The sequence below is a fragment of the Muscardinus avellanarius genome, assembly GCF_963383645.1.
Source record: "Muscardinus avellanarius genome assembly, chromosome: 5".
NCBI lineage: Eukaryota > Metazoa > Chordata > Mammalia > Rodentia > Gliridae > Muscardinus > Muscardinus avellanarius.
The window spans coordinates 103,225,481-103,802,196 of record NC_137790.1 but is presented as its reverse complement, the minus strand read 5'-3'; the positions used below and the strand labels follow the sequence as shown (position 1 = coordinate 103,802,196).

The window sequence follows — 576,716 nt, the reverse complement described above, 5'->3', positions numbered from 1 at the left end:
ATTAGAGCCTGCTGAGGGGTTAGGCTGGTTCCGGGGCCACTGGCCGGCATCGGAGCCTTCCATGAGGCAAAGCTGCTATTGAGGCCTCTGAGGCCGGGATCGGAGCCTGCCGAGGGGTTAGGCCGGTGCCAGGGCCAGCGAGGCCGGAATCGGAGCCTGCCATGAGGCAAGGCCGGTGCTGGGGCCTCCAAGGCCAGGATCGGAGCCTGCCGAGGGATTAGGCCGGTGCCGGGACCAACGAAGCTGGGATTGGAGCCTACCGTGAGGCAAGGCCGGTGCTGGAGCCTCCGAGGCCAGGATCAGAGTCTGCCGAGGGGTCAGGCCAGTGCCAGGGCCAGCGTGGCCGGGATTGGAGCCTGCCGTGTGGCAAGGACGGTGCTGGGGCCTCCGAGGCCGGGATCGGAGCCTGCCGAGGGGTTAGGCTGGTGCTGGTGCCAACGGCCGGCATTGGAGCCTTCCGTGAGGCAAGCCATTATTGCGGCCTCCGAGGCCGGGATCGGAGCCAGCTGAGGGGTTAAGCCAGTGTCGGGGCCAGCGAGGCCAGAACTGGGGCCTCCCATGAGGCAAGGCCGCTGCTTGAGCCAGCGAGGTCTGATCAGTCCACCGGATAGCCAGGCCACAACTGGGGCCATCAAGAGTAGGATCGGTATTTGCAACGCGGCATGCACAAACAAATACTGCAGAAAATTAAAACCAGATGCTTTCCCTAATCAGCAATAACTAGGAGGAAACGGGCAACAGGAAGTGGTTGAGCTATAGAAAGGGCCTTACAGTGAAGCAACTAAGGTGACCAATCAGAGGGTATGGAATAGGGGAGGATGGAGCCTCTTTAAAAAGCAGGAGGTACATAAACATATGTATCAAAGTTAATCACCAAACAAGCATGGGATGGAGGGAGGGGGAGGGAATGGGATGGGGGCTGGATGAGGGCTAATTGGATGATGTGTGCTTGTATATCCTCTCAAGTCTTATATTCCAATGTGATGTATGATTACAATGCACCAATAAAAATAAATTAAAAAAATAAAAATTCCTGTCATTTAAGACCTGGTTTACGCCTGTTTGCTTTGACTGAATGTTTCATTATTATATAAAAGAGACACAAATGCCCATCAGAAAATAAGCCGGGAGCCCGCCGTGGTAGCACATGCTTATAATCCCAGTACTTGGGAGGCTGAGACGGGAGGATCTCACAGGTTCGAAGCCAGCCTCAGCTACTTAGTGAGGCTCTCAGCAACTTAGCAAGACCCTGTTTCCGAATAAAATATAAAATAGGTCTGAGAGTGTAGTCCAGAGGTAGAAAGCCTGTGGGTTCCATCCCCAGTACCACGAAAGAAAGAAAGAAAGAAAGAAAGAAAGAAAGAAAGAAAGAAAGAAAGAAAGAGGAAGGAGCGAAGGAAGGAAGAAAATAATCCTGTTTTAATCACATAGCTGTATTTTTTGTGGGTGTGGGTATGGTACTGTCATGGGCAGCATAATTTTTGTGGGTTTTTGGCTTTCATGGTGAAAAGAATTTCAACATGAGCCAGGCAGAGACAAACACAGAGGTTTACTTAGGGGAAATGTGGACCATCTCAAAAGTAGGAGAGCAGCTGTGGGGAGAGCAGCCAAGAGTGGCCAAGAACTGCCCAGAGCCCCTCAGAATCTATCCTTTTTTAAGTAGGGTCTACTAGAGAAGAGGTGGCCGGGGGCACATGGGATGGGATGCTACTTCTTTGAAGCTTAGGTTGACAAAAGATGGGAACTCCTTTCAGATAAGAATCCCAGTGTGCAGAAACACGAAGCCAGGGCACAGAGCTCCTTAGTAAAAGGTCTCTTTCTGGGATCTCCTCCTCAGGCAAATGGGACTTTGACAAAGTGGGGAGTTTTCTCAGGTTCAATATCCTCAGGAATTTCCGATATGAAGCCAGCCCATTTTGGTTTAAAGGTATGGATGGGCCTGGCTTTTTAAAAAAAATCAAGAGCCAGGCGTGGTGGCACACACGCTTGTAATCCCCGGGCTTGGGAGGCTGAGACAGGAGGATCGCGCAGGTTCAAAGCCAGCTTCAGCTACTTAGTAAGGCTCTCAGCAACTTCTTAGTGAGGCCCTGTATCCAAATAAAATATAAAATAGGTCTGGAAGTATAGCCTGGAGGTAGAAAGCCTTTGGGTTCCACCCCCAGTACCACCAAAAAAAAAAAATAAATAAATAAAAATAAAATAAAATAAAAATAAAGAATAAAAATAGGACTGGGGGTGGAGCTTGAAAGTAGAATGCCCCTGGGTTCCATCCCTAGTATTGCAAAAAAAAAAAAAAAAAGAAAAAAGAAAAAAAGAAAAAAAAAAGAAGGAAGAAAAGAATGAAAGAAAGAAAGAAAAAGTCTCTCTCACTAAGTTGCAGAGGGCCTCGCTAAGTTGCTAGCCTAATGGGCTGGCCTCAAACCTGCGAACTTCTGTCTCAGCCTCCCATGTACTGGAATTACAAGCATGTACCACCATGCCCCAGTCACCATAAACTTATAAAGGATCTAGAGCTATTTGATTTTTATCAATGCTGTTAACCTACATAAATCTAGAATTATAGTTATCTTACTGAGCAGTAGATTCTGAATTTCACTTCAATAGTTAAGTTAATGTATATGCAACAGTAATGTTAATTATTACTGACTTCTCTTTTTTTATGTACTGGGGATTGAACCCAGGGGCATTCTACCTATGAGCTACACCCTCAGGCCTATTTTTTATTCTTTACTTTGAAACAGGGTCTCACTAAATTGGAGATGACCTCACTAAGGAGCTGAGGCTGGATGCAAACCTTTGATCCTACTGTCTCAGCCTCCCAAGTACTGGGATTAACAGTGTCCACCACCATGCCCAGTTTACCGACTTCTTTGTAAATTAAATATGTTTTATAAGTATTTTCTTTCTGCTTCCGGGAAGGTCTCTGGCGACCGAGAAAAGCGGGGCTTAAGAGCCCCGCTAACAACAAATATCCATTACCACAAAATCAGCGCCTTTCAAAGCCAGAAAACAACATCACCAGAGAAACAAAAAAAAATCACCAGGCTCCAGAGAGAAAGCGGACTGAGAAGAGAGCTACAGAGGAGATCCTCACGCCCGAGGACGCGGCAGCGGCAGCAGCACCATACTGCCAGAGGCACCGGCGAATTCACTGGACGGCCACAGCAAGCCGAGGGGAGCCGCTGCGGAACAGCCAGGCGGGATTTCTCGGTGCAGAGGACATCTAAAACTCCCAGTGTCTGAGCTCAGCACACGCTGCAGGGATTCAGAGTGGAAATCAAAACCAAGAAAAAAAAAAACGCCAGCCCAACAGCCGAGGGCGTAGCAGTGGCGCCATATTGCCACCGGCGGCAGCAGCACCGAATTCACTACAGCTACATCTGCGTACTCAAGAACAGTGAGTCAAATTGCGGGCCACAGAGGAGAAATCCCAGTACTGTACTCACTGGGACTTGACCCAGTGGGAGAGGGGCGGTGGCAGTGATATCACACCATAGGAGGACGTGCAACCTGGCACCCCACACAGTCTAAAGCAGCCTCTATCGACTCTCTGGGTCGGAGACTCTGTGATACAACCCAGTAAAGGAGTAGTGGGGTCTGAGATACTACTGACTCGAGATCCAGAACACCTTAAGTGAAGTCATAGTGACCCAAGGGAAGAACCCAGAGAAGACACAAACTTCCGAAATCATGGGAAAGAGGAATAATACTGGAGCAATGAATGCTCACAACCCCACAACATCAGAACCCGATAAAACAGAAAATCAGAGATTTCTAGAAGATCAAATCAGGAAAATAACTGTAGAAATAATAGAGGTGCTTCGAAAAGAACTCAGAGAGAGCCAAAAAGAGATAAAGGATGCAATTAATGAAGTAAAGGCCTCAATTCAAAGCACAAACAACCAATTAGAACACATGGAGAACAGAATCTCGCTCTTAGAAGATGATCATTCCAAAAATGAACACATAGTTTCTAATCTAGGAAAAAATATCCGACAGCAGGAATCTGATATTGAAGAAATATGGGCCCATTTTAAGAGAGCTAACCTAAGAATAATTGGAATAGAGGAGGGAAAAGAAAGTGAAACCAAAGGGATCAACAATCTCTTCAAGGAAGTAATAGCAGAAAATTTTCCAGACATAGAGCAAGAGGTCGATACACAGGTCCAGGAAACTTATAGAACTCCCTTTAGACAGGATCGGAGAAGAGGATCCCCACGCCACATAATTGTCAAAATGACCAATGTGGAAGCCAAGCAGAGAATCTTAAAGGCAACAAAAACAAAGGGCCAAGTGACATTCAGAGGCAAACCAATTAGAATCACTCCAGACTTCCCAAACCAAGTTATGAGAGCCAGAAGGGCTTGGAGTAACATATTCCCAATTTTGAAAGAAAACAACTTCCAGCCAAAAATTTCCTACCCAGCAAAACTTTCTATCAAATTAGATGGAGAAATAAGAAGCTTCCATGACAAACAGAAACTGAAGGAATTTATGTCTTCAAAACCAGCACTAGAGAAAATACTCAAAGAGATTAACTACAAAGAAGAAATAGGTAACACACACCAGAACCAGAGAAACAAGAGCTTCCATCCAACAGACAACTAAGATTGGTTATCTGTGGAGATTCATTATTTATGTTAGTCTTTTACCTATCTCTAAAGGGTATTGTTTGCCTTTATTGTTGTTAATTTTTAGGATTTATAGTTGGAATATTAATATACCTTCAGATATAGCATTTGAAAATATTTTATCCCATTCTATTAGTAACTGTTAACTCTGTTTACATTGTCTTTGGATATACAATATGTTTTTTATTTTTTAGGGAGTTTGTATACTCTTCTGTTGCCTGTGCCATTGAAATCATAACCAAGAAATCACTGCCAATTTCAATGTTGTGAGGTTTTATGACCCAGATTTTCTCCTAAAAGTTTATAGTCTTAAGATTTATATTTAGGTCTTTTATCTATTTTGAGTTAATATTTGTATATGGGATTAGGTAAGGGTCCAATTTTATTCTTTTCCATGTACTTATTATGTTTCAACAATATTTAGTTAAAAGATTATTATTTCTACCACCAAATGTTCGTGGAAACCTTGTCAAAAATAACTTGACAATATAGGGAAGAATTTAGGTCTAGGCTTTTATTTAACTCCAATGGTTTATATATCTGCCTTTAGAATAGTACTACACTGTTTCAATTATTGTAGCTTTATATGGTTTGAAATCAGAAAATATATATCTTCTAGTTTTGTTCTTTTTCAAGATCATTGTGGGTACCTAGAATCCATATTCCATATTAGGATAGATTTTTTTTCTGAAAAATAAATATATAAATATATGATAGTTTCACCTAAAAATAGAAAAAATAGATTCTCTGGTAAGAAAGAAAGCAAAAAGAAATATTGAAATGTTATCTTTAAGTCATCAAAAGCTTGGTATCAGACAAATGAAACTGTTATGTGAGATTATCATTTTTAATTTTGGATAAATTGCTATAATACTAGATGTCAACTACTAAGCCAAGCATAGGAGGGGGGGATAGGGAGAGAACGGGGTGGGGATCAGGGGGGGGCTGACTGGGCAATGTGTGCATGTATGTCTACAAAAGTTTGTATCCCACTATGATGTATGAATACAGTGCACCAATTAAAAATAAATATGAAAAAAAAAGTATTTTCTTTCTTTCTTTTTTTGGCACTGGAGTTCCTGGAAACCCTTCTACTTCCGGGCTACACTCCCAGACCTATTTTTATACTTTTTTATTTGGAAACAGGGTCTCTTAAGCCAGCATGGCTGGCTTCGAACCTGAGTGATCCTCCTGTCTCCGCCTCCCAAGCGCAGGGATTACAAGCAGGCTTATAAGTATTTTCTAAACTATAAATTTAGGAAAATAGTTTACCAATCTGGTGTCTTCTAATAAAAAATTAATAGTGATAAAATTGTTTTTTTAATTTGTGTATTCCTAAATTGTATTATGATCATCTTTAAGTAAAGGTATTAGAAGTGCTCAAATATTTGGCATCCCACACCATGCCACTCTGATTAAAACTGTTTGTTATTAAGCCGGGCGTGGTGGCGCACGCTTGTAATCCCCACGCTTGGGAGGCTGAGACAGGAGGATCGCACAGGTTCAAAGCCAGCCTCAGCTACTTAGTGAGGCTCTCGGCAACTTAGTGAGACCCTATTTCCAAATAAAAAATAAAATAGGTCTGGAAGTATAGCCCTGAGGTAGAAGCCTCGGGTTCCACCCCCCAGTACCCCCCCAACACACACTAAAAAACAATAAAAATTAATTAATTAATTAAATAAGTGTTATTAATAGCTGGGTGTGGCACACATTTGTAATCCCAGTACTTAGAAGGCTGAAAGAGGAAGATCATAGGTTCTTGGACAGCCTCAGCTGCTTAGTAAGGCCTTCTTTAACTTAGTGAGACCCTGTTTCAAAATAAAGAATAAAAAATAGGAGGAGCCAGGCATGGTGGTGCGCACTTGTAATCCCACATTTGGGAGGCTTAGACAGGAGGAGTGTGGATTGAGGACAGCCTCAGCTACTTAGTGAGGCTGTTTGCAACTCAGTGAGACCCCATTTCAAAATAAAAAATAAATAATAGGGCTGGAGGTATAGCTCAGAAGTAGAATGCCCCTGGGTTCCATCCATAGTACTTCAAAAAAAAAAAAAAATAGGGCTGAGGGTGTAGCCTGGATGTGTAATGCTCCTAGGTTCAACCCCTAGTACTGTAAAAAAAAATTGTTATTAATACATATATATGTGTATGTATATGTGTGTGTCCAAATGAGGATTTGCTTATATCATCAAATATTGTCAAAACTATTATAAAAACTGTCTTTGTTTGTTTCTAATATCTTTTTCTTTTATTTGTATAAATTTTTAATTATTTGTCCATTAACATTATAGATATACAGCTTCTAGCAGCAGCCTATATAGTGTCTTAATAGCCATCACTTAAAAAATAAATAGGGAGCCGGGCGTGGTGGTGTACACTTGTAATCCTCGCTCTTGGGAGGCTGAGACAGGAGGATCGGACAAGTTCGAAGCCAGCCTCAGCTACTTAGTGAGGCTCTCAGCAACTTAGTGAGACCCTGTTTCCAAATAAAATATAAAATAGGTCTGGGAGTATAGCCTGGAGGTAGTAAGCCCCTGGGTTTCACCCCCAGTACCACCAAAAATAATAAATAAATAAATAAATAAATAAATAAATAAATAAATAAATAAAATAGGCTATAATATTGACCCCTGTTCATTACAAAGGACTAGTAAGCCAGGCATGGTTTCACATGCTTGTAATCCCAGCGCTTGGGAGGCTGAGTCAGGAGGATTGCACAGGTTTGAAGCCAGCCTCAGCTACTTAGTGAAGCTCTCAGCAACTCAGTGAGACCCTGTTTTCAAATAAAATATTAAAAAATAGGTCTGGGAGTATAGTCCAGAGGTAGAAAAACCCCTGGGTTCCATTCCCAGTAACACACACACACACACACACACACACACACACACACGCACACAAAATAAATAAAAAGGACTAGTAAAACTTACCTTCTGGGTGTTCAACAACTGAGACTTTTAGATCAGGAAATAGAAGGGCTAAGAAAAAAAACCCTAATATTTAGTGGAACCCAGGGAATAAATGCTGGGACTTCAAAGGGCTCTGACAATTCTGAAAAGTTACCCAAGGGAGTTTGAGAGGCCTCAGAGACCAAGAGCCACAATGCGTATTGTGTAAAAGGAGGGTCCCTGGAGAGGGGAACGTCCCCAGTGCATCAAGGAAACCCAAAGAGTCAGCAAGACCACGACACATCCTGAAAGACAGCACACCTGGCAGAGGGAAAGAAAGTCTCACAAGTCCCTTAGGGTAACCCTGGGGATCCCTGACTGACTTCAGTAGGGGTGAAACTCAGGGACAGTCTACCTCCAAGCTACATCCCAGCCCTGTTTTTTTTTTTTTTTTCCTTAATTTTTGAAAGAGGGTTTCACTAAGTTGTGAAATACCTCAGTAAGTAGCTGAGGCTGGCCATGAACCTGCAATCCTCCTGTCTCAGTACAGTAAAATAATTTTATAAAAGTTTTTTTACTCCATATAGGGCTACCTACTTGGTTTTAAACACTCCACTGAAAGTTTAACCAAAAACAATTAAAAAGAGCAATACCCATGAAGTCATTTTTTTGTGTGTGTGGTACTAAGGATGGAACCAAGGAGCCTTCTATCTCTGGGCTACACTCCTAGACCTATTTTATATTTTATTTAGAATCAGGGTCTCACTAAGTTGCTGAGAGCCTCACTAGGCAGCTGAAGGTGGCTTTGAACCTGTGATCCTCATGTCTCAGCCTCCCAAGTACTGGGATTACAAGTGTGTACCACCATACCCAGCAATACTCATAAAGTCATTTTAAAGACCACCCACATAATTTAACCAGATATGGACTACCCTGCACATAGGGTCAGACAACAGACCAGCCTTGACCTCAGAAGTCACCCAAGACATGGCAGTTACTCCAGATATCACCTGCAAGCTGCAGGCCACATATAGGCCAGAGTTCAGCAAACTTGAGAAAATAAATACAACTATCAGAACTGGGTTAGGGTAACCCAGTCTACAAGTCAGGCTCCTGCACGGTGGAAGACTGAGGAGTCCACGTCTCATGCCACAAAACTGGATTCTATGTCATAAGTACCTTAGGACTGACTTTATTGGTGGGATTTATTTTTTTATTTTTTATTTTTTTGCGGGTCTGTGGATGGAACCCAGGGGTGTTCTACCCCCTGCCCTATTTTTTATTCTTTTTTTGAACACACACACACACACACACACACACACACACACACACACATATATATTTGTATACACACACACACACACACATATATATATATATATATATATATATATATATATATATATATTGTAAACAGGGTCTCACTAAGCTGCTGAGGGCCTCACTAAATACCTGAGACTGACTTCGAACCTGCGCAATCCTCCTGTCTCAGCCTCCCAAGAGCTGAAATTACAAGTGTGTGCCACCACACCCAGCTCTTAATTTATACATTTGTCTGTCCAATTTGACTTTGCATTGCTAGAATAAAAAAAGCAATGGGTGGCCAGGCTTGGTGTCGCACACTTGTAATCCTAGCATTTGGGAGGCTGAAAAAGGAGGAGCGTGATTCTCGGACAGCCTCGGCTACTTAGTGAGGCCCTTTGCAATTCAGTGAGACCCTGTTTCAGAATAAAGAATAAAAAATAGGGCTGGGGATATAGCTCAGAGGTAGAATGCCCCTGGGTTCTATCCCCAGTACCGCAAAAAATAAATAAATAAATAAATAAATAAATAAATAAATAAATAAATAAAGCAGTGGCAATTCCCGTTCTGTGGGAGGGCTAATAGAGTTGTTACTGCTGGTTCCTACAATCTTCTCCATTAACGTAAATAAACATCAATAAACCTATTGTCAGATTTGATTTGATGCATGCCGGATTATATTTTGTGAAAGCCTGAAAATCCAATGGCAGCTCCCCAAGGCTGACAAATACATCTGCCCCAAATAATCAAGTTCAGGTTATAATGAGACCAGGCCCTATTTTTATTGGAACAATGTCTGGTGGTATTGTGGCTCCAATTTACTCAACACTGACAGGTTCTTGGGGAGACACCTGTGCACTGGTTCCGCTAGTTTCCCCATTCACTATCACTTATCAAAGTGAAGGGGGGCAAAAAATCACAGTCCGGCATGAGGTCATACCTGGACTGGGAGCCTGCTTTGGTCCCACGTGTACATAGATGCTGTAGGAGAACCCGCAGGAGTTCCAGACTAGTTCAAGGTAAGAAAACAAACATGCAGCCTTTGAAAACCTTTTCTGGTGGGTTACAATCAGTAAAATGTAAATTTGATAAATTACAACATTATTATCAACAAAGATTTGTCTATTACCCTCAGGATGCAATTAAAGGAACTGATGACCAATTAGGCCCCACCGGCCAGAAGACCTGGGAAAACAGGACGGCTTTAGTTGTGCTACTGGCAGGAAAAGGAAGAGTGTGAGAAAAAGCAAGAGTGTGTAATGCTGGGGGTCAGTACTGCACTTTTATACCAAATGACACTGCCCTTGATGGAACCACCACCTAAACATGGAAGGGATTGGCCACTCTGACTAATAAATTGACAGAGAACTCTGGTGCTGACAAGCCTTTTAGCAATATGCTCCAAAAATGGCTTGAGGACTGGAAAACTTTATTAGCTTCAGTCTTAATACCCTTAATAGGGGTAACAGGAGTTTTCATCTTGACTGGGTTTTGCCTCGTACTGTGTGTAAGGGGATTAATCCAAAGGGTAATTTTAAAAAGCGAAGAGGGATCTGCTCCCATATGCTACCCTTATGGCTCTGATTGAAAGTATTCTCAAAAATTAAGACCTTCTCATGAAATATGTCGAGAATTCTCAAAAGGGGGACAGGAGCCTGGCAGGGCCTTAAAATTACTCTTGGTTAGAAACATAAAATTAAGCTGGATATGGCAGTGCCTACTTGTAATCCCAGTACTTGGGAGGCTGAGACAGGAGGATCGCAGGTTTGAAGTCAGTCTCAGCAAGTAGTTAGATAATCATCAACCTAGATCCCTGTTTCCAAATCATAATATAGGGCTGCAGAGTGTGTTGGTTTCACTCCACAGCACCACACACGAAATAAAAGAAAAGAAAAGAAAGGAAAAGAAAAGAAAAGAAAAGAAAAGGGAAACTCCTTCACAGTTCACTCCCACCCCCTCAGCTGTTAGTAAGCAGACAGCTTGGAAGATAAAAGACAGAACAGGCCCCTCAGATATAAACAAAATAGCTTCCTCCCTAGGAAAATCAGGAGGTACAACCCAGCATGCCCTTCCCCAAAATAAACAAGATAGAGTCTCCCTAAGCCATCTGCAAGATAGGGCACAGGAGGAGAGGGAGAGAGATAATATATGGGTTAATGACCATTCTGCTTTTGTAATTTGCTTATGCTAAGTGTAATAAATCTCACACTTACCCCTTTCTTCCTTCTGTAATTAAGTGACAAAATGCATTAAAAAAAAAAAACTTGTAATTTTAGTGCTTGGGGCTCAGATCCAAAGCTTTTGCTTTTTGGCCCTTCACCAGTGGATAAACTTTTTTTTTCCTTTTCTTTTCTTTTCTTTTCTTTTTTTGTGGTACTGGGGATTGAACTCAGAGGCATTCTACCTTCAAGCTACACCCCCAGCCCAATTTTTTATTTCTTATTTGGAAACAGGGTCTCACTAGATTGATGAGTCTCATTATTTGCTGAGGCTGTCCTCGAACCTGCAATCCTCCTGTTTCAGCCTCCCAAGTACTGGGATTACAAGCATATGTCACCATGCCCAACTAAACTACTTGGGTTTTTCTTTTCTTTTTTCTTTTTTCTTTTCTTTTCCTTTCTTTTCTTTTCTTTTCTTTTTTTTTTTAACCTGGGGCATTCTACCTCCAAGCTACACCCCCAACCCTATTTTTTAGCCTTTATTTTGAAACAGGGTCTCACTAAATTGCAAAGGGCCTCACTAAGTAGCTGAGGCTGTCCATGAACTGAGATCCTCCTGTCTCAGCCTCCCAAATGCTGGGATTAAAAGCGTGCATCACCATGCCTGGCTAAATGACCTGTTTTCTAACTCCAGTCATGGTATTCCTTTGTCTATGGGGACCAGGCCTCTTGCAACACTACCTCTGAGCTACACCTACAACCTTATTTTATTTTGAAACAGGGTGTCACTAAGAAGCTGAGGCCAGCTGTCAACCTGTGACTTTCCTATCTCAGCCTCCCAAGTACTGGGATTCCAGGTGTGCACCACCACGCTCGACTGACCCTTTTCAAATTCATTTTCTTCCTTTCCTCCTCCTTCTTCTCTCTCTCCTTTCTTCCTTTCTTTCTTTCTTTCTTTCTGCACTGAGGATTAAGCCCAGAGGAATTCTACCACTGAGCTAGAACTTCACCCATATATATAATTTCTATATGTGTATGCAGTTGGTATTGGGGATGGAACCCAGGGGCATTCTTTCTCTGAGCTACACCCCTAGCCCTATTTTACTTTTATATTTGAAACAGAATCTCACTAGGTTGATGAGAGTGTCACTATTTGCTGTGGCTGTCCTCAAATGTCTTGTCTCAGCCTCCCGAATACTGGGATTACAGGCATGTGCCACCATGCCAAAAATTTATACATATATATATATATATATATATATATATATATATGTGTGTGTGTGTGTGTGTGTGTGTGTGTGTGTGTGTGTGTGTGTATGGTCTTGCAAGGTTTCTGAGAATCTCCCTACAAATACTGGTATTATAGGTGTGCACCACCATGCCTGGCTTTTTTTCTTTCTAACAGGCTTTCACTAGTTGCAGAGGCTGGCCTCAAACCTGAGATCTTCCTATCTCAGCCTCCCAAGTACTGAGATTATAGGTGTGTGTCATCTCAACTGGCCAGTGTCAAGAGCATTCTACCTCCAAGCCACATTTCATTTTTTATTTATTTATTTAATTTATTAGTTTATTTTGTGGGACTGGGGATTGAACCCAGGGGCATTCTACCTCTGAGCTACATTTCTTGTCCTATTATTTATTTACTTATCTATCTATCTATCTATCTATTTATTTATTTACTTATTGCAGTACTGGGGATGGAACTCCAGGGCAGTCTACTTCTGAACTATACTCCCAGCCCTATTTTTTATTCTTTATTTTAAAACAGGGTTTCACTGAGTTGTAAGGACCTCACTAACTAGCTGAGGCTATCTGTGAACTGTGTTTCTCCTGTTTCAGCCTCCCAAATGCTGGAATAAGCATGCACTACCACTCCCAGCTCCTTTTTTATTTTTGAAACAGGGTCTCATTAAGTTGCTGAAGCTGGCTTTGAACCTTGTGATCCTTCTGTCTCAGCCTCCCAAGTACTGGGATTACAGGCATATGTTACCATGCCCAGCTATTTTTGTTGTTGTTGTTGTTGGTGGTGGTGGTGGTGGTGGTGGTTTGGTTTAGTTTGTTTTTTTGGTGGTGGTCCTTGGGATTGAACCCAGTAGGTTCAAATATGGGGATTACAGGCATGCACCGCCTTGACTGGCCAACTCCTGACATTTTGACTTTGCTTGGAAAGCACAAAGAAAGGACTTTGTTTTCTGATCAGGGCTTCTTCTCACGGGGGATGGGATTGCCTCAGAGCAGTCTTCGGATGAGGCAGTCGAGCTCCCTCGTGAATTCTGATCTCTTCACCCGTCTCCACCGCGGATGCCTGGCCTGTCAGTGTCCTCGATCCCCTTCCAGCCGTCCATCCCTCTTCAAGAAGTGTGGAAGAGGAGCAGTTCTGGCTGCGCGTCCCTTCACTCCTCGCTGTCTTGGTGTCTGCTGTGTTTGTTAGCACGTTTTAATTAATTTATGGCACAGACAACAGGCACTGGACTGAGATCACCAATTTGTTGCTTACAGGCTGCTAATTATTTAGCTGAGAGCCGCTGGCTTCCAGTTACTGTGCTCTTCTGCGGCCAAAGTGAGGCCCCCTCTGAGGAGCGCTGGGTGCTGTCTCTCACCAATAACCCAGTGGGCCAGTCACACCAGGCATTGCACATGCTGCTGACTGCTTGACCACGTAGAAGGGGACATTTCTTACCATGATCTCCGCCTTCCAGGAGACTGTGTTCTAATAGACAAAGGCTTCTTATGAATAGACAATCTGACCACATAGGTACTTTTGCCTCTTTGGGGCAACAGAGATAAAAGGAGTCTTAGAAATCTCCGGCCAACCTCTGTGTTTTCCTAACGCTAGCCAAATAATGAGCAGTTTGAATTTTCTCAAGGTCATTCAGCCCTTTCAATTGTACCAGGCTGCTCCCTGCTCCTCATCTTTAGGGAACTTACAGACAACAAGTGGTCCGGTCTACCCGCACAGGTCAGGAGCCCGCGCACAAAGTTGGGAAGAACAAAAAGCTGCCTACAGCAATGCTCTGGGCAGATTCTTATATCAATGCACAGAAACAAAACTGTCTTAGTTCTTTCTTTCAGTCTTTTTTCTTTCTTTCTTTCTTTCTTCCTTCCTTCCTTCCTTCCTTCCTTCCTTCCTTTCTTTCTTTTTTGTAGTAATAGAAATAGAACACAGGGGCATTCCACCTCTGAGTTATACTCCTAGCCCTATTTTACTTTGAAATAAGGTCTTACTAAGTTGCTGAGGTCCTCGATACATTGTTGAGGCTGGCCTCAAGCCTGTAATGACCCTCTTGTCTTAGTCTCCCAAATACTGGATTACAGGCATGCACCTGGCAGGGTTTTGTTTTAGTTTTTGTTGTTGTTGTTATTGTTTTTGTTTGTTTGTTTGTTGTTGTTTTGTTTTGTTTGTTTGTTTTGTTTTGTTTGCATTCTACTTGCAAGATATACCTACTGCCCTATTTTTATTTATTTTTATTTATTTTTATTTATTTTGGTGGTACTGGGTATAGAACCCAGGGGCTTTTCTACCTCTGAGTTATACTCCCAGACCTATTTTATACTTTATTTGGAAACAGGGTCTCACTAAGAGCTGAGAGCCTCACTAATTAGCCTCCCAAGCGCTGGGATTACAAGCGTGTGCCACCACACCTGGCTTTTATTTTTTTATTTTGAAACAGGGTCTCCTTAATTTGCTGAGGCTGGTCTCAAACTTGGAATCCTCCTGTCTCACCCTTCCAAATACCAAGATTACAGGAATGCACCACCTTACCTGGCTTGTTCTTATTTTTCACAAAAGAGAAATAAAAGCTGGGTACATTGGTACATACTTGTAAATCAAGTACTTGGATTTCATGTTCACAGGAGGATTCAAGGTTTGAGGCTACCTTTAGCAACTTGGCAAGACCTTGTTTCATAAAAACTAAAAAGGGCTGGGGATGTAGTTCAGAGGTACAGTACCCCTGAGTGTAATCCCCAGTATCATAAACAAACAAGAAAAGTCCAAGCATCATCTGAGAACTTTTAGCACTTCGCCTGGCTGGTTCTGATTCTTTGCCCTTTTACTCTCTTACCTCCCTCTGTCCTGCCTGCAGACATCTTTTGTGGAGTGTAGTTGTGGGGCCCTCGGCTCCCATCACACCTTGTCCCTGGATCAACCCTATCCAGGCCCCGGCTCCCAAGCTCTGAGTAACGCAAGACGCTGCTTTTGGTGCAAGGAATGTTTTCCTCTGGGCTCTGACTCCTCACTGGTTGTCCTTTCCTCTCCATCTTTTCCCCACCCCTCTTTCCAATTTCTCTCCTCCCGTTTACTTAGTTTCTTTCTCCCTCCTTTGGTGGACAATCATGGTTCTCTCTGCAGCTCCTCTATCTCCATGATAACACAAGCTGTTTAGGAGTGGCCTTTCCCAAAGACAGACCATCTCCGCAGTGGCCTGTGGGGCTCTGGTGCAGCCCAGCCTGCCAGGAAGAGCATTTCCTTGAGAAAAGAGCCTAGAAGAGCTAACGGACAGAGCCGCTCCAGTGTGCCGGGGACACGTGTTGTTTTGCTTCACAAAAACATGAGGAAATCCTGATAAATTCCAGATGATTTCAAAACACTTGAGGGTCAGATATACAAAAGTCAGGATACAATCTGAATTGGGTAAATACAAGTCTATGCACAAATTTCTATTTAGTTCCAAACATCTTGCAGATCGGAAGGCTTTAAACTTGGCAACTCTCAGGTTAGGGAGGATAAAAAGTCAACTTTGCTCTCTGTAAGCCCTGAGCCATCGGGAGAAGACAGGGACTTCACTTGAAGCTGAAGCTGGAGGGCTAGCAAAAGGCAGGGGACGCGGGATCACAGACGACCATTGGAGACAAACGCAGCTGCGTAACGGGACAGTGGGCAAGGCGCCCGATCTCCCCCCTGTCTGCAGGTGTGGCGCACCCCATGCAGCCACCCGGAGCCCGTTTCCTCGCTCCTGCTCTGGAACACAGGCTCTGCTGCAGGGTCTACACACAAAACAGCTCTCATCCCTGGCACTGTGACCTTAGGGTTACTGAGCCAGCACGGCCATAGGTCTGAGTAAAATGTGGGCTTTTCATTATTTGCAGGTGATACTTTCGTGTGTGTGCTAGAGATCAAACCCATGGTCTCCCACATGCAAAGCAAGAGCTCTGCTGCCAAGCTACAGCTCTGATCCCCTTTCTCAAAAAAAAAAATGTGTGTGTGTGTGTGTGTGTGTGTGTGTGTGTGTGTGTGTATGTGTTACTAGAGATTAAATACAGGGGCATTCTACCTTTGAGCTACCTCCTATTTTATTTTATTTTTTATTTCAAAACAAGGTCTCATTAAGTTGCCGAGGGCCTCTAAATTGCTGAGATTGGCCTTGAACCTGAAATCCTTCTGTCTCAGCCTCCCAAGTATTGGAATTCCCGATGTGTGCACCATGTTCAGCCCTCTCCCCCCCCCCTCTCTTTCTCTCTCGTACCAGGCATTTAACCCAGGGACATTCTACCTCTGAGGTGCACCTCTAGTCCTTTTATTTTTTATTTTGAAACAGGGTCTCACTAAGTTGCTGAGGCTGGCCTCAAAGCTGTGATTCTTCAGTCATAGCCTCCCAAGTGCTGGGAATAAAGCGCCACAGTGCCCGATTGGGGTGTTTTGTTTTTAGTGGCTGAACCGGATTGAAGAGTTTGGTGGCACCTCCACCATTTTTTTTCCTGAGCCAAGACCTTGGGGCCCCCCTGGGTTGGGGAGAAGGGAAGATCTGCAAAGACCTTGTCTCCCCCACCTCCAAGCAGGATGTACAGACCGGCCTTCCAGTAGGTTGGTGCCACCCGGGAGTGCCCGGACAGGGCCCTCCAGCGCAGGCTACGGTTTCACTGGGTACCCAGACACGTGGCTGATCCCGAGGACACTCTGGACAGGAGTGGAGACAAACGCACTCTTTCCCAGAACCCGCTCCCACTGAAAGCGTCCTTGCCTCACTGAAATCAGTGTGAATTGAGTTTTCTTGTGGGAAACACAGAGAAACTCCTGCTTCCATCTCTGTCCCTTCCCTTTGCTATATTTCAGTCACTAATAAACCCGGGTTTACGGGTTGCGTGCAGTGTCAGGATTTGCCTTCGAGTGTCACGAGCACTTTAAAGCCCCCTTAAAATTGAAACAAAAAAATATTATTTTGTTTGCAATCCTTGTACTGTTTAACATGAGTATTTCAACAGTCTTTATTTTTCAAACATGGAAATAGGATCGCGTGATCTGACCCACAGTATATTGACATACCATGTAGCTCTAACCTTGAGATAAGAACTAAAGAAAAAAGTCAAAACAGCTCAAACAAAATGCTAACACAAGTCTGCCTCAGCTCCAGGCTCTTTCCCCAGCATCAAAGGAAGAAACTGGCCAGGCACAGTGGTGCCGGCCTGCAATGCCAGTACCTACAAGGATGAGACCAGAGGATCACGGGTTCGAAGCCAGTCTCTGCAATTTAGCAAGACCCTTTATTTTCATTTTCCAAATAAAAAATAAGCCAGGTGTGGTGGCACATGTTTGTAATCCTAGAGCTGGGAGATTCAGACAGGAGGATCACAGGTTCAAGGCCAGCTTTAGAATCTCAGGATTTATCAACTGTGGGCAGTGTAGCTGATGAGTAGAATGCCCCTGGGTTCAATCTGCACTACTAAATAAATAAATAAATAAGGCTGAAAGTGTAGATTGGAGGTAGAACACCAGTACAAGTTCAACCTCCAGTACAGAAAAGGAAAAAAAAAAAAAGAAAAAAAGAAAAAGGCCGGGCATGGTGGCACACGATTGTAATCCCAGCATTTGGGAGGTGGAGGCTGGAGGCTGCAGTTTCGTGGACAGCCTTGGCTACTTAGCGAGGCCCTTAGCAACTCAGTGAGACCTGGTTTCAAAAACTAAAAAATAGGGCTGGGGGTGTAGCTCAGAGGTAGAATGCTCCTGGGTTCCATGCCCAGTATCACAAAAATAAATAAATAAATAATAAATAAATAAAATTAAAAGGACAAATTGGCATTATTCTGGCAACAATGGGCACACACAAACTTACACTTGTGTAGCCCCATGGAGCCCCCAACTACCTAGCTGGAGAGTCTGATATAGTCATTGATTAATTCCTTTTTTTTTTTTCAGTGCTAGGGATTGAACCCAGAGACTACCTCCAAGCTACATTCTCAGCCCTATTCTTTTCCTTCTTTCCTTCTCTCTTTCTTTCTTTCTTTCTTTCTTTCTTACTTTCCTCTTTCTTTCTTTCTTTCTTTCTTTTTTCTTTCTTTCTTTTTTCTTTCTTTCGTGGTACTGAGGGTGGAACCCAAGGGCTTCTACCTCCGGATTTTTGGCTATACTCCCAGACCTATTTTATACTTTATTTGGAAACAGGGTCTCACTAAGTTGCTGAGAGCCTCACTAAGTAGCTGAGGCTGGCTTCGAACCTGTGCGATCCTTCTGTCTCAGCCTCCCAAGCGCCGGGATTCCAAGCATGCGCCACCACGCCTGGCTTATTCTTTATTTTTGAAATAGGGTCTCACTAAGTAGCTCATGCTGGCCACAGACAAGCATGTACCACCACATTAATTAACGCTAGATCATTAATTAATTCAATTAATATTTATTACCAGCCAGGTGTGGTGGTGCACACTTATAATCCCCGCACTTGGGAGGCGGAGACAGGAGGATTGCGCAGGTTCGAAGCCAGACTAGCTGGCTTAAGAGACCCTGTTTCCAAATAAAAATATTTTAAAAATAGGTCTGGGAGTGTAGCCTGGAGGTAGAAGGGTTTCCAGGAACCCCAGTACCACCAAAAAAATAAATAAAAATAAATATATATATATCTATTACCACAAACCAAACATAGTGGTACACATTTGTAATCCCAGTGTTTGGAAGGACAAGACTAGTCAAACCTAATGTTTATAAGGTGAGGAATAGAAGAAACAGTATCTGTGCATGGTGGCACACACCTGTAATCCATTACATGGGGGGCAGAGACAGGAGGATCACAGGTTCCAGGATAGTGTGTGTGTGTGTGTGTGTGTGTGTGTGTGTGTGTGTGTGTGTGTGTTATTGGGATTGAACACAGAAACATTCATTCTACATCTGAGCTACAATTTCAGCCCTATTTTATTTATTTTGAAGCAGGATCTCAATAAGTTACTAAGGCTGGCTACTACAAACCTGCGAGGCTCCTATTTCAGCCTCCTCAGTACTAAGATTACATATTTGTGTCACCATGCCTGCCATGCTCTGCAAGTTTAAATATGTGTGTTTTATTTTATTTTTTAATGACTATATCTTTGCTTCATGTCTAAAGGACTCTAAAGACAGACCAAACAAGCCAGTTGTGGTGGCACAGGCTTGTAATCCCGGTACTTGGGAGGCTGAGACAGGAGGATGCAGGTCCACAGCCAGCCTCAGCTACTGAGTGAGTTCCTCTACAACTTAGTGAGATCCAGTTTCAAAATAAAGAATAAAAAATAGGACTGGAGGTATAACTCAGAGGTAGAATGCCCCTGGGTTCAATTCCCCGTACTGCAAACAGAAAACAAACAAGTTCTGAGGTCAGTACTAAGCATTTATTAGCTCATTAATCTCCTCAACCAACCACCTGGTGAGATCAACACTAATTTTATCCCCCTTTTTCTGTGTGCGGTACTAGAAATTGAACCCAGGGCATTCTACCTCCAAGTTAGACCCACAACTTTATTTTATTTTTGAAACAGAGTCTAGCTAGGTAGATGAGAATCTCACCACTTTCAGAGGCTGTCCTCAAACCTGCAATCCTCCTGTCTCAGCCTCCCAAGTACTAGGACGACAGGTGTGCACTGCCACTCCCAAATCTTGACCCCATTTTTCATCAGAAGAAATAGGTACAAAGCCAGGCATGGTGGTGCGCGCCTGTCGTAACAGTCATTAGGAAGGCTGAGACAGGACGATCACAGCTTCAAGGATGGCTTCAAAGGATGGCTTCAGGAATTACTGAGACCCTAAGCAACTTAGCAAGACCCTGTTTCAAAATTAAAATAAAAAACAGGCTGGGAGTGTAGCTCGGAGGTAGGATGCCCTGGACTCAATCCCTAGCATCAAACAGTAACTTGCTCTTCTCCTTGGACCCGAACCTGGTCGAGAGCAGAACCAGAATCCATCGGAACTCTGGCTGACTCACAATCCACTTTCTAAAACATTACATTTACATACATAAAATTATTTCTTTATTTTATTTAAGAAAATATGTAATATTACTGAACAGAAAAAGTATTCAGAAGCTGGGCATGGTGGCACATGCTTGTAATCCTCCCCGCTTGGGAGGCTGAGACAGGAGGATCATGCCGGTTCGAAGCCAGCTTCAGCTACTTAGTGAGGCTCTCAGCAACTTAGTGAGACCCTGTTTCCAAATAAAATATAAAAATAGGGCTGGGAGTATAGCCCGGAGGTAGAAAGCCTCTGGGTTCCACCCGCAGTACCACACACACACACACACACACACACACACACACACACATCAACTACACACCATTTCTTAAATTCATAAAAAATTAAGAGATAAACTTTTGCAATTGCTTAACTTACATAAGCCTTAACTTACATAAACACAAATTAGAATCTCAAATTAGAATGATGATTCAAGAATGAACAGAGGCCTGGAGTAGTGGCACATACTTGTAATCCCAGCATTCGGGAGGCTGAGACAGGAGGATCATGGTTCAAGGCCAGTCTCAGGTACTTAGTGAGGCCCTTTGCAGGTCAGTGAGACCCTGTTTCAAAATAAAGAATAAAAAATAGGGCTTAGGGTACAGTTCACAGTTCAGAGGTAGAATGCCCCTGGGTTTCATTCCCAGTACTGAAAAAAAAAAAAAAAAGAAAAGAAAAGAAAAAAAAAGAAGGAACAGAGATCAGTGTTTATTTTTTCTCAAAGTTTATTTTACATCCACATCCATTCATCTATCTTTGCACTTTACCTGAAAATTGAATTAATAATAAAAATAAAACAGCTAAGGGAAGCCAGGTTAGTGAAGATGATGCAGAACTCCATAATGAAATTTAAGTCTATTTAGGATGACTTCATATAAAAATTCTTACTAAAAATTAAAAAATGGCTGGGCATGGTGGCGCACGCTTGTAATCCCCGCACTTAGGAGGTGGAGACAGGAGGATCGCGCAGGTTCAAAGCCAGCTTCACTGGCTTACGAGACCCTGTTTCCAAATAAAAATGTAAAATAGGTCTGGGAGTGTAGCCCAAGGGTAGAAGGGTTTCCAGTAACTCCAGTACCACCAAAAAAAATAAATAAATAAAAAATGATTGTAATGGAATTAAACTTTGAGCCTTTATTTTGCTATAAATTAAATGTAACAAAAATTGATTCAATCTGTGTATGGTGGTGCACACTTTCAACCCCGGTACTCGGAAGGCTGAGACAGGAGGATCTCAGATTTGTGGTCAGCCTCAGCTACTTACTGAGACCTTGTTTCAAAATAAGAAATAATAATAAAAAAAAAGGCTGAGGGTGTGGCTTGGAGGTAGAATGTCCCTGGTTTTCATCTCCAGTCCAAGAAAAAAAAATACTGTGAATAATTTCTGTCAAGGAGTATGTTATTACATTTTACCTTTGGTGAAACAAATAGAATCTCTTTTCTAAGTAGATCAACAGTCTGTGTCATGGCTACTGTCTCTGAGAAACTTCTATTTTCGAGGCCAGCCATACCCCCGTGTTTTGGTAACAAAACATCTTTGAGGCCAAGGACCCATGCTCAGAGGACAGCGAGGCCAGAGCTCACTGCTCAGTCAGGGCATCGGCGCTTCCTCCACAGGTCTGTTTTCATGCCTGTCTTTTCTCCCAAGCTTTGGTTCTTAGGATGTAACGCTCAGATTACTAGTCCCATCTGGGATGGAGCTTTGGTGGGACCATATTTTATTAAACACGTTGAGAGAGTAAAGGAGGGATGGGGAAACCTGATAGCAAGGCATTTAAAACTTTTTTCAAGGATACAAAGTATTCAAAATTTTGCAGAAAATCAGAATTCACCTTAGAACATGGATTTCTTCTCTCTCTCTCTCTCTCTCTCTCTCTCTCTCTGTGTGTGTGTGTGTGTGTGTGTGTGTGTGTGTGTGTGTGTGTGTGTGTCTTCTGGTACTGGGGATTGAACTCAGAGGCATTCTACCTCTGAGCTATACTCTCAGATCTTTTTTTTTTTTAATTCTATTTTGTGTTTTAAAACAGGGAGGGTCCCATTAGATGGCTGGTGATAAGTCGGGTCCTTCCCTTCCCCCACAGGACCCTGCAGCCAGAACAAGGAGTCAGAACCCCAGAAGCCAGAGCAGAGATGCTGCGAGCCTCCAGGTGCCCGGAGACTCCAAACATGGCGAGACAGACTCCAGGCATCCTGAGACTGCAGATGTCGGGAGAGAATCCGCATTCCCACACTGCTAGACCCGCCCCAACCACCCCCCCCCACCCACCTTAAACATCGTACTTCTGCTCCGCTGCGTGGCTCTGCTGACTGACAGGGATTACTAGCCGACTCTGCTGACTGCGTGGCTCTTAGGTCCCTTCCCCCACGGCTGGCAGACCCTCCCAAAGGCACCGGTTTATTAGACTAATTGAAGCCGCTTTTAATAACCTTGTTGATGTTTCCCTCCTTCGCGACTCCCCAGCTGGGAGTCTTGCTAAGTTGCTGAGGCTGGCCTGAAATCTGAGATTTTCCTGTTACAGCCTCCCAAGTACTAGGATTACAGGGGTGCACCACCATGCCAGTTCTATAGTTCATATTTTGAAACAGGGTCTCATTAAGTTGTGGAAGTCCTAAGTTGCTGAGACTGGCTGTGAACCTGTGATCCTCCTATCTCAGCCCCCCAAATCTTGGGATTATAGGCATGCACCACCAAACCCAGCACTGGTTGCATTTTAAGTATGGAATATCCTCCTCCTCCTCCTCCTCCTCCTCCTCCTCCTCCTCCTCCTCCTCCTCCTCCTCTTCTTCTTCTTCTTCTTCTTCTTCTTCTTCTTCTTCTTCTTCTCTCTCTCTCTCTCTCTCTCTCTCTCTCTCTCTCTCCTTCCCTCTCTCCCTCCCTCCCTCCCCCCCCTTTTTTTTTGTTGGCAGTACTGGGGATTGAATCCAGAGTTGTTCTACCTCCAAGATACACCCCCAGACCTTTTTTGTTTTATTTTTGTTTTGAAACAGGTTCTTTCTATGTTGCTGAGACTGGGCTTGAATCTGTGATTCTCCTGTCTCAGTCTTCAAAGCACAGGGATTACAGGTGTGTGCCACCATGCCCGTCTAGGGATTACCCCACCCCATTTTTTGAGGTACTGGGGATGAAACCCAGGGGCATTCGACCTTCGAGCTACACCCCAGCCATATTTTTTATTCTTTATTTTGAAACAGGGTCTCACTGAGTTAAAAAGGGCCTCACTAAGTAGCTGAGGCTGTCCGGGAACCGCGATCCTCCTGTCTCAGCCTCGCAAATGCTAGGATTATAATCGTGAGCCACCACGCTCCGGCTTCCCCCAACCCATTTTGTTTACTGCTCTATCTCTAGAACCTGAAAGAGAGAGTATCATGCAACAATGTTCAATAAGCTCTGCATGATGAAGATTGCTGAGTGAGTGGATGAGCCCCATGCCTTCCACTCTGTGGCACAAAATGTTTGATACAGCTGAACTCTGATTAGAGTGCAAGGACCGGAGGACGAGCTGGTATTTATACTAACACAGGGAAAAAATCCTCAGGAGAAAAAAAAAGCAGTAACAATGCTCACTCTTTCAACACATCTATATTTGGAGCATGGTCAGTTTTTCCTAGTGCATCTCCTATTGAACCAGTCATCCATCCCGGGCCAATTTTCCACAACCTTCCTGGCCGGTAATTTCTTTCTTTTTCTTTCTTTCTTTCTTTCTTTCTTTCTTTCTTTCTTTCTTCCTTCCTTCCTTCCTTCCTTCCTTCCTTTTCTTTTCTTTTTTTTTTTTTTTTGGTACTGGAGATGGAACCCAGGGGCATTCTACCTCCGAGCTACACACCCAACCCTATTTTTTATTCTGTATTTTGAAACAGGGTCCTACTGAGTTGCAAAGGGCCTCACTAAGTAGTAGCTGAGGCTGTCTTTGAACCGCCATCCTCCTGTCTCAGGCTCCCAAATGGTGGGGTTACAAGCGTGCGTCACCACGCCTGGCTTGACCATTTCTTAACTTGCTTAAAAGATAATTTGTGCCGGGTGTGGTGGCGCACACTTGTAATCCCTGTGCTTGGGAGGTGGAGACAGGAGGATCCTGCAGGTTCGAAGCCAGCTTCATTGGCCTAAGAGACCCTGTTTCCAAAATAAAAATACAAAATAGGTCTGGGAGTATAGCCCAGAGAAGGGTTTCCAGGAACCCCCATACCACCAAAAAAACCACAAGATAATATGTACATTTCAATCACATTGATATTTCCTTTTGCAAATGACAATATATGTATAATACATGTCTACATATATATCTACCTCTATATATTTTTGTTTGTTTGTTAGTTCGTATTTTGAGGTACTGGAGGTTGAATCCAGAGACATCCTACCTTTGAGCTCCATCCCCAGGTCTACTTTTTTTAATTTTATTTTGAAACCGGGTCTTGCTAAATTGCCGAGGGCTTTGCTAATTTGCTACAGCTGGCTTAAAACCTGCACTCTTTCTTTCTCAGCCTCCCAAGTACTGGGATTACAGGTTTCTGCCACCACGCCCAGCTCCCATAATTTTTCTGAGACTGCAAGCGACAGATCTTGTGTATAATATACTACCCTGAATTTGTTTGATGCCTTTCATTCAAGGCTTTCTAAGTACTGGACAAATGTCGATCTTTGGACTCTCCTAACTCCATGCTGACAGCTACATGACACGCAGTTGTCCTAGAATTTCTTATTTTCTTCTTCCTTCCTTCCTCCCTCCCTTTCTATTTTCCTTTCTTTTGTTCCTAGGGATTGAATCCAGGAACACTCTACCTCCAAACTAAATTCCAGCCATCTTTTTTTTTTTTTTTTCGGTATTGGGGATGGAACCCAGGGGCATTCAACCTCCAAGCTATACCCCAACCCTATTTTTTATTATTTATTTTGAAACAGGGTCTCACTAAGTTGTGGAGGGCCTCACTAAGTAGCTGAGGTTGTCCATGCACCACGATCCTCCAGTCTCAGCCTCCCAAATAGTGGTGTAGCAAGCATGCTCCACCATGCCTGGCCATTTCTTTTTATTATTATTTTGAAACAGAGTTTTGATAAGCTGCAGAGGCTGGCCCCCAATCCGTGACGCTCCTGTCTTAGCCCCCTGAGCCCTGGCATTATTGACATGTGCCACCACACCTGTGCCTGATTGCTTTGACATACATCTTGTCTTGTTATCCGTCCATCTCTTTATCCTTCCATCAACTCTTTTTTCTTTTTCTTTTTTTTTTTTTTTTTTGGTGAGTCTGGAGATGGAACCCAGGGGCATTTGACCTCCGAGCTACACCCCCTGCCCTATTTTTTATTCTTTATTTTGAAACCAGATCTCACTGAGTTGCAGAGGGCCTCATTAAGTAGCTGAGGCTGTCCGCGAACCGCGATCCTCCAGTCTCAGCCTCCCGAATGCAGGGATTACAAGCGTGCAGCACCACGCCCAGCTTTTTTTTTGCGGGGGGGGGGAGCAGTACTGGGGATTGAACTAAGGGGTGTGTTACCTCTGAGCTATATCCCCAGCCCTTTTTATTTTTTATTTTAAAGCAGGGTCTCAGGAGCCAGTCGTGGTGGCCCACACTTATAATCTCAATACTTGAGAGACTGAGACAGGAAGATCATAGTTTCAAAGCCAGCCTAGGCAACTTATCAAGGCTCTTACCCAACTAGTGAGACCCTGTTTCTAAATAAGAAATCAAATCAGGATGGGGTGTAGCTTGGAAGTTTCAATCCCCAGTACCAAAAATAAATAAATAAAACCCAGGAAAAAAAATAGGGTCTCACTAAATTACTGTACACTGGTCTTGAACCTATGATTCCTGCCTCAGCCTCTACGCCACCATGCCTGGCTGGCTTTCCTAGAATTTCTGAGCTAAGTTATTTAAAGGCATCAGCTGCTAGTATGTCTGAGTGAGGAGATCAGAGCACAGAAGGACTGATGCCTATCAGTCCAGGAAAACGTGGCTTACTAGTGAAGCTTTGATGGAGAGACTGAGTTCCCCTGAGTATGACCCACTGGGCTCTGGCCTGCAGAGTCCACTGTCTTGGACAGTAAAAAAGCAACAAAACTGTGCTCAGAATGCCACTGGGAAACAGGAATCTGGAAGGAAAAAGAGAGGTCCACTTAGCCATGTGGGCCCCATCCTCAACTGTTAGAGAAAGAGCCTGATTACAGGATCAGTACAGGTTCGCTCAAGTCTCTTACACGTTCAACAATCACGTGTCCTCCAACTGACCGGTAGTGGCAAAGAACAGCAGAGCTGGGGCCAGGGGTGCAGGTCGCTGGCAGAGGGCTGGCTCAGCATGCACACGGCCCCGGGTCAATCCTGAGCATCACAAGACCAAACAAACCAACCAATCCCAGAGCTGGACAGTAGATAGAGAAATAAAACAGATTTTATTCAGTAAAAAATAAGAAAAAGAGACCTTAGTACAGAACTGCGGTTGATTCCAAATATAACACGGGAAGTGGGAATTTATAGCCTAGGAATTGGGCAGGGTCAGTGGGTAAAAAATGAGAGAAAACACCAGAGACAAAGGGGCTTCTGGCTATACTGACCTATCAGGGCCCTGCTGAGGACGGCCATGGTGATCACACACCTCTGGGGAGAGGTGGGGCACCAAATAGATCTCAAGGGTGAACAGATATGACAAATATTGAGGGTAGGGGGTTCTTGTCAAACTGAGTTAGGCAGGGTTCTTGCTAAATAAGAGTTTACAGCAAAGCACACAAGCCTGCAGTCCTCCTGTCTCCGCCTCCCAAGTACTGGTATTAGAGTGTACACCACCACACACAGCTCAGAAACCCTCTTTCTCTCTTTCTTTCTTTTTTTTTTTTTTTTTTTTTTTTTTTGTGGGTCTGGGGATGAAACCCAGGGGCGTTCTCCCTCCAAGCTACATCCCCTGCCCTATTTTTATTCTTTATTTTGAAACCGGGCCTCACTGAGTTGCAAAGGGCCTCACTGATGTTAGGTCCCTCCCCCACATGATCTCACAGCGGAAACCTAGAAGCCAGAAGCAGAGATATCGCGAGACTCCAGACATCGCAATGCTACAGATGTCTCGAGAATCGGCATGCCTATAGAACAGCGGTGACTCAGCCGGCCGATCAGGACTCTGTGCAACTCTCCAGACGCGTGGCCCGTCGGTCCCTTCCCCCACGGCCGGCTGACTCTCCGGAGGGGCCGGGTCCGAATCAGCGGCCTCTGGTAACCCTGTTGGTGTTTTTGCCTCCCTCCTAAACCCTCTATTTTCAACCTAACACTCACTAGTAGCTGAGGCTGGCCACGAACAGCGATCCTCGGGTCTCAGCCTCCTGAATGCTGGGACTACAAGCATGCGCCACCATGCCCAGCAGAAACCCTGTTTCAAGAAAGAAAGAAAAGAAAGAAAGAGAAAGAAAGAAAGAAAGAAAGAAAGAAAGAAAGAAAGAAAGAAAGAAAGAAAGAAAGAAAGAAAGAAAGAAAGAAGGAAAGAAAGAGAAAGAAAGAAAGAAAGAAAGAAAGAAAGAAAGAAAGAAAGAAAAAGAAAGAGAGAGAGAGAAAGACAGGCTGGGGGTGTAGATCAGAAGTTGAATGCTCCTGGGTTCAATCTCCAGTACCCAAATCAAACAAAAAATAAATTAATCAGCCGGGCGTGGTGGCACATGCTTGTAATCCCAGCATTCGGGAGGCTGAGACCCGAGGATTGCAGTTCACGGACAGCCTCAGCTACTTAGTGAGGCCCTCCACAATTTAGTGAAACCCTGTTTCAAAATAAAGAATAAAAAATAGGGCAGGGGGGATAGCTTGGAGGTCAAATGCCGCTGGTTTCCATCTCCAGACCTGCAAAAAAAAAAATTAATCATCTTGTCACCAAAACCAAATATTTTTTTCTCCATTTCCCCTTTCATTGTCTTGGAAATTCAATTCCTTCCTTCCTTTCTCTCTCTCTCTCTCTCTCTCTCTCTCTCTCTCTCTCTCTCTCTCTCTCTCTCTGTCTCTCTCCCTCCTCCTCCTCCTCTCCTCCTCCTCCTCCTCCTCCTTTTCCTTCTCCTCCTCCTCTTCTCCTCCTCCTTCTTTTTCTTCTTTCCTGTTACTGGGAGTTGAACCCAGTGGCATTCTACCTCCAAGCTATACCCTCCAGTCCTTTATATTTTTGATTTTGATACAGCAGCTCTCTAAATTACTGAGGTCTCACTAAGTGCTGAGGCTGGCCTGAAACCTGCGACCCTCCTGTCTCAGCCTCCGGCAAGTGCCACCACACCCAAGCTGGCTCGTTTTTCTGAACCTTTTTGGAAGTCAGTTTACCTCCTTCTTTAAAAGCTTCATTGTCTCCAAGCAAAATCCTGACGAGATAGCCTGACATCTGAGGCCCGTCCCAGCCTGAGCTCATATGGCTTCCAAGCTTAATGTTGTACTACTCTCCAAAAACTGTCCTTGACGTGGGTCTGGGCTCTTCGCCTTCTTAGCAAAACCTTGTTTCAAAATAAAAAGGAAGCCGTGCATGGTGGCCCACGCTTGTAGTCCCAGCACTTGGGAGGCTGAGACAGGAGGATCTCGCAGGTTCAAAGCCAGCCTCAGCTACTGAGTGAGGCACTCAGCAACTTAGTGAGACCCTGTTTCCAAACAAAGTATAAAATAGGTCTGGGAGTATAGCCTGAAGGTAGAAAAGACCCTGGGTTCCACCCCCAGTACCACAATAAATAAATAAATAAATAAATAGGAATATGGGTATAGCTCTGACCAATCCCTAGTTACAAAGGGGGGGGGAGAAAAAGAAAGAGCTGGCATGATAGCTCAAGCCTTTAATCCTACTCCTTAGAAGGCTGAGACAGGAGGATCACAACTTTGGGGACAGCCTCAGCTACTTAGACCCTTGGCAACTTAGTAAGACTTAGTTTCAAAATAGTAACTTTTTGTGTGTGTGTGGTACTGAGGGTAGAACCAGGGGCTTTTCTACCTCCAGCTATACTCCCAGACCTATTTTATACTTTATTTGGAAACAGGGTCTCACTAAGTAGCTGAGGCTGGCTTCGAACCTGTGCGATCTTCCTGTCTCAGCCTCCCAAGTGCAGGGATTACAAGCGTGCGCCACCATGTCCAACCAGTTTCAAAATAAAAAGTAAAAAGGGCTAGGGTGTAGTTTGAAAGTAGAATGCCCCTGGGTTCAATCCCCAGTCAAAGAAAGGAAAGAAAAGGAAGGAAGGAAGGAAGGAAGGAAGGAAGGAAGGAAGGAAGGAAGGAAGGAAGGAAGGGAGGGAGGGAGGAAATAGGAAGGAAGGAAGGAAGGAGGGAAAGAAAGAAAAAGAAAGAAAGAAAGAAAGGGAATACTCCGTGACAGGGTCATTATGGAGATTAATGAAGTTAACCTATGTAGTATTCAACATGGTGTCTGGTGTATATTAAGCGCTCAATACATGTTTATAATTATTTTCATTATTTTATCTGCAAAATGCCTATGATATCCCTTGCTTGAAGTAAAACAGCACTAGATATTTGGGGTGTTTTGTTTTTTTTGCGGGTCTGGGGATGGAACCCAGGGGCATTCGACCTCCAAGCTACCCTGTTTCCAAATAGAATATAAAATAGGTCTAGGAGTGTAGCCTGGAGGTAGAAAGACCCTGGTTTCCATCCCAGTACCACACACACAAAAAATTTTTAAGTAAGACTGGGGGTGTAGCTCAAGGGTATAATGTTCCTGGGTTTAATCCCCAGTACCACAAAAATATGAAATGAAAAGAAAGTTTGTTACCCCCAATATGATGTATGAATATAATGCACCAATAAAAAAAAATTATTTTTTTTTTGGTGGTACTGGGGGTGGAACCCAGAGGTTTTCTACCTCCAGGCTATACTCCCAGACCTTTTTTATATTCTATTTGGAAACAGGGTCTCACTAAGTTGCTGAGAGCCTCACTGAGTAGCTGAGGCTGGCTTCGAACCTGCGCGATCCTCCTGTCTCAGCCTCCCAAGCGCGGAGATTACAAGCGTGCGCCACCACGCCTGGTTAATAAAAAGTTTTTTTAAAAAAAGAACGTTTGTTCCAGGCATTGGCGCACACACCTATAATCCCAGTAACTTGGGAGGTTGATACAGGAGGATCTCAAGTTTCAGGCCAATCTCAGTACTTTAGTGAGGCCATCAACAGTGTGTTGAGACAATATTTATTTCAGAACAGAAAATAAAATAGGGCCAGGAGTGTAGCTCAGAAGCAGGACTCCCCTGGATTTAATCCCCATACCTCCCCCACCCCCCACCACACACACAAAAGAAAATTTGCACAAAGAAATGAAAGAGACAAAAGGGAGACACTGACTCTGGGGTGCCCTGTACTCATCTTTTATGCATGCTGGGAAGATGGGTGTGCTCAGATCCAGGAGCCCTCAGCGCTTCACAGAAGGGCTGCTTTCACGAGTCACTGACCCGCATTTCTACTCTGCCTACTCCACGAAAGATCTTTTTCAAAGTTTTCTGTAAACAAAGCAAAAATCAAACTGGAAGTTACAATAGGAATAGCAGGCAACTAAAATTCTGTAGCAATGTTCAACTTCTGAAATAAAAGAAACATCTCAGGCCAAAGTAATGAAGGACGCCCAGGACTCTACCCTCTGATAAGCAGATGTTGTTATACTCAAAGTCCGGGACCCCTGGGGGAAAGAGACCACCACCATACACAATCATGCAAAGGGAGGAAGTGGGGGTATTGGGGAACTAGCTCGAGCTAGGGTCCAAGTCCCTCCAATGCAATGGAGTCTTTGTGTGTGTGTGTGTGTGGTACTAGGGGTGAAAACCAGGGGCTTTCTACCTCCAGACTATATTCCCAGACCTATTTTCTATTTTATTTGGAAACAGGGTCTCACTAAGTTGCTGAGGGCCTCACTAAGTAGCTGAGGCTGGCTTCAAACCTGTGCAATCCTCCTGTCTCAGCCTCCCAAACTCTGGGATTACAAGCGTGCACCACCACACCCGGCTCGCAATGGAGATTTGACAAGGACCCCGAGTCTTTGTTCCAAGGCAGTTTTATACATTTCAGTCACTCGGGCTGTAATTTACAATGGAGTTGTCTTTAGACCAAAAGGAATTTTTACTGCTGTTATCATAAGCAACAGTCAGGATACTTGGTGCCTCCCATTTGGTTCATGCCTGCTGGGGTTGGTTGGGAGTTTTTCATCCTGACCCAGGTGCCAAAACTGGCACTTAACAGTTAGTTGTATTCCTGGGATACTGAAACTTAGGCCTAGCGTGTTTGCTGTACGAATGAAGCCTGTCATGGCCCCACTTTGGTCCTACAATGTCTTCGGGAGCTAGAACAGCGGAGGGGCTGCTGCCTGCCTCCCCGGCTTTCATCTGCCTGGCGGTGCCCTCTCTGATGACAGAGGAGTGTGTGTCCACGTGGGCCAGGCCTCTGACAGCCTCCAGCAGCCCAGGCCTACCCACAGCACCAGCTACAGTGCTCTGGTTCATTCTCCCGACTTGTGGTCCTCTTCACACCCCTTCAACCTCCATCGGGTCCCTAGGAAATTTCCCTCTTGCAGAATCGAGCCAGGAACATCTGCCCACAGATGATTCTGTTTTTATCCACGAGTTGTATGCTATGGCCGTGCCAAGGCTGGAATTTCAGGCTTGGTTATGTGAGAACTTTCATGTGTGTGAATGTGTGCGGGTGTGTTCCCTCTCCCACATTCTTTGAATCCAACATTCAAAACGAAACATGCCAGAAAAATGAAGTCTCAGAACAACAAAAATGCCAAAGCTGGATCTACAAAAGCACGTACCATGAAAGCATATTGGTCAAGCACTGATTCTCCCTCTCCAGCTTGTCGATTCTATACGTAGGATTATGCCTGTTTCTCTGTTGGCAACCAGAGCTCTACTATCTTTAGATCCGTCCCCATTCAGTACCTTATTTTAGGCACAGTTCTTCCTGGTTTTGTCTCCCACCTCCCAGACATTCCTTGGTCAAGCCAAATTACTTATATGGGTTGAGAATAAGCAATTTCTAGACTTGATGACAAGAGTCTTCTTCATCAGACTTGGTGCTGAATTAAAGATGAGCTCCCAGCCCGGCGTGGTGGCACATGCCTGTAATCCCAGCATTCGGGAGGCTGAGACTGGAGGATCGTGGTTCGCGGACAGCCTCAGCTACTTAGTGAGGCCCTCCGCAACTCAGTGAGACCTGGTTTCAAAATAAAGAATAAAAAATTGGGCTGGGGGTGTAGCTCGGAGGTCAAATGCCCCTGGGTTCCATCCCCAGACCTGCAAAAAAAAAAAAAAAAAAAAAAATGAGCTCAGAGACTTCTTTTATCTTTGTTCATATCTATTGCTTTCTGTCTCTGGGCCACACACACACACCCAGCCTATTTTATAAGTTATTTAGAAATAGGGTCTCACTAAGTTGCTGAGAGCCTCACTAAGTAGCGGAGGCTGGCTTTGAACCTGTGCGATCCTCCTGTCTCGGCCTCCCACGCACTGGGATTACAGGAATGCACCACCACGCCTGGCTTTAGTAACCATTTTCATTCAGCACTTTGGTGTGTGTGTGTGTGTATGTGTGTGTGTGTGTGTGTGTGTGTGTGTGTGTATCCCAGGGGCACTTTATCTCCGAGCTACACCCCCAGCCCTAGTTTTTAGTCTTTTTATTTATTTATTTATTTATTTTGGCAGGTCTGGGGGTAGAACCCAGGGGCATTTGACCTCCGAGCTACACCCCTTGCCCAATTTTTTATTCTTTATTTTGAAACCGGGTCTCAGTGATTTGCGGAGGCCCTTACTAAGTAGCTGAGGCTGTCCGCGAACCGCGATCCTCTGGTCTCAGCCTCCCAAATGCTGGGATTACGAGCGTGCACCAACACGCCCAGCGTCTTTTTATTTTTTGAAACATAGTTCTCACTAAGTTGTGAAGGGCCTCCCTAAGTAGCTGAAGCTGTCCGCGAACTGCAATCCTCCAGTCTCTGCCTCTCGAATGCTGGGATTGCAATTGTGCACCAACACGTCCAGTCTGGGCCTTTTGACTATAATGAAAGCCACTCTTTTGAAAAGTTAGATGCCAGTGGCTTGGAGAACAATGGATACTGCACCATGCACCCGTCCTAGTGAATCTTTATTGCTGGAGAAACAGTGAGTATAAATTGGTCTCCCACCAACAGGCCACTGAGGATTTCAGAAGAAAGCAGATGACAAAAGATAGTGGCGCTCCCGGGTGGGCAGGATTTCAAGGTTGTGTGACAAGTCTCCACTCCAGTCCCATCCATTTGCAATTTTAGCAACTTGTGAGAAAGATGAAAAATAGACAACCAAAATAGAACTTATGGCCGGGTGTGGTGGCGCACGCTTGTAATCCTAGCATTTGAGAGGCTGAGACTGGAGGACCACAGTTTGCAGACAGCCTCAGCTACTTAGTGAGGCCCTCCACAGCTCAGTGAGACCTTGTTTCAAAATAAAAAATAAAAAATAGGGCTAGGGGTGAAAAATAGGGCTAGGGGTGTAGCTCTGAGGTCCAATGCTCCTGGGTTCCATCCCCAGACCTGCCTGCAAAAAACAAACAAACAAACAACAACAACAAAAAAAAAAACTAAAAAAAGAAGAACTATGGCCAGAGGTGGGAAGCCAGCTTTTATTATGGCGCCACCTTACAGCAGAAACCATAATTGTGATGGCAAAGGCAACAGAGAATCACAAACAAAACAAAGTCCAGAGCTGGTAGGAGTCGTGTCTTTAGGACACTAGTGGCTGTTTTTCTTCATTGTCATTACGGTTTCTTCCACAGATGAAGAGAAGATCAGAGAAGATCAGAGCCATAAATCCACTTAGCCACGGGCTGTTCCTTCTGGTCCGTGATAAAGCTGTCAAACTGTGAGACACATTAAGCTCTTTCCGGAAGTGCCTTTTATCGTGGATGTTATTTTTCCAATTTTCTTTTCACAGGTCATCACAGATGGTGCACTCCGACTGTCGGCTGACAGAGTAGACACAGAGATCCAGAACACACACACGCTAAACGGGGCAGTGGAGTGGGACCGAAGGTCAAGACACTACTACTTAGCATAGAACACAGGATACTGAAACGTTGAAAACTGAGCTAGGGATTTTGCAAAGGAGGCAAGCACCAACCAGGTTATTAACAACGGCCTTAATCAAGAACCCAGCACCTTCGGGGAGTCAGCTGGTCATGAGGGAAGGGACTGAGGAGCCACACGTCCGGAGAGTGGCGCACAGTCCTGGTTGGTCGGCTGAGTCATGTGGCGGATCAGAAGTATTGATGTTTTACAGGCATGCCGATTCTCTCAGGACATCTGTAGTCTCGCGACCTCTGGAGTCAGCCTCGCGATGCCTGGAGTCAAGGCACCTGGATTCTCACGATATCTCCGCTTCTGGCTTCTGCCTCCTGTTCCTGCTGCAGGGAAGGGAGGGACCTGACCTATCAAATACAATCCCCACCTCTGATAGAATTTGACCTGAGACCTTATTATAATGGGTTTCAGTACTAAACTATGTTTTTTTTTTAAAAGTGTGTTTGTGTGTGCACGCATGTGGTTTTGGAGATTAAACTCAGGGAAATTCTACCTCTTAGCTACACCCTCAACCCTTTCAAGTTTTGTTTTGAAACAGTGTTTCACTAGGTTATTGACAGTCTTACTACATTGATAAGGTTGTCCTTGGACCTGTGATCCTCCTGTCTCAGCCTCCTCAGGCCTGGAATTACAGGCGTGCACTGCTATGCCCAGCTATAAATTATGTTTTAAGTAAACAATAAATCCTGGTTTCTACTCCAAACATCTTCTACAATTCCCTGTGATTATTGTTGTCTTTGGGGAGGGCAGAGCCAATCAATGTTAGTGCTCTGAATTTCATTTTGAAGGAATATGTCTTCAGGCTCCTCTACCTTTAACACTTGTTTTTCCTTCCTTCCTTCCTTTTCTTATTTCTTTCTTCTTAATCTTTTTTTGCAACTATACCTTCAGCTTTGATAATGTTTTTTTTGTTTCAAATCCACAACCAGAGGTCTCTTCCCATGTCTCTGTTCTCTCTGTCTCTGTCTCTGTCTCTCTCTGTCTATATCTCTCTCCCTCTCTCTCCCTCTCTTTCTCTCTCTCCCTCTCTCTCTCTTTCTCAAAAAGATGAAAAATTTTATGTTGCATTTCAACAGTACACATCTAGGTAACCCCATGATAGAGAAAGACTATATTATCTGCTACTAGGCTTTCCTCTCGTGACTGAGGTAGTGCTTGTCAAATATTAACGTGTGTGTGAATCGACTGGTGAGCTGGTTAAAAAGCGGATCTGGACTCAGGAGATCTGGAGGAGGCCTGAGGTTGCTCTTCTCCAGGCTCCCAGGGGCTCAGTGACACTGACCACGGACCACGCCTGAGCAGCAAGGTCCTGGAGAAGGGATTCTGTGCATGCACCTTGATTTTTCCTGTCCCCTACCAGTTTTCCACACATGATAGAAGAGAAATAAATACATGTTTTCTGAATTAAACTGATTTCCTGCTTGCCCCCGTTGGCTGACAAGCTTCTTCCTGAAGCGTGGACTGAAGGAGAGAACCCGAAACCTGGAGGGAAGGTCGAGTCCCTTCCTCCCTCCTCTCCCAGCAGCTCTCTTCTCTTTGCCAGGAAGCAGCTCTTCGTCTCTTCAGTTCACCTTTGTGATGCTGAGCGTCGTGGCATGTCGGTCTCACGTTGCCATCATCTTGGCATATGTTGCTCCTACTTATTTTGGGAGAATGCGGGAGCAGTTACGCTAGTTATGCAGTTGCTTATCCTTTTCCAAATGAAAAATTTTCATCAGTGTGTGTGAAGCCAATCCACTGTGAAGAGTTTCCCCTCACCGATGCTTTAAGCCCCAACCTGGGCCTGAATTTTGCCCTGCTTTGTGTATCCCTGACAGCATTCATCAAATTTTCTGCAAGACTAATTCAGTGTAGAAACACAGATACAAGTTTCTGCAAAGGGGAATCTGGTACTTATTCAATCCTGAGTGGTAAAATGGAAGGTATCATATAAAAATACTTAACTTGAAGGCATGGTGGTGCATGCCTGTAATCCCAGTACTTGGGAGGCCGAGACAGGAGGACTGCAGGTTCAAGGCCAGCCTCCACAATGCAGGCAAGGCTCTCAGGAACTTAGTGAGACCTTGTTTCAAAATACAAAATAGGGATGGGGGCATAGCTTAGAGGTGGAATATCCCTAGGTTTTATCCCCAGTACCAAAATAAGTGATTAAAATAACAATTATTTGTGGGACCAAGACAAGGGTACACAAATATTTATCACTTTTACTCAATATAATACTGGAAGTGCTAGCCAGAGCAATTAGGCATGAAAAATGAAAAAAAAATTATCCAATCTGAAGAGAAGTAAAATTGTCTTGGTTTGAGGTGTGTGTGTGTGTGTGTGTGTGTGTGTGTGTGTGTGTGCACTAGTGAAATGACCCAAAGCCTCACAAATGCTAGCAGGTGCTCCACCACTGAGCTACATCCTCAACCCAAGTTGCATTTTTATACACTAACAAGCAACCTGGAAAAGAAATTTTAAAAATGATCCCATTTACACTATTCCAGTATTTGGGAGGCTAAAACAGGAGAATGACGTGTTTGAGGCTAGCCTCCACAATTTAGCAAGACTCTCAGCAACTCAGCAAGACCCTTTTTCAAAATAAGTAAAAAGGGCTAGGGGTGTAGCTCTTATGTAGGATGGCTCTGGGTTCAGTCCCCAGTAACTAAAACACACACACACACACACACACACACACACTGAAGTAGAAGGAAGAGCAGGAGGAGGAGGAAAATTTAACTGAGGATGTAAACCATCTGTACATTGGAAACTACAGAATACTGCTGGAAGGACCTGAAGACACAGCCCAGTGGCGCTGTCTCGCACCCACGGATCAGAAGCGTCAGTTCCTAGGCGGTCCTGCGCCGCTGCACGCCCACACTGCGCAGTAACACTCTGGGGCTGAAGAGACTTGGCGACTTGGCCCAGTCACCCAGCTAATGAGTCCAGAGCCCTCTGCTGGGGCCGGCGTCCCCAGCCCTCCTGCCACCTGCCTGCATCCTCTCCCTTTCTGCTGACTCTGGCCTCTAGGGGGATCAAAGCGGGCTCTCTGGTGGGAAAGCACGAGCAGCTTCTGTTTCTAGATTCTTAGGACTGTTGCTGATGTCGATCCTTCCTGGGATGAAGAGCTTCCTCTAGAAAGAGAGGTTTCCCAGCGCAAGCTCCTGTGGGCTTAATGATTCCGATCGGCGTCCTATTAGCATGAAGTGAGTTGGGGCGATGTGAGCCTGTGTTTTTCCAGGTCGAGCCCATCCACCCCAGCAGCAAAGCTTGGCTCTCTTGAAGCCTTTTGTGGTCAATCCTGTCCTCTTCAACTTCGACATAAGTCCGCAAAGGAAATCCTGTGCATTCTTAGGAATGGACTTGATTTTTACAAGGAGGTCTGCCAAGAGTTGAGTCCAGTACAGCACAGTTGCCTCCCAAGCACTGTACTCCTGCGGGATCTGGAAGTTTAGTGTTTGAGACTTCTCTCTTGCAGCGATAAACACACATTTATTTTTCCTTCCTTCCTCTCCTCCCTCTTCCCCTCGCCCTTCCCCTCTCTTTGTACTGGTGATTGGCTCTTGTTCTATCTCTGAGCTTCGCTCCCAGCTCTTTTATTTTTTATTTGGAAACAGTCTCACTAAGTTGTTGAGGCTGGCTTCAAACCTGCAATCCTCCTGTGTGAGCCTCCCAAGTACTGGGATTACAGGCAAGTGCCACCATAGCTTGTTCATCCCACATTTTCTAGAGCTCTGTGGTAGAAGGAATGTATGTCTGGAAGAAACACTCATTGAAATATTGGCATCATAGCCCCAAACATAGGCCAGTTCACCTAGACACGTGGCTGTTGCCGTACGCAGGGCACTCATAACACGTAGCTATGTCATGGGATGAAGGGCAGGGTGAAAGGAGGAAAAGTACACACAGAATTTGGTAAGTTTGCTTGGAAGACTCCACAGTGAGGTCTCCTGACATGCCTGGGGGACGGAAAATGAATTAAAAGCAGAGACGAGCCGGGGTCAGAGGAAAATCCTCCAACTCAAAGTTTTCCTTTGCAGATAATGCTTAAGACACAGCTGTTTGGTGTGTGACTTCTCAGCCCAACACAACCGCGATGTGTTTCCTGTAGTAAAACAGTGGCTTCAGAATCACCACAGCTCTTCTTAAACCAAATTTCTGGGTCTACCTCAGTCCTTCTGAGTCAAAGACTCTGGGTTGGAGGCACAGATTGTGAAGGTTTTGGAGAAGAAGAGTACTGCGGAATGAAGCCAGCTGGCCTTGACCACGGAACTATACCTCCAGCTCTTTTGAGGTTTTTTTGTTTTTTGTTTTTTGTTTTTTGTTTTGAGACAGAATTTCTCTAAGTTGCTAAGGCCAGTCTCAAACTTGAAACTGTTTCAGCCTCTGTCCACACCCAGAAGAATGTGCATTTTTAAGATACACCCCAAGAAATTTTGATGGGCATGGCAATTCAAGGATGAGAATTATACTCTCTCTCTCTCTCTCTCTCTCTCTCTCTCTCTCTCTCTCTCTCTCTCTCTCTCTCTGTATGGTACTGGGGATGGAACCCAAGGGTGCTCTACCTCTGACCTATACTCTCAGCCTTATTTCATTTTATTTTTGTGGTACTGGGGGTTGAACCAGGAGCATTGTACCTTTGAGCTACATCCCCATCCTTTTTTAAATTTAATTTTATCTTTTATGGTGCAGAGGGCCTCACTTAGTTGCTGAACCTGGCCTTGAAACTGTGATCCTCCTGTCTCACCTCTAAGTCCTGAAATTACAAGAGTAAATCATCACCACACCTGAGTTATTTTTTATTTTTGAAACAGAGTCTCACTAAGTTTCTGGGACTATAGTCATACACCGCCACACCTGGCTTAAGCAATATACTTTATATTTCATTTTAACTACAAAAAAATGTTCTAAACATACTACTAAAACATACCTCTTTCTTACTTTCTGTCTTTTTTTTTTTTTTTTTTTTTTTTTTTTTTGGTACTGAGGATGGATCCCAGGGGCATTCTACCTCCAAGCTACATCCTCAGTCCTATTTTTTACTCTTTATTTTGAAACAAGGTCTCACTGAGTTGAAAAGGGCCTCACTAAGTAGTAGAGGCTGTCTGCAAACCACGATACTCCAGTCTCAGCCTCCCAAATGCTGGTACAAGTGTGCGCCACCATGCCTGGCACCTCTTTCTTTTAAATGATATATTGATAATGCTTTAAAAATTACACTTATTGGGGTTGGAGTGTAGCTCAGTGGTAGAGCACCTGCCTAGCATGTACAAGGCCCTGGGCTCAATCTCTGACACAGGATGGGGGGGAGAACCTATTTCAAACACTGCATTTTTAAGTGTCACTCTGAAAATGTTCTTTTAAGAAATCATAGCACATACCGGAAAATTCAACAGTCATAAGGATTTGCTTTAAAAATTGATAGTTGAAAGGCGGGCGTGGTGGTGCACGCTTGTAATCCCCGCACTTGGGAGGCTGAGACAGGAGGATCGCACGGGTTCGAAGCCAGCCTCAGCTACTTAGTGAGGCTCTCAGCAACTTAGTGAGACCCTGTTTCCAAATAAAATAGAAAAAAAAAAAGGTCTGGGAGTATAGCCCAGAGGTAGAAAGCATCTGGGTTCCACCCCCAGTACCACCAAAAAATAAATAAATAAATAAATAAATAAAATAGGTCTGGGAGTGTAGCCCGGAGGTAGAAGGGCTTCCAGGAACCCCAGTACCACTAAAATAAAATAAAATAAAATAAAATAAAATAAAATAAAATAAAATAAGAATTAAGGTCATCTTGTTAAGATCGCAGGGTAAAAGGTGGGTGAATATTCAGTTAATTGGTACCCAACCAAAACCACAGCAAAGCATGCTTTAGAGACAAGCAGGTGTGCTGAGTGTGGTCAACTAGGAGTCCTGTGCAGCCCTCCGGCTGCCAGGGAGCCTATGGGAAGGAGGGGGATGAGACCACCCGCACGGGAGGCTCAGCGCAAGATGGAGACCCTGCCCCTCCAGGAGCTGGCGCAGGGCAGGCAGCACAGCACAGGAACAAAACACAGCCAGAACCAAAGTCGCGTGTGTTCGTAGCTCAGTAAGTATTTCAGTGATGGGAGAGGGAAGAATTGGGACAGCAGACGTCTGTGCTGCCCCCGCGCCGACTCTGACGTCCTCCACAGAATGCTGTGACTCCATTCATTTGCCTTTCATCATTTGATGTGTCTTGTGAAACAGAAAAGGAAAATAGTATCCCTCTTGTCATTTCATACAGTGGTTTTACTATTTAGAATGAATTGAGAAATGTTGGCCTCCTGTAAAAGTATTTGGCAAACTCTTTTAGAGCAATTAAAACAATGCAGGCAGGCACTGGGCGTGCACACCTGTAATCCCAGCACTCGGGAGGCTGAGACAGGAGGATCGCAGGTTGAGGCCAACCTGAACGACACAGTGAGAGCCTGGCAGCTTAATGAGGCCCTGTTTCAAAATAAAAAATAAAAAGGACTGGAGCGCAGCCAGAGGTAGAATGCCTCGGATTCAATTCCAAGTATACATATGCAAACACATACACATATACATACATGTACACACCACACACACACACACACACACACACACACACACGCATGCATGCACGCAAAATAGTTCTCAGTAGAGAACCTTTTCCTCCAAACAGAAGATAAATTAGCAAAAAGACTAGCCCCAAATCTTGCAATGGACTTCCAGTGCAACATCAGCGATACAGATGTGCTTTGAAATGAATTCACTGGTGATTCTTGTCCAGGTCCGAGGCTTTAAGTGGAGCTAGAAAAAGAGATCTTTCTGGTGCTTCTAGGAAATAAATCCCCTTGGGAATCCCATATGTATCATGGAACAGTAAGAAGACACTATATTTCTCTCTCGCAAATTCTATTATGTGGTCTCTTCATGTTGGTCAGTAAACAATCAAAATCTAGAAAAATGATTACAGGACCTTAAGTGCTTAAGAGTGTGTGTGTGTGTGTGTGTGTGTGTGTGTGTGTGTGTTACTGGGGATTGAACCCAGGGCTGTTCTACTTCTGAGCTACATCCCTAGCCCTTTTTATTTTTTATTTGGAAACAGGGTCTCCCTAAGTTGCTGAGGCTGGCTGTGAACCTGTGATCCTCCTGCCTCAGCCTCCCAGGTATTGGGCTCACCGTCATGCGCCACCGCACCCTACCACGTCCAAAAGAGCAGTGACAGAAAGCTGGCAATAGAGGAATAACTGTAGGTGCTTTTTGGGGGCAGATACTGTTTGTCACGTGCTATACTTCCTCTATTTCTCCCAGCAAGAAGTTTATTATGGCTGGGTATGGTGACACACACCTGTAATCCCAGTAGTTGGGAGGCTAAGACAGGAAGGTTGCAGGTTTGAGGCCAGCCTCAGCAACACTCTCATCAACTTATTGAGGCCTGTTTCAAAACAAACAAACAAAATAAGCTGGGTGTGGTGGCCCATGCCTGGAATCCCAGTACTTTGGAGAATGAGGCAGGAGATGGCAGGTTTGTGGCCAGCCTCAGCAGCTTAGCAACGCCCTCTTAAACTTTGTTTTAAAGTTAAAAAATAACACACACACACACACACACACACACACACACACACACACTGGGGATATAGCTTATAGTACTATTACTAGTACTACTACTAGTTAGATCCTGTTTCAAAATAAGGAATGAAAAAGTAGGGCTGGGGGAGTAGCTCAGAGGTAGAATGCCCTAGGTTCCATCGCCAGTGCCAAAATAAATAAACAAACAAACAGACAAATAAATAAATATAATAAAAACAAAAAGGATTGAGAGTGTAGCTCGGAGATAGAGTACTCCTAGATTCAGCCCCCAGTACCCTTCAAAAGCAAAGTCCATTATGGCGGTCTCCCAGACCGGGAGGCAGCCAGGTGGATGGGGAACCTGGCCCGGGCCTGCAGGGAATTTAACTTCCGTATTTTAGAATGGAAACTTTTCCTAGCTTATTTTCACTCCATTAATCGTGGGCCCACACCAAGGGCAACAGCAACTGGCCGTGAGAGGAGACGAGACTCGAGCGTTCATTGCAATGTGTTAAGTAAGACGGGTGGAGGGAGCAGTGGCAGAAGCTATTATCCTGAGAACTGCTTTTTGTCCATTTTTACTCTAAAAATTATCATGAACGTCAACATATTTTCCTCTTGACCTACAGTCAATTTCATTTTTTAATATAAAATATCCTAGTGGGCATATTTTCCCTTGCTTCCTAATCACAATCTAAAAGGTTATTGTGAGTGAAGACATTTTTTGAATACATATTAAATGTATTTGGAGAAATATGAAATATGTTTAAAACGAAGAGCAAATTTTTGTCTTATAAAATGGCAGAGTTGTGAGTAAAAACCAGAAACCTCCATTCTCTATAATCACACACACAAAAAAAATACAAAGAAAGCTGCATTGTTTATAGTGGTACTTTTTTTTTCTTCTTTCTTTCTTTTTTCCTTTCCCCTTGTAGTACTGGGGATTGAACCCAAGGGCATTCTCCCGCTGACAGGGCCTGCCAAAGTTGCTGAGGGCCTTGTTAAGCTGCTGAGGCTGCCTTTGAACCCGTGACCCGCCGTCTCAGCCTTCAGAGTGCTGGGATGACAGATGTGCGCCACGAAGAGTATCTCTTAATGATTATGCTCGCCAAGTCCCTAAACTGCATTCATCTGCTTGACATTCCACGGAGCACATCAGAATGTAGCCTGTCTTTCTCTTTCTTTCTTCTTTCTTTCTTTCTTTTTTTCTTTTTTTATTAAGGGCATTCTACCCTTGAGCTATACCCCAGCCCTATTTTCTTTCTTTCTTTCTTTCTCTCTTTCTTTCTTTCTTTCCTTTCCTTTTCTTTTCTTTCTTTTACAGTACTGGGGATGGAATTCAGGGGCATTCTACTTCTGAGCTACATCTCCAGCCCTATTTTTATTCTCTGTTTTGAAACAGGTCTCATTGAGTTGCATAGGGCCTCACTTAGTAGTAGCTGAGGCTGGCTGTGAACCTGTGATCCTACTGTCTCAGCCTCTCAAGTACTGGGATTACAAGCATGGGCCACTGAGGAGATAGAAAGGAAATAGGCAGATAGGGAAAAGGCCTTGGTAGAAAAAAGCCAATTTCCTGAGTTCCCTGAGGGGCAACAAATGCCTGAAACTCCAAAGGCTCAGAGATAAGAAGACCAGAGCTTCACAAAGCCATCCTGAGTTTCCTAATCAACAAACCCACCCAGCAAGTCTGGCATTCCTGAAAGGAGACCCTTCAAAGGACTTGCAAATGTCCTATGCAAATTCTCCTTGGAGTCACCACAACCACAAACGGACTTGCAAGCGGTCAGGCATCAGCCAGTCAGATGGCAAAATCGGATCACTTTCCCGCTCGGGACCCCCTCCCCTTTTGGGGAGCTGTTCTCTCTCTCGCAGGTCGTGTTGGCCCTGAGAGAAGGCAGAGTGCATCTGAGGGCACGTGGCTCGGGTGACTCTCGAGTAGTGACCTGAAGGCCTCTGCTGGACATCATGGCTGACCAGGCCCCTAGGGGTGACCTGTACCTCTTTTCTGGCAGATCGCGTGGACTCTGGGAGAAAGTAGTTTGCAACTGATGGGCACTTGGCTCGGGCAACACTCGGGTAGTGACCCTGAAGGCAGCTACTGGACCCCGGGGTTCCCACAGCCCCTATGGGGTGTTCGGAAGAAAGCAGCCTGCACCGGAAGGCAATTCGGCTTGGGCTACTCTCAAGTATTGTCCTGAAGGCAGCTGCTGGACCCCGAGTTCCAGACCCTTTGGGGGTGTTCAGCCACCCTTGCCCCATTCCCTGCTGCTTCCAATAAACCTTTTACTCCCCTTCCTGAGGTCTGCGGGTGTCATTCTTCGCTCTCCGTAGACAAGAACTCACTGGGGTTTTCTCGCAAGAAACCCCCCGTTTCACCACCATGCCCAACTATGTAGCCTGTATTTCTGTGCTTTAAAAAAAAAAAAATCCTGGTTTGTTGGTACACATCTGTAATTCCAGTGCTTGGGAGGCTGAGACAGACACATCCCAGGTTCAAAGCCAGCCTTGACAGTTTTAGCAAGGCTCTCAGCAACTTTGTGTGACCCTGTTTCCAAATAAAAACATAATATAGAGCCAGGTTGTAGCTTGAGTGTAGAATGCCCCTGAACACACATGCGCGCACACACACACACACACACACACACACACACACACACACCTATAAGATTATACATGATTTAGTTTTGGTTTTGTTTTTTGTTTTTTGTTTTTTTACAGTACTGAGGATTGAACCCAGGGACATTCTACCTCCGAGCTACAACCCCACCCCTATTTTTTATTCTTTATTTTTTGAAACAGGGTCTTACTGAGTTGCAAAGGGCCTCACTAAGTAGCGGAGGATGTCTGCAAACTGCAATCTTCCTGTCTCAGCCTCCCAAACGCTGGGATTAAAAGCATGTGCCATCATGCCTGTTTTTGTTGTTGTTTTCTGGAGATTGAACCTAGGAACATTCTACTTGTGAGCTACACTCCCAGCACTTTTTATTTTTTATTTGAAAACTGGGTCTCACTAGGTTGATGAGAGTCTCACTACTTGCTGAAGCTGTCCTCGAACCTGAAATCCTCTTAGCCTCACAAGGGCTGAGATTACAGATGTGTGCCATCATACCTGGCTCCCGAATGATTACAATAGTGCTAACACATGACTACAATGCCACTTAGAAGGCAGTGGTGTCGGGTTGATACTTAAGATTTTATTGATTAAAAGAGACTTCTTGTCTAGCATCGTGGTGCATACCTGAAATCCTAGTATGTGGAAGCTGAGACAGGAGGATTGCAGATTTGAGGCCAACCTCAGTAACATAGTGAGACACAGCAACCCATTCAGACCTTGTTTGAAAACAAAAAATTAAAAGGGCTGGAGGTATAGATTGCAGGTGGAATGATCCTGAGTTTAACCTCCAGGACTAACAGAAGGAGGAAGAGGAGGAGGAGGAAGAGGAGGAGGAGGAGGAGGAAGAGGAGGAGGAGGAGGAGGAGGAGGAGGAGGAAGAGGAGGAGGAGGAGGAGGAGATACCTGATGGCCGTTATAAAGTGCTTGGGGTCACTCTCCCTGGGAAAGGAGAAAGGGAAACAGAAGAAGTAATTATGGTAAAAGCCAGGGGACGAGGTGGGTGTGAGAATGACCCAGAGACACTCGCCCACAGCCTGGCTTGGGGCCGGCAGAGACTGCGAACACAGCAGGCTTCCCCCCGCACACCTCTGGCCCTCTCTAGGACCACAGGGCTGTGCTGGCCAGCCGGCCTCCACGGGCCTTTCTAGATCTGTCTTGGTCTTTGATTTATTTCATTTAAGACCACCTTTAGAAGGGGAGAATACATAAAGTAAGAGACAAAGGAGGTTTTTAAAAAGTGAAATAACTGTTGGGTGCAGGGACCCACACCTATAACCCCAGTGCTTGGGAGGCTGAGGCAGGAGGACCACAGGTTTGAGCCACAGCAACTAAGCTGGACTCAGCAACCAACCTACCTTCTTTCCTTTCTTCCTTCTTCCCTTCGTTTCTTCCTTTTTTATGAAACACAAGGACATTCTACCTCTGACTTACACCTCTAGCCCTTTAAAAAACAAACAATTTTTAAAAAACTTTTGTTTGGTATTGAAATAGGGTCTCATTTGGTTGCTGGGATTCTTGCTATATTGCTGAGGCTGTGCTCAAACCTGTGATCTCCTGGCTCAGCCTCCCAAGTACTGGTATTATAGATATGTACCAACTATGCCTGGTGGATTTTTTAAAAATAAATAATCAAATAAGGGGCGTGTGGGTTCACATGCCTGTAAAACCAGCTACTGGGGAGGCTAAGGCAGAAGAATCACAAGTTCGAAGCCAGCTTAGGCAACTTAAGTAAAAACCTGTTTCAAAAGAAAAAAACACAAGCTGGGCGTGGTGACACACACTTCTAATCTCAGTATTTGGGAGGCTGAGTCCGGAGGATCGCTGTGTGTGGACAGCCTCAGCTACTTAGTGAAGCTCTCTGCAATTTAGTGAGACCCTGTTTCAAAATAACGAATAAAAAAACCGGGTGGGGAGGGGGTAGCTCGGAGGTAGAATGCCCAAGTTCCATCCCCAGCACTGCAAAATAAGAAAAAACACCAAAGGTTGGAAGTATGGCTTAGTGGTGGATTAAATTCCCAGTACCACAAAATAGATAAATAAAAAATAAATAAGCAGGCAAATAAGAATATTAGAGAAAACATCAAGTTAATATCTGTAAACCAGGCATGAAGCTACATGCTTTTAATCCCAGTACTTGGGAGGCTGAGACAGGAGGATCGAGTCCAGCCTTGGCTACTTAGTGAGTCTTGCAACTTAGTGAGACTCTTTTTCAAAATAAGGAATGAAATAGTGCTGGGGGTGTAGCTCTAAAATAGAATGTCCCTGGCTTCAATCCCCAGAACTGCAAAAAAAAAAAAAAAAAAAAAAAAAGTGAGTACTTCTATACAAATAGCATATTATTGGTATTGCTAGACTTCACTAACAGTGAATGAAAACTAAATTATGGCCAGGCGTGGTGGCGCACACTTGTAATCCCAGCATTTGGGAGGCTGAGACAGGAGAATCACTGTTAGCAGACAGCCTCAGCTACTTAGTGAGGCCCTTTGCAACTCAGTGAGACGCTATTTCAAAAAATAAAGGAGCACGCAGCCCGCATCCAACCCGCTCAGCTCGCAGGGCCCACCAGGCCACGGCTCAGCAGCTGCGGGGAGGATGGTCCCTGCCGCAGAGCAAAGGCTTGGCAGGGCACGAAGGAGCCAGGAGTGGGGATGACCACGCGAAAAATGGTGTCACGGCCAAACCAGGTTGTATCATCACTATTGACGGCCCAAAGCTCAAGGTAAAACCGAAAACACTTTGAAAACAGGATGGTTTTCCTGTACCCTGGGAGAGAAGTTTGAAGAAACTACTGCTGAAGGCAGGAAAACTCAGACGGATTGCAACTTTGTAGACGGTGCATTGGTTCAGCCTCAAGAGTGGGATGGAGAGGCAAGCACAACCACAAGAAAACAGATGGGAAACCAGTGGCGGAGTGCATCACCGATAGCCAACCGTACTCGAGTCCGTGAAAAAGTAGAAGAGAAATCCCATCATCGCTTTGGACAAGAATTAGCTGCAAGAAGGAGCAGCTCTGCTCAAGAGCAAGTCTCCAGACCACTTTTTTTCATTACTGTGTTCAGTTATTTCTTTATCACAAATATTTTATGTACAACTATTTCAAGGTGTTGGTTTAATTAGAATCATCCCTTTGGTTAGTAAATAAATGTGTTAGTGCTAATAAAAGAAAGAAAGAAGAAAGAAAGGAAAAAAGGAAGGAAGGAAAGAAAGAAGAGAGAAAGAAAGAAACAAAAGAATAAAAAATAGGGCTGGGGTTGTAGCTTGGAGGTAAAATGCCCCTGGGTTCCATCCCTAGTACTGCAAAAATAAATAAATAAAGATGGAAAGAAAGAATAAAAAATAGGGCTGGGGGATGTAGCTCGGAGGTAAAATGCCCCTGGGTTCAATCCTGTGAGCACAAAGCAATGTGTTCAGATGAGAGAACACCTATAAGATTATACATGGTTTAGTTTTTAATTTGTTTGTTTTTACAAAGTTTGTAAAGAAATAAATTAAAAACTAAACCATGTATAATCTTATAGGGGGTGTGTGTGTGTGTGTGTGTGTGTGTGTGTGTGTGTGTGTTACTCGGGATGGAATTCCGGGGCATTCTACACTCAAGCTACACCCCCAACTCTATTTTATTTATTTATTTATTTATTTATTTATTTATTTATTTATTTTATTTGCGGGTCTGGGGGTGGAAACCAGGGGCATTTGACCTCTGAGCCACATCTCCTGCCCTATTTTTTATTCTGTATTTTGAAACCAGGTCTCACTGAGTTGCAGAGGGCCTCACTAAGTAGCTGAGGCTGTCCACAAACCGCGATCCTCTGGTCTCAGCCTCCCGAATGCTGGGATTACAAGCGTGCATCAGGACGCCTGGCTTATTTTTTTATTTGGAAACAGGGTCACATAAAGTTGCTGAGGGCCTTGCTAAAACTGTCAAGGCTGGCTTTGAACCTGCGATTTGCCTGTCTCAGCCTCCCAAGCACTGGGATTACAAATGTGTACCAACAACCCAGGATTTTTTTTTTTTTTTTTAAGCACAGAATACATAGCCAGGCAGGGTGGCACAGGCTTATAATTCCAGTACTTGGAAGCTGAGACAGGAGGATCACAGGTTCGCAACCAGCCTCGGCTACTTAGTGAGGCCCTCCACAATTTAGTGAAACCCTGTTTCAAAATAAAGAATCAAAAATAGGACTGGGGGTGTAGTTCTGAGGTAGGATGCTTCTGGGTTCAATCTCCAGTACTGAAAACAAAAACAAAAACAAAAGCACTGCAGCTACATGCTGATGTACTCCGCGGGAATGCTCGCAGATGAATGCAGTTTAGGGACTTGGTAAACTTAATCTCCAGGCATTTGGGTAACATTATTATCATGTTTACGCTTTTTGTTACTTGGATTTCAACATCAGTATACTTACTATAATTTTTCCAAAGACTATTATGGTTCTATGAATTAAGTGATACAGACGATTAAAAGTGGATGGTAATTTACAACAGTCTTAGCACAAAGCGATGTGTTCAGATGAGAGATACGCCGAACTACCCAGAGGTTCCCAAACAATTCTGCTTAAAAGGAAAAACAAGTTATTTTATTGTTAATTTTTTTGTGTGTTTGGGAAGGAGTACTGGGGATCCATCCCAGAGGCATTCTACCTCCAAGCTACACCCCCAACCCTATTTTAATTTTATTTGTCAACAGGGTCTCATTAAGCTGCATGGGCCTCACTAAATTGTGAAGGCTGGCCTGAAAGCTGAGAGCCTCCTGTCTCAGCCTTCCAAGTCCTGGGATTACAGGCATGTACCACTGTGCCAACTCTAAAAAATAGTTTTTTTGTTTTTATTTTATTTTATTTTGGGTGTATGTGTGTGCAGGACTGGGGATTGAACCCAAGGTCATTCTACTTCCGATCTAGGCTCCCAGCCCTATTTTATTTTTTATTTTGAAACAGGGTCGTACTAACTTGCTGAGGGCCTCACTAAACTGCTGAGGCTGGCCGTGACGCCGTGCACCACCATGTCCAGTTCATATGTTTAAATGGTTAGGAAAAAATTTCATGACGCTTGAAAATTATATCATACTCCAATTCCCACGTGAGTACGTAGTCCTTGGAACCCAGCCTGCTCACTTGTTTACACACTGTCTGTGACTGCTCTGGACGGCAATGTCAGGGCCGAGTCGCTGCAGCACAGATCACATGGCCCAGAGAACCTGAGGTATTTATTATCTGGCCCCTTACCAAAAAATTTGCTAATGTTTTCTGGGCACTTGATTCATCCATGAAGAAAAGCAGACAAAATATGTAGTCTACATTCAAGTAGGGATGACAGAGAATAAATAATAAACATAATTTAAAAAATAAAATAGGAAAAAGCCAGGCATGGTGGCTCACGCTTGTAATCCCAGCATTTGGGAGGCTGAGACAGGAGGATCCCGGTTCAAGGACAGCCTCAGCTATTTAGAGAGACCCTTTGCAACTCAGTGAGATTGTGTTTCAAAATAAAGAATAATAATAATAATAAAAACGGCTGAGGGTAGCCGGGTGTGCACGCTTGTAATCCCCGCGCTTGGGAGGCTGAGACAGGAGGATCACACGGGTTCGAAGCCAGCCTCAGCTACTTAGTGAGGCTCTCAGCAACTTAGTGAGACCCTGTTTCCAAATAAAATATAAAATGGGTCTGGGAGTATAGCCTGGAGGTAGAAAGCCTCTAGGTTCCACCCCCAGTACCACCAAAAAAAAAAAAAGGCTGAGGGTGTAGCTCAGAGGTAGAATGCCCATGGATTCCATCCCAGTACACACACACATACACACACACACACACACACACACACACACACACACATAGTGCTAATTAAAAACTGAGAAAGCATCCTTTACCTTCTATTAATTTTTTTAAAACCCCAAGCCACTCCAAACCAGACAAAAGGAACAGCAAATGACCAAAAGAAATACTCAAAGATTCCCTACTTCCTAGACGACGACGACACCTGCTCACTAAAGCACTGGCTCTTCTGGTCTAGGCTTATGCCAGGTATTTTTGGGTGGTACTGGGGGGTGGAACCCAGAGGCTTTCTATCTCCGGGCTATACTCCCAGACAGACATACAGACATACATACATATATATATATATATATATATATATATTTTTTTTTTTTTTTTTTTTTTTAAACAGGGTCTCACTAAGTTGCCGAGAGCCTCACTAAGTAGCTGAGGCTGGCTTCGAACCTGTGCGATCCTCCTGTCTCAGCCTCCCAAGCACGGGGACTACAAGCGTGCACCACCACACCCGGCTTATGCCAGGTATTTTAACACACATATATTGCTTCGTTACCCTGGCTCCTTCTCCCACCGCTGCCACAGATTTTGCTCTTTCTGTTGCTTCCTGTCAAATCCTTACGTGCTACTATAATACAGTTGTTTAATCTTTCCGTGGGTTCTTGTGACATAAAAAAGGCTAAATTAAAGGTCAGCAGTGTCTCCATTTTCTTTGATAAATTGTAGAAATAAGCACTTCTTTATTTTTTCCTCATGTGTGTCCCTCTTAAATTCTTAATTTAAAATCCCATGTTTATTATCCGGGCGTGGTGGCACATGCTTGTAATCCCCGCGCTTGGGAGGCTGAGACAGGAGGATCGCGCAGGTTCGAAGCCAGCCTCAGCTACTTAGTGAGGCTCTCAGCAACTTAGTGAGACCCTATTTCTTAATAAAGTATAAAATAGGTCTGGGAGTATAGCCCGGAGGTAGAAAAGCCCCTGGGTTCCACCCCCAGTACCACACACACAAAAAAAATTCCCAAGTTCACTGTCCTTTTTTTAATGATAGGAGGGTTGTGCCCCTCTTAAATTTGCCTATGTTTTGGTCATTATTTTGAAATATTTACAAAATAATTTTTATTTTTATTTTTTTATTTATTTTAGTGGTACTGGGGTTCCTGGAAGCCCTTCTACCTCCGGGCTACACTCCCAGACCTATTTTTACATTTTTTGGAAACAGGGTCTCCTAAGCCAGCGCGCGCGGCTGGCTTCGAACCTGCGCGATCCTCCTGTCTCTGCCTCCCAAGCGCAGGGATTACAAGCGTGCGCCACCACACCCGGCAATAATTTTTATTTTTAAACCCTTTCTTTCCTTCTTGTAATGGGGATTGAACCAAGGGGTGTTCTACTTCTAAGCTACACCTTCAGCCCTATTTTATATTTTATTTTTTAAATTATGAAACAAGATCTCACTAAGATGTGGAGGGCCTCACTATGTTTCTGAGGCCGGCCACAAACCTGCTATCCTCCTGTCTCAGTCTCCCAAATCCTGGGATTAAAGTGTGCACCACCAAGCCTGGCTCTTCTCTATGTTCTTATGAAATAAAAATTTAAAGAATAGTAAAGATTGACACTTTTTAATTGTTAACATTTTAAATTTATACATTGTGATATAAAAATTGAAAGTATCTTATTGCTATCACAGAAATGTTAAAATCTATTATATCAACTTGTAGTGAGTAAATGTCTTTCTATTTTTCTTGTTCTCTCAGTTTCATTAAATTGTAATTCTATATTACCTAAATCAAGGAGACATTTTTTCTGTTTTTCCTTATTGCAACTCTATTTTTCCCCTCCATTGGGGATTCAACCAGGGCCCCATGCATACTAGGCAAGTACTCTGTCATCGACATCTCCAGCTTTATAACTCTAAGTCTTCACAGCACAATCAAAACACTGAATTGTGGCCAATAATGAGAGGAGTCTCCTGCAGGAGAAGAATTACTGTCCCTCCTAGCCTCATTGTCTCTTGTCTTCTGCACTAATTAACAAACAGTTTAATAGTTAGATAGTATTTTAGATGTTGGGCATGGCAGTACAAGCTTGTAATCCCAGCACTTGGGAGGCAGAGACAGGACGATTGCAGCTTTGTGGCCAGCCTCAGCAACTTAGGCCCTCTGAAACTTAGACCATTTCAAAATTAAAATTAAAATAGGGCCAGGAAAGTAGCGCAGATATAGAATGCCCCTGGGTTCAACCCTTGGCACCAAAAAGAGAGAAGAGGGAGGGTTTGGTGCCTTATTAGGCCGATTTTGATTCCAACGTCCCAAGGTCTATATGCCCCTTAGAACGCAACCATTCCCAAGAGGCACCTTGGACTTGCAATGGAGGGGCTGGAAGCGTGGGAGGCCTTTCGTGGTGAGAGGAACTTTGTGTAACTTCTCCATGGCTTGGCCACATCTGCGGTCTTCATGGCCTGGTGCATCGTCCTCACACGGTGACCGCGGACCAGCATCACATCACTAGGGAACTGTAAGAACTGGGAAAGACTCGGATCTCAGCTACCTGTTCAAGAAGCCCTCCTGCCGGCGTCGGATGCCGTCATGGGTTGAGGCCCATTGACAAAATGTAGCAGAGAATGGCGGGCCTTGGAGCAGGAAACACCTGGATGCAGGTACTGGGCCTGTGTCCTTGCAATTCTGTTTCCCCTCCGTCAGATGGAGCTAATGGGAGTAGCTTATTCAGGCTTGCCGAGAGAACACAATAATATTCTATATTGTAAAATGAGGGTACTTAACTTGTCCTTCTCAAACAAGCAGACTCCTTATTAGCTGATACTCAAAGACATCCAATAAATGTGTTGAATAGATCCACAACATCTGACTATTGAACACTCCAAAATAGTCAGATGTTGTGGATCTATTAAAAATAGTCAGATGTTGTGGATCTATTCAACACATTTATTGGATGTCTTTGAGTATCAGCTAATAAGGAGTCTGCTTGTTTGAGAAGGACAAGTTCAGAATGAACATTTTAGACATACGACTGTTAAGTACCCTCATTTTACAAATGTAAAATCTGAGTTTGAGAGGGGCCAAGTGACTCACTCAAGGACACACAGCTGATTGTTGGTGTCCAGGGTCCTCATGCCTCCCGGCCCCTGGTGCCTCCATTAGCTAATGTTTACCTGTCACTCAAGGGTGTCACAAGATATGTGGCCAGGGCCTGGAGATGATACAAGTATAGCCTTCAAATCTGTCAGTGTGATATCTGATAGGTCGGCCCCCTCCCCCCATGTGACCACTCAGCGGGGACAGGAGGCAGACCCTGGAAGCCAGAAGTGGAGATATCACGAGAATCCAGGTGCCTGAGACTCCAAACATCGCGAGACATACTGTAGAGGTCGCGAGACTACATGTGTCGCAAGAGAATCGGCCTGCCTATAAAACATCGGTGCTTCTGATCCACCACGTGACTCCGCTGGCCAATTGGGACTACGCAGGACTCTCCAAACGTGTGGCTCCTTGGTCCCTTCCCCCACGGCCTGCTGACTCCCCAAGGTGCCGGGTCCGAATAAAGCAGCAGTTTTGAAAAACTGGCTGGTATTTTACCTCCTTCGTGACTCCCTAGCTCCATATTGAACGTTTCAATATCCAAATTGGTCTTAATATTATTTGAGTATCCCCACTTATTACTGAGCACCCCAGTCCTTCCTTCCTTATTCCCTTCCTTCTTTCCTTCCTTCCTTCCTTCCTTCCTTCCTCTTTCTTTTCTTTCTTTTTTCTTCCTTTCCTTTCTTTCTCTCTCTCTTTCCTCTTTCTTTCAACACTAAAGGTTGAACACAGAGGCATTCTATCTCCAAGCTACAACCCCAGACTTATTTTATTTTATATTTTGAAACAGGGTTTTTCTAAGTTGTTAAGGCAGTCTTTGAACCTACAATTCTCCTGTCTCAGCCTCCCAAGTGCTGAGATTACAGGCATGTGCCACCATGCCCATCATGCCCAACTTATATATAAATAAATATCCTGCTCTGTGCTGAATATTAAGGTGATCATCGGGTGTTTTATCAAGACCAGAAGGTCTGGGCTGCTATGGTACCACCTGTAGAAACAGGGAAATCCAGTAGTTGCTTCCCAGAACTGTAATAAGAATCCTTCCAGAAAATGCGCACAAGTCAGCATGGAACAAGGGCACAGGCTATAATTCCAATACTTGGAAGACTGAGATGGGAGGTTTCAGATTAGAGGCCAGCTGCAGCAACTTAGCAAGACCCTGTTTCAAAATAAAAATTTAATAAGCTGGGAACATAACTCAGAAGTAGAATGCCCCTGGGTTCAATTCCCAGTATGTTGGAAACAAACAAATTATGAGAATTTCAAATGGACACATAAGCCAGGCGTGGTGGCACACGCTTGTAATCCCCGCGCTTGGGAGGCTGAGACAGGAGGATCACACAGGTTCGAAGCCAGCCTCAGCTACTTAGTGAGACCCTGTTTCCAAATAAAGTATAAAATAGGTCTGGGAGTATGGCCCGGAGGTAGAAAGCCTCTGGGTTCCACCCCCAGTACCACCAAAAAAAAAAACAACAGACAACAACAACAACAACAACAACAACAACAACAACAACAACAAAAATGGACACATAATATTTATGGTACTAAGTTAAATAGCATAACATTTAGTTTAGGTTAACTAATATTCCATACGACCCTGTTTCACAAATCAAAAACAAAAAAGGGCTAGGGGTTTAGCTCAGAAATAGAATGTCCCTAGACTCAATCTCCAGTAACACACACACACACACACACACACACACACACACACATGCATGTACATGCGCAGACACACGTGTGCGTGCGCGCGCACGCACACACACACACACACATACACACACACACACACACACATCGAAGAGACCTTTTGCTGTGCTTGTGCCTGGGAGAGCTAAATGGCTACTTCTGTCCATCATGTGCCAAAAATGTCTGCTTTTCAGACCAAAAGGAATGAGGTACCTTTCATTTAAACAGCCGATTTCCAGTTTTGTATGGCAGCTGCTATCACTAAACTAGTGACAGGGGCCCAGGCAGGAAGAAGGGTGGGTTACTTATAACTCTTTGAATGTGGACACATCAGCTTGTGGGAAGGAAACTATTTAAAATGGGGCTTAGGGGAAGGGGGGGAAATCCCCTTTCTCCATATGAGATTCTTCCACGATGCTGTCATGGAACGGTTGGTCACTCTCATTGGATATATGCAAATTCTCCAAGACCAGTGGTTTCCTGGCAGAGAACAGCTTATAATAACAGAGCAAGAATGCAATCTGAGCCCTCGCTATCCGCAATGCCTGCAAGAGCAGTTGCTGTTGACAGGGCAATCTCAGCCGACATTCCAGGAAATAGCTTCATAATGTCGTTTGGACTGGGGCTGTAACCAACCCAAAGACATGGAGACCCCAGTGCAGTAGTATATAAGAGTTAAAATATTGGTTTGGGGATCATTATTCATGTCCACAGAATTCAGCAACAAAAACAGCCGCCAGAACAAAAACCAAGCAAGGCATCTTAATGAAGTTTCACATTGTCACTACGAATTGCACCAATACAGGAAAAGGAAGGATTTCTGCCAAGAAATTACAGACACGCTGTGAAGACTATTTCCTTTCCATTTCCTAGGGACTGGGCTCGTGCCACATCCAGGATATGACACCCAAGCAAGACTGGATTTTGATCATTAAGACACAAGCATAAGTCAACCCCATTCTGGGGCCTCAAGGGCCTTTACGGGACAGGCTGGCCTTTCCATTTCAATGTGTTTCATTTTCTCTGGTTGCAGGACAGCTGAGAAAGGTTACAAGACTCGGGTTAAAAGTCAGGAAATGGATCAGGGTCCACACAATGACATCATTTTCTTGCAATGCAATGAAGCAAGGGCATTTCCTGAAGGAAAAATGATTAGAGATGGCAGGAGGCACAGTGTGCCCCGGCACTCACAGTGCAAGGCGTCAGGCCTGCGAGTGCTCCAGCTCCAGCCGCTTCTGCCAGCTCCTCCGCCTGGAGCTTCAGGGGGCGGTGAGGGGGGGGAGAAAGAGAGAGAGAAGAGAGAGAGAGAGAGAGAGAGAGAGAGAGAGAGAGAGAGAGAGAGAGAGAGAGAGAGATAGCAGTCCTCTTCCATTTTGAGGACAATCTCAGCAATTTAGCAAGACTGAGCGATTAAGGAAGGCCCTACTCCAAAATAAAAAATAAAAAAGGCTAGGGGTATAGTATGGAGGTCGGATGCACTGGGTTCAATCCTCAATACAAAAAATAAACAAGCAAACACAGTACATATACAAAATGCCATTTTGCTATTTGCAAAATAATTTTGTAAATATTTTTTTTTTTTTTGGTACTGGAGATTGAATGCGGGGTCATTCTACCTCTGAGCCACACCCCAGCCCTTTTTAAGCTTGAAACAGGGTCTCACTAAAATGTTGAGGATGGTCTGAAACCTGCAATCCTCCTGTCTAAGCGCCCCCTAGTTCTATGCTTATAGGAATGTACTACCATGCACAGTTAGATTTATTTTTTTTTAAAGCAGTGTATAGGCAGAACCACTAGGTATGATCCTGTAGGTTGGTCAAGGGGAAAATTGGGGATTAAGATTTGACTCATTCTTTGATTGCCAAACCTGGCACAAGGCTATATCTACTTTTTTCTGACTCACACAATGTCACCTGACCAGTGTGGTCTTGTAATATGACATATGTTTACGTGAATGATGAACAATCCTCTGTTTTCTCTTTCTTTTTTCCCCCCAGTACTAGAGATGGGACTTAGGGCATTCTACCTTTGAACTACAGTCCCAGACCTATTTTTTATTCTTTAGTTTGGTTTGTTTGTTTGGTTGTTTGTTTGTTTTGGTGGTACTGGGGTTCCTGGAAGCCCTTCTACCTCCAGGCTACACTCCCAGACCTATTTTATATTTTTTTATTTGGAAACAGGGTCTCTTAAGCCAGCGAGGCTGGCTCCGAACCAGCGCGATCCTCCTGTCTCAGCCTCCCAAGCATGTGGATTACAAGCGTGCACCACCATGCCCGGCTTTTTCTTTATTTTGAAATGGGGTCTCACTAAGTCGTGGAGGGCCTCACTAAGTAGCTGAGGCTGGTTGAGAACCTGCAATCCTCCTGTCTCAGCCTCCCAAGTACCCGATTATAAGCATGTGCCATCACACCTAGCTAAATCCTCTGTTTTCAGTGTGAGGCATCTCTGTGACCATAAGGATACCATCTTTGGGGTCATCTTAGAAGGGCAAATTTGAGAATCCTCTTAATTATTATTAGTCGTGGGCCAAACAAGCTTCTCAGATGGCAACCCTAAGGACATAGAAACCTTTTTGGAATTTACAATAAGATGTTGCCAATGGTCTAGCCCAGTCTGCACAGGGCGCATGGCTTGGTGAGCAGGAGCTGGGGAGTTTCAGGCTGGTCGGGTATCCTGTGCTAACTGCTCAGAGGCAGTGATGCTGCCTGGCCTCCACACATGCCTGCTTTTTTTTTTCTTTTCTTTTCCTTTCCGCCCTTCCTTTTCTTTCCATTTCTTTTCCTTTTTCTCTTTTTTTTTCTCTTTTCTCTCTTTTCTTCTCTCTCTCTCTCTCTCTCTCTCTCTCTCTCTCTCTCTCTGTGTGTGTGTGTGTGTGTGTGTGTGTGTGTGTGTGTGTGTGTGTGTGTGTTCCTGGGGATTGAACCCCGGGCATTCTACCACTGAGCTAGCCAGGAGCCTGAGATCCTACTGTCTCTGTCTCCAAAGTACTAGGATTACAGCCATGTGCTGCTATCTCAGCCAAACAGACCCGCTTTTATGACCAGTTTAGAATCTTGAATAAAGGCAAGAATTTAAGGAGCAGGGTGTGGTGGCACGCACCTGGAATCTGATAAGTCAGTTCCCTCCCCTCCCCCATGTGATCTCGCAGCAGGGACAGGAGGCAAAACTCTGAAAGCAGAGATATCTCAAGTCCAGGTGCCTGGAGACTCCAAACATCGCGAGACTACAGATGTCAGGAGAGAATCGGGGTTCCCATGCTTAGTCCCACCTCCCCAAAATACCAAGATCATTTCTGCCTTGCCACGTGGGCGACCCAGGGGGCTGGTCTGGACTATGTGGAGGGACTCTCCAGGCAGAAGGCTCGTCAGTCCCTTCCCCCGACCCGCTGAACTCACCCCGAACTCCCGAGTCCCGAGTTCTTTCAGACTAAAGCAGATTTTTGTTACCTCGGTGGGTGCTTTGGCTCCTTCACGGTCTCCCCAAGCCCCAACACCCCCAGTTCAACCTTTCAGGATCCCAGTGCTTGTCAGGCTGAGAGGTGGATCGCAAGTTGCAGGCCAGTGCTCAGTAACTTATCGGGACCCAGTTTGAAAATAAAAAATCAAAAGGCTGGGGATGTAGTTCAGTGGTAGAGTTCCCCTGGACTCAGTCTTCAGTAACACACACACACACACACACACACACACACACACACACACACACGAGCTCCTGCTTCTCCACCTCTGGTGGGTGCTGCTTGGACCGGGCATCTGCCCCTTTACCATACTCTGTCTAGGGACTGCAGGAACGTCTCGGGAGCAATGGACTGAGAAGGCCCTGTCTTCTTTCTTCTACTTGTTCCCAGCTCAATCCTGTGGATAGGGCAGAAGAGAATAGCTCTTGAGGGTTTTTTTTTATTATTTTTTATTGGTGCATTGTATACATCATAACGGGGTAAAAAACTTGTGTAGATGTACATATACACATTGCCCACATTTCTTATCTCTATATTAAAACAAATTTAATACTAAGCCACTTCAATGGAGGAGAATGAGAAGTAGGAGGAGACCAAACAGCTATGCTATTTGTTTATGTTTATGCTAAAACATAAACTCCTAGTGTCCACGATGGACTTTACACTAGCAATGATGTTTCACAACATTGTGACATATTTAAGCTCTCTACAGCCACTGAGTGGCTGAGTGTAGGGATTTACAATCTAGGGGCTTCTGTGGACTAACATGGTAACTGGACGGACCTTGCAGTGACAAGTATGCTTGTCACTTGTCACTGAAAGAGAAGCAGGTACCTGAAAGGGGCATCATTTCCCAGGATGCTCAGAACACAAGCCCAGGCCTCGCACCTTTCTTTCCCTCAGTATCCTGTGGGTGTCCTCTTACACGCTGTAGGTTGTTATGAATGAGTCACCATTTGCAAGCTCTTTAAGAGCCTCAGTGGCTGTGAGGGTAGGGAGCCTACCAAGCCTAGAAAGAAGTATAGAACTTGAAGTTAGAGGCAAGGATGTAAAATGGCTGAAAATCACCAGGGCTTCGTTACCCAGCCGAATTTGCATGCCTGCACTATCTGATCATGCTCTATTTGAAGTATTCATTGTTTCCTATGGTCAAGCCTATACAGGGAAAGGAATTCATCCTATTCTTGCTATATTTGTTCACAAAATCTGGAGGGTTTGTGTTTTACCCATCTGAATAACCCTGCAGCTTGCCCATGCGTGCTGGAAGTGTTGTTTAACTTAAATACACAGATCAGACTTGTTTAAGGTGACCCTTCCCCTTGCTCGAGGCGGAGATCAAAGCTTCCTGCATTCCAGGGGTGACCCTTGGTGCCCGGCGCTTCTCCCTTTCCTGTCTGCAGAAGCTCCTATGAAGACCTGCTTGTTTTTCTTTCTATAAATCTTCTTATGAGCAGGACCCTCAGTCCATGTGGCATTCGTAAAGGGGGGAATTTACCTATGTGGATAACTTTGTGACTTTTGTTTTGTTTTGGTACTAGGGACTGAACCGGGGACATTCCACTTCCAAGCAACACCCTATAGCCCTTCCTATTTTTTATTTTCTTTCATGTGTGGTGATGGGGATTGAATCCAGAGGCATGATACCTCCACAGTATACCCCAGGTCTTTTTATTCTTTGTTTTGAAAGAGTATCTAAATTGCTGTATCCCTAAATTGTTGAGGATGACTTCAAACTTGCAATTCTCCTGTTTCAGGCTCCCAAATACTGGGATTCCAGGTAAGACCCACCATACCTGGCTACTTATGGCTACTTAGTGATTTTTTTTTTTTCAGTACTGGGATTGAACCCTGGGACATTCTACCTCTGAGTTACATCACAGCCCTATTTTTTTATTTTTTATTTTTTAAACAGAGTCTCACTAAGTTGCAGAGGGCCTCATTAAGTAGCTGAGGCTTGCTTTGAGCCTGTGATCCTCCTGACTCGGCCTCCCATGTAGTGGAATTACAAGCATGCGCCACCATGCCCAGCTAGTGATTTTTTTTTAAATAGTATCAACTTCAAAGAAAAAATTTAAAAAGCAAAAACCATAGCCTAAGCAGATCTTCTTGGTAGAAAGAGTTGTCAGAATTGTTAGACAAACAAACGGATTCATAGTGTATATGTTTTTTTTTCTTTTTCATTACTTATTATTCTAATTGTACAAATTGTTGGCATACAATGTGATAATTTGATACATGTATATAAAAGTAGTCTAACATTTCCATTTCCTTAAACATTTTAAAGAAATTTTAGTTAACGTAATTGTACATATTTATGAGGTATATACAATATTGCAATACATATACATATATTCATTGATCAAATTAGGATAATTAACATTTCCATTTCCTTGTCATTACTTTGAACTTGGAGTCTTATGGACCCACGGGTATGGGTATTCTGCCTTTGAACTATACTACCAGTCCTCTTTCTTTCTTCCTTCCTTCCTTCCTTTTTTTTTTTTTTAATTTTTTTTTTAATGCAGTACTTGGGATGGGACCCAGACCCAGGGGCATTGTATCTCTAAGCTACACACCCAGCTCTATTTTTTATTCTTTATTTTGAAACAAGGTCTCACCAAGTTGCAGAGGGCCTCACTAAGTAGCTGAGGCTGTCCACAAACCGTGATCCTCCTGTTTCAGCCTCCTAATTCTTTTTTATTTTCAAACAAGGTCCTGCTAAATTGCTGAGGGTTTTGCCAAATTGCTAAGGATGTCCCCAAACCTGAAATCCTTCCACCTCAGCCTCTCAAGTATTGGGATTGCAGGTATGAGGGTCTATGAGGACATTATTAAGATCATTCTTGGATATTCTGTGCCTGTGAGAGTTTCCTATAGTGGCTACATTTAATATGACTATATCTAAGGGCATTTAATTTGAGAGCTTATGGAGGAGTTGAGACTACATGCTTTGCAGCTTTTTCTCACATTTAATCAGTTGTACAACTCTCCTTAAACTAAATAGTTTAACAAGAAGAATCCAACCCTCGTTTAGCTTGTCTTATCAGCAGTCTGAAAGGAATCCAACCCCATTATTGTCATGTGTGACTTGCTGTCTTCTAGTTCCTATTCAAATTCCATATGCTATTACAGAACACTACTGAGCTATCCAGACAGAAGAGTTTGTAATATATAAGTTTTTGTTTATTAAAATGGGATTGGGGGCCTGGGAGTATAGTCCATGGTAAAGCACGTGCTTCACACACTTAAGGCCCTGGGTTCAATCCCTAACTCCACAAAGAAAGAAAAAAAGGATTTTGTTCATTTGAACTTCAAGAAATAGGAATAATGACGCTCAAACCAGAGAATCACAGAATTAAAAACCTTAAAACTAACAGAAATCCAACCTTCTAGACAGGCATGGTGGTGCAAACTTGTAATCTCAGTACTTGGGAGGCTGAGACAAGGAGGATGGCAGGTTCATGGCCAGCCTCAGCATCTTAGTGAGACCCTCAGGAAACTGGCAAGACCCTCTTTCAAAATTAAAAGGAAAAGCCGGGTGTGGTGGCACACGCTTGTAATCCCAGCATTCGGGAGGCTGAGACCAGAGGATCGCAGTTTGTGAACAGCCTCAGCTACTTAGTGAGGCCCTCTGCAACTCAGTGAGACCCAGTTTCAAAATAAAGAATAAAAAAAAATAGGGCAGGGGGTGTAGCTTGGAGGTCAAATGTCCCTGGGTTCCACATTCAGACCATCAAAAAACAAAAATTAAAAGAAAAAATAAGTTTGAGGATGTAATTTAGAGGCAGAACATCCCTGGGTTCAATCTCTAGTACCAAAAAATAAAAAATCAGATGTAAATGCCCTTCTTTGGCCCTAAGTCAGGATGTTCTAGAAGCCCTTTTGCACACTAACGCAAAAGTACGCAACATTGCACACTCTCCTTGAGCACTTGGTAAGTAGTGAGAGTGAAAGAAGCAGAAACAGCTCCAAAAATCTCAGACCACAGGTAGTTTCACACCAAGGTGTCTAATTTGCTTTGTGGAGGGGCGCTAACCTCAGGACCTCCATAAGTGAATTAGAAAAGTTTGACTTTCCAGCCTTGCTTTCTGATTAGACAATTATGTGAAAAATCAAATGGAGCCGGGTGTGGTGCTGCACACTTGTAATCCCAGCATTTGGGAGGATGAGATAGGAGGATCACGGTTCATGGCTAGCCTCGGCTACTTAGGCCTTTGCAACTCAGTGAGAACCTGTTTCAAAATAAAGAATAAAAAATAAGCCTGGGAGTGTAACTTAGAGGCAGAATGTCCCTGGCTTCCATCCCTAGCACACACACACACACACCAAAAAATATCAAATAGGGGTTTATGAAACCAAGTTCTAGACCAGGCATAGTCCTCCTATACCCCCAGATTCTGAGTTTAACAGAAGACCTCTGGGAGTCTTTCTGCATTGCTAGGATTATAGAATGCCTGGCTTTAGTGGGAGAATCTTCCAGGACTGTAAAAATTACTATGATTTTTTTTTCTTCAGTACTGGGGATTGAACCAGGGTCATTCTACCTCTGAGTTATACCCTCCGGCCCTATTTTATTCTTTATTTTGAAACAGGGTCTCACTAAGCAGAGGGCCTCACTAAGTTGCTGAGGCTGGCCATGAACCTGAGATCCTCTTGTCTCAGCTTCCTAAGTACTGAGATTACAAGCATGCATGTGATAACATGCCCAGCTTCCATGATCTTTCTTATCAAGAAGACCTGCCAAGCAAAATGTAGGGTGATCTGAGGAATAAAGAGGAATCCATAGATGATGAGAAGTTCATCTTGGAAACTCTTGGAAGGAAAATAAACCAAGTTCTATAGCTAGCCAAAATAGACAAGGACAACTTCTTTTGCCCTAAGAATAATTAAGACTATTAACATAGGAACTGGTTGGAGCTTAGTGGTAGAGGACTTGCTCAGTATTCATGAGGCCTTGGGCTCAGTACCCAACACCTCACTCACATCACAAGTTTATTCTTTTTCTTTTGCAGTGCTGAGGATTGAACCCAGGGCCTAGGCATGCCAAGCAGTTCTACCATTGAGCCACATCCCCAGCCCCACCCCAAAGACTATTAACCTAAAGTTTATTCTCTCCAGAAATTGTATGTAGAATGTTTGAATATAAGGTTTATTTCTCTATTACATCTATGTTACTGGGAAACAACCGAGCCATGCACAAATATAGGCCCTGTACTGAGTACTGAAAAATAAGTCAAATGTTATCAGCCTTGATGAGAAGCTGAGGAGAAGGGGCAAAAGTTGGCCATTGCAGAAGGAATTGGTATAAGAAATACTCATGTTTGTCATGAGCATTAGCCGACAGCAGTTGTAGAAAAGAAAGAAACTTGTGCATCTTTTCTTCATTCCTCTTCCTTGATGTTCACAGACCACTGGGCCTCTGCAAATTCACATATTCACAGAGAGGAAGTTGGAAGTAGTGATGGAGTCGCCTTGGGGGTAGACCAGTCATCTGCCGGTCAAGCTTATCTTCCAGAGCTTCGTGCTCTGTGCAGACCAGGTGGGAGCAGATCTCATTGTTCATGGTGTACATGTATCATAAACTGGCGAAGCAGAGCTGGGGGACACCTTGCCTGATTGGCCAATGCACAGAGGAGAGGCTCACGCAGGTAAATTTCTCATCTCGGCATACTGCACGGCATTCTTACACTCATTCACCAGCACTGCAGAGATACAAAACAGAGACTAAAAACACCAGTGGATATGTTTTAATAAGACTGATTTAGAACTATGAAAAACTCATCTGTTACCAATTCCACCTTAAGATAAACATATGACCAAAATATTTTTGAGTATTTTGTCTTTAGTAAGTCTAGTTTACTTATTATTTCATCAACTCCTTTCAAATTGATATAGAATATAAAATAAATGATGATACTATGTTTTCTTTTCTTTCATAAAATTATCAGCTAAAAATACACAAGGGCCAGGTGTGATGAAGCATGCCTATAATTTCAGTACCTAGGAGGTTGAGACAGGAAGATCACAGATTTTGAGACCAGCCTCACCAATTTAGTGAGACTGTTTGAAAATAAAATAAAATAAAAAGGTCTGGAGGCATATCTCTGTAATAGAATGTCCCTGTGTTCAAAACCCAGTACCTTCCCCCACAAAATATATGCAAGGTACAATGAATTGTAGAATAAAACCTCCCACTCTACAAAACAGAAATGTAGAAAATAAACACCACAAAGAACTTTGAGCAGGTTAAATATTTTCCAAGCAAAGTATTGAAAAGCAAGTCATTTTATCTTTTGAGGTCATAGTTTACTCATGTATAAACAAAAGAGCCAAAATTAATTGTCTTTTAAAAATTCTAGGACTAAAAGAAATACATGACAGTGTGTAAAGCATGCAAGCCTTCACTTGAGTGTGTGTGTGTGCATTTGTGTGTGTGCATGTGTGTTACTGGTTATTGAATTCAGGGCAGTCAACCTCCAAGCTATATCCCTAGCCCTATTTTATTCTTTATTTGGAAACAGGGTCTCACTGAGTTGCAGAGGGCTCCACAAGTTGCTGAGGTTGGCCACAAACATGCAATCCTTCTGTCTCAGCCTCCTAAGTACCAGGATTACAAGGATGCGCCACCGTGACTCGCTCCTCACATGCTTTGTTTGACAAATTTTAAGAAGAATATAAGCTCAAAATTAAATAATGACTTCAGATAGAGAGACAAACAATCTTATAGACAAAGAGAACAAGAGGTGGAGAACACAGAGCTTGGCCGTAGGTGGGAGGGAATGCCTAAAGGGAGCGGCCGGAAGGGAGCCAGAGCAGAGAGCTGGAAACCACACTGGGCTGAGGCACTGCAAAGCTCGGCTCAGTCAATCAACAGGGATTTTATTCTACTCGGTTTGCAGTATTTGTTAAGAGACTTTTAAGGGGGTGCCTGAGATAACATGGTCAAGGATTCTATTCCATGCTAAGTATAGTAGATTGCAAAAGTATCCTAGCATCAAGATCCATGTGTCTAGCAAAAGAAGTGCATTGGTAACAAGAGGGCTTGGTAAATATTTGAAGAATGGCCTGAGGCTCAGCGTAGACAGGGGGTTCCAGCTGAGGACTATGAGGACCCAGCACTTGAAGGCAGACAAGGAATGCAACCAAATGGAGTTATTCTCCTTAAGTAGACTGGGCAACCTGCACTGGACAGGGGACTACAAAACTGTTGCAAGAATTACCTTGGCTACCAAACAAGGAATACTCTTCAGATGTCCTTAAGATATAACAACACTTCGGTGCAGTAGGAAGATTTCCACATGACTCATTTCTCCCAGAGATAAAAATGTGAGGAAAGTATGTGATGCTCTGGAAGGCCGTGTTCTCTTACACAATGAAAGCTAGATGAAGCCCAGCACATTGCCCTTCTTGCCTTTCCTGCCAGGAAACTGGAATAGAATTAAGATTCATTTTTAAGACTCAACTGTCTGACCTTGTCTTTTACTTTTATATTCCTGCCTTATCTTTGGTTCTTATCTTTACAATTGTGCTCTATCTGTATCTCTCATTACAGCCCATCTCTTTTGTGCATCTATTTCAGAAATCTTTATTGAGCAGTTACTTTGTAGCAGGCACAAGGAGTCCTTTCGGGGTCATAGGTAACATGGCTCTGGACCTGAGCCTCAGTATCAGCTCTGTCTCTGCTGGGGCTTTATGTTTATTCTTCACATACAGCTCTGACATTTCCAGACAAACAGGGCTCTGGGGCAAATGGCTGCTCCTCCTAATAACTCACCCAGTCTTCATCTTAAGAATGGATTTCTCCTCTGAGAGGCTTTGATCCTACAGCTGTAGACATTCCGGCACCAGGGAGCCTTAAAGGTCAAGGAGCAAAGCCACACAGAGGTCAGCAAAATCAGGGGACATCTTAGCAACTGCCGAGGACCTGTGAGGGTGAGCTTCCAAGATGGATGGGTGATGTCACGTGTAGTATAAATAAGTGCACACTTACTAAGCTCTGACTGGGCAGCAATAGGTGTGTTCTGAAACACAGCTGTTTGGAAGAGACCCTTGGATGAAAAGCAGCCATTACAGTGTGCTTCCTTGAATATGTGAGATCTCCTTTTAGATTTCAGGCTCCCAAAGATTAACCAAAGATTGGAAGGTACAAAGGCAAAAACATGAAGTTGAGCCTCAGTTTCCTCATCTGTACAATAAAAATCCTGAACCTGCTGGTCTTGTAGCTTTTTCTGGCTTTAATAACCTGTTATTTTTCTTTATTTGTTTTTTTTGTTTTTTGTTTTTTGTTTTTTTTGCTTTGTACTGAGGATTGAACCCACGGGCATTCTACCCCTGAGCTATACCCCAGCCCTATTTTTTTTTTTTTTTTTTTTTTTTTTTGTGGTACTGGGGATGGAGCCCTTCTACCTTTGGGCTACACTCCCAGACCTATTTTATATTTTTATTTGGAAACAGGGTCTCTTAAGCCCGCAAGGCTGGCTTTGAGCCTCGGAAGCTGTGCCACCACGCCCGGCCCCAGCCCTATTTTATTATTATTATTGTTGTTGTTTTGAAACAGAATCTTGCTAACTTGCTGAAGCTGGCCTTGGATCTGCAACCGTCCTATCTCAGCCTCTCAAGTACTGGTATTGCAGGCATGTGCCACCTCCCTGGGCTTAATAGCTTGTGATTTTATGACTATCACTTTTACATCCATCCCTTTGATTCTACTGCCCCACACAGATACTCATCATTATCACTCCTTTCAAGTCCTGAAGAGCAGTAGGCAAGCTTGTACACTGTCAATAGTGAAGGAGGACATGGAGACCTGAAAGGACAGTGAGTTCTATTGAAGACTTGCTAGCCGTGGCTATTTCTTTTCAGGATAACTCACTGCCTGTGTAGCAGATCCAAATTCATAACAAGTCATGTTTATATAATTCTAATACGCACATAGGGGCTCATATTTACATATTGCTTAGCACAGTGACATGTTCACATAATAAACGTGAAAAGTATCTGAATAACTTTTGAGCCCAGGAAATTATATATATATATATATATATATATATATATATATATATATATTTTTTTTTTTTTTTTTTTTTTTTTTTACTTCACATCAGAAGTATAGAGAAGGCACAATTTCTGCACTCAAGAGTCTCTAATTTAGTGGAAGGGCTTTGTGAACGAAACGCAGGGTTCAGTGGTATTTAAAATGTGCACATGTGAAAACTTACAAGCTTATTTATAGTAAAGCATCAATATTGCATACACTCATGATATTAACTGCTCGATATACAAAAAGGCAGCAAAAGTCCCAATACTTCATAAGGATATTAATTAATTAATTAATTCTGCAATTAGTGAGTGCTTACTATGTGAAAAGTACTGTGAGAAACACATGGGAGGACAAAGGAATGATTAAGGTACACTTTCTGTCTTCAAGGATCTTAACTTGTAGTGGGACTGAGGAAATAGCAAAGAAAAGTGGAAAAGATATTTCAGCAAAAAGCTGCAGAGAGAGGACAGGGTACTTATGTCCTGGGATCAGGAAAGGCTTCTCGATGGTGTGGCTTCTGAGCAAGACCTGTAAATATGAATAGCAGCTGGGTGTGGTGGCACACACCTTTGATAAGATCGTAGGTTCAACACCAGAGACTCTCAGCAACTTAGTGACACCCTGCTTCATAATAAAAAATAATAATAATTAATAACTAGGGCCAGGGGTATAGTTCAAAGATAAAATGCCCCTGGATTCAATCCCCAGTCTCTCTGTCTGTCTGTCTGTCTGTCTGTCTGTCTCTCTCTCTCTCTCTCACACACACACACACACACACACACACACACACACACAATCAATCAATCAATCAATAAATAAATAAATAAATAAAGATGAATAGTATTTAGTGGTAAAGACAAAGGGAAGACCATCTCAGAAAGAAATCAGTAAGAACAAAAGCATGGAGGCATGAAAATTAATACTCTGGGCATAGCAAGTAAGCAGGTGTAGCTGGAGCCTGGAATCTGAAAAGGGCAGGGAGGTATGAGGCCTGGGAGTTGGACGGAGTCAGCTCAGGGCGGGCCTCCAACACCATACCGAACCTACCAATTCTATTCAGCTAATAGAAAGGGGCCAGTAGAGATTCAAGAGGACACGAAAAAAACAGTCTGTGTATGCAATATCAAACACATACGTTCTGAAAGGAACAACTGCTAAGGAGAGTCAGGACTCAGTCTCCCGCTGAGGACCTCGAGATGCAGCGGCAAGAAGTCCTGTGTGAGGGTGTACTGATAAACCACGGATAACTAACTTTTTTTTTTTTTTTTTTTTTTTTGCGGGCCTGGGGATGGAACCCAGGGGCATTTGACCTCCGAGCTACACCCCCTGCCCTATTTTTTATTTTTTATTTTGAAACCAGGTCTCACTGAGTTGCAAAGGGCCTCACTAAGTAGCTGAGGCTGTCCGTGAACCGAGATCCTCTGGTCTCGGCCTCCCGAATGCTGGGATTACGAGCGTGCGCCACCACGCCCGGCTCGCCCCATTCTTTGTCGTTCAAAGTGAGCATTTTTTATTTGATCGAGCTGGTTCTCTCGTTTTTCCTTCATAGCCCTCGGTAGGTTTTGTAACTGTATAATTATCTGTGTTTGATTAGTGTCTGTGGCCTGTATTGTTCCATAAGCTCTAGGAGAGCAGGGATCATGTTTCTGCTTTGCCCACCAATTTTACTGTAGGCTCCCCACTATAACTGAGCCAGAATAGAGACTAATATTTTGCAAATGAATGAATGAATGGTGAGAATGGACTCACTGTGTTAGGGAAGAATAATGAGAAATATTTGGAACTTTCTAAGTGGATGTAGTGGCTTCAAAATATGGGTGCAAAATTCTTTGATATTTCTCTCACCAAAAGTTGAGATCTGCTGGGTGTTGTGGCATGCACCTGTGATCCCAATACTTGGGAAGCTGAGATAGGGGGATCACAGGCTCAAGGTCAGATTCAGCCACAGAGTGAGACCCTGATTTAAAATAAAAAATAGAAGCTGGGCGTGGTGGAGCACACTTGTCATTCCAGTGCTTGGGAGGCTGAGACAGGAGGTTCTCACAGGTTCGAAGCCAGCCTCAGCTACTTAGTGAGACCCTGTTTCCAAATAAAATATAAAATAGGTCTGGGAGTGTAGCCCAGAGGTAGAAAATCCCCTGGGTTCCACCCTCAATACTACAAAAATAAAATAAAATAAAAAGGGCTAGGAGGTATAGCTTGGAGGTAGAATGCCCCTGGGTTCAATCCTCAGTACCTCCCCCCAAAAAATTGGAATCTATATTATCTGGACATGGGCAACCTTGCAACAATAAAACTCACTGAGTATGATGGTCTACAACTCACTGAGTATATGATCTACAAAACTAGATTGGAAATACTTGGTTCTTTTGAGATGTTTGCTCTGTGAGAAGCCAGCTACCAAGCAAGAGATCTCTCCAGGAGCACCAGGCTGAGGAGGCCCCTACACTAGACACGTCCTGTGCAGGCACGCTCATCCCTCCCAAAACGTGAGCAGAGTGACCGTGAACCTGTCAGCCATCTCACCCGCCGGCTCAGCGCCTTGAGTGAGCTCTGCGATTGCCCCAAGAAGCAAAAGAATTGTCCAAAGAAGATCTGCCTGATTATTTGCCGCACAGAATCTTTCAGTACAATAAAGTGATCATTGTTTTATGTCAGCAAACTAGGCATAATCTGTTATCTAGCAATAGCAGCTTGGATATCAACTAAAGACTCAACAGAATACTCCTAAATAGCCTCCTGCAACAGCTAGGGAAGGTGAGATCCAGAGAAATTAGCTGATTTATCCCTGGTTACACTGGAAGCTGTAAAGCAAGCTTTAGGAATCAGTCATCCGATCCCCAGGCCACTATAGGTTGCCTTTTCTTTTCTTCCTTTCTCCTCTCTTCTTCCCCTTCCTCCCCCTCTCCCTCCCCCTCTTCCCCCTCTTTTTCTTCATCCTTCTCGTATGTTGTGGTACTGGGGATTGAACCAAGGGGAATTCTACCTTCAAGCTATACCCCTAGCCTAATTTCAATTTTTAAACAATGTTAAAATAGGGTCTTGCTAAGTTTCTGAGGCTGGCATTGAAACTGCCGTGCCCTTGTCTCAGCCTCCAAGTCCTGGGATTACAGGCCAGTGCACCAGCCCCATTGATTTTTTTCTTTTTCTTTCTTTCTTTCTTTTTTTTTTTTTTTTTTTTTTTTGGTACTGGGGATTGAGCCCAAGGGCATTCTACCTCCGAGGTATACTCCCAGACCTATGTTTTTTCCTTTATTCATAAAGAGGGTGTCACTAAGTTGCAAAGGGCCTAAGTAGCTGAGGCTGGCTGCAAACCTGCTATCCTCCTGTTTCAGCCTCCCAAGTACTGAGATTACAAGTATGCGCCACCACACCAGGCTTTTTCTTGCCTTTTGCTAATACATGATATTGCATTAAGAAAATTTCTGCATAATTATATGCAGGATTCAAAGACCAACACTTTGTCATGCCACATTTTGATCCCCATTTGTACTTTTATTCCCGAGGATAATTAAATGAGTTAGCCAACCTCCTTGACATATAAACAAAAAGTGAACTGTAGCCTTAGATGTGTGGAACGTACAAATACTGTAGATGAGTTGGACATTTGAATGCAACTAGTTTCCAATTAGAGAAGGAAACATGTTCAAATACATAGAATTCAATAAAATTTCTTCTTAAGTTTGTGCCACTCAAATTCCTAGGATTTGAAAGCTGTCAGTTTCAGACTCATTGAAATATCTTTTGTGTTGCAAGAGAAATGCTGCCTCTATTAGTATTAACCTTTTCCTCTGCAGAACACTTACTGGTGACTTAGGGACAAGCTTCTTCCTGCTTCTTTTGAAAACTAGATTTTTTTTTTTTTTTTTTTTTTTTGCGGGTCTGGGATGGAACCCAGGGGCATTTGACCTCCGAGCTATACCCCCTGCCCTATTTTTTTATTATTTTTTTGAAACCGGGTCTCACTGAGTTGCAGAGGGCCTCACTAAGTAGCTGAGGCTGTCCGCGAACCGTGATCCTCCAGGTCTCAGCCTCCCAAATGCTGGGATTACAAGCGTGCGCCACCACGCCCGGCTACTAGATTTTTTTTTTTTTTTTTAAATTCTGCAAGTGGAGAAGCAATTCCTCATCTCTTGGCCCCAGGGAAATTCAGTAAGAGTTAATCTTTAGAAGATTATAACTCACAAGTTGATACTGCCTGATACCTCACTAAAGAGAAGAGTTGCTGCTATGTTCAGTGCCGATTGGGAAATAAATCCAAAATCATAAGGAATTCCAGTGTGAGTAGCCCATGTGGGAAAATATCCTTGTAGATTTTGGAACCCGCCAATTACATTCCAAAGATGAAAACATTTTTCTTTAAAAAGATCAAAATATTATCCTTATAAGCCTGGCATGGTGTCACATGCTTACAACTGCAGCATTCGGGAGGCTGAGACAGGAGGATTGTAGTTCGAGCACAGCCTCAGCTACTTAGTGAAGCCCTTTGCAACTCAGTGAGACCCTGTTTCAAAATAAAAGAATAAAAAATAGGGCTGAGGGTGTAGCTCAGAGGTAGAATACTCCTAGGTTCCACCCCTAGTACCACGAAAAAAATAAAAAAAGATATTATCCTTCTGTTTTGTTTTGTTTGGTACTAGGGATTGAACCCAGGGGGATTCTACCTCTGAACTATATCCCCAGCCATTTTTTACTTTTTTTATTATTTCTTTCTGTTTTTGGTGGTACTGGGGGTGGAACCCAAAGGCTTTCTACCTCCGGGCTATACTCCCAGACCTATTTTATATTTTATTTGGAAACAGGGTCTCACTAAGTTGTTGAAAGCCTCACTCAGTAGCTGAGGCTGGCTTCGAACCTGCGCGATCCTCCTGTCTCAGCCTCCCAAGCACAGGAATTACAAGCGTGCGCCACCACGCCCGGCTTACTTTTTATTTTGAAAGAGTCTTACTAAGTTGTAGAATCTCACTAAATTGCTAAGGCTGGCTTCAAACCTGCGATCTTCCTGTCTCAGCTTTCCAAGTACTGTGATTACAGACTTGCACCATCACACCTGGCTCCTGTTATGGTTTTTCAAAAAGATTTTGTTTAAGGAAATTAACCAAATTTTCTAAGGCACATGCTCTCTATTACTATATCTCAAAGACAACTGTATACACTGATTACTCAAAAGCCAATATTTATCTTACTGCAACATTTTGCTATGCATATGGTAAAACCCATTAACAACATAAGGAACAACACATGTTCCACGCCATTCTATTCTAAATTTCTTTCTTGTCATCACAGATTCACAGCTTTGAATACTCAGTTCTTTTAAATCCCATCTGTGAACCAGGCGTGGTGGTGCACACCTCTAATCCTAGTACTTGGAGGCTGAGACAGGAGGATTGCTAGTTCGCAGCCAGCCTCAGTAACTCAGGCCCTCAGCAACGTCGTGAGACCCTGTTTCAAAGCAAAATAAAACAAGTCTAGAGGTAGAATGCCCCTGGGTTCAATCCCCAGTACTAAAAACAAAGCAAAACAACAACAAAAACCTGTTAAAAGGGGTAGGATTTAGTGTGGACCTAGAATGGCCCTGGGTTCAGTCCCGGTGCCACATAATAAGTGAATAAATAAATAAATAAATAAATAAATAAATAAATAAATAAATAAATAAATAAATATCACCCGTCCCCTCCACAGCCAGCCCCACAGCATGCTTCTGGTGAACTCTGCTGAGCCATCCCCTTTCCTCGTCCTCTCCCAGAGCCTTCGTCTTGTCTTGGTTTTTGGTGCAGCTCCTGTGTGGTCAGCAGACTCTGAGCACCTGTTCTCTAGCTCCCCTCCAGCCCTCCGTGGCTTCTCGAGGGCCGCCTCATCTGGCTCCGTGGCTCCGCTAGTCACCGAGTGGACGTGAACAAGCCAGTCCCGTCTTTGTTCTTAGGACCCAGACAATAATTTCTGGGTCTCTGTTCCTCTATTCTTGGATGTCCTTCTGAAGAGATAGAAAGGAAATAGGCAGATAGGGAAGAGGCCTCCGTAGAAGGCCAAGGTTCAGAGATAAGAAGGACCAAAGCTTCACAAAGCCATCCGTTTACTAATCAACAAACCCAAGGAGCCATCACCAGAGCAAGTCTGACACTTTACTGAGAGGAGACCCTTCAAAGGACTTGCAAATACTCTATGCAAATTCTGAGAGCTGCTTCCCAGAATTCCCGGAATCCCAAGCTCACCACAACCCAAAAGAGGACACGCAGACATCTGGCAAAGCCCTAGCACAGCCACCAAGGGGGGTTTTTCTCTCTCGGGGACCCCCCTCCCCTTTTGGGGAGCTTTTCTCTCTCTCACAGGTCGTGTTAGCCTTGAGAGAAGGTGGAGTGCAATGAAGGCATTTGGCCCGGGCTGCTCTCAGGTAGTGACCTGAAGGCCTCTGCTGGACGTCAAGGCCGACCAGGGCCCCTAGACATGACCTGCTCCTCTTTTCTGGCAGATCGCTTGGACTCTGGAAGAAAGCCACCTGTAATTGAAGGCATTCAGCTTGGGCTACTCCCAAGTAATGTCCTGAAGGCAGCGGCTGGACACTAGAGACCCGACAGCCCAAGAGGTGTTCTGCCACTTTCCCTATTCCTTTCTGGCTGATCGCATAGACTCTGGAAAAAAGCAGCCTGTAATTAAAGGCATTCGGCTTGGGCTACTCCCAAGTAATGTCCTGAAGCCCCAAAGTTCCGACAGCCCCTTTGGGGTGTTCAGCCACCTTTCCCCATTCCCTGCTGCTTCCAATAAACCATTTACTCCCCTTCCTGCAGTCTGCGGGTGTCATTCTTCGCTCACCGTAGACAAGAACCGGTAAGGAAACACCGAGTTTCTTCTCAAGAAACTCCGTTTCATCTTTGATGAAACACCAGGTTTCTTCTCAGGAAACCCCCCGTTTATCTTGTGGGGGGGGGGGCTCAGAAGAAACCCCCGTTTCATTTCCATCACCTTAGACTCAGCACTTTCAGAAGCCAGTGTGCACCCCCACCCCCCCCGCCCCCGTCATTCTGTGTGCTCTATGAAATGTCACCACTGCTCTTCCAGTCATGCTGAGAGAGAAAGAGAAAAATGATCACTAGTCCTTCTCACCGGTCTCCAACTGGGCCTCCAAAATCCTAGCCTCCAGTTTACTATTCTTACTGCCCCTCCCCCATTTAGACTCCCATCTATTCTTCCCTATTCCAATAGCTTTCAACTGACTTTATTTATACCATCTCATTGGAAAAACATGTTCAATACTCACAAAATTGTTCATTCTGCCTTACGCAAAATAACTTAATTCCAAAGTTTTCCATGACTAACCTCAAACTTCTCTAGTCACATCTCCCACATGTTCATTTTAAGCCCTCTCTGGTGGAGCCACACCACTACCCTCCCCTTCTCCACACCACGCCCAGCTGTGCTTCTCCTCCTTCTATTTATTTATTTATTCTTCTATTTTTTATTTTTTGTAGTGCTAGGGATTGTACCCAGGGCCATTCCACCTTCTGGCTACACCCCAGCCTGATTCTATTTCTTATTGGAGACATTGTTTGGCTAGGTTGATGAGAATCTCACTGCCTGCTGAGGCTTCCGTCCTCCTGTCTCAGTCTCCCGAGTACCAGGTTGCTGAGATCCTCTGTATATCAAATCTGTGATCCTTCTGTCTCAGCTTTCGTGTACTTGGATTACAGGTGCGTGTCACTGCCCGCAGCCACATTTTTTGATAGTGTAACAGGGTAGGTAGGACTGTGATATATCCATCGTACTGATTTTAATAAATTTTGCCTGTCTTTGAACTTCATGCAAGTAAAATCCTGTTGTATCTAGTGTCTGGCTTCTCTCAATAAACATCACATTGACAGGATTCATCATTTTTCCCCCAACACACTTGGGATACCAGTACAAGCTGGGCTCACATTCATTCATTTTTTGCATGAACCCATAGTATTGTTTCCTCCCTCGTATACATTGTATAAATATGCCACAGTTCATTTCTTCATTTTCTCATTTATGAACAACTGGATTGTTTACAGGTTTGGGCTATTTTGAATATTGCTGCTACAATTATGTTGCTGTTGCTCTGTGTGTGTGTGTGTGTGTGTGTGTGTGTGTGTGTGTGTGTGTGTGTGTTACTAGTGTTTGAACCTAGGAGCATTCTACCTCTGAGCTACACCTCCATACCTATTTTTTATTTACTTATTTTTTGTAACGGTCTCACTAAGTTGCAGAGGGCCTCACTAAATTGACCTGTGATCTTCCTGTATCAGCCTCCCAAGTACTGGGATTACAGGTATGCACCACAATGCCTGGCTCAGAGCTATTAATTTTATTCAAGTTTAATATGTCAATCTTTTCCTTTATTAGTTGTATTTTTGTGTGTCCTACTCAGAAAATTTTTTGTGAGTCTGGGGATAGAATCTATGGGCATTCTACCTCTGAGCTATACCCTCAGCCCTATTTTTTATTCTTTATTTTGAAACAGGGTCTTACTAAGTTGTGGAGGGCCTCACTAAGAAGCTGAGACTGCGAACCACAATCCTCCTGTCTCAGCCTCCCGAATGCTGGGATTACAAGCATGCACCACCACGCCCAGCTTCAGAAATATTTTTCATTCCAAATTAACAAAGATATTTTCCTATGTTATGTTCTAGGATTTTATTGCTTTTCTTTTTACATTTAGTTTAAGTAGAATTGCTTTTATAGTGTGAGGTAGGGGTCAAAATTAATTTTTTTTTGGTACTGGGGATTAAAACCGGGGACATTCTACCTCTGAAGTATACTTTCAGCCCTTTTTATTTTGAAACAGACCTTGTAAACTTGCTGAGGCTGGCCTTGAACCTGTAATCCTCCTGTCTCAGCCACCCAAGTACACCCAGATTAATACATATATTTCTAATATATATGTACATTAAATCTCTAAATACAAGAGCAGTATTGATAAGAGGCTTGATGAAATGCTTCCAAGTGATGCTTAGGTTGGAGGTGTGCAAGCCTGCTCCACATGCAGGTGAGGGACACACTGGAAACTGAGCACATATAAACAGAAGAGTGATGGGCTTGAGAGAAACCACACTTAATACCAGGGCACTCCTCACAAGAGGCCTATAGAGCAGAAGAGCACCCCAACGTGGCTTTCCTTGGGAGCAAAGGTCGATGCTCACTGATCTACAATTTTTCAACAAATGGTGCTGGGAGAACTGGCTATCTATTTGTAGAAAGATGGAACTAAAACCTTACCTCTCACCATGCACAGGAATCAACTGGAGATGGATCAAAGACTTAGAAATTAGACCCGAGACTGTGAAGTTATTAGAGGAGGGCATAGGCTCAACACTACAACATATAGGATAGGCACAGGCAGTAACTTTCTCAACAAGACCTCCAAAGCTCAGGGAATTAAAACAGGAATTAACAAGTAGGATGGCATCAAACTAAAAAGTTTACTGAGAATAGATCCATCATATATTCTGGCTATACCATTCCTGGGTATTTGTCCAAAGGAACTGAAATCAGAGAACTACAGTAACATATGCATACCCATGTTCATAGCAGCACAATTTGTAATAGCCAAAATATGGAACCTGTTACAGATTGGGGAGAGTATGGTTTGAGGAAACTGTTCCCCAGGAACCCCTGAGAGGGTCCCGGACATACTTTCCCCCAACCCATAACAAAAGCCAAAAAACGACCCAAACACAGAAAAAACCCACGGGTTCTTGTCCTAAGCTAAGAATAAATATGCATAGCTTGGACAGTTGCTGAAGATTTAAAGAAGTTTATTAGAAAGATAGAAATACAGAAAATAGAAATACAGCCCCATGCCAAAATGGTATGAAGGGGTGACTCGAAATGAATACACCAAAGGGATTACACGTGGACCGGACTTTTTATACACATGTCCTCCATCTTGTTTATGTAATTCTGATGTAGTGAACGTTCCTGTAAGGTTCCTCCCCTTTACACTGTAAGGCACCTCCCCAAGCAAGGTGTGGCAAGGTGTCTTTCATGAAGGGCAAGGTCAAACCCTGCTCCACCCTCCCTAGATCATCATGTAGATCTGTCTTTAGATAAAGGCCTAGTTCTCCTCTCTTAAGATCTGTCTTTAGATGAGACTGGCCTAGTTCCCCTCTCCTATTGACTGGTTAATTACTTTGAGCTAGGTTAATTTACATTGGAATAGCTGCCTGTTTTAAGCAGAAATCAAGTCCCTTCTTTACCCATGTCTGCCTCCATTTTGACACAACTGTTTTGAAATATAGCAATTATTTTCTTTTGAAATATATTAATAATCAGAGCTTTCCCAAATCTTCCTAGGCCATTCCCAATACTGGTACAAGTGTGTTACTGGGGATTGAATCCAGGGTATTCTATTTCTGAGCTACACTCCTCGCCCTATTTTAGCTTTTATTTTGAAACAGGGTCTCACTAAGTTTCTGAGGGGCTCACAGAGTTGCTAAGGCTGGTTTCAAATCTGTAATCCCCCTACCTCAGTTTTCCAAGTACTGGCATTACAGGCATGTTCCACCATGCCCGCCTTTATTGTCAGCTTTTAAACTGATGCATCAGCTACTAGCTACTGTGGTGAAAATGTGGCACCACGGCTTTAAATGTACTTCTATACCCAAAAATGTTTCCCTCCATCCACCAAGGCACTTAAAACTCCTTTAAATCAGTTTTATTTTGTTAAAGGACCTTCTAGTCTCTCGACAGATTAAAAACCACAAACAGTGGCTAGGGAATGACTCTAGGATCATGTTTTCCTTTAAAATTAGAAAGGAAATCTGGATAGCATTTTTCACTAGGCAACTGGGTAACATATTATTAAATTTCAGGCAAGCCACTTAACCCCTCCGCCCAGTCCTCCTTCTGGAAATCCAGAAGATAAGCAGCCCACATCAACAGTGGTTGATTGGAAGGTACTTGACAAATATTAAGTGTTCTGTAATTGCTGCTTATTGTAACAGACTATTTTCAGAACCATCCAGAATTTTTAAAAAATTCTAATCTAAACTGAACTGTATAATCTGGACAAAATAAAACATGCAGGGAAAATAAACTTAACTAGGTGTTTGGCTACTGTGGAAAATAGTGCTTCTGGAGAAAATTTTGAAGAGAAAATTTTGATATACTGAGAGGTTTGTAAAAGCACAAATGATACTGCTCCAGTGATCTGTTTCTTTCTTTTTCTCTATCCAACTCAAAGTAGACCTCAAAAAATCTCTTTTTTAAAAATCTAAGACTTGAAATACATATTTAAACTGGGGTAGATTTTTTTCTATTAAATGTAAGATATTACTAGCTGGGCATGGTGGCACACACCTGTAATCCCAGTACTTGGGAGGCTGAGACAGGAGGGTCAAAGGTTCAAGGTCAGTCTCAGAAACCTAAAGAGAAGCTGTTGCTGGGGGTGTCGCTCTTAAGAGCTCTGTGTTTAATTGAAGAGATAAAGATAGGTGGCTCCAGCAGGCTGTCTGATGTGGGCTCCCAGTGGGAGAGCGAAGGGTGAACTGCTCTGGGCTAGCTGGTCAAGGAAGGCTTTTTTTCAGTTTTATTTGGGTACTGGGAATTGAACCCAGAGACAGTCTACCTCTGAATAACACTCTCAGCCCTATATATATTTTATTTTTTTATTTTGAAGCAATCTCACACAGTGGTTTAGGGCCTCTAAGTTGCTAAGGTAGGTCTTGAACCTGTAATCCTCCTGTCTCAGCCTCCCAAGTACTGGGATTACAGGCACGTGTCACCACTCCCGGCTCCAGAGAAGCCTTCTAAGAACAAACTAAGAAGACATACCGTAAGTACCGTGTCTTGGCAGAGTGGAGCAAGTGGGGTGGCTACACCCCCAGCTCTTTTAATTTTTATTTTGAAACTAAATTACTGAAAGCTTCGCTAAATTGCTGAGTCTGACCTCAAGCCTGTGATCCTCTAGTCTCAGCTTCCCAAGCACTGTGATTGTAGTGCGGACCATCATACCCAGCTCCTTCCTTCTCTCCTTTAACCCTGGTCTGCTTAGGAATTGAAGTACTGGTCACTCTTACCTTTCCTGGTGCTCTATGGAAAAAATCTCTAAGTTCTTGTGACTGCTTCTAAACAAGCAGGGCTTTTAGGTCTCAGAACTATAGAATTCTACTAACGAAGCTCAAAAACCATTTAGTCCAACACACACACACACACACACACACACACACACACACACACACACACACCAGCTGGGCACAGGATCCCTGCAACAACTAACAGCCTTTCTGGTCCTCTTCCAACATGGTTCTAAGGCTGGTAGAAGAAAGCGCTGCTGGGGAGCCTCACCTCCTCTGTTCAGAAATTGGAGCTCCATCTCTCACACTGCGATTGACTTTTTGCCATTCATTGTATTAAATCAGTCGTTACACATCAGTGAAGTGTCTTGGTGAAACGCTGACAGCATCCAGCTGAAGACCTGGTTGCTCGTTCAAGAGCAGCTGCAGACCAGCAGGAACCAGCTGCAGAGGCCCCCAGCCTTCTCCTAATCCATCCAGCTGAAGTGGAAGAACAAGGTTGGGGAAGGCAGCGTGTGCTCTTAAGTCAGGGCTCCCTGATGAGGTCACCTGAGAGGCAAGTTCACATTGTGAACAGTCTCTGCTGGCTGTTTTAGATTCATGTTATGTTGTGCTTACAAATAGCAACAAACTCAACTTGCTGGACATTTAGATAAGGAAACAGGGCAGGGTGTGGTGCGTGCCTGTAATCACAGGACTGAAGAGGCTGAAAAGGGGCTTGCGGGTTCAAGGCCAACCTTGGTCGCTTATTGAGACCCTCTGCAACTGAGTAAGACTCGATTTCAAAATAAGAAAGGAAAAGGGCTGGGGTATAGCTTGGAGGTAGAATGCCCCTGGTTCAATCCCAGTACAAAAAGGGTGAGGGACCATAGTTTGGCTTTTCTGGGTTTGACTATCTCAGGAGTTGTAATGTACTCTTTTTATTTCAAGTAAAACTAATCATTTAAGCTTTTCTGAACACATTGTAGTCTGTCGAACAATTCTCTTCTATCCCTCCTAAACACACACACACACACACACACACACACACACACCACATTTGGAAATAGGGCCTCACCAAGTAGCTAAGGCTGGCCTGGAACCTGGGGTCCTCCCTTCTCAGGCTCCTAATACTGGGATTTCAGGCATGTGCCACCATCATCGTGCCTGGTTATATAAGCATTTTTCATAAAATATGTTGTCTGCTCCTCCCGCAAAACATTTGAATCATCAGAGTAGGTCATTGTGGCTTAAATGATAGGTTATAACTGGCATGACTGAAGAAACATTTTTTGAACACATTTTAATGTGACTAGAAGCCTTTAAAAGTGAATGTTAGCCATTCAGATTTGTGACATTTGGAAAATAGCCTATTAAAATCTAGATTTAGGCCTGATTGTTTCAATAATCTTTGGCAAAAACCGAGGACATTTTAAATTAAAGACTCCCTTTATTAATTTACTGGAATCACCTAGCTGTTTAGAAAAATTCAACACTATATATGAAATTGCTGCATTAGATCGAGTAGTACTCTTTATTTATTTTAAAATCCTGGTCAAAAAAAAAAATTCAATTTGAAGAGTTTTTGCTGTTATGCTACTGCTGAAGAATAAAGTAGTCAACATGGTTATTTCTTTATCAATCTTTTCTTCCTGACAATTATTTGCCCAAGTATACTAATTTTTTCCTGCAAAAGATTGTGATTCCTCATATACCTAGAATCCTTCCTTCCTCCCTTCCTCCCTTCCTCCCTTCCTCCCTTCCTTCCTTCCTCCCTTCCTTCCTCCCTTCCTCCCTTCCTCCCTTCCTTCCTTCTTCCTCCCTTCCTTCCTTCCTTCCTTCCTCCCTTCCTCCCTTCCTCCCTTCCTTCCTTCCTCCCTTCCTTCCTCCCTTCCTTCCTCCCTCCCTTCCTTCCTTCCTTCCTCCCTTCCTTCCTTCCTCCCTCCCTCCCTCCCTTCCTTCCTTCCTCCCTTCCTTCCTCCCTCCCTTCCTCCCTCCCTTTCTCCCTTCCTCCCTTCCTTCCTTCCTTCCTTCCTCCCTTCCTTCCTTCCTCCCTCCCTCCCTCCCTTCCTTCCTCCCTTCCTCCCTCCCTTCCTTCCTCCCTCCCTTTCTCCCTTCCTCCCTCCCTTCCTTCCTTCCTCCCTTCCTTCCTTCCTCCCTTCCTTCCTTCCTCCCTTCCTTCCTTCCTCCCTTCCTTCCTTCCTCCCTCCCTTCCTTCCTCCCTCCCTTCCTTCCTTCCTTCCTTCCTCCCTTCCTTCCTCCCTTCCTTCCTCCCTTCCTTCCTCCCTTCCTTCCTTCCTTCCTTCCTTCCTTCCTTCTTTCCCTCCCTCCTTCCTCCCTCCTTTCTTTCTCTTCTCTCTCTCTCTCTCTCTCCCCACTCCCTCCATACTCTGGCAAATTTCCTGAAATGCCTAAAGCAAAAGGAGATTATTGATGTCTCTCAGGACTTTAATTGCAAGAACAGCTTTATCTCCTAAGCAGGCAGACACTACACAAATGTTTGGTTTACCCCGTATCGCATAGTTAACAAGGTCCTTACAGGTTCAAGGAAAAGAGATTGTAAGACTTCACCAGGAGGACTTAACATTCTGAGGGGAAAAAACCCAAACATAATTCCGAAGAGACTGGGATTTTAAAAATAACCACCACTTAGACATAATCCTATAGGAAACAGTACAGTGGGCGTTTTAGAACACATGAGGATAAGTGTAAAAAACAAGAAAAATATTTTTAAATTCTTATTTAATAAGCACAGCCATTCTTGGAAAGTGATCTAAGCATTGTAACTATTTCTTCCCTCCCTCCCTTCCTTCCTCTCTTTCTTCTTTTGTTTCCGGGAGACTTAGGGATTGAATCTAGGGTCTCATACATGCTAGTCAAATGCTCTGCACAGTGGACTTCAGCCCCAGAGCTTTTCATTTTCTTGTTACGCAGGCTGGGCTCAAACTTGCAACCCTCCCACCTTAGCCTCCTGAGTCGCTGAATTTCAGACATGTGCCGAGGTGTCCAGTGTAACTATCCTTATTTCTAACCTAACAATCCCATTTCATTACTCCAAATTACTCAAACTGCAGAAAAACCTGATTGAAAGCAGCACTTTCACCTGACTTGCATGTATATTGCTAAGTATATTTTTCAACTAAGCTTTGAAAAAGCAGCTCATCTGTGGGCTGTGCAGGTGTCTTCTGGCTCTCTCCTGGAATTGCCACCGGGGAAAGAGGGCAGCAAGCGCCTCCGAGTGCCCACCACGCGCGCCCCAAGCCTGTTCTTCCTCACTCGCCACAGACTCTACTCTGGAAATTATAAGTCTCTGGCACTTACAGCTCTCCAGGCAAATGAGAGCAAAAAAAGGAGTGATTTTGAATCTTAAAGCTGTTTACCAGCGATGGGAAAAGATCAGCTCTACCCACAATCTGTACGAGATCAGAAGGTATTAGAGCTGCCTCTTCTCCTCTTGTATTCAACTGTAGAAAACAAAAGCTGCAATACATTGGCACACTAAATTAAGGCATGAGGAAGAAATTACAGATACTTCTATGAGAAGTGGAGTCTGTAAAGACCAGTTCTTTGCCCAGGCCCCATGAGTTAAATTTCTTAAGAGCAGACATTGTGGTCATGGTCGTCTGCCATGAACTGCTTACTGAGTTCTCCCTGGATGTCCTAAAACACTTAGGCCAAGCGGGTTTAGGATGTCTTCAGAGGCCATCATTTAAGGAGAACAACTTTATCTTTGTGGGAGATGTGAGGCACAATATGTATTACAATATGTATGTTTGTTGGATTCCTTCTTTTTCCCTTGACAAGAAGCTTAACTAACAGTTCTCAAGCAGATCCTCTGGGGAACTCAGTGATGCCACGGGAAGCCTTACCGTGGCTTAAAGGCAAGCTAGCGGCTTTGCGCAGGTGACCCTGCAGGCTCTTGGGGGATGCAAGGCAAGTTGGAACGCCGTTCACCAGATGCCAGCAAAGCACAAGAGGTGCTCCTTCACGTGGGACTTGAAGGCAGATGCCAAGAAATTTCAGGTGTGGGGATTTGTCAGGATGGCAGCGAGGTGAACATTCCACATTAATGGCCAAGGTGGGAGGAGAGGTCAGAGGGCACCTAGAAAGGGATTTTCTAACCTAAAGGCAATTTTTCAGGTTAGAGAAAGTTATATTAAAGAGACTACTAGGAAGAGATCATCAGAATAATAAAAATCAAACTGATAGGAACATGGAAATTCTATAAGCCATTTATGGGCTATTTCACCTCCACTTGAATTCCTCCAGGAACCTCTCATCCTCTCAAATGGAACCCAGGGCCAGGCCATTCCATCCGTTAAAGCCTTGCAGCCCATGGAGTCGTGTGTTAGTCAGCCTTCTGTTGCTGTGACCGAAATAAGTGAGAGGAACAGCTTAGGAAAGGAAAGTTTTATTTTGGCTCACAGTTTCAGGGGTTCCGTCCATGGTCATCCTGCTCCAGGCAAACATCATGGTGACTGCCATGAGCTGCCCAACTCATGGCGGCCAGGGAGGAGGGGAGGGGAGGGGGCAGGGGCAGACATGTTCCCAAGGTATACCCTCGTGAGCTATTTTCTCCAGCCATACCCCATCTGCCTATTGTTTTCACCACTTCCCAGTAAATTAATCCAAAGTCTTACTCCATCAAGTGGCTTAGTCCTCTGATGCAGTTTGAACCCCACCGCCCAGTCTCTTCACCTCTGCCATTTTTGCATCACCTGACACATGAGCCCTGAAGGACATACAAACCCAGCCCAACCGGTGACCTCCCTGACTTTCTCTCCCATACTCTTCCAGTTCTTCATTGGCACTTTTTTTTCCCAGTGCCAGGAAATGAACCCAGGGGTATTCTACTCCTGAGCTTCACCCCTTGCCCTGTTTTTATTTATTTGTTCTTTTTTTTTTTTTTTTTGGTGCTAATGATTGAATCTCAGGGCATTCTACCTCTGAGGTACACACCCCCAACCCTGTTTTATTTGGAAACAAGGGCTCACTGGCCCTGGTTGCAAACCTGTGGTCCTCCTATCTCAGCTCCTCAGTACTGAGGTTACACATGGCACCCAGCTTCGATTAGCTCTTTATAACCAAGAATTATTACTGTGGCAGAGGAAAAATGCAGTTTGGCTGGCCTTTATTTTATTATTTTATTACTTTTTTTTGGTGGTACTGGGGTTCCTGGAAACTCTTCTACCTCTGGGCTACACTCCCAGACCTATTTCATACTTCTTTATTTGGAAACAGGGTCTCCTAAGTCAGCACAGCTGGCTTCAAACCTGCCCGATCCTCCGCCTCCCAAGCGTGGGGATTACAACCTTGCGCCACCACGCCACGCTGGCCTTTATTTCAAAACAAAGTCTCATCAAGTTGCTAAATTGCTGCATCTTTGCTAAATTGCTAAACCAGCCTGGAACCTGGGAACCTCCTGCCTCAGCCTCCCAAGTATTGAGATTAAAATGTGTGCCACCAACACCCGGTTTCCACAGTCAGTTTTCAAGACCTCATTTCAGCAGCCTCAGGGCCTCTGTCTAGCATGCTCTGTCCACCTCAGTCCTCTCTCTTCCCCACTCATAACTCTTATAACTATTTCACTTATTTATTTATTTATTTATTTATTTATTGGCGGTTCTGGGGATGGAACCCAGGGCTATTTGACCTCCAAGCTATACCCCCTACCCTATTTTTTATTCTTTATTTTGAAACCAGGTCTCACTGAGTTGCAGAGGGCCTCACTAAGTAGCTGAGGCTGGCCATGAACCACGATCCTCCGGTCTCAGCCTCCCGAATTCTGGGCTTAAAGCATGAGCCACCGCGCCCAGCTTACACTTAGTAGTTCTTGGTCTACTTCACCTGTATCATGTAAGTAGCATTACATCAAACACAGTGCCTCTCTCTTGTTCTCCCTTTTACCATCAGCATTTCTTACAATGCTTGACTTCTGGTAGGTTCTACACAAATATTTGTTTAACAAAAGAATAAAAATAAAGCCTCTGAGGTCAAAATAGGTAAAGTTATTCCTCCAAATTTCCAAACCATTAATAGCAGAACTAGGCCAAGTCCTGAGAAATCCTGTCTAACGATATCCATATATATATATATATATATATATATATATATGATATTGAATCTAGGAGCATCCTCCTCTGAGCTACACTCCCAGCCCTGTTTTATTTTTTTATTTTGAAACAGGATCTTGCTAAGTTGCTGAGGCTGGCCTTGAAACTGTGATCCTCCTGTCTCAGCCTCCCAAGTACTGGGATTGCAGGCGTGCGCCATCATGCCTGGCATGTAAAGGTATCTTCTTAAGTATCATTGGCATCTATGCAAGAGTTGGGGCTTCAGAATACATTTATGATTGAGAGATTATTTAGAAAAAGAAGCTCTGAGGATGAGACCAGTGAGGCTGACTTTCCTATGGGTATCAGGAGAATGAGCTGAGTTGTACATGTTCCTTTATCTTTTGTCCTTGACAATAGCCTGCCACCTCTCAAGCCATTTCAGTTGGCCTTCTGGTCTTTGTTGTTGTTGAGTGTGTGTGTGTGTGTGTGTGTGTGACTGGGGACTGAACCAAGGGGCACTCTACTACTGAATCCCCATTCTTTTTATTCTTTATTTTGAGACAAGTTCTCATTAAATTGTCCAGACTGGCCTTAAATTTGGAATCCCGCCTCAGCTTCCCCAGTCCCTGGAATTACAGGTGCGCACTGTCATGTCTGGCTTCTCCTGACTCTCTTATCCAGAGATACTCCTCAGATCCTGTGCTCACTGATCCTCTCTGGCGTTTCTTCTTACTTCTAGCTCAAGTTCTGCCCTGCCCGTTGGACGGTCTCTATGTACCAGGACAGTGGCTTCAGGGCGGAGTGGCGGCTCCTCGTTTCCATTGCTTACTTGGTGGGGGTAGGGGGAGAATCAAGATGGAGAAAGGGCTATGGTGTCTGAATGGCTCTCTGTTGTCTGCCTCGGTATGAAGCCAGCCATTTATTAGATGTCCTCTCAGCTCTGTGTTAGGAAGGGAGAGACAATTATTTATTTGCTTTACTTGTTAATATTTTAAAAGGAAATCTTAATCCTGATTTGGTATCTCTCCAAAGACTCTTCGGTAGCACAAAGAGTGTTACAAAATTCTAAAGACTCAAGAAGCTAATAAACATGTCACACAATACTCTATGGTCTGAGCAAGGGCAATAGCATGGAATCAGCAATGATCAGCTTTTAAAACCCCCCAAAGACTGGTCCCCACAGGCGAAGAGCGTTGGCGGCGTGTTTGGTTTGGTTTCTGTAACCTCATCTCCCCTCTGTAATCATCCTGTTGTGCTCCTAAGCCCCTTTGCAGGCAGTAATGACATGAACGCGAGCTGCCGGACCCTTTGCATGGTCTCTGATCCCTAAGACAACCTTACGAGGTACATACAGTTACCCATATTTCAAATGTGAAAATGAGCATTTAGGGAAGTTAAGTAAGCAGCTTGAAAGGAAGCAGCCTGCCAGACCCTTCGAAACTGTGCCTAAAAGCAATGCCGTGCCCTGGGGAGCCAAGGCAGGTATTAGTCCTCCCCGCGAACTTAATATTCATTGGTCCAAGTGTACAATCCAAGTAAAAACATTGTGCTTGCTATGCAGAATTTGTTTCAGAATAATTCACTTAGCTGGGCGTGGTGGCTCACGCTTGTAATCCCAGCATTTGGGAGTCTGAGACAGGGGATTGTGGTTCGAGGCCAGCCTGAGCTACTTAGTGAAGCCCTCTGCAACTCAGTGAGACCCTACTTCAAAATAAAGAATAAAAAGAGGGTTGAGGGTGTAGTTCAGAGATAGACTGCCCCTGGTGTTTCCATCCCCAGTACTGCAAAAAAAAAAAAAATTAAAATAGTTCACTTGATTCCTCCCTTCTGTTTTGAAACATTTGTCACCTCTGAGTTCAATCAATGTAGAAACTCTGGAAATGACAGTGCTTTGCATTATATCATGTTACATATAAACAAAATAAAGTGGCATGTCAATTTGAACTTGAGCCAGTGGATTCAGAGTCCAGTGTACTAAGCATTACACCAGGACTAGCAAACTAAAAATTTAAAACAGCAGTCAGGTGTGGTGGTACTCGCCTTCCCTGTACTTGGGAGGCTGTACTTGGGATTGCAGTTTCCTGGCCAGCCTCAGCAAGCACGGAGAATCTCATCGACCTAGGAAAAACCTGTTTAAAAAAAACAAGCCTGAGGATGCAGCTGGGAGGTAAAACAGCCCCAGTACCACAAATAACAAGACGATCGCCAGTACCACAAGTAATAAGACAGCACACTGGGCCTTTGGACTTATTTACCCCTGGCTCTCTATATGTCAGTGATACTCTAATTCTGTGTTCTCTCCCCAACTGTGAACTTCATGGAAACATGGGGGAAATACTTGATCTTCAGGAAAGCATCAGGCTATTGGAGAGCCCATAATTATAGAATCTATTTTTGTTCAGGAACTCAATAAATATGTGTGATTTCTGTTCACGTTTCTAAAGTCTTGTTGCTGACTTCAGAGGATCTTAAAGACAGAAAGCCCATCCCCCATCGCCCTCTCTATTTAGGAAGCCAGCCTCACAACAGCTAGCTGCAAGAGTTCCTCACATCTGGAAGAACACCACAAATCCCACGCCCTCATGGAACTCCAATATATTCACAGACAGATGTTAAATTATAGTTTTTATTTTATTTATATTGGTACTGGTGATTACACCTATGAGCATTCTACCTCTGAACTATACCCTTTTTTAAACAAATGGCTAAGGGTTCCGATAAATTACTGAGGCTGGCTTTAAATATTCTGTCTCAGACTCCCTAGTACTGAAATAACAGGCATGCAGCACCATGTGCAGCTAAAAATTATAATCATAAAGAATAAGTAAGCCAGGCGTGGTGGCCCACACTTGTAATCCCAGTACTTGGGAGGCTGAGACAGGACGGTCACAGGTTCACTGCCAGCCTCAGCTACTTAGTGAGGCCCTGTGCAACTTAGTGAGACTCTTTTTCCAAAAAATCAAGAATAAAAAAATAGGACTGTGGGTGTACCTCAGAGGTAGAACGCCCCTGGATTTAATCCCCAGGACCTCAATAAAAAGAACAACTAATAATATTTGGTAATGTTTATGGTTAAAACAATAAAAACAGAAAGCAAAATCTTTTGTGTCAGAAGAATTTTAGGAATATTAAATTTTTCCTATTTTCTTTTTCTTTTTTCTTTTTTTTTTTTTTTTTGTGGTACTGGGTTCCTGGAAGCCCTTCTACCTCTGGGCTATACTCACAGACCTATTTTTACATTTTTTTATTTGGAAACAGGGTCTCCTAAGCCAGGGCGGCTGGCTTCGAACCTGCGCGATCCTCCTGTCTCTGCCTCCCAAGCGCGGGGATTACAAGCGTGCGCCACAATGCCGGGCCTCTTTCTACTATTTCTTTTCTGTCTTGACCCTTCTCTCCATGCAAATATCAGATTAGACTTTCTTCATCTCAGGAAGAAAGCTGGGATAGCATCAAGTCGAGAAAGTGAATTTTTTCATATTTCTAAGTTTCATTTTTTTTACAAAATGGAAAGGACCCAGCCTAGAACAATATCAGTAAAGCAGAGTTGGAGAAGCAAAGAGGGCAGTGACGTGGCAGGTTCTAGAAGAAGGGGCGTGTGCTGTACTTCACAGGCTCAGCCAGGGAGCCGGCAGGACCTCCGAGAAGAAGTGGGCGCCTGGTAATTGGCTGAGACCCCAGGAGAGTTCCCCAAGCCTAGCATGATGCACACATTGAACATTATACCCCCACACCCAAAAATGGCACAAGGGAGCCCCAAATCAGATGGGGGCACATGGATGGAAACAAGGGGCATCTGTTCTATTGCTGGCATGAAGCCGTGCTCAAGGAATAATCAGGAGAGCGGGCGTGGTGGTGCGCTTTGGAAATCCCAGTGCACGGGAGGCTGAGACAGGAGGATCACAGGCTCAAGGCCAGCTTCAGCAATTTAGTGAGAGCCTCGGCGACTTTGTGAGACTCTGTCTCAAAATAAAAGGGGCTGTGGTATAGTTCAGCTAAATAAAAAAAAAGAAGAAGAAGAAACAGTCAGGATGCAGGGCATATTGGCAGGTGCCCAGGTGGCTCGATGACATTAAGGATTTCCTCAACGCAATGAGGAAAAGGGGAGAGATGCTAAGTTGACTGCAGTTGTGTTTCCAATGACTTCGAAAGAAAAATCAACAGACTAAGTCAGAAAAAAATAGAGAAAGACAGATGTCTTGCTCTTCTCCGTTTAAGGACTAAATTTCATACCTTCTAACCTAGGACTAAAATGTTACTTGTGCTCTGTGAAGTGACATTGAAAAATGAGGGAAATGTGCCTTGGAGTGTGTGTGTGTGTGTGTGTGTGTGTGTGTGTGTGTGTGTGTGTGTGTGTGTGGTACTGGGGTTTGAACTCAGAGGCATTCTACCTCTGAGCTACACCCCCAGACTGATTTCATTTCTTACTTGGGAACAGGGTCTCTGTAGGTTGCTGAGGGCCTCACTGACTTGCCGAGGCTGCGATCCTCCTGTCTCAGCCTCCCAAGCACTAGTGTCAAAAGTGAGCATCCTATAACCCAGCCGGGCGTGGTGGTACACGCTTGTAATCAATCCCCATGCTTTGGAGGCTGAGACAGGAGGATCGCACGGGTTCGAAGCCAGCCTCAGCTGCTTAGTGAGGCTCTCAGCAACTTAGTAAGACCCTGTTTCCAAATAAAATATAAAAAAGGTCTGGGAGTATAGCCCAGAGGTAGAAAAGCCCCTGGGTTCCACCCCCAGTACCACAAAAAAAAAGTCTATAACCCAGAAATCATATAGATGTAAAGAAGCAATAAAATATTCCCAAATGATATTAAAGTAATTGTTCGGTTATATTGTAAAATTTTTTTTTCTTGTTATTTCCCTTTTGGGGGGTGTGGAGGATCAAACCCAAGACGCTGTGCGTGCTAGGCCAGTGTTCTACCATTGAGCTACACCTGCGTCCCAGTGGGTTTTTGTTGTTGTTGTTGTTATTATCCAAATACATATGTATTTGAGTGGTACTAGAAATGGAGCCTAGGGATGTGTTTTTTTTTCTCTCAAAGCTACACCCCAATCCTCTTTGCCCTATATTTATATTCTTTATTTTGAAACAGGGTCTCACTAAATTATGGGGGGCCTCATGAAGTAGCTGAGGCTGGCCTTGAACCTATGATCCTCCTTTTTCAGCCTCTCAGCCATTACACCCAGCTTGTCTCCAAAGTTTTAAGAAATAAAGATGAAGTCAGGTGCAGTGGCACATGCCTATTATCCAGTACTTGGGAGGCTGGGGGAGGGCCACAGGTGCGAGGCCAGCCTCTGTGACCAGAAGGCCGCACAGCTTGGGCTTCACTCTGGGGCACTTTTAAGGAAGGCCAGTTTAGCGACCACAAGGTCAGCAACCAGCTCTCAGCCTCACACCCACTGCTCTGAGCCACCTGCCAGCCGGCGGGAACTGCCTCTGACCAGAGCGAACACACAGCTCAGACCCTGGAAGGGACAGTCTCCCCCTGGGAAGGGGCTGCTGCGGGGAGGGCCTCGGGTGTCTCTCTTTGCTCCACAGTGAGCAGAAAAGAGGCCAGAGTGTTTATCAGAGTTTACTTGGGGATTACAGAAGGTAAACACTTGTGGGGAGTGGTGGGCATCCCAATAATCTGCAAGCTGCAGTTCACTCTAAGGATCAAAGCGCTCCTGCTCAGCGCCTCCGCCCCAACGCCTACAATCCTCCTGCCTCGGCCTCCCGAGTATTGTTATTACAGGTATGTGCTTTTGTACCCTGCTAAATTTTTTAATTTTCAAGCAGAATCTTCATAAATTGCTGATAGTAGTGCTAAGCTGCCGAGGCTGGCCTCAACTGTGATCCTGAACCAAGCAGAGTGGTACACTCCTGTATTATCAGTACTCGAGAGGCTGAGGCAGGAGATCAAATGCCCAAGCACAGCGTCAGGAGTTTAGTGAGACTCTCAGCTACTTAGTGACACTCTGTTTTTTGTTTATTTGCTTGTTTGTTTTGGTTTTAGTTTTGGTTTTTGTGGTGAGGGTGGAACCCAGAGGCTTTCTACCCCCAGGCTACACTCCCAGACCTATTTTTTATACTTTATTTGGAAACAGGGTCTCACTAAGTTGCTGAGAGCCTCGCTAAGTAGCTGAGGCTGGCTTCAAACCTGAGCCATCCTCCTGTCTCAGCCTCCCAAGAGTGGGGATTACAAGCGTGCACCACTATGCCCAGTTGAGACCCTGTTTTAAAACAAAAATAAAAAGGGCTGGGAGCATAGCTCAGGTGTAGAATATGCCTGGGTTCAAATCCCAGTATCTCCCATTCTCCCCCAACACACCAAAAACAAAACTTGTGATCCTTCTGTCTCAACCTCCTAAATACTGGAATTGTAGGCAAGGGCTACTAGGCCTGGCTAAACTGCTTTCCTTAATGAAGTATCCAACCTTGGGAGCTTTATTATAGCAACAGACGATGGACTAATACAGTTACTACAGGAAAGGTGTTTGAGGCTGTTGTAGGTCACTTGATCCACTGGGCTCTTGGCTCGGCAGAGTCCCAGGCCCCTTGTACCCACCTTGAAGTAGATCCAAGTATCAGTTGCCAGTCAGTGTTGTTGCACCAGCAACCGTCCTGGGACAGCCCTGCTCCCCCAAGCCCCTGATCCTTTTCTTCTTTTCTTTCTTTGGAAGAAAGATATTCTTCTAGACCTCTGACCCTCTTGTGAGCCTGGCAGAACCTGCAAAGGCATGTCTTCTTCGGAATTTCTCCTTCTGCCGGGGGTGGTGGCGCATGCTTGTAATCCCAGCATTTGGGAGGCTGAGACAGAAGGATCTGGGTTCATGGACAGCCTCAGTTACCTAGCGAGGCCCTTTGCAACTCAGTGAGATCCTGTTTCAAAATAAAGAATGAAAAACAAGGCCGGGGGTATAGCTCAGAGAACATGCCCCAGGGCTCTCATTCCACAGCTCCACGTGGCAAAATCAAGATTTGGCCTCTTTTGGTTTGGTTTGGGGATTTTTTGGCGGTACTGGGGATAGAACGCAGGGGCATTCTACCTTCGAGCGACACTCCCAGCCCAATTTTTTATTTTTTATTTTAAAACAGGGTCTCACTGAGTTGCAAAGGGCCTCACTAGTAGCTGAGGCTGTCCTCGAACAGCGACCCTCCTGTCTCAGTCTCCCAAATGCTGGGATTACAAGCCTGTGCCACCACGCCCAGGTTGGCCACTTTTTTTTTTTAACAGCAAGGTTCCGAAGTGTAGAGGACAGACTGGTGAACAAACTATCTTACATTAGTTTTTATACCACTGAGTATTTTATAATTGCTTTGCTCAGCAAGTCTGGGAAATATGTAAGTAGTCATCAGTTTTACGGACGTGGGAATTAAAGTTCAGGAAGGTTAAATGACTTGCTTTAAACATCACAGAATCGCATCATTAGAGTCAGATGAGAAGTCTTTTCTATTAAAATTGCACTCTTTGGGGGATGAAGATCAATGATACAGTAATGAAGGAAGTGTAGTGTTGACCTAATAAGAGGGGACCCAGGAGAGGAAGGCAGGGCAGGGCGGCACTGGACAGCACAGGCAAAGGGCGGTGAAAACAAACTTCAGTCTCGCTGCCGAGCAACGCTGGAGTGTGAGTGGGGGGGACTGAGGGTAGGGCCCAGGGGCACTCTACCTCCAAGCCACACCCCCAGCCCTCTTTTATTTTTATTTTTAAGCAGGGCCTGTGTTTGGGGGAGGGGGCTGGGGGTTGAACCCGGGGGCACTCTACCTCCAAGTTACACGCCCAGTCCTTTTTTTTCTTCTTTTGAAACAGGGTCTTACGACATGGCTGTTGGTCTCAAGAGTTGCTGAGGCTGGTCTCAGACTTGTGATCCTCCTGTTTCAACCTCCCCCAGTACTGGGATTACAGACACATGCTACCATATCTGGTACAAAGCCTTTTGTCTTGACACCCTAGCGAATAATTAATTGACCATGAATATAAGGGTTTGTGAGTTTCTACAGCCACAGAAAACAAACTGCACATGAGACAGATAAATCCAAGAGAGGTGAGTCCAAAACTGATTCTGAATCTGAAGATAGGGAAGAGGAGGGCAAACCGAAGATGAAGAAAGAAAGGGCAGAAAAGCCAGGAGGCTTTGCCCGGGGTTTGGGGCCTGAGCGGTTATTGCAGCCACAGATCCCCATTCTCATGTTCCTGATGAAATGGAGAAACTCAGATGAGGACAACGTGGTGCCCGCCAAGCAAACCAACGTCAAGTGCCCACAGGGTGGCATAGCCTTCTGTGAGGAAAGGCTGGCGTGGCATCCTGCCCCTTGGAGGATGATGACAAAAAGATGACGAGAATTAACTCTCCTGAGCACCAGCCCCTGTCACCTCTGGCAGGGTTTCAAGTGGAGCAGGAAGGAGTTCTGCTTGTCTTGACACTATAAAGGTGGCTTGAGACGCTGTCCTTTGAAGAGCAGGTCTAGTTTCTGTGCCCTGCAGCAACCCAAGTGCTTTAAAGCTGTTCTGCGCTTTACTGGGAAAAGCAAAGGGCCTTTTTTTTTTTTTTTTTTGGTGGTACTGGGGTTCCTGGAAGCCCTTCTACCTCCGGGCTACACTCCCAGACCTATTTTATACTTTTTTATTTTTGGACACAGGGTCTCTTAAGCCAGCGGGGCTGGCTTCGAACCAGCGCGATCCTCCTGTCTCCGCCTCCCAAGCACGGGGATTACAAGTGTGCGCCACCACGCCCGGCCAAGCAAAGGGCCTTCTATGAAGGATAAAACTTGCAGAATTGGGTTTAGGGAAAAGCAAAAGATACTGTGGCTCTTCAAAGAGCATCTTCACAACCCACAGCCTTCTTCCCAATAGTGTTAACTCTGCACTTCACAGCGGAGCATGTGTGTAGATTTTGGCTATGACTGGTGTATTTCTTGGGAATGGGAGGGATGGGGCAGGGAAACGGATAGGATCATTTTGATTAAAATTTGAGGCATGATTGGGGAAATAGTGAAATAATGAGAACAACTGATGACTTGGTTCTGTGTCCACACTATTTTACCTTTTAACAAAAATATCATTGCCAGGCATGGTGGCACACGCTGTAATCTCAGTACTTAGGAGGCTGAAACAGGAGGATTGCAGGTTCAAGAACAGCCTCAGCAAGTAGTGAGACTCTCATCAACCTAGCAAGACATTGTTTTCAAATAAAAAATAAAACCGGGCTTGGAATATAGCTGGAAGGTAGAATGTCTCTGGATTCAATTCCTAATACCACACACAAAACATTTATTTTTGTTTTGTTGTTTGGTGGTACTGGGGGTGGAACCCGGAGGCTTTCTACCTCCGAGCTATACTCCCAGACCTATTTTATTTGGAAACAGGGTCTCACTAAGTCGCTGAGAGCCTAAGTAGCTGAGGATGGTTTCAAACCTGTGCGATCCTCCTGTCTCCGCCTCCCAAGCACAGGGATTGCAAGCGTGCGCCACCACGCCCGGCTCCACACAAAAAATTTTTTAAATGCCATCGGCACTATCAATGAGGACTGAGCCGGTTCAGAAGTTCCCAAAGCTGCCATTTTGGAGATGGAAACCGAGAGTGCACAGGAATCATTCTGTCTTAGAGGTGCTAATTGTGAAGTGCGACAAAATCCTTCTCCAATTATGAAATTATAAACATCAGCTTGTCCAGCCAAGGCACTGGCCCACGTGGTGGCCAGTGATGGGGAAGGGCCGGCTCAGGGAGACAAAGGGGCCACACTCAGGATGGGAGCTGCTGGAGCCGCAGGTTTTGACCTTTGAACTCTGAACTCTGATAGGGCAGGGTTCAATCACTGACAGTACTTTTACTGAGTCAATTCACAAGGTACGTGGCTTCAAAAGCCCTGGTCTCAGGAGAAGATTGCCTTCCATATGGGTGGTGGTTCACTTTAAAACACAAAAGAAAAAAATGTAGAAAAAGACTTACAGATTAACTGATGCCCAAAACGCTCTGAGTTGAGCCGCGAGATCCACTAGTTCTTGCCTGCACTAGACACGCACCCAGAGCTACAGTGTAAAGTCTACTTAGGCGTGTTAGATTTCTGTGAACATTTTGTTTAACTGTAAACATCATACATACTGTCAGTTTTATCTTAATAAAACTTTAGCACACTTGTAATCCCAGTATTTAGGAGGCTGAGACAGGAGGATCCAGGCTTGTGACTAACCTTAGCTACTTAGGGAGGCCCTCTGCAGCTTAGTGAGACCCTGTTTCAAAATAAAAAATAAAAAATAGGGTTGGAGGTGTGGCTCACAGGTAGACTGCCCCAGGGTTCCATCCCCAAAACCACACACAAAAAAAGAACAACAAAAAAAAAAAAACCACAGAGTTAAAGTAATATATACTCTACTCTTCTACTCTAATCCACACCCCCACCTCCAAACTGGTGTGACTATTTCCATAATTTTTCTATTGTTTATACAAACACATATAGACACACATGCACATATAAAAGGATTTATAAAAATTGAATTATAATACATATTCAAAAATAATCAACAATATGCAGGAATGTTCATAATGCAATAACACATTTTGCAAATATACAAAATTTAATATACAGCAAGATCTCAATTACATTTCAAAAATATTTCTCAAAAGGACTGAAGTGAAATATACAAAAAATGCATAAATAAATGAATATTAAATACTAATTGCCAATATTAATAACGTATACTATTAGCAACAAATAATGTTTTCTCCTAGCACTAACACAGACTTCTCATCATGATCTTCATAAGGCTGAAAGTAAAAACCATCTCCCTACATTCCAGGGGAAATGTTGGAGGACGAGGACTCATATTTATTTGAACCACCTGCTTCCAAGTTCCATTCAAAATGACCTAGACAATTTTTAAAATATGTAAAACCCTAAGTCAGTACTGGAAGCTAGGAAAGGAAACTGTGCAAATGCCAAAAACTTCAAAGAATTTCTTTTAAATCCTTTGCAGTTGGGACCAGATTAAATAAGGACATCCAGGGCCAATTTGCCAACCGCCAAAGGAGCAGCTTGACCTGGAGGCCGAGGCCTGACTGATTGCCAGGCCCTGTCAGTGATTCTTTTGGCTCTTAGAAATGGTGAGAATTTAGGGGAGCCCGGCTGGCAAGCAGTGGCCAGTATTTCAAGCAGAAACCCGTGCACGGCACTAATAGTTGTGTTACCGGATAATTTCCCAGTGATTTGGAGATTTTTGCAGCGTCTGTGGGGAGTGGACGGGACATCAAGGCCTGCATGCCGGCCCCAAAGGCAGGCTCCAAGGACAGCCTCAGACTTGGATGATGCAGGAGGCACCAGGCTAGAGACCTGGCCTGGGAGGGAGGGTCAGTGCAGCTGTATCACACTTCAGCAGCAAGCACAGAAGCCCTACAGAGGAAGCCTACCACAAAACCTGTCAGCTATCACACCCCTTTCACCAAATACAAAATAAGAATCCCTTTATAGATGAATGTAAGATAACGTGGGGGCGAGTACTAGGGATTGAAGCCAGGGGTGCTCTACTCAGAGCCACACCCTCAGCTCTATTTTATTTATTTATTTACTTATCTACTTTTTAAAAATATAGTGAAAAACCATATATTTAGAATTAGCCTGCTGGACTCTCTTTAGATGATCCCAATTTTGTTGGCAACATTCAAAGCATCATAATCAGGAGTCCAGCCGGGCGTGGTGGCGCCCGCTTGTAATCTCAGCATTTGGGAGGCTGAGACAGGAGGTAAGTAGCCTCGGCTACTTAGTGAGGCCCTCTGCAACTCAGTGAGACCCTGTTTCAAAATAAATAATAAAAATTAGGGCTGGGGGTGTCATTCAGAGGTAGAATGCCCCTGGGTTCCATCCCCAGTTCCACAAAATAAATAAATAAATAAAATAAAAAATAAAGAATAAAAAATAGGGCTGGGAATGTCATTCAGAGGTAGAATGTCCCTGGGTTCCATCCCCATACCAAAGAAAGAAAGACAGACAAACAGACAGACAGACAGACAGACAGACAGGAAGGAAGGAAGGAAGGAAGGAAGGAAGGAGTGGGTGTGGTGGCGCACGCTTGTAATCCCAGCATTTGGGAGGCTAAGACAGGAGAATTGCGGTTCTCAGACAGCCTCAGCTACTTAGTGAGAACTTCTGCAACTCAGTGAGACCCTGTTTCAAAATAAAGAATAAAAAACAGGGCAGAGGGTGTCACTCAGAAGTAGAATGCCCCTGGGTTCCATCCTCAGTACTGCAAAAAAAAAAAAAAAATAGGGCCCAGTACCACATACACAAAAATAATAATAATAATCAGGAGTCGGTGGAACACATGCCTTCTTCTCTCCATTGGGCTTGATCGGGGTGTTGACCTTGGCGACGTCCACGTCATAGACTTTCTTCCCAGCCTGTTGGATCTGGTGCTTGTTGGCCTTGACATCCACAATAAACACAGTGTGCTGTTGTCTTCTCTCTTCTTCATGCTGACTCAGTGGTCATGGGGACTTGGTGATGGCGCAGTGGTCAAGCTAGTTTCTCCTGGGGCGCTCTTCCTGGGGTATTGGGCTGCCTCTGGAGCCGCAGTGTCTTGGGCCGCCGGAAGGTTGGTGGCGTGCGTACTTCTCTTTGTGGCTGGGGACACCTCTCAACACTGCCTTCTTGGCTTTCAAAGCCTTGGCCTTGGCTTTGGCTTTGGCAGGGCCAGGATCTTCCTTCTTCGCTTTTGGTGACATCTTGATAAAAAAAAGGGGGCCTTATTTATTTGTTTGTTTCTTTTATTTTTAAACAGGGTCTCTCTAAATCGCCATGCAGTGCCTAGAACCTGCAATCCTCCTGTGCTCTCAAGTACCGGGATGACAGGTGTGTGCCACTGCACCCAGACAGCTGAAGCTATATTTGCATCATCAGATCAAAATAGCTTTCTACATACCAAAGAAAAATAAAATGAAATTGACACCTCAATGCTCTAATGAAAGCCTAACTTCAAGGTAAAAGAAAGGCTTCTCTAAGAATCCAGGAAGAAAATAATATATACCTACAAAGGAAAATAACTTTGACTCCGACTTCTTTCTTGCTCTTTTATCATCCTAAACAAGCACAATGGAGCATCATCTATGGAGTGAGAAAGGAGGAAGACAGAAAGAGCTCCTTTCCCAGTGGATCAGGACTAGGATGTGAGGTAGTATGCTAGTTTTGAAAAAGAATGATCCTCCTTGGGGGGTTGGGGGGAATCAAAGAAGGGAACAGGTCAAATGCGGTTATGTCTATTTATGGAGGCATCACGACCAATCTCATCAACATTATGGGGAGGGAGGGAAGGAAGGCGGTGAGATAGGGAGGGAAATACAGTGACGTGTGCATGTATGAATGTATCATTTGGACCTATGATGTATACTTAAAATGCACCAATAAAGGTACGAAAAGGGTGATGCTTTCTAGTTGAAGAAAGGGCCCTATGGAGGAGCAGTTAAGGTGACCAATCAGAGGGGATAGGATGGGGGAAGATGGGATCTCTTTAAAACGCATGATGTACGTAAACAAATATATCAAAGTTAATCACCAAGTCAAGCATGGGATAGAGGGAGGGGGAGGGAATGGGATGGGGATTGGATAAAGGCTAATTGGATGATGTGTGCTTGTATATCCTCACAAATTGTGTATTCCATTGCGATGTCTGACTATAACAATGCACCAATAAAAATATATAAAAAACTTATTTAACAACAACAACAACAAAAATAAAATAAAATAAAGGCAAAAAAAAAAACTAGCCTCCAAGTCATGATACAAGGAGTGGGACTTCAGGAGTGCCTGGGTTAGGAGCCTTCAGGACATATGTGGTCTTATAAAAACAGACCCAGCAAGAGCCCCTACCCCTTATGACATATGAAGATACAGGACAGCCCGTACCAGACACCAAATCAGCAGGCATCTTGGCCTTGAGCTTTACAGCCTCCATAATTGTGAGAAACAAATTTCTGTTGTTTATAAGCCACCTAGTTTATGGCATTTTTTTTTACAGCTGCCCAAATGGACTAAGATATCCAATCAACATGACCTAAAGATCCAAGGAAGAAAAGTAAATAAATAAGATTAAAAAAAAACAGGGTGTAGCTCAGAGGTAGAATGCCCCTGGATCTCATCCCCAGTACCACGAAAAGTAAGTAATATTTAAAAAAAAAATAGAGAGAAATTTTTGAGTTGGTAGGAAAAAAAAAAATACCAGGCAGGTCAGGTGTGGTGGCACAACCTATAATCCCAGTACTTGAGAGGTTGAGACAGGAAGATCTCAGGTTCAAGGCCAGCCTCAGCACTTAGCGAGACCCTCTACCACTTAGCAAGACCCTGCTTCAAAGTAAAAACTTAAATAGAGCTGGAGTCATAGCTAAGATGGGACTTTGGGCTCCACCCTCAGCATTACCAAATAAATATATTAATTAATTAATTAATTAATTAAGGCTGGGGGTGTAGCTTGGAGATAGAATGCCCCTGGATTCAATGTCCAGTACCAAGAAGTACATAAATAAATACTAAGCAGAATTAATGGTGAGATATAGGATCCAGGCACGGTGGCACACGCTTGTAATCCCAGCACTTGGGAGGCTGAAACAGGAGGATGGCGCAGGTTCAAAGCCAGCCTCGCTACTTAGTGAGGCTCTCAGCAACTTAGTGAGACCCTGTTTCCGAATAAAGTATAAAATAGGTCTGGGAGTATAGCCCGGAGGTAGAAAAGCCCTGGTTTCCACCCCTAGTATCACACACACACACACACACACACACACACACACACACACACACACACTGATGAGATGTAGACACCTAGACATATCCTGTTAAATGCTTCAAGATTTAAGACAACAACAACAAATCTCTGAGCATCCAGACAGACATCAGAGGTTTCTTTCTTAAGCAATGGCTCTCAACCTGATTATGCATGGAAATCATCGAGCAAATCTTTAAAAGGTAACAATGTTGTGACTCCATCTTCAGAGATTCTGGTTCAATCGTCACGGCAGGAAGCCTGGACACTGATTTGGATGTGGCGCTAGGATTGAAAACCACGGCCGAGGGGCTGGAACCAGAGACTCCTCAAGAAGACTCAAAGGCAGCAGTGAACAGAGAGCGGCCTCGAAGCGGGGGAGGAAGCAAATTCACCAGGCTGCTCCCTTCTCAGCTGCGCTCCGGGTCTGCTGCCCAGAGCCCCAGGAGCGATGGAGATGGTAAACAGTTAAGATGGTTCCAAAGAAGAAAATCCCAAACTAAGTTTCAAAAGAAAGGTTCATAATGTAAAATAACAATAATAATTTTGATATAAATTCCAGATTAAATCAATAAAAATTGAGAAGTAGGAAGAGACTGTAGGCACAATAAAAGCCCACAAGACCTCATTTTAAACAGATGTAATTAATGAGTACAGTTACATCTTTGACTTTGGTAAACAGAGATAAAAGTACATCAAATTATTGTAATAACAGCCGGGCGTGGTAGCGCACGCTTGTAATCCCCACGCTTGGGAGGCTGAGACAGGAGGATCGCACGGGTTCGAAGCCAGCCTCAGCTACTTAGTGAGGCTCTCGGCAACTTAGTGAGACCCTGTTTCTAAATAAAATATAAAATAGGTCTGGGAGTATAGCCTGGAGGTAGAAATCCTCAGGGTTCCACCCCCAGTAACACCAAAAAAAAAAATTATTTTAATAACAAATAGAACATCCTCGAATTATAAAAGTGATTATTTCCAACATGTTGGGACTATGAGGATTAGAGTTTGCTTCCTTATTAGTATAGCTTAACTTTTCCTGAATAGTCTATAATTAGAATGCTATTTTTATGATTAGAAAAACTAATAAATATTAACATTTAAAAATATTGTTCATAGCCAGGCATGGTGGCACATTCTTGTAACCCTAGCATTTGGGAGGCTGAGACAGGAGGATCGCAATTCACAGATAACCTCAGCTATTACTCAGTGAGGCCCTTTGCAACTTAGTGAGACCCTATTTCAAAATAAAGAATAAAAATCGGGCTGGGGGTGATGCTCAGAGGTAGAATGCCCCTGGGTTCCATCCCCAGTACCGCAAAAGAATAAAATAAAATAAAATAATGTTCATTGTATTTATCTTCTATGCATTCCCATGGTACGTAGTTACTACAAAAGCCAAGTTGATTACTATAGTAAGTTTAGCAATTACAGAATTTTTAAAATCTGACATTAATGACATTTTAAAAGACCAGACATCTATGAATACTATTTAGGTATTCCTATTAACATTTCATACAAAGTCATTTGCTGAAAGTAACATGTTTATACAAAATCTTGCCCAAAACAAGAATATCGAAATGTGTTCTGCATTAGGAAGGAATCCACATCATAAGTATATTAGAAGTTAACAAGATTTAGGAATAAAAAACATGAAACCAGAAGAACTTAGAAAAATATGCTTGCAACTATAAATTCTTAACTAAGTGTGTACAGGCCCCGCAGAGGGCTGCGCACAGAGCTCTTGGAGAGTGTGTGGGGATATGATCACTAGAGACTCGTCTCCACTGCGCCCTTGCTGCAATGTGAGCGCTCCATGATGGCAACTCTGTACTGACTTCTTTTCTGAGATGATTTACAAACGTTTCTTAAAAGGCCTCTTACAGTCCCTTTAGAGCTGCCATGCACATAGTTCTGGAAAACAAGAACCATTAATTAATTTGCCTTACAAGGCTTTTGGAGATACTAGGTCACCCGTTAACATTTTAGATTTGCTTTTTATTCAGTTAAAAAAAAAGCAACTTGATTGTGGCCTACATATATTTTTACCTCACTATTCAACTTTGATATTAAAAAAAAAAAAAACTACACAAAGTCTTATTCTTTAATTTCACTGTAGGCACTTCTTACTTCTGCCCCAGTGTAGAACTCAGGGTTTATTCGATCCATGTTTCCCTAAACTTCAGTAGCCCGGGGTGCTGATGGTATCACATTATTCTTTTAAACAGAATCTTCATGGCTCCATGGGACCTTCCCCTGCCTGCTGTATCAGAACCTGGGTTGTCTGTGCCCCCAAAAACTTCCAGCTCAGTAGGTGACCCTTCTGCCTCAGCCTCCCAATAGCTGGGCTTACAGGCATGTACACTATGCCTGGCCCTTATTTGATTATTTATTTAAAAAAAATAAATCCAGCTGGACACATGGCACATGCCTGTAATCCTAGTACTTGAGAGGCTGAGATAAGAGGATCACAAGTTTGAGGCTAGCCTCAGCAATTTAGTGAGGCCTTCTGCAACTGAGTGAGACCTTGTTTTAAAATTAAAACAAAAGCCAGGCCTGGTGGCACACACTTGTAATCCCCGCACTTGGGAGGCTGAGACAGGAGGATCTTGCAGGTTCAAAGCCAGCCTCAGCTACTTAGTTAGTGAGGCTCCCAGCAACTTAGTGAGGTCCTGTTTCCAAATAAAATATAAAATAGGTCTGGGAGTGTAGCCTGGAGGTAGAAAGCCTCTGGGTTCCATCCCCAGTACCACAAAAAACAAAAAGAGAGAGAGAGAGAGAGAGAGAGAGAGAGAGAGAGAGAGAGAGAGAGAGAGAGAGAGAGAGAGAGAGAGAGAGAGGAAATTAAAACAAAACAAAACAGGGTAGGGTGTAGCTCGGAGGTAGACTGCCCCTGGATTCAATCCCCTTCCCAACCAAGAAAAAGAAGAAGAACAACAACAAAAAACCTTCCCACTGCTCCTGGAGAGCTGTGGCATGAGCTCCTGGAGGCCTCCTAGCCGCTGTCCTCTGCTTGTGACTCAGGAGACCACGCTGCACACTGCCAAGTCTGCCCGCGGCCGCCTCCACAGTGGAGCCAACGAAGACCCGAACTTCAAGGCCTTCAGCTGCAGTGGTCCTTTGAGAAGTGAGTGAGAAAACGCACTCCTCTCTTGCCACCGTGCAGCCAGTGGCTCTGCTCCTGCCCAGCACCATGTTTTTAAATAAAGCTGCTCTTGTGTTTTATTTCGTTCTCTCTCTCTCTCTCTCTCTCTCTCTCTCTCTCTCTCTCTCTCTCTCTCTCTCTGTTGGGGGAAGGTTTACTCGGGATTGTACCAAGGGATATTCTACCTCCAACATACACACCAGCCCTTTCTATTTTATTTTTTTTATTTTAAAACAGAGTCTCTTGAAGTTGTCGAGGCTGGCCTTAAAATTGTTATCCTTCTGTCTCAGCCTCCAAAGGACTGGAATTACAAGTGTTTGCCACCCTGCCCAGTTCTCATATCTCTTTTAAATAAGGCACACCTGCATTTATGTCAAAGTGGCGAAGGCTTATTATCTGGCCCTATAATCTATAATCTATAGTTTATACATCATAAATCTATAATTTAGTAAAAGAGACAAAAAGATAATTGGCTGGGCCCAGCAGCACATACCTGTATCTTGGTGTGTCTTGGGAGACACAGACAGGAAGATCCCAGAGTCAAGACCAGCCACAGCAACTTAATGAGACCCTGTTTCGAAATGTTTTAAATGGGGGGAGGGGTCAGTGGTAGAGTGCTTTCCTAGCATGGGTGAGTTCCTGGGTTTGATCCCCAGTAACACATAAATAAGGAAATGAAAAAGTTTAAAAGGGCTGGGGTGTAGCTCAGAGGTAGAATGTCCCTGGGTTCCATTCTTAGTACCAAATAATAACAATGAGGTAAGCCGGGCGCGGTGGCGCACGCTTGTAATCACAGCATTCAGGAGGCTGAGACCGGAGGATCGCGGTTCATGGACAGCCTCAGCTACTTAGTGAGGCCCTCAGACCCTGCTTCAAAATAAAGAATAAAAAATAGGGCTGGGGATGTAGCTCGGAGGTCGAATGCCCCTGAGTTCCATCCCCAAACCTGCCAAAAAAATAAATATAATAATAATAATAATAATAATAATAATAATATAATATATTAGAGGAAATTGAGGACAAGTGAGAAGAAGCCACAAGTAATGTTGTACATAAAAAATTACTATAAGTCAGGAGTGGTGGTGCATGCCTGTAATCTCAGTACTTGAGAGGCTGAGCCTGGAGAATCACAGGTTTGAGGCCAGCCTCAGCAACTTAGTAAGACCCTGTTTCAAATACAAAAAGTAAAAGAACTGGGAATATAGCCCTAGGTTCAATTCTAAGTACCAAAAAAGGAAAAGACATCTGTACTGCACAGGGATAAGTACTGTCACAGAAACACTGACACAGAAAGTACAGATGAGAGACTCCTAACTAAATGAAGGTAAGGGACCATTAAAAGCTGATGTCGGCCCCCACCAGGCAATTAATGTTCAATTAATGTTCAATGTTCACTGAGAGCATGAAACATCTTTTGCATTAGCTCCACTTTTCTAACTTTTTTTTGCTGATTTATAATTTTTATTCCAGTAAGCAATGTGCCCCATAAAATATCATATCATTTGAATTCCAATTTTATCATTACATAAGATTCCCATATGCCAATCTCCTTTCTTTTCTCACACAATAAAATGTATTTACTCAATCAAAATTACCCATCTTGAAAATACAAGTTGCGTATTCCTTAACTCGAATACTTGGGACCAGAAGTATTTCAGATTTGCTTTTTTTATATTGAAATATTTATATTATGTATAAATGTCTCGAGGACGGGATCCAAGTCTAAGCCAAAATTTATTTGTTTGATATACATACAGCCTGAAGGGCAATTTTATACAGTATTTCACTTTTCTAATTTATAGAGAAGAAAGCAAGGTCCAGAAAGGCTGACCACCTTGCCTGGGCCTCGCGCCTGCGGCTGTGAGGCGAGGGGTTGGGTTGCTGCACTCTGACTGCGGGGGGCCCTCTGTTGCACTTCAGGGACCTGCCCTTGGTCCTAGGCAGCACCACTGAGGACTCGGCCCAGAGTTGGCGGTACTTCCTGACTCTGCCCTGGACTTGGCCGGATATTACTTACCACGAAGAAAAAGAATGAGGAAATACACTCGCAGAAAATGTACCTTCCGATGGGTGTGGTGGGCACACTTGTAATCCCAGTACTTGGGAGACTGAGACCGGAGGATTGCAGGTTCACAGCCAACCTCAGCTACTTAGTGAAGCAGGCCCTCTGCAGTTTAATGAGACCTTGTTTCAAAATAAAGAATAAAAATCAGGAATGGTGGCACATGCTTGTAATCCCAGCATTTGGGAGGCTAAGTCAGGAGGATCACTGTTTGCAGACAGCCTCAGCTACTTAGTGAGGCCCTTTGCAATTCAGTGAGACCCTATTTCAAAAATAAAGAATAAAATATAGGGCTGGGGTATCGCTCGGAGGTAGAATGCCCCTGGGTTCCATCCCCAGTTCCACGGGGTTTGTTTTTGTTTTGTTTTGTTATATTTTGTTTTTTGCAGTATTGGGGATGGACTCCAGGGGCCTTCTATACCACCGAACTACACTCCCAGACCTATTTTATGTTTTTATTTGGAAACAGGGTCTCTTAAGCCAGCTGAGGCTGGCTTTGAACCTACCTGATCCTCCTGTCTCAGCCTCCCAAGTGGGGGATTACAAGCATGCACCACCACGCCCAGTTTATTCTTTATTTTGAAACAGAGTCTCAATGACTTGCAAAGGGTCTCCCTAAGTACCTGAGGCTGTCCGAGAACCGCGATCCTCCTGTCTCAGCCTCCCGAATACTGGGGTTTCTTTTTGGTCTCAATTCTCTAAGTCTGAGGTAACTCTCACCTCCTGTACCTGAGGTTCCCAGGGGCCTTCGTCAGGGCAGAGGAGGGACTGACTCATTCCACAGGACCTGACATCAGTGGCCAGCGGCATGGCCTGGGGCCATGACACTGGCCTGTAACTGTCATATTCTTGTGTGTGTGTGTCTGTGCATGTTACTGCGGATTGAGCCCAGGGTCATTCTACCTCTGGGCTACACCTCCAACCATATTTTAGTTTCATTTCTCAAACTGGGTCTCACTCGGTTGATGAGCGTCTCACTACTTGCTGAGGTTGTCCTCTAACCTGCGGTCTGCCCGTCTCAGTCTCCCAAGTTAATGGGATCACAAGCATGGGCCACTACACCTAGCTGTAACTGTGACATTCTGAAGACATTTTAAAATACTTTTATTGGTTCATTGTAATTATGTATCATAGTGAGGTTCAAAGTCATACAAACAAACATTCACACCAGTCTTGGTCATTAAAAATGATAATAAAATTGCAGTGCTTTAGCCAGGTGTGGCTGTGTGCAGCTCCCAGTCCTGGGAGGCTGAGCAGGAGGAGCATAGACTCGAGGACAGACTCAGCAACTTGGCAAGGCCCTGTCTCAAAATAAAAAATAAAAACAGCCGAGGGTGTCGCTCAGAGGCAGAATGTCCCTGGGTTCAATCCCTAGGAGTAAATAATAATAATAATAATAATAATAATAATAATAATAATAATAAAGTCATGTTTTGAAGGAACAATTAACTTTTTATATTGGCAGAAGTTGAATATTTAAGGTAACAGATCTAACAATTATAAGAGTGTTTCTTTAAATAAATGCAATAAATGTTTCTGTTGAGGTTACTGGTAGAAGTTCTGGGTGTCATCTCAAGCAAGACTCAAGAATTCCTGGGAGGCTGAGACAGGAGTATCGCAAATTTGAATCTAGCTTGGGCAACTTAGTGAGACCTTGTCTCAAAATAAATAAATTAAAGGGGGATTGCAGCTCAATGACAGAGAGCTTGTCTAGCACACAAGGCCCTGGGCTCAATCCCTAGTACTACACAGCAAACAAAAACATCGGAGTATAAAATATTTTATATGAGCTGGGCATGGTGGTGCATGCTTGTAATCCCCACGCTTGAGAGGCGGAGACAGGAGGATCGCGCAGGTTCGAAGCCAGCCGCGCTGGCTTAAGAGACCCCGTTTCCAAATAAAAGATGTAAAAATGGGTATGGGAGTATAGCCCGGAGGTAGAAGGGCTTCCAGTTACCCCAGTACCACCAAAAAAAAAATAATATTTTATTTGTACAAGTTGTGAGGGGGCTTAAAATGTGCAGAATGATCAGCACTCTCCGACTCCAGGTTCAGCCCTATTTCTAACTGATAAAGACAACAGGTGATATTCTGAAGCCGCATGTGAAAAGCGGTTCTGTCCCACAAATGAAAGAAGCTGCCTTGACAGCCTGAAGTTCCGGGCCTGGTGACGGCGCTCTGGGGGACTCCAGGTGGGCCCATCTCAGGCTGGGAGCGCACTAGGTAGCAAATACAGTGGCCGAGGCAGTCAGGGCTTCTTGTAGCTCCATCCTTCCCTTTCTGCTTCCAGGGAAGGCTAAACTACTTTGGGTTGTGTAAAAACATTTTATACCCCCATTAAGTAAGCAGGGCATGGTGGTGCACACCTGTAATCCCAGTACTTGGAAGGCTGACACAGGAAGATTGCGGGCTCGAGGCCAGTCTTGGGATTTAGCAAGACCTTGCTTCAAAATAAAAAATATATTAAAAAAAGAGGGCTGGGGGTGTATCTCCGAGGCAGAATGCTCCTGAGTTTAGTCCCCAGTACCAAGGGGTGGGGGTGGGAATAAGGCAGATGGGCAGCAGCAATAAAGAATACATGCGTTTGAACGCCGCTTTGTCATTTGAATGTAGAAGGAAGACCTCAATTTTTAATATAAAATTAAATGAATCAATGGATGAAATACTGCAGTATCCTCCTGGGCTTAGTTAACATCTTAAGAAAATTTCAGGGTAAACAGACCCCTTACCATTAAAAAAAAAAAAAAATAGCCAAAATGGTTGACTCTTAGGCACCTAAGCAGGTAACCTGAAAAATTTGGGATGATTTCCCCGGGCCCTTCCAAATCACACCCCAAACAACTGCCGACACACTAAACTGGCCCCGCGCACACAGACACATGTGCAGTGTGTAACAGGAAGTTTGCTTTGGCTGGTCACAGAGGGGCCATTTGTCTGGGGAGGCGGGGGTCTGGAGGCCAGTGAAGGCAGGCCTGCCTTGCCAGCGTAGCAGCTTTAAGAGGGTGGAGTATTTTTCTCTGAGGCCAAGGTTGGCACAGAGAACTTCCTTACTGAAATTTTCTGCCAGACTAACTTTCTTTTTCTGCATAATTCTACCCCCCACGCCCACCCCGCATTTGTCGGTCAAGTTTGTAGCATTTCGGGGTTGTATCTGTTCCTTCCTGATGTGGTGGATGCAAAGATAGGGTGTGTGTGTGTGTGTGTGTGTGTGTGTGTGTGTGTGTGTGTGTGAAATTTGCAAGCACATTTTTTTTCCTGGACAGGAACAAAGAACCACAGAGATTTCCTAGGGAGGAAAAAACAGCTTCCAGGCACAGAGCTCCAAATGTAAGGGTCTCCTGAACACACACCTTGGAATCCTTGACCGGTAATAATTACACTGGACATATTTACCCAGAAGAAAGCCCACAGTTTTCATTCTAACAGATTTCCAATACATCTGCATCTCTGTTGCCTGGGCTCCACGCCATCGGCCATTCTCTTAAAGCCTTCGCCTCTGAACCCTTGAGTTCCAACTCCTTCTGGAGACTGAAGAGAAAGGAGTAGGTCCTTTATTCTTTACATTTCCCTTTGCCATGGTGGCACAGACTGCATAACAACAACGATGGTGATGATGATGATGATGGAAGGGGAGAAGGAGAGCACAGCAGCACACACCAGTAATCTTAGGACTTGGGAGGCTGAGACAGGAGGATTGAAGCTATCAGGCCAGCCTCCGCAATTTATCAAGCTCCTCAATAACTTAAGAGAATGTCTCTGGGTTCAGTCCCCAGTAGCAAAAAAAAAATTAAAAAAAAAAAAAAATTAATCAATAAAAGAAAAAAAAAAGGAAGACATCTAGGGAGAAAAGAAAAAGAAGATATAAAACAGATCCCCAACTTCTGAACTCAGAGAACTACTTTGAATTGTTTTTAGTTAAAGGGCTACTGAGGAGAGAATTATGTCAAGATGGTTCAACAAACTTAGAACCTGCAGCACAATTTTATATTTTTAAAAAGTAATTAAAGCATTCTAATTGGTACCATTTTCTGTTCTGGAATAGTATTTTTCAGAACTGTTTGTAAGCCCTATAATCTGAAAAGTTTCTCTCACCATGATTAGAAAGCATGACACTTAGCTCACGTGTGGAAAACTTCCATCTCCCATATTTTCTGAATGAAAGTTTTAGAGAAATCGCTACTTATATTTGATTACAAAAGCATTTCTGTTTTACATGTTGGTAAAGAGCAGACAACATCCTATCCTATTATCTCACATCATTTGTGAGCAAGCATGGGAACATTTAATGCAGGTCAAGGTCTGTGGCTCATTGTTACCCAACGGGATTGTTGACACTACCGTACATGAGAATCAGATTCTCCCTCCGTGGGTCTGGGTAGAGCGGGATTCTGCATTCTAACAAGCTCCCAGAGATGCAGCTCGACCACTCAGAGTAGGAGGATACAGAGGGCATCATGTCTTTCTTTCCCTGAGCCCCACTTAAAGGGTGAAATATGTGGATACTGTTGTCATGCAGCCTCAAGAATGCTTGGAGCCGGCGTGGTGGCGCACCCTTGTAATCCCAGCATTCGGGAGGCTGAGACAGGCGGATAGTGGTTCGCGGCCAGCCTCAGCTACTTAGTGAGGCCCTCTGCAACTCAGTGAGTCCCTGTTTCAAAATAAAGAATAAAATATAGGGCTGGGGGTGTGGCTCAAAGGTAGAATGTCCCTGAGTTTCAATCCCAGTACTCCGAAAAAAAGAAAAAAAAATGTTTTGAGTAGGGAGCTGAGCCCTCTAAACACACACTCAGCATATTTTTGCTAAAGTTTCAAGTATTTTAACCACTAAGTATTTCTTAAGTTAAGAAATAGATGAATCCATCCTAAGTTCAGAGCCTTAGGCTAGCTACTATCTAACACAATACTGAATATTATAAGCATAGTAATCTCATTAAATCTAACATGATCTGAACCCGGCATGGTGGCACACATCTGTATTCCCAATACTTAGAAGGCTGAGAGAGGAAGAGCGCAGGTTTGAGGCAGCATACAAGCATACAGTAATTTAGGTAGACTGTTTCAAAATAAAAAATAAAACGACTGAGGGTATACCTTGGAGGTAGAATGCTCCTGGGTTCAATCCACAGCGCTCTCTCTCTCTCTCTCTCTCTCTCTCTCTCTCTCTCTCTCTCTCTCTCTCTCTCTCATGCACACACACACACACACACACACACACACCACATAAAATCTAACATCCATGCCTTGATCATCTCTTTTTTGTGTGTGTGTGGTGCTGGGGTTCCTGGAAGCCCTTCTACCTCCGGGCTACACTCCCAGACCTATTTTTATTTGGAAACAGGGTCTCCTAAGTCAGCGCGGGAGGCTGGCTTTGAACCTGCACGATCCTCCTGTCTCTGCCTCCCAAGCGCGGGGATTACAAGCGTGCGCCACCATGCCTGGCGATCATCTCTTATTTAAAAACTAAAATATTCTCAGTTGCTATTCTTCCTCCCTGACCGTGTGTGTGTGTGTGTGTGTGTGTGTGTGTGTGTGTGTGTGTTACTAGGGATGGAACGCAGGGGCACTCTATTACTAACTGAGCTATCCCTCCTTTTATTTTCTTTTTGAGACAGGGTCTAAGCTACTGAGACTGACCTCAAACTTGTAATCCTCTTACCTCTGCCTCCAAAGTATTGGGATTACAGGTGTGTGCCACTGTGCTTGCTCCTTCGTGTGTACGTGTGTGCGTGCGTGAATGCGTGTGTGTGTGTGTGTGTGTGTGTGTGTGTGTGTGTGTGTTACTAGCGATTAAACACAGTGGTTTCTACTTCCAAGATACACTCTAGCTCCTTTTATTTGTTTCTTTGAAACAGGGTGTTGCTAAATTGCAGAGCCTGTCCCCCAATTTACAATCTTCCCATCTCAGCCTTCCAGGTACTGGGATTACAGGCATGTGCCCTGCGCCCCTCCCCATGGCGTTTTATCTTGTTGATTCCATTTGTCTCTATTGACAGTTGCACCTAGGGACTGAACTGTTGGCCAAGAGAGCCCTGAGTGTGCAAGAAACCAAGGTAACTTAGAGTTTCCCAGAACTTAAGAGATTGGATTCATGAAGGAGAAAGTAGAGAGTGAAAAGCTTTGTCCCTCCCTAAACATCGCTGACAGTTTACCCTTATGTCTTTCCAGTCATCTCACTCTGTACACTGTCTTTAAGAAGCTATGGAGTCATCTCACCGGAGATCAGAAAGAAAGACTGGAAGGAGGAAAGCAGAAAACACCTTATTATGCTGAAGCAGACACCAGTGGCAGGGGGAATTGTTTTTCTCTGAGAGTTCATATGTGGCCCAGAAGCTTTTGTATTTAGGCTAGAAAAGACAAAGGCTCAGTCTTATCCTGATGCAATAGAAATGATGGTCCCTGTAGATGGTAGTGACCTCCCGAAAGAGGTGTATTAGTGCTTATTTTATTTATACATACCTCACCTTTTTATTTCCAAATGACCAGATATTAGCTTCAATCAAAAGGTCTCTAAAGGGTGATTTCTGAAAGTTTTTCAGAGAATTGTCCTATGCATCTTCTAATATTTATGCTGCATCCTTCTTTCGCCTGGTATAACGGCCCCATGACACCTACTGGGGTTTTCTTAACCATTCCTTGCTCTAAGTCACAAATGAGACTAGACTGTGACTTCAGAGAAATCTCACATAAGATGTGTCACTAATAAAAATGCAACACAAACAAGAGGCATATTAACTTCCAGTAGCTGCTAAGTGTGCCGGTGTTAGAATTCAGGGACCCAAATCCTACCTCGGGGTTTTTCTCTAACTCTCAGCAATTACCATGCTGGGCAGAATGAATAAATCCTGCAGTGGAACTCCAAGCCCAATTGCCCACCACCACATGAGAAGGGGCCTTCCACCCCATCCCATGTCCTGAGCTCATTCCAGGATGAATGAATGCGGGCGTATCAGTCTGTTTTCTGTTGCTATTACAAAACACCTGAGGCTGAACACTTGAAGAAAAGGGTTAATTCACCTGGAAAGTTCAAGGTAAGGAAGTCCCATCAGTTTGGCCCCGCTGCGAGTCTTTGCAATTATTTCACAAGAAAATTCCATCATGGTAGGAACTAGGAGAGATCACTTGGCAAGATAGGAAGCCAGAGAGGGATTCCCTGGCCAGGCTTGATCTTCCATGACAACTAATTCCCATGAAAAGTAACTCCATAAGACCAGCATTAATCCCTTCTGAGATCAAGACTCCCCCACGAGAAATTATCATGCACTAAGCCCCACTTTTTAAAGGCACCACTGCATTTAACATCACCACATTGGGAGCAAAGCCTTCCAGCACCAACGCATGAACCCTCGGGGACAAATCAGACCATAACTGTGGACATGTAAATCTCAGAAGGATGTGCTCCTGATGTCCAAATTGCAGCAGCGAGCACATAACTTCTCAGGGAATGTGCATTCTGATCCCGGCTGTGGACGAGTTCCTCAGCCCTGGCAGCTCAACCATAAGAATGTTGGGGATATTTTCCAAAGTCTACTGTGTGGGCTCATTTTAATCCCTTTTTGTATTTTTACAGCATCTCCCTAATCTCCCTAGATGTGACATGGTCCAATCTTGCTTCTATAGCTCTAGTCATGGCCAAAATATGAAAATAATCATTTATGAATACAACTTTATGTTTTAATATATAGAAAAGTATACATTCAGAAATGGGCTAAAAAGCCCTTTTTATTTCAAATTATATAGGATAAAACTTTGAAAATAAACTCAAATTTGCATTCCTAAGCAGAATATGCATCTGCCCTTTCTCAAGCACCCGCACCAGGTTACTGCCCTGCTTTCAGCTCTGTTCCAAGGGCAAAATCAGCTTGATCAAAAAGGATCACAAAAATTCAGTTTCTGCCCTGTAATGTAGAAACCACAAGCTGCTTCCAAAACAAAAGTGCAGCTACTTAAAAAACTCGAGGTTCTGTCCCACTAAGCCCCTTGTATTTAGGTGAATCAATTCTGGCTCTTTTCTTTCTTTCTTTTTTGGCACTGTCTTTCAACCCGCAATCCTCCTGTCTCAGCCTCCCAAGCACTGGGATTACAGGCATGCACCTCCACACCAGGCATCCAGCTCTAATATTCTATAGAGCTTTCTTGCTCAATCCCACTAGTTCACATTCATTAGTATATGGCAATGGAGTTTGTGTTTTAGAACAGACTTTAAAGGATAAAGGAACAGACCTTTTGGATAAAGGAAAAGGGGCACTTTTCTCTCTTTCTTCCTTCCTTCTTTTCTTCCTTTCTCTCTTTCTTTTTCTTTTCTTTTCTTGGCTTGTTTGCTTTTGTTCAAGAAAGTCACAATGAGGACAGTTAACATGAACTATGAAAATCTGCAGAAATTTTCTTCAGTGTAAACATTTTAGAAGTAGAATAAAAATATTTTTCACATAAAAACCTGTGTTGGTGATAAAGAATTTGAAACTTCTTAAACTAAAAACTGAAACTTTTTGCTGATAATTTAGAATTCCTTTGAGGTAAAAATAATAAGTAAAGTTTGGAAAGGTTCAGATCCTCTTAGGTTAGATTTTTACCTGTGCTAGAGGTTAATGACACTAAAATGAGGATCGCACAGGTTTGAAGCCAGCCTCGCTGGCTTAAGAGACCCTGTTTCCAAATAGAAATATAAAAAATAGGTGTCTGGGAGTGTAGCCCGGAGGTAGAAGGGTTTCCAGGAACACCAGTACTACAAAATAATAATAATAATAATAATAATAATAATAATCATGATAGTAGTAAAAGATGTTGCGATAATGTTGTAAAGACATCTTGATTCATCTGTCTTTTTAGCTGAGTTGACTGACACCACATGAAAGTGATTTATAAATTTAGGACAATATGTTTATGAACAACATAGTTGCTTGGCAACGTGTTTTACAGAACTCTGTGAGTCGCGCTAAATGGAAAGGAGTGTTTTATTTTGCTTGTTTTGGCCAAACCAGTCACTGAGCGCTGCTTAGGCAGATGTCACGGTCTGTTGGCCAGAACTCTAGCCCGGTCCGTGAGAAAGGACACTCAACTGACCAGCCCCAGCTACTTGATACCAAGCAACTCTTCCAAGAGCCAAAGCACTGCTAAAGTAACACTTCCACACTCCAAGTCACAATTCACTAGTGGTCACGAAATCACTTCAGTGGATTACATACAACATTTTAAAACACTGATATAAAATTTTTTAAAATTACAGAACAGTAAAAGGTAGCATAGTTTTTAAATATTTCTAAATTATACACGTAGTTATATATCAACCATAGAAATATGCATGTCATTGTATACAAACTATTATAAAAACATATATATGCGTACATATACACCATTAGTTTATCAAATAGATTCCTTGCAGCAAAGCAGAGTCAAAATAATTTAAAAGCTTCTGTTCTAATGATAGCGGAGAAGACCACTGCCATCAAATCCTCTCTGCTGGGAAATATTTTAAATAAATACTAACTGCCCCCTTTGTTCAGCCCTGGAATGCCTTCTCAGTGTGTTGTTTTTTCAATAGGCCCTAAGAATCTCACAGGGAAGCCGGGCGTGGTGGCGCACGCTTGTAATCCCCGTGCTTGGGAGGCTGAGACAGGAGGATCGCGCAGGTTCGAAGGCAGCCTCAGCTACTTAGTGAGGCTCTCGGCAACTTAGTAAGATCCTGTTTCCAAATAAAATATAAAAACAGGTCTGGGAGTATAGCCCGGAGGTAGAAAGCCTCAGGGTTCCACCCCAGTACCACAAAAAAATTAAAAAAAAAAAAGAATCTCACAGGGAAACTCTGCCAAACCTCTATGTCTCCAAATCTACCCTTTAACTCTAGAACACGTCAAATGATGTTTGCATACATGTGAACCACACAACCATTTGGCCAGATCTAGATTTCAGGGATGAGGCGAAGATGAGGCTAACTCTTGGTTATATGAAATTCCTTTGGAGCTCTTGATAATATCCTCTTTTGTCTATTCAAGAAAACACAAAGTGAACAGGGGATGCAGCTCAGTGGTAGAGCGTTTGGCCCTGGGCTCCACCCCCACCCCTGCACTGAACAAAAGGAAGCGCAAAGCAACAGAAACTAGCGACAATGATCTATATAAACTTGAATTTGCTCTGATAATTTTTTAAATAGGAGGAAGAGGAGAGGGAGGTAAATCACTTGCAAATTAAAACTTTTATAACTTTTACTAATAACAAAGACTTGAGACATAACTCACAGCTGTGTAATTGATACAAGGTCATTAGAAGGACAGAGAGCAGAGAGGAGATTCAACCTCTCTGTACTCTCCAGAACTGAACAGTTCTTCACACCACTGGCCAGTATGTGTCTCTTCTGGAGCAGTCAGACAGAGGATGCTCAGAATTTAAAAATCTTCCTCAAATGCCTTCCTTGTGGGTGCCTTTCCTCAGGGGTCTCCTCTTTTCTGGATTAAGATCAGTTGTAGACATATTTCTTCATATTTTTGGTTTGTTTAGGTTCTAAACAAACTCTTTAGGTTCTAAACTGTTTAGGCTTAGAGTTCTGAATATAGAATAGATTTGTGGTTTGGAGATTTCGTTTTGGACAAAGAATAGATTTGTGGTTTGGAGGTTTGGGGTGATTAAAAATGCAAAGAGAAGCTGGGCATGGTGGCGCACGCTTGTAATCCCCGCGCTTGGGAGGCAGAGACAGGAGGATGGCGCAGGTTCGAAGCCAGCCGCGTGCGCTGGCTTAGGAGACCCTGTTTCCAAATAAAAATGTAAAAATAGGTCTGGGAGTGTAGCCCAGAGGTAGAAGGGCTTCCAGGAACCCCAGTACCACCAAAAAAAAAAAAAAAAATGCAAAGAGAAGAGTGGGATGGGCAGAAAGCTCCTGTATTTCAGAATTCCAGCTTCATCACTCTTTGGTAGAAAATGGAAATTTAAAGAATTGAAGGAACTTACCAGAAGTCACGAGGATTATTAGTGGTAAAGACCAGGGAAGCTTCCTGGCTCTGAGGCACTGCAGGGGCACTTCTCCCGGGATGGAAGAGGCTCCCGCCAGCCAGGGGAATTATTGGCAACTCTTCCAGCAGATAGCAGTTTGGCCTCTCAGAGTGGCGGGGCCTGCACTAGGGAAAGACAAACCGTTGAGACAATAAGGAAGTGCTATATTATCTATTTAGCCATCACTGAAATTGTAGACGCACAGGATACCAAGGCGGATGCGACCAACCCCTTTCATGGAATGTGTATTCAAGTGGAAAAGAAGATTGTGTACAATTACTTATTACACAATATTGGGAGTTAAGACAGTGGAATAAACCGGTGCCATAGATAGAGAGAAGTGGTGGAACTTGATGTGGTGGTGCACACTTGTAAATCCAGAATTTTGGAGTTTGAGACAGCAGGATTTCAGATTTGTGGCCAGCCTTAGCTACTTAGTGAAATTGTGTTTCAGAATAAAAGAATAAAATAGAGCTGGGCATGTAGCAGAGGAAAAATGCCTCTGGGTTCCATCCCTAGTATGAGAGGGGAGAGGGAGGGAGAGGGAGAGGGAGAGGGAGAGGGAGAGGGAGAGGGAGAGGGAGAGGGAGAGGGAAAAGGAGAGGGAGAGGGAGAGGGAGAGGGAGAGGGAGAGGGAGAGGGAGAGGGAGAGGGAGAGGGAGAGGGAGAGGGAGAGGGAGAGGGAGGATGATTCATTGCTCCTGGGGCTGTGAGCTGGTGGTGTCTAGATGTGACCAGTGTGAGTGTGTGAATGTTGGGGGCTCATCCAAGAACCTGGCTAGCAATGAAGACAACCACATAAGTCAGGTGTCCGTTGAGAGACCAGGTGGCCTGGTGAGAGTCTCAAAATGTAACATGAGACTCTTACTTCAACACAGATTATGATCCTTCCTCCCTTCCTCCCTCCTCCCTCTCCTCCTCCATCCCTCCCTTCCTTCCTTTCTTCTTTTCTGTGCTGAGAATTGAACCCAGAGGCATTCTATCCCCAAGCTCCACTCTCAGCTCTTTTTATTTTTTATTTTGAAACAGGGTCTCCCTAAGTTGCTGAACCTGTGATCCTCCTGTCTCAGACTCCCAACTACTGAGATTAAAGGTGTGCGCCATGGTACCCAGTGAGACACTTTATTTCTTTTTTTGTGTGTATGTATGTGGTGCTGGAGATGGAACCCAGGGGCTTTCTTCCTTCGGGCTACACTCAAAAGCCTATTTTATATTTTATTTGGAAACAGGGTCTCAGTTGCTGAGAGCCTCACTAAGTAGCTGAGGCTGGCTTCGAACCTGCGCAGTCCTCCTGCCTCAGCCTCCCAAGTACTGGGATTACAAGTGTGCGCCACCACGCTCTGCTGAGACACTTTATTTCTAACTGGATCCCAGATGATGTTCAGGCTGCATTTGCAGAAACCACACTGTAAGCAGCAGAAGTCCAGGAAAATGGGCAAGGATTTCACATCAGAGAGAAAGAAGTGTTCACCCAGCTCCATCTCCTTTAGCCGGGGGTCAGTCTTTGGGCAAATGACTGAGCCACAACTTACTGTTCTATAAATATAGCCATAATGTTACATACCTTACCGTTAGCAAAGGTTGAATAAGGATGTGAGCACAATGTTCTAGATAAAACTCAATCAAACTTGGTTTCTTTTCTCTGGATTTTGAATATACAATATGCAAGTTCTTTATTTTAGTGGTACTGGGGATTTTTTTTTGTGTGTGGTACTGGGGTTCCTGGAAGCCCTTCTATCTCCGGGCTACACTCCCAGACCTATACTTTTTGTTTGGAAACAGGGTCTCTTAAGCCAGCGCGGCTGGCTTCGAACCTGCGCGATCCTCCTGTCTCCGCCTCCCAAGCGCAGGGCTTACAAGCATGTGCCACCATGCTCGGCGGTACTGGAGATTTAACCTAGAGGTGTTCTACATCCAAGATATACCCCCAGCCCTATTTTTCTATTTTTTATCTTTATTTACTTATTTATTTATATTTATGGTATTCGGGGTGAAACCCAGGGGCTTTTCTACCTCTGGGCTATACTCCCAGATCTGTTTTTATACTTTATTTGGAAATAGGGTCTCACTAAGTTGCTGAGAGCCTCACTACATAGCTGAGGCTGGCTTTGAACCTGTGTGATCCTCCCGTCTCAGCCTCCCAAGCATTCGGATTACAAGCGTGCACCACCACGCCCAGCTTCTATTTTTCATTTTGAAACAGAGTCTCACTAAGTAGCTGAGGCTGGCCACAAACCTGTACTCCTGTCTCAGCCTCCCAAAGTACTGGGATTGCAAGTATGCACCACCAGGTCTGGCTGTGTAATTGCTTTAGAAAATAAACTTGGCTATGAAGAAGAAAATTTATTTATTAAGCATATATGAATTTACTCAATCTCATGACCCCTTTTCAAAGTAAATATCATGGCTATATACTTGTTTTCATAGCAAATTAAAGATTATGCCTTTCCCTGAGGCCATAACAAAACAGTGGCCAAGAAAGATAAGAACACAGGAAATATTATGCCAAGTCCCACAACCTAACTCACCGACCCTTCCTTAATGAAGTTATGTCACAGGTAGGTGACAGCTGGGCACCTTTGGAACTTCCTAAGATAGCTGACGGAGAAGGGCCTGCCATCGTGGGGTTTCTTACGTCTGGGCTCTCCTGAGTGTGCCTGGGAATAGGTCAGCTGAAATAAGCTGTAACCCTATTTGCATAGGATTTTACTGTTCAGTTCCTCATTTGTCATTTGAGCCCCAGAAAGGCTGTGACTGTCCTGAAGGTCAGGTATTAGACGGGAGGTGACGTGCTGGCTGTTCCTGTGGCCTCCAGGGTGCTGCTGTTTGGCAGGCGCCTCCTGGTGAGTTGTGGCTTCAGAGGCTTAGAGCCTGTGTTCGCCCTGACACTGGTTGGGCTGGACTGAGGACCTGTGTGGATCAGAATCTCACATGACTTATTTGTTCAATAAGTCAAATTCATTGCCAAGTTGCATTTTGGGGATTCCCCTGGTTTTTTCTTGATTTCAGTGTGCCTTTTTTCTGGCTTTGGCTTTTTCCTGTTTTCTCTATGGTTTTGTAATAATATTCCAATTTAAGGAAGTTTGGCAAATTATTAAAACACTTGGGTGAAATTCAGATTTCCTTTTTCCTGATTATATATCAATATTTATTAATACCCAGGAAGTCATTTTAATAAAGAACATTTAAGCAATGGGATATACACTTTATAGTTTAAGTAGGATTATTATTTTATATACAATGGCATGGGCTTTTTTTTTTTTTTCAGTACTGGGGGTTGAACCCAGGGGCATTCAATCTCCGAGCTATTCCCTCAGTCATATTTTTTATTCTTTTTATTTTTTGAAACAGGGTTTCACTGAGTTGCAAAGGGCCTCGCTAAGGAGCGTAGGCTGTCCACGAACTGCGTTCCTCCAGTCTCTCTGCCTCCGAAATGCTGGGATTACAAGTGTGCACCACCATGCCCAGCTTTGGCATGGGCTATTTTTTTTAAGAGGAAATGTTTATCCTATTGAAATTGAAGATGAACTAAATTGTAAAATGACAAGTATATTTTAGAAAACTTAGCGGCATATGCCACTATAAAAGAAGCTAGCTGGGCTCGGAATGTAGCTCAGTGGTAAAGTACTTGCTTACCATGCACGAGACCAAGGGTGAGGGTTGGGCCTCCAGCACCGCAAAAGAAAACAAAACAGAACTAGTTGATATGACTTCCTACTAGCCGGGGATTTTTAATCATTACTTTCAGACTTGATCATAGGAGACGTTTATGAAAACAAAATGAAGGAGCCAGGCCTGGTGGCTCACATCTGTAATCCCAGTACTTAGGAGGCTGAGACAGGAGGAGAACAGGTTCAAGGACAGCCTCAGCAAGTAGTGAGACTCTCATCCACCTAGCGAGATCCTGTTTCAAAAATAAAAATAAAATAGGGCTAGAGGCATAGCTGGAAGATAGAATGCTCTTGGGTTCAACCCCCAGTACCCCCTACACACACGGCACGAAAGAGCACAAGGCTTACCAAAACTATAGCTACTATTGATAAACGTTCACCGTGCACAGCAGAAAACATGGTAGATAAGGTTCTGTTCTCAAGGAAGTAACAATCCAGTGACATTCTCATACGCTTCTGATCATGAAATATTCTCCATATCTTTGGAGTTGAATATTTCATTATAGTTTAAATTTTTTTTGCATGTGATGAAACCCAGGGGCATTCTACCTTCAAGCTATACCCCTTGCCTTATTTTTTATTATTTATTTTGAAACAGGGTCTCACTAAGTTGCAGAGGGCCTCACTAAATAGCTGAGGCTGTCCATGAACCGCGATCCTCCAGTTTCAGCCTCCCGAATGCTGGGATTACAAGCGTGCACCACCATGCCCGGCTATAGTTTAAATTATTTTTGAAATTAGAAATTGATAGAAAGTAGTGAGTTTCTGTCCTCCACTATTTACTAAATTCCTTGAAGAAACCTATCTTAATCCTTTCTGAAATTCCTGTACTGACAGGTGCTTTGCTTAGAATAGGTATTTGGTAAATATTTTCAGGTTTTTCTTTTTCTATTCTTGTTGTACTGGGGGTTGAATTCCTGGGCATTCTATCTCCAAGCTACATCCTTATCATGATTTTTTTTAAACAGGGTCTTACTAAGTTGCTGAGGCTTGTATCGAACTTATGATCTTCTTGTCTCAACCTCCCAAGTAGGATTATAGGCATGTGCCACCATGCCCAGCTAACATTTCCAAATTCAAGTTTCTGGCTGAAATTATTCAGAGACTTTGATGAGCTGGCTGAAGCAGGTAACAGAATGTATTGGGTAAATGTATTTTCCATTCTAAATTCTCTGTTACTTTTCAGGATCCAATATGAGAAGGGTGGAGAGACAATCCATCTTTTGAAAGCATTTAACTGGTCCTCTCCAGCTTTAAAGATGGAAGAAAAATGTTTCTGAACATTTTTTTTCTCCTAATGACAGCTCTGGCCCTATTTAAGAGTTCACAGTTGTTACAAAGCCATAAAACCTGGTCAGAGATTCCTAGATACCTGCAGGGCAGCACATGTCAAAGCTTAGAGCCCAAATAAGTTAGGAGTATCATCAGTTGGGGTTTACATAAGCAAAAAATTCCCTAAAATCACAAATATTGCTCACTCGTAGAGTGAGTGGTTTAAGTGAACTTACCTCTCTCAAGAGCATCAAATACTCAGATAGTGGAAAGGCTTATTCCTTCCCTTATAAAAACAACTGTCCCTGGAGGCTTGTGATCAGCTTCTCCTCTAAATATGAAGCCAGCAGTGCAATGTTTCCTTGGGTAACTGGTATACTTCTTCCAAGACCTATAAAAACCCAACAAAAATAGATGATTTATTGAAAGCAAGTATTATTAGGGTCATATATTAGAACATTACCCACCCTATAACCTTTTTATTTTCTTCTACTCAGCATATTTCCTACCCACTTTGTCATTAATGCTTAAATAAGTTGATAATTAAACTAGATTATCTAGAAGCCAGTAAAAACCTAAGTCACAAAACAAGGTTGTGCTGAGGTCTGCCTTGCTTGTTAAGGGAAGAGCCACAGTGGTGACGACTGGATCTAAAACCCTCCAACACATTTGTGGAATCTGATCCAACCAGTGTTGTGCTAGTAAGTGATTAACAACCAGCTCTTCAAAATGAGAGTCCTAATTTATAGCACTTGTTGGTTTCCACGGCATCGCTTCTGTACCAGCACCACAGCCATTCTCCAGCTGACTATAAAGTCACTGACCCTGGATGACCCTCGATATCATCCTGGATGGCTATCGTGACTAGACAAGTACCCCTTCCATCCCACCCCTAGGGAAAGAATCCACAAAATGAGGTTTCCTTTCCACACAACTGTTCCCAGTAAAGTCAGTCTGATCTGAAGCCAGGCGTGGTGGCACATCCCTGTAATACCAATACTTAGGAGGCGGAGACAGGAGGATTGTAGGTTCAAGGTCAGCCTCAGCAACTTAGCAATACCCTGTTTTGAAATAAAAAGGACTGGGAGTGTGGCTCAGAGGTAGAATGTCCCTGGGTTTAATCCCCAGTACCAAAAGAAAAACAAATGTCTGACATGATGTAATAACTGACATACAGAAGAAAGAAATTCTATGATAGGTCTTAATATATAAAGCTCTCCTAGAACAAAAGAGATGACATTTCAAAGCCTAAGGAAAAAAAGTTCAAGACAACAGCTTTAGTTATTTTTCTCTTTTTTCGGTATTAGCATCTAATGTATTATATTCATGAGTTAACCTTCATAAGAAATCTTAGAAATAAAAAATGTATTATTCAGTATTGTCAGAGAGGCCCGGCGTGGTAATCCCCACGCTTGGGAGGCGGAGACAGGAGGATCGCGCAGGTTCGAAGCTGGCCGTGCTGTCTTAAGAGACCCTGTTTCCAAATAGAAATATTAAAAAAAATAGGGTTGGGAGTGTAGCTGGGAGGTAGAAGGCCTTCCAGAAACCCCAGTATCATATATATGTATATATATATATATATATATATATATATATATATATATATACACACACATAGTCAGAGAAGAGGCATTTGCAAAAGCAATTTTTGACACCACTGACGTTTCTCTCTGATATCTTTAAGCTGGGCGTGATGGCGCACACTTGTAATCCCAGCATTCGGGAGGCTGAGACAGAAGGATCTCGGTTCACAGACAGCCTCAGCTACTTAGTGAGGCCCTTTGCAACTCAGTGAGACCCTGTTTCAATATAAAGAATAAAATATAGGGCTGGGGGTATAGCTCAGAGGTAGAATGCTCCTGGGTTCCATCCCCAGTACTGCAAAAAAAAAAATCTTTAAATATCTTTCTAGTCATATTAAAATTGTGGTAAAACATAGAAAATCTCCGACTCTTTAGACAATGTATAATGGACGCCATTCAATGCCTGGCTCTTCTTTTAGGGCATTAAAACGGCTTTGGACTGGTCTGTAAACCGCTGGGGTGCTCTGAGGAGCTATTCAAATTAGCTGAGCTGCAGGGCGCCCTGTGCCCAGTTGTGTTCCTGAGCGTGTAGGTTGGCCTTCTCCACTTCTCCTTCCCTTCATCCAGGCTCCTGCTGTGTGCTGTCCCTGGCTGTGGGGTGGCAGCCTCTGGCTGTTTCCGGCCTCCTCCCCACTTCTAATTTGCTGCTTCCAACCTCCTCAGGGCCAGGAAACAAAGCAGACAGCCCACCTTCTTTGCCTCGGGTATGAAGTGGACGCAGACGGGCCTGGAAGACTCTGCTTTGAGTAAGGGGCAGCGATTTGAATCGTCATTTTGACATCTGGTTTCATTACAGGAACTCAAAATCTGTCTATTTTCTAAAACAAGAAGAAACAAACTAAGTGTCAAACAAACAAACAAAAACAACTAGCAAGGCAACCCTTCTACATGATTGGGGCTGAGATCTATATTCTCCACAAGTGAACCAAGATATTATTGTCTCTCACCGTTCAATACCTTACAATTTTGAGTGACCCTTTTCCTGTATCAGGACACTTTAAAAACAGCTTTGTCCAACAAATTAGAGTTGGATCTCGGACATGAAAGCTAGTACCTCCAATATGTCATCTCCAGGCGCCCATAAAGAGAATTTTGCCTAAAAATTTGAGATCACTCTTTCCTGGCCTTTATTCTCCTCCTAAGTGAAATTTACAAACAGAAATGCACAGATCTCAAGTGCACAGTTGAGCACATATTGATCAAATACCCATAACTCAGTGTCCATCGCTCCAATTGTGATAACAGTGCTCCATTACCCTGCCGATCCCACCCTCACAGCCAGTCACTGTCCTGATCGCCTGTTTCTGAGTTTTGTCTCTGGCTTTTTGAGTTATCTTATGGTTTGGAAGATTTAGCCATGTTATCATATGTATTAGCATTTCATTCATTTTCATTCGATAGTTGAGTAGTTCTCCCGTATATAAATATGTCACAATATGTATATCCATTTTTCCTGTTGATGGACATCTCTTTAGTTTTGAACTCTCATGAATAATGCTCATTATGTCTCTAGGCAGATATATGTTTTCATTTCTTTTGGATAAATACCTAGGAATAGAACTATTAGGACTTAGGGTAATGGATATTATTTTTCTCAACATTGTGTTATAAAATTTTTCAGACACACAAAGAAATGGAAGAAACTACACAATGAATAGCTGCTAATTACAATATTCACCACCTAAATTCTATAAGATGCATTTCTTAAATGTATGTTATCATGTCTTATTCCTCTAATCATCCATCAATCCACCTTACTTTTTATACATTTCAAAGTAAATTACAGATATCAATATATTTACCCTATGCACGTCAATATGCATATCACTAACTAAAGCTCAGTACTCATTTACATATTTTTAGGTAAAATTTATATACTTGAGTTCATGTCTTCTGGCCACTTAAAAAAATAAGTTGTAGCTGGGCATGGAGGCACACAACTCTAATCCCGGTACTTAGAAGGCTGAGACAGGAAGATCGCAGGTTCAAGGACAGCCTCAGCAAGTAGTGAGACTCTCGTCATCACAAAGATAGTCTATATTTCCTTCTGGAGGCATTATAGCATTATAGTTTTAGCTTTTACATTTAATACAATGATTTCAAAGTTGTGTGTGTGTGTGTGTGTGTGTGTGTGTGTGTGTGTGTGTGTGTTACTGGGGATTGAACCCAGGGCCATTCTACCTCTGAGCTACCCTCCCCCAAGCCCTACTTTATATTTATTTTGAAACAGGGTCATACTAAATTGCCAAGTCTGCCTTGGAACTCAGGATCCTCCAATCTCACTCTCTACCATTGAGCTGTCTTTATTTTTTATATTGAAACAGACTCTTGATAAGTTATTGAGGGTCTCACTAAATCGCTGAGTCTGGCCTTGAGCCTGTGATTTCCCCTGTCTCAGCCTCCCAAGTCCTGGGATTAGAGGTGGCGCCACCGCACTGTCCTCTGAGTCACACTTTCCCTTCTCCATCCGGCTGCACTGTCTGTGGCTCCTTCTCTCAGGGTCTAGCACTACTGAGAGCAGGAGCGGTTGCTTCCTTGTGTTCCTCCATTTAAACCAGCCACAGACAGCTCTCGCGCTCCCTGTGCAGTGCTCACAGCTCAGGCTTTTCATTTGTCTTTTGTGTTGACTGTTGTTTCTTTTCATTTAACAAATGAAACATCCTCTCATGTTCAGCTTAGTGATTGACTTTGATATGTTTGTGAATGTACATCATGTACATTAGGGAATTTCCTTCTTCCCCCTTCCCTCCCCCCTCAACTAGGTCGCCTTATTTGCTGATGTATAGTTTCTTCTTTGTCTAGAGTTCCTCCTATGACCTTTTTCTACCTAGCTTCTGCATATTAGGGAGAGCATCTTTTTTTTTTTTTTTTTTTTTTTTACTTCTGTGGCTGACTAATCCACTTAGCACAGTGTTCTCCAGTTTTGTTTTTGCTCTTCACTAAACTTCCTTTCCACGGTCCTTGCCCCCTTGCTCTGAACCCTGAGCAGGCACACTCATGCAGTCCTGCCACTCGTGATTCGTGGCCTCCAGAGCAGCAGCTTTGCTCTCCCTCCGCCCTGTAGACGCTGGGCTGCAGCAATGGGATTGTTGTGCGCCCTCTTGGGCCTCTGCCAGTAGCAAGTTTCCAGAATCACATCTGTGGGGATGGAGCGTCGCCGGCTTGGGGTTGCTGCTGGTCACTTGTGCCTTCCGATTCCCTTGCCAGCTTCCAACCTGTGTTCTTAGATCAGGATAATTCACCCAAACTCAAACAATATCTACATTTAAAGTGCATTGACTCAGAGGGACACATGGCACACATCTGTCATCTCAATATTTGGGAGGTGGAGATAAGAGGATTAAAGGTTCGAGGCCCGTCCCAGCAATTCAGCAAGGCCCTACTGAAAAATAAAAAATAAAAAGGGCTTGGGGAGTAGCTCAGAGGTAAAATGTCCCTGGGTTCAATTCCTAGTACCACAGGGGAGAAAAAATTCGTACTTTGAGTAAATAGAGGTTATGCTGGTATAGTGGCACACTCTGATAATGCTAGTATTTGGGAGACTGAGACAGGAAGATCAAAGGTTTGAGGCCAGTCTCAGTAACTTAACAAGACCTTCAGCAACATAGCACAACCCTGTTTCAAAATGAAAAATAAAAAGGGTTGGGATGTAGCTCAGAAGCAGAATGCCCTTGGGTTCAATCCTCAATACCAAAAACAAAACAAAACAAAACAAAGAAAAACAATAAAAGAAATAAGTTTCACAGGGTGATCTAATCTAAAAGCCATAGAGTTTTATTTTCTATGAAGTTATTGTGACTTCTTAGCAACACAGTCTTTGTTGAAAAGCTTAGCATTTTAATTTATGCAAGTTAGGAATTCTCATTTCACTCCTGGTTCACTCTAAAAAGATGGACATTTAGTTATATCAAAGTCAGTAAATACGATGAACTTTTGCATGAGAATTCCTGGGCAAACATTTAAATCACTTAAAATATCATTAATTTAAAAACTAATTAGACTAAACAAGATTTGGCAAATTCCTGCCCTTAAGACAAATCATTTTTCCTAATTTGTTCATGCATGTTACCATAGAGACAGCGAAGTCAAAACACACCAGTTAGCACATTGTTCAGCCCTGGACTTCCTACTATAGATTTGATTAAGCCATTTGATCTGTTCGTTTTGAGAATCTGAGAATACGGCATTGTTTCTTTAGTAAAAGCATAGTCAGCCTTTAGACACAATCAATAAAGCAATGAGAGATTACATGTGATCATTGCCCTTCCTAATGTGATAAAACTAGAAAAATGTAAATCATTTACTTCAATTAGTTATTGTGGGGGGACAAATAGAATGCCTCTGATTCATTCCTCAAAGCAGCAAGGCTTGATCCTGTATACGGGATGAAAAAAATAAAACTTAAAAAATATCTGCTTATTTGGTAAGATGGGTGGCCTTTCAAACTTTAGCACCAAATAGGCAACTTTGGGGCTCATTTTCCTTACAGATGCAACAAACATGACCCTATCTTCCTGCCTGACAGCACACCAGACAATAGAAAACACACCTTTTCCATGGGTGTGCGCACGGCCCATGGCTTGGCTTTTTCAAGACACATTCATAGCGTGCTCTCATAGGAATGCCGTTTCCCCCTGCTGGGTTCATCTAAAAAGTCAATAAAGCTATCATGTCTATATTCTGTTTCTTTTGCTCTTAAGACTAGCAGAAAATACACTCCTATTCTTTAATCCACTTCAAAAAGAAGTGGCCAGAGATGGAGGTTTTGCATACCCTATTTCCTAAGGACATAGAAAGAGAAATGCTTAGTAATGTTTTTTTGTTTGTTTGTTTGTCTGTTTGTTTGTTTGTTTGTTGTTTCTGATACTGGGGATTAAACCCAGAGGCATTCTATCTCCAAGCTACACCCCTGTCCTTAGTTTATTCTTGTTTGGACACAGGGTCTCACTTGCTAAGGTTGGCTGTAAACATGTGATCCTCCTGTCTCAGCCTCCCAAGTATTGTGATTTATGTGCCACCGCACCAGGCTTCTTTTTCCCTTCCTTTCTTTCCTTCCTTCCTTCTTTCTTTCTTTCTTTCTCTTTCTTTTTCTTTCTTTCCTTTTTTTTATTTTGCAATATTGGGATAGAACCCAGGAGCATTCAACCTCTGAGCTACACCCCCTGCCCTATTTTTTATTTATTTTGAAACAGAGTCCCACTAAATTACAGAGTGTCTCATTTAAGTAGCTGAGGCTGTCCTCAAACCCCGATCCTCTGGTCTCAGCCTCCCAAATGCTGGTATTACAAGGGTGTGCCACCACGCCCAGCAGATTTTTTAAATAAAGATTAATTGGTCGAATCACCCTAGTTAGAGACCAACCATCCTCTTCCATCTTCTATCCATTATCAGCAAAACAAACTAGATTTTTAAAAATCTGTATTTTCAGCAGGGCGTGGTGGCACACGCTTGTAATCCCAGTATTTGGGAGGCTGAGACCAGAGGATCACAGTTCGAGGACAGCCTCAGCTACTTAAGTGCGGCACTCCGTAATTTAGTGAGACTCTGTTTCAAAATAAATAAAACATAGGGCAAGGGGGTGTAGCTCGGAGGTTGAATGTCCTGGGTTCCATTCCCAGACCCACACACACAAAAAAATCTGTATTTTCTTAGCCCCGCATGGTGGTGTATGCCTATAATCCCAGTACTTGGGAGGCTAAAACAGGAGGATATTAGGTTCAAGGCCAGCCTCCACAATTTAGCAAGGCTATCAACAGCTTAGTGAAACCCTGTTTCAAAATAAAACAGGGCTAAGGATGTAGCTCAGATATAGAATATCCCTGGGTTCGATTCCCAGTACTGCCAAAAAAAAAAAAAAAAAAAAAGTGCATTTTCTTTGTATCCTAGCACTCCCATGGAAGTTTGAAGCTCACCAATCACGGTAATTTAGCTTTCGAGTAAGGGCATTCATTTAGTAATGGCCAAATCACTCAAACAGCTGGATAATTTCAGTGCCATAAAAAATGTTCCCACTGCAGCAAACAATGAAATTATTTTATTTCAAGTACAGAAAAGACTAGCCCTCTAGTGTTCCTACTTGACTTTATGTGGAAAATACCTCAATAATAGTTTGTTAGCATATTTCTTTTCAGTAATAGGAATATTTAGCTATCTAATTATACTTCATCTCAGTTGAAAGACTTATGTGTCTAATATCTACACATTTCTTAAAGTGTAGGGATCACTCTTTGCGATTTCTGAGATCTAGTCTGTTCCTGTACACTCAGTCTGAGTCACATACCAGGTGTCTATGGACGTGTGTGTGCGCACCTGTGTGCATGTGTGGAACTGGAGAATGAACCCAGGGGCCTTCTACCTCTGAGCTACACCTCAGTCCTTTTTATTTTTATTCTGAAACAGTGTCTCCCTAAGTTGCTGAGGCTGTCCTCAAACCTGTGATCTTCCTGTCTGGATCCTCCCAAGTACTGGGATTATAGGTGTGCACCAGTGTACCCGGTCTCTGGCAAAAATTTAGACTGTTGTGAATCTTAAATACTTCAAGATGTGCTCACAGAGAAGACCATTGCTTTGAATCTGCCTGACTAATGGTTTTTTCAAGAGCACAGGCCTGGAGTCTGTGGGTTGAGAGGTGGAGCCCAGGGACTGTCTCTCTCTGCCCTCTGGAAGCCTCAGCCCTCCTCTCCATGGAGGGTCAGGACAGATGTGCAGTGTGCTTGACAAGGAGCCCCTGAGTCCTCATCTCAACACCCTTCTGCTCTGCTTTAAAAGCAGTACTGTGTTTTTGAAGTGTTGGAACCGCAGCTCTGTGGGCCACTGGCCACAGCTGAACAATCCTCCATTCAAATTGAGAAGCTTGAACCAGACGCAGTGGAAAGTCGGCCCAGAGCGCACAGAGGGAGGCCGCCCTGCCCTGTGCCACGCAGAGGCTCAGGGGCATGCCAGGTGTCCCCCAAGTATTCCAGAAGGAAGAATTCCGCAGAGTACTGACACAGTACCCATTATACCCATTTCACGAGGAGTGTGTAAGCACTGGGGGAAGAAACTGCCTGAGTTGGCTTCCCAACTTTAAGCAGGAGCCTCATTCTCTCCCCCACCCGGAGGCCGCCTCGGCCACCCCAGATTTCATAGTTTACTTGACATTTCTAAGTAAACACCAGAATCAAACGCCCCTTGTGCAGCAGCAGTGTGTCTAGTGCGGAGGGCAGCAGGGTGCAGCGTTGGCAAGGCAAGTTGCAGGAGGAGGGAAGAGAGGGTGAAAAAGAAGGGGAGCGGGAGGGGGAGGAGGCGCCGACCCGCAGGCTGGGGAGCCAAGGCCTTTTGACTTGGCCAAGGGCACCTGCTTCACTGCTGAGGAGCTGCACATCCCTGCTGTGATGTGATCACCTCCCAGCACTGCTGCCACATGCCCACCTGCTCTCCTGACCTGCAGAACACGCCTGTACTGGTTTCCTACGGCTGCCATTATAAAGAACCAAAACCCAGGTGTCTTCCAACAACAGAAACTGGTTGTCTTATGGTTCTAGAACAAAGGCGTTGTCCGGCCCTGGTTCTCCTGGGTGGCTCTTGGAGAGAGGATTCTCCTGCCCCGATCACTCAAGCCCCTTGGCTTACAGAGCCATCGCCCTGCTCGTTCTCATCGCCCTCCCTCACACACACTGCCCCTCTGTGTCCAAATCTCCCCTCTCAAGCCGGGCGTGGTGGCGCACGCTTGTAATCCAGCATTTGGGAGGCTGATCCCGGAGGCGGTTCGCGGACAGCCTCAGCTACTTGGTGAGGCCCTCTGCAACTCAGTGAGACCCTGTTTCAAAATAAAGAATAAAAAATAGAAAATAGGGCAGGGGTGTAGCTTGGAGGTCAAATGCCCCTGGGTCCCATCCCCAAACCTGCAAAAAAAAAAAAAAAAAAAAAAAAAAAAAAAAAAAAAAAAATATATATATATATATATATATATATATATTTTTTTTTTTTTTTTTTTTTTTTACCCCAGGAGCAGGAGCACTCTACCACTGAGCTACACACTCACACCACCCTTGGTTTTTTTCCTTTTTGTTCTGAGGCAGCCTCACTAAGTTGCCCAGGCTGGCTTTGGACTTGGAATCCTCCTCTCTTAGCCTCCCGGGTAGCTGGGATCTTAGGAGCGCCACCTCCTCAGGCTAAACCTATCCTTTCTGGATGAGAGGATTCCAACCTAGCAGACACACCGGCAAAGCACGTCCCACTGTGCGGGGCCTGCCTGACCAGTGTGTCCACCGGAGAGGGCAGAGAGGATGGGCCTCTCGAGAGAGATCAGCTCTAGACCAGAGTCACAGATAAACAGGGCAAAAACAGTTTCTGTAGTGCTGGAGGCATGTAGAGGGAGCCTCAGGGAGATGTGGACCCACCCACACACGCCTCTTGAGGACTCACTACAGTCATCTCTTGTTATTCGTGGGGGCTAACACCATAACCCCTGCAGTTAACAAAACCCTTGGATGCTCTAATCCTTGACTCTTTATTTTATTTTATTGATTTATTGATGTATGCAGTAGTGGGGATTGAACCCAGGATTTCTACCTCTGAGCTATATCCCTAGCCCTTCTTATCTTTTATTTTGAAATGAGGTCTAAGTTAACACGTGCTGGCCTTAAACCTGAGATCTTTCTGTCTCAATCTCCCAAATACTGGGATTATAGGCATACACTACCATATCCGGCCTCAAATCCTTTACATAAAATAATACACATTCTCCATACACTTTAAATCATCTCTAGATTACTTATAACACCAAATATAACACAAAGTCTGTATGAGTAGTTGTTGCATTGTATTGTTTGGGAAAATGACAAGGGAAAGGTCTGTACGTGTACAGTGCAGACACTGTCTTTTCTCCAAACATTTTCCACCCAAGGTTAACAGAATCTCTGCCTCAAGGAACTTGGCGACTATGGAGGACCAACTGTGTGTGCCAGTCCATGCCGGATCCTTTCCATAGTCATGTGTCTAAAGAGCTGCGTCACCTGGGTCCTTGGCTATTTTTCAAACACCTATTAAAGACTTTTGCCCCATGGGAGATGATGGATTTTCCCTGAAAGAATCTTCTCGAGTAAATTCTTAATTTGTCAGAGAGACCAAATAATTTCTCCAGTGATGCATAACTAGTTGGGGTTAACCTAGGGCTAGATTCTAGTTTTATTGACTCTCATTCCTGTAGTGTTTGTTCAAATGTTGCCTTTTTGTGTTGTTTGTTTGGTTTGGCTTTTGTTATACTGGGTATTGAATCCAGGGACATTCTATCTCTAAGCTATGCCCCAGCCCTTTTTATTTTTTATTTTGAAACAAGGTCTCCCTAATTTGTTAAGTGTCTTGCTAAAGTGCTAGAGCTAGCCTCGAACCTCTGATCTCTCAGACTAAGCCTCCAAATACTAGGATTACAAGTGTGCACCACTGTGCTCAGCCAAAAGTTGCCTTCTTACTTCACTTTGACCTTATTTACAAAAAGGAAATAAATTCAACTTTGGTTAATTCCCTCCCCAAGCAAACCAGGTAAAAGGGCTAGCAGACCTGCCTGGCTCTCCCTGCAGTCTGACCTCTTCCTAGATTTTTGCTCCCAGGACAAGAATAGATTGCATTTAAGTAAAGAGATATCTATGTATCTTTCACAACTGTCTTTTCCAGGGCCTGTATGGAAGTTGAAAACTCAGAGATAAAATTATACAACTCCTATCTTCAAGGAGCTTTATGGAAGATACAGAGACATAAGAAATTAAAGCCCACCCCAGTGGAATGCACATCACAGTATGGTTTATAACCAAGCACAGGAAGGAGGCTCGAAAAGTCCTGCAGATGAGTTCAGTGGGTACCATGGTGGAGCAGGTCATAATGGCTACTGTGTCAAGTGCTTGAGACAAATAACTCATAAGAACGAGAAAGCAGCAGCAGGTTGGAGCCAGTTTCTCAAGAATCTTGGGTGCTGTACTAAGTAATTTCTTTCTTTTCTGTGCGTGTGTGTGTGTGTGTGTGTGTGTGTGTGTGTGTGTGTGTGTAACTGGGGATGGAACACAGGGGTCTTCTACCTCCAGGCTATACTCCCAGACCTATTTTGGAAATAGAGTCTCACTAAGTAGCTGAGGCTGACTTCGAACCTGCATGTTCCTCCCGTCTCAGCCTCCCAAGTATTGAGATTACAAGCGTGCCCCACCACGCCCAGCTTCTCTACCAAGTAATTTTAACTTTGTCTTGAGGCAAGAAAGGCTGCCGGTGCTTGTAAAGCAAGACAGTGAGGACGAAATGGCATTTTTCTTTTAGGCAAGGAAGAAGTTGGAAGGAGGAATTTTTGGAAGTGGCAAACCCTTCCTGGGGACTCAGGAGGTCCCCCACATCCAAGTTGCTTCCAGATTACACCCCAAGGCTTCCCCAAAATGCAGGCGCCCCAAGTGAGTCCGGAACAGCCAGCCTACCTGTAAGCACAAAGAAAAGCCCTGACAGACTGGAGGGGAAGAGGCCACAGGAGGGGCCCTGCCGCCTAAGAGAAGCCCTCCTCCTCCTGTCCTTTCCAGGCAGTCTCTGAGCGCAGCAAGTCCGGTATGCGGACCGGGCCAGCATATGAGAATACCATCTGGAAGAAGTGTTTCCAAACATAGGTCTATTTTCTGAGTTTGAAACCCAAGTTCACCCAGCAATTAGTGATGCCTCTGTTCCAAAGGTTAAAAGGATGAGACCATCTTTGTGCTTTGTGGTCTGACTTTTCACAGGCCATTACAAAGGGGTGGGAATGGGAATGGTCTATTTAATTAGTATATTAATGTTTGTTCTAAAAATATTATCTAAGACAGAAAAAATGTCCTTTCAGGGCATTTGAGAGAAGCATGCTCAGTTCTTATAATCCTCCAATTAATTTTTTGATTTAATTTTTCTGAATTATACCCCCAGACTTTTTACTCTTTAATTTTGAAACAGGGTCCTCCCAACTATTGAAATAACAGGTGTGCATCAGTGCACCTGGCTTACTTTTTTTGAACTTCCTTATTCTATCTATAGATTCATAAGCATATAAATATGTTTTAAATATAACTGTTGATATCAAAGACTTGTTACTAATAAAGTTAATTGAAATTAAGTGTGATGGCAGATGCCTGTAATCCCAATACTTGGAAGGCCAGGACAGGAGGATCACTGGTTTGAGGCCAGTCTCAGAAACTTAGCAAAACCCTATTTCAAAATAAAAAATAAAAGTTCTGGGAGTGTAGCTCAGAGGTAGAATGGCCCTGGGTTCAATTCCTAGTACCACACACACAAAATAAGAAGGAGGAGGAGGAGGAGGAGGAGATTTCCTTGAAGTCTTGTTCCTTCCTTTCCTTCCCTCAGCAAACACACATCACTCACTTGTCAAGCCCTCAGCCAGGCCCCAGACTCTGGACAGTGGAATCCTCAGCTGTAGCCCTGGACTTCAAGAGCTGAGATAGAGTTGGTGTGGGCTGAAGGTGACTCTTCTTCAATAAAAGAGAGCCAATTGCAGTGATATGACTCTAAAGGAATTTTCTGGTTTATGTGAATCAGGCTCTGAAATTTTCCCCCTAAAACATATACACTCCATCCTGAGGAAAGTGGGCCGGGCAGCCAGGAGTTTGGTCTCTGTCCAGGGCGGGCAGCAGAGGACTCACTGTCACCTGCTTTGTCCTGGTCGGCAGGCTGCTGCCAGGGGCTGTCTGCCTTCAGTAGTGATCACACCTGCTCAGAGAAAGCTGAAATCACACCTGCATGAGCTTCGGGGTAGCCAGAGAGTGTCGGCCCAGGGAGGCCACACTTCCCCCGTGCCCCGGCACATTCTCAACGGGGACTTGAAGGCGCTCACAGCTCTTGCCAGAGTATCCCTTCCCTTCTGTTGTAAGACAGGACTCCAGGGCTCCCTATGTTAAACTGTGCCTTTGCTACACAGAGGGGCAGGCACCCTTGAGCTTTAACAATGATGATAAAATTTGCTATCGAGCAAAAGTGAAAACTGGTAGAAAGCATAAGTCAGCACACCTGGATGGCGGCTTCGGATTTGACCTTTCTGCATGGCCTAAGGAAGGCCAGTTTCTTTTGTGAAATGTCCTTCTCCCTCGGGTCATGGCGTGAAGCATGGTTTTGAAGTGTGATGGCAAGGACATGGGTAAGCCAAGGATGGTGGCACACACCTGGAATTTCAGTACTCTGGAGGCTGACATAGGAGGATGGCATGTTTAAGGCCAGTATCAGTAATTCAGTGAGGGCCTCAGCAATTTAGCGAGACCCTGTTTCAAAATAAAAAGTAGCTGGGTGCGGTGCCACACACTTGTAATCCCAGTACTTGAGAGGCTGAGGCAGGAGGATTGCAGGTTCATTCATGGCCAGCCCCAGCTACTTAGTGAGGTCCTGTTTCAATATAAAGAATGAAAAAATAAGGCTGAAGGTGTAGCTGGGAGAGAGAGAGTGCCCCTGGGTTCAATCCCGGTACTAAAAATAAAATAAAATAAAATAAAAAGGTTTGCGGTTGTAATTCAGAGGTAGAATGCCCCCTGGATTCAATCCCCAGAACCAAAAGGAAGGAAGGGAGGGTGAGAGAGAAAGAGGGGAAAAAGGAAGGGAGGAAGACGGAGGGGGAGGAAGATGGCAACCTAAAAAATTTTGGTAGCAAATACACAAATGGATCAGGGGAAAGGCAGAGTTTGAAGGGAAAAGAGAATCAGCACATGACTTGAAGAAGAACATACCAAATAAGAAGTCCAATTAGCAGACGCAGTGGTGCACGCTTGTGAGCCCAGTATTTGGGAGACTAAGACAGGAGGATCACAGGTTCAAGGTCAGCATACAGTGATGCAGCGGGACTCTCAGCAACCTAGTGAGACCCTGTTTAAAAACAAAAAATAAAAAGAGCTGGAGTGTAGCCTGGAGATAGAATGCTCCTGGGTTCAATATCCAGTGCCCCCCCCACACACACACAGCTGTTAGCACAGAACCAAAGATAGGCTGAAACCCAGCACAGTTGTTCTTAGCCTAGCCAGAGCCAGACTGAGCAATTTTTTTTTACTTCTGTTGATCAAAGCATGAGAAGAAAAGAGCATTTGGGAATAGAAAAGAACGTGTGAAAAATTCTATCCACCAGGATGGCACAGCAGCTCCTTTTTGAAGCCCTCTTAAGGAGCTCTCTTTATTGACACGGATCATTCAAATAACTTGAACCTTCTATACCAGGAGATTCATTTGGTGAGAATGTCCGACCTGAAGCCCACACTAATGCACAACCTTGCCCCTCTTCTGGTACTAGGGATTGAATCCAGGAACATTCTATCTCCCAGCTAAACCCCCAGCCCTATTTTATTTTTTATTTTGAAACAATGTCTCATTAAATTGCTGAGGCTGGCCTCAAATCTTTGATTGCCCTGCCTCAGCCTCCCAAGCACTAGGATTATCACCATGCCTGGCCATGGGGCCTCTTTAAAGACATCTGTGTAATGCCAGGCATGGTGGCACACGCATGTAATCCCTGCGCTTGGGAGGTGGAGACAGGAGGATCACGCAGGTTCGAAGCCAGCCACGCTGGCTTAAGAGACCCTGTTCCCAAATAAAAATATAAAATAGGTCTGGGAGTGTACCCTGGAGGTAGAAGGGTTTCCAGGAACCCCAGTACCACCAAAAAAAAAAAAAAAAAAAAAGACATCTGCGTATGTTAATTATTGACCCAGCTAGAAGTGACGAGCTTGTTTTCCTCCTTCTCTTTTCCAGAGCAGCATGCTTCAGCAGCCTCACCTGGGGCTCAGGATCACGTGCACATGTCAAATATGACAGCACAGCCGGGCGTGGCGGGCGTGGCAGCGCATGCTCGGAATCCCAGCATTCAGGAGGCTGAGACCTGGAGGATCATGGTTCGCGGACAGCCTCAGCTACTTAGTGAGGCCCTCTGCAACTCAGTGAGACCCTGTTTCAAAATGAAGAATAAAAAATAGGGCAGGGGGTGTAGCTCGGAGGTCGAATGCACCTGGGTTCCATCCCCAGACCCGCAAAAAAAAAAAAAAGACAGCAACAGATACTCAAGTCACTGAGAGCTGGGGAACTTTCCATTTTGGGGCATCATGTTGGAGGAACAAAGCTAAATGAGACTGGGGCTTACCCTCAGAGAGCGGTAAATGTGTAAACAAAGCAATTGCAACACAGTGTCCTAAAGGCCACGACACACTGGCTGGAGCAGGAAGGAGCCGGTGTGAGGAGCCCCTTCTGGGAAGGTGTCACCAGCTCACGGGAGATGGGAGCGGTAAGCTTGTGTTAAATCACTCCGGAATTGTTTTTAGGCCTGTTGCTTTAAACAGCACAGGGAGGCAGCATCTCATGTTCAATTAAGTTAAATAGATCCTTATTGCAAGATTTATATTTACTGTTCACTCTCATTTGTTAGTGCTTTGATATAAATATATACCTATATGTACCTATATATACCTATATATACCTATATATACCTATAGATATATCTTACAATTATTACTCTAATGATGTAAGGCCTGTTCAGATACTCTCATGTTACAGATAAGGAAATGGAGGTTCAAAAAAGATTAAGGAACTTGCCTAATGCCAGAAGTGATCCCAATTCTTGGGAGGCTGAGACTAGAGAAGATTGAATGTTTAAGGCCAGTTGTGGCAATTTAGCAAGACCCTCAGAGCCAGGTGTGCTGGTGCAGGCCTATCATCCACTACTTGGGAGGCTGTAACAGAAGGACTACAGGCTCAAGGCAAGCCTCTGCCAACTTAGTGAGATTCCCAACAACTTGATGAAACCTTGTTTCAAAAATTAAAATAGGGCTGGGGTATAATAGCTCAGATGTAGAACTTCTCTGAGTTCTATCCCCAGTTTCAAAAGCAAAAAATAAACAGAATTTTGTCTAAGATAGACCTTTAATGAGTAGTAGAATCTATGCCCATGCAGCAGGAGATACCTAATAATGTGGTAATTCAGACTTGTTTGTTCATAGATAGGTGCTGAATAAATTCCAGGGAGTATCCTTCAAGACCGAATTCAAAGGTGCAGTCAGTAAGTATATCCATTTGTATGATAGAATTGTTAGGTGTTTGGTAATAAACAGATGACACTCTGAAGGGTTTTAAATGCTAGGATATAAGTTTTAGGACAATCTCCTTAACCTTAGATGTAAATTCAACCTAATGGAAAAATAAGAACTATTTATTATACTTCATAGAAATATTCTTGAGTATATAAGGATAAAATTTCACCAAATATCCAGGAATAAAACATTGCTATTTCTAATAGGACAGCACAAGCTTGTTAAAAAAGAAAGATTTTAATGTTAATAGCTTCTACCTATTGAAAAACTAACACTTGCCGGGCGTGGTGGTGCAGGCTTTTAATCCCAGCATTTGGGAGGCTGAGACAGGAGGATCGCGGTTCGCAGACAGCCTCAGCTACTTAGTGAGGCCTCTGCAACTCAGTGAGACCCGGTTTCAAAATAAAGAATAAAAAATAGGGCAGGGGGTGTAGCTCGGAGGTCGAATGCCCCTGGGTTCCATCCCCAGACCTGTAAAAAAAAAAAAAAAAAGAAAACAACAAAAAAAAAACATAACACGTATCCAGGTGTAGTGGTACACACTACAAGTACCTCCCAAGTGTAGAGCCCGGAGGTAGAAGGGTTTCCAGGAACCCCAGTACCACCAAAAAATAAAAAATTTAAAAATTTAAAAAAGAGTACTATGGGTATGGTTCCAGAATTTGGGAGGCTTTGACAGGAGGACCACAGATTTAAGGCCAGATCAGCACTAAGCAAGACCCTTAGCAACTCGGTGAGATCTTGTCCAAAATACAAAATAAAGAGTAGTACGCCGGGCGTGGGGGCGCACACTTGCAATCCCCGCACTTGGGAGGCGGAGGTAGCCCGGAGGTAGAAGGGTTTCCAGGAATCCCAGTACCACCAAAAATAAAAATAAAGAGTACTATGGGTATGGTTTGTAGATAGAATGCCCCTGGGTTCAATCCAAAAGAAGGAAGGAAGGAAGAAGGAATGAACAAATGAACGAACAAACAAACTTAAGAGCACTGGTTTTGAGATAAGATATATCCAAGAGTTCAAATCCCAGCTTTTGCTCCTGTAGGTACATAATTTGGGATGATTTACTCTTTCTGCCTGTGCTTGAAAATGTAAAACAGAATTAGTAAGACCAGCCATTCAAAGATAACACGAGGATTTAATGTGTCACATATGTGAAGCCCTTAGCGTGGGACTTAGCATACCACAAAGGTTAAAAAGTCATTCTGAGGGTCACTGCCTCACATGTTCTTATGAGAACAGAGGGGAGGGAAAAGTTGATTCACTGCAGACGCAGAAGGAGAGAGAGATGAATTCACAGAAGAAAAATACTTATGCTGCCCACTGAAATGGCTATGGTTCTCCCTATCCCCATGGTACTGGAGACGAATGCAGGGGCCTTCTACCTATAACCCTAGCCCTATTTTATTTTTTATTTGTTTTTTCTTTTTTTTTCTTCTTTTTTTTAGGTCTGGGGATGGAACCCAGGGACATTCAACCTCCGAGCTACACCTCCTGTCCTATTTTTTATTCTTTATTTTGAATACCGGGTCTCACTGAGTTGCAGAGGGCCTGAGGATCGCAGTTCACGAGCAGCCTCAGCTACTTAGCGAGGCCCTCTGCAACTCAGTGAGACCCGGTTTCAAAATAAATTTAAAAAAAAAAAGTGATTGGCAGGGGATAGGAGGAAGTGGGGAAGAGAAGTGACTGCCAAAGCTTCCAGGGTTTCTTTAGGGCTGATAGAAGTGTTCCAGAATCAAAGAGCGGTAAGGATTCCTCAACACTGTAGATGGACTAAGAGCCACTAAATTTACACTATAAATGGTGAATTTAAAGTTATAGGAATTATTTCCCATTAAGAAAGTTTTAGGTGAGCATTCAAAGATAAGCAAAGATGGACCAGGCAGAGATAGGGGAACCAGGCCCCCGGGCTGAGCTTGAAACAAGAGCATTGCCAGGCACATACCTGTAATCCCAGCACTTGGGACACTGAGACAGGAGGATCACAGATTTAAGGCCAGCCACATTAATTTAGCAAAACCCTCAGCAACTTAGCACGACCCGACCCTGCTTCAAAATAAAAAATAAAAAAGGACTGAAAGTATAGCACAGAGGTGGGATGCCCCTGGGTCTAACCCCCAAATACAGCCCAATGGCAGTGCTAATCAAACGGTGGTCAGTGGACTTTGAGTCATACATTCTGTGATCATATCAGTACAGAAATTGAGAATAAGCTGTAAAAACATTAGCAGCATGGCATTGCATGATTGGTGGGCTCTCCCCCTGGGATGGGGCAAAAAACCAGGCTTGTGGTAAATTACACGGTAGACACACACAGTGGGACCATGTAGCAGACCTTGACAGGCTGGGAATGACAACTAGTCTTTCATATAGATAGTCTAAGAAACACTATGATATACATGATAAGAAGTGATTGACTGGAGAAACAGACTGGTGTGTGTGGCACTGCAGATCCAACCCAGGGGCATTCTGTCTCTGAGATGCACCCGAACCCTTTTTATTTTATTTTGAAACAAGGTATCTCTAAATTGCTGAGTAGCTCACTAAATTGTTGAGGTTGGCCTGAAACCCATGATCCTCCTGCCTCAGACTCCCAAGTACTGGGATTACAGACATGTTTCAACTGGGCCGGACTAATCTGTGGCACTTCAAATAAGGATTATCTTTTAGGAACAGAAAGAACAAAGTAATCAGGAAATTTCAGAGAAAAGAAAATCTTAAAGAAAAAGCCAACCAGCCAGGCATGGTGGCGCATGCTTGTAATCCCAGCATTTGGGAGGCTGAGACAGGAGGATCTGGGTTCGCAGACAGCCTCAGCTACTTAGTGAGCCCCTCTGCAACTTAAGTGAGACTCTTTCAAAATAAAGAATGCCTCTGAATCCCATCCCCAGTACCGCAAGAGAGAGAGAGAGAGAGAGAGAGAGAGAGAGAGAGAGAGAAAGAAAAAAAAGAAAAAGCCCAAACCATCCAACACTAGAAATCAAGCAAGGGCATATCTCTTCCATCTTGAGATCAGAAAAAAGCACACAGACCCCATGCAGGTGCATGCTGTGACCTCGCTTGGGAGATGGAGACAGGAGGATCACAGATTCGAGATCAGCATATGGTAACTTAACAAGACCCCGTTTCAAAATAAAAAATAAAATAGGACTGTGGGTTTAACTCAGCAGTAGAGCGCTCCTGGTTCCAATCCCCAGAACCACAAAGCAAAAAGTATGTGGAATAATCTTTAAAAAGTATGTGGAATAACCTAAAGGGGTTAAAGGAGGCACACAGCACAGTAATCAACATTCAAAGGTTTATGTAAACGCACTGAATATGAGGAATCAGAATCAGCCATCCCAGGCTGGGAACTGAGTTGAGGAGGGGGCAAGAGGAGCCGCAGCTCACACTCCTGGCTGGGAAGCAAACAGCCAGCTCCCCATGTGGGGAGCACGCTCAGCCTCTGGCCCAAGAGCCCATCCTGATTCCAGACACTGTCATTCCTGCATGCTGGGGAAGGAAGAAAGGAAAGAGACTGAGGTATTGACAGGAAAACCAGCTTCTACTTTCCCAAATGTCCTATGTGTCACTAAGAAGAAACCATGAGAATCATCCTGTAGCACATGTCGACTCGTTCTTCTCCACGCCCAGGCCGTTTACTGGCCGTCTGGTCTTGTTGAAGTTAATGAGGCTTGCTTTCAGGATCCAGGGCAGTGCTGATGTCAATGCTGGTCTGCCTGTGCTGGAGCAGAATGAGGCAAATTCATGCTCTGCAGAGGAAAGCAATGTGTCATGCCATGTTGCCAAAGAGTTGCATCATTCCTAAGCTTTCCGGAAGACTGATGGTGAGAGGTCATCTGTGTTTATTTTGTGAAGTTTGGCCTGCCAGGAAATGTGTGGGTACAAGAGATATTTTGGGCCCAGGAGACTCTCATTTAAGACACTTAATCTGGCAGCATGTGCTATAAGCTTCAATCTCTAACTAGGTCTTTGAGAAGAATGGCAAGTTACAAAGTACGTGAGGTTTCTTGGCTGCGCAACTGGAGCCACGTATAAAACCCTGTTGCCAAACAGAGACCAGAACCAGATGACAAAGACTGAAAACACATACCACGCACTGACTTTTCTATAAAATTCTCATTACAACCTAATCCAGCACATTTATTTCTAGAAGAATCACATAATCACTCCCCAATTCATACTAATTAAGGGTGAAAATTGACCTTAAGAGAAGATTTTTGAACAAAATGTTTTATGTCAAGTTTCTTTAAGAATATAATGGAATTACTTCCACAAGGAAGAAAAAAATGCTTGAAGGAAATGATTTTTTTAGCACATAGTTTAACAGATGTGCTTGCCGATGGTCTACCCACAACCATTCTTGAATCCTTTTATGAACATTTTCTTTTGGTCTTCTTCTCAGGGTCCATAGTCTAAAAAATAACAATGCCCCTCACCTAGAGGAATCTGCTCTTTCTACTGTTTTTGTGAAATTCTGGTGGGGCTGCCAAGGAAAACCTCGCATACACACAACTTCCAACCACAAAAGCACAGCAGAAACCCACAACAGGAGCTCCTAAAGCTAACACACAGAGGAAGAAAGCGCCAGGAGTTGAGAACAGAGAACTCTGCCCTGGGAAGGTGCTGGACTAAGCCCATCTAACACCACTGTTATTTAAGCTATTTCAGTTGTTCCTGCTATTTGTAACCAAAAGAATCCTAACACCCAAACCCAGATGCACATCTCCCTAGCAGTGAACACTCCCACTGTGCCATTGCAGGAAACTCTGGCCTGCCACCATGGGGAGAATGGCTTGGGCAGCTGCCCCCACCTCCAGCACAACTGTGTTGACATAAGCTGCATGGAAATGGTACCCTGGAGTTGCGCAACATGATGAAGGGGGCTGGGAGACATCCCATGCTGCGCCATCAGCATCACACACTTCTCCCCACAGGGCTGATCTTGGGTAAAGCTGCTTTGAGAACCTCCTGCCATGCATGTAGGTGCTGGATGGCTGTTTGTACCACCACTATTCCTGCATTTCAGGAAACACCTCTCAGAGGAATGTCCCCCATTGTCTTCCCTTCCCTGGATCTTCACAATCCAAGGACCGCTTCCCCATGTGGAATCTGCAGCACAACCCCAGGCGGAAGGAGGCGATGACTTAGACCAAATGGCGACCAATTCTTCATTTCAGGCTCTATAAGTTAGTTTAACCCTTCGAACCTTTGTATTCCCCACATCTCTAGAGGCTACAATTTCACTTTTCCAAAATCCACCTCAAGTCGCATAGCCCATCCAGTTCCTTGAGGCAGTTCCTCCTGACTTTCTTCCTCCTCTTTCTCCTCCTCTTCCTCTTTTTCCTCCTCCTCCTCCTCTTCCTCCTCCTCCTCCTCCTCCTCCTCCTCCTCCTCCTCCTTCTCTTTTGGTACTGGGGATTGAACTCAGGGGTACTCAACTCAACCTCTAAGCTATACCCAACCCCTATTTTTGATTCTTTATTTTGAAACAGAGTCTCTCTAATTTGTAGAGTATCTCACTAAGTAGCCGAGGCTGGCCGAAAATCTGCAATCCTCCTGTCTTAGCCTCCCAAGTACTGATAATACAAGCGTTCACCACCACACACAAGCCCTCTCCCTGCAGATTGGATTTGAAAATCCATCCTTCTTGTCTGCTTTTATTTATTTTTTAAGATTTAAAGAAGTTTATTAGAAAGATAGAAATACAGAGAATAGGAACAGCTCCATACTAGACTGGCATGGAGGGATGACTCGAATGCGTACACCCTCTTGTCTGCTTTTAAAGACAATGTAACTCAAAAAATGTACTGCCTCTTACTTAAAAAAATATCTTGAGTCTTGGAAGCAGGATGTACATTTCTTTACACGTGGGAATTTGCACCCTGCCGAGCCCTGGATTCTTTTCTTACTGTTGAAGATGTACCTTGATGATTCACTGTACACACCTCCAACCTGGCCCTTGACCAATAGCAGAGGGATGGGGTCTCTTCTCTTGAAAGCACTCTTAAAGGTAAATCAAGACAAGTCCGGCATGGTGGGGCATGCCTGTACACCCCGAGACTAAGGAACTGAGGCAAGAGGATTACAAATGAAACCAGACCCGGCAACTTAGAGAGATACTGTGTCCAAGTGAAAAACAAGAATAATGGGGATGCAAGACAAACTGCGCTGCCAAACCCAGGATCATAGAAAAAGAAGACAAGTCAAAAATCCAAACAAAACCTGTAAGATGAAACAAGCGGACAGTGACAATATTAAGAAGTCAGTTGAAGCCGGGCGTGGTGGTGCACGCTTGTAATCCCAGCATTTGGGAGGCTGAGACCGGAGGATCGCGGTTCGCGGGCGGTCTCAGCTACTTAGTGAGGCCCTCTGCAACTCAGTGAGACCTGGTTTCAAAATAAAGAAAAAAAAAATGGGCAGGGGGTATAGCTCGGAGGTCAAATGCCTCTGGGTTCCATCCCCAGACCCGCAAAAAAAAAAAAAAAAAAAAAAAAAGAAGTCAGTTGACCCAAACACAGTGCCGAGAGTGGCAGCGAGGACAGTCATGCCTCAAGATGCACCGGGAAATGCAAAAGCAAGCCAGTTGCCAGCGGCTCCACGGGAAGCAGCGGAAGCCGCCCTCAGCATCGCAGCCCTCCACCTCCTCCCTGCTCACGCGTCCAGGCGCCAATTCTATTTCCACCCTGTTCATTCACTCATTCGACGACATGCATTTATTGTGCACTTGCTGCATTAAGAACCGTTAAGGACCACGGATGCAGCAAAAGAGAGAGACAAAGTCCCTGTTTCCCTGGAGATGATGATCTAGTGAGGAAGAAAAGTGACAAATGCAAGAAAGAGGCCATTACAAAGCTTCTGGTATCTTAAGTCCAACACTTAAAACATCCCCTCAGCTACTAGTCTACTTATTTTACTTATGTATGTATTTATTTACTTACTTTTTTATTTTTTATTTATTTATTTTTATTTTTTTTTTTTTTGGTGGTACTGGGGTTCCTGGAAGCCCTTCTACCTCCGGGCTACATTCCCAGACCTATTTTATATTTTTTTATTTAGAAACAGGATCTCCTAAGCCAGCGCGTGCGGCTGGCTTCGAACCTGCGCGATACTCCTGTCTCCGCCTCCCAAGCGCAGGAATTACAAGCGTGCGCCACCACGCCCGGCTACTTACTTATATTTGATACTGGGTATTGAACCCAGCAGCATTATACCTCCAAGCTACACCCCCTACCCCTTTTTGTTTTTCTAATTTTTTTTTTTTTTTTGGTGTGGTACTGGGGGTGGAACCCAGAGCCTTTCTACCTCTTTGCTATACTCTCAGTTTTATTTTTATGTTTTATTTGGAAACAGGGTCTCACTAAGTAGCTGAGGCTGGCTTCGAACCTGCGCGATCTTCCTGTCTCAGCTTCCCAAGCACGGGGATTACAAGCGTGCGCCACCACGCCCGGCTCTTGTTTTTCTAACTTTAAAACAGAGTCTCCCCAAGTTACTGAGGGTCTCACTAAATTATTGAGGCTGGCCTTGAACCTGCAATATCTCAGCTCCTCAAGTGCTGGAATTACAGGTATGTGCTATACCATGCCTGGCTTCAATTACAGTTCTACTTATGCTCCTCATTCCTTACAGCCACCCCCGATGGACTTTCCCATTTCTTGCTTCTCCCATGGAGTAACAGTTTGATGCACAGACATTCATGTATTTGGGGGACTGAAAAACCACAAAACGTGCCATAGTACTGAGCACATGAGGTACCAACCTCCCCCATTGCAGACACTCATGCTGTACTCCAAGTGCCCCTTCCGGAAACACCTCTCACCATGCCCCTTGTACCCTTGGGTTTGGGGCCAATTGGACAATTGTTGGGCCCTGGGCACTGCTCAGGCCCCAGGGTTATCTCCCAGCCCAAGCCCCTCTAATGCTTTTCTTCTTCATTCACAAAAATCACCTGTCTTTGGGCTCCAGAACACTTCAGTTGAATTTGCCTATTGGACTTCCTCTCACTACCCACTTTAGAGTCACCGATTCCCATCGTTTCTATGAGCAAAAATAGTGGCTTCATCATTTCTGGATTCCTACTGCACTTCACTGGGCTTTGTAGGTTGTAGATTTTGATGATATTTATTGTGAAAACTATTTCGAAGAAATAAATCAATCGAGTGACCAACACTAACTTTTTATGAAACTATCTTGGCTGCACCTGAAATCCTTCACAATTAAGGTTTTGCCACACATGCGCCTTGCAACAATGATTCTTAGCGTGTTACAGAGTGAATGTATGTACCCCCCCAAAATTCCTATGTTGAAATCTGAGTTCATGATATGACAGGGTAGGATTATGTATGATTGGGTGGAGACCTCATGAATGGGATTAATGCCCTCATGAAAGGAATTCCATAGGTGTTTTCTTGGGCTCCTTCTGCCACGTGAGAATACAAGGAGAAGACAGCACTCCGCAGCTCACAGGGAACCCCACCAGACGCCAGCGCTGCTGTTGTCCTCATCTCGAATGTCCAGACTCTAGAATGGTGAAAGGCGTGTTTCTGCTCCTTATAAGCCTATGATAGTGTGCGTTGGGCAGCAGCCGCACAGATAAGGACGGTGGGGAGCTGGAATAAGTACCTAAAGATGGGAAAACACTTTGGAACTGGATAGAATTTTGAAGAGTTTATTTTGAGGTCCACGGTAGAAAAAGTCTAGATTGCTACAAATAGACCTTCAAAAGTGATTCTAAGTATACAAAAGTACTCCTATTGGATTGGTAGCTCGAGGTAGAAAAAGAACAGAAACTAGCAGTACTGAGCACCTGCTATGTGTCAGATATTGTTCAAGGCACTTTACCTACCTCGTCTCTCATCCAAGCAAGATACCTGAGTGGGGAAAAGCAGACATCTCAGGATATATAAATTTATCTTTTAAACTTTAGGGTAATTTCATCTAACAAACTATGTCTTACTTGCTTGTTATTTTAGTAAGTTGTCCGTCTTCCCCATCTCCTTTCCTAACTAGAGAGATTCCTCCTCTCCCTCCTCCCCCTCTTCCCTCTTCCCTTCCTTTCCCTCTTCCCCTCTCCTCCCCTTTCCTTCCCTCCCCCTCTACTCTTCCTCCTCTTCCTTCGCCTCTTCTTCTGCGTCTCCATTTTTCTGCCTCTGTATTTCCACCCTACAATAGTACTGGGGAGCCAGAGCAGACACCGAAAAATATCTAATGACCAGACGATTCTGACCTGAGCATTTTCTTTTCATATCCCTGCGAATTCCGTCCCTGCAGATCTTGAAGTGGAGCCCAGAGAACAAAACGACCATTTAAAGATTTGCGTGTGAAGATCGTATTCTTCTTTGCTGTAAATAAAATTCGAGCATTTCTCCCAAGTGACCCAGCCTCACAGGTGTACATCCTGAGAACTAGAAACATCTGGGTGAGAGGGAGGAAGAGGCCTTGAGCTGTTCCAACCCCACAAGACACGTTTTAAAAGACAAAATGAAAGAATGCTTCAGAAAGAGCCAAGGTCTTTTGCAAAAAGAACTCCCGTGTGGAATGATGGAAACGTCTGGAACCAAGCTTTCCCTGGGGCCGAGGCGTCACTGGCCTCAAGCTGGGTGTGGGTTCCAAGCTCCACGCTTGCCAAGCCCAGGGCTCCTCCCCTCCAGCTCTGAAGACAAACCAGATAGAGCTGAAGTCTGCGGGAGCCTGAGGTGCATGGAAAGTACGCGTGGCAGCAACCCAGAGAAGTCATTTCTACTCCTTGTTGAATAGCAGGGGTTTGCTGGGGGTCCTCAAGTTCTTACACCATAGTTTTTCAGAAATCAGTGTGAAATATTGTTGTAACCTTGCACTTCTCAATAAATAAGGTAGATGAGGGACTCTTATTATTCAGAAATATGTTGATTTGTCTTTTGTCAGGACAAAATAGTAAGCTTGAGCAGGCACAGTGGCACACTCCTATAATCTCATTACTTGGGAGGCTGAGACAAGAGGATCACAGGTTCAAGGCCAGCCTCAGTAACTTAGCAAGACTCAGTTTATTTTTTGTTTTTTGTTTTTCTTTGGGTTTTTTGTTTTGTTTTGTTTTGGGTTTTTTGCGGGTCTGGGGATGGAACTCAGGGGCATTCGACTCCAAGCTACACACCCTGCCCTATTTTTTAGTCTTTATTTTGAAACCAGGTCTCACTGAGTTGCAGAGGGCCTCACTAAGTAGTTGAGGCTGTCCGTGAAACGCGATCCTACGGTCTCAGCCTCCCGAATGCTGGAATTACAAGTGTGCGCCACCATGCCCAGCTAGCAAGACCCAGTTTTGAAAATAAAAAGGGCAGGAAGTATAACTCAAAGGTAGAATACTCCTGGGTTCAATCCTTAGTACCCAAAAGGTTCTGTTTTAAAATAAAAAATGAAAAAGGTTAAGGGTGTGGCTGAGACATAGAATGCCCCTGGGTTTAATGCCCAGTACCAAAAACAAAAACAAAAACACAAGTAAGCATGTTTGTTTCAAGATAACCAACTAGATAAACACAGGATATGCAAAATAGTCCTCCAACTTAACCCAGAAAACTTGCATTGTTACGAATATTTTCTCCTCTTATATTTGAGTCTTTTACTTCTTTTCCTCCTATACTGTGAGAGAAAACCAGAAAGCAGTTATTTCTGCCTTCCTGGCCCCATCTTTGTGCAACGCAAAGTCAGTGGTTTTAGCTGTAACCAGCAATCGGCAGGCGCTTTCCCCTCACCCAGGAGATAAAGGGTGAGGATAAGGAGCATCTGCTTTTCCGGCTCCAACACATTGTAGGAGGAGGAAAGCCTCTTTCTTTGATTCTTGACCCCCTTATGTTCATCTCTTATCTCCCTACCACTAGACTAATATTGTATGTCCATCATATGCCATTCATGTGATACATAGAACAGCCATCTCCCCTTTTAGAAAGTATGCATTGAGTTTCTAATACTCACTCTAGAGGACAGGGCTTCTTCCCAAAAGATTCCTGAAGTCTAGTAGGTGCTATATCGATGGAGAGATTGGGAGTGCCCATCCAGAAAGTGGAGCCACGTTTCTCCAGCCCAGGAGTGTGCAGAACACAAGCAAGTGTGGGTGGGAAAGTTTTTCCTGAAAGTTCTGTTGGAAAGACGACTTGAGAGAGCTGGGCAGGAAGCATCACGCGCAGGAGTGAACCAGGCACGGGTAGAGAGGTTCAGAGCAATGAGCCGGTGGCCCTCCAGGAAGGGTCCCCTCATCCTGAGTCCAGCGTGCGGGGGAGGGGGAGCTCGGGCAGAGAGGACTCCAGAATGGAGAGTGGAGAATTGGAGGTAATGGCTGTCCCAGGAGTCAGACCTCGGCAGAGACCAGGGAAGGACAAACTACAAGGAATACCTCTGACCTACACTCCCAGCCTTTTTTATTTTTATGGGAAATGGGTCTCACTAAGTTGCTGAGAGTCTGACTAAATTGCTGAGGATAGTCTTGAACCTGCGATCCTCCTGCTTCTACCTCCCAAGTGGGATTTACAGATGTGTGCCACCATGCCCGGCTACATCAGTCATTTTGTAGGTAGGCACACTCGGGCCTCCGTGAAGAAGTAAAACAAAGCTTGCATCACTTGTGAAGGGAACTCTGTCCCACTGCACAGGGTCTCACTGAGTTGCGGAGGGCCTCACTAAGTAGCCGAGGCTGTCCGTGAACCGCGATCCTCTGGTCTCGGCCTCCCAAATGCTGGGGTTACAAGCGTGCGCCACCACGCCCAGCTGCGATGCTGCCTTCTACAAGAGTAATTATTAAGAATTCAGCAGGTGTAAACTGAACATTCATCTAACACTTACTTACTGGACACCTCCCATGTGTAGGACTCCATTTATCAAGGAGCAAGTAAATCTGAAGTCAATAATCTTTTGAAAAGATATTTACATTAAGTGAGGCATAGTGGTGCATGTTAATAATCCCAGTACTTGGTAGGCTGAGACTGGAGGAAAACAGGATTGGGGGTACAGCTTGGAGGTAGAATGCCCCTGGTTTCAAGCTCCAATATCCCCCCCAGACACACACACACACACACACACACACACACACACACACACACACACACAATGACTATTTACATTAAACTACAACTTCAAAAGAAAAATCAGGATCAATATATAATTGGAAAGTTTTTGAACCAAAGGAATTTAAATTGTGCTCTCCTTCTTTAAATATTATTAGTAGGAACACAAAATTTCCTCAGGGTTGGGTGTAGTGGCACATGCTTGTAATCCTAGTATTTGGGAGGCTGAGACAGGAGAATCACAGGTTCAAAACTAACCTCAACAACTTAGTGAGAGCCTGTTAACAAATAAAAAATGAAGTAGGACTGAAGGTGTACCTCAGAGATAGGATGCCCCTAGTTTCAATCCCCAGTAACACACACACACACACACACACACACACACACACACACACTCCATAAGGAAAATATTAGATATCACAAGCTATACACTTGATATACTTTCTAGTCAGTTTGTCCGAGCAGCCTGGAATGAGGAAGAAAAAAGATACAGAACAAGGAAATAGAACCTCAGTGCAGGCGAGCTCAAAGACGGCAGAGGAGGACGCGGTGCTGAGGTGAGCAGAGGCAGGTGGCGGCGGCGGTGTGTGGGGACTGACCCTCATCGGTGCATTGGAATTCACCAAAGAGATCGTTTCCTGCCGCTTCCCTTCGTAAATTCTGTAGCACTTAACTTTCCCTGGCTCTTCCACCCTGCCTATTGGATACTGCTTGCTCTGCGCCGGAGAGACTGCAGCAGCCCTTCTGTGCTTACAGGGTTGGTGAGATATAAGTTATTAGCAAGGAAAATGTGTGGAGTTCTAATATTCACTGTGCCCTGAAAAATCTGCTCTAAAGACCTTGCTATCTAAGCATGTGCAGTGGTGCACACTCATAATTACAGTACTTGGGAGGCTGAGACAGGAGGATCACAGGTTCAAGGCTAGATTCAGCAATTAGCGAGATCCTTGGCAACTAGCAATAACCTGTTTCAAAAAAATAAAATAATGTCGGGCGTGGTGGCGCACACTTGTAATCCCCGCGCTTGGGAGGCAGAGACAGGAGGATCGCGCAGGTTCGAAGCCAGCCGCGCGCGCTGGCTTAGGAGACCCTGTTTCCAAATAAAAATGCAAAAATAGGTCTGGGAGTGTAGCTCGGAGGTAGAAGGGCTTCCAGGAACCCCAGTACCACCAAAAAAAAATAAAATAAAATAAAATAAAATAAAGAGGGTTGATGTGTAGCTCAAAGGTGGACTAACTCTGAGTCCAATCTCCAGTACTAAAAAAGAAAAACAACCAGGCGTGGCGGCACACACTTGTAATCCCAGTACTTGGGAAGCGGAGACAGAGAACAACAGATTGGCAGCCAGCCTCAGCGACTTAGCGAGGCCTCTGCAACTCAGTGAGACCCTGCTTCAAAATAAAGAATAAAAAATAGGGCAGGAGTATAGCTTGGAGGTAGAATTCCTCTGGCTTCCATCCCCAGTACCATACACATAAAAAAAAAAAGGAAAGGAAATAAAATACAAAAAGGGCTAATAATGTAGCTCAGTGGTAGAGCACTCATGGGTTCAATCACTATTGCCACAACACACACACACACACACACACACACACATGCTTGCAATTTAATCTAATCTTTAAAAAAAAAAAAAAAACAAGAAATTACTAAGTTGTCGAGGCTGTCCTCAAACCTGAAGTCCTCCTCTCTCAGCCTCCCAAGTACTGAGATTATAGCCATGCACCACCACACCTGACACGCCATCTAATAATAGTCGTCAGCGAAATGATTTGACCAAGCTGGGGATGTACCTAGGACCTGGGCAGCAGCTGTCCAGCCTTGTCAAAAAGATGTCCGAAGTAGGATAACATCAAACTAAAAAGTTTCTTCTCATCAAAGGAAACTATCAATAACATAAAGAGGAAGCCTACAGAATGGGAAAGGATCTTTACCAGCCACCATTCTGATAGGGGGCTAATATCCAGAATATACAAAGAGCTCAAAAGACTCTACACTAGCAAAACAAACAACCCAATCAAGAAATGGGCAAATGAAATAAATAGACACTTCACAAAAGAAGAGATACAAAGGGCCAATAGATACATGAAAAGATGTTCTTCATCACTGGCCATCAGGGAGATGCAAATCAAAACTACACTGAGATTCCATCTAACCCCAGTCAGAGTGGCAAACATAAAGAAATCAAACAACAACAAATGCTGGCGAGGATGTGGGGAAAGAGGAACTCTCTTACACTGTTGGTGGGAGTGCAAACTAGTTCAACCACTATGGAGATCTGTGTGGAGATTCCTAAGAAAGGTGGGAATAGATCCACCATATGATCCAGCAATACCACTTCTGGGTATCTTTCCAAAAGGGTTGAATTCAGAGAAATACAGCGACATATGCATACCTGTGTTCATAGCAGCACAGTTCATAATAGCCAAAATATGGAACCAACCCAGATCTCCATCAACAGATGAATGGATAGCAAAACTGTGGGAAATACACACAATGGAATTCTCTTCAGCCATAAAGAAGAACAAAATTATATCATTTGCAAGAAGATGGAAAGCCCTGGAGAACATTATGTTAAGTGAGATCAGCCAAGCATAGAAGGAGAAGGTACATATGTTTCCTCTAATATGCCCAAACTAGGGAACCTAGAGGATACCAGTAGGACTCCAGATAATGGAGGGGAAATATCAGCAAAGTTTGAATGGAAAGATAGGGGAGGAGGAAGGCTGATCTTGATTAATGAGGGTCTACATCTGAATATGTGTAAAATTATGAATATGACATGGTTAACCTGGACAACCATTGGTGGGAGGGGGGAAGGGAAAACGGGGGCCGGGGGGAGAGGGCACCAAATATAGTTTAAATGTAAACTATTTATGTTCAATAAAAAAATTGTTAAAAAAATAAAATAAATTTGCTAGGCATTTTAAAAAAAAAGATGTCCGAGACTAGGAGTGGCATCTCAGCAAATTAATACAAAATCCATAGGTTAGGCCTCTGTCAGCAATCTAAAATTTATTCAAGTAGAAGACCGCATCAAGCTGCCTGGAGAACAGTGGGACCCAGTGGTGTTATACCATGAGAGTGAAAAGACACCTTGCTCTTTCTTTCCTTTCTTTTTTTTTTTTTTTTTTTTTTTTTGGTGGTACTGGGGTTCCTGAAAGCCATTCTACCTCCGGGCTACACTCCCAGACCTATTTTTACTTTTTTATTTGGAAACAGGGTCTCCTAAGTCAACGCTGGGCTGGCTTCGAACCTGCGCGATCCTCCTGTCTCCGCCTCCCAAGCGCGGGGATGACAAGCGTGCGCCACCACGCCCGGCTCTTTCTTTCATTTAATGTAGGTATCCTTACGGGCTTGGTTCTTTGGGGTGAAGTCCCACACAAAAGAGAGGAATGCTGGCTCCTCACACGGGGCTCGCTTTGCACGCACTCTTTTCGCCCTGGTACTGAGGGGTGGAACCCAGGGACCTTCTACCTCCACGCTACATCCCCAGCCCTTTTTATGTTTTATTGTTGCTGAGAGACTCGCTAAATTGCCGAGGGTGGCCTCAGCTGTGAGCCTCCTGTCTCGGCCTCCCAAGCACTGGGATTACAGGTGTGCACCACCACGGCGGCTCCCTTGCACTCATTCAAGCAGTGGTGTGCAAGGAAGCAAGGAGACGAGCGAGTGCACACCCTCGGTGCTGTAAGAGTGGCCAGGCGCGTTACTCTGTGCGCGCCAAGAGTCGTGTTTAGGACAAACCAAAAACGGAGCCATCAGCTGTCACATTCACGCCGCACAGTGAGGGCGGGGTGAGAGACTTGGTGAAATAGTCAAAGGGCGGAGTCATTCCTTCTGCTGAAGCTCGGAAATATAAAATGATTTAATTGGCTGTGAAAGGAAATAAAATATGCTATGGAAAACAGAAACTATAGCTTTTAGGGAAATGGGCTGCTTTTCCAAAGATTATCTGTGATCCTACAATCGTGACATAAAAACTGGCCTTTAATTACATCTTAACCATCACAGAAATGAAAGTAATGAAAAAGCGCTCTTTGTATGTATGAAGTAGCTACAGATTATCCATTCACCACAAAACATGCGATCTCTTATCTATTTAGATGTAATTACACTTTGCTCTCTAGATTTTAGAGAACAGGTTGTTGGTTAATAAAAAGTTGCAGTTTTGTAAGTGCTCATGTTGTTGTTGTTGTTGCTGCTGGTGGTGGTCTCTCCCTTACTTTGTCCCTATTTTTTAACTCTAAACTGGGGGGGGGGGAGACATATATCCCAGTGATGTCAGTTTTTGTTTCAAAAATTAGCAGGAACAATAAAGAACTAAAGTTCTTATTTTTTGTTTTTTTTTTTTTTTTTTTTTTTTGGTGGTATTGGGGGTAGAACCCAGGAGCTTTTCTACCTCCGGACTATACTCCCAGCCCTTTTTAAGATTTTATTTGGAAACAGGGTCTCACTAAGTTGCTGAGAGCCTCACTAAGTAGCTGAGGCTGGCTTCGAACCCGTGCGATCCTCCTGTCTCAGCCTCCCAAGCGTGGGGATTACAGGTGTGCGCCACCACACCCGGCTAAGTTCTTAGTTTTTAGAATCTGTTCTATATCAGTTCTTTTGTTTTTCTAAAACAGAACAGAAGAACTGATTCTTCTGTTTTTAGAATCTTCTGACATTGTCATCCAGTAAGAAGTTTTTATCTGAGAGACCATCAGATGTACTGAATCCAGTCAGATTAGTAAAATACTAGATAATAGTATTAGGGGCAGAGTTATACTTTAAAAAATACAGTGTAAGCCAGGCATGGTGGTGCATACCTGTAATCCCAGTACTTGGGAGGCTGAGACAGCGGATCACAGACCCTCGGCCAGCTTCAGCAACCTAGCAAGACTCCCAGAAACTTAGTAAGAGCCTATTTCAGAATAAAAAATAAAAAGTAAGGCTGTTGGATCTAGCTTAGAGGTAGAATGCACCTGGGTTCAATCTCCAGTTCCACAAAACACACACACACACACACACACACACACACACACATATACTATACATACACACACACCACAGTGTAAAATATATGGGAACATATGTCCTGTGTTTTCTAGATGTGTAAATAATTTCTTTTTTCTTCGGTGTGATGGGGAGGTGCTGGGGATTGAACCAAGGGAAAATCTACTTCTGAGCTACATCCTAGCCTAGTTTTAGGTTTTATTTTGAAGCAGGGCCTCACTAAGTTGCTGAGGCTGGCCTCCTTCCCGCCATCCTTCTATCTCAGCCTCCAAGCCCTGGAATTAGCGGCATGTGCATTATGCCCAGCTGTGTCAATGATCTTTGAGGGTAATGGTTGAGAATGTGTTCCTTACTTGTTTATTCCATAAGTAGAATATAATCTCCAGCGTAGATCTGTGTATTTACTGAATAGTAGTGTATGTGTATGTGTGTGTGTGTGTGTGTGTGTGTGTGTGTGTGTGTGTGTGTGTGTTACTAGGGATTTAATCCAGGGGCATTCTACTATTGAGCTCCACCAGGATTACAGACATGGGCCGTCACACCTGGCTTAATTTTTATTTTGAAACAGCCTCTCACTAAATTGCTGAGGCTGGCCTCCAACCTGGGATCTTCCTGTCTCAGCCTCCCAAGCACGGGGATTACAGGAATGTGGTCTGTAATAGCATTTACTGAACTACTATGTTCCGGGCACTGTTTCTAGATTAGTATTTTACTAATCTATCTAGAAAGGACAAAAGTTTCTGCTGTCGTGGTGGTACATTTCATAGGCAATGACAAGCAGATGTATAAGTGAAACACATGCTATATACTTTGATCAAACACAAAGCAATGTGAGTGAGTGAAAGTGGCGGCATGGAGAGCTCCAGCAGTTGCAGGGAGGAAGTAGAGCTGCGCCCGCCACCAGATCCCGCTCCAGGACCAGGCAGCATCCCCAACTGCTAGGAACGCTGTCTGCTGAGGGCTCCCACTAGGGCCCCTCCAGGCCTAGATCTTGGCAGAGGGAGCTGTCTGGAACCTCTGGCTTCTAGCCCAGCTCCAGCGCTACCGGCAGGACCCACTGAGGCCTCTGTGGTAATTGCACCGACTCTCCGACTCCTCTCACTGTTGTCCCCGTACCCTCACCCACCACAGCCGCTGATGCAGAGCACACTCACCAGTAGGTCTCCCCGTGAAGGTCGGAGTCTCCGAGTGAGCCAAGAAGAGAGCGGCTCTTGGATTCTACTTCAGTACAGTTGTCAGGTGGGTGCTGGTGATGACTCCAGAGTTCAGCTGAGGATCTGAACGTGGGAGTGGCTGCAATAGTCAAAGTCATGGGACCCCATAAAAAGTTGCTCAGGGAGAGCCGGTGTGGTGGTACACACTTGCGATCCTGGTACTTGGGAGGCTGAGACAGGGAGATGGCAGGTTCACAACCATCCTGGGCTATTAGCAAGACCCCATCCCATAATAAAACGTGAAAAGGGCCGGGGATGTTGCTATGCGGTAGAGTGCCCTGGGTTTAATACTCAGTACCACCACCAAAACACGCAAACAAAACAAAATAGAAAGAATGTTCAACAAAGACTGTTGAAAAGAAGCAGCCACTGAGAAAACAGAGCCATGGTTTGCTGTCCTGACACCAGAGACGTGCTTAAAGGGGGGCATTCTGGGTCAGGTATCCAGTTGTAAAAACTGCCAACAGATGATGAGATTTAAGAACATGATCATTGGTGACAAGGGCATTTTCGGTGGAATGATAAGGACAAGAGAATCAGTTTACTGGATGACATCACACATTTGACCAAACAAGTTTTATTAAATGCTTATCGCCACCGGGCGCGGTGGTGCAGCTTGTAATCCCAGCATTCGGGAGGCTGCGACAGGAGGATCGCAGTTTGAAGACAGCCTCAGCTACTTAGGCCTTTTGCAACTTAGTAAGACCTTGTTTCAAAATAAAAAAATAAATAAATAAAAATAAAATAATAAATAAATAAATAAATAAAATAAAAAAGAATTAAAAAAATAGGGCTGGGGGTGTAGTTCAGAGGTAGAATGCCCCTGGGTTCCATCCCCAGAGCCACACACACACCAAAAAAAATGCTTATAGCCTGGCATGGTGGCACATGCTTGTAATCCCAGCATTTGAGAGGCTAAGACAGGAGGATCGCAGTTCGCGGACAGCCGCAGCTACTTAGTGAGGCCCTTTGCAACTTAGTGAGACCCTGTTTCAAAATAAAGAATAAAAAAATAGGGCAGGGGGTGCAGCTCATGGTCAAATGCCCCTGGGTTCCATCCCCAGACCCGCAAAAAAAAAAAAAGCTTATTACATTAACAGCAATGATTGCATAGAGGGTATGTGTGTGTGTGTGTGTGTGTGTGTGTGTGTGTGTGTACATTGCATGTTTCTGAATGAATGAATGACACAGTGCCACTTTTGTAAGTATATGAGAATCACTGAACTGACGGTGTCAAATTTTAAAAAGGAAAAGAGATTTTAATTATCTGCTATAATCTGTTATAATCTATGATATTATAATATAGATTATAATCTTTAATAGGGTGATTATAGCCAACCATGATCTGAGAAGATGACCACACAGCAGAGCTGGGACCAAGACCCAAAGTTCTGAAGGTAAGCTCTTTGTTCTCCCTGCTGCAAAATCTTAGTATATGAAATACTTGATTTATGTAATCCTGTGAATTTAAGTCAACTTTCAGTTCAAGGAACAGGACTATTTAAAAAAAAATTTTTTTTCAGTACTGGGGATTGAATCCAGGGGCATTCTACCTCAGAGCAACACCACCAGCCCTATTTTTAATTATTTATTTTGAAACAGGGTCTCACTAAGTTTCAGGGGGGCCTCACTAAATAGCTGAGGCTGGCTGCGAACCTGCGATCCTCCTGTGTCAGCCTCCCAAGTACTGGGATTACAAGTACTTACATGGTGTGCCACCATGCCTGGCTTGAAAAACTTTTTTAATGATGGTAAAAAGCTATTAACCCAATTTCTCAGTTACATCTCTTAATGCTTCTACATAGATTAAATTGTGTGAAACTTTCAAATTAAAACTTTCATTTTATCTTATTTTATTTTCAGTGCTAAAGATTGAACTTAGCATATCTTATGCATGCTAGGCAAGTGCTCTACCACTAACTAACCCAGCCCAAGCTCCCCAAAGTTTACTTTGTGTGTGTGTGTGTGTGTGTGTGTGTGTGTGTGTGTGTGTGTGTGTGGTACTGGGGATTGACCCCATAGCCTTTCTACCTCTGAGCACCCCTAGCCCTATTTTTTATTCTTTTATTTGAAACGGTCTCACTAAGTTGCAGAAGGCCTCATAAGTAGTTGAGGCTGTCAACAAACTGCGATCCTCCTGTCTCAGCCTTCCAAATGCTGGTATTACATGCATGCACCACACACCTGGGTCCAAAGTTTACTTTTGAATAATATGTTTTTTTGTTTTGGTTTGGTTTTGGGGGTTTTTTTGGTGTTACTGGGGATGGAACCCAGGGACTTTCTACCTCGGGGCTACACTCCCAGACCTATTTTATATATTTTTATTTTGAAACAGGGTCTCTTAAACCAGCTGAGGCTGGCTTCAAACCTGCGCGATCCTCCTGTCTCAGCCTCCCAAGCACGGGGATTACAAGCGTGCGCCACCACACCTGGCGAATAATATGTTTTTCATTGATAAAATACTACCAAGCCTAATTTGTGCTGAGTTTCTGTATTACTTCAAAAGTCTGAAATAGAACAGCATAAGATTAACATTCTATTCTTCTCCAGCCAAGCAAAAAGTTAACCTGCTTGATTATTTTCATTTATATCTTTAATAGAGCAATAGAGCAACACACAAACCTTATCATTTGAAAAACCTTAAAAATTAGTCAGGCATGGTGGTGCACACTTGTAATCCCCATGCTTGGGAGGCTGACACAGGAGGATCACACGGGTTCGAAGCCAGCCTCAGCTACTTAGTGAGGCTCTCGGCAACTTAGTGAGACCCTGTTTCCAAATAAAGTATAAAATAGGTCTGGGAGTATAGCCAGGAAGTAGAAGAGCCCCTGGGTTCCACCCCTAGTACCACCAAAATAAAACCAACCAAACAAAAAAAACCTTAAAACTTTTTCATGTACATGTCATTTTTTCCTTCTGTGTGTGAGCACACACGTGTTTGCGGAAGATGGAGCCCAGGCCTGTGCATGCTAAGCTCACACTCCACGGCTGAGCTGAAACTCTCCCACCACTTCCCAGGGTACCTAACATCAAGATCTCCACTGCGGACCTCCGGGTGGCCTTGCGTGACCGGCCTATGCTTCCTCTCTTCTCTTCACTAACGGCTCTTGTCTAACGTGTCTTTATCCTCATCTCAAGGAATTTACATTTGCTGACTCCTCCACTGGACCTGCCCTCCACCCAGACACTTGCACTTACACTCATAATGGAGGCTTGCCTCAAATATAGCATCTTCAGAGTGGACACCCTTCATAAATCTAAGACGACACCTGCCATGATCCCCTGTCCAGTCACCTCTTACTCAAGAACATTTTTCTTACTCAACAAGGCTGTGCAATCTTCATACCATACTTATGTATTTATTTTCTGTCTTCCCTTTATAGAATATAATTGACGTTGGTTATAGACTTTTTCATAATTATGGTGCTCTTCTTTAAAAAATGATTTAAACAATGTAATTTGAATTGAGGCATACTTATATTGTCCCAGTCTTATACAAAAAAGGGTCTAATTAGTTGGGCGTGATGGTGCATGCTTCTAATCCCAGTACTTGGGAGGCTGAGACAGGAGGATCGCGGTTCGCAGCCAGCCTCAGCTACTTAGTGAGACCCTCTGCAAATTAGTGAAACCCTGTTTCAAAATAAAGAATAAAAACTAGGGCTGGGGGTGTGTAGCTCAGAGGTAAAATGCCCCTGGGTTCCATCCCCAGTACCACACACACACACACACAAAGGTCTAGTTTACTTTCAAAGAATCTAAGTATTTAGCATAAAAACAGATAGAAAAAGATGCAGTATTGTGAATTTTTCTAATTCATTTTATGGAGATAAATTCTTAATGTCATACCCAGAAAAAAATACCACGTGTGGATAATCTCACCAAACCAGCCTTTGGCAGACACTTCAAAAAGCCACTGCCAAATGCAGAAAAACAGATCCTAGATTAATAATTTTATTCTGGGAAGTTTTATTAATCGATACCACTGATGCATTTGCCAAAATCCAAAGTATGATTTACCTGTCTCATTGACTAAAGTGTTATGATTGTTTTCCGGAAGTGTCAGATAGCCTAAGAGCTCACAGATGTCAGCTGTGTTCATCCTGTCGTGGAGAAAAGGAGCAAGCGTGCAGTCAGCCTCCTTGTTTTGAGTCTGCATAGGCCAAGTTCAAGGAAAAGGAAGCCATTATGCAGCCCACGTAGCCTCAGAAACAGCTTTTAAAACAATTTGGTGTACTTCAATTAAGTTTATTTCTGTGGCATTGAGGATTAAACCCAAGTACTTTCTATGAGCTATACCCCTAATCCCTTTTATTTTTTATTTTGAAACAGGGTCTCACTAAGTTGTTGACACTGGCCTCGAGGCTTTGATTCTCTCATCTCAGCCTCCCAAGCACTGGGATTACAGGTGTGCCCCACCATGCCCTACCACCATCCACTTTTAAAGCACTTTCCCAGCCCCAAACTGTTTCTTCAGGCTGTCAGTCAATTTCCTCGCCTTTACAATCACTGGTCAGCTTTCTGACTATAGATTGGCCTTTTCTGAATATTTCGCCCCAATGGGCTCTAATAAATGTGTGGTTTGGGGTGTCTAGCTTCATTTTCTTAGCTTAGTGTGTTTGTTGTTGTTGTTGTTGTTGTTTTTGTGGTACTGGGGTTCCTGGAAGCCCTTCTGCCTCCGGGCTACACTCCCAGACCTATTTTTTACATTTTCATTTTGGAAACAGGGTCTCCTAAGCCAGCACGCGCGGCTGGCTTCGAACCTGCGCGATCCTCCTGTCTCTGCCTCCCAAGCGCGGGGATTACAAGCGTGCGCCACCACGCCCGGCTCTTAGCTTAGTGTTTTTGAGGTTGGATGATTCTTCTGAGGCAACCACAGGTTATGGCGGTTGGGTGACTTACAACAACAGAAATGTCTGGTGTCGCATTCTGCAGGCCAGGGCGGAACGTCCTAGGGCAGGCCACCTCCTGGAGGCGCTGGGGAGCTGGTTCTTGCGGCTTCTGCTCGCCGCTGCGTGCAGTCCTCGCATTCTTAGCTCAGGGCCACGCCGCTCCAAGGTTTGCCTTCGTCTTCAACTGCTTTCTCCTGTGTGTGTATGTGTATTTTCTGTCTTTCAGATTCTCAGATCTCCTCGCGCCCCCTCTTCTGCCCCCCTACTCCTTCTCCATCTGGTCTTGGGGGTTGAACCCAGGGACCTTCTCCCTCAGGGCTACATCCCCAGCCCTATTTTTTATTCTTTATTTTGAAACAGGGTCTCCCTAAGTTGCTGAGGCTGGCCATGAACCCGAGATCCTCCTGTTTCAGCCTCCCAAGAACTCGGGTTTCAAATGTGCGCTTGTCTGTGACCTTTTAAAATGTGAAAGCCATGAGAGTCTAGGAAAAGTTAAGGAAGAGTTTCAGGTTGAACGAGAACAAAAAGACAAAGCTAGGCTCAGCGCAGACCTTGGAGTGGGCTTTTTGTGGCTCTTGTTTTTCCTAGAAAGGCGTTACTAGGAGGACTGGCAGAGCGTGACTAGTGTCACGGAGCGGAGGGCCCTTGCCAGGGCTTCATGCGGTCCTCCTTGTGTTCTACGAGTGTGACATGACTTCAGATTAAGAAGGATAACAATTACCGGGCTAGAGTTCCTGAAAGTGACTGCACCATTGGAATAAACCCAACTTGGTCACAGAGGTTAGTATTTGACGCTCTCTTTCTTAGGTTATGGTCTTTACATTTTCAGAATACATCAAATAAGTTTTTTCCTATTTTTCTAAGCTGTGGAACAGTTTAAATAATCTTGCAATTACTTAACATTTTGCTAGAATTCAGATATGAAGATATTCGATCCTGCTGCCTTTATGAATGCTAACTCTTAAATCACATTTTTTAAAAGCCCTTCTATAGTAGTTGGTTTGTTCAAGTTTCCTGCCTTTACTTGGGTTGATTGTTATATTGTTGGCTAGGAAATAACATAGGTTTCATATTTCAAATTTGTTATATAGTTGCACACAGGGTTTTCTTTTCTTCTCTTTCATATTTGTCTTTACATGTTCTTTCTCATTCACCGCACTGTATGTTTTTACTCTTCTTATTTTTTATAATCTTAAATAAAATGGTTTGTCCTTTGTATATCATTCAAACAATGAGGTCTTATGCTTTTTATTCTTACAAATATCATTTATTTTCTATTTCTTTCATTTCAATTTTTTAATTCCTCCTTCCTGGATTGTTTTTATTTTGTTCTTTTTTAATTTTTATAAATATAGAGTATATTTTACCATCTTTTTTTAATAATAAAATAATATGAGGTTTTACCTCTTGTCTAGAATGTAGCTACTTTCTTCTTCTTCTTCTTCTTCTTCTTCTTCTTCTTCTTCTTCTTCTTCTTCTCCTTCTCCTTCTCCTTCTCCTCCTTCTCCTTCTCCTTCTCCTTCTCCTTCTCCTTCTCCTTCTCCTTCTCCTTCTCCTTCTCCTTCTCCTTCTCCTTCTCCTTCTTCTTCTTCTTCTTCTTCTTCTTCTTCTTCTTCTTCTTCTTCTTCTTCTTCTTTGTGGTACTGGGAATGGAACACAGGGACATTCTACCTCCGAGATCAACCCCTAAGCCTATTTTTTAATCTTTTTATTTTGAAACAGGGACTCACTGAGTTGCACAGAGCCCCACTAAGTAGCTGAGGCTGTCTGTGAACCATGAATCTCCTGTCTCAGCCTCCCAAATGCTGGAATTACAAATGTGTGCCACCATGCCTGGCTACTATTTTCATTGCTTTCTAGATAATTTTAAATTTTAATCACTTTTAAACTATTATAGTATGTCTATGGGTTCAGGGGTTATCTAGAGCTACGTACTTTTAAATTTAAATGTTATTAAGATTTTTATATCCATTTTGTGAATTTCTAAATTTATTGGATTATGACCAGAAAATCATAATGAGGAATTCTTTAAGAAAAAACACATCACAGAATATTTTTAAAACGTTCTTTTTTGAGGAACTTAGATTTCTCTTTAAATCTGTAGAGTTGATCCTCATTACTCAAGGTCATTATTTCCTATACAGTCAGCACAGCACTAGGTTATCAAATACTCAACAAGTGCTGAAATCAGGCTGTCCCTGCGCACGCACCTCACAGCACCACATTGTCATCAGCTGATCAACTCAGAGCCTTCCTTTACCTATGTTTCTGTTTAAAGAAACTGTATTTAATACACTTTGTGATTTGTTGGTGATTCATTATAATTGAATTGATGACCAATGACACTATAACTCACACCTGAACAAAGTTTTTATGTTGTTGTTTTTGTTTTTTGTGGCACTGGGAATTGAACTCAAGGACAATCTACCTCTGAGCTACACCCTCAGCTCTTTTTAATTTTTAATGTTATTTATTTATTTATTTATTGGTGGTACTGGGTTCCTAGAAACCCTTCTACCTCCAGGCTACACTCCCAGACCTATTTTGTATTTTTATTTGGAAACAGGGTCTCTTAAGCCAGCACGGCTGGCTTCGAACCTGCGATCCTCCTGTCTCCGCCTCCCAAGCATAGGATTACAAGCGTGCACCACCACGCCCAACTCTTTTTATTTTTTAATTTGAAACAGGGGTCTCACAAAGTTGTTGAGGCCATAAACCTGCCATTCTCCTATCTCAGCCTCCCAAGTACTGGAATTACAGGTGTGTGTGTGTGTGTGTGTGTGTGTGTGTGTGCTATGAAAAATATATATATGTATGCATTTTATTTTTCATTAATATGTGAGTATTGTATGTATTAATTGATTATATATATATATATATATATACACACACACAGATACACACACACACACGCACACACACACACACACACACACACACATAGCATTACTGGGGATGGGACCCAGGCATTCTACCTCTGAGCTATACCCTCAGCCCTATTTTTTATTATTTATTTTGAAACAAGGTCTCACTGAGTTGCAAAGGACCTCACTAAGCTGAGGCTGTCAGTGAACCGTGATCCTCCTGTCTCAGCCTCCCAAGTGCTGGGATTTTAAGTGTGCGCCACCACGCCCAGCTTTTTTTTTTTTTTTTAATTTTAACTTGAGCTGGATGTGGTGGCGCACACTTGTAATCCCAGCATTTGGGAGGCTGAGACAGGAGGATCATGGTTCACAGCCAGCCTCAGCTACTTAGGCCCTTTGCAACTCAGTGAGAGTCTGTTTAAAAAAAAAAAAAAAGAATTAAAAAATAGGGCTGGGGGTGTAGGTCAGAGGTAGAATACCCCTGGTTGCATCCCCAGTACTGGAAAAAAAAAATTAACTTGAAATTCCACATCCCTTCTCTAAGCGCTCTTCTTCCTTAAGAAAAGACTGCACTATAAATTGTGTGTGTGTGTGTGTGTGTGTGTGTGTGTATGTGTGTGTGTTACTGGAGGTGGAACCCAAAGGCATTCTACCTCCAAGCTATACCTGCAGCCCTATTTTTTTTTTTTTTTTTTTCGGGTCTGGGGATGGAACCCAGGGGCATTCGACCACTGAGCTACACCTCTTGCCCTATTTTTTATTCTTTATTTTTTGAAACCAGGTCTCACTAAGTTGCAGAGGGCCACACTAAGTAGCTGAGGCTGTCTGTGCACCACAATCCTCTGGTCTCAATCTCCTGAATGCTGGGATTACAAGCGTGCACCGCCACGCCCAGCTGCAGCACTATTTTTTATTCTTTATTTTGAAACACGGTCTCACTGAATTGCAAAGGGCCTCACTAAGTAGCTGAGGCTGTCTGAGAACCATGATCCTCCTGTCTCAGCCTCCCAAATCCTGAGATTACAAGCGTGCACCACCACGCCCAGCATTGCACTAGAAGTTTTGCCACTAATTTACACTTAGTGAAATTGAGAAGGGGGAGAGAGGGTTTCTATTTTATATAAGGAGATACTGAAAATTATCATTGCAATATTTACAAGTCTTGCTCCTTTGTGTGTGTGTGTGTGTGTGTGTGTGTGTGTGTGTGTGTGTGGTACCCAGGGGTGTTCTACCTCTGAGCTTTACCCTCATTTTAAAACAGAGTCTCACTAAGTTACTGTGTGCTGGCCTTGAACCTGCCATCCTCCTGTATCAGCTTCCCACATACTGAAATTACAGGCATGCATTACTTTGTTCTTAACATGAGTTAATATTTCTAGTTTTTTGAAAAAGTGAAAATTATGATTTTATCTACAACTCTTGTAGCCTCTTAGAAGTACCCAGCCCCTTAAAAAAAATTACACACACACACACACACACACACACACACACACACACACACACTTTTTGCAGTACTGGGGATGGGACCCAGGGGCATTCTACCTCCAAACTATATCTCCAACCCTATTTTTTATTCTTTATTTTGAAACAGGGTCTCACTGAGTTGCAAAGGGCCTCACAAAGTAGCTGAGGCTGGCCTTGAATCCCGATCATCTTGTCTCAGTCTTCCAAATGCTGGGATTACAAGCGTGAGCCACCATGCCCAGCTCACATTTACTTTTTATGTAGGTGAATTCACACAACATAAATCATTCTAAAGTGAACAGTTCAGTGGCATCTCCACAAAGTTATGCAACCACCGCCTCTTCAAAGCTCCAAAACATTCGTATCACCTCAAAATAAAAATCTCATGCTTGAAATAACAATCCCATGCCCATAAGCAGTTGTTCCCCACGCCCCCTCTCCAGCCCTTGGCAACCACTCAGCTGCTTCAGTCTCTATCATTCATCTAATCTGTATCTTTCACATAAATGGAATCACATAAAATATGACTTTTTATGTCTGGCTTTTATTTAGCATGTTTTCAAGATTCATCTCCATTATGCCGGGCGTGGTGGTGCACGCTTGTAATCCCCGCGCTTGGGAGGCTGAGACAGGAGGATCACACAGGTTTGAAGCCAGCCTCAGCTACTTAGTGAGGCTCTCAGCAACTTAGTGAGACCCTGTTTACAAACAAAATATAAAATAGGTCTGGGAGTATAGCCTGGAGGTAGAAAGCTTCTGGGTTCCACCCCCAGTACCACCAAAAAAAAAAAAAAAAAAGATTCATCTCCATTGTAACATGCATTAGTCCTTCAGTCCTTTTTATAGCTGAATGATATTCCTTTGAATGTATGCAGTTGGCTCTTTGTAGATTCCGCATCCACAGATCCAACTAACCACAGATCAAAATACTTAGGAAAAGATTCCAGAAAATCCCAAAATCAGAATTTGAATTTGCCATGTACCAGTAGTGTGCGGACTTCCCAGAAAGGAACTGGTGTCCGGGCTGTGGACTAGGTTATCGAAAGTCACTTAGAGATGGTGTCAAGTGTGCAGGAGGACTGTGCAGGTCATAGGCAAATCCATGGGTGAGCGTGTATATGTGGGGTCCTGGCACCAGTCACCCACAGAGACTGAGCAGGGACAGTGCTTGTCCTTTTTTTCACCCAGTGTGGACATTTGGGTCATTTCTCATTTGGAGTTACTATCCATCATCCTGCTATGAAAATTTATTCATAGCATTGGTCTGCAAATAAAGGGTACCAGTTTTGCATATCTGGGGGCTATGTATGTGAGTAAAATTGCTCTATTGCATAATTCTAAATTTAACTTTTTTTTTTCTTGATATTGGGGATGGAACTCAGGGCCCTTCTACCTCCAAGCAACACCACCAGACCTATTTTACTTTTTATTTGGAAAAAGGCTCTCACTGAATTGCTGAGGCTGGCTCTAAACCTACAATCCTCTTGTTTCAGCCTCCTAGTACTAGGATCACAAATGTGCTCCATCAAAACCAGGTCATCACAGCCAGTGCGCCAACACTCTTTGAAATTAAAACATAAGCAGATAAAATCTCCAGAAAATAATTTTTTTTCAGTACTGGGGGTTGAACCCAGGGGCATTCTACCTTCAAGCTACACTCCTAGCCCTTTCATTTGTTTTTTTTTTTATTTATTTATTTGTTTATTTATTTATTTATTGCAGTACTGGGGATGGAACCCAGGGGCATCCTACCTCTGAGCTGTACCCCCAGCCCTATTTTTTATTCTATATTTTGAAACAGGGTCTCACTGAGATGCAAAGGGCCTCATTAAGTAGCTGAGGCTGTCTGTGAACCCAGATCCTCCTGTCTCAGCCTCCCAAATGCTACCACACCCGGCTTATTCTTTATTTTGAAACAGGGTCTCAGTGAGTTGCAAAGGGCCTCACTACCTGAGGCTGTCCTCAAACCTCTGGATCCTCCTGTCTCAGCCTCCCAAATCCTGGGATTACAAGTGTGTGCCATCGTGCTTGGCTATTTTTAATTAATTAATTAATTAATTTACTAATTTATTTATTTAGTGGTACTAGGGATAGATTCTACCTCCAAGCTACACACCAGCACTACTTTTTTTTTTTTTTTTTTTTTTTTTTTTTTTTTTTTTTTTTTTGGTGGTTCTGGGGTTCCTGGAAGCCCTTCTACCTCTGGGCTACACTCCCAGACCTATTTTATATTTTTGAAACAGGGTCTCTTACGCCAGCGCGGCTGGCTTCGAACCTGCGCGATCCTCCTGTCTCCGCCTCCCAAGCGCGGGGATTACAAGCGTGCGCCACCACGCCCGGCTTACTTTTTATTCTTTATCTTGAAAAAGGGTCTCACTGAGTTGCAAAGGACCTAACTAAGTAACTGAGATGGTCCACAAACCACAATCCTCCTGCCTCAGTCTCCCAAAGGCTGGGATTACAAGCATGCGCCACCACGCCAGGCTCCCAAACATAATTTTAAGGAAGAAAAAAATGTTTTAATGTTTTAAATCCTTTTTTAGTGTTTCTAATAACTACACACACACAAGCACATACAAACATTAATTGTACATATCTATGACTGTTTTTAAGAAGGAACCATAGTCATAAAAACAATTTGGTTTATTTAGGAGACATTGCTATTTAAAGTTCAATTTCAATTTCCCTTTTCCTCTAATGTTTGCTTTGTTTTTTTCTTTCTTCTTTTGATTGTTTTGAATGACAAGAAACAAGACAAATTGAGAGCTATAGAGAGTGCATTGGGGAAACTCAAGGGATATAACCACCTGATTATGAATTTCCTGAATGTGCAACTCGGCGGCAGCCATTGGATACGATCAGTAAAGTGGGCCTCACCTCCAGCTGTCCTACAAAAACTCATGAGTAGAGGGTTTCCAAAGCATGTTTGCCTTTGGACCTATTTTCTTTTAACAATGCAAACATTGCAGTGTGGCTGGGTTGGTTTTTCATTTTGTTGGGGTTTTTTGTTTTGTTTTTTGGGTTTGTTTTTTGGTGTGTGTGTGTGTGTGTGGTTCTGGGGTTCCTAGAAACCCTTCTACCTCCAGGCTACACTCCCAGACACCTATTTTTTAATACTTTTATTTGGAAACAGGGTCTCTTAAGCCAGTGCGGCTGGCTTCGAACCTACGCCATCCTCCTGTCTCCGCCTCCCAAGCGCGGGGATTACAAGAGTGCTTCACCACGCCCGGCTTGTTTTATTTTTAAATAGGTGACAGACTGAGAAGAAGCAAGAGTTTCTTACAACGAAAGGACCAGTCTATGGAGTACATAGTTTTGCTTGAGGTGAATGTCTGAGTCCGTGTCAGAAATCTACAGTTCTTATCTTGTTCCTTGTAGACCTGAAGCTGGAAATGTGTGCTCTAGAGGCAACTGAAAAGTCCTGTTCCACTCCGGCACATGGGCCAGTGGTCACGCTGTGTGAGTAATGCATAGATGTAATCCATGCGGTAAGCTTTGTGGACTGACAAATGTCAGGGCTACTGGCTGAGGCTTGGCAAGCAAGAACCATTTATTTATTAACATTTACGTGGCCTGAAAGAATGCAAAAAAAAAAAATGTACTGTCCAATTGATCAGCTTGTGAGCACAGCGCAACCACGGCACCCTCAGCTAGAGCACCGAGCAGAGTCTCCCTGGCTGCATTTCCAGTCTATACTTATAGGACAACGATTTTTCTCTTCTACCAATAGAATTCATTCTTCATGCATACTATCTTTCACCAAATCCCAATATACAAACAGACATCTGCAGAACAAGAGATTCAAGAAAGTGTAATAAGGAGAAAGCCAAGACTTTTTTATTGATTGTACGAGCATTGTGTTCAGATCAAAATTTAGTTACTTTTAGCTATGGGTTCTTGAGTTTCAAAATAATTGCTGAACATCTTCACTCGGTACATAGTAGTGAATTCTATAGGAGGTTAGATAACTTCATTAGAGGAAAAAATAAGAAAACAACCAAGAAGATAAACAACCCCAAAAGGGCCCTATTAATTTTTTTTTCTTTTTTGTGTGTATGATACTGGGGATGGAACCCAGGGGCCTTCTACCTCCAGGCTACACTCCAAGACCTATTGTATTTTTATTTTGAAAACAGTATCTCTCTAAGTTGCTGAGAGCCTCACTAAGTTGCTGAGGCTGGCTTCAAACCTGCGATTTTCCTGTCGCAGCCTCCCAAGTGCTGGGAACGCAAGTGTGCGCCACCAAGCCCAATGTGCCGATTAGTCTTTATAAATGGCAAGATGCTATTTATTTACTTATTTATTTATTTATTTTTATTTACTCATTCTGAGGATTGAACTCAGGGGCATTCTACCTCTGAGCTCCACTCCCTGCCCTATTTCTATTTTTTTATTTTGAAACAGGGTCTCACTAAATTGTAGAGAGCCTAAGTAGCTGAGGCTGGCCACAAACTTGCGATCCTCCTGTCTCAGCCTTTCAAATACTGGAATTACAAGCGTGTATAAGCACGCCCGGCTGCAAGATGTTATTTAGACTTCAAATTTTCTTCTTCAATGTAAGGCAATTGTGTGTGTGTGTGTGTGTGTGTGTGTGTGTGTGTGTGTGTGTTACTGGAGACTGAACCCAGAGGCATTCATTCTACCACCATGCTACACCTTCAGACCTATTTTATTATCTTTATTTTGAAACAGGAAACAGGGTCTGCCTAGGTTGAGATCCTCTTGTCTCAGTCTCCTTGTAACTGTGATTACAAGCATTTGCTACCACGCCCGGCTCATAAAGACATTTTAAAAATAAAGATTTGCTGACCGTGGTGGTACGTACCTGTGATCCCAGTACCTGAGAGGCTGACACTGGAGGACTGTAAATTCAAGGAAAGCCTCATTATTTTATCAAGACCCTTAGCAACTTAGCAAAAGCTTGCTTCAAAATAAGAAAGCCGGGCGTGGTGGCGCACGCTTGTAATCCCCGCGCTTGGGAGGCAGAGACAGGAGGATCGCGCAGGTTCGAAGCCAGCCGCGCGCGCTGGCTTAGGAGACCCTGTTTCCAAAATGAAAAAAAAAAAAAGAAGAAATAAAAAGGGCTAGGGGTATAGCTCAGCAGTAGAATGTCCCTGGGTTCAACACCAGTACAAGAAAGAAAGAAAGAAAGAGTTCCAAACAAGCAGAAGTATGGGGAAAAAGAAGAATTCTATAACACCTGAAACTATAAATTTTTCTTGTGTTTGGGGGGAGACAATACTGGGAATTAAACCTAAAGGTATTCTACCTATTTGCTACACACCCCACCCAATTTTTTTTTTTTTTTTTTTTTTTTCTGTGCTGGGGATGGAACCCAGGGGCATTCTACCTCCAAACTACACCTCCAGCCCCCCTTTTTTTTTTTTTTTTTTTTGGTGGTACTGGGGTTCCTGGAAGCCCTTCTACCTTAGGGCTAACTCCCAGACCTACTTTATACTTTTATATTTGGAAACAGGGTCTCTTAGGCCAGCGCGGCTTCCTTCGAACCTGCGCGATAGATCCTCCTGTCTCCGCCTCCCAAGCGCAGGGATTACAAGCGTGGGCCACCACGCCCGGCTCCAGCCCCATTTTTAAAAAATTGTTTTTATCTTTAAAACAGAGTCTCACTGAGTTACAAAGGGCCTCACTAAGTAGCTGAGGCTGTCGGCAAATCACAGTCCTCCTGTCTCAGCCTCCCAAATACCGGGATTACAAGCGTGCGCTACCAAGCCCAGCTCCCCAGCCCAGCTCCCCAGCCCTAGTTTATGTTTTGCTTTGAAACAGGGTCTCACTCAGTTGCTGAAGGCCTTGCCAAGTTGCTGAAGTTGGCCAAGAACCTGCAATCCTCCGTGTCTGTCTCTCAAATACTAGGATTACAGGCATGCGCCACTGTGCCTGGCTTGAAATTGTTTCTTGAAAACACATATAGCTAGCACCAGATTTAATGGTGAAAGATTGAATGCTCCTCCCTTAAGACTGGGTAAAAAAAACAAGAATGTCGCCTCCCTTCCCTTCTATGCAACATCATTCAAGAGGTTCTCATCAAAATAAAGCAATAAACAATAAATAAAAGGCACACAGATGTCAAAGAAAGAAGTAAGCCTATATCTATTCACAGAGAACAGGATCATATACGCAAAATGCTAAAACTCTCCAAGTCAGAACTATCTCTGATAAGCATATCTATATAGTGGCACATGCCTGTGTTCCCGTACTTGGAAGGCTGAGACAGGAGGAGGGAGCATCCCAAGCCAGCCCCAGCAACTTAGTGAGAACCTGTTTCAAAATAAAAAATAAAAAAGGGCTAAGGGAATAGCTCAGAAGTGGAACACCCCTGATATCACCAAAAAAAAAAAATTTTTTAATAAAATGAAATAAATGCACAATACAAAAATCAATTATTTACTAGTAATGATTAGAAGTTACGATTATAAATTGAAAAAAAATGAAACCATTTAAAACATTAAGAACATACTATACTTAAGGACAATTTGAAAACTACAAGACTACTAAAAAATAAGACTTCTATAATTGGAGAGATATCCTATGTTCAATTTTATTTATTTATTTATTTTGGGGGATTGAACTCAAGGGCATTTCTATTTCCAAGCCACACCCTCAGCCCTATTTTTTATTATTTATTTATTTATTTATTTATTTATTTATTTATTTATTGTGGTACTAGGGATGAAACCCAGGAGCATTCTACCTCTGAGCTACACCTCCAACCCTATTTTTTTTTTCTTTATTTTGAAACAGGGTCTCACTAAGTTGCAAAGGGCCTCACTTAAGTAGTTGAGGCAATCTGCAAACCACAATCCTCCTGTTTCAGCCTCCCAAATGCTGAGTTATAAGCATGCTCCACCATGCCCGGCTTTAATTCTTTATTTTGAAACAGGGTGTCCCTAAACTGCAGAGGGCCTCACTAAGTGTAATCCCAGTACTTGGGAGGCTGAGTCAGGATGATTACAGGTTCGCAGCCAGCCTCAGTTACTTAGTGAGGCCTTCTGCAACTTAGTGAGACCCTGTTATTTTTATTTATTTATTTTTATTTTATTATTATTTTTTTTTACTTATTTAGTGTGTGTGTGTGTGTGTGTGTGTGTGTGTGTGTGTGTGTGTGGTGTGTGATACTGGGGATAGAACCCAGGGGCATTGTACCTCCAAGCCACAACCCCAGCCCTAACTTTTAGTCTTTTTTGTTGTTGTTGTTGTTTTTTAAACAGGATCTCACTGAGTTGCGAAGGGTCTTGCTAAGTAGCTGAAGCTGTCCATGAACCACGATCCTCTGGTCTCAGCCTCCCCAGTGCTAGGATTACAAGTGTGCGACACCATGCCCGGCAGTGAGACCCTGTTTTAAAATAAAGAATAAAGATAGGACACCGAGCCGGGCGTGGTGGCGCACGCTTGTAATCCCTGCGCTTGGGAGGCAGAGACAGGAGGATCGCGCAGGTTCGAAGCCAGCCGCGCGCGCTGGCTTAGGAGACCCTGTTTCCAAATATAAAATGTAAAAATAGGTCTGGGAGTGTAGCCCGGAGGTAGAAGGGCTTCCAGGAACCCCAGTACCACCAAAAAAAAAAAAAAAAAAAAAAAGATAGGACACCGAGTGTAGCTCAAAGATAGAATGACTCTGGGTTCAATCCCCAGTATGGAAAAAACTGATAGCAAATTATAAAATTTATTGAAAATACAGCCGGGCGTGGTGGCGCACGCTTGTAATCCCCGCGCTTGGGAGGCAGAGACAGGAGGATCGCGCAGGTTCGAAGCCAGCCGCGCGCGCTGGCTTAGGAGACCCTGTTTCCAAATAAAAATGTAAAAATAGGTCTGGGAGTGTAGCCCAGAGATAGAAGGGCTTCCAGAAAACCCAGTACCACAAAAAAAAAAAAAAAAAAGAAAAGAAAAAGGTCTAAAATATGAAAAAAGAACAAGGAAAAGGAGAATAAAGTTTAACACAGGCTACCTATTTCTAAGATCTGCTATTAAGCTACATTAATTAAAATTATGGTGTCATCGGAAATATAAAGGTTACTGGGACAGGATAAACATCCAGAGATAGACCCACGTTTAGGCTAGCAGTTGATTTTTGACAAAGGTGTCAAGGTGATTCAATAACGAAATATTTGTTTTTCCAAGGAATGAAACAATTGAATTTCCATTTGCAAAACTATGAACTTCAACCTTTATCTTACAACATATTTAAATTTTAATCCCAAATAGATCTAGACCTAAGTATAAGAGCTAAAAATAATATGACCTCTAGAAAAAACTATTTTGTGGCTTTTACTTAGGCAAAGTTTATTTTTTTAATTTTTAGATAGGTCGTAAAAAGCATAACTCAAAAGAGAAAGACATGTTAAATTAAATTTCATCAAGATTAAAATTTTGGGGTTTTTTTTGTACTGGGAATTGAACCCAGAGGCATTCTACCTCTGAAATATATATATAATTGTGTGTGTGTGTGTGTGTGTGTGTGTGTGTGTGTGTGTGTGTGTGATACTGGAGATGAAACCCAAGGGATTTCTACCTCCAGGCTACACCTCCCAGCACTTTTTTTTTTTTAAACAGGGTCTTCATAAGTTGTTGAGAGCCTCACTAAGTTGTTGATGCTGGCTTTGAACCTACAATATCCCTGTCTCAGCCTCCCAAGTACTGAGATTACAGGCATGTCCCACCATGCCTGGTACTGTTTTTTGTTTTTATATTTATTTATTTGGTACTAGTGAGTGAACCCAGAGGTGTTCTACCTCTGAACTAGACCCCCCAGCCATACTTTACATTTATTTAGAAACAAAGTCTTGCTAAGTTGTCAAGGGTCTCACTCAATTGCTGAGACTGGCCTTTAACCTGCAATCCTCCTGTCTCAGCCTCCCAAGTACTGGCATTATAAGCATGCACTTCCATGCCCAGCTCAAGAGTTATATTTTTATAACTCATTCTTTTTTTTCCCTTTCTTTCCCGTTTTCTTTTGAACATAGATTCTCTATTTGAGGACAGTCTCAGTTACTTAGTGAGGCCTTTGCAACGTACTAAGATCCTGTTTCCAAATAAAGAATAAAAAATGGGGCTCAGAGTAGAACCCTTCTGGGTTCCGTCTCCAGCACTGCAATAAATAAATAAATGTCCATCAGTGAACAAATACACAAAATGTATTCAGTGGGTAAGTGCTGAATAGTGAACAGAAATGAATAATTGATAGTCATTCAACAATGAGGAACCGCAAAGATGCCACCCTGAGTAAAGGAAGCATAACACAGAATGTGTAATTCACTTACATAAAATTCTAGAAAAGGCCAATAATCTAGAAAGACCAAAACCAGTCTAGGCCTGGGGTGGGGGCAGTGACACAGTGGAGCGGAAGGGAGCATTGTGGGTGATAGAAATGTGCCTTGGATTAGTGACCTGCGTGCGTTCCCTTGTCTAAGCTCATGAAAATGTCCACTTAAAATAGACGTGTTTTTAATGTGTAGAAGCTGTACCTCAACAAAGGTGTTTTTGTGTTTGTGTTGTCTATACTGCAGATTGAACACAGGTGTCCTCTACCACTGAGCTACACCCCAGCCCTTTTCAGTTTTTATTTTGAGTAAGGGTCTCACTAAGCTACACAGGCTGGCCTCGAACTTGCCATCCTCCTGCTTCCATTTCCTGAGTGGCTGGGATGACCAGCATATGCCTGCCCTAAAGTGGATTTTTTTAGAAATTGCAGAGGAGGCGACCATCTCAGAGAAGGTACTGAGAATGGCGTGGTGTCCCCTGGCTCTCTCTCCTCCGTGGGCAGCCCCCTCAACCCCAGCCGCCCCCACACACCCAGCCTCTTCTCTCCCGTCACGAACTGCTTTCATTTCCTGGCTCTCCAAATATTTGGAGAGGTGTCTATCCATGGTGGCCTTCACCCCACCGCCTCCAGTCTCCTCTCCTCCAGTTAAACATTGCCAGCCCTTCCCAGGCTGGCATTCGATGTCACCTTTACTCTTGATAAAAGTGGGGCTGGAAAAGCCATGCAGGCATATGCAGGGAGACGAGATCTGGAAGGATCGGGAAGGGTGGTGAATTTCCCACACCTAGCAGGGTATTGAAAGGGCTGGGTGACCAAACCCAAACAGAAAACACAAGTGAGGGCATGTGTGCGGCCACAGAGGCCACGGGAGATACTCTGCTTCCTCCTAACTCAGCTTTAGGAGAAAAGTGACATCATCTCTACCCAATCAGAGAATGACCTTCCATCACTGCTACACACATAAGAGAACGAGGTCTAAGCAGCTCCATCTTCCTTCATTCAGCTTTTCTTCTCAAGTATCTTCCATTCTGTGGAGCACAGTGTCTAGAACAGCTTTTACAAACGAGGCACTAGGGAACACACCTGTCATCCCAATACTTGGGAGGCTGAAACAGGATGATGGCATACTGGAGGCTGGTGGCAGGTTCGAGGCCAGCCTCAGCAATTTATTGAGAACTGCAGCAGGGTACTGAGACCCTGCTTCAAAATAAAATCAAAATAGAACTGGGACAAAGTAGCTCACGGGTAGAATGCTCCTGGATACAAGCTCCCGCACCCCACCCCCAAATAGCTTTTACATTTTGTCTTATCTCCTGTTTTCTCTTCTTTTTAGCAGTTATTAAATAATTGCTGGTAGAGCAGCAATTATTTAATATGGATTCAACAAGTTACTCAACGTTTCCTCACGTGTTTTCACCTGCAAATACACTAATTGTCATAGTGTCTAAGCACTGCTGTGCTTGTTTACTGTACTCATGTTCGTGAGATGCTTTAAATATTTCCTGGCTCATCGTAAGTTCTCCTAAGTATTTCCTGTTATTATTTACTCAAGGATAAAGGGGGAAATCTCACAAACTTCCAGATAGAATTAATAAGTTCTTTGTAAAGCGGAAAAAATAGGCTGGCAATAAATTTCTTCTGTAAAACGCTAGAAGGTAGAAGGTAATGAAATATATTTTCAACCTAAAAACCTTTTGACCACTTTCTACATACTTTACTTGTCAGGGTAAAAGAAAGATATTGTTACATATATGTAGAATGGATTCCTCCGCGCACACAGGAAGGCTGTCCTTGTCTTTGTGTGTGGGCCCGGTCTGGCCTTCTAATCCACCTCCTGGACTGTGATCTTCCGCTTACATTCCACACATGCCATCCACCTCCTCCCTCAGACCTTCCTCTGTTCTGTTCTTTTCCACTCCTGTCAGGATTACCCCAGCCCCAGGAAGCCAGCAAGGGTCTCATCTTTCAGCTAAACGTATGGTGTATTTATCCCAATTTTTCCAGCTTTGTGATGGATAGCAACAGATTTCACTTAGAAAGGGAGGAAGAGGAAGAGGAGGAGAAGAAGAAGGAGAGGAGACTTGGCCTACCTCAAATCTTAGGAATTGTATGAATCCTGGAAAATGCCCAAATCAGAAGAACTTTGTAATGTCTCTTCTTTGCAGATTTTATTGGTCACATGTGTACCTTATGCTTGCCCCATTGCTAGAACAATTAATTACCTTGGGGTCCTGAACTCTCTTCCTTAGATGCCTCCATGGTTGATTTCTTCCACCACCACTACTTCTCCTCCAAATGTTGGTGTAAAGTGCTTTTGTTTTTTTCATTAACTTAAAAAACTATTGTATTTATATAAATACACTTAACTCACAATCAGATTGTTCAGCATATCTTACATAGTTACAAGCCCCAGAAGCCCTCTTTCTTATTTGGAACTTCTCAGAGGCAAATATTTTCATTTTTTTTTTAGCAGCTTCTCTTGGTAGTTACCTCATATTACCAAGTAATATTGAGAAAGAACCAAAAATAAGCAGAAAGGAGACATAAAGGAAGGATAAGGAAAATATAACTATATCTAACTATATATTTATTTTTATTTATATAGTGTGTAGACACTAAGTCCCAGGCTTTTCCATTTTTATTTTGAAACACGGTCTTATTAGGTTGCTGAGAGTCTCACTAAGTTGCTGAAGTTGGCATCAAGCCTGCAAGTTTTGTCTCAACATCTCCAAGTATGGAGAGAACAGGTGTGCACCACCATGCCCAGCTCAAAATATAACTTTAATATGAAAGCCTTGGCTGTTAATGTTCCTCTACCTTAAAGGCTCCCCAAGCCAATTTCCCACCCTAGGCCCATCACTCTCAATTTTCTGGGAAATCTACAAATCTTCACCAACAGCCTTAAAATTACTAGAAATTCACTCACTTATGATAATTACCTTGTATACTATCATCACCACCTATAAATAGTTCAAGCAAGAAAGATGTGCTATAGGTCAAGAAGCCTGTCATTAGGAGACTTTCCAGGTTATCTACTGATCAGCCAATGAAGACGACGATCAGCTTCAGGATCTGAAGACAACCAGACCACCAGACACTGGCTTGTGATCATGGGACTGATGCTGTCCTCACAAACATCCCTAGACCCTCTCTTCACCAAGTTTCCTTTAAAAAAAGAGCTGAACCCCCAAATGCCTCTCTCACCGGAGCCGGCCTGCGCGCTCCCTTTTAATGTGTGTTCCTTGCTTTCCTACATGAACCTCTCTCTGTGTCCCCGACATGTTCTGAAATTCCTTTCAATCACATAACCCAAGCACTCCAGTGGGCCCACGTGGGCTCCCTTCTCTCCCCCACTGGGAACTTCTCAGAATGTCTCTTCTCTTGTGACAGTATGAGTAATCTGAGGTTTCTCATCTTCATCTTCATCTTCTTTGTGTCTCTTGTCCAAAGGTCACCCTTTCAAAGTAGCCTCCCCTGACCACCTATTTGAACTTTTAAAATAACATATAGGGCCAGATGTGGTGGCGCACGCTTGTAATCCCAGCATTTGGGAGACTGAGACAGGAGGATCACAGTTCGAAGCCAGCACTGGGCTACTTAGTGAGGCCCTTTGCAACTCAGTGAGACCCTGTTTCAAAATAAAGAATAAAAAATAGGGCTGGGTGTGTAGCTAGGAGGTAGAATGCCCCGGGATTCCATCCCTAGTACTGCAAAATAAATAAATAAATAAATAAATAAATAAATAAATAAATAAATAAAATCTAATCTGTAACAGTACAGACAAGTAATCATGTATCTTAGTCCCAAAACAACTCAGCCAATTAAAAATAGGAGTCAAAATATATATATATTCATACATACACACCCACTCACACATCAATCTGTTGTTTTCCTTTCAGAATTACTGAATTGGTAGGCTATTTTTACCTCTAATAGAGTTTTAAGGAAGAATTCTCTCGCGACCTCTGGAATCTGTCTCACGACGTTTGAGGTCTCATGACACCTGGAGTCTCATGATATCTCTGATTCTGGGTTCCGGGGTCTGCCTCCTGTCCCCACTGAGGGGTCACGTGGGAAGAAGGGAGGGGGGACCCGACCTATCAGGCAGGCCCTGGTCCTGGCCTTTCTGCTCAGCAGTCTCCATTCTCAGCCTCACTAGTCCTGATCCTGGCCTCACTATGCGGCATGCTCCAGTCCCGTCACTGTGAGCAGGGTGTCTACAGAGGTTCCGATTTTTTCTTCTACTTTTTTTTTTAAGTAGGAGAAAACAGTAAATGTCTTTTGCAGAAGCTGGGAGCTCAAATACCTAGCAGCAATGAGCAGGAAATGATTTTATCTCCCCACCAAAGCAGAGGCCCACAGCTTCACCACGGAAGAGACCGGAGGATCGCGCAGGTTTGAAGCCAGCCGCGCGTGCGCTGGTTTAGGAGACCCTGTTTCCAAATAAAAATGTAAAAATAGGTCTGGGAGTGTAGCCCCAAGGTAGAAGGGCTTCCAGGAACCCCAGTACCACCAAAAAAAAAAAAAAAAAGAAAGTGTCAACTTTGTTTCTCTAGCTATTCCTCTCCTGGAGCAAGATGTCTATAACAATTTTAGATCTTACATATTCATATTATGTTGTCCAGAAAAAAGAGAGTCTTTTCTGTGGGACCCCAAGAGAAAACAAAGAAGTGTCTCTTTCCCACCAGCCCTAGCAAGTGTACCAAAGTAAGCTGCTGTGCATTATAGTATTTATTCTCCTCTTTGGCTTTGACTGGGTTGCAGGATGATATCTAACTAAGCCAATAATGGTAGCTTTGGTAAAGGGATATAAAGGTTCCTTTAAACCAGTCTAGGCCCACTATGCAGCACCAAGGTCAGTTGGGTCAGTCTCACTAAAACTAAGGACAAAAGATATAAGAGGAGGCTTCTCAAAGGAAATCTAGAGAAGTATTCCCAGAAGTGAAGGAATGAATGCTTGGTAACAAAGGATGTTAGCTAAGCAGAGAGGATGGGGAGGGCATTGCAGTAATAGAGAAGCAAAGGGAACAAGCATGAGGTGGGAAGTAGGATTGTGAGAATGTTAAGAAAGTCTTATAGCAAATCTGGGCATGGTAGCACACGCCTGTAATCCCAGTACTTGGGAGGCTGAGACAAGAGAATCGCAGGTTCATGACCAGCCTCAGCAACTTAGTGAGACCCTGTTTCACACTTAAAAATTAGCCGGGCGTGGTGAAGCACGCTTGTAATCCCCGCGCTTGGGAGGCGGAGACAGGAGGATCGCGCAGGTTCGAAGCCAGCCTCAGCTACTTAGTGAGGCTCTCAGCAACTTAGTGAGACCCTGTTTCCAAATAAAATATAAATAGGTCTGGGAGTGTAGCCCAGAGGTAGAAAGCCTCTGGGTTCTACTCTCAGTACCACACACACACACACACAAAAAAAAACCTTAAAAATTAAAAGGGAGGAGTGGCTGTGGCTGTGGCTCGGAGGTAGAATGCCCTCAGTTCAGTTTAATCCAAGAAAGAAAGAAGAAGAGAGGAAGGAAGGAAGAAAGAAAGAAAGAATCGACATGCCTATAAAACATCAGTGCTTCTGATCTGTCATGTGACTCAGCCAGCCAATTGGTACTACGCATGACTCTCCAAACAAATGGCTTGTTGGTCCCTTCCCCCCACAGCCTGCTGACTCCCTGAGGGTGCCGGGTCCGAATAAAGCAGTAGCTTTTGATAACCTGGCTGGTATTTTACCTCCTTTGCAACTCCCTAGCTCCATTTTCAATGTTTCACTGCTGAGAGGCAAGGCCAGTGCTGGAGCCTGCAAGGCTGGTGCCAGGTCCTGCCGAGCAGTGAGGCCAGTGCCCAGGCCTGCTGCACAGCAAAGGGCCAGCGGGTCCCTGCAATCGTGTGGTCAGGAAGCACTTGAAGTTGCCACTGCCTCACCCCATCTCTCAGCAGATTTCCAGATCCAAGTGGCCTCTATTAAAAAATTGGGTGTGAGTGGATCATCTCATCAAAGTCATTCACCTTCTGACAGTCAGAATTTCAGCAAATGGGAATGAGTGTGGAAAATAAAAAGAAGGATTTCCAAGGAAGAGATAAACTGTAATTGATCAGATGTGGAGAAGTAGAAACTCTAACACATTATTGGTGGGATTGCAAATTAATGCAACCACTTTGAAAAACAGTATGCAAGGTCCTCAGTAGAATGAAAATGAACTTACTATAAGACCCAGCAAAGGAGAAATGCAACATGGAGAGTGTGGGGCTGTTTTCTTTGCGCAGCTATATAATGATTTGAGTTTTATAATTTATGCAGGCAAACTCCAGGGGACCTGTGTGGGATGGATGCTAAAGGTGTGAAATAGTGGTAGCAGGAGTATAAAGTTGGATCCAGTTACATTTACTGATATGGACCCACTAAGTAAAGATTCTGTACTTAATGGTGCAGCTTGAGGAGTTAGAAGGAACTTTGACTGGTTGGCTGAAATGTGAATTAAATGTGAATTAAAAGATGATTACACTGAGCAAATTGAAATATCCCACTTCCCTTGACTCAGTGTACAGAAAGGAATTTGGAGGCTCCAGGAGTTTGGAATGCTTGAATGGATTTTTCATTTAAGACCTGCTCACTCACACTGGGAGAGTACTGGGATATATACCTTTCATCACTGAAGAAGGGAGCCCCTGGATCTTTGAAGTGTCAATGTTCTCTCTTCTCTGTAGCCCAGACCTTATAATAACAATCATAGTCACTTAATTAGAAAACTTAAATGTAATGGGACTAGTCGGACAGTGGAGTGACAGGAGGCCAATGGTGGCACCAAGGCGCCAAAGGCAAGGTGGACATGCCATTGTAGTGGACAACAGAATCCTACCAGCGACTGCTGTTATCTGTTATTGCAGACATATGGTGCTGGCTAGTTAATCATAGTGTTCTAGAAGTGAAATGGGTGAAAGACTTCTAAATTCTTCTACGTCCTGTATGGACAAAAACTTGAAAGCCAAATGAGCAAATGTCTCACTTGAGTCACAAAAACAGTCCTGGCTCCTCAATCAACTCCCAGTCTTGACTCAGTTTACAGATCCAGAAGCAGGTTTGTAAGCTCCCCAGGGGGTAGACGGGCCCCTGAACACTACTGAAAATGTACAATGCTGATCTTCCCCAAAGAGACCTACAGCCTTAGAGCAGGGTAACAGCAATGGGGAAAAGGAAATAGCCAACCTTTGGAGGGAACTACTGGACAACTGCCCTGATTTCGGGAGAACCAAAATGTCACTGCGGCCCCTCCTGACAGAGAAGGGGCTCACGAAGGGCAAGAGATCAATGGAGTTTAACTGGGAGTACTGGGAGGCTGAGACAGAGGATTGCAGGTTTGAGGTTAGTGAGACCCCATTTCAGAATAAAAAAGAAAAAGGACTCGGGGGTATAGGTTAGGAGTAAAATGCCCCAACTTCAATTCCCACCATACCTGGCTTCACCAAAATAGGAGATCAGTGGAGTTTTGGCTCAAGTCTGCCTCACCATGTGTCTGGTGGGTCCTCAAACCCATTCATTAGAGAGATCGCAAATGCTGCAGGGATAAACCTGCCCGCCCCCACCAGGCATTCACTGGGCAGCCTGGAGGAGGAAATGAGGCCTCAAAGAATGTGACATTGGATGAAGAAATGTGGCAGCTGGAATTGTCAGTCAACTGTCTCCTCACAGCTGGGGGTCTGAGAGGCTTACTTTTCATGTCATTTATTTCTTTGTGAATTGAAGTACTGACTTGGGGGTGGGGAACTGGAATGTGCTCTTACAATTAGTGGTCCATGGGGAGGAGTCAAAGGCTGTGGAGGTGAAGTAACCTGAGGGTCACACAAATCCCTTTTATGTTGTTGAAATACTCTACTACTCTGCAATAGAACCCACAGGACTAACTAACCATTAGCTGTTCCCTTGGGTCAAAGCTTAAATGACATATAGAATAGGTATTTGTGGGAAGAGTTCACCTTTAGGGTATCCCCTAAAGCCATATCTTTTTGTTGTAGTAGTTGTTGTTGTTCAGACTGTACATTATGCTCACAACCTCTGACAGAACATGAATCCCAGCAAACATGATTTTTTTTTTTTTTTTTTTGGTACTGGCAGTGAAACCCCAGGGCATTCCATCGAGCTATACCCCAGCCATATTTTATTATTTTATTTAGAAACAGGATCTCGCTAAGTTGAGGAGGGTCTCACTAAGCAGATGAAGCTGGCTTCACACTTGCAATCCCCTTGTCTCAGTCTTCCAAGTACTGGGATTACAGGTGTGCACCGCCACACCCAGCTTCACACGCTCTTTAATTCACTTTGCTGTCATCCTCACCAGACTCCTGGAGAGTAGGTGTGTTTCTTCCCTAAAGAGACCTATTTTTTTTTTTTTTTAATCAGGGTAGCTGTACATTGGAGAAAAGGAAATAACCAGACTTTTTGGGTCTGTTGGATACTGGCATCATGGGAAATTTGATTTTATTACATCTGACTTTCTCACATAGGGAGTTCTAAAAATATGAGGGTTGAATGAAATGGTTTACTTAATTATTGAGGCCTGATCATTTAAGGGACTTATGAGAAATGTGCTTTAGAGCAGGTAAATTTAGGTTAAGGCCAAAGGGGATACTTCCTCATTGGGTCGTAGAAATTGATGGGCACCTGAGAGAAATGTTTAGGATGGAGCATTAATACACAATGATGTCATAATAGTCTCCTGGTCTGACTATTCTATTGTTCAATCAGTAGTAATTGTCATGATAATACCACATTTTATCCATTTTCTTCCTTAAAACTCTATTAGAGGTAAAAATAGCCTACCAATTCAGTAATTCTGAAAGGAAAACAACAGATTGATGTGTGAGTGGGTGTGTATGTATGAATATATATATATATATATATGTTCTATTGCTTCTGTTTTTCTGGAGAACCCTAACTAATACAACACATGATTAAAATATGCATTTATTTTCTAAAAAGAACAATGTTGGAATTTTTTTTTTTTGTCCTGGACTTAATCCAGGGATGCTCTACCATTGGACCTACATTCTCAACTCCCCCCACCTTTTAAATTTTGAGACAGAGTCTTGCTAAATTGCTAAGGCTGGTCTTGAACTTGCAATTCTCTGCCCTCTGGAAAAGCTAGAATCACAGGCTTGTGCCACCAATCAGACCAGAGTTTATTCCCTCTTCTTTGGAATAATTAATCTAAGGCTGGATAGTAAATGTTGTTAGTTGGCATATACAAAGTTAACCAGGATGCAATCTAATAAGGACAATGTATTTTTCTTCTGCCACATATAAACTAAAAATGATTTAAAACAATAGTTCTGGACTTCCGGGAAGATGGCGACTGAGAAAAGCGGGGCTTAAGAGCCCCGCTAACAACAAATCTCCATTACCACAAAATCAGCGCCTTTCATAGCCAGAAAACACCATCACCAGTGAAACAAAAAATCACCAGGCTCCAGAGAGAAAGCGGACTGAGAACAGAGCCACAGAGGAGATACACCAGCCTCACGCCCGAGGACACGGCAGATGCGGCAGCAGCGCCATACTGCCGGCGGCACCGGCGAATTCAGGGGACGGCTACAGCAAGCCGAGGTGAGCCACTGCGGAACAGCCAGGCGGGATTTCTCCACGCAGAGAGCATCTAAAGCTCCCAGTGGCCGAGCTCAGCACACGCTGCAGGGATTCAGAGTGGAAATCAAAACCAAGAAGAAAAACACCAGCCCCACAGCCGAGGGCATAGCAGCGGCGCCATATTGCCACCGGCGGAGCAGCAGAGAATTCAGCGAAGCCAGTACAGCTACATCTGCGTACTCAAGAACAGTGAGTAAAATTGCGGGCCACAGAGGAGAAATCCCAGTACTGTACTCCCTGGGTCTTGACCCAGTGGGGGAGGGGCGGTGGCAGAGATATCACACCATAGGAGAACGTGCAACCTGGCACCCCCCACAGTCTAAAGCAGCCTCTATCGACTCTCTGGGTCGGAGACTCTGTGATAAAATCCAGTAAAGGAGTAGTGGGGTCTGAGATACTACTGACTCGAGATCCAGAACACCTTAAGTGAAGTCATAGTGACCCAAGGGAAGAACCCAGAGAAGGCACAAACATCTGAAATCATGGAAAAGAGGAATAATACTGGAGCAGTAAATGCCCACAAGCCCACAACATCAGAACCCAATAAAACTGAAAATCAGAGATTTCTAGAAGATCAAATCAGGAAAATAACTGTAGAAATAATAGAGGTGCTTCAAAAAGAACTCAGAGAGAGCCAAAAAGAGATAAAGGATGCAATTAATGAAGTAAAGGCCTCAATTCAAAGCACAAACAACCGATTAGACCACATGGAGAACAGAATCTTGCTCTTAGAAGATGAGCAATCCAAAAATGAACGCATAGTTTCTAATCTAGAAAAAAATATCCGACAGCAGGAATCTGACATTGAAGAAATATGGTCCCATTTTAAGAGAGTTAACCTAAGAATAATTGGAATAGAGGAGGGAAAAGAAAGTGAAACCAAAGGGATCAACAATCTCTTCAAGGAAGTAATAGCAGAAAATTTTCCAGACATAGAGCAAGAGGTCGATACACAGGTCCAGGAAACTTATAGAACTCCCTTTAGACAGGATCAGAGAAGAGGATCCCCACGCCACATAATTGTCAAAATGACCAATGTGGAAGCCAAGCAGAGAATCTTAAAGGCAACAAAAGCAAAGGGCCAAGTGACATTCAGAGGCAAACCGATTAGAATCACTCCAGACTTCCCAAACCAAGTCATGAGAGCCAGAAGGGCTTGGAGTAACATATTCCAAACTCTGAAAGAAAACAACTTCCAGCCAAAAATTTCCTACCTAGCAAAACTTTCTATCAAATTAGATGGAGAAATACGAAGCTTCCATGACAAACAGAAACTGAAGGAATTTATGTCTTCAAAACCAGCACTAGAGAAAATACTCAAAGAGAGTAACTACAAAGAAGAAATAGGTAACACACTCCAGAACTAGAGAAACAAGATTTTCCATCCAACAGACAACTAAGATTGGTTATCTGTGGAGATTCATTATTTATGTTGGTCTTTTACCTATCTCTAAAGGGTATTGTTTGCCTTTATTGTTGTTAATTTTTAGGATTTCTAGTTGGAATATTAATATACCTTCAGATATAGCAATTGGAAATATTTTATCCCATTCTATTAGTAACTGTTAACTCTGTTTACATTGTCTTTGGATATACAATATTTTTTTTATTTTTTAGGGAGTTTGTATACTCCTCTGTTGCCTGTGCCATTGAAATCATAACCAAGAAATCACTGCCAATTTCAATATTGTGAGGTTTAATGACCCAGATTTTCTCCTAAAAGTTTATAGTCTTAAGATTTATATTTAGGTCTATTATCTATTTTGAGTTAATATTTGTATATGGGATTAGGTAAGGGTCCAATTTTATTCTTTTCCATGTAATTATTATTTTTTAACAATATTTAGTTAAAAGATTAATATTTCCACCACCAAATGTTCGTGGAAACCTTGTCAAAAATAACTTGACAATATAGGGAAGAATTTAGCTCTAGGCTTTTATTTAACTCCAATGGTTTATATATCTGCCTTTAGAATAGTACTACACTGTTTCAATTATTGTAGCTTTATATGGTTTGAAATCAGAAAATATATATCTTCTAGCTTTGTTCTTTTTCAAGATCGTTTTGGGTACCTAGAGTCCATATTCCATATTAGGATAGATTTTTTTCTGAAAAATAAATATATAAATATATGATAGTTTCACCTAAAAAATAGAAAAAAAATATTCTCTGGTAAGAAAGAAAGCAAAAAGAAATATTGAAATGTTATCTTTAAGTCATCGAAAGCTTGGTATCAGACAAATGAAACTGTTATGTGAGATTATCATTTTTAATTTTAGATAAATTGCCATAATACTAGATGTCAACTACTAAGCCAAGCATTGGAGGGAGGGATAGGGAGAGAATGGGGTGGGGATTGGGTGGGGGCTGACTGGGAAAAGTGTGCATGTGTGTCTACAAAAGTATGTATCCTACTATTATGTATGAATACAGTGCACCAATAAAAAAATAAATAAAACAATAGTTCTAGTTAGTTCCATTGTATTAGTAATACAATAGGAATTCTTTTTTTTTTTTTTTCCTGTACTGGGGTCTAAACCCAGGGGGCATTCTACCTCTGAGCTACACTCTCGGCCCTATTTTTTATTCTTTATTTTGAAACAGGGTCTCACTGAGTTGCAAAGGGCGTTACTAAGTAGCTGAGGCTGTCCATGAATCACAATCCTCCTGTTTCAGGTTCCCAAATGCTGGGATTACAAGTGTGAGGTCACCACACCCAGCTGGCCCAGGAATTCTAAACCAGGTTTAGCATAAGCCGTTTCATTCTAACCCTAATATATTTTCCTTTAATCTACTTTGAATGGGTTTCCTGTCACTGAAGCCAAAATAGTCCCAAATAATATACCTGTGAATCATGAGGATAAAACAGCATACGCTAAAACAAAGGTAAAATAGGTTCATTCAAATAAAGATACAATAAATAAAAGTTATATAGTAAAGGGAGAGAAGAATGGTTTTACCAAAAATCCTAGGCTAAGGATAACTGCTGTTAACTGGGGACTTTCTTAGCAGCCAGGGCAAAAAGGAATGAAAATAAATTACCTTATTTCTGTTAAAGAAAGGAAAGTTGGAATTTTTGCTTGTACTAAATTATTTGATAGTTTAAGCAAAGAAAATGGATAAGGGATTACTATGTAAGGATCACTAAAGGAGAAAAGAATAAACTTACTAATAAGTACTTAACTATTCAATGAATTTATATTATGAGCAGAATATTGATGATCTTATTAACATTAACTTCCCTTTGGATTCGGACATTAATGGTAATTCAACTAACAAAAATCTCTGTTATTATAGTGAGTAAATGTCTCAATAAAAGTGTCTCACATTCAAACGTTGGTTCTGTGACTGGAGATTTAAGGTGGCCCAAATCACAGTTACATTGATGATGTATTTTACAAATCAGGGGGAAGACAAATTAGTTGACTGCAATAGCCATCCTCATAGGGCTGACACTGTCAGTGCCACATATAATCCAGGTGATACAGCAACACTCACTTTTTGAAAAAACCTTCCCTGTCTTTACACTCTCACTGAGTTTAGTAGAGTCTTCCGGTCTAACTACCAAATGCTGTAGGATCTACAGCTCTACAACTCTTGAGTAGCTGTCAGTGTGGAGGAAGGGAAAGCGTGAGCGTAACCCCCCAAGAGCCACGTTCCACACAGCACACATCAGACGAAGGGATGTGTGCAACTTATCAAAAATTCTGGGTAATTCATCCATAGAATCCTTGGGGCAGAGGTAAAAGACTAGATGTTGTCCAGTTCTCTTGATGTCTCAGAAAAGGAGCTGGGGTCCCAGAGGGGTAAAATAATTTTCTGGAGACCACACAGCATGTCCTAGCGACAGATGAGAGTCTCACCTGTTCACCAGTGTACTTTCTAAAAGATAAGGATAAAAGCATCCGTTTTCGCTTCAATTGAGGATGGGTTGTTAGCAGTAACCCCCGGGGAAACTCATTTGCTCGTTCCAGGGATATGTGCTTGGAGTGTAGACGTGGGTTCAGAGTTGGGGCTGCAGTCTGAGCTCCTCTGGAAGGCTGATAAAGGAGAGGCCTTGAGAACACCAGCAGACAGCTCACCTCTGTGGAGCTAATTGTGCCAGGAGTCTGGTCCATCTTGGGATTCTGGGCTGAGAGGGGAGATGTGGCTATGAGTACACGGTGGCTGTCACTTGGTTTTCCTCCCACTTAGGCTCCAGGAACTTGTGTCTGTGTTCCAAGGACAGGCAGCCACGTGTGAGAATTGAGAGAGCTACCCTGTCTAGGATTTTTAGACTCCAGTGTTCCCTCACCAAAGGAGCAAATCAGAGGACTTTGTCAGTTCTGTCAGAACACTCGCATCCATTGACTACTTTCCATCTCTGCTGCCACCTCCAGCCGAAGTCCGATCAAGTTGATGCCACCTCTTACTACTCTAGTGGGTCTCTCTGCTTCCAATCTAGCGCTGCCCCTCCCAGGACCCACATGCCCAGCAGAGCATACTTTTCTAAAATGCATACTAAGCCAGGCATAGTGGCACATGCCTGTAATCCCAGTATTTGGGAGTCTGAGTTAGGAGGATCAAAGGTTTGCGGCCAGCCTCAGCAACTTAGCAAGGCCCTCAACAACTTAGTGAGATCCTGTTTCAATATAAAAAATATTAAAAGGACTAGGGGTGCAGCTCAGAGGTAGAATTTCCCTGGGTTGAATATCCAGTACTAATAAAGCCGAGCATGGTGACGCATAGTTGTAATCTCAGCATTTGGGAGGCTGAGACAGGAGGATCGCAGTTTGAGGACAGCCTCAGCTACTACTTAGTGAGGCCCTTTGCAACTCAGTGAGACCCTGTTTCAAAATAAAGAATAATAATAAAAAAAATAGGGCTGGGGGTATAGCTCAGAGGTAGAATGCTCCTGGGTTCCATCTCCAGTATCAGAAAAAAAAAAAAAAAGATACCCAGTACCAGTAAATAAGTTAAATAATAAAATGCATACTAGCCTCTCTGAATAGTATATAATCCCTGTACTATGGCCTATAAAGCTATGTGTGATCTGGCTCTGATGACTTGTCTAGTGTCATCTGCCATTTGCACTAAGGTCTTTCAGAAAGTCCTTTTCAGCATCAATGTGTACAAACACAGGGCTGGGTGTCTGCAGGGTGTTCTCTACAGGTTTCACTGTATGCATCCTTTATTTTATTATTTTTCTCCTCCTCCTTCTCCTTTTCCTTTTTCTTTATGGTACTGGGGACTGAACTCAGGGGCATTTTACCTCCAAGCTGCACCCCCAGCCCTTTAAATTTTGAAACAGGGTCTCACTAAGTTGGGGAGGGCATTTCTAAGTTGCTGAGGCTGGCTTTGAACTCGTGACTCTCTTGTTGCCTGATTTTGTGCACCATTTCTACAGAGAGCTCTTCCTATCAAAGCAGCCTCCTGCCCGCTCCTTCCTTGGCTAGCACAGCACCCTGATTTCTTCCTTTTTAGTACTTTTCTCAATGTGGAGTTACACATTTGCTTGTTCATTGTCTCTCTAAGGCCACAAGACTTAGTGGGATGGACACAGCCTATATACAAAGGTATGCCTGCCATATGGTAGTTGCTCAGTAAATGTTTGTTTATGATTTAATATACAATGACCATGAGATACCGGGAGACTAGGGCTCGCAAGGTGGTGAGCAGTGTAACAGAACGTATCATGGGGAGGGAGAGCGAGCCCCTGGAAGTGCCACTGGCCTCGCAGGTGCTTGACGGCAGCCTCTCTGGATGGGCTAGCAAGTGACTCCATTCCACACTGCTTCTCAGGCTTCTGCAAGCAGAAACCACGAATGACAACTACTTGCTCATAAGCTCAGAAAACTTCTAGGAAGAACTGGGAAGTTCTTATACTACTTCCAAGGAGAGTGGGAAATCCTGTGTCTGGCTGCTGGAGTTGGAGAAAAGATGTTTAAAATTTAACCTAGCCGGGCGTGGTGGCGCACACTTGTAATACCCGCGCTTGGGAGGTGGAGACAGGAGGATCGCACAGGTTCGAAGCCAGCCGCTTGCTCTGGCTTAAGAGACTCTGTTTCCAAATAAAAATATAAAAATAGGTCTGGGAGTGTAGCCCGGAGGTAGAAGGATTTCCAGGAACCCCAGTACCACCAATAAATAAATAAATAAATAAATAAATAAATAAATAAATAAATAAATAAATAAATTTAACCTAGCTAGTCAGCTCTCAAACACACAAATCATATGTGAGATACCAGAGGGTATTTTCTAAGAACTAAAATATTGTAGCAACTATATAGAAGATGAGAAATGATTTCAAATGTAATATCCTAAGCTTCACAAAACAGCTTGCAGGTAAGTTTACTGTTTTGACTAATTGCTTTCTGGTCAAATCTCATATTTAGCCAGGTTGGTGGTACATGCTTGTAATCCCAATACTTGGGAGGTTGAGACAGGAGAATCCCAGGTTCGTGGCCAGCCTCAGCTACTTAGTGAGGCCCTCCACATTAGGTAGAGAGACTGTTTCAAAATAACAAAACAGAACTGGGGTTGCATAGCTCAGAAGTAGAGTAGCCCTAGGTTCAATCCCTACCACCACCAAAAACAAACAAACAAAACCCCAAACCCCCCAAACCAAAACCAAAATCAAAGAAAAAACTCAGAATCTTTCCTTGATCAAAATGGGTTATATCTGAGTCATATTGCCTGAACCAAAGATATTTCTTTGCTTCATTTCTCCATGAAGGGCATTTGTATGGTAAAATCCTAAACCTTTAACATAATGGCATTTGGAGGTGGGGCTTTTGCAAGATAACTAGGTCAAGAGGATGGAGCTCTTATTAATAAGGTTAGTGTCTATAAAATTGACTGGAGAAGCTGGGCACAGTGGTGTATGCCTGTAATCCCAGTAGTTAGGAGGCTGAGATAGGAGTATCACAGGTTCAAGGCCAGTCTATTAATGAAAACTTGTTTCTTTTCTTTTCTTTCTTTCTTTTTTTTCTTTTCTTTTCTTTTTTTTTTTTTTTTTTGGTGGTACTGGGGTTCCTGGAAGCCCCTCTACCTCCGGGCTACACTCCCAGACTTATTTTATATTTTTTATTTGGAAACAGGGTCTCTTAAGCCAGCGCGGCTGGCTTCGAACCTGTGCCATCCTCCTGTCTCCGCCTCCCAAGCGTGGGGATTAAAAGCGTGGCATGTGCCACCACGCCCGGCTGGGACCTTGTTTCAAGACAAAAAATAAAAACGGTTGGCAGTGTGGCTCATAGCTAGACTTCCCCTAAGTTCAATCCCTAGAAACACAAGAAAAGAAAGAAAGAAAAAAAGAAAGAAAGAAAGAAAGAAAGAAAGAAAGAAAGAAAGAAAAGAGTGAAAGAAAGAATCAATAGGAGAAAGCTTACTTTCTCTCTCGCAGCTTTCTGCCTTGTGAGGATACAAAAGAACATGACGCTCTGCAAACCAGAAACCTGGCCTCACCCACAGCAGATCTGCCAGGGCTTTGATCTTGGGGTCTCAGCTTCCAAAACTGTGAGAAATAAATTTATTTTGTTTAAGCTACCCAATCCATGGTATTTTGTTACAGATTTCCAAAGTGACTAAGATAGATACATGTTTCTCTATACATACCTACATATGTGCATTTCTATCCAAGAAGAAGTTTGACTTTTTTAGAGGATGACAGTATTTTGCATACCTGTTGGGAAGACATGTAGGTATCATTCAGAAGTGTTAACCTCTTAGAAGAGAAAATGACCATACAATCAAATCAGGTAGGAGAGTGGGTACTTTTTTCTTTGATATTGGAGATTGAACCCAGGGGACCTCTGCCTCAGAATGACCCCCCCTGACCTTTCTATTTTTTATTATAAAACAGGGTATCCCTAAGTTTCTAAGGCCCTGCTAAGTTGCTGAGGCTGGCCTTGAACTTGTGATCCTCCTGTCTCAGTCTCCCAACTTCTGGGGAGTCTAGGTATGCACCACCATGTCAGGTAAGTGGGTACTCTTCACAGTGATTGTGATGCCCAACCAGCTCCCCTATGGTAGTATGGTTCAGGGTGTGTCAGTGTGATAAACAGATATGTAGCTTTTTAAATAACTTTGCGTCACAAGAAAAATGTCCCGTGGTACAAGAAAAATGTCCAGTGATATGTCTTTGGTGTTGTCTTGTTTTTGTTAATGACTTGTATGACAACATGGAACACATTCTTATCATCCTAATCAATGTCATAGAACTGGGGAAAGATGTTGATAGACTCAGAGTCCAAAAAGTCTTAGCATGCTGAAATGTGAGAATGCAATTTACAAATAATTTTTTTTTTTTTTTTGCAGTACTGGGGATGGCACCCAGGGGCATTTGACCTCCAAGCTACTCCCACAACCCTATTTTCTATTCTTTATTTTGAAACAGGGTCTCACTGAATTACGGAGGGCCTCACTAAGTAGCTGAGGCTGGCCACGAACTGTGATCCTCTGGTCTCAGCCTCCCAAATGCTGGGGTTAAAAGCGTGCATGCCCAGCTACAAATAAAATTTAATAAAGTATTCAATCAGCTAGTTAACATCAATTTAGAGATCAGCTACGTATCAAGTGTATGTCCAACTGGACAACTTTTTATGGAAGAGAGATGCCTGAGTTAATGGGATGAGTTGGCAGCTAAGCAAATTAGCATAATATTAGGCATGCAGTGATGGGGCTGTTTTGTCCAAATTGAGGCAGGGATGGGTACCGCTCTTTGTGGTTGTATATGGATCATGACTGAAATACTAAGAACGGAAACGGGATACCTAGGTTTACACAAGTAGACCCCCAGAGGTGGTAGGAAAAAAGGATGGAAAGGACACTAGGAACGAAGGTAAGTGTTGCTAATTTTTCTGCCTCCAGAGGGCAGAGGCAAGTGTGTGTGTGTGTGTGTGTGTGTGTGTGTGTGTGTGTGTGTGTGTGTGTTTTGGGGAGGGGTTGAGGGAGTCAAGAGGCAGTTTCAGAAGACTTAGTTTAGAACTAGAGTTGTTAATAAAAGCTTCTCTGGCCAGAAGCATCTTCCCTTTGGGTGGCCTTCTGGCTGAGGCTGGCTGCTCAGCTGTCGAGGACGCGGGAGCAAAAATGCTGCTCCGTGGAGGGAGAGCAGACATCTATCAAGGGAGAGTGGACATCGTTAATCAACCCCAGGGGTTTGTGATCCCTAACAATCATTTAGCTTCTATCATAAAGTTCTGATAACTCTTGGACAGATCCCCTCATGTTTGTTTTGTTTTTCTAAATGTTGGGCTAAAATCTGTCCATGTCTTGCCTTGAACAATAGGAAAGGAGTTGAAACCACAGCTTTGACTGGTTAAGTTTGTTCTGGAGCAATGTGTCTCCTGAGGTTGCAGAGCTGTTCTTAGATTGTGTCCTTTGGTGTTCTAGTAAGTTCTGAATGCATTTCAAAACAGAATGAACTGGCTTTTTGCCAATGTTCGTGTTGAAGCTGGTAGCAGATCTGGCTTAGGGCATTAGAACAGGAAGTAGATGCAAAGAGTTAATGCTCTCTAAGGTCAAGATGGGTGCTCAAGATTAGGGGAAGCCTGAGCCTGTCCTTGTGGCAATCCAGCTATTGGAAGAAGGAAGCTGGCTCTTCTAGATGTTAAGAGTCACAGTGATCTTTGAGAAAGAGGCTCAAATTTAAGCATTTCCAACCACATACGTATTCAGAGGTTTAATGTTTGAGAGATTTTTTAATGCTAGTTTCAATATTTTCATGTTTCCCCTTGTGTTAGTGTTGCATTTCTTTTCTTATTCTCGCTCTCTCTCTCTCTTTTTTTTTTTTTTAACTCAGGAAGTATGACTTTGAATCTGTTTGTTTGTTTGAACTCAGGGGTATTCTACTTTCAAACTACACCTCCAGCCTGTTATATTTATTTATTTATTTATTTATTTATTTATTTATTTATTGGTACTGCGGATGGAACCCAGGGGAATTCTACCTCTGAGCTACACCCCAGCCCTACTTTTTGTTCTTTATTTTGAAACAGGGTCTCACTGAGTTGCAAAGGGCCTCACTAAGTAGTAGCTGAGGCTGTCAGTGAACTGTGATCCTCCTGTCTCAGCCTCCCAAATGCTGGGATTATAAGCATGGGCCACCACACCCGGCTCAGATTTTATCTTTTAGTTTGAAGCAAGGTTTTGCTAAGTTGCAGTGGGCCTCAAGAGGTTGCGGAGGCTGGCTGGGAACCTCTGGTTTTCCTGTCTTGGCCTCCCAAGTATTGGGATTACAAGTATGGACCACCACGCCTGGCTTGAATCTTTTTATAAAGGCTCAGCCATATTACATGTGTGATGGAGGGTTTACAAGTCTTTATATTTTGCTAGAGGCCTTAACTTCTAGACATCTTCATTTAGATGTTAATTTTCGGATATAAGTAAATCCTAAAGTGCTCTGAGTGAAGTTTTAACCATAAGTATGGTTTCATAATTTGGGGCCTAGGAGCTGGGTGTGATGGTACACACCATAATCCCAGTACTTGGGAGGCTGAGACAGGAGAATCACAGGTTAGCCTCAGCTACTTAGTAAGGCCCTCTGCAACTTAGTGAGACACTGTTTCAAAGTACAGACTAAGAAATAGGGCTGGGGGTGTAGATCAGAGGTAGGAGGCCCCTGGGTTCAATCCCCAGTACTACAAAAATAAAAAAATAAAAACTAAACAAAAAAAAAAAACCAAAACAAAACTATACAGGGTACTATATTCAAAACACAATGGTAGGTTAATACTGGGAATAAAAAAAAATGAACATGACTCAGAACAACGTGAGAACAGGATTATTGTGAGTTTATGGGGGAAAGAGCCATGGACTGTGCAGAGGGAGAGAGATTTTAGCTGGAGCTCAAGGATGAGTAAAACAGTCTTAGGGAGAAAAAGACTTGTGCTCTCACAGAGGGAAGGCACGTGCAAAGAGACAGGGTGTGTTTGGGAGACTTATGCTGGGCCCAAGAGCTGGAGAGTGTGCCTAGAGAGGGGAGGGCATTTGGTCCCAAGGGGAATGAGCCACTCATTTGTGTCAGGACAGGAGCTTTAAGTGTGTTCTGGGGAAAGCGGGGATCCATTGCTTTAAGTTTACTTCCCTCTTTGCACAAGATGCTGTGATTTAAGATTGGAACCACATTTTATTTTATTTATTTACTTTTTTGTGGTACTGGGGGGTGGAATCCAGGGGCTTTTTACCTCGGGGCTATGCTCCCAGACCCATTTTATATTTTTTCTGGAAACAGGGTCTCACTAAGTTGCTGAGAGCCTCACTAAGTAGCTGAGGCTGGCTTCGAACCTGTGCGATCCTCCTGTCTCAGCCTCCCAAGCGCTGGATTACAAGCGTGCGCCACCACGCCCGGAATTGGAACCATATTTTAGAAAGAATATGGCTTCTTTCTAAAGATAAAGCTCCTTTGGGGACTTTTTAGGAGCCCCTTTGGGGACTTGAACAGGAGAGCAGCCAGTTAGTAGGGAAGGCTCCATTTATTCGACCTTACTTCTTTCATCTCCAAAAAAGAATTAAAAGTTTCACGAGAAAAAGAGCCATTCCTTAGGGTGTTTGGGGGTCGGGGGGCTTTCATAAAGTATTATCTGTTGTTTTCTTCTTTAGTTCATTGAAGTTGTTTCTAGTCAGGACGGGGTACCTCTTTGCAGTTTGATGGTTTGAGGCTGAACCGGGTTATTCAGTGTACCCGAGAAGCTCCGGAGGCTCCAGCCCCTTTCTGGGACGGCCTCGGTGTCCTGAAGCCCCTCCCTGCAGCGGTGGTGGGCTGGGGTGTAGTGGGTTGCCCCCGGGGGGCCTGAGCAACAGGAGCGCATCCCCTTTCATTAATATAAAGCGATCTGCTGTTTTGGACGTACACAGGTGAGAGCCAGGAACAGTCTCTACCCTTACGGGTTCCTATAGGACGCTGGAAGGGGCACCTGACATTTTAATATGGTATCATAAATTAAACTTGGCTCATGCTACGTTCGCCGCGGGGGTAAACTGCTGCGGGAAATCAAGGAGTCACGATTTGCCCCTCCAGGCGCTGCTGGAAGGGAATCTGTATCTGTCAGGAAACGCCTAGTCGGCGTGAGCCTCGGCGTCCGCCGAGCGGGGCCGCGCGCCTACTCGGAGGTTTACGGCGCGGGGCGGGCCCAGCCCTCGTGGTCCCGACATCACTGGCATGGCGGAGCGGCGCGGCCGGCCCTCCGGGTAGTCACTTGAGCGGCGGCGGCGGCGGCGCGAGGAGCGGGCTGCGGGCCGGCGGCGGCGGCCGGGGAGGTAGGCGCGGCGCGGGCGGCGGAGGCCGGGCCGGAGCGCGGGCGGGGGCGCGGGCCGAGCCTCGACGTGCCCTCGGAGGCCGGGGCGGCGGCGGCGCCACGTCCCCGCGGCGGGAGGCGGCGGGCGCTGTCACCCCGGCCCCGGGGCCCGGCGCGGGCGGGGGCGCGGCCGAGCGGGGTCCCGAGCCCTCCCCGCCCTGGGTCCCAGGCGGAGGGGAGCCGTGGCATTTTCTCCAGACGGTGCCCCAGGCGGACTTCCTTAAAAGTTACAACTTTTTCTTTTCTTTTCTCTTCCGCCCAGCGTTTTCTTTAAACAAAATGTAGAATTTGGCCGGGATGGGCCGAGGCTGGGGCCACGGACGCACCCGTTTCTCCCTCCATCCCGGCCGCTTTCCAGTCCCCTCCCCCTCTTCCCTCCAAGGCTTAATCATATTTTGGAACGGGTGAAGTCTTTTGTTGGGTGGGCACCCCCCTGATTGCTTGTCTATTTATTTTCTAATGTGCAACTAATTTGATTTGAATTTCCTCCACTTACCGGGCCTTGCTAGGGAAAGCTAAGGGGAAGGGAGTGTGGCACTTTATTTTTTTTTCTTTTTCATAAATGTGGCAAGAGGTGGGGTATTAGGAAAAGGGAGGCGCGGTGGTGTGGCTGTGGGCAAGGAGTCAGAGGAGCCGACGGACCCGGAAGAAAAGGAATCTGTTCTGGAATAACACTTTTTTTTTTTTTTTAAGGCCTCAGGCCTTGGACAGAATCACCCTGCTGTGTACTGATTTCTGCGGCTGGAATTGCTCCTCCGCCCCAAGGGAAAGCTGTGACCCCGGGGGCCAGGGCAGTGCCCACGGTCGGTCGGTCAGTAACATCCCCGCCCTGGTTTTGTGCCTCTTGTGGAGGGCCCTTGCTTTCCCCATATTGTGGGCTGACTCTGGATCCAGCGTTCAGTAAATTTCCTGGCTCCCTCGGAGCAGCTGTTAACAGGGTAAAGTCTCTGGACATGTTTCTGGCCTTAAGAGGGGACCTCACCCTTGAGGGTACAATTCTCACTTTGTTTAGACACCAGAGGGTATCCACAGGCTGACTAAGAATGAGGCATAGCTGGTTAAAAAAAAGAAATGCTGTCATTATAAAATTGTTTTTAAACTCACATATGCTTTTAAAATGTTTTTTTTTTTGTTGTTGTTGTTTAAATGCTCTTAAAAGGCATCTGCAAGGATAGTATTCGGTTGAAAGAAATGTTACAATTGCAAGATCTACTGGAATAGGGGGTTGTAGCTTCTAATTACAGTATATACAGTTTCAGAAAGATATTCCCGTAATCTTTTAAGACAGACTTTATAAATAGCTCACACCAGAGCATGGGCTATATTGGACAGCTAGTCTTCTGGGGTTTCTGGAAGAATGCTTGGGATCTGTTAGGAGCCCTAGGACCTAGGTAGTAGTTTATTCACTAGTTCCTTCCCCTTTGACACTTCATTTAACATGGTAGCATTTGATAGGGTCCTTAGATGGTAACAAAAACTTCTGAACTTTTCACTTCACAGTGTTGAAGTCCAGGTAGAGAAAGTGACTAGTTCAGGGTCCTGAAGTCTAATACAGGATTATGTTAATAGCTGTTTTTTTTCTTATACATCTAATGTGTCCTAAGCTCTATATCTTGGTCTTTTTAAACATCATCTCGTTACATTTTAATAACAATCTTCCAATTGAGGTGGTGTTAAATTCTCATTTTACAACATGGGCACGGAGGATCACAGATACTCAGTAATTTGCATGAGATCACAGAACAGCTCTGTTTCCTGTCCAGTAGAAATAGTTCTGACCGTGCTGTCCACGAAGAGCATGTAACGCAGTGCTTGAAACGTGGCTTGTTAGCAGAGAAAGCTCCTTGCAAATTTTATTTTTAATAATTTTAAGTTTAAATTGCCAAGTTGGCTAGCAAATTCCATCTTGAACTGCCAAACGTAGAACTTTGGGACTCCCAAGTCTGTTTATGTTTAATTGGGTCACAATGCTTTTTGAATCATTTAGTTCAGTTTTCTTTCTTCTACACCACTACTTTATTTTATTTTATTTTGGTACTGGGGATGGAACCCAGGGGCATTCTACCTCCGAGCTTCACCCCCAGCTCTATTTTTTATTCTTTATTTTGAAACAGGGTCTCATGAGTTGCCAAGGGCCTCGCTAAGTAGCTGAGGCTGGCTGGGAACTGCGATCCTCCTGTCTCAGCCTCCCAAATGCTGGGATTACAAGCATGCGCCACCACGCCCAGCTTAAGCTACTGCTTTAGATTCAGCCCATAAATGGAATTTAAAGTCTGTTGGCTATCGTTCAACTTGCTTTCACAAGTAGAGTGGATCAAAAAAGCACATTTTTATTGTTGTTGTTATTTGTGAAACTAGGGGTCAAGCCCACATGCTAGGCAAGCACTCTGCCCCTGGTAACTTACCTCCCCTTCTCTCTCTCTCTCTCTCTCCCTTTCTCTCCCTTTCTCTCCCTCTCTCCCTCCATCCCTCCATCCCTCCATCCCTCCCTCTTTTGTGGTACCCGGGATGGAAGCCAGGACATTCTACCTCTGAGCTACACCCCCAGCCCTATTATTTTTGAAACAGGGTTTCACTGAGTTGTGAAGGACCTCACTGACTAGTGATTCCTCCTGTCTCTGCCTTCTGAATGCTGGGATTACAAGCATGGGCCACCATGCCCGGCCTCCCATCTCTTATTTTTAAATGTTTACATGTTAAGCCGGGCGTGGTGGCGCACGCTTGTAATCCCCGCGCTTGGGAGGCTGAGACAGGAGGATTGCACGGGTTCGAAGCCAGCCTCAGCTACTTAGTGAGGCTCTCAGCAACTTAGTGAGACCCTGCTTCCAAATAAAATATAAAAAAGGTCTGGGAGTATAGCCCAGAGGTAGAAAGCCTCTGGGTTCCACCCCCAGTACCACCAAAAAAAAAAAAAAAAAAAAAAAGTTTACATGTTAATTAAAACTGATGCACAAAACTTGAAATGACATCTTATTTGGTTGGAATAATTGTATTTAGAAATTGCTGAAAAAGCAGTTAGAACTCATTGGTAATTTCAGTGTAATACAAGGCAAGATGTAATACAGGAGTCAAGATGAAAAGTCACCAATAACCTGAAAGAAATGGCCCTCTCAGGCCCATATTTATCTGATCGTTGGGCGATTCTTTCCAGATGACTTCCTCAGTGTTAGGAATATCACTCACTTTTCCTTATGTAGTTGGCAAACTTAATCTGAAAAATTCATATAATTACTATTAATCATAAAATTTAAACATCAAACACTAGATTCATCCATTAATTGGAAAGAATATGTATGATTCTTTTGATGGCAAAAGGTCAAATGATTTTTTTTTTTATTTTGTGGTACTGGTGTTTGAACCCAGGGGTATTCTACCTCTAAGATATACCTCCAGTCCTGTTTTTTGTTTTTATTTTGAAACAGGGTCTCACTGAGTTGCAGAGGGCCTCACTAAGTAGCTGAGGTTGACCTTCAATCTGTGATCCTCCTGTCTCAGTCTCCTCAAATTTTTTTTTTTTTTTTTTTTTTAAATTTAATGTGGTGTTAGGGATTGAGCCCAGGGGCATTCTATCCCTGGGCTGCACTTTCAGCTGATTTTTTATTTATTGTGAAACAGGGTCTTAACTAAGTTGTAGAGGGCCTCGCTAAGTAGCTGTAGCTTAGGCCGGCAGCAAACAAGATCCTCTTATCTCAGCCTCCCAAGTACTAGGTCAAATGGATTTCTGATAAGAGGATTTAACTTATATCTATTGCATTTCTGAAGTTTTACTTGGTAAAAGAAATTTCAACAACTTTCAGATTGTGTATGAAGTAGTGCAAATTCTCTGGGTTGGTGCTGCATGCCTGTAATCACAATCCCAGTACTTGGGAGGCTGAGACAGGACGATCCAGGTTCAGGCCAGCATCAGCAACATAACTAGGCACATAGCAACTGAGAATCTGTTTCCACATAACAAGTAAAATAGGGCTGGTAAAATAGGGCTGGGGGTATAGTTTGGTGGTAGAATGCCCCTGGGTTGAATCCCCAACAGCGCGCGCGCGCACACACACACACACACACACACACACACACACACACTTCAACTCATATTAAAGTAAGCATTCATATATCTGGATTAGATTCCATGCATAAATATCCAATAACATATCATTTTTCTGGGTACATGTGTATCTTCATGAAAAGATAAATGATAAAGCAGTCTCATTAGGATTTTAAGAGGCAACTTCCAGGCTTCCTGGAAATATATTTGATTCTGCTGTCTTCCATAGTTATGTAATATCCAGGGATAATTGTGGGTTAGTCTTGATTATAAAGCATTATATGACAGACCTATGTGCATAGATCAGCTTCAAATCGATTACATTGTTTTATTCTTATATGAATTGTATTGCCTCTAGGCTCTTTGCAAATTGAAAATTCAACTACAGGTAAAGCATAAGTTAATGAGACTGTTTAAAAAACTATATGTCCTGTTCCTACCCATTCCTGGCCATTGGGAGCTTTGTATTATATTCAAAGAACCAGGCTAAGAGCCATGTTATAAATAGGCAAGTAGAGTCTTAGAGAGTATGGCAAATACGGGAAACAACACTTAACCCATAATGTATGGGTAGATTTGTGGGACATTGGGGTATTTAATACAAGTGAGAAATTTGCTGGAATTTTGAAGATGTTAAAGTGATGGGCAGAGACTTGCGGCCATATCCAAACATTAGTTTGAAATCAGAAAATCTAATGTGTCAAGGAGTGACTTCATTTTACCTGCGTGTCTTTGATCTTTTTTCTTTTCTCTCTCTCTTTCTTTCTTTCTTTTTTAGGTACTGGGGGTAGAAGCCAGGGGCATTCTACCTCTGATCTATACCGCCAGCCCCTATATTTTATTTATTTTGAAACAGAAAATTATTTTTATTCTTTATTTTGAAACAGGGTCTCACTGAGTTGCAAAGAGCCTCACTAAGTAGCTGAGGCTGTCCGCGAACTGTGATCCCCCCCACCCCACCACACCTGGGATCTTTGATATTTTGAAGTCTTTTAGCCTGGGCTTTCTCAGTTTAATATAAGCAGTAAACATCTCACCCATACCTTTTCAAAAGTTTGTCGCTGGGATTAATGAGACAGTGTAATGAAAAGTGTTTGGCAGAGTCAAATCAGCTATCTTTAAGTGGGGGTGTTTCTCAAAAAACACCGGTCAATCATTAAATCTTTCTTTGTCCCTACTTGTAATGTGCAAACTCAATGATAGTCATTATATTCTAAAATTTAAAACAGAGCTGGCTTTACGGTATTACTTTGCACATTTTCAGAGACCCCAGAATTTTTCTTGTACAGTGAAAAATTATTTTTCTCCTTGTGATCAGTAAGTAAAACTTCCAGCTCTAGATTGCTGTATTTTATTTTCTCCTCCTCCTGATGGAGTGATGGCTCCTCTCAAAAGTCAGCCTCGTTTAGGGGAATTGGCTGTAGCTGGGCTAGCGGCTGAAGCGCACAGCCCAGTCTGGATTGACTCAGGGTTGTTCTTGAGATGGATGGGGGAAAAGTGCCTGTCCCTTAGAAACGTCCCTTCCTGAACGAGAGAGGCGTGTGGTTTTCATCCTTGTTTGTTAGTTCTTATTTGGGGTTTCAACAGTTACAGCTGAGTATGGAAAACAATCATATTTTCAGTTTGGGGAAATCTGTGCAGCCAATCTGCATTTCACTTGGGAATCACATCAGTGAGGCGAACATTTAGTGAGAGGTTTTCCTGGTCAGGCATTATTCTCAAGTAAACTTTAGTTCTCATTCTTAGTTGTTGGGAATGCACTAGAGTGACTGAGAAGAAGCTTTGTAGTTGACGGGGGTCTTTGAATATAGTAAAATGCTCATAAACATTTAGGTTTATTTTTTGCCTTAAAACATACCTTGTGGCCAGGCATGGTGGTTCATGCTTCTTTTTTTTTTTTTTTTTTTTTTTTTTTGGTACTGGGGATGGAACTCAGGGGCATTCTACCTTTGAGCTATACCCCCTGCCCTATTTTTTATTCTTTATTTTGAAACAGGGTCTTACTGAGTTGCAGAGGGCCTCACTAAGTAGGTGAGGCTGACCAGGAATCTTGATCCTCTGTCTCAGCCTCCCAAATGCTGGGATTACAGGCTTGCTCCACCACGCTCGGTTGGTTCATACTTCTAATCCTAGTACTTGGGAGGCTGAGACAGGAGGATTGCAGGTGTGAGGCCAGCTTCAGGTACTTAGTTAGGCCCTTTGCACCTTAGTAAGACTCTGTTAAAAAAAAAACTATATGTTTGTGTGTGTATGTGTGTGTGTGTGTGTGTGTGTGTGTGTGTGTGTGTGTGTGTTTGCTGGGAATTGAACCTGTGTGATCCTCCTGTCTCCGCCTTTGAAGTGCGGGGATTACAAGCGTGTGCCACCACGTCAGGCAAGACCCTGTTTTAAAATAAAAAATAAAAACTGCTGGGATATAGCGCAGAGACAGAATGGCCCTGGGTTTGATTCCCGTACTAAATTAAAAAATATCCTGAAACCTCTTTCAGGTTTTTTTTTTTTTTTGTGGTACTGGGGTTCCTGGAAGCCCTTCTACCTTGGGGCTACACTCCCAGACCTATTTTATATATTTTTTTAAAATTTGGAAACAGGGTCTCTTAAGCCAGTGTGGCTGGTTTCGAACCTGTGCGATCCTCCTGTCTCCGCCTCCCAAGCGCGGGGATTACAAGCGTGCGCCACCACGCCCGGCTCTTTTTTCAGTTTTAAATTATTGAGGCGGTGGTGGTAGATTTTCATGAGATGGTGTTGAGCCAAATATAATTTTTGAGGTTGTAATAAGTATCTGTGTTTAAGATAGCTCTAATATTAAGTGATTATATTTGAGCTTAAGGTGAACTTTCTTCTCTACATCCATTTACTGACTCCAGGCATCTACTGAGATCTGGACTGGGTTCTTGCTATGGAATTTTCTACTCTGTTCTGACTTTGACTTTTTTTGGCAAAGGTAAGGCATTTTTTCTATGAGGTGTTTTGCTCATATTTTTGGAATGTTGTGTAGCAAACAGTGTCCGCCACCAGACTCCTGAGGCAGGAGGCGGCGGCGGCTTCCATGCCTCGTTCCCTTCTGAAATTTGAGAAATACTAAAATTGGAGAACCTTCAGGCTATGCTCAAAACTAAATTGATATTTAAGCTTCTAAATTATATTACAATTTAAAAATACATCTTTGTTTGGACCTAAGAAGTAGTAAAGATTCTTACAAAGACACCAGCAAGAAATATTTACTTAAACTGAATACAATACTAACTCATTAGAAAAAATTCTTTTAATGTTATAGGGGATTGAACCCAGGGGTACTCTGCTACTGAGCTCCACCCCAGGGCTTTTTATTTTAAGACAGGGTCTTAATAAATTGCTGTGGCTGTCCTTGAACTTGGGATCTTGCTACCTCAGCCTTCAGAATTGCTGGGATTCTAGGTGTGCACCACTTTGCTAGTTTGATTCACAATCATGAAAGCTCTCTGTTGAAAATAATAGTCTAGAAAATGATCTCTGCACAAGAGCAAATGTGGTGTGTTTGAGAAATAATTGAAAATTCTTAAATCCCAGGAAATAAAATGATTTAATGTATTCAAAAGGGACTTAGATTCTCCACAGCCTATAAATGAGGAGTCTTTATTGAAAGTAACTTTATTTTTCTGTATATAACTAACTTAGTGTTTGCAATTATCCAGGCAGATCTAGCAAAAAGTTTGACATCCTATAAGAAAAGGTTTTACTGTCAATGTTAGATGTTTAAATAGATCTGGTGAGAGAAATATTTACCTAGTTAAGAGAACAAACCACTTTTAAGTACCTTGGGGATATCAGTGTACTTAACAGCAGTGTAGAAGTGCAGTGCGGAGGGTGGTTCTGTGCTGGGCTTGTCCTGGGGAGGCCGGAGACCCTGCAAAGGGGCACTGTTTGTGGATGTCAGGAAATGAATGTTGGTTTACTCATCCTGTAGACTAGGAGCAGCTTACCAGCATCGGCTAGAACTGGATTATTTGCAGGCAAAATAACCCCCCCAGCACTCTACCAGTAGATGCCAGCCATGCTTATTTGTTTGTCTTGGAGTTTTTCTGTTGACATTTGTTTTGCTCCTTATTAATGTCCCTACTTATTAATTTCCTTGTTGCCTGTAAGAACACCATTGTTGATTTTAGCTGCCCATATGTGCCTACCTCTGTCTTTGAGCAGAATTGTGGAACGTTATGATATACTTAGATAAGCTAATTACACATACTCCTCCTCTGCTTTTACTGACCCTTCTGGGAAGCTTAGCTCCAGAAGCTATATGAATTTACTAGTAAAAAGAGTAAATTTCTTTTTTTTTTTTTTTTTGTGGTACTGGGGTTCCTGGAAGCCCTTCTACCTCCGGGCTACACTCCCAGACCTATTTTATATTTTTGAAACAGGGTCTCTTACGCCAGCGCGGCTGGCTTCGAACCTGCGCGATCCTCCTGTCTCCGCCTCCCAAGCGCGGGGATTACAAGCGTGCGCCACCACGCCCGGCCTAAAAAGAGTAAATTTCTTAAAAAATATCTCAGTGTGTTTTGCTTTTTACATCCAGTTCCTTTACCCAGTTAACATGAGTGTTTAGGGGTTAGATTTACCAAATGTCTACAGTACATTTTAAATGTGTAGGATATTTAACATTTTTTAAGATAGCGTAGTCATTTCCTCTCATATTTTAAAACTTTTTGTTTCAGTAGGGGGTTGGGAATGTAGTTCATTGGTAGAATGCTTGCCTACCATACAACTGAGGCCATGGGGTTGATCTACAGAATGGCAAAACAAGACTAAAAAAGTTGTTTTTTAAATATTTATTTACTTATTTTGTGGCACTGGGGATTGAACCCAGGGGCATTCATTCAGCCTCCAAGCCAAACCCCCTTCAGCCCCATTTTATTATTTTGAAACAGAGTTTTGCTAGGTTAATGTGGGTCTCACTATTTGCTGATGCTGTCCTCCAATCTGCAGTCCTCCTTTCTCAGCCTCCCAGGTATTGGTGTGCACCACCATGCCCAACTAAAAAAGTTGCTTTTAAAAAACCCAATTTACATGTTTTATTGTTGAAATTATTTAAGAGGAAAATAATAAAAGTTTATAGATATTGTTAATTCTGGTTTTTCTTTCTTTTCTTTTCCTTTTTTTTTTTTTTTTTTAGGTGGTACTGGGGTTCCTCGAAGCCCTTCTACCTCCGGGCTGTATTCCCAGACCTTTTAATATTTTGAAACAGGGCCTCTTAAGCTAGCATGGCTAGCTTCGAACCTGCACGATCCTCCTGTCTCCACCTCCCAAGCGCAGGGATTACAAGTGTGCGCCACCATGCCCAGCTAATTCTAATTTTTTTTTATCCTGGATTTTCTTATATCAAATAACCAGAAAACAATTTTAAGAGTAACAGTAACTGAAGGTGTAGTAGCTCAGCTAGCATGTGTGAGGCCCTGGGTTTGATTTCTAGCACCACCACCAAAAAATAAAACAAAAAACTATTAAAAATAACAGTATAGGTAAATATTTTTCTAAATTAGTGAACTAGAATGTATTGCTCCTGGGAATATAAAATGATATAGCTGCTGTGGAAAAAAGTCTTGCAGTTCATCAAAAATTCAAACAATTGCTGGGTGAGGTGGCACATGCCTGTAATTTCAGCTCTTGGGAAGCTGAGGCTGGAGGGTTTTAGGTTCAAGGCCAATCTCAGCAATTTAGCAATATCCTGTTTCAAAATAAAAATAAAAAGGTCTAGCTGAGTGGTGGCACAGGCTTGTAATCCCAGCGTTGGGGAGGCTGAGACTGGAGGAAGATTGCTGTTAGCTGACAGCCTCAGCTACTTAGTAACTTAGTGAGACCCTGTTTCAAAATAAATAATAAAAAAAAAATAGGGCAGGGAAATAGGGCAGGGGGTATAGTTCGGAGGTCTAATGCTCCTGGGTCCATCCCCAAACTCGTGAAAAAAAATAAAAATAAAAAGGGCCGGGGGCGGGGTGTACCTTGGTGGTAGAATGCCCCCGGGTTCAATTCTCAATAGTCCCCCCCGCCAGATATTAGGCAATTGTCATATGATCCAGCAATTCCATGGTTAGGCATATACCCAAAAGAAAGCAGAGACTTGTACACCAGTGTATAATGGCATTATACACAGTATAATAACCCAGTAGATGAGTAGATAAAGTGTGGTGCATAGAGTGGAATGTTACTCAACTATGAAAAGGAATGAAACTCCAATATAGGAAAATGTGTGCTTAAAAATAGTTAAAATGTGAGATTGTTGTATGTATTTTATGAAAATAAAAAAGTCTAAATTGAAGATTTAGCCTATACCATTTCTGCCCTCCCACCCCTTACTCCAGGCAGGTATGTAGTAGAGTTATTATTGTCTTTCCCCAATCCTTTCATAGTTTAAAGGCAGATGCCCCTAAGTCATTTTTATGAGCTCAGAGACTTTCCTTATTTTACTGACTGACTTGAAGTTAAGAGGAAACAGTTGAAAAGCAGATCTTTGGAGGAATAAAACCATTTTAGTACTTAGATGAACCAGGTAGTTTATTAGCAACCCCAGCATGTAAGCACATAGTACACACAGCACATGGTACACACAGGTCGTCTCTCCTGAGTCACCTGTCACGTTTTCTAACCTTTAATTATTTCATTCACTTTTGTCATCTTTGATACTTGAGGGGAAATTTGATTTCTACCTAATAGAAATGATCGGTATCACCTCAGTTAGTACTCATGTTGGAAATGCATTAGGTCCTAAACTTCTTTTTTTATTTTTGTGTACTGGGAATTGATATTGGGGGGCAGTCTATCTCTGATCTACACCCCCAGGCATTTTTATTTTTATTTTGAAACAGGGTCTCGCTAAGTTGCTGAGGCTAGCTTCAAACCTGAGACCCTCCTGTCTCAGCCTTTGAGTATTGGGTTTACAGGTGTCCCCCGCTGCTCCTGGCTAATTTAGTTTTTTTTTTAATTTTTTTTTTTTTTTTATTTGATGTCTGAGTGGCTAGATTTCCAGTGAATTTAAGCTGAGTAGCTCTTCTTAGGTACTCATGATGCCTTCTCCTGAGTTGAGCTCTCTGGGGAATGGGTCATGCTATCGACATTTTCATGTTCTGATAGTTTTTTTGATTTTTTTTTCTCATAGTAGGGAACTAATAAATATTTAATTAAATAACTGAAAATAAAGGCATAAGTCACCTTTAGTGCAAACCTAGCTTTTTATTTATTTATTTATTTATTTATTTATTTATTTATTTATTTATTGGTCTGGGAATGGAACCCCAGGTATTCGACTTCTGAGCTACACCCCCTGCCCTATTCTTTAATCTTTATTTTGAAACAATGTCTCACTAAGTTGCAGAGGGCCTCACTAAGTAGCTGAGGCTGTCTGTGAACCAAGATCCTCTCTGGTCTTAGCCTCTCAGCCTCCTAAATGCTGGGATTAAAAGTGTTTGCCACCACACCCCACTTTTATTTTTATTTATTTATTTATTTTTTGTGGCACTGGGGTGGAACCCAGGGGCATTGTATCTCTGAGCTACACCCCTAGCCCTAATTTTTAGTGCTCTTTATGTTCGAAACAGGGTCTCACTTGAGTTGCTAAGGGCCTCACTTAGTAGCTGAGGCTGTCTGCACACCGCAGTCCTCTGGTCTCCGCATCCTGAATGCTGGGATTACAAGTGTGCGTCTCCATGCCCGGCCATAGCTTTTCATTTATTTGTAATTTATTTATTTATTTACTTTGTGCAGTCCTGGGGATTGAATCCAGGGACATTGTAATTTTGAGCTCTATGTCCCTAGCCCTGTTTTTTTTATTGCTTATTTTGTAACAGGGCCTCACTCGGTTTCTGAAGGTCTCAGTATTTTGCTGAGGCAGACCTTGAACCTGAGATCCTCCTGTCTCAGGCTCCCAAGTACTGGAATTACAGGTGTGCTCCATCACACCTGGTTTAAATAATTTTTTTGAAAAAGCAACTTTTCAGAGACTTGTAGTAGTTTTAAATGACACTTTTAAAGTGAAATTCTAGTAGGGATCTGTTGAGAGGCAGAATCTTCTTTTCCTCTTCTGAGCATGTCTTGCCAAGATGTCGAAGGCTCAGCTGAGAGTTAATCCTGTAAGACTATTGGTCAGAGTGGTGTTTCGTCCTAAATGAAGCAGGGAAGATGAGTTTAGGTATCTCCTGGGCTGTGTATTTGAGGTGGGAGGTGGGTGGTGGGACTCATACTCAGGACCTCAGGTAGCAGCCAGGGTGAAGAGAGAGGTTTAGTTGTAGAAGGTTTTTATCATTTTATTTGTGTGTGTGAGCACGCACACATAAAAAGATGGCCAGCTGTTGACAGTTATATAGAAATGAGGACACTGTACACTCTACTTCTTAGCAGTGACCACAAATCAGATGTAAAGTATAATAGTGGCCAGCAATTTCTAAGCACTCATCACTTGCTAGACATTTCCACATAAATATATGTTCCATCCTTATGTATATACCACATATACACATACATATGCATATACATATATACACATGCATATTACACATACACATATACACGTGCACACATTCACATACACAAATACATATATACACATACACACAAATACCTATAAACACACATATACACATACACAATATATACATCTACACACAAATAAACATACACACATACACATATATACACGTATATATACATATATACACACGCATATACATATATACATACATATATACATACACAATACAGACACACATATGCATACATATACATATAGACACATGCACACTTACACATAACAGATACATACACATGCATGCATATATACACATACATAATACACACGTATATACACATACACACACACACACACACACACACACACACACATATATATATATATATATATAGTAGATATTTCTGTTTATGTACAGGTGTTTCCAATGTTCACAGCAGAACATGGCTCAGACCAGGTAAATCAAGATTCGAAGACATGCTAAAACATGTTAGAAAACTTGGCTTGTCACCTAGACTGATCCTGGAACTTTTTCATCATGTATACACTGCTTCTCAGTAGGTTACATCAATTGTCTTATTTTTAACTCCAGGTTTGGGTCAATGTCTTTGTTCCCAGGTAGCTGGATATTAAGGTCAAGTGCTACTTGAATGCTTTCCATGTGCTCAACCTGTCTCTTGCCCAGAAATCTGACATTTATTTTTGGTATAGTAGTATAATATGGTAGTAATATATCTCCAAGAGGGAGATATTCCTGAATTGTTTTCTGTTATAGCAATTAAAGGTTAGCATGAGAAAAACCAGAGAATAAAAGAGAACAAAAGTATACTTCATAGAAATAACATATAAGAAACTCAGTATAGTGAATGAGAAAAATCTGAAGTAGTTGGTTAAGAAATGATAGTAAAGTTTTACCTTACTCAGACACTTTATTTTTGGTACTGGGAATTGAGCCCAGGGTCATTCTACTCCCCAGCCCTTTTTATTTTCAAACTTTTTTTTTTTGTACTGGGGATGAAATCCAGGGGCATTCTACCTCTGAGCTATACTGCCAGCCTATTTTTTATTCTTTATTTTGAAACAGGGTCTCACTGTAAGGCCCTTTGTAAGGCCCTTCCTAAGGGCCTTACAAAGTAGCTGAGGTTGTCCATGAACCCAGATCCTCCTGTCTCCTGAACGCTGGGATTACAAGTGTGTGCCACCATACCTGGCTCTTGAAACAGGCCTTGCTAAGTTGCTGAGGCTGGCCTTGAATCTACCACCCTCATGTTTCAGCCTACCAAGTACTGGAATGACAGGTGTGTGCTACCCAGCCTAGCTTACTTAGATACTTTAAAAACTCCCTGAAAAAGAGTCCATTAGTCAGTGCAGTACAGTTTTGTTCATCTTTAGTGTCTTTTATTTAAGTTAATTTGTGTGGAGTAAGATGTTATACCTAGAATTTGCACCTGGAAAGCAAATCTTATTCCTAATACCGGTCCTTTCCCTCCTTCTCAGGCAGGTAGTGTGTGATGGCTTGCATTGCACCAGTGGTAGCCACAGGGCTGGGGTGAGACGGGACCCACTGCAGTGTGTCTCATCCCTGAGACTAATTAGAGGTGCCCTGCGCCTTCCCAGATGGCCCAGGCTGAACCTGGGGAGCTGGCAACTGTAAATGCTTCCTTTGTTAGGAATTGGTTCACTTTCTACACCATCTTTTTAAAGTGAGTTCACCACAGGTTAGGTTAGGACAGGGCTTTGAAGCGAGGCCTGCCCTGTTTGTGTCGAGTGGTGTGGATAAAGGGCCATGGAGATGCCGCCCCTACAGCTGGATCACCCCAGACCAGCGTTTTGCTTCCTCATGGAAATGTGCCTGAGGGTCCAGGGCACTAGGTGCTTCTGTGGAGATTATTTCCATGGAAAGCGAGGAAACTTTCTTTGATTTCTCTCCTCACTTGGGAGGGAGGCTGTGAGTGGTAAAACATCAGCGAACAACTACTTGCGGTACCCCCAGAATGCTGGGCCGCCCATGTTTCTCCCCTAGATCCTGTTAGTGCCGGATGAAACTTTGCCCATTCTTAGGGCTTACTGGTGTGGATTCTCAGGCCTTGTGGTGCACTCTTCTATGGGATCAAACTAAGTTTTAATAGTGTTTATTTTATTTTTTATTTTTGGTACTTGGAGATTGAACCCAGGGGCATTCTACCTCCAAGCTATATCCCTAGCCCCTTATTTATTTATTTATTTATTTATTTATTTATTTATTTATTTATTGCAGTATTGGGGATGGAACCTGGGGACATTCTACCTTTGAGCTACACCCCCAGCCCTATTTTTTTTATTCTTTATTTTTGAAACAGGGTCTCGCTAAGTTGTGGAGAGTCTAAGTAGCTGAGGCTATCTGTGAACTGCGATCCTCTGATCTCAGCCTCCCAAATGCTGGGATTACAAGTCTGCACCACCACGCCTGGCTCATTATTTATTTTTTTGAAACACAGTCTTGTTAAATTGCTGAGGTTGGCCTCGAACCTTTGATCCTCCTGTCTCAGCTTCCTGAGTACTGGGATTATAGGTGTGTACCCTCATGCCTGACCTGGCTTGAATAATTTTAAAATATATCTCATTAGTTTTTACTTTTGTTATATTTAAACTAATCATAGAAAATGCCACTTCCTACTTATGTCTCATCTTCCAGTTCTTTAAAATTAGTTCAGTGTTTTCATAGGCTTCTTCAAGTTAGGATCTAGTAATTGGCTAAAAAAAGAAAGAATAGAGAACTCAGATTTTTCTAGTAGATTAACTTCATTTCATTGAGTGTAATTTTTGGCTCCAAGTGTTTGCAATTTATTTCTAGTTTTGCAAGTTCTTTTCTGGGAAGCAGGGAGAGTAGGGGTGAGCAGAGGGAGTAGGTTGGGCTTGGGTAGGATGTAGCATCAGTGAAGGTGGGCGAGTTTGTTCCTATTACATTTCATGTGGAGTGGTGAGTTTTCCAAATTCTATTTTCCACTGGTGAGTTTGGTGGAGGGGCGTCTCTACTTGCTGTCAGATGTTACGCTTTGCAGACTAATGAGCCTGTCTTAAAAAATATTTTTAGTACAGATTTGTGTATTTGTATATCTTCAATAAGTTTGAATTTTAGACAAAATGCATTACATAACATTCTTCATGAAAAAATGTAGAATGTTTTCTAGGAAGTTTTACTGCAAAATGTATTAGATGAAAACGAAACATATGTTTAGAGATACCATTCCATGGGATTCTTTGGCCTTGTCTGAAATAATAGCGGATAATCACATATGGTTTTTTTTTGGGGGGGCGGTGGCAGTGAAACGACTCACTTAACTGGAATTAATCTTTCTGGTATCTCTTTAAAATACCGTTTATAGTGGGATGGCTGAGCCTGAGTGCTCGGGAGACAGGCTGGAGAGTTGATACTCTGTTGCACACTTTTCTATTCTGATTGAGCTGCTCCTTTCTTATCTGTAGGAAAGAATTGTGGGGCTCCATGCCTCTTGATCGTGCTATCAAGCACTTCGTAAGTGATGGCTGCTGTTTTATTATATTATTGCTTTACTCTGTCCCTACAGAGAGATTTGTTAGATGTATTTCTTAATGGGATAATAATTTAAAAATATTCCCAGTTATATTTTTAAATTGTTTTTGTGATACTGGGGATTAAACCAGAGGGTTTGTATCACTGAGCTGTACTTCCAGCTCTTTTGATATTTTTATTTTGAAACAAGGTGTTCTAAGTTACTGAGCATCGTCCTCCTGCCTCAGCTTTCTGTGGGATTATAGACACCCTGGGCTGATAGACTTGCACTACTGTCCCTGTCCCAGTTACTTTTATGGAACTCCTAACTACCAGCCATCAGTGTTTGCCTTGTCTTTCTGTTGATTCCCTGAATGCCCTTATTCAAGTGACTGTTTTGCAGTTTATCCCTAAAGGCATACTAGAGCTGTTTGTCTTAGTAAGGTAGTGTGGGCACAGAATGAAACAATGTACACAGAAAGCACTTTTGGGGGGAAAAGGTATATCTGAATACCAAGAACTTCCTTCCTGACCCCTGAAAGAGAAGTTCCCCCCTCTTTTTTTATTTTTTGGTGGTACTGGGGTTCCTGGAAGCCCTTCTACCTCCGGGCTACACTCCCAGACCTATTTTTACATTTTTATTTGGAAACAGGGTCTCCTAAGCCAGCGCGTGGCTGGCTTCAAACCTGCGCGATCCTCCTGTCTCTGCCTCCCAAGCGCGGAGATTACAAGCGTGCGCCACCACGCCCGGCCAGAGAAGTTCCCCCCTTTTAAGTAGATATATGACAGTTCTGCTTCCTCTCCTGAGTCTAGGATCAAAGAAAGTTCTAATAAAGGAAGGTTCTTTTCTCGTCCTTTCTCTGGCTTTGTAGATGTTGTTATGTTTTAAGGGGAGATCAGGCCTTGGCATTACTGGGTGAAACTGTGGTCACCGTCTCAGACAGCCCTTTCTCTCTGTGGCAGCATCAGGACCCCTCTGCAGGAAGTAGTGCGCAGCAGGGTAAGGCCTGGGCGTCTCTCCAGAAGTCTTACCCTCTGTGTGGCTCATTACTGTTGGCATGCTCATTTCTTTAAAATGACCTAGACTGTTTGCGGAGGTGTCAATGAACAGTAGTTTTCTTTGCATTAAAGGTATCTAGACCCCACCAACCTCTTGTAAATTGGGAGCTTAGCTACAAAAAAGTAAGAGACAAAAGACAAAACTGAGTTTCAGCTGCTTGTTTACTGGCAGATTAATTCTAGACATAAACACATTGAATGGAAAGAATAATAGGGATTGGAGCCAGTATTGCTCCACAAGCGTGAATGAGCCAGTGTTAGACCTTAATTTGGGGGAAAAATAACATCCTTTTCCTCTCTCTCCCTCCCTCCTTTCCTCTCTCCCTCTCCCTCCCTCCTTCCTTGTCTCCTTCTTTCTCTTCTCCTCTCCCCGTCTCAATATATATATTGTTTTTAAACCAGGAAGGCTCTGGAGGCTAACTGATGAAAATTAAAGGTCAGTTTTTTTCAGGACCCCACCTCGGTGCAAGCCTTGGGCCATGTTAATAATGGCAATCCTATTATTTTCTTACAGTATGCAGGAAATGCTGTCTGTACCCATTAGATTTGTTTGAGTGGCCCCTGGCTGGAAATGAAGGAAATTTAATTTTCTGAGTTGCAGGGAGAGAGAGAGAAAGAGGGAAGAAAGAGAAAATAAAAAAGAGAAATTATACAGTGCTGCATAGAGGTTGATTCTGGGCTGCAATGAAGAGTGCAGTTTTTAAAAACTTGAAATTCTCAATTATTGGGACATTTGGTCGTCTTCCAAATGTCCACATTGAGAGCATGAATGGACTTATATGCAAGCTAGGTGTGCAGACAAATGTCCTGATTAATGTCAGAACTGGTTGGCTTCTGGGCTTTCTAACTACATGTCTGCAAATGCCCAGTTTGCATATCCCTCTGTCTGCTGGAAACGTGCTTGAAGGAAGGCTTTGTCACCATTTTCTCTTAGATTTGTTTGCTTTCCCAAACCAAAGCATGGTGAAGAAGATCTGTGTATTCACTATGGTAGTAGATTGCCTTGTGGTTTGTATAGCAAGAAGGAAAATTGATATTAACTATTGTTACAAAGAAAAAAATGTAAACCTGTACTTATATATCATCCTCATAACATTTCCTAAATTGGTTTCCACTCTACTTTTATGTGTTCTAAGAATGAGATCTTAAAAAAAGTGATTTTTTTCCCTTTTATCAAGTATAAGCCAAAGTTTTCTATTGCTGTTTTAATATGTTCTTTGGTAACGCTCAGTTGAATGTAATTCATTCTAAGGCACTCAATATTAGATTTTTCCATGGAGTATATCACGAGAGGGGGATCTTCAGGTTGCAGGATCTTGCTTCAAATCATGGGAGTAGACAGTGCTAGAAGGAGAAGATGTTCTAGTCTCTTTGTCAACAAGAGATAAAATAAATCATCATATTCAACAAAATCTCTTGCATTAGCCCCATAACTTTTGGCCATGTTTCCATTTTGCATTGACTACACACATAGAGCTTTATCTTTGCTTCTTTTCTCGTCCCAGTGGGAATACTTTTTAAATGTTTTCCAAGTCTATATTTCACTTATAAAATGATGAGGCTTTCTAGTGGCCTTTTCCATACGAAGGGTTCTAGGATCCATAGACCTCTGCAGTAGGTGTTTGGGTATATCTGAGATTAGTTCTCAGGAGTCCTGATACTAATTGTGCACCGTGGCATGGGGAATTTGAAGCTTATATATAAAAACGGAGTTAAAAGGCTTTGTAAAGGCTTAGTCTCTCTTTTTCGTGTGTCCCCCTCCCTCCTTCCCTCTCTCCCTACCTCCTCTTTCTTTTCCTTCCTCCCTCTCCCTCTCCCTCTTTCTTCTTTCTGCTAGGGATTGAACCCAGGGGCATTCTGCCTCTGAGTTACAACCTCAGTCCAACTTTATTTTTTATTTGGAAACAGGGCCTCACCAAGTTGTTGAGAGTCTTACTAAATGTTGAAGCTGGCCTCAAACATTCTATCCTCTTGTCTTAGCCTCCCGAGTATTGGCATTACACGTGTGTGCCACTGTGCCTGGCCTACAAAAGTTCTCTTGATGGTTGAAGACTAGTTTGGGAGTCAGATTTTTGGTTTGAAACAATGTTATCTTGATTGAGACCTTAAGTTCCAAAGTGGTTGTATGGATTATTAACTGACTAGCTGGACTCTTGTAGACTGACCTATTTATTTGAAATATATCTGGTGTATTTAGGTTTGGCAAGAAGTCAGGACATAGACACATAAGGCCTTATTGTTTACTTTTCTAAGTCAATAGTGCAATTTGTTTTGCCACGGAAAAGTAATCATTAAAAACATCATACCTGATAACCTCTATAAACTTGCTTAACCTTTAACATAATGATATTTTTTTCCAGGATGTTAACCGGATGATTGCATATAAGGATGTTTATCTATAGTTCACTGAATTAAAACTTTGAGACAAATTGAGGGCATTTATTACTTATATCTAAGGCTGTCCCTTTGAAATACTTGGTTAGTGAGAACCTTCATTTTGAAATGTTTTAAACAAATTAGACATCTTTCAGCCTTTAGCTCTTTGGAATACTTTTTTGATTTTTGCATGTGAGTGAAAATTTAGCTGGGTAACTGGCTCCTGCTAGTGGTGAGGGATCTTTGGTCGTAACTGACTGGTGCTTATTAAATACCTCTTTTTTTAGCTGGGTGTGGTGGCGCACGCTTGCAATCCCAGCATTTAGGAGGCTGAGACTGGAGGATCACGGTTTGCAGACAGCCTCAGCTACTTAGGGAGGCTCTCTGCAACTCAGACCCTGTTTCAAAAGAAAGAATAAAAAAATAGGGCCGAGGGTGTCCCTTAGAGGTAGAATGCCCCTGGGTTATCCCCAGTACTGCAAAGAAAAAACCAAAAACATAAGAAACCAAAACAAAAAACATCTCCTTTTTTTGTAGAATGCCCTCCTATCAGGAAGGGAGAGCCTCCATAATGAACAGTGAGGGCCAGTTGGTAATTCTCAAGTGTTCTCTTTTAGGGTTCTCACGACTCAGGTTTGTTGTAAACTTCTGAATCAGTAATGAAATGTGGTGGATTTGAATTTAAACGTAAGGATTTGCCTTTTAGCTGTGAGTCCCGTTGCTCCGGGGTGAGGGTGGTGGTGGTGGTGGTGGTGGTGGTGGTAGAGTTGGGCAGAGAGTAAAACCTGTTATGAGCTTCGTCTGTCCCTCAGGTCCAAGGGCGGTTACCCTCTGTGGTGAGGAAAAACCCTCACATGTGGGCCACCGCACGCTTCTCCTTTTCCCTTTAGCTGAGATAGGAACGGATGATATGTGGGGCTGACCTGCACTCACCCGGAGTTGTATTTATTTGAGTATAACCGTGAAGGGACGGCAAGAGAGGCGAGGGAGCCCCCGATTCCTCTTGTGTCCTCTCTCCCTGCAGCCCAAGTTCCTTCGGGGCAGGCACCTTGTAGTGTGTGGCAGAGAGTTAGCGCTCAGCTAATGTTTACAAATGGACAACTTTGTGACCGAGCAAGACATAGGTTGTTTTGACACTGAGATGCCATGTGTTTGAATCATTAGAACACTTAGGTTTGGTTTTAATTTTAAAGCTATATTCTAATTCTCTATCTTGGTAGTATATGAAATTTTCAACTAAAAAGAATAACTGAGATCCTTAAAAATATGTGCACATAGAAAGATTTTTAGTGTTCAGTCAAGGGTTACTGTGGTAATCCATCCAAACCAGCTTACTCAGAAAGCTTTCCTTTTGGAGGCAGCCCTGGGAAGCCGCTGGGAGCCAGGCTGCCCTCCCTCCTCCACCTCTCCTGTCTTCCTCGATGCGTCTATAAAGTCCGTGCTGTACGAGTGCTGGATGCTTCTAAACTCACCAAGTTGTTTCACTTTTAATTCTTGTATATGAATTTTAAAGATATAGATGATGAGTGTATTGTTTCAAAGCCATTTTGAAGCAAATTCCTTTCCAAGTGTGTCATCTTGTGGGAAGGAGCCTATATAAAGAAGGAATAGTTGCTATTCAACCTCATGGTGATGGCCACTGTTTTCCTGTCTCTTTGTTTTTAAAAAATGAACAGCAGTCAGACGTGGCCAGGTTGATTTCTTCCATTAAATCACCTCAGAAACTGCACCCGGTTCATTACTGCTGTGTTCAGTGGACAGGAAATGGTTCTGTTTGTACAAGTTACACAATCTTAACGGGGCCGTGGCCAGGAACCAAAGAGATCCCTCATCCTCTCTTCAAGCATTAACCTTTTGGTTCCATAAAGTAACATATAATGTGTGAACCAGGTTACTGGGGACACGTACCAAAAACGACACCTTCTTTATTAGAACGACTGCCTGTTTAGGGATGCTAAGAAAAGTGGTTGCATGAGATCACGCTGGTGGGGAGGTTAAGTCTGTATAGTTTTACTTCCTCCTTCTTTTCTTTTGGTGCTGGGAATTAAACCCAGGGACATTGTACCTGTGACCTACAACCCCAGCCCAATTTATTTTTATTTTTATTTTGAGACAGGGTCTTTTTAAGTTGCTGAGAGTCTTGTAAGTTGCTGAAGGTCTCACTAAGTTGCTGAGGCTGGCCTCAAACTTGTGATCCTCCTGTCTCAGCCTCCCATTTACTGGGATTACAGGCATGTGCCAGTAGTCCCAGCTTGGTTAAGTCTTAATATACTTGTCATCTGTCTATCCATCCTTCCCTCCCTCATTTTGACTTCTCTTGGTTATTTCCAAAAGCCCATATATCACAGAGAGAAAATATAATCTTGTGTAAGTGAAAAACTAACAGAGCTCCAGAATGGGAGGAGGATAGATCGAGGATTAAGTGAATGTAGGCAGCGTTAGACAATAGTTTTCCTCTTGGAAGTGTCAGCTCTTGGTGGCCCCAACTGAAGGAAGTCACATTGCTTTGTGAGCCCACGTTGCAAACACTGGTTCACAGTCATAGGCTCTTCAGATTTCCCTTTCGGACGACCCATTAACATTTCGTGTGTCTTTTTATCTTTTTCTCCCTTTCTTCTTCGTTAAATACTTTTTTCTTACTATATGCTTTCAAAGCAAATCATGATTTTTATGTATTTTCTCCATTTTTCATAGACTCTTTTAAAGTTCTTCAAAACAACATGGCACATCCGGGTGAGGTGATGCTCATCCCTATCCCAGTACCTTAACAGGCTGAGAAAGGAGGCTCACAAGTTCAAGCCAACCACAGCAACTTAGCCAGGTCCTGTTTCAAAATAAAAACATTAAAAAGGGCTGGGAGACTATTGCAGAGCTAGAACCCCCTGGGTTCAATCCCCAGTACCATAAAAGATAAGAATCACAGTATTCTTTGTCTTTTCTTACACTCTATTCTTTACCATTTACATCATCACCCCCACCCAGAAATGACTTCTGGAAGTCCTGGTTTCCCCTAACCCTTACAGTTGTCAGCTCCTCCCTTCCCATCCCTTCCGCTTCCAAATGTTTTCTTTGCTAGTGATAGCTGCTTTGGAGTTCCCACTTGCGCCTGTGCACCTCATCTTTGGGAAAGGTAATTCTGCCAGGACCCCTGTCTTCTCCCAGCCCAGAGACGGAGGAGGGCCTCCCTCAGTGAACAGTGCCCTGCCTGCCTCCTTTCCTCTGCTGGGATTCCCAACTCACAGCGACTCCACCTGACGAGATCTCCCGTCTCTTTCCCATACTCAGGGCAGGACACAGGGATTTCATTTGGAATTGGCACAGGATAGTAGACACCATTAATTTACATGGTTCTTTGAAGGCCAACGACAGTAACAAAAGGTTTCTGAAAGTTCTCTAAGAGGTGAGCTGGTAAAATCAGGGTGGGCTGGCTAGCCTCGAGAGCCTTTCCAGCTTTCTAGCTCTGAATTTGTGCATTTGTCCTCAAGAAATGTGTTTTTCTTTTTTGTCACCCCTGAATTCCTAGGGTGAAATCCTAACCTCCAGAGTGATGATAGCAAAGACAGGGAGCCTCAGGAGGCCCTTGGGTCCCGAGGGCGGGGCCCTGGCAAGTGGGATTGCTGCCAGTTACCGTTCTGCCATGTGACACCAGCAAGGAGAACAGCTCCCCACACCCCAGAGAATTTGCGGTGCCTTGATCTTGGACTTCCAGCCCCCAGAACTGTAATAAATCAGTTTCTGTCCTTTATGGCATCTAGTCTAAGGTGTTTTGTTACAGTAGCCCAATTGGACAGACCTATTATTATTTTGTGTTTTTATTTGTAATTAGTCTGCAGTATAATTTTGTAATTCACAATTAGCTAGTTTCTACTCTTCTGTAAAACTCCTGCTTAAAATTACCTTTGTAAGAAATAGTCTACTCGTTATATTTCCAGATTGTCCAGTTCTAAAATATTTTACTTAAGAGTAAGATAGCCAGGTGTGGTGATGCACGCTTGTAATCCCAGTACTTGGAAGGCTGAAACAGAAGGATTACAGGTTATCAGCCAGTCTCAGCTACTTAGTGAGGACCTCTGCAACTTGGTGAGTGAGCCAGCCAGCCAGCCTGCCTGCCTTCTTTCCTTTCCTCCTTTCTTTTTGTGGTACTGGGGATTGAACCCAGGGGCATTCTACCCCCAAGCTTTACCCCCAGCCCTATTTTATTCTTTATTTTGAAACAGGGTCTCACTAAGTTAGAGGGCCTCACAAGTTGCTTAGGATGGTCTAGAACCTGCGATCCTCCTGTCTCAGCCCCCCCAAGTACTAGGATTACAAGGGTCTGCTGCCACACTCGAATGACCCTGTTTCAAAATAAAGAATAAAGCCTGGCGTGGTGGCATATGTCTGTAATCCCAACATTTGGGAGGCTGAGACTGGAGAATTGTGGTTTGAAGACAGCCTTAGCTACTTAGTGAGGTCCTCTGCATCTCGGTGAGACCCTGTTTCAAAATAAAGAATAAAAAATAGGGCTGGGGTGCAGCTGAAAGGTAGAATGCCCATGGGTTCCGTCCCCAATTCGGCATAAATAAATAAATAAATAAATAAATAAAATAAAATAGGGCAGGGAGTGGAGGGTAGCTCAGGTAGAATGCCCCTGGGTTGAATCCCAACTATGCCCCTCCTCCAGTAAGTAAGCTCTGTGATGCCAGTGATGCCATGTGCCCTTTCACAGACACCTTGCATTTCTTTGCATGGGGAGGAAGTGAGGTATCGCCTCTGGCTGGGCGTTAGCGATGTGTCAATGCCTGATCTGTCTTTGAAAAGGAATTACAAAATTTTGGCCTTGTTCCTGGAGTAGCTCCAGATGATCAAAAAAGATTTTTGTACTGAAGTCAGAATGTAAATTGCAGTGATAGAATTAGGCTTATCCTGTTTATATTTTATAGAACACTAGATTCCTACTTTGTCCCTTTGTGAAACCCCCCCACCCCCAACAGAGCTTGAACTGAGGGGCATTTTACCTCTGAGCTACAGCCCCAGCCCTATTTTATTTTTTATTTGGAAACAGGTTTTCACTAAGTTGTAGAAGTTCCAAGTTGCTGAGGCTGGCCTCGAATCTGTGGTCCTCCTGTCTCAGCTCTCTTTTCCTTTCCCCTTCCCCTTCCCCCTTCCCTTCTCTTCTTCTCTCCTCCCCTAATTTTTGGAATATCTTTGTTTTTGGAATCTAGTTTTTGTAATACCTTTGTTCATGGCGACAGTGACCTAGACGTGTGATGTGTGGTTACCGCTGGGGCTTTGCCATCCTCAGGCCCTGATAATTCGGTATTTATGAGGACTACACAGTGATGTGTGCCAAGGTCATGGCAGCTGCATGGAGGTGCAGCCCAGCTTCATCGGCTGCAGGTGCTGCTCCGCCAGCCTGTCAGTCCACAGCTATGGCAGTCATTTTCCTCTCTTGGTGTCTTCTCACGTTTCCTCATGACTCTGTGGTCACAGGGCAGAAGTTTCTGGGCTCAGTTTGAATGCGTGGGGAGCCTGAGACTTGAGCAGTGAAGGGATAATGATGCTGGTCATGATGACTAGTTTTTGCTGTCCCGGGCACTAGAACTTCACACATAACCTTATGTTCTTTTATACCAGCCTGGAGCAGGAATGATGGAAACCTCATTTTGCAGATGGAAAAACTGAGAGTCAGAGAAGTAACATCTGCCCAAGGTAGCCATTAGGAAACTCCCTCCTGCAGCCCACTTACATTTAGTTGGGCCGACATTTATTCTAAGAGTCTGGCCCATTCAGGGTAGAGGTGACCGCCGGAAATAAAGCTCCTTTTCCTCTGGGAAGCTCGGGACTTGTAAAGCTTGGTCACGAGGCACAGATTAAAACCTGAACCTGCCTGCCGTGACTTCCAGACTACTTTCAGTTACTTTTGTGGTTATTGAGTAACTGGGGCGGGGAGGGGGGGTTGAAGAACATTAACAAAGCTCTGTGTTTTCGAAGAAAATGTTGCACATGGGGAAGTGATGTTAAGTTGCACACTTCAGAGGGAATTTTTATTTCTTCTCAGATTTCCATATAAATTGAGATAATTAGAAATAAAACCCCATGTTTGATTATTATACTCTTAATTGGTTGCGAGGACGTTTGACTTAGGTAACTCTTTGAAGAACCTTTATTGACAAGCATGAAGGTTTTTGTTGGGTTGTTCAGTAGCAGACAAGTAGTAAATACCCGTTATTGTGGGCTCATGGGACTTACTCTAGCTCCCTTTTCTCCGTGTAGCTGCCTGCTTCAGGGTCCCTTATTTGGTGGAGTGACTTTTCCGCAGCCCCCTCCCCGAGCAGTCTCACCCCTTTCTGTCTTCTCTGAGCTACCAGAATCCTCTAGGCTTTTATTATTCTGCTTCATAATTTCACCTTTTATGGTTAGTGTTCTTCAGGCAGTAGTGGTAATTTTCATTATAGATATCTGGCATGAGTTCTTTGAGTTCTTTGGGATTGCATCTTAAGCTGTAGGGATGACTGGCTCTGACTGATGTGCTTTTTGAAGTCATGCTACCTGCTTGATGAGAAGGATGAATGTGGCTTGGAGATGCTTGCCTTAATACAAATCTGACCTAGGAGGCTTTTCTGTATCCACAAAGATACCAGGGTGGGACTCTGTTTTTTTGTTTTTTGTTTGTTACTTTCTTTCACTATACATATCATATTAATATATTAACGCAGTTACTTTATAATGATCATAAAATAAATGTCCTCCCTCCCTTTATTCCTCTTTCTTTCATTCTTTTGTTCTAAGTATTGAACCTAGTGGTTCTCTATGCATGGGCGATACCCATAGCCCTTTTTATTTTGACACAGTGTCTTGCTAAGTTGCTGAGGCTGGCTTTGAAACTGCCATCCTCCTATCTCAGCCTCTCAATACTGGAATTACAGTAATGTACCACCACACCCAAATTTAATTTTTATTTTGAGACAGGGCCTTGCTATATTGCCAAGTCTGGCCTTAAATGTGTAGTTCTCTTACCTCAGCCTCCTGAGTCACTGGGATTACAGGTGAGCACCAATGTATCCAGAAAAAAAATGTACATTTTTTAAATGTTTCATGTGTTACAAAAGAAAGAAAAAGAAAGAAAGAAAGAAGGAAAGAAAGGAGAAAAAACCTCCCATTGCTACTATGAGTTACACTAAGAGTTCTTATACAGACTGAAGTCTCTAGTGAGTTTTTGTACCTGTATCAGTAGATGGCGGGGCGATTGCTTTACGCACCTATTAAAAACCTGTAGGAAATGTACCAATATTTAAAAAAAAAATCTGTGGGAGTTTATCTCTTCTTAGAGACTTGTGGTCCACACGTCCTAAGAATAGGTACTTTCATTCCCTAGGTGAACCAGCTGTTTTTCCTTACTCTAACCCTCACGATATATTTTTACAGACCGACATTCTCATGAAATGAGAAATACATTTTAGGGGCTTCCTCTTCCTGCTTGTTTTGAAGAGACTTCCTCTGGGGATTCATGGTAGACCACACACGTGGCTCCTGTGGCCATGTGACAGTGGTTAGCGTGTGCTCGGGAAGCGCGTCCCTGTGTCCCTGTCGCTCGGCTGCCTCCCCTGCTCTTTCTCTGCTCCTGTGGTTTACATTTTCTAATGCTCAGGCCCATTGTAGTGGAACTTACCTGAAGCTCCCGTATCCATCAGCTTTCTGTCGCCATGACAGAATGCCTGAGAAGGGTCGACTTAGAGGAGGAAAGGCTTCTTGTGGACCAGTGTCAGAGCTTTCTGCCCATGGCCCTTTGCTCTGTTGTCTTTGGGGGAGACAGAACATCATGGCAGGAGCTAACGTGGAACCCAGTGCTCAGCTCATGGCAGCCAGGAGCAGAGAGACAGGAAGGGCCACATCTCCAAATCCCTTACCTTTTGAGGTTATGCTCCAGTGACCTGGCTTCTTTCCACTATGCCCCACCTCCTAAAGACTCCACCACCTCCCGGGAGTGCCACAGGCTGGTGACCAAGCCTTTAGTAGGAGGGCTTTTGGGGGACATTTAAGATGCAAACCATAATCCCCAGCCTTGTTTTATTTTTTAGTCTGAAACAGGGCCTGGCTAGGTTGCAGAGGCTGGCCTTGGACCTGCAGCCTGTCTCAGCCTCGCCAGTGCTAGTTGCAGGCCTGCCCCACTGTGCCTGCTGGGTCCGGCAGCTCCATCCAGGCTCTTCTGTTTTGCTTTTCATGCGGTTGTTATTAGTTATCTGTCTCTTCCCCTACTGGACTACAATTCTGGGCTCTTTTAGAGGAATCGTAGGCTCACCATTTGTATCAGGGTCAGAGCTGAGAGTGTGAGATGCAGTTCAGAAGGGTCAAGGGAAGCATAAGGAAAGAAAAAATTAAGAAATGAAGCTGGGTGTGGTGGTGCACGCTTGTAAACCCAGCATTCAGGAGCTTGAGACCTGAGGATTGCGGTTTGAGTCCAGCCTCAGTTATTTAATAAGACCCTGTTTCAAAATAAAGAATAAAAAATAAGGCTGAGGGTGTAGCTCAAAGGTAAAAAGCCTCTGGGTTCTATCCTTAGAAAGGCAAAAGGGAAAAAAAAAGAGCCAAGTATGGTGGCACATGGCTATATTTTCAGTACTTGTGAAGCTGAGACTGGAGAATAGTAGGTTCAAGAACAACCTCAGCCGGGCGTGGTGGTGCACACTTGTAATCCCAGCATTTGGGAGGCTGAGACCGGAGGATCGCGGTTCGCGGACAGCCTCAGCTACTTAGGCCTTCTGCAACTTAGTGAGACCTTGTTTCAAAATAAAGAATAAAAAAATAGGGCAAGGGATGTAGCTTGGAGGTCAAATGCCCTTGGGTTCCATCCCCAGACCCCCCCCCCCCAAAAAAAAAGAACAACCTCAGCAATTTAGAAGATCCTATTTCAAAAAAAAAAAAAAAGAGGGCTGGGGTTGAAGTTTGGAGGTAGGAGGCACCAGTGTCCTCTGCAACACACCGCACATGCACATGCACACGCACACACACACACACACACAGCTCCAAGACTTTTAATACTCATCCCTTCTGTTTCGGTATAGATATTTTACTTGCTGTGACCTTCACCTTTAACTTTAAGCAAAACCCCTCACACTTTTCTCAAGTAAGTTTTTTTGGTTAAGATTGTAATTAATACAAATTTTGAAGATATTAAAAAATAGGTAGAAAGGGAGAATGGTAGTGGATCCTGTACTTAACTACTAGCCTCAGCAGCCACTGGCTCAGCCTGGTTGGTCTCCTTCCATCTCTGCCTGCTTCATCCCTCACTCCCTGTGGTGATACTTTTTTTTTTTTTTTTACAGTACTGGGGATAGAATACACAGGCATTCTACCTCTGAGTTATACCCCCAACTCTATTTTTTAGTTTTTTGTTTTTTTTGAAACAGGGTCTTACTTGTAAAGGGCCTCGCTAAGTAGCTGAGGCTGTCCGTGAACCACGATCCTCCTGTCTCAGCCTCCCAAATGCTGGGATTACAAGTGTGCACTACCATGCCAGGCTCCTTATGGTGATATTTTGAAGCAAATTTTAGACATCTTATTTCAGTATATTTTTCAGATAGTCTTTCAGAAATACATTTCTTCTTATTTAGAAGGAAAACATTCTCTAAAAGAAATATGGTATTTTTGCTACATACATTGGTGGTCAGGATTATGCAGTTATTAACTAATCAGTACTTTCAAGCTGACTTCAGGTTTGGCCAACAGTTTTTTTTTTTTCTAAAATGAGGACAAAGTTATTAACAATAACAAATGCACTTTTTATGGTACTGAGTATATGTAATCTTTTATACGTATTTAAATAAGAAATTGAATCACTAAAATTTTTATTTTATTATAAGTAATAAAATATAAATAAAAATTAACTTATCTTAGGTGAAGAGCCTATTTCATTTAAAGTGATCAGATTTATTTATTTAGTTAGTTGTTTTGTTTTTGTGGTACTGGGGATTGAACCCAGTGGCATTCTTCCTCTGAGCTACACCCCCAGCCTATTTTGTTAATTTTTATTTTGAAACAGTGTCTCCCTAGGTTGATGAGAGTCTCTCTACTTGCTAAGGCTGTCCTGGAACCTGCAATCATCTGCCTCAGCATCCAAAGTACTGGGATTACAGGTGTGTGCCACCATGCCTTGCTCAAAAGTGGTCAGATTTGGGGAGACCAAATTTGTTAATGAATCCTAACTTGTTTCTTTAGTATCCTAGGATATCATGGAGGTTGCTTGTCACACAAGAACAAAATACTAACAAGAAAAATCCTATGCATATTTTTTAAGGCTTTGCAATGTATTGTAGGGCATAATAATAATAATAATGATAGCAACAGCAAATACTTGAATAGTACTTGCTGTTCTGAACACCTATATATGACCTCATTTAATCCCTGCCAGACCCAGGAGGAAGGTGTTATCCTTGTCCCTGATTTACAGATAGGCAGCCCCAGCCCCAGCTCCAGCGCCAGTCAGTGGTTGAGCCAGTGTTAACTGTTGGCTCTAGAGTCCTGGTTCTCAACAGCTCTGCTGAAGTTCCTTGGCCCAAACTCATCTCTTCTGTTTTCTTCAAAGTACTTTTTGTGGCATTTTACAGCAGTATTTTTTTTTAAGGTTTTTGAATTCATGGGCATATCCTATCTATATTATCCTGTATAACTCTTGGTCACATGTGGCCAGTGGGCACTTACAGTATGGCTAGTGTAACTGAGAAACAGAATTTAAGATTTTATTTAATTTAAACTGGACATGGAGGTTTTAGAGTCAGTGTGGGGGAATTTATTTTTTTTATTTTTATTTTTTATTAATTTTTTTTGGTGGTACTACCTCCGGGCTACACTCCCAGACCTATTTTTACATTTTCATTTGGAAACAGGGTCTCCTAAGCCAGTGCGCGCGGCTGGCTTCGAACCTGCGCGATCCTCCTGTCTCTGCCTCCCAAGCGCGGGGATTACAAGCGTGCGCCACCACGCCCGGCCTGTGTGGGGGAATTTATAGTTTGCCTTTTCCTGGGGGTAATGACACCATCTTGACATTTGTGACTGTCTGAAATCTTAACCTCATTAGGGTAATCAGTGATGGTATCGTTAAATAGTAATGATGTTAATGAGGGCAAAGATATGCTTACAAATCAGTTAATTGAGTGTTTAAAACTATAATGCTTCATAACAAAATTCCGTTTGATCACCAACATGAGTGATCTCCTGTCTACTACATCTGGAGGCAGAGCTAAGCACCCCTACCTTGACATGCCCTCGTGCTTTTCAGCCGTGGAGAGGAGTTCGTTCTTTTTATATAGAGTCCAGCTTCTTGGTCTAGCTTAACATTAAGGAGTGATGATAAGATAGTAAAGAGGACTTCATGGGCTTGAAGCAGTCCTTAAGAAGTGTGTGCCCAGCTTGTCATTGATTTCCTGCAGCTGCCTCTAGTGTTGTGTTAACAGAACGCCCATCTATGAAAACACACCAAGGCACTCGGCAGTAATGAAGCTAGACTTCATTGCAAATGAAACCACATAAACTATGGTATTGATGCCTCCTGAAATGTGCTTTCATCTAAGCCTTTATGAGGCACTTAAATCTAATTATTTTAATCTTTTCTTTATGTTGATGAAAAGGGCCAGCGTGCTTGTTTCCATCAACTTCTGAGACACAGGCAGGCGAAAGCTCCAGATGGTGGCAGGTTTTGGACCATAGCCACTTGGCAGATGCAATTAAACATGTCTACAGTCCTCTCATTTAGCAGTCCTAAAAGAGACATTTTCTTTTGTTTATGGGACTGGACTGTTGTTAGCATGAAGTAGTAAGGGACTTAAAGTCCTCCAGCTAGGTGCTGTTGCTCAGCTACCATGCTCAACATTGTGTCAGGAACTCTGCTTTGAAAGGTTTGTATGAAGAGTAGTTTCCTCAAACCTTTGGGGAAAAAATATTTTTGGTGGGGGCAGGTGTACTGAGCCTGGCGCTACATCCCCAGCCCTTGGGAATTATCCTGGTCTTGTTTGCCTAGTTCTTATTTGTAATCCTCAAGGTTGGTCAAGTTAGAACATAGAGAGCCAAAGACTTGGCTTGAAAGTAGGTTGAGACATTGAGGCAAAAGATACTTGACTGGCAGGTGGGAATGGGCCCTGCTCCTGGCAGCTGTAGCAGCTTCTGTTGGAGGTCGGGCTAGTCATTTCGTTGCTATATACTTTGATTACTCTACTTGGCAAAACCACCTTTGGAATGGAAAGCCACATACCACTAGAAAGTGATTTGATATCTTGAGAAGAGATTTATGGCTTACCTCTGGAATGAAAGGCAGCTGTGATGAGCAAGTTCCCATGTTGGCAGTAATTGCTTCATTGCCAATAAACTTTCCATTTACGCTTTTAATGATGATTTGAGGAGCAGGTAAATTTAATTTGATTTAATGGTATTTATGAGCCAGGTATGGTGATGCATGCCTATAATCCCAGTACTTGGGAGGCTGAGATAGGAGGACCTTGGATTCAAGGAAGGCCAGTCTCAGCAATTTAGTGAGACTCTGTTTAAAAATAAATAGGATAGGGCAGGAGTATAGCTCAGAGGTAGAATGTCCTGGGTTCAACCCCCAGTGCAGTAAATAAATAAATAATATGTATTTGTGCTATACATGTGATTGCTGCATGTAATCTCATAGAGTTATGATTTGTGCTTTCTGTTTTCATTGACACTGTAGAGCTGACCCCACCTTCTAGTGGGTGAATGATATGATAGCGTAAGTTCACCAGCTGATCTTGTTTGATGTACTCTTCATTGAGAAACTTAGTATTTTAGGCAGAAAAATGAAGTCATTTAAGCCAGGCATGGTGGCACATGCTTGTAATCCCAGCATTTGGGAGGCTGAGACTGGAGGATTGAGGTTCGCAGACAGTCTCAGCTACTTAGTGAGGCCCTATGCAACTTAGTGAGACCCGGTTTAAAAATAAAAATATAAAGAATAAAAAAATAGGGCTGGGGTGTCGCCCTGAGGTTGAATGCCCCTGGGTTCCATTCCCAGTACTGCAAAAACCAACCAACAACAACAACAACAACAACACCCCCCCAAATGAAGTAATTTCCTTTTGTTTTTCCCCCTAGTCCTTTTCCCACTACATGACCCTTAAGAACTGCTGTTTCTGGAAGCCAGGCTCCAGGGACTCCTCACCAGGTGGTGCCTGCAGGAAAACTTCAGTTATGATGTTGCAAAAGATGATTGTAGCACAGTTGCCTGCAAATGAATTGACTTATGTTAGACCCCAGTTTTCAGTCATGTAATTGAAAATGTCCTGAGGGGTTTTTATGCAGTTGATATGAGACAATGCTGCGGTAAGGCCCATGGCTGATGGGACTCCCTCTGAGGTGGCTGTCTTGCCGTGCAAGTGGTAGTGGTTGCAAAATTCCACTTAGTCGACAATCAGATCTACTTCTCTAGTTACAGATTTTGTGGATTTTACAACTTAGAAACCAGCCACACACATACATGTGTGCTCACAAACATCAGATCATCTCCCACATATTCACATAGTGTAGATATGTACCAAAGACTTGGGATGGCAGTGGATCCTTGAACTTTTTAAAAAGGAAAAATTAGCTGCCTGTAATCCCAGTACTTTGGAGGCTGAGACAGGAGAATTGTAGGTTCAAGGTCAGCCTTAGCAACTTAGTGAGATCCTGTTTCAAAATAAAAACCAGAAAAGGGCCAGGTTGTATCTTAGAGGTAGAATGTTCCCAGGTTTGATCTCTACTACTAAATAAAAAGAAAAAGAAAAATTAGCACAAGGTTAAATGTTACTTATTTAAACACATCCACTGAGCTCTGTTTCCAACCAGTCTGTTACCTCATGATTTTGCATGTTAGTAGCTTGTAGAGTCAGCATCATGTTTTAAGGGCAGAAAAATAAGGTAATTAAAATAATCTATCCCCAAACAAAATTTGGGACAAATGAAAAGGAAGTTATTTCTTAACTGTCAGTTACATGAAACTTGGCAGGCCCCAAACCCATTAGCAGCCACAGTCACATGATTGGTCGCCAGTTTGGGACCCACAGTTAGCTTATTGCAGAAGCACATCTGGCATAATTGATGTTGTCATCCAAGTTAAAATATCTACCCTGTCCTGCCAACTTCCTTCTAATTACACAAAAGTTTCTTGCCTTGCAAGTGTGAAAGTTTTTATAACTGTCTGTGGGTAGTTATAGCATCTTATACATAATCTGATAAATCATTTCTCCTTTTTTTTTTTTTTTTTGTGGTGCTTGGGAACCCAGGGGCAGTGTACCTCTGAGCTACACCCTCAGCCTGATTTTTTATTCTTTAGTTTGAAAAATGGTTTCATGGAGTTGCTAAGGCCCCCACTAAGTAGCTGAGGCTGTCCAAGAACCGAGATCCTCCTGTCTCAGCCTCCCAAATACTGGGATTACAAGCGTGTGCCACCACGCCCGGCTTCTATGTCTTGATTTTAATACAACATTAGAAAAATCGGAGATTCTGTCATTTCCCTACACTCTCCCATATTTGGGAAACTTGTGGGTTTCTTTTTTCCAAGTTAGAACATTTATGTTATACCTTATACCTTATCTTCATCCTGAAAGAAACTTAGGGAAAAACAGGTTTCCAGAACTTGAACCAGTGACTCAAGAATATGAAATAATATAAATTATTTATTTATTTATTGATGGTACTGGGGTTCCTGGAAATCCTTCTACCTCTGGGCTACATTTTCAGACCTATTTTATATTTTTTTAATTTGGAAACAGGGTCTCTTAAGCCAGCAAGGCCGGCTTCGAACCTATGTGATCCTCCTGTCTCTGCCTTCTGCGTGGGATTACAAGCATACGCCACCACTCCCGGCCTTGAAATAATATGAATTTTAAGTATTGCTTTTTTCATGGAAAATAGCGGGTTGTTTCTTGAGGGGTTAATATAGTAAGGAGGCGTTTTGTTGTTAAGAGGTTGAAGGGGATGAAAATGTAAGACTGGTCATGTTAACATTCTACCTTGCTACAGATGCTGAAAGATTAGGATTTAACTCCTCTTTATAGGAAAAACAGAACCTTTAAAATTTTATGTATCTTATCTAAAGATGAAATTTCTTTTTTTTTTTTGAGGTATTGGGGATTAAACTTTGGCATTCTTCCTCCAAGCTACACCATCAGCCCCATGTTTTTTACTCTTTTATTTGAAACAGGGTCTCACTAAGTTGCAGGGGGCCTCACAAGTAGCTGAAGCTGGCCACAAACGTGATCCTCCTGTCTCAGCCTCCCAAGTACTGGAATTACAAACATGCACCATCACACTCCACTAAAGATAAAATTTCATTTTAATTAAGGGTTACTTAATACTTGTTTTGTCAAAGAGATGCTTTCCTTTGTGTCTTCTAAAACTTCTTAATGAAAAAATTATTTGAGTTTATTTGAAGTAACTTATTTAAATCACTTAAGTTTTAAACTAAAGTTAAATTTCTTATAGAGTATATAATTAAATATTATAATCTATATTACAAATAATTGATTAAATTTCTCCTTGATTTTTTTTATCATATTTGAAATTCTGAGCTCTGTGAATAAAGCAGGCCCCAGTAATCTTCTTATGCTGATAATTTGCTGGTGTGACTGTCCAATGTTATGTATAATACTTGTCATTTTACATAAAGAACTTTAACTGATGTGAACTAGGGAGGCCATCGAGTTCCCCCTTCCAGCGAGTGTGAAGATCTCACAGACAGCATCTTGACTGTAGTTGTCAGCCTACGCCAGACTCATAGTGGTCCAGGAGTTCTGCTTCTAGCCCCTAACCATCAGTTTAGCTTCATATATATATTTTTTTTCTTTGGTGGTACTGGGGGTGGAACCCAGAGGCTTTCTACCTCCGGACTATACTCCCAGACTTTTTTATATTTTACTTGGAAACAGGGTCTTACTAAGTTGCTGAAAGCCTCACTAAGTAGCTGAGGCTGGCTTCGAACCCGTGCGATCCTCCTGTCTCAGCCTCCCAAGCGCGGGGATTACAAGCATGTGTCACCACGCCTGGCTCATATATCTTTATTTTTATGGTTAATGAAATGAAAGATCCAGACCAGGTAATCACTATAATTTCCTTCAGCTCTTGGTCTCTGTGAATATCCACTGAAAAGGAACCTTCAATTTTGAGAAGTAATCAGTTATTACTTTTTTTAGATACCTTTTATTATTTTATTAAGCCCAAATTGGCATTGTCAGAGATATCTTTCAAAAGTACATTTTTTTTTTTTTTTTTTGGTGGTACTGGGGTTCTTGGAAACCCTTCTACCTCCGGGCTACACTCCCAGACCTTTTTTTTATATTTTTATTTGGAAACAGGGTCTTTTAAACCAGCGAGGCTGGCTTGGAACCTGCATGATCCTCCTGTCTCCGCCTCCCAAGCGTGGGGATTTCAAGCGTGTGCCACTACGCCAGGCAAAAAGCACATAATTTTTTACATAATATCTACTGAGATGCACATTGAAAAGCTCATTTTACATTATAGTCCAGTAAACACATAAATATTTACATACATATAACTGAATCAGAAGCTTCACCAGTATTGTTGTTTTTCTTTGTTTCACAATTCTATATCCTATTCTTTCTTTACTAAAATGAATGCCAGTTAGTGACCTACTGAATTGATTCTGTGACCCAAGAATGGGTCTTGACCTATAGCTCCAAAACCACTATGCCACCGCAGTCTAGAATACCCAGCTGCTTTCACAGGACAGTCCTCAAACTCAGCTGTAGCTAGCATTTTGGTCTTCAGTCCTTCTCTGTAGGCTGTGTCCCTGATTTTAAGGCTTTTCCTTGTATGTTTGGATGCTTTGATTCAGCACCATCCTGGTCAGGTTTTCTTAGAGACTTACTGTTTGTAACCCTCCTAAAGTAGACTAACCAGGAGAAATGAAATCTCAAGCTAAAACTTAACTAGTTCATTCTTCTCAAGCTAAAACTTAACTAGTTCATTCTTCTACCTCTCCTTGTAACGACTCTGTGTTGCACATTTGTTCTACAAATATTTATCCTTCACCCATTTACTGAACTGTTAATGTGTTAGGACTGTTCATGGTGCTTGGGGGTACGGAAGTTAGCAAAGTAAAGGTCTGCTTTCAGAGCGTGCGCACAGTAGAGAATTCCCAGCCATTAGGAGCGGGACTGGTAGCCCACCCAGGCCTTCACCTTGCTTACCTGCACACCTCCCTGGTTAGTTAGTGCAGTTGTGAGGTCTTCCTGCTTCTCACTTGAGTGCACAACTTGGCAAAGATGAATGTCACTTTCTAGAGGGAGAACATATGTATTGTTTCCTTTATTTTTAATTCATTGAACAAGTGAAGTTGGAATTAGAGAATTAAAGAAATTACCAAAGTAGAAGAATATTAAACCTTTTTTTTCCCCCTGGATCATAATGGGAAATTTGAAAGTTTCCATTACATGGGATGAATGAATATGAATTCTGCTTACAAGGGTATCAAGAGGGGTCTTGATATATTTGGGAACATGAAGTGTACTTCTTTTTTCCTTTAAAGAAAGGCAGACTACCACATGCAGTTCCTCAGTTGGATGTGTCTGGAGTCTTGGAAGCTTGAGTACCTAACATTCTCCTACAAATGAGCCTTGAGAGCTTGTTTGGAGGTGTAGGTTCTAGCAGGGAGCGCAGCTCCTCGTGTACCCTTGACCAAAGACCGGTCCTCCTCTTTGACTGAGTGTGCAGCTTCGGGAGGGACCCACATGGAGCCGAATCAACCCTGGAGATCCATGTGGTGACAGATGTTGCAGCCAGATTGACCTCACATCCTGAAGTGTAGTTTTAAAATAACATAACTTTTCCTGGTGTGAATTTGTCATAGGTAAATTTAGGTCAGTGTTGTAGTTTTAGAGGATGAATTACTTTTTAAATATCCTTTGTTTGTAAAGTAGGCTTTTTTTTGGTGGTATTGGGGTTTCTGGAAACCCTTTACCTCCGGGCTACACTCCCAGACCTATTTTATACTTTTTTAAAAAAAATTTGGAAACAGGGTCTCTTCTGGCTTCGAACCTGCGTGATATTCCTGTCTCCGCCTCCCAAGCGCGGGGATTATAGGCGTGTACCACCACACCCGGCTTAAAATAATATATTTGTGCAAGAGATTTGAGTGAACAAAATAAAAGATGGCCCCTATTTTTAGAGCTTGCATTTGAGTTAGAAAACAAAATATACAAATATAAAATTATATAAACTAGCAAGTCACATAAATACGACTTGAAGATGACTATAGGTTAGAATTAATCAACAAGGAGTAACCGGAAGCTGAGTGTGTGTTGCATGGGTGCAGTCCTAGCACTTGGGAGGGTGAGATAGAGGATTATAGAATGGAGGCTAGCGCACCATGACTCACAATGACCCTGTTTCAGAATGAAAACAGGAAATAGGGCTGGTGGTATAGAATGACCCTGGATTTAATTCCCAGTAACACACACACACACACACACCCCTAACCAGAGACCTAACATTTGAAGTAGATAGGAATGGATTGATAAAAGAAGACCATGTCTGCTATAAATTGAATGTAATTTAAGAACTCTGAAGCACTTAAAAAATCTGTACACTGATGAAGTTGCATGTTTTTTTTAATGCTTAAAAGTAGTTTGAATTTATTTGAAAAAATTAGCAAATGAGGGGTTTATCATAGATGTAAATTTATTTCGTGGTTTTTTTTTTTTTTTTGGTGGTACTTGGGGTGGAACCCAGGGTCTTTTCTACCTCCAGGCTATACTCCCAGACCTATTCTATACTTTATTTGGAAACAGGGTCTCACTAAGTTGCTGAGAGCCTCACCAAGTAGCTGAGGCTGCCTTTGAACCTGTGCGATCCTCCTGTCTCAGCCTCCCAAGCGCTGCGATTATAAGTGTGCGCCACTGCACCCAGCTTGTAAATATATTTCTGACAAGAAACTAATGCTTAGATAATGGAAGGGTTTGGGAAGCAAGCCTTGGCTGTGAAATTGTTCAGAGAGAACGGGTTTGTAGGAGCCAGAAGTATGAAAATTATTATGGAGAGGTGTTTCCACACCGGCCTTTTCCTCTACTTTATATTCTGGACAATATAAATATCAATAAAAGCTTTCTAGTTCAGGGTAACAGATGACAATTTATGTTGGAGTTATAAACAGAGCCTCAGAGTATTACTACACTTAATTGATGAATGCTCTCTCCTTTCCTTGAACAAAGGTTTTGGCCTCCTTTGGTTGTCTGAGAGAAAATTAATGAATTCTTTTCTGTGAACTCATGTAGAAAGGCTCTCACTATAAAAATGTCCCCCCACCCCCTGCCAAGACAAAAACTTGAAAACTTGAATACTTTTAAGTTGCCTAGTAATTTAAGTTTAAAAGGTGGACTGAAATAGGATTTGGGCAAGTGATATTAAATTCACCTAAAAACATTCTTAATTTTAGCTTCAGAGTAGAATACTGCCTCAAAACCAAAAACAGTAACCAAAATAAAATACACTGAAAAGCAGAAAATGTCTAATTATGTAATTTCAGGTATATATACAAATTGAGCGCGCGCGCGCACACACACACACACACACAGAGTTTTGAAATGGTCTTGCCATGTTGCTGAGGTTGCCCTCCTGTCTCAGCCTTCCAAGAACTGGTATTATAAGTACATGCCATAAGCAGAAGTCATTATTTAAACTTTTTTTTTTCTGTGAACTTTTTCTTAGAGAACTTCTTGCTTTTCAAGTTGAGATGACACTTTGGACTCATCTCAGCATGCACCCTCCCCTCCATTTAAAGTATGCAGCCTAAACTGTTTTGTAATACACCCTGTAAGTGGAATGGACTCTAGGAGTTGGGAGGGCAGTTGTCGAGATCCAAGGGTGGAATGTAGATCGCTGTGTCAGATAAGGCAGGAGGAGGTGCCTGCCTGTGTGTGCAGAATTCCTCCTTTTTGTTCACTTGGAAGAAGTGGTAAGTTTCAGCTGGTGAAAAAGAAGCCTACCTTGTCTGTTCATCCTAGCGTCTTTGAGATAAGCTGTCTGGTGGAGGTAAAAGTACGTGGCAAATGGGACTGAGGGCAGCTTGCACTCCTGCTTTTGCTGGCTGATAGTTCTTGTCTCTGCCACCAGGCTGCTTTCTTGTGCTCACTGGATTGAGGGACATTCCTTGAGGTGAGGTGGGCAATTCAGACAAGAGTTCTGGAAGTCCTGCCCAAGGCAGCCTTCTAAAGGAAGTCCTCCTGGTGATGCTCACGTGATTGTCATGGGAATGTCTTTACTCACTGTTGACGATTTGATGCAGGTGGTAAAAAATCTACCGACTTTTTTTTTTTTTGAAGAACAAGCTGGCAAGTGAATAGGCAGATGTGCACACAGAAGACTTCACACAGCTGGAAAGCAGTGTGGTGTTTTGGGAGTTCTTACCAAAGCAGCGGTATCTTGGGCTTATTCTCGTCTTGATGGGGTCTTCAGCACTTAGTTCTTCACACTGTGATTTGTGGAGATACGAAATAATTCCTAGATAGTCATAATCTGGGAAAGTGCCAGTGCTCTTTAAGACGATAAAATCTAATTCCTAACGAAGACAGGATCCCCAGCAGTTTCTGAAGCGAGGTGTTGGGTGTGGCGAGGGCGTAAGGCTGATTTCTGCTAAGTGCTTCTCAGCTTGCGAGTCTCTGCTTGTCATGGGAGAAGTATTGTTCCTGGAAATGAAAAGCATGGAAGCAGAAAGTATGTTTCTTTAAAAAAGAGTCGGCCGGCCTGGCTCTTGGTTTGGCAGCCTCGGTAGCTGAAATCCGTCTACGTGGCTGTGCAGAATCTCAAATGTGGTACTAAAGCGGAATAACGGCTTTAACATAGCAGAGTGTGGAGAAACAGAAAATTGGCTAAGATAGGGCAGTTATTATGTTTTTAAGTGTGAACTAGAAGTTTAAGTCAAGAAAACAGTGGAAAAACTCAGAATAGAAAAGAAGGGTTTATTTTATAAAATGCTTGCACTTCATTCTCAGGCCTGCTTGTTAATGACATTCATTTACTTGAGGAATTAGGTAAAACACTTAATAATGTAAAACACCCATTTTCACTAATTGCCTTGCCTCCAGACCTTGGAGGGACATTGCCCTTTTCATGAATTGGTGAAGTTTGGTGTAGTTCAGCTATTACCGTATCTTGGGAATTCTCCCCCTCCAGGTCAAAGGCATCCTTTCTTTTTTTTAGAATTTTTGGTAGTACATTTGAAGGGATGTAACCTGCCACCTGGAGGTTCACTCTGGAATAAAGCCAGAATACCCAGACTCACTTGGAATTTGATTGTGGGACACCGAGAGGCCTGTCCGGGTTCAAAGTAGATGTTAACTTAGTAAAAACCTGCCAAGGCCCAGAGGGAGCACAGACCGAGACTATGTTTGTATTTATTGGGACACCTTACCTGTTACACATAAAACCTTTGTGTAGTTTATATTTTCTGAATCTTGCTGTTGGATTCTTTAGAAGACCTAATTCATTTTCCTGATCATGTAGGATTTTATTTTATTTTATTCAGATCAATGGCGACTTCAGCTACCTAATTTGTTTCCCAGGGTTTGGAAATAATTAATGCTCTTTGGAAGATTGGTTAACTGGCCATCAGGGTGTCATTTTACTCTAAGGTTTTAGCTTAAAAATTGACACATGATTGCAAGTTGTGATTTATTAAGTTTGTTTTTCCTAAGACTTTACCTGTCCTATTGGCTTTTTTATTCCTGTGCTTTTTATGATTAGTTCAGAGTCATGGATTGTTACTAGCGGTTTTCAGTTATGCAAAGTAAGAATTAGATCTCTCCCATTTAGTGACCACAGAAGTTTGCTTCTGCCTTACATCATCTCTCCAAACATCACTTTTTCTCCATTCATCAGAAATGTCGCCCAGGTTTCTGTGTTGTTGTTTTTCTGTTTCATGAGCTCTCTGATCTCTGTTCCCTTTGTTTTTTTTTTCTTGACATTTCACAAAAAGTATTGACACAGATCTGGAGTTTTGAAATTGGGGCACTTATGCTGAAAAGCCAAATTTTTCTGTCTTTGTGCTTTGTATGTGTAAAGGGACTCTGTTTTGAGTTTTTTTCATGTTGGCATTGTTGGTGCTGAGGATTAAATCCAGGGCCTTGCATGCGAAGTGTGTGCTTCTACCACTGAGCTATAGCCCTAGCTCCTCTATTTTGGGTTTCACATTTTGTAAGTTAAAATCCTAAGGTTTCACTGGGCCTGGTGGTGTACTTCTGTAATCCTAGTACACGGGAGCCTGAGGCAGAAGGATTGAAGAATCCAGGTCAGCTTGGGCAATTTAGCCAGACTCTGTCTCAAAATTAAAAAGTAAAAATGACTGGGAATGTAGCTCAGTGGTAGAGTGCCCCTAAATTCAATCCCTAGTACTGCAAACAAAACAAAACCCAAAGAAACAGAACCAGAAGATCTTATTTCCTACATACATTTTAAAATCAAATGTTGACTTGATATAGAAGTTGTTTTCTTTCTCCTTAAATCTGTAATATACGGAAACATTTTTCAATGCCCAAAACAAAATGGTGGATATTATTGTAACTCAGAAGACCGGTTGTGTTGGCGAGTGGAGTAAATAGGTATTCATACCTATTTGTTATTAGTAATGCCTTTGGCCAATTATTCCTCAGAGCAATTAGATTAGCACGTTAAGCTTTTAGGTTTAGGAAATATGCTTCAAAGTGTAAGATAGTTAATGCTTACCTAATTGACTGGAAAAGCTTTTATTCTTCTTAAGGAAATCATTTCCTCTTGGTTCATATTATCCAGTATGGTGGCTGAGTGAAATTAATTGTTAACTCAAAACACATTTATTTTCTATGCATGTGAATATTCCCAGAGTACATTTGATGTTTTGAGAATACTTCACTGTATTAGGTCCACAGTTAAATGTGATATGTTGAGATGCAAGGCCCGGGAACCTGTTAATTTATACAAGGAACCACATCATTTATTAAGAGTACAAGAAATAGTGTTTTGACATGTGAGGTCTTTTGTGTCTGGGATTTTTTTCCTATACCAGTTTTTAAATTAATATGAAGTCTCACCAATATATATGTTTTCTTTTGTAAACGTTTTTTTCTTGCACCAAAAATAATTTGAGTAAACTCAGCTTTATTCCTGCCTGCCCTAGTCACTCACTTTGTATGGATAAGTAGTATTCCTTCTTATTTACAAGGCTGATGTAACAACACAGCTGTTGAATGCTTGGCATTTCTGCTTCTGATGAAATGCTATTTGTGCAGATTTATCTGATCCAGATGTGTGACCAGCAAGCTACATTTCTAATTATAAGGACAGCCAAATTCCATTATAGGCACATCATGGGATTATGGGGTTGGGAGGTATCCTGAGAGGACATTAGTTCACTCTCCAGCCTTTCAGCAGGACCACACTTCATAAACCACTCCAGCACTGAACGAAGCAGCAAAGAATGTTCCACCCATGTATAGGCTGAACGGAGAACCATCGAAATGTAACTGGGAAAAGAAACGAGTCCCTCTGGTCTGGCCCTCTTGCTTGTGGATAAACAGATTCAGGCCCAGACAAATGTGACTTATTCTGGACTTTGAGGACTCTTTGCCTGTGCTTTCTTTTGGGTGTTCTGTGTTAAGGGAGAGAAGGAAGGCACGAGACACGATTGGAAATGTGTCTCACATCTAGGACATTGCTGTTCAGTTACTCATTTGGAAGAAAGGTGCTGAATTAATGGTGGTTGCCTTACACTGAGATGTATTAGCTCTTTCTGAAACCTAATATGAGTGAGATTTTATTATAGTATGTGTGTATATGTTGATGTGCTTAAGCAATAAAATACTGAAGAAATTAGACATGCCATTAAACTAGAAGATTTGCAAATGTTCATGAGCTTATCAAGACTGGTATCTCTGAATAAACTTGTAATCCAGCTGGGTGTGGTGGCACACGCTTGTAATCCCAGCATTCAGGAGGCTGAGACCGGAGGATCGTGGTTCGCGGACAGCCTCAGCTACTTAGTGAGGCCCTCTGCAACTCAGTGAGACCTAGTTTCAAAATAAAGAATAAAAAATAGGGCAGGGGGTATAGTTTGGAGGTCGAATGCCCCTGGGTTCCATCCCCAGACCCGCCAAAAAAACAAAACAAAATAAGACAAAACAAAAAACTTGTAATCCTTTAACTTGATGATTTTGAGTCTGGGGTTCTATTGTTATTTTATAAATATGAAATATAAAGGTAATATGGAGCCTTTTTTTGTGGTGCTGGGGACTAGCATTCAGGGGGCATTTTATCTTTGAGCTACATCCCCAGTTTGTTTTCTTTCTTTTTGAAACAGCGTTTTGCTAAGTTGCTGAGAGCCTCTCTAAGCTGTTGAAGTTGCATCCTCCCGTCTCAGTCTTCCAAATACTGGGGTTACAGGCCTGCACCATCATGCCTATCTCCTGATGCTGTTAAAGAGTGCTCATAGAAGACAAGGAACTCCAGCTCCACAAAGGACTTTATTACTCTGGCATACCACACAGCATAAACATCTGCATACTTGTAATGCTTTGTCCTTGCCCTGGTCCCAAAGGGTGCTACAGTGTCCAGATGGAGCTGGAGACACCAAGACAGAAAGACATCAGGTAGTTGGGAAGAAAATTCATGATAGAAAATGTTAAGTTCTGGATAATCAGAATGAAAACAGGAGAAATACACAAGGAACTGAATTTGATTTCTTGTGATATTAGCATTGCTATGACTTTAGGAAGTGGTCAGATCATAGTAAAAATTAATACTTAACATAAAGACTGGGGATTTCAAATCTTATTTCTGTGTTACTAAATCCACATATTTTTGTGAAGTAAAATTTTATAGTTGGGGTGGACCCAGGTGTAGGGTTAGTTCTGTTTATTAACTGCATTGAGATTTTTAAAAAATTATAAAAGTTATTTATATATATTATTTTTTAAAAAATATAAAAGTTATTTATATATTAATAACTTTTATAATATTTTAATAACACACACACATATATATATTATATATATATATATATAGTACTAGGGATGGAACCCAGAGGCATTCTACCTCCAAGCTACACCCCCAGTCCTATTTTTTCATCTTTTTATTTCTTGAAACAGGGTCTCATTGAGTTGTGAAGGGCCTCACTAAGTAGCTGAGGCTGTCCAGGAATTGCGATCTTCCGGTCTCAGCCTCCTGAATGCTGGGATTACAAATGTGCGCTACCACGCCTGGTTTCTTAGTATTTTTTATAAAAAATTATTCTCAGCCAGGTATAGTGGCACACGCCTGTTACCACAGTAACTCAGGAGGCTGAGGCAGGAGATTTACAAATTTGAGGTAAGCCTGGGCAACTTAGGTGAGACCCTGTCTCAAAATAAAAACACAAAAGGGAGGCCCGGTGTGGTGGCGCACGCTTGTAATCCCCGCGCTTGGGAGGCGGAGACAGAAGGATCACGCAGGTTCGAAGCCAGCCGCGCTGGCGTAAGAGACCCTGTTTCCAAATAAAAAAGTATAAAAATAGGTCTGGGAGTGTAGCCTGGAGGTAGAAGGGTTTCCAGGAACCCCTGTACCACCAAAAAAGCAAAGCAAAACAAAACAAAACAAAACTTGAGCTCTGGATCTCTTTAAATATAAAGGGTATTTGCCAGGGGCTACACGAATTATATAAATGGCTATTCATTTTGGATCCTCTTGTATCACTGGAAGGCTGCAGAAGAGTTTGAGAGCGCTGACCCCAGACCTCAAAGTAATGAGAGATGGGCAGCAACCTAAGTCCATGCCGCCCGAGGCTATCGTGCAGTGTGTGCCTCTCTGCCTGCGGGTCTTCATGTTTTTACCATGCATCACCTCAGCCATTCATCTTTGAGAGTTAGTAATGAGAAGCTTAAAACCAGGAAATTGCTTGCTACATCTTGTTCCTGGAAAAGCTGGCAGCAGCCCACACCTTCAAGGTGTGACCAGATTGTAATTTTCATTTAGAGATAGGTATTTTCTAGGTATTTTCAAGGCATTTTCTAGGGAAAGTTTCTTCTAACTCACCCTTAACTTGTCAGCCTCATCCCAAATTAGTAAACAGTCCAAATTATGATCACAAAATTTTATATTAGAAGGGAATTTGCATTTGCAGGTAGTCTATCCACATGTCTGACGGTTTGAATAAACATAGGCGCTGAGAAACAAATCACACAGTGGCACGTATAACAGAATTTAAATAAACCCAAACCTCTGGATTGCCACTGAGGTCCTCCTTCCTCAGTGTCCAGTGGACTTTAGACAATGTGTCCAGTGATAGAATCCCTTGTGAAGTATTTTAAAAACTTAAATGTAAGCCGGCGTGGTGGTGCACGCTTGTAATCCCAGCATTTGGGAGGCTGAGACCGGAGGATCGCGGGTTGTGGACAGCCTCAGCTACTTAGTGAGGCCCTCTGCAACTCAGTGAGACCCGTTTCAAAATAAAGAATAAAGACGCCGGGCGTGGTGGTGCACACTTGTAATCCCCACGCTTGGGAGGCGGAGACAGGAGGATCGTGCAGGTTCGAAGCCAGCCACACTGGCTTAAGAGACCCTGTTTCCCAAAAATAAAATAAAATAAAATAAAATAAAAAATAAAAAAGAATAAAGAAACATCCCATTAACTTCCCATTTTATTTTTTTAAAAAACCTTATACATGTGATTTATTGTTTGGTCATGGCCTTCATTTGGAGAAACTACAGCCCCAAATTTAACATGTGTAAGACTCTAAACTAGACAGTAAAAGGGTTACGTGGAGTGTCAGGTCCACCAGATGTGAATGCTGACCTCTCTGCCCACAGCCCCTCCTGGACCAGCACTGCTTCCCTGTGCCCTGATGAAACTTGAGACCCCACTGAGCTGAGCCACCTGACCAGGGACTAGGTGATCTGGTCCTGGCTCCCAGCCCTGCCGTTTCTTCATAACTTTCTCCTCTTCCTGCTTATTTGTCAAAATCTTTGTCAAAATTAACTTCCCAGCTGGGTGCACATTTGTAATCCTACTACTTGGGAGGCTGAGACAGGAGGATCCAGGTTTGGGGCCAGTTTTAGCTACTTAGTGAGGCCCTCTGCAACTTAAGTGAGACGTGTTTCAAAATAAAGAATTAAAAAAAAAAAATTGGGCTGGAGGTAGACCTTGGAGGTAGAATGCCCCTGGGTTTAATCCCCAGTATCGCAAAACAACAACAACAACAACAACAACAACAATAACAAAAACAACAACAAGAAAAAGAACAAAACAAACCAAAACCCCCCAAAACTTCCCTTTTCAAAAGTTTTTTAAAAGTCACACTCTGGAACCCCCTCCCTCTGGTGGGGTTGCTTTGTCCTCTATCTTTTTCTAACTTAAAATAAAACTTTTGTCTTTCTTTTTTACTTTTTATTGGTAATTGGAATTATATTTAATAGGATTTGTTGTTACATATGTGAATACACACATAACACAGTTTGGTCCATTTCATTCCCTGGAAATGAGGTTTTTTTGTGGGATAGAACAGTCATTCAGATAGATCTGACTTGTTGGGATATTGAATTTTACAGAGTTAAATACAAAGCATTTTTAAATACAAAGGATTTTCAATGTCTTGTGAGTTTTTAGAACTTACAGAGAGCAATTAAAAGTTTGCAAAGTAAAAAGTAGTTCAGAACAAGTCTTTATTATTTTACTAACTTTGGTTACTGAATTAAATATTTGAATCAAGAACATACAAATATATCTTTTAAGATTTTTAAAATAAAAGTACATTGTAAGATTAGGGGCAAGATGTTTTACCACAGGATTTTCTTAAACCTTGGAAAAAACTAGTCAGAATCCATTAGGGGTGAGGAAATTTCCTCAGTGAGCTCCGCAGACAGGATGTGAGAGGGCAAGCTGTCTGCCAGGTCTCCCCGGGACAGACAGAGTGCTGACTCATTGTTTGATTGAAAGGGGCAACACATATGAGTTGAATGCCAGATTTATTAAGCTCTCAGCAGCATGAGGATTTCAGGTAGCAATTTCATTTGTAGCATTGTCTTAATCTCTGACAGAAGGATCATTAAAAAAAAATTCTATCTAATAAGGCAGTTCTGTAAAGATCAAGGACATAGATGTTTGTGAATTGCACTCTTGATTCATTATTTAAATATCTCTTGAAATCTTAGGTCAATTGCAAAGTTTGCCATAAGTGCAAAACTGTATTTCCGGGGCCTGTACAGTAGCAGAGGCATAAGATCCAGTAGAGGAAATAGATTTCCAGGTCGGCCAACTCAACTTTTTACAACTTCAGTGACAAGTGTGATTTCAACCTATATTATTCATTCATATCATTATTTTGGGTGTGATGATCTGTCAGATGTGATGTTTGTAATGAGGCAGGGTAGGTGTGCTTAATCCTAAAGTCTTAGTTATTAGGTGTTACATTAAGTGTTTTAAAGTAATTTTTGTTTTTCTTTTTTGTAGTGGTACTGGGGTTCCTGGAAACCCTTTTACCTCCGAGCTACACTCCCAGACACCTATTTATTATTATTATTATTTTTTTTATTTTTAAATTTGGAAACAGGGTCTCTTAAGCCAGTGCGGCTGGCTTTGACCCTGCGGGATCTTCCTGTCTCCTCCTCCCAAGCATGGGGATTACAAGTGTGCCCACCAAGCCCGGCCTAATTTTTGTTTTTCAAATGTTAAAATTGTCTTCAAAATGTTGAATGAATTAGAAGTGGAGGCAGAAGAGTCTTTGTCTCTGTGACTTGACCTGTGTCAAACCTGCCTGCTCTTGTCCTGTGACTGCTGTTTTTTACTGGCTCACAAAACATGGGTGCAAGAGTCCTTGGTGCTTTTTTCTAGCCTGTGGATATCAAATCTGTGTGGATGTCCTGTCTCCTTAGTCTCAGGACCTTGACAGCCATTTCTGATCATCATTGAACTGGGGTAGTTAATTATTTTTTAACACTGTGCTCCAAGCAAGCACCAAATCAACTGGTGTGGTCACATAAGCACAAACCTAGGGCTGTTACCAAAAGGTGAGTGTAAGGGAACTAGAGAGTTTGTGTTTAGAAACACAGAAACAGTTCCTGGTGGAATCACAGTGACCCAGGCTTCCTGATTTTTCAGCACAGTATTCCTAACCATTTTTCTTGTTCATATATAGCAGAGAAGGTTTGTGAAGATGCATCCTTACTTAAGGTCTTGCTCACAGAACTAAATCATTCATTACCTTGTAGGATCTGGTATTGAAGAGATGGCTTATGAAAAGTTTGGAATGTAATTTAGCAAAATAAAGCTGGGGTTGAAGAAGTGGAGAGGGCGTGCACCTGGAGATTTTTTAAAAAAATAGCAATTACTATAGGACTTGGTATGTCTTCTTTGTTACACATAGTAAAGCAGGGTTTCTAGTTAGAAAGCTGTTGAAAGTTTAAGCTGCTTTTACATTTGCTGTTGCACATGCTTTGTTTTTGTATATTTAGATGAGCCCTTTTCACTTAAGTTGAATAAGCAAGATCACAATGTATATATATTATATTTTATATATATAATATATATATTATTTTTTTTTTTGGCAGTACTGGGGATGGAACCCAGGGGCATTCTGCCTCTGAGCTACACCCCCAGCCCAATTTTTTATTCTTTATTTTTCAACAAGGTCTCACTGAGTTGCAAAGGGCCTCACTAATTAGGTAGCTAAAGCTGTCCTTGAACTGCAATTTTCTTGTCTCAGCCTTTCAAATGCTGGGATTACAAGCCTGTGCCACCATGCCCAGATTTCCTGAAGACTTTTCAACAGGTTGACTATTAAGGACTTAAAAAAAAACCAGAAATGCAAAATAACAAGACAAGCTGGGCATTGTGGCGCACACTTGTAGTCCCAGCATTTTGGAGACCCGAGACAGGAGGATTGCTTTTCACGGACAGCCTCAGCTGCTTACTGAGGCCCTCTGCAACTCAGTGAGACTCTGTTTCCAAATAAAGAATACAAATTAGGGCTGGGGGTGTAGCCCAGAGGTAGAATACCCCTAGCTTTCATCCCCAGTACCTTATAAAAAGCAAAAATAAAATAAGACAAAAGCCAACAACCTTCTTTAACTTCCCCACACGTTTGGTGTGGGAGAAAATTGCACGAGACGCTTGATAAAAATGTGAAGGAGGAAGGTGTTTCCTGGGATGTCTCCGAGTCTTTTTTTTCTCAGAGGCCCAGGTTGTCAGTGTGAAATCTAGAGGTTACTTGCCCCACTCTGATTTCATGCTCAGGTAAGAAGGCCCAAAGGCTCCTTTGTAGGGTCATTGTGAACTGAGGTAGCTGGAAGCAGTAAAGTGGGTGAAACACGAGGCGAGAGGAACACGAGCACAGACACATTGGTCTGTTTGCTGTCTGCAACGAGAGGAACACGAGCACAGACACATTGGTCTGTTTGCTGTCTGCAACCAAGATGCTGGTTTGGAGGTGGAGTGGGAAGTAGGTTTAGATCGGGAGGGTGACTGTGGCGGGTCTGTTTGGCTAGAGATACACTTTAGAGATACAGAATGATGCCTTTGGTGTTGGGAGGGAGCTGAGGCAGTGTTGCCTTTAGTGTACTGGAGAACCTTCGAGAGTGCTTAGTGAGATGTGTACCATCTGCCCCTCTTGATCAAAGGTAGGGACCCAGGCCTACCTCCAGAGATTCAGGGTTAGTAGAGCTAGGTCCCAATTGAGGGACCTGCATTTTTAAATGGCCATCTTGAGATGTATTTCACATACTGTACAGTTCACTCATTGAAGGTGTGAAATTCAGTATTTTGAGCATATTCACACGATTGTGCAATTGCTACTATGGTCAAATTCTAGGACATTTTTTTGTCCTTTTTAAAAGAAATCAGGTACCCCAAGCAGTTGCCTCCTCCTTTTAGCCCAAGGGACTCCCGGTCCACTTTCTGCCTCCACCTGTTTGCCTGTTCTGCACATTTTATGTAAAGGGAACTGTAGGCTATGTGGCCTTTTGTGACTGGGTTTTTTATTTTGCATAATATTATCAAAGTCCATCCATGTTGTGGCATGTACCAGTACTTCATTCCTTTTACTGCTAAGTAATTTTGCTGTGTGGATATCCCACATTTCCTGTGTCCATTTATCAGTTGACAGAATGCTGGTTGTTTCTGCTTTGTCTATTATGAAAAAGCTTCTGAGAACATTTGTAAGAAATCAGATTTTTAAACAAGCACCCCTCCCTTTTTTTTCCTTTTGTGTACTGTGGGCTGAACCCAGGGGTATTCTACCTCTAAACTACATACCCAGCCTTTAAAAAAAATTATTTTGAAACAGGGTCTTGCTAAGTTGCTGAGTTTGTCCTTGAACCTGAGATCCTCCTTGTCTCAGCCTCCCAAGTACTGAGCTCACAGGCATGTGCCTCCATGCTCACCCCCCTCCTGATTTCTTTTTGGGTAGTTCCCACACTGCACCTGGAGGAACGCTGTCCAAAAGGGTCAGTGTCATGGGACACTCCCTCAGCAGCACCAAGTTCCTTGTCCACCTCTCCCAGGTGCTCCTCTGACTTGTGCTTGCAGAAGCGCTGCCATGTGAGCAGTGGCTCGGAAAGGATCTTCTAGAGGTGAATTTCATGTTCTGCACTCAGAGGGTAACGTGGACTGAAGGGAGCTGAGAGGGAGATAGCAGGCAGACATTGGTCCCGGGCTTTCCCAAGCTCTAGAAGTGATTTCATCATTTCTGGAACTTGAGTGCTACTACTGCCCTGGTGGAAAGGACAGCCACAGACTTTATGGAAGGAAGACCCCATTCTGTAATGGCGATATGAAGGTACTCAGCAGTTTGTACTTCTCAGTGGCTCAGACAGTTCTAATTCTTACCTTGACTGTCCCCATCATCCTGTTACTCCATAGAAGTACATTTGTACTGACTGAGAGGAAATCCAGGAGGCAGAACTAACTGAAGTATACAGTAAAGAAAACGCCGGCTTATGATATTTTTAAGCTCTGCTCTACCAGCGATGTTTGTATATACTACAAGTCTGGGTCAGAACTGAACTTTTTGAAATTTAGTTCTCTGTCGTCTTAGGATCCTGTAATATGTCTCGAAACTGAAAGTAGCTTCTGTGAGGTTGCCGGCCCCACTGTCCTGGCCTGGTGGTCCCGCTGCTCCTAGAGCAGGGGGGAGGATTTCACCTTTCCTGGCAAGGTGTGCACAGCCGTGGGAGGTGGGAGCTCACAGCCACTAGCCCATATCAGAAAGCTGTCGGCATATTGTCCAGTAGGATGCTTCTTCACCAGATAGCCGTGTTTTCATTTTTGCATGGATGATTTGACAGGTATGACAGGTCGCCTTCACGATGCTCTTGGTTCTCCATACAGTCATAAAGCCGCATAACAAAGTTTCAGTTAACGGTGGACTGCAAATGGGAAGCTTATAATGGAACGGGACAACTCCTGTCTTATACTTATTAGCTATCATAACTCCATAAAGAATCAATATCAAGTGTTATGATGATGCTGGTCTGACAAACTGACCACACTGCCATTCCTACACAACTGTGGTACGTCCTACTGTGTATAGTATGCAACGCTTCATGATCGATGGCTCTGACACTGGTTGGTATTTAGTGCACTACACTTGTTACCCATCATCATACTGTGTCCTTCTCCTTAGAAGAAAGCAAGTCAGCTGTACTAACTTCAGGCAGGTCCTTCAGGAGTGTTCCAGAAGAAGCCATTGTTATCACAGGGATGATAGCTCCAAGTGTGTTCCTGCCCTGCAAACCTTCCAGCAGGACAGAGTGTAGAGGTGGAGCCATGTGGACGATCTTGGCCCTGTGCAGGCCCAGGTTAATATGGGTGTTTGTGTGTTTGTTTTCAACAAAAGTTTAAAAAGTAAAAAATGGGCTGGATGCTGCTCAGTGGTAGAGTGTGGGCATAGCATGCATGAGGCTATGACTTAAATTACTGGCACTCATGTACCAGTTAAAAAGAATATGGAGGTTTTTATCTTTTTCTTTCGGTACTGAAGATGGAACCCAGGGGCATTCTACCTCTGAGCGACACCCCCAGCCCTATTTTTTAATCTTTATTTTGAAACAAGGTCTCACTGAGTTGCAAAGGGCCTCACTAAGTAATAGCTGATGCTGTCCACACGAACTGCCATCCTCCTGTCTCAGCCTCCTGAATGCCGGGATTACAAGCATGTGCCACCACACCTGGCTAAGAATATGGAGTTTTAAAAACAGAAAAGCTTAGAGAATAAGGATTTAAGGAAAGAAAATAGTTCTGTACATTTGCACACTCTGTTTTAAGCTCAGTGGTACTACAAAAGAGTCAATAGTTAAAAATATTTAGCAAGTTTAAAGTAAGAACATTACAGGAAGGTCAGGTTACTTTATTATTGAAGAAAGAAAAGCATTTAAATGAATCCAAGGTGGCCGAGGTCTGCAGAGTGGGTGGTCAGTCCTCGTCTTCACATTCACTCCACGTTCACCCCAGCCCACAGCAGCTGCCGGGTCTGCAGCTCATGGTCAGTGCCCTGGCAGGTATACTTCTGTTCTTTCATACTACATTTCTACTGTGCTTTTCTATGTTTTAGAGACGTTTTAAACATACACAACATCATGTAACCGTTGCTGAGAATATCCTTCTGTGTTAGCACAATGATTCCCACAGCAACTAAAATTGACTGCCCTATTCCACTGAATGGATGAAATATCTCCAACTCCCACTGTTTCATGCCGTGACGTGTGTCTTTGTGTGTGGATTTTGAGCATAGCGTGTGTTTCGCCACTCTTTCTCTCTGTTAATTTATTGGCAGTAGTACAACTAGATGCTCAGGGTTAAGGGTTTTTGGACAAAGTGTCCTTGAACTTGGTTGTTGCTTTATGCATACTGCTTAGAGGGTAGATTTACATTGTGAAAGGAGGCCCTATGAACAGTTGCCATAAAATATATTACTTTCAGGAACGAAACAACAAAACTTTTCTTTAGAAACTTGTATATATGTAGACATGGGAACATAATTACATTTTAATTAATTATATTTAAAATAGGTGCATACAATCTAAGAATGTTATGTGAGTGTAATCTAATATATTGGAAGAAATCATGTACATTGGGCTTACCAGTCTTATCATTTGTTTTTCCTAATTTATTCTTTATGCCAAGGCCAAGGGCCCAATAGGAAAGTTTTGTCACTTTTTTGGAAGCAAACTGCAGTTTAGGTAGGAACTAGTTCTTGCTTAGTTTTTAAAGTTGTCAGTGTCATTATAATCACCATGTACCCCAAATAAAAAAGTAGCTAGATGTGGTGGCACATACCTACCTGTACTCCTAGTACTTGGAGGCTGAGACAGGAAGATCACAAGTTTAAGGTCAGCCTCTATAGCTTAGTGAGATAGATTCTGAGCAACTTAGTGAGATCCTGTTTCCAATACACACACATACACACACACACACACACACACACACACACACACACACACACACACACCTGGAATGGGGCCTAACTGCTAGTGTAGCTCAGAGGTAGAATGGTAGAATGCCTCTAGGTTCAGTCCCCATTACCCACCAACACACACACACACACACACACACACACACACACACACACACGCAGTCAAATTGATTTGTATGGTGTAAGCTATAATCCTCAAACTGTAACTTTCATATGCCTAGAAAAACAGGATTGACATGAATATATCACCATTTTAGCAGGAGCTCTTTCTGAGTGGTGTAGTTTATATATAGTTGAAAACTTTTCTTGCTTTTCTATATTTCCAGATTTCTTTTTTTTTGGGGGGGGTGGTGGTACTGGGGTTCCTGGAAGCCCTTCTACCTCCGGGCTACACTCCCAGACCTATTTTATATTTTTGAAACAGGGTCTCTTAGGCCAGCGCGGCTGGCTTCGAAACTGCGCGATCCTCCTGTCTCCGCCTCCCAAGCGCGGGGATTACAAGCGTGCGCCACCACGCCCGGCTATATTTCCAGATTTCTAGAATGAACATGTATATATGTTATAATACATAGGAATGTGGGAATAAAATATAGGATAAATATTTTTTATTTTTTATTTTATTTTATTTTTTTGTGGTACTGGAGATGGAACCCAGGGGCATTCTACCTCTGAGCCACACCTCCAGCCCAATTTTTTATTCTTTATTTGGAAACTGGGTCTCATTGAGTTGCAGAGGGCCTCACTAAGTAGCTGAGGCTGTCTACAAACTGTTAATCCTCCTGTCTCAGCCTCCCAAATGCTGGGATTATAAGCATGAGCCATCACGTCTGGCCAAGGATAAATATCTTTAATAGGAGGGACGGGGTAGATCCCTTTCCTCAAGATGAGAGTGGGTGGCTGCTTTTCCACTGTTGGAGGATGCGTTCTGCCAACGCCAGGGCAGATCTTTGACCCCACCTTGTCCTTTTCATAGCAAAAGCCTTTGAAATCCCCCTCTGCTAGTTGAGGACTAGCCTAGTTAGCACAGCTAAGTCAGTATGCAACTGGTTCTTTTATTAGGTTTAGGTGTATCTTTGCTGAGTCTCACTTGACTGATAGAGTTCTCCACCCAGAAATTTTTCTTTTTCTCTTTCTTTTTCTTTATTTTTGTGGTCCTGGGGATGGAACCCAGGGACATTCTACCTCTGAGCAACACTGCAGTTATATTTTATTTTTTATTTTGAAACTGTGTTCTGATCTCGCTACTTGCTGAGGCTGTCCTTGAACCAGTAATTCTCCTCTCTCAGTCTCCTAAGTACTGGGATTATAAGTGTGCTCCACCACGCTTGGCTCACCTAGAAAGTTTTAATTTGTCAATTGGAAGAGGATTTTATAGAGCACTTGTTATCTAAAGAAAGTAAGAAAAAAAGGCTGGGCGTGGTGGTGCATGCTTGTAATTCCAGCATTTGGGAAGCTGAGACAGGAGGATCTCCTTTGGTTTGCAGACAGCCTCAGCTACTACTTAATGAGGCTGTTTGGGTGTGTAAGCTGGATTACTCAGCAAGCAAGACCCCAGGGCTGATATTGTAAATGTCACCAGGTCTATTACGTAACCACAGATTGTCTTCCACTGTTGAGACTCAGAGTCAGCGTGGAAGAGATTTGGATAAACTCACACCCTTTAGGTCTTCTTGTTGGATGGTATTTTAAAAGTATTTTATCACAAACTTTTTTTTTTTTTTTTTACGGGTCTGAGAATGGAATCTGGGGTATTCGACCTGTGAGCTACACTCCCTGCCCTATTTTTTATTCTTTATTCTGAAACAGGGTCTCACTAAGTTGCAGAGGGCCTCATTTAGTAGCTGAGGCTGTCCATGAACCGCGACCCTCCTGTCTCAGCCTCCCAAATGCTAGGATTACAAGCATGAGTTATATAAGTCACCATGCTTGGCTTATATAGTTTTCTTAAAGGCTAATTTTTATCATCACAAAGTTATAGAGACGCATTGTTGGATATTTAATAAATGCCATGTGCAAAGGAAAAATAGAACTTAGCATACCATTTTTTCATAGGTTAACCATTGTTAAAAATTATATAGTCTTGCCGGGCGTGGTGGCGCACGCTTGTAATCCCTGCGCTTGGGAGGCGGAGACAGGAGGATCGCGCAGGTTCGAAGCCAGCCGCGCTGGCGTAAGAGACCCTGTTTCAAAAATATAAAATAGGTCTGGGAGTGTAGCCCGGAGGTAGAAGGGCTTCCAGGAACCCCAGTACCACCAAAAAAAAAAAAAAAAATTATATAGTCTTACTGTGTACCCTTTACTAAACATTGTGCTGTGAGCATTTCCTCATACTTTTGATTTATTTTTTTCCATTACATAGCCCTTCCTGAAGCTATTAAGCAGGATGATATATGATTGGCATGGATACCCCACCACTTGCCCGAAGTAAACACTTTAAACCCTGGAGATGTATGTTAATTGTGTGTGTGTGTGTGTGTGTGTGTGTGTGTGTGTGTTTTGTGGTACTGGGGTTCCTGGAAACACTTCTACCTTGGGGCTACACTCCCAGACCTATTTTTTATATTTTTATTTGGAAACAGGGTCTTTTAAGCCATAGAGGCTGGCTTCGAACCTGCGCGATCCTGCTGTCTCAGCCTCCCAAGTGTGGGGACTACAAGTGTGCGCCACCATGCCCTGTGTGTTTTTTGTTTGTTTGTTTGTTTGTTTTTTGCTATATTCAAACTTATGATTACCAGAGCTGGCAAGGATATTTGTGTGTGTGTGTGTGTGTGTGTGTGTGTGTGTGTGTGTGTGTTTGATAGTGAAGATTGAACCCAGCAGCATTCTACCTTTGAGCCATACCCTCTACTCTTTTTTTTTTTTTTTTTTAACAAGGTCTGGGGAGGGTGAGACAGGAGGATCGGTGAGGCTGAGACAGGAGGTTTGTGGACAGCCTCAGGTACTTAGTGAGGCTCTTTACAACTCAGTGAGACCTTGGGAATACCTTGGGAGTTTCAAAATAAAGAATAAAAAATAGGGCTGACGGTGTAGCTCAGAGGTAGAATGACCCTGGATTTAATCTCCAGCACCGAAAAAAGAAAAGTAAAATATTACTGTAGGAAGCAGCTGTTAATTTCTCTTTTGCAGATCAAGAAACTGATTATTGCCAGGCATAGTGGCACAAGCTTGTAATCCCAGCATTCGGGAGGCTGAGACTGGAGGATTTTGGTTCCAACAGCCTCAGCTAATTAGTGAGGCCCTTTGCAACTCAGTGAGACCCGGTTTCAAAATAAAGAATAAGGCCAGGCGTGGTGGCGCACACTTGTAATCCCCGCGCTTGGGAGGCCGAGACAGGAGGATCGCACGGGTTCGAAGCCAGCCTCAGCTACTTAGTGAGGCTCTCAGCAACTTAGTGAGACCCTGTTTCCAAGTAAAATATAAAAAAGGTCTGGGAGTGTAGCCCGGAGGTAGAAAGCCTCTGGGTTCCACCCCCAGTACCACAAAAAAAAAAAAAAAGAAGAAGAAGAAGAAGAAAGAAACTCAGTACTGCCGGGCATGGTAGCTCATGCTTGTAATCCCGGCATTCGGGAGGCAGAGCCCCAGCTACTTAGGGAGGCCATTCGCAACTCATGAGACTGTCTCAAGAATAGAAAGATAGGGCTGGGGGTTTAGCCTGGAGGTAGAATGCCTATGGGTTTCATCCCCAGTACTACCAAAAAAAAAAAAAAAAAAGAAAAAGAAAAAGAAACTGGGTATTGAAATTTTAGTCAACATGTTTCTTAAAGAACCAGGCTGTTTCTTTCTGTGTTCAAATCAAGTCTGTATATTTATTAGTTTAGTATTGAATTGACCAAAATTACTTATTGTGTTTTTCACCTACCAGTGGATTGATTTGATAGTTATGTATAAGTGGTTGCTATTATCTTCATTTCCTACACATATTTGTACAGAAGTCAAGTGATTATGATACAGCTGAAAACACATGCTTTCCTACTTGAGAATTTCAAATGCTTATTATTATTTTTGCTTTGCAGTATTTAAGGAACCATAGTTTTCAATGCAGATAGCAAAGTGACATTTCAAGTTCTGATTTTTTAAATTGCATATTTATTATTAAAACCTTACATTTAGTTTTGAAAAAGAACACCTTGGGAGTATTTTTCCTTGTATTTGAGAAAAAAATGCTTTCTGGGCTTTTTTTTTAAAGCAAAGTGATGAGAGAGTGTCGAGGAAAATGAAATGGAGTAATGAGTTTCCCTTTCACCTTGAGTGGACTCAGGTCACTCAGGCCTGTGATCTGGCAGGGAGGGAGCTCCACCTCTCTGCTGCTTCGGGGTGACCTCTGGAGCAGCAGAGGTGCGCTTTGCAGGGGCCTAGTCCTCTCTGAGCACTTGCCATGGAGCCCAGGCTGAATGGGAGATTTGTGCAGAGTGGTTTCCCACCGCACACAATGCTGCCTCCTGCAACGTAAACACACATTCCTCTTGGGGTCAGGCTGACAGTGACTGGTCAGAACGCCCTTGCAAAGAAAGATATTTTGGAGTTCCATTTATTTATAGTGGCCAGTGGAAAATTAATATGCCTGTTAAATCTATTTTTAAAAATGAAAGGGAAGCCTTTCATCTCCCATTGTGTATTTGCTGAATTCAAATCAATTTGTGTGGCATATTTTAATTTTGTGAAATTGTTGCTCTGGGACATGAATTTCAGCATCTTACTAATTGTTCTGTCTGTATCTGAAACCTGAGGTTCTTATTTTCAGAGTTTTCTTGATGTATCAGAAGATTCTCTTTGGGTTTTTTGAAAGACAAATAAATGAGTGACTCTAGAAAATACTACGTTAAATCATTATAGGATTTAAACCAGGCTGTTAAGTAGCAAATGAAGGCCTAGAGATGAAAGCAGTAACATTGTAGGGAGGACAGCACAGCATTGTTTGCCTTTACTTCCTTGATGTTAACATTTGCGTTGAATCTAGGGCCTGGCCCTGATTACAGGACAGGTGGAGTGGTAATCCCTTCTAATGAGCCAGGTTGGTTGCTGTCAGGTTCCAAATATCATCTACTGAGGATCCTAGCAGAAAGTACTGGGCCCCCCTTCCATCCATTCTTCCTGCCTGCCTGCTTGCCTGCCTGCCTGCCTTTACTAGGGCTTCAACCCAGGGGCATTCTACCTCTGAGCTACATGCCCAACCCTATTTTATTTTACTTTGAAACAGGGTCTCCCTTAAGTAGCTGAAGGGTCTTGCTAAGTTTCTCAGGCAGGCCACAATCCTTTGATTCTCCTGTTCCAGTCTCCCAAGCAGGGATTCCAGGCATGTGCCACTACACCCAGAAAACATCTGGTTTTCTTACCTTCCAGCCTGCTTCCCTTATTTCTTAGAGAAAGTGTTTAAAAGAGTATAGTGTAGAGACCTAGAGAGAAATCCATGATAGAATTTGAATACCTGTTCATTTGGATTTATTTGTTCATTGTTTGTATCCTGTCAAAGCAATTGTAGATGTACAAAGTATAAAACCAGGACAGAAATTTCTGTTGAGTAGAAAGCAAATTTAAAATTTTCTTACATTTTTATATACATACTTCTGTGGAGCAGCAATTCTGGCAGGACCCTTGGGCATTTTTCCTGCCTTTTGTAGGGTTCATGACATCATAACTATTAGTAATCCTAACATACCCTTTGGTTTTTTTCACTCTGGTACCTTTCTGAGTTCACTAGTAATATTGACTGGAAAATATTGACTGGAATTAGTTTTGCTTATTTGTTTAATTTTGGTAATCTTGTTAAAATTGCCACAACCTGAAGACATAACTTTAGTCATTTATAATTTGGTTTCTGCTGTTTTTCCCCTTCTAGTTTTTAACCATTTACACTAAAAATGGATTGTGTACTCTTCTCAGGGATTATGAAAAGTCATTAAATCTGTATCTTGGTAAGGATACATCAAAGACTCAAAGTCACTGTGTTTGTAGAGAGGAACTGGGGAGGGAGATACACTCATAGAGTATTTTTGAAAGTTGAAAAAAATTTAATGCTTTTAAATTTTGTACCATGTGCTTGTTTTTATCTAATCTTTAAAACTCACTAGCCAATAAATTTTTCATCAGCTCTTCCAGTGGTGTTTTGCTGTCAGATTCTTAGATGTTACAGTCAACTTGCTAAGAAAACATTGACTTACTGCCATTTCTTTCTGTTTGGTTCTCCTTGGGAAAATGGCTGTTTGGTTGTTATGTCTGTAAGTGGGGACTCTGAGCTGGTTCGCAAGCATGTTGCAAGGCCAGACAGGATCAGTGTGCATGCGCTTCACATGGCAGGCCGAGTGGGAGCCCTGAGTTCTTCCTCCAGACCTTTCCGGTCAGTGGTGTTCATGACATTTCCCCTACTAGCGGGTGTTACGCATGGTTGTTAGGTACACAGTTTGATGCTCAAATATAAATTTAAATAATAATAGATCTCGAAAAAAGAATAATACAATACATATTGGCTTTATTAAACAGGAGTCTACAAGTCACATGTTCAAGCACCTATATCACTCATATTACAAGTAAAGAAACAGACCAAGGGAGTTTTTGTAGGAACACCTTGAACCACAGTCCTGAAAAGTAGTGGGACTTGGGAGTGCCAGCAGGTGGATGAGCCCAAGCACGGGGTAAAGCGAGGTTCTGACTTTTCATTTCTTCCAATTCCCTGTGCAGTAGGCATTGGACTGGAAGTGACTTTAGAGGTGACTTTTTCCATTCTCAGCTATAGTCCTCTGACTTCTCTTCTTATTATATTATAGTAAAAGGTGTAAAGAAACCTATAAAATCCCAAAATTCACTGATGATACATATTTTCAGTTATTCTCATCCTTGGAGAATGTATGTGGCAAAGTTCGCTTGGGAATGTGTGCAATAAGAGCTCACAGTTTTGGAATGTTTTCTTATAGATGCTAGACTGTCATCCTTGAGATGTCAGAAAGCGGTATGACATTCATGGTGATATGAATAAACCTGGAATTTAGTTGTGCTAATGAAGATGTCAAATTATGTCTGAAAACTTATTTAAAAACAGCTAAGAAAACAAACGAACCTTTGGTTGGTAAACACTTTTTAAATTTTTTTTTAGAGATAAGCCCTCTTTCCCTTTCAGTTAATAATTACAGAACAGAACTGTTCTTTCTCTTTAAGCTTTTCTATTTCTGTAAAGACCGGCATATGTCAGTGGCCTTGGAAGCAAGCCCTATGTGGAGGTTATTGAGGCAGCCTCAAATTGCATGTAATTTTTACATATAATTCTTATGTATGTGGATTTTTCTTCCCCCTCAAATAGTACTTTTCCCAAATAGTAGTTCTGAGTTCAGGCATGACTACGCTTTGCTAGACTTAAAATTATGCAAACCCATTTAAAATATGCAAAGTCAAACTTAAAAAAAAAAAAAGAAAAAGAAAAGCACTTATGAATGCCTGAAGGTGGGCCTGTCTGTCAAACTAGTTGTACCCCTTCCTTGCTTTTAAGAGCACAGAGGACGGTTTTACTGACTTGTTGTTTGAACCATGTATTGTAACTTGTTTTATTTCTATTTTATTTTATTTTTTATTTTTTGGTACTGGGACTTGAACCCAGAGGCATTCTACCTTCAAATTATACCCCCAGCCCAGTTTTATTTCTTATTTGGAAGCAGGGCCTCCCTCGGTTGCGTTGAGCCTGGCTGAGTTGTCGAGGCTGGCTTTCAACCTACAATCCTTGTGTTTCAGCTCCCGAGTATTGGGATTATAAATCCACCACCACGGTCAGCTTTGTGACTTGTTTTCATCTGGAGTGTTATTGTTTTTAATTAAAAATTTCATTCAGAAGATTTCTCTGTGGATTGAAACATTCCCAACTAAATCCCTATTCTTATAATTGGATACAAAAAGCAAGAATGTTTTCAGACAACTGAGATTTTACCCCACTAATGAACACATATCAGACAAGAAGGCAAATTCCAGACTATTTGTGCCTCGACCAACCAGCTGGGCACATACCTCCAGGTACTGCTCATGTCTCTAGAGGTTTTTCTGCATGAACAATCATCACCACTCCTTCTTTCATTCAAGTGGCAAGCCATGGCAAGAATCTTTCATGCACAGCTGTGTGGAACTCAGCTGTAAAATTAAATTTCATTGGCATAAAAACAGTGACTATGAGGACTATGTGCTCGGCACATTTCCCCCAACATTTTATTAAATTCTTCCTCTCTCCTTTACGGAAGGCCGAAGCTATACCTTAACAAGTAAGGGAAACCAACAGGTTCTCAGAGGCTTTAGGGTTTGTTTAATCTATATTTGTTAGCACAGTAGGGAATTGTTGTTTAAACATAATGCGTTAAGAGCAGAAAGGAACTTTAAGGGCTAAGGAATCTTTGGGCTAATCTATAATCTTGTAATTTTGTAAAAGAAGACATTGATCGCTCAACTTCAGAGCCAATTATTTACCAGCCCTAGAAGAGAATTTATATTTTCCAATACTTTCTGCAGCAGCAGCTCCACTATAGTCCTTTTTGTTTTGTTTCCCCAATGGTTCTTTGAGCTGTTTTTAGCAGCAGGCTGTGAAAATTCTGATAACAATCTTAGTCCCTCTCCCTGTTCTTTTTTGTATGATTTAACTTGATTTTCAAAAAAGCAGGGAGGTGTTTGCGTGCACCAAGAATCTTTCCTCATAGTTGTGCCAAGTGTGCAGGAAAGATTAGTGCAAGGAGCAGTGCTGAACCACCTGGGTTTGTGGCCAATGGCTGTGCCCCACGTCAGGTCTACCCCGGCCACATGCTAATGCTGCAGGGGCAGAGCCAGTACACTGCATGGGTGTAGTGTTACTGGGAAGGAGAAGAAAAGCCATATTCTCACAGTAGCAGGAATGTAGTAAAGACAGTCAGGTGTGTGTTGGTGGATGAGCAGATTTTCTCACAATTTCAGAGGTACTGAAGTTTGCATTGTATTTCTATCTTGTCTGAGTCATTTCTTTCTCTTTTCTTGATGTTGTTGGTATTTGCATAGTTATCAAAAAGCTGTGTCTAGTTTTGCTGCGAAGGCTAGCAGTGGTAACTGTTTTTAGTTTTTGGATCTGGAAACAGCCAGGGGGTTTACCTTTCAAGCCTGCATGGATTAGGAAAGAGAGAGGGCTTTTTTTTTTTTTTTGATAAGGAAAACAAAATGGCAAATGACATTTTGATATCTCATTACTTATGGCAGCGTGTACAGCTATCTTACTTGCTTGCTCTGCCTCTCCAGTCTTTTAGTCTTTCTAAATCTTGTTTATAAACTTAGAAAGGAGGTGGGTTTTTAGGAAGTTGTCAGTCCTTGTGACTGATGGTATTTATTCATAAATGCCACATGTATGGGGGCCATGTGTATTTTTCTTTTTGTGCTGTATGATTCTTTATAAAAATTCTTACTTTAGCCGGGCATGGTGGCACATGCTTGTAATCCCTGCACTTGGGAGGCTGAGACAGGAGGATCGCACAGGTTCGAAGCCGGCCTTGGCTACTTAGTGAGACCCTGTTAACAAATAAAATATAAAATAGGTCTGGGAGTATAGCCCGGAGGTAGAAAGCCTCTGGGTTCCACCCCCAGTACCACACACACACACACACACAAAAAAAAAAAAAAAAAATCTTACTTTCTAGATTTTTCTTTTTCTTTTTCTTTTTACGGTACTAGAGATAGAGCCCAGGGGCATTGTACCTCCAAGCTACACCCCCAGCTCTATTATTATTTTTTGCCCTTTTTTTTTCTTTAAGGTTTTTTTTTTTGGTGGTACTGGGGATGGAACCCTTCTACCTTCGGGCTACACTCCCAGACCTATTTTATATTTTTATTTGGAAACAGGGTCTCTTAAGCCAGTGAGGCTGGCTTCGAACCTGCATGATCCTCCTGTCTTCAGCCTCCCAAGCGCGGGGATTACAAGTGTGCGCCACCACGCCTGGCTTTGTTTTGCCTTTTTATCTTTGAAACGGGATTTCACTGAATTGTGAAGTACCTCCCTGAGTAGCTGAGGCTGTCCATGAACTGCAGTCCTCTGGTCTTGGCCTCACAGTTGCTGGGATTACAAGCTTGTACCACTATGCCTGGCTAGGATTTTCTTTTTTATTATAGCTTACAGCATAAACAGATATAAATCTGCTGCATAGATGTTTGCCATAAGCTGGTCATGACACATGCCTGTGATCCCAGTAATTGGAAACTGAGACAGAGGGATCACAGGTTTGAGACCAGTCTCAACAACTTAGAAAGACCCTGTATCAACATAAAATAGAAAGGGCTGGGAGTGTAGCTTGGAGGTCGAATGCCCCTGGGTTCAATGCCCAATATGGTGGGTTGGGGAGGGGGAGGAAAAGAAAACAAAGTTTGTCATAATAAATTAAGCCTTTTTTTTTTTTTTTATAACTAGGGGTTGGACCCAGGAGCATTCTGCCTCCAAGATACAACCCAGCCCTATTTTTTATTCTTAATTTTGAAACAAGGTTTTACCAAGTTGTGGAGGGTTTCACTCTTACTTAGTTGGAGGACCAGCTGAGGCTGACTGCAAACTTGTGATTTTCCAGTCTCAGCCTCCCAAGTACAAGCGTGTGCCACTACTCCCAGCTAAGCTTTAAGTTTTATTAGGTTTCAGTTTTATATTGGAAATCATTTAGGAACTAGTTTTGCAATCCAGCAATTTAGTGAGGCTCTCTACAACATAGCTTTTTAAACTTTTTAAAATAGGGCTGGGGGTGCAGCTCAGAGGTAGAATGCCCCTGGCTTTAGTCCCCAGTACTATAACTTAACAAAACAAAACACCCATTAGTTATCCTATGGTTATATTATTTTAAATGAGAATACAAAACACAATATTTTCTTAGTAACCTTCCAAATTCCTTCATTCCAAACACAACCCAGAAATACATTCACGAGGTTTATCAGAGTGTCATTTTGATTGTTGGTATGGTTTTCTTTACTTCCCCTGAACCAAGAAAAAAGGTTACTTACTTTTCTTTATTGCTATTATAGATAGCTAGAGCATAATCATAGTATGGTTTTGACAATTTTCTGAAACCTGACCCACAATAAGTCACTTGTAATTTTTTTTCTTTTTTCTTTTTTTGTGATAAGGCTTTCCTATGTTGCCCCGGCTAGTCTAAATCTCATGAACTTGAGCTAAGTAGCAAGGATTGCAGGCATGCACCACAGTGCCTGGCTTCAACCGGTATTTTCAGGATGGAAGGAAATTTTCATGAAGTATGACTCACACTGTGATTTTATTAATGAACCCGTGACATTATTCTTCTTAGGCCACAGAAAAATATGTAGCATGCAAAATGTTTGCATTCTGTTTAGATTGCTTATAGTAATTGGTTAATCTGTATTTTATTGGAGACAATATTAGCTTTATGGAATATATGAAATTAGTTAATTTATTTTTTTATTTTTTTGGTGGTACTGGGGTTCCTGGAAGCCCTTCTGCCACTGGGATACACTCCCAGACCTATTTTTATATTTTTATTTGGAAACAGGGTCTCTTAAGCCAGAGAGACTGGCTTGGAACCTGTGTGATCCTCCTGTCTCAGTCCCCCAAGCACGGGGATTACAAGAGTGCGCCACCATGCCCGGCCTCAAATCATTTAACTTTAAAGTTGCTTAATAGATCCTTATAGCTGATATGTCTAAAAAGTGCATTTTGAATTGCACTCTGGAAGCAAAAAGTTAAAACTGACCATGCAGATTCTCCTAATTTGTTCCTTTACCCCGTCTACTTTTTTTTTTTTTTTTTTTTTTTTTTGGTCATTTTAGAACTGGGGATATGGAACCGGAACACCACGCCTGCAAGGCAGGTGCTTAGCCACTGGGCTACAAAGCAGCCCGTACTCCATCTACGTTTTAAACACCCCCCCAGGATGGTCTAGAACTATTGAACACCCTGGTGCAGTTAGCGTGGGAGCCCGGCTTCAGCCTGTTCTGTGACTGAATTAGCCAACCAACCCCTTTCATCCAGCCTGGCTGGGCTGCTTGGGTACTAATGGGTATACTTTGTTCTTTTTGGTGTTGTTACGTTTCTCTTTCTCTTGTCATCTGAAACTAATTTGTGTACTGTACTGCTAACTCACATCTTGAATTAATGTAAGGAGAATTGGGTCATCGGCCCACGGAGTGAGGACGAGGACATTTTGTTACTAATTTGAAGGCCAGGTTCACAGGCTTAAATACTCTCCCAGCAGTGGTTAGGGCTTTGGCTTTTTAAAAAAGACATTTTCCCTCATATATAATTGCCTCTGGAGGTGAATCAACAGTTCTGTCTTGCAAATCAGGTTTTTCATGGATTTGGCCTATATTTTTCTTAGTATAGTTGGGGCCAAAATACCACAGAAAACCTTTTGAGACATGGAATAAGGGAAGTAAAATCAGAGGAAAAGTAATAAGCCAGTTGCCTAGAGAAATGTAAAAACTGAAGACTTTTTGTAATATTATTTTAAAATAAGGTTTTCTTTAAGAGCTTTGGGGACATTTTGGAGGGCATTAAATGTCTCACTAACAGGGAAGATCTGTTTATTTCCAGGGTGCCCAGCCCCCACTGCTGCCATTTAGCTCAGGTTACCAGTGACTTGCTGTCTTAGGAGAGAGGTGTGAGCCACAGTGCTCCTGGCACCCTTCCCTGCTTATCAAAAGAATAGGACTGGCCAGGCATGAATTGCTTGTGGCTTTAGTGTTACCCCGTGTAGTTAAGGGGAGACATTGTGAGGGTCTGTGGTTGTTACTAAATTACTCTCCTCCTCCTCCTCCTCCTCCCCCTCCTCCTCCTCCTCCTCCTCCTCCTCCTCCTCCTCCTCCTCCTCCTCCTCCTTCATTTTTGGTGGTACTGGAGATTGAACCTGGGAGCACTCTACCTCCAAGCTACACCACCAACTCTATTTTTTTTTTTTTTTTTTTTTTGCGGGTCTGGGGATGGAACCCAGGGGCATTCGACCTCCTAGGTACATCCCCTGCCCTATTTTTTATTCTTTATTTTGAAACCGGTCTCACTGAGTTGCAGAGGGCCTCACTAAGTAGCTGAGGCCGCCTGCGAACCGCCATCCTCCGGTCTTAGCCTCCCGAATGCTGGGATTACAAGCGTGTGCCACCATGCTCAGCTCTCTATTTTTTATTCTTTATTTTGAAACAGGGTCTCACTAAGTTGCAGAGGGTCTCAATGAGTAGCTGAGGCTGGCTGTGAACCCAAATCCTTCTATCTAGCCTTCCAAGTACTGGGATTACAAGTGTGCCCCACCACCTTAGCTTTTACTAAATTCTTTGAGTGGAACTATGAATACGAGCAAAATAAAGACAGGAGGAGAGCCTTGGAGCTGACTAGAGGAGTAGTGGTTATTGTGTAGAGGTCATCTAGTTCTTAATTAGAATAGAGATAGTTTATTTTTTGTTTATTCTCATTAGTTTTGCAGCACATGTATTCTTTGGAAAGGGTAAAGGTTCCAATAATGAATTCACTGCAAGATTTCTCTGTTTGGGTAAACAGCGTGGTTGTGGTACAGCCTTGAGATCTAAATGGATTTGGCCAGCTGAGACACACATCTGTCTAAGGGAGAAAGAACCCAGCCAAGAGAATGAGTGTTTTGTCAGGGTGGCTTCTCCTGTGTCTTTGTGACTGGTGGAAGTCAATTACAGCTCACTTATCCAGGGAGCACGTACCTGCCTGCTGAGCTACCTTTGTAGCTGAGGATGAAGCTGCAGGTCAAGGAGGCTAGCATGAGGCACAAAGGGAGCTTCTGAGCCCCATTCAAGATTGTTTTCTCTGCTACATATGAAACTGACTACCTAGCTTCTCAGACCAAAAAATTTTTGAGGTAGCAAATTTAGGATATGGTTCTGAGATTTGAGCAGGAGTAGTTAGTGGCATTGCCTAATGGGGAAGAGAGGGGAAAAAAGACAAAAAACTAAACATGAATTTCTTTAGCTATATAAGGACACAATAGGATAGAAACTCCCTAGTGACTCCTTTATGACTGAGCAGAAAGTGCTTATACCAAGTATATAACAGTACTTATGGTATTGTTATAAACGATGGCCTCAAATCGTTGTGGTCATGGTCTGCTTGGTCTTTAATGAAGTAAGAATAATTTCCAGGCAGAATCATTACACACGAAGCAAGCTCTGTTCGTAAGAGTTAACTGAATGGCAAAGCCTTGTACATTTATTACTTTATCTTCTGATTTCAGGTCTCCTGAAAGCAGTTGGGTTGAACTACATGGGCTGTAAGAGGAAGGAATTCATGTGTCACTTTGTCTGACTTGCCAGTCCAAACAGAGGGGACTCTCATTAAGGAGCTGTCCCCTGCACAGCCAGCCTTCCCAGTTGTCCTGGCTGGACTTAACGTGCTTTAAACCTGCTTAACCTGCTTCCATGGTTTTTATAGTTTGGTTTTCCCAATTCACAGCCTGAATTTCCATTTGTATTCAGCAAGCTCACTACTCTTTGGAATAACCAGAGAGACACCACTGTGTGTCCTACATCTTGTTTTGCACCTGAGGCTTTCATTCTCTTTTAATTCTCCTTCTTGCCTTTTCTCTTGTCCTTTCTATGGGCCATGTTTCTGTCCTATGATAATTTTATTGGGACAGCTCGCTAGACAGTTTCCCTCATAAGTAGCCGGGCACTTTCATACCTGGAGATAATTTACTGCTGTTCTACATGTCTGCGTCACAGGCAAATGCAGGTATCCTGTGTATGCTCATGGAGTATAGAAGTGAGCATTTAAACGTCGTTAGTGCGACGTACTGCCCATCTAGCTTAATCATTACTTCGTATTCCAGTGAGGTGAACTGTTAGGAATTACAAACTAGGCCTTAGAGTTTTACAAGCTGATAGCCCAGGGAGAAGAGGATTAACAGTCTTTTGAGTAGGCTGTATTCACTTTCTTAATTCTTCTGCTTTCCTCCTTGATTAGGAGTGTGGCGGTTGAATGGTGGAGTTGCAGCATTAGGAGTTTGTGATGTTCCCATGTGCATCCTAAAGAAAGTTTGGGTGTATAGTTGACTTCCTTATATGTGCAGTTCTCCTGTCTTCTCATCATCTAATAGAAAAAAGTCTCAGGCATCTTACCCAAAGTCACCTATAAAGTATTTGAAAGCAAATATAGTGATCTCCTTATATCCGTGGATCTGGTTTTTTGGAGTAAAATCCAACCTAAAAGAGACAATTTCACAACTCTGTTGGTCCCCATGCTCTGTCCTGCATCTGTCTCAGGCCTTGGCAGGCCTGGCCTTGAGGTCTGTCCACCTTGTCCCTCCCTTGCAGGACCTGGTATTGCACTCCTTACTTTGGACTGGACACTTGTGTGTAAATGTTCTGCTCTTTGGCTGGGCGTGGTGGTGCATGCTTGTAATCCCAGCATTTGGGAGGCTGAGCGAGACCGGAGGGTCACGGTCCGTGGAGAGCCTCAGATACTTAGCAAGGTCCTTTGCAACTCAGTGAGACCCTGTTTCAAAAATAAAAAGACTAAAAAAAAATAGGACTGAAAGTGTAGCTCGAGGTACAGTGCTCCTGGTTTCCATTCCCAGTGCCGGGGGGGCGGGGGAGGTTCTGCTTTCTTTTGGATCACCACGTCTTATGAATGGCAGTCCCATTATTTAGCATGATGTCACCCAGAAGCTTTCTTAAGCTGTAATTTAATCTGTCAGTGTTAGACCGATTGTTGGTGTGACACATTATTTATTATTAGTCACAGGGGACCAGGAATATCTGAATTTTGTACCAGTTCCCAACTGTCTTCTCTCAAGGAAACCCCTACCTCCAGAACCCACATGAGAGATGATGATAGATGGGAACAGCCAAACACTGTTAGTTGGATTCAAGGCCCCAGCCCTGTTTTTAATTCCCTTTGGTTAGTTGGATTGGACTATATGGAGCATACATTGGCTTCAGCCCCAAGCAGGACCAGGCCTGCCACTCCTCTCCCTTCAGTGCCACAAACTTGTGTGCGTATGTTCTATACTCTGCCTTGATATTAGGACCCACAGGAGCTGAAAGGACTAGGGCAGGCCCTGGAGGTGGCCTCCTTCCACCCTGTTGGGTGGCAGAGAAGGCAGAGGGAGAAGGCAGGGAGCTGCAGTCTGTGCCATAGCCTATAGCAAGCGCCTGGAACTCCTCTTTGGGGAGGAGTAAGGGAGGAGCACAAGTGAGTAGGAGCACCCTGCACTCCAGGTGCTCATCCTGACTGCCAGTGGCCATCCTGCCCTGTGAGCCAAGAAATGCTACACAAAGCAGCACACTTAAGTAGACCTGGACAGTGTCAGCTGGAGAAAAAGGAGCCATTCTTCTCTCTTGCACTAATAAGGAAAAATATATTGAAAGTAAAATTGAAATGGACATTAGTGTTCCTCTAGCAGTTGAATTAAAATCAGTTATGTCATGTTGGTGTTCGTAGGATTATCTTAGCTTTAATGTTGAGACTGTTTCCTTCATTGGGATAAATGCTTGGTCTTTGGGCTTTGTGCTCTTATTTACTTAGGAACCAAGTAATTGCCTCATAAAACAGCATGATGGTAAATTAATGCTGAATTAGAAGACCTATTATTATAGAATGTGCTTTCCTAGTTGAGGACAAGATTTCCTTGCTTGGTAGTTAAATAATTAGTTTTTCCAAGTGGGGTTATGATGAATAGTGTAGAATTTTACCTATTTAAAATAAAAAAAAATTATAGTCTCTTAGGTGGATTTTATGCATAATTTGAAATTTCCAGGGACGTGGTTTCTTTTGGGGGGAGTGAGGGAAGGAGGCATGTTTAATGTTAAGAATGGAGGTGTTGCTGTGTGAGGTGGCTCACGCTTGTAATCCCAGCATTTGGGAGGCTGAGACAGGAGGATTGTGGTTTGAAGACAGATTCAACTACTTATTGAGGCCCCATGCAACTTGGTGAGATCCTGTTTCAAAAAGTAAAGAATAAAAATTAGGGCTGGGGTTGTAGCTCAGAGATAGAATGCTGCTGGGTTCCATCTCCAGTACACCCCCCCCCAAAAAAAAAAAAAAAAAGAATGGAGGTGTTTAAGAATGAGAAGAGCTATTGTATTTTCATCACACCTGTCTGAGACCAATTTGAGGTGTTCATTCAAGGATTTGCTATAATGTTTTGTCTAAAATTGTGTATTTGTTTTTTTCTTTGTCTATGCTGCTAAATTTCTTGTGCCACAGTTTTTAGGCATAATGAAAAAATTTATACTTTAAAAGGATCAAGTTCTTCCTATTGTATTGGAAAGCACATGGAGGTGACTGCCTTTATGAAATGAAAGTAGGCTTTGGATGCTTTTGAGAATGCTATTTTTTCATTTCTTCAGTAGAAATAATGGAATCTGCTTTAAGCCCAGCTCTGCCTGGGGTGCCATGGGTACTTCTGCAAGTAGGAAAGCTCAAGGTGTATGCCAGAGACAAAGATGTTCATATGTAACATTCAAATCAAGGAATTGATGGGGGAGAAAAAACTAGAACATGAGTAATTACGAAATTAACAGCTAAGTTAGAAATCACAACAGTTGCTGTGTATGTTGCTAACCTCTGTTTACTTGTTTGGATGAAGTGCTTATGAGTATTAATTTTGATCTTAATGAAAGGGGGACTTTTGATGATTAATAAGCATGGGCTGTTTTGGTAATTACTTTAAAGATAATGATGCCACTGGTTTTTGTTTGGCATTTTTACCATCTCAGAATATTAACACTTTACCCTCAGAAAGTTCTCTGGTTGCTATTTTTATTTGCATTTATTTAAGATTTACAACTAAATGATAAAGTCTGTTTATAAGAGGTGATGTTCTGATGGCCTCTTGGAGACTGGTTTTAGCTTTACAGTTCAAGCTCTTCCCTGGTTTATGTTTTAGGAGCCCTGAGACAGTGATGATCATTTTGTGACCATCTCATTTGGGTTTTGGCAGACCTGTGCCAGAATGCTTAGGTTGCTGACTTATGTGACTTGTTACAGTGATTTTTGTGGCCCTGAGGGTTTTTTTTTTTTTTTCCTTTTTCCTAATTGTGGTTCTCTTGCAGGAAACCAGTTGATAGAAATTCTCCATGAATGTATGTCACCATGATGATGACCGACCAAATCCCTTTGGAACTGCCACCCCTGCTGAACGGAGAGGTAGCCATGATGCCTCACCTGGTGAACGGAGAAGCAGCCCAGCAGGTGGGTAGGAAGAGCAAAGTGCACTGTCTGGGTGGCATGCATTAGTCTGGAATTGGATTTATTTTAGGATTCAAAGATTTTCATTGTTGAAGCTTAGTTCTAGAGGAGTTTTTGTTGTAAAATTATCATTTATATATATTATATCAGGAATGGTGGTTTTTGAGAATATTAAGTCCTATCTCTTCCAGTTAGTATTCTTGAAGCGTCAAAAATTTTTAAGTTTTGAAATGAGTCATTTTGAGAGTATGTATGAATCTTTGAAATAGCATGACTGTTTAATCATGTCACCTAATGTGCTTGACTGGCTGCTGGACTGGCCAGAGCAGCACACTCAGAGGGTCAGGGTTGATTTCATGTATCAGCGGCCTTGACAGAAGGCACAAATCAAGGCCCTTTGCCCCACTGAACAGTCCTTCCACATGAATAGCACATAAAACCAGCGTGCTTTTTTTTGGGTAAAGTTTCTTTTTACTACTTAACATCATGGAATAGAAAATATTTTTCTGAGTTCATTCATGTAGCACTTAGGGAAAATATGTAAACTATAAAACTAAAAAAATCATTGGGGACTGAACTGTCATCTCTGATAACATTAATTACATATTTTTAGTGACTACAGACTGGGTCTGCTCATACTGAATATTTTGTCTTTGTGTATTTCTTTAGAAGCATACAAATTAAAGACTTTGTTTTTTGAGTAGTAGAATTGGGAATAATTGCGTGAAAATTATTTACCCTAAATATGCTTTTTTTTTTTTTTTTTTTTTTGTGGTACTGGGGTTCCTGGAAGCCCTTCTACCTCCGGGATACACTCCCACGGGCTACACTCCCAGACCTATTTTTTAACATTTTTATGTGGAAACAGAGTCCACATAACCAGCGCGATCCTCCTGTCTCCGCCTCCCAAGCGTGGGGATTACAAGCGTGCGCCACCACGCCCAGCCTCCTAAATATGCTTATAATCCAGATAAGTTCACCAGCTTTTGTTAGATGCCAGTTCATGCTCCCCAACCCTAGTTTTCACATTAGCACTCTGTCATAGTGCACCGATACTTTGTATAGGCCTCAGTTGGATCTAACCCTGCTGCTTAGTACTTTATATTACTTTCTTCTGCATTAGGTTACGAATCTCTTAAAAACAACGGACTTCTAACAGGTACTCCGTAAATGTTAGTGATTTTAATAAGTTTTATTCCTTCTCATCACTGACATAGACAACTCCTTTCTTGATCCTCCCATCTTTCTTTCTTCTGTTCTTTTTTTTTTTTTTTTTGGTACTGTGAATTGAACCCAAGGCTGTTCTATTTCTGAGCTATACCCCCAGTGCTTTTTTTTTTTTTTTTTTTTTTCTATTTTGAAACATAGTCTTGCTAAGTTGCTGAGGCTGTCCTCAAACCTGTGATTCTCTTGTCTCAGCCTCCCAACTACTGGGATTACAGGTTGGTGCTACCATGCCTGGCCTTCCTCATCTTTCTATACTGGATTATTTCTACCATTATACTGTAGCATCTTCCATTTTATTTTAAGCCCATAAACAATTATACCTCATGCCATCCCACAGCGCACACCTCTCCCCTTGCCTGGTCCCCTCCAGCCCTGCCTGCTTCCTGTGCCATGGCAGCAGCCTTCTGGAAGGAGCCCTCCTCACTGCCTTGCTGGCTCAGCTCCAGGGTCTCTGCTATGCCGTCCCTCCTCTTCTGCCCTTCAGGATGTCCTGGTGGCTTTCTCTTAGCAACACTTGCTGAGTCTGGACTTTGCATTGGCTGTGTTATTCCCCGAACACTCCTGGACCCCAGCCATTATTTCAACAGGGTAGGATGGTCCTTCTGACTGACATCTCTGTGCCTACTTTTGCCCTTCCAGACAGGCATTCTGTACTCAGCAGCCAGAGTGGTCCTTTCAAAACATCAAGTGCATTGTGTCCGCCTGACTGCATGCTGTCCTGGCACACCTGGAGAGAAATCCCACAGCAGGCCTGGCCTGTCTGCCCAAGCCTTGCGCTCCATCAGCCCTGGCTGGTCCTCTTTTGCCTGCTGTCCTCCAACCCTTCACAGGAGGTCTCTCTCGGTGCTGCAGATGGTTTCAAGATGCAGCAGGTGGCTTCCTTTTTTTAAACTAATTAAAAGAAATAACGTGGGCACAGTATTCAGATGTGACTACACTGGAAAGCAGTGCGGGCTTCCCAGATACTGTCCTCTGTGATTCCTGTCTGCAAACATGGCCAGAGGCCTGAGGATCCCTGTCTGTGTGGTTGTGCATGGCTTTTGTGTTTTGGTGATTTCTCTCTCGTTTCTATGATTCAGTTTGCCCAGAGTAGCCTTTTGTAGTTTATCAGCCAGCATGGAGGGCCCTCAGTTTCAGTATTTTCCAGTTTTCTCTTCAGAAGTGAACTCTTGCACATGGACGTGATCTCAGACTAAAGTGGCCATGGGCTTCCTCCTGCTCTCACTCTTTGACTCCAGCTAGCTAGAAGCTGTTTAATTGTTTTGTCTAATAAAATCATTTTTATTCCATTTGGGAAGCTTTTTATAAAGCTGAAAAGAGACAATCTTATTACTTTATCTGCTTTATAAATGGTCACATATCAAGCTTTCTCAAAATGGAGCGTATACTTACTCTAAAAAAAAGGAAATGTGTCAGTCTTTTTAACTTGTAAGTACTTTTGATTGTGCTGGAAGTATTAAAATTGATAGATTATAGGGACCAAGGTATTAATTGATGTTAACCCTAAATTTCCCTTAATGGGGCAAAATTGTTAAGCGGGTAGCATATATTCGAAGTATCTCTTTGGGCAGGGCAACCCAAGATGTATCATGCTTCACCAGTGCTTCTGTGTCCATCGTGTGTCCTAGCCTAGGCAGTAGCCTGTGTGCCTGACACTTTTCTTTGTGGTGCCCAGCGTGCCCACCCTGTCATTCCTGTAAGCCTGTGCTACTTCATTTGTGTCTCAGCAGTTAGTATTGGCCCAGGTGAGTGTGGCAGAGTCCTGGGGCCAGTTTATGGAACTTGGGCCCAAGGCACCAGGGAATGGAGATAAGGAATGGAGCCAAACCTGTGTCGGCAGGGCAGCGCCAACCTGGAGGAGAGCGGGCAGGGCTGGAGGTACGATGACTCCAGCCAACAAGGTGTTCGGTGTGTCCCTAAGGTGGGACTGAGTCCAGGACTGCACCAGTGCTGAGGACCTGCTCTCTGGGCCTGCTGGTGCCTGCTGCTTGCTTGGAGGAGCCTGTGAGACACAGTGTTCAGTTGGGTCTGTGCTGCAGGACACGGGCCCAGAGGAGGCTCCAGAGACAGTGGACTGCGCAGATGTTTTCTGAGGTTTTCCTGTGCTCTCTCTCCCTCTGAGGCAGCAGCTTCTCATTTGGAAGCACAGGGCTGGCTTCAGTGATGGACATTGCAGGCAGTGAACCACAGTCCCTTGGGCATGCCATTTTGATTTAGGTGGCACTGTAGCCAGTTCTCAAGTAGTACTGCTGTGAAGGCTGGCCTGGCCACCGGGTTCTCTAAGGTTGGTTAAGAGTGCACGTGGCAAAGCTTACCTTGTGTGTGTTTACAGCACTCTTAATCCTCTGCAGCTGTGGAAAGGATCGTCTAAACCTTCCTATGTATGCAAAGAACTACCGAGGTTATAAGAAAGCACCTCAGTTCCCACAGCTGCCTCCTCCCACTTTCTGTCCTAAAGGTTTCTGGATTTCATTAGGATTACTTCTTGGCAGGGTTCTCTGTTATGCTCTATCCTCTGAGTAACAGACACATTAAGATTGAAACCTTGCCTTTTCACGTTATGTAGAGGACAGGAAAAGGAGAAGAGTGAAAACGATTCTTTTCTTAAAAAGGAAAGTCATCTTCATTACAAATAAAGCTTAAAAAATACCATCTAAAAATGAACAATAAGCCGGGCGTGGTGGCGCATGCTTGTAATCCCCGCACTTGGGAGGCAGAAACAGGAGGATCGCGCAGGTTCGAAGCCAGCCACGCGCACTGGTTTAGGAGACCCTGTTTCCAAATAATAATGTAAAAAAGTAGGTCTGGGAGTGTAGCCCAGAGGTAGAAGGGCTTCCAGGAACCCCAGTACCACCAAAAAAATAAAATAAAATAAAATAAAATAAAAATGAACAACAAAACTATACAATGTGAACATAAGCAATTTACCCCATGGCTTTACATATTTAGAAGCTTTATTGAGATATACAATTCATTCATTTAAAATATACGATTGTTTACAAAATTGTACAACTGGGACTACAATAAGCTTTTTTTTTTTTTTCTTCTTTTTGGTGGTGGTACTGGGGTTCCTGGAAGCCCTTCTACCTCCGGGCTACACTCCCAGACCTATTTTTACATTTTTATTTGGAAACAGGGTCTCCTAAGCCAGAGCGCACGGCTGGCTTCCAACCTGCGCCATCCTCCTGTCTCTGCCTCCCAAGCGCGGGGATTACAAGCGTGCGCCACCACGCCCGGCTACAATAAACTCTCAAACATTTTTTTATCACCATAAAAAAGTTGGTGAGTTGGCGGTGGTCATTCCCAACTCCCTCCTTACGCAACTGCTTCCCCCTCTTATGCAACTACTATCCTACCTTCTCTAGATTTACCTATTCTGGACATTTTATATAAATGAAATCATGCAATGTTTGGACTTTTGTTTCTGGCATCTCTCACTTAGCATAATGTTTTAAAAGTTCATCCATTTTAGTAGCATCAGTCACTACTTTTTTATATTGACATAATATTCTACTATATGGACATACACTTTATTGATCAGTAATCAGCGGATAGAAGTTTTGGTTGTTTCTGCTGTCTGTGATGAGCAGTGCTGCCGTGAACATTCAGGGACACATTCTGTGTGCATGTGTTTATGTTTTGGATGTGTGATGTGCAACTAGGAGCAAAAGTAAGGAGCTTCACTTTCCTTGTTGTTTCCTTAATATCATACTCATGTCCTTCTTACCAGAAATTTTGACTACTTTTGGTTAATCATACCTCAGCATAGCTAAAAAACATCTGCTTTTCTTAATATGCCTAAGTGTATACTATTCTTGTGATAAAAATTAAATCTTTGAGTTTTAATGTGTGTCTATGTAAATAATGATGAACACACTCCGGTAATCAGGAAATTATTGCCTGTGTTGACATTTTCAGATCCTGATGGTGTGTTAATTTGATTCTCTTTGTTATGAACTTGTGGAACATCTTTGAGGTTTCACAATGTTGCTTATATTTTTTTTTACTTTATTCATTTTTTGTTTTAGCAATTAGCTTTCCAGACAGTGCATTAAATGTATTAAAGTATCCCATGTTTTGGATGGTACTTATCCTTGGTCTCTCTCTTGCAGCAAATCGCCTATCCTCCAAATCCAGTGACCTTCTTTTCTGTTCTGGCAGATACCCTGTTCTTCCTCCCGCATTCAGTAGTTCAAATTCTCTCACTACAAAGTTCTTTTTTCTCTTCTTTTCTCCTCCTCCTCCTCCTCCTCCTCCTCCTCCTCCTCCTCCTCCTCCTCCTTCTTCTTCTTCTTCTTTTGCAGTACTAGGGATGGAACCTGGGGACATCCTACCTCCGAGCTATACCCCCATTCCTATTTTTTTATTTTTATTTTAAAACATGGTCTCGCTAAGTTGTGAAGGGCCTCACTAAGTAGCTGGGGATGGCCTTGAACATGCGAGCCTCCTGTCTCAGCCTCCCAAGTACTAGTATTACAAGTGTCTCAGCCTCCCAAGTACTAGTATTACAAGTGTGTGCCACCATGCTCGGCTTGACACTTGAGAATTTAATTGGCCACAAGTAATAATAGTAAGATACAAGAGGTAGGCAGTGGTTTTCAAATGGTAGAACTTGAGCTACCTTAAAAAAAAAGGGAGGATTAAGGTAAAAATACTGGCATGGCATGGTTGCCTTGCAGAATAATGGCAATTTTAATATTGTGATTGTTTTCAATTTACTATCATCTTTTTTCTTTCTTTCTTTCTTTTTTTTTTTTTTTTTGTACTGGGGATTGAACCCAGGGACATTCTACCTCTGAACTACACTCCCAGCTCTTTTCATTTTTTATTTGAAACAGGATGTCCGTAAGGCTGGCCTTGAACTGGAATCCTCCTGCCTCAGCCTTGGCACTGGGATTACAAATGTATGCCATCTTTGACTCTGATTCCTTTGTAAATTCAGAGAGGTCAGGGACTTTGTCTCTTTTCTTCATGCTGTGCCTGGCATCTGAGGGAGCAGTCAGTAAATCCTTTTGAATGGATGAAGGATGAAGGGAATGAACACATTTCATTTATCAAGCCAGAGCTTGAAAACTACCTTCTTCCTGCATCTGTCATACAAGCTTTATTGGTTTTGTTTCTTGCAGTACTGGGGATGGAACCCAGGGGCATTCTACCTCCGACTGACACCCCCAGCCCTATTTTTATTCTTTATTTTGAAACAGGGTCTCACTGAGTTGCAGAGGGCCTCACTGAGTAGCTCAGGCTGTCTGTGAATCGTGATCCTCCTGTCTCAGCCTCTTGAATGCTGGGATTACAAGCATGTGCCACAACGCCTGGCTTAATACAACAAATATTTATATTGTATTTGTTATTATACTAGAGATAATTTAAAGTATACAGAGAATGTGTGAACATTATGCAGATATTAAGGCCATTTTCATGAGGGACTGCACTGTCCTTAGATTTTCTAGACCCACTAACTCCCCATATGACTATATTTAAAAAGAAGATTGACATAGAATTCTGGATTTTTCTGTTTATCTGGGGAGCCCAGGTGATTTGACAGCACTGGGCTAGACGTTCCACACGTCAACAGTGGATGGGCAGGAAGGTGGCAGCTGCCCGCTATAGCTGAGGACAGCTGCCTTTGTTTCCCATGCTGTCCACTTTAGTTTCTGGTTGTTTGAATTTGGAGTCTGAAAATTGTTAACTCTTTTATCTTTGAAATTGCATCTTATGCCCATGTTTATTATATTTTATTTTTTATTAATTTTTTTGTAGTACTAGGGATGGAACCCAGGGACATTCTACCTCCGAGCTACACCCCCAGCCCTTTTTTATATTCTTTATTTTGAAACAGAGTCTCACTGGGTTGCAAAGGGCCTCACTAAGTAGCTGAGGCTGGCCACAAACCGTGATCCTTCTGTCTCAGCCTCCCAAATGCTGGGATTACAAGTGTGCACCACCACTCCTGGCTCATCATGTTTTTAATATGGAAAATGTGTTTAAGATTTTTCAGGAATACTCATCTTCATACTGATGGATCTTCTTTGTTTTCTACCTACTTGATGACTTGTAAAATAAGTTGGGTTGGGTTTTGTAGAAGGGTTTTAGTTGGACCACTTACAAGTTAGGACTCATGTTTTTTTTTTTTTCTTTCTTTGATTTTCAGTAGACAGTATTTGAACCCCCCAAAATATCACATTTAACACTCACCAAAGCATAGGAAGGCCAAAGAAACAACCAGATTTCTTGTTCTATTTTAGTCTAGTTAGAGGACATTGAACACAGATTTGAGATGTGAACATCCCAAGTCAGAGATACAAGTACTTGGGCTTATAATCATCTTTACAACCTCTAAGAATTGAGTCCAAATATTTATTGAAAGAGATTTTCAAAGTATACTTTTTCTGGTATTGTATAGATGAGGGACTTTTATTTAAAACATTGCATACTAATTCTTTGAATAAGATTAATTTGATAGATTTTGTTTGTTTTGAAAATATGTACTTGCCATGTTGTGACTGTTCCCCCCTCTTGGGAGTCATGCATGTGCCTTTCATGGAGCTAGCCCCTCCCCCAGCACTGTCATGTTGAAGCTCTTATGATTCTGATATGATAGCTATTGATGCATCTCATAGTACAGTAGAAATAACTTATACACACAGAAAGAAAAGATGTAGACAGCTCTGCATCCAGAATGTGTTAAGACATGTTAATATTGATTGTTTCGAAAAGGCAAACTCCTCTTTTTGTCTGAATGAGTGATTTAAAATATGACTATATTAAATATGTATATTGCACTTCAAACATGACAGTAGTGAGCAAGCTGCCTAAAATTAGTGGCATTACTCACCAAACTCCTAATGCAGATATTCCTTCTCATTTCTTCTCCCTCTCCTACAATCTCAAATGTAGAAATATGCCTGCTTAGAAGCCAGTTGCTAAAGAGCCATAATACTGTATCTAGGAAGCGTTGGATTTCACTACTTTCAGATTGTATTATTTTTTCCATTTAAATTGACATTGTCCAGAACTAGTTGCTTCTTAGTAATGTTCTGGTCAGCTTTACTGTTGTAGTAACTCAAAACTTGACCTGGTAAAGTTCATGTGCTGCTTTAATGTTCTCGGTGTGTTGGTGTACTTCTGAGCCTGGGCCCTTTTCCTTGACAACCACCAGATCAGATTATCTCTTGAGAGGGAATGTGCTTTATGAGCAGCAGGTGTTTCAGCATGATCATTAAAGCAGAACAGTTGGACTCTGCCTCTCCCGGACCTGCTCTATGTTGTCCTTTCCTTGCCTGTAGGAATAATTAGTCAAGCTCTTGGATAAAATAGACAGTGTGCAATTAGCAGAGCACCTTGCCAAAGTCTTCTGCTTTGCAAATAATTGGGCAGTTAAGTTGAAACAGCAAAGAGCTGCAGGTAACTGTGGTCTAATTTTGAGTGTAGGTTGACCAGCACATAGATACTCCTAGCACACACGGTCATTTTAATGACCCTCCTAAACAGTAAAAATCATGCCACATAATTGGACAGTAGCATGGTCCATTTTCCTTCAAATCTAATGTTTGGCTTTCAAAAATTAATTTTCATTTTTTAAAAATAATAGGAGTGGAGCCTTCATGTCAGTTTTTAAAAAATATTAAAAAAATTTATTGGTGTACTGTAGTCATACATCTTAATGGGGTACAGGATGGTAGAGGCATACATGCACATATCACTCATTTAGCCCTTCCCCAAATCCCACCCCATTTTCTTCCCCCTCCTTCCTTCTCATGTTCGACTTAGTGATCAACTTTGATATGTTTGTGAATGTACATCATGTACTTTAGGGAATTTCCAGCTCCTCTTCAATCCTCTCAGTTAGGTCGCCTTATTTGCTCATCTGTAGTTTCTCCTTCTTTGTCTAGAGTTCCTTCTATGACCTATTTTCTCTCTAGCTTCCACATATTAGGGAGGACATCCTATTTCTTGCTTTCTTTGACTGACTAATCTCACTTAGCGTATTGTTATTCAGTTCCATTCATTTCCCTGTAAATGACATAATTTTGTTTTTATGGCTGAGTAAAGTTCCACTGTGTACCTATCCCACAGTTTTGTATTCCATTCATCTGTTGATGAATATCTTGGCTAGTTCCATAGTTTGGCAATTGTGAATTGTGCAGCTATGAACATATATACACATGAATTAGTTTGATAGTTTGGTTTCCATTCTTTTGGGTAGATACCCAGAAGTGGTATTACTGGATCATATGGTAGGCTCATTCCCATTCTTCTGTGGATCCTCCATGCTGTTTTCCAACGTGGTTGTACTAATTTGCAGTCCTACCAACAGTGTATTGGTACTTTTTTTTTTTCTTTCTGGTACTAGGGATGGAACCCAGGGGCATTCTACCTCTGAGCTACACTCCCAGCCCTATTTTTTATTCTTTATTTTGAAACAGTGTTTCACCGAGTTGCAAAGGGCTCACTAAGTAGCTGAGGCTCTCTGTGAACCTTGATCCTTCTGTCTCAGCCTCCCCAATGATGGGATTACAAGTGTGCATCACCACACCCTGCTTCTCAGGGTAGTTTTGATTTGTATCTCTTTCATTGCTAATGATGTTGAATATTTTCCCATATATCTATTGGCCATTGAATTCCTTTTTTTGGTAAAGTATCTATTTAGTTCACTTGTCCACTTTTTGATTGGGTTATTTGTTTTCTTAGTCCTGAGTTTCATGGGTTCTCTGTATTTTCTAGATATTAGTCCTGTATTGGAGGGATAGTTGGCAAAAATTTTCTCCCACTCTGTTGGCTCTCTGTTGAGGTTTTTGATAGTTTCCTTTGCTTTACAGACACTCTTCAGTTTAATGCAATCCCACATATTCATCTGCTTTTTAAGTTTCTTGTGCCTTTGGGGTCTTGTTGAGAAAAGTTTTTACCTGTGCCTATGTATTGCAGTGTTGGACCTATGCCTTCTTCAAGGAGCCGCAAGTGCTCTGGTCTAATTTCCAATCTTTGATCTATTTTGAATGGACTCTTCATGATAGTTTTATAGTATAAACATAGTATAGTATAAGCATAGTAGTCAATGTATACACAATAGGAGTATAGTTACCTCTGGTTCTTTGCTGTCTCCTCTTAACTGACCAGTTCTTGTATAGTAGGGACTTTCAGTACTAAGTGTGTTTCCTTCTTGGACAGATGTCTCTTCAGTGTTCTATGGCAGTGTTGAGCTGTAGTCTAAGTCATGCCTATCTTCAAGGCCTATTAATAGAAATATTTTAATGTTTCAAGATTGTTTGAAGTAGCAGTGTGTGCAGGTAGTCCATAAAAGGCAGGGGAACTCTCAGTTTCTGACCCTGAGTAAACGCACTGCAAAATGCGAAGATAGGGACTACAACACAGTGAAGCCTGTGTGCTCTGCTGAGTTAGTGATGTCTGGTGGCTAGGTTGATCAGAGTATTGTAGCTTGTCATTCCTCTTTTCTGATTTCACCATTTAAAATTTTGTTTTACATTGCCAGAATTGGTTTATTTAAGACCCATTTAAACTCATATCATGTTGGCACAAAGGCCACATGAAAAGCATCTTAGAGACTGTTCCTTTATAATTTATTTGGTGGCTTTAGTCATAACTTAAAATGCAACTACAAGCAGGCATGGTGGTTACACCTGTAATCCTACTACTTGGGAGGCTGAGACTAGATGATGACAGGTTCAAGGCCAGCCTCAGCAGCCTTGTGAGAACTTGTTTCAAAATGAAAATAACAACAATAATAATAAAAGCATGGGGGCAACTTGGAAGTAGAAAGCCCCTGGGTTTAATTCCCATTACAATAACAACACCTACATCATCATCATCATCATCATCATCACAATATAGCTACAATATAAAATACCAAAGTAATATGAATTGTGAAGTAATGGCACCCACAATTTGTTTCTTTCTTTTTTTGGTAAAACTGGGGATTGAACAAAGGGCTGTACTCTGAGCTGTATTCCCAGCCCTTTTTATTTATTTATTTTTTTAGACAGGGTCTCACTAAGTTGCTGAGAGGCTTCCTAAGTTGCTGAGGCTGGCCTCAAATCTGTGATCTTTCTGTCTCGACCTCCCAAATACTGGAATTACAGGTGGGTGCCATCATGCCTAGCTTCATATTTCTCTTTAAAAGTTGTGATGGGACTTCCGGGAAGATGGCGACCAAGAAAAGCGGGGCTTAAGAGTCCCGCTAACAACCAATCTCCATTGCCACAAAAAGAGCGCCTTTCATAGCCAGAAAACACCATCACCAGAAAAACAAAAAAACCACCAGGCTCCAGAGAGAAAGCGGACTGAGAACAGAGCTCAGGGCCACAGAGGAGACACACGCGCCCGAGGACGCGGCAGCAGCGCCATACTGCCGGCGGCAGCGGTGAACTCTGCGGACGGCTACAGCAAGCCGAGGTGAGCCGATGCGGAACAGCCAGGCGGGATCTTTCGGCGCAGACAGCATTTAAAGCTCCCAGTGGCTGAGCTCAGCACACGCTGCAGGGATTCAGAGTGGAAATCAAAACCAGAGAAGAAAAAATACGCCAGCCTCATGGCCGAGGGCGTGGGCGATGCGGAACAGCCAGGCGGGATCTTTCGGCGCAGACAGCATTTAAAGCTCCCAGTGGCTGAGCTCAGCACACGCTGCAGGGATTCAGAGTGGAAATCAAAACCAGAGAAGAAAAAATACGCCAGCCTCATGGCCGAGGGCGTGGCAAGGCGCCATATTGCCACCTGCGGCGGCAGCAGCAGTGAATTCACCGAGTCCAGTACAGCTACATCTACGTACTCAAGAACAGTGAGTCAAATTGCGGGCCACAGAGGAGAAATCCCAGTATTGTGCCTCCTGGGACTTGACCCAGTGAGGGAGTGGTGGTGGCAGAGATATCACACCATAGGAGAGCGTGCAACCTGGCACCCCCCATAGTTTAAAGCAGCCTCTATCGATTCCCTGGGTCGGAGACTCTGTGATACAACCCAGTAAAGGAGTAGTAGGGTCTGAGATAATACAGACTCGAGATCCAGAGCACCTTAAGTGAAGCCATAGTGACCCAAGGGAAGAACCCAGAGAAGGCACAAACCTCCGAAATCATGGGAAAGAGGAATAATACTGAAGTAATGAATGTGCACAACCCCACAACATCAGAACCTGATAAAACAAAATCAGAGATTTCTAGAAGATCAAATCAGGAAAATAACTGTAGAAATAATAGAGGTGCTTCGAAAAGAACTCAGAGAGAGCCAAAAAGAGATAAAGGATGCAATTAATGAAGTAAAGGCCTCAATTCAAAGCACAAACAACCGATTAGACCACATGGAGAACAGAATCTCGCTCTTAGAAGATGAGCAATCCAAAAATGAATGCATAGTTTCTAATCTAGAAAAAGATATCCAACAGCAGGAATCTGATATTGAAGAAATATGGGCCCATCTTAAGAGAGCTAACCTAAGAATAATTGGAATAGAGGAGGGAAAAGAAAGTGATACCAAAGGGATCAACAATCTCTTCAAGGAAGTAATAGCAGAAAATTTTCCAAATATAGAGCAAGAGGTTGATACACAGATCCAGGAAACTTATAGAACTATCTTTAGACAGGATCCGAGAAGAGGATCCCCACGCCATATAATTGTCAAAATGACCAATGTGGAAGCCAAGCAGAGAATCTTTGGCAACAAAAACAAAGGGCCAAGTGACATTCAGAGGCAAACCAATTAGAATCACTCCAGACTTCCCAAACCAAGTCATGAGAGCCAGAAGGGCTTGGAGTAACATATTCCAAACTCTGAAAGAAAACAACTTCCAGCCAAAAATTTCCTATCCAGCAAAACTTTCTATCAAATTAGATGGAGAAATACGAAGGTTCCATGACAAACAGAAACTGAAGGAATTTATGTCTTCAAAACCAGCGCTAGAGAAAATACTCAAAGAGATTAACTACAAAGAAGAAATAGGTAACACTCACCAGAACCAGAGAAACAAGAGCTTCCATCCAACAGACAACTAAGATTGGTTATCTTTGGAGATTCATTATCTATGTTAGTCTTTTACCTATCTCTAAATTGTATTGTTTGCCTTTATTGTTGTTAATTTTTAGGATTTCTAGTTGGAATATTAATATACCTTCAGATATAGCATTTGGAAATATTTTATCCCATTCTATTAGTAACTTTTAACTCTGTTTACATTGTCTTTGGATATACAATATTTTCTTTTATTTTTTAGGGAGTTTGTATATTCTTCTGTTGCCTGTGCCATTGAAATCATATCCAAGAAATCACTGCCAATTTCAATGTTGTGAGGTTTTATGACCCAGATTTTCTCCTAAAAGTTTATAATCTTAAGATTTATATTTAGGTCTTTTATCTAGTTTGAGTTAATACTTGTATGTGGGATTAGGTAAGGGTCCAATCTTATTCTTTTCCATGTAATTATTATTTTTCAACAATATTTAGTTAAAAGATTATTATTTCCACCACCAAATGTTCGTGGAAACCTTGTCAAAAATAACTTGACAATATAAGGAAGAAGTTAGCTCTAGGCTTGTATTTAACTCCAATGGTCTATATATCTGCCTTTAGAACAGTACTACACTGTTTCAATTATTGTAGCTTTATATGGTTTGAAATCAGAAAATATACATCTTCTAGCTTTGTTTTTGCTTCGAGATTGTTTTGGGTATCTAGAGTCCATATTCCATATCAGGATAGATTTTTTCTGAAAAATAAATAAATAAATGTATGATAGTTTCACCTAAAAAAAAAAAAGAAATAAATATTCTCTGGTAAGAAAGAAAGCAAAAAGAAATATTGAAATGTTATCTTTAAATCATCAAAAGCTTGGCATCAGACAAATGAAACTGTTATGTGAGATTATCATTTTTAATTTTGGATAAATTGCTATAATACTAGATGTCAACCACTAAGCCAAGCATGGGAGGGAGGGATGGGGAGAGAATGGGGTGGGGATCGGGTTGGGGCTGACTGGGCGATGTGTGCATGTATGTCTACAAAAGTTTGTATCACACTATGATGTATGAATACAGTGCACCAATAAAATAAAATTAAAAAAAAAGTTGTGATGGGAAATCAGACATATTGTGTGTGTGTGTGTGTGTGTGTGTGTGTGTGTGTGTGTGTGTGTGAGACAAGGGATTGTAACCAGGGGCATTCTACTTCCGAGCTATACCCCTAGACCCATTTTTTAGTCTTTGTTTTTGAAACAGGGTCTCACTAAGTTTTGGAGGTCCTCACTAAGTAGCTGAGGCTGGCCATGAGCCTGTGATCCTTCTGTCTCAGCCTCCCAAGTACTGGGATTACAAGTATGTGCCTCCAAGCCCAGCTGGTTGATATTTTGATTTCTTTGTTCCTTGTGTTGTGGAAATAAAAAAATAGTAACTACTCGTGGGCTTATGAGATACTGAAGTGGGTGCTAAGTTACTTATGTACACCATTTGAACCAGTAATTGTATACCCTGTAAGATGGAAATAATTTTCTGTTTTTCTTTTGGTGGTATTGGAGATTGAGCATAGGGGTCTATTGGTGAGCTAGCTATACTTGAGCTATACTCCAAGCCTTTTTTATTTATTATTTTAAAACAGTCTTACTAAGTTGCTGAGGCAACCTCAAACCTGTGATCTTTTTTTAACCTCCCAAGTATAGGGTTATAGAAATGTGCCACCATGCAAAAATTTCTGTAGTCAAAATCTAAGAAGGCCCAGTGTGGGAGGCTGAGACTGGAAGATTGCAATTCGCAGACAGCCTCAGCTACTTAGCGAGACACTTTGCAACTAATTGAGACTCTGTTTCAAAAATAAAAAGACTAGAGCCAGGCGTGGTGGACAACACCAGCATTCGGGAGGCTGAGACTGGAGGATTGCGGTTTGTGGACAGCTGGGATTTGAATCCACTTGAATCCTCTTCTGGGACACCTTCTGAATCTGCCTTCTGGGAAGACACGAGATGGGTTTCGTACAGTAATAGATTATAAGGTTAACCAAGAAGATGGCTCCTCTTTGTTATGTTAGGTTGTATCCACATGACCTGGAGAAGGTCACAGTCATTCTGGCTCTGAGAAGGCAGCATTGGTGGTATCTAAAGGCAGGAAGGCCAGGTTCCTGATTGGGAGTCAGTTGTTCAGGAGCCAAGGCCTCCCCGAGATTAGCAACAGGGAGCAGATGGTAGTGGGTTCCTTCTCCGTGGAGTCCACTGTGTGGAGCTGGGAGCTGGCCTTTCTGCTCGCCCTTCCCTCTTGACCCCACCCTTCAGTTCCATTCAACAGTGACATCACCCTAGAGGCAGTTTTTGAGACCTAAGAAATCTAGAAAATTGTAAGACTTGAATGTATTAGGTGGTTTGTTTTTCATTCTGAATTTATAATTATTTCTCTAATGCCATAATAAAACAAACTGAGTTTACTCTTCAAAAAGAAAGAAGATAGCCGTTTTGCTGTATAACCATGTCTTAAATTCTCACCTTTACTTTTCCTGTTCTCCCTGGAGAATATAAATAAAAGCATCATGTGGTTTAGAAAGTTTCTTGTTTTCTTTGTTTTATATTGACAAAGGTCTGCTTGGACTTTGCCTCTCTCAAGATGGGAATTATATGTTTCAGAATCATGTGTTCTGTTAAAAGTCACTTGCATGTAGTCTTGGAAAGAGAACTAGGGGCAGCCGTCACTTCAGAGTGCAGAGTATTGTTTTGGAAGCCTTGGGAAATAAATCTTAAGGGTTAGTTCATTTACCATCAAGACATATTTAGTCAGTGTATATAAACAAAAGAAGTAACAATGTGCCTGGACATTATTTGTCCCAGATGGAGTTTAAACTTGGCTCATTATACTGCGCTTATGTCATGGTGCAGAAACTGGCCCCGAATGAGAAGTGCACAGACTCCACTATGTGCTTGCTTGTATGTGGGGAGGAGGGTGGGGCTGGTTGGAAAATCTTTGTCACATTTTTTCCTTCTCGCTCTGCAGACACTAGTGTCAGTCCTGAATTTGGACTTGGTGCAGAATGAGGGAAGAATTGGAATGGTCTGCTGTTTATTTGTACAAGTTGGTATGTGTATATATTTAAGGATGTGGTCCTTCCAAAACTGAGGATATAAGTACCCTTGGCTTTCCAGCATATGCTTAACGCAATTCCAGTACTCAGATTTAGAAAGGAAAATCTGAAGGCATTACTATTTTTTTTTTTTTTTTTTTGGTTGGTGCTGGGGATTGAACCTAGGCCCTTGCACATGCTAGGTAAGCATTTAGTACTTAGCTATATCCCCAGTCCTAAAGCATTACATTTTGAAGGCCATTTTAAGTCCATTTGCCCTAAGAAAACCTTAGATTTGGACAGTTTCTTTAGGCTTTTTTTAGTAGTCTTACGTGTCCAGCGATGTAGTTTCAAGCTGGTGCTGAGGGGCCTACAAAGGTGTTTGCCTAGTGCTTTTGTGTGTGTGTGTGTGTGTGTGTGTGTGTGTGTGTGTGTGTGTGCGCGTCTGGGGAACCCAGAGGCATTCAACCTCTGAGCTACACCCCCTTCCCTATTTTTTTTTTTGGTGGTACTGGGGTTCCTGGAAGCCCTTCTACCTCCAGGCTACACTCCTAGACCTATTTTTACATTTTTATTTGGAAACAGGGTCTCCTAAGCCTGCACAATCCTACTGTCTCTGCCTCCCAAGCGCAGGGATTACAAGTGAGCACCACCACGTCCGGCCCTATTTTTTATTCTTTATTTTGAAACCACGTCTCACTGAGTTGCAGAAGGCCTCAGTAAGTAGCTGAGGCTGTCTGTGAACCGTGATCCTCGGGTCTCAGCCTCCCGAATGCTGGGATTACAAACGTGTGTGTCACCACGCCCGGCTTTGCCTAGTGCTTCTCGATGGCATTAAATTCTTTCATTGCTTTGAGAGGACAGCTTTTGGATTAAAAAACAGTCAGAGAGGAGTCTATTCTAGACTTTTTTTTTTTTTTTTAATGTGTGTGTATGGTATTGGAGATGGAACCCAGGGGCATTCTACCTCTAAGCTACACCCTCAGACTTTTTTATTTTTGTTTTGAAACAGGTTGTTTTTAATTAGGTTGCTAAGGCTGGTTTTGAGCTTGTGAATCTTGTCTCAGCTTTTCAAGTGTTGGGATTACAGGTGTGCACCACCACACCTGGCTTTATATTATTCTTTATTGTTGGATTTTCTCATAATAATCGTAGAAGCATTTCTTTTTTTTAATTTATTTATTTTTTCATATTTATTTTTAATTGGTGCACTGTATTCATACATCATAGTGGGATACATACTTTTGTAGACATACATGCACACATTGCCCAGTCAGCCCCCACCCGATCCCCACCCCGTTCTCTCCCTATCCCCCCCTCCTATGCTTGGCTTAGTAGTTGAGATCTAGTATTATAGCAATTTATCCAAAATTAAAAATGATAATCTCACATAACAGTTTCATTTGTCTGATACCAAGCTTTTGATGACTTAAAGATAACATTTCAATATTTCTTTTTGCTTTCTTTCTTACCAGAGAATCTATTTTTTTCTATTTTTTAGGTGATACTATCATATATTTATATATTTATTTTTCAGAAAAAAAAATCTATCCTAATATGGAATATGGACTCTAGGTACCCACAAGGATCTTGAAAAAGAACAAAGCTAGAAGATATATATTTTCTGATTTCAAACCATATAAAGCTACAATAATTGAAACAGTGTAGTACTATTTTAAAGGCAGATATGTAAACCATTGGAGTTAAATAAAAGCCTAGACCTAAATTCTTCCCTATATTGTCAAGTTATTTTTGACAAGGTTTCCACTAACATTTGGTGGTAGAAATAATAATCTTTTAACTAAATATTGTTGAAAAATAATAATTACATGGAAAAGAATAAAATTGGACCCTTACCTAATCCCATATACAAATATTAACTCAAAATAGATAAAAGACCTAAATATAAATCTTAAGACTATAAACTTTTAGGAGAAAATCTGGGTCATAAAACCTCACAACATTGAAATTGGCAGTGATTTCTTGGTTATGATTTCAATGGCACAGGCAACAGAAGAGTATACAAACTCCCTAAAAATAAAAAACATATTGTATATCCAAAGACAATGTAAACAGAGTTAACAGTTACTAATAGAATGGGATAAAATATTTCCAAATGCTATATCTGAAGGTGTATTAATATTCCAACTAGAAATCCTAAAAATTAACAACAATAAAGGCAAACAATACCCTTTAGAGATAGGTAACAGACTAACATAAATAATGAATCTCCACAGATAACCAATCTTAGTTGTCTGTTGGATGGAAACTCTTGTTTCTCTGGTTCTGGTGAGTGTTACCTATTTCTTCTTTGTAGTTAATCTCTTTGAGTATTTTCTCTAGTGTTGGTTTTGAAGACATAAATTCCTTCAGTTTCTGTTTGTCATGTAAGCTTCTTATTTCTCCATCTAATTTTTTTTTTTTTTTAAATTTATTTATTTTTATTGGTGCACTGTATTCATACATCATAGTAGGATACATACTTTTGTAGACATACATGCACACTTTTCCCAGTCAGCCCCCACCCAATCCCCACCCCATTCTCTCTCTATCCCTCCCTCCCATGCTTGGCTTAGTAGTTGACATCTAGTATTATGGCAATTTATCTAAAATTAAAAATGATAATCTCACATAACAGTTTCATTTGTCTGATACCAAGCTTTTGATGACTTAAAGATAACATTTCAATATTTCTTTTTGCTTTCTTTCTTACCAGAGAAAATTTTTTTTCTATTTTTTAGGTGAAACTATCATATATTTATATATTTATTTTTCAGAAAAAAATCTAACCTAATATGGAATATGGACTCTAGGTACCCAAAACGATTTTGAAAAAGAACAAAGCTAGGAGATATATATTTTCTGATTTCAAACCATATAAAGCTACAATAATTGAAACAGTGTAGTACTATTCTAAAGGCAGATATATAAACCATGGAAGTTAAATAAAAGCCTAGAGCTAAATTCTTCCCTATATTGTCAAGTTATTTTTGACAAGGTTTCCACAAACATTTGGTGGAAATATTAATCTTTTAACTAAATATTGTTAAAAAATAATAATTACATGGAAAAGAATAAAATTGGACCCTTACCTAATCCCATATACAAATATTAACTCAAAATAGATAATAGACCTAAATATAAATCTTAAGACTATAAACTTTTAGGAGAAAATCTGGGTCATAAAACCTCACAACATTGAAATTGGCAGTGATTTCTTGGTTATGATTTCAAAGGCACAGGCAACAGAGGAGTATACAAACTCCCTAAAAAAAAAAATTGTATATCCAAAGACAATGTACACAGAGTTAACAGTTACTAATAGAATGGGATAAAATATTTCCAAATGCTATATCTGAAGGTGTATTAATATTCCAACTAGGAATCCTAAAAATTAACAACAATAAAGGCAAACAATACCCTTTAGAGATAGGTAAAAGACTAACATAAATAATGAATCTCCACAGATAACCAATCTTAGTTGTTTGTTGGATGGAAAATCTTGTTTCTCTAGTTCTGGAGTGTGTTACCTATTTCTTCTTTGTAGTTAATCTCTTTGAGTATTTTCTCTAGTGCTGGTTTTGAAGACATAAATTCCTTCAGTTTCTGTTTGTCATGGAAGCTTCTTATTTCTCCTTCTAATTTGATAGAAAGTTTTGCTGGGTAGGACATTTTTGGCTGGAAGTTGTTTTCTTTCAGAGTTTGGAATATGTTACTCCAAGCCCTTCTGGCTCTCATAACTTGGTTTGGGAAGTCTGGAGAGATTCTAATTGGTTTGCCTCTGAATGTCACTTGGCCCTTTACTTTTGTTGCCTTTAAGATTCTCTGCTTGGCTTCCACATTGGTCATTTTGACAATTATGTGGCGTGGGGATCCTCTTCTCCGATCCTGTCTAAAGGGAGTTCTATAAGTTTCCTGGACCTGTGTATCGACCTCTTGCTCTATGTCTGGAAAATTTTCTGCTATTACTTCCTTGAAGAGATTGTTGATCCCTTTGGTTTCACTTTCTTTTCCCTCCTCTATTCCAATTATTCTTAGGTTAGCTCTCTTAAAATGGGCCCATATTTCTTCAATATCAGATTCCTGCTGTCGGATATTTTTTTCTAGATTAGAAACTATGCGTTCATTTTTGGATTGCTCATCTTCTAAGAGCGAGATTCTGTTCTCCATGTGTTCTAATCGGTTGTTTGTGCTTTGAATTGAGGCCTTTACTTCATTAATTGCATCCTTTATCTCTTTTTGGCTCTCTCTGAGTTCTTTTCGAAGCACCTCTATTATTTCTACAGTTATTTTCCTGATTTGATCTTCTAGAAATCTCTGATTTTCAGTTTTATCGGGTTCTGATGTTGTGGGGTTGTGGGCATTTATTGCTCCAGTATTATTCCTCTTTCCCATGATTTCGGATGTTTGTGCCTTCTCTGGGTTCTTCCCTTGGGTCACTATGACTTCACTTAAGGTGCTCTGGATCTCGAGTCAGTAGTATCTCAGACCCCACTACACCTTTACTGGGTTGTATCACAGAGTCTCCGACCCAGAGAGTCGATAGAGGCTGCTTTAGACTGTGGGGGGTGCCAGGTTGCACGTTCTCCTATGGTGTGATATCTCTGCCACCGCCCCTCCCCCACTGGGTCAAGTCCCAGGGAGTACAGTACTGGGATTTGACTCACTGTTCTTGAGTACGCAGATGTAGCTGTACTGAACTCGTTGAATTCTCTGCTGCTGCCGCCGGTGGCAATATGGCGCCGCCGCTACGCCCTCGGCTGTGGGGCTGGTGTTTTTCTTCTTGGTTTTGGTTTCCACTCTGAATCCCTGCAGCGTGTGCTGAGCTCGGCCACTGGGAACTTTAGATGCTCTCTACGCGGAGAAATCCCGCCTGGCTGTTCCGCAGTGACTCACCTCGGCTTGCTGTAGCCGTCCCGTGAATTCGCCGGCAGTATGGCGTTGCTGCCGCCGCGTCTGCCGCGTCCTCGGGCGATAGGCCGGTTATCTCCTCTGTGGCTCTGTTCTCACTCCGCTTTCTCTCTGGAGCCTGGTGATTTTTTGTTTCACTGGTGATGGTGTTTTCTGGCTATGAAAGGCGCTGATTTTGTGGTAATGGAGGTTTGTTGTTAGCGGGGCTCTTAAGCCCCGCTTTTCTCGGTCGCCATCTTCCCGGAAGTGTCTCCATCTAATTTGATAGAAAGTTTTGCTGGGTAGGAAATTTTTGGCTGAAAGTTGTTTTCTTTCAAAATTGGGAATATGTTACTCCAAGCCCTTCTGGCTCTCATAACTTGGTTTGGGAAGTCTGGAGTGATTCTAATTGGTTTGCCTCTGAATGTCACTTGGCCCTTTGCTTTTGTTGCCTTTAAGATTCTCTGCTTGGCTTCCACATTGGTCATTTTGACAATTATGTGGCGTGAGGATCCTCTTCTCCGATCCTGTCTAAAGGGAGTTCTATAAGTTTCCTGGATCTGCGTATCGACCTCTTGCTCTATGTCTGGAAAATTTTCTGCTATTACTTCCTTGAAGAGATTGTTGAGCCCTTTGGTTTCACTTTCTTTTCCCTCCTCTATTCCAATTATTCTTAGGTTAGCTCTCTTAATATGGGCCCATATTTCTTCAATATCAGATTCCTGCTGTCGGATATTTTTTCCTAGATTAGAAACTATGCGTTCATTTTTGGAATGATCATCTTCTAAGAGCGAGATTCTGTTCTCCATGTGTTTTAATCGGTTGTTTGTGCTTTGAATTGAGGCCTTTACTTCATTAATTGCATCCTTTATCTCTTTTTGGCTCTCTCTGAGTTCTTTTCGAAGCACCTCTATTATTTCTACAGTTATTTTCCTGATTTGATCTTCTAGAAATCTCTGATTTTCTGTTTTACCGGGTTCTGATGTTGTGGGGTTGTGAGCATTCATTGCTCCAGTATTATTCCTCTTTCCCATGATTTCGGAAGTTTGTGCCTTCTCTGGGTTCTTCCCTTGGGTCACTATGACTTCACGTAAGGTGTTCTGGATCTCGAGTCAGTAGTATCTCAGACCCCACTACTCCTTTACTGGGTTGTATCACAGAGTCTCCGACCCAGAGAGTTGATAGAGGCTGCTTTAGACTGTGTGGGGTGCCAGGTTGCACATTCTCCTATGGTGTGATATCACTGCCACCTCCCCTCTCTCACTGGGTCAAGTCCCAGGGAGTACAGTACTGGGATTTCTCCTCTGTGGCCCACAATTTGACTCACTGTTCTTGAGTACGCAGATGTAGCTGTAGTGAATTCGGTGTTGCTGCCGCCGGTGGCAATATGGTGCCGCTGCTACGCCCTCGGCTGTTGGGCTGGCGTTTTTTTTTTTTTTTTTTTTTTTTTTTTTTTTTTTTTTTTCTTGTTTTTGATTTCCACTCTGAATCCCTGCAGCGTGTGCTGAGCTCAGACACTGGGAGCTTTAGATGTCCTCTGCGCCGAGAAATCCCGCCTGGCTGTTCCGCAGCGGCTCCCCTCGGCTTGCTGTGGCAGTCCCGCAAATTCGCCGGTGCCGCCGGCAGTATGGCGCTGCTGCCACGTCTGCCGCGTCCTCGGGCGTGAGGATCTCCTCTTTGGCTCTGTTCTCAGTCCGCTTTCTCTCTGGAGCCTGGTGATTTTTTTTGTTTCTCTGGTGGTGTTGTTTTCTGGCTTTGAAAGGCGTTGAATTTGTGGTAATGGATATTTGTTGTTAGCGGGGCTTTTAAGCCCCGCTTTTCTCGGTCGCCATCTTCCCGGAAGTGCTCATAGAAGCATTTGTAAGTAATTCAAACCCTGTAGTGGCTGTATGGGGCTGAGATTCCAGAACTTCCGTGAATGGATTCTGAAGTTGCAGCATCCAGGGTAACGGAATAGGATGCAGTAGTGTGGGCGACCTGGGAGGTGAACCTCCACGGAGATCTTGAATGTTTCTCCAGCAGCTCTGGGCAGAGGTAGGAATTGGTTGGGTATGGATTTTATTGAGAACATGAAACATGGCAGATTGGTAAAAATTTTAAATTTCTCTTATTTTACCTGAGAGACTTAACATGGATAGGAATTGGAAGGAAGAGAGTAAGTTATTTCTTAGCTCATATTATGGATAAGGTCCTGTACCGGGGCTGCACTGAGGCTGGAGCTGACTTGAGGTAGTTATTTTCTTCTTTCTACAGATGAGAAAATAAGGGTTAGAAGAGCTAAGTGATTGGCTTGGCAAATGATTAGCTTCCATTCATCTGAGTATCTCTTCTCACTGCATATCTTGGGTCCATACACAGTTGTGTCCTAGTTGATTTTCAAAATTAACTCAAAGATGAAATGAAACTACAAGGAGGTTAGCAAAGAGAGACTTAACTATTCGGTGTTTACATACCTGCATGTATGTAGTTCTGCCCTGAACTCCACCTAATTGTACTTTGACATAGTATGGCAGGAAAAAGAAACTTAATCATGTAATATTTGTTACGATATTGCTTATAGTACAAAGGAAATAGTAAAGGAAAAGGTGAATCTTAAAGACTTTTAAGATTAAAATAAATGAAGTACTATAAGATTCACTTTTCCTTTCAATTGAGTGATTGAATTGTATATGATACTGTTTATTTGGAGTCAAAGACTCCAAATTGCAAGTTATATTGCTAAGAAATAAATCAAAATAATTATCTAGTTTAAAATGAATTTACTTAGGAATCAAAGTAGATTTTCCTCCCTGAACTGGGAATTGAACCTCAGGGGAGCTTTATCATTAAGCTGTATTCCCATTTTCCCCATTCCTTTTTTTTTTTCTTAAATTTTTTTATTGGTGCATTGTAGTCATACATCTTAATGGGATAAAAGATAGTGGAGACATGTGTACACATCTCCCATTTAGCCTTTACCCAGTCCCCACCCCATTCCCTCCCCATCCTTCCTTCCCATGCTTGGCTTAGTGATTGATATGTTTTTTCTTAAAAATTTGAGGCATCATCTCACCAAGTTGCCCAGGCTGGCCTGGAACATGTGATTTCTTCTGTCTCCACCTCTGAGTAGCCAAGATTCTAGGCATGTAACACTGTCTCTAAGTTTGGTCACTTGAGAAAAAATAGTATGGTGATTTTCTTTATACATGGAATTATAATATTTATTTTCCAAGGATGCCCCTAGTGCTTCTTTCGTTTTTGCCAGCAAACCAGTGAAACATGTGGCGGTAGATAGACACAGTCCATGTGACCGCTCTGCTAGTTGACCAGAGGTAATTGCCAGGGGCAAGGGGAGCTCTAGGTTGGCTGCTGAATGGCTTTCAAGTAAACTTTTAGAGCGAAAGCCAAGAAGCCAAAAAGAAAGAAATAATAAGGCACAGCAAAAATCTAGAAGGAGAAGGAAACAGAGAGACACACACCAGTGGCAGCGGGGTGAAGACAGTGTCAGAGACATAGTGACAGACTCAGGAAGCAGGAAAACAGGAAGTGGCTGTGGTTTGGAGAGCCAAGCACATTACCTCCACAATTGAAGTAACAGTGGCATGGACAGAGGCTGGCAGCCCTGCAGAGCAGCAGCCCTGAGGTCTGGGTAGCCAGTTAAAGTTTACGTCATTCGACATAATCCCCAAGTGATCCCGGCACGTATGGGTGCTCCACTGACGCCTCTCTGCTAGGCTCCGTGTGTCCAACAGCTTCTCTCTCCGTTGGGTTTCTCAGTACTCTTGGAGTTATCTACTAACACTCTCGCTTCCTGTTCACAGAGTAAAGTCCAGAGTTTTAAGTAGGGAAAACAAGGCCCTTCTGTGGTGGCCCTGACCTATGCAGCCTCATCTTTGTCCCAGTGTCATGTGCATGCGCCATGACAGTCCCATTAGATTCCGGCTGCTGTTAAACATATCAACCCATTCAGGCCTCTGTGTATTTCCTTGTGTGATTGTCATTCTGCTTCTCCTACTTCCCCTTTAAATGTCACTCCCAACTCCAGCTTTCCCCAGTCTCAAGCTGGTTTCATCAGTTGTCACAGCATATAACCTTATTTTCTAACAGGTAATCATACTCCTCTACTTTATCACTAACACACAAGATGGGTAGGATCTCATCCCCATCATAGGATTATCAGGGCTTAATAAAGTGCCTAGCACATTGTAATTATTCAGTATGTGTTTGTTGAAGAACCAAGGTTTAAATAACTCCATCGAATTTTTATTTAAAAAAGGGTAATATAGTCTATGTAAAGGTAAGGTCTGAATAGGTAATGCTATTTCATGCATTGGGATGGAGAGAGGTCTTTCTGTCTCTTCCCCCAAATACTTCCAAAACTAGAATTATATCAATGCACACAGTGTCAGGCAATAGCAGTGTTAATTTCAAGCAGCGAATAGGGTATAATAAGTTGGCACAGGCCTGTAATCCTAGTACTTGAGAAGCTGAGATAGGAGAATTGTGGGCTTGAGACCAGCTTCAGCAACTTAGTGGGTCCTCTCAGCAACTAGAGAGACCTCTAAAATAAAAAATAAAAAAGGGTAGGGGTATAGCTCAGAGGCAGAACCCCCTGGGTTCAGTCCTCAGTGTCTTCCCCCACAAAAGGTATAATTAGACAGAAAAGTTAACTCTAAAATACTTAATGACAGCCAGGCATGATGGCGCACTCTTGTAATCCCAGTATTCGGAAGGCTGAGACCAGAGGATCACTGTTTGTGGACAGCCTCAGCTACTTAGTGAGGCCTGCAACTCAGTGAGACCTGGTTTCAAAATAAAGAATAAAATAAAAATAGGACAGGGGGCGTAGCTCAGAGTCGTAGAACGCTCCTGGGTTCCTTCCCCAGACCCGCAAAAAAAAAAAAAAAAAAAAAAAAAAAAAAGGGACATTAGTATTCTGACAGGTTGGGAACATTCTTATATCTTAGGGGGGGGGAGAACAGTGTTATATGAATATATGATTAAATTGAAATGGGTTCTAAAATTACTAGGATATTGGAATATAGGCAATTAAATATGTTTTCTCACTGTCCTTTAGATTCCAAAATTAGAGTTTATTTGGTTTAATTCAGTTTACCAGTGATGTGACATTAATTAACCCATCAGTGGGGATCTTGTACCTCTGTCTCAGCTGATAGAAACCAGATGCAAGGCAACTGGATCTCAGTGGAGTGAGACCTGCTAGATTCAGCGTGCAGGGTAAGGCTGGTAGGTAGAGAGTGGCCTCAGCTGTTCATTTCCCATTATAGAAGAGCCCAGTCTGGGGACACAGGTTTGGGGATAGGATCAAAGGGTGAAAACATGTACCTCTTCTGATCAATATTTCTAACAGGGATTAGCCCCAAAATGGTGATGACAGGAACCAAATCTTGGCATTCAAAATGTATGTAAAAAGACAAAACAAAATTTATTTAGTTGGGCATAAGGTTCTCTAAGTGCAAATGGGTATTTGGTAGCTAATACTTATTTGAAATTTTGGTCAGTGTTCTTGGTCTTTGTCTTGAAAGTTCTGTAGTTGAAACTTTGGGTTCAGATGTGTATGGCTCTCTTTATTAAAATAGGCTTTTCACATAGCTTGGATCATATATTAGTACATTAAACATATTTTCCTATTTAAGTTTAATGCTGTATGTATATTCTTAACACATGGCAACTCTTTTTGTAATAGAATCTCTTTATTTAAGGCATTGCACAATGAGAGCAAGTAGAAATGTGCAACTTTTTCCAACTTGTCATTGTATTTCTTTTACCAGTCTTTTTTTTTTTTTTTTTTTGGTGGTACTGGGGCTGGAACCCAGGGGCCTTCTACCTCTGGGCTACACTCTCAGGCCTATATTATATTTTATTCGGAAACAGGATCTCTTAAGCCAGCACGGCTGGCTTCGAACCTGCGTGATCCTCCTGTCTCCGCCTCTCAAGCGTGGGGATTACAAGCGTGTGCCACCATGTCCGGCTTTTTACCAGTTTTTAAATGTTTGATTTTTATTTAAAAATTGTTCTTTCACCTCAACCTCCCCAACTCTTTATATCAGCCTAAGGTGAGCAGGACTTTCTGATAGGTCTAAGATTCTATTCTATCTGAAGTACCTAGAGGAATACCTGACTCATCTTGAAAACTCATTAGTATGTATGGAGTTAGGACAGAGTTATAGTAGTAGTTTATCATGAAATATAACTATTGAATCCCCCCCACCCCCCCGTAGGCATAAAGTTGTATGATTTCAGGGAATAAAAGTGTCCCACTTAGTGTCCCACTTAGTTTATCAGATTTCTCTTTTGTGCTAACCATTCTAGTCATTTGTTTTTGTTGCTAGTGACAGACGACTTTGGGAAACATAAGGGCTTACAATGCAATCTCCCAGGCACCATCTTTTGCTTTTCTAGTGCTTGCTAGAAATGGCATGTAGTGATTATGATATTAGAGTGTTAGTACATTGGTTTATCTCAGGATTCTAGAGACGTTAAAGGATATACAGTGACTCTATGAGAATAAATTCTGCCAAGTTTGAAAGTGAGTGTCCCTCACTCCTTAGTTGGCATACCCTGATGAGAAATGGGGTTCTGTTTCAGGGAGTGAGCAAAGATTTCCTAGAAGAGAATTTGTCCTCTGCCCCTGGGGATGTTAACTCCCCTCTCTTATTATAGCAGATTTTGGAAGTATCTTCAAAGGCTTGACTTTGTAAAGTCAAAAGGAAAAAGTAGTGGTGTAGAGTAGAAAAACATGAGCTGGGTATAGTGGCACAACACCTTTAATTTTGATACTTGGGAGGCTGAGACAGGAGGATCACTAAGCCTGCCTCAGGGAGTTAGTTAGTGAGACCCTATGTAAAAAAAAGAAAAGCCAAGCATGTAGCTTATGGATGGAACACCTCTGGGTTCAATCCCTGGTACAAAAGAAAAGAAAAAAGAATAGAAGAAGAACAATGCATTTTCGTTAGGCAGGGCTGGATCCCAGGACTAGTTCAGATACTTGGTACCTTAGTGGCTTAAGACAAATAAATTTGTTGTGTTCTGTAGTCTTAGTTTTCCCATCTGTAAGATAAGGTATTACCTGCAAACATACTGGCTCAATAAGTGGTAACCATTTTCAAATTTATTGTAGGAAAAAACACCAGGAAAAAGGAATAAAGTAGACTACATCATGATAAACTAAATTTATAGATGTGAAATAGTCTGTTGAAGGAGACAACTTTTGATCCTTTGAGGAAATCAGAGTATCAAAAATTTACGGCCTTTGGAAAGAGTCCTAAAGCCCAAGGAGGAACAGAATAAGACCAATTAAGTCTACTAATTGTTTTGACAGCAGAGGAGCTATCAGCTATGGTGTGTGTCCTTGCACCCCAACACCAGCATGTTGTAATCCTCGTGGAGGCTTCTTGGTCTTCATTACGTATTCATTTTTTGCCAGCTTTGGACTCAGGCTTCAGGGTGTATGGCGAGCCTGGTGCCAAGCAGGGTGAGGCCATCACTACCTTCCCATCCTCTTGTTTCTAGTCTGCCCACTCACATCTTTAAACTTGGAATGTTTTCCTTGTATTTATTTATTTACGTATCATTTTAATTAATTTTGTGATACTGGAGAGAGAACTCAGGGGCATTCTAGCTCTGAGCTATACCCCCAGCTTTTTAAATTTTTTTTGGTTTGTTTTGAAACCAAGTCTTGCTAAGTTTTAGAGGCTGGCCTGAAACCTATGATCATCCTGCCTCAGCCTTCCAAGTTCTGTAATGTAATTACAGGCACGTACCACCATGCCTGTCTTTTCTGTATTTATTATTGCTACAAAGATAATTATTGTTAATTTGCAATCCATGGCTTCCCTTTCCTTGATTTGGAGAAAAGAAAAGGGACTCAAAAAACAAATAATGTTTGCTTTTCAATTTACCTGAGGTCAGCCTTATGATACCCTGAAACCAGGATTCTTTTTTTTTTTTTTTTTGCTGGTCTGGGGATGGGACCCAGGGCCATTTGACCTCTGAGCCACATCCTCTGCCCTATTTTTATTCATTATTTTGAAACAGGGTATTATTAAGTTGCGGAGGGCCTCACTAAGTAGCTGAGGCTATCTGCAAACCACGATCCTGATCCTCTAGTTTCAGCCTCCCGAATGCTGGAATTACAAGTGTGCGCCACCATGCCCAGCTGAGACCAGGATCTTAAAGGTGTGTATGAATGAAAATGAGTTTGAGAATGTGATGTGTATTTGTATTCCTGTGTGTGTGTGTGTGTGTGTGTGTGTGTGTGTGTGTGTAAGACAGAGAGAAGGAAAGAGAGAGGAGAATTAAAATATGCAGAAAATAGTGCCAGGAATAGGTACTACAACTCCATTTAGGCAGCCAAAGGTCAGTTTTTAAGTGCTATTTTGGGGCTGAGGGCCTAGCCTAGTAGAAGAACAGGCCCTGGATTTGATCCCCAGCACCACCAAAAAATAAAATCTATGAAAGGCATTGAGTATTTTTGGCTAGAACACTGATGTATCTCTTTCTCCCTGAAAGTGTCTGTTGGATAATCATACATGTTGGTGCCAAGGGAGAAGTGTTCATTGATACATGAAATAGCCGAGAGCAAGATAAGTCTCACAAAGTATGGCAAGTGGAGGAAGTTCCAGAAGTGAAATGGACTCTTCCAGCCTGCTCTGAGTATTGGAGTGAACTTTTAAGAGCAGTGCAAATGCACCCTTGCGTCTGTGGTTAGTCAGTGCCACTGTGCCCAAGAAAGCTTTTTTGATAGTGGATGCCATAAAAATTATGGTGGGTGATTTATTATTTGAGGCATATACTAGGAATTTTTCTCCAGGAGTAGTCTTAGATGTTATTGCTCCTCTGGTTAACCACCCACCCAAAGTTTAAGTTGCCAAGTAGCTTGCTTTCCTCTTTCTCCCTTCTAATGAGTAAAAACCAGCTGAGTTTAGATTTATATCTGTAAGGGAAGATCTGCTATACCAGGCTTTAGTCTGCTTATTTGGGTAAAGTGTTTCCAATCTGCCATGTTTCACATTTTACTCATTATATTAATTCTGAGTCTTGTGATCTTTATATAGACCTTGGAAGAATGGCTACTTGTTTTTCATTGGGCCTTGATTAGCTGCTGTGGGATGTGTGTGTGGTTCAGGTTCCACATATGTATTGGAAGCAGATCTGAGCAGCAGAGGTGGACTGAAGTGTGCTCCTGTGCTTGGATTAGCATGGTAGCTTTTTACCGTCTCTGAGAGAGAAAGGAAAAGTCAGTAATTAAAATCTTTGGTTTTTTCTTCGTCTGTGACAAGATAAAGAATTGTGGCATGAATCAGTTTAATTCTGATTTGGAAAAGCAGGAAATGGTCAGTAAGTCAACAAAACATGACGAGGCTTGCACGGCAGTGTTATGTTTTACATTCTGTATTTAAGAGAATTTGTAGCAGAATGTGTGGCTAGTGGAGGGAGACACACATGCACAGGTGTGCGCACACATGCATGATACCGTACAAAAGGTCAAGTGCCCCAGCTGGCCAGGGTGTGACTTTACATGATGCAAGGCCTCCTGCCATGGCTCATTCATTGGACTACTCTGTCAAAACTTTATTTTTATCTCTGTTTACTGATACTGAAATTAGCAAGGTGTCACACCCCCCCCACCCCTGTAGTACAGTGCTTTCTTTAAAATATCTTGGTGCCAAGATGAGTATAATTTGTTCAAATAGTGACTTTCGCTTTTACTAAGAAAAATTGGTATTGGAACATAGGAGGTTTGCCTGGTTTCTGAGGTAACCTAGCAGATTATAATCTGGTTGCTATAGCAACTCAACAGCAGTGACTATTACACTAAGTCAACAGTTGAAGAGAGGTATTTTGGTAAGATGCATAAAAGTACTTCTCACCTTCCCACTGAGGATGTGGGGTAGGGGGTCAGGAATTGGCCTCAGTATTTGGAGCAAGGAACACACTGGACTTTGGAGGTTGAATGCCTCCAGACCATGCTTTGAGATGTGGTCTGGTGTCATTGAAGCTTAGGATCAGTTATAGGCAGGTAACATGACAAACTGGAAGCCGGGCGTGGTGGCACACGCTTGTAATCCCCGTGCTTGGGAGGCTGAGACAGGCGGATCGTGCAGGTCTGAAGCCAGCCTCAGCTGGCTTAAGAGACCCTGTTTCCAAATAAAATATAAAATAGGTCTGGGAGTGTAGCCCGGAGGTAAAGGCCCCTCGGTTCCATTCCCAGTACCACCAAAAACAAACAAACAAAAAACAAACAAAACCCCCCCAAAACAACAACTAAAAAACAACATGACAATCTGGAGCATACCTCAACTCAGAAATCTTTTCTTGTCTGACATATTGAATTATATTTTCAGAATTGCATGCAGGACACATTGAAAATGAAGAGCGTGGTAGAAAGGAGTATATGAATTTGGGACTGCCAAAGAAAATCTGGGACATATTCTTGGTGTCCATTGATAGTTTTTTTTCCTAATGAATTATTTTCACTTGCATATATTATAAACTTATCCTAGAGGTTTAAACATAAAGCATATGGTTTCTGCTCTGTTACAGTGGTGCTAGAATTTGTCCAAGGACATTAAAAAAGACAAATTTTTAAATTTAAGTAGTGCTTTATTCCACTGTAGTAGAGGTATGCTCTATATTTATGTAAAAACAAAGTTAACTCAGATGATTTTCATGTTAAAAGAATGACTCTTAAAGCTCAGTTTAAGAAAGCAATTGAAATGTTTTAATCACTGTAGAGATCTGAAGGGATTTCCTTTTGAGTTCTTAAAATGGCACAGTGTGTTTACATTGGTGAGAACATGAACACTGAAGACTCAAAGGTTATTTGCACAGTTTTTGTACAGGAAAAATAAATTGCCTTGAAATAATTTATTATTCAAAATAATGAGAAGCACCAGGGATGAAGCTTAGACTGCCTTTCCATGAATGATCTGTTTTTTTCTAGTTAATATACTTCCTGATTTAAAAAATTTTAATATTTCTTATGATGAATTATTAGAAGACACAAAATATGATTTTTTTTGTGTGTGGGTGTGCGGATGGAACCCAGGGGCATTTGACCTCCGAGCTACACCCCCTGCCCTATTTTTTTTATTTATTTTGAAACAGGGTCTCACTGAGTTACAGAGGGCCTCACTAAGTAGCTGAGGCTGTGCGCGAACTGCGATCCTCCTGTCTCAGCCTCCTGAATGCTGGGATTACAAGCGTGCACCACCACGCCTGGCTAAAATATGAATATTAAAGACTTGCTTTTTAAATATGAAATGACTTTGATCTCAGTAGTTTTACAGAACAGATAAATTATGGCACATACAGTAAATGTAGTTGACTTAAATTGCTGGATAGTCAGATGTTATCTTTATGGCACCTCAATTAAAGAAGGAAAGGCAGACACAAAGATAATTAGCTAATTAATTACAGTTGTAAATTATAGGAAGAAGCAGGGAATATATATATATATATATATATATATATATATATATATATATATATATATATTTTTTTTTTTTAAAGAGTGACTAGGTGGGGACCTGACCTGTTCTGAGTATTGAAGGCCACATCTTAAGCTGAGGAGTATGAATAGGCATTAGCTGGTCAGGGGAGGAGCCATGTACAGGGTGGGCAGAGGTGAGGAAGTAGGGTACAGTATGCTTTGTGGTTTCATGCCAAGAAGGTATAAAGCATACTCTAAGAATTATGAGATAAACATGACACATCCTGTCAATCTCTATAAATATGCACTGTTTTAATAGTGTTAACCTTACAGATGATGCTGTGTGTGTGTGTGTGTGTGTGTGTGTGTGTGTGTGTGTGTGGTACTGGAGATTGAACCCACGGGGATCATTCTCCCTCCAAACTATACCCCCAGCCCTATTTTATTTTTATTTTGAAACAGGGTCTCACTAGGTTATTAAGAGTCTCACTACTTGATGAGGCTGTTCTGGAACCTGTGATTCTCCTATTTCAGTCTCCCAAATACTAGAATTATAAGTGTGTGCCACTAAATCTGGCACAGATGATGATTTTTAACTACAGTTTTAATTTAGGATTATGACTTTAATTTGTTTGACATGTTTGTATTTTTTCTTTTTATCCTTTAATTAGAATTAAAACTGGAACTATTGAAAACATACTTTGTCATTGCTGCTCATGGTCTAGTCTTTTTGAAGTAATTTTCTGATATTAAATAACTTTATTCATGTAACCGAAACACTAACTCTAGGTAATAGATTTAAACATTTCAAGCCAGGCATGATGGTGTGGGCCTGTAATCCTAGCTATGTAGGAGGCTGAGGCAGAAGGATTGCAAGTTTGAATCTAGCCTGTATAACTTAATGAGACCTTGTCTCAAAGCAAAAGGGCTAGGGATGTATCTCAGAGATGGAACACTTGCTAGTATGCACAAGGCCCCTTGTTTAATCCCCAGTACTGCAAAACAAAAACAAAAACAAAGGGAGTGTTTAGTGGGTTCTTTATTTTTATACTGCTCATTGTCATTAACAAGATCTTATATATAGATACTTTTTCTAAATTTAAAAAATATAAATTGGTTTCTATTGTCACATAATAGAATCATATAAGTATGGGGAAGTTAGGTCAAAACGTCATTTCTGTGTACCATTTCTTTTATCAGTAAGGTGTTATGTCTAAATTCATAAAAGAATAATTGTACTTTCCAAAGAAAAGTTTTTTATTTTAATTGAGCTCCTTTAGTTACATAAGTAACAGGAGAATTTACTTGGTTAATTTCAAATGTTTTTATCCCCTTTCTCTCAAATTTAAACCAGGTTTAAGGTTTATACTCTAAATTTCATGTTTATACAAAGTCTTTTATGCCACATAATTCCTGTCCAGTACATAAATTTAGATAATATAACCTGAAGAAAAATCCTGGTATTCTAGTATTAAATTGAAGTTAATGTGTTATTTTGACAGGTTATTCTCGTTCAAGTTAATCCAGGTGAGACTTTTACAATAAGAGCAGAGGATGGAACACTTCAGTGCATTCAAGGTAAGGAAGCTTTTAGTAAACATTCTAACTAAAGCATATATTCCTCTGTGTGTGTGTTTTCTTTTTTTTTTTTTTAAGAAGGAAGGTTTTTTTTTCCATATGATCTTCTAGAAGTAAAATGTAGCTATTCCGTTTTCTGTCAAAAAGTCTCAAAAATATTCTGTGATGCTATCCAAATGCTGCCTATGTGGCAGAGTCTGTATTGGGTGTTTAGGTAGTTATTCATCATTGAGCAACAATTCACTACAAAGTTTAGTTGTTTAAAACAACAACATTATCTTCGTTTCTGTGTGTCAGAGATTTGGCCCAGCTTAGCTGCAAACTAGGACCGTGGGTCTCTCAGTGAGCTGAAGTCAAGTGTGGGTCAAGCTTCTAGCCATCTTAAGCCTACTCTTCCGGTGGATCTGCTTCCAGTGTCATTTAAGTGTTTCTTAGCAGCATCTAGTTTTGGGGGGCTGGTATTGGGAAGTTTCCCTCAGTTCCTTGTTAAGTGGGCCTCTCTATAGAGGATGGGGCAGGGCACCTGTGTTAGGGCAGCCAGCTTTATCAGAGCACATAACTAGAAGTCATGAGGGAGAAGTGGGTCTGGCCCACACTCAGAGGAGTTAAATAAGGGAGCAGGTCATTGGGGCCGCCTCAGAAAGCTGCCCACACAGTCTACCCATTGGCCCCAGTGACTCATGTCCTTCCCACATGTAGAATGCCTTTGCCTGAGGTCTCCAAAAATCATAACTCATTTTAGCGTCAATTGAGTCCAGAATCTTGTCATCTAAATAAGCTCCTGGTGTAGGTGAAGTTCTTTGGTACAGTTCTTTAAGCATAGTACCTTGGACATGGACATTTATTAATTTCTAGTTTGTTTAATACTAACGTCTCTTTCCTCCAGTTCACTTTGGAAATAAATAATTTAGTCGGCGTGGTGGCACACACTTGTAATCCCCGCGCTTGGGAGGCAGAGACAGGAGGATTGCGCAGGTTGGAAGCCAGCTGCGTGCTGGCTTAGGAGACCCTGTTTCCAAATAAAAATGTAAAAATAGGTCTGGGAGTGTAGCCTGGTTATAGAAGGGCTTCCAAGGAACCCCAGTACCACCAAAAAAAAAAAAAAAAAAAAAAAAAAAAAGAAAGAAAGAAATAATATAGAGACTCTGATTCATATGGAATTTTGTGTACGTGGACTGACCCAGACTGGTCACTGGTCTGTGCACACGCTGGTAGAAGGCAGTCTATGACAGCTCTTTTTAAAAGTGCTTGGGATTATGGAGCAAATATTAAATTGGCTTGTAATTCCTAGGAATCTAGGAATCTAATACTTCTAATATTGGTTAGGAATTGATCAGAGGACTTGTTTACCAATATATAAACAAATGAGAAGAAATGCCCATCAGTTTTAGTTTCCTATAATAATACACATAGAAACAGTTGGGTTTTCCATTAAACAGAGCGTGCTGCTTTGTAGTTTCACTGCCTTTTTATTTGTAAGGGCAAAAATTTAGAACATTCTTTTGTGGAGAAGTGATTATAGAGTGTTGATTTTGTTTAATCTGTAATGACCATCGTTTTATCAGTGATTTTTATCTACTGCATTTCTCTGGTCAGTGTGTCCCTGAAATTGATCTTTGAAGTTTGAAACCATTTAAAAACAAAAGCTAGCTCAGAGCTGCTCCTCATCCCTGCGCTTGGGGGCGGAGACAGGAGGATCTCGCTGGTTTAAGAGACCCTGTTTCAAATAAAAATATCAAATAGGTCTGGGAGTGTAGCTCGGAGGTAGAAGGGTTTCCAGGAACCCCAGTATCACCACAAAATAAAAAAATAAAAATAAAAATAAAAACAAAAGCTAGTCTTTGCTTATGAAAACCTTTAGTGAAACTTCAGATCAAGGAAGAGAAGACATACATATCTTAGCATAGTACTGGATATAGGGTCTTCTGCCTACTTGTGTATAATATATGGATATTATCAACAATTAAAACTTCAGAATCTACTTCATATCACTTTTATTTAGAAAAACACACTAGATGATGGTGATTTTGAGACCCATGAATTTTCAGGTAGACTCTGTCCCCCTTCAACTGAGCATGTGTTACAGAATCTAGAAAAGCAAATTGCTATACATACCAACACACACACACACACACACACACACACATTCATATTCCACTTTTTTTGTATGGTGCTGGGGATGGAACCCAGGGGCACTCTACCTCTGAGCTATACCCCAGCCCTATTTTTTATTCTTTATTTTGAAACGGGGTCTCACTAAGTTGCAGAGAGCCTCGTTAAGTAGCTGAGGCTGGCTGTGAACCCAGATCCTCCTGTCTCAGCCTCCCAAATACTGTGATTACAAATGTGCACCACCATTCATGGCTTAAAATGCACTTTTTAATGGTAACTGAGTGCACTTTTTGGCAAATTTATATAGTTCACTTATAAGGAGTTTTTGTGTGTTTGATTGAATATATAATAAGTATTGTATATACTTGCAATATATATGTATTTCATGAGTTTGCCTTCCCCCAACTTTTATTTTTTGAGTCCATGTCAGTAACTGGCACACTCCAAAGGAAATGTCGCAAGTATATTGCTCTGTCACAATAGGAACTTTGTAATTTTTCATGATGATCCTTGGAGATAAGTGACACTAACACCCTTTTGGTGATTTCAGAAATGCCTTTGACTAAAGCAGAATTTGTGAAGCCTGTTTATCTTTGGCTCCCCTGGCCTTCCTATTCTTTGTCCTCTTCTGAAGACCCAGATACTACAGTTATCTTCATTTGGTGCATGGTGGTACCTGGCCCAATTAATTGAAATAGCACAGGAAAGAATGAGTAGGGCCAGGAGCAGGAACCAGCACAGCTGCCTTGCTTGGGCTTGGGAGGCTTGGGGCAGTGGGACCGGAAGCTCACAACAGGCAGTGAATGACCCAGGCACAGGTTTAAAAGGCCTTCCTGGGAGTTGCAATGTGAGGTAATGAATTTGTCCCTCCAGGTGGGTGGAGCCTAGCAACAGAGAATGCAGAATTGGCAACATGCTGTGAATTGCAGCAGGAGGCATCCTGCCATCCTTCTTCTCACTGTGACTTCTGCTCTTAGCACTAACATTATACTGTGCCTCCTCTCATTTAGAGTATGACAGGTGATAGGTCCATGGAGGTCAATTCACATTTCCTAACCCTGTAGCCAGGAAAGGGCAGAGTAGAGTTTTTATTCCTGTCACATCTGACTGCAGAGTCTGAGTTCTTTGCCTTTCTCTGTGGCTTTGACAGGGAGAAGTCCATTTTCCTCAGGCCTGTGACAAGAACTAGGTGGGTTCCTCCTGCTCCAGAAGTAACAGGATTCTGTGCCAGGACAAGTACTCAGAGGCCAGGCCAAAACAGGGGCAGTGTGTGATGCTGGAGTGTGGGTCCTGAGAAGAAGGCAGGCACTTGGTTACAGTTGGACTGGCAGACCATGTGATGGGAGGAGTATTGGGTTAGAATGCCTTAAAATAATTCTCAGGATTGCTGCAGATTTGGGGTGGGCTCAATCCCCAGCGGGGCTTTCAGCTCCAGTTGCTGGGAGAGCACAGGTTCATTGTGTGTGTGGGGACAGGCTTTTTCTCCTCACCTCTTGAAAATCTACTGTAAATGAATTAGAAATCAAGTCATATTGTAGTAGAACATTCTTTCCCATTAAATTTAAGAGAATGAAACTGATAGGAAGGTTCTAAATTTTTTATATTTAAAATTTTTAAATTTATTTTAAAAATGTTAAATTGGGGTAAAGAACTATTGGGGTATAAAACTAATAAAGAACTAATTGGGGTATAAAACATGTGAATGTCATGGTAATAAAAGAAAATAAAAGCAGATTAAAGACTTCCTAAAAAATGTGAAGTCATACTCATTGCTTATGCCATGGTAGAAACTGTCAGCCTAATAACTGCCATTTCTACACCAGCAAGCTGATAAAGGACTGCTTTTGGGAGACTAGTGGTAGAAAGTGGAACTGATTATAGAACCTTCCTGGAAACCTAGAAATCAGACCATGTATGGCCAGTACCCTTTGCATGTATTTTGTTGGTGGAATAATTTTCTCTCTAAAACATTGTGAAATCACTAAAAAACCCCACAAACTCATTGTGATATCATTTCTCTGGGAGAAAACAAGATTTTTGTTTTCGTGGGAATGTCCTTGGTGATAATGAAGGAAGAAAAACACAGGAAACATACAATACGCTGTGAAAGCAGATTCGTTTCTAATGAAATATTTCTTAATATTTTCCATGAACCATGAATCATAGGTCTTGAAGGGGCCACACAAGGGTGGAATTTATTTTCACTTGGAAACTGCACTATACCTGTGGCATCCTAGACAAAAGATTTGTCATTCCTAGGCCAGATGGAATTGTATAAAGAGCTAATTGTTAGGGGAGAAAAAAAAAGAGTTGTAACAATCAATATGAATCCTTGTTTGCTTGAAGTCAGGAACTCATAGAGGGCAGCTGCAGGTCTCATTCCTTTCACGTCCTTGTCAGGGCTGAGATGCTGGCAGTGCCGCCTTCCTTCCTGTCCACACATGCCATATTTTTATCTGAGCCATTTCTCTGCTCCCTGTAAAATCTTCCAGCCAACACAAATACCCTGCTTCCTAAAAGGCCCTAGGTCTGTCTCTTCCAAGAACCCTCCTTGACCACTGCAGCCCATCCCCATCTTCCTTTGAATTAGGGACGCTAGAGAGAGCATTCCATCGTCTGTTAGGTGTGTACAACTTTCCTTAGCCCTCAGGTAGACTGAAGGGACAGGAAAGAGCCACACAGCCTGAGGATAAAGTTGACACTGACCGCCTCTGGAGCGCAGTGGGCTGATGACTTGTCTTTAAAAATGTATCATCCGCTTGAAAGCTTAAAAATGTTTTATTTTGGGCTTTGAGTGGTCTTTAAAGTTTGTATAGAACTTTCAAGTTTTAATCATACTGACAATTGAAAGTAATATTTGCTTTAGAGAAGCATTCACAGTTCTAAAGAACTTCCTTACTGATCTTGTATTAATACTGGATTTTTAAATTTGTTCTAAGATTGTTATCTACAAATTGTGAACCTAAACAAAACATGTGAATGTCATGGTAATAAAAGAAAATAAAACCAGATTAAAGTAAAATGCTTAGAAACTACTGTTCCCCCTCCTCCTCTTCCTCCTTATTTTGATACAGGGAATTGAACCCAGGGTTATTCTCTCTCTAAGCCACATCCTTAGTCCATGAAATTTAAATTTTTTATTTTTATTTTTTGGTACTGGGGATGGAACCCAGGGGCATTCTACCTCGGAGGTACACCCCAGTCCAATTCTTTTTTTAATTCTTTATATCGAAACAGGGTCTCACTAAGTTGTGAAGGGCCTCACTAAATAGCTGAGGCTGGATGCAAACCTGGATTCTCCTGTCTCAACCTCCCAAGTGCTAGGATTACAAGTGTGCACCACCAGGCTTTTTTTAATTTTTTTTTAAATTTTGAAATAGGGTTTCACCAAGTTGCTAAGGGTCTCGCTGGGTTTCTGAGACTATCCTCAAATCTGGGTTCCTTCTTCCTAAGCCTACTGTGCCCAGCAGAAAGTGCTATTAATTTAAACAAATAATAATGTTTAAGGATATTTAATTATGAACATTATTTTGTCCAAAATAATTTAGATGCCTTTTATAGCTGTGATTTACTGGGTGAGCTTGTGTTAAATGAGCTGAGACTTAAAAGTGACTAAATGACAACAGAGTAGCTGGTTGGAAAGGAGCTCTTTTTTTAAAAATTTTTGTTGGTATATTGTAATTATACATCACAGTGAGGTTCAGAGTGAAACATGCATGCACACAGCATTTGTTGTGTGTATTTTTATTTTTTTATTTTTTGGTGGTACTGGGGTTCCTGGAAGCCCTTCTACCTCCAGGCTACACTTCCAGACCTATTTTTGTACTTTTTTATTTGGAAACAGGGTCTCTTAAGCCAGCGCGGCTGGCTTTGAACCTGCTCCATTCTCCTGTCTCCACCTCCCAAGTGCGGGGATTACAAGCGAGCACCACCACGCCTAGAGTTGTATTTTTTTTTATTTTATTATTAGTGTATAATTTTTTTGTGGTGCTGGGGGTGGGACCCAGGGGACTTTCTACCTCTGGGCTATATTCCCAGACCCATTTTATATTCTATTTGGAAACAGGGTCTCACTAAGTTGCTGAGAGCCTCACTAAGTAGCTGAGGCTGGCTTCGAACCTGCGCGATCCTCCTGTGTCAGCCTCCCAAGTGCTGGGATTACAAGTGTGCACCACCATGCCTGGCTATTAGTGTATAATAATTGTACAGTCAGACTAATAGTGACACATTTATATATGCACATAATTTGGTTTATTTTCTTCCCCATAGCTCCCCTTTCTGGAGGGAAACTTTTAAGAGAGCCTTATTCTGGGATAGCCTCAGCCTCAAAGTTGTTAGAGTGTTTAACCATTTTTTCCTCTTACTCTCCCCAAGCCCCCTTCAGCTTTGTGTCTGATTCTCCCCTGCCAGTGAATGTGGGGACTGCACCATTCATGAACGCTGTGCTCTACTCCATGGCTCTGTGAATGACACCATTGAGCCCTATTCCACATTCTTGAATTTCCTTGTTTATTTCCTCCCTCTGTCCCTCCCTCCCTCCCTCCCTCCCTCCCTCCCTCCCCACCCCCATGTATGATTCAGCATTCAGGACGCAGGATTACAGGACCTTACCGCTACTTCCTTCTCCTTTCTTTCATTTGGTACTTGTGTGCACCTCTTAGATTTGACAGGATGAAACACTGACCTGCTCTTTGTGCACGAATTTATGACAGATCTGTGTGATCGCAGGTTGTCTTTGCTTTGTTTATTGTGAGATGTCATGAATTGTGTCATAGCAAGTGTTTAAAGATGAGGTCAACTGTAAATTTAAAAGCTAAGCTTCCGCCAGGCGTGGTGGCTCATGCTTGTAATCCCCGCGCTTGGGAGGCAGAGACAGTAGGATCTCACAGGTTTGAAGCAGCCTCTCGCTGGTTTAAGAGACCCTGTTCCCAAATAAAAATATAAATAGGCGTGGGAATGTATCCCGGAGGTTCCCAGTACCACCAAAAAAAAAAAAAAAAAAAAGCAAAGGTTTCAAATGGTACACTCCTTTAATGCAAACCTTGCTGCATATACATGAAAAATTATTGCTTTACTAGCTTAAAGTACAGGAAAGAGGATATGTTGCAAATGAAGCCCATATTTAAAGGTCAACCCTTGTCTTAGCTTAAATGCAACTGATTTTTGATAAAAAATATTTACGGGTTCAAATATAAACTTATTATAGTATGAATGCATTGAATGCTCCTGCACCTTTCATACATTGGATACAGAATCAGTACAGAATCAGTGGTTACTTGACTGTATTTATTTGTAGAATGCCTGTATTATAAATAGAAATTACTTCTTCCACCGAGCATGGTGGTGCACGCTTGTAATCCCCGCGCTTGGGAGGCAGAGACAGGAGGATCGCACAGGTTTGAAGCCAGCCGTGCTGGCTTAAGAGACCCTGTTTCCAAATAGAAATATAAAAAAATAGGTCTGAGAGTGTAGCCCGGAGGTAGAAGGGTTTCCAGGAACCCCAGTACCACCAAAAAAAAAAAAAAAAAAAAAAGAAATTACTTCTTCCTATTACAAAATCAGGATTTAGGAGGCCTATTTTTCTACACAAGAAACCCCTTTGAAAATTCATTTTATTTGCATGTGGGGTCCTTGAGAGGAGTTGCTAATAAGCTGGAATGTTTTTGTGAATTTAGGCTTCAATTGAAAATCTTTTAGAATTCGAAGTAGCTGTGCCAGATGTGGCGGCTCACATTTGTAATCCCAGCATTTGGGAGGCTGAGACCGGAGAATCACAGTTCGTGGACAGCCTCAGCTACTTAGCGAGGCCCTTTATAACTCAGTGAGACCCTGTTTTGGAGGTAGAATGCCCCTGGGTTCCATCCCCAGCACTGCAAAAAATTAAAAAAAAAAAAAAAGGAAAGTATTTTTTTTTTTGCCCAGACTAGCCTCATAGTTGTGCCCTTCTGTCTGATTGACCCAAAGTTGTATTTGGTTATAGTTATTTCACAGCCTTCAGGCAGCCTCCATGCCAAGAAAGTGAGTTTTTAGGAAAGTCTGAATTATCTCACCAATTTTCCAGCTTACCATACAACTCCTAAATGTTGGCTTCAAGATACATCAGTCTTTTACCTGTGTTTGGTCTATTAGAATATCTTTCCTTTACTTAGATTTATATTTCCTCATGAAATACTGGAGAAAAATGGCTTTTAGCTTTGGAATACACTTGGTCTCTGAAATATTTGGGGCTGTATTTTGTATATGTTAGCCTTTTCTCCAGATGGGCTGATGGATACCTACTTGTAAATGGGCATGCCATGTGCTGACCTGATTGGCCCCTTCACAGAGAATGGCTTGCTGCTGAGCCAGTGGGAGTTTACCAGCAGGGTGTTTTCCACCAGGGTGGTAAGCACTGATGGGCCTGTGGTAAAAGTCCAGTTTTTGGAAGGGGTGAGAGGGAAGGTTGGGTTGACATGGACCACTGTCCTCAGGCAGGGATCCAGCAATGCCAGGGCTGCGGTGTACCAATTGCTTCTCCAAAAGGTATGCAGTCACTCTCTGGGGGACTGGTGCGTCTGTTGCTTTCTGCCTCTCTCTGCCTTTCCCAGTTACCTAGATTGTTGCAGTCTATTCTTACATATACCTGATTATGGAATTTTAAACCATCAGATAGGAACATTACTAATGTTATATCATCTTTCTGTGTTTTTTTCCCCTCCAAGTCAAATTTTAGTGATTTGAGCCGGGCGTGGTGGCGCATGCTTGTAATCCCAGCATTTGGGAGGCTGAGACCTGGAGGATCGCGGTTCGCAGACAGCCTCAGCTTCTTAGTGAGGCCCTCTGCAACTCAGTGAGACCCGGTTTCAAAAAATAAAATAATAAAAAATAGGGCAGGGGGTGTAGCTCGGAGGTCAAATGCCCCTGGGTTCCATCCCCAGACCCGCAAAAAAATAAAAAAATAAAAAAAATAAAAAAATAAATAAAAAAATAAAAAAATTTAGTGATTTGATTTGTTAGAAGCTGTAAAGATTAATTGATATTAAGTATTCTAAGTAAATACTATTTAGTACAAATCCTTGGTCTTTTACCAGCCAGTGCTTACCTTCTTAGTTTACCCTCTTAAAGTAGGAACAGTGATTGTACACATCCCATAGGGTTGTGAGATAATCACAGCAATTATCATCATTGTCCTCCAGAAATGTACACAGCTTTGCTGTATTTTTTTCCCCCTAAAAAGACTGCATGATTAAGTATGGCCAGTGACCCATTGTCCTGCTTGTGGAAATCAGTTAGTTGTAGTCTCAGCTTCCATTTCATGGCGTATTTATAATAGGCTGGCTTTCATGAGATTGCTAATGATGGCACCAGTTCAAACATTTCAGATGAAGATTTATGGGAATGTGTATACTGTTCACATATAGAAGTTTAGCTGAAACAATGAGCCTACTGTTCCAGGCAATTAAAGGAAGTCTTGTAGAAGAAACCTCAGTTGCTGCTTTTTGGGGGGGTTATAGCTGTCAACGCTCACACGGTGCCTCAGCAGCCATATTCACACAGGCTCTTAGGATCTTCTGTTGTACCCTCGAAGGCTATTGTGCTAAGCCTGTCCTTTTATAGGTCTTTTTTTTTTTTGCATTCCATTAAACTCCATACTTTCAAAACATCTTTATTTAATACAACCTGTTCTTAGATAGTGCTGAGACATTAGAGCCTATTATTAAAATCATTATAGGGCTGGGTGAGGTGTCACATGTTTGTAATCCCAGTACTTAGGAGGCTGAGACAAGAGGATCGCAGCTTTGAAGCCAGCTTCAGCTACTTAGTGAGGCTCTCAGCAACTTAGTGAGACCCTGTTTCCAAATAAAATTTAAAATAGGTCTGAGAGTATACCCTGGAGGTAGAAGGCCCCTGGGTTCCACCCCCAGTACCACGCATGTGTGTGTGTGCATGCTTGCGCGCGCGCGCGCGTGCACACACACACACACACACACACAATCATTATAGGTTTTTTTTTTTTTTTTTTTGTATGGTACTAGGGATTGACCCAGGGAAGTTCTATCTGTGAACTATATTCCTAGCCCCTTTTGTTTGTTATTTTGAAACAGGGTCTTATTAAGTTACTGAATGCTGGCTTTGAACTTGTGATCCTCTTATCTCAGCCTCCCAAATACTGGGATTACTATACCTGGCTAAATCATTATAGGTTTTGTATGAGATTATTAATTGTATTTTATAAAGTTAGTTACTTAATCTCTCTACATTTCAGTTTCCTTTTCTCTAGAATTGGAATAATATCTGGTCTTGAAGGATTGTTGTGAGGGTTAGATGAGATAAGGAGTGTGTATCTCATATATTTTTGAGTAATAGTAAGGGCCTAATAAGTAAGAACCATTATGGAGCACTAGGTCTTCCTCGTGGGTAGATACTGAGGCACTCTTCATTTTCTATGCTTATTACCTTAAAAGCATTTTAAGAAAGCCCACATGAACTGAGTTATTAGAATTTTTTAGATTTTCTCATGTTTTAGTCCTAATACTTCCAGATAATATATTTAAAAATTACTCAGTAGGTGTGTAGCTTCTATACCATTTTGCCTTCCAGGCTTGTTAATCAAGTGATTAAAAGGTCGTTTTTGAAGGTACCACTTCTTGGAGTACTTTAAGTGTCACAGATCTTTGCATGTCAGGTAATTCAGAAACGCAAATAGTCATAGTATCTCAATTGTTTGCTACATTTTATTTCATGGCTTTGGAGTCTTACTGTTTGCTTTATTATTTCTGTACTTTTTTTTTTAACTCTTGTCTTATACTTAACGCTCGAAATAGAAAAGTTCATGTTAAAAATGTCTTTGAAAAGGACTGGATTGAGATCTTCAAGGGTAAAGGTAAAATCTTAGCCATCTTTGTATCTCAGTGACTAACTATCTGGCACATTCTAGGCACTCAGAGTAAAGAAAGGCCATTTCTTAAGGTATGTGTTATAGTCTGTGTGGGCAGCTATAACAAAAATACTGTAGACTGGACGGCTTAGAAATATAAATATATTTTTACAGTTTTGGAGGCTGGAAAGTCTAAGATCGGGCATGGCATATTTGGCATCTGATGTAGGTCTGCTTCCTGGTTTGTAGATGATGATTTCGTGCTGTATTCTCACGTGGTAGGAAGGGCTCTCGGCTATAGAGGTCTTTCTTGGATCTCTTTTTAAAGGGTACTGATCTCATTCATGAGAGCTCTACTCTCTTGACCGAATCATTTCTCAAAGGCTCCACCTTCCAGTATCATCACAGTGGGGGCTAGAATTTCAACATACACATTTTGGGTATACAAATACTCAGAATACAGGAATATTGTTAAAGATTCATATGAAAATGACACCTTAATTTACAGACATTCTCCCCCTTTCATTTTTGTGCATTGGCAATTACATATTATTTTTATTCTCAGTTCCCCAAACTAAGATGATAAATGCAGCTTTGAGTATGTAGGAAAGACAATAATTCTGAACAAACTGAATGTATGGGTTAGCTTCTCATACCTATAAAAAACATGAGGGAAGTTGGGGGTGTGGTGATGTACAGCTTGGGAGGCTGAGACAGAAGGATTGCAAGTTCACAGTCCAGCTTCCACAACCTAGCGAGACCCTGTTTCAAAATAAAAAATAAAAAGGGCTGAGGAAATTATTATATTTATTCTTATAACTTTCTATTTTGGGGAAAATAAGTTGGAAATGCCCTGGGAATTACTTTTAAGGCGATTTATCATTGAAAGATACATTAATTTTTGCCACTTTTAATTTTCTGTATGTATAGCAAATATTTTAATTAATTACTCTGATATTTAATTATTTTGTTGCAGTTAAAATGATAGCATTAATGTATAGTAATAAATTCTCAATGAACTCTGTCAGACCTAGGAATAGTGCACATTTTAGATTTTTGAATGAGTCTGTAATGCAGTAAATGAAGTCAGTGTGACAGGTTTTCTTTCTCCAGTGATGTGTGATTGAAGGGGGCAGGGAGGGCAGTGGTGGTAGGATGCAGAAGTAGGAGCAGATGTAAGAGATATCCAGGAGATTGTCCTGGCAGGTGACTTGTGAGCACCTGAAGAGAGAGTGAGGGAAGAGTCTTGGGTGGGTGCTGGGCGAACTGTAGAATATTCCCCTAAGATGGTTCAATATGTTCTTTTAGAAAAAAAAATATTTACTTACATTCTAAATGAGAGTTACTGAACATTTTTACTAACTCCTAATTAGACAAGCATAAAGAGCATTAAAGATTAACAAAGAGGGTAAAAGGAAACTTTTTTTTTTGTTGGTGGTGGTACTGGGTTCCTGGAAACCCTTCCTGGAAACCTCTGGACTACACTCCCAGACCCATTTTTATATTTTTATATTTTTATTTGGAAACAGGGTCTCTTAAGCAAGAGAGGCTGGCTTAGAACCTGTGCGATCCTCCTGTCTCACCCTCCCAAGCAGGGGGATTACAAGCGTGTGCCACCACGCCCAGCTTAACTTTTTTTCTTTTTTAAAAACATCTTTTTCTGTTTCTTTTCTTTGGTATTACCTCTCTGAAGAGAGTTTCAGTGAATTGGCAGGTGTTTTGCATGCTGTTTGTGAGGATAGAAAGACAACTCAGTTTATATTCTTTCTGGACCCATCTAAATATGAAGAAAACTGGCCCCAGGATTGCCCACTTCAGTGTGTGTGTGTGTGTGTGTGTGTGTGTGTGTGTGTGTGTGTGTGTGTGTCCATCCTTCTTTTGGTTTCTTTGAGTATACTCTTCTTTTTTTTTTTATAGTTGGATACAAACATCCCCCTCCTCTTGCATTTTGGAGAGGAAAGTTTTATTATTATAAGTATTCAAGTCTTTTTGTGCCTCCATTAAGACGCAAGCATTCTTTAATTTAAATGTAGCACCTTTTCATATACTTTATATATTGTAATATAAAGCCAGAGTTAACTTCAGTTTTGTGGTACCTACCTTTCTGGCTGTAGGAATTCTCAGTTTATTTAAAGAGTTTTCATTTATTCTCAGATAATTTTTATTCAAAACTGTTTTACAAGAAGAGGCCTAGGCTAATTAGAGATTCTCAGTCTGCTATATATCAGAATGATCTGGGATTTAAAAACTACTAGCACTCGGGTCTTATCCAATTATTGCTTGGATCCCCCTGGGTTTAGACAGTGTGACAACTCCCTACGATCAGTCTAGAAATGAACTTTTATATAATTTTCCCCTCCCAGGTATCCTTTGATTATTTCAAATACTGAATTATTCCATAATTCAAGTGGTTGGTCTCAAAAGGAGCAAAATATAAGCCTTTCTCTTAGTGTATTTCCAAGTGAAAATACCATTTTCTCTTATAGAGTCCTGGCCATGTGAATTTTGTTCTCCCACATTGTTGTGCAGTGGGCTCTAAAGTTGATATCTACACTTACACTTGGCTGTCAAGTTAAATTCTGCTTGTTCCTTTCTTGAGGTGCCAAGTCTTTACCAGTTGTCCAGGGATGGAATTTGAACGTGGTTTAGAGTGTCTTACACTAGACCCAGAGTGTGTATTTTCTGTTCCTGATTCACGATGACACAGTGAACACAAAACAAGTGCTTGGGCACTGCTGGAACCTAGCTTGTATTCCACCTAAGAGAGGAGTCTGCAGGTAGTGTAGTCAAACACTTGTAAGTTATTTGTGTGTAGGCATGAAATAGTACAAAATGAATAAAATAGAGCAAAGGCATGGTGTGCTTAGCCTGTGAATCAGAAGTAAGATTGGAGGCTAATTTGGTTAATTTATTCTCACTGATAAAAACATCTTATTCTATGGGTCAAGCCCTCCTTATTTGAGTGTGGACTTCTTGTGTTATATGCTTAAGGAATAAGACATAGCTAACATCTCAGAATTTTAAAACTGGTTCTGTTACAACAGTGGTTTGCAATTTTTTCACATCAGGATTACTTGAGAGAAAAAGAAAATGTTCAGAGGTTGATCTGTAGGCTTACTGTAGAAAGTTGTCACATTGTCTGAGCTCAGGGAAACTGTCAGATTACTGGGGAAGGGCCTGGGAATGAGCAGTCTTTAGATCCCTGGCCCTGCCGGGCTTGGTGGCGCACCTTGTAATCCCTGCGCTTGGGAGGCGGAGACAGGAGGATTGCGCAGGTTTGGAGCCAGCTGCGCTGGTTTAAGAGACCCTGTTTCTAAATTAAAAAAGAAGTATAAGAAAAATATGTCTGGGAGTGTAGGCCGGATGTAGAAGGGTTTCCAGGAACCCCAGTACCACAAAAACAAAACAAAACAACAAAAACAACAAAAACAAACAAACAAAAAAAACCCCTGGCCATTATGAGACGCAGTGGAGATTGGGAATCTTTGGATAATCTAACCCTCTAGAGAGTGCAGGATACTCGTGTTAGATGTTTTTTCCCAAGTCCATCTAGGCAACATACTGTTCATCCAGGTTAGCCTTCTTTAGGAAGTTTGACAGGTTTGTAAAGGGCATAAAGAGATTTCCTCTTCCATTTATATTACTAGTAAATAAACTCTATATGCTTGCTGTCTCTATGGAATCTAGTAAAATTGGTCTTTATCTTTTGTTGTAAAATTCAGTAAAAAATAAATGAGTCATCAAGGAGAAATTTGAGTTCAAACTCTGAGCAGAGTGCAGATTTATTTTACCTTTATTTCGATATAAAATAACAGCACATTCATTTTAACTAATTCAAACTGGATTGGAATGGGTAAGATTGTGTGGTGTGGACGGAGTTGAAAAAGTGAGAGGAGAAAACAGTCATCTCCCAGCTTGCCCTTTAGAAGCTCAGATCCCTTGGACTGCCCTGTGTCCCTTTGTATCTATCAGGACGAGGACCTTGAATGGCTCAGGTCTTCAGGAAAAATTGTGTTGCTTGACTGGGGTGGTCCCCACATTATATGATCCCAGAGTGTGATGCTGTCATCGGCCCCCGATGATTCCCAGGAGGTAGCACTTTGGTTCTCAAACTCTAGTTTGGATCAGAAACACCTGGAGGGCTTGTTAATGAAACCGTTGCTGGTTGTGCCTTCAGTTTTTCTGATCTGGGTCTGCAGTGAGTTGGGCCTGAGATTTTCTGTTTCTAAGAAGTTTCTAAGTGGTGCTTGGATCAGGAGTTCTGAGAACAATTGACATAGGAGGTTGCTGTGGTGAGGGATGCTTGTAACAAAAGGAGATTAATAGAAGTCACCCCCATAAATGAAAATGAAAATCAGAACTCTTAGGAATAAGCATGGTTATAAAAATGGATAGAAGAAAAAATACTTCAGGAAAATAAAGAAAAATTGGCTTAAAATTGTTTATTCTTGAGCTCAAACAGATGTTTTCTTCTTCCTTTTCCGTGTGTGTGTGTGTGTGTGTGTGTGTGTGTGTGTGTGTGTATAAAAATTTCCCCCTCCCTTTATTTTAATTTTAATGAAGTAAGGTTTGAACTAGGGACTCTTGTTTTTATAGGATTTTTGTACTATCTTTTTTCATTTGACATCTCTTAACTCAGTTGGCATTTTATTAGGAGTTTATTTTTCTTCTCTGTGCCTCAGCTCCTACATAATGAGAATAAATAGGATTGCCAAAGGCATTTTTTGTGGGTATTGGGGATTGAACCAGAGGCCTTGGGGAAGCTAGGTCAGCGCTCTCCTCCAGGGCACACCCCAGCCCTTCTACTAATATTTTAAAGTTTAATGAACAGTATTTACATAGTATTTGAAGATCTTTGAGTTAGAAGAATTGTACATATATGAAAAGTACTGAGAAGAGATTATCTGCTGGGTCACTGTTAAGGAAAAAGCCAGGGGAGGATAAAATAGGCGGCTGATGTGGAAGCAGCTTCCCTTTGAAAGAATTCTAAAGGAACTGGAAGGTTTTAAAGCATAAAACTGGGGAGAAAGGAAGTGAGTCAGAATCCGAAATAGATAGACTGTGTAGCAGTGATGATCTGGAAGGGAGGAACACTGCCTGCCTGAGAGGAGGAGGCGCCTTGAGCCACTGTGGAGGCAGTGGTGACTCCACACCCTCAGCGGAAACAGAATTGTCTCTACTCTCTCTTTTTTTTTCCTCATGTGGACCAGCACCATTGTAGAAAAGCAGACTTTGGGCCCTGTTTTAAAGATCAGTTTAAGCCAGGTGTGGTGTTACACATCTGTAATCCCAACACATGGGGGGCTGAGACAGAAAGAGGCCAGCCTCAGCAACTTAGTGAGACTCCCAGCAACTTAGACCCTGTTTCAAAATAAAAGGGACTGGGGGTGTAGCTCAGTGGTAGAACACCCCTGGGTTCAGTCCCCAGCACAAAAACAAAACATTTCCCCAAAACAGACAGACAGTTTAAAGGGTCAGATTTTTTTTTAATTTCCAGACCAATTCTTAGTAATACTGGTTTAACTGCTGAGGAGTTTTCTCACTTTCCCCAGGCAGGTTCTGCCATATTCTGAATTGAGTTTATGAACTTTTTTTTTTGGGGGGGGGTGTGGGGGACAGATATTGGGGATTGAATCCAGAGGCATTCTATCTTTAAGCTATACCCCTAGCCCGATTTTATATCTTATATGGAAGTAAGATCTCACTAGGTTGTAGAGCCTGAGGATGGCTTTGAACCTGTGATCCTGGGACTACAAGTATGCACCACCACGTCCAGCGTCAGTGATTATTTTTCTGCTCATTTCACTGGCCACCCTGGTATCAGCAATTAACATTCTTCAGCAGTGAATAGAGTGCCAGCCTCCAGGTCAGATGCAACTCAAGAACAACAGGTGCATGCTAGCTGTTTCTTGGCTATATGCAGAGTAGTCAGAAGGCAAGTGATTAACTGTAGACCAGACTTTAAAGAAACTGAGATTCTTTATAATTTGAGCCAGAGTGTTGAAAAGTATCTCTGGATAATGTATTTAGGAGACACAAGAAATGGCTCAACAGGAAGGGTGAAATAATAGTCTTTCGAAACTGGCCTCATTAAAATTTATTTCAAACCTCATTCCCTTCATTGATGCAGATCTTATTAAGTGTGCCCCTTCCATACACCCTCTGTTTTGTGCAACTTAAAAAAAAATTGTTTACATCAAAGGTCAATGGACTTGAATTCGGACAGTAAGAATCAATTGGTTATATTCTTCATTTCTCTCTTAAGTGAAGAAATCTGAGAAGAGAATTTCCTGATAACAGGTTTAGCTTCTTTTCCACTCAGTTCAGTTTTGTTCATTAGGGCCTCAAGTTTTCTCACCATAAAACAGGGGGATTGAACCCGATAGTTTCTAAAATTTTACCTGTATCTGATTTTTCTTTCCTCTTTCACTTTAGTTCCTTTAGCATTTGCTGCCATTTACAGGTCCCTAATTTTCATGAAAATATGAAAGTTTTACTTTAATAGATTCAAGTGTGGTCAGACTTCAAGAGCTTAATTACCTAGGACTTTTCTATTTGAAAGTGAATTGTTATATTATCATGTGAGAACTCTTTAGGTACTGCATGAATTCCTCTAAACTTTTATTAGCATATGTTAATCATCTTGACTAGTGACAAAATGAAAGAAAATTACCCTGTATGTTTTTCTTGTTTTAATAATTACCACTTTATTTTTTAATGTATGTACCTTTTCTATGCCATGTGCTTTATATCACTGGTTGTCAACTCTGACTATATGTTTGAACCACCTGTAATTTAAAAACAGAAACAAGCTAGGTGTGGTGGTGATGCGTGTAAGTCCAATCTCTTGGAGGCTTAGACCGGAAGATCGCAGTTCGCGGCCAGCCTCAGCTACTTAGTGAGGCCCTCCGCAACTCAGTGAGACCCTGTTTCAAAATAAAGAATAAAAAACAGGGCAGGGAGTGTAGCTTGGAAGTCGAATGCCCCTGGGTTCCACCCCAGACCAACCAACCAACCAACCAAACAAACAAACACAGAAACAAGCAAAACCCAGTGCTTGGGTCCTATCTTTTAGAGGTGTATATGTAATTGGTATCCAGTATATTTTTAAAGACAGTATTGTCATAAATTGTTAGTTTATGTTGCCATTAAAAAAACTCTTTGGCTTTTACTTTTGTCTCATCTAATATTTAGGATATTGAATTATTTGTGAATGAAAAAGGTCCTAAAAAACAAGAAAAGTGGTATGTTCTCCTACATGCACCATCTCATGACCATCTGTATGTCTTGGCTCTCTCCCCACAAGTCACCTCACCTCCACTGAGCTGAGTTTACCTTGCTGCTTGTCTCTTATTTCTGGAATATTAATACTGTTGTATTTTTGAGTTTGTTTCTTAGGATTATTTCATCAAATCTACTCTCCCATTGATTTAAAAATGCATTGTTATTTTATAGATCTCTACAAAAGAGAAAAGGTTACCAGTTTAAAGTGACTTGCTATTGACTGCAAGATGAATTCCTTTTGCAGGAGATGTTAAAACATGGATAAGGAAACTGGCGTGGTGGCACACATTTGTAATCTCAGCACTCGGGAGACCGAGACAGGAGGATCCTGGTTCGCAGACAGCCTCAGCTACTTACGCCCTTTGCAACTCAGTGAGACCCTGTTTCAAAAATACAGAATAAAAAATAGGGCTGGGGGTATAGCTTGGAGGTAGAATGCCCCTGGGTTCCATCCCAAGTACTGCCAAAAAAAAGCAACAACAATAACAACAACAAAAAATAACATGGATAAGGTTAACTGGAATTGATGGAATATGCCAATTTAGTTTTCAATTTCACATTCAGATTCAATTAGATTTTTAAAAATCACATATCTACAAGGGCTTTTTCCTAATTTCATGTTTGTATAATTATTTCATATGTGTGTGTGTGAATCAACTGAAAAAATTTTTTATTCTATCTATATCTCAGTTGTAGAAATATGGCTTACTTGTTTAAGGATCATCACTTCTAATTGTGCCCCGGAGGAACTATATACAAGCCACAATTTTGTGCATTTTGTTAGTTTTAGCTTCTCAGCAAATGTCTATTTCATTATGCTGCAATGCTTGTTTCTACGTGATGTGTATATGTATGCATATTTGTGTGTAGTCACATACATGTGTGTAAAAGTTCATGTTTGTTAGAATTGCCACTTTTATCTGTTCTGTTTTGCCTGACCTTTGGGTGGAGTCTGCTTTTTACACAGTGCACAGTTCTCCCGTTGTTCGTCCACTTGTTTATTGTTGCGGTGTTATCCTATGGAAAACAAAATTTTCAAGCTCAGCAGTCTTAGGTGTTTCTAACATTTATATGGAAATATTTAGCTTTTCTTACTTATACCCTTCTCTGCTCCCCCACTCCAGTGTTAACCAGGAGATGTCTTTTACCTTTGTATCTAGTCCTTCTGCCTCTGATACTTCCCTGTATGTGGGAGGCTGAGACTGGAGGATTTAAGTTTGAGGCCAACCTCAGCAGCTTATCTGGACTCTGTTTCAAAGTAAAAAGGGTAGCACATACCTGTAATCCCAGTACTGGGAAGACTGAGACAGGAGGGTCACAGGTTTGAGGCCAACCCCAGCATCTTAGTGGTGAGACTATTTCAAAATAAAAAAATGATAAAATAGGGCTGGGAGTGTAGCACAAAGTTAGGATGTCCCTGGGTTCAACTCTCAGTACCAAAATAAATGAATATGTCCCTTTTATAATTAATTTATTCTAGTTTTGCAAGAATTATGTGAGATTTTGTAGTTTTTATTTTTGAGGTACTTTTAAAGTTTTATCTTACTTCTTTAGTGTACTTATCTTTCATGAAACCGTTAGGCATTTACTTAGAGCTCATAGTAGCAAATTCTACTTGAGATCTTTGTTTTGGTCTTCATTTAATTAATAGCAGAGTGTGTCGACAATTCTCTCCCTTCCTCATAAATGGAGTTGCTGGAGTTACTCATTCATGGACACTCAGTTCCTACTTCCAGGCCGGGTCTGCAGTGGCTACTCCATTCAGATGTGCTGTTGGGCCTCTCTGTTTCTACAAATGGTTGAAAATAAAGTGGAGTAACTTTTACATCATGGACTTTCTCTAACTATTGACTGTATATAACATTTTGTTTGTTTGGGCCACCAGTTTCTCTTCACAGAAAAAGTAGCTGCCACACACAGGGTTCTGGCTCTGTGTGGCTCTCTACATTTCTGGCCTGCTCCTAGTGCCTCTGTAGGCCCTTTAGGAGGCCACACCTCAGTTTGCCTTATGTGGGCTTGCTCTCTAACACAGGGCAGTGATCGTGAGCTGCTGGGATGAGCCGCCCCTGCTCTTTCAGATTCTGTGATGTGTTGCTGCTCTGTTGTCTACCCAGTGCCTTTCCTCACACCTTTCTCCCGCTCTCTCTCCTCTGTTTCCTATGAGAAGGGCTATTTTCTTTATCAAACCTGGTATTTTTGGAGAATATATATATATATATATATATATGTATGTATGTATGTATGTATATATATTTTGGTACTGGGTATTAAACCCAGGTGTGTTCAACCTCTAAGCTACACCCCCAGCCCTATTTTTATGCTTTTATTCGAATTTTAAGTTGCTGAGGGCTTGCTAAATTGCTGAGGCTGGCCTTGAACCTACTATCCTTCTGTTGCAGCCTCTTAAGTATTGGTATTACAGTTGTGTCCCACCAGACCAGGCTAGGAGAAAGAGTTTTGACTTTTGGGCCGTCCCCTTAAGAAGTTCTTCCCTGAGAGCAGAGGGGGAAAGCCCTTAGTTTATGAAATTTCTGAAAAAGCTCAACATTTCTTTTTTTTCGCAGGACCTCTGGTTTAAATTTGCAACAAGTTAAGAAACTCCTAGATATGCCAGGTGCATAGAAGCCCTGCCACTTTTGCACGTTGACCTTAGCCTTCTTGGAGTGGGACTGATTGGGACTTAGCAGGCCAGCAACAAGGGGCGCGGTCTTGGCATTTGTTCTTGATGGCTGTGCAAAGCTGCTTGTCATGAATCCATCCTGCAGGGTACCGCTTCTTTGTTTACTGTATTTACTTGTGTGTTTAGAAGAAGGCCAATAGTGACCGCGACTCTCCGTCAGCCCCTTAGGTCAAGTTTTCCACCCTGACTCACGGCGCGTCAGGGCTGCTGAGATTGGTGGCTTGGGTGTGCAGAATTTCCTCTGTCGGACTCTGGAGCCAGAGAGCCACGGTGAAGTTTGATTTGGCTTGTGGCAGCATTTTCCAAATATGAATCTGGATACAGTACAGAAGTCCTCTGAGAAAAGAAGGAGAAGGGAAAATAATAACTATAATTGGAGCTATTTGGGGAAAGTTTAGAAGTGGGGAAACTCTAAACTCAGTTTCTCAATGCTCAGTGTCTCATATAAGCTGGTGTCCCCATGGTGCCCAGGGGCCAGTCAAGCACTCCTGAGCCTGGGAGAAGCCATGGAGGCCTCTGTCTTGCTGTCCTGCTGAGGCAGCCTTGCTCCAGACAGCCTTGAATGTGACCTGGCAGCTGTGCTGTTTCCTGCTGACGTGGCCTCCCACAGCCCAGCAGAACAGAGCTGCCTCAGTGTGCTGAGGAGGGAGCAGGCTGGGGCATGAATCACCCATGGGATAAGGAACAAATCAAGAGGGGAAAGCGCCTCACTGTTTGGGTTTCCTTGTAGATATACTTAAAAAGACACCTTTCTTATAGGAAGGGAGGAGGAGGAAGAAAAATAGGAGTGAAGAATGCCACGAGAATCAAACTGATTTGTTTGGCCACAGGAAGGGTATCTTATCAGCAGGAATTAACTTCTGGGGTGAGCCCCAGACTGCTTCAGACATCTGAGAGGAGGCTTAGAAGGCCAGACAGGGCTGCCTCCTGCAGCTTTTGTGAGCCACAGTATGCTCAGGTTGGGGAAGTCTGAGCTCTCAGCCATATCTCACAGACAGTAAGCAGACAGATATTAAATGAAACAAAATCTCTAACAAATCAACAGTAAGTAGTGTGTGTGTGGGTGGAGAAAACTCTCCCAGTTTGGTAGGAAATGGAGAAAAGCTCTCTGAGAAACAGTTCAGGTACAAATCTCCCGGCGTGGTTTTCCTCTCAGGGCCACCAACATGCCATTTGGGCACCCCTTTAATACTTTAGATTTACTTGAATGAAAAGGTCCAAGGAGAGCTCCCTGGTACCTTCTTCTAAGAGGCCCAGAGAAGTCCAGGCATCGTGGAAAATTAGAATGAGACAGACTTAAACTCTTACCTGACCTAGTGGTTCCCTCTGTTTTCAGAAAGCTCTTGTATTTCTTCATTACAGATCCAAGTGACAGGCCAGGCCAGAGCTCACCTGCTTGTCTTTTCTCCTGGGGGTGGCCTTTGACTTTTTCTCTTGTCAAGATGATGGGGGAAAGGTTGGCATCATATTGAAAAAGCTTTCTGAGTTTTCATTTCTTTTGATCCTTTAAGCCTCCTTTTTTGATGGTCCTGGGGATTGACTCCAGGGGCATTCTACCTCTAAGCTGTATTCCTAGCCTTATTTTTTATTTTGAGTCCTATATTCTTATTGTGAAGCACAGTCTTGCTAGATTGATGAGAGTCTCACTACTTGCTGAGACTGTCCTTGAACCTGCCATCCTTCTGTCTTAGCCTCCTAAGTACTAGCAAGGATTACAGATGGGTACCACCTTGCCTCACTGACTTTTTTGTGGTACCGGGGACTAAACCCAGAGGCATTCTACCTATATTCTGCAGGGGATTGCTAAGTTGCAGGGGGCCTCACTAAGGTGCTAAAGCTGATGGTGAACCTGTGATTCTCCTGTCTCTGCCTCTCAAGTACTGGGATTACAAGCCTGCACCACTGTGTCCCTCTCCTTTAGGCTTCTTGAAGCCACAGCAAGTCCCTCACGGTGGCTTCTTCTCTGGAGACACCAAGTTTTTGTTACCGTTTCAGCAGCCTTTGTGATTGTGGATGGCTTTTGACTTATGGTATGACCCTTGTTTCTTGGCCTATTTTTTTTTTTTAATAGGTAATGAAATTGAATTTGTCCAGAGGGCCATTCACCCTTACTTTAGAACAAAGTGGTTCAGGTTCAGGTCTAGCACATGAGTCTCATTCCTGTTCTTTCTGGGAGGTAGGTGAACTTGGGTTCACAAAAAGTCTTTGGAAATCATTTACATTGGCTACATTTTCTAGTGTTTCTTCCTTGTGAGCTGTGTTCTCTATGGCTTACCACCTAGCTCAGTAAATAAAAGCCCCTGCCCACAGCAGACAAATCTCCAGGAAGAGAAAGTAAACTAGAATGGGATGGGGAGAATGGAATATTAGGTATGTGTCTCATTTCCATTTTCAGTAGTCATCTGATTTAATTTAAAGAGAATTTGGTTTTCTTAGGCTCTGTGTGGATAGAATTAGAAAGTTGTCCGAGTTACTCTGTTTTTTTGTTTTCCCCACTGTGTGGTAGCTGGGTTTGCACTTTGTGAGGACTAGGAAGGGAGAAAGCGCCTTGTCTGGTAATCCTGTTCCAGTGGCGGAAGTGTTTGTACATGTAATTATATGCTTTATTTTTCTTTTTTTCTGAACTCATACTGGAAAAGAATGCCCAGATACCCTTGTCCAAATGTTCTTGGTAAGTCTATTCTTCCAGTACAGCTGTGAGTAGGAAGCCAGGCAGTAGGGGGTGGTCATTCTTTTGTGTGCTGGTAATGAGATAATTTCTGCATTACAGATTTTCAGGAGACTCTTTGTTTAAATGAAACTTCAGAGCCCTTACAAAGCCCCACTACCAAGTCCTTTTGCCTTACATTAAAAAAGTTATTAATTTCACATGTTTTGCTGTCATTAATTGAACAAACTAATGCAATTTTTTTTTTTTTTTTTTTTTTTTTTTGCGGTACTGGGGATGGAACCCAGGAGCATTCTACCTCTTAGCTACACTTCCAGTCTTATTTTTTATTCTTTATTTTGAAACAGGGTCTCATTGAGTTGCAGAGGGCCTCACTAAGTAGCTGGGGCTGCCTGCAAGCCATAATCCTCCTGTCTCAGCCTCCAGAATGCTGGGATTACCAGTGTGCACCACCACACCCGGCTTTAATGCAATTGTTTTGAATAAAAGAATATAGGCATTTTTTAGTGCCTTGTCTTCTGTCCTTCTCTTCCCCAAATGCTACCTGACCACATCTGACTCAGAATCGTTGTTGTATCCGCAGCCATTAGCCCATCATGCCACCTGGCTTACCCTGGCTCCCTCCCGGTAGCAGTTTATCATGGTGCTGGGGAGAGACAAGAGGTCATGTTCAGGCCGGGCACAGAGTGTGGCCAGGGCCGTTGCCCCAAGCCCACTGGCTCTTCCCGAGGGCCTGGCACAGGGATTTGTGCTCCTTGTGGGACGTAACCAGGTGGGCCCCCGGTGTCAGGTAAGTGTCTAGTGCCACATTCTGAAGTTTTACTTAGTTCTCACTCTCCAGGGTCATCAGAATTCATTTGGTTAAAAAGGAGCCAATGAATGTTTGATCTTAGTGTGGAAATGAGTTGCATCTAGTTCCAGGTCAAATCACTTTCCCTGCTAGGATGTTTGCTCAACCTGTAGAGGTGTATTTCATGACTTTTATAGTCTATTAAAAGGTCACTTGTCCTAAAGAGTCTTGTTTATGAGGTGGCATGGCTATTGTTCTAGTCATAATGTAATTTAACCTGTAAATAAGGAAAGTCCATTTACAAATGGATTGTTGAAAGTTAGTGTGGGCAACCTAATCGTGTAAATTGTACCACATTTGGCACCATTCTTGAAATCTAACTTGCTGCCTCATCCCATTCATATCAGTTAATGTCCTATTTTTCTTTTTCTCTTTTGTTTTTAAATTCTCATTAAGCTGACAGCTTATGTCATCTTCATTTTAAAAATGAAGAAGCAAAAGTTCAGAATGGCCAGTTAACTTACCTGCAGTATTAGTGGTAGAACCACAATTTGAACTCAAGATAGTTCCGAAGCTCTTAGTATTTTTAAAAAAACTTTAAAAATAATTACTAATTCTTAGGAAGTTGCGAAAAAGAATGTTCAGGGAAGACCCATCTATCTCATGTAGTTTGCCTAACAGAAACATCTTGCATAACTCTTTAAATAACAGGAATTGACACTGGTGCCATCCAGAAGGTGTTCAGATTTGTGTATTCACTATGTTTATGCAAATATGGAACTCAGCCATCACTGAGACGCTCCTTTGTGTTGTCTCATTGTGACTGCTCCCTGTTCTTCACCATTCCCGATCCTAGCAGTCACTGATGTCTTCTCCATTTTTGTAATTTTGTTATTTCACGAATGTCATATACATGGAATTTTACAGTATACAAGTCTTTGAGATTGGCTGTTTTTAGCATATCGTTTGAGACTCATTTGTGGTATGTATCAATAGTTGATTCCTTGGTATTGCTGAGTAGTTATCCATTATCAGTTTCCAGCCTGTTGAAGAACATTTGGTTGTTCTAGTTTTGACCATTATAAATAAAGCCATCATCAATCTTTCTTTTAAAAGAGGTGGAGTGGGACCTGGTGGCACACACTTGTAATCACAGTTCTTGGGAGGCTGAGACAGGACGATCGCAGGTTCACAGCCAGCATCAGCTACTTAGTGAGGCCTTCTACAACTTTGTGAGACACTGTTCCAAAGAGAAGAATAAAAATTAGGGCTGGGGGTATATCCCAGAGATGGACTGTCTCAGGGTTCAATCCCCAGTACCACAAAAAGAAAAAGAAAGAAGAGATGGGGTTTTGCTGTGTTTCTGAGGATGGCCCCAAACTCTGGGCTCAAGTGATCCTTCTGCCCAAGCCTCCCACGTAACTGGGACTGTAGGCACTTGCCACTGTGCCCAGATGCCATGAACATTTGTGTATAGATTTTCCTGTGAACATGACACTTGATTTTTTTTTTAAAGATAAATGCCTGTTTTTGTCCCTCAAAATTTATATTTTGTAACTTAACTCCCCAGGTGATGGCATTTAAGAGGATGGGGCTAGCTGAACATAGTGGTACACACATGTAATCCCAGTACTAGGGAGACTGAGACTGAAGATTGCAGGTTTGAGGCCAGCCTCAACAATTTAGTGAAAACCCATTTTGAAATAAAAAATAAGATGAGCTGGGAGTGTGGTTTGTAATTTGAAGGTAGATTGCTTTTGAGTTCAATCCCCATTACCAAAAAAGAAAGAAAGAAAAGAAGGAAGAAGCTGGGACATTTATATTGATTGGTTTATGAGGGTAGAGTCCTTATGAATGGGATTAGTGCCATTATGGGAGATGTCTAAGTGAATCGCTCACCCTTTCTACTGTATGAAGACACGGAGGCGCTATCTATAAGGAACAGGTCCTCACCAGACACTGAATCGGATGGTGCTTGGTCTTGGGTTTTCTAAAATCCAGAACTGTGAGCGATAGATTTTGATCCTTGATAAATGACCTAGTTTATGATATTTTTGTTATAGCTTTAAAAACAAAGACAATGCTGAAAGTACTGTGCTATGTCCTCTTATACTTGCATATTTAGTTTTATATAGAACTGCCCAAATTTTCCAGCATAGCCACACTGGAAATTTATATTCCAGTTGGCCGTGTATGAGCAGCCTGGATTCTCTTCCTTCTTGTCAGTGTTTGGTCTCTGTCTTTAACTGTCATTGTGGCTTTAGCTTGTATTCCTTCAAAGACTAGTGATGTTGGACACCCCTTCATGAGCTTATTTGCCTTATGTGTATCATTTTGATGAAGCCTATCTTCATGTTTTCTGCCCATCTTCTGATTTAATTGATTTTTCTTTCCCTCTGAGTTCATTGTATAGTCTCAACACAGAGCCACCTTTGAACATGAAGGGTGCATGTACCTTCTCCCAGACAGTGACTTGTCTCTAGCACTGAGCAGGTTCTTTTGCAATGCAAAGTTTTTTCATTTTGATGAGGTTCAATTTATTATTTTTCCTTTTATGCAGTTAGTGTGGAATTTAGACTCTTTGTCTACTCCCAGGAAGAGGATATTCACCTCTATGTGCCCTCCCAACAAGTTTTGCATTTATGTCCATGATGAGTTTTGAATGAATTTCTGAATCAGGTGTGAGATTTAGGTTGAGTCTCTTCTTTTTCTTCTCCTAGCGCCCCATCTTACCTCTTGCTCCCCCCCATCAACATCCAGTTGAGTTGCTATAGCAAAATTATTGAAAAGATAATCTTCCTCCACTGCATTGCATTTTTGTGAACTTTGTCAAAAATTCTTTGAGTCTATTTGCGTGGGTCTTTTCTGTTTCATTTTATTGCTCTATGTGTCTGTCCCTTCTCCAACCCCATCTTGATGTCTTGGTGACTGTAGCACACAGTAAACCTGCACATTGGGCCCTGTATTTTCTAAAGTGAATTTTATCCAAGCAATTTAGGGTAAATAGCCCAGAAGAGAGATAGTAACTCTCAATTAATGCTTGTGTGACTTACCATTTAGGAGTTTGGGATCAGCTCTGACTTACTCTGACAAAATCAGTAGAAAAATGACAAAATAAGTAGGCAGAAAAACGAAGACATAACATTGGTGTGGAAGTCAGGGGCTCTGTGCAGCTGTTGCTAGGTTTTCAGGGAGTAGAGTTTATCTTGACAAAGTCTAGATCCTTGGGTCTCTTTGGATCAAAAAGGATCCACATGAGCAGAAGCTTTAGGGTACAGGCTAGTTTGAACGAGATGGCCTCTCATTTGTATTTTTAAAGCATCTTGTTAGCACTGAAGCCTTCTATATGTTCTGTCATCTTGAGATAGCCCAAATACCATAACATTTTAGACTCAGAGAGAAGTCAGTTTAACTGTCACATTATACATGTAGGCGTCAGGGTCCTCTGTAAATGCGTAGGTCTGTCTGCAGATTGCGCGAGGTCTCTTGGAGAGTGGACAGTAATTGATTGGAGACTGCCAGCCTTCTGCTCAGCTGTAAGCCCACTTGCACTCTATCTGATGTGGACCAGAAGCCAAGGTCCACAATAGGTATCTCTACCACGTAATCCTACGTACTACACAAAACTCGGCCCCATCCAGCTCTCTTGAATAGGCCCTTTTGTATATAAACCCATGCTGGAATTAGACTGGGCTCCCTGTGCACTGAGTCCTGCCTGTGTTATGCCCTGGCTTCGTACTTGCTGGCCAGGAGCTGCCCCTGCTGACCCCCAGGGACGGACTTTGCATTTCCACTGGCTCCTGGTCACTACCAGCCTGCTACTTCAACTGGTCCCTCCCGAAGCCTGAGTCGGTATTTTTTAATGTTTACACTCCAACCCTAAGAAGTCATATTAAATCTTAGGAAAGACATGAAAATTGCCTTCCAAAGGGGGGGGGGGGAGAAAAAAAGGAAAAAAAGGGAAAAGATAAAAAACAAAAACAACAACAAAAAGAAAATTGCCTTCCAACTTTATAAACATTGATCAGCTCCTTTCAGAGTTGTCATGAAACAAATGAAAAGCAACTAAAAATCAGAAATGTCACTTTGATGGCTATGGGAGCAACTCTGTTGTGGAACAAGATTTAAAGTCCACAGAACCGCCAGGTGTAGTGGCGCACGCCCACATTCTGACACTTGGGAGGCAGAGACAGGAGGATTTCAGATTGGAGGCCAGTCTCAGCAATTTAGCAAGACCCTCAGCAACTCGGAGAGACTATTTCAAAATAAAAAATAAAATAGGGCTGGGCGTGTGGCTTGGAGGTAGAATGCCCCTGGAACCAATCCTTAGTACCAAAGGGGGGAAAAAAGCCTATTAGCTATATTTTAATGTATATTCATTGCTGATAAAGAATATAATTTAACTTTTATTTTTATAAGGTTAGATTTGATTATTTATATTAGGTTTAAAGATAAAGAAGCCACATAGTTATTACTGAACATTTATATTGGCTATAATTATTATAAATCCATAATGAAACAATTCTTATTTTTACTTTTGTATTTGTTAATTTCTATTTTACTGTTAGAAGAGTTTTTGGCAATTTTAAGATTTTATTCTGCATATAAAGCTAAAATAACTAAAATAAATGTAAACAAATTGAAAAAGAAAGGACAAAGGAAAAAAGGTTACTAAAATAAGGGGAAGCCAGGGGTGAGTTAGCATTTTACTTACAGAAATTTTCTTTTGGTATTGGGGATTGAACCCAGGGGCATTCTAACCCCAAAGCCACACCCCAGACCTTTTTCTTTTTTTTTTTTTTCTTCTTATTTCAAAACAAGGTCTTGCTAAGTTGCTGAGGGCCTCATTAAATTGCTGAGGCTGGCTTTGAACCTGCAATCTTGCTGTGTCACCCTCCTAAGTACTAGGATGACTATCACGCACGGCCACATCCTGCGCAGACAACTTTAAATATGTCTCGTGGTTGTTTTGGTCTGACTGTTGATACAGGATTTCTGTAATCTCTGGGTGTGCTCCTTGACTCACTCAGCACTGTCTTCAGAGGAGGATGGAGCGCTGGCGTCTCGTCCTGCTTTCACTTCTGCACTAGGCTAGTTCTGGATCTTGGTGGGCTAGAATGTGAACTGACTGATTGCTTTTCCAGTCCTGTTATTTTCCAGTGTGGTTTTGGGAAAAAAAAAAATCTATATATGAAGTCAAGGAAGCCTTTCAGGTTAATAAATTTAGTGTGCTTCAGATTTTCCCTTCATGGAGTCTAGGAAAATCACTTCAGAACAGAATGCCATGTGTCACTGATAGCAGAAACTTTACATGCATATGTAATTTAGAGTATTTTTTTAGGGGGGTGGTAGTAGTGGGAATTGAAACCAGGGGCATTCTACCTCTGAACTATACCCCCTATTTTATTTTCTTATTTGGAAACAGGGCCTTGCTAAATTGCTAAGAGCCTTGCTAAGTAGCTGAGGCTAGCTTTGAACCTGCAAGTACTGGGATTACAGGCATATACTACCATGCTTGGCTCAATTTATAGTATTCTGCAAGCAACTCTGGATGCTGGCCCAATCTCTGATAGATAAAACCTATTGATCACTGTACCAGGAATTGGAAACAAGTTGGGCTTGGTGACACATGTATATCATATCATTTTATTGCTGAGAGTATTTGTGTCATTTTTTTTTTAAATGGGGACATATGTATTTTATTGCTCTTGGGTATATGCCTAGGCGTAAAATCACTGGGCCATATGATAACTATATTTAATCTTTGAAGAAATACCAATCTCTTTTCCAAAATAGCTATACAACTTTGCATTTCTACTGTCACTGTATGAGGTTTCTTGGTTTCTCTGCATTCTCACCACTTGTTATTACCTGTTTTGTTTGGTCTGTGATCCAATCCTGTGTGTTTTTTTTTTTTTCCCCATTCCTTTGCATTATTGGCATTTTTCCTCCGGGGTATTGGGTGTTTATATACGTCAGCAAGTCAGCCAGCAGGGAGTGGGGAGTAGAGGTATGTGTTGCACGGTGATGAGGCTCTGTGCTGGAGCCGGCCTGCTTGCTTAATCTCTCACCCTGGCCCCAGATCACTGCACTGCCAGCCCACCTTGCTACTGCAGTGCTGATTTTTAGAAGTGGGCCATATCTAATCTTTTTTTTTTTTTTTGGTGGTACTGGGGATGGAACCCAGGGGCATTCTACCTCCAAGCTACTCTCCCAGTTCTATTTTTTATTCTTCTTTTATTTTGAAACATTGTCTCACTGAATTGCAAAGGGCCTCACTAAGTAGCTGAGGCTGGCCACGAATCTCGAGCCTCCCATCTCAGCCTCCCAAATGCTGGGATTATAAGTGTGCACCACCACGCCTGGCTCATATCTAATCTTTTAAACTTAATCTTGAGACATAACTGACATTTATGAAAATGTATAAAGTAAGCTGGGTGAGTGGGCATGGTGGCGCGTGCTTGTAATCCCAGCATTTGGGAGGCTAAGACAGGAGAATCGTGGTTCACAGACAGCCTCAGCTACTTAGTGAGGCCCTCCACAACTCAGTGAGACCATGTTTTAAAAAATACAGAGTAAAAATAAGGCAGGGGCTGTAGCTCAGAGGTTGAGTGCCCCTGGGTTCCATCCCCAAACCCACACACACAAAAAGCTGGGTGGAATGATGCACACCTGCAATACTTATTGAAGTCCTCAGTAACTTAGTGAAATGCTGTTTTAAAATAAAAACTGAAAAGGGCTGGGGGGTATAGCTCAAAGGTAGAATGTTCCTGGGTTCAATACTCAGTGCAAAAAAAAAAAAAAAAAAGTATAAAGGAGTCATTATATAACAAGCAAACAAACCCACCCAAACATTTGTATAACCTGCCCAATCTATAAAATACAAATTTATAGTTATAAGTAACAGTTAATAATGTATACAGCTAAAAAACACATTACTGTTTTAAACATGAATAATCATTAGCAAATGCAATACCCCCCCCCCTTGGGATAATCATTGTGCTTCTTTTTTCTGTGTAGTTTAACTGTGTGCATGCTTTGTGTCCATCATCCCATTCCTTAGAGATGTAGTTGAATGCCTGGTTCTGACCTTTATATAAGTGAAACTATGTTATTTGCATGCTATAGTGTCTGCTTTTGTTTACCATTAGTTTCAGAGGCACTTGTGAATAGCTTTTCATTTTTTGATACTTTTTCATATTCCAAATGTTTATTTCTGCATATATCTCTCCTCTCCTCTCCTCTCCTCTCCTCTCCTCTCCTCTCCTCTCCTCTCCTCTCCTCTCCTCTCCTCTCCTCTCCTCCCATCCCTTCCCCTCCCCTCCCCTCCCCTCCCCTCCCCTCCCCTCCCTTCCCCTCCCTTTCCCTCCCCCTCCCCCTGAGGTATTGGGGACGGGATCCAGGGACATTCTACCTCCAAGCTGCACCATCCAGTCCTATTTTTTATTCTTTATTTTTAAGACAGAGTCTCACTGAGTTGCAAAGGGCCTCACTAAGTAGCTGAGGCTGTCCACAAACAGCAATCCTCTGGTCTCAGCCTCCCGAATGCTGGGGTTACAAGTGTGCGTCACCACGCCCGGCTGTACTTCTTTCTTGATCATCCTGTGTTGGTCCTGGCCTTTGGTCATAATGAGCAATGCTTCTATAGCTATTCTTGTGCCAGTCTCCAGGTTTTCAAGAATTTCTATGGAATGGTTACCAAGGAACAGAATTACAGCTTTACTAGTTAGTGCTAAACACTCTAAAGTGTTATGTTTTTTTCCATAGCTTTACCATCCTCAGTATATTTAGACTTTAAATATTTGCCAGTATCTCATCGTGATTTTAGTTTAATTTCTCTTGAGTATTTTTTTTACATTATATACTTTATATTTTTCAATTACTTTGAAATTTCCTTAAAAAACATTACCTGAAAATCATGTCTGTGCTATTGAACATACTTTGAGATTTTTCCTTAGGCTGTTGTAACTGAGAATCAGATCTGTTCAATGATGAGTATGTAAGTACCATCAGATTTTTTCAACCCAATGATTTCTCCAGGCCACGCAAATTTTTGGAGAATAAAATTAATAGTTTATAGTCCTGCTAATTTCAGTTATCAGCTTGGCATATGTTTATTGTAAGTATTAAGTTTCTGATTTGCCAGTATTGATTGACTCTAAGCCCAATTTACATAAATTGTCATTCATTTATGATGATGAACCAAGTATTTATATTTCAGAGGAATTTATAACATCTAGTTTAAAACAGACCGAGCCATAAGAAGAACCTTTTTAAAAAAAGTTTTTTATTTTTTTAAACAATTTTTTTATTATACATAAATGGTATACATTTAAACTATATTTGGTGCCCTCCCCCCCGCCCCCATTTTCCCTTCCCGCCTCCCACCAATGGTTGTCCAGGTTAACCATGTCATATTCATAATTTTACACATGTTCAGATGTAGACCCTCATTAATCAAGATCAGCTTCCTCCTCTCCTATCTTTCCATTCAAGCTTTGCTGGTATTTCACCTCCATTATCTGGAATCCCACTGGTATCCTCTGTGTTTCCTAGTTTGGGCATATTAGAGGAAACATATGTACCTTCTCCTTCTGTGCTTGGCTGATCTCACTTAACATAATGTTCTCCAGGGCTTTCCATCTTCTTGCAAATGATATAATTTTGTTCTTCTTTATGGCTGAATAGAATTCCATTGTGTGTATTTCCCAAAGTTTTGCTATCCATTCATCGGTTGATGGAGATCTGGGTTGGTTCCATATTTTGGCTATTATGAACTGTGCTGCTATGAACATAGGTATGCATATGTTGCTGTATTTCTCTGAATTCAGCCCCTTTGGAAAGATACCCAGAAGTGGTATAGCTGGATCATATGGTGGATCTATTCCCACCTTTCTTAGGAATCTCCACACGGATCTCCATAGTGGCTGAACTAGTTTGCATTCCCACCAACCGTGTAAAAGAGTTCCTCTTTCCCCACATCCTCACCAGCATTTGTTGTTATTTGATTTCTTTATGCTTGCCACTCTGACTGGGGTTAGATGGAATCTCAGTGTAGTTTTGATTTGCATCTCCCCGATGGCCAGTGATGAAGAACATCTTTTCATGTATCTATTGGCCCTTTGTATCTCTTCTTTTGTGAAGTGTCTATTTAGTTCATTTGCCCATTTCTTGATTGGGTTGTTTGTTTTGCTAGTGTAGAGACTTTTGAGCTCTTTGTATATTCTAGATATTAGCCCCCTATCAGAATGGTGGCTGGTAAAGATCTTTTCCCATTCTGTAGGCTTCCTCTTTAGGTTGTTGATGGTTTCCTTTGATGAGAAGAAACTTTTTAGTTTGATGCTATCCCACTTGTTAATTCTTGCTTTAATTTCCTGAGCTTTGGAGGTTTTGTTGAGAAAGTTACTGCCTGTGCCAGTATGTTGTAGTGTTGAACCTATGCTCTCCTCTACTAACTTCACAGTCTCAGGTCTAATTTCTAAGTCTTTGATCCATCTTGAGTTGATTCCTGTGTTTGGTGAGATATAGGGGTTTAGATTCATCTTTTTACAAATGGTTAGCCAGTTCTCCCAGCAACATTTGTTGAAGCAATACCCTATTTTATGTGTGTGCATGCATATGCTTGTGTGTGTAAATGTGGGCCAAAGTGAGGAGAAAGTGCCTGCCACCATTCTGATCTTTTTGAGTACTGTTTGGTGCTAGAGGGAGTTTACTCCTTTTTAATAAGAAAAACCTAGCATTCTGAAAACCAAACAGAAACCTAAAGCAAATGTTTTATAATTTAATGAGAACAAATAAGACTACAACTGTGAGGAAATGGACTGAAAGCAGAATATTGAAGATATTAAAAAATGAATGCACAGGTAATTGATGTATGACTCCTGTGGGAGAAAAATATCATAGTCTCTCTACCTGGAACTTTTGTTGTATCTTTCAACTTAAGAAAGTAGCTACAATCAATACATCATTTTGTCACATGCTTTGCATAGTGCTTTAACATAGAAATTAACTGATTATCAGCTTTGCTTTCAGTTCTTGAATGTAGATGAATTTAAGACTGTATTTGGGAAAACGCTTTCTGTCTCATCACTTGTCTTACAGTTCTTAGTAGCAATTGCTCGCCTTCCTCTAGATGGTCATGTATTTTGTTTTCAACTATTTACATTCTAAATGCAGTAAGGAAGGCCTACCAAAAAGCACCTCTACGATGACCTTCTTCAGACACCAAGTCTTGAGCATCCATAGATTGAGTGTTTGAACTAATTTTTCTTGTTAGGGGAAGGAGAGGGTGCTGGTTTCAAGGACAAGTGAAGCAAGCAGATGCTCTTCTTGATACGAGGAATCCAAATGGGACTCCTGAATAGCTTTGACACTTTTTTTTTTATAACTGAATACTTTATACCAAATCACAGTTTATTTCCCCATGAATATAATTGCAGTAAGCTTAATTGTAGGTTGATTTTGACTATATAATATCATACTGTACTATAAAGAGTAGAATTGAGTCTTACTACACTAAATTTTGGTTGAGGCCATACAAATTTTCATAATGAAAGTAAAGTCTCATCTCATTTACCATCTCATACAGTTGTCCACATAAAGGAATGTTCACAAGTTGTTAACAAAAAAGAGCAACTTCCAGGCATTGTTTACTTATATGGATGATCCACTGTCTTAAATTTTGCTGTGATTTTCATGAATGACATTAGGTTCAGAAACCCAGAAATAACTCTAACATGCATATACATGCTAGGGTTATCAGGAGAGATGGTTTTATCCTGTTCTTTTAGGAAGTGCTTGCTTTTACTGTTTTAAGGATATTTCTGTCTCCTAGGTAAATAATTCAGTACTATGGGTGTCCAAGACTATTGATGTCTGAAGGAGTGTAACCATATGTGCACCATGGGCTTCACCTGGTCTTGTATGGATTAATAAACCTGTTGACATTTTAGGAAACTCCCAGTAATTTAGACCTTTCCCACAAGAGAACAAAAGTATTTCTCCCCAAATATGCTGTACCTAGTGAAAAAAGTCACCCTTTACCTTGTTCCAAATTAAGACGACTGCAGTCTTTTACCTGAGCTTGGACTCATCAGTTTTCCCCAGTACAAAGGGAATGTTTTTGATCACTGCTATTTTCTTAGTGCTTTCATTGATATCTGCCACCAAGGAAGCCCTGAATTTTTTTTTTCGAATGACTTAATGAAATGATTTAGCCCTTACAAGGTTGTTTGAGACCATACAAGGTATATAATGATTCTTACCAGCATAGTCAGAATGATTCACTTGAGCCAGCCATGTGGTACACACCTGTAATCCCAGAGCTTGGAAAGCTGAGACAGGAGGATCACAGTTTCGAGGCTAGCCTCAACAATTTAGCCTCAACAATTTCAAAGTAAAAAAAATTAAATAGGGCTGAGGCTATAGCTCAGAGGCAGGGTTCAATCCCAGTACCAAGACATTATAAAAAGAAAAGAAAAAAACCACAACAACAACAACAACAACAACAAAAAAATAAACAAAAAGAAGTGATCGACTTTAGAAGTGCTATACTGTTGTTATGACTGGCATATTCGGGCATCCTGGAATCTGAGCCCAGGACCTCATGTTCATGAGCAGTTTTGACTGTTGAAGGATATGGCTACAGTGGAACCTTTAAGAGTTTTTGGTAGTCTCAACAGTCATCTCTTTGTCTATGTAAATCAACAATAATTAAGAATTTGTGGGAGCTATTTATCTCTGGTCTTCTCCAGATTGTTGCTGGAGAAGAATAATAAGATTAGATATTATTAGAAGAATAATTTTTAAGAGATTGAAATGTTGTCATTTGCTTTTTTTTTTTTTAACAAAGGAGCACATTTAAATAGCTAATCAAAGGAAAAGAGTGTTCTTTTTAAGGAAACTCTTTAAAGCACACGATGTACTTAAACATATTGAGGTCAACCACTAAGCCAATCATGGAAGGAGGGATGGGGAGGGAATGGGGGTGGGATTGGGTAGAAGCAACTGGGTGATATGTGCAGGCATATCTACACAAAATTTTTTTTACACCATTTTGGTGTATGAATACAATGCACCAATAAAAAATTTAAAAAGTGTTCTTTTTACCATTTACATTGTCTTGTTTAATTACCCCTACAGCCCACATGGTGGAAATAATGGCTGGCCCGTTTTATAGGCCAGGAAACCAAAGCTCTCTCGTGTTAGAGAGAGAGAGTAGACTACACAGTCCAGGAGAGCTGCTGCTCAGTATTTCTCCATCAACATTAAATTATCATCACTACGGCTTGGCACATGGTGTATTTGTACTGATGTGCTTTACGCTTGCTTGAGATCACGTGACTTGTTATTGGAAGCGACTGAGATTTGCTTGTAGTTTTTGCTTATCCCAAGCCCATGACCTCTTTTCACTTGCAAGTGTTCTAAGAGATCATTTTGAATTATGCTGTTCTGAAAAGTGGTCATGCTTACCTTTCTCAACATGGCTGTGATCCTGACCTAGCACCTGTTTTAGTATAGCAGAGCAGGGCTTTTCTCTACTCAGAGCATGCTGATGCTGATGAGTGTGTTTTTTAGCCATGTGTGTTTACTAATGAATCTTATGGGAAAACCCTACCAGATTAGAACTTTCTGTTACTTTGATTCCTGCAATATTAAAGTGGAAGGGACCAGAAAAGCTGTTGCTTTCCCCCCACCATTCTGTACCTTTTGCCCTTGGTGGAGTAGAACTAAGCAGGCCAAGCCATTGGTATGTTGGAGATAGCTTTTAAGGTCTTTCAAGAATTGTTTTTAGGCTGGGTGTGGTGGCGCATGCTTGTAATCCCAGCATTTGGGAGGCTGAGACGGGAAGATCGTGATTCTCGGGCAGCCTCAGCTATTTAATGAGGCCCTTTGCAACTCAGTGAGACCCTGTTTCAAAATAAAGAATAAAAAAATAGGGCTGGGGGTGTAGTTTAGAGGTAGAATGCCCCTGGGTTCCATCTTTAACACTACAAAAAACAAAACAAAACTGATTTTACACTTTCAAACATTTTTTAAGCTAGTTAGAGTGCCATTATTGAGCATGGGGATGTATAGGTTTACAATTTGAACTATAGCCATGTGGCCCATAATAATGTCTTTTGTCTATAGTGACTTATGGATTTACTATACTATACTTTTTATTATCATATAGTTTTTCTTCTTGAAAACTATTTTTTGAAAAACTATTTATTGAAGCATTTTACTCTTTTGTTTACTGGCCCCTCTTTGGTATTGGGGATTGAACTCGCGTATTCTACCTCCACACTACACCCTTAACCCCTTTTTATTTTGAAACAGTCTTGATAAATTGCTGAGGCTGTCCTCAAACCTGCGATCATCCTGCCTCAGCCTCCAAGTACTGGGATTACAGATGTGCCCCACCTTGCCCAGCTTGCGCCAAGAGGTCATGTGGAGCGATTTACCCATACCTTCTAGGTTTCTGTGAGAACACTTACAATGTTCACATGATGAAGAAATTGCCTAACAGTGCATTTTGTTGTCCCTGTTGTTGAGCAACAGATGCCTGTTTGTGTGATAACAACGATAAGAAATACTTCAGAGTTGTCACTTCTTGGTTACTTTATTGCATGTTGCTATCATCTATGCTCTTGAGGTTTTCAAATCTGTTTTTATCTATATGGGAATACTATGTGTATGTGTGGAAATACCGTGCTGATGCACATAGCTTTTCAACTCTGTTTTCAGTGACATCATGCTGGTGGATTGAAATTGGCTGTGGTGGGAATATTTATACCAAGGAAACTGGCAAATCTAGGACCCCATCCTCACCTTCCCCACCCTGTATTCTCCTGTAGAGAGGGCCATTAAGCATTTATCACCACATTCTTGATGGGATGCTTAGAATGAGGAAGGGAATGAATGCTGCCACATTTTTTAGTATTTGTTTGGTTACCTTATAATATTTTAATCAAAGTGAAAGAATGAGACAGCTTGGAGATGGGGAGATGCCTGTGAGGAGGAAACTGAGGCACAGGGCATGCCTCAGCAAAGAAGCAAGTGGCCCAGGCATTGTGCATGGGCTCTGTTCTGACTGTAGGAGTTGGTGTTTTAAGTTATTTTTAGAAGCTTTGCTTTTAACTCGATATAGTTTTATAAACCAGTGATTACCCAGTCCCTGCTTTGTAGTTCAAGCCTTTTATAATAATTGTTTGTTCAAGTATTTTCCATTCTGTCTGGATGTGATAGTTCTGCTTGTGACTGCAAGGCAGTCATTTTTTTTGAGCAACACCTCAAAATGCTTTATGATGTTGGAGATGTAAGGCCCTTGCAGCACTCAGCAGTTCTGCCCCCAAATTACTTGCAACACCATGTTGATGCCATCGGAAATATACTGTAAGGCCTTTGGGGAGCCACCAGCGGGCTGCTTGGGCAGGGCTCTGAAGGGGCCACACTGAGAATGGGGTTGCCTATGGATCCATGCCAACTAGTGTATGGGGGAGGGAGGAATAGTTACTAAGTTCCAAAATAGATGCAGGGCTGGGCTCTGTGACGCATGCCTGTAATCCCAGTACTTGGGAGGCTGAGACAGGAGGATCACAGATTTGAGGCCAGTGTGTGCTAACTTTAGTGAGTCCCTGTTTCAAAATAAAAATATAGGGCTGGGGGAGTAGCTCAGAGGTAGAATGTCCTTGGGTTCAGTTTCCTGTAAAATACACACACACACACACACACACACACACACACACACACACACACAGTAAGTAAGTTGCAGAGTTTTAAATGCTTTCTGCTGAGGTGCTTTAGGCAGGCTGCTAAGTTTACTGCAGGGACTGGATGACTTTCTTGAGAACAGTAGAAATGTGTCATGAATTTCCTGGCTACTTAGCCAATATCCAGTAATTAAAAATCAAAGCATAGATAAGGCCATGTGGCCAGAAAGTGTTCTGCAGGGACTGCCTTTATGACACCAACCCCTTTAGAGTGGCCCCGCTGCCCTGCTCTCCTCAAGGGTGGCGGCTGCCCAGCACTGGAAGAGGACAGCAGCACAGGCGCAGATAGCCACATCTGCTGGAGACCATCTTGCTCTCTATTTGCAAAGCTTACTTAAATAGCACCTCACCAGAATTCTCTTGCATCTTCCCATTGTCTTTTCTCATTTACCACAAGAAAGGAAATTTGTTAATTAAATTTAAAAGGTAAGAGAGCCAGGGCTGGGGGCAGAGCTCAGCGATAGAGCCCTTGCCTATCACGCATGAGGCTCTGGGCTCCACAAAGACAAGACCGAAGGAAACTAAAGACCACCCTCACTGGACACACCACTGAAGCCACTGCACTGGCCGTCCTCCCCGTCCTCTGCCATTTCTCACAGACTTGACGTCATACCAAGACTTGCCGTTTATGTTTCTTTAAGCAGAAATTCTAATATTCAAATACAAGTATTTTTGTTTAAATTTTCATTTGTGCTATTTAAATGACATGTTGCAAAATATTAGGAAAGAGCCCGCATGACTTTGTATTTGTATTGTTCTTATATTTCACAGTTCTGTAAGGATTTCTGCAACTTTTTTCTTCTGAGGACCTGATCTCACCTCCTCTGCATTCTATAGTTGGGCATAGACGATCTGAGATTGTGGACAGATCATATATTTGTCTTTCTTCTTCTTTCCCTGTGCTCCCACTTGCCGAGTGCACAGACTGTGGGTTCCCTGTAGAACAGTTCGAGAAGCTCACCTTTGCTGTGGCGAGGTGAGTCCTGCCATTACTGCTTGCACGAGAGTCATCTCTTTCTCAGTCTGGGTGGCTCTCGTCTCCTTTCCACTAGGAACCCTCCAAGCTGACAAGGAAAGCAGGAGGTATCCCTAGTTAGTAGCCCTCTTACCTGTTTGAGGAGCCAGGTAGGCTTGGAAGAGATACGCAGGAGGCAGGCCACACACACCACGCAGAAGGCGCAGATGTGCATGATTTCTGCTCCTTTTACTTGGTTGTCTTCTTGGCTGCAGAAGAGCTCAGGTGAAACACATTTGTGTGTGTAATTTACAGGTAATGGAGCATGCCTTTCCTGTTACCAACCTCTTTCATTTTTCCTTTTCTTTATAGCGGGTTTTGAGTTTAAATCAAGACAATGGAATCTCCTTATTCAAATCTTTGAGGCACTTTTAGGGCATCACTGCTTCAGTATTAGGCTAATGTTAAATGTCTTCTCTGTGTACTGTAAGATAAAACCTTTGTGTGTAGTTGGGAAAAAAGGGGCTGCTTGGAGGACCCCGCTTGTGGCTGTGTGAAGATCTGTGGCCGAGACCTGCACACAGAGGCCTTTTGTGCAAGGTCCCCAGCTCTACACAGATGGTAAGTGGAGCTGAGTGAGAGTTGAAGTCCGTAGAAACAGCCCAGCTCTGTGTCCAGCACCGCAGAACGAAGTCGCTCCTTTACCAAGAAAACTACCAGAAAGCACAGCAACATCTTATGTAATTACGTTAAAACACTCAGGATATATCGGAGACTTTAAAAATAACTGGTTCCACAAAGAAATAGTACGTCTTTACTCATCTGAGGTTGTAAACTGCCATTTCAGGACATTTTATGGTCCAGCATTCATGCTTGTTATTGAACAGAAAATTCTTCTTTACTTCTTTTGTTCTTTCCTTGTTATAGATGTGACACACATTGGGACACTATGATGCCTGGCATATTTTTTCTCTCTTCTTTTACTAAAGAAGATTTTTAATACTCTCTTCATACTTTAGCATGAACAAGTAACATAATATTGGTGGAGATTGGGAGATTCAGCAGGAGGAATTACATTCTTTTGGCATTCCTGAGAAGAAAACAGCTGTATTAGCTTTTTTTTTTTTTTTTTAAAGTACAGAATATCTCCCTTGACACTCAAAATTCCAGCATCTTACAGCTGAACTTTGGGTATAACAGAGCATAAATAGCTTAGCGTAGTTATGCTGGAGTCAGCATGCTGGACTACTGCCCTGTAACTATTAGCCAATGGAAAACGCTGTATACCTTGCAAACGAAAGGACTGTGAAAGCCCACACTGGGGTTCCCACTCTAAATATCGGATGTGTACATTGATCTGGAGTCGGCCTTGTAGCACCTTTGTCCAGGGATGGAAATGGAAGGCAGCATCTGAAAGGTGGAAGTGAGGTGAAAATAGATACGTTTGTAGCAAAATAGGTAGGTTGAGGTTGACTAGAAACATTTAAATGTTTGTTATTTTAAGAGAGCCTTTCTTTTGGGGGGGGGGTGAGGACCCCCTCCCCATAAGAAGGGATTTAACTCAGGGAAGTTCTACTTCCTGACTAAACACTCAGTCCTATTTTATTATTTTTTTTTGCAAACAGGGTCTCAATAAATTGCTGAGGCTGACCTCGAACCTATGATCCTCCTGTCTCAGCCTCTCAATTACTGGGATTATAGGTATGTACCACCATGTCTGGCTCTTAAGGAGTTTCTTAAAGGGATTTTTCTTTTTCCTTTTTAGAAGTCAGAGAAAAATGAACTAGACTTAGTATATAGTGTTAGAAATACAGTAAAATAAAGGAGGAATATTATCAGATCATTGCTTAGGGGAAGGAAATTTATAGAATTCCTCTTCTGCTCCCTATGAAGTTATCAGTTTTTTCCTTTGAAGGTGGTCCCAAGCCTTATACCTCAGATTCTTTTATCATGAAGGCTCTAAGCTTGACTATTTAAACATAAAACCAAGTGTTAGACCACACCTTCACAGAAATTTTTCTGTTAAAGTACAAGAGATGGGCAAATGGACCTTTGCATTCCAATGATTCCTTTGAACTCGGAATATCTACAAGACTTTGTGTTATTTTTGAGCCACTGTGTGAATCACTTTGGGGATGTTTAAAGTCTCCCTATTTCCTAGGAATAGAAGGCCCTTGCAGAGGCAGGAGTGCTGGAATGGGACTAGCAGGAGCTGCCAGTGAAACCCCTTCAGTGTTGATATAGTATGTCTCAGGAATGTGTTATTTGCAGAGAAAACTCTGAGTCCTTCAGTGAACTGAGAATCCATTCATGGGTGCAGTAGAAGATGCCCACTGGGGAAATGTTTCCACGTTCTCTGGCGCCTCCTCAGATCCGAGGAATGTGGGCTGCCGTGTGGAGAGGCTGTGAGCGAGGACAGTGCCACGCTCACACTTCAGGTGCAGAATGACCGCATTCTCTCTGACCACAGAGCACGGCCATTATTCACCTTGCTGGGATGGAAAGCATTCAGGCTACGTGGGGAGTTCTCAATGCTTAGAAGTTTCCAAATACCAGGCCTTCCTCCAGAGCCAGTTGGGTCTCCGCATGCTCTGTGTCTTCTTCATTGTGAGACCCCCAGTTAGCTGAGTCTTTTGAATTGAGGTTTATTTAGAAACATGAGGTCTAGCATGCAGACTGTTATGTTTAGCCTGAAAAACACAAACTCCATCTAGTTAAGACTTCCAGATGTGAATGGCAGTTTCATCTTGCTTAAAATTCTTTCTAGTACTTTTAAGCCAATGGAAAAGAAAATATAAACAGTTTAATTGCAACAGCTGGTCCCTGAGATCTTTGTATTATTGTTTGGAATCTGAATTTGGAGGACTGAATTGGAGTGACTGGATTAATGTATCTTATTCAAACCCTAATCTTGAGAAGTGGAATCAGCCTCTTCAAAGCAAACATACAGACAGACATCCTAAGCCGATTGGAGAGAGCAAAGGCATGGTGAAATTTCTAGTCTGATGAGAGAATGAAGACAAATGTTCTTGGTTTGATTGTGGGTGAGCAGCCTCTCATTTAATTTGACATGGTGTTTATCTAGCTGCTGTGGCAAATGAGGTGAAGTCTTTTGCATCTACAGTTAATTTTCAATTATTCATACATATTTTAGCCAAATTGCTGATTCTCTATGGACCTAGTATTCCTCTTCCTCCATCCCCCCACTCTGGGTGTCCATCTGGGGCCTCATTTGGTCCCTCCTCGGCTTTGGGCCAGCTGGTCTTCTCGTTTTCATTTTTGTCCCCCTTTCAGGTTTGGCTGCTTTGCTTTTTCTCTGCATGTTCCCTTGGTTTACAAGACAGTCCAAGTTTCTCTCACATGGCTCTGCTTTTCAGTTGTCTCAGACTGGTAATAAACCAGTTAAGCCGGTGTGGTGGCACATGCTTGTAATTCCAGCATTTGGGAGGCTGAGACAGGAGGATCACTGTTCATGGACAGCCTCAGCTACTTAGCGAGGCCTTCTGCAACTTAGTGAGACCCTGTTTTAAAATAAGGAATAAAAAATTAGGCAGGGGGGTGTAGCTCGGAGGTTGAATGCCCTGGGTTCCATCTCCAGACCCCGCACAAAAAAACAAAACAAAACAAAACAAAACAAAACAAAACAAAAAAAAACAGAAGGAAGAAGAGACCAGTTAAGCTGGGCGTGGTGGGACAGGTTTGTAATCCCAGTATTTGGGAGGTTGAGACGGGAAGATTGGGGTTCGTGGACAGCCTCAGCTACTACTTAGTGAGGCCCTTTGCAACTTAGTGAGACCCTGTTTCAAAATAAAAAATAGAAAATAGAGCTGGGGGTGTAGCTCAAAGGGAGAATGCGCCTGGGTTCCAACCCCAGTAACAAAAGAAAGATGGGGAGGGGGAGGAGGAAAGAAAAGGAAAGAAAGAAAGAAAGAAAGAAAGAAAGAAAGAAAAGGAAAGAAGCCAGTTCATGGTGAGGAGAAAACCCAATGGCGGAGTGTCTGCTGCTCCTCAGACTGCTCCTGAAGGAAGGAATGGCTACTGAGTAGAGCCAGGGGCCTTCTCTGATACATTTCCAGGCTGTTCTTTTAAATGGTGTCTTGAGGACTTTAAAGGCCTTTCTGTGGGGTGGGGGAGGGATTGCAGCTGGATCTCTTGTATTCTTTTCATCCCTTGTTTCCTTTTTTGTTTCAGCTTGGACCACTTTTTCTGCCATTGCTGAGAGGCAAATTATTAGAAAGGGGCCATTTAGAGTCTGTATCCTAGAAAAGTTTAACTTTGGGAGGGAGTTGTAGCTAGAGCAATAAAAACAACTTCAAATTGTTCTTATTCTAGCAAATATTTAGCTTATTGAATGAGTTCTCTTTGTTTTGAATGATCTGGGAGATACTAAAATGAATTTGGCCTAACTCTACTGTTGAAGTTTAAATATAGCTAGAGGCTAGATGTGGTGGTTTGTGCCTGCAATCACAGTATTTAGGGGGCTGAAACAGGAGGATCACAGATTCAAGGCCAGCCTCAGCAACTTAGTGATGAAGAAAAGCGGGGTGTGGCTCAGGGGGAACATCCCTGGCTATAATCTCTAATACCAAATTTCCTCCCTCTCTCTCTCTCTCTCTCTCTCTCTCACACACACACACACACACACACACACACACACACACACACACACACTACATACTCAACTGCACAGAAACTCCTGAATCTAAAGCCAGTGGGTAAAAACACATGATTATGATCACAAGTGACAAAGTTGTACCAGGTAGATGAAATACGAGAATATCCCTAGAAGACATTATTTTTCCTGGGGAAGAGCTAAGAATTAATAGAGATGGGAAAAATCTGCCCTAATATTCCTTGTTTGTGTCCTAGGGGAAAGGAGGGGGATGGAAATGAAAATTCACCTGCACCAACTAAAATATTAGCTATAGACTTTTTACAAATCTATTTTTGTTCCCTTTTTGAATATTAAATGTCTTCATTGAATATAATTTTTCTGCCTTAGGTGAAAGCTCAGTAACAGTAGTCAGGCTCCATTTGGCTAGAATGCTGTTCAGAATCACACACAGTCCTGTGTTTTATTCCTAAACTACCCCTGAGCCCAGTCAGCTGGTTGAAAAGGCCTTTGATTGATTAGCCAGTTGCACTGCATGTAAATCCACACTAAAACACATCAGAATCAGGTCCATAGAAGAACCCTTCATCCACTCACTGAGGCTTGGTTTTGCTGTTTATTTGTGGTTCCACTAAAGCTGTTGCTTTCTCAGACCACATGAGTATAAAACCAGCAAACCTTAAGAAAAGGGAGCTGATGGAGACAGCAGAGTATAACAAGGTGAGGAACTTGAAGATGTGGACACAGGATCCTGAAAGCATGGTCGTGCTCAGTGAGACTTCTCTTTGAATCTTGGATACTTTAAGAGACTTAATCTCCATAGAATGTCCAGATCATTCTTTGTATTCACGAAGTGTTTTCATTAGTTGTTTTGAAGTAGGGGCCAAACAAAAACAATCTCTGAATTATTTATTTATTTATTGACTGAGTTATTGTACTAGGAATAGTACAATACATATTATAATAGCATAATAAATAGTACAATAAATAGAGCACTCAGGGGTACTCTACCACTGAGCTACACCTATAGCCCCCTCCTAATTTTTTTATTTTGATATGGGGTTCTCCCTAAATTTTCCAGGCTGTCCTTGAACTTGTAATCCTCCTGTCTCAGCCTCCCGAGTACTGGTATTACAGATATGTTCCACTATGTGTGGCTAATTATCTCTGAGTTGAGTTAGAAACTCAGTTTTATGCTACAGTTGTGCAGATGTCATGGGGTGGATGGGGCAGAAGTCAGCGACTAGAGATGATTTTAGAGCATTCCTTTAGAGTTTTTCCCAGGATGACAGTACTCAAGTGAGATTATGAGAGTGCTTTACAGGTGGAAAGTCCAGAGGGACCACAGTTCTCCTGTGCCTGTAGCCCAGGGTCCACCACAGTGGGGTCTGACATTCCTTTTTTTGAATGACCTCTGGTTCCTGTTAGTGTCACATTCCTAGGCTTCATACCCACTGAATCCAAATCTTTGGAAACAAAGATCTGATAATTTGTATTTTGAATTAAATCAATTAGAAATTATTAAACCAGGCATGGTAGTGCACATTTGTAATCCCAGTATTTGGGAGGCCGAGACAGGAGGCTCTCGGTTTGGGGACTGCTTCAGCTACTTAGTGAGGCCCTCCGAAACTTAGTGAGACCTTGTTTCAAAATAAAGAATAAAAAATAGGGGTGAGAGTGTAGCTCGGTGGTAGGATGCTTCTGGGTTCCACCCCTAACACACACACACATACATCAAAAGAAATGAATTAATTAAAGGTATCACGGATTAAACCTTGAGGCATTCTATCTCAGAGTTGTACCCCAAGGAATCTCCCCCCCTCCCCCCTTTTTGTAACAGGGTCTTAACCAAATTGCTGAGAGTCTCACTAAGTTGCTAAGGCTAGACTTGAACCTGTGATCCTTCTATTTCAACCTCCTAAGTACTGGAATCATAGTTGTGTGCCCCCATGCCTGGCTGGAATCTGTATTTTAGCAGAGACCTTGGGCATTTCTTCTACTCAGTTTAATTGAGCTCCCTAAAACAAACAAACAAACAAACAAACAAACAAACAAACAAACATAACTGGACATTGCAGCCTTTTGGCATTCACATTTGCCAGTTGTGAAACTTGCCTCTTGATTTTGAGTGTGATAATGTGTTAGCTTAGTCAGAGCTGGACACTTAAGTGAAGGAGTTTTGAAACATCTATTCTGTTTTGAAATCAAGGTGAAAGATTTATGTGTGGAAAGCTTATTTTGTGTTATAGTTAATTTCCTTCTATGATACAGTTATCCAGGTAACCCTGAGGAAGCTTTGATTTTTATCACCCCACCCCTCTTTTTGCACAGGGATAAGTTGGGGGTTGGAAAGATTAGGCAACTTGCTTAGGACTGACCATACAGCTGGTCATGGAAGGGCTCAACTTGAACCCTGTTCCATTGGGTCTAAGGACCAAGTTCCAGCCTTCGTGTGCTCTGAATTGCTCAGTGCTTTTGGTCATATCAGGTAAGAGAAGGGGAGGGAAGATGGGGAGAGGCTAAAGCCACTACAGCAGTGGGCTGGTACAACCCGGATGTGAGCACAGACATGGCTGCCAGGCCATACGCACGTCCTCCACGGGCATGACAGTCTCAGTGTGAGTTTAAGGTCTGGGCGACATTGGTAGGAAGCTGTTTGCCTTGTCAACTGAGAGCTCGTATATTGACTTTTGGAAGTAAGAGTGGGGAGGAGATTGGTCATAAACTGCTTCACACTCTTCATAAGACCTTGCAAATTGATGTCCCTGTGATGTTCTGTATAGATGGTGTGACACAGACTGGTGAGTTTAGTGTTGCAGTGGGTCAGGGTCAGGGCTGCGCTGTGGGAAGAGCAGTGGGAGAGGGGACGGAGAGAAAGAGAGCACAGGAAACCAGTGGACGGAGGCATTCTGCGATCCCGTGTTCTTAGAGTGTATTATGTTCTGGGACCAAGGCTGCTGAGGAGAGTAATGGTAAAAGGGATAAATGTGAAAGTTATAATAGAAGTTCAAAGGTCAGGGAAATTGGAAGGAATGTAGGTACTTTATGAATAAGAAGCTAGTGTCATATTCTGAGACCTTCAGGGTCTTTTACATCTACGCTTTCCCTTTCCCTTCTTCCCACTCCCCATAATTGCTGCTATTTTTGACGTTCCCATTTCTGTCTTGTGATTAAATAGGAATACCATATTGACCAGAAAACTGGTTTATCTTTAAATGTATGGGTTTGAAAAGGTTTCCTCTCTGTCTTAGTATTTTGTTGGGGTTAGTATACTACACTATCTCTTTTTAAAGTATTGTGGTCAAGGTAAATACAGAATATAAGGTGCAGAAATTATGGTAATTAAAACACCCATATTAAAGGTAAACCCATTCGTGTGTGCAGGGTAGATGACATGAACTGGAATGCTTGGGTCTTGTGACCCCCACCCCCGCCTGCAGTGCACCCATACCCCTGCTTTAAGAGTTTAGACAGATAATTATACTTCCTGAGGCTTGGTTTCCTTATCTGTCCTCCACTGGACATGCCTAAGTTACCTCTTTTGGGTTTTGCTTTCTGTGGTTTGGTCATCACCTAGTTTTGTAGTGTCCCTGGCCAGCCCCACTCTCACTTGGTCACACATGGAAAAAATTTATGTCCTTCTTTTTCTCTTTACATTGGCATATTTTGATTTCACTCATGTCTCGGGCTTGGTGGGGCCACAGGCAAAGCCAGCCTGTGGTCCTCTGAAATATACAGCAGAGGTGGGTATGGCAGTGGGTGTCCTTTGACCCTGGCTCGCCTCTGTTGTCCTTCGCTGGACACAGTGTCTGTCAGATGTGGAGTATGGGTTTCATGTGTTTACTAAGAATGCAGAAATCGGGGGCCCCAGGCAGAAACCCCAGGACTGGTGCTTCTACAGTTTCCTACGTGACTCTTGGGTGCACTACAGTTTGAAGGTGTGAGTGACTCACCTCTAAGTGTGTGTCATGTCCTTAGGTATATACTGCCCACTGTGCCCTGAAGACAGGCGCATGCTGTGGGGTGTGTGTGTGTGTGTGTGTGTGTGTGTGTGTGTAGAAACAAAATGTCTCAAAATAAGTTGTAATCAGGTAGTTTATTCATTTATCAAATATTTGTGTGTTTACTGTACACAAAGCCCTTTTGTTGGTTGCCATGGGAATGGGGAGAAGGGACTCCATCAGGGAGGCAGAACAGGCAGATCTTGGCAGCCTGTGGGATATGAGGGGTTGTGAGAGGTCAGAGCTAGCTGACAGGCTTGGTCCTAGGTGTGGGAATCTTCTTATACCATAAGAAACATGGATGCACAGGCAGGACGAGAAATGGCTTTGGAAGCCTGTTGAGTGTTTGACTATAAAATATGCCTGAATATCCGGAGCCACTTATAAAGCTGATGACTTAAAGTTGGGAGGGTCTTCTAGAGCCTCTTCCAGTCGTTCTGGATGCAGGAAATACTGACATTATTTGGAGGCTGTGGTTCAGGTCAGGGAAAGTATGATGTGAGAAGTCACTGATAACGGTGACTTTTCCTTGCCGTCTTGGGAAGCTAGTCTTGTTTCCCTCTTCCTTGTTGCCATCCATCTGTCCTTCCTTCCCTTTTACCAGATTCTACCTCCAAAAAACACCCACAGCCCTTTTTATTTTTTATTTTGGAATAGGGTCTCCAAGTTGCTGAGGCTGTCCTCGAGCCTGTGACCCTTCTGTCTCAGCCTCCCAAGTACTAGGATTACAGGCATGTACCACCAAGCCTGGCAAGAACTTGGTTTTCTTGATAAAAATCTCAGTTTGATCTTAAATCTCTTCCAGAATAAGCCCTGGTAATGAGATTTGACATGGTAGGAGCATTCTAAGCAGATAATTCCTTTGAGCTTTTAAAGAAGCAAGCCTTCAGAATTTACTTTCTGTGGTCAAGTAGATAGCTGGCATTTTGTTTTTTTAGTGAGTGCTGGTCAGTACCTCCCCTCCCTGCTGGGGAAGCGGGGCATATGGAGACTTTCAGTGGGAGGATAGCCTTCTCCTCATACAGGGAGTAAGTTCCTTGTATAGTGTCTTTCCTGAGAGTGTGAAATAAATGAAGGTTGTACATTATTTTTTACCTCTTACTTTGGCCTATAGGTAATGCAAAAAACCTGCTGAAATTGTTGTGGTTGTTGTTTTTGTTGTTGTGTTTATGGTACTGGGGTTGAACCCAGGGGCATTCTACCTCTGAGCTACACACTCAGTCCTATTTTATTTTTTGTTTTGAAACAGGGTATCACTAGGTTGCTGAGTCTGGAGTCTCGCTATTTGCTAAGGTTTTCCTTGAACTTTTGATCTTCCTGTCTCAGCCTCCCAAATACTGGGATTATAAATTTGTGTCAAGCCACCTGTTGAGTTTTAAAACATCAGAATTCCACACCCAGAAGAAGGTTGGTATGTGTTCCCTTCTCAGTAGCAGTGGCTTGTCACCCCCAGGGAATCAGCATGAAGTTGTCTTTGCACTTATGGGGGTGATATCCCATTGTTTCACCAGAACTGGCAGGGAGGCTGGGAGAGATGCTGTGCTTGCAGGGCTGGAGCAGCGGGGGACACTTGGACTCTGTGAAGGAGAGCAATTCAAGGAGCAGGCATGGTCTCAGGAAGGGAGAGAATGCAGAAGTCAGAGGGACAGGAGGCGGGTTTGGGCCTGTCTGTGGTCGGCCTGCACCAGTAGCTGGGAGCTAGGAGGGCTGAGCCAGCTCGCCAGATACCAGGGAACTTCCTTAGTCCGGGAGCTTCCTGGGTGTTCCTGTGGAATGGGTGACCAGGACCTTGGAGGTTGTGGCTAGCTTCATCCAAGGTGTCCTCTCTGGCAGGCAATGACTTCCTGCTAGGTACACTGTTGCTGACTGGATTTGCAGGGTGAACAGTCAGGAGTGATGTGTGTTTGGCGTGGTACTCCACCTGGCAGTACCCCTCGGCTGCAGCACTCACAGACCTTAAGAACTGTTCACAGTGTCTCCACTCCGAGGGTACCATCTGGGTTTTTTCTTCCAGCAGAAGTAAAAATATAGTGATATTTGGAGTAAATTTTCTGCCATCTTGCAGTCGGATCTGTTTAATTTTATGGTAGGATATAATGAACTTAAGGTGTTTAAATGAGAAACAGTGGTGTTGCATTTTATTAGTTTAGAAAAGTCATAAAAAGGAATTTGGAGTATTACACAAAGCTTTCAGCTCCAAAACCCGACTCTTTACCTCACCAATGGAAGAAAAATTATGTAGAAAGCTGATTGTGTTGTCTCTTTGGCAAGCCAAAGCAAGATACATCATTCAAAAAGATGAGTCTCCCAGATTGCTTTCACTAATGTGACATGATGTTTCTAAATGTATGAAATAACAAGCCTTTGGCCAGTTGTCCTTTGGGATTTGTGTGGACAGATCAGATCATCCTTGTATTTTGTGCTTTTTAAGAAGTAGGACTTTCTGATTAGTGAGTCAGAATTTCTGTCTGATAAATTTTTAAATTTTTTTGCAGTATTGGGATGGAGTACTAGTAGCTCCACCTCCAAGCTACACCCCCAGCCCTATTTTTTATTATTTATTTTGAAACAGGGGCTCACTGAGTTGCAAAGGACCTCACTAAGTAGCTGAGGCTGTCTTCGAACCACGATCCGCCTGTCTCAGTCTCCCAAATGCTGGGATTATAAGTGTGCGCCACCACACCTGGCAAATTTGGTTATTTAAAAACATAATTTGTTACAAAAATTTTTATTTTATACTTTCCTAGGAAGCAAGAAATGAAAATTGCCCCATTGCTCCTGACTTGACTTCCAGAAGTTTATATTTACTATGTACTAAAATCTGAAATTTCTTCCTCTACAAATATATGAAAACACTTGACTTTTGTTTCTCTTTTGCTCTATGCCATTAAAGTTATTGCTTTACTTAATTATGTCCAGTACTGGCAAGAAAAAGAGAAAGAGAGAAGAGACAAAGAGACAGACTTTGTCAGCATGTGTATCATTTTGGCCAGTTTGGGTTGTTGTTGGAAGCATATAGTTCATTTACTAACTGGTCTTACTGCTTCTTTGCTTTATAAGAAAAAATAATTGTGTTTTTTGTTTGGGTAGCATGACATTTCCTTTGGTAGCATTTCATGTTTACAGTTATCCAAGTTTTGCTGGTTTTAGATAGTTTATGTGCCTGGTCTATTCTGTGCTACATAACCCTTTGATAAAAATCATCGAATTCAACTTAACTGTAAAAATCATAGAGGCTTGCTTTCTTCCTTCCTAACCTGGCCCCTCTTCTCTGAAGGTGTTAGGCTTAAAAGTGCCTTTGTCAAGTTTGATGATTTTACAATGTTTCAACCCATGATGAACTCTTTGGCATGAACAACTCTTTGGCAAAACTTTAAACAAACAAGAAACTATCATAGTTATCGGTTCTACTCTACAGCCTAGGACAGTAGGAAAAAAAGGCAAGGGAGTTGGGTGGGGAAAAAAATAAATCAGTCTTAAAAACCAAATTTTAAAAACCCTAAATGTAAGACCTATAATGTTTCAAATGTTAATTAAAGCGATGACTGCTGGCAAATAGCATGTCTGTGAAAACTCGAAAGGGTAATTGATGGTCTACATCATAGGGTAGGGTGGCCAGCCGGAGGACAGGTGTTAGAAGTTTGAATGCTGGGAGCACTAGTGTCCAGTTTTTCCAGAGTTCCAATACCAGTCATCTAGGTAACATATTTAGGTGTAAGGAATTTTCTTCTTTGATTTTTATCTTCTGTATGACATATTTTAAAAATATTTCACAAAGCTCTACTAATTTGTTAAAGGTCTTTTATCTCTTTGGATAATTTGTACAAATGATATCTTTTAAAGATTCAGAAGCAAAGAGAAAAAGATTAAAAATTGAAACATTGAAGAAGGAATGCTGCAACCATTCTTTGTGTGTGTGTGTGTATGTGGTACTGGGGATGGACCCCTTCTATCTCCGGGCTACACTCCCAGACCCATTTTTTATATTTTACTTGGAAACAGGGACTCTTAAGCCAGCGAGGCTGGCTTCAAACCTGCGTGATCCTCGTGTCACCGTGATCTTCCTGTCTCTGCCTCCCAGGCGTGGGGATTACAAGCATGCGTCACCATGCCTGGCACTGCAACCATTCTTTAAGTTGGTTGTCCAGGTGCTGAAAACTTAAAGAATTTTTTTTGAGGGGAGGGTAGATAAAAGCCATTGCTGTTTGTCCTTTATGGCTGTGTGTTTTTATCTGAGATTAGAACTGTCCCAGCTGTCTCCAGAGCTTCTGTCACGGGCAGCATGCTTTTCACACGATGCACAATCTTTTCATTTATAACAGATCAGAATGGGATTTACCATTTCTTCTTTCTAGGCATATTTAGGAAATGTCTGACCTCTTTCCCCCTTTGGTCTTCCTCTCACCATCCCTGGGAATTGGCCATATAGCCTGGAAATTGATTAGAGTCATACAATCTAGACAGACAGGAACATATACATCATGTCCTGTGTAAGGCCTTGCCTCTGAAAAATTGTCTTCTAAACCAGAGCATTTTTAAACTTGCATTCTTATGTTGGGAAAGCAAGAGACATTCAGTAGATCAAACTTATTTATCCTGTTTTCAAGTGTTTAAAGACTTAGTTGTTTTGCAGTGATCTGTTTCTTATTGAGATTTGAAAGGGGATGTTTTGAAGTTAAAAACTTGTAAACAAAATCTAATTCCCTGTTCTTTGCTGCTCTTTACCTTATATGATTTTATTTAGTATATGTTTATCCTAGTCACAGGAAAATGTAACAACTGTTATGGGCCAAGTCTAACTAAGAAAATCTAACTAGATAATGGGCCAACAGATTCTGTGCACTTTTCCTTGGTAAATTAATTCCTTATCAAGACAAATAATTTGTCTAGTGTCTAATTTACTGTGCTTCTTTTTTTTTTTTTTGGTGGTACTGGGGTTCCTGAAGACACATTGCAGATGTGTTTGTACATATTATTTGTATTGTTTTTAACAACCCAAGTATAAGAATATATATCATGTTTGACATAAAATCACATTTTTATCTCCTTTAAAAAATTATTTTGGTACTAGTAATTGAACAAAGGCACTCTACCTCTTAGCTATATCCACACCTGCCCCCGGCCCTATTTTTTATTTTTAATTTTTGAAACAGAGTCTTGCTAAGCTGCTGAGGCTGGCCTCAAACCTGTGATGCTCCTGTCTTAGCCTTCCAAGTATGTACCACCATGCCCAGCTCATTTTTATCTTTAAGCAAAGGTTTTACCCGAGATTCAAGTTAAGGGTTTCAGATCTCTAAACCATATACTGAGCATGCTTTGCCAACTTGTCTTCTGGCCTTTATTTTGGATTCCATATCTAGTGTTCATCCCATTCCCTTAAATGAAAGACTTGAAGCACGCCTTCTTCCTTCACTGCCCCTGGTGTCTGGCGTTCCTCACAGCAGCCAGCCTGCATCGCCCTGTTTCATGCTCATGGACATAACTGCTCTCTGTTGTTTCTTCGCTGCCTGGGTATTTCCTTCACTACTGGAAGAAGGACCTTAATGAATCATCACAGTGGGAAAGGAAGCATTTAAAATTAATTGCATTTTCATAATTGGTGACTGGTATTATTCTTAGCATTTAATATTTGCTTCCAAGGGACAGTGAATTTGCCTAAACTTTTTAAGTTTTAATCATAGTAGTAGATTATTCACAATTGCTTCTAATTTGTAAAACATAATTTGCTTTCTACCATGTTGCTATTTTAGAAGGAAAAGGTGTAAAATGTTCAATCAGAATCTTGACATTGTAACAGTGCTATTTTCCAAGATGTGGTAAAAACATTTTTGTATAGAGGGCAAGGTTGTTAGAGGTCATCCTGTCCCATCTCTGTCTTGCTACCAGCACCTCTGTCCTGCCCTTCATTTGTAATTGCTTGCTTTTTGTTCCAAATTTGCCATGACAAGGTGCTTCTACCTTAACAGGTGATCACCATGGTAACGAGTAGTCTCTTCTATTTTGGGAGCATGAAAGTAGTACCTTCTTAAATCTAAGAATAGATGAGAGTTCCAGAAAACCAGTAACTTAGATAAAAATTTTATATTCTTTTTAAAAAAATATCACACCATTCAGTCGTGGTCTTGTTTGGAGTGGGAACATATGTTAGGGAACTAGTTTAATTGTAATTAAACTAGTTGCTCACTGTGTCTTGGGAGTGTATTGTTTTTATTCTCATTGTACAGATGGCGAAACTCAGTCTAAGTTAAGCAGTTTAACCAAGTCACTGGAGCTAGTGACAGTGAAGATCAGCCTGACTTCACATTTCCATTGTGTACCATGTTTCTATCTCAGGAGCCATGCAGCAGTGTCTCTCGGGCATGCAGCCACTGTGAGTTCTTGTCCCTTCATAACGGTGCTTGTTAGGTATGTGGCCCTGAGCACACAGACTGGGACCAGTGGAATGAAGATGGTGAGCAGGATGCTGGGGAGAGGGGAGTAGTCAGAAAACACCTGTCACTGATTTATAACATTATATGCTTTTAAGTGTAATGTTCTTTTGGTGTGTGCGTGGTACTGGGGGTGGAACTTGGGGGACTTTTCCACCTCCGGGCTATACTCCCAGACCTATTTTATATTTTATTTGGAAACAGGGTCTCATGAAGTTGCTGAGAGCCTCACTAAGTAGCTGAGGCTGGCTTTGAACCTGCGCGATCCTCCTGTCTCAGCCTCCCAAGCTCAGGGATTACAAGTGTGTGCCACCACGCCTGGCTTATTTTTTATTCTTTATTTTGAAACACGGTCTCACTGAGTTGCAAAGGGCCTCACTAAATAGCTGAAGCTGTCTGCAAACCACAGTCCTCCTGTCTCAGCGTCCCAAATGCTGGGATTACAGTGTGTGCCACCATGCCCAGCTTAAAATGTTAATAAAGGGTACTGATGCTGGGTGTGGTGGCACATGCTTGTAATCCCTGCGCTTGGGAGGCAGAGACAGGAGGATCGTGCAGGTTCGAAGCCAGCCTCACTGGCTTAAGAGACCCTGTTTCCAAATAAAAATATTTTGGTCTGAGAGTGTGTCCCAGAGGTAGAAGGGTTTCCAGGAGCCCCAGTACCACCAAAAATGAATGAATGAATGAATGAATGAATGAATGAATAAATAAATAAATAAATGGAACTGATGACTCAGAAACTATGGGTTTTATTAGAGGGCTGGGGAAATGCTTTTAGTGTTCCTCTAAGCAGTGGGAATCTGATTGTAGCATCTGCTTTATAGCGTTTATGATGAAACTCTCCTTTCTTTATGTGGTCAACTTTTAAGTTTTCTCCTGGTAAATATGCATAGACTTAAGTAAGTTAACAAAACCATAGTTGTTAAGTTTATTTAGTATAACATCCTTGAGGTGGAGGGGCGAATGGTAAATACTTGGAAGTTTGCTATGATTCTACTCAGGTATAATGAAGAACAAAATCATGCGATTCACAAAAAGATGGAAAGACCTGGAGAACATTATGTTAAGTGAGATCAGCCAAGCACAGGAAGTGAAGAGACTTACGTTTTCTCTAATATGCCCAAAGTAGAGACTATTAGGGATACCAGAGGGACTCCAGATAATGCAGGGGAAACCTCAGCAAAGCTAGAAAGGAAGGGTAGGAGAGGAGGAATGCTGAGGTTGATTAATGGAGGAGCTACATTCGAATATGTGTGAAAGTGTTAATGTAGCATGGGAGGGGGGAAGGCAAAGTGGGGGGGCAAAGCGCACCAAGCACAGTTGGAATGTATGCCATTTTCAATATCATCCACATAAAAATAAAAAAATTTAAAAAATAATACAAAGGTTTGTTATGGTTTGATAACTGTTGTATTTTTGGTTTAATGCTAAAGTGTTGAAGAGCTTGAAATTTTTACATATAATCCCATTTTACTTCTAAAATTATAGTTTTAAAACTACACTACAGGATATAACCAGCCCTTTATTTATATCCAAGATAAAGAGACTAAAGCCAAGAGAAGCCAATAATTTGTCCAAGTTGCACTGCACGCAACTTAGTATGATTGGAACCTGGGTCTGTTCAGCCCTATCTCACTAACAACTTGGTGTACATTGAGAGAAGAGGAGGAGTGTGCTAGCAGAACTTAATATTTATTAAGCATTTGCTTGATGCTGGGCATTGTGCTGAGCAAATTTTACAATTCATCTTAATCATCACTTTTGGTTAATACCATAGGAACTGATATATTGTGACTGTCAGCATCATTGTTTTTTATACTTTATTTTCAAACAGGGTCTTGTTGGGTTATGATGCACTGGCCTTGAACTTTCAATCCTCCTGTCTTAAAGTACTGGGAGTACAGGCATATACCATCTCACCCAGTTTGAAATTTTATAATATATAGAACGTTTACAAAGCTTTTATATTTGTTTAAATGATTATATAAAAATTGAACTTCCAAAGCAAATTATCACTTATGTCATAGGTGTTTGTAATCAATTGTAAATCATTATGATCTTTGCTATTTAGTAAGTGAAATTTAAGAATCCTTCATACACACTCCAAAGTTTTTGTTTTCTGTATCCAAATTCTAACTTACTGCTCTATAGAATCTTCTCATAAGAATTATTTGTGATACATCTAAGTGTGTTAGTAGAAATACTCTACTGAAAATAATATAATTATGGCATGGATCATAGACCAAGCATTTTATTTAAAAAGTATTAAGATCATTGGGTAAATTTAGAATTATGTTTATAAACATCTGTTCAAGCACCAATGAACTTAATTTCATAGGCAAATCATTTTGACATTAAAGTTTTGGGTTTTTTCTTGTTACCTTGAGCCTATAGATTTAATGAGTTTAAATTATTCCTCTGGCCTCAACTTGGGTGGGTAATCTAATTCTAATACCATGGTGAATGGTTACTGTGACTACGGTGTTGCTAAGAAACCTGTTATGTTATCAAGTTGCCTTGGTGAAGTAACGACCACTTTGGACTCCTTAGAACTGCTGGGTGATTGTTAATCAGAGCTATAAAGGACCTTAGAGAATTTGATTCTCAGGTTATAACTAATCTTTCATCAGGAAGGGAAATAAACCTGGGTCTTAAAAAAAGGACATAAAACAAAGCCCAAGTCATTTTAAATTAAATGATTTAATTATTTAAAAACAGTTGTGATCCAAGATACAAAGCTACTAAGTTAGAGTGATTTGTATGTAGAATGGTATGTGCCCTTCCCCCATCTTAATTTAGAATTCCATTTTTGTTTTCTTACAGTGATTCTTGGCAGTACATTCAAAATGTATAGAAGGCTGAATTGAGAATGTGGGAAAAATGTGTTAAATTATTTTCTGTCACTTGATGAAGCGACTCAACATTTTATAAGAAAACAAACACTGCACTGTGGAGCTTTTCTTTTCTTTTCTTTTTTTCTAATGCACCAGACTTGATATTAGGTCATGAATTCTGTTCAGGGCAGGGATCTGGCTTTTGCTTGCTTTGCTCCATGGTGTAACTTTTCTGAGGTCAATTGTGTGTCATTGCAGATTCTCAGAGCTCCACAGCTGTACATGCTAATATACTAAAGGATCTGAGATGTGCTGTAAAGTGCTTATGGTTTTGTGTCATTTAGATCTTATCCATAGATATATCTTCAAGCCATTGTGCTCAGGAAATCACTTTTCAAGAAACCCTGCTCCTGACTGTTGTCCAGAGGGAGAATGCAGAAAGGGTCATTCCCATTTGACAGCAGACTGTACCACGGTGCCAATGCATCACAAGCCAGCTCCCAGAGCCAGCGCCAGCTGTTGAAGCATACAGGCATCAGCACAGTTAAGAACCCAGGCCTTTGAAGTCAGACTGACTGGGTTCAATTTTAGGTCTTCTACCTTCAGATTTCTGACCTTAAGTGAGTTGGGTAATCCTCAATTTCCTTAAAAAAAAAAATAAAAAGGATCATAACTGTTTCTACCTCGATTTGAAGGATGAAATGAGATTACATGAAATGCTTAATATGGTTTCTGGCTCTTAATGTATGAATATCTTCACATTGTATAATGTTTATTATAGGGGAGATTTTTGGGGGATATAAGTTGTGTGGCATTTAATGATGGTGGTGGTGTGTGTTGCTCGGGATTGAACCCATAGCCTCATGTATATGAGGCACACACTCCACCACTGAGCCACATCCCCAGCCCTTAGGTACTCCCATCCTTGTAGTTTTTAATTGCTGGGGAGAGGTTTCAGATTTAAAACTTTTTATTTATTTTCTTATTTGATATTTAATCCTTTATGGTTTATCTACATTTTTTTTTTTTTTTTGAGTTTGTAGTTGGGCACTCTAGGTGTTAACCCTAACTCTTAGTCTTTTGGGGATATCTGTAATCTGTAAAATGGAAGTAGAATTTGGTTGTTATCTTGGGTCATGCTATTATCTGACCTCTGGGGAGAAATGTTTCAGTTCATCTTATACTTTTCCTGCTCAACTCATGCTCTAAGAAATCCTGTTTTTTTTTTTTTTTAGTAGAGAATGGTAATTGAAAGCGAAGACTGGGTGGAAAGTGTGCATGTTACTAATGGGGTTGTGCCTTTCCAAGAGTCTCTGTGGACAGAGCTGGAGAATATTTGTATATTCACATGCTTTTATAAACTCAGGTCAGACATGCACTAAAATTAACATTTTATGTGTACATAAACAGTGCACATAAACAGCTTCTTCATCTTTCTATGTAGATTTAAATATAAGAGTTTATGCCAATGCCATCAATTCCAATCTAACACTGAAGGGTTCATCTCACTTTTTTCATATCTATAAAAGTCCCACTGCTTTTTTTTTTTTTTTTTTTTTTTTTTTGATGGTGGTGCTAGAGGCCAAACCCTGGAGCATTTTGTTTCTAGCTACACTCCTAGCCCTGTTTTATTTATTTGTGTGTTTGTTTGTTTATTTATTTATTTTTTGTGGGTCTGGGGATGGAATGCAGAGGCATTTGACTTCCGAGCTACACTACCTGACCAATTTTTTAATTCTTTATTTTGAAACAGGGTCTCACTGAGTTGCAGAGGGCCTCACTAAGTAGCTGTGGCTGGCTTCCAACCCTCCATCTTCCTGTCTTGATGTCCCATTGTTTCTATTTCTCCCCAGAGGTCAGATAATAGCATGACCCAAGATATCAACCAAATTTTACTTCCGTTTTACAGATTGCAGATGTCCAAAACAGACTTAAGAGTTAGGGTTAACACCTAGAGTGCCCAACTACAAACTCAAAACAAAGAAATGTAGATAAACCATAAAGGATTAAATATCCTTTATGATTCCTAGTGAGGAATCTGGCTCCTTGTTTATATCACTCATCTCTGTCTCATCCTTGGGTTCTGATGCCCCACGTCAGACTGTCCCTGTGTGGGTGCCCCTCTTCCCCTGCTCAGACTCTGACCTGAAGCTAGAGTCCCACCATGGGCAAAGTCTTCAGCCGCCTGCTCTCTGGGCCCCCTACTAGGTACCAGTCTATGTGGTCTCCTCCTGGACCCAGCCCTGCATCTGAACATCCTCCTTACCCTACTCCAGGCTGAACCCCAGACTCCAGGATGCTCACCTTGAGGTAGGGAATAGGAAGAGGAAGAAGAAGGAAAAGAACCATTTTATGGTTTTTTTTTGGGGGGGGCACTGGGGTTCCTGGAAGCCCTTCTACTTCCGGGTTACACTCCCAAACCTATTTTATACTTTTTATTTGGAAACAGGGTCTCTTAAGCCAGCACGGCTGGCTTTGAACCTGCGCGATCCTCCTGTCTCAGCCTCCCAAGGGCGGGGATTACAAGTGTGCGGCCACTATGTCTGGCTCCATTTTATATTTTTCACATTCCTAATAAGGCAGTGGCAGCTGTTCCTACTATTTTATTTTTGACAGCACTATTATATATTGATCTTATTAAGGGGAAAGTATCATGTATAATTGTTTTTGTCAAGTGAGTTGAAGTTCCGATAAACAAATGCAGTGGTATACTTGTTCCCAGTTCAGTGGCTTAGTTTGGGAAACAAAGTGATACTGGAAAATCAGGTACACTGGATGTCCTTGTGGGAGAGGAGAGAAAGGTTTACTTGAAGTATCTTTTTCAAAAGCATACCCAAGTGCTTTTGCTTTTATCTGATTTCTGATTAATGGGGTACCTTATTGTCCTGCCATCTACATTTGTGGGCAGAAAGTTACTACCTCCTTAGTGGGTTTATTCAAACAGCAGTTCAGAGCTTTCCTTTTTTTTTTTCCTTGGTGGTACTGTGGGGATGGAATCCAGGGGCCTTCTACTTTTGCGCTACATTCCCAGACCTATTTTATATTTTATTTGGAAACAGGGTCTCTTAAGCCAGCTAAGGCTGGCTTCGAACCTGCAGGATCCTTCTGTCTCAGCCTCCTAAGCATGGGGATTACAAGCTTGCACCACCACGCCCTGCACAGAATTTTCCTTTGATCTTGTCCCTTTGTGGGGATTTGGGCCAGTATGTCCTCAGAGCTCCTGATTCCTGGGCAGATTTCTGCAGTGTAATTCTGTTGGCTTTTCCACTGGGAAACTGGCTCAGGGTTCTCTACCTCCCAGCAGAAGCCTCTCAGGAAAGCCCCCGGCCTGTGGGTAAGCACAGGGTGGAGTTTGAGACCCTGGAGTGTCTGAATCTTCCCTTTTGCCCTTTAAAAAAAAGGAAAAAAAAAAAAAAAGAGCTGGGCGTGGTGGTGCACGCTTGTAATCCCAGCATTCTGGAGGCTGAGACCAGAAATGAACAGCCTCAGATACTTAGTAAGGCTCTCTGCAACTCAGTGAGACCCTGTTTTAAAATAAAAATAAAAAATAGGGCAGGGGGTATAGCTCGGAGGTCAAATATCCATGGATTCTGTCCCCAGATCTACAAGACCAAACAAAACAAAGCCAAAACAAAACAAGAACTGTCACCACTATTGGACATATCAGGGATGTGGGCGGTGTATATGGTGTGCGTTTGCGGGGTGTTTGCTAGCTCCGCTCAGTGTCATTCTGTCCCTAGTTATCTTGTGAGTGCGAGCTCATGAAAAGGCAGCAGTATTGCAGCCTAAGTGCGGGTCTCCAGGGGAGTTCCCTGGCTGGGGCTTCTTATTTTCCTGTGGTTGTCTGAGCAAGACAATGGGAATTTCCTACTGGGTTATTAACTACCTTTCTATACCATTCTTTGCACACAGTTCTGATGAAAGGGGAGTTAGTCTCATCCTTAATTTCTCCCCTCTGCCCTATGAAGTATTAAAAGGTGGCAGCTATTAAACAGATAACAGTGTCCTTTTCATGTCTTTGTGTGCAGGGGTACTAGATTTAGCAAACTGGATATCCAATTAAAGCCAAGTTTTAGATATATAATGAATAACTTTTTAGTTTAAGGCTCATGCAGTATTTGAGACAGTTATGTGAATTTACTTGTTTTGAATCTGAAATTTAGTTCTAATTAGGTACATCCTATCTTTTATCTGGCAGCCCTGGTTTGTGAGTTTTGCATGATGTAAAAACTTGAATACATGTTATACTTAGAATGGTATATATGCACGATCACTTTAAAAAAAATTGGCCAGCTTCATGAAACCTTAAATGGTCAAAATTTGAGGCAGTGGAAATGGCATACCAAACATACAGATTCCCAGACGTAGTCAAGTCAGCCATCTTGAGGGAGGAACTTAGTCCTCATCCAGAATTTTTCACTTTTTCCCTTTCTCTCTTGAATGACTCTTCAATTTGCAGATTAGAAACTTGGGCTAAGCATTCTCTTCATAAAAAGCCTCTTTCTTTTATTCATTGAAAAAGAAACCCACAGTCTTAAAACAATGTCTAAAATTGTATGTGCATGTAGGTAGGAAAAGGAAGTTTTATCAAGATTTTGCTTTGTCTTTATTTTTGGTCAGTATTTCATCTTGCTTGGTATCACTGGTCCCTGACATCTAGAAGAAATTACTTGAAAGCACATTCATAATTTGGTTTATATAAATAAAAAATTATTATTTGAGGCTTTTTAATGGTTTAGTGCAAGGGTTGGCAAACTTTTGTAAAGGCTAGGGTAGTAAATATCTTGCTTTGTAGACATATAATCTCTGATATAAATTCTTTTATAAATCTTTAAAAAGGTAACAACCCATTTTTAGCTTGTGGGATCTACATAAAAATAAAATCTAAATTAAATTATTTAAAGTAAGCTAGTATTAGTTTTCTTAAATAAAAATGTCTTCTCTTAAAAATGTATACGTGGAAGCCCAGTGTGGTGGGACATGCCTATAATCCCAGTACTTGAGAGTATAAGACAGGAGGATAACAGGTTCAAGGCCAGCCTCAGCAACTTAGCAAGATCATCTCAAAATTAAAATAAAATGGACTGGGAATCTATCTTGGAAGTAGAAAGACTCTGTTCAATTCCCAGTACTTGGGGCAGGGTTAGAGGAGAAAGAAATATATACATGGAGAGATCCCTTGAGTTCTGAGATTTACTCTTTTGTTTTTAGACAAATATACAAGTGGTATTGACAGTGAGTTAATACTTACTAATAATATGTAACAGGCTATTAGCATTATAATATTCTTGAAGACACTGAGTCTCTCCCTTCACCCTCTTCTCCTGTGTCAATTACCCATATATTTAAAAGGAAAATTTTGTAATTTCTTGTTTAAAATTTTGGCACTTTATTTATACTAAACCAAATGTCACTCTGACAGATTTCTGTTATCATGTATGTAGGAGCGAGTGGTTGTAACAAGTTCATGCCCAAAGAGGGACGAAGTCAATGGGCATTGGTCTCTCTTCTCTGTATTTATTTATTCATGGCTCCTACATGGAGGATTTGGTGAAAATTTTGTAGAACAGGACATCCTAACAAGTTTTGCTATCTTTTGAAATTGACAATTCTTACAAAACTGCACGAGCATTTTATTTTGAAATCCTATGGGGAAAGATAGTGTGCTCACAGAGGAATGTAACTCAGCAGGAAGCTTGCTGTTCAATTTGCTCCATCTTTTCTCTGATTCCTTTGAAAGATTACACTTGGTGCTCCTCCACATTATAGCCACAACAGCACCCATGTTCCTAAAATCATGAGAGGGTCCACTAAAAGGCATCACATACCTTGTACCTTTCCGGCCACCGTCCTTGCTGGTCCGTAGGAGCCATTCAGTCACTCTGTCTGTTATAAATGGAAGTCACAGTATTTCCCATCACATTTTTCCCTCTGTCACACTTTTATAAATGATTTTTTGGTCCTAAATGCAGTGATGAATAGACAGACATGGCTTCTAGGAAAGCCACTGGGACCCACTGAATTGTGAGTGTTGGACAAAAGCATTTTGTTTAGAAGGCTTGTCCCAAAGTGGAGTTGGAGTCTGAAAGAAGGGCCGCCAGGTCTCGTTCTTTCTGCTGTGAACTAATAGGAAAGCTGATGTTTGCGAGCGGATGGCAGTGCTCACTGTCCAAACAGATCTCTGTTTGCCAACTGTGAACATATTGCTGCCTCTGCGAGGTGCTCCATCATGCCATGAATGGATCCTCTTGTGTTCAGGGTTTCTGACTCAAAGAGAGGGGAGAGAAATATTTCTTTCAGACTTTGGCATTCACCGTAGCATCCGTGGTCTCATCAGGTCTATAGAAACTGAGCCCACAGCAGAGACGCTACTGAAGGAGAATGAAAAAGGGGCAGAGAAAAAGGAATAAAGTAAAAGACAGCCCCATTGAAATGTCTTTATTCCAGCCACTTATAGCTCAGTTTTTTCAGTTCAACCCAAGCTGCCTTGGTAAAGACAATTGTGTGAATATTTCTGATTTCTCCTTAGCAAAATAAAACCTCTGCTATTGGATTTCCAATTCACGGTTCATTTCTGTTCATGTACACAGATACACACAGGCACCTCACTGAAGCATATAATACATTCATAGTGTATTATTAAATGGATGATAGCGTTTCATTCTACTTTAACTCCTTAAGGAAAGAAGGTTAACTGATTTGAAGGAGTTTTGATTACTTTATAAACTTTTAAAATTTTAAGATTATAAACCTAACTGTATTTAGAAAATTACTAAAATGACAACAAAACAATTTTATTTTCTAAAGTCAACTGTGACGGTGAAGTCTTATATTTGTTGCATGAATTAATGACACAGCTCATGAAAATGAGCATTTCTTGTAACTACTCATTGTTTTACATCTTGAAATGTGGGAACCTTGATTGAATAGGGTAAGGACCAACAGAACTGTTGACCGTGTGGCCCAGGAGCACACAGCAGGCTAGGATACTCATCCATTTTGGCCTGAGTTGTTTACCAAGTACCTGTTGAACACTGCTTGGCAAACTTTATTGGACATTGTGGAGGAAACAAAGAGGGCTTCCTGTAGTTGATGGGAAGGATGGAATGGGTTATGAGTAGCAAGGTAGATTTGCATTCAACAGTGGACTATAATGCCCAGCCTTCAACAATGAGAAATCAATGTTGATTAACCTACGTGAAATAAATTTATTTCTGAGCTTAACTTATATGATTTGTGTGTGTGTGTGGGAGGGTACTAGGGTTCCTAGAAACCCTTCTACCTCCGGGCTACACTCCCAGACCTATTTTTATATTTTTTTATTTGGAAACAGGGTCTCCTAAGCCAGCAAGGCTGGCTTCGAACCTGTGCGATCCTCCTGTCTCCACCTCCCAAGCGCGGGGATTACAAGTGTGCGCCACCACGCCTGACAACTTAAATGATCTTAAAACCAGAATCACCCTCTCTCCTCTAAATGACAGTATTTAGAATGTTTGTTGTCTGGATATTATTTCTTATCTAGGATTGCCTATAAGCAGAAACATCCTGCTCCTTAACCTGATTGGTTAACAACTGGGCTATGACAGGAATGACTGGACAGTTAGAGCAAGAGGGGAGATGGTAGCTCTGGATGTGATGTGGTGACTGTGCCAGTGACTTCAGCTAACCCACCATGAGTATTCCTAATCTGAAAATCTCAAATCCCAAATCTGAAAATCTCAAATCCCAAGCTTTATAAACATCATCGGTGCTCATAAAGTTTTAGAATCTGGGGCAATTTCGATTTCAGGGTGTTCAACCTGTATTACTTTCTTCATTTTATAAATGAAGAGACCAAAGACAAAGAGAAATTCAGTACCATACCTAGGATCCCACAAATAGTAATTGGTAAGAGTTTGGAATCAGATCTAGAGGCATTTGTGGCCCCAATATCTGTACCACAGCAACTTTATTATGACTGGCCTGCACCCATCTTGCTGAGTTCCGTGTTTATTTTTCCTTTATTTTTTGGAGTTTGTGTATTGTATCATTGTTTTGGAGAAGAGTCTAATGGTGCTTACAATCCAACTACTAGGAAGTGAAGATTATTATAGAAAGATAAATGCCTTTAATAAGTAAAAAATTTGCCTATTTTTAAATCACAGAAGTAAGTTCCATATTTAATATGCTTCCTAGTTATTATTTTTATAAGTTAATTTAATTAGTAGGTCTAAGTATACCATTCTGTTCAGTTTAAATGCAGCTTGATTTTAAAACATAAAGTCAGCTAATTATTATAAGGTCTCTTTGCATAAGACCAGGATATTTATATGTACTTATACTTAAATGGTGTGTGTGTGTGTGTGTGTGTGTGTGTGTGTGTGTGTGTGTGTGTGTACTGGGTTTATACACATACACACATATATGTATAAAGCAGATGTAAAAATCCTCCCTCCCTCCCTCCCTCCCTCCCTCCCTCCCTCCCTCCCTCCTTTCTTTCTTTCTTTCTTTCTTTCTTTCTTTCTTTCTTTCTTTCTTTCTTTCTTTCTTTCTTTCTTTCTTTTTTGTACTGGGGACGGAACCCAGGACTATACCCCCAGCCCTATTTTTTATTCTGTATTTTGAAACAGGGTCTCACTGAGTTGCAAAGGGCCTCACTAGGAGGTGAGGCTGACCAAGAACCACGATTCTCCTGTCTCAGCCTCCCAAATGCTGGAATTACAAACGTGAGCCACCATGCTCAACTTCAACCATGTATTTCTTTATGATGATGGGATGAAAATGCTTTTCTTCTTTCCTGTGGCTAACATTAAGAATGCTGTGATATGAGCACCTGGGAAGAAAAGCATATGATGAAGCACAAATTCAAGGAATCTTGCATTTCTGCCAACTTCTGGAGAACAATTGTAGTTTGAACTATAATATATTTACTCTGCAATTATAGCAATCATAGTTCAGGTTTGACATACTGCCCATTGTCAGGAATGCAGTTTTCAAAAGCCATGGAATAATACATATATTTATTTTAAGTCCTTTGCATATAGCCTTTTCCCAGAGGGTAAGCCTGGGCGGGTGGGTGTGGGTAACTGGGAAATCAATGGAGAATACAGTGCATATGTTGAGTGCAAAGTATAATTTATTGGCTACTGTATTCTAAGAACTACTGAAGGAAAATAGTTTTAAAAATGTGGAATAACGCAGTATTTCTTAATACGGTGAGTCTATACTTTAGAAAGCACATATATTTGTAAGATTAGCTGGCATTTTAGTGCAAATCAGATGTATCATATGGTCCATGGGGATGAACCATGCTTTTATTGACACTGTTTATACCCAGTTGATCCAGAGATATAGAAAACTTTTGAATTTTTTTTAACTTTGCTAAATATTAGTGGCTTCAGTTTTAGGCGTAGGGAGCTATGAGACTGCTACTTCTTTAAAAGGAGACAGTGACTTGTCTTTTTTATTTTAAATACATTGTAGATACTTCCAAGGATAACACAAAACTTAAAAACTGCTTCATGTTTAGCTTAACTGAAGTGAGACAGATAATCCGGTTGTGATAACACTGAATACCAGCTGAAGTACATTGGACATCAATTTTGGGTTAGGGGAGCAAAGGAGTAGGGTGCATTTATTTAGATCGGCTATTATAATTGTAATTTGGATGTTTGGTGCAGAAATTGAACATTGAGAATTTCTAATACATTAGACTTAAAGCTGAATCTTATATTATTAGCTTCTTATTGGGTTAGTGGAAATTTGCGACCTGACAAAGTCAACATAGTTTTTTGATACTAGCTACTCTGATTGGGTCATTGAGCATGTCTACAGATTAGAAATGTATAGTTTCTGATTTCTTTCATTTTCTTCTCCAACTATGTACTATAATGATTTCTAAAAAATGTTTTCTTACTCTTTTTAAATATTGGATTGACATATATTTTATTGAATATCAGTTTTATTGAATGCAAGTAGGCAGGATTTTTTTTCTTAATGGCATGCAAAATTATATTGTTTCTTATTGATGGTATCTTTTTTATGTGTGTGTAAGGGGGGTACTGGGGATTGAGCCCTGAAACATTCTACCTCTGGTCTATACCTCCCAGCGCTATTTTTTCTTATTTATTTTGAATCAGGGTCTCACTGAATTTTAGAGGGCCTCACTAAGTAGCTGAGGTTGGCTGTGAACCTGTGATCTTCCTTTCTCCGCCTCCCAAGTACTGGGATTACAAGTGTGTACCTGATGCCTGGTTTGATAGGTTTTTAATGTATGATGAAGTGTAGCATTTACAAAGATATGGCCCTGTGCTACACATAAACATATGTCTTATTTCTTCCCCTTCACCTTATTCTCTTGGACTAGAAGAGGGATTATGGACTCTAAACACTAGTAAACATCAATGAAGTTTGTTTCCTTTTCAATAAAAATCCCTCTGGGATACCTCATTAGTTGAGAAAGCCCAGCACAATATGATTATACCATGAAAAGTCCTCATGAAGAACCTGCAGAGTGGGATAAGTGAGGAAACTAGTTCTCATAACAGGGAAAAAATATTTTTTTTAAAAAAGATAAAATAGAAGTAAAGATCTCTGGGCTGGGTATGGTGTTGCACACTTGTAATCCCAGCATTCGGGAGGCAGAGACCAGAGGATCATGGTTCACAGACAGCTTCAATTACTTAGGAAAGCCCTTTGCTACTCAGTGAGACTCTGTTTCAAAAATAAAAAAATAGGACTCGGGGTGTAGCTTGGAGGTAGAATGTTTCTGGGTCTCATCCCCAGTACTGGGGAGAAAAAAAGTAGTAAGCATCTCTGGGTAAAACTTTCCATAGTATTTCATGAATTATATTGGCACTTTTAGAAAATTCACGAAATTTAAGGTAAAAAGTAGGAACATAGAAATATCTTCTGAAATTAATGTGTATCACAAACTTTATTGGCAGATTATTAACTATTCATTTCTTCACATAGTAGTATAAATATAAGCTATCAAGTTACTGACATTTCAGTAGAATAAATCATTAGATTTTTCTTAATACTTCTGATTTTTTTTTTTTTTTTTTGCAGTACTGGGGGTGGAACCTGGGGGCATTCTACCTCTGAGCTACACCCCCAGCCCTATTTTTGTTTTGTTTTCTTTTGTTGTTGTTGGGTTTTTTTGGGGGATGGGGATGCTGGGGATGGAACGTTCCCCAGGGGTTTTTCTACCTTTGTGCTATATTTCCAGACCTATTTTATACTTTATTTGGAAACAGGATCTCATTAAGTTGCTAGAGCCTCACTAAGTACTGAGGCTGGCTTCGAACCTGTGTGATCCTCTTGTCTCAGCCTCCCAAGCGCTGTGATTACAAGTGTGTGCCACCATGCCCGGCTCCCCCAGCCCTATTTTTTATTCTTTATTTAGAAACAGGGTCTCACTGAGTTGCAAAGGGCCTCACTAAGTAGTATCTGAGGCTGTCTGCGAACCACAATCCTCCGGTCTCAGCCTCCCAAATGCTGGGATTACAAGTGTGTGCCACCACGCTCAGCTTGTATACTTTGTTTTAGTTAAGATTTTAACTAAGTGCAAAAAATTGAAAAGACTTGCATGTGACAGGCCAAATGGATGTGATCTTCAGAAAGCCAAATTAAGGTCATAGGGAAGAAAAATATATATTTTTTTCTGCCTCAAGTGAGAGAAATGTCAGTTGAGAAGTTACTTGCTTTTTGGGTATGTTACCCATATGTAGAATCATCAAGTCATTATTTTTAGACACATAAGAGAGCTGAGCTTTTTCTGCAGAAACATTTGTAACAGGATTGAAAATAAGAAAGTATTGTGTTTAATGCCCTATTATCCTGTTAGAAAAACCTTTGGGTTAGAGTTATGGAGTATATATGAAATTCATATTATGATTTCACATGACAGTAAAAACTATAACTATAATTTAATGATTACAAGTGGTATATGAAATTATTTATAACATACACATGAAAATAGATATTTAGTGAGGACAGTGCTGATATGAACACCAAGGATCTCAAATCTATCTAACTCAGGATGAAGAATCAGTGAAAGCGTGGTTTCTTTTGGGTCTGAACCTGGGGAGCCCAGTTTGCAGATCTAATTCTGCACTGGGTTTGATTTTCAAGCAGAGGCCTTTAAGTCACTAGAGGGATGGAAGTCATGGCAAGTCATTCCCATTGGACAACCGGCCTCTACGGGAGTGGGGAGATGCCCTTGTTTCTTCCTGAACTTGGCTATGATTACATCAGGGCTTTAATGGTGGGCATACAGGGATTGACAAAATGTTGTGTTTTTCAAATCTGATTTTAAAAGGGGTCACTGAAACTGTTGGAAGGGCCAAGGAAGATGTGGTTGGAAGCCATATATCATAAAAGGAGAAAGCAAAGAAATTCCCCTTTTTTTTTTTTTTGGTGGTGCTGGGATTGAACCCAGGGGGATTCTGCCTCTGGGCCACACCCCCAGCCCCATTTTTTAAATTGTTTATTTTAAAACATGGTCTCACTAAGTAGCTGAGGCTGGCCATGAACCTGATCCTCCTGTGTCAGCCTCCCAAGAACTGGGATTACAAGCGCCAAATGATTTTGTCTGTAGAAGAGGAGGGTTGATAAGGTTTAACTGTCCAGGCATCCAGAGGATCTTTTCATGAAACTGCTGTTAAATCTAGTTTGCATGGCTTTTAGGTAAAGAATTCATATCTCTGCTTATTTAAAGATTCCTAGCCAATTGCAATTGTTAAAAACTGGAATTTTGTTGCCTTAGAGAGACTGTGAACTCTGTTATCTGAAGTATTCCAGCCATTTGCTAGAGATCCTGTTGAGCAGTTCAAGCCTTAAGTTGGGAATTAGTCTGGATGACTTTTAAGATCCCTACGAGAATTCAGATTCTGTGATCTTAGCTGTCAACTAAAATGTTGAAAAGAGGTAGAATATCAAACACTCTTTCCCTATTCATAGATACATAATCTTTCATATTAAAACAGCACAAGGGCCAGTGAGCATATAAATAAATGCAGTAATTGCCCAGACTGTTTTTAATAGTGTTTATTATTCTATATTATATAAAGTCCTTTGATCATTTTGTTGCCATAGAACCACAATAATAGTTGCTTTACTATGATAAAAGCTGGAGAATTATTTTATCCAAATTCTAATTTTGTTAGTTGAAGTACTTTCAATTAAATACTCATTAATACGATAAAATTTATGGCATTCTGCTAACGTCCTCTCCTCCCCCCTGTTCATTTTTAAGCATTGTGCTGAAATTAAGACTCAACTAATTGGTCTCAAAGTAACTACAAATGAGGTATGCTTCAGGATCTTGAAAGTATTGATTTTTTTTCCATCTGTTATTTGTTTTATTATGTTATTTCTAGGCCCTTATTCCTCTGAACTGGTCCAAAGAACACCCACATCAGTGTCAATGGGAGTGTCTGGTAGTAGTAGTGGTGGTGGTGGTGGTGGTGGTGGTGGTGGTGGTGGTGGTATAGCATTTGTAGAAAATGGAAAAGATCTAGAGATTTGGAAACCTACATTTTCAGAAGGACACAGAATTTCTAATGCAATAAATATTTGAGAATTAAAGCAGGAAGGATTTTAGGGAATATCAGCAAAACTCCACGTTTTAGAATCTGGAGGCATGGCCCCAAATGTCACGCCTACTACCCAGCATAGCACTCTACAAGGAAGAGTAGAAATCATTTGGTCCCTTTTCTTTTCCTTTGCAAATAATATGGGCAGTTGTGACTTGTCCGAGGCCATGCAGCTCAAACACCTATCTCCATACAGCCGTCTAGTTTTTAGGGGGAAGGAACTTTTAAAAAAGAAACATCTAAAAATATTTTAAGAAAGTCAAAAAGGAGCAGTAACCAGCCTGTGATTCCTTCCTGTGGTGCTTTTTATGAGTTTCCATTCTAAACATCACCGAGCGCTGTGGCCACAGGCCTTTCAATGCACTGCAGGGACAATGGGAAAGCCACTCTGTGGAGGTATTTGGGACCATCTGTTTTCTAGGTGTGGTTTTTCTGCTTTGTTGGTAATTTTCCCCCACGCCACCAGATTATTTCCTCTTCTTTTGTCTTTTTCTTCCATGTCAGGCGTCTGCCTGGTTCTTGCCCTCTTCTTCAAGGCGAGGCTCAATTTTCTGCCCCTGAGCTGTCCTTTCTTTATTGCAGTTCTCCCCTTGGTGGCATGTGGCAGGACACACTGACTGCACAGTAGACCTGGCCTTGGTCTCTGGTCAGGAATTTTCACCCCAGTGCTTTGACTTTGTTTTGCTCTTTTAAAGCATGTGTGTTCTGGAGGTTTGCGCCTCAGTGGACCTCAGGACAGGTGGACGTATGTACATATAGATTATTTTAGGGGTGACATGGGGGGATCAAAGCACAAACCACAGTGGTTTCTCAAAGCAGTGACGAGTATATAAATGAAAAAGAAAAACACCTTCTGTCTTCTCAGTCCTCACAGCTTAATCTGCATAGAGGAGTCTGGAAAGAAAAGTGTCCGTAAAACATTAATCTCAAAGTTTTGCCATGAGTCACTCAATTTATATGTGTTTCTGGTTATAGTCTTGCTTCATCAGTGGTGCTGCATGTAAAGCCCCCATTTGCATGTACTTTCATGTTTTTAATTGAACACATGATAATTCTGCCTTCTTGTCCTTCTTTCCTTATCCTTATTCTAGTGGGGAGACTATTACCTATCCCAGAATGGCCTAGTCTGAGTCTTTCATGACTGGTATACTCAAGCCTGGTAGCTGACTCAGTGAGCTCACTTTAAAAATGTACCTGTTTTCTTAAAAAGAATCTGGCTTTTCAGCTCAGGAAAAGCAGCAGTGAATCAGCACGGAGACCTTTCTGGTGTGGCTAGGTATATCAGAGGCTGGAATTGTAAACTGAACACAGCCATCTCAAAGCACATTATTAGATCCAAGCCACTGGACAATTTAGAAGATTTTTATTAGCAACCAGAACACCTTTGTAAAATTAAAGTTAATTTTAGAAGATTGAGAAAACTTCCAGGTGAATGTGGGTGACTATGAGTGAGGGAGCCACTTCTAGACGGAGAGGAATGCCATTAGGTAATAACTGTGGCTCTATTTTATGGAACATTTGGTTGTTGTCTTTTTTTCCGTTCCTGTAAGAACTCGATTTATTCAGTAGCTCTAGCTCATGGGTCCAGGACTCAGATTCTCTCTGGCCTTTACATTTCAAGTGCATGGGCTAAGAGGACTAAGCTAGTAAACCACGGTGGAATTCTGTCAATAAAATGCCTTCAGAATGTCTTCGGAGCCCTTCCTTTATGGCACACCCACTTGCAGAGGGAAGACACAGTGCTGAGGGTAGTTGAAAGGGATCTTCTGTGGTTTGTTTTGTAAACTTCATTAAAGGGAAAAATAATTGAACTCCCATGAACACACTGAGATGCTATGGTGGCAAAGCTCTACATCATCATCATCGACAGTATTATAATTATTATTTTTCAGACAGCTTTTGGGTCTGGGATACTGTTAATGTTCTTTTATTTGTAGCAGATGAGTAATATAAAACAGAGCTTGCAAGGAATGCACCCCATTTTGTTGTGTGGTCAACAATTTCAGTATGATTTTCCTGCTTACTCCACTAGAGCACGGACTTGGAGTTGTCAAGATGAGCACAGATAAAATAGGAGGTACACACTTGCCCCTAACTTCACAGCCTTGTAATGCAAATATCGATTCCCAGTGCTGCCCTTTGCTCACTCCTCTGTCCCTCTTGAAAGAAGAGGACCTTATAGCCAGACAAGTGGGATGTCCTTGGGGGCCTGAGGAGGAAGAGGAGACAAGATTCTATTCATCCCTGGTCTCTTTTGTAACTCCTCTCTATAGCGGAGAAAGCTGATGAGGGAGGATAGGCAACCCCTTTCTGTGTCCAGGCCCACGGTGAACGGTTTCTACCCATCCCTGACTGCAAGGCTCACAGCTGCTCTCTCTGCCTCATCTTGTAATGAAGTATTTATTTTATTTTTCTGATTGTTTTCTCTACAAAATAATGAGATTGATCTGGCTTGGTGGAGCATGCTTATAATCCCAGCATTTGGGAGGCTGGGACAGGAGGATCCAGGTTTGTGGCCAGCCTAAGCTACTTAGGCCCTTTGCAACTTACTGAGACCCTGTTTCAAAATAAAGAATAAAAAATAGGGCTGGGGGTGTAGCTTGGAAGTAGAATGCCCTGGGTTCAATCCCCAGTAACCCCCACCCCCCGCCACACACACACAATGAAATTGAATATTAAGCATTAACAGCATCAGCCTACATTTTTTCCCTCAGGGCATGTAAAATAAAATTTAAAAATTTAAATTTTTATCTTCAGTTAAGAGGATTCTGCTAGGAAAAGTGCTTACCTATTCCTACCCACCTTCCCAAGAAGTATCCTCTCGAAGTTATTAGCTAAAAACCTGATGGGTCTGATGGGTCTTTTGTATTCTGTATGAGGACTCATGTGGGAAGCTCTTGAAAACATGCCAAGAATTATGTGCTTTCAACGGTTTGAAACCAAGTGCTTAGGGCCTTTTCTGATGCCTTTGTCTTAAATTTGCTGGTAATATCTTCAGAGACTCATCTGTGTAACATATTAGAAGCCCACGGGGCACAGTGGCACACATTTCTAGTACCAGTACTTGGGGTGCTGAGACATGAGGATTGCAGGTTTGAGACTGGCCTCAGTAACTTTGAGAGACCCCGTTTAAATATAAAAAAATATAAAAAAGGAATGGAGGTATAGCTTGAAGGTAGGCTACCCCTAGATTTTATCCCCAGTACCACCCCCCCCCCAAAAAAAACCAGAAGTCTTTTAACAATATTGAGTTGTCTATGTGTCATTCTTCAGAGCATTGAGATTAACAGGGTACTGTTTTAAGTACAAATAAGCTTATCCACAGGTGGCCCACCATTTCAAACCTGACATTAAGGATAAACAAAGAAAGACTGGCAGGGCACATCTGTAATTCTGTCTTTGGGAGGCTGAGACAAGAGGAGTGCAGATTCAAGGCCAACCTCAGCATCTTAGTGAGACCCTGTTTCAAAATAAAATAATAAAAAGTTCTTGGAGTGTAGCTCAGAGGTAGAATGCCCCTTGGTTCTTCTATCCCACGTACAAAACAAAAACAAAAGAAGTGATTGACAAAAATCTTAGTATTCATTTTAAGTAAGTCTAACTGACAAGGTGATACCGAATGTTTTTGTAGTCTGAGTAAATTATGTTCTTAATTTGGACAGGACGATAAAGTTTAACTCAAAGAGAAGGGCCTTAAGATCCTGGGAGATCCAGTGTGCACCTCAGGCTGGATATGTGAATGAACCCACTGTTTGTTTATGTTTTTCCAAAGATCAACTTGCACCTTTTCTCTTAGGCTTTCCACCTAATACTTGAATGGTTCCTGGCACTATACTAGATACTCCAAGTGCTCGCTGCTGAGATGTCTGGGCTGTGTCCCTGACTCCACGCTGAGACCCAGAGTTTCTCAGGAACCTCAGCCCAGAAGCAGGAAACCAAGCCGGCCTTCCCTTCCCCCACAGCCTGTGCACCTGTGCATTACTCACTCAGCATGCCATTCTCTCCATAATTAAGAACAGAAATGTCATTGTGTCCTTGGCGTACTACACAGGGCCTGGCAGCTACATTGGGTTTAACAAAGGTTTGTTGAACTGAACGAAGCGTTTTAAAAGCTGCAGTGAGGGTTGTATTACAGGCCTCTGTCCTGGTACCTGATATCTCTGACAATCTTAGAGCTTGCATTTCTGTACCCTTGAATTTAAATCAAGTTCTTTTTAAACCTCTTTAGCTCATCATGCCCGTTGTAAATGGACTTTCCAACTCCCTTTACCATTCATTGCCAGTCTGAATATTCTCCCACCTACTCTAAAGGATTACTGTCTAGCTCTTTTGCCTCTCATAAGACCAACTGCTGCTGCTGCTTTTTAGTTCATTGTTTATGTATCTGTTGTAAGATCCTGTGTGACTTTTAATCCCTTACAGCATCTTGTATAATAAATATTTATTGAGTTGAATTCAATAAAATATTAACTAATAGATACATAGCACTAGATGTTCATGCACCAATTATAGAGATTTTCTTTAACATTTAAACTTTAAAATGATGCGACAAAGTAGATAATTGGGTAGGTATCTCAATTATGTTGAAACTGAAGAAAATTTGGATTCAAGAGGTTTAAGTCATCCAAGAGTGGTGGTGTGTACCTGTGATCCCGGTAACCTGGGAGGCTGAGACAGGAGGATCAGAGGCTCGCCTTAGCAACTTAGTAAGACCTTGCTTCAAAATAAACCCATATTATACGGCTGCAGGTATAGATCACAGGTAGATTACCTCTGAGGTCAATTCTTGGTATTCCCCGTTAAAAAGTTTAAGTCTTAAGCAAGAATTAAACCCTGGTCTTCCCAATTCTGATGCTCTTGGAACACCTAAGAACCAAAATAAGTTCAAAGACGAATGTTTGGAAAGATACTTGCATTTTGGATTAGCAAGACTGACTTGTTTACAAATGTCTCTGGCAGGATGCCTTTGAGAAGAAGCTTCAGGTTGGAGAGACCATCATAGGCATTCCCCTCATCTTATCTCAGCCAGAGAAAAGTGTCATCTTTACTCAGCTTTTGTGCAAATGGCACCTTGAGAGGGAGGGAGTTCGCAGCAGCGGAGTAACAAATCTTACAAAGGAAAGTAAAATGAGAAGCAGTGCTGGGCTGAAGCCTAGAGTAATCCCATTTCCTTCTTTATTGTGGCATCTCCTGCCTGTTTTCACTGGCAGTTTTCTTTTGTGTCTCATTGTCTTTATCTGTAGTGAGAACTCCACTAACTCCTAAAGGCCTTTTAAGTGTTCCAGTTATGTCCTTACTTATGTTTCCATGGGATGATAATCTTTTACAATCTTGCTAAATTTAGATGGTGTCTCAGATACCTTGTATTTGTTTGTATGTCTCTATCCCCTTAGTTAAAACATCAATTACTTGCAGAGAATGCATTTATTGTTCTTTTCATAGCCCAGTGTCTAGAAATAGCATCCTCCCAGATATGAATGAATATAGAATGAAGATGTGCTTTAGGGGATTATATTAATTTGATTTTTAGTGATTTTAGCCCAGTTTTACTCTGTTACCTGCCCATGGTTATGTGTTTAACACTTTTTTTGTAAGCATATGATGTACTTAAACATATCAAAGACAGCCACTAAGCCAAGCATGGGAAGGAGAGATGGGGAAGGAATGGGATGGGGGTTGGAAGGGCTAATTGGTGATGTGTGCATGTATGTCTCCACCGTCTTTTATCCCATTAAAATGTATGACTACAATGTACCAATAAAAAAATATTAAAAAGAAGAATGCACAATTAAAGCCTGAAAAAAATCTTTTAAAAAATTCTTAATATCTTTTTAAAGATTTCTTTTCCTTTTTAAAAACTCATGAAATGCATATGCCATAAAATTAACTTCTAATTTCTTGGAACTTCGCACATTCACACACTCACCATGTTATGCCATAACTACCTCTGTCTAGTTCCAAAATATTTATATTCCCCCCAAACAACTCCATACTCACTGAGCAGTTGCTCCCCACCCCTCCCCCGCCCCACCTTTTCTACAGCTCTGGGCAACCTCTCATCAGACCTCTGTTTCTACGGTATTATTATTAGTGTTATTATTATTTTTGTAGTCCTGGGAATCAACCCAGGGCCTCATGATGCCAGACAAGCACTCTACCACTGAACTACATCCCTAGCCCTCTCAATGGAGTTACTTATTCTGAATGTTGATGTGAATGGAACCATCTAATATGGAGGACTTTTTGAGTCTGCTCTCTTTTACATAACATAGTTTTTATTTTATTTTATTTTATTTTTTTAGGTACTGGAGACTAAGCCAGGGACATTTCTAGCTCTGAGCTATAGCCCAATCAATCAACCTACCTAACTACGTATAATCTATCATCTATCATCTGTTTTTCTATCTATTTGTATTAGGAATTGAACCCAAGGGCATTCTCTCTCTGAGCTTCACTCCCAGACCTAGTTTACGTTTTCACTTTGAAGCCGAGTCTCACTCAGTTGGGAGAGCCACACTAAATTGCTGAGGCTTCTCCAACCTGTGCTCTTCCCATCTCAGCCTCCCAAGTCCTGGGGTTGCAGGTATGTGCCACCACACCTGGCTTAACATAGCGTCCCAGGTTCATTCCTGTTGTAGCATGTATCACTACTTCATTCCTTCTTATGGCTGCCTGATATTTCCACTGTTGGCGCATATACATTTTATTAATCTCCTCATGAACACTTTGGTTGTCTTTACCTTTTAACTGTTGTAAACAGTGCTACTATGTGTATGCCTGTAATTAGGTTTGAGTATTTCTTTTCAGTTCTTTTGGGCATATAACTAGTAGACTTGATGGGTCTTGCTCTGTTGTGATCTCAACCTTATATCTTTTTTGAATAAGATAATATTTAAGTGAATAAGGGGAGAATGTGATCTTTTTCTGTTATTGAAAAATAACCATTTGGAGACACAAGTACCAAGTTTATAGACAATCAATGATAAAATCAATTTTCTCACATCTGTTTATCTATGATGAATACACAGCTTATACCAAATACCATTTGTTGGACACAATGGTACATATTTATAATCCCAATTACTGGAATGCTGAGGCAGGAGGATCACAAGTTTGAGGACAGCCTCAGTAACTTGGTGAGATTCAGTCTTAAAATAAAAAAAATTAAAAGGGCCGGGCATGCAGCTCAGTGATAGAGCACCCTAGGTTCTGTCCCCAGCACTGGAAAAGCAAACAAGTAAAACACCAAAAAGCATCAAAGCAAAAGAGCCAAACAAAATAAAACCTTAAAAATGCCTAACATTATAGTATATTAATGGCTGTTTTAAATGACGATTTATACCCTGGATCCACCACTTTTAGGTTCTCCTTTTTTGTATATCAGTCTAGTCATGTCTGCTCCCAGGGTGGGTGAGTGTTCTGACACGACCGAGTACCACCCTGGAGCAGGAGAATCCACAGTTGCCGTGAAGAAACAGAAGGTGGCAGAATGGCCTGCAGCGCGGTCGGGGCTCAGGAGAGTGAGGTTCCACAAGAACGTTATAGCTGGCTTTCTTTTAGACTATGTAATGTGTGCATCAGGTCCTAGGATTATTGCATTAATTACTGCTGATTAAATAATTATACTGCTCTCTAATCTTTTCTGGTTCAAGGTTTGCTATAAGTCAGTGAAAACTCAATTCATTAACAGTGCTAGAAGGCTTTTAAGATGTAAGAGAATGAGCCAGGTATAGTGGCACACACCTATAATCCTAGTACTTGGGAGGCTGAGAGAGGAGGCTTGCAGATTTAAGGCCAGCCTTAGTAACTTAGTGAGACCTTTTAAAAAAAATGTTAAATTATATATTACATATATTATATATATTGTTAAAGTTAAATGTTTTCATGACTGTAAACCAACCTGATGTCTTTTTTATGTCTCAGATCTTATTCAACTAAAATAAGAAATTCTTTTTTTTTCTTTTTAAAGTATTAGGGATTGAATCCAACAATATTCTACCTCTGAACTACACCCCAAGCCCTTTTTATATGTTGTTTTGGAACAGGATCTCACTGTTCCAAATTACTGAGGGTCTCATTGAATTGTGGTGGCTGGCCCCAAACCGAATATCCTCTTGTCTCAGCCTCCCACGTTACTGGGTTACAGGGAGGCTCTACCTTGCCCAGGCAAAATAAGGAACTTTTGAGAGTTGAAGTTGTAATGATTTGATGTTGCCATGGGTTCTTGTTCTTAGCTAATTTAGAGAACTGTATTGCTGCACGCTTAAGCAGTTTTATTATTACAAAGGTAGAAAGAAGGGACTCCCTGGGTCAGAGACTCTGTGATACAACCCAGTAAAGGAGTAGTGGGGTCTGAGATACTACAGACTCGAGATCCAGAGCACCTTACGTGAAGTCATAGTGACCCAAGGGAAGAACCCAGAGAAGGCACAAACTTCCGAAATCATGGGAAAGAGGAATAATACTGGAGCAATGAATGCCCACAACCCCACAACATCAGAACCCGATAAAACAGAAAATCAGAGATTTCTAGAAGATCAAATCAGGAAAATAACTGTAGAAATAATAGAGGTGGAACTCAGAGAGAGCCAAAAAGAGATAAAGGATGCAATTAATGAAGTAAAGGCCTGAATTCAAAGCACAAACAACCGATTAGACCACATGGAGAACAGAATCTCGCTCTTAGAAGATGATCATTCCAAAAATGAACACATAGTTACTAATCTAGGAAAAAATATCCGACAGCAGGAATCTGACATTGAAGAAATATGGGCCCATTTTAAAAGAGTTAACCTAAGAATAATTGGAATAGAGGAGGGAAAAGAAGTGAAACCAAAGGGATCAACAATCTCTTCAAGAAAGTAATAGCAGAAAATTTTCCAAACATAGAGCAAGAGGTTGATACACAGATCCAGGAAACTTATAGAACTCCCTTTAGACAGGATTGGAGAAGAGGATCCCCACGCCACATAATTGTCAAAATGACCACTGTGGAAGCCAAGCAGAGAATCTTAAAGGCAACAAAAACAAAGGGCCAAGTGACATTCAGAGGCAAACCAATTAGAATCACTCCAGACTTCCCAAACCAAGTCATGAGAGCCAGAAGGGCTTGGAGTAACATATTCCAAACTCTGAAAGAAAATAACTTCCAGCCAAAAATTTCCTACCCAGCAAAACTTTCTATCAAATTAGATGGAGAAATAAGAAGCTTCCATGACAAACAGAAACTGAAGGAATTTATGTCTTCAAAACCAGCACTAGAGAAAATACTCAAAGAGATTAACTACAAAGAAGAAATAGGTAACACACACCAGAACCAGAGAAACAAGAGTTTCCATCCAACAGTCAACTAAGATTGGTTATCTGTGGAGATTCATTATTTATGTTAGTCTTTTACCTATCTCTAAATGGTATTGTTTGCCTTTATTGTTGTTAATTTTTAGGATTTCTAGTTGGAATATTAATATACCTTCAGATATAGCATTTGGAAATATTTTATCCCATTCTATTAGTAACTGTTAACTCTGTTTACATTGTCTTTGGATATACAATATTTTTTTTTATTTTTTAGGGAGTTTGTATACTCTTCTGTTGCCTGTGCCATTGAAATCATATCCAAGAAATCACTGCCAATTTCAGTGTTGTGAGGTTTTATGACCCAGATTTTCTCCTAAAAGTTTATAGTCTTAAGATTTATATTTAGGTCTTTATCTATTTTGAGTTAATATTTGTATATGGGATTAGGTAAGGGTCCAATTTTATTCTTTTCCATGTAATTATTATTTTTCAACAATATTTAGTTAAAAGATTATTATTTCTACCACCAAATGTTCGTGGAAACCTTGTCAAAAATAACTTGACAATATAGGGAAGAATTTATCTCTAGGCTTTTATTTAACTCCAATGGTTTATATATCTGCCTTTAGAATAGTACTACACTGTTTCAATTATTGTAGCTTTATATGGTTTGAAATCAGAAAATATATATCTTCTAGCTTTGTTCTTTTTCAAGATCGTTTTGGGTATCTAGAGTCCATATTCCATATTAGGATAGATTTTTTTCTGAAAAATAAATATATAAATATATGATAGTTTCACCTAAAAAAAATAGGAAAAAAATATTCTCTGGTAAGAAAGAAAGTAAAAAGAAATATTGAAATGTTATCTTTAAGTCATCAAAAGCTTGGTATCAGACAAATGAAACTGTTATGTGAGATTATCATTTTTAATTTTGGATAAATTGCTATAATACTAGATGTCAACCACTAAGCCAAGCATGTGAGGGAGCGATGGGGAGAGAATGGGGTGGGGATCGGGTGGGGGCCGACTGGGCGATGTGTACATGTATGTCTACAAAAGTTTGTATCCCACTATGATGTATGAATACAGTGCACCAATTTAAAAAAAAAAAAAAAAGAAAGAGAACCTTCTTTTCTTTTCTTTTTTTTTTTGTGGTACTGGGAATGGAACCCAGGGGCATTCCACCTTCTAGCTATACCCCCAACCCTATTTTTTTTCTTTTTAACTCTTTATTTTGAAACAAGGTCTGACTGAGTTGCAGAAGGCCTTACTAAGTAGCCGAGGCTGTCTGTGAATCACGATCTTCCTGTCTCAGTACTGGGAATACAAGCATGCACTGCCACACCTGGTGAGAACTTCTAAAAATCATATTCTAGAGGTTGTAGCCTTTAAGTTTTGTTTGTACAAGAATATGGATAAAAGATAAAAAGGAACCTATCCCTAGATGTTTACGAGGGGAAATTTGTGTTTTACTCAGAGACGGATTATGGGGCATTCTCAAACAGTTGAGCAGAGAACTCAATGGTTGGGAGATAAGTGTTTATGAAGATAATGTTCTCACACTACCATTGTGAGTGGGATTTTATGTTGCTGGATTTTAAAGTCCTAAGAACCTGTGGGTACAATGGTTTATTTCTGGGTCTCCAAGGCCCTTTGAGCTTAGGAAGCAATCACTGTCTATCTGAAAATGTCCTTTGAAATGGTTTGTTGACCAGTGACAAGGGGAAGGGGGATGAAGCATGTTAAAGTCATTTGGCTCTTTTGAAATCAAGGCCAAGGAAGAAAACATTTTATAGCTGTAAATCATTTAAGTGTCCTACATTCTTTGAAGCATTTATACAAATGATTTTAGCAGTTTTAAGGGTCATGGCTGGGATTAAGAGACTGACATACTTTTTTTTTTTTTTTTTTTTAGTACTAGGGTTCCTGGGAACCCTTCTACCTCCGGGCTACACTCCCAGATCTATTTTAATTTAATTAATTAATTTATTTTTTAACTAATTAATTTTTTTTTAGTAGTATTGGGGTTTCTGGAAGCCCTTCTACCTCCTGGCTACACTCCCAGACCTATTTTATATTTTTATTTGGAAACAGGGTCTCTTAAACCAGTGAGGCTGGCTTAGAACCTGCGTGATCCTCCTGTCTCCACCTCCCAAGCGCTGGGATTACAAGTGTGCGTCGCCACGCCCGGCCTGACATACATTTTGACGAATAAAAAGCAATATTTTATTGAGGGAATACTTCGTGCCTATTCCATGAAATATTTGATATTTCACCTGACGAGGAAGGATTGCTACTTACTTAAGTCAATATTGTACAATGTGTTTTCTTACTGATTTTATGTGTTTCAGGTTTATAGGATATTTTAAAATTTTGTACTTAAGGTGTAATTAACCAAAAAAGAAAAAAGAAACAAAAAGCTATCAATAAAATTATAAAAGCCATTGTAAAGCATGATGCTGGGTAATGTCTCAGTGAGTGATTGTGCCATACTCTGTCGTCAGTACTTCTGCAAATATTGTTGAGTTTAAACTTTAAACTTGATCCAGGAAGTAGGAAGTGTTATTCTCATTTATAACTTTTGGGGAGTGAGGCTTAGAGGGGCTAAGTGAATTAAAATGAACTGTTCAGTTACACAGGCAGTGTGAACAGTGAGCCAGGTGTAAAACCGGGCAGAGAATGTGGTCCTGATACCTTCTGTGTGCGTGCACCCACACCTGGACTTTAGATGGCGCTTAGGCTGAGTGAGACGAATCAGAGAGGAACATGAAGTAAACACCTAGACGTCTTGATGGTTATGGCAGAACAGCTGCAGCGCATGTGAAAGGTGAACTGAGAAACTCGTGCCATTGGTGATGCTGGTTGTGTTACACCAAAAAGAGGAGGCACCACAATGAGTCATTCGTTTTAGGGTGCGGGTTAGTGCTGGAGATTGAACTCAGAGCCCTGGACAGGCTGAGTACATGCTCTACCGTGGAGCTATACCTTCAGTCCCCAGTGATTCATTCTTATACTTTTAAACTTTTACTATTTTGTGATACTGAAGATTGAACCCAGGGATGTTATGCCTCTCATCTACAGCCCCAGCCCTTTTTTATTTTGAAACAGAGTCCCTCTAAGTTGCTCACGGCTAGCTTCAGATTTGGGATTCTCCCATCTCAGCCCCCCAAATATTGGGATCAGAGGTATGCACCACCAGGCCCAATTATTATATTTTTCTTTAAATTATTGCTAGTATATTAACGTGTGAGAGACCACTGGTTTTGTACAGGTATGAAGATGTTCAGATAGTTCCACGATTTGGTGACTTGCTCATGAACTTGCAGTAAACGCTCATGGATTTCACATGAATAGTACACCTTTTTTGCTCTGCTCCTGTGTATTTACCTGCTGTATCTGCTGACCTGTTCATGTGTATATCAGTGTCCCCCTCCCCAGCTCCCTCCTGTATCTTCTCTTGTGTCCTAACACTGGGATGTGCTATGATATGAGAGGCGCCTTTTGTTTACATGTAAGCGCAGCACCAAATGCCAAGTAATGTTATGTTTCTCTTGGTTTTTGTTCTAGGTGTTCAGTTTTCATTGCAGATAGCACAGCACAAATTAGGAGAAAGCAAACAAATAGCTCAAGGTGCTTGGAGCTGGATGTCACAATGCATTAAAATCCATATCTTTGGATTGACATATGGGTGGTGTTTATTAAATTGGGGAATCAGCTATCAAATGAAAAAAACCCGAGGTCATTTCACTTCTAGATTATTTCACTTTTTGTGTGTGTGTGTGTGTGTGGCACTGGGGATGGAACCCAGGGGCATTCTACCTCCGAGCTATACCCCCATCTCTACTTTTTTATGTAATCATAGGATCTTTGGAGGGGTGTCAGGTTGATTTTGATATTATGATAATCAGTTTCTCTGTAACTAACTATTAACTTTATGTCTTAGGTAACTGAGTGTCAACTGCCCATTCATTAGTTTGCCTTAGACATGTGATTAGTATTCTTTGAGTTAAATATTTTGAAACTATTGTTAATTAGTGCTTTTTTTTAAAAAAAAATTCAATGCTTTACTGTGAAATAATTCAAATGAATTTGACATGAGTGTCCTGTTAGTGTCTAATTTAGAAATATGATCCCTTCAAACCATTTCAGATGCAAACCAAATAATTCTAGTTTGGAATATTTTAGAAGTTTTTTCCTCTTTCAAAATAATGGCATATTATAGTAACTTATTGAAAATGAATATATATAGCTGAACATAAACCAAAACATGGAAAGATTATTTCAAAATTTATTTGTTAAAACATGCTAATAATATATTTTTAAAGAGAAAAATAAATAAAACTTATTTGTTCTACTCTTTTAGGTTACTATTCACCGAGAAGTCTTGGTTTATGGAATTTGTGCTGAGAGTCATTAAATACTTAAAAAGATGCTCTGAGTGATTTTATTTTTATATATGTTTTGCTTGTTTTCCTTGAGTTGTACATCCAAAATTTTTTTATTCATAGTTTCAGGTAAGGCAGGATATGCCAGTTACTAAAAAGAAAATTAATAAATGTTTATCTTCAGTTTGATAGCATATTGAAAATAGCAATGATTATTTTGAATGATGTCTATTTCTTCAGCTCCTAATAGTTTGTTCGTACCTCTTTTAGGACCTGCTGAAGTTCCTATGATGTCACCCAATGGATCCATCCCTCCCATCCATGTGCCTCCGGGCTATGTCTCACAGGTAGGGTGTTTGATGAGCTTCTCCATTCGTTATGTCATTGTTCCAGCAAAATATGTGTTGAGTCTTCAAAAACTGCCTCGTGAGTTGAGTGATGACAATACTAGACTTGGCATTATTTTGTGGCAGTACATGACACTTCCCACTTGTTGAGCCAGAGAGTCAGGGAGGGAGATACAGAAGGACACTGGGCTGCCCTCGGCCAAGTTGGGTTTTCACTGGGTGTGGTTCCTTTGTGTAGTCTCTTGTTTCAGAAATTTGCTTCCATCTGTACTACAGTTTTCTGGGGGGGAAGTGTTTATAAACCTTGTTAGTAAAAATATGAAAGGTGACATGTTAATATAAATAGGGCCTGCCCCTGTTAGGAGACTCCTATTTTTCTACAATGTGATGCAGTCTGGGTTTGGTGAATTACTAGGTAGGATTTGAGAACTTGAATGTTTATTCTTAAATTTCTCTGATTTTTGGTTCTTTCTTAAGCAAAATGATGACACTAACAATCTCAGAAATGTATTTGAAGAGAAAAATGTTTTACGGGATAAAGTTATGTTTCTCTAACTGATAAGTTATGAATGCCAGGGTTGGGGAAGAGAGTGGATGTCTGTGTATACTTGAATGTTTGTCCTAGTCTTACCACAATATCCATATCCTCCTGCGTTTTCCTCATCCGTTACCTTTTCAAAGACCTTAACAATCAACTATTTCTTTCATTTTTCCTCCTTTCTTCATTGTTCCCCGACTATAAGAGCATCATATATTCATTGGGAAAAAATTAGGAAAGAATTCCAGAAGAATATATAAAGAAATGATTCATAATTATACTATCCAAAGATGATAATCACTATGGCAATTTTTTTATTATGTTTTTGTGGATATCCACCCCACCCCATTCTTTGATATCTTTCTCTGTTTCCTTCCTTCCTTCCTTCCTTCCTTCCTTCCTTCCTTCCTTCCTTCCTTCCTTCCTTCCCTTTTTCTCTTTTCTTTTCTTTTCTTTTCTTTTCTTTTCTTTTCTTTTCTTTTCTTTTCTTGTGGTACTGGGGGTGGAACCCAGAGGCTTTCTAAGTCCGGGCTATAATCCCAGACCTATTTTTTTAAATATATTTTTAAATTTAGAAACAGGGTTTCACTAAGTAGCTGAGACTGGCTTCGAACCTGTGCAGTCTTTCTGTCTCAGGCTCACAAGCCCGTGATTACATGCCTGGCTTTCTCTGTTTCTTTCTCTCCATCTCTCTCCCTCTCTCTCTCTCTCTCTCTCTCTCTCTCTCTCTCTCTCTCTCTCTCAATAAAAGTGCTGGGGATGGAACCTAGGTTCTTTCTTGTATGATAGGCAAGTGTTCTATTACTCGGCTACATCCACAGCCCTGCTTCTACTTTTAAAATGGTCCAAAAAATCTGTAATTTACAGGATTTAATGATTTTTACTAGAGTGAAAAACATTGGCAGCTACATAGGAATACTGTTGAAGCACAGAAACCAAAGACTTATTCTTCTCTAATGTAGGAAGCTACTCATTTCTTCACTGTGTAAAACATACTATAGTCACTCTCATTTCATTTTTTCCATCATTACTTTAATGTGAATCCATTTTTTTTTCTTTTCTTTTCTTTTCTTTTCTTTTCTTTTCTTTTCTTTTCTTTTCTTTTCTTTTCTTTTCTTTTCAGTAGCCAGAGTGTTGGCCTGCTTTCTTCCTTTTGAACATAAATACATTTTTTGTATATACAGCTCTTTGCAAATAAGAATCACTGGAAGGAGAAGGGATTCTCTAGCAGGACATAGATGATGAGCAACATTCATCTCACCAGTCAGTTAACAGAAAAGAACAAGGAATGTAGAATTCCATTTTTTCTCTTACTCATTTATTTGGAAGAAATGTATCATTTCATTTGGATACAATGTAGTTTTCACCGTTGTGACTACAAAAATAGCACCTCCTTTTATGCAAAAAGTTCATTTAATGAATACCAGTTTAAACATGTACATTCTTTTTTTTTTTTTTTTTTTTTTTTTTTGGCAGCACTAGGGATGGAACCCAGGGCATTGTACTTCTGAGCTACACCCCCAGCCCTATTTTTTAGCCTATTTATTTACTTATTGAGCAGTACTGGGGATAGAACCCAGTGACATTCTACCTCTGAGCTGCACTTCCAGGTTTATTTTTTTTATTCTTTATTTTGAAACAGGGTCTTACTGAATTGAAAAGAGCCTCGCTAAGTAGTCAAGGCTGTCGGCAAACCGTGATCCTCTGGTCTCTGCCTCCCGAATGCTGGGATACAAGTGTGCGCCACCATGCCCAGCTTATAAAAATGAACATTCTCATAGAGATAAACTGCAGTGTGCTTTTTCTTGCTAGTGGAATTGCTGTGATTATATGTAGAATGTTTGTTGAGAGTCCTAGGCAAAAGGCAAAATGGGGAATGTGTGACTATGGCATATTTTTTATTCTGAAAAATTTACACTGAAAAGCAGAAAGGGAAGAAAGCAGGGCTAAAAGCCCACTTTCATAAAACTGATGGTAGAAGCTTAGTACCATTCCTTCCTAGTTGATGTTTATGGTAGAAAGTTCTAGAAGATATTCAGAGAATAGTAAAAATGGAATAATTTTTTTATTTGGAATTTTAAAAGTTGGAGAAGCAGTCTGTAAAGCATGTGTACAACTTTGTTTTGATTGGGCTCCTTGATCAAGATGTACCTAGAGTTTATTGACCTTCTGTGATAGACTGTATTTTAATGATATATCCTAGCAAAATGTCTGAGAAAAACAAATTGTTAATACAAAGAAAATTGAATTGAAAAGTCAATAGGATGTGTGTGCCACTTCTTTAAGGCTGGTGGCATACATATTTCAAAGAAATAAAGAGATTGGACAAAGCATAAAATGTCTTAGAAGACTTGTCATCCCCAAGAGATCTAAGGAGCCAGGTATATTGCTGTCATGCAGTGTGGAAGGAAAGACACAGATACATACACACACACACATAGTTTCCTCCAGCTTGGACGTATGTTTGAAGTACTCAGAACTAGTTTGTCCCTATGCTAGTTAATTCAACATTTTATTTCCACAATCTCCTTTCTAAATCATAAGTGGATTTTGTGTTCAGGTCTAGAGTTGGGTGTCCATCACATATAAGTAGAGTTCTATAGTGTGGTATAAGATTGTTAATATTCAACCTTGCTTACCTTTCAAGGTGTACTTTTACCTGTCATCCCCCACCCTTACGCTATCATGTTAAATTTCCCTATGTGGTACACTCTCTTCTTTGACAGATTGATCATTCTTTCTGGTCAGATGCCCCTCCTCATATGACCCTTTGCAACCTCCAGCATTGAAATGGTGTGCTGTTCTTTCTGTACCTTTGGCACTTTGGTCTCTTCTCTATCATGAGAAACAATGCATCTCATAACCATTCCCGAGAATTCTTAGTGTCTTTTATGGGTTGTATCATAGCATCTAGAATCCTGCCAGACACATAGTAGGTACTTGATGAATGTTCATAAATTTTAGTGATTTCTGAAGTTTAAATTGTCAGTATGGTCTATACACATAACATTTCAGCCAATGACTGACAACATAATCCTTTAAGATTGTATCCACTAGTGGCATCATAAATGTCACCCTATGATTTTACCCAACAATAAAATAACCTAATGACATATTTCATAGAGCAGATCTCTGTCATTAGTGATGTTTGGCTGTATAGAGAAGTTCATATATATGTTTCTGAGATTTGTAGGTTCCAGTAGAGTGACTTAGCCCCTAAGAGTTAGAAAATAGCAAGATCAGACTGATTTGTACCTGCAAGTGTTGCAATGCTTTGTATGTGTATTAAAAAGAGAAAGAGTAGCCAGGCATGGTGGCGCACGCTTGTAATCCCAGTAATTGGGAGGCTAAGACAGGAGGATCGTGGTTTGTGGCCAGCCTCAGCTACTTAGTGAGGCCCTTTGCAACTCAATGAGACCCTGTCTTAAAATAAAGAATTAAAAAAAAAGGGCTGGGGATGTAGCTCGTAAGTAGATTTCCCCTGGGTTCTATCCCCACTACCAATAAATAAATAAATAAATTAATTAATTAATTAAAGAGGAGTACAATTCAGTGGAGGAAAAACTAATCCTTTCAGGAGGTGGTGCTAGGACAACTGGATATCCACATATGGAAACTGGTATAACAATCTTATACCACCTTACATCACAAATATAAATTAACTGAGAAGATCATCACCATCTATAGTATCTCTTTCTCCTGTGACCCATTTTCTCCGTAGCTTCGGCATATTAGGGAGACATCTGATTTCTTTCTTAAAAAAGTGTGTGATTGACTAATCTCACTTAGCATAATGTTCTCCAGGTTTGTGCATTTCTCTGTAAATGGTGTGATTGTGGTTTTCTTTATGGCTGAGTAAAATTCCATTGTGTACATATCTCACAGTTTTGTAATCCATTCATATGTTGATGGACATCTTGGCTGGTTCCATAGTTTGGCAATGGTGAATTGTGCAGCTATGAACATAGGTACACATACATTAGTTTGTACCCCATTTAATATGTATGACTACAATCCACCAATAAAACTTTTAAAATAGATCATAAACATAAGAACTAAAACAGATTCTAGGAATACATTCTCTCCCTCCCAACCCCCCTGGTACTGGGAATTGAATCCAGGGACATTCTCCTTATAAGCTAGACCCCAGTCCTATTTCATTTTTAAACAGGATCTCACTAAATTGCTGAGGCTGGCCTGGAACCTGTTATCCTCTGCTTCAGTCTCCTAAGTACTGGTTACAGGTATTTGCCACTAATATTTATCTGAAGAAGATATACATGTAGCCAATTAACATTTGAAAAGATGCTGACCATCATTAGCCATCAGAGAAATTTAAATAAAAACTTTAGTGCAATACACTTCACACAAACTAATAGTTATAATAAAAAAATAATAGGAAGAGTTGAGGATGGGGAAATATTGGAACACTCATACACTGCATGTGTTAATGTAAAGTGGTGCACCCACTTTGGAAAACAGTTTTTGCAGTTTCTCAAATGGTTCAATATAAAGTCACCATATAACCCATCAGATACTATAATCAAGTGGACTGGAAAACATATGACTTGGACAGGAATGTTCACAGTGGGATTATAGTTCAGATGTTCATTAACTTATGAATGGATAAACATAATGTGATGTGTCTGTACACTGAATTTTTATTCACCCATAAGAATGAAATACAGATATATGCTAAAACACAGATAAACTTTGCAAACAAGATGCTAAGTAAGAGTCAGACATAAGAGCTACATATTATGTCATCACATTTACAAGAAATTTTCACAGCACACAAATTCATAGAAACCTATTAGTTTCAAGGGCTAGGAGAGGGAGTAATGGAGAGTGACCAGCTGCTAATGGGCATAGTGTTTTGGTATACTGAAAATATTTTTAAGTTGACAGTGGTAAAGATGACAACTCTTTGAATGTACTAAAATATACTCCATCACATACTTTAAAAGGGCAGATTTCGTGTTATATCTCAATAAAGCTGTTACAGAAGAGACAGTTGGTGCATACCTGTGATCTCAGTACTTGGGAGGCTGAGACAAAAGGATCAGAGGTTCAAGGCTGGCCTTGGCAACTTAGTGAAATACTCAGTGAATTAGCAAGACCCTGTTTCAAACAAAAAATTTAAAAAGGAATTGGAGGTGTAACTTGGAGGTAGAATGTTCTTGGGTTCAATCTCTAGTAGAAGAAAGAAAGGTAAGATAAGAGATAGTGACTTATCCAATCACAAATCAACAAATAATGAGGCAGCTGCCTAAAACAGCCCCATCTACTTTTGTGTTACTGGTTGTGTTAATAGTGGTAATAATTACCGCGTATACTGTGCTGTATGCCAAATAGGTTACTTATGTCTCTAATTTTGCATATGAGGGAGCTCAGGCCTTGACTAGAACTAGGATTGCAACACAGGCGTTTATAATTATGCTGACTTCCTTCCTGCTATGTTGTGCAGTCAGTGGCAGAGCCAGTCCCCACGGAGGCGTCCCTTTGACAGTGTGAGTGTGGGGGTGTGGCGTGCCTGTTTATCTAACACTTGAGTACCAGCTACTCCTGTTATTGTAAGAAAATAGAAGAGAACAATTACATGTTATATTGGAAATTCTAAGCGAATGGAGAAATCCATCATTGTAGATGTAAATGATAATAGTAGATGTAAGTAGCTGAAGGCTCTTTAAAGATGAATTGATAAAACCGCTCAAATTAATTTGACAAAATGTAAATGTCAGTAAGAGCACATGAGCTTATAGTAAGACATATTTCTAGAGTTTAATGAATAGCTGAGGAGGTTTTGCCAACCCCGCAATCTGTGTTTCTTACATTGAGAAGGACTGAAACATAGACCTTAAAGAACTTGTGAGCAGGGATGGAGCAAAAATGGTGTCTTGTTCCTTTAACTAAATGGTCTCCTACATTTATAGATCTTTATCTGTTGGATATTTGTGTTTCTTGCTTGTTTTATTTATTTATTTTACTGGAGAGTGAGCCCAGGGGTTTTCTATTGTCATGCTACATCCTCAGCCATTTTATTTTGAGACGGTGTCTTACGAAGTTGCCCAGGCTGGTCCTGGACTTGCAAGTCTCTTTTATCGACCCCCAACTGGCTGGGATTGTAGGCTTGCACCACACTGCACCTGGCCCATGGTTTAGTTTTGTTTGGATTAGGAGGGAAAGGTTTGAGTAAGACGTCTCTTGATCATTTCAACTGGAGGCAAAATACAGGCTAAGAAATGTTGTTTTTCGCCGGGCGTGGTGGCGCACGCTTGTAATCCCCGCGCTTGGGAGGCAGAGACAGGAGGATCGTGCAGGTTCGAAGCCAGCCACGCGCGCTGGCTTAGGAGACCCTGTTTCCAAATATAAAATGTAAAAAGAGGTCTGGGAGTGTAGCCCGGAGGTAGAAGGGCTTCCAGGAACCCCAGTACCACCACCAAAAAAAAAAAAAAAATGTTGTTTTTCAACATGAGGAAGCAGATTTAGGTAAGAAGGAATTTGATTTTGTCGCAGTGCATGATCTCCATGGTGTAAAATTTGCTAGTGATTCCGATCAAAACTATGAGTAAGCAGGATTAACAGTATGGCAGGGAAGAACATGAACTTTGACAAACGGGCCATGCTTGGTTCCACCTGGGCCACTTCCTATGCAATGTTTACAATTTCTTTGGCCACACCTCAATACCTAATTGATGTGGTAGAAATAAGAATTAAGAGAATGTGGTGTGGGTATTCAACAAATAGTGTCATAATGAAAAAGACTGTTGTAACACATCTAGTGAATGTCTGGCAGCTTGTTTCCTAAATATGTGTCACATGGCATGAAGCAAACCTTTCCTGTTGTATATTGGCCATGGTTCTTATGGATTCCTCCCTGTAATTAACTTTCTGAATAATTTTTTGTGTGTGTGGTATTGGGGTTCCTGGAAACCCTTCTACCTCCGGGCTACACTCCCAGACCTATTTTTATAGTTTTTATTTGGAAACAGGATCTCTTAAGCCAGCGCGGCTGGCTTCAAACCTGCGTGAACCTCCTGTCTCCGCCTCCAAGCGCGGGGATTACAAGCGTGCACCACCATGCCCAACAGCTTTCTGAATAATTTATATGTAAAAATTTCTTAAGCAGATACCCTGAGTATTATTTTTCATGCTTCCATAATAATTTATGATACATTTTTCAAATGTTACAGGAAAAGCTTCATATTAGCCCCCAAATTTAAAAAGCATAAGAAAAAAGTGAAATGTCCAAGTCAATGTTCTATCATTTGGGAGATTACTTTTCTTTTTCCAGATTAACTGACATAACCCCCAAAACTCTGGATGTTAGTCAAAATAAGTATTTTTGTTGTTATAGTAGAGGTTTACTCTTAACCTCATTTCATTGTTTTGGGGATCAGTTATGGGTCAGTGCCTCTTGAAATCCTATTTTCCTTGGCCAGAGGAACAATAAATATATTGAAAAATGCATTTAAAATTTGGTTTGGTTGGTCATTCTCCAGTGGGGACTGTTGGAAAAGTTGGCCAGAAAGCAGAAATTTCTGTGGAGAAGTAAGGTGGAAGTTGTGAAAGGACTCTCCCCATTTTGCTCAGCTAGGTCAGCTGAGCTATACGCATTAGTCTCATGTGCTTCTCTTGGTAAATTACAGGCTATGATTAAACCGCAGCCTGGTTTCACCTCTTTTGGTCAACTTTTTCTTCACTGTGACCAAAATACCGGACCAGCACAACTTAGTGGAAAAAAAGGGTTATTTGGTGATCATGGTTTCAGAGGTCAGCCCTTGATCAGCAGCTCCAAGGCAGGAACCTGATGGCCATTTTTCAGGGCATGGTGGAGGAGAGAAAGATGTTCTCACCTTAAGGAAGCCAAGAAACAGAGGCCGAGAGGAGAGAGCAAAGGACAGATGGGATCCCCAAGGCGGGACTCCCAGGGACACACCTCCAGTAAAGTCCTGCCTCTGAACTTGGTTGTATTGCCCATTTGTGGGGTTTGGGAAGACATAAATTCTAACTGTAACACCTTCAACACTGTGAAAACTTGACCAGAGAGAATGTGGGGATTGCCCTGTGCCCTGACTGAGAATCAGACCCATTTCACTGCCAATAATAAGAGAAATGGGTTTGCTTTTAAGATTAGGTCCTTTGGAGAAGTTGATTTTTCTATAGGACATTATGAAAATGTCTCACAATGTACAGAATATTTATATGTGTGGGGGGGATGGGGAGATTCTGTGGAGAAGAGCATAACACTTCAGTATTATTCAGTTCCCATAATCAGTTGATTTGCAGCAATTTTGCTTTTTATTCTATGACTTGTTTGGGCTGAGTTATGATTACAGAGAGAGCTGGCAATGCTAAATTAAAGAAATGGGCCAAAAAAACTTCCTACCCTCAAAGTATTGTGCAGGTTTCCTCTTTCTGAGCCTTTCCTTCTTTCCCTGCTAAGCATTTCCTCCTGGATTTCTGTCTTGTGTCTAAGATCTGACATTGTGACATAATAGTTCTCAGGATTAACAGGAGGAAACATGGGCACAGTTGGGGCTCTGTACCCATTTTCAGTGTGATTGGGGAATATTAAGTTATTTATTTGGTCATCTCACTTGTTAGTTTGCTCAGTCAACAGTCTTCTTTTAGCATTTAAGCTCTACAAAGACAGCGAATCTGTGTCCTGTTCAACAGAGGACCTCTAGTTTCTTGAAAGGTACCCAGCATGTTGTAACCATTTATCAAAACTTACCTGGCTGGCTGGAGTCATTTCTGTCTTGTGGAAGGAAGAGAAAAAAAGAAAGTATTTGAAAACGTGTGAGGTTCTTTTCTCACGTAAAATTAGGTAATTCTCTTCTACTATTCATATTGTTGCTTAAACAGATGATCAAGTGAGAACATAAATAAGTTTCCAAAGGCAATCATTACCAAAGCAGTGTGCTACACTACTTTGCTATTTAGCATTCTGTTGAGAATGCTGCTCTTTACTTATGTACAAAAGTGATAATTGATATACATTATACTCTTGAGACCACATTATATCCAGAAATGGCTACTGAGTTTTAAATCATGCACTTTATTTTATTTTACAATTATTACAGTCTGGCTTTCCAAATTAGTAACTCATAATGATGTCCTATGTAATATTTTTAAATTTTTTATTTATTTTTAAATTTTTTATTGGTGCATTATATTCAAACATCATATTGGGGTAAAAAAAAAAAAAAACTTGTGCGGACATACATGTAAACATCACTGATTTAACCCCTACCCAATTCCCACCCCATTCCCTCCCCGTCTGTCCTTCCCTTGCTTGGCTTAGTGGTCGACTTCCATATGTTTAAGTACATTGTGTGTTTCAGAGATTTTCCTTCTTCCCCCCTCCCATCCATTCATTTAGGTTGGTTTGTTTGCTCTTCTATAGGATTTCCTTTTTCATCTGGAGTTCCTCCTATGACCCATTTCTCCTTAGCTTTCACATATTAGGGAAAGCATCTAATTTCTTATTTTTTGTGACTGACTAATCTCACTTAGCATAATGTCTTCCAGTTCCATCCATTTCCCTGAAAATGATGTAATTGAGTTTTTTTTAATGGCTGAGTAAAATTCCATTGTGTATATATCCCACAGTTTTGTAATCCATTCATCTGTTGATGGACATCTTGGGTGGTTCCATAGTTTGGCTATGGTGAATTATGCAGCTGTGAACATAGATATACATACATTAGTTTGGTAGTTTGGTTTCCTATCTTTTGGGTAGATACCCAGAAGTGGTATTGCTGGATAATATGGTAGATTTGTTCCCATTCTTCTGAGGATTCTCCATACTGTTTTCCAAAGTGGTTGCACTAATTTGTAATCCCACCAACAATGTCTTAGAGTTCCCACTTCTCCACATCCTCGCCAGCATTTGTTGTTGTTTGTGTTTTGAAAGATTGCCATTCTAGTTGGAGTTAGGTGAAATGTCAGGGTAGTTTTGATTTGCATCTCTCTGATTGCCAGCGATGTTGAACATTTTTTCATGCATTTATTAGCCATTTGAATTTCTTCTTTCATGAAATGTCTATTTAGTTCACTTGCCTATTTTGTTATTGAATGATTTTTTTTTAGTGTTGAGTTTCTTGAGTTCTCTGTATATTCTAGATATTAGTCCTCTATTGGAGGTATAAGTGGCAAAAATCGTCACCCATTCTGTTGGCTCTCGGTTGAAGTTCTTGACAGTTTCCTTTGCTGAACAGAAGCTATTTAGTTTCATGCAATCCCACGTATTGATTCACCTTTTAATTTGTTGTGCCTTTGGGGTCTTGTTGAGAAAGTGTTTATCTGTGCCTAAGTGTTGCAGTGTTGGACCTATGCCCTCTTCAAGGAGCTTCAAGGTCTCTGGTTTAATTTCCAAGTTTTTGATCCATCTTGAATTGACTCTTGTGCAAGGTGAGAAAGTGGGATTAATTTCCAATTTTCTGCATATGGTTAACCAGTTTTGCCAACACCATTTGTTGAACATGCTATCTTTTTTCCAGTGTTTGTTTTCAGCCTCTTTGTCAAAAATCAATTGGCTCAAAGTGTTTGAGCTTGTTTCTGGGTCTTCTATTCTGCTCCATTAGTCTATGATCTGTTCTTTTTTTTTTTTTTTTGCCAGTACCATGCTGTTTTTATTACAGTGACTTTTCAGTATAGTTTAAAGTCAGGTATTGTGATTCCTCCTGCATGGTTTTTGTTGCTGAGAACTACTGTGGCTATTCTGGGCTTTTTGTTATTCCAGATAAATTTAAGGACTGATTTTTCTATGTCTGTGAGGAATTATCTTGGTAGTTTAATGGGCATTTTGTTGAATCTGTATATCACTTTTGGAAGGATGCCCATTTTAATGATATTTATTCTGCCAATCCATGAACATGGAAGATCTTTCCATCTTCGAAGATCTTCAATTTATTTTTTCAATGTTTTATAATTTTCTTTGTAGAGATCTTTTACCTCCTTGGTTAAGTTTACTCCTAAGTATTTTATTTTTTTGTGGGAGATCCTGAGTGGAAGTGTTTTCTGAATTTCTTTTTCAGTGGATTTATGGTTGGTGTACAGAAAAGCTTCTGATTTTTTAAGATTTATTTTGTATCCAGACACTGCTGAATTTGTTGATTAGTTCTATAAGCCTTTTGGTTGAATTTGTTGGGTTTTTTCTAAATAGAGTATCACGTCATCTGCAAATACTGGAAGTTTGAGTTCTTCTTTTCCTACTTGTACTCCTTTAATTTCCTTTTCTTGCCTTATTGCTCTGGCTAGAGTCTCTAGTACTAAATTGAAGAGAAGTGGACATCCTTGTCTTGTTCCTGTTTTTAGGAATTCTTGAAGTTTTTCCCCATTTAATATGATGTTGGCAGTGGGTTTATTGTAGATTGCCTTTATTGATGTTGAGATATGTTCCTTCTATTCCAATTCTCTGCAGTGTTTTTTTTTTATCATGAATGGATGTTGGATTTTATCAAATGCTTTTTGAGTATCTATTGAAATGATCATGTGATTTTTGTCTTTGATTCTGTTTATATGATGAATTACATACATGGATTGATTTTCATATGTTGAACCAGCCTTGCATCCCTGGTATGAACCCTACCTGGTCATGGTGTATGATTTTCTTGATGTTCTTTTGAATGCGTGTTGCTAGTATTTTGTTTAATAGTTTTGCATCCATGTTCATCAGAGATATAGGCCTGTAGTTTTCCTTCCTTGAACTGTCTTTATTCGGTTTTGGTATTAATGTGATGTTGGCTTCATAAAATGTATTTGGGTGAGTCCCACTTTTTTCTATTTCACAAAATAGTTTGAGGAGTATTGGGGTTAGCTCTTCTATAAAGGTTTTATGGAATTCACTTGGAAAACCATCTGGTCCTGGGCTTTTCTTTGATGGTAAGCTCTTTATTGCTGTTTCAATCTCTTTGATTGTTATTGGTTGGTTTAAGTATTCTATATCTTCTTGACTCAGTTTAGGAAGGTTGTATTTATCTAAGATGTTGTCAATTTCCTCCAGATTTTCCATTTTGTTGGAGTATAGTTTTTCAAAGTAGTTTTTGGTAATCATCTGGATTTCTACCCTGTCAGTAGTAATGTCTCCTTTTTCATCTCTTATCTTCATAATTTGGATTGGTTCTCTCTTTTTTTTAGTTAGGTTGGCTGGTGGTTTATCTATCTTGTTAATTTTTTCAAGAAACGAGCTTTTGGTTTTGTTGTTTTTCTGTATTGTTCTTTAATTCTCTACTTTGTTAATTTCTGCTCTAATTTTAATAATTTCCTGTCTTCTACTGACTTTGGGATTCTATTGTTCCTGCTTTTCAAGGGCTTTGAGGTGTGTCGTTAGGTTATTTATTTGAAGATTTTCTGTTTTTTCTTATGTGAGCATTCAGTGCTATAAATCCCACCCCCCCTCTTTTTTTGGTGGTACTGGGGTTCCTGGGAACCCTTCAGCCTGCGGGCTACACTCCCAGACCTATTTTTATACTTTGTATTTTGGAAACATAGACTCTTAAGCTTCGAACATGTACAATCCTCCTTTCCCCGGCTCCCAAGCGCGGGGATTACAAGCATGCGCCACCATTCCCGGCAAAAATTTTCCTCATAATACTGCCTTCAAAGTGTCCCAGAGGTTTTGATATGTTGTATCTTTCTTTTCTTTTCTTTCTTGAAATTTCTTGATTTCACCTCTTACGTCTTCTATGACCCATTCTTCATTCAGAAGTGTGATGTTCAGTCTCCACATATTTATGTTGTTTCTCTGTGTCTTCTTATAGTTGATTTCTAGTTTCATTCCATTATGTTCTGAAATGACACAGGGAAGTATGTAACATTTTTTTAATTTGCTAGTGTTCATTTGCATACCAGGATTTGATCTGTTTTGGAGAAGGTTCCGTGAGCAGCTGAGAGAATGTAAACTCCATTGTAATTGGGTGAAATATTATATATGTGTCCAACAGTTCCATTTGATTAATGGTGTTCTTTAGTTCTGAGGCATCTTTACTGACCTTTTTGTCTGGAACATTGGTCTAATGTTATGAGAGGTGTGTTGAAGTCTCCCAGTATTATTGTTTTGGGATTTGGAAACAAGGTCTCTTAAGCCAGTGCTGCTGGCTTTGAACCTGTGTGATCCTCCTGTCTCTGCCTCCCAAGTGCAGGGATTACAAGCATGTGCCACCACGCCTGGCTCCCCATCTAAGTTAATAGTTTTGCTGGGTAGAAAAATTTTGGCTGGGAATTGTTTTCTTTGAGTTTGGAATACAGTACTCCAAGCCCTTCTGGCTTTCATGATGTGTTTTGGGAAATCTGGAGTGATTCTAATTGGTTTGCCTTGGAATGTCACTTAGCCTTTTGTTTTTGTTACCTTTAAGATTAAAATATTTTTAAATGTAAAATTCGAAGATACAGCCAGGTGTGTGGCACACACCCATATTCCCAGTACTTGGGAGGTTGATGGATTGCAGGTTCACGGCCAGCCTCAGTAACTTAATGAAGCCCTCTGCAACTCAGTGAGCCCCTGTTTCCACATAAAAAATAGAAAACTAGGTCTAGGGTTACAGCTCAGAGGCAGAATTGTTCTGGGTTCAATCCCTAGTACCACCAAAAAAAGCTGGGGTGTAGCTTGTAGCTCAGTGGTAGAATGCTTTGGGTTCAATCCCCAGAATCACCCCTCTAAAGCAGATACAAGTAGGTAAATTAAGAAATACAGTAGTCAGATGTTTTTGAAAAAGATGATACATTAATTTCTTTGCTTGCTTTATTAGCACATTAAAAACAATATCTTGCAGCAGATATAATAACTATATTTATATTGTTGTGATAAGTATAAATATTGTTAATATCTCCCTCCATTCCCATCCATCCCCTCCTCTTTCCTCTCACTAGAGATTGAACCCAGAAAAGCGATACCACTGAATTATATTCTTAACCTCAACTTGTTAATATTTTTATAAACAAGTAAAGTGATTTGGAAATATCTGAGTTTTATTAATAACAAAGTAACTTGCTGTCTACATTTGTAATTAAAGGAAATACTAAATTTCAGTTAGAAGTTAGTGAAAAAGCAACAGTTTCTGAGTTCAGGATTCCCTGCATTCTGTGCATTTTACCTTTGAGATAGAAGTCCAGTCTTACCTTCATTTTCTTGAATCATTCAGATTTAGCACATTTCACAATAGCCAAATCATGGACAGCACAATAGATGTCCATCAACAGATGAATAGAAGAGAAAATGTGTTACTTTCATACAATAGAATATTACTCAGTCGTAAAGAAGGACAAATTATGTCATTTTTAGGAAAATAGATGCAACTAGAGAATATTATACTAAATGAGAATGATTGGTCTCATAAAATCAAAGATTATATATTTCACTATATGAAGAAGCTACAGAGAAAATAGGAAACAAAAAGAGCTTCAGATAAATGACCAGAGAGTGAACATTAGAATAGCTGAAGGCAATTTGAGGGGGGAGCTAAGGAGGAGAAAAAGAGGGCTTGATGAGGGACACAGTTCAAATAATGACGATATCACCACCAATCTCACTCTCATGTAATGGGGAGAAGTTCTGAAGGGAATCACACCAAGTGTGGTACATATCATATAAAACCCCACTATCATGCCGGGCGCGGTGGCACATGCTTGTAATCCCCGCGCTTGGGAGGTGGAGACAGGAGAATCACGCAGGTTCAAAGCCAGCCGCGCTGGTTTAAGAGACTCTGTTTAAAAGAAAAAATGTATAAAATAGGTCTGGGAGTATAGCCTGGAAGTAGAAGGGTTTCCAGGAACCCCAGTACCACCAAAACAAAATAAACAAACAAACAAAAAACTCCACTATCATGCACAATTAGAACGCACCAGTAAACGTATATTTAAAAAAAAAAAAAGAATGGGGGTAGCTTCTTCCCTAGGAAGACCATCAAAGCTGTGTCATAGCTGTAGAAGTCATGAAAGATAACATATTCCATGAAGATGTTTGAATGACATGTTGAGGGCTGTGCTGGTGCCTGTTGGGTTCACTGCAGAAGGTTCTATTCCGTGTTTCCACATCCCTAGGATAACCTGCCTGGTTTCCAAGATGGAGTGCCTGAACAGCTGCACTGGAGGCCGCGATTGCCACCTCCAGTGCTGGTTGGTGGGGAGGCACTGTAGGGTTTTGCTGCCGATGGCTTCATTCACATGTCAAGGACAGCTGTGTTGGGCACACAGTGAGCCGTCAGGTCCCTACTCACTACCCGTCATCTGGTAGGCAGAGCCCTGAAACCACATTCCCATTTAGCCCGAGTAATTGTTTGGTCTGTTTTATTATTGACTGAAGCTCGGTGGCATAATTTCTTCTACTTGTCAGATGTCTACTGTGCAAGACATGTTGGTAGTATTGGGCCTGATGATGATGATGATTTTTGTGTGGTGCTGGGAATGGAACCCAGGGTCATTCAACCTCTGAGCTACAACTGCAGCCCTATTTTATTTTTTTATTTGGAAACAAGTTCTAAGTTACTAAGGTCCTTGGTAAGTTGCTGAACCTGGCTTTGAACCTGTGATCCTACTGCCTCAGCCTCCCTGGTACTGAGATATTACAGGTCTGATATTTTAATCTTCAAATTTGTTTTGTTTTGTTGGGTTTGAGTATTTAGGTCAGTGATATACCATAAAAAGTGATAGAAATGGTATTTCCAGTCAGAGTGGTTAGGGTCTTGCTTGTGATTCTTCTATGTAAGCCTCCCAAGTACTGGGATTACAGATGTGTCCCCTGTATCCCACTGGAAACCACACTTATTTAAAATGAGAGGGTCGGGAGTGACAGGAGTATCATTTGCCAGGTTCAGGCTATTTGAACTATTATTATACCTTTTTGTGATGCTAGGGATTGAATCAAGGGCCTCACACATACCAGGCAGGCGAAACCCACTGAGCCAAATACTCGGCCTTGACATTATCTGAAAGTTTGAAGTACACTGTGGACAAGATTATCTGAAAATTTAGAGTAGAATGTCAGTTACTGACCAGAGTTACACGGAAAAAAAAAAAAAACAAACGGTAATGAACGTGTATTCACTATTAGTGTATATTAAATTGAAAGCATATATATTTTGTTATTTTTTTCTGAGGGGGGTCTTGCCTTTTATTCGTTCATTTGTTTTACCACCATTTCTTGAAATCCTGCTATGTGCCCCTATTGCTTTTGAGAGACTTGTACCGTGTGGAAGAGACAGGTCTTCAGTCCAAGATGAAGGACCGGAAGCTGGGAGGGCGCTTGAGCACCACTGGCTGGGTGACACCCGGACTTGTTCTCGCTGAGAACAAGTCAGGTGTCTGTTTTCAGTGGGCTGCCTTTTTCTGTTCTTTGTTCCCTGCTTGTGAACGCTATTACCTCAGGCACCTTCTTGACCTTGAAGAGCTTGGCAGCAGTGAATTGAGCCTGAGCTGGAAATTGTGGCACATACCCGGAACCCTCATATTTGGGATGCTGAGATAGGAGGATTGCAGGTTTGAGGCAAGCCTGGGTAACTTAGCAAGACTGTTTCCAAATAAAAAATTTAAAAGGGTTGGGGTGTAGCACAGTGCTAGAATGCCCCTCCTCAATTCCTAGTTCCATAAAACAGATTTGTCTTGATACTTCTTTCACCAGTGCACTGGGTCCCAGTCTTGTGTGTCCAGGCAGCTGGCGTAGCATTCCGTGCCACCCTAGCAGACAGGGTGCCAGGCGTCTCACGTGTCTATCGATGGGTTCATATATGTCTACCTGCCTCTTTGCTAATTCTTGTGACTTTGAAACCTGATGAGAGGAGAAGGAAAGGGTTTTAGGAACCAAGGAGCTTATTAAATTTCCTATGGAGCATTCCAGTTCAGTAAAGGGGGCTACCTTCTCTATTTGCTAAGGTTTTGAAAAAATGCTTGAAACACAAGTTTTTGAAATCCATTTTCATTCTTGGACTCACAATTGATTTTCCTCCTGTATGTTCTGTGTTTTTAGATAAGCTAGGTTGACTTCCCAAGCTTCATTCCTCTTGTTTCTGAAGTGGGGATAACTCTAACTGCACCTGCCTTGCTCAGGAGGATTTAATAAGGCAGAGATATTTGTTCTGTACTTGTTGGTAACATTTTGCTGTTGTTATGTGTCAGACACTGTCCCGACTCCTTTCAGGGCGAGGATATTGAGGCACGGCAGCAGGTATCAATAGATGACGATTGTGTCTTGAGTACTTTCACAGCTCTTAATACCCATGTGCTTAATTCTCATGGCGAATTACTGACATTGCCTCCTTAGACTCCCTAAATTTTTTATAATCCTATACAGAAGAAAAATATTGGTAGACAGGCCAGTGTGAAAGTCCTGGTCCTATAACTTAAGTAGTTGAACATTTTCTTAATGGTTTCCCTTGTGTAAACCAGGATGCTAATATCTGATTCTAGACTGATTAGGGAATCTAGATGAGACAGCCCGTGTTTAGTAGCGGGCAAGACCACAGGTCCCATGGTGACCTCCTCTCTCACCTTCCTTCCTACACTATTGCTCTGTGGTCTCCTCCTCTCTCTGTTGTCTCCAGGATGTTTTGATGGGTTTTAATGGCTCTCTTGGTCATACTTACAAAAGCAGTTGTGGAAGGCAAACATCCCCCTCCCCCATTTAACTCTTACACCTCCTTCCCTAGCCACAACTCCTAGCATCTAGGCCACAGTGTAATAACATTAGGAATGTAGAAGTCGGCCAGTTCTGTGCTTCTTGGAGAAGATACGTGGGTGACAGTTCTGTTGCGTCACAGAGCTAGGAAAAAAGAATACTTGGTTCTGATTTCTGTAACCTCTTACTGCACTGGGCAAGAAACACAAGAAAGGACCAAACTGGCTGCTGCTTATCATCAGATGGGCTATCTTTGTTAGTTTGAGGAATAGAGCTGAGTATCTCCTTATATAGGATGCCTGCCCTCCCTTTCTTTCTTTTTCTTTCTTTCTTTCTTTCTTTCTTTCTTTCTTTCTTTCTTTCTTTCTTTCTTTCTTTCATTTTAGGAAGCAGGCAAGGCTTGTAGAATAATGTAAGGCAGAGTAAACTTGGGCTCAGCCCTCACACAGTGGGGCTCTGATAGGTGTTGCATTAGGTTGCTGGGCTGTGGGAACAAAATCCTTCAAAGCAGGTGGTTTATACAACATTGCTTTCTTTTCTCACAGTTCTGGAGCCTAGAAGTGTGAGGTCAAACTGTTGACAGGTTTGATTTCTCTTAAGGCCTCTCTCTGGCATGTAGATGATTGTTTTCAGTGAAGTCTTCATATGGTCTTCCTCTGTCTGTGTCCTAGCCAACATATGACAGTGGTTACACTTTGGATTAGAACCCACTCACATGACCTTGCTTTATCATAATTAGTCTTAAAAAGACTTTGCCTCCACATATAGACACATTTTTAGTTTACTGAGCATTAGGGCTTTAACATGGGAATTTTGGAGTGAGGGGAAACACAAACATAATTCATCCCACAATAGGTGACAGGCAGAACCTTGATCTCTGTCAGGGTTCTGTGCTTTTTGGGAGAAGATACGTGGTTGACAATTCTGTTGAGTCACAAAGCTAGGAAAAAAGAATACTCGGTTGTGATTTCTGTAACCTCACTTACTAACTTGGTCTCATTTTTTATATTATTCTTAAGCTGTGCAAATGAGTCTTATGGTTCAGCACCTTTTTTTTTAAACCTTTGAATATTTACTCAGCATATAGTTTATGTCAGGAAATAATTGTTGAATTGAATGCAGGCTGTCTGCCTCTGGATACCATCGCAATTTCATTGATCCCCAAAGGAAATGAATCTGTTTTTTCCATATACATCTTTGAGGTTTGAAGGCACATTTTATTACTGTAGGATTTTTGGACTGGACCCTTTCTGATGTCTAAATTCTTTTACTGCAATAACATATTTACTTATGAACCATCTTTATTAAACAAAGAATGTTATGGCCACCATTTCCTTATTTTTGCTTATTTTTTTGTGCATTATTCTCTGACTCTATTATTCTTTGGCTGGCAGAACACAGGCATAATTTCCTTAGACATAGTTCACAACTAAAATATGTTAAAATTTATGTTGTGGAAGAACAGTAAGCAAAATATTAATGCATACTTCAGATTTTTATACTTACTTTAGAATTAATACTTTATTTTTTTGGAATAAAAGACAGTCCAGGGTTTGGTAAGAACAGGTTTCTGAAAATGTCTCATTATAGGTATACATTTGATACCTTTCACAAATACCACAGAATAATTTAAGGTAATTATAAACTAGGCTGTTAAGCAATTTTTCATATGTCTAGGCAATTTGTGGTTTCAAAAGTTACTTAGTTTTCCAACTGGAAACTTGTTGGGGTGTGTGTGTGAAGGACAATTTGTTCTTTAGTTTGACATTCTGTTAATTTTTTTAAGTAGTAAAATATTGTTATACAATAGAGTAAAAAGATAATTTTACAGCACCTTATTTTCTTTATTTTTTCCCCTCTTGATTGAAATTTTTCTGTGTTTTTTTTTTTAGAAACTTTTTATAAAAGCACTTTGTTATCAGAAGTCGGAAGTTATGTTTTAAAATGACAAAAATAAATTGTTTTTATTATAACTAGTGCTGCTTACAAGTACCAGGAGATCTTTATATTTAATGAGAGGCCTGTTCCTGGTTTCTTACACAATGAAGTCCATGTATGTGGTTGACTATTAGAACTTCTATATTCAGTGAAATATAAGCTTCTAGAAAATAAATATTTTGCTTCTGTGGACCTTCCAGGGTTGAACTTAGGTTCCATGAAAAAGAAGTATCTAGAATACCTTATTTTCTTCTTACTTGCTAGTGGAAGGTGCAAAGTAAAAGAAAATACTAGATTAATGAGGAATAAATGACATATTTATAGTAAAATTATACAAATATGCAGCCAAACAGCATATTCCTGTTTGTTCTGTGTTTAAGACTAAAAAAAAAAAAAAAAAAAAAAAAAGACACTTTGTTGGGCATGGTGGTATACACCTATAATTCCAGTGCTTGTGAAGCTGAGACAGAAAAATCTGTAGGTTTGCAGCCAGCTTCAGCAACTTAGTGAGAACCCTGTTTCAAAATAACAGATAAAATAAGGGTTAAAAATAAAAGGGTTGGTTGGTGGTGCAGTTCAGAGGTAGAATGCTATATGGTTCAGTCCTATGTACACAAAATGAAGGCACTTTGGTGATAATGATCAATACTGGCATAAGAATTTCCAATGTCATGGTTAAAACTTGCGTATGCTTGTCAATGAGCACCTGAGCATTCACAAATGTTAATGTGATTAGCTTGCCAAGGCCCAGAAGAAGTTACATTTATTGAAATACAGAGAAAAAACTATGTCCTGAGCTTTCGTATGGTTTGGAATCTTAAATTTAAGAAGTTAATATTGTTCTATTTAATTAAATATTAATGGGGTAAAACTTTTATATTAATAAATTCATTACAATATGAAGATTCTAATTCATTTTTAAGTTTTAATTTTTTTGTGGTGCTAGGGATCGAACCTAGGGGCGAATCTATCTCTGAACTACACTCCTAACACAATTTTTAAAATTTAAAACAGGGCCTCACTAAGTTGCTGAAAAAGCTCCCTAAATTGCTGAGGCTGCCTTGAAATTCATCTGTCTCAGCTTCCCAAGTGCTGGGATCACAGGTGTATGTCACCATGCCTGGCTAAGGTTTTTATTTTTTTTATTTTAATATTTATTTATTTATTTATTTATTTATTTATTATTTTTGCGGGTCTTGGGATGGAACCCAGGGACATTCAACCTTTGAGCTACACCCCCTGCCCTATTATTTTATTCTTTATTTTGAAACAGGGTCTCACTAAGTTGCAGAGGTCCTCACTAAGTAGCTGAGGCTGTCCGTGAACCATAGTCCTCCAGTCTCAGCCTCCCGTATGCGGGGATTACAAGCATGCGCCACCACGCCCGGCTTTTATTTTTTTTAACATAAAGATTAATGGCTGTTAATTCAAGTTGAACTTATTCCTTGTATACTAAAGGATAGACTAAACATTGATAAATTTGACAGTTTGGCTTAAGTAATATTTTTTAAAATGAAGCTAAGTATAGGTTTTGTTGTTGTTAGATATAATTAAGTTGATTTATTTTGGTGTATAAATAGCCTTCTAAGTTGTAATGAGAATTGATTTTGATTCACATGTTCAATTTTCAGTACTTTTTATCTTATTGTGGTATTGGGGATTGAGCCCAAGGGCATTCTACCTCCAAGCAATGCCCCAGCCCTATTTCATTCTTTATTTTGAAACAGAGTCTCACTAAGTGCAGAGGGCTTAGTAAATTGCTGAGGCTGGCCATGAACTTTTAACCTTCGAGTCTCTCAAGTACTGGGATTACAAGTGTGTACCACCACACCCAGCTTACTTTCTTAGTAATACTTACAACTAATGATTGTTGTAAATGACTGATGAGACCGTTTATTGGTATGTTTTTGTAACAGCTGCTCTTCTTTTGTTTTGCTCTATTTTTTCTTTTCCCTTGTGCTGGGTATGGAACCCAGGCCTTGCATATGTTAGGTGAGTAGTCTATCACTAAGCTACAGCCTCAGCCCCTTTGTCCTCTTGCAGGGCTCTGACCCAGAGTCTTTCAGCTGTCTCAGCCCTACAATTCTTTGGGGTTCCGAAGCCTTTCCTCATCCGCCGTCCCACACTCTCATTCTTTGTACCTGTCTCATAGCTGTACCTTTTAATTTTGATGTCTGGAGTGTTTGCTATTTTCTTCCTTGTGTTTTATCAAAAGTGTTTACTCTTAGGGCAGGTAGCATGACGCTGGCAGTAAACACTGGTATCACACTCCCTTGGTTGCCTTGCTTGGGGGGAACTGAAAACCATTTGCAGCAAGCGCAGCTAGAATGTTGACTAGTTCGCTGTCCTCATACCAGGCTGCCCTTCATGGTGCCCTCCTCCACACACTCGAGATGCCACAGGACAACTCCAGATGTAGGTGTCCATCCTGTTTGGGATTGCTCACATTTTTCCATTGGCTAGAATCCCTTTATTTCATCCCATCCTTAATTCAGATTAAATGATCTTTTAGTCCCCTTTTATGGACTCTAATGATGAGGGAGCTGTGCATGTTAAAGCAGGAATGGGGTGGAATATTTCAGATACATTTGGATGCACAGCCTGGAAATACTCATGTGGCCCAGGAAGCTTCTTTTGAGGAAACCATTGTGCTACTAGTTACCTCTAAAATCTCTTTAAGCACATGTTAAATTCACTTGTCTTAGAATGAAGCCAGTGAAAATTGTATGACAAAACAAGATTTATTATCTAGCTATTATGAAATCAGAATCAGATGACTGATAAAAATTTTTATTTTTGGCCAGGCATGGTGGTGCATGCTTGTTATCCCAGTATTTGAGAGGCTGAGACAGGAAGATTGGATTTTTAAGTACAACTATAGCAAGTTAGTGATACCTTCAGCAAATTAGTGGAGCCCTGTTTTAAAATTAAAAAAAAAATTTAGTTTTGTAAATGTTTAAAATGTTGTTATTAAATGTGTGTGTGTGTGTGTGTGTGTGTGTGTGTGTGTGTGTGTGTGTGTGTGTGTGAGAGAGAGAGAGAGAGAGAGAGAGAGAGAGAGAGAGAGAGAGAGAGAGAGGAGAGAGGAGAGATATCCTAAGGATTGAACTCCAGGACATTTTATCTCTGAGCTACACCCTTTGCCCTATTTTATTTTTAATTTTGAAAGAGGGCCTCACTAAATTGTTGAGGTTGGCTTTAAACCTGTGATCCTCCTGTCTCAGCCTCCAAATACTGGGATTACAGGTATGTACCACCGTGCCCAGTGGTTCTAGAACTCAATTTTGAACTCATCTTTACTGTTGAATTATAGAACCCAAATGTAGCATATACTGCTTTTTTTCAGTAGTGGAAAGAAATTATTAAGGAGTTATTAATAACGCATATATTCATAACCTATTTGCTAATAATATATACTATATTCTCTCTGCTTTCTCTTCAGGTGATTGAAGACAGCACTGGAGTCCGCCGGGTTGTGGTCACGCCCCAGTCTCCAGAGTGTTATCCCCCAAGCTACCCCTCAGCCATGTCTCCAACTCATCCCCTGCCCCCCTACATGACTCACCACCCACACTTCATTCACAACTCACACACAGCTTACTACCCGCCTGTCACTGGGCCAGGAGACATGCCACCCCAGTTCTTCCCTCAGCACCACCTCCCCCCCACCATCTACGGTGAGCAAGGTAAGCAGACTGTTGCTGGCATCAGAGCGGTGGAAGTTGGGCACAACGCTTGAACAGCCTGTGAGCGCCATGCGGCATGGTGGGAAGGGGGCTCTGGTGTACAATCCATGGGGAATTCCTGGTTTCCTTCATCCTGAGTTGTTTCTAAGAAAGATTACTGAGTGGATTGCAGCCCTCTTTCTTTCTCCCAATTTCCCCAAATTCTGTCCCCCCGCTTCCACTCCACAAAGAGAAAGGAGTGGGATAGCCACTTTTTATTTTAGAAGAGAGGCAGTGCCTGCCTGCCTCCTATTTCATGTGTTTCTGTAAGAGCGCCCTGACGTACAAGTCAGTTTTGGAACTGGCATGGTCTAGCAGCAGAATTGAAGGGAAATTGAAGTGTTTTGGATCCTGTTTCCAGTGTTAGAAGATTGTGAAGTCTTAAAATCCCCTGGTTTTGCTGAAAGATCTATCTTGGCAGAATTCAGAAACCCCCTCACTGTGGGTGTGGCTTCCTCGAACCTGCTTTTAGTTTGAGACTAACCATTAGTGTGGTCCTGGCTTCCCTGGTTGCTAGACAAATACTCACCTTGAAGTAAAAAGAGCTTCAGAGCTACTCATGTCCTTTTAAAGTTTTACCCTTGATGTCGGTTTAGTCTAAAATTCTTCACTATAAAGTAGATACTAAGAAACCAGATAAGTGAGGTAAAAATTAGACTTTAACCTCTAGAACTTTGCAAAGTGATTCTCTTCTGAGCTTGAGTTGAAGCATTTTGCTGCTTTAAACCTTTTATATGTTGGTGCAGATAAATTATATGAGAAATACTTTTAGAGAGCTTTTGAACATTTACAGCATTTACCATTCATCTAGTATGTTTTATTATAGTTTATTTTAATACATACTTTCAGCCGGGCGTGGTGTCACATGCTTGTAATCTCAGTATTCTCGAGGCTGAGACCAAAGGATCACGGTTCAAGGGCAGCCTCAGCTACTTCTTAGTGAGGCCCTTTGCAACTCAGTGAGACCCTGTTTCAAAATAAAGAATAAAAATAGGGCTGGGGGCATAGCTTGGAGGTAGAATGCCTCTGGGTTCCATTCCCAATACTGCAAAAATAAACAAATAAATAAATAAAATACATACTCTTTGAATAGGTTTGTATTTGTTTTTGCACATTTTCTAGTTCAAGTTACTTATAAAGATTAACTTTTAGAAGATCGTTCTTTAGCCATTTAAACAAAAAGGAAAGAAAAAGTGGTGCTTTACATTGAATAATTGAAATATTACTTGTTAACCTATGTGGGGTTTTATAATTGCTCATGACCCTAGAACAAGTCCTGGTTTAGGTCCTATATCCCAGGAAGTTGTGGATAGTTTTCCCTCTTCACTCTGAGACGTGATCACAATTGGGTAATGATTTGTATGGTTACTCTGTACATGACAGACTCATATTTTTTTTTTAATAAAGTACAAAACTCAATATCTATGTTATACATTTCACTTCTCTTGATGCCTAAATATAATTTCAAACTGATTTAAAAGTTTATATTTAAAATGCCCCTACATGCTTATAATCCCAGTATTTTGCAGGCTGAGACAGAAAAATCATAGGTTCTCAGTCAGCCTCAGCAACATAATGAGGCCTTCCATAACTTAATGAGACTTTGTTTCAAAAAAAAAGATAGGGCTGAGGGTATAGCTTAAAGGCAGAATACCTGTGGGTTCAATCCCCAGTGCCATAAAAAATAAAGTAAATGCAAATAAAATATGATCAAAAGAGTATACTGGTGGTTGCCATTTTCTTTTGAGCTACTTACAAGTATGTGTAATGAAGCCAGGTAGCAGCTCTGTATCCTCCTGATGACTCCAGAACAGCAGCTGAGACTGTGGCTCACTACATCTGGTACAAGACTGCAGAGGTTGCTTAATTTTCGCTGTACTTTCTGCTTTAAAATCTCTCCGATTCCATGTTTGATTATTTTTAGTGACATTTTCTCATTTCTTTATTCCTTTTTCCTCTCTCTCTCTCTCTCTCTCTCTCTCTCTCTCTCTCTCTCTCTCTCTCTCTCTCACTGGAGGAGCTTTCTACCTCTGGACTACACCTATAGTTTTATATTTTATTTGGAAATAGGGTCTCACTAAATTATTGAGAGTCTCACTAAGTTGCTGAGGCTGGCTTCAAACCTGCATGATTTATATAACATTAAAATAGTTTTATAATGCATTTAGTAATGGATTTCTTCCATCAATAGACAGGTCATTTGACTTTTTAATAATTGATTTTTGAAGATATTTCCTGAGCTTGTATTTGTCCACCCTTCCATTTTAGAAATTATACCACTCTATGGAATGTCAAGCTACATCACACGAGAAGACCAGTACAGCAAGCCTCCACACAAGAAACTGAAGGACCGCCAGATTGACCGCCAGAACCGCCTCAACAGCCCTCCTGCCTCCATCTACAAGAGCAGCTGCACAACTGTGTACAATGGCTATGGCAAGGGTCACAGTGGCGGCGGCAGCGGGGGCGGGCCGGGGATCAAGAAAGCAGAGCGGAGAGCGCGGAGCAGCCCAAAGGCAAATGATTCGGACTTGCAAGGTAATGCTCAGGTTCTTTGCTGTAAAAAGTGAATTAGCAAGACAGGGCCATCCTGATGGGACCATTTTTTATATAAGGACATTACTTATGGTGGTTTATTTTCTGCTAGGAATGACTTGGTAGACCAAGTCTACCAATGTGTTTCTTTCTAAGGACATACTATTGTATTTTTTTAATCTTATTTTTGCAATACTGGGGATTGAACCCAGGGCCTTGAGTAGGCTAGGCAAGCACTCTACCCCCACCCCTTTAATTTTTAAGACAGTGTCTCCCTAAGTTGCCCAGACTGGCTTTGAATTTATAGTCCTTCTGCCTCAGCTTCCTGAGTAGCTGGGATTACAGGCCTGTGCTATGTGCCCAGATGTTTGTTTTTAATTAATACTTTATGGCAGAATATAATGTCTTTATAACATGTTCCGTGTAGCTTCTACTTATCTCAGAATCATGTTTTTGAAAGTATTTCTACATTAATTCTATTGTTGACTCTAAATAGACAGAGGAAATCTAAAGCAAGGCAATTTAAAAAGATATTTGGTTAGTTTAAGTCTCAAAATAATTTCATCTATAGACCTATGGGTAATTCCTTGCACACTGTAGCATAGTCTGTCGCTGCACCACAGGAGTATGCTGCTCTTTAGTGTCTGATGCTTCCTGATGATGTAGTCATAGACAAGGATGAGAGGGAAAAACAGGCTCATCATATGCACATCTAGAGACCTCAGCTAAGAAAGCCTTGTGTATCTTTGTAGATTAATCATATGCATTACATCAAGGGATTCAGGAAGAAAGGTATATGTAATTTCAGTGAAAGTTTTAGGTGACATTTATAGGTAGCCTCTTCTGATGCCAGTTTGAGGAAAAAGACTTTTTATATAGGCTCATACAACACTAACTTGAAGCAAAGAAAGTGATGTTTTGATTAAGTACATGGGTTTACAGATATAAATGGTTAGACGATAGAAACAGCTAGGAAAAGGAATACAAATTAATTATGACACTTTATAGTCACTGATTTCTTATTGTACCTCATCCGGGTAGAAGCAGGGAATGTGTCTATGAATGAAGAAAATGGAAGCTGTGTATGCTTGCTTATCTAGGAAAGATGGGCTTTGACAGGGAGAGGGAAGTTGAATAAAGCCAAACCTTAGCATCAGTATTCCATATTATTTATAAAGAATGAATTGTAGCATAAGATAGAAGAATAGTAAAATATGATGAAATGTGAATGCATTAAATTCTTTTGGGGGGGGAGGAGGGACTGTGGATTGAACCCAGGAGTGTTCTACTGTGAGCTACACCCCAGCCCTTTTTTATTTTGAAACAGGGTCTCGCTAAATTGCCAAGGTTAGCTTTGAAACTACTATCATCCTTGGCATCCCAAGTACTGGGATTATAGGTGTATGCTCCCCACACTCAGCTTATTTTTACATGTTTATGAAGCTTTTTTTTTTTTTTGGTGGTGGTGCTGGGGTTCCTAGAAGCCCTTCTACCTCTGGGCTATACTCCTAGACCTTATATATATATTTTTGTGTGTGTGTGGTACTAGGGTTCCTGGAAGCCCTTCTATCTCTGGGCTATACTCCTAGACGATATATATATATATATATATATATATATATTTATATATATATAAATATATATATATATTTGTGTGTGTGTGTGTGTGTGTGTGTGTGTGTTACTGGGGTTCCTGGAAGCCCTTCTACCTCCGGGATACACTTTGACGGGCTACACTTCCAGACCTATTTTTTAACTTTTTTATGTGGAAACAGGGTCTCTTAAGCCAGCGAGGCTGGCTCCAAACCAGTGCAATCCTCCTGTCCCTGCCTCCCAAGCGCGGGGATTACAAGCGTGCACCATCACGCCCGGCATGACCTATTTTATATTTTTGAGACAGGGTCTCTTACTCCAGCGCGGCTGGCTTCAAACCTGCGCGATTCTCCTGTCTCTGCCTCCCAAGCGCGGGGATAACAAGCATGCGCCACCACGCCCGGCATGAAGCCTTAAGCTTGACATTTTGAATCATGTATGTAATGGGAAGGTAGTTTATTCCAAGTGTTCTATCTAATCCAATTAGGGGTACGTAAGAGAATTAAATGTACAAAATTAGGAATCTATTATCCTAAAGGGAATTTTTACCCAAAGAAAAGCAAAAAATTATGTTATGAGATTAAATATATAATAGAGGCAGATAAAATAAACTTAAGAATTAAGCGGCAAAAGATAATAAGGGAAGTAAATTAAGGTAAAGCAGGGTTAAAATAAAAGTTGATACAAAAATTAATGCAGTTATAAATTTATTTTGGCAAAAGCAAATATTTTTCTTATATGTATAGTTTTTGTTTTGTGTTTTTATTTTTATTTTTTACTTTTTTTTGTGGATCTGGGGATGGAACTCAGGGGCATTCACCTCTGAGCTACATCCCCAGCCCTATATTTTATTCTTTATTTTGAAACAGGGTCTCTTCTCACTGAGTTGCAAAGGGCCTCACTAAGTAGCTGAGGCTGTCTGTGAAACGTGATCCTCCTGTCTCAGCCTCCCAAATGCTGGGATAACAAGTGTGCGCCACCACGCCTGGCTTATATGTATAGTCATTTTATAACTTAAATACCTAAATGTGTCAGCTTCTCTGTATTTTAATATTTTCTGAGTTGTAAGAGAAGAACTAGGTTTGCACCAAAATCTACATTGAAATATATGCTAATACATAACTAGGTTCAGAAGCATTTCAGCATTTTACCTTATTGAGAGGAAAGAGCAATGTTTTGAGCACCTTGAGCCCTCCGCATTGTGTAGAAAGCATCATTTTGCTGGGCAGGGCTGAGCTCACATTGGTGGTGAGTCTCTGGAGTCTTGCGTTTCATGATGAAAAGTAGAAGCACCAGCTTAGTCTGAACTTTATTTCTTGCTCTTCTTCTCATCACACTGTTTACCTTCTCAAAGTGCTTGCTACTCTCTAGTGGTGTAACCACTAAACAAAGAGCCGGCCGGGTATGACGCCTGTGCACTCCAGCTCACTTCAGTACGGATCTGAGGGAGTTTATCATTTGTTGGGTAGAAAGGCAAAACAAAACAAACAAACAAAAAAGACCTGTTTACCCAAGAGAATAGAAAATTTATATTCACACAAAAACTTGTATGTGAATAAACATTAGCTCTATTGATAATTGCCAAAATGTAAAAGCCACCAAGATGTCCTTCAGAAGGTAAATGAATAAATGAAAATGTGATATATCCAGATAGTGGAATAATATTCAGTGCTAAAAAATAATGAGCCCCCTTTTAAAAAAAAATATAAAGACATGGAGGAAACCAAATTCACATTACTGAAAAGAACCAATGTGAAAAGGTTACGTTTTTGTATGACTCCATCTATATATACTCTGGGAAAGGCATAACTATGGAGGCAGGAAAAAGATCAGCAGTATCCAGGGCTGAGGAGAGGAGAAAGGACGATAGCCAGAAACTGTGGCCAGTACCGTCATTATATACCCCAGTTCATTGAATCTAGGAGACCAAGAGCAAGCCCTTGTGAACTGTGGACTTTGGGTGATACTAATGTGCCACTTTGAGCCCATCAGTTGTTACAAATGTCCCTTCTGATGGGGGTGTTGATAGATGGGGCACGTTGCACATAAGGAAGTGTACCTTTTACTGAATTTGCCATGAATCTAGAAATGCTCAGAAAATAAAACGCATTAAAATAATGAATACAACTGGGCATTGTGCTGCAAATCTGCAATCCCAATGATTGGGAAGCTGAGATCAGACAATCACATTTTTGAAGTTAGCCTCAGCAACTTAGACCCTGTTTTGGAATTTAAAAAAAAATACAAAAGGGCTAATGGCCAGGTGTGGTGGCACACACTTGTAATCCCCGTGCTTGGGAGGCAGAGACAGGAGGATCGCCAGGTTCAAAGCCAGCCGCGCTGGCTTAAGAGACCCTGTTTCCAAATAAAAATATAAAATAGGTCTGGGAGTGTAGCCCGGAGGTAGAAGGGTTTCCATCCCCAGTACCACAAAAAAAAAAAAAAAAAAAAAAAAAAGGCTAAGGGGTAGCTTGGAAGTAGAATCCCCTACTGGGATTCTACTGGGGTTCAATTTCTAGTAATAATAGTAACAACAACAAATAAATACTAGAGGAAATTGATGACAAATGAGATGAAGCCACAGTAAAGTTGTACATAAGATTACAGGAGAGTTGTTTATGTGGGCTATAGATCTGGGTTTGAACCTTCTGGTTGTCAAAGGGATGAGGGAAACATGAGGCAAACAGGAAACAGTGTCCCTTATATCGCTCATAATGTTTGATGCATTCCCACCTCAGAATGTGGTAGTTAGCTCAGAGAACCCCAGGAGGCTTCTTTTTGTTTTTGTGTAGATGTTAAGGATGGTCCCAGAAGGCATGATCCACAAGCTGCACACAGTTCAAGGTTGCAGCTTTACCTGTTTTACTTATCCTTCCTCCTAGTGCTATTGCTGGCACATAGTAGGTGCTTAGTACATTTGTGAAGCCAGTCCTGTGGTCTGAACTGCTTTGTTTTCCAGAGCAGGCTCCTCTTCTTCCTTCTCCTCCTTTTTTTTTTTTTTTTGGTGGTACTATGAATTGAACCCAGGGGCGTTCTATCTCTGAGCTATACCTCCAGCCTTATTTTTAAGTCTTTATTTTAAAACAGGATCACACTAAGTTACAGAGGGCCTTAAAAATCTTCAAAAAAAACTGAACGGTTGCATTAGGGTTAGAGATTTTCAAAATCTTATCAATAAGCATTCTCTTCTTTCAAACCATTTATGGAGATATACAGTGAAATACAACACCCCTACCACCAACACGACACATGTGCATACAAATAAACACACTCTGAAAACAGATTCAGAAAACCTTTGGCTTGAGCACGGGACCATGGGCCTTTGTTTCCATCCACAAGGCTTTCCCTGGGACCCAGCCCTAAACCAGCAGCATCAGGACCACCTAGGGCTAGTGAGACATGCTCTTAAATGGCCTCCCAGAACCACAGTCCTGTGGAGCTGGGGCTGGTGGACTGTGCCTCTTCCGGTGCTCTGGGTTGTGTTGGCACAGATGCATTTGGGAAATTGTGACTTTGAGTACCAAGCAATTTTTAACCAAGATTTTAAATGGCAGGGGCGGGGGATTCGGGAGGCATTTAGTGAAGACACTTCATCTATGCCAAAGCATGTTTCCTGTAGTGTCTTTGTCATAAAAAGCATTGGCTGGTGGTAGAGAGTTCTCTTTGTGTTGACAACATAGAAATAGCCCCTTATATGAAGGCTTCTAGAACTCAGAGAGTCATATGGGATAACATTGGGACAAAATGGTAAGAATTCCAAATATAGAAGAAAATGAACATACAATATACTTGGCATTTGACCTTTGCAATGGCTAACAGTCCAGAGACTCACTTACACTTAGATTCAGCCATACAGAGTCATTGTTGCTGACTGTGACACTGAAAGCCTGGACGGGGACATTATTCTTGCGCCTTTTACCTTTCAAAGATGACAGATTGCCTTCTGACCCCAGAAATTGTCCTTACTACCAGATTTTTATATTTTAATGATTTCTCAGGTGGTCCTCCTTGACTTTTTTCTCTTCCTGAGTTTTGCAATTACTGTTCAGAAATCAGAATCAAATAGCAGTATCAATTTACCCAAATTAGCATGAAAGTTTATTCATGATAATTATTTATTATAAGGATTACTATGCTAGTAAGTTTTGGGATGCTGTTTTTCCTCCATAGGTATGGAATTCAAAACACCTGGGCCCTTGTAGTCTGACTTTTGCTGGATGGTCTGGGCTCTGGGCGGGCGGCATGTCCACCTGTGCAGGGTGCCAGTGGCTTCCTGTGTTGGGAATGTTTTGCCTGATGTTAATAAAGTCTGGAATGTTGGGAGTCAAAGCAGGTTTTCCTTTGGAATCTCTCTTGGTCTTGGCTCTCTGAAGAGATAATATGGTGCTTTTGTTTCAAGTAGGGTGTTCACTGAGGTTTCGCAGTTCATCAGCAGCTGATTTCTTCTTCTTGCATGCTTACCTATCTCTTGGGCACTTCCCTTCTTAGGCATGCCTGGATGGCTGTGTGGTAAACTGGAGACCAGGCCCCTGCGTGTGCACAGGCTGAGTTCTCTTCCCGTGGGAATGTGTGTTGCCCTCACTGCATTTGAAATCATAGCTTATAGATGGAGTTCCAATATATTATTGCTTCATGTGTTAGTCTGTAATGGGTGATAAGTCCTGTGTGTTTTTAAACTGTTGTAGCTGTCAGGGGTTCCTGAGCATGGCAGAAATACCAAGAAACCACACACAAAAAATTGTCTAAAAGTAAATTCAGTCAGGGGAACTCACTTATTTTGCTGACAAGTGCAGTCTGAAAAGTGAAAATAGTCTAAAAAGGCCCAAGTGACTTTTATTTTCTAAGAGGGCAAGGATCCCTAGGTCAGAACACAAGAGACATTTGTCTTGGCAGGAAACTGGGTGGTTAACACCATGGCTTCCATTTCAAGGGGGGCTTGCCATCATGGAGGGCTCTGCGTAGCACTGGTGGGGCCGAGCTGACTTCACAGTATTTGCAAGCTATGTGTGGGGCTTAAAAGAAGATTGTTTTATGTCATAAGAAGTATGCTTCTCATTAACATGTGCTTTCTGACTTGGGCATTATCCTCTGAGGCCCAAGAAAGAAGAAACTATGAACAACTATTTTTCATCAAACTATGAATTGTTTTCATCATAATTTCATCAAACTATGAATAACTGTTTTTCTCTAAGACCACAGTATGTCAATTTCCCCCCTCAATGGGGTGTGTTAATTTCACTGTGCTAAGGCAAATTTGGCAGTTTTGCCAAGAGGAAACTTTGGTGGCCCAGTGCGGAGTTCATCTTTATCAAGTCATGTGTCTTCTCCTATCTTTCTGCCTTCTGTTCTTTTCTCTGGTATTTTTGTTGCAATCTGGAATGTTTTAAGATATTAACTGCATGATTCTTTCTCAGGCAAGATGAGATATTTCTGTTATGTCATTTCAAGAAGTCTCAACCCACAGAGCACACTTGAAGGCTTGCAGTTTTTACTTAAATATAAAAAGACTGACAACATGCAAAAAGGAAAAAGAAAGAACAAAAGAAAGAAATCTTTCTTGTTTTCTTTTGAAATTAATGTTCATCATAAGTTTGAGGGTAGAATTTTGATTAGTTTCTACTGTATGTAATACTTAACACTGTAAACCCATATTATTTTCTCTGCCTTTTTGCTTTCTGGGGAACTGATCAGAACAGCATTTAGATGACATAAGAACCCATGTTGGTAAAATTCATGTCATCCCAAAGAGCCCTTTAAACAGCAGGTATAAGTGATGATTTGGTGTGTTTCTGGTATATATGCGACCTTCAGGCTTACTGAATTGAAACTTTTTTGTGTTAATTTCTCATTTGGCTAAGTTAAATTCTGAGTTTAACTGGGCTAGAGGTCATCCTAGCAAACATGCCACAGTTAGAAGCAAGATAGCTGTCAACAACTTAGTTAGACCCTGTTTCAAAAAAAAAAAAAAAAGGAAAAAAAAAGAAAAAATAGTAACTGGGCATAGTGGCATATGCTTGTAATTCTAGTACATCAGAGGCTAAGACAGGAGGATCACAGGTTCAAATCCATCCTTGACATTTTAGCGAGGCTCACAGCAACCTATTGAGACCCTGTTTCTAAATAAGAAATAAAATCAGGCTAAGGTGTAGCTTAGAGGTAGAATGCCTCTGAGTTCAATCCTCAGTACCAAAAATTTAAAAAAAGTTAAAAGTTAAAAAAAAAAATAGCATGCTTGTAATTCCAGCATTAGAGAGGAAGAGACCTGAGAATTGTGGTTCGCGGACAGCCTCAGCTACTTAGAGAGGCCCATCACAACTCAGACCCTGTTTCAAAAATAAATAAATAAATAAATAAATAAATAAATAAATAAAACAAAACACTAAAAAAGGGGGGGCTGGGGTGTAGCTCAGTGGTACAATGCCCATGAGTTCCATCCCTGGTACCTCAAAAAATAAGTAAATAAATAAAATAAAATAGGGTTGGGACTGTAGCTCAAAGTAGAATGCTTCTGGGTTCAGTCCCCAACACCACACACAAAAAATATAACATTGGTAGAAAATATTCAAGTCTTATTTCTAAACTTACTAGGGGAAAACAGTTCAAACTTGGTTGTAGACAGTTTTCAGTTTGAAAGCTTTATGTTCATTTCACTGAAGCCTTTCAGATCTGTGAAGTACTGTTGTTCATAGACTTTAACTTCTGAGTGTAGTGATCTCCATCCCCTTTAGAACATCACACCAAGGACCAAGCTGTTTCTTTTAAGTTAAAGTTACCATGGCCTTAGTTATTTCACAGAGGAGATCATTTGGGTAGTAATCATCATCTGGGCAGTAATGATAAATGCACTGAAGAATCAGTAGGACCTCTTCCCAGTCTGCCTGTTTTTTCAGGGCATACATGCCTCGCTTCTGTATCATTTCTTTTAAACAGTTCCAGGGCCAGGTACTTAAGAGTTCTGTGATCATGCTTCCCATATTTGCAAAGAGAGATACACTTTATACTTCAGAATTTAGAACTGAATAAATCTGTGGTCTGTTCTGTACCAGAAATCTGGATTCTAATTCATCTCTTTTTCTTCAATTTTATGTTCAAACCTTATGTTTAAATTCTGTGAATTTCTTCCCTTTCCTTGCACCACCTGGTATACTTAGCTTCTAAGATTTTCCATATTTATTATCTCTAATACTATGAATAGACTTTTATTGATTCATTAATTTGATTGCTCATTTACTAGGAAATATATATATATTTATATATATATTTATATATATATTTATATATATATAAATATATATATATATATTTGCTTTGAATTTGAAGTAAGCAAGGAAATAGAGAAATGATAATGTTTAGTACTAAATTTTTATCATGGCTGCCCCCACACTTTTTTTTTTTTTGGTTGTACTGGGGTTCCTGGAAGCCCTTCTACCTCTGGGCTACACTCCCAGACCTATTTTATATTTTTTTGATTTGGAAACAGGGTCTCTTAAGCCAGAGCGGCTGGCTTCGAACCTGCGCGATCCTCCTGTCTCCGCCTCCCAAGCGCAGGGATTACAAGCATGCGCCACCACTTCTGGCACCCCCTCACTTTTAAAGAAGAAAGCTTCATGGATTGTTCTCATTTTAAGACCATGTCATAGCTCATCCAGTGCATCGGAGGAAAAGGGCAATACTTAAGAAAAACTGGTGGGCCAGGCGTGGTGGCACACGCTTGTAATCCCCGCGCTTGGGAGGCAGAGACAGAATGATCGCGCAGGTTCTGAGCCAGCCTCGCTGGTTTAAGAGACCCTGTTTCCAAATAAAAAAATATAAAAAGGTCTGGTAGTGTAGCCCGGAGGTAGAAGGGCTTCCAGGAACACCCCCCCCCCCCCAACAGTACCACCAAAAAAAAAAAAAAAAAAAAAAGATAAACTGGTGGACCTTCCTTAAGAGGGCACATGATCTACTTGCTACATGGTCTTTGTCTCTTATTTTTACTTCCTTTCTGCTCATTCCTTTTGTCTATTTTCATCTTTAGTAATTTTCTCAGTATAAACAACCCTAGATAAGAGAATAAGGATCAATGTATTCAAATAGTTGATATTAATAGCTCTGGCAAAGATTTGGTATGAGAAGAACCTGAAACTTAAAACAATGCTCAAAAATTATCCCTAGGACTTATTTGTAATATTTGCTGTTAAAAATAGTTGAATATGCTGGGCGTGGTGGTGCATGCTTGTAATCCCCACGCTTGGGAGGCAGAGACAGGAAGATCGAGCAGGTTCGAAGCTAGCCTCGCTGGCTTAAGAGACCCTGTTTCCTACACACACACACACACACACACACACACACACACACACACACATATATAATAAGTCTGGGAGTGTAGCCCAGAGGTAGAAGGGTTTCCAGGAACCCCAGTACCACCAAAAAAAAAAAAAAAGTAGTTGAATATTAGAAACTTTATATTATTTAGTATTATAGACCTTTGATATGATTGATAATTAGCAGATATCTCTAATACAGTATATCTCTGTTCTGTTTCTCACCTGTTTTTATGCTAGAACTATTTTTTTTTTGGCCTATTTTAAGTGTAAAAAAAAAAAAAAAACCTAAAGGGCTTAGGGAGAGAAAATAGTGAGCCCCAAGGAACTCAGGTGATGTCTTCACTGATAGGATAGTTTTTGTACACAGAATATGAAGTCTTATTTTGAGGCAACAGTGGGTCAATAACCTGTTAAAGGCAATATTGGATGTTATAAAGATACCAAGGAATACAGTGGAATAAGATCACTTTGTCCCAGATGTTTACTTGAAGTGATGGCTAGAACCCTGTTGATTAATATCAGTGGATGAGACACCCATATAGAAAATAAACCATTTGTAGACAAGTGTTGATAACAGGTGACAGTGCTGTTCATTAATACTATGTTTAGGTAGTGATTTTGTTCCTGGGAAATTGCTTTTATTCAAGAGGAATTGGAGGTATCTGAAAGCGATGTTTTATGGGGTTTTTTGTATATAATTTCTCAGATTTATTTAGTTTTATAATTCTTTAGAGAATATATTCAGGCCTGAATTTATGGACACTGCATAGTTTATGCTACCAAAAGGACATTCTATCATTACGTGTACTGGAAAGCACAGCGTCTGTTCCCTTAGCATCTTTGAATGATTTTAATCCACATGATTCAAATTGTTGGAAATATAAAGAAGATGGGCACTGTTTTCTATGATTAGGAAACTACACTTGAGCAGGAATAAATGTCAGTGTTCTCAATTATTTTGTGGATAATACTGGGTCGTGATGTGCCTTTTGTCAGACCCTAAAACTCCAGAACAAATCTCAGTCTGTGCCAGTAGGTGGATGAGTTAAGAATGAATGCACAGCCCTGGTACACAGGAGCTCATTTTTTCAATTGGGCCATTTTTCTTTACTTTCTTTCTCTGACTTTGTAATGACTACTATCCAGAGTAGAGCATAGTTTTTTGAGACTAGCAAATTACTATAAAACTGTGACTTAAAACAATAAGAAATGGCCAGTTGTGGTATTGCACGCTTGTAATCCCAGTACTTAGGAGGCTGAGACAGGAGGATCGCACAGGTTCAAAGCCAGCCTCAGTTACTTTTTGAGGCTCTCAGCAACCTTGTGAGACCCTATTTCCAAATAAAATATAATAAAAAGAAATGGGTCTGGAAGTGTAGCCTGGTGGTAGAAAGCTCCTGGGTTCTACTCCTAGTACCACAAAAAATGAAAAAAAAATAAATAAAAATCTATTCTCTCATGTTAGAGTTGTAAAACACAGTTCCAGAGGCCAGGAGTCCAAGATGAGTGCCACTGGGTAGAAGTCCAGGAGCTGGCAGGGCCACGCTCCTTTCAGAGGTTCTAGGGAAGAATCCAGTCCTTACCGCTTCCATCCTTGGGCGAATTCTGGAGCCTTGTCAATCCAGTCTTCAAGACTAGCACCTTCAAATTTCCTTCTGCTCAGTCTTCACTTAGCTTTCACCCCTATGCGTGTCAAATCTACTTCTGCTTCTTCCTTATTGGAATACATAGCTGAGCGTGGTGGGACAAGTTTAGAATCCCAGTACTGGGGAGGCTGAGACAGGAGGATTGCAGGTTCTAAGTATGGTAACCGAGTGAGACCGTTTTAGAAATATTAAGTAAAATGAGCTGAGGGTATAGCTCAGAGGTAGAATCCCTCTGGTTTCAATCCCCAGTATCACTAAAAAAGAAAGAGAAAAAGAAAACATCACATTTTATTTAGTACCCACCTGAATATTTAGGATAATTTTCTTATCTCAAAACCCCAACTGTAACTTTACCATGTAAGATAACATCCATAAGTTACAGATTTGGCCGTGCGGGTGTGCTTTCAGGAGCCTAAATTGGAAAAACAGAAGATTCTTAACTACCTATGAGATAGTATTTGATGTTTATTATTTCCTCTTTCAGAATTCTGTAATTCTTTTGAACTTAGGAAACACACACATACACAGGGACACCTGCCCTGCAGTTAAGCATATATAATTTTATAATTTAAACATTAGCAAGTGAATGAATGATCAAATCAGTCAGTACTCTGCCTCTGCTGTGAGTTTCAAAAAATTACAGACTTACAAAACAAGAGGTTGATGAGAGTAATGTAGGCAGAATGCAAGGCCAGCTGGCTTGCATGAAGTGAGAAGAAGGAATGTCTTGAAGGAAAACAAGGTTGAGGCTGACACAGGAACGAGGCTGGATTATACACATCAGTCAGGTCATTCGTGACTAAAGAGCAGATGCAAACACAGAGCCTGCCTGTGATAGAAAATAGAGAAGTCAGGGTTAAGCCCAAGCTATGTGGCCAGTCTCCCTGTGCCCAGCTTCCAGCCAAGCTAGTGTGTTGTGGAATTAACTCTTGAGGTATTGGCAGAGGGCCTTAGCAAAGGGAGGAAGGATGGAGGGGATAACATCGTGTTACCCCTCTGGAATCGTCTTTTCGAATTTTACTTTTGATGAGTTTAGGGCTCTGTCTAAGCCATTTAGCTCTGCCCCACTCATGAGCCTTTAGGTTTAGTTACTTATGTGTTTTTTCCATAGAGTATCAATCACTCACAGCATATACTATGCCCTGCCAGTTCCTTTTGGAAACAATTTAAATGAGGAAAATAAGGGATTTTGGGAAAATTATTTAAGTATGTCTGGTAAATTGCTTTACTATTTGAGAACAGTTTGGGAGACTGAAATACATTTTCCATTTAGTAGAATTTGGTGTGTGTGTGTGTGTGTGTGTGTGTGTGTGTGTGTGTGTGTGTGTGCGCGCGCGCGCATGCAGGTGCACATGCACGAAAATATGTTGAAATCCTAAGTGTAGATAATGTGAGTTACTGTGTTTGTTAACCTTCACTGTAGCGCATCCTCATCAGCAACACTAGACTCAAAGGCGCCTCTAGGCTGCAGTGAAGCATGCAGCTTCACAGCTTTCTCCCCGCTCTGGTTTCTTTAGGTGTGGGGCAAGTATTAGAGACCCTTGGTTTTTCCTAAGACATTTTATTAAATGCATCTTCTCAATCACTTGAGTTGCAACCCTTCTTAGATATTAACACTGTATATGAAAACTTAGGTCTAGAAGAATCACATCAATTATTTTGAAACAAGCTTTCTTATATCTGAAAAGTTTCATAGAGACTTCATTTGAGCCTCTTGTATTACCGTGATGTTCGTTTTATAATTGTGTGTGTGTGTGTGATATGTGCATGTGAACACTTTCATAATGCTTAGACATGTAAAGATAGCATCCATATTCCTCAGCTAGTCGCCCATCTTAATTTTGAGAAGGACCCAGGCGTCCTTGCAGTTCTTGGATATGGCAGGGCCATCCTGTTCTGTGACTTTGCTGGGAGAGTCCTCTTGTTTCTGTGGCATCACGCTCCGCATCCTTCCCAGTGTAGCCCAGGTGCCTCAGGGTCAGAGGAGCCGCCTTGGACTCCATCCACGTCATTCTCCTTAACATTTAACTTCCGTTCTGTGTTCCTTCCTTAGCAGACCTCATTGTATTAGTTTGCACATATGCATGTTGCCTACATTCCCGTTCAATGTATTTGAAACAGATTTGAGTTGACAGAAGTTCAAGCTCAGAGCTTACCCAAGGGGACTTCCAAACATCTTTTATAGATAATACAAATTGCTAAATTTGTATTTTATTTAAAATTTTTCATTTTATAAGGCTTGGGTTCAAAACAGAATTTTCATTGTAATTGGAAGGCGTTACCAGATAGTTTAATATGCATGCTTCTATCTGGAATGGGGCAGCATGTAGCACAGTCTGTACAAAGTGCTTTATTTGATGAATGAAATGCCCGGTAATAATTCAATGCTAAGCCTATTTCAGCCCCATAGATGAAGGCCTTTCCTATAAATGAAGTGTTTTTGGTTTCCTTCATTCCAAATAAATATAGTAAACTGTCATCACTGTTCTCATCCCCCTTGTTGTTGGTAGAAATGAACCTTTTGGTGGCTGCAGTTACTTTTGGCAGTATAGAATTATTTATACCATCATTAGCTTTACCCTTAGGTAGAATCTGGGTTTTGTGTTTTCTTGATTGTAATTTTCATTATGTTTCATGTAAATAATAATTAAAAGTTCACTCAGATGTTCTTGACTGCATAACAACACTCTTATTTCAGAATATTAAAACAAGATCTTCCTATAGAAACTGATTCAACCTTTTTCTAAAAACCATTGATTTCTTCCTTAATTTGGGGATGTTTTCAAATGCCATCTCTTAGTAGTTTTGATTCTGTTAATACGTCTGTAAAAATATTTTTTAACAATGGTGTAGTCATACTCAGTACCTTGTGTATTCAGATTGGTTTTATGCACTCTTATTCTGCTGGAAAATGAGATGAAAAGATTCTTTTCTAATGTTAGAAAACGTGGAACTTGACATTTTGGCCACTTTGTGCTAGTACTAGAGACTGTTTGCCTACTGTCCCCAATTGGTCTGCCAGCTAGGGCAGCTCAACTGGTCACTCTGCCCTGATGAAGGAATTCATAAGGAAACTTGAAGTCTATGCCAGAAAAACAAATGGAGAGCCGTTCATCACCTTGCAGATGTTAACATTGCAAGACAGAACAACAGGTTCTACTTTGAAAACTATTAATGGAGGCACCATCTGTACTTGAAAGCATTCTCTACCACATAGGAAGTATGCGGGATTCCTGGAAACCCTTCTACCTCCGAGCTACACTCCCAGACCTATTTTATATTTTTATTTGGAAACAGGGTCTCTTAAACCAGCAATGCTGGCTTCGAACCTGCGCGATCCTCCTGTCTCCGCCTCCCAAGCGCTGGGATTACAAGCGTGTGCAACCACGCCTGGCCTATGCTGGGATTTTGAAACAAGGACGGACACTGATCTTGGTTCAGAGCCTTGTAATAATGCACTTTAGAAGAGGAAACCTTTGTGGTGTGTAGCTTAGAATATAAGCTTGTTTCTGATAGAAGACATCTGAATAGGGAGCAAACCCTCACAGTAACTTACATATCGTCATCTGGGTCTGGATCATCACTGGGCTGAAGCAATTGTGGCTTAAAAAAATAACCCCAGCAGTCTAAACTGAAAACATAGGAGATACTGTAAACCTGTGTTGGCCTGGAGAGCAGGTTGTCATCAAGCTCATGAGTCAGAAAGCAATCCTTCTCTTAATTCTGTGCGGTAACCACAGGAGGGTGGAGGATGCTAAGGTAATTTGGAGCTTATTAGTAATGAAACAGTGCCCTGAGTCTTGCTTTGCAATGTTGACCAGTTTTGAATATTTTCTTTAGTAGGTCATCTTTCCTGGTCCTGAATTGGGCCTTTCTAGCCCAGCTAGGAACTGCCCCAAGTGCCTTTAGGAAGAAGTAGCTGAGCTTTGTGACAGGGAGTAGCTGAGGAACAGTTACAGCCCTGAGACCCAGGATGTGGCGGAGGTGATGCACTGAACTGGATAGATACAGACTCATTCTAGACACAATGAGATATCATCTTTTATTTTTGTATTTACTATTTACTTGTGTTTGAGGGAATTTTTATTTTCACATTTCAGGATAATGTTCTATATGTGAGCCTTTGTGCTTTGCTAGAGAGCACAGAACCCTAGAAACTCAATGGGATCATCTTGGAACCTCCTTAATTTCTTCCTTTCCATTGTCAGTCTCTTGTCTCATTTTCTTCCACTGCTCTGAAAGTTAACACCTGTTGGTGAAATCAGCTTTATGCTCATCTCATTGGAGGCTGGTGTCTAAAAATCAATCCTGGCAACCAGTGTAAAGTGGAATTTGGAAGAGGTCTCGATTCTCATGGACTTGTGCAAGCTGAAGTTAGTAAAGAGGATTCGGGACCACAGCTGGTGAGCAGATGGAGTGCCTATGATTTCACAATCTTAGGTGGCCACAAACCCAACTCTGCACAAAATCCCTTTGCTTTTTTCCAGTTTATTTCATTTTATCTTTCTGGATATATGTGATCCTTTAATTGTTGGAAATGATGAACTTTAGAAGTCCCCTTTCTTTAGATCATGCAGTTTCTTACTCAGAATTACAACTTAATAGCCAAATATTTTAGTAGAGGCATTTTAAGTAGGCAGAAGAGAACAAGACATTTCATTAAAGATGTAGAAATGTATTTTAAGTTCGACAATGAAGAATAATTCACAGTGGTTGCAACTGGACAGTTCAGTTATTTGTTGCCTGAGAAATGTCTGATTCAGACCAGGCATGGTGACACACACTTACAGTCTCGGTACCTGGGAGGCTGTATCAGGAGGGTAGCAGGTTCGAGCCAGCCTCATCAACTAAGCAAAGCCTTCAGCAATGTAAGTGAGACTTGTTTGAAAATGATGATGATGATGATGATGATGATAAGGCCAGGTGTGTAGCTTGGATGTGGAGCGCCCTTTGTTCAATTCCTAGTATTATAAAAGACTGGTGGAAGGTGGGTTTTTGTGTGTGTGTGTGTGTGTGTGTGTGTGTGTGTGTGTGTGTGTGTGGTACTGGAAACCCTTCTACCCTCTGGGCTGCACTCCCAGACCTATTTTTTTATATTTTTATTTGGAAACAGGGTCTCTTAAGCCAGCGAGGCTGGCTTTAAACTTGTGATCCTCCTGTCTCTGTCCCCCAGGCATGGGGATTACAAGCGTGCGCCACCATGCCCGGCTAAGCTTTGTTTTTGAAATAATTATTGCATGATACTTATTGTTTTAGCCTCAAAACATCCTGAATGCTTATATTTCTATATGGAGGGAGGAGAATACTGTGTTCCCAATACCTTGGCACAAAATGGTCTATAGAATTATCCTAAGAAACTTGTTTTTCGAGGAGGCCAGTTTGTGAAGTGAATTCCAGTAGATTCATATTGGACTTCTAAATTGATCTTCTATAATTTAGTGAGATATGGAAACAGGGTCTTGCTAAGTTGCCGAGGCTGGCCTCAAACTTGCGATCCTCCTGTCTCAGCCTCCCAAGTTACCAGGATTATAGGAATGTGTCACCATGTCTGATTCAGACTGGGTAGTTCTAACAAAAGAAATTCATTTCCTCATAGCTCTGGAGGCTAGAAGTCTGAGATCAAAACATTAGCAGGACTCTGAGGGAGGTACCTTTCCTTCTGTTTCACTTACTGATGACAGTGTGAACCCTTTGAGTTCACACTGTGTCCCTCTGAATTCACTCGGTTCCCTCTGTGAGTTCACCCTGTTTTCTCCCTGTGAGTTCACACTGTGTTCCCTCTGTGAGTTCACACTGTGTCCTTCTGTGAGTTCACACTGTGTTCCCTCTGTGAGTTCACACTGTGTCCTTCTGTGAGTTCACACTGTGTTCCCTCTGTGAGTTCACACTGTGTCCTGTGAGATCACACTGTTTTTCCCTGTGAGATCACACTGTGCTCCCTTTGTGAGTTCACACTGTGTCCTCCTTCTGTGAGATCACACTGTGCTCCCTCTGTGAGTTCACACTGTGTCCTTCTGTGAGTTCACACTGTGTCCTTCTGTGAGTTCACACTGTGCTCCCTCTGTGACTTCACACTGTGTCCTTCTGTGAGTTCACACTGTGTCCTGTGAGATCACACTGTGCTCCCTCTGTGAGTTCACACTGTGTCCTCCCTCAGTGAGTTTACAGTGTATCCTCCTGTGACTTCACACTGTGCTCCCTCTGTGACTTCACACTGTGTCCCTCTGTGAGTTCCCACTGTCTTCTCCCTGTGTGTGTGTCTGTATCCAGATTTTCTCCTCTTACAAGCATACCTGTCATATTGGATTAGAGCCACCCCAGTGACTATCTTTACCTTCATTACCTCTTTAAAGGCCTTGCCTCCAAAAGCAGTTGAATTCTGATATATTGGGGATTAAGTCTTAAGATAGGAATTTGGGCAGAGGCATAATTCAGCCTATAGCAGTATATTACAAATATAAATAGCAGTTTATTACAAATATAAATATAACTTTCTATGGCTTATAGTCCTATCAATCACAAGATATTCAGAACATTTTAAATAAATTTATTCTCTTTGGGCACATTGATTAAAAACATTTTTCTTCCTTTAATCTATAATTTAAGATTCACACATATTTTCATTCCTTATAGCGAATTTGCAAGTGAAAAGAAACACATACTTTTTCTTTTAATGGAACCCAGGTCCAAAAGGATATATTATTTTACAACATCATAATAAGATGGAACTGTTCTGTACATACCTTTGAGTTTCTAGCTTCTATGTTTTTTGCAAATCTTGGTTGTAGATGATTGTTTTGGAGTGTATTGGAAAGGTATGGATTAGGAAGAGATAAGGTGAACTTTATATTGCCAGCAGGATTAGAGAAATATGAATGAATCTCTTACCTGTGATGCTCATGTGTCTCAGAAGTTAGAGCTTGAGCAGATGGCCACCTTTTTACTCCAAGTGTCTGGCTGCTAGACAGCTCGCTACAGGGAAACCATAGACAGATCTTGCTTGTATCTTGAAGTGAAGCCAAGTAGAACTTTGTGGGTAAAATGCAAGGAAGGAGATTCCCTAAATGGGAAACACAAGCTTTTCATTCTCTAGCATTACCGAGCATTACGACTAATTCTGAGAAATAAGGTGCTACTGTGGGATGTCAGGCACACTAATATCACTAGAGGAGAACCTGGCCAGATAGCTGGAAGGATGTATTAGATTGCAAAAGGGAGACTTAATTTTGTAGGTCAAATTTTCCTAGTTGGCTGAGTAATTGATGGATCTCACTGGGTGCAGTGGTGCACACCTATAATCTCAGTCCTTGAGAGGCTGAGATGGGAAGATTACAGGTTTGAGGCCCACCTCAACAACTTAGCAAGACCCTCAGTAACATAGCCTGATTCCAAATAAAAACAAACAAACAAACAAAAAAAAGGTCTGAGGATGTAGCTTCGAAGTAGAAAACCCCTTGGTTCAATCCTCCGCTGTACACACACACACACACACACACACACGTGTATCTCATGGTTCTTTAGAGACTCACCATTTGTACACATGAAAAAAACTATTGTGGAACTGTAAAATAACTTAGGTAAACCTAACCAAGGTATTTTAGCCTCTCAGAATAATATTGTGCATTCTGATTTAACCTTCTGAAATAAGATTAGTATGTAGTGGGTTAAAAGTTACTTCTAGTAGGTAAGTGCTCCATTCTTAACCAAAATGCCTTGTAGAGTGAGATCTGGGAGTTCTCAGTTTCGTGTATTAGTTTGTAGATCTCAAGTTTGATGTCCTTTAAATTGTCATATAAGGAGTCTTCAGTTACTGGTTTGCTTCCTTTCCATTTATTTTCTAAAAGATATGAAAGCTAAAAATACGTAGATGGCTTCCTCTTTCTGGTCACATTTAAATAAGATTGGCTTCACAAATATAAAACGTTTGAATAAATTCTCCTTTATGCTTCTAAAGTATCTTACTTGCACTGTAGAGCACTTTGCATTTCATTACTGTTTGGCCATGTTATATTAAGTCAGAACACTTAACAGATACTACAAAACAGAAGTCACAGCAATTGGACAGAGGGGACCAGATGTCAGCTAAAAGGCTTCCTTGCTACATTTGGGACAAAACTAACATCTCCAAGAGTAATGATGACCATGAGGCATTAAAAATTTTATCACATCGAGGGCTGGGCGTGGTGGCGCACGCTTGGAATACCCGCGCTTGAGACAGGAGGATCACGCAGGTTCGAAGCCACCCTTACTGGCTTAAGAGACTCTGTTTCCAAATTAAAAAAAGATATTATATATAAATTAGGTCTGGGAGTATAGCCTGGAGGTAGAAGGGTTTCCAGGAACCCCAGTACCACACACACACACACACACACACACACACACACACACACACAATAGATACTTTAAAAAGTGTGAGAGGAAATTAATTAACTAATTAACAGAGGAAAAAAAAGATGAAATCTGAAAATAACCAAGTTCGGTGTGGCGACATGGTCCTTTAATTTGAGAAGCTGAGACAAGAGGATCACAGATTTGAGGCCAGTCTCAACAGCTTACCAAGACTGCCAGCAACTTAGAGAACCCTGTTTCAAAATAAATAAAATAGGACTTGGAGGTAGAGCTCCCCTGGATTCAATCTCCAGTACCAAAATAGAAAAAGAAAATACTATCTTAATGTCTACCAATATAATACAGTCTGCTAATGACTGTTTTACTGTTCCTGTTTACCATAACCATCTGGTAAATGCGGAAATACGCTTTGATACTAGAAAAAGTTGTTATATGTCACCTTAACCAAGTGATCAGACAGCATTAACTGATTCAAACCGCATTGTATTCCTCCTTTTCAAAAAATGGAAGTACATTTGCATGGAATTCTTATCAAATTATTTAGCCTGTGTCTAACCATGAAGAAAGAGTCACACAATCCATATTCTACTTAGAAATGAAAAAAAGAAAAGAAAGAAAAACCAACCGGGCTATCCTTTTAAAAAATACCACTTTATGAAGACAAGAGAGTACAGAATTTCTGTTCTTGATTAAAAGAAACTAATAAATATTAACAACTAATGTCACAGTTGATCCTTGATTGGATCCTGGATTGAGAGAAAACATATTACTTCATTGGGATAATTGGGAATGTTGAAATATGTATTATAGATCAGATTTTATTTCATTCACATTCTCTTCCTGTGATAATGTTCCTGTGATTGTAGAAGGCCCTTTTTCTTAGGAAGGCATACTAAGCCCTGGGGATACAGGGTGATGAGACCAACAACTTCCAAAGAAGTGTGGATATAGATAAAGCATTGTCAGGAATAAAGACAATCTTTTCTACAAAGTAGCAAATTACATAGAAGTGTACTCCTTGCCATTTCCTACGAAAATGTATGTGTGCCTGTATGCTCCACTTCCTGAATCTTCACTAGTGTCAGCCATCTTAGCTTATATAACCTTGAGTCTATCAGGAATCTTCCAGAATATTAAACTTTGTTTCAGGCTCACTGCTTGTCTTAGAAAGTAGCCAATCGTTGGGAGTTGCTAACCCAGTCTCTCACCAATCAAGGCAAGGGGCAGGATCACATTAAGGATTAAAAACTGAATGATCTGCCAACTCAGTGTGCTTACCAGATATTTTGTCAGTGCACACCTTTCTGCTCAGAAGTAAATTTCCTTGCCAAGTTACTTTTGATTTCATGAGTTTTCATTTTCAGCTTCCCTAGAATGTATTTCTAACAGCATGGACCTGCTAACACAGCAGAAGCAGAATATAAAAACTGTTCAAGCTAGGTGATGCGTATTTTAGTGTATTTTTTAGCTCAGCCGGCTAAAACAAATTCTCATAAACTGGGATGTGGAAGCTGGGAAGTCCAGGATTGAGGTGCTGGCTAACTTGTTATCTCCTGAGGGCATACTTACTGGTTCATAGAAGACACTTTTTTTTTTTTTTTTTTTTTTTTTGCAGTGCTTGGGTTAAAACCTATCTACCGCTGAGCAACACCCCAGCCCTATTTTTTTTTTTTTTTATTCTTTATTTTGAAACAGGGTCTCACTAAGTTGCAGAGGACTTCACTAGCTGAGGCCGGCCGCAAACCACAGTCCTTCTGTCTCAGCCTCCCAAGTACTAGGATCACAAGTGTGTGCCATCACACCCAGCCCTAGAGGATACTTCTTACCAAGTTCTCTTGTGGCTGAGAGAAGAAGCAGGTTCTCTTGAGATTCTGTTAAAGTCACTAACAGAGCTCCATTCTGAAGGCTCCATCCTTATGACACCATCCAATTCGAATTCACTCCCTCAAATACCACCTCCGAACACCGTGGCATTAGGGAATAAGATTTCAACATCTGAGTTTGGGGAGGAAAGAAACGTTTAATCCATAGCCATGTTGATAGTACTGTTCTAGCTTTTCTGTAGTTTTGATGTTGTTTTTATAAAGGATTTCTAGCCTAGTACGATGGTGCACACTTGTAATCCCAGCATTTAAAAGGCTGAGACAAGAAGATTATGGTTCAAGGATAGCCTCAGCTAGTACTTAGTGAGGACCTTTGCAACTGAATGACATCCTGTTTTAAAATAAAGAATAAAAAAATAGGGCTGGTGGTGTAGCTCAGAGATAGAATGCCCCTGGGTTCCATCCCCAGTACCCAAAAAAAATGTATTTTTACAGCTTGAGCAATTTCACACAAAATTACACGTTTCTAGGTTTTCTGGGGGAAGAAAAGGAATATCTGTCAAGTCTAGGCCCTTCATAACCCCATGAATGACGGGATGCATGGCAGCTGTTCCGATGAACTAGGACGAGGCCCTTCTCAGTTTCTCACAGACCTTGCCCTTCCCTTTTGCCCTATATGCATACCCATTGATATTATTGGCTTGGTGGATGTAGGCATTTGAGGATGCAACCCTTGCTTATTTTTCTGCATGGGATAGGTTATAGCCGAGGTACCACCTTTCCATGTACTGGAACTCTGGTTGACACAGAAGTTCCTAGCACAAGAAGTTATTCTGGATCTGATTTTCCTGTCTGCTAATGAGCTTCATTGAGTCCAGCCTTATCCCCCAATTGTTTAGTCATATGCCTAATTGTTTAGTCATTTTCCTAGTCATAGGAAAATGTTGCTATAAAACCTTTTTTAAACTTGCCATGCAGGTGGTATAAGTAGTAAAATTTTGTCTTAGATGTAATGTGGATTCTGCCTGTCAGTCCTTATAGTCTTGCATAAGTACTGAGTAAGCTACATGAACATTTTTCAATATGGCATGCTAAATCTTTGCCAAAAAACATTTTCTGGAAACACTGGGGATTGAACCCAGGAGCCTCCAAGCTCTCATCCCCTTCCTGATTTTATATCTTATTTGGAAACCAGATCTAAGTTGTATAGGCTGGCCATGAACCTCTGATCCTTCTGTCTGAACCTCCCAAGGACTGGTATTACAAGATGCACTACCATGCCCAGCTATTTTTGCATTTTTTACATTAGAATCATCTATATCTCAATATATTTCTGGAATACTTGCCTTGGATGTTAATTCCCTTGTCCTTATATTATGCAAATTTATTCTTTGGGGATGTTAAATATCTTTAATATTTGAGTTTAAGACCTTTAGCCTAGGCAGGGAGGCTGAGATAAGAAAATCAAAGGTTCAAGACCAGCCTCAACAACATAGTGAGATCCTGTTTCCAAGAAAAAATAATATAGGGCTGCGGGTGTAGCTCAGAGGTAGAATTCCCTTGAGTTCAATACAAAAGCCATTATTTGAATATCATAATCACCAAATGAAAGTTCTTAGGTAATTAATCCTATATTTATAAATACATATTTGCTTCTTCACCTGATCCCCAACATAAGTAACATTTTAATCATTGTAGCCAATTTACTGTTGAGTAGAAAACCATCTGCAAGCATTCTTAACATTCTCTTCCTTCGTCCTTAATGGCTAAGAATTCATAAGCATTAATAGACATTGACTGGGTATCTAGTTTGTCCTCATTATTGAATCAGTCGTTTTCTTTTACATCTAATAGCATTTATTTTGTTCACTTAGTTGTTGTAATGATTGTTTTCTTTATATCTCTTATCCTCAAAATGGGCATAATCAGACTACATATTTTTTACCCCTCCTCCCAGTTTGTTATACATGGTTTGTTAAAGAGAGTGCACATCATTCCCTTGGCAAGTCTGAGAAACATATATTATGACGGGCAGAGCGAAGGAGCCCTGTGGATGAGCACTAGACAGAGGTTCAGAGAAGCAATGCTGACATCACTCCATTGGAACGAAGGCATCGCTGCAACTGTAGATACGTTCTATAGCTAGCAGCCAAGTGGATTTCTTCTCTAAGAAGGAAAAAATGTGAAACAAACCAAAGAAGTAAATCATGTTTATAAAGGGGGATATTTTAGTTAGTTTAGGCCTAACAGTTATTCAAACAGTCTGAACTTACGTTTCTTTTTGGAGCAAACATGAAAACCATTATTTATGGAAAGTTTAAATTTCACATGACACATCTTCCTTCTATGTGTGTGGGTCTCTACTTCTTTTTTGAAAAACTGTATTTTATTTGCTTTTGTATTTTTATTTCAACCATCCTTTTGCTAAAAACACTTCACTTGTGTGGAGTTCTTTTTAGGGAGAAGGAGAGACTGATCTGAGCTTCTTTCCATTTTTGTCATACCACACAGGCTGGTTCTTGGCTCCCTGGGGGCACTTTTGAACTAGCTGCTCCCCTCTTCAGCCCCGTTGAAGGCATTTCCCAACCCTGAGTGTGCCTGCATTTGGAAGGCAAAATGCACTTCTCCTGTGAAGGTCCCCTGTGCTCTGGTATTCCGGTTTTACTAAGCTAATTCTTACAGGAAGAAGTCTTCACACACTCAGGCAGCAGGATGTGAAGGTGGCTTGTCATTTCCAGCCAGCCAGTTGCCAACAGAATAGAATCAGAAGAAAGGTCAGTTTTGATTTGTGCCTATCCCATTGCAGCTTCGACATAAGAAAAAGGAAATGCAGTGTTGGCTTCCAAGATTTGCCTCAGAACTCATTTACTTACTGCAAACAAGAGGGAAGAAGGCAGTCTTGAGGATGAAGAAAGAAAAACTTGTCCTCAGACCTTACGTTCCTGACACTTTCAGGATAGTCTCCCCTTCATTTGGCACACACCATACTAGTTTCTTAGGAGGAAAAAACAAGACAGTTTTCCTTTTAGCTTGATTTAAAAGAAGCTACCCTAGCAGGTGTGGTGGCGCACGCTTGTAATCCCCATGCTTGGGAGGCGGAGACAGGAGGATCGCGCAGGTTTGAAGCCAGCCACGCTGGCCTAAGAGACCCTGTTTCAAAATAAAAATATAAAATAGGTCTGGGAGTGTAGGCTGGAGATAGAAGGGTTTCCAGGAACCCCAATACCATCATAAATAAATAAATAAATAAATAAATAAATAGGCAAGCAAGCTACCCTAAAGGCAAATCACCAGAGCTGTTCTGTTTTCTTTGTTCATTTGTGAAATGATGAGCTAGTCTTCCCTTTTCTCCTCTCCCTTACAATATGGGGTGAGGTATATGTAAGAGAGAGAGAGTGGGTTTTGATTCAAATAGAAAGCATGTGGGCAAGCAGAATCTTGATATAAACTCTGACATACACTTTTTGTACAGCTGGGCTCCTAAGCCATTTTATGGAAAGGGTAATCATTCACAGGCTGCTCCAGACACAATTAAATCATGCTTAAGCCAGGGCTTCTTTGTTAACTCAGATATTTAGGGAATAGAGTTGTGAAGATAGACATTTTCATGATAGACTGTTACCTTTCATGCATGGGTTTATTTTATGTGCATTAAATAACTCTCACTTTAGTTCAGTTAAACAGATTTTATTTTCACTCTTATTTGTATAAATTGTGCGCCTGCAATTTCCTTACTTTCTGAGTCTGTGGCAAACCAATGGAAAAGTATTAACTATGTGGGGCATAAATGTGTTTCCCCCTCTTTACCCATATTTGCAGTTAGAACCTTGAAAGGCAGTTCCCGGGCTGGCTTTGATGACAGCCCTCCTGCTGCAGCAGGGTGGTGCCAGGCAGAAGAGGCCATGGCTGCCCTGCCCTTTCCTCCCTGCCCTGCCCTTTTCGTTTTTGATCATTTGGGATTTCTGTTTATTTGACTCCATTCATGGCTCACTTTTTCTTATTTCTATTCTCAGATACTTTTTCCTGGATCAATGGCCTTTATTCATTTCACAACTTTTTCCAAGTTAAGAAAAAGGAAACTACACTAACCCTCTCCTGTCCCTTTGAGGGTTTTGTCTGCTACCTTTCATTTCCCCTCTAGCTCAGTGAAAGCAGCTACCTCTGTTCTCTGTCTCACATCCCCCCTCCCTCCAGGTCTCTCTTAATTCATGACAGTCAAATGTTCTTGCTTTGGGACCATGTACTGGACTTGTGGTCCTGAGAAAACAAAATCTGTTCTCTGAACTTGAGTTTCTTACATTCATTCCTCAGTCAGCAAAGACACCTATAGATGCTATGCCCAGCAGGGAAGATGAAATCTGTGGAGCTACAAAGACATCATTCTACCTCCTGCTGCAAAATGGAGCAGAGGACTTCAATCTTGCTAGGGCTGTTGTAAAAGTATGGTGCTGGTGCCTTGAGCAGCAGGAGGCCAGGAGTACCAAGCATGCCTGGTCACAGCTGCCAGCAAGGGCAGATCATCCTGGAAAGCCCTGACCTCTCTGTGGAAGTTGTTTTTATCCCAAAATCTTTCACTTTTGTTACTAGCTCTTGATTGAAACCCATTCTTCCTTAATTGGATGTTTTCTCCCCACCTAACCTAGCTTCCATACCATTTTTTTCTTTTTCTGTCAAAAGCCACAATCAGCCAGGTGTGGCGGCACACACTTTTAATCCCAGGACTTGGAGGCTGAGACAGGAACATCACAGGTTCGTGGCCAGCCTCAGATACCTTAGTGAGGCCCTCTGCAACTTAGTGACACTTGTTTAAAAAATAAAGAGTAAATATTAGGGTTGGGGATGTAGTTCAGAGGTAGAATGCCCTTGGTTGCAATCCCTAGTACTGCCAAAACAAAACAAAACAAAAAGCCACAGTTACTCTTCTGACATCAGTATTTGAAAGCAGGGTAGAAAGGGGTATCTTCAATTTTTGTGGGACAAAGCAACCTTTTTTTGACTTTTCGTTCTTTCAAACACCATGTCTAGTATGTAGATCTAGGGACCTTTCCTTCTCAGTTCTTTTAATTCTTCCCTTTTTTCTGTATGGGAGCAGGTGACCATTCCTGCACGTAACTGAACTTCTTTTAAAACAAGGATAGGATCTGGATCATTGCCCAAGACGATGCAGTTGTGTCCCTCAGGGCAGGACAAAACTTTAACTCCTTTCAGCCAGCTGTTTGAATGATTCTAGCTACATGAAAGTTTGAAACCATAGGATCTTTTTAAGTCTCCAGTACCCAGAGGCTTAAAGAAACTTTGTCTTTAACAACTAAACCAATTTATTTAGTGGGACTATCCTTAGGTTTTGTTTTTAGTCTCCGGGTGTTTACTGGTGGTTAACTTTTGAGATAGACAGTAGATGTAGTTTACTTCCACAAAATGTGAGGATATGCCACTTGTGACTTATGGATACAACTCATTATCTCTTAACACGAATACATAATTATAGACGAGCTTGTAACATTTGGCTCTTTGAATATAGATTTTCTTCTAAAAGGTTGCTGTTTATGATATTGCCACCAGCCCATTTGTTTTTCTCAACAAAATAATGGCAAACAGGTTCTTCTAAATAGAATGCCATGGGAAAATGAAGACCGATCCTTTTAAAGTTGAGGTCATGTGAATTACAAGTTTGTTGTCGTCATTGTTTTTAATGTAGACTTGGTTCCTTTAGTTAGTCAATACGTATCTTTTGAACTCTGGCTATGCAGGAAGGTGCCAGGTAAATGGTGAGCACCTCCCCAGGTGGGTTCAGCACACTGCAGCCTGCCCTTTATTTATGATCCATAAGCGAGGGTGTATGTAAGCGAGGGTGTTTGTTATGCTTTTATAGCATTATGCAAACAACTATGTGAAAGAGGAAGAATATGTAAAAGAGGCCTAACGGGTTTAAAAGATTTATCTGGTTCATTAAAGACAAAATTTATGTACTTTAAGCCAGGTGTGGTGGCTCACACCTGTAATCCCAGTCTTTGGGAGGCTGAGAGAGGAGGATTGCAGATTTGCATCCAGTCGCATAACTTAGCAACTTAGTGAGGCCCTGCTTCAAAATAAAAAATGAAGTAGAGCTGGGGAGTGCAACTCAAAGATAAAATAGCCCTGGGTTCAATACTTATCCTCCCCCCCACACACACACACACATGTGCCTGTGCCAGGCCTGCAGTACCTTTACCTTCCTGAAGCTTACATTTTAGGAGGCTGGACCAATTACACGCAAGAGAAGAGGTAGAGTAGAGCATTCACTTCAGACTCTGATGACATGAGAAGGCAGCAGGGTAGCAGGATTCTGCGGAGCGCTTTTGAAGAGGTGATCTGGAGATATACCTGGGGGAGCTCCCACCCCCTCGTTACACCTCTTCTGCACTCCATCACCTGCTGAGCTTTAGCAAGTGGCTCTTGGGAAGCTTCTAGAATGCCCGATCTGGGCCACCTTTGCCACAGCACCTGTCACATGGCATTGAGATTGCCTCTTTGCTTTCTTGCCCCTTCTCCCCATTAAACATGAAATGTCTTGGGGGCAAGGATAAATGTGCTAGTTATGCATTTGGCTCATAAACCAGGTTGAACCTTTAGATGGAATCCACTGCTAACTCAAAATTAGATTCCATCAGGCATGTTGGGAAAGTCAAGCTGTTCTGACAAAGCAGATTAAGTTAAATTCCATCCTCTATCATTTTTGTATATATCCTTGCCACCTCATCCTCTTCACTTCCGACACTTTCCCTCATCTACTCCAAAACACGCTCCAACATACGCCCATTTCCCATCTTATTAAAAGATATTGGCATCCATCCAGCCTCTCAGGCCCAGACTGGAGCTGTCTTTGCCTGTGCACACTTCCTCACCATCGCCTGTCACACGCACCTGCACCTCCAAAACTAGTCCACTTGTACTGTAACTCTAGCCTGGGCCGGCTTTCCACCCAGACTGTGGTGGCAATAGACAGACTGCATTTCTGCTTCCACACTGAACTTTCTTATGCCCATTGTTCACACAAGCAAAATAGCTATCTGAAATAGATATGTGGTAGCTGGGCGTGGTGGCTTGTAATCCCAGCATTCGGGACACTGAGACCTGGAGGATCGCAGTTCGCAGACAGCCTCAGCTACTTAGTGAGGCCTTCTGTAACTCAGTGAGACCCAGTTTCAAAAATAAAAAGAATAAAAAATAGGGCAGGGAGTGTACTCGGAGGTCAAATGCCCCTGGGTTCCATCCCTAGACCCGCCCCCCAAAAATATAAAAAAATAGATATGTGGTCATGTCAATCCCTCCAGTGGCTGTTGACTTGGCTGTTGACTTTAAAAACTTGAACTGTACAACACATAGACATACATATTGAACTAAGAAATGTTTCATGCTAGAGATTGAACCCAGAGACATTCTACCATAAAGCCACATATATTCCCAGCTCCATTTTATTTTTTATTTTTTTTTAATTTTTTTTTAATTTATTTTATTGGTGCACTGTATTCATACATCATAGTGGGATACAAACTTTTGTAGACATACATGCACACATCGCCCAGTCAGCCCCCACCCCATCCCCAACCCATTCCCTCCCCACCCCTCCTTCCCATGCTTGGCTTAGTGGTTGACATCTAGTATTATAGCAAATTATCCAAAATTAAAAATGATAATCTCACATAACAGTTTCATTTGTCTGATACCAAGCTTTTGATGACTTAAAGATAACATTTCAATATTTTTTTGCTTTCTTTCTTACCAGAGAATATTTTTTTTCTATTTTTTAGGTGAAACTATCATATATTTATATATTTATTTTTCAGAAAAAATCTATCCTAATATGGAATATGGATTCTAGATACCCAAAATGATCTTGAAAAAGAACAAAGCTAGAAGATATATATTTTCTGATTTCAAACCATATAAAGCTACAATAATTGAAACAGTGTAGTACTGTTCTAAAGGCAGATATATAAACCATTGGAGTTAAATAAAAGCCTAGAGCTAAATTCTTCCCTATATTATCAAGTTATTTTTGACAAGGTTTCCACGAACATTTGGTGGTAGAAATAATAATCTTTTAACTAAATACTGTTGAAAAATAATAATTACATGGAAAATAATAAAATTGGACCCTTACCTAATCCCATATACAAGTATTAACTCAAAATAGATAAAAGACCTAAATATAAGTCTTAAGACTATAAACTTTTAGAAGAAAATCTGGGTCATAAAGCCTCACAACATTGAAATTGGCAGTGATTTCTTGGATATGATTTCAATGGCACAGGCAACAGAAGAGTATACAAACTCCCTAAAAAATAAAAAAATATTGTATATCCAAAGACAATGTAAACAGAGCTAAAAGTTACTAATAGAATTGGATAAAATATTTCCAATTGCTGTATCTGAAGGTATATTAATATTCCAACTAGACATCCTAAAAATTAACAACAATAAAGGCAAACAATACAATTTAGAGATAGGTAAAAGACTAACATAAATAATGAATCTCCACAGATAACCAATCTTAGTTGTCTGTTGGATGGACACTCTTGTTTCTCTGGTTCTGGTGTGTGTTACCTATTTCTTCTTTGTAGTTAATGTCTTTGAGTATTTTCTCTAGTACTGGTTTTGAAGACATAAATTCCTTCAGTTTCTGTTTGTCATGGAAGCTTCTTATTTTTCCATCTAATTTGATAGAAAGTTTTGCTGGGTAGGAAATGTTTGGCTGGAAGTTGTTTTCTTTCAGAGTTTGGAATATGTTACTCCAAGCCCTTCTGACTCTCATGACTTGGTTTGGGAAGTCTGGAGTGATTCTAATTGGTTTGCCTCTGAATGTCACTTGGCCCTTTGTTTTTGTTGCCTTTAAGATTCTCTGCTTGGCTTCCACAGTGGTCATTTTGACAATTATGTGGCGTGGGGATCCTCTTCTCCGATCCTGTCTAAAGGGGGTTCTATAAGTTTCCTGGACCTGTGTATCAACCTCTTGCTCTATGTTTGGAAAATTTTCTGCTATTACTTCCTTGAAGAGATTGTTGATCCCTTTGGTTTCACTTTCTTTTCCCTCCTCTATTCCAATTATTCTTAGGTTAGCTCTTTTAAAATGGGTCCATATTTCTTCAATGTCAGATTCCTGCTGTCGGATAATTTTTCCTAGATTAGAAACTATGCGTTCATTTTTGGAATGATCATCTTCTAAGAGCGAGATTCTGTTCTCCATGTGGTCTAATCGGTTGTTTGTGCTTTGAATTGAGGCCTTTACTTCATTAATTGCATCCTTTATCTCTTTTTGGCTCTCTCTGAGTTCTTTTCGAAGCACCTCTATTATTTCTACAGTTATTTTCCTGATTTGATCTTCTAGAAATCTCTGATTTTCTGTTTTATCGGGTTCTGATGTTGTGGGGTTGTGGGCGTTCATTGCTCCAGTATTATTCCTCTTTCCCATGATTTCGGAAGTTTGTGCCTTCTCTGGGTTCTTCCTTTGGGTCACTATGACTTCACTTAAGGTGCTCTGGATCTTGAGTCTGTAGTATCTCAGACCCCACTACTCCTTTACTGGGTTGTATCACAGAGTCTCCGACCCAGGGAATCGATAGAGGCTGCTTTAGACTGTGGGGGGTGCCGGGTTGCACGTTCTCCTATGGTGTGATATCTCTGCCACCCCCCTCCTCCACTGGGTCAAGTCCCAGGAAGTACAGTACTGGGATTTCTCCTCTGTGGCCCGCAATTTGACTCACTGTTCTTGAGTTCGCAGATGTAGTTGTACTGGACTCGTAGAATTCGCTGCTGCTGCCGCCAGTGGCAATATGGCGCCGCTGGTACGCCCTCGGCCATGAGGCTGGCTTATTTCTTCTTGGTTTTGAATTCCACTCTGAGTTCTTGCAGCGTGTGCTGAGCTCAGCCACTGGAGCTTTAGATGTTTCCTGCGCTGAAAAATCCCGCCCGGCTGTTCCGCAGCGGCTCACCTCAGCTTGCTGTAGCCGTCCGGTGAATTCGCCGCTGCCGCCAGCGGTATGGCACTGCTGCCGTGTCCTCGGGCGTGAGTCCAGTGTATCTCCTCTGTGGCTCTGAGCTCTGTTCTCAGACCGCTTTCTCTGTGGAGCCTGGTGATTTTTTTGTTTCTCTGGTGATGGTGTTTTCTGGCTATGAAAGGCGCTGATTTTGTGGTAATGGAGATTGGTTGTTAGCGAGGCTCTTAAGCCCCACTTTTCTCGGTCGCCATCTTCCCGGAAGTCTAATTTTTTTTATTTTTTGGTGGTACTGGGGGTGGAACCCAGAGGTTTTCTACCTCCCGGCTATACTCCCAGACCTTTTTTATATTTTATTTTGAAACAGGGTCTCACTAAGTTGCTGAAAGCCTCACTAAGTAGCTGAGGCTGGCTTCGAACCCGTGCGATCCTCCTGTCTCAGCCTCCCAAGTGCAGGTATTACAAGCGTGCGCCACCACGCCCGGCTTATTTTTTATTTTGAAAGGATTTCACCAAATTGCTAAACATCTCAATAAGTTGCTAAAGTCAGCTTCAAACCTGGGAATCTCTTATCTCAGCCTCTCAAGTGCTAGGATTACAGGTGTGCACCACCACATCTGGTTGAATAAAATTTTTGAACAGGCCCATGTGCATTGCCCACTGTCTCTTCAACCTCATCTCGTTATGTTCCCCCTCTCTTGTCTCCCCACTTAATAACTTCCTAGGGCCTGTTATTCCTCCTTGCCTGTTAAGTTACTAAGTGGAATTTTTTGTTAACCTAGTTAAACTGTGATAACTTAAAACTGTGCAGTAAGGAGTTAACACCACCTCAGTGAAACCCCCACCCCACCCCACAGACATCCTCATCCTGATTTTTGTTGTGGGGTTTGTGGTACCAAAAACTCATGGTAAAAGGCAGTTGCCTTAATGATAGGCTTAGTTAAAAGGCCTTGGAGGGGTATCGACAACTACTGCCTTCTAATGCTATGTTTTTCTTTTTTTTTCTTTTTTGCAATGCAGAATATGAGTTGGAAGTAAAGAGGGTACAAGATATTCTTTCCGGAATAGAGAAGCCACAGGTATGTCTTCTAGATTGCTCAGCATAAGTAGCACTTAAGTATTTCAGATGTGTTTTTTTTTCACCATGCAGCAGGTAAGCAAAAGGACCCCTCCCATTGCAGATTATATATAAACTGAAGTTGCAGTTCTTTACTGATGGAGTATGAAAACACAGAAGAGCAGCTTTCTCTACAGTTGCCCAGTAGAATGTCTTCTTGGCTTAGACATTTTTAAATGCAAGTAAACCTTTTTGACGTCTAAGGATGCTTTTTGTTTCCTTCCTTGAATCTACACAACAGTCTTCTTTTGGTAATTCCTTTTACCTGTGTAAATGTAGTAATAATAATTTTTGAAAACTTCAGAAATTTCCAGTATTTTTCCAAGTAAATTGCAAAAATTTATATAAATATCAGCTGAGAAAAATAAGTTCAGGATGTTTGGGTGCAGTGGCAAGGAAAAAGAAATTGGTGGGAGCACTCCTACTGTGAGGTTGTAAGTTTGATTTTGCCAGGTGCTTTGAGATTCAGGTGAAAAATTCAGCATGTCAATTCAGCCTTTCATGTGAGATTAGAGAGCCAAAGTTCTTTGGCATGTTTTCTGGCTGCACTGGAAAACCTTGATTCTTCATGTGTTTCAAATACTGAAGCTTTTCCACCCAAGCAGCCAGCTGTGCCCCAGGGCACATAGTTGGGTTTGACTGAAGCTGAAAGCATGAGTTTGTTGAGGAGGGGTGTGATAGGGCCCTGGTGGAGGGGAGAGGCCTTGGGCTGGGGCTGGGGAGTTGGAGCATACACTTAGGAGGAGCAGGTTGCCACTGAGGGGTTTTGAGCAAAGAAGTTAAGAATCAAGGTTGAATTTTCAGAGGGATTAAACAGTTGGCAGGTGAGTGAGAGCAGGGATACGAAGGACGCAGTATTATATTCCTAGTGGTAATCTCAGGTATAGTAAAGAGGCACTGGATGCCAGAGCCATTATAGAGATGAATCAATGAGGCTTTATGACCGCCCCGATATTGAGGATATGAGATGGCGTGGACAACTGGGATTTCAGGTTTAGATGCTTCCTCTTGGGAACTGCATCCTCCAAGACCTTCCACAATTCCATGCCTGTTGACTGGAATCCTCTTTGTGGTACTTACTTAGTACCACAGTCCTACATGCAGTTTCACTGCAAGTGCTCTCCCAACCAGTGTCTGATTCTGATGCAGAAACAGGTAAGTGGAGTGCAACACATTAAATGCATTCCACTTACCTGTTCCTGCATCTTTCCCAGGTATCTGTAGTTCCCCTAGGATAAGATGTCTATCCTTTTTGTCTACATTTGTTTCACTGCCAGGGCATCCAGAAAGATAAATATAGTGGGCAGCCACAAGTATCTGGTATACACAGTGCTGTGGAGAGGAGGATCTAACCTGTAGGGAGAGCACATGCAGTGACAAGTGGTCAGAGTGGCTGGAGTGGATGATAGTTTGGGGTTGGGAGGCGGAGTATTAAGGAGAGATTAGAGATGGGAGATGGGAGCCAAACATGGTGGCACACGCTTGTAATCCCAGCATATTTGAGGCTGAGACAGGAGAATCACAGTTCGAGGACAGCCTCAGCTACTTGGTGAGGCCCTTTGCAACTCAGTGAGACCCTGTTTCAAAATAAAAAATAAAATATAGGGCTGGGGATGTAGCTCAGAGATAGAATGCTTCTGAGTTCCATCCCCAGTACTCCCCCCCCCAAAAAAAAAAATCATAAGGAAAATACAGGAGTCAAAAATCAGAGAAGGAAGACAGAGCAACATGTTGCTGTGTAGCCGCACAGCTTGATGGCCAAGTCTCCATCATGTTTGGACTCACGGTGCTTTTTAGATACTCTGAGTCACTTTTTTACTGCAGAAGGGGCAGAGTCTGCTTCTGTGGATGCTGTGGCACTAGCAAATATAAAAGCAGTGTTAGATGCCTTGGTTTCCTTGACTGAGAATGTATTAAACTCTTAATCTTCCCAGAGGGTAGGTTGACAGGTTTTTTGTAAAGAGCTAGATGTAAGGTATAAGAATGATCTTTCCCCCTTTAGGGCAGGTTTTCCTCAGGTATTTTGTCCTAGTGATGAAAAACTAGCTAAAACAGGGCCATCTGGATAATGCAGGAGAGTCTCCCCATCACAAGACTGTTAACTTAGTCACATTTGCAAAAGTCCTTTTTATCATGTCAGGTAATATATTGGCAGGTTCCAGAGGCAGGGGGTCATTCTGCTTATTATACAGTCACCTGCTCCTCATAAGCCTCCTCTGCCTGGTAACACTTCACTCATTTTTCCCAGCTCATTTGTTTACCTTTTTTCCCCTCCAGAGTTCTTTTTTTTATTGTGTCTTTTTTTTTTTTTATTGTATTGGGGATTGTGCATTCTGCCTCTGAGCTACACCCCCAGCCCTATTTTATTTTATTTTTAAAAATTGAAACGGTATAACTAGGTTGCTAAGGCTGTTCCCAAGCCTGCAGTCCTCCTGTCTCAGCCTCCTAGGTGCTGGGATTTCAGGTGTTACCACTGGGCCTGGCTGCATCTATCTTTGTGCCCCTAATATCAATTACTGCCCGTGGCGTGTATTGAACCCTTAACAGGCATTTGCTGAATGATCCTGTAGCTAGCTGCAGTGGTGGAGCCAGGTTCTGGCAAGTGGAACAGATGCCTGAAGGCTGGCTCAGCCATTGTGGAGGAATGCTGAAGCCAGGTTCAGAGTGCCAGGCGGCAACCAGGAGGGGAGAGGCCTGTGCTTTGCAGACAAGCTCTATGGACTGGTACCTAGCATGACTTAACTGTTTCTGTGACCTTGTGTAAGTTATTTCTCCTCCACATGCCTCAGTTTCCTCATCTTTGGAAGGTAGGATAATAAAAACTACATACAAGGATCTGAAAAGCTATATATTATTCAGAAAATAAATCATAATATATAGGACATCACTAAGCAAAAGTGAAATTCCCTGTTATTTTCTGAAATGAGAAGCGAGGGTATCAGACTACCTCCCAGGTTAAAAAGCAGAGCTATATAAGAAAGGTTGACATGCAATTATAAAATAAGGATTATTGTTCTTTAGTTACATCTGGTAGAAACTCTAAATAAATGACATATATTTTTCCTCGCAATTTTGAAGATGATTTAATTTAGGTGCAGAAACAGTATAAAGGACTTTTGAATTCCAGTCATCTTTCTGGAACGTTAGGAAATGAGTACCTTCCAGGACCCTGAAATGAGTATCTTCAAAGACCTAGATACTATAAAGAGCCAAATGTGTGCTGGGTGTGGCAGCAGACACCTCCAATCCTCGTACCTGGGAGGCTAAAACAGAAGAATTACAGGTTGAGGTCAGCTTCAGCAATTTAGCAAGATCCTATTCAAAATAAAAATAAAGACAGCCTGGGGGTGTAACTCAGAGGTAGAATGCCCCTGGGTTCAATCGCCAGTCCTGTGTTTGTGTGGGGGAGCCATACTGTTTCATTTAATCTCATTAAAGCAGATTCCTGGTACCCTAGGCACTTGTCCATGGATTGTCCATCAGGTGCCTTGGGATCTTCACTAGGACCACTGTAGCAGAGAGATAGCTTGGTATTATCCCAAATCATTTAGAAATTAGCCAGCTACCTCTGGCCTAATGTGATCTGACCTCCCCTGCCAGTGGCACAAGATGGAGTTCACATCCAGGTTGATTGCTTTTGTTCAGGATGTAAATAAATGTAACCTGGAATTGTGGTCCCACATTGTTTCTATCTGCTGATGTTTGGCTTATAGAAACCATTAGAGCTGGGTGTGGTGGCCCATGCTTATAATCCCTGTACTTGGGAGGCTGAGACTGGAGAATCGTGCAGGTTCGAAGCCAGCCTCAGCTACTTAGTGAGGCTCTTAACAACATAGTGAGACTCTGTTTCTAAATAAAATATAATATACACTCCTGGAGTATAGGTTGGAGGTAGAGTTCCTGGGTTCCATCCCCAGTACAAAAAAAAAATAAAAAGGAAAAAAGAAACAGTTGATTAGACAGTTCTAGAAGTGAGGCCCAAGAGGCACACTTTCCCTACAAAAAGCAGTTCTTTGAACGATAAACAGCACTACGTATTGGACAGATCTAAGGCTTGTAACACTGAAGGAATTATAGACACAGATTAGTCTAACATTTGTGGATTTGAGTATCCTTTTTCTTTGATCTTTTCCCTTTTATTCCCCATCTTTTTTGTTCTTTGTTTATTTGTGCATTGTAGTCATACATCTTAATGGTACAAGATGGTGGAGGCACACATGCACACCTCACTCAGCCCTTACCTAAACCTACCTCATTCCCTCCCTCTTCCTCCTCCTCACGTTTGGCTTATGATTGACTTTGATATGTTTTTGAATGTATATCATGTACATTAGGGAATTTGATCTTTTCTGTCTATTTCTTTTCTTTTGTGTTGTTATTTGTGATGCTTCTTTAGAAGTGAAGTCAGTATTTTTTTTCTTTTTTTATTTTGTGGTACTGCGGATGGAACCCAGGATCATTCTGCCTTTGAGCTACACCCCTGCCCTATTTCTTATTCTTTATTTTGAAACCGTGTCTTACTGAGTTGCAAAGGCCGCTAAGTAGCTGAGGCTGTTCACGAACTGCAATCCTCTGTTCTCAGCCTCCTGAATGCTGGAGTTACAAGATTGCACCACCACATCCAGCTGGTCTTTTTTTTTTTTTTTTTTTTTTTTTGCGGTACTGGGGATGGAACCCAGGGGCATTCTATTTCTGAGCTACACCCCCAGCCCTGCTTTTATTCTTCATTTTAAAACAGGGTCTCATTGAGTTGCAAAGAGCCTCACTAAGTAGCTGAGGCTGTCTGTGAACCACGATTCTTCAGTCTCATCCTCCCAAATGCTGGGGTGACAAGCTTGTTCCACCATGCCTGGCTGTTATTTCTATGGTAATATTTCTCAGCATATTCCTTAACATGGTTGGTAGGCCTTCCACATAGTGAAATTCAAAGGTGAGACCTAATTTAGAAGCCACTAACTTACAGAGAAATTAGTCACAATGAGAAAAAGAATAGTATTTCTAATTCAAATATCATTTTCAATTAATTCTGAGAATATATATTGTAAAATCTTACACAATAGTGTAAAAAAAGCTGGAATGGACAGGAGAGAAAGGGCAAAGAGAAAGAGGGAAGGATTGCTTACTATAAATAGCTACAAGATAATGTTTATAATTTATAAACACAAAAAATTTCTCAAAGTGAAACCTGGTCTCTTCTACCCCCCACCCTCACCCCACACCCCACACCCTTGCTACTGGAGATTGAAACCAGGGGCATTCTATCTCGGACCTGTGCCCCAGATCTTTTTATTTTTTATTTGAAACTGGGTCTCGCTAAATTGCTGAGGCTGGCCTCAAATCTGTGATCCTCTTATCTAAGCCAGGATTACAGGTGCTTTCCACTATGCCCTGCTGAAATCTGTATTTAATAAATAGATAAGACTAATTTCTAATCAGATGGGACCACTGAGAGGTAGGTAGTATTTTTTTTATGTTTTGTTTTTGTTTGTTTGTTTGTTTGCGGGTCTAGGGATAGAACCCAGGGGCATTTGACCTCCGACATACATCCCCTGCCCTATTTTTTATTTTGAAACAGGGTCTCACTAAGTTGCAGAGGGCCTCAGTAAGTAGCTGAGGCTGTCCGTGAACCCCGATCCTCCGGTCTCAGCCTCCCGAATGCTGGGATTACAAGCGTGCGCCACCACTCCCGGCTTAGGTGGTAGTTTTTTTAAGTCCTTCATGGAACTTTAAAGCAGTTTAGTTTAAGTAATTAACATGCAGACTTACATTAACTAGTCTGCTATACAGCATCCTCTTTTATATTACTGAGTACAGATGCACAGGAGAGATTACACCTTATCTAATAATTTCATAAATAAAAATCACTCCCTTATCACCATTAGAAAGGAGATTGCTTCTAGTTAGGGCAGATTAGTTAAGTGTCCGCCAGTCAGTCAGTAGCTAAGACAGTCATGGTGGTGATGTGGTTCGCTGTGCCTTTGTCACTTCAGGTTCACTGCTAGGGAGGCAGTTTGAGCTCAGAGAGGCTTGCATTGCAAGGCTCCTGTGTGCGTGCTGTTGCTCTGGAATAGACAGGAGCCCAGATAGAGTACTAGTGAGGTGACACCTCCCAGGACTTTTGCAGTCAACACACCCCTGAGTAACATTCTCTGAAAAGGCACCCTGTGGTTCCTGAGAGTCAGCCTTGAAGTGGGAGTGAGTTCTGAGCCCAAGCACACTTTCCTCAGGATCTCCAAGCCTGCAGAAGAGAAATCATGGGGGATGGGGATGGCAGGAGTACCAACAGGGCTTGCTGTCAGAGGGATGGTTAAGCTGGAGGGAGGGATTCACAGGCACTGCGGTCCTGGGAAAATGATACTGAGTTCCCCAGTGCTTGTGTGATGGGCTGGCCCAGGGACGATTCACTTCTATACACCTGTGTTCACACTGCAGCTGGCCCCCTGAGGCCTCATTCAGAGCCCAAGGAGGAAGCAAACGTTATTTTAGCTGATGCTTCAGATGTTGCGCATTGTCAGGGATGTGAATGTGTAGCCGTGAGTTCGGCATATAGGCTGCTCGCATCTGAGGGAGCTGTAGACCAGCTGTAGAGTCAGCATCAGCGCACACTTGGCAGCCATTTTCACCTTAGTGAGTATCTTCCCAAGACCTGATAAGCCTCCCTTTCCATTATAAACCGAGCTCTTCACAGCCAAATAACTCAAGTTAAAATTCAAATATACCTCAGTATTACCCATTAATGTGTGTGAAGGACTTCATCAAATACACTGGTGTATATAAGGAATTCTGTCTTAAAAATCTAGTTAAGCAAACTCACATAACCAAGGAGTGCTCAGTTAAAAATGTGGGTGGAGTGCAGAGACAAGTGGTTGATTCTGAACAGGGGCCTGGAAGGACAGTCTGGACCTTTCCTGAACCAGTCCTTGGGTGCCTGGGTGCCTGGGTGCCTGCCTCAGAATTGTGTCTGCTCTGCCTCCTGCATCCGTCTCTCCTCACCAGGTTGGTGTTGCTTCAGGCCAAAGTTCATATATTGTTTTTGTTGTTATTGTGTGTGGTCCTGGGGATTGAACCTAGGGGTTTTCTACCCTTGAGCTACTCCTTCAGCCCTATTTTTTTTGAAACAGGGTCTCAGTTGCTGAAGGCCTCACCAAGTTGTAGAGGCTGGCCTCAAAACTGCAACATCTTCTTGTCTTTCCTTCCAAGAGTTAGGATTCTAGGTGTGCGCTACACCTGGCTTAAAGTTCTTCTCTTAACCATCCTTGTGTGCACAGTGAGATGTAAGGACCAACTGAATAAACAGAGGCAGCATTTGAACTGGGTTTACATTTAGATCCTCAAAGTTGGTAGTACTATCCTCTGGGGGGTGCTGGACTTTGGGCACAATTAAGAGGTGTTAAATAAAAATAAGGGCCTGAAGTAATTTGACTGAAAAGGGTTATTCAACATTTGTTTTTCATATTATTTGTGTATTTATTTTCAAAACCTTTATGTAGATCAGTTAGTAATGGAAATGGAGGATTAAAAAAAAGATAGGAGCCAGGCATGGTGGCACATGCTTGTAATCCCCGCGCTTGGGAGGCTGAGACAGGAGAATTGCACAGGTTCGAAGCCAGCCTCAGCTACTTAGTGAGGCTCTCAACAACTTAGTGAGACCCTGTTTCCAAATAAAGTATAAAATAGGTCTGGGAGTGTAGCCCTGAGGTAGAAAGCCTCTGGCTTCCACCCCCAGTACCACCAAAAAAAAAAAAAAAGATAACAACTGAATATACATTTCCAACTTTAACCTAAATAATCCATAGCTATAAAGTCTTTGTGAGCAATAAGATTGAGCCACTTTATTGTTTTGTATATATTTAAATTGTTATCTAGACTGATATATCAATAAAATATATAGCAATAAAATGACTTTTAGAAAATTTAAAAATTAGTGTTCTGTTAGATTGATTTAAAGGAACCAAGCCATATGTCTAAGGTTAGTTTCATTTAAAAACAGACTCTAAAACAAAAATTTGAGTACAGATACTTTATTCAGGATGGTGACACATGAAGTTCTTTGGAGGTGGGAAGGAAGGAAGCCCTGCCCCATGGGGTCTGTTAATGAACAGGTTGCTACTGTGGGAAGCTAGGACCCTTCTGAGTACCTCAAGAAGATAGTCCAGAACACACCTCAGAGTAGGGCTCAGCAAAAGTGAAAAAGGACATTTTATTTACTTACTTATTTATTTATTTATTTATTTTTGTAGTACTGAGGGTGGGACCCAGGGACTTTTCTGCCTTCAGGCTATACTCCCAGACCTATACTGTATTTTGAAACAGGGTCTCACTAAGTTGCTGAGAGCCTCACTCAGTAGCTGAGGCTAGCTTCGAACCTGTGCGATCCTCCTGTCTCAGCCTCCCAAGTGCTGGGATTACAAGCCTGCGCCACCATGCCAGCTAAGTGAAGTCTTATACGGAGGCCAAAACAGATGAAAGAAGAGAGAAAAGCAGAGTGTGAATCCTCTTCCTCTAAGGAACATTTCTGTTCTTTATCAGCCCTGTCCTTGGTTTCAAGGTCCAGGTTCTACAGCCTGGTCTCTGTGCTTTCTCAGCAACCAATAGGACTTAAAGGGAGTGGTTTGAAAGACAGTAGCTAGGCTGTGTGTAGTGCTGCAGGCTTGTAATCCCAGCTCATGGGAGGCTGAGACAGGAGGATCACACAGATTCCAAGCCAGCCTCAGCTACTTAATGAGGCTCTCAGCAACTTAGCGAGACCCTGTTTCCAAATAATGTATAAAATAGGTCTGGGAGTATAGCCCTGGAGGTAGAAAAGCCCCTGGGTTCTACCCCCAGTACCACAAAAAAAAAAAGGAAAGAAAAACAGTAGCTTTAAAGAATTATTTAACAGGCCTGCATGGTGGTGCACACTTGTAATTCCAGCATTTTGGAGGCTGACACTGGAGGATCACGCCTCGCGGACAGCCTCAGCTACTTAGCGAGGCACTATGCAACTCAGTGAGACCCTGTTTCAAAATAAAGAATAAAGAATAGGGCTGGGGGGGTGTAGCTTGGAGGTACATTGCCGCTGCGTTCTATTCCTGGTGCCAGGAAAAAAAAAAAAAAGAAAAAAAGAAAAGAAAAAATGATTTAACACCCAGCAAGCTTGAGGCCACCAGCAAGTTCCTGTGATTATGGCTCCTCCTGTACAACACAATGCTTATCATGGAGGGCATTGAACTCTCCCATTGGGCTTTTTACTGTGACAAAAATTCTTAGCCATCACTGGTCATTTTTCTCTCTGGAAAACTAAATGCATATGTTACTGAATGTCAGGGGTAAAAATCTGCATTATAAGGACATGCTGCAGTGACTGTAATAGGAATTTGACTAGGAAAACCTCATAGGATTGCTGTCATTATAACTAAATTGTCTACCTTGGGTTAACTCTTCATTTTGTATCACTCCTAGTGATTCTGCTACTAGTGATTTCCAAAGGAAACTGTGTGTCTAGTGTCTAGTGCATGGGAAGTGGATCTGAATGCTCCTGTCCCGCTTCTTCCTAGGTTTCTAACATTCAGGCGAGAACCGTTGTGTTGTCCTGGACTCCTCCTGTTGGACTTTCGTGTGGACCCCATAGTGGTCTTTCCTGCCCCTACAGTTATGAAGTTGCCTTATCAGACAAAGGAAGAGATGGAAAGTATAAGATAATTTACAGGTAATGTATGTTTCCATGTGTTGTTCTTAGCCAAGTTGTGAAACTTGGACGTTAGAGTTCTTAAAGAAAATAGAGAAAAAATTCTAGGCTTTGTAAGTTTTTATTTGAATAATTCATTTTAAGAATTATTAATAATTATATTGTCCAGAATTAACTTTGTCCAGATAATCACCATTTGGTTGTGTTAGCTCAGTATCGTATTAATGAGACTTTCCACTAATGTCTGCGAGAGTAAAACATGACTACAGCTTTACTACACAGTCATAGGTATCACCTCTTAACTCTCTTGTTGTTGTTGTTTTGCAGCACTAGGGGTTGGACCCAGGAGCATTCTACCTCCTGGCTATACCCCCAGCCCTATTTTTTATTCTTTATTTTGAAACAGGGTCTTACTAAGTTGCAGAGGCCTTACTAACTAGCTGAGGCTAGTGGCGAACCTATGATCCTCCTGTGTCAGCCTCCCAAGTATTGGGATTACAAGCATGTGCTGCTGTGCCTGAGTCTTTCTTGTTTATTTTGAAACAGGGTGTTGCTAGGTTGCCGAGGCTGGAATTGAACCTGCAATCCTCCTGTCTCAGCCTCCCAAGTGCTAAGATTACAGGTGTATATTGCCTGGCCCTGTTACCTCCTAACTTTTTAGTCCCAGTCCTTTTTCTAGTCCTATTTTAAAAATATACATTATTAGCCAGGCGTGGTGGTACACGGTTGTAATCCCAGCATTTGGAAGGCTGAGGATCGTGGTTCGCAGGCAGCCTCAGCTACTTAAGCGAGGCTTTCCTCAACTTAGTGAGACCTTGTTTCAAAATAAAGATTAAAAAAAAAATAGGGCTGGGAGTGTAGCTCAGAGGTCAAAAGCCCCTGGGTTCCATCCTCAGACCTGCCCCCAAAAAAAAAAAAAAAAAATCTACAATATTGTTTGCTTTCATTTCACCCTACTAGTTTTCCATTCTGTCCTAAAGATGACTTTAAAACAGTGCGTTCTAAGGCATTCTTAAATGTCCAAAAGTTGAGCACATAGAATAAGGGATTAGCCCTTCTCTCTCATGGACTTTCACATATTAACTATTCAAGTGACTGCTAGCCATGTTCTAAATGTGCTAAGAATTTTAGGGTCAGGGCCTTTCCCCTTTGGAATCGCTGAACTCAGCTCCCATCTGCAGAACAGGAAATCAGATAGTTTGGTTGCAGCCACTTGGCGGCCCTCCGAGGCCGGGGCTGGTCACACGAGCGCCTCTTTCCCTGCCGGGCTTATTTGTTCTCTCTCCTCCTCCTCGTCTCAGGGATGCCCCAGGGTACATCCATCTCCCTTCCCTGTCCTGCCTCATAACTGGCCACATGAGTCTCCGGGACAAGAGGGGGATCGCTACAGAAGGGACGGCACTCGCTCTCCCTTGCCTCCGCTCGGCTTCTTGTTGCTGCCATGGGCTCCTGTGGCTTCCCCAGAGCCTCCCGCCTCCAGCCTCCCCTTACAGAAACATATCAGACTGCATCCCTGCCCTGCAGAGAACACAGTCTTCTTCCCATAAGCTCCTGTCTCTGTACCCTGTCTCACAACCACAGAATTAGAAATACTGAGAAATCAGAATTAGAAATACTGAGAGTTCTTTTCCTCATTTCTCTAAGAAACAAATAAATTCTTTTGGATCTTGTTATGCTGCTGAGGCTGGCCTCAAACCTGTAGTCCTCCTGTTTCAGCCTCCCATGAAGTGTGATTATAAGGTTACACCTCAGCCATGCTATATTATTTAACCAGCCCTTACTAGATAAATTCTACTAATGCAAGATGAACACTGGTGATAGGAACTGGAATCCCAAGTATCCTAAAAGGGTTAGCCAGGTGACATAAATGAGAAAATTCTGCTTTTTTTCTTTCTTTTTTTTTTTTTTTTGGTGGTACTGGGGTTCCTAGAAACCCTTCTACCTCCGGGCTACACTCCCAGGCCTATTTTATTTGGGGAACAGGGTCTCTTAAGCCAGCGCGGCTGGCTTTGAACCAGCGCGATCCTCCTGTCTCCGCCTCCCAAGCCCGGGGATTACAAGCGTGCGCCACCACGCCCGGCTGAAAATTCTGCTTTTAAAAGTTGAAAATGAGAGCCCCTATCTGCCTTTGTCTGAAGGGAGCACCTGCCATTCAGCTTCAGGTCTTGCCCAGATTTGCTGATTCTCCAGGGGAGTTTTTGTATGAGATGCTGAAAATCTGAATTTACCATGTTAATTTTCACATCTTAAACTGATTAAGCAAATGCAAAATATCTTAAAGGTGCAGTGCAAGTTCAGTGGACCTCTAGGCAAGGTGTGAGCCAAACTTCCAGTTTGCAACCTAAAAAAAAAAAAAAAACTTTATTTGAAAGAATTTCAAACTTGCAAACATTATACAAATAGAGAGATCAAGGGATATGCAGGTACTCTCTCCAGATTCACCTGTTGATTTTTACCCTATTTGCTTTACCTATGAATTTCTCTTTCTTTCCCTGTTTCTCCCAAATAATAGTTTTTCTCATACGTTTCAGAAGTCATAGTACTTTACCACTAAAATTTCACTACATTTTCTCAGAATGAGCATATTTTCTTAACCATAACGCAGCGTCAGCTTCACAAATACTCTGGTGCAGCACTTTTTTCTAGTCTACCATTTAATTCCAGCTGTATCTGCTGATCTGAATAATGTCTGTCTTTTTTTTTTCTTTCTTTTTTAATGTGATAGTGCTTTTCTTCCCCTTTGGGACAGGATCCAGTCTTCAGTCTTATCCTGCATTTACTTGTCCGTCTTTCGCACTGTCTTCAGTTTGGAACACTTCCACAGTCTGCCTTTGTCTTTTATGACACTGAGTTTTTTTTTTTTAATGGAACCCAGGGGTATTCATCCTCTTTTTTTATTCTTTATTTTGAAACATGGTCTCCCTTAGTTACAGAGGGCCTCACTAAGTAGCTGAGGCTGTCCGCGGACTGCGATCCTCCTGTCTCAGCCTCTCAAATGCTGGGATTACAAGCATGCGCCATCACGCTCAGCTCTGACAATGACATTTTTTAAAAATACAAAATCAGATCTGCATACACACCCCTACTTTTTTGAAAAAGTTTAATGAAACATGCCTCATTTTGTATTGGTGGTTTTCTCCTCATTTAAGTTGAGGTTTGCTTGCACCCTTTGAGCACATAAACAGTGAGCTATTTACTGGGTACATTGGTATGTGAGGGGTGCAGATCATGAGTCCATCACAGACTGTAGAGTTGAGGGGGTCGAGGTTCTCACCAGGGTACACCTGGGAGTTGTTTACACTTAATGCAATTAGTTGCTTATTTATTTTTATTTGCTTTTATGTATTTCTTTTCAGAAGTGATATTTTGGAATTTTATAATAAGTTACCTTTGTCATTTTCCAGATCTAGGACAGTGTCATTAAAAGGAGTCTGATTTTCAAGTCCAAAAAAGTATTAATAGTAATAACAAATAAAAACCCTTATTTGTAGAATCAGATAGAATGACTCATGTCAGTACATGACTATCAGACCAAGTTCAAAACTTCTTTTACTCTTGAAATTGCTATTATTTACTAAAAAATGACCTTTCTTTGTAGTGGAGAAGAATTGGAATGCAACCTGAAAGATCTCAGACCAGCCACTGACTACCACGTGAGGTGAGTAAGGGCACCAGAGGGGAACTGCAGCAGAGTCCAGGCCACACGTCTATCTTACTTGCTTCTAGAAGCTCCTGATGAGTTTTGGGCTCCTGGCCACTCGCATTCTGTACTCAGGAGGGCCATGACTGCAAAGTCTCAGGGACTTGCCTCTGGGGACGGGAGACTGGTGATGCTCTCAACAGAACTTTTTACTTTTTTTAATTTTTATTTTATAAGGCCTTCTCATCTATTGGACTGTGTGGTTTAACATGTAATTTTTTTCAATAAAACAAATTGTATTTTTCACCATGGATATATCAGTCATTTATTATAGAGCATGCCTATAAGATGAATGTTCAAACCAAATGACTGAAGAAGCCCTTCCCATGTTGCAAGAATATTTTTGTACCTTAAAACTCAATAGATTTTTGAAATAGGCAAGTAATACAAGCATCAAATTATCCTTGACAAGAATTAACCCAATTTGATAAAACAGTGAATGCATGTAATATAATATGTAGTTTGACATCTCTACAGTGATTTCTCCATAATTTCTGGTTGTGACTTCTGGAAGGCAAGGATAGGTTATCTTAGGAAGGATCCCAGCCAATCATAGACCTCTGAGGAAGAAAGCATTATCTGAACTTAAAGAGGCCATCTGATTATATATTCTTCCATCCAATTGAAACTGGCAGGTTTCTGAATATGGTCTATAACATTTTTTAAAAATTTTATTTCCATTTTCATTTAAATTTAAGTTCACCAGAATATGTAATTTTTTCTAATAGGAAATACCACATATTTTCTTTTCTTTCTCCATTATATATATGTACATAAGATTGTGCAATAAAACTGCATTTATACTTCCTAAAGTTTAATTCATACCATATACTCCCTTGTGATGGGGTGGAGGCAAAGTAGCCTAGAAAGAAAAGCTTAGCCAGGCATGGCAGCACACATTTATAATCCCAGCGCTTGGGAGGCTGAAACAGGAGGGTTGCTCAGGTTTGAAGCCAGCCTCAGCTACTGAGTGAGGCTCTCAGCAACTTAGTGAGACCCTGTTTCCAAATAAAATATAAAATAGGTCTGGGAGTGTAGCCTGGAAGTAGAGAGCCCCTGGTTCTATCCCCAGTACCACCAGAAAAAAAAAAAGAAAGAAAAGCTTATATTAATTATCAGGGAGCTTGATTTGATTTCCTGGATTTATTTCTGCCATAAATTGGTTCTTTTTACTTTAAATTACATAGACATTCTATGTCATAATTTTCTCATTATGAAAGGTAAGAAAATAGAGATGTGTTGAGTTATAATGACTTATTAGCTGCAGAAGTGCTTTCAAAGTAAGTTTAGAGCAATATATTTAAGAGCAAGTTTCGCACTGTCATAAAGTACACATTACTTTGATGAACTCTATTGCAACCATTTCTTCCTGTTTAAATCCTAACTTGGATTTTTTAATTAATTAGTTTCTACCTAAAAATACTGCACTTCATACAATCTGTACCAAAAAAAATTTTGTGTATTTGTGAAGCTAAGATGACAATAGAAATGGTCTAACTCATCTTCAAAAACAGGCAATGCTATAACACCCAGCAAATGTCACACCATGTACTGAGTCATGCAAATGTTATCCATTACTAATTGTTACATATGCTTCCTTTTTTTTCTCTATGTTTTAGGTTTATTGTTACTGCTTTAGTAAAGGACTAATTTATTTATTTTAGGAATTTCATTCATGAGCTTACAGAATCCTTTTTCTTAAATGTAAATGCCACGAAAAGTTGCCTCTTTATTGACCATCCTGTCTATTTCCCTTCATTTCTTTGTGACCCCTCATACTAAGAGTAAATTTTGAGAACACTCAATCATCATTTTACTTTACTGCCAGTCCTTTTAACATCGGAAATTTCTGTAGAGTGCCTAAGAGGAAAAGGAGTGTAAGGTGGTTGCCATCTAGGGACCTTGAGTCTAGACTTTCTCCTAACATATTTGGGATTCTACATGTGTGACATAAGATATTGGGGTGATGCCATATATATATATATATATATATATATATATATATATATATATATATATATAGCCTAAGGCACTGCTGCGTGTCATTTAGTCTAGCACTGTGATTTCCAGAGAAATAGAAAAGTCTTCCTTTCTTTGGTGATGTGTATTCATACGTTTTAAACTCTCTCTCCTGTTTAAGATCCCTATAATCAGACTTTCCTTTTGCCCTGCTTTGTACACAGTCCATTCAGGCCACTCACTCACTTTCCTTTGAAAGTTTTTCTTTTTTAATCTAGAGAAGCCCTCACACTTGAGCTCTTACTTAGATTTAACTTCCCCTGCCCAGCTTAATTGAGAATGCATGAGGCACGGTGGACGTAGCTCCAACTGAGGCTAATGGCTCTGCTCCTCCCTAATGGTGTGTTCTTAGGGAAGCCAGCATACGAGCAACTACCTTGCCCCTGTGTTTTATTCAGAAACTGAGGGTGATAATGGTAGCAACCTCAGAAAGACGGTTTGAAAACAATGAAATATTGTCTGTTTTTTCAAGATTGTTGCAATTTTTCTACACTCTGAAAATAAAAGGACTTCATGATGCAAGTTGTTTGAACCTGTCTCTACTTTGATCATATCACTCTTTTGTTGGGATCAAGAGATATCATACTTAATAATGAAAAGGAAGGAGCAGAATCTCTGCTGTATGATGCAGTTAATATTCTCAAAGTCTTACTTTCAGGAATGTGAGTTTTTATCACAAAAATTAGCCTCAAGTACTATTTTGAATTTAATAGTAATCTATAAGGCCTCGGAAGGCTCTGTGGATATACCTCACTACATTTCTATAAGAGAAGCTACAGAAGAACTTCACTGCTCCACAGTTGCAAAGTGAACTGTCATATCTATTGCCATTTATATAGTGTAGAATGTATCACCCTGGTGGGTATCTGTAGACCCATTAAGGAAAACAAAGTTTTGTTTTGCTTTGTTTAAGAGCATAACATAGCCTACATTTTCCTTCTCAATTCTTAATATTACATAATTTAATTAAAATCATCAGAACTCTCCGTTTTAAAAAAATTGCTCCCTAAATTATATGCTAAAGTATCACCTAAGGCTTCTGCTCTTACTTTTTGTATTAGTTTTGATTTTGCTTTGATTTCATCCTTTTTGCACTAATTACCCAGTATCTTCATAGAATGTGATTTCTCATGTCAAACTCTCCAACATGTTTGTATTATATAAGTTGACCAAGTAAATATACAAAACTTTTTTACTGTATTTGTTTTTTAGTTGTGGTCTCTCAGTCACTGAGTTCCTGTGGCATCCTTTAGACAGTACCACAGGTCATGTGCTTGTGGCTTTTTCTTATGGGCATGTGCCATGCGACTTGAGCCAAATATAAATTTATGCCCAAAACACTTAAAAAGTCTAAAAAATGTTTCTCACTTTTTTTTTTTTTTTTTTTTTTTTTTTGGACTGGGGATGGAATCCAGGAACCTTCTACCTCCAAGCTATACCCCCAACCCAATTTTTTTATTCTTTATTTTGAAACAGGGTCTTACTGAGTTGCAAAGGGCCTCATTAAGTAGCTAAGGCTGCCCATGAACCGTGATCCTCCTGTCTCAGCCTCCTAAATGCTGGGATTATAAGTGTGTGCCACTACGCCTGGCTCTGTATCTCACTTTCCGCTATGAGTTTTTTGTGTTATTGCTGCCAATTTGATCAACTACTATTCTTTTTTTCCTCGTGATCAAAGAAAATAGTGCCCTTGTATTATATATATATATATATATATATATATTTTTTTTTTTTTTTGCAAAATTAAGGTCATGCCTACGCTTTGATTTTGGTTAAAAATTACCACTTTTTAATTTTTTTTATCAATTTTTACAATTTATGATTATCAAAGTATAGTTGATGCTTTCATAAAGGGTATTGTGTTAGGTACCATAGAAAGTCACTAATAACAAAATGTGTGTGCCAGAGAGAGAGAGAGAGAGAGAGAGAGAGAGAGAGAGAGAGAGAGAACATGAGAATGAAATGAATGGATGAAAGGAGGGAAAGTGAAAAATGAGAAAAATCTAATATGTTTTAATACTTATATATAAGTGTGTAGGTATAAATATTTAAACATGTCTACTTTTATTTTCATAAATAAAATACATAAAATAAATATGTTGTCTATGCATTCCTGGGAAAGCATAATCTTCTTTTAGTTGGTAATTTTATAATTAGCAATGGTATTGAAGTAACCATTTTTTGTAGGATTAGGAGTCAATGGTATTGAAGTAACCATTTTTTGTAGGATTAGGAGTTTATATTTTTATTATTTGTAACATAATCAGGAATTTGATTGAACAGTTAACAATTTCATGACAAAATTTGAAGCAGTTCTCAACTTTCAGCATAAACAGTTTGTCCTAGAAGTTGTCTTGAGATGGTATCATGTAATGATATTTCCCAGAAAAATCATGTGATGAACATTTCTAAAAATATGGCTGACCAACACAGTGCAAGATAATGAAATAGGTGTTTTTGACCAGAAATAGTGGCCTACTGTATCCTACAGATATGTGGGAGGATGGTAGAAGCATATTTCTGAAATTATGAGGCTATCTGTTTCATATGCATTTAGACAGTATTTAAATGGAAATGAATGTGAAAAGGAGACACAAAATTAATTATGCTATATTGTTAGAAAACCTTTTTCTTTTCCTTATTTAAATAAAACTCAACTACTGATTTATTTAACCAAGGAAATTGACCCTGTTCTATAAATGCTCCTATCACAGGTTTGAGACCAGTGGGTGATAATTTGGCAAGACCCTGTTTCAAAATAATTAAAACATAAAATGGACTGGGGGTAGCTCAGAGGCAAAATGCCCTTTGATTCAATGGAAGGAAAAGAAGGGAAATTAAGCCATTATTTCTAGAGAGTTGGCTTTTTTATTTTAATTAAAATATGTTTGGCTACTATTACAATTAGTTGCTAAAGAGTTATAATTGACAGAGGTGATTCTGTTATATTTAGAGATTGTATCAAATTCTATTGTATTGAGCATATTTATTGTGCCATATAAAAATAGATGCAGTTTCTCTTGATAGACTATAACATTTGCGTGTGGGTGTGTGTGTATGTGGGTGTGTGTGTATGTGTGTGTGTGCGCTTGTGTATGCCTCCCACATGCTAAGCTCCTACTTTTCCTGTGCTACATCCACAACAAACTATAACATTCCTCAGCGCTGAGGACAAGGAAAATAGTTCCATGCGGCCCACATGACGACCTCAGAATTTCTTGCCCTCAAGTCCTTTCCTTTATCTGCACTGCCGTCCTCCCGGCATCAGACCCCTCCCTCACTCTTGATTCTCTAGCCTCGGAAGTGTGGATTTATGATTCCAAGAATCCTGTGAAAACAGAAGCCAAGACCTTGACTGATTTCCTTCTCCTCTGGCAACTGACAGTGGTCTCATAGTACCTTATAGGCTATATTCTCTAGATGGGTTTTTGTTGCCAACCAAATCAGGACTGGTCGTGACTCTGGTGAACTGCGCAGCATCTGTTCTAACTAGAAAGGAGGCTGCAGCTGGGTGAGATAGCACACACCTGCAATCCCAGTACTTGTGAGACTGAGGCAGGAAGACCACAGGGTTGAGGCCAGCACATGGAACTTAGTAAGACCCTGTTTCAAACTAAATAATCAAATAGGGGTGAGGGTGGAGCTTATAAGTAGTGCCCAGTGTTGAGTTCCCAGTATTACAATAAATAAGTAAAAGGGGAGCTGGCTGTCAGCTTTATCCTATCACTGCATGTAGGGAAGCGGGCCCAGCGACAGTAGAACTTTGTTTTTAGAGGAAATCAGGAAAGTTTTTTAATGAGATATCTTGAGATATTTTACATTATAGGCTTAATCTTATTTTAACTTTCTATTTCAGGAAATTTCAGAGAGTCAAAAATAGAAAGTAGTTTAAGCTCTCATATACCTGTCACTCAGTTTCTGTTATCTTGGTGCCCTCCTCTACTCTCCCCACACTGAAAATTTTAAAGTTCAAATATTATTTCACCTACTAATCACATTATCATCACCTGCCACCCAAAACAAATAAAAACTAATCATGCGGGGTCCTCGAGTGCTCCACACCTTCCTGCATCCACATTGCGTTGCTTGGCCTGTTCCCTGTCGTCTTTCCTGGGACATGGTGAGGGGGCTTAATCAGATCCAGATTAAGGTTTTCTGGCAGAACAATTTTATAAGGTAATAGCTTGGCCTTTTATTATCAATGCATGGGGCTGGTTCTCTTTTTGTAAGGATTCTTGCTTATACCTAAAATTTATAGGTGGCTCTAATATTTAAAGACATTATATCCCCCGCCCCATACACATACACACACTGAACTTGAGATAGGTGAAAACAACCGGAGAATTCTAATTTGTTAAACGTTGCGCTAGAGCCCTGCCCATTACTAGAACATTCTGTGTTTTATTTTAAACAATTGACTTCCAGTGAGCCCATCCTGACACATGGAAATGATCTTGCCAGATCTACCGTTTGACTTTATATTTGCACATGCCAATTTATCCTGAGGGCATCACAGGTGAGGTGGGAAGCATTCTATAAGATAAGTCTCATTGGTTTGCATCAAATGGTATGGCGCCCTCCCATAAAGCAAACAAGTAGAAAGTAAAATGTGTTTCACCCTGTAGGTAGCTGTTCCTGTTAGTATTCTTGATCTACAAGGCCTCTGCACTTTTGTTGGAAAAGAAACCGGGTTGCAATTCACTCACATAATCAGGACCCGGTTTCCACAGTGTTGTTATTATTTTAGCTGCTGTTTGTGTTCCATGAATAGAGTGAATTGTGGTTGTTTAAAGCAACATGTTTGCAGGATTAACAAAGTAGTCTGGCCATGCGGTATAGTGGTTATATTTCCTTGGCCAAATATGGTTGATCCAGCATGGCTGCTAGGTACCTTTCAGTAGGTTACTTCATCTCTCTAAATTTGAGTTCTCTCCTCTCTGCAGTGGGGTAATATAATTCTCCTATATAACATAGAAGGTGGTCATAAGAATTAAGGACTTGAGCTGAGCATGCTCGCTTATCCTTGTAATCCCAGTGCTTGGGAGGCTGAGACAGGAGGATTGCACAGGTTCAAAGCCGGGCTCAGCAACTTAGTGAGAACCTGTTTCCAAATAAATTATAAAATAAAGCTGGAAGTGTAGCCCAGAGGTAGAAAGCCCCTGGGTTCCACCCGCCCCCAGTACCACAAAAAAAAAAAAAAAAAAAAAAAAACCCACCAAGAATTAAGTACTTGATGTGTATTCACCAACTCTGAATAGCTTAGTCTTTGCATCTTTTTTAGGAAGTAAAGCCTTCTTTGCTATTCTTTAAAAGAATATGTTTACAATTAAAAAAAATAATTCCAATATTAAAAAATGGGAAACTGGAAAGGAAGCTGATAAAAAAATCGCCAAATGCTGTGTGCGTGTGTGTCGCCATCACTGAGAACTACATTATGACGTGAAACTACAATGCATCGATAAAAGTATAAAAAAGCCAGCATAATGCTATTTGCAGTTTGAAGGGCATGGTAGTATAGTAGCACATTGCACATGTTTTTTCTGCACAGCTTCTCAAGTGAAGTCAGGCACATATGTTTAGTGTTGAGCAAAGTGTTTTAAAAGTGCCGCATGAACCTCTTTCCACTTGGTACCATGCGCAGGACTTAAATATTAAATGGATAAACTGTACCTGAACACTGCTTTGTAGATTCAGAGAAAGATACACTTGGCAGTAGCAAACATGCTTCTATGTGTCACACATCCATATTTTTATCTAAATTTGTGTGGTGTTTGGAATAGTTCAGAGGCTCTATCTACCCTGTTTGTCTCAAATCTCTATAGCCTCTGGTGTCTGATCACATTTTGTGAATTTTTAACCCAACTGTGTGTAAGGGGGGTATTGGGGATGGAACCTAGATACATTGTACCTCTAAGCTACAGGCTATATCCCCAGCTCCCCCCTTTTAAAAAAATTTTGATACAGGGTCTCACTAGGTTACTGAGAATCATGCTAAGTTGCTGAGCCTGGCCTCGAACCTGTGATCCTCTCAAGTGCTGGTGTTACAGGCTTGTGCAAGCATACCTGCCTTTAACCAACTCTTAAATCTGCTTTTTGCTTCTTCTGGACAGAGTTAACCAGAAAGTAGCTAATTGATTTTCAGAATGTATATTTGAAAGCCATTCTGGAGATTAAATTTTATTTTCTTAGAGTATTCATTTTTAGTCATAGACCCCCCCCACACACACATGACAAAATGGGTCTGAGTGGCACACAATTGTCCTCAGTAACAGCTGGCCATAGCTAGATCAGGACAGGGTCAGCAGGTAAGAATACGTGACCATGCTCTCTGTGTGAGAAATGCCATTCACTTTGGAAAGCCCTAGGTTACAGAGACCAGAACCCTGGAGTTCCGGGCCAAGCCGCCACACTGATTCTGCATGTCTGTTTTGTTCCAGGGTATATGCCATGTACAATTCCGTAAAGGGATCCTGCTCCGAGCCAGTTAGCTTCACCACCCACAGCTGTGCGCCCGAGTGTCCCTTCCCTCCCAAACTGGCACACAGGAGCAAGAGCTCACTGACTCTGCAGTGGAAGGTAGGTAGCTCAGAGCGTCTAGAGGTCTGGAGTTCATAGACTGTCAGTCTGTGGCCATATGAAATATGTATTTGCATTCTGTGATAGTGCTTAATATTTTTAATATTCTACATAATAACCATGTGAAGCCAATTAATATGACATCAGAAGTTGCCATTTCTATATAAATTGGGCAAAGGAGTGGGAGGAGGGACCTGTGAAATACAGCTTTAGTTTCTTTTGCAGAGGAATTTGGTAAATCTCATGTTCATAATCAGTACTTTGAAAGTGATATAAATGCTTAAAATACCTACATTTCATCACTTTCTAATAGTTTAGTTCATTTCAACAAACCTTGGAAGCTTAAAGTTTCTATGAAGAAAGATGTAGAGATAAAGTAGGTTTATGGTTCTTTGGGCTTTTTTTCAAGGGTAATTCTGAAATGTTTAACATTTAAACTGCCTACAATGTGTAGCATTTGAAATTATATTAAGACTTCATTAGTTTTTATTAATTAGGCTGTAGATTAGTCAGGGTTATGAGTTATTTTCCAAAGCTTAATTATATAGTAGTATTCATGAACTATCATGTACTGTCTAAAAATCACTGTTGCCAAAGAAAGAGCCCTGTCGTGGCTTCTTTAAAGTATATCATAAGTCTGTAAGTCATAGTTGTGTGTTTACGAGGAAAGAGATTATTCTTTCAACCTCTATAATACTTATTTCCAAATATTAGTGTCTGAAAAAATGGTTTAAAATGTAAAACAGGTTGAGATGATGAGGTTTTATTCTCCCAAGGTTTATGGGCAAACATTCATGTGTGGTGAAGGTAAGATGGTGGGATCTCCTGGAGAGCGATGCCCAGGGACAGATCAAGGGCTTCTGTACACCCTCGTGGGGGCAGCTGTGTTCCCCTAGCTAAAGTACAACATTGAGTGTGTTATTTGGACAAAGGCAAAGTTTGAAACGGCTTAGAATCTGAACTATTTTATTTTCCTTCCTGGCTTCCAGGGATAATCCAGGTCAGTGACTTCCCACCTTTTCAGAGTTTTAACACCCAACTGGTCATCATTGCTTAATTCCTTGGAGAATATACATCCATTTGAAAACTATGATCTCTATTTAATCTTATATTTGTGTAAATACATTTTAAGAATTAAAATCCATTTCAAAAAATTATAAGAAACCTTCAGATCACCTGAGGAACCCTGGGGTCTTATAAACCTAAAGTTGGGAATCACTGATATATTCTCCACTCAAAACCTGGATGTAACTCAGACCCCAGGCAGACCAGCAGCAAGAAAGTGTTCAGTTGTGAGTCAGAAGTACACTATTGCTCCTAGTCACATACAGGCATGAAAGTCCTGGATTTGGTTCAGGTTTTTATTTAAATGTCCTCAGTACAAATGTCCTGAGCATAGCACTCTGTGTGAAAACATGAGGAAGGAGGACCTCTGGCTGCAGCCTATGCTCGGACCCACAAAGACGCCGAGAGTGCGAAAGATGCCCAGCATCCTATCATCTACACAGGAGAGCAGAACAAACACTCAAGTTAGCGCATCCACACTAGGAATGAAGGGCCTAGTGCTGGGGCTGTGTATCATATAAGACGCTACTAAAGAATGCGTCCTGGAGGAATATGTGAAGCATCTTAATGGATTCTCATCTTAAGCTTGGCCAGTAACTTTATATGTCTCCCTATCCTGTCCTCCAATGCAAGTCCATAAAACTTTATATTACAGCTTATATTTCTCACCTGAGATCTGTGTCTGGGAAGGAGGAGGAAGGAAAAGACAGTGAGAAGAGTTTCCTTTAGTTTCACACTTGCCACTTCCTGGTGATACTTCATTGGCAGTGACAGAGTAATGGCTCCTGTTCTCCGAGAGCCTCCTGTGATGCTGAGGAGCTGGGTGGTGATTTTACATATACGCTCCCAGTTATTTATCACACCTGCCATTCTTGGAACCAGAAAATAGACGTTGATACTAAATAGTAGCACCAGAACCAGTGTGGCAAATGAACAGCCAAGTTAGAATCCAGATGTGACTGTGGGGAGCCTCGGCTTCCTTTTGCATGGGGTGAGGCGCCACACAGCTCTTCTTCATAGGAAATGCCAGACCCGGTCTTCTCCTCCTCCTCCTCCTCTTCCTCCTCCTCCTCCTCCTCCTTCTTCTTCTTTTTGTGTGTGTGGGTCTGGGGGTGGAACCCAGGGGCATTCAACCTCTGAGCTATACCCCCTTCCCTATTTTTTATTCTTTCTTTATTTATTTATTTATGTTTGCGGGTCTGGGGATGGAGCCCAGGGGCATTCAACCTCCGAGCTACACCCCCTGCCCTATTTTTTATTCTTTATTTTAAAACAGGGTCTCACTAAGTTGCAGAGGGGCTCACTAAGTAGTAGCTGAGGCTGTCTGTGAACCGCAGTCCTCCAGTCTCAGCCTCCTGAATGCTGGGATTACAAGCTTGTGCCACCATGCCCAGCTATTCTTTATTTTGAGACAGGGTCTCACTAAGTTGTGGAGGACCTCACTAAGTAGCTGAGGCTGTCCATGAACTGTGATCTTCCAGTCTCAGCCTCCCGCGTGCTGGGATTACAAGGGTACGTCACCACGCCCAGCCCCAGGCATGTTTTTGAAACACATGGTCCTGCTCTTCACCTGTTAGTTACTCTTTCACTCCATCTTACTACCCTGAGTGCTCTGGGGACGCCACAGTGGCACCCCTTCTAGCAGCCCTAATTCTGTACATGTGAAGGGCAGTCTAACCAGAGGACCTCGTTTCTCCTTAGTCATTTTTAAAAGAAAGGGAACCTAATGCCACAGATGGATTTCTAATCTTAAGCACTTTGAGATGAGACAAAAAGCAAAACCAAAGCTGTGGTGGGGGAAATTTATGAAAATATAGACTTGTCTTTGCCTGTCAGAATCTGGGGAGGGCATATTTTCAGTGGTGATTTCTCCCTCTCTCTGCTTGAAATTAAAGAGTGCCTCTTAAAAGTTTATCTCAGCTGGGCATGGTGGCACACACTTGTAGTCCTAGTACTTAGGAGGCTGAGACAAGAGAATCACAAGTTCGAGGCTAGCCTCAGCTACTTAGGCCCTCTGCAACTTAGTGAGAACTTATTTCAAAATAAAGATTAAAAAATAGAGCTGGGAGTATAGCTTGGAGGTAGAATGCCCCTGGATTCAATCCCTAGCAACCCCCACCTACCCCCACACACAAGTTTTATCCCTAGAGAAAGCAGGGCACCCTGTGAGTGTCAAGGTGGAGCTGGTGGGAATATGTGGGTGTGCTTTTGTGGGAGCTGATTCAGAGAGGACTAAGCTGCGGTAGGGAGGACTCTTACCTGTGAGTGGTATTAAAGTTAATATGCAATTACATTTGACCAAGGAAATGAAGGAAATACCAAGATTTTCTCTCTAAGGGGAGAGCACAGAGCTATAAGAGATGCTGTTTAGACCAAGATGATAGCTCATAACTATTGTCTGTGAGTAACTTTCTCCAATTTCATTTTATCATTTTTTAGGCACCAATTGACAATGGTTCAAAAATCACCAACTACCTTTTAGAATGGGATGAGGTAAGCAATATTTTCATACTTTCATCTACTATCCCATTTCAAAAATAAAATTGATGCACAAATACCATCTTGTTCTCTTGTAAGACATGCTAAACACAGAGAACAGGGAATGTATGCAAAGAATTTTAAATCAATAGTTATCAATTGTGGAGAAAGATAAAGTAGTATAATGAATTATTCATTAAAATATATTTGTAGCCAGGCATGTAGGATTATAGGCATGTGGCACATGCCTATAATCCTAGTACTTGGGAGGTCAAGACAGGAAGATTGCATGTTTGAGACCAGCTTCAGCAATTAGTGAGACTCTCATCAACCTAGTGAGACCCATTGTCAAAATAAAATAAGGCTGAGGCTGTGGCTTAGAGGTAGAATGCCCCTGGGTTTAATTCCTAGAACCACACGATTTATATTGATATTCATATTTACCTGGCTGGTTTACAAGCCACACTACTGAAAGAAAAGACAGGGCCTGATCTATTTGTAAGTCTCTAGTTCTTGCTAGCCACTAATTCATATTGTTAAACAAAGAATGCTTTGCCATCTTGACTGCCTAGTTGAGTTGGAGCATAATTTGTTTTTCCTTTCTGGAATGTGATGTGTGTTGGAGTATTTCTGGTGTTCCCTGTGGGAGCTCAGTAGCACACACAGGTGTCCTTTTGCCTTCGCACCCCACCCCATCCCAGGTTAGGTACCTGCTTTGCTGTCCATCGGCAGAGCCCCTGGGATGGTGTCCATGAGGGAGTCCCCCATTCCCAAAGCCAGTCCGTGCTATCTGGTGCTTCTGGTCTCTCAATGATCCACACAGAATCCCAGGGAGGAAACATTTAGTGTAAACCATTTTGTTTCTAGAAAGCAGCTGTGCTTTCTGTCCCATAGATCTTAATTTCATTCATCCATTTGAACTTGTTTTATTCTTTCAGTGGTGAGCAACTAGGCTAAGAATTTGACAAATAGAAAATGTAGAATATGGAGGAAATGAAAGTTCTCTGTTTGTGACTTAAATTTGGGGGAGATTATAAGATTTTGAATACAAGTTTAAGCAAAAAGTGACGTGTCGAGTGTGGAGAAATACTTTAATCAAATGTAAAATGAAAACAGGATTGATTACATTCTCCTGATGAAGTTTTGACGTGAAAGTGAAGCCCTTCGTTATGTTCTGTGAGCATGTCCTCCATTGAATCACCTCTGAGCAGCTTGAGCTCCAAGTTACCAAGACAGCAATCTGCTGTTGTTAGGATCCTTACGAATAACTTGTATGCATAGACTAGTGAAATCTCAGACTCAACCAGTACGTTTTACAGATCAGGTAGATTTTATTTTATTTATTTATTTATTTTTTATTTATTTTTATTTTTTATTTATTTATTTATTTTTTTTTTTTTGCGGGTCTGGGAATGGAACCTAGGGGCATTTGACCTCTGAGCTACACCCCCTGCCCTATTTTTTATTCTTTATTTTGAAACCGGGTCTCACTGAGTTGCGGAGGGCCTCACTAAGTAGCTAAGGTTGTCTGTGAACCGCGATCCTCCAGGTCTCAGCCTCCTGAATGCTGGGATTACAAGCATGTGCCACCATGCCCGGTGATAGATTTTATTTTAAAACACTTTTATTGGAGCTGCACATGATGTCTGACACCTATAATCACAGTAGTTAAGAGGCTAGGACAGGAGGATTGCAGGTTCAAAGCCAGCTTGAACAACTTAGCAAGACTCTTAGCAACCTAGTAAGACCCTGATTCAAAATAAAATATGTCTGAGTATGTAGCTCGGAGGTAGAATGCCCCAGCTTCAGCCCAGTACCAAAAATAAGTGAATAAATAAAATACTTTGATTGGAAAATGAAGCCACCCCTATAGCCCATACAGGTTTTACCAGAAAAATGGAAGAGTTGGAAAGTGACTTGGTTGATGTGACAACATAAGTAACTTCTTCCCTTCCCCCTGCCCCTAAGAATGAACGAGAGCATAGTGATAAAGTCTGCTTTTATATGTTGATGTGTAACATTGACTTGCTGTGTTTTCTTGTATCTTAAACTGGTTTGTTGATTGGGGGTTTGTTTCAGATCTACTCTAGGGTTGATAGCAAAAGAGAGTACACACATGCACAAGAGAAAGAATGAGAATCCAAGTGTCCGTGTGTGCAGATGCAGCCTGTGTTCTTTGCTGCTTCTCTGGGTAGGACCATGGCCTTCTACATAAAAAAGCTCAGAGCAGTCAAGTACTTGGGCAACCTCTAAGGAAAACCCAAGTGCTGCAGGAAATGACATGATGACTCCATTGCAGTAGCCCTTCCTTTACAACTTGAAGGAACAGTGTCCTGGCATGTTGTTGAAAGGACGTGTGCCACCACCTCTGAGGAAATGTAGAAGCCACATCTATTGCCCTCTGTTCTCAGCAAGGCCCCAGTGACTGGTGATCCCAGAATGTCAGTGGCTGGCTGGACCTTCTTGCTTTCCCCTGATCTCCTTCCATCTCTACCTCTCTCCTATCTTAATTCTCTACCATCATTTTCCCTCAGTATTTTCTCTCTTACCTTCAAATTCTTGCTGATACTGGTTCTGCTGGGCTCTGTTGCAGATTCCAGGTTGACTCCCTCTCCTACCACATGCCCTTTGCCAACAAAGGAATCCTTCTATGATCTGTAGTTGGATATTTACCTTCTAGAAAACCTGCCAGACCAGGACTTGTGGAGCACCCTCATGCCAGCAGGTAGAGGGCGCTCCCTGGCAGCTGAGGAGACTTGAAACGACAATGAGATCAGGAGGTGTGGGGTTCTGTTCCAGGTTTTGTGCTAGGCAGCTTCACCTCCTTGTCCTCAGTCTGCCCACTGTGAATGTACACTATGCTACCTCAAAGCAAGTTCTATACATTTACCTTTTCTTGCAAGAGAATAGTCAAGCCCTTTGCTTAACCCACTTGTTTATTAATGGTTTCAGCAGTTGTGTAGTACCGCCCTCAGGGCTCTACATTGTATGCTGTCCCATAAGGGAAATGTGACATAGGAAACATAATATCACTGTGATGATGAACAGATACAAATGAAACAGTGAATACAGATGAAGCCACAAGCTTTTCAGTTCCTCTGCCCAGTAGCTCAGAAGGATCTGGTGGCTCCACTGGATTCCCTAGCGATGAGAGCACATGAGTCGGTAGCCAGTTCTTTCCTGCCCATCTGACCCCTTCAGAAGTGACGTGCTCACCTAAGCCAGCAATCTGTGTTTCTAAACTTGGAATTAAGTTAAGATCAGTACCCCCGGGGTGGGGGGCCGTGGTCTTTGACTCCCATGTTCCCATGTTACCCAGGCCTTAGCTTCAAGGAAGGAAAGTAAATGTTCCACCAGGAGCTCTGCATCTGGCCTGCAGAAGGTATGAATGCTTAAGACTCTAGGTACCCCTGCAAACCTTCTGCAAGTTTCTGGAGCCAGATACATATGGTACCGGGGATTATTACTATGCTCTTGTGGGACACAGTGTGGTGAAGCAGGTCACTGCTGAAAGGGAGCCCAGCGAGGCTCAGAGAAGGCTGTGCTCAAAAGGAGCACTGTGTCCTGACTGTATTGTTTTGCTCAATGTGTAGTCACTATTCTAGAAAGATGAGTTGTTTTTTTTTAGAGAACAATAATCTGTTTTTTTTTTAAATTGGTACATTGTAGTCATACATCTTAATGGGATGCAGGATAGTAGAGACATACATGCACACATCACCCAATCAGCCCTTACCCAGTTCCCTCCCCATTCTTTTCCCCTCCCTCCTTCTCATGTTTGGCTTGGTGATTGATATTGACATGTTTGTTAAAGTACATAATGTGCATCAGAGAATTTCCCTCTCCCTTTCCCATGCCCTTAGTTAGATCGTCTTATTTGCTCATCTGTAGAACCTCCTTCTTCATCTAGAGTCCCTCCTATGACCCATATTCTCCCATATTTGCATATTAGGGAGAGCATTTGATTTCTTACTTTTTGTGACTAATTAATCTCACTTAATGTCCTCCAGTTCCATCCATTCCCTGTAAATGATGTAATTGTGTTCTTCTTTATGGCTTAGTAAAATTCCATTGTGTACATATCCCACAGTTTTGTAATCCATTCATCTGTTGATGGACATCTTGGCTGGTTCCATAGTTTGGCAATGGTGAATTGTGCAGCTATGAACATAGATAGTCATGTATTCGTGTGGTAGTTTGGTTTCCTTTCTTTTGGGTAGGTGCCAAGAAGTGGTATTGATGAGATTTTTTTAATTGGTGCATTGTAGTCATACATCTTAATGGGGTATGGATGGCAAAGGCATACATATACACATCACTCATTTAGCCCTTCCCCAGTTTCTACCTCATTCCCTCCCCTTCCTTCCTTCCATGTTTGACTTAGTGATTGACTTTGATATGTTTGTGAATGTACATCATGTACATTAGGGAATTTCCTTCTTTTCCCTTCCACCCTCCTCAGTTAGGTCACCTCATTTGCTCATCTATAGTTTCTCCTTTGTCTAGACTTCCTCCTGTGACCCTTTTCTCCCTAGCTTCTGCATGTTAGGGAGAACATATGATTTTTTACTTTTTGTGCCTGACTAATCTCACTTAGCATAATGTTCTCTAGGTCCATCCTTTTCCCTACAAATGAGGTAGTTTTGTTCTTTATGGCTGAGTAAAATTTTATTGTGTACATATTCTATAGTTTTGTAATCCATTCATCTGTTGCTGGACATCTTGGCTGGTTCCATACTTTGGCAATTGTGAATTGTGAGGCCATGAATATAGATACACATGCATTAGTTTGGCTTCCATTATTTGGGGTAGATACTCAGAATTGTTTTGCTGGATCATATGGAAAGTTCATTCCCATTCTTCTGAGGATCCTCTGCACTGTTTTCCAAAGTGGTTTTACTAGTTTTCTTCCTCACCAGCATTTGTTGTTGTTTGTGTTTTTAATGATTGCCATTCTCATTGTAGTTAGGTAAAATCTCAGAGTAGTTTTGATTTGCATCTCTCTGATTGCTAATAATATTGAACATTTTTCTTACCCTTATTGGCCATTTGAATTTCTTTTTTGGTGAAGTGTCTGTTTAATTCACTTGCCCATTTTTTGATTGGTTTTTTCTTAGCTGTTTCTTGAGTTTTTTTTTGTGTATTCTAAATATTAGCCCTTTATCAGAGGAATAGTTAGCAAAAAAAATTTCTCCCATTCTGTTGGCTCTCTGTTGAGGTTCTTGATATTTTCCTTTGCTGTACAGAAACTATTTAGTTTAATTCAATCCCATATATTGATCCTCCTTTTAATTTCTTGTCCCTTTGAGGTCTTGTTGAGAAAGTTTACCTGTGCCTATGTGCTGAAGTATTCAACCTATCGCCCTCTTCAAGGAGCTGCAAGGTCTCTGGTTTGATTTCTAAGTCTTTGATCCACCTTGAATTCACTCTTGTTCAGGGTGAGAAAATGGGGTTTATATCTATTTTTATGCATATGGTTAGCTAGTTTTGTCAACTCCATTTGTTGAAAAGGCTATCTTTTTTTCAGTGTATGCTTTTGGCCCTTGTCAGAAATCAATTGGCTGTAAGGGTGTGGATTTGTATTTGAGTCTTCTCTTATGCTCCTTTGGTCTATGTGTCTGTTTCTGTAGCAGTACCATGCTCTTTTTATTATCAGGGCTTTGTAGTAAAAACTGTGATAATTCCCTTTAAAAATAGGAACAAGACAAGGATGTCATTATCACCACTTCTTTTCAATACAGTACTTGAGACTCTAGGAAAAGCAATAAGGTAAGAGAAGGAAATCATCGGTGTAAAAATAGGAAAAGAACTAAAACTATCCTTATTTGCAGATGGCATGATACTAAAACCCAATAAACTCAACCAAAAAGCTTATAGGAGTGAATAACAAATTCATTCGTGTCCAGATACAAAATCAATCTTAAAAAATCAGAATCTTTCCTGTATGTCAACCAAGGTCACTCCTCATGGACATAGAAAAATCAGTTCATAAATTCATTTGGAAACTATCTGGGCTTTTGTATGGGTTCTGGGCTTTTGTTTGATGGTAGGTTCTTTATTGCCACTTTAATCTCTTTGATTGCTATTGATCGATTTAAATTTTTATATCTTCTTGGTTTGATTTAGGAAGGTTGTATGTGTAGGATGTTGTTGTTGTTGTTGTTGTTGTTGTTGTTGTTGTTGTAAGACTTTTTGTTGTTTTTGTGGTGCTTGGGACCGAACCTAGTACCTCACACATGCTAGGCAAGTACTCTACCACTGACCTAAAGCTCCAGCCCTTTGATGTGAATTATTTTTTAATTTTTTATTGGTGCATTATATTCATACATCATATTGGGGTAAATATCTTGTGCGTACATACCTGTACACATCACTGATTTAACCCCTACCCAATTTCCACCCCATTCTCTCCCTGTCCGTCCTTCCCTTGCTTGACTTAGTGGTTGACTTCGATATGTTTAAGTACATTGTGTGTTTTAGAGATTTTCTTCTTCCCCCCTCTTTTCTCCTCCTTTAAGTTGCCTTGTTTTCTCCTCTATAGGATTTCCTTTTTCATCTGGAGTTCCTCCTATGACCCATTTCTCCCTAACTCTCACATATTAGGGAAAGCATCTGATTTATTTTTTGTGACTGACTAATCTCACTTAGCATAATGTCCTCCAGTTCCATCCATTTTCCTGAAAATGATGTAATTGAGTTTTTTAATGGCTGAGTAAAATTCCATTGTGTACATATCCCACAGTTTTGTAATCCATTCATCTGTTGATGGACATCTTGGCTGGTTCCATAGTTTAGCTATGGTGAATTGTGCAGCTATAACATAGATACACATGCATTAGTTTGGTAGTTTGGTTTCCTATCTTTTGGGTAGATACCCAGAAGTGGTATTGCTAGATCAAATGGTAGATTTGTTCCCATTCTTCTGAGGATTCTCCATACTGTTTTCCAAAGTGGTTGCACTAATTTGCAATCCCACCAACAATGTTTTAGAGTTCCCAGTTCTCCGCATCCTCGCCAGCATCTCTTGTTTGTGTTTTGAATGATTACCATTCTATTTGGAGTTAGGTGAAATCTCAGGGTAGTTTTGATTTGCATCTCTCTGATTGCCAGTGATGTTGAACATTTTTTCATCCATTTATTAGCCTTTTGAATTTCTTCTTTTGTGAAGTGTCTATTTAGTTTGTTTGCCCATTTTGTTATTGGATGCTTTGTTTTCTTAGTGTTAAGTTTATTGAGTTCTCTGTATATTCTAGATATTAGTCCTCTATCTGTGTTGTAGGTGGCAAAAATCTTCTCCCATTCTGTGGGCTCTCGGTTGAGGTTCTTGACAGTTTCCTTTGCTGAACAGAAGCTCTTCAGTTTCATGCAATCCCACATATTGATTCTCCTTTTAATTTGTTGTGCCTTTGGGGTCTTGTTGAGAAAGTGTTTGTCTGTGCCTATGTGTTGCAGTGTTGGACCTATGCCCTCTTCCAGGAGCTTCAAGGTCTCTGGTTTGATTTCCAAGACTTTGATCCATCTTGAATTGACTTTTGTACAGGGTGAAAAAGTGGGATTAATTTCCAATTTTCTCTGCATATGGTTAACCAGTTTTGCCAACACCATTTGTTGAAGAGGCTATCTTTTCTCCAGTGTATGTTTTTGGCCCCTTTGTTGAAAATCAGTTGAAAGTGTGTGGAGTTGTTTCTGGGTCTTCTATTCTGCTCCATTGGTCTGTGTATCTGGGTTGTTTTTTTTTTTGTTTTTTTTTTTTTTTGCCAGTGCCCTGCTGTTTTTATTGCAATGGCTTTGTAGTATAAAGTCAGGTCTTGTGATTTCTTGCATGGTTTTTGTTGCTGAGAACTACCTTGGCTATTCTGGGCTTTTTGTTATTCCAGATAAATTTAAGGACTCATTTTTCTATGTCTGTGAGGAATGATCTTGGTAGTTTAATGGGCATTGCGTTAAATCTGTAGATCACTTTTGGAAGGATGGCCATTTTAATGATATGTATTCTGCCAATCCATGAACATGGAAGATCCTTCCATCTTCTAAGATCTTCTTTGATTTATTTTTTCAGTGTTTTATAATTTTCTTTGTATAGATCTTTTACCTCCTTGGTTAAGTTTACTCCTAAGTATTTTATTTTTTTGTGGGAGATCCTGAATGGAAGTGTTTTCTGAATTTCCTTTTCAGTGGATTTATGGTTGGTGTACAGGAAAGCTTCTGATTTTTTAAGATTGATTTTGTATCCAGATAGTTTGCTGAATTTGTTGATCAGTTCTATAAGCCTTTTGGTTGAGTTTGTTGGGTTTCCTAAATAGAGTATCATGTCATCTGCAAATAGTGAAAGTTTGAGTTCTTCTTTTCCTATTTGTACTCCTTTGATTTCCTTTTCTTGCCTTATTGCTCTGGCTAGAGTCTCTAGTACTATATTGAAGAGAAGTGGTGAGAATGGACATCTTTGTCTCGTTCCTGTTTTTAGGGGGAATTCTTGAAGTTTTTCCCCATTTAATATGATGTTGGCGGTGGGCTTATTGTAGATTGCCTTAATAATATTGATATATGTTCCTTCTGTTCCAATTCTCTGCGGTGTTTTTTATCATAAATGGATGTTGAATTCTGTCAAATGCTTTTTCAGCGTCTATTGAAATGATCATGTGATTTATGTCCTTGGTTCTGTTTATATGGTGAATTACATGGATTGATTTTTATATGTTGAACCAGCCTTGCATCCCTGGGATGAACCCTACCTGGTCATGGTGTATGATTTTCTTGATGTGGTTTTGAATGCCTGTTGCTAGTATTTTGTTTAATAGTTTTGCATCCAAGTTCATCAGAGTTATAGGCCTGTAGTTTTCCTTCCTTGAACTGTCTTTATTCAGTTTTGTTAATAATGTGATGTTGGCTTCATAGAATGTATTTGGGAGAGTCCCGGTTTTTTCTATTTTGTGAAATAGTTTGAGTAGTATTGGGGTTAGCTCTTCTATAAAGCTTTTATAGAATTCACTTGGGAAACCATCTGGTCCTGGGCTTTTCTTTGATGGTAAGCTCTTTATTGCTGTTTCAATCTCTTTGATTGTTACTGGTTGGTTTAAGTGTTCTATATCTTCTTGACTCTGTTTAGGAAGGTTGTATTTACCTAGGAAGTTGTCAATTTCCTCCAGATTTTCCATTTTGTTGGAGTATAGTTTTTCAAAGTAGTTTTGGGTAATCATCTGGATTTCTACACTTTCAGTAGTAATTTCTCCTTTTTCATCCCTTATCTTCATTATTTGGGTTGATTCTTTTTTGGCTAGTGGTTTATCTATCTTGTTAATTTTTTCAAGAAACCAGCTTTTGGTTTTGGTTTTATTGATTTTCTGTATTGTTTTTTTTATTCTCTATTTCATTAATTTCTGCTCTAATTTTAATAATTTCCTGTCTTGTACTGGCTTTGGGGTTCAATTGTTCCTGCTTTTCAAGGGCTTTGAGGTGTGTTGTTAGGTTATTTATTTGAAGATTTTCTGTTTTTCTTATGTGAGCACTCAGTGCTATAAATTTTCCTCTTAATACTGCCTTCAAAGTTTCCCAGAGGTTTTGATATGTTGTATCTTTATTTTCATTTGTTTCTAGAAATTTCTTGATTTCACCTCTTACATCTTCTATTACCCATTCTTCATTCAGAAGTGTGGTGTTCAGTCTCCACCTGTTTATGTTGTTTCTCTGGGTCTTCTTATAGTTGATTTCTTGTTTCATTCCATTATGGTCTGAAATGACACAAAAAAGTATGCAACATTTTTAAAATTGGCTAGTGCTCATTTTTTGTCCCAGGATGTGATCTGTTTTGGAGAAGGTTCCGTGAGCAGCTGAGAAAAATGTATACTTCGCTGTACTTTGGTGAAATATTCTAAATGTGTCCAACAGGTCCATTTGTTTAGTGGTGTTTTTTAGTTCTGAGGCATCTTTACTGACCCTTTGTCTGAAAGATCGGTCAACTGTTGTGAGAGGTGTGTTGAATTCTCCCAGTATTATTGTGTTGGGATTTATGTGTGGCTTCATGTCACAAAGAGTTTGATTTATAAAACTAGCTGCACCTATGTTTGGGGCATATATGTTGATAATATATTATTTCCTCTTGCTGGATTATTCCTTTTACCAGTAAAATATGACCTTCTTTGCTTTCTTCTAATAAGTTTGGGTTTGAAGTCTAACTTGTCTGATATCATAGTTGTTACTCCTGCTTGTTTTCGAGTTTCATTGACATGGATTACCTTGCTCCAGCCCTTTACCTTGAGTTTGTTCCTATCTTTACTTGTAAGGTGTGTTTCTTGTAAGCAGCAGATGGATGGATTCTGCTTTTTAATCCATTTTGCCACTTTATGTCTTTTTATTGGGGAGTTGAGGCCATTTACATTCAGTGTGATTATAGAGAGATAATTTTTAATTCCTCACATGTTAAGATTTTATTTCTGTTTGAGATACTGTTTATTCTTCTTTGCTTAGTTGTCTGCTGGATGGGAAATCTTGTTTCTTTGGTTCTGGCGTGTATTACCTATTTCTTCTTTGCATTTAATCTCCTTGAGTATTTTCTCTAGCACTGGTTTTGAAGACATAAATTCCTTCAGTTTCTGTTTGTCTGTCATGGAAGCTTCTTATTTCCCCATCTAATTTGATAGATAGTTTTGCTGGGTAGGAAATTTTTGGCTGGAAGTTGTTTTCCTTCAGAGTTTGGAGTATGTTACTCCATGATGTGAATTTTTTAAAGTGCTGATAAGACCACAGGGCATCTAGCCCAGCTTTCAAGCCTTTCAGAAAAAGACCTTCATGCTTGGCAGAGTGGTGCAAGCCTATAATCCCATTGCTTGGGAGGCTGAGATAGAAGGATCACAGGTTCAAGAGAAACTGTTTCAAAATAAGAAATAAAGGCTAGGAGTATACCTTGAAGGTAGAATACTGCTGGGTTTAAGGTTCCCCAGTACCCTTTCACAAATCCAGAAAGAAAGAAGAAAGGAAGGAATGAAGGAAGGAAGGGAGGGAGGGAGGAAGACTTTCTTGAATAAAAGAGCAACAGCCTTTCTTTCTGCCAAGGCTGAGAACACTGTGCTGAGTTGACCTTTTCCAAAGAACCCACCTTCGTTAACAGCTACCTGCAGGCTGGTATCCTGGGCACTAGGGAAGATGGGAAACTGTGGGGAACAAAAGAGAAGTGTGGTGTGGTGCAGGGATACAGCTCTCATTCAGTCCATTGTCTTTCACTTCACATCATTGTATCATAGAATTCTGTGGGAATTCTGTAAGGGTTGGCTGTCTGTTTTTCCCTTTGAGTAACTAACTAGATGATTCTTTTACTTTTAAATAAATAAGGAGTGGCTGAAATGATAAAGAGCAACTAAAACTGAAATGCTCCAGTGTCCCTGGCTCTCCCACTATAGTGTCAATTTCATTTTTCATCTGCCAATGAGCTCTTACCACATTCTAATTTCTTTCCCACCCCCATTTGCATTTTAATCCACAAGTCTAGGTCCTTCAGGCAGAAAGCAGGTGTGAAACTCCCAAGGGTTTTTTTTTTTTTTTTTCCTGCTAAATTGAAGTATTATACCTAGTACTGACTTTAGAAAAAAATTATCTTGGAGAAAAACTTTTTCTTTAACATAAAACAGTGCATAGATGATAGGTTTCCCAAAGTAGAGGTTCTTTCCCACAATAAGAGTTAACGAGAGGAGAGGATGGGGAGGCCCTGGGGCTCACTGCCCTTTGGCCACCCCATGCAGTTCCCCTCGACTGCCCCTGCCCACTCCTGGCACCCTGTTCACCAAACTGGCCCGTCAGGTATTGAGTAAGATTCAGTAGAGGTGGGTGTTTTTCATTAAAAGCCATCCTGGAAGGATGGGGAAGATAGAGGCTGCTGGAATATGGAGGGCTTTTAGGAAGAATTGGGAATCTGTGGATTGGACCTCTCCTAAATGCCTTCCCATTCTGCCTTAGTTTGTAGATGGCAATAATGCCTTCTCTTTGAAAACTTAAAAAAGGGAGTGCATTTCATGATCAAATAGGAACTTTGTTTTTCATTTTAGAAGAAATGAGTTCTGAAAAGGAAGCATTATGGAAACAGTTTTACTGTTAGATGCTACTGTAATTCCTGCCGTGCAGAAGGCAAACTAGCATGTGTCAGCAGGCACCCAGGAATCATGGGTCTCCTGAGACCTTGATGTGAATCTGTGGCATGGATTCATGATGTTGGTATTTACTGGCGATGACTGTGTTTTTCTAGATAGGCCTTGATGAATGGGCTGTATAGTCTTAACTGGTCATAGCACCCCAGGGGAGCAATTTAACTCCTGAGCCTCAGTCTCTCCATTTGAAAAATAATATCTGTTATCTCATAGGTGTATTAAGATTGGATTAGATAACTTGGATACTGGCAGATTCATGTAATGGTTCTTCCATGTTGTTGAGTAAGTCTGCCCAAGCAGATGTTCAGATCTGAGGGAGCAGTGAGACATTTTAAAGATTGTATGATGGGAAGAGGGCCTCCTTCTGCTAGGAGCCTTGAGGTTAGAGTTGCTGGTTTTAATGAACCGAAAACTGGTTCCCATGCCGTCCATAGCTGTTAATGTGCTATCAGCTTAGCTTTCAGCCATGACAGTAGGGAATGTATGGAAGGGCCAGAAAAATCATTTCATGAGAATCTTCCTCACATGTGACTCAGCCCACAGAGAAAGTGCAGATTGGGTTTCTTGGTGACTAATGATCCAAGACAGCTATAAAGTGGACCAAGAATGAAGTAAATTCCACAGAAATCAAGGGGCTCATCCTATAACATCAAGAAAACTGGATAGATGGGCATCAGGAGAGCCAGCATCTGGAGAAGCCAGTGCCAGGTCAGGCCAGGCCAGGCCCAGAAGTCCTGTTAGAGAACTCCTAGAGAGGGCAGTGGCCTCATGCTGTAGCTTCCAGAACACCTGGTTCAGGAGTAGCCAGCCTTAGTCATGCAAGGGTCAAGCTGGCTCCACTGAGGAGTTTGGGAGCCTGTGTATCAAGTGGACTCATGTGGCTCTGGTGTGGAATGAGTGGTGCTGATCGTCTCTGAGTGAATTTGCACATGACCTTTCTGGTGGATTAATAGCTGCTCTAGGTGTGCAGAGAAGCAGGGCCTTGGCAAGCAGTGACCTGGGTCCCCCAGGATGGATGAGGAAAGCTGCCCTCCGAACTCAATCGTCACTGTCTCTCCAAGGTGCCATAGGTTGAACAGTATGTTGGCTCTGTAACAAAAACTGTTAAGGCCGGCTTCCACCCCAGCCCAGTGCCAGAGCCTGGTCACAATGTAGTGGGAAGGTGCCACCTGGCCGGGTCCATGCCACTTTTGTGGTCTCTTCCCTGTGGAGCCTGGAGAGTGGGTCCCAGGCTCACTTGGCACTCAACCCACCACAGGGCTCCCTTCATACAGTCCCTTATGTAACTGGAACTAGGACCTGGCAGAGTGACAGTGTTTCACCATCTCACAGACCTTCAGTAGCACATCCAAGAACGATTTGTAGGACCAGGGGAATGGTTTCCCCTCTAGAATAGTGGTTTAATCTAGTGGTTGAATAGTGGGAATCTAGGCCAGTTAGGGTTGAATAGCTCCAAGGCACCAAAGCAGCTCAAAGGGGCCCCTTCTTTAGGGAGCTCAGCCCCATGGCCACCTGCAGCAGGGCCTCCCCTGATTCTGGGGTTTCAGGGGTAGACAGCAGACTTGGGGAGCTTCTGTCTCAGGTTGTCACAAGCACTCACCTTGGTCCCTGGCATCCGGTATATTAACTCATGCTCATTGTTCCAGCTGGTTGCCAGCTGGAAGGCACCAGCAGGGCCCTTGGCTATGTGGATGGATTAAACCCTTCTATTCCTGGGTTCATTTACAACTATACAGGGAGCTTATTCTGAAGTTACCCACTCTGTTCCTTTCCTCTCAGTTCACTGGGGCAAGCTCAACATATTGATCTTAAGAAAGCTCTTGACAACAGAGAAACACCAACATTTGCAAGGATCTAGAGGAAAATCCCTTTGGCTTATTTAAATCAGGACCTCGTGATCATTCTGGCTATTCTAGGTAGTCAAACCTCGACCACTCACAGAAAACTAATGTGTAGAAGGTCAAATGCACACAGCATTTACTTAGTACCATGTAACCACTAACCATCTACCCTTTTTCTTACCTTTGATAGGTCTTCTGGGCCAGCGTGCAGAGTCATGGTGGGGGGAGAGGGGCTTGGCTTTGCTCAGGGTACTTCTGAGTCCACCCAGATATGGTGTCTCACCTCCCTGCTACAAGCCCCATATTTTATGTAGTTAGGCTGAATCTCAAGCCAACACTTACCTGTGCTGTTGCCCAGGGTCAGCCAGTGCTGGAACAACTTCTAAATATAGATGCATGAACAGACTAAATCTTAGAGCCTGGCTGGTTCAGTTGGCTGGTGCAACTCTGTTTTTCATGTGATTTATTGTTGCATTTCTGACAGTCTGGACCGTGTTGTTACAGAGAGTGCCCAACCTAGAATCATTTGCCCACGCCTGGAGCCAGCAGCCGTGGGCCGCAGCACATGGCAGCTAATAATCAAGTCCATGTCATTTATTTAGCAGGCAGTGGTCCAGCATGGTAAGCACAGCTCAGGAAGGCAGTTCTTCTTGAGAAGAGAGGAAGGAGCAGAAAGATGGCACAGATCAAGAAAACAAAGGCTGTTGGCACATGGTGACAGGTGCCAGTTGGCCACAGATTCTAGAATACTCGTGTCAATGATTCTCATTTTTGTGCCAGGAATGAAGATGTTGCAAAAAGAAACAGGAAGAATTGTTTCCAATGTATGAATTTTAAAGCAATTGAAAATACCAGCCAGCTTTATTAATGCCAGTAGTGTTGGAAACCCCACTTCCAGTGTTGTTAGTGCCAGGCTAATTGGGAATGTTAGCCACGATAACGGCAGCCTGCACAGTCTACGGAATTACTCTGGTGGGAACACACTGTAGCCTGAAGGAATTGGGCTGCCTGTGAGTTGTATGTAGAAATTTGGCCACAGAGATGTTAGGTTCCTTCACCAGGAATCAGACCATTTGGAAAACTTGTCTTCCCAAGTACTAAAGGTAGCTGTTATAGAATACCAAGTAAAGAAGGAAAATTGACTTGACAAAACTTCTCTTGGATTCTGCCTACTTTCTTCTACAAATTGATATAATCAACAACATGTTGTTTTTAAACATATGCTAAACTTTAAAAATGTGTCACATTTTATGAACTAAATCAAATAAATACTTTTCATATACTTAGCTACCAGTTTTCAAACAGGCAGACTCATCTGTAAATTGGTTTCTCCATTGAAACTGATTTTCTTCATTATATGTTTGTAAACAGATATCCAGAGAGAAATGGAAACCTACTTACATGTGAAAGTCCTATGAAATGTTATTTTATTAGTTCATCCATGTGGTTTTAAAGCTATTCCACCCCTAAAAGACCATTGTCCATTTCTTTCTTTCTTTTCGGGGTTCTCATGGTGGCACACCCTTGTAATCCCAGCACATGGGAGGTTGAGGCAGGAGGATCACGGTTCGCAGACAGCCTCAGCTACTCAGTAAGACCCTGTTTCAAAATAAAGAGGAGTGTAGCTCAGAGGTAGAATGCCCCTGGATTCCATCCGCAGAACTGGGGGGGAAAAACCTCAATCTAGCATGTAATTCTATGTGATGAAGTAACAGCATTGCCATTGATTGACAACTTTGGTTGATCCTTGTTGTCTAAAGGTCTGGGTACATTTTTAGTTCCAACAACAATAATTTTTTTAAAATCTACTCAAAAGGGCCCTTACTTTGTTAGATGGCTCTGAGGGAACAGACGCATATACTAAGGGCCTGTTGACAATAGAACCCTTTATTTGGACATATATTAAACATTTGTGCAACTAGCATAGATATTCCATTTCCTCATCTCCTATTTAAAGCACAGGAGAAATTTATAAGTTTTCTGAAATTCAGAGAGGTAGAACTTCATACTACAGATGTGTATATGGACATCAGAAGAGATTAGTGTGATATTACATAACATAATACCTCAAAAGTGAGTGTCTTAAACAGTTACCATCTGATGCTCATGGACTTTGGGCTGGGGATGCTTGTGCGCACTGAGAACGGCTTGTCTGTGCTCTGTAATCTCTGGAGTTTCCGTGGGAAGGGCTCATTGGCAAGAGGCACGACTCCTTTAAGATGTCTTCACTCTCAAGTCTAGATGTCAGGTTGGCTTTGGGTGGGACCTAGGGGCTCACCAGGAGCCTCTTTGTATGGTCTGGGCTCCCTCACACCAGGGTGTCCTTCAGGTGGTCAGAATTGCAAATGAGTGTTCTAGCAAACAGGCAGGACTTTGTCAGTGTTTAAATCCCAGCCTTGTGGAATTCATGTGCCTCTCGCTTCATTTCCACTCTATTCTTTTGGTTACAAGAGTCCTAAGTCTACCCGTAGTCAAGGGAAAGACATAGACTACTCCTCAATGGATGGGGAATCAAAGAATTTAGGAACATGTTTAAAATCACTACCTTGTGAGATACAACTTCCAGAAATAGCAGCAAATATTTTTTCCTTTATTACATATGGTGTCTCAGTCCCATGCCATAAATCGTCAGATGAAGTACAGCACAACTGTTTTTCATCCCCTGACTTCTTTGCTGAGTGTTCCAGACATAGTGAGAAGAGAGAAAAATGTGTACTCAGCAATAGTGATAGGAGGGACTCAGCATACCCCAGTGCTGGCCAGCCAGCTGGAGGTCTGTGCCTCCGTGGCCCTGCAATAGGACACTTCTCAGCACTTCCCCTCCACCTGCGGTGAGCACATCCTGTGGGGTGAGTGTCTGCCGCAGAGCGTGTCCTGTTCCTCCCTTCTTCCTTTTTCTTTCTTATAGGGGTATAAATTACTTTCTATGATATAGCCTTTATTTATTAGCTAAGCTTAGTTTTACTGATGCCTTAAAATAAATGGAAAAATACTCAAGTAGGTAGTAAAAAAAAAAAAAAGAGAGAGAAAATAGAGTATGTTCCTTAAAATACTTGGTCTTGTATATTTATAATTTATTCCTCAATTTTATTTTAAAGAGTGATAAAAATATTGGGAAAGCCTTTTCTCCCTGGAGGGGACTTTGTCCCTGAGGTTGTAGTCACATCTTGAGAATGTTTGCTCATATTGGTCAATTTCTGCCACATTGGCACTTAAGAGCCGACTTAAAAAAAAAAAAAAAAAAAAAAAACGAAAAAAAACACGGGTATTGAACCTAGGAATATTCTACATCTGAGCTATCTCCCTCTTTTTTATTTTTTTTTTTAACAGAGTCTCATTATTAAGTTTCTTAAAGGCCTCGTTGAGTTGTTGGGGTTGGCCTTCAACCTGCACTCCTCCGGTCTCAGCCTCCCAAATCCTGGGATCACACATATGCACCACTTTCCCTGGCTGAGCCTGTATTTTAATTTATTTATTTATTTATTTATTTGTTTGTTTGTTTATTTATTTATTTATTTATTTATTTATTTATTTATTTATTTTGTGGGTCTGGGGATGGAACCCAGGGGCATTCGACCTCCGAGCTACACCCCCTGTCCTATTTTTTGTTCTTTATTTCGAAACCGGGTCTCACTGAGTTGCAAGGGGCCTAAGTAGCTGAGGCTGTCCACAAACCCCAATCCTCCAGTCTCAGCCTCCAGAATGCTGGGATGACAAGCGTGCGCCACCATGCCAGGCTGAGCCTGTATTTTAAATGCTACTTTTTCTCACCCTACCCTGCCACAGTCTGGTAAAAAAAAATTGGAAGTTATTGCCATCTTCAGAATTTAGCAGGAATCATGTAGGACCTAGAACAACATCTGATTTCTCATTATTTTCAGGACTTGTAACAAATATGTGACCCTTCTAAAATGTGAACAAGGATGCTGATTTTGTCATTTTCTCTGTTAAAAGGCTGGGGTTTTCCCCCCAAAGATGGTAACTTCCTTTATGATGTAAATCCAATATGTGAAAAGAGGCACTTGCTTGCCAGGTCCAGATGAATGAGATGTCAGGCTTAGGCCAGGTAAACTCTGGCAAGTAGAGTTGTTACAGCACTAGGGGAGCAGCTACCTGAACCACGCTGGAGGAAATAGAGTGGTCCAGTCCTCTAGTATCTAGTGTATATATTTTTGTTCAGTGATAAAGAGGAGAAAGAGGCAAAGCTGAGAACTCAGGACAGGAGAGCCGATCTGTATCCTGGGCATGAGCCAGCTGACTGGCAGTTCCAAGCCCCTTTCTGGAGAGCAGTTTTGACCAGAAGTGGGGATGACAAGCACCTAGGCTCTGGTCACCAAACCATTCCCTGGGGTGATGAGTGGGACTAGGTGTGGGTATGGAATGATGATAGATTAGCAGGTACTGTGGGTTCAGTTGAATGAGGAGAAGAACTCGGCTATTAAAGGAATTGATCCAGGTTCCTTTATAATGTGTTACCTGAGGCCACATGGAACGCCCTGGAGTTTCTCTTCAAGATTTCCTCACGTTATAGTGAAGATTAACCTTTACCTTGGGTGAACTCGGCAAAAGCTGTAGAAACAAGCATGCGGGCATGCCCAACATTGTGAAATGGAACCAGCCAGTTCACTTTCATTGAATTCTGAAAGTCTCCCTTCTGGCTAACAGAGTGAGGGAGTAGCACGTTAGGCTGCAGCTCTGGTTCATGTCAAAGTAGGTCAGCTGTCTGCTGGCTAGGTCCACTCCAGTATGACCAGTGGTGTTCGCTAGTTAGCACGAAGTTTTCTTTCCTTCTCTACCAAGAGCTCATCTTAGAGAGGTTCTGCTCCCTATTGCCCACACACTACATCCCTGACCTACCAAGACACCGAGTCAAGGCTGCTTGGAATTCATCCTTGTGACCACCAACCCTTAGGCCTGTGGGCCCCTCATCTCTGCTCATACCAAAAGTGACCCACGAAGGCTGTCCTGGGGTGAAGGTGCACACCTATAATCCCAGGGACTTGAATAGCTGAGGTAGAAGGATTACAAGTTCAAGGCCAAACTGGGCAATTTAGTAAGACCCTGTCTCAGATTTAAAATAAAGAGAAATTTGGTATAGTCTGTAATTCCAATACTTAGGCTGCTGAGATAGTGATTATCATAAGTTTGAGACTAGCCTCAGCAACAGAGTAGCAAGAACCCCAGCAACTTAGTGAGACCCTATTTCAAAATAAAAAATAAAGGACTGAGGGTGTAACTTGGAGGTAGAATGCTCTTGGGTTCAATCTCCAGTGCCAAATAAATAAATAAAAATCAAAGGGTTGGATGTGTGGCTCAGTGGTGGAGTTTCCCTTTGTTCAATCAACCAGTACCACCAAAGCAAAAACATAAATTTCCTAGGGAAAGTTAGTTTATATCAGTAATCCTTTGTAGCTTAAATTAGATTTAACTAAAACAGGGAACATGTTATAGATTATAATATATCAAAATCATTTAGAGCCACACGACTTATAAAATGTGAGCATCATGATTTACCATTTGTAAAACTTCACAGACCTAACAGCTTGGATGTATTTAATTTCTGATAAACAATGATAAGCAGTCACATTATCATTTCTACCAGTTAATATAAATCTTTCAATCTTCTAAAGGATTAGCTTTTATTGTTTTTACCATGTCAGTGTATTTCTGTCAATAAGAAGAACTGGGTATTATTTCATTTGTAAACACTCTTTGGAACCTGTGATCTCTCTTGGCTTATGAACAGATTCTCAATCTTCTAAAGCATTAGCTTTTATTGTTTTTACCATGTCAGTGTATTTCTGTCAATAAGAAGAACTGGGTATTATTTCATTTGTAAACACTCTTTGGAACCTGTGATCTCTCTTGGCTTATGAACAGATTCTCCAAATCTTTTGTACTTTTGAACATATATTGCCCGTGCCACAGGGCCACCAGGGCTGGGCACACACACAATGCCCAACAATTACACTTGGCCACTGGAGCCCCTGTCCCCATTGCTGACTCCTCAGCTGGAGATCACTTCTGTGCGGAGATAACTTTGTGAATATTCATTTTTCCCCCAAATATCCCTTTTATATTAAATCCTGTGCTGTGTCAGTCAACAGTCACACAGCTATAATTTAAAACAACTGACCACACAACTTCGAGGAAGGAAGATTTATTTGCTACCAGTTTTTGGAGCGTTCGGGTTCAGTCCATGGGAGGCCGGGGTCTGGAGCTGCGGGCGTGGCAGTAGGAAGCAGAGAGAGGGAGAGTGTGGCTCTGCTGTCCTGGCATGGGGGAGGGGATTCAAAGGCACAGGCACAACCCCCAAGGCCACACCCACCTAGCTCACCACCCAGCAAAACCCTGGATCTGTCACTGATGAGTTTGTAACAGCCATGGCTTAACTGTATCAACTCTGAACATTAATACATAAGCTCTTGAGGGAACGGTCTGTCTAATCATAACACCGGCCATCTATGACTCTTTTATTCATAACCTTTTCTCATGTCTGAAATATTTTGTTTAGCACAGGTGCGCACGCAAGGGGGGGGGGTGAAAATTGAACCCAGAGACATTATACTTCCAAGTTACATTCTTTATTTCCTAATTCTGAAGTGATTTTTTTAATGTAAGGAATATAGGGATTTTGTGTGGGGTGGGGGTACTAGGCATGAAACCCAGGGCCCTTCTACCACTGGATTATACGCCCAGCCCTATTTTGTTTTTTATTTGGTAAAAGGGTCTCACCAAGTTGCTAAGAACCTCATTTTGTTTGTTTGTTTGTTTGTTTGTTTGTTTGTTTGTTGTGGTGCTGGGGATGGAACACAGTGGCATTGTACCTTCAAGATACACCCCAGCCCTATTTTTTAGTCTTTTTATTTTTTGAAACAGGGTCTCACTGAGTTGCAAAGAGCTTCATTAAGTAGCTGAGACTGTCCAGGAACTGCGATCCTCCGATCCTCTGGTCTCAGCCTCCAGAATGCCGGGATTACAAGGGTGTGCCACCATGCCCAGCTCCTCGCTGTGTTCTGAAGGTCACCTCATGCTTCCTTCCACAGTACTTTAGTGAGCTGGAATGCTACTGCCCCTTTAAAAGAGAAGTCTAGTCAGGCGTGGTGGTGCAGGCTTGTAATCCCTGCACTTGGGAGACAGAGACAGGAGGATTGCGCAGGCTCGAAGCCAACCTTGTTGGTTTAGGAGACCCTGTTTCCAAATAAAATAATATAAAAAAATAGGTCTGGGAGTGTAGCCCGGAGGTAGAAGGGCTTCCAGGAACCCCAGTACCACCAAAAAAATAAATAAAAGAGAAGTCTAGTTCCTACTGTTAACACCTCTCCAATCTTTCTTATTTTTGAGCCACAGACAATTTGGTTTTTACCATATTAAAGCAAATTAACCTAGTAAGAAGGAGTAACTTTTATTTACTGGCTATTGTTCTAAATACCAGAAGCGGGCAAAGGAGACCAAACAAAGAAATAAGAAAAATGAGGCATTGAAGGGGAGGCAGTACGTGTTTGGAAGGGATGATAGCATCTGCAGTGGCAGAATGTGACTTCCCTGTACTGTTTACTCTGGATTCAGAAGTAGAGGGAGAAAGAAGGTAGATTGTGGTGCTGTAGTGTGAAATGGACACAAAACACAACGGGACTCACTTAGAATGTAATCGGACACTGGCTGTACTTATGTAGATGTATGTGTAAAGTTTTCCTATGAACGAATCATCTGCATCAATCTCCACACTCAAGGTTAAAGTGAGTGTAAGCCATGATACACCAGCCAAGAGTGCCTTACGCTATGCTCACTTCTCCCCACAGTTGTGTCTGAATGCCATCTGAACCCCTGACAAAATGAATTTTGCTTCTGAACGATCTTTAGGACTTCCATTGGGAAAGGTGTGCTTTGCTTAGGGAGGAGATGAGTATGGTGCCTGGTGGGGATGAGTTTGGCGTGGTTCTTTTTAATCTCTTCACTCTAGTGACATTCAAGCCAGCCATGTGTTGATTTTATTTGTACTTACACTTGACCTGCAATGTGTTCTAGTGATGAGCATTTGGAGGCCTGCTTAAAGGAAGGTGTTTAAATCTGCTTAGGGGGAAAATGTGCTTGCTTGGTTCTTTATAAAAATTGAGAGTTGTAAGCATATTCCTGAAGGCCTGAGGCCTGACTGATTAGTATGCCTAGATCCATTCAGTATTAACATATGATTTTCTTCTGTGAGAACATAGATAATAAAATAATATGGATTATGGGTAAGAAATATTATTCTAGGAAACTGCTAACATGAGTGTTCCATGCTTCTGAACATGGCATGCTGCAATTGGGTTTTTCCCTTAAACATAAGTCTATTAAGAGGCCCCACTGAAGAGTTTTATTTTTACTTCAAGGAATTTGAAGCACCTATAAGGCTAGGAAGGCATTAAAAATACATTTCTCATTTTCTAAGAACCTTAGAGTGACTGTAATATTCCTAGATGAGTTCAACTCTGCAAGCTTTGATTGAGCTCCCAGATTGTCCAGTGCAGGAGAAAGCATGGATAAAGTGCTCTAGTGGCATTTGACTAGTATGGAGGGGTTATTGAACAGACTCTGGAATGTGAGGGCTTTGGAGCCCCCGTGGCAGGAGAACAGAGGAATGTGTGGCTTGGTGTAGCACACTCGATTGTGTAGACTACTCCATGAATGGACTCCTGAAAGAGGCTGTGCAGTCTTGGAGCTCTGTAGAGATCAAACCAAGGAAGAAAGAAGACCTTAGAAACTGATCCTTGCTCCATGTGGTGGCACACGTCTCCAGTCCCAGTACTTGGGAGGCTGAGACAGGAAGATCTCAGATTCAAGGCCAGCATCGGCAATGTGGCAAGACTTAGCAACCTATCAAGACCCTATTTCAGAATCAAAATAATAAAATAGGTCTGGGGGTGTTGTTTGAAAGTAGAATGCCACTGGGTTCAATCCCCAGCACCAACAATAGAAAGAGAGAGAAAGGAATTGTGATCCTTAACCAGACCTTCACTTTGTGTATGAAAGGACCTTTTTGTTAACTACATCACATTAAGAAATGCCACAAGTAAGCCTGGCTTGGTGGCACACGCTTGTAATCCCAGCATTCCTAAGGCTGAGACAGGAGGATTGAGGTTCACAAACAGCTTCAGCTACTCAGTGAGGCCCTCTGCAACTTAGTGAGACCCTGTTTCCAAATAAAGAATAAAAATTAGGGCAGGGGGTGTAGATCAGGGAGCGAACACCCCTGGGTTCCATCACCAGACCTGCAAAAAAAAAAAAAAATGTCATAAGTACACTCTCTCAGTTAACAGAATTTTCTGCAGTGCAGGCTGAGGTTTCACCATAGGCACTTTATGTGGAACATGAATACTTCCCTATAAGCTTACTTTCTGTTAGTTTTGCTCATCCAAACTAAGAAATTAGACAGTCATTTAAAAATAGTCTTCCAGCTGGGCGTGGTGGTGCACATTTGTCATCCTAGCATTTGGGAGGCTGAGACCTGAGGATTGGTTCGCGGACAGCCTCAGCTACTTAGTGAGGCCCTCTGCAACTCAGTGAGACCTGGTTTCAAAATAAAGAATAAAAAATAGGGCAAGTGGTGTAGCTTAGAGGTCGAATGCCCCTGGGTTCCATCCCCAGACCCCTAAAAACATTTAAAAAAATAAAATAAAAGTAGTCTTCCATTTTTTATAACTATCTTTTTAAAAAATGCATTCATGTTTTATTATTATTTAGGGAAAGAGAAACAGTGGCTTCAGACAGTGCTTTTTTGGGAGCCAGAAGCACTGCAAGCTTACAAAGCTGTGTCCTGCCATGGGCTACACGTTCAGGCTGGCTGCTCGGAATGACATCGGCACCAGGTGAGATGTTCCCTTCTCCCTGCCCTTCGCCTCTAGGAGGGGTCTCTGGGCCCTCCTCCATGGGCAGATGGCGCGAGGAAGCTGCTGCCTCCACAGTGGGCTGGCGTCCCAAGCACTCCATATCTTAAGAAAAGGAATACAAAGAGCTTGTGTCTTTCTACAACGTCAGCTTTATCGATCATAAAGCAAAAGGGAATAATCCCCATATAATATTCAAGTCTGTCCCTGGAGGACTTTGTTCAAATGGGGAGCCAAAGCATATTCTATTAATTTCACACAAATTTTAAGTTCAGATTCACTCAGTTCCCTCACTTTCAGTTGAAAGTCCAATCTGAAACGCAGAAGGTTCTGGCTTGTCTCCAGAGCTCCTATTCTGAGGGGCAGGCAAGAGGCGCTTGCATCTCTCCTTAGCGGCAGGGGCCTTGGTGCCCGGTGATCACTGTCACTTCAGGCGTGCCTCTCCAAATGAGTGAGTCATTCATGGCACTCTGGCGATTGCTCTGGTCCTTCTTTAAATAGGGTTTTTCTGTAGTCATGGCTAGGTTGTTTACCTTTCTTCTGATTGGTTAGCAGGTTACATGGATCACTTCTTCCTTCCAATTGGTCACTTACACTTATATAATATTTGTTTACAACTACCCTATAGTATTGCATCCCATAACATTTGTTTACAACTTTAATACTTGTTTACAACTATCCTTTACCATTCTATCCCATATTTATTTATACTATGCTATAATATTCTACAGCACACTGTCAATCAAAAGCACATTATTAATCAAACTTACTGTTAATCATGGTAATCAAACTTTGTCATGGATAGTACTCAGAACAGTCATCCTGAGCTTTTCTGGGAGAAGATCCTCAGGTGGGTAAGCCTGGTCTGAGATAATAAGGCCACTTTGGGCTCTCTGTAGTCTTGCAAACGATACTACAAAGGCCCCACTAGTCTCTCAGAGCTAAGATGAAGGTAGCTATACAAAATTTGAAAGGAATTCCCTTGAGGCTTTACTTTCTCAGATCATGTACCTTTTTCTTTAGTCAAATTGGCAAGCTGGCCTTTCAGTTGCCTTTTTTAATTGTATGAGTATTTCTTGATATAAAGAAGAGGAAGATGTTGGCCAGGTATTGTTGTCAAGCCCAGGACACATAGTCCCGGGATGAGGAAAGTTTGGGTGTCTTGGACACCTCTACAGACATCTAGGCTGCAGGAGAAAGGCAAGAACAGGCATAGGACCAGGCATATTGATGAAAGAGGCTTTGAAAAGGCCATTTTGCAGTGTGCCTGCTGGGTAACTCATGATTAAGGGAAGAATCCTTTCTTTCATCATTGCTTACTGAAAAATCTTCTTAAAGACTCAGCATGTTGGTGGTCCCCTGTCTTCTTTCCAGCCTGAAGAACCTCTTTCTCACATCACAGAGGTTTGCTGAACTGCTTCCCCACACCCGTGGTAGCCATGGTAGTTTTAGAGTTCCTCTGTTGAAAAGTCATGCTGATAAAGACTTTTGTGGTTCAGGAATCTTTGAGTGAACTGGAATTATCCACAAGTGTTGGAAAACAACACTGTATTTATAGGACATTTAATCAACAATTACTTGTGCTTACAATGATTTGAATACTCCTTAGTAGCTGTGATTCAAGTTTAAAATGATACTGTTCTATGCTTTGTGTTCAATGCCTTGGGGGGAAAAATTCTTAAATATATTTTTCTATAACTTGGTACACTTTGGGTGGAACATCCTAAAGATTGAACTCAGGAGCATTTTATCTCTGAGCTGTATCTCTACCCTTTTTATTTTTTTATTTTGAATTAGGGTCTCACTAAGTTGTTGACAATCTTGCTACGTTGCAAAGGGCTGTCCTCAAACCTGTGATCTTCCCATCTCGGGAATATCACACAGGACGCCTGCCTTTGCCTGCTGAGCCTTTCAAACCCAACTTTCCAAGCCATGCAGGTGGGCTGTGCCTAGGCTTCCCCTCCCTTTCAAGATTCAAGCCTGCTCTCACGCCCCTGTGCATGTCGCTGTGATCTTCCCGGCAGTGCCTACAGCCAGGAGGTGGTGTGCTACACGCTGGGAAGCCTCCCTCAGATGCCCTCTGCACCGAGACTTGTCCGAGCTGGTGTCACATGGGTCACGTTGCAGTGGAGTAAACCGGAAGGCTGCTCCCCCGAGGAAGTGATCACCTACACCCTGGAAATTCAAGAGGACGAAAATGTAAGCTTTGTGTGTTTTCTACCCTGCCTGTGCCCTGCATTTGTCATCATTGTCATAGCTTTGGGCACACTAAACGTATACTAGCTCCCCAGTTCAAAAGCAGACTCTTAATCTACCACCGCCACTGCACTACCAACGGCAACCTGTTGTTCCCTATCGCAGTGAGTGGTCAAAACCCTCGGAGTCATCCCTGACCTAGCACATAATCTATTTGTCAAGATCTCCTCAGCTAATTCTCTCTCTCTCTCCCTCTCCCTCTCTCTCTCTCTCTCTCTCTCTCATTTGTGGGGGCATACTAGGGATTGAACCAAGGGGAGTTCTCCCTCTGAGTTATATTCCCAGCCCTTTTCATTTTTTATTTCGAAACAGCATCTCACTGAGTTGCTGAGGGTCCTTTTAAGTTGCTGAGGTTGGCCTCCAACCTGTGATCGTCCTGTCCCAGCCTCTCAAGTACTGGGATTACAGGTGTGTGCCATGTACCAAGCCCCTTCCCCTACCCACAGGGTTATTGCAATGGCCTCTTCATATCTTCCTAACTTAATTCTTCCTGTGCTGTTATGTGTTCTCCACACGAAGCCCAAGTGGTCCTGTAAAATACACACAGACCTGCCCATGCTCTGTGCTGAGCCTGCCTGTCGGGGTTCCTCCTTACGTCCCACATGAAAGCTGCAGCCCTCTCCCACTGCCCATGCAGCCCTGGCGACCTCAGTCTCTCCCACTGTGGCTCCTCCCACTGTAGTCTCAGCCTTGAGTCTGTTCTTTGCACGTGCCGGGTGTGTTCCGGCCTCATGGCCTTTGCAGTTCCTGTGTGCTCCAGCTAGAATGTCCTTCTGAACGCCTTTAGGTCCCCTCTCAAATGTTCCCTTAGGACAGCCCTCCCTTGACTTGTAGCACAGCGCCGTCTGATAGAGCTTTCTGCAGTGATGGAAGTGTTCTACAGTAAGATCCCAACAGTCACAAGCACTGGAATATGGTTGTGGCCTAAGGAGCTGAATTGTTACTTACTAAATTTGAATCCAAAGAGTGCATGGGGCATTAGTGCTTAATCTTTGTAGCTGTAAAAAGCACCCCCCTAAAAAAAAAGAAAAACTAAAAGGAGAGTAGCACCTCCCTAGCGGCACTGCTCTAACCTCTTACCCCAGCTTGCATTTTTGTCATAGTACTCGACATTGCGTGCCAGGCTGTCTACACGTGTACAGGGTTGTTCTTCAGTTGTCTTCTCTAGTGGGCAAAGGTTCTGTGTTCTTGGGCAACACTGAATCCCGAAAGCCTAGAGACTAACCTTATGTGTAGACGGGCACAATAGTATTTGATGAGTGAGTGAACAAAGGCATGATAAAGAATCCTGTCTGTGCATTCAGCTTTCAGTGGAATGGTTCACCCTCCTGAAACCGCCCACCCTTCCCCAGCTGAGCTGTCCTTTCTCTCTTGGCCAGAAGAGGGAAGTCTGTGCTCAGCAGCCTCGGCGGGTTTTTTGTGGAGTCCAGTGAAGACCTCAGAACAAGAGGCTTCTTTATTATTTTTATAACAAATTTATTGTTAAATAAAAATTTAAGAAAGTACTTTCTACCACGTTGCCGCAATAAGGTTGACCAGACTGAGGAGAAGCTAGTGTGTTGCAGTGGAATTTTAATGCCATCCACAGCACCACGGGCTTCTGATGGTTTCTTTGCTGTGGCCGCTAGACCCCCGGCTGTGGCGACGGAAGGAGAAGGCACCTTAAAGACCTGGGTACAAAGGAACTTAACTTAAAGCCCAGATTTTGCGATACTGATGTTTCTTTCTGGCTTTGTCTTTTCAGGATAACCTTTTCCACCCAAAATACACTGGAGAGGATTTAACCTGTACTGTGAAAAATCTCAAAAGAAGCACACAGTATAAATTCAGGGTGAGTCAATCCTTTCAGTGCCTGAACTGCATAAAAATGAAACCACTTGATGTTTCACCATTTACCATTTCAAGTAGACTCTACAGGTTAAAGTTCACCAGGCTTTACATTTTTAAAGTAACACTGATACCTTCCAATCCACACCATATTTTAATTTAAAAATCTACGAACTCAGCCGGGCATGGTGGCGCACGCTTATAATCCCCGTGCTTGGGAGGCGGAGACAGGAGGATCGTGCAGGTTCGAAGCCAGCCACGCTGGCTTAAGAGACCCTGTTTCCAAATAAAAAAGTATAAAAATAGGTCTGGGAGTGTAGCCCGGAGGTAGAAGATTTCCAGGAACCCCAGTACCACCAAAAAAAAAAAAAAAAAAATCTACGAACTCCTTGCATGCTGAAGGAGGCAGCTCGGCCAGGTGCCGGGCCTAGGAAAACGCCAGCCGGAAGTGGGGTGCACCTGTCACCCCTGCCTGCCTGCACTCCTTTCTCTTCCATGTGTCTCCTTTCAGTCAGATTTCTGTTTTGCTCTTCATTTTCCTTTGCTCTCCCACTTGTTCCTTTTTTCTCACCTGTTTTTATCTTTCCCTCATATGCCCCTTCTCCACTTCGGCTACCCTTAACATTAGAGTAGGACTTTGTGTCATAGCCAAAGAAGTGCGTGCACATTTGTGATCCTGAACAGAAAACGCACTGTGCCACCACACTTGTTTCTGTTATGCCACCATATTCCCTAGTGTTCTGTGTGTGACGTGACACGTGGACACTGGAGATGCAGGACTATCTTATGATTCCACTCTTAATTTTGGGGCCAGGTGGTCTCATTTGCCACAGAGTAGTCACTCAATAAATATTTGTCAAATTTTCAAGTGGAATAGTGACTGAGGAAAGGATAGTTTTTGATGTGTTAAGAATTATTTTTACCAACTCTGAGAAACACAGCAGTACTGCTAGCACTTCTCCACAAGGGGGCGGCATCCTCCTCTTTAATAAGGTAAGTGATTTTTCTCTGTTCCTTCCTATCTTGTTTTCTTTCCATGAAATAATACAAAGTTGGTGGTGATATATTGGTTGTATAATGTACCTCCTTGAAAGGATAGAAATATCTCTAGCTAAAATTCACCTTATGATTTTATTTTTAGTTGTTCTAACCAGGTATACAAAAAATAAGCCATCCTAAAATGAATACTGTTAAATCAGTACTTGAACTTAGAGAAAGAAAACATCTTTCTCTGATGTGCATCTGAGTGTATGGATACCTCAATCTTGCCATGTTAAAATGTCATTATTAATTTAGTAATACTTGATAACTAAAGCATGTGAATGTGTTCTTGGTTGTGTTGTAGCTCACTGCTTCTAATATGGAAGGGAAAAGCTGTCCAAGCGAAGTTTTGGTTTGTACAACCAGTCCTGACAGGCCCGGGCCTCCTACCAGACCTCTCCTGAAGGGGCCAGTCGCATCTCATGGCTTCAGTGTCAGATGGGGTATGTTTGCTGCTGCTGCTTCTGCTTTCCCTATGTCCTGTTTGATGGATTTTAAAACAGTGACAACCCAACAGAATGAATAGTGTCATTTGTGGGAATTTTATGCATTTAGAATATACATGTGAGAAACATCTTGAGAATTCCATAAGTTGGAATGGATAGTTCATTAAAATAGAATTTTTATGTACAGTTAAACTTTTTTTTTTTTTTTTTTTTTTTGGTGGTACTGGGGTTCCTGGAAGCCCTTCTACCTCGGGGCTACACTCCCAGACCTATTTTTAGATTTTCATTTTGGAAACAGGGTCTCCTAAGCCAGCGCGCGGCTGGCTTCGAACCTGCCCGATCCTCCTGTCTCCGCCTCCCAAGCGCGGGAATTACAAGCGTGCGCCACCATGCCCGGCTACAGTTAAACTTTAATGGAAATTTAAATGGACAATTTAAGGGTCTCATTTACTTTATAAACTTTATAATTTTCCTGTATTATATATTTTTCTTCCTTTATTTTTAATGGATTATTAATTTGAATGTAGTAATTTCTTTGTGTTTTGTTGTTGTTTTCTGTTTTTTTGTTTTTTGTGGTTTTTGTTTTTTGTGTTTTTTTTTTTTTTTTTGGTGGTGGTACTGGGTTCCTGGAAACCCTTCTACCTCCGGGCTACCCTCCCAGACCTATTTTTATATATTTTTATTTTTTATTTAGAAACAGGGTCTCTTAAGCCAGTGAGGCTAGCTTCGAACCTGCGTAATCCTCCTGTCTCTGCCTCCCAAGTGCCGGGATTACAAGCGTGCGCCACCGCACCCGGCTTGTTTGGGGGGTTTTGGTGGAACTAGAAGTTGAACCCGGGGCCATTTTCTCTGAGCTACACTCAGCCCTATTTTTTATTCTTTATTTTGAAACATTGACAAAGGGTTTCGCTAAGTTGGTGAGGGCCTCACTAAGTAGCTGAGGCTGGCCTGAACCTGTGGTCCTCCTGTCTCAGCCTCCCAAGTACTGGGATTACAAGTGTGTGCCACCACTCCTGGCTTGAATGTATTAATTTCCAAATACATAATTTATTCTTCAATAGGTCACCCTAAAAATAGCAATATTTAATAGAGAAATTTTTATTTATAAAGTTGCTTAAAGTGAGTTTCAAAAATTATCTAGACCATCTGAAGTAAATTTTGACATATAGAATGTTTAAGTTGCAACCAGACATGGTAGCACATGCTTACAATCCCAGTATTTGGGAAGCTGAAACAGGAGGATTGCAGAGTTCGTAGCCAGCCTCTGCAACTTAGTAAAGCCCTCCACAACTTAGAAATAAAATAAAGGAAGTAAAAATCTGTTTCAAAAATAAAAATAAAATAGTGATGGGGTGTAGCTCAGAGGTAGAATATCTCTATTTTCAATCTCCAGTAACACACACACACACACACACACACACACACACACACACACGCTGTTTAAATTATGATGAAATAGGAGACTTTGTTTTCATGTTGTTTATGTATAACCAGTGTCTTGAAGCTAAGGAATTTTTCATGTTGAAGTATGTGTGGGTTTATTTGGTAGAAGGATATTGTATATCATCTCTACAGCATGGATTATTTCAATGAAATGAACTCAACAGAAAGCTGATAAGCATTTGTAATTGAGTGTAAAGTTCTTATAATGTATATAATTTTCACTAATGTTATATAATAATCTAAAATAAGATTTTACCTGGCAACTCAGTAATATAAGGGGAACTGAAAGTAGACTTAATTGGAAACCAGCCACCCAGACATGTAACTGTTTTAAGTTGCTTAATAATTTTGAGAAAGAATTATTAGGATCTCTAATTTCTCAGAAGACAAGTGTGATTAAGGAAAAGTGAAAATCCCAGTGTGATTTTGGAAGGCTGTAAAGCCTTTTTCTCAGAAAATCTTAAAGTTCTATCAACACTGAATATTTATTTTCGTTAGCTGTAGAACTTGCCTTTATCATTATTATTGTGTTGTATCTAACTGACATATGTAGATAGTCATGGAAATACCAGGGGAAAAGGAGAGGGGGAGTGAATTTCCTTGATCGGTATGCAAGTACAAGATGTCTAAGAAAAATCTCCTTAAGATACAAACCATCAGACTGACAGTAGAGGCAGATTCTTCATAATTTTAGGAAATTATACCGCAAGGGGATCCTCTGCTCAGGAAATAGAAGTCCTGCAGGCAGTGTCACTGTGGACCCAGGCCCGAGCGCCCCGGGCTCTGGCAAGTAGTAGCGAGTGTCGGCTGGTACACGCCCAGGTCTCAGGTCTGCTTCACAGGAAACGCTCATTGAATAGCGAACTGTGGTGGAACAGCTTTATCCCATCCTGAAGTTTTTTTTATTTTGTCAATACTCTTTTTGCTTTGCTTTCCTTTTCTTTATCTAAAAACAAATCTGTTTAGAAATATAAAAATAGAGCCAGGTGTGGTGGTGCACGCTTGTAATCCTCGCACTTGGGAGGCTGAGACAGGAGGATCACACAGGTTCAAAGCCAGCCTCAGCTACTGAATGAGGCTCTCAGCAACTTAGTGAGACCCTGTTTCCAACTAAAATCTAAAATAGGTCTGGGAGTATAGCCCGGAGGTAGGAAGCCTCTGGATTCCACCCCCAGTACCACCAAAAGAGAGAGAGAGAGAGAGAGAGAGAGAGAGAGAGAGAGAGAGAGAGAGAGAGAGAGAGATAATAAGAGAAAGTAAAACAATAATAAAATGACAAAAATGAAAAGAAACATGATTTTTTATTTTACATAAAAATCACCAAATATTAAAGAGCTATCTTCAGAATTCTCAAAGTAAATTTATTAGCATAAATCTCAGAAAAATTAGCTCACACTTGAGTTTTGTTCATGTTTCACTAACTAAATGCTCACTCTTTTTTGTGTGTGTCCACACACAGAGATGGAACCCAGGGGCATTCTACCTCCAAGCTACACCCCCAGCACTCTTTTTTATTCTTTATTTTGAAGCAGGGTCTCCCTAAGTAGCTGAGGCTGGCCGCAAACTAAATCCTCATGTCTCAGCCTCCCAAGTACTAGGATTACAAGCCTGTGCCACCACGCCTGGCTAAATGCTCACTCTTGACATTTCTACTTCTAAGAACTTGAGATAATCTAATAATATTCAGTGTTTATTGGTTTAGTTTTTTTAATTTTCCAAGGAGGGAATTGAATGAATTAATGATTGCACCTTTTGATCAAGTCCAAAGTTAATACTGTATGTTTGTATAGTTTTGTGTATTCAAATTATATTTACCGATAAAAATCAATGCCTTCCCACCGTATACTTTCCAGATCCTCCCAAGGACAATGGCGGTTCAGAAATCCTCAAGTACTTGCTGGAAATTACTGATGGAAATTCTGAAGGTGAAAATTTTAAAAATTGTTTTAAATATATGCAGTAGTAAACCTTACTTTCTAATATAGTAAACATCTCTGTGGTAATAGTAGGTCATCATTGATTCTAATGATAGAGCTATTACAGTAAATAAATTTGAATCACATATTGGCAGTTTTCACTTCTAAACACAGCACCAGAGATCTGCTTGAAATCTACATTTTTGTCATTTCTTTCTTTATTTTCTATGGCTTTGTTTTGTTTTGGTACTGGGGATTAAGTATAGGGGCATTCTACTCTTGAGCTACACCTCCAGTCCTTTTTTTTTGTTGTTTTGAAACAAAGTCTCACTAAATTGCTAAAACTGTCCTTGAACCTGCAATCCCAAATGCTGGGATTATAGGCCCACCCCATCATGCCCAGCTCGCATATACGCACATGTGTACACACACACACACACACACACACACACACACACTTTTTTTTAACTTGCGCTTCTACTTAATAGAATAAATAATGTAAGATTTTGTCCTCTAACTTGCTTATGAAAATATTAAGTGTCAAAAGTAACTTATCAGGAAGGATAAATTGGGCCAGGTGTGGTGGTACACAATGGTAATTCTAGTACTTGGGAGGCTGAGACAGGATTTCAGGCTCGAGGTCAGCCTCAGCAATTTTGCGAGGCCCTCAGCAATCTAGCAAGACCCTGTTTGAAAACAAAAATATAAAAAGGCGTGGGAGTAGATCAGAGGTTAAGGTTCCTTTTCTAGTAGCACGCGCGCGCACACACACACACAGAATAAGTTGGAGAGAATAAAGAAGTTAAGTACTACAAGTTGCCATGTATGGTAACAAGCAGCATATAGGATCCTGGGCTCTCGTGACAAGTGGCATACTTTTTTTTTTAATCTGGAAACTTCATGAATTTGCATGTCATCCTTGAGCTGGGGCCATGCTAATCTTCTCTGTATTCTCCACTTTTACTATATGTGCTGTCAAATCGAGCACAAGTGTCACACTTTCATAGCAAATTTAGAAAATATCTTTCCATCTTCATTGTGACTTTTGAGTTAGATTATTTATTCATTACAAATCATATTATACAGATTAAAGTGGAAACTGCAGGCCTTTACCCAAAGCACTCAGTTTGTACTGGGGAGATTTCACTCACTGACCTCCAGGCAGAAAAGAATGGGGAGACGCCCTACATAACACCCAGCCTTGCGTGAGCCCCAGTGCCCGTCAGCGAGCACACACGGCTCCCCGTGGCCTCCTCACTCTAGAAGTGTTCCACAGCCTGCTCAGCACTGTCCTGTCTCCTCATAGCCCTCATGCCGTGCCAACTGTAGATGCCACCTGGCTTTCCACACCCAAAACTCCTAGTCATGGATGGAGTCATGGTAATAGGAAGTGATCTAGCCAGCAGTGCTGGGTACTAAAGTGACTCCAAGCCAGGCGTGGTGACGCATGCCTGTAATCTCAGTACCTGGGAGGCCAAGACAGGATCGCAGGTTCAAGAATGGTCTTGACAACTTAGTGAGACTCTCAGCAAACTAGTGAGACCTTGTTTCAAGAACAAAAAATAAAAAGTGCTAGGGGTGTAGCTCAGAGGCATAATGCCCAGTAGCAGAAACAAATAAAAATAAATAAATAAAATGTTTAACTTTGTAAGGATGTGGAAAGAGGATGCTTTGCTATTAAAAAAAAAATAGTTGCTGTTTGTTTTCATGGAAACAACTTAGAGCTTTATCTTACTGGTAATGGTTGGTCCTGTGACATTTCTCACATATCAGTCTTGTTTTACAGCCAGTCAGTGGGAAGTGGCGTACAGTGGGTCAGCTACGGAGCACACGCTCACCCATTTGAAACCGGGCACTTTGTACAAACTCCGAGCATGCTGCATCAGCACTGGCGGGCACAGTCAGGTGGGTTTATTTCTGTGTGAAGTAAATGTTCCTGACCAAGTTCCAACAAGCTCCATCTGTAATAGAATAAAGTCAGAATATAGTTGTTGCTTAAAAGATATGCCATAGTATCACTGTAGGAAGTGAAAAATAGAGTCGTTTGATTTGGGTTTTAGATGACAGGAAAGATAGACTCAAATAATTCTCAGCAGAATCATGATACTCTGAGGAACACTTGTCACTCTGTTACTTCTCAGAAAACTGTTGAAAATTGTCTGGGATCTCCTTTAGCTAAATAAGGGAAACCTCAGTTATCACAACAAAAGAAAAGTATAAACTTTAGAGTCAAGGCCCTCCTGCCCAGCTCTGCTGTTTCCATACCTTCCTCAGAGTTCTTCACTGTCATCTCCTGGGGGAATGTGTAGGCAGCTGCGCTTACGAACCTCCTGGAGTAGTGCGCCGTGCACCCGGTGGGCAGCAGCTATTCTCTGTCTACTGCCCGTGTGACCGTACACCACCCATTAACATGCCAGGAGCCTTAGTTTCAACCACTTGTTGTTCTCATGGGCTCAGAGTAACCTAGCAAAGGCACATGAAGTAATTGTCATCTTCAGAAATAATTGTCCTCTAAATGGCTTTAACCTGTCTGTATTCAGAAAAGTGATTGAGATGTGCAATGCTAAAACATGTTTTCACTGTAGAGCTATTTAACATGATGATTTAAAGCCACTAGCATTCAGAGAGAGAGAGAGTGAGAGAAGGAAAAGTGGTACCATTTAGCTTTGTGCTGGCTTGACTCTGTGAAAGGATGTCTGCCATTTGAAGGCCTAAGTTTTCCATTAGTCTGCCTTTGGTGTTTTCTTTCATTTATCTCCACCCCCTCCCCATACACACAACTCACCCCATGGATAGCAGTTGTCTGCCGTCTAGATTGCCCAGGTAGATGCCCCCTGGAAAAAAGGTCTCTCTAGAACCTTCTTTGGCAAGGCCAGAGCTCTCTGGGATGCCTCCCCAGATTGGAGTCTCCAAATCAGAGCCATAGGTGATCGGGCTGTACTGCCTGAATGTTTACAGCCCACAGTCTGCACCACTTCTCAGAAAGAGATGGAATTTGGTTGACTACAGAGCAATCCTTGTTTTTCCCTACCTTAACAAGAGGGCCAGTACCCACAACCACCAGCCTTACACAGCCAGATCTTCTGGGAGAAAAAAAAGTTCTACTTATTTTAGCAGTAGCAGAATCTGCTGTGTAACGTTAGACTCAGTTGATTAATACTGACTTTATTTGCTTTCTGCTCTGTGAATGGCTAGCCACTTGTGGCACCTTCTAAAATTTCACCCAGTCGTCATTGTGTGTTTTCTTTTGTCCTTGTGAAGAGATTCTCAAATTTTGATTTAAAGGAAAATAATTGTGTGTTTATGATATACAACATTCAAACCTACTAATCTGAATTCAGAAAAGAATTATTATTGCTGGCACACACCTGTAACCCTAGCTACTTGGGAGGCTGAGGCAGGATGATCGCAAATTCTGGGCAACTTTGGGAGATTCTGGCTCAAAAGAAAAAGAGCTGGGGATGTAGCTCAGAGTAGTATGTTCTTGATTTAAATCCCCAGTACTGCAAAATAACAGAGGAAGAAAGGAAGGCAGGGATGGAGGAAGAAAAGACGGGAGAAGGAATCATTCTTGTTTTAACTAATACCATACGCATTGAACGTCTACACTTAAAACACATGTACACATGTACACAGGCACTGGTAAAGACCTTGCATACAATAGCACACACACCTTCAATAAGAAGCCCCTTTTTGGTCACATGTATAGGTGCAGGGTAGAATTTGTCTCCTGTATAGAGGTCTGATACGTTCACAGTAACTAAGAGATGGTTCTCTCCGGTGTTCCTCCCGCAGTGTTCTGAGAGTCTCCCTGTTCGCACACTAAGCATTGCACCAGGCCAGTGTCGACCACCGAGGGTTTTGGGTAGACCAAAGCACAAAGAAGTCCACTTAGAGTGGGGTGAGTGAACCAATCTTCACATCAACATTGACAGTATGGACAATTGGAGATTGAGACGTAATGCTTTTGTCATTTAAATTTCAAGATTTCCTTCTGAAAACTTTATTTTTGTTTCCTGTTGAAGATGTCCATATTTTTTAACCTGTGTGGCTTAGGTTTCTGCCATCGCCACCACCCCTTCCCCGCTATCGCTCGGCCTTCTGTTCCTGATGGTGCCCCACATGCCGTTCATCCGTCCTCTGGTAGTACTTTTCTAGGGAATGGTCCAGATTAGCCTGTCTTTTTCAGGACTTTTCAATTTGTTTATAAAGAAAAGTTGTACTAAGTCAGAGACTGAACCTAGGGACAGTTCGTAGGGTGGCTTTGGGTTGTGTGTGGCCACCCTGCCGCTTTGTCACACGTGGGCCCTGGTGTTGCTGTAGCATTGCCGCCCGCTGTATGCACACTGCAACTCTGACCGTGTAGAACTCAAGCACACTCTTTTCCCACCATTTATGTACTAAGTATTGTGCCAGTTTTGGGTTTCATATCCAGATTTAGCATGACCTTTGATTTCCAGTGAAAGAGAAGATTTGTTTTCTTTCCTCTATTTCTTCCCTTTACCTGGCATTAAAATGTGAAGTTTACATAATGTTTCTATTATTTTGGAGTTATTTTATTAATACAATTAAATGGCCTCAAATATACTTTAGATAGTAGGAATAACATCATTCGGGAATGTTTTGTTGATGGAAGGGTGCTTTTGGAAGAGAAATGTGAGAATTGGCCACCTACATGAAACTTTGTAAAGACTGTGAAAAATCAAGAATGACTTGGTAAACTGGAAGCACATACATGTCCTAGATGATGAAATCCTGTGTTCCTAGATGTGCCTGCATCTGAAAGTGGCTGTGAGGTCTCAGAGTACAGCGTGGAGATGACGGAGCCCGAGGACGTGGCTTCGGAGGTGTACCACGGGCCAGACCTGGAGTGCACCGTTGGCAACCTGCTCCCTGGAACCACATATCGCTTCAGAGTGAGGGCTCTGAATGATGGAGGGGTGAGTCTGGTAGAAGAAATACCCAGAATTTGATAACCAGCAATTCCAAGTAGAATTTTGTATGCATTTAAAATGAAACTACAACATGCATCTGACTTCATTTTCTAGGATGTGCAGAATTTGATAACCAACAATTCCAAGTAAAATTTTTATGCATTTAAAATGAAACTACATTGTGCATCTGGCTTAGTTTTCTTAGATGTCCTCTGAGAAACGTAAAGGCAAAATGCTGTGTTTTGTGGAGAATTAGCATTTTTTCTGATGTCTCAATGAAAGGAAAATGCTTAGTAAACCACCTTTCCAATCCTTTTGAATAAATACAGACATATATAATAGACATTTACCTCTTAGGGAACTCCATACATAGGAAAATACACACACACACACACACACACACACACGCGCGCGCGCGCACGCGCGTGCGCGCGCACGCACTTGCACGCACATGTACAAATCAAAGTGAAAACCATTAGGTAATTTTTTTAAGCAATTGTACTGATGATGATGTTATAAGCTTTTAGATTCACACACATATACAAACACATACTCAAATTCAAGCCTGTGTATGTTTCTTTCAGTATGGTCCCTATTCTGATGTCTCAGAAATTACCACTGCCACGGGCCCCCCTGGGTGGTGCAAAGCACCTTGTGTTTCTTTTACACCTGATGGATGTGTGCTGGTAGGCTGGGAGGTAAGTCCAGGTACCTTTCTCCATCAGTTTCTATTCCTTCTCCTTTATTCCCATGTGGAGAATATAATGCCTCTACAAAGCCAAAATGTCTGCATGGTGATTTTTGTTTTGTTGTGTTCTGTTCTGTGTACTCTAATCTACCTTGGCACTTGATTGTGTCATTTAGAATTGTGGAAATGGCCAGAATGGAGAGGAAATTGAGTGTCTCTTTAATGTCTTTATTTTATATGTATTAGAAATATCTGGGGTTTGCTGCTCTTGACTTAGTTCACTGAATGTGGACATAGTAGGACTTTTTCTTAATGGAATCAACTTACTTTTTTGTTCTCCAGAGTCCCGAAAGCTCTGGTGCTGACATCTCAGAGTACAGATTGGAATGGGGAGAAGATGAAGAATCCTTAGAACTCATTTATCATGGAACGGACACCTGCTTTGAGATAAAAGATCTGTTGCCTGCTGCACAGTACTGCTGTAGACTACAGGTAGGTTGACATTATTTAGACATTGCTCACAAGAGCAGATGTTCTGTGGAAGATACTTGAGGAAACCAACTCAAAAGCCATCAAGAGAGATGAAAGGGCAAAAAAGAATTCTTGCAAATAGAAATGTGATTGCTTGGGTATTGTACAGTTAGTTTCTGCTTCTCTAGGAGGTCTTATCATGTCAGTAACAAAACTATATACTTGTTTGCTCTACTTTTTACTAAGAGTATCTTGCATTTTATGGTCTGGCAGTTCATTCAGTGAGTGACCAGACCAAGGGAAGGTTGCACAGCTCCTTAGGAAAGATGCTTCCTAATTCCCTGATGTGAACAGTCAATGGGAAAGCACTTAGAACTGGCAAAAGACGGAAAGCCATGCACCAGCTGTTCAGTGGAGCCAAAGCCAGATATTAGAATAATTTGGACTTATCTGCCTTAAAACATGTCCAAGGCTGGTTTTCTTTCAGCTTCTATTTGGGAGTCCGAATAGAACATCAGGAACAGTGGATCATAGCCTGAGAGTGGCAGTGAGCATGGATTCATTTTTTTCTTCATTCACTTAGATAAATGACTTTTTCCCCTCTTTGCAAAGCACCAGTATCGTGAGAGAATGGTATTCCTTGGCCATTTCTTTAAATTTGTTCAGCAGCATTTCTAGAACACTGCTTTGTACCAGGATCGAAAGGCAATCAGGAGGCAATACAAAGATTCTTCAGATATGGTTGTTCTGCCTTGGAGAGTTCTGCCTTGACATACATTTAGATTTGCATAGATAGATCTTGGAGAGTTCTGCCTTGACATACATTTAGATTTGCATAGATAGAGAAGCAAAGATGCCAATACTAAGTTCCCACCTGATTTCAGCAATGGATCAAATTGCTTGTTAGAAGTATACCAAGTGTCTCAGCCTTTTTGGAGAAAATATTTCCTTTATCAGTTAATTCTCCAGATCATCAGAAGCTTTTTTGTTAATTCTGAAGCCTGCTTCATCCTCAGCATTTCTGATTAAGCCCTTTTACCATACACATACTCCCTTCCTCCTTGCATGGAGCACCTGACATGCAGCTAGCCCATGTCCGTGGGTCACGATCTCAGCACGCACCTGCCCCTGTGCTAGCGATGCTGAGCCCCTGCAGAGGGCCGAGATGCTCTGCATTCCTGTTTTGGAACAAGGCTGGGTATAAATGAAGAGCTGTCTGCTACCAAGGTGGAGCTGCATTCCCCATGCATCTTGAGTCTTGGTATCTCTTTACTTTGTTTTTTCAGGATGTATGTTCTCATTAGCATGACTTCTCAAAATGACATTGTAAAAGATATGATGACATGATTACAACCCACATAATGGCCTTACATGTCTGTATTGGTGATCAGGAATAGAAAATATTATTAAATGTGTATATTCAGCATAAAATAAGTCAGCGCCCTCTCCCTCAAATGAGATCAGAGCTCAGAAGTAGAATGTACCTGGGTCCAATCTCCACTATCAAAAATAAGTAAATTAAGTCAGACCCTAGGAAGGGAATAGTACTTATCATTGGCATACTAAAGAGGTATTGCCAGGTAAAGGATCTCTTTGTTTCTCAGTTTCTTTTTACCATATAGGAATTATGTTCATTTCACAGTTTCACATTACTATCAAGTCAAGTTAGACCCAAATAAAGTCAGATTAAACCTGATTTATTCTTTTGAGTAGTTGGCACCCAAAACACTAAATCACTTTTTTATTTTTTTTAATTGTTACATTGTCGTCATACATCTTAATGGGGTATAAGATGCATACACACACACATCACTCTTTTATCCCTTCTCCAGTTCCCACCCCACTCTGCCCCCCTCCTACCTTCTCATGTTTGGCTTAATAATTGACTTTGATATGTCTGTGAATGTACATTATGTACATTAGAGAATTTCCCGCTTCCCCCTCCCATCCAGTTAGGATGCCTTATTTGTTCATCTATGGCTTCTCCATTGTCTACAATTCCTCCTTTGACACTTTTTCTCCCTAGCTTCTGCATATTAGGGAAAGCATCCTTTAGAGATAGGTAAAAGACTAACATAAATAATGAATCTCCACAGATAACCAATCTTAGTTGTCTGTTGGATGGAAAATCTTGTTTCTCTAGTTCTGGTGTGTGTTACCTATTTCTTCTTTGTAGTTAATCTCTTTGAGTATTTTCTCTAGTGCTGGTTTTGAAGACATAAATTCCTTCAGTTTCTGTTTGTCAAGGAAGCTTCTTATTTCTCCATCTAATTTGATAGAAAGTTTTGCTGGGTAGGAAATTTTTGGCTGGAAGTTGTTTTCTTTCAGAGTTTGGAATATGTTACTCCAAGCTCTTCTGACTCATAACTTGGTTTGGGAAGTCTGGAGTGATTCTAATTGGTTTGCCTCTGAATGTCACTTGGCCCTTTGCTTTTATTGCCTTTAAGATTCTCTGCTTGGCTTCCACATTGGTCATTTTGACAATTATGTGGCGTGGGGATCCTCTTCTCCGATCCTGTCTAAAGGGAGTTCTGTAAGTTTCCTGGACCTGTGTATCAACCTCTTGCTTTATGTCTGGAAAATTTTCTGCTATTACTTCCTTGAAGAGATTGTTGATCCCTTTGGTTTCACTTTCTTTTCCCTCCTCTATTCCAATTATTCTTAGGTTAGCTCTCTTAAAATGGGCCCATATTTCTTCAATATCAGATTCCTGCTGTCGGATATTTTTTTCTAGATTAGAAACTATGCGTTCATTTTTGGAATGATCATCTTCTAAGAGCGAGATTCTGTTCTCCATGTGTTCTAATCGGTTGTTTGTGCTTTGAATTGAGGCCTTTACTTCATTAATTGCATCCTTTATCTCTTTTTGGCTCTCTCTGAGTTCTTTTCGAAGCACCTCTATTATTTCTACAGTTATTTTCCTGATTTGCTCTTCTAGAAATCTCTCATTTTCTGTTTTATCGGGTTCTGATGTTGTGGGGTTGTGGGCATTCATTGCTCCAGTATTATTCCTCTTTCCCATGATTTCGGATGTTTGTGCCTTCTCTGGGTTCTTCCCTTGGGTCACTATGACTTCACTTAAGGTGTTCTGGATCTCGAGTCAGTAGTATCTCAGACCCCACTACTCCTTTACTGGGTTGTATCACAGAGTCTCCGACCCAGAGAGTCGATAGAGGCTGCTTTAGACTGTGGGGGGTGCCGGGTTGCACGTTCTCCTATGGTGTGATATCTCTGCCACCGCCCCTCCTCCACTGGGTCAAGTCCCAGGGAGTACAGTACTGGGATTTCTCCTCTGTGGCCCGCAATTTGACTCACTGTTCTTGAGTACGCAGATGTAGCTGTACTGGCTTCGCTGAATTCGCTGCTGCTGCCGCCGGTGGCAATATGGCGCCGCTGCTACACCCTCAGCCGTGGGGCTGGTGTTTTTCTTCTTGGTTTTGATTTCCACTTTGAATCCCTGCAGCGTGTGCTGAGCTCAGCCACTGGGAGCTTTAGATGCTCTCTGCTCCGAGAAATCCCGCCTGGCTGTTCCGCAGCGGCTCACCTCGGCTTGCTGTAGCCATCTGGTGAACTCCCCGCTGCCGCCGGCAGTAAAGCGCTGCTGCCACATCTGTGACTCTGTTCTCAGTCCGCTTTCTCTCTGGAGCCTGGTTATTTTTTTATTTCTCTGGTGATGGTGTTTTCTGGCTATGAAAGGCGCTGATTTTGTGGTAATGGAGATTGGTTGTTAGCGGGGCTCTTAAGCCCCGCTTTTCTCGGTCGCCATCTTCCCGGAAGTCCTATCCTTTGCTTTATTGATTTAAAAAATGTGGTTAGGCATACCTGTAAGCCCTGTAAATACTTGAGAGATAGATGAGAAAGAGAGAGGGGGGGAGGGGGGAGAGGGAGGGAGGGAGGGAAAAGGAAGAAAGGGAGGAAGGGAGGATAGGAGGGAGGGAGGGAGGAAGCAGGAGGGCTGGGCAAGGTAGCTCAGAGGTAGACTGCCCTGGGTTCATTCCCCATTACCACAAAAACAAATTAATAGGTAGATAGATAAGGTAGGCAGGCTGAGAGTGTAGCGCAGAGGTAGAGTGTCCTTGGGTTCAATTCCCAGTGCCACCACTCAAAAAAAAAAGTGCTTGACAGTTTTTGGGAAGTGGTCCTTTGCTATAACTTGAATGTTCTCTGGGATCTCTTCCTACTTTCCCTCTAGCAGTAGAGCCACTGCTTAGACTATCTAGCGCAGCTGCGTGGAGACATCAGGCTGTGCTGACAGTGTCTTCTTCTTCAGGCCTTCAACCAAGCAGGAGCAGGGCCGTACAGTGAGCTCGTCCTTTGCCAGACACCAGCATCGGCCCCAGACCCTGTGTCCACTCTCTGTGTGCTGGAGGAGGGGCCCCTGGGTGCTGCCCCCGACGTCCCTTCTGTGTGCCTTGTGCTGTCCTGGGAAGAGCCATGCAATAATGGGTCGGAAATCCTCGCTTACAACATTGATCTCGGAGACACCAGCATTACCGTGGGCAATACCAGCACCCATGTCATCAAGGATCTCCTTCCAGAAACCACGTACCGGTGAGTGCAGGAAAATGGGTGGGAGCCATGTCCTCCACCGCAGCCCTCGCTACAAACCTGCAGATACTGAGGCCAAATTGGTGGACCCTAGCTATTTTTATTTCATATGTTTGAGAATACTAATTGCATCTAGAGCTTAAAAACCTATATTTCAGTGAGACAGTTACAAATCCACATGATTTCTGACCTCTGAGGGAGAATCTCACACCCGCTCTCAGACAGTTCCCTTCTTGGTTTCTTGACCATTGCTCTTTCTTTGTACATTTTCACTGGCTCAAGTCTTACTCTGTGGACCCTCTGTCCTCACCTGTGTACTTGCCTTGCTGAAAACAGGGCACCCTATTCTCACTTTCCCCAAAAGCAGATACAGTGTTACAAAGCACTTACACAGATTTCACTCAGGATTTCACCAGGGGCCAGAGAGAAGTTTCATCACACACCAACAAAACTCCATATCTGCATTTCCCATCCCCCGGGTGCGCCTTCGTCTCCTCACACACTTATTTCTCCTACATGGTCGTTCAAAAGTTCAACCATTTTGCTCTGTCAAAAAGTTTGCAATTAGCAGGACCATGTCATTAGAAGAAGTGCCAGAACCAACTCAGTCATTCAAGTGTGCCCCACTGGGTCATGCTCAGTGGTTTCTCAAGCACGTCGTCAGCTGTGTGTCTTTAGGCAAGTTACTTAATCCCTCCGTGTCCCAGTTTCTTCTGTGAAATGAGAAGACCTACCTTCAAGTATGGTCTATGGAGCAAGTGCATGAGGACCATATGCTTAGGTTGAGCCCCACAGTGTGTTGCAAGTGCATGGTAACAAGCATTGTAGTTTGAGCATAAGGTTCTCAGCCAGAAAATTCTAGTTCTTCATCAGTGGGCAGGGAGTAAAGGGCCGACGGATGAGCTTGCTCCTACCAAAAAAAAAAAAAAAAAAGGTTATAGCCGGGCGTGGTTGCGCACGCTTGTAATTCCCGCGCTTGGAAGGCGGAGACAGGAGGATCGTGCAGGTTCAAAGCCAGCCTCACTGGCTTAAGAGACCCTGTTTCCAAATAAAATAGAAAACATAGGTCTGGGAGTGTAGCCCACAGATAGAAGGGTTCCATCCCCAGTACCACCAAAATAAATAAATAAATAAATAAAGAGGTTATAGATGGGCATGGTGGTATATGCATGTACTCCTAGTACTCAGGAGGCTTAGAGGTTAGGATCACAGATTCAAGGCCAGCCTCACCAACTTAGCAAGAACCTCAGGAACTTAGTGAGGCAAATCCACACCATTTCATATAAAAATAAGGGCTGGAGTGTAGCTCAGGAGTAGAATGCCCCCGGTTTCAATCTCCAGTACCACAAGCTACTTCCCCAGCCTACAAGTGCTATTTTTTTATTCTTTATTTTATTTTTTAATTTTTTATTGGTGCATTATAGTCATACATCATATTGGGGTAAAAAACTTGTGTGTACATACATATACACATCACCGATTTAACCCCTACCCAATTCCCACCCCATTCTCTCCCCATCCTTCATTCCCATGCTTGGCTTAGTGGTTAACTTTGATATGTTTAAGTACATTGTGTGTTTTAGAGAATTTCCTTCTTCCCCCTCCCATCCACTCATTTAGGTTGTCTTGTTTGCTCCCCTATAGAATTTCCTTTTTCATCTAGAGTTCCTCCTATGATCCATTTTCCTTAGCTTTCACATATTAGGGAAAGCATCTGATTTTTTATTTTTTGTGACTGACTAATCTCACTTAGCATAATGTCCTCCAGTTCCATTCACTTCCCTGAAAATTATGTAATTGATTTTTTTTAATGGCTGAGTAAAATTCCATTGTGTACATATCCCACAGTTTTGTAATCCATTCATCTGTTGATGGACATCTTGGCTGGTTCCATAGTTAGGCTATGGTGAATTGTGCAGCTATGAACATAGATACACATGCATTAGTTTGGTAGTTTGGTTTCCTTTCTTTTGGGTAGATACCCAGAAGTGGTATTGCTGGATCAAATGGTAGATTTGTTCCCATTCTTCTGAGGCTTCTCCATACTTTTTTCCAAAGTGGTTGTACTAATTTGCAATCCACCAACTTCTCCACATCCTCGCCAGCATTTGTTGTTTGTGTTTTGAATGATTGTCATTCTGGTTGGAGTTAGGTGAAATCTCAGGGTAGTTTTGATTTGCATCTCTGATTGCCAATGATGTTGAAATTTTTTTCATGCATTTATTGGCCATTTGAATTTCTTCTTGCATGAAATGTCTATTTAGTTCGCTTGCCCATTTTGTTATTGGATGCTTTGTTTTCTTAGTGTTGAGTTTCTTGAGTTCTCTGTATATTCTAGATATTAGTCCTCTATCGGAGGTGTAGGTGGCGATGCAAGTGCTATTTTTAACCATCCAGGTCATTCTGAATCATGGGTCTTCCTCCCTGAAACTCCATCAGGACTTTAAGAAAAAAAAGAAGGGTTTATGGGTTTACCTAATTTTTTTTCTGAAGTACTTTCTAATTCTGTGATCTGATAAACTCTTCCTTTTATACCCAGAAGCTAAAGATAGCAATCAGGCAATAATCTGTAAGATATAAAAGTTTTATCCTGACGGGCCATATTATCTCTTACCAAATCCTTCCATTGTGAATAATTCATATATTTATTTTGCTTTTCAATTTTTGAATTTTTTTTTTCTGTACTGGGGATGTAACCCAGGGGCATTCTACCTCCAAGCTATACCCTCTAGCCCTGTTTTTTTATTCTTTATTTTGAAACAGGGTCACAGTGAGTTGCAAAGGGCCTCACTAAATAGCTAAGGCTGTTCTCAAACTGTGATCCTCCTGTCTCAGCCTCCCAAATGCTGGGATTACAAGTGTGCACCACCACACCTGGCTGAGGTTTTTTTTATTTTTTCAGTCTTTTAAGAACTCTCTTTTGGGCTCAGTAGATACTATGGGTTTATACAACACTCTCCTTGCCTCAGAGCACTCAGATTGAAGGGACTTTTAAGTAGCTAAGATAGCAAGCAGGTGAGCATCACATTACATGGTGAAAATGACATCGTGTACAAAGTCCTGCTGGAGTTCCAAAGAGGAAGACCCATGACTCACGATGGCCTGGCTGGTTAAAAACAGCACTCAGAGGCTAGGGAAGTGGCTCCGGGTGAACACTCCTGTCATTCTCAAGGCACTGGGTTCCATTTCCAGCACCATAAAAGAAGAAAGTGGACTTAAAACAGAAACAGAATGAGGGGACATGGTTTACATGGATGAAGAAAGAGGCAGAACAAGGACATAGTTTAAATCCTAGCCTCCTAACCAATTCCATAAAACCCTTCTCATTTGTTGACCAAATACTAAGTTTTGGTTACATCCCAAGCACCATATTTAGGTACGGAGAACACACAGGGATGAGTAAACCCATACCTTCCCCCAGGAAAGTTCCCTGTGTGGACACTTAACACCTGACCATGGAGTCACCCTCCCCCTTAGCACTCGCAGCTGTTTCTGAGAGACCAGATAGCCAGAGTATCACCTCACCGTGAGCCCTCAAGCCAGAGTACTACAAAAGCCACACTGACAGAGATTCCTGGGCCACACTAGTCCTGCCCCAGAGAGGACTTAGACCCTCAGAGCAGTCCTCTGAACATGCAGATCAGACATTGATAAAGGGCCATGGACCAGTTATTACCCCAAGAATTTCCTTCTTCCTGACATTGTATATAGATTATTGTAAACTCGAAGATTTGTAGAAAATGACACTGGAGGTGTATTGATTTGCTAATCAGTCTATAGTCAAATGACTTATAAAAAGAAATCTAGAGTGCAAAGGCTGAAGTAAACAAAAGGATGTTGGAAATCTTTGTTTAATTAGAAAATCCAGTCACAGGTGCAATTATCAAAAATATCTTCCATTAAGTAGTTGATTTAAAAACATGTTAGAAAGTACCTCAGAACGCCAGATGAGGTGGTGTACACCTATGATCCCAGCAACTCAGGAGACTGAGGCAGGAGGATTATGTTTGAAGCCAGCCTGGTCATCTTAATGAGACATTGCCTCAAAATTGAAAAATAATTAAAAGGAACTGGAGGATCATGAGCTGAAGGCCAGCTTCAACAACTTACCAAGACCCCACTTCAAAATTAAAAAAAAAAAAATAGAACTGGGTTATAGTTTGTGTTCAGTCCCCAATAGAGCACGCACATGCGTGCACACGTGCACACACACACACACACACACACACACACACACACACACACACAGTGTGTGATATGGTTTGCCAGTACAAGACAAGGCTTTCAAGTCTAAAGGGACCAAGTCCATACCTGGGTCTGACCCACATCTAACATACAAATCAGTACAAGTGACTAAGCCTAGCTGTAAATTAGAGGTACTATACATGTCAGACCTGGGCCGTATTCAGCAGCTGGTCATTTAGATGGAACTGTGTTATCTCTTCAAGTGTTGCTCAGCTCACGCATCTCCAGGAGCAGAGATGACGGCAGCTCCTACTCTGCGTATTCTGGGGCAGAGCACCCTGCAAGGTCTGCTGCCCTCCCTGCAGACTCCCTTCACTCCCTTCATCAGCTCCTGAGCTCTGCCTCACCTTTACCTCTTTGGCTATTGCTGGGTCCTTGGCCTTAGCTCATAGGAGCATAGATGGTATGCACAGATTGCCCACAGGGTAGAGAGGATGAGGCGCACCTTGGCAAGCCCACTCCCCGCCTCTGGTGTGCTCGGCACCGCCGCGCTGTTGGAAAAGACCTGGCCTCAGGGGGAGTCTGAAAGGATGCACACACCATCAGTGTTCTGAAGCCCTCCAGAGCACTTCGGTGCTTCGATTCCTTTTCTGGTTTTATTGTGGTGTATAAAGTGGTAAAAATTAGTGTTGAGTGCAGTGCATACACTGTGATTTCCACCTCCTTCCTAATACTGTGCCTGCCTGACATCATGCAAATGTTGCAAAACTCATGTGTAGATGACACTCAAGTGCTGATTTAATGTATAGTCAAATGAGTTAGAAAAATAGAGCTCAAAGGCTCTAAAAGGATGTTTGTGCTCTTTATTAGAAAAGCCAGTTATAGTTCAAATTATTAAAAATATATCTTCTGCATGTGAAATAATTGACTTTAAAACGCATTTTAAGCCAGGCATGGTGGTGCACGCTTGTAATCCCAGCATTTGGGAGGCTGAGACAGGAAGATAGTGGTTCATGGACAGCCTCAGCTATTTAGTGAGGCCCTTTGCATCTCAATGAGATCCTATTTCAAAATAATTAAAAGACAGTTGGGGGTGTTGTTCGGATCCTCAGTAACGCCATAAATAAATAAATAATAAATAAATAAATAAATAAATAAATAAATAAATAATGTTTTTAAAAAGTACTTCAGAGGGCCAGGTGATGTGACACATGCCTGTAATCTTAAGAACTTGGAAGGCTGGAGCAGGAGTATAGCAAATTCGAGGCCAGCTTCAGCAACTATACAAGACCCTGTCCCAATATTAAAAAATAAAAATGCTGGGAATGTAGCTCATTAGTAAAGTACTTCTGGACGCCGGGCGTGGTGGCACACGCTTGTAATCCCCACGCTTGGGAGGCGGAGACAGGAGGATTGCGCAGGTTCGAAGCCAGCCGTGCTGGCATAAGAGACCCTGTTTCAAAAATATAAAATAGGACTGGGAGTGTAGCCCGGAGGAAGAAGGGCTTCCAGGAACCCCAGTACCACCAAAAAATAAATAAGTAAAGTACTTCTGGGTTCTATCCCCAATATAAAAGGAAGGAGGGAAGGAGAAAGCACTCCCCATATCTCTTAATTTTATAGTCCTGTTTATCAATGCAGCAAAGATGATACTATCCCTATTTTTTAGATACAGAAACTGTTTCTTAAGGATATTAGTTAATTTCCTCAGGGTCTCTGATGACAGGATTCCCCAAAAAAGTTACTGTTTTGTGTTTAGTGTTTTGTGGTACTGGGGGTTGAATCCAGGGGCATTCCACCTCTAGTCTACATCCCCAACCCTTTTTATTTTTTGTTTTGAAACAGAGTCTCCCTAGGTTACTAAAAGTCTCACTATAAAGCTGAAGCCATCCTTGAACCTGCAGTCTTCCTGTCTGGGCCTTCCAAGTGTCATGGATTACCAACATGTATCACCATGCCCGGCTGCTGCACTCTTAAGGAGAGTTAAAATACCACTGTGGTATTCTTACTGTTAGTGGTGCTGCTAGTGGTGGTGATGTGTGCAAAGCTAAAATTATGTCTAGCAAGCGCTTCTCAGTGAAAGGTCAGGGAATTTTAAAGCTAGGATCAAAAAAACCCACTACTTAGCAAAATACTGTGGAGGCTTTAGAGAAATAAGAGAATTTATAACAGAAATTAAATCATCTTGGTACTTGTATTCTCTAGGCTATAATTCTTATAAATGACTCATAACTAGTATTTGTCTTTTATTTTCTGTAGCAGAGCAGACCAAGAGTCATAAGCAATCCATTACCTCATTTCGTTTGTGTATTAAAATACTGAAGGGCTATTGAGGCTGCCCAGAGCAGAGCAAAGGACAGGTAGGCTGAGGTGGTGCACGCTTGTAATCTCAGCTTCTTGGATGATGGGACAGGAGGATCACAGGGTCAAGGACAGCCTTTGCAACTTAGCGAGGACATCTGCAACCTAGTGAGACTCTGTTTCACAGTGAAAAAGTAAAATAGGGCTGGAGTATAGCTCAGAGGTAGAACACCCCAGCTTTAGTCCCCAGTACCACAACAAAGAAAAGAAAGGACAAGCCACTTCAAAGATAGGCAAGCCCACCTCTGCAGAACTATGACTTCTCTTTTCCTGAGAAGTAAAAGAGCTGCCCTTTTAAAAAGATTTCCCCTCAGCTAGGTGACGTGGTACATGCCTGTAATTCCAGTACTTAGAGGACTGAAACAGAAGGACTGAGAGTTCAAGAGCAGTACGCATTAACTTAGACCCTGTTTCAAAATAAAAAAAATAAAATTGGACTGGTGCTATAGCTTAGAGGTAAAATACCCCTGGCTTCCATTTTCAGTATAAAAATAAATAAATGAATGGTTCCCCTGTTCAGTTACAGAATCATGTTACATTCCAATCAAAGGAAAACTCTTAGTTCTTATAAAGCAATTTCAGGAGACTCCTATGAGAAGCAAGAGTTTGTTTTCATCTTTCAGTTATTCCGAGGTGGGGGGAGACTTGATTGCTTGTCTGCAAAAGACCCGACACTGGCCAAACAGTGGCACAAGAGGATTACTGGTTTGAGGACAGCTTCAGCAACAGTGAGAGACTTTCAGCAACCCAACAAGACCCTGTTTCAAAACAAAAACTAAAGAGACAGAAGGATAATGCCCACCACAAAACAAAAACAAAAATCTGATGTAGCCCCTCATACAGTAGAATCTAGGAAAAATAAAGCACTTTGTAACCGTTTTTCTGTACTTTTTCAAAGAAAAGAATTTGCTACATTCCAGACTATGATGCAGATGTTTATCTAGTTTGGGTGTTATGAATAAAGATGTTATTAGCATTTGTGCAAAGATTTGTGTAAGCATGGACATTTAATTTCTCTAGGTAAATACCTAAGAGTGATTTCTAGGTCGTAGTATCATGACCAGCACATTAACTTTTGTGGGTTCTTGGCTTCCATGACGAAAGAATTTCAACATGCGCCAGACAAAAATGCAGAGGTTTTAAGGAAAGTAAGGATACATGTCCAGGTGATACAGGGGCGGGGACCATCTCAAGAGAGCGCAAGAGTGGCTGTGGGGAAGGAGACCAAAAGCTCAAAGCATTGCCCAAAGGCCCAGAGTTCTTCAGAGCTCTACTTTCTTAAAGGGTTACTAGGGGAGCTGGCCAGGTCACATGGGATGGCAGGCTCCTGTGAAGCTTTCTGGTTCACAAAATGTGAACCAGAAATAATTCCTTTGGGTCAAGAAGTTGGAGACAAGAAGTCAGGAGCAGAGATAGGCCTGTGAGGTACGGGCCTTTGTTAACAAAAAGTGTGATTTTTGGGAATCTTCCTGGAGGGAAGCAGAACTTTGACAAAAGAGTGAAGCTCTCAGGTTTTAATATCCTCAGGAATTTCCAAGTCATCTATTTTAATTCAAAGTGTGGGCCTGATTTCTTAAGAATGACCAAGCACCTTTCCCACGCCTCTCTTTTTCTGCCTAAAATTTTCTTTCACTATTCTACCTTACCAATAGGATATCTTTATATTTAACTTTATAAGGAAATTGCCCTCCAATATGGCTATACCATTTCTCATTCTCACCAGCAAAATATGGGAGTTCCAGTTGCTCCTTACCTTAACTGTACTTTATATACATATAATTTGAATTTCTTAATTTGCATTTTCCTAATGGCTAATGATGTCAAACATCGCTGTGTACTCATTTGCCATCAATGTATCCCTCTTTGTGTCTGTTCCAGTCTTTTGCTCATTTTTCAATCAAGTTCCTTATTTTCTTCCTTTTGAGTTCTGAGATATCTTTAAACATTCTTAATATAAGCCCTTTGTCAGATGTATGATTTTCAAATATTTTCTAGCAGTCTGTACCTTGTCTTCATTCTCTTAACAGGGAAAAATACTGAATTCTAATTAAATCCAATTTTTCCTTGTTTTTCTTAAACGTATCAGTATTGGGAATGGCCTAGGAATATTTGAGAAAGCTCTGATTATTAATAAATAGATTTCAGAATTTGGGTGAGGGGCAGATCTATGGAAGGACTTGGTTTCTGCCAAGAAGCAGGCAGCTATTGTAAAGGCAATTAACAAGTGGAAAGAGAAGGGGAGCTAGGACTTCCTCATTCTAAAGACAGGTTTACATAATAATGAATAATCTAGTTTGAATGGGAGGAGGACATTGACCTTTGGGAAAGGAGAAACCTGGGCGTAGACCAAAGTTCATGGCGGGAAAATCAAGGATGTCATGTCTATAAAAAGGCTGTTCCAGGTTTTGTATTTTGGTGAATCCATTCGAAACACCACCACCCCCCCCCATGCCGCTTCTGTATTTCTATCATTTTAATAAACTTTAAGTCTTCAGCAAGGGTCTGGGCTATTGCATATTTATCCTTAGCTTAGGACAAGAACCCGTGGTTCTGGGGACCCTTTTAGGTTCCCGGAAACTTCCTGTAGCCGTGGGTTCTTGTTCCGAACTAGGAGTAGATATAACACTAGTCTGAACTCTTGCTAAAAACTTAAATGAGTTTATTATTACAAAGATAGAAATATAAGAGATAGTTTACAGCCCTATACTATCCCAGGATAGTAGTATAGAGGGGTGGCTAGAAAAGAAGTCACCAAAGATTCCTGGATACAGAGTATCTTTATAACCAGTCTTCTAACACTACTAGGTATGTCCTTTCTCTGGGCAGGTGTTTTGATATGGAGATTCCTCCCTGTAGACCTGTGCCCTCTCCAGCACAGATCCCACACCTTTTGTTGCACTCCAAAATGTGTTAAGTTGCTTATCAGGAGTCTGGGATTCCCCCACATCCTTGAGGAAGTTGGCCTCTCAGAAATGTAAAAAGACCCTAGGCTGTTGGGCTCCTTCTATTATCTTGCAAATTACCCTTGGTGCCTGGAAATCTGCAGCCCTTTCCTTGAAGCTCCTGGCTTTTTTTTTTTTTACCACCGAAGATATATTTTGAAAATCGAAAATGCTTCCCAATACTGGTACATTAATACATTTTGAAGCCTCTTCCCAATAATGGTACATTAGCTTTTTTTTTTTTCCTTAATTAGTCACATAACTTTAGAATCAGCTTGTCTTTATCGCCTAAGAATCTTGCTCAGAGCTTGGGCCTAGGGGATATGCCTATAATCCCAGCTAGTCGGGAGGCTGAGGCAGTAGGATTATAAATTTGAGGCTGCCCTGGGGAATTTAGCAAGACCTGTCTTGCTAACATAAAATAAATAGGGCTGGGACTGGCTCGGTGACAGAGTACTTGGCCCACATGTGAGAGACCCTGGGTTCAATCCCGAGTACTCCACAGCCTCCCCTCACCCCTGAGAAGCCTGCTCTGCTTTTTGATTTGTTGGTTTTGTTTTGAATTGCAGTTTCTTTACAGATCAGTTGGGGAGTGTTAACAGTTTTACTGTGATAAGTCTTCTCATTTCTGAACACTCTGTGTATCTATTTGGGTAGGTCTTCGTCAACATTTTCAGCACTGTTTTGTAGTTTCTGTTTATTTTATTTGTTTGTTTTCTATCTCCCCCCACCGCGAGCACCACTGGCCAGGACTCCTAACAGGTGATGTTGCACATTTCTCTTAGACTCCTTTCTCCTAATTTGCTGAAAATTTTTTCATGAATACATACTGATTTTTTAGATGCTTTTTCTTTATCAATCGCTATGATCATATGGTTTTTCTTCATTATGTCAACATAATGGGATTGCCTAAGGACTGGGAGATAATAGAGGAAAGGGAAACAGTTATTTGTTGAATTTAGCTTAAGTGTCTTTTTTATTTTGTGCTTTATTGACATATTATAAGTATAGGTCATAGTGAGGTTCAAAGAAAAACCAACACGTGCACACGGCACTTGGTATATTTCCCTCTGTACCCACTTCACTCCTCCTATATGATAGTGAGATTGAGAGTGATACCTTCATATATAGATATAGCATCATTTGAACTGTTTCTTTTAAGTCTCCTTCATTCTCTCCTTATCTCCTTCCTGCAACCCCTTTCCACTATTCTGCTGGTCTCTCCTCATTTATCTGAAGTTCTTTTTGTTTCTCTTTTCTCTCTAGTTTCCACATAGGAGAGAAAACATGACCATTGGTTTTCTGGGATCAGTTGACCGTACTTAGAATAATATTCTCTGATTCCATCCATTTTCCTGCAAATGGCATAATTTTCTTCTTCTTTATGATTGAGTAACATTCCTTTGTGTACAGGGCATGGTCGTGTACTCCTGTAATCCCAGTACTTAGGAGACTGAGACAGGAGGATCACGAGTTCAAAGCCAACCTCAACAACTTAGCGAGGCCCTCAGCAACCTAGTGTGACCCTGTTTTAGAACCAGGAATAAAAAGGCGGGAGTTTATTGGAGGTAGACTGCCTTTGGGTTCAATCCCCAGGACAACAACAACAACAACAACAAAACTATGCCACAATTTCTTTCTCCATCTGTTGATGGACACCTAGGTTGCTTCCTAATTTAGCTAGTGTGAATTGTGCTGCTATAAACATGGGTATGTACGTGTCACTGTAATATTCCAGCTTTAATTCTTTTGGACTGATAATGAAGGAACATTATAATTGGATCACTTGGTGTCTCCCCTCCTGGTCTTTTGAAGAACCTCCATACTGATCTCCACAGTAATTGTACTAATTTACAATCCTACCAACAGTGTATTGGAGTTCCTATTTCCCTACATCCTCGCCAGCATTATTGTTTGTATTCTTCATGATTGCCATTCTAACTGGAGTTACATGTAATCTTAGTATAGCAACCTCTGATTGATAGTGATGTTGAACATATTCTTTATAACTCATCAAATGACTCTGAGGTAGCTAAAGAGTAGCTAGAACTTTTTTTGTTTCTTTTGCTATTATTTTTTGCAATAGAGAATGTAATCTGCCCTCGGAGCTACCAGGTTCTTTTTTCTTTTCCTTTTTCTTGAGGAGGATGGACTGGGCATTTTACCTTCAAGCTAAACTCCTAATCCTTTTTATTTTCTATGTGGAAACAGGGCCTCACTAAGTTTCTGGGACTGGCCTTGAACCTGTGATCCTCCTGTCTCAACCTCCCAAGTATTGGGATTACAGGCAGGCACCATCAAGCCTGGCTTTATCTTGAGTTACTCTACTTGTTTTCCTTTATTCCACAATAGTGCTTTAGGGACAAGCAATACACCATTCGATGTTTATTTCAAATGAAGAATTGCTATTTCTTAAACCTGCGTCTTCCATGTTTTTTGTTTGTTTGTTTTTCTCCAGGATCAGGATTCAGGCTGTAAATGAAATTGGAGCAGGGCCATTTAGTCAGTCCATTAAAGCAAAAACTCGGCCTTTGCCACCCCTGCCTCCAAGGCTGGAATGTGCTGCAGCTGGTCCTCAGAGCCTGAAGCTGAAGTGGGGAGACAGTAACTCCAAGACGCACGCTGCTGATGACATGGTGTATACTCTACAGCTGGAGGACAGGAACAAAAGGTATGGGCGCCAGGGGCAGCATGGCCTGGGCTCGCGGGCTGAGAGCTCGCCTGGTTCCCTCTTACTCTCACACACGCTGCCTCCTTGCTCGAAGGAGGAACTGGCGTGTTTGACTCTCGCACTTTGTACTCACAGCTGTACATTTCTTTTGCCATTTAGAATCCTGAACATTGAAAAGATTCTGATTTCCCTTCATGTATGAGATATGCATTATTTTCCTTTCACAAAGCCAGATAATGGAGAGAAATTTAAAAGAAAATCATCAAATTGACACAGTCCACACTGTGACATAGTGTTATTTTGTCACGAGCACAGAAGGAGATTGGAAGGGATGTTAGTTCCTCTTTTAATATTCAGCAACAATCAGGACAAACATGTTTACCAATGTGCAATAGCTGCAGATGATGTACAGATGCAGGTTGTCCTGTGACTATGGACAATGCAATATCAAATTCACCAGAGCAAACAGCAGATTTTTAATAAGAATCCCTGCCCAGAAAACACTTGTGCCTATCAAAAGCAAATCCAGCCTTTCCCAAAATATTTGCCTTATCTAACCTCATTTCCTCTGAAAATGGACAGTCACAAGACAGGCAGCCAAACTGTATTTAGGAATAATCCTGTACTGAGCAAAAGTTACTGGTGACAGAATGTTCTCTTACCAAAAGCCTTAATCAGATAACTGGTCTAGAGGGGTAGGAGAACACCCTAAACTAAAGTAGCAACGGAGCAGACAACTTGCCACTGCTTCACTGTCAACACATCCGTTCCCCTCTGTCCACAAGTATTCTGCTTACGCGGGTTTCCAATTTCCACGGAAACCCCCATTCTAATCTTAGCCCCTTCATGCTGTAGTCAGGCGCGTTCACTAACTGGAGCGCAGTGGAGAGCTGTGAGCTTCCAGAACTCCAAGTACAAGGGAGGCCACGTCGGGTCCCTGCTCTCACACCACCACAGTGCATCGAGCTCCACAGAGGCACCGCAGAGCCAGTCAGAGTCAGTCAGAGTCAGACAGCACTGAGGAAAAGCCACCAACACAGGCCAAGGAAACCCAGGAAGTGCAGGGGTGGGATGTCCTCCCCTGAATTCTTTGTGCAGACGGAGGTGCACGGATAGCACATAGTTGCTCAGAGTTCCTCAGAAGTGCTCAGAGGGAAATCTGCAGACATGGCCAAGATGGACAAGGCTCATTATGAAAGAGACAGGAAAACCTATGTCTCTCTTAAAGAAGAAACAAAAGAAGCTAAAGGATCCTGATGTCCCCAAGAGGCCTCCTGCAGCGCTCTGTTCTGAGTATCACCAGGGGAGAACAGCCCAGCCTATGCATTGGTGATATTGTGAAGAAACTGGGAAAGACGCAGAGTAACCTTACTGAAGATGACAGCTGTTGCATGAAAAGAAGGTTGGTGAGCTGAAGAAAAACTACAAAAAGGGTATTGCTGCCTGCAGAGCTCAAGGAAATCCTAGTGCACAAAACGGAGCCATCAGATCTGAAAAAACAAGAAAGAGAAGGAAGAAGAGGAAGAGTCTGAAGAGGAGGCGCAAGATAAAGATGATGGTAATTGAGTTGGTTCTAGCAGTTTTCTTATCTACAAAACTTGTAACCCTTTGTATGCAACATACTCCATGTAGAGAAAGAAAATTAAAATGTAAATCTTTGCAATTTAGTTTTAAGCTGTATGGTGTCCAGTGTCCCTTTTTGTGGAGTTAACACTCATTCTAATGTGTCTTTAGATAGCCCTCTCCGGGTACCATTTTCAGTAGCCACTGGCCTTGCCTGGGACAGTGTGAAAATAACAAATTGGCATGGAAATTCAAAACAGGCTTTTGTTGGTGCACTGCGCAAACTAATTATATATGGGACAGTAGTTTTTCATCTTCAGTAGTCTCTGGTATAGCTTATATGAACTAATTTTTCTTTTACCTACCTAGTTCTTGGTAATTGCAAAAAGAAAAAGTTGTAGTTATTTCATTGACATTCTGGATATATCTAAGTAAATGCAGTTTTTGTTAGTTAAAAAAAGGGAAAGAAGAAAGTAAAAAGCATGCAAGGCCCTGCTTCCAGGAGCATAATATTAACTCACAAACATAAAAAAATAGTTCTAGAGAAGGCCACTCGAAAAGTGTTAAGGAAACAGAGACCATCTGCACACAAAGACCAGAATAGGTTTCTTGAAAGAGATGACATGTGAATTTTACTTTGAAGAATCTACCAAGCCCAACAGTTGGAACAAAAAATGGTGTCCTGTAAGAAACTAGGCCTGGTATAGAAAGCAAGGCTTCTCTTGATAGCTTCCTGAGAGATTAAGTTTATCCTCACTCAAGTACAAGATCATTCATCCTACTGGCCTAGATTTCTTTGAATGTATTTTCACGGGATCACTATTGTACTTATAAGGAATGAGAGAGGGCTAGAGCAGGGATCATGAGCCAAGAAAAATCACGACAAAACATAAAGGATATTTTTTTTAATGAGTTTATATTTTTCCCAAGCCCCTGAGTTCCATTAGTTGTAGAAAGAACATCTTCTAGTTGTACCGCATAAGAAGAAAATGAACCACAACGTCATTGAAGCTAGTCGCTAGACTGATATCAAAACCAGCACCTTCCATGTGCTCACACTGTCTCTGCTGCTACCTCTGGGGATGAGGGCCAGGCACCTTGGGGGCAGCCACCCTCGGGTGCCCCATATGTACCGCTGTACAGATGTACAGCCCAAGGCTTGGTGTGATACAAAGCAGCTCCCAGGCATAGAGCGAAAGCTCCAGATGCATTTGTCCAAATGAGTATGCTGTCATGAGACATTTAAGTATGCCAAACAGAAAATAGTGCAGAATCTAGCAATCAGTGCAAGTTCTTTCCTATAAATAAATAAATAAATGCCCAAGCCCTACCTTACTCATCGAATAAATGGCTTGCCTAAATTTAAATGGCAAGTTAAGAAATCTGACCATTAGGAACAATATTTTTCTTAATTTTCTGAGCTGGAGTCCTAATTCATCTTCTCTCAATTAGATTTACCAGTGCCCTCAGAAAGTTCTTAAAGTGATAGGGATGCAGAACATTATAAATTCTCATTCTATTTGTAGACTAATTTTCCTGAGACTTGATGGGATAATACGGCCTTGCTTTAGTTTGAAGATGACCTTCCTTGGTGTGTTGGACATGAGCTCTTGTATGAGTGGCTTCTTGAATCCAAGCCTTTAACTTTGGGTCTTGATTCATGAGGACTGGCTTGACCTCGTCAGCATGCTCGTCCAGCATTGTTTTTGTCAGTTATGGTCTTCTCAAGGTCCTTAGGGCTGGGACCTGGGCTTTCTAGTTGGAAGTGTCTGCTTCCCAGGTGCAGCTGTCTCTTGCAATGAAATTGTTGCTAGAGTGGTTTCTAGTTGTGGCTTTTGGGAAAAGTACATGTGTTCATTAGTTAACACTAAATCCTTGTTAGATACGTGGCCAAGAGTTCCATTTTCTCCTTCTGGTCAAAATGAGAACCAAGAGAGGTTTTGTTGAGGTTTAATTTTCTTTCTTGCCTGCTATCTCTCAAAATAATTGTTTTTGCCATGAACACATTACTATCTGGTCAAGTGGGCATTTGAGAGAAGAGCTATTGGTATCGGAGTTATGCAGCTGTCCTCACCAGCTATGAAAGTCTTTGTAACTGTTAAACTTGGCAGCAAAAGCACAATGAAAATTGGCAAGTCTATGCCTGCTACTAGTCAGATTAAAGAGTTGTATCAGCTTTGCATCCTAAAGCATTATTCTCCTCCATGAAATAAAAAGGTTCAACTAGACATTGACTTCTTGTAAATCATTCATGAACTGAACCCTTTACAGAAAGATGTCCCCTGTAAATGATTATATGTACCTTATTTTTTTCATATTTTTGCTTTTGCTTTTGCAAATAAGAATAACAAAGATATCAACTTCCCTTGAGTTACCACTTAGTGTCCACCCCACACACACAAGATTTTACATCTGCAATGCATTGATTTAAAATGTCTATATGCCTCTTGATCAAACAATATGAAATGATCCGGGAATTTATAAATATAATATTTGATCAAAATATTATTTTTAGAGCTGGGTGTGGTGTGCAGGCCTGTAATTCCAGTATTTGGGAGGCTAAGACAGGATGATTATAGGTTGGTAGTCAGCCTCAGCTATTTAGTGAAGCCCTAGTAACTTAGTGAGACTTTGTTTCAAAATAAAAAATATAATAGAATTGGGGATATTACCTCAGAGGTAGAATGCCCCTGAGTTAAATCCCCAGTACCACACCAAAAAAAGATATTATTCTGGGCGTGGTGGCACATGCTTGTAATCCCCACGCTTGGGAGGCAGAGACAGGAGGATCGTGCAGGTTCGAAGCCAGCCTCGCTGGCTTAAGAGACCCTGTTTCCAAATAAAAATATAAAAAATATGTCTGGGAGTGTAGCCTGGAAGTAGAAGGGTTTCCAGGAACCCCAGTACCACAAAAAAAAAAAAGATATATATTTTTTTAATTTCTAAATTTTATTTATTGAGCACCTAGAGAGTATCACGCACAGCGAACTTTATTTACATTATTTAGTTCTTAAATGAAAAGTAAAAGGTAAGAAGTGAAATGTGCTAGCACTTTTCTCCCTGTGTCTTGACCACCTATGTCTATGGGCCTTTTCATATAAAAAGAAGAGATCACCTCTTGCTCAACCCCTTGCCTCAGATGAGTCAGCCTAGAATTAATCTAGATCACCTGGACTTGCTGTGTTGCAAGTTCAGGACATTTATTTCCCATGTATTCATAATGTGACCCAAAGGGTTTCCAGTCCATATTTATGTAGCATTCTTTAAAGGGGTTCTTTTTTTGTCTTTTTGGAACCAAGGATTGGACCCAGAGCACCACACCTGCAAAGCAGGTGCTTTGCCACTGAGCTACATTCCAGCCCCTTATGTAGCATTCTTAAAGCTGTCTTTCAGACTTAGAGGACTATTATTATTCAATCAGCATATTTTTCTTAAATTACTACTATGTGCTAGGCATTCTGAGGTATGTGGCCTGTGTATAAGCGTTTATCTTCCTGAGGAAATGAATTAACATTAAACAATGAACAGACAGTACAAGCAACAGAAAAACACAAATTAGATTGGTTTGTCCTCACAGTGATTAAATCTATTATTCTTAACAGATCCAGCACAGAAGATCTGAATAGCTTTCAGTCCCATATTATACAAGAAAAATATATACCAAAAGTAAACATTTTCCTAATGCTGTATTAACCTAATACGGGAACTACAATAACAAGCCCAGCTCATGTGTTCTAAGATTGCAGCACTGTACAGACGATCTCGAAGGTGCATTTGTCTGTGTTACTGAAACAAAATGTAGCTCTGCTCTAACAGGATTGGAGTTGACACTGCTCCTGACCCTGCTGGGTCTATGTCCCCTGATAAATATACACAGTACTGAGGCGGGAGGCACGTAAATTCCAGGAATGCATTTATGGTTAATCTGTTGTTCAGTGTTAGTCAGACAGCCCGTGGTATTTTTTAAATGAGGCTTCAGTAAAACCAGGCTAGGGGAAGAGGGATCTAACAGTGGATAATTGCCATTTGCTCTCCTTTGACTCAGCCTATGTCCATGACATTTTCCTCTGGGGCCAGCAGAACTGAAGGGGCTCTGCAGTGTTTACAGTGTGACTGGCTGTTAGGGAGAAAACTCCTGCATCTTTGTGATTGGGGAGTTTCTTTAAACTCTGAAAAAATACACTAGTTGACTAATAAGTGTGGCCAGGGCATGCAGACACAGAGGGAAGAGTGAGCTTTCTAGTGTGCACCTGTTATAGAACCAATCCCCGCCTCTGTTATTGACAGCATATTGCTGGATTCCATGTCACCAATATCAGGCAGCTGCTCAGGGCCCACAGCCTGTACACGATCCTCGTCGTACGTTCCTTCTGAGTCTCTGGACTCGACCCCAGGGCATGTGATTGTCCTTGGATCATGATGCAGGATAAGTGGCATTTTTTACTACCTTCATCCCCCAGAAAGTACATGTGGTTCTTGACACAGGTGGCAAATCTCTGTTGTAACCCCAGATCACTGTTGAGTTCCAGGTTGACTAGAAACCATATCCCTGAACTTCTCTTTACCTTAGTTTCCCCTCTACAAAATGAAGGAGGTATGCCTATCTCAAGTCCCTAATTAACAGGAAAAAAGTTTTAGAAACATTTCTACTTCTTAGAAAAGGAACATAAAAATTCAGCCTACAAAGTGGTATTGTTAACTTAAGTCAATTTCAGACTAAAATGTGTAGGCAACAGGCAGAGCCATGGGGAAGGTAAAGTGTCTGAGATCTTGATGGAGCAGAAACATAATCAAATGACAATTTTAACCTCTCAATACTAAAATAAAGAGCAGAGTGGACATGAATAGCATTTTTCTCAGGTTCAGGCAAGGTCACTGAAACAGAAGTGGACATGGGCCTGGAAGACTCTGGAAAGTGTATCCTCAAAGATAAGATTCCCTCTGTGTATTTTAAAGCAAAGTAGAAGAGTGCAAGGTTTTGAAAGTCTCAGATGGGCTTTAGAAATTCTGACCTTCCTTGAATATATTTGACAATATTAGTGTTTGAAGTACAGTTTAAACAAAAAAAGTGAAAATAAGAATTTCTATATGTTCAAAGTATAAACAGCAACAACAAATGGGAGTGGGAATTTTTTATTTCTTTATTCATTGTAAAGATTGTCCACCATTAGTTGCTACTGTGAAATTTTATTTCTTAGAAAAAGAACATTAAAATTCAGAAGTGTTACAACCTAATCACTCACAAGTCAAAAAGGCCAATGTACAGCCAGGAACAGAGGGATGTGAAATTAACCTCTTTTCTCATGACTCTGGAAATAACTGGTGGTCCTCTGATGACTGATGAGCTTTGGAAGCATACCTTTCCTGTCCCTGGTGGCCGTCATGGTGCCAGGTGTTTCTATCTGCGTCACACAAAAACATAGGACTCCATGTTCTTGGCAGAGTGGAGGTATATACCGTCCATGCCTGTTTTAAGTATCTTCCCAGTCCCAAATGCCATTTAAGTAACATGGAAATTCACATACACACACACACACACACACACACACACACACACACACACACACACACCATAGAGCCTAAGGAAATTAAGTAAAAACTAAAGAAGACAATGACATGTGATTGTTAATGAATATAGCTATACCGAGCTTTTGAGCAGCTGTTGACTTGTGATATTGTGAAACCTGTTTTGAAATGTGCCATTTGTGGCCTTTGTCAACTACAGGCCACTTTGGGTCAGCAGGTTAGATAGTTATGAGGTGGGCATTCATATTGATGGGCTGCAGTTGGCCTGTAGTGGGCCCCAGGATTATAAGATAGCATCAGGATAGTAAACATGAGACTTCCTCTCTGTTGTGCATTTAAGCTATACACCATTCAGAACATTCTTAATCATTTCTTTTGATACAAATGTGTTTTAAGGAAACATTTTAAAACCAAGACTTTTATATCTTATTCACCCTAAAGTGGTTTTTTTCTTTTTTCTTTTTTTTTTTTTTTTTTGGTGGTACTGGGAGTGGAACCCTGAGGCTTTCTACCTCCGGGCTATACTCCCAGACCTATTTTATATTTTATTTGGAAACAGGGTCTCACTAAGTTGCTGAGAGCCTCACTAAGGAGCTTAGGCTGGCTTTGAACCTGCGCGATCCTCCTGTCTCAGCCTCCCAAGCGCGGGGATTACAAGCGTGCGCCACCACGCCTGGCTTAAAGTGATTTAAAATAAAGGAAAATATAAAGATGCCATATGACTGAACTTCCATCAGGTTACACATGAATGCAAAAAAGTCACATTTCAAAATGCTAAACCCTAAAATACTAATACCAATAACAAAGCTTTCCCCTAGGATTTCCTGAAGACGTCCAGAATCTGTTGTTTTGTCTTTCTAGTATATATTCAGTAAGGAATCATAGAGTTTACTTGGTTCTTTCTTTTGGATATCATAAAAATTTTTTATTGTCTGGAGGTGAGCCTTGGAGACGTTTCAGGGTTGTTCAAGTTCATCCTGAAGGTAGCAGACTGTCTTGGGGCTGAAGTCCCTCCGTGTCCTTGGACCTCAACTTCCCACCCCACAGAGTACTCTGACAGACACAGTTATTCTATATTCACAGAAGTATAGAACTCCTTTACAATTTTTAATAGCCCTTATATTTTTAGAGCAGTTTTAGGCTTATAGGAAAATTGGAGGGTATAGCATTGTTTAATACCCCCTACCCCCACACATACACTCCCTCTGTCATTAGCAACACCCACCCACCCCCAAGAAAGGTACATTTGTTAGAGTGGAAAGAAACATCATTACCACCTAAAGTCTGTGGTTTACATCACTATTGGTGTTGTGCATTCTGTGGGTTTGGCTATATGAGAACATGTGTCCACCAACATAGTGTCCAACTGATGGTTTTATTGCTCTGAGTATGAGAAGATTCTTAAATCATGTTAAATCTGCTGGGTATGGAGCACACCCATAATCCCAGTACCTGGAGACAGGAGAATCACAGGTTCAAGGCCAGCCTCAAAAACTTAGCAACACCCTCATCAACTTAGTGAGACACTGTTTCAAAAACTAGAAATAGGGCTGGAATTGTAGCCCAGAGATAGAAAGCCCCTGGGTTCTATCTCCAGTACTGAAAAGAAAAATCACTGGTAAATCATCAACCAAATAAGCTGTGCCTGTTTGTTTCCCTTTAAGTGCTGTGTTTCTAGAAGATACCATAGGCAGGTGGGGATAGAACTACCAAGAATTCATTCAGACTGTTTGCACTCTTTCCGCTTCCCAGGCTTATTTTTAGTGCTGGAGAGCATTTCGCCATAAGTAGAAACGCAGCGGGTTGTGGCACTGTCGGCAGTGCTGCGGCCTGGCCTTGCACTCCCTCCTTCGCGCTTCCGGCAGCAGTGGTAGCCCAGGTTGAATACCAGACAGGTGCACGGTATTCAAACGCATCGCTCTGTCTCCCACCCAGAGAACATAGGTTAGAGAGATGCCCTCCTGTGAGCATCCTCCGGCTTCCCTAACACTGGAAAATGAGGTAAAACACTCAAACCTTGGTACTTTACCATTAATGATATTAGTGTTCTTTACAAAATTTACATCATTAAAACCAATATTATTGCCAAGCACATGCCTGTAATCCCAGTACCTGGGAGGCTGAGACAGGAGAATAGCAGATTTGGGGCTAGTCTGGGCAACTTAGCAAGATCCTGTTTCAAAAATAAAAAAAGGTCTTGGGTGTAGCTCAGTGATAGAATGTGCCTGGGTGCAATCACAAGCACCACAAAGTACCTATTGAATACTTTCTAAGCATTAGGCGTTGTGTAAGGGGTTCTCCCTTCATTGTCTCACTTAATTCTGACACAAGGTGAGTACTCGTATACCCATTTTACAGAGAAGGAAACAGCTTGGCTGACAAGAGAACCCGAGTACCAGGCTGTGAGGCTGAAATTCCTCCCAGGTCTACAGACTCCAGAGCTTGCATTAGCAGACATTGGCTTGCCCCTGACCTCACACAGAAGGTGGCTAGCCAGTGGGCCAGCACTGCCTGGAATCCTGGGCCACGGGGCTGGACCTGTGAAGGCACGTGGACACAGGCAGCTGGTTAGGGCAGAATGGTAGGCCTCAGAGATATCACCAAGACTCCTGGAACACCTTTAAGGAACTGTAATACCACAGCAGGTGCCAGGGCCACATGTGCCTCAGCCTGAACTAATACTAAAATGACCTGGTATCTTAATTGAGCACATACTACATTCTAGAAACCATGACACCTACTTACATAATGCATATCTTTGTTGCTCTTATCAGTGCAGGAACATACGTGTAATGAAAACAACACTAAACATTTCATTTTTACTCCATGGCCACCAGATTGAGCTGGTAAGTTGATAGAGGGCTGAATGTCTGCCATGAGCCATAATAGGTGCAGAAGAACCTCACAATTGTAGGTTGACCTGTTCCCACCGGGTCAGTAGCCAGCATTTAGAGGTCTGCATGGTAGGAGCTGAGGCCATGGAGTCTTCTCTCTGACTTGGATCCCTGAAGGGCACTTGTGGGACAGGGTCCAGAGCCCTTGGTAATTCGAAGTATTGAGCTCTCATCATGAGCTGGGCTGTGCTGGGCTTTTCACCTTCAATATCTTTACATTCTGGTATGGATGAAAAAAAATTACCAGATTTCACAACTCACAGGCTCGATTCTGGTCTCAGAACCTGCTCCCCCCACCCCCCGGGAATTGAAATAATTCTATCTCTGAGCTACACTCCAGCCCTATTTTTTATTCTTTACTCTGAAACAGAGTCTCACTGAGTTGCAAAGGGCCTCACTAAGTAGCTGAGGCTGTCCTCGAACCACGATCCTCCAGTCTCAGCCTCCAGAATGCTGGGATTACAAGCATGTACCACCATGCCTGGCTCCCCTTAAGGGTTTTTAAATTATAATCCTTGAACTAAAGTGCCAAATTGGCTCTTATCACAAGCAGAGTATATTGTCAGAAACCTAAAATTGAAAGGTGAAATTTTATAAAGGATTTTGTTTTCTGATTTATTATCTCACTCATATGTCAAGTTTCACTAGAATGCATGCAGTTAATGAATTTCTTTGATGAAAAGAATAAAATGACATGAAATTAGAAATTACTGACAAATTATCTCCCTATTATAAAAAAAAACCGTAAAACTCACTCTTTCTCAGCTTTTATCCCATAATCTCAGTTCTTCCTGCTCCTGTATCTTTTTATTTCCTTGAGAATAAAGGGCAAGAAGAACCTTTAAGATGCAACAAGTATCAGTGTTTAAGTATATGTAGACTTGCTATGTCTGTCTTCAATGTCTCCCAGTGTGTGACTCTTGCTCAAACCTCAGAGTTAGATGACAGGAGAAGGTCCTCAAAGAGGCACTGGGGAGCTGGGCGTGGTGGCACAGCCCTGAAATCCCAGCACTTTGGAGACTGAGACAGTAGGATCACAGGTTCAAGGCCAGCCTCAGCAACATAGTGAGACCCTATTTCAAAATAATATAGTATAGACTGGGGGTTGGGGTATGGCTCAGAGGTAGAACACCCCTGAATTCAATCCCCAGTACTATGGAAAAAAAGACGATGCCGGTGGCACTGGGTACACCATCTTGCCTCATTGCTCAGCCCTTCTGACCTTGGGTCTGTGTGCCCATTTTAGGGTGCAGGTTGGAGAGGATAGACATGTTTCTTCTTGGTGACGATTTTGTGTGGGACTGACAATTGATGCCTGGCTGCCTTGAGTTATTTTGCCTAATCCTCTTAGGATTCCTGATGCATCTCTTCCATAACATGCCCTTTCACCCAGGCGCCTACGTTGCGCCCATTGTCGCTCGCCTGCATGTACTGAGGACTCAGGACCCGGTTAATTACATGACACGGGTATTAGTTGACATTTATTTCAACTATTCCTATACACATTTGCGAGTTTTCTCAAATGCCCTTTTGGTGGGGAGGAAGGTCAGCCATAGTGCTCATCAGAACAAAAAGCAGACCAGGATTTATTACCACCACCGTAGACAGTGGGCTACTTTAAGGACTGGTCAGACATGTGCTTCTAGAGAAAGAACTGCCCCATTCCCTCGCACTCTCAGCTCCTTCTGCTGGGAGCACCAGGCTGCCAGTGCTCAGCCTGCTGTCCCAGGGGTCCCAGCCACAAGCTGGCCTTCTGCTTCTTTTCCTGCACTGGAAGCAAGGTGGTTAAACTTAAAACCCCGCATCACAATACCTGACTTCAAACTATACTACAAAGCTGTAATAATAAAAACAGCATTGTGTTGGCACAAAAGCACGTAGACCAACAGAACAGAATAGAAGATACAGAAAGAAAATCTCATATCTATAGCAATTTGATCTTTGACAAAGTGGCCGGACACATGTTGGAGAAACAGCCTTTTCAACAAATGATTCTGGGAAAACTGGTTAAACATTTGTAAAAAAAAAAAAAAAAAAAAAAAAAAAAAAAAAAAAAATGGAACTAAACTCCAATCTCTCAACTCAAGATGGATAGGAGATCAATAAATCAGGCCAGAGACTTCGCAACTACTTGAAAAGAGCATAGGTCTGAGTCTCTAACAAATGGGCACTGATAGAGACTTCCTCAATACCTAGAATATGTAAGAAACTTAAAAACTCATGCTAAAAAAAACAAGGAACCCAAACAAAAAGTGAACAGTTGATCTGAATAGACACGTCTCAAAAGAAGAAATACAAATGGCCAATAAGTATATAAAAAAAATTCAACATCATTAGTAATTAGGGAAATGAAAATCAAAACGACAATGAGATTCCATCTAACCCCAGTTAGAATGGCACTCATCAAGACACCCACAGCAATAAATGCTAGAGAAGGATGTATGTAGGGAAATAGGAACTCTTATACACTGCTGGTTGGATTGCAAATTAGTACAGCTACGGTAGTTATCGGTATGAAGGTTCCTTAAAAGACTGGGAGTGGAGCCACCTCATAACCAAGCCATACCACTTTTGGGGATCTTCCCAAAGGAATCGATTCCCAGATTATTACACATATATATCCATGTTTATAGAGCTCAGCAATCATGTCATTCACAGGACTCAGAAATATTATGCTTAGTGGGATTAGCCAGTCACAAAGTGAAGGGTCATATGTTCTCACGTAGAATCTAGAGAGAAACAGGAAAACAAAGAAGATCTTCGATAAATGAGAAGAAACACTAGTGGGATGCAGGAGAGGAATTCAGAGAGGGAGGTGGGAGAAGAAAGAGGAGATGATGATGATGGAAAGTACTCAAGAGATTCTTTGTTCATACATGAAGTTGCTTATCTTAATGTAAAGACTGCCTAGGAGAAGGGGGCGGTGGTGTGGGAGCTGGAAGGAAGCCCAACCAATGCTGAGTGCGTGTATCTGTCGCTCTGACCCCACTGTGATGTGCAATTACAGTGCACCAAGAAAAAAGAGTTAAGCAGCAATATCTTGGGGTGAGGGGCTTTAGAACCTCCACAGTCGCTCTCACCGTTTCTAAACACAGATGCAACCTCTTTTGTATTTTTAGTAACACTATCTTAGAACATGAATAAATGCTCTATAATGGCAAAATTTTAAATTTGTCATTGCTATCTGCTATTTCCACAGTGCTTTTTATAAATTGGTATACAATTTTAAGTGATTAATAAAACACTGGTACAAAAACAAAACAATAATTTAAAGGAATAAAATAGCTAGCCTACAAACAGTAAGTTTTGATGTATTTGAAATTGTATGCTATTTGCTCAATTTAGATTATTCTGCAAATTTTGAGAACTGAATGTGCTTCAGTGAATTTCTTTGTGACTGTGAGTGCTACTGCCTATATATATAATTTAACCTGGGCACAAACATATTAAACCTATTTTCAAAAGGAAATACTCTCATGAGTGTAGTATAGCAGGAAAGTAGTACTGTTCCTAATGACTGTCTTGAAAACTGAGCTTTATGGCAAGTTTGTAATGGAGATGTAACACTTCTACTTCTTAAATCATGACTTTCATTTGTGATGTAATTAAGGGTAATTATTACTGTTAGATTCTAATGGGAATGGTTAGAGAGTCTAGCCAGGTGAGGCTGAGTTAATAAATAGCTGTTTGCCTCTAGCATTAGCAAGGATGTCTTCATTAAGGTGGTAATGTGTCAAGAGTACCAAGCAGGTTGCCATGGTATTTGTGGGTTTCAGCCTGGACGCTGTCTCTCCCTGAAATTAAAAATGCTCAGCCTCGAGTAAAAGGTATCTTCTTTTACAGCAACACTGGCAGAACGGCACGACTAGGGCTTGGGGACTCATTGCAAAAGCTTGTGATTTGCCAGGTATAGTGGCGCATGCCAGTAATCCCAGTGAGGCTCTGCAGGTTCAAGGCCAGCCTAGGCAACCTAGCAAGACCCTGTTTCTAAATAAAAAATAAAAGGTTGAGGGTGTAGCTTGGGGGTAGAATGACCCTAGGCCCTGAGTTCAATTCCTAGTATCATTAAAAAAAAAAAAAAAAGCCAGGCATGGTGACATATGTTTGTAATCCCAGCATTTGGGAGGCTGAGACAGGAGGATTGCAGTTCATGAACAGCCTCAGCTCCTACTTAGTGAGATCCTTTCCAACTCAGTGAGACCCTGTTTCAAAATAAAGAAAGAAAGGGCTGGGAGTGTAGCTCAGATATAGAATGTCCCTGGGTTCCATCCCCAGTATTGCCTGGATAAATAAATAAATAAACAAACAAACAAACAAGTAGAAAAGAAAAAGGCTGGTGAAAACCTGAATATTTTAAAGTACATAATGAATCAGACAGGTTTGTTTAAAAAAACAAAAGTTGATTAGTCTTTCTGTCTATACCCATCCATTCAGCCACCCTGGACTATTCTCCAGCATATGGAAATACTGCTGCTGGCCTTTGGGCTACTGGCCTATGTCCACATGGGACCAGCTGACCTGTGGAGCTGGGCTTTGTTCACCTCCACATCCACAGAGCCCAGAACACAGCAGATGTTAAGAATTACTGCGCATAGGTCCTGTTGATCTCTTAGGCCCTCTCAGCCAAGACTGAGGCATTTTGAATTATCATTCTCTTACTGGCCGGCTTCTAGGAATATCCAAAGACAGGGGCTTGTCCTAGGATGCTGTGATGAACAGTGGCAGTGAAGACATCCTGGGTTGGACCCAGGCGGTGTGCTTGGAGTGACTCGGGTAGTTGTTCTCAGAGTGTCCCTGAACCAGTGCGATCAGATCCAGAATCTACTAAGTACTGGCTAACTTATGAGAAGTTATGTTATTTCCAAAATTTTACACTTAAAATCTATGTATTTGTTTGTTTGCTTATTTTTGGTGGCGCTAGAGATTGAACCCAGGAACATTTGACCTCTGAACCCTTTTATTTATTTATTTTTAATTTTTTTGCTGGTCTGTGGATGGAACCCAGGGGCATTTGACCTCCAACCCACACCCCCTGCTCTATTTTTTATTCCTTATTTTGAAACAGGGTGTCACTAAGTTGCAGAGGGCCTCACTAAGTAGCTGAGACTGTCTGCGGACCACTATCCTCCTGTCTCAGCCTCCCAAATGCTGGGATTACAAGTGTGTGCCTGGCCCTATTTTGTATTTTGTATTTGAAAAACAGGGTCTCACTAGGTTACTGAGAACTTCACCAAGTTCCTGAGGCTGACCTTGACCCTGCAGTTCTCCTGTCTCGGCCTCTGAAGTATTGGAACCCCTGACTCCAGCAACGGCATATTGTAGTTTAGGTACTCCAGTTTTATTGTGAAAAGACTGTTTTCGGTAGCCTGTGGGAAAACACCTAAAATGCAGGGCAGGGCTTTTGTGTGTGTGTGTGTGTGTGTGTGTGTGTGTGTGTGTGTCTTTTATGCTATGTTTCATGGAAATAATTAGCAGAGAAGTATAAAATAATTCTGGATCTGATGGGAGAAGAAGCCAAAATCCTACCAGTCTAAACTGTGCCCATCTTGCTGTTTTTCCATTAGTTTAATTAACCTGATGGATTATTCTGAACATGGTCATTTCTTTTTTTCTTCTTCTTTTTTTTAAGCATGCTTTCTCAAATATCTATCATCCTAAATACCTTCTTGCAAGTCTGGGAAAGAGGTTTTGAAAGTTCTTGTAAAAATAAAGGTTAAAATTTTAAAAATTTCTTAAACCTTAGTTATCTGGAAATTTTGGGTAAAGAGGACATCTTGTTTCTCAAATGTCTAATTAATGTGACCTTTATTACCTAGTACATAATAGAATAAAAGTTAACATCAGATTTTATCTATATATAATCATAATGAAACACTTGAAAATTCTGTTTTATTAACAAAAACATGAACAAATGATATTTTTAGAATTTAGGCCATATACAAAGGAACCTCATTCTAGTCTTTATATGTACTTAAACCCTTGTGTTTTTCTTTTATGTAAACATTTACTTGAAAGTAAACTTAACTAAAACATAGCAACCGGTTGATTCAAACTGTATGAAAAGCATTTATCAAGTTGGCCTAGACTACATTAGTCTTCATTATAATTAATTTCTTGTCATTGAGTTCAGATGGCTAATGGATTCTGCACCTTCCTCTAGGTTTATTTCAATCTACAGAGGACCCAGCCATACCTACAAGGTCCAGAGACTGACGGAATTCACATGCTATTCCTTTAGAATTCAGGCGGCGAGCGAGGCTGGGGAAGGGCCCTTCTCGGAAACCTACACCTTCAGCACAACCAAAAGTGTCCCTCCCACCATCAAAGGTTTGTAAGAAGTAGACTGTCAAGCTGTTCTGTGAGAGTAAGAATGTGTCACAACATAAGAGCAGGGGTCTGAATTCTAAATATACTCTCAACATTTCTGTCAACATAGTAGAAGTAAGAGAACATGCTAAAAAGTTTGGGCAGCGGGAGAGATGAAACAAGAAGTGTTCAAGGACAGGGTCTACAGATAATGCCATCTCAAGACGTGAATGTCTCTTGCAAGTGACATATTCTCATCCCCAGAAGTGATAGACAAGCATAAGACAGACCCAAGTGACGGGTTCAGGGTCAGAAATGAGAGTGAATTCTTGGTGTTAGAGCACTGTGTGCCAAGCGAGGATGGGATTCTCCTTTGCCAAAGACAGTCAGAGGAACAGAGGTTGGCACTCTCATGACTTCGCTGCCTGGAGATTGAGGACTGACCCAGGCAAGCTCCGCAGCCTCTCCTCTGCACCCCGGGAGCTTGCTGTGGAGAGGCACCACTGGAAAGCTGCAGCTGCAATATTTAGTGTTTATCTTGAGGTCTTAAGTGACTGGTTTCCTGCTTTTCCCTCTAAATGAGATCAAGTGCACCAGAATTCTTAAGACCCTACATCTGCCTCATCTCTCTCTGAGAGTGAACCATCCACTGTATCTGCTGAGCCCGTGTCCCCTATTTCCAGCCACAGAGTTGTGCCTGACTGGCAGCCAGCCTGCAAGGCTGGTGGACAGCAACTGGAGTGGGAGCCTGCTTGCCAACACCCAACGCCCCTGTCCTTCTCACTCAAACACCAGGTTCTTTGGCAACCCTGCTGCTTGACTTTTGGGGCGAGCAGCACTAGGGTTTTGTCCTGCTGCTGCTCAGATGTTCCTTCAGCTGACAGGAGATCAGGGGCCTATGAGGAAGGTCCATATGTGTTGGGCCCAGGCGCTTCCACATGGGCACACTGAGTCAGCTGCCATCAGGGCACAGTGTCAATTACAGGAGGCCAAGAGGCTGTAGGGGCTGGCTTGAATTCCGCAAAGGTTTTTCACATCTCCTTCCAAGGCTGGTTTGTGGTAAACACCTTTGCCCTGCCCCACTGGCTCAGAGGTAGCTCCTTTTCCATGTGAAAAGAAACTGGTATAAATGTGGTCCCAGGTGGGGCCCTGCTGGTTCACTTAGGCAGCGAGTGCCCTGACCCTTGGGTGCAGCTTTGCCTTTCAGCTCTAACTGAGATGATCCCTGAGCATGTTGTGGTTATGTGGTTAGTTGGTTTATGGATACCAAGAAAGAGTTGCCACATTTACTGAATCCCAGAGTGGAGATCTTTCTGGTACTGAGGGATTTGCTTTTGTCTCAGAGTCTTAGCAGGTATTTATTTTATGGAAACTAGAGCAGCACTTGTGTCTCCCCACACTGCCTTGTGGCCAGGTCATCTTCCTCTCACTCTTAGATTCAGAGAATTGTTATCTTAGCTCAAGGACTTTTTAGTCTGATAAAATTCCTATGTAATCTTTCATAAATAGCTTGGAGTTTTAGCCCAAGTAATTTCAACCTGGGCTTTTTTTCTAAAAAAAAAACTTTTATTTTTATGAAACTATATTATATTGTAGAGAATGGCAAATAGAAGCAACTACCTCTAAAGAATTAATTGTGTGGAATTAGAAATTAAAGTATAAGTGAATCCAGAAGGAAGCTACAAAATAGGAAAATATCAGCTATTGAATTAAGCTGTAGCTATAACAGAAGCTATGAGAAAGTCTTTTTAAAATCTTTAACATTGTAAGGGTTGCGTATACAGCTCAGTGGTAGAGCATTTTCCCAGCACATGTGAGACCCTGACTCTATTTCCTAGCATTGCCAGGAAGGAAGGGGTCTATAATATTTTATGTACTTTACTACAGAGTAATATAGTTTGGCTTTAAATGAGAACAATGAATCTAGTAGATAAAAATAATCTAAAAAAAATAAATATAACTTAATTTCCAAAGGCTTTCACTGTTTCCCACCCTGTGGGATTTTTTTCTCACACCTTCCTTAGACTCTTGCCTAGATATGCTCTGTCCCTGCCATGTTAATCCATTAATCTGTTCTTTTTCTGTGTATACAAGCCTTGTAGCTGCTCTCCCTTTCCCTGTTCTAGATCTTAAGTTCCTTGAAAATGGACTTGGTCTTTATTTTCCACATCTCCTTGTGTGCCTGGCACAGGGCCTAAACCACACAAGGTATTCCATAGCAGGAAAAAAAAAATAACAAAAGTGGGGTAATGAGAGAAGACTATGGCTTTCCTGTCACAATGACTCCTCTGTGCCTACGGGACATCTTACTGGGTTTATAGGAAGACCGCTTCTTGGGATTTATACAGGCCCAATCTCACTCTCAGGATTCTCACTAATAGTAAAATATTTACTCTTAATGTGATGCTTTGAATTTTGAGCTGGATATGTGGATTTCTATTGCAGCACCTCGAGTAACACAGTTAGAAGGAAATACATGTGAAATTTCATGGGAATCAGTACCACCAATGAAAGGCGATTCTGTTCACTACATTCTGCAGGTATTGGTTGGAAGAGAATCCGAATACAAACAGGTAAGAACCAGTGTGTGTGGCATGTGTGTGACTCATCAGTCAGGCTAGCTGCAGGCCACTAATGTTTCAGTGAACTACATCTTTCTTACAAGTCATGGGTTGAAAATGCCTGCCATCCACATGGAACCCGGTTCTCCATGGTATATAAGCCCTTATTTACATGCCATTTTTTTTGAAGTGGTATTCATCTTAACTTTTCATTTCTCCAGTATAAGCTCATCTTGCAAAGAGTTTTAAGTTTTATATTTGTATTTAATATTGGCAGTGACTTTGCAAATATCAAAGTCTGCATGTAATTGAAAACTTAAGTGCCAGTGATTTTACTATAGAGGGGAAGTAGGTCAGACCTACCTCTTTCCTGGGAACTGCAGTGGAGCGGTAGAGAGGTGACGCATGGGCCTTTGAGGCCTTGAAGCTTTAGGTGATGGCTTGTCTCCCTTTGATGTGCATAGGAATCATCCAGGAATCGATAAAAATGCAGATTTTGCTTTGGCTCTCTGGGGTGGGGATTCAGGCTTCCAGGGACTAGTTTGAGCAGCAAGGTTGACTAAATCGCATGGTCAGCCTCTATGGGGTGAACATAACTGGCATATGTCCAGACACCTCTTGTTGGCCCTTCATTCTGCCAGAGTCACCATTGTCAGGTGACTAGCCATGAAGGGTTCAGGTACTCTGTAGGTTTCCATAATGTTCTCTGGAACTTAGCAACTGTTTTGTAAAATCAGATATAATGCTGTTTATAAAAACGGAAACAAAGGCCCATCCTTCACTGGCACTTTTAAATTTTCATTTAGATTGACCACCTAAGGTTGAAGATAAATGTCACCTGGCCTCTGAAGCCTTCTTTTTTTTTTGGCTATTGAGACTCCAAATATACAAGTAGAAAGCAGTTAGAATCAGAATTTGTGTTAAATTGCTGGTTAATGTTTCTTATGTCATAATAAAGAATACTTTGAGTAAGATGTGTTTTAAAAATCAAAGAAAAGCCAAGCATGATGGTGCACACCTGTAATCCCTGAACTTGGGAGGCTGAGACAAGAGGATCACAGGTTCAAGGACAGCCTCAGCAAGTAGTGAGACTCTCATCTAACCCTGTTTTCAAATAAGAAATAAAATCAGGCTGGGGTATGGCTTGAAGGTACAATGCCTCTGAGTTCAATCCCAGTACCACCAAAAAATATATATCAAATAAATCTTTGGACATTTATGAAGTATCAGATAAAAGGCTGAGTTATCTTAGATACATTTTGCGAAAACAATGTCCTATATCTGACATTTGCCAGCATTGATTTACATCAGTGGAGTAAGTCACAAAAGCTTCCACTGTTGTTCTTAAATAAAAGCATACCACTATGCTTTCCTTTCACTTCTATACAGCATATTCCATTTCATAGAAAGCAATTTCATATGTATAATTGTTTCACCTTATCAGAAAGATATGTATGATTGACTTCAGGGCTCAGCTCAAATAGAATTTTTCCTATTAGATGTGGTTATTGTTAATATATGGCATTGTAAAAATGGTTAAGTATAAGGTGTTAGGGTGGGCAGGGTGGTTTAAGCCTCTAAGTCCAGAACTTGGGAAGCTGAGTCAGGAGGATTGCAAAGTTCAAGGACAGCCTCAACAACTTAGTGAGACCCTGTTTCAAAATAAAAAATAGGTCTGAGGGTACAGTTCAGAGATAGAATGCCACTGGGTTCAATCCCCAGCACCAAAATATACATATACATACAAACACACACGCGCGCACGCAACCACACAAATACACAGGGTTAGTAAATTGCATAGCTTATCATTTGACAATAATTTATTTTCTGATGGTTTATTTGTTGCATGTTCCTTGCTATAGTTTAAAACCCTTTTATTCCATGCACTGTACTTTTTTACCTCTTCTTGGAAAAATGTTCTGCTTCTCAAAGCACAAATAACTGATGTTTCACAGTGAAAGGGGAGTATTATTTTCTCAATAGCCATACATGTCAGAATCTGCTAAAATAAAGGCACGTTGTTTAGATTTTATTAACTGATTGGCTGTTTAGAATTCACTTGTTTAACATTATATATTTAAACTCATGGATATAAAATAATACACAATCTTATATATGCTTTAGAATACTTGTCTTATCAAAAACAACTATGAGCAAGTTTTCTTAAGATTGAAATCCAGCCCTCCACTGTGCGACCTCACCCACCCCCTCGTGGGGGTTCTATAAGGTGCCCCCCACTCTCTCTCTCGAGATGGGCTGTGGACTGCATTCCCCCTTGAATCACTCAGTTTTCTAAATAAAACCTTTGTCTTTTTCTCTGGAAAAGAAAAACAGATGAAAACACAGAACGTTGGGTAGGCTTAATAAGTGGAGATTCCTCATATGTCCATGTGTTTCCCACCTTTACCAAGAAATGAGTAAAACTAGTCACAGTACACGAGAAGCCACGAATGAGTCAGGAACAATTTGTTCTGGTGGGTTTTTCGTGGGATTTTTTTTCTTCTCCCTATTCAGTAAACATTAACATGATGTTTTGAGTACTTCCTTTACTTGTTCTGGACATGAAGGCTATTTATATTATGTCTACAGGGGAATGGTTAAAATAATTATAGTTCAGGGATGAGAGGCAATGGGCTTTGAATTCACAGTGGCAGAACAAAAGCGATGAGAGGCAGCCGCTGGCACAGCCACCTCGGCAGGACGGAGGCTGGCAGGCTCTCACGGCGCACTGTGCGGTCCTCTCCTACGGCACTGGTCAGTCGAGCGCCACTCATGTTGAGCTGCATCATTTATTTTTATTTTCCCAAGACTGGTACATAGGTAGGCACTCAGTAAATGCATGCATGAAAGAGGCAGTTTGAAGGCAGCCATGTGATCTATGCCTGCAGTAAAGTTCAACATGGAACAGATACAGTGATGTTTATAACTTAGGTGGAAAAAAAATTGCTCATAAAAGGAGGGTGTTCTTCTCCCATAGCTTATTTTTGCAGGCAACTTATGAGACGGCTGTGGCCTTCCGTGACATTTTGCTTGGAACCCTGACTCGAGTTTGCCCTGGTTCTGTTCTGATTTGCCTCTCTTCCGTTATCATATGGGACAAGCAGCAGGTTTTAGTAGCTAAACCGTCTAATAAAGTATTAAATCCATACCTAAAATTTTACTCTGCATTGTAATACAGGAATATATCCATTTGGCTTTTCTGCCATTTAATAAGCATTTCAAAAACAATATTTTTTAGGAAGCTTAAACTTTTTTTCAAACAGCATTAATTGCAAAGTATTCTTGGAAGTATAAAAATTATATCTCTACATTTGCCTGATTTTTTGCACAGACAAGTTTAATGCATATGTAAGAAATAAACCAAAATTTTCATATTCTTATCCATGTTCATACAGCAATACTTTATAAAGAAAATGTCGACATTGAGAGATGAGAACAGGGTCAGAGCTGGGCGTGGTGGCGCACGCTTGTAATCCTAGCATTCGGGAGCCTGAGTCTGGAGGATCGCGGTTCGCGGACAGCCTCAGCTACTTAGTGAGGCCCTCTGCAACTCAGTGAGACCCGGTTTCAAAATAAAAAAAAAAAAAAGAGCCGGGCCTTCCCCCCTCTCCTCCTCCCTTTACGAGTGTCCTTGCTACTCTTGAACCTTAGACCACTGTTCCTGTAATGATACTAAGTGTAGAACATATTCTTAGACTCTGGGACAGTATCATAAGGAAGATGGAGTGACAAGGTTGGTGTCATGCCCATGGTGGCTACAGATACACACAAAAACCAGTTTTCAACTATGAGGTTAGAATCCTCAGAAATGGAGTATTAGGATTTTTTTTTCTTTGTTTGCAGCACTGGGGATTGAACCCAGGGACATTCTATCTCTGAGCTACACCCCCAGCCCTATTTTCTTTTTATTCTTTATTTTGAGACAAGGTCTCTCTCACTAAGTTGCCGAAGGCCTCACTAAGTACATGAGGCTAGCCTTGAACCAGCAATCCTCCTGTCTCAACCTCCCAAAGTACTGGGATTATAAGCATGTGCCACCACACCCAGCTAGGCATTACAAACTTTAAAACTTTAAGTCAAAGGGCTTAATGAGCATTGTTGAATATTTCTAAAATATATTATGAATGTCATATTTTCTGTCAACACACTGAACACAGCCTAGTCATTTTTTGGTTCCAATTTTGCAGTGATGGCTGTGCCTGTACTGATCCGTTGGCTGTGTGTGTGTGTGTGTGTGTGTGAGTGTGAATGCTTAATGTTGGCAAGTATCCTCTTTTTTCAAACAACAAGGGATAAGAAAATCTACCCTTTGAAATCTGGAGTTTTTGATCTTAATTAGAGAACACCCATTGAGCATCTGTGTGGCCAATTCATTGTTGCTCTGGAGATAACAACACAATACCATAAACCATTTACCTTAAATGTAAAAAAAAAATAAGGTAATGTTCACAGTGTGTTGGCAATGCTTGTGAAAGATGGAACGTGTCCAATTAAAACAACAATAATGGCTAAAATAATAACACTTTTAAATTAAAGTAAAAACTTTGGACTTGTCATTTAAGGAGGTTCCTTTAATTCGATATTGATGTTTCTTTTGCTAAGCTTTTCCTCAATGGTCTGGGGAAAGTAGCTCTCCTTTGCTTTCTTGCATTTTCAGTAATTTTCACTCTAAGGAGTAGAGTTGAAATCCCATCAAATGTGAAGTCTTTATTCAAGATTCTCTGAGTTGAGTTTCTGAGAAATTAAGTATACCTCTGGGCCAACTTTAAAAGGATATAGCCATGCAAATTCTGAAAACTGTAGAAATCGTTTAGATATATATAAATGGGCATTTACAGCCACTTTCCAAAGTCTTGAAGGCTGTGTGGAGACAGGTTGTTAAATAGCTATCTGAGGTGGCATCATCCTTTGACAGCAGAAATTAAGAGGCCACATCACAGAAACATCGCCAGGTCCTTGTGTGTCCGGGACTGAGTCAGGGAGCTGCTTTCTGTAACATCAGAAAGATAAGACACTTTCCCTTACAGAGCAGCAGGACTCTGTATCTGGCAGGTTCTTCATGGGGACAAGGGGAGATAGTAGGGCTGTGTGGGAGTCACAGTCAGTCCAGGACTCTCACCAGTCATCATTAGATGGGGACTAAAATGGGTTGCAGTGTTACTGCCCCCAAGGGCATGGCATAGACAGAGCTGGAGTGATTCCCAAGGTGAACATCTCAGAGTTAGAAATGAGGTCTCATGCCGGGCATGGTGGTACACACCTATAAACTTGGGAGGCTGAAACAGGAGGATCATAGATTCAAGGCCAGCCTCAGCAACCTAGTGAGGTGCTATTTTCAAATAAAAAATAAAAGGGCTGGAGGTGTAGCTTGGAGATAGAATGTCCCTGGGTTCAATCCCCACTACACACACAAAAGAAATAGGGTCTCATCTGGGTTCCACTACTCCCTATTTGCAGGGAGATTTAAAGAAATTAATATCCTCTTGCGCCTCAGTTTCTTCATATCTAAATGGAAGCAATGATACTCACCCACACTGTGTTCTCAGAATTCATTTCAGTGGAGTTGATTTTTCTGCAGTGTGTTCCTTTCCCAAAGCATTTGTCACATACACTTCCTCATTTGATCTCCATTTCCCCCAGGAGTGCTGTTACTATTAAACATTGTTACCATCCCTTGTCAAAGATAAGAAACCTAAGGCCTAGCACTGTCGACTCACCTGAGATCACAAAGCCAGGAAGTGGCAGAGAGAGGACCCAGTGGCTGTGCTCAGTGGCCTGCCCAGCGCTTTCCAAGGGCCCCGTCAAACCAGACCAAGCCACAGAGAGAAGGACAGGCGCTCTGCCGTCTCACCTTTGATACATGTAAATACACTTCAGAATGTGTAGCCTCTAAAAGTATTCAGGAGCCACATCAGAAAGCCTTGCAGCTAAGGCTTCTGTGGCAGCTTTCCTCCAAATTGACAGGCACCCCAACATTGACTTGGCAACACTCTAGAATATCACAATGAATTGTACACCTGAGACCGAAAAGGAGAACAAGGCCCGGATGGCAAGTGTTCAGGAGCCTGTCTGTCCTGTCAAACTCAGGTAAGGGCCCCAGAGGTTGTAAACCATTTTCTTCATGAACAGTTCCCAGGAAAAGACTGTTCTCAGAAAATACTAACTTGAGCCTTTCAGATTTAAGAAATGAAATCCAAATTAAGAAGGTAAAGAATATTAATAACTAAAAGGTCTCTTTAAAGGAAAAAAAATGTTTTCCCGAGACCTCCCCACATGTTGATAAGTAATTATGGAGAGGCAGTACCTGTGGAGTATATTCTGTACTCTCAAATAACTGGCTGTGGAGTGGCTAGACAACAGACTCAAAACACTTGTTTAGACTCACCGTTGGAACCATCTCAGCACCACAAGGAGTTTTCTTTACAGCTCTTTGCTTCTTAGTTGATCTGAGAAGGAAGGAAAGCTCTGTTGGTGACTCTAGTTGCTAAGGCACATGCCAAAATTTGTGAAGCCAGGAGTAATATGCTTAAAATCTTACTGAGGGAATAGCATAGACAGTGGTAAGACTGGGCAAGTATAAGAAGCAAACAGTTGGTTTTTCTGGGACTTAGTAAAAAGTACGGTAATTAAAACAAAATTCAGCTTTTAAGATACGAAAATAAGGGAGAAAAAACTTAGAAAAGGGCTAAATACCAGGCAGACATTAGAAGTCCAGTCCCCTTTGTAAACTGCAAGCTCTTCCTGCTTCTTCCAATTTGCCCATCACTAAGCACATGGCCAGTGCTCTTGTGTTCACTAAGGGGACGTCCTGCCACTTGGTAGAAAGTCACACACACATCAGGCTTTAGAAACACGGAGACACATGTAGATTCCCAGCAAATCTGAATAGTTGGTGAGTGTTTCAAAGCTAGTTTTCTGGAAAATACTCTTTCATTTCTAAGGAATTTGTATCAATGTGTAAAACTGACAGCTGGATTAAGATAGCCTGTTGCCAGGTTGAAAATGTCCATCTCTATCACTTGTAATTGCTGTGTTTGCAGGGTATATTTGGTTTTTTTAAGTTCTAAAAAAAAAATAGCTAACTTTTATAGTACAGTTATTACATAAAAGTTATATTTAAGCACTTTCTAGGCATTCAGTGCAACTCACGTAGAAAGAGTTCAATTAAGCTGGGCGTGGTGGTGCAATGTAATTCCAGTACTTGGGAGGCTGAGACAGGAGGATTGCTCAGGTTCGAAGCCAGCCTCAGCTACTGAGCAAGGCTCTCAGCAACTTAGTGAGACCCTGTTTCCAAATAAAATATAAAATAGGTCTGGGAGTGTAGCCCAGAGGTAGAAAACCCCTGGGTTCCATCCCCAATACCACAAAAAAAGAAAAAAAAAAAGTTCAGTTAATTTTACCTCCTTTTTACTCATCATCTAATCTCAGTATGGATTTGGTTTGGGTTCTTTTCTATCTATGCTTATTGAGTCACATGTAAGCCATAAATTTCTCAAGTAATTTTAATGGGATTGCCGACTCCTCTAGCGGAGTCTTCTGAACCAGTACTGTTGTAGTGGGAAAACTTTGAGGCTTCCCTCCTTCTTCCACCTTCTGCACTCCCTATAGCTCAGTCAATTCTGGTGGTAAGAATTTCTAAGTAAACTGGTGGTTTTCAAGTCCCTGTAATAGCAAACCAGATTCCAAAAGCTAGTTTTCTTATGTTTTTTTTTATTTTAAAATTTGCCTTTATTGTATTTTTACCATCTTTTATAAGCCTTTGGTTTTTTATGTTATAATTTAGTAATGTACATTCACCAGCCATTTCTTTTATCTTGATCATCTGTACCTGTATCTGAGATGATTATATTAGGGCTAATAGAAGGGAAGAAACATTCTAGATCTTTAGTGAAAAATCTTGTCTAAAAGTTGCTGAGGAGAAATATAATCTTTGATGATTATTTTCTGTCCTAATATGACAATTTCATCCATTACTGTAATGCTAGAATACTTTTTAAAGTTTGATGATTCAGAGTTTGTTTGTTTGTTTGTTTGTTTGTTTGTTTGTTTTAAGTCATATCATCCTCTTCTAAATTTTTTAGGTTTTTTGCTCGAGTACTTAAGTAATTTGGCTCAAGTACTTTGTGTACTATTAAAATAAATATAGCATTTGATAGAAAAATTATGGCTTATCTAGTAAGAATATCATCATGACTCGGTATAAACTTAAAAGAATACATGTAAATTTTTTTTTCTTGTGGTACTGGGGATTGAACTCAGAGGCATTTTATCTTTGAGCTACACCCCCAGACTTATTTTATTTCTTATTTAGAAACAGAGTCTTCCTAGTTTGAAGAGCATCTCACTATTTGCTGAGGCTGTTCTTGAACCTTCAATCTTCCTGTCTCAATCTCCCAAGTACTGGGAGTATAGGCATGCGCCACCATTCCTGGCACATGTGAATATTTTGTAATGTGGAATGATTATTGAAATATCAAAGACTCTAATAATTGTGTTTTCTGAGTAAATGTATGTTTGTGAATTTTCTAACTTACCGTTTTTTCCTCTGCCAACAGTTTGGTTTTATAGTTTTTATTGTTCAAAGTTTACTAATAGTGCTTCTTTAAAGATTGTTGCAGTATCATTAAGTAATGGGAAAAACAAATCACTTGCTTACTCGTTCATTTTCAATAACTTTCAAGCTAATTTGTATCTGGACATGGTTTTTAATATACTGGCAAATGATGTGCTTCTACTTTTTTTTTTTTTTTTTTTTTTTTTTTTTTTGGTGGTGGTACTGGGGTTCCTGGAAGCCCTTCTACCTCCGGACTACACTCCCAGACCTATTTTTACATTTTTATTTGGAAACAGGGTCTCCTAAGCCGGTGTGCGTGGCTGGCTTCAAACCTACGCGATCCTCCTGTCTCTGCCTCCCAAGCGCGGGGATTACAAGCGTGCGCCACCACGCCCGGCTGCTTCTACTTTTTTAATGTGAGATAATATAATACCCAAAATGATGGTAAAAATAACCCACTTTCAAAAGATGACTTCATTTATCAGTTTAATTCTGATTCTAAAGCTTAATTAAAATAATTATTATAAATTATATTCTTTGGATTTGAAAAATATATAATTATAAATAGAAAAAAGACTATCTGATTTATAGCCTAAATTAGTGAAATTTAGCTAGATATGTCTTTATTGCTTAAAATGTCTGCTGCATGTCTAGTTGTGCCTTCTCTCCTTCTGTGGAAGTCAGAGTCACTGGATTTGACACTGCTTTATCCAAAGTGAGTCAGAACACCTTTCTTTATGGATGAATCATAGATGGGGAGAGGTACCTTTCTATTTAACTTTGGTTGTTATGGAGTAAATTGAAGCCAAACCAGTGTCCACAGGCTCCTGGTGTTGCCGGGTGATCACTGAAGAGACCACAGTGTTATAAATTAATTAATGGAGACTTTTCCTTTTCTTGAAGGTATATAAGGGGGAAGAAGCCACATTCCAAATCTCAGGCCTCCAGACCAACACAGACTACAGGTTCCGTGTGTGCGCGTGCCGTCGCTGTTTAGACACCTCTCAGGAGCTCAGCGGAGCTTTCAGTCCCTCCGCGGCTTTTGTACTACAACGAAGTGAGGTCATGCTTACCGGGGACATGGGGAGCTTAGATGACCCCAAAATGAAGAGCATGATGCCTACTGATGAACAGTTTGCAGCCCTCATTGTGCTTGGCTTTGCAACTTTATCCATTTTGTTTGCCTTTATATTACAGTACTTCTTAATGAAGTAAACAAACCCAGCAGAACTAGAGGTATGAATTTAATGCTACACATTTTAATATACACATTTATTCAGATACTCTCCCTTTTAAGCCCTTTTGTTCTTTGGTTTATATACTTCTCTTGTTTTACAGATTTAGCTAGAAAAAAAAGTAAGTGTTTTGGTGCACCTTTTTTGAAATGCAAAACTAGGAAGAGATTAAACTGGATTTTTTTTTAAAAAAAAAAAAACAAAAAGGAGAAAAAGAAGAAGAAAAGCAAACCAGATACCAAAAGCTAGCTTATGTTTTCTTTCAAATTTTCCAATTTGCCTTTATTCTATTTTTACTGTCTTTTGCAAGCCTTTGATATTTTTTGTTATAGTTTAGTAATTTATATTCACCAGCCACTTATATTGTCTTGATCATCTGTATCTGTAAGCAGAATCACAGTTTGTGTAGGTACAGAGCCAGGGTCTCGGTTCTGTTGGATATTACCACAGCCACGTGCGGATGCGTTCACCAGAGAAGGCTGCCCTAAACTTTGTCACTCAGTTATTTGACTGTGTTTAGCTCATCTAAATCAAAATGTGTACTTTAATCTCAAATGTTTTAATAATCTGTATTTCTTATGATTTTTAACACTATGAGCTGCCTGTATAAGAAATCAAGTAACCAAAATGCACCTATAAATTATGGAGCATTGTAGATTTTACCACGTCGATTCATAGCAGTAACTTTAAGAGGGCATTGTGCAATAGTTAGTTGTTTCGTTGTCCAGCCATTTTAAAAGCTGCTTTAACTTGTCTGTCTGTCTTTGTATATACTTTGAATCTAATCACTAGAGTTATTATATTCTGTTATGTTTGACCAGAATTATATGACAAGAACTGGTGACAGTTTAGTGCCTCTGCCTGTTGTCCAATTTACACTAATGTGAGCGGTCTTCTTACGTTTCATTATTTTTGAAAGATTTACCTTTAGTCTGTGCTTTGAGGTTATCAATGAAGTAATCGAATTTCAGTACCATAATTCAATGCCCATAATACTAATGTAACAGCAGATGAAAAGTGATAAAGCCCAAAAGGAAGTCATCTGAATGTGTAGTTCCAGCAACCGTGGGGTTGAAATGGCCACGTGTGGAGTGGAAATGGTGTTCAGCGGTCAGCACGGGGTGTTTGGGGTCGGAGAGCCTAGGTTCTGTCCCTGGACCTGTCACTAACTTGCTGCGTGGCCTGAACACGTCACTTTACCTCTCTGTGCCTCGGTTTCCCCATGCATGACAAATAAATAAAATAAAATGGGGATTCTAATGTTTGTAAGTGCTTTGAGATCTTTGATCAGCAGGTGCTATTGGGGTGCAAAGCGTTACTCTTGCATGTTTGAGTCATGAGACCATCGATTTTAACCACAGTCATTGGATTATTTATATGAAGTTCATAATGTTCGAGTACCTCAGGGACACTTAAGAGTTGGAGGTGCAAATATATTCCAAAAGGGTGCAACAGACACAGTGTATCCCCCTGCTCCTGTTTTTTGTATATTTTTGCTACTTGGTTTTTCTCAATCATTAACTATTTTGTGCTTGGTCTATGTCTAAGATGCAGTACATATCCTGTACTAGCTTATAATATTCCCATACCAAAGTCATGGGGAAACCAACATATTTTGTTTTTGGTTTATTTATACTATATTCTGCATACAGTACTTTAAATGCCAATTACAGTGCAATCTTTATTTATTGTAAAAATTTTTAAATGTACTTATGTACTAATTTTCCCTTGTAGCATGTTATTTTTTTTTTTTGCTTGTTTTATACATTTGTAATTTTAGGTCAGTCTTGTTCCTTGGCAACATCTGTAGTATTATTAACCTTCTGACATTTTCTTGTGTTTTTAAAGATAGGAGCATCTAGTGCATTAAATGCCAAAAAAAAACAAAACCCATTATTGTTGATTGAAAGGTTTACATATACCCCAAAACACCATAATCATCTCTTGAGAGAGTGCTAAGATCAGTGAGTTATTCTGTGTGCCTCAGTCGATGTGGTAAGTACTGGAGAGCTCTGTATTTGTTACTGACTACAGTAACTAGTTTAACTTTTGTAAACTGATGGCATCAAGGAAAATACTTGTTTGCCAAAGTTCTGGCCTTCCAAAACTCAACCGTCTGTGTGCATGTGTGCTGTCACCCACTATGGAGGTACACCTGCCCTTTCTGGGACAGTTTCATACAGGTGTTTGGGGGAGAAGGCATTTTTTTAAACAATGAATATTCAACTGAGTAGAGATTCCTTTCTGCAGGGGAAAAGTTTGTCTTTAAAACAACTGCTGCTAATAAAGAAATTATCTGAATTGGCTACATTTGTTTAAGGAAATGATACTTTAGGCCAAAATTGCTCTGTATAGTTGATCTTTTTACGACTGTCGTGCTCTCTCTCACTACCAGAAGTTGAGAGGTGTGAAATGTAAGCTGGCAGCACTTTATTTTATTGGTCTCCATTTATTGGTATTCACTATAAACCCCTTTGGTCAGATGATTACTCTCTATGGCAATAATTTATATCACAAATCTGTGCATATATATATATATTGCCATTACATGCGAACAATAAAATAAAGTGTTGTGTTAGCCCTGTCTTCTTGCCTGTTGCAGGAGGAGTGAGTGGGTGGCTTTCTGATGCTCCGACTCTTCTCTGTATGTCACTCATCCCTGACACAAGAACTTTCAGTCACGTGAAACAAGCTGCCCCTTGTCCTCAATGAAGTTGTTTAGAAAGAAAACTTTTTGAAAAGATCTTTTTGATATCACCTGCCTTGTTCTTATCAACTTGAAATGTTGGTGTTTTCTAATCTTGTTTGTTGGCTACAGTAATTCAGAATTCATGTCACAATTGAAAAGTGCCCTAATTGAATGTGTTTGAATGTTATCCTTGCACAGTTCTTTAATTTGAAAGACAAAATGTTTTACCTCACTGTTGGACATACATTCCAAGCTTTTCAACTTTATGAGAAAAAAAAATCATGTTTTCCTGTATTGTAAATTTTAGACTATTTCATATACATTGTATTAAAACTGCCATATCAATTTAATGTATAGATTTTGCAAATATTATGCTATATGTAATACCTAACTGTATCTGTAGTGTATATGTAATATATTTATGCCCAATAAATGTTCTACTTCTTTCTGAATCAAGTAGGGTTTTTCTGCCATAAATAGGATTGCTTTTGTTGTTACTGATCCTTTTTGAGTTGCCAGCTCAAATGCTGCTGGAAGCAAGCAGGTGGCGTGAGCGAGGCTTGCCTCGACGTTTAAAAGGGCAGCTCCTGAGGGCTAAAGTGTTGCAGGACTGCTGGCCACAGGCATATATACTGATATGACAAAAGATTATAAATCTGTCTGTGTGGGCAGCTAAAGCATGGGCCATACAGGCCTGTGGACTGCCTTTTGGTTCTTTTTCTGAGTCTCGACAGTGTACCTCTTGGCAAGCACATTATCAGACCTCAGGGGGCCAGGTCTCCCTCTGTTCACTGGGTGCTCCCTCTGCCACCACAAACTTAGTACATCTTCTGCCTTCCTCCTCCAGGCCTCATTCAACAACAGCAGCAATAGCAATAAAGCATAATATTCCTGCCGTGGCCCTGGTTTCATCATTATGGTCAGCTTGTTTTGCTGTGATTTTCAACTATCTCTTTTTCTTCCAGGGTGGGAGAAATGTGTGGAAGAACTGATTGCTTATAACTCAAAGGTTAACTTTCTTATCAATGAGTGGTAGTGAAACTTGACCAAAGAAAGCTGAACTCTAGTCTGGCAGAGGGGATCCACCTCAAATTTTAAATTCTAAATGCAGAGTACCCTGAAGGCTCCAGAGTGGACAGCAGCGTGTCTCTTTGAACTGCTAGTGAGTGGGGAAGAGAAGCCTTCAAACAGTATTTGTTGAAAGCTATTTAAAATGCAGGAAGAGCCACAAATCCCTCTCCTCTTTTTTTTTTTTTTTAAGTTGCCCCTTCATTATACTTGCAGACACCTAGAAGTTTATTCTCAGGAAAAGGTTAAAACTGCAATCTCTAGACGGAGACACAGTTGAGCATGAAGAGATAAAATGAGGCTTAGTGAACAGTCATACAGGAGAACGTTGAGAATTTTCTCTGAAGACCTAAAACTCTTCAGTGAAGTCGTTCATTCAGAGCACTCTTTGGTGGTACTTTTCAACCTTAGATCCACATTAATATTGCCTAGGAGGCTTTTCAAGATTGCTGTAACCTACACCAATAAAGTGAGTATTGCCAGACACCAGTGGTTCCACTGCAGCCAAGATCAGGAACTCAGCAATCCCTGATCAGCTTTTTGGTACTCCAGCTTAGTCAAGAGTAATTTGGTATCTGATGAAAGCTTCTAGCATGAATAAAAAGCGTGAAACCAACAACTTGGAAGAATCAACCTACAGGGAGAAGAAACTTCAGAAAACTATCATATCTGCAGAGAGATAAGAAAAGGTAAGACATCTGTACAATAAGGATAGAATGCTTTCAAAAAGAAACTCTTGAAAAACAAGAAACTGGTCTCAGAAGTTAAAATTCCAGTAGAGAAAGACTGGAAGCTGAAATTAAGTAAATATTATCCAAAATAATAGAACAAGGATCAGACCAAGACATCTACTATCCAAATACTAGGATCTCCAGAAAGAACATAGAAAATGAAGAGAAAGAAAATCCTCAAATAGATGTTTCCAAGAATGAAATAGTGGAGGAAAATAGGACCTCTACCAAGTCATGTTTGTTAGTTCTCTCTCTCTCTCTCTCTCTCTCTCTCTCTCTCTCTCTCTCTCTCCCCCCCCCACCCCCTGGCCTTGGTGCTAGGGGTAGAACCCAGGGCCATTCTACCTCTGAGCTATACCCCCAGCCCTATTTTTTATTATTTATTTTGAAACAGGGTTTCACTAAGTTGTGGAGGGCCTCACTAAGTAGCTGCGTCTGGCAATGAACCTGCAATCCTCCTGTCTCAGCCTCCCAAGTACTGGGATTACAAGTGTGCACCACCACACCCAGCTTAAGTCAGGTTCTCTTGAAACCTCAAAACACTTGGGCAAAAAGAAACTTCAGAAATGTAGGAAAGCTTGTCTCATAGGGCTAGAAACCAAGAGTGGCTTTAGGCTTCATAGCAACACTGGAAGTTAGACATCAGTGAAACAATTACTTCAAGACTTTGAAAGTATATTTCCCACCTAGTCAATCAGTTGTGTCACAGATGTTTCTAGAAATGCAAGATCGCACAACTCTGCCTTCCACATACCTTTTCTCAGGAAGCTTCTAGAGGATATGTGCTGCCCTTTAAGTGAATGAAGCCAGGAGGAAGTGCATGGAATTTTATCTCCAAGACTTCATACAAGTCAGGTCAGAAGCTGGCTTTCTGGCCCTTTGCCACAAAAGAATTTGTACAACTTTCACTTTCTTACCCTTTCTTCACCTTTAGTCACCCTGTGTGTGACTACAAAATGACTCCTTTAATCAAACCTCTCAGGATGTCTTGCCAGGGTCTAAGTAAAACTAACAAATCTTTATCCAAGGTTGTTGACTTTAAAAAAAAAAAAATCCCATCTCCATTGCTAGTCTTTTAAGTGCCTCAAAAGTAGGGGAAAGGACTAGGCAGCAAATCTTTTTTTCTTCTTTTTTTTCTTTTTTACTGAAGACTAAACTGAGGGGTGCTCTACCTCTGAGCTATACCCCCAGCTCCATTTTATTTTCTATTGGAAACGGCCTCTCTCTGTTACTGAGGCTGGCCATCAACCTGAATCCTCCTGGCTCAGCCTCCATACTGGGATTACAGGTGTGCGCCACCATGCCCATCCACCAAGTTTCATTTTAACTATAAAGCCGCCTAGCACATAGGAACCAAAATAAGGTTTCCTGAATTGAATTCAGTTAATAATATGATAGGAATAGGTTCACATAACAATAATCCATAGATTTTGTTCTTTTGACCCATATTCTTTTGCCACAGTTGGATTATTTTGTGCTACAATTTCTTTTCTTGTGGTCCTGGGAATGGAACCCTGGGGTATTTTACCTCTGAGATACTTCTCTAGCCCTATTTTGTATTTTGAAATGGTCTCACTGAGTTGCAAAAGGCCTCACAAGCTGAGGCTGTCCAAAACCCGCGATCCTCCTGTCTCAACATGCACCACCATGCCCAGCTATTTTTATTTTTTTTAATTTATTATTATTTGTGTGTGTGTGGTACTGGGGGTGGAACCCAGAGGCTTTCTACTTCCGGGATATATACTCCCAGACCCACTTTATATTTTATTTGGAAACAGGGTCTCAGTAAGTTGCTGAGAGCCTCACTAAGTAGCTGAGGCTGGCTTCGAACCTGTGCAATCCTCCTGTCTCAGCCTCCCAAGCGTGGGAATTACAAGCGTGCACCACCATGCCCGGCTAGCTAAATAGAAATAGGTATCTACTTTGAAGTGTGAAAACTTTATACAGAATACTGGAATTCTTGGTTTTCTTGAAATTTGGAATACCTGGCAACAAAGTCATGTTCTGGTATGGAGGTTATCAAACCAGAAGAATAGTGGGTATCTTTGTTGGCTGGGACCTTTACTCTGCAGATGTCTAAATTTATCACCAAATCTCTGACATGGATATAGATGACGTCTCTTCTAATAAAAAAAATCTCCTTGTATCCATGTCTCTATCAAAAGTGAGTGAACACAGGTCAGGACATCCAGAATAATGGAGTTAGAACCTCCGTAAGTTCACTCCTCCATTCAAGCAACAAAAACACAAGTGCCAAAATCAACTTTCAGAACTTTAGAAATTAAGCAAAGACGAATTGTTTTCTCAACAACCAAGATATTAGAGAAGTGTTTCCAATTGAGATTAGTATATTTTCTTTCACATACCAGCTAATGAATGCCTGTGGCTTTCTACTGTTGCAGTTTCTCCCAGTGTGTGGGGGGATACAAATAATGGGAAAGGAAAGGGCACATTTCTGCCATTTTAATTTATGCAATTTGTGTCATCTGTACTAAGGAAATATATAGTGCAGGTGCTACTTAGATATGGCAGAAACCACAAGGATGACCAGCAAAGGACTGAAGATTGGAAGGAATGTGCCTTCAGATGCTGCTAAAATACAGGTAGATCTGTGCAACACAGCGTGTTACAGTGCCTGCAAACATTCTTTTCTAGTTGGAAAGCTTTCTGTTTTAAGAGAAAAAGAGGGAGTGGGAATAAAAGTCAGGATTCACACAGACCTGGACTAGACAGTTTGTGTAGCCTGTGACAAATCAGTAACCAGCTTAAACTGTCTTGTTTTACTGTAAACATATTTTCACAATCAGTACTTCTCACCTGAATGAAAACTGGTTTTTCTTTTTTTATTTATTTTTTTAATTGGTGCATTGTAGTCATATATCAATCACATTGGAGTACAAGACTTGAGAGGATATACAAGCACACATCATCCAATTAGCCCTCATCCAGCCCCCATCCCATTCCCTCCCCCTCCCTCGATCCCATGCTTCTTTGGTGATTAACTTTGATACATATGTTTATGTACCTCCTGCTTTTTAAAGAGGCTCCATCCTCCCCTATTCCATATCCTCTGATTGATCACCTTAGTTACTTCACTATAGGACCCTTTCTATATCTTGACCTCTTCCTGTTACCCCTTCCCTCCTAGTTATTGCTGATTAGGGGAAGCATCTGATTTATATTTTCTGCGATATTTCTCTGTGCATGCCGCATTGCAAGTACCAATCCCACTCTTGACGGCCCCAGTAGTGGCCTGGCTACCCGGTGGACTGATCCAGACCTCGCTGGCTCAAGCAGCGGCCTTGCCTCATGGGAGGCCCTGATTCTGGTCTCTCTGGCCCAGACACCAGCCTAACCCCTCAGCTGGCTCCGATCCCGGCCTTGGAGGCCCCAGCACCGGCCTTGCCTCATGGCAGGCTCTGATCCCGGCCTCAGAGGCCTCAGTAGTGGCCTTGCCTCACAGAAGGCTTCAATGCCAGCCTCGCTGGTCCCGGCACCAGCCTAACCCCTCGGCAGGCTCTTATTCCGGCCTCAGAGGCCCCAGCACTGGCCTTGCCTCATGGCAGGCTCCGATGCCAGCCACTGGCCCCGGCACCGGCCTAACCCCTCGGCAGGCTCTTATCTTGGCCTTGGAGGCCCCAGCACCGGCCTTGCCTCACGGCAGGCTCCGATGCTGACCTCGCTGGCCCCAGCCCCGGTCTAACCCCTCGGCAAGCTCCGATCCCAGCCTCAGAGGCCTCAGTAGTGGCCTTGCCTCACAGAAGGCTCCGATGCCAGCTGCTGGTCCCAGCACCAGCCTAACCCCTCGGCAGGCTCTTATTCCAGCCTCAGAGGGCCCAGCACCGGCCTTGCCTCACGGCAGGCTCCAATGCTGGCTGCTGGCTCCAGCATCGGCCTAACACCTTGGCAGGCTCCGATCCCAGCCTCGGAGGCCCCAGTAGCGGCTTTGCCTCATGGCAGGCTCTGATGCCGGCTGCTGGTCCCGGCACCGGCCTAACCCCTCGGCTGGCTCTTATCCTGGCCTCGGAGGCCCCAGCACCGGCCTTGCCTCACGGCAGGCTCCGATGCCAGCCTCGCTGGCCCCAGCACTGGCCTAACCCTTCGGCAGGCTCCGATCCCAGCCTCGGAGGCCCCAGCACCGGCCTTGCCTCATGGCAAACTCCAATGCCGGCCTTGCTGGCCCCAGCACCAGCCTAACCCCTCGGCAGGCTCCAATCCAGGCCTTGGAGGCCCCAGCACTGGCCTTTCCTCATGGTGAGCTCCGATCCTGGCCTTGCTGGCCCTGGCACCGGCCTAACCCCTCGGCAGGCTCCGATCCAGGCCTAGAAGGCCCCAGCACCAGCCTTGCCTCACAGCAGGCTCCGATTCCAGCCTCATTGACCCCAGCATCAGCCTACCCCCTTGGCAGGCTCCAATCTCGTCCTCGGAGGCCCCAGTAGTGGCCTTGCCTCATGGTAGGCTCCGATGTCGGCCATTGGCCCTGGCACTTGCCTAACCCTTCAGCAGGCTCCGATCACTATCTTGAAGCTCCAGCACCGGCCTTGCCTCACGGCATGCTCCGATCCCGGCCTTGCTGGCCCTGGCACTGGCCTAACCCCTTGGCAGGCTCCGATCCCGGCCTTGCTGGCCCCGGCACCAGCCTAACCCCTTGGCAGGCTCCGATTCTGGCCTCGAAGGCCCCAGCACCGGCCTTGCCTCATGGCAGGCTCCGATCCTGGCCTCACTGGCCCCAGCACCGGCCTGACCCCTCAGCAGGCTCCAATCCCAGCCTTGGAGGCTCCAGCACCAGCCTTGCCTCACGGCAGGCTCCAATCCCAGCTTTGCTGTGTCCGTTGCCGCCGTCCTCACCCCTTGGCAGGCTCCAATCCGAACACCCTCTTCGCCCAACCAATTGTCCCACATTCTCGAGGGTGCGTGGTGGTAACATTCTGCCTCTGGGGTTATTATTTCAAAGGTTCCAGGTGTAATGCATCAGATCTCTGCCTCCCCTGAGTACTGGCCACTGCCATTGCCACTGCCTCCACCATTTCAAATCCTTCCCAGGCTTTTTTTCCACTCAATGTTGTCCAGTGTTCCTAAGCATGCATGATGGTAGCATTCAACATTCGGTGTAATTTCTCCAAAAAAATAAGGTTGGTAGGATCCAATTTCTGCTTCTCCTGAATACAAGTCTCCATCGCCATCGCGGAGACCACTTTCAACACCACCTTTCTCCTTGGTCTCCGCTAAACTCTCTCCTTACAAGTGATGTCCAAGATTCTTAACAATATAGAGAAACAGCAGTCCTTCACGGGGAATTTTTCCATAAGTTCCAGTGCATTTGGATAAGTTTTGTCTACATCTCCAGTGTCCTGGCATCTGCCACGGCTTTCTTAACTCCTCTCCAATATTTTTTCTTTTTCTTTTTCTTTTCCTGATTTTTTTTTAAATAAGAGAAGACAGTATATGTGGTTTGAGGAGGTAGTGAGGAGATAGAAAGGAAATAGGCAGATAGGGAAAGGCCTTGGTAGAAAAAAGTTAATTTCCTGAGTTTCCTGAGGGGCGACAAATGCCTGAAATTCCAAGGCTCAGGAGATAAGAAGGCCAGAGCTTCACAAAGCCATCCTGAGTTTCCTAATCAACAAACCCACCAAGCAAGTCTGGCATTCCTGAAAGGAGACCCTTCAAAGAACTTGCAAGTGTCCTATGCAAATTCTCCTTGGAATCTCAAAGTCACCCTAACCACAACGGACTTGCAAGTGGTCAGGTATCGGCCAGTCAGATGGCAAAAGCGGGGACTTTCCCGCTCGGGACCCCCTCCCCTTTTGGGGAGCTGTTCTCTCTCTCTCGCAGGTCAGGTCGTGTTGGCCCTGAGAGAAGGCAGAGTGCATCTGAGGGCACATGGCTCGGGTGACTCTCGAGTAGTGACCTGAAGGCCTCTGCTGGACATCATGGCTGTCCAGGCCCCTAGGGGTGACCTGTACCTCTTTTCTGGCAGATTGCGTGGACTCCGGGAGAAAGTAGTTTGCAACTGATGGGCACTTGGCTCGGGCGACACTTGGGTAGTGACCCTGAAGGCAGCTACTGGACCCTGGAGTTCCGACAGCCCTTATGGGGTGTTCGGCCACTTTTCTCTATTCCCTTCTGGCAGATCGCGTGGACTCTGGAAGAAAGCAGCCTGCACCTGAAGGCAATTTGGCTTGGGCTACTCTCAAGTATTGTCCTGAAGGCAGCTGCTGGACCCAGAGTTCCAGCCCCTTTGGGGGTGTTCAGCCACCCTTGCCCCCTTCCCTGCTGCTTCCAATAAACCTTTTACTCCCCTTCCTGAGGTCTGCGGGTGTCATTCTTCGCTCTCCATAGACAAGAACTCGCTGGGGTTTTCCCTCAAGAAACCCCCGTTTCAGTAGTGGGATCAGGCACTCAGTAGCACTGTGACCTGGTCGGTTTCCCCATGGGTCCAGCGTGCTCCGCACTACTCCGCCTGGGGCCCAGAGTCCCTCGACCCGGGCCCCGGCTGGCGTGCCCCGCGCGACCCCCACCCGAGACCCAGGGTACTGGGCCCGGTTTCTCCAGGGGTCCAGCATGCTCTGCACTACTCTGCCTGGGGCCCAGAGTCCTGCGACCCTGGCCCCGCCTGGTGTGCCCCGCACAACCCCCGCCCGGGACCCAGCGTCTTACTGTGCCCGGTTTCTCCAGGGGTCTGGCATGCTACGCGCAGTCTGGCCCGGGGCCCAGAGTCCTGCAACCCAGGCCCCGGCTGGCATGCCCCACGCGACCCCCGCCTGGGACCCAGGGTACTGGGCCCGGTTTCTCCAGGGGTCTGGCGTGCTACACACGGTCCGGCCCGGGGCCCGAAGTCACGCGACCTGGGCCCCAGCTGGTGTGCCTTGCGCCGAAAACTGGTTTTTCAAATGTTAAGATTATTTTGCTCAAATCATATAATGTTGTTGTGCAGTACATGAGATCAGATAAACCAGACTTGGGTTTGTTTGTTTGTTTTGTGGGACTGAGTATTGAACCAAGGGATGCTCTATCTCTGACGTACACCCCCACCCCGATCTATTTTGTTTTGAAATAATGTCTTACTAAGTTGTTGACCTCCTTGCTAAGTTGCAGAGGCTGGCCTTGAAATTCCAGTCCTCTGGTTTCAGCTTCAAGTACCATGATTATCCACTTGGCTTTGAAGTAGCCTAGAGGAAAACCACAGTACAAGGGGCCTCAGTTTTACCGGCCACTCCCTTTAGGCAGTGACCTTTGGATACCTCTCCCACCTCCTACTCTATCTGTGGTTCTCTAGAAACTGCTAAGCTCTTCTAAGACCTCTTGGGCAGACCTAAGTACATTATCCATAGAATGAGGTCCTAGTTCACCTGGAGCACATCCCTGGACTGAGGGTTAAGATTCAAATGACTCTTGTTCTTATAACTGAAGCTGTAAGATAAAAATCTCAAAAATACTGAGCAACTGGTTTTCTCAATATAGAACAAAACGGTGGTGAAAGAAAACAATGAAGCAGGCAGGAAAGAGAAGCAAAAGAGTAGGACAGGGATGGCTTATGTGATCCCTGGTAAAGGCTTAGGTCATTCTGTCCTTGGGGCCTATTTTACTTATGATCAATTCCCCATTACGTTTAAGCTACTTGGAGTAGATGTTCTGACACCAGCAAGCAGAAGTTTCTAGGACAGAAGGCAATTATATCTAATTTTCTGTTGCAAAGGAAGCTTGCTAGGATGCTTATCAGGGCTTACTAGAGGGATTAGTAAGATGTGCTACGTGCAAAATCCACAACTTAAAGTTTTTTTTACTGTGAGTTTATTCACATTCGTCTTTTCCTTTATATTTCTGTTTCATTTTTATCCTTGAAGCAATACAGACCTAGCTTAATATATTTATTAAAATCAAAATAAAATAGTGCTGAATTAGAGCCCTTACTAATAAGTGAGCCCTTGCACAATAAGCACTTTATACACATAATCTCACGCAGTCCTCTGAGTTCAGTACAGTCCTTTGAGTCCAGTATGTCTGTCCCCTCGAAACACAGGTGCTGAAGTTACCTGGGCAAAGCATACAAGTAACTGTTGATGGAGGATACAGGACTGCTGCTAGTAAAGTTCAGAGACTTGTTTACTTTAACCAGTAACCTAGTGCCTACCATAAAGAAAACTTTTCAGGATATTTTCTGTCATTGTATTTGGACTGATGTGAGTAACGAGGGCATCAGTGTTGGACTTTATCCCATATAGTAGTGTTAAAATAAGTTCTAAGTGTGGCAGATGCCTGTAATCAGATGACTGCAGGTTCATGGCCAGCCTCAGCTATTTAGTGAGATCCTCCAAAAGTTAGTGAGGCCCTGTTTCAAAATAAAATATAAAATAGGGCTGGGGGTATAGCTCAGAGGTAGGATGCCCCTGGGTTCAATCCCCAGTATCACAAAATAAGTTCTAAACACATATTAAAAACCAGCTATGAAGCTGGGCGTGGTGGCGCACGCTTGTAATCCCAGCATTTGGGAGGCTGAGACAAGAAGATCACAGTTTGTGGACAGCCTCAGCTACTTAGTGAGGCCCTTTGAAACTCAGGGAGATCTTGTTTCAAAATAAAGAATAAAAAATTGGGCAGGGGATGTAGCTCTAAGGTCAAATACCTCTGGGTTCCATCCCCAGACCTGCAAAAAAAAAAAACCCTGAGAAAGAAGGATCACAAGTTCAAGGCCAACAAATCCTGTTTCCAAATAAAAAATAGACCTGGGGTGTAGCTCAGTGGTAGAGCACCCTGGGTTTAATCCCCAGTTACACACACACACACACACACACACACACACACACACACACACGGCTAGCTATAACTTTAACCTTGAACTCCAGGCTTGAATCCATCCCTTTACTGCCCTCCTCCCTTCCTGATAAAAGGCACCAGATGTATTCATCCAAGCCAGAGATGTAATGAAGGAATGATCATCCCTATAAAGAATAGACTCAAGCTGTGTCTGGTGGCGCACACCTGTATTCCCATAACTGGGAGGATTGCATATTCGAGGATATCCTAGCAAGTAGTTGATAAGTTGGGTCCTGCACTCACATGACTTTGTGTCACATGACCTCTGCAGGGCAAGGGAGGGGCTGAACCCCCCCCCCCCCGCGAGAATTGGGTGTTCCCGCGAGTAAACTCTCATCTCGCGAGATGCATACCGCGAGAATTGGGTGTTCCCGCGAGTAAACTCTCATCTCGCGAGATGCATACCTTGAAAAGGAGAGCCCCGCATCCTCAAGCTTCGGACAGGCGCACGGGCCCCACGGTGCCTCGCCCTGATCCCCGGGAGAGCCGTGCCATTAAAACTTTACATGCCACGTGTACCGGACCTCTCTCGTGTTTTTCACACTCCGTCGTACGCACATTATTTTTATTTTACTTGCATTAATTTTTTATTTTACTTATCAGTAGTGAGACTCTCATCAGTGTAGCAAGACCCTATTTCAAAATAAAAATAAAATATGGCTGAAGATGTAGCTTAAAGGCAGAATGTCCCTGGATTCAATTCCCAGTACAAATACACATACAAAAAGAATAGACCAAGTCTTTCCTGAGATGAAGAGTGATAGCTCTGGATTCTGAGCCTTGAGTTTCTCCAGTTTAAGGCAAATTGCATTACATCATCTAAAGTTCTTAATGATCCTCTGAAGACTAGACTCTAGGGTAGGTTGGTTCAGTGCAAACTGCAATTTCTTGTTTGAAATAATTAGGAGACAGTCTGCAAGGTCCTCTTCATCTATACAGCCTCAAACTTTGTCAGAGACAATTGGAACCCAACACTGTAGATATCTGAAATATAGATTTCAAATCTGTCAGAAAGCAGAATTGTCCAGTCAGCTTTGGTAATCCTTTTTTTTTTTTTTTTTTTTTTTTTTTGGTGATACTGGGGTTCCTGGAAGCCCTTCTACCTCCGGGCTACACTCCCAGACCTATTTTGTACTTTTTTATTTTTGGAAACAGGGTCTCTTAAGCCAGCAAGGCTGGCTCTGAACCTGCTGGATCCTCCTGTCTCCGCCTCCCAAGTGCGGGGATTAGAAGCGTGTGCCACCAAGCCTGGCTGGTAATCCTATTTTAGAGAGATCATGCCACACTTCTACAAAGCTTATTTCATATGCCACGAGACAGGGGCTAAGATATTTAAAGATTGTATAGGTAAGATAAATGTGATACCAAAGTTATATAAAGAAAGCAAGCGCAGGAATGGGTTCTGAAGAACTCAGAATTGGAAGGCTGAGAGAGTGTACCAAGGCACCCTACTGATACTTGCTACGTTTCCACAGAGGATCCCTGATCTACAGGAAATGGACCTGTTCTCCCGGGCACTTGCCCCCTGCAAGGTCTTCAGCCTTGGAGCAAGGTCGAGCCGCCAGCCAAGTTGAAAGTTTTCTTTTCTGTTATCAAAGCAAGTTTCTCACATGTAGCATCTAATCATTTTTCTGGAATTATTACTCAACATGATCAGTGAAAAGGATATGTGTCAATGGAAAATAAATAATGTATTTTAAAAATATGCAATACTTGTATATTCTGGATTAGGTGAGGAATAAAAAATCAAAAGCAAGGTAGAAAGACACTTAACTAATTAAAAATAGAAAAGTAATTTCAAAATGATACAGGGAAAAAGTTAATATCTCTAGTATGTAAAGGCTCCTGTACATTAATAGAAAAAAAAAAGCTTTCCCCTAAGAAATAGGAAAAGCCAGTAATTAGTTTATATTAGAAATACAAATTTTAAAAACTTTCATGAATAATGCTTAGCCCTGGTACATGTAAGGAAAATTAAAGTTTAATTAGAAATATTTAGCCTTTTGTCAAAAGTTTTATTTATTTTTTAAAATATGGACCGCTTCATGAATTTGTGTGTCATCCTTTCACAGAGGCCATGCTAATTTTCTCTGTATTCCAATTTTAGTATACATGCTGCCAAAGCGAGCACTGTCAAAAGTTTTAAAGATCATGTGTCTAACGTTGGTAAATGTATGTGGAAATAATTACATATCACTTTGGGAAAATATAACCTACAAAACTTTTGGAATGTAATCTGAAAAAGTCTAATTTAAAATGAAGATATACTTTAATCAAGGAGCCTTAGAATTCTAAAGAAAAAATTCATTTGTAAGAATGTATGTGCAGAAATGTTTATTTCACACCTACTTATTAAAGAAAAAACATCTTAAATATTCATTAATGATCAGTGCACTTTATTACTGACCATTTTCGTGACAACAAAAAATGGATTAACACAAGAAAATACAGATCAATATCCCTTATTAATATAGATGAAAAATTATTAATAAATTATTAGCACAGAATCTAGCAACATATAACATGGGTTATAAATCACAACAAACTGGGATTTGTCCCAGTAATACAAGGTTAGTTCAGCATATGATAACCAGACTTCCAGGAAGATGGTGACCCAGGGAAGCAGCACATCTCAATTCTGCTAACACTGAATCTCTATCACCATGACACTGAAAACAGTGTCTTGATGAAGGGGGAAAGATAAAAACAGCAAAAAATGAACAAAGCAATAAAAATTGAAAGGTAGAAAGACAGAACAAAGCTAGAAGACAGAACAGAGGACAGAAAATTACCCCATCTGCCACCAACAGCTGTGGGCACGGGGGCCATGGCAGCACCATCTTGCCTAACCAGTCCAGGACTGTTGGCACTTCAGCCTCCAGAGGCCCCCCAGCAAAAAAAAACCAATAATTTGATGTAAAGTAAGTGGGTGCAGCTGATCAAAATTGTAAGCAGTAGGAACCTCACTCCATGCTCCAGAGATCCTATAACCATATGCCAGGCTAGAACATGCAACAGCAGGGGCTGAACCTACCTTGTCCTCCAGAGGTCCACAGCAGCACTTAACAACACCAAAAGTGAACTAGCCATCTCCCTGGGAAACCACCCACTGTGGCCGTAGGGACGCACATCGCAAGCAATAGACTTGCAAGGTTTTAGACTTTGTAGTTCACCATACTGAAGGTCAGAGTGGAGTCCTCTGTGTAACACAGCAGACATAAGGATTAGCAGACAGCATACATCCTGAGTTTGGTTCCACTGGCACCTGCCACTGGCACATCTCCTACTGCAAGTCTGAGTCTCTGAGCTCTCCACACAGCCTGTCCCCGAGTCTCTCTCTGTCTACACAGGTGATTGGTATCACTGAGGTTGGACGATGCTTTCCACAGACTGAGCATGCGTCTTCATGCTTTTCACAGACACTGAGCCCATGTCCCTCCCCACCTATATAGGTGGCGGGTGCCACTGGAACCAAACACAGGATGTATGTAGGGCTGGATTGGTCTGACTTTTCCAGTCACCAAGTTTGGGTGGTCTGTGGCAATCTCTGGAGGCCCTAATATGGTGCCGTGCCCTGCGGATTAGAGGCCTCTTTGCCTGATTGGCCCTGGGCTGTCTGCTAATCCTTACCTCTGCTGTGTTAGACAGAGGACTCCACCAATCTGGTCTAACCTCAGCAATAGAGATTTAGAAGTCAGATGTTATACACAAAGTCAAATTGTGCTTTATTTAATGGTAAAGGGTAAGTGAGGAAGAAGGAGTGGAGTAAGGAATACAAGAACAAGGCAGAGAATAGAATCAAGTAGAATAAGAGTTTGATTATAATTATGTAATGAATAGTAAAGATTAGAGGTAATGGAAATAAATAAAAATTCTAGTAGCCAAAGTAGAATGGATTTAATAAAGAACACTGGTAGACAGGTTCACTGGGTGTCTTAACAGACAAAACAGAACACAGACAATCTCTTGCGTGTATACACACAAAGAAAAAGAGAAAAAAATAACAAAAAATAAAAAGGAACCTTAAGACTTGCTTATTTGGGGGTTGGTAACGTTTCTTTGCTGGAATAGAGCTGCTTTCCCCTATGGCTTTGGACATTTCCTTCCTGGCTTTCTGGCTTTTTTTTTTTTTTTTTTACTTAAGTCTTGCTTAGAAGAGGTGTGAAAGTTGTTGAGAATTTCTTGTTCAAGCCTGATCCCCTACCTGGGGATACCTTCTCTATTTATTTTTAAATAAATATATATACTTTTTTGTTAATATATATCAACAAAAAAGGGGAAAAAATCATGTACTTGAACTTTGCCACCTTCCTGGATTCTGTGTGGATATTTTCAGTTGTTTAAAGTCCAGGAGGGGGCTAGGATGTAGCTCAGTGGCAAAGCGCTTGCCTGGCAAGTGCACCGCCCTGCATTCGATCCCCAGTCCAAAATAAAATAAAGTCCAGGAGGTTCATAGGCATGTTTCCAGCATTCTCGTTTGCTAGGTAACCTATAGCCATAATGTCAGTTTGCAGCCCCAATTCTTGTTCTCCTGCAGTGAGTGAGACCCGAGCCAGGTGTCTCTGCTTGCACCTGAGCTGAGTGCTGGGGGGCAGTCCCAGTGTGAGCATGGTGCTCCTTGTTCTCCCCAAACCTCCCTCTCTCTCTCTCTCTCTCTCTCTCTCTCTCTCTCTCTCTCTCTCTCTCTGCCTGCCCAGGCACTAAGTGCCTCTGTGGCCCATTCAAGTGCAAATGTGGGTCTCCTCATTCTCCACAGAAAAGGCTGGGTTGCATCTGCAGCTGCAGCCACAGTCTGCTTGTGTCCTCCTCTTCCCCGTCTTTGGGGCTCTTTTCAATTACCCCATGAGGATGCTGCGCTCACTTCTGTTGCCAGGCATGCAGTGGGCAGAGTATTGCAATGGACAGGGAACTGGATGTGGTTGTCCTTCTCTGACCATGGGAGTGTGATTCTGGGGCTGATTTATCTCAATTTGTGTAGTAGGTCTCAGGATGCTGATTTTAAGGTTTTTGTTGTTGTTTTGTTTTGTTTTTGTGGTTCTGGGGATGAAACCCAGGGGCTTTCTACCTCTGGGCTACACTCCCAGACCTATTTTTTATATATATTTTATTTGGTCTCACTAAGTTGCTAAGAGCCTCACTAAATAGCTGAGGCTGTCTTTAAACCTACACAATCCTTCTGTCTCAGCCTCCCAAGTACTGGGATTACAAGCATGTGCTACCACAACTGGCTTGATTTTAAGTTTTTTTTCATTCTTCCAAAGGTTCCTGATAGTGTGCAGAACTGGTCCACAGCTTTTGTTCTTGAGTCTTTGGTTGATTGCCTTTTTTCAACCTAGGTGTTAAAAGGTGGACTTGTAGATATTATTGAGTTTCTTTGTCTTTAGGTCTCACTTCCTGTGAGAGTGGTATGGGGTGTGGAATACTGGCCAGTTTGGAGCCCCTGAGACCAGTTAGAGGCAGGTTCATCTAGTACTTCTTACTCACCATCTTAGAACCAATCCAACAAGCTGATTTTAAATTTTTTAAATTTTTTTATTGATGCACTGTAGTCATACATCTTAATGGGATACAAGAGGGTGGAGACATACATGCACACATCACCCAATTAGCCCTTACCCAATTCCCGTTCCATTCTCTCCCTCACTCTTCTTATCATGCTTGGCTTAGTGATTGACTTTGATATTTGTTAAAGTACATTATGTGCATTAGAGCATTTCCCTCTTCCCCCTCCCATCTCCTTAGGTTGCCTTATTTGCTCATCTATAGAATCTCCTTCTTCATCTAGAGTTCCTCCTATGACCAATTTCTCCCTAGCTTTCACATATTAGGGATAGCATCTGATTTCTTACTCTTTGTGATTGACTAATCTCACTTAGCATAATGTCCTCCAGTTCCATCCATTTCCCCGTAAATAATGTAATTGTGACTTTCTTTATGGCTGAGTAAAATTATATTGTGTACATATCCCACAGTTTTGAAATCCATTCATCTGTTGATGGACATCTTGGCTGATTTCATAGTTTGGCAATGGTGAATTGTGCAGCTATGAACACAGATATGCATGTGTTAGTTTGGTAGTTTGGTTTCCTTCCTTTTGGGTAGATACCCAGAAGTATTGCTGGATCATATGGTAAGTTCATTCCCATTCTTCTGAGGATCCTCCATACTGTTTCCCAAAGTGGTTGCACTAATTTGCAATCCCACCAACAGTGTATTAAATTCCCA

The 576,716-nt window shown here is 41.7% G+C and overlaps 1 protein-coding gene and 1 pseudogene across 2 annotated transcripts; one reads left to right on the top strand and one right to left on the bottom strand.

Moving 5' to 3' along the window:
• Positions 1-97,722: 97,722 nt before the first annotated feature.
• LOC308262841 (large ribosomal subunit protein uL23-like) lies at positions 97,723-98,141 on the bottom strand (annotated as a pseudogene). Its single transcript has one exon. The product of its transcript is annotated as a large ribosomal subunit protein uL23-like (transcript).
• Positions 98,142-268,458: 170,317 nt separating this feature from the next.
• Positions 268,459-557,169, top strand: FNDC3B (fibronectin type III domain containing 3B; the record flags this gene model as incomplete). Its single annotated transcript, XM_080696168.1, has 25 exons — positions 268,459-268,569; positions 302,659-302,734; positions 388,241-388,317; positions 411,850-412,093; positions 414,401-414,670; positions 447,379-447,437; positions 457,012-457,163; positions 460,741-460,800; positions 469,299-469,437; positions 472,942-472,995; positions 496,679-496,803; positions 498,846-499,020; positions 500,822-500,908; positions 502,250-502,388; positions 505,688-505,759; positions 507,537-507,655; positions 509,546-509,651; positions 510,518-510,690; positions 511,269-511,382; positions 511,715-511,864; positions 516,114-516,394; positions 528,338-528,550; positions 544,694-544,860; positions 547,285-547,412; positions 556,858-557,169. 25 exons carry the CDS (start codon positions 268,459-268,461, stop codon positions 557,167-557,169), a joined length of 3,603 nt encoding a protein of 1,200 aa, XP_080552294.1.
• Positions 557,170-576,716: the final 19,547 nt, after the last annotated feature.